The sequence below is a fragment of the Limanda limanda genome, chromosome 10, assembly GCF_963576545.1.
Source record: "Limanda limanda chromosome 10, fLimLim1.1, whole genome shotgun sequence".
Classification (NCBI taxonomy): Eukaryota; Metazoa; Chordata; class Actinopteri; order Pleuronectiformes; family Pleuronectidae; genus Limanda; species Limanda limanda.
The window spans coordinates 19,208,064-19,733,469 of NC_083645.1; the positions used below are offsets into that span (position 1 = coordinate 19,208,064).

The following is a 525,406-nucleotide window of genomic DNA, read 5'->3' on the forward strand; positions in this document are numbered from 1 at the left end:
AACAGTTACACAAATCCATAAGATGACTGCAGTGTTTCCAAACAATGGAGTTGGACCACATACTCAAAAAAAGATCAATAAATGTAATCTTCTGTTCAACAATTATTTCAATTTAGAAATACAGTATGTATTAAATTCCCTGGCCACTTGGATAGCATCACAAACTATTATCAAACCTCCACATTTCTCGTGTTTATTTGTGTAATATTGTCCTGTTGTGCTGTATAAATATCACCCACTTGATGGTTTACCTCAGATGCGAGAGGTATGTGTCTTATTTTCCCATGTTAATATTCATCATATGACAAACTGTAGATTATGTTTGGGTCACACATAAAAACTTGTTTTAATCAATACAGAAGTAACTCTGTAATATCAGGATTTCTGCTGGGATTATGAAAAAAGATGCTGTTTGCTTTTATATGTATATTTACTTTCCAAAACATGTATATTACACAAAACATATTTGTATGTATTACAAAAATATGTAAACTAAAAAATATAAACAGAAAAATATGTGAAGTTGAAAACTTAAACAGAAAAATATTTAAACTTTAAAATACCAACAGAAAAATATGTAACCTTATCAATATAAACAGAAAAATACATAAAGTAAACACATTTTTACATGATAAATATATAAAAGAAAATTGTACAGTTGTGCAAAAATGAAGTAGAAAAGTATACATTTTAATAATATCATTTTTAATAACATTTCTCCAGTGATGTTCCTCTGCAGTGTTCACCTCTGGGGCCTGAAGATGACACATGTGGGAACAGCAGAGGGATTCAAACCGTGAATCCTCTTCCTCACAGCCTCTTCCTCTTCCTCACACAGCGGCTCCAGTATCTCCAGCATCTCTAAGATAAGAACATGACGTGAGCGGAGCTGTGGTGTGGCTCCTTTGTTCCTTTCTCTTCACCTGTCCTGCCCCTTTAAGGTTGGACGTTTCAATCTAGGCGTGTTTCCTGCTGCCATTGACGGAGGAGCTGGATCCTGCGGGAGAGAGAGAGCGAGAGAGAGAGAGAGAGAGAGAGAGGAGGAGAAAAACCTGCTCATCTGACACATTCACGTTCCTCCTACGCTCGAACCGAGGTTATTCCTGATTATTACTATTTATTTCACAGCGTCCGGGTCATAGTCTGATTCCTGAGGAACGAGAAGCATCGTTTATGATTCAGCCAGATATGATATGAATGTCAACCGGTCAAGGTCCGATCCGCCGGATTCTCAGGCTCCTTCTTCTCCTTCTTCTTCTGCTTCACGCGTTTGGGTGAATTCCTCCTGATCCATATTCAGTAATAATCCTTGATATTAATCCAGTGTGGACGGTGCTGGAGGATTGTTTGAGCAGCGTGGGAGCTCCACACCGGGGATGACATGCTGCGGTAAAAACTGGAAACTGGGAATAACATGGATTAGGAAACACTGATGATGTGACTGCGACACTTGAGGAAGGAACATGCTTGTCGGTCCTCCTGTGCAGAAATCTGTCTCACCACTCAGTAAGTGCGCTGCTTTCTAATGATACACCCGATCCCTGTGTCCCCTCCTTGTCTGATTTGTGTTGTTGTTGTTGTTGTTGTTGTTGTTTCTCTACAGTTTAACAGCTGACGTTCACCTAGAGATCGGATCCGACGAGAGGACACCATGTCGGCGGTGATGATCACTCGAAAGGTGCGAAAATGGGAGAAGCTCCCGGGGAAGAACACGTTCTGCTGCGACGGCCGGGTGATGATGGCCCGGCAGAAAGGAGTCTTCTACCTTACCCTGTTCCTCATCGTCGGGACCTGCTCCCTCTTCTTCGCCTTCGAGTAAGTCCTGGTCTCTCTCTCTTTCTCTCTGAGTCTTGATGGGCCTCATATCCACTGTAACTGAATCCATAAGTCACCTCAGGACGCATGTGCCTCCACCCAGCACCCTCGCATCTCTGTAGAGCAGCTGGCAGTGGGCCTGTGTCTCAGTGAGGAGGGTCTCTGTCCTGCAAAACCAAGTTCATCAACAGATTAGTTCATGTACAGGATTATTTTAAAGCTATTTTGATAGTAAAAGGGATAGTTTACCCCAAAATATGAATTCCCTCATGATCTACTCATACAGCGATGGAGGGGTGGGTGAAGGGTTTGAGTCCACAAATCACTTCTGGAGTTTAAGGGGTAAATAGTGCTGCAGACAAATCAGTACACCAGTACAGTGGAAGTAAATGATGACCACTTCTCTACACGTAAGAAAAAACTACAGAAAGAAAACTCAAAATGTCTCCATACTGCTCCTGTGGTGTCATCCAAGAGTCTGTAAACCCGATATTGAAATTTGACTCGAAACTGTGTCATTTACACCATGTTTTTATCCTAAATGTCTGCTTGATCCACGCTCCGACACGGATCCAGAGGAGGATATCAGAGGATATTTAGGCTAAAAACATGACGTAAATGATGCCGTTTAAGAGATGATGTAAAAGTCTCGTCATTCCATCTTCTCAAATGTTATTATTTAAGTTCTCTTAGACTAATAATAATTTTCCTCAACTAAATCCCTTTGGATATTTGGATATACAAATCAAAACATTTGAAGATGTCCCCTCAGGTTCTGACGTCTTTCAGGCAAATTATAAACCCAACAATCATTGGACTCTTTATGAAAACACAGATTTGTTGAAGGATCGTCTCGTCAATGAAGTGAATCCAAGCTGCTGCATGGAAATATCCTGTTTTATGTAACCAACAGTCCAAATATATATATAGTGTACAGTGTTATATATGACAGGAAAAATGATAACAGAAAATCTGAAAAATTATTATTAAATAAATTTATTCATTTATTTATTTTGACTCATCCCACCTGTTTCTGTTGTATTTGACTTGTTATATTGTCTTCTTCTTTATAATGAAGCTATTTCTGTTCTTCCCGAACACACTTTGCATTCATGTTCCGCTGCTCTGACAGAGAAGAGGTTTATGATTGACCACACACAGAGGTGTTTAATATTTGATAACCCTCGCTGTCCAGCTTCAGGGTTTGAGAAAGGAAAGCTGCCATTTTTGTTGTCTCAGCAGTTCGGTCTCAACCCACCACTCAAACAACCCCGTGGACTCATTAGCCTTCAGAACGTTGCCGTCTGGCTCGGTTGCTGCTTGTGAACCAAAATCCTGCCAGCTGAGGCTCTGCAGAGGATTGTTTTTCAAAAAATGAAGACCATGACTGTGAATAATCATCATGGAGCGGTGCTGCTCTTCATTCAGAGTACGCCCACTTTCTGTCTTTGTCCTTTTTTAAATTCCTCCTGTCTCTGCTTTCTCTCCAGTTTTTTGAAGTGACAGATTATAGACATGATGATGAGGCACAAATCGTGCAGCACAGTAGCCTCTCTCTCTCTTTCTCTCTCGCTCTCTCTCTCTCTCTCTCTCTCTCTCTCTCTCTCTCTCTCTCTCTTTCTCTCTCTCTGTGGGCGTGTATGTAGTCGACCAGGCCAAATGGATTTGGAACGTATAGAGGAGAGGTAGCTGCTTTCACTCATGCCAGGCCCTTCCCATCTCGATCTGCTCTGCACTTTAATGGCCTCCTGCTTCTTCCCTCTGAGTCCGGACAGAAGGAGCTGTTGTCTGGCTCGGAGCGCAGTGAGAAAGAGAGAGAGAGAGAGAGAGAGAGAGAGATTGAGAGAGAGAGAGAGAGCGAGAGAGACGATGCTGCTAACGCTGAACATCCAGAGCCCTGAGGAGGCATTGCAGTGACTAATGGCTAGAGGGTTGTTAGCATGCTATGTTCATATTACAGTGAAACATAATTATCTCTCGTGGGGAGGGGGTGGATATTAACTTGGAGAGGCCCAAACGACATGAGGGAAATTTTCAAACGCAGCATTACACGGCCTGTTGATGCATATGTGATTTAAATCTGTGGCAGAAGCAATATCCTTCTGAAACACAGGCTCTGAGGTTCATTGCATTCACAAATTGCACAATTACATTACATTTAATTGAGCATTAAAAAGTCCAGACTTTGGTGTTAAAGCCTCAGCTGGTGTCAGAGGTGCAATACAATTTCCGAAATGAATTTGTCAGAAAATGGTGAAACAAAATCCCATTATTATTTCTAAAAGACCAAAGTGATTTATTTAAGTTGCTTGTTTTGATCCAGCAACATACTTGAATACCAAATAAATAAGTTTACCATCATGTGTGACAAAGACACGCAATGTGTCTCTGTTGACGACAATATCATTCTGTTGGTCCGTCCACCATTTGGATCCAGAAATAAGTTTCCTGAAAAAAATATTGGATGGATTGCTATGAAATTTAGTACCAAAATACCTCCCCTATCCTGCTTTTCTTCTGACAACACCAGCAGGTTTATATTTCAGTTTCTTTTGTGAAATGTCTCCAGGTCTATTGGATGGATTGCCATGAAATTTGGTACCCACACACACACACACACACACACACACACACACACACACACACACACACACACACACACACACACACACACACACACACACACACACACACACACACACACACACACACACACACACACACACACACACACACACACACACACACACACACACACACACACACACACACACACACACACACACACACACACACATACACACACAAACACACACAGAGGCCCCAGTCAGTATTGATTATAATGACCTTGGTGATCTCTTGACCTTTTGTCTATCGCTCAAAATGATCTCTGTTTAATTATTAATCCATGTCAAACTTGGTTTGCTGCTTATTTACGAATGTTGGCTCTAAACTAAGATAACATAGTTTCACACATCTTCTTCTAGAGATGCATGAAATAATCATTGTTATCTAAAGAGTCACAGATTAATCTTCGGGTAGTTGAGGCTTGACACTGAATCATTAAGATCTAATTATTTGAAACAAAGCTTTTCGTGGCGGCTGATTCTTGTGCATTTTGCTGTAGTTCATCATTCAGTCTTAGCAGGGTTTAGTTTCCTTGTATCTTTGTTTGTTCTTTTTTGTTCTTCATTGTGTTTGGGAGCTGCACTGTGGCGTTGATGGGAGGACAGACAGGGACTCGTCCTTGTGCAGACTGTCTCATATCCTCTGAGCAGACGTCTCATTTTTATCACCAGCCATCAGCCCCGTGTGCAGGGAAACCACTCTGTGCTTTAATTTGTACTTAATTGCGGAAACGACCGGTTGAATACACAAATGAAAAGACTCATTAGGAACAACTAAACAAATTATTCACGGGGGATGTGGGCCTGGCTAAGTTTTTCCTTTACGGGCAGAATACATTTTAGTACTACTTGTCCCTTACCCTGTTGGAATTGATAGTCTCTGTTATTAGAGGTGATTTCTGAAAGGCTGTGGAAGTTAACTGCCTGACATGTTTGTATCCACGTCACAAAGCTTCCTCTAAGTCGGTTGTTTGCTGGTTTGGTTCCCTTTTGCACATTTGTGTCAGTGTGTGTGTTTGTGCATGCATGCATATGTGAATGTGGATAGCCACCTATAGAGCTTGGATGAGGGAATAAGAAACTGGAACACGGGGACATTGTGTCATCTGTGTGTCCACCCAGGACGCTGGCCTGAAGCTAGAGAGGCATATGTGCATACAAAGAGACTCATCCTTTTTCCATGTGTTTGTACATACACTGTCGACCATTTCCCCTTTACAAGTGAATGGGCAAGTGGTCTCAGAGCAATTGTATTCAGAGGAAACCTCGTAACCGACCGCTGAGGCTCCCGCAGCATCTCTAACCCCACCCTGTCTCCATGCTAGCCAATCAGGAAGCGGCTCCCTGCCCAGGCTAAATGAGCAATAACATGATTTATGCTCTACTCAGAGTACATGCTCCATTTACAGTAACGGTGATCCGCAGGCTTTGTTCTCCGGCCGCTTCCATGGCAGGAGGAGAGTGCAGATTTCTCTCCTCCCTCAGTCACACAGGGAGGAGATTTTATCTGTGTTTGTTATCTGTTCGGTTTGATGAAGATTCTCTACTTGGTATATACATAGATTCCCCTTCAATCAGGCTGTAGAAGTTCAAGTATTGGTTTTCTTGCTGCTGAAATTAAATCATCACATACACCGTTAGCGTTCATTTCACTTAGTGAATATTCTATGATGCAACATCTGTAATCCGAGCTTTAATCTGAGGGAAATGGTCACGACCCCGGCTCTAATGTTTCATCTCACTCATATGGTATTTAAATGTTGCATAACAAGCACGACTGATTTAACCCAGACAACAGATCGTACCCACTGAATTTCAGAGTAACCTTTTTTTAAACTCGCCCACACAAAGAGGTTTGAATGACATGTTTCCTCACAGTTATCTCGGTTGTCCATTGTTAAGGTCTAAGCTTCCTGTTTTACCATTGTGTTCACGTCCTAGATTTAAACATTTGTTTCCTGAAAAGAAAATAAATCCTGACTATCTTTGAAAAGCCTAGAAAGTCATGTGATGCAATTTAGGGGTTTGTGGAGGCACCTTTGAAAATCCCCCTCTAATCTCAATATTTACAAATTTCAGTGATGGAGTATCGTTCTATCAGTGTGTGGAAGAGGAGAGAGAGCAGACAGAGTTGGAGCTTTGGTTTTCTTCAGCACTGCCCCAGAAACAGGCCCATCTCAGTCTCCAGATGTTTGTATGACACAGGGCTGTTACTGAGGCCCACCGTGGATCTGCCTGCACATTACGTACATTATTCATTTGTAGTATGATTCATGCAGCTCGGCAACAGCTTACACACATTAAGTATTAATAAAGGAAGGTATTTAAACGTTTACAAAAGTAAAATTTCATGAGTCACCTAAGGAATGACACGCTGACATATTAATCCTGGTTTTATTACTGAAGAGTTAAAATGATTTGACTCTACTTTATTACTTCTATTTTAGAAGCTTCTCGTCTCGTTCTCAGTTAAGAGGGGAAATCCTTTGGATCAAAGTGGGGTAGACACACCCTAATGCATCTAATACACACACACACACACGCAAACACACACACAAACACACAGTTATTGACTGGTATATCCAGGTTTAAAATCTTATATATAAAAAACCTTTGCGTATTAAAGGCAAAGTTGCCATTTTTAAGAAACTGTTTGTTGCTCCCTATGAGTTCGATGTGAGGATTGATAGCAGTCTCATATTTTTACTGTAAATCTGAAGCTAAGGCAGATTGTTGCGTTTATATTACTGTTCTTCATTAGCTGTTTCCAGTCTTAACGCTGAGCTAGGCCAACCCACTCCAGGCTCTTATTTACTGTACGAACATGAGAGTGGTATTGATCCCCTCTCTCATAGAGATTTAAATGTTGCGAAGTATAAGTACAAGTACCTCGGGGTTGTATTTGAATGTACTTGTTACTTCCCACACCACTTGAAGTCGTTTATAGTGTTACCTACAGACAGGGAGATTACAGGGAGTGTGTCGGGGGGGCTGTGTGTCGTTTGGAGGTCTGAATCGATCACCTTGTTGATGATGAAAACATTTTCTCCTCATGGACCCGCGGGCAGATTAAGTCCCGTTTTTCTGCTGCCTCCGTGCTGACTGATGAAAAACCCAGCGTCACTGAGCCAGCACCACCCGGCTCCTCACCAGCACAGGAAATGGTCACATCCAGGAAGGACGTGCAGGCTTGATGGGAAGCGATGATAGAGTGTGCCTTGAATACCGACCAGTCATCATTACGGGAATTACACTTCATCGACAGAATGCCTTCGCTCAGTCCGAATCCACTGCCTCCCGCCGTCTGTGCTCTACAAATGGGACAAACCGACTTCACAGGCTTGCTCCGGTGGAAAGCTCTATTGATTTGATCTCTGCTCTGTGTTTCCATTAGTGTGAAAAAAAGGCTATGCAGGGAAACTGCTCAGACCCGTCCTGCAGGTGTGTGTGTGTGTGTGTGTGTGTCAGTGCTCAGGTATGTGGATGTACCTGGCTTACATCATGAGCCAGGTACATCAGATTTATCAGGACTCTGTTCGCTGCCATGTTTTGCAGACTGACAGTTGTTCACTCAGATACTGTCCTCTCTTTTTAAACTTCCTTACAGCTGTGTGTGGAGACAGTGGAAGAAACCCAAACAAAACTCTCTCACGGTCAAATGACTTTTTTTTTAAACTTAAGACAGTCAATGTAAAAACATGTAAGAGTGGTTGTAAAAAACGATTGTATTTAAAGGGTTGTCAAATTCTATAGTGTTGACTGATCATTTGATTAAACACCAACTTGTATTGGTTCTAATGAACAAATCCCAACTAAACCAGCTACAACCACATAGTTACAAAAAATACTATGTGTTTTTGCTGTTAAGCAGATTTGATAACCAAAAATAGCATACTTTTATATAAGTAGTATACTGTTACATATACATGTGTTACAGTACAAGCATGTGGCTGGTATTTGACAAATATGAATGTCTGCCTACATGTGATATCATATTCATTTGTAATTTTCTTAGTAAAAAAGGATCTTTATTTAAACTTCGGGCTGCACTGAAAGATTATTTCTTTCATATGTTTATCTGAGGATTTTCTTTTTGATATTTTGTAATGTCAAGATGACGTTTTGTTGTAAACCCAAGGATGATAAATGTAATTGTATAAAACTTATTACTTACATGGTTAATTGTTTATAGATTGACATTTAAATTTTGTTCAAGTGAATTTCCTGAATACTCTAACTTTATACTTTGACTTTAACAAAAAGATGATGTACATCAGTGGAGTGTCAGAGCTCTAAAGTTCTTCTTCCTCATAATAAAGCAGAGTGTGTCAGCTGTGTGTGCAGCTTTTTAATAACATGGAAGGGAAGTTAGCCATGTACAGGATATGGCATAACAACCTGCAACCCTGTAGTGCAACAGTAGTTTTGCATTTTGAATAGATGATCCTGGCCACATGGGAGGGAGATGAGGGCGTGCAGTTAAAGTATTAATATCTGCATGCGGGAGCGTTTTCTGCCGCTGCGCTCGGCCCTGTCGCTGCTCACATCTGTTATCGCGTTGAGCAGCAGGCCTGTTCGGTGGAGCCCCGCTGGCTCTAATCTCAAAGGCCTGGCAAACGCAGTTATGCTAATATTGCTCCACTCTTCCAGAAGGTGAGGGGAGTGTGGCGTGGTGTTGTTTATTCATGGCCGGGACTCTTGAATGATCCAAAGAAAGGGCAGGTCACGACCTTGTGCTCAGAACAACAGTTCAGAGTATGTAGTGTTGTTGTGTCATGTCCTCCGTGCTCTCTTTCAGAGGGCTCTCATACTTACGCTTGTCACATTTATTTTTATATTTCTTCAACTCTTTAAATCAAACAGTGAAGGGCTGCAACTAAGGATCATGAATGCTTTACTGGTTGTTGGAACTGGGTGTTACAATCCCTGTGGATCAGAACTCTGACTGGATATTCTGATGAAGGGCAACAAGAGGATGTTACTTATGACACATCAGTTGCAGTTGTTTTCCTAAGTGTCCTTGGGGTGTGTCCCATAATTACTGGCCTTTTTACGGTTACTTGTTCCCACAGGAGCTCCACTCCAGCCCTTTTTTCCTACGGCGATAAGTTAATTGACCAGGTGATGTCGTCCCTTTTCATCCATAGCTTATGACTGCCTTACCCGGCAGATTCCTCAGGTGGTTTTACAGACCTGCCCTCTGACTGATCTTATAACATCACATATTAATTACTTTGTTCAGAAATATTTGAAAAAATATATTTACATATTTAAATATTTACATTGTCCCCAAACATAATTTTTTTTTTTTCAGAATCCAGAACCAGAGATACAGTTAGTAAAGTCACTATCTCTCTTTATTCATATCGCTTTTGTCTCCCCTCCTGCAGATGTCCATACCTGGCTCTGCATCTGTCTCCCACCATCCCAGTCTTCGCTATCGTGCTCTTCCTCTTCGTCATGGCCATGCTGTTGAGGACCAGCTTCAGTGACCCTGGGGTTCTGCCACGGGCCCTCCAAGAGGAAGCCACATTCATCGAGATGGAAATAGGTAGGTTACAAAACTTTAGAAACATTTGTTTTCATTTCTGTGAAATGTTCGTAACTCAAACTCTCGTCTCCCCATTAATCCACTTGGCTTCAAATGTATATTCTTTGATGAATAAGCCCAGAGACAATCACGTTTGGTAGAAATGTCAATAGACAAAGTTGAGGGTAATTAATAAATCAGGTTTTCATGACCTTTACATGTCCATCAAGTCTTCAATTAGAGCAGAAATACAATGATTGATCTCATTTTCCAACTCATAGTTAATTATAAATCAAAATAGAATATTTAGGTTGATGGATATGAACAAAATGAATAAACACATCCATGTGATTTTGCATGAAATATGTTGTCTCTTCTGAAAAACTGAAGGAATTGTTGTCAGGAACATTTGTAGAGCTCTGATCCACCAAAAAGGAAATTAACTTTGATAATAGTAGAAAAGAGAAAGTAAAGTCCACGTTGACCGATGATGCTCGGACTTCTGAAGGTTTGAGGAAGCGAGTCGTCCAATGTGACAGTCTGGCTTCTGTCCTTGAAGTGTGTGTATAGACATAATTCACAGTCAGTGCTCATAAGGCCGACAGACACGTCTCTTATCTACATCCATTCAAATGTTAAGTCAACAGCAGAACAAACGGTTGTTACAGCTCATGATCTGATACGTCGTCGTCCTCTCGGCGTTGCACATCTATTTGTCTTGTATAAAACCACATTGGGGATTTGTTCAGTGGATTCTGTGGAAGTTGTGGAAGGGACAGTATTTGGAAGCATGAATAGTTTAGTGTCGGCAGGTGAAGCAGTGAGCAGACGGCCTCAGTCCTGCTGGTTTATTCATGTTCGTTATACTTTATGATGCTAAAGGTTGGACTCGCTCGTCGGTGGATGTAGTGCTCGCTCTAACACTCGTTCATTACGAGGAGTCTGTGTCTCATTATACAGAACAAATACTTCGCTGTGTACTAATGACAACAAAACCTCATTGTCTTCATCAGAAATGATTTTTTTTCCCCGTCTGCTCCGTTTGCTCTTCAGACTCTTTATGTCTGGATGATAAGTCATTTTGTGATATTACTGCAACAGCTCACTCTGCTTCCTCACCCTCCCTCCCTCCCTCTCGTGGCTGGTCCGTGTTCACTCTTTGTCTCTGTGTAAGATTCATGGCGTCCTTCAGCCATCGCTCTCCCACTACACACAGGAGGCCTGGGTGGAGACTGGTCTCTGCTCATGACAGAGGTGGACTGTGAGAGCGATGCTGAGGCGCTCGCTCCTCTGAGAGTGTGTGAGCCAGCACTGCTCTCATCATGACTGTGACTCATTCTGCTCTCTGGATGACTACAGCTCGCCGGTTTAACCATCTTTGGCTGTGATGACACAGGCACCTGCCTGTAGTTTATATGAGGAAATGATTCATGTGAATACAGCTGCAACTAATGATTCTTTTTGGTTTTGACACAGGTTTGAATTTCAGTGACGATTTTTGTTTTGATTGATTAAAAGTTCCCAGAACTCACATGGTATAAAACAGTATAAAACGCAATTATACAGAATATGTTTGCAAAGACAGGCACACAAAAATCAAATCAAACCTTTGAAACTAGAGACTATGAGAGAATATCTGCAACAAATGGTTTAAACAACTGCTTAATTTCGGTTGATCAACTTAACGATACATTTCCAGTTGGTAAAGTAAGTTAGCTATTAAAACCTGCTCTTATTCACATTTACACAAAAATACATACCATGTTCATTGAGGACACAGAGTTAAGTCTTTTAATTATTTACTTGGAGGGGATTAGTTGAAATGTAACTGCGCAATCAATATGTCTACAGTTAGTACAGCATTTATAGACCCAAATGCTTCCTCAGTTAAAGGCAGAAGCTGCAGTATAGTCAAACTGCAGGACACAATATATAGTACACATTAAAAAACTATTAACGCTGAGGTATTCATCATGGTGTCCTGAATTTTCATTTAATTCTTCCTTTAAATCCAACTTCTCCAAGCCTCTTAACCTCAGGAGTTTTTAGGATTTCCCTGCAAACACAAACAAAGAATAAATCTCTAGTTGCATGCAGTTTCCAGAACCTTTCACCGATTAATCACTTTCACTCTGTTTTTTTACATTTTTTTATCCACTTTACACAACCTCCAAAAAAGTAAAATGTCCGTTACATAAATGCTAAAAAGGCGGAAAATTCACTGCAGCAGCTCAAACAAAGCTCTCGATTTAACGACTCCCATCCCGCACTTAAAGCTAAGAGCCAGTATTTGTGTTTGGTTGGCTGTTTTTTTTTTGTTATAAGTGTGGGTGCGATGGCAAAGGCAGGCCTGGGCGTTTGCTTTCATTCTGAAGCCGAGGCCGGCATGTTGATGAAGCCGCCACAGCCTCTACGCTCCGTCCCCTCCGCCTGTTAGCGACTGGTCCCGGGGGGGAATGCTAATACGAGGAGAGGCTTCCTCTTGGAATATTTAATGCCCCTCGCAGACAGAGCTCTGCTACCCGAGGGAGTGGCATCATTCCCCGTGAGTGATGACTCATTCCTTCCTTTACCCTGCTTTATCCTGAAAGCCGCTTATCCCACATTCTTTAGATGTATATTATGTTGAATATTTTGTGCCGTCAGATAAAATACATTTCAAAATCTTCATGTCTGTAGATTTGTTACGGATTGTTTGTTTTGTGGATGTGTTTCCATGATTTATTAATATGCTTTTACATAACAGAGAACAGTCATTTAGAGCAATATAATAAGGATAAGTATGCAATTTAGCTAATGCAGAATTTTTCCTCCACTCCCTAAACACTTAAGCCAGCTCAGATAATCTAATTTCCACGTTTGGCACATTTTCCTTATCTTAATGTGTCCAAGTGAGAGTCCAAGATTCACATTGGGCCACGTGCAGCATGTAGATTTCTCCCTTACCGCTTTTCCCATGACAGATTCCTGCCAGCAGCCCTCTGGTCATAAACCAGCCTCTCTAATGGCTCCTGCAGTGCAACATAATAAGAAAAATCGGAGCTGCTCAGAAAAAGAGAATTTCATTTGGTTGCTGGCTGCTGTGCAGAAGAGAGGCTGCGTCACGTCGAAGATACGACTGTGAAATACAGTCACTCCAGTGTGTGGAAGGTTAGCTGATGCTCACACAGAACTGGACACTGTGCACCATAGTGTTGCTAATATATAAGATTAACAGCTCAGTGGTCATTACACATAAATCCACTAGCATCAATACCAAGCCGATGTTGTCATCCACTGATTTTCTCAAGGTTCAACTATCAAGATTTATATCTGGGTTTTTCCTCGTCCTTGTCACTGGATGTCACATTTTTACCTGTCTGTTTGAGAAATACCGCAGATGAACAGCTGTAACATCTAATGCAATTCTGTGCGAGAGCGCTCTTAAGAATTGCACCTTTTGTGAAGCTTATTCTTTCTGCCAGCACTAAAGATGTTTTAGGGTTAATAATACTTAGAAAAAGCCTTCTCATGAATGTTGTTCTGTTTTGTTTCCGCAGAGGCCGCCAACGGGAACGTCCCCGCGGGTCAGCGGCCTCCACCGCGAATCCGCAACGTCCAGATCAACAACCAGATCGTCAAGCTCAAGTATTGTTACACCTGCAAGATCTTCCGGCCTCCTCGAGCGTCTCACTGCAGCATCTGCGACAACTGTGTCGGTGAGACATCACTTCCTACCTGTTGTTCTCATTGGATTATGGTTTATGGGACTTTTTTCAGAAGTAAAAGGTTAGAAATGTTAGAATAGCTCCCTGACTTGATTGTTACTAGAGTATTGACCTTCATATTCTGCCTGGATTCATTTGTCACTGTCATGAAATTATTTGAAAAAGATTTATAAATAAATGTCAGACCAAGCAAACATGGTACAGAAGGTTTTTGGAAAACTGAGACAAACTCACTAAAAACATCACAGGGTGGACTTTTTTAGAACGTGCTTTGAATTTTGAAGGCAGAGTGTTTGTTTGTGTGTTGCTGTGTGTGTGCGTGTGTGTGTGTCTGTCTGTGTGTGTGTGTGTTCGGCTGATGTGTCTCTCAGTCCTGCAGAGTCTTGCAGTCATTTGGCTGCTGATGATTGAGGAATGTGTTTGAACGCAGCATAGACTCAGAGGCGATATGAGAGGAGACAGTGGAGGCTAAGAGAGGGAATAAGTGCTCCGTCATTGTGAACACTGGTTCATCTGTGTGCACCTGCTACACACACACACACACACACACACGCCTCACTCCCTGTTTTACTGCAGTCATATCTTTACCTCCTCAGCTTTACATCATTCACAGTGGTGAAAGTCCAAATACACAGCACAAAAAAGCTTATATAATAGTAATATTTGCTTATACCCACAGTCTTTTGTGGTACACCTATAATGACTTATTAGAAATTCAAAGTAGTCTGTAGTTGTTTGAACAGTGAATTTGGTTTTGTTGGATTATTCATACAAAACAAAAGGTACTGGGGGTTACATGTTTGAAGCGCTGCACCTGTCTCTGATATGGGATTCAATTTGCGAAAGTGGCAAATCAGGTTTAGCTTCTAGTAGCTAAAGTGTTGATATTTTTAGCTCTAATTCAATGGTTTTTATATCCACACTTAGCAAACAGCACAGAGCAGCTACAATATTGTTAGTGTGGTGCACCAACTGGTCACCATCACCATCTCACTGCCGTTAACAAGACTAAACATACTTCCTATACAGTTAACTCATTCCAGATCGAGTGTACAGTGAACTAATTGAATTTTAAAACAATAGAAAACGTGCAGTATCTTTGTTCTGCAAATCCAAAAATGATCCATCTATTTTACCTTTTCTACAAACCGCTTCTTGCCTCATGTTTGTGTGTCTGTTAGCTCTCGTTGTGAAACTCCAACCAGGAAGTTGAGAGAAAAGTACAAAAAACCAAGACTTTCACCTCTGTTTACCTCTGTCTCGGCCTAACTTCCATCTGGCTCTGCTCTGTTTGATAGAACAGGAAGGGATCACTATATATAGACATCAGGTTTACAGAAGCTGAAGCACAAAGCGACTAAAAGACTGGAGCTGATACCGGTGTATTTTTAACACTTCGTTTGATTGCAAAAATAGTCTGTTTTCTAATAAAGTCCACATTTCACATATTTATACAAGACACTTTTTTCCCCTCTCTTTTCCACAGACCGTTTCGATCACCACTGTCCATGGGTGGGCAACTGTGTGGGCAAGAGGAACTACCGATACTTCTACCTGTTCACCCTGTCGCTCTCCCTGCTCACCATTTACATCTTCACCTTCGACATCGTCCACGTGGTAATGCGTAAGTATCGACCTGTTCCATCAGAAGCAACGTGCAGAGACCTATGGCAGAGACTGACGCGTGAAAAGCTGCAAGAATGTGGCAAAACAGGGAGAGCGAGCTGTGAAACCCGCTCGTCAGCAGCGACTCCCAGGGTTTATGCAAATGCCGGCACATGTTCTGTAACCATGACCTAATTCAGACCAGCCTACTCCTGATACGTGACGCAACGCACAACAGCAACTGACAGCTCGACACGAGTCCTCCTCCATTCTCATCCTCCTGCTTCCTTGTTCTGCCCAACAGGACACAGACACACGTTTCTCATGGGGATAATTAGCTCTGTTCTCTTTATACTGTGTAATATGTGAGATCTGTTCCTTTTCAGGAGAAGAAACTGAAACAGCAACTGTCCTCTCTGTCTGTTCACAGGCTCGGTGGATAATGGCTTCCTGAACACTTTGAAAGAAACACCTGGAACATATCCTTTCAAAACTGCTTTGGACGCAGCTCGTGAGCTCTTAGTTATGAAGAAGAAAGTCGTGTATGATTGGTGTTTAAGTCGTGAGAACACCGCTACTTCAGAGCTTCCAGAGAATATATACAATATGTACAATATATACAATCTAAAGGATTATGTTTGCCAAACAGCCAGGCAAAATATAGAACTACTGAGATGTTTATTTGGCTTAGGCTACTTCTTATACTCAGAGTAATATCCTCCACACTCCAATGGAAGCATTATGCAGTTTCTTTGTTGTGCTCCACTTAAATATCAACCACTTAGGAAGTGGGCTGTTTGTCTTTTGGCCTTGGGTGTGTATCTTCAGCCTCAGTTCTCCACTACGAAACCATGTCTGCAGCCAGACTGCAATAAAATCTGTTTTACAAGATTGTTAATCAAAAATATTAGCTTGAGACATTAAAACACAGGAGGAGACATTTTTAATCGAGTCACGAAGCTTAATTAGTACAGTAGAACATTTTACAGGTGTAGTAACAGTAAATAAGGAAAGTTTGACTTAATGATGAATTAATTTACTCAAGTAAATTCCAGCTCATCGTTGTCTCAGACTTGTCTCGGACTTGTCGCTGGCTTTATTCTCTTCATTAGTCTTTGCTAATTAGTCTCTTCCACTTTGCCGCCTCCTGCTGTTGGATCAGTGACCGAGTGTCCGGCACCAAACATCTGTTACTCTTCTCTTAACTCGTGTCCACTGTGCTGGAGGTGCTGGTGTGCTTCTTCACCCTGTGGTCAGTGGTGGGACTGACCGGCTTCCACACCTACCTGATCTCCCTCAACCAGACCACCAACGAGGACGTAAGTGCACCGAACTGCCTGCTGCCTCACACACTACTCCACATGAATGATGGCGTCAACATCTGCACTTTGTTTACTCGGGTCTGAATCAGCAGGTGGAGCACAGAGCGGCACATTTACATGTAGTTTGTTTTATTTTTCATATGACATCTATGCAGGTGAACCATGATGTTAACTATCAGGATTAACTGTGACATCATTATCATTCAAGTGCTCGATCCATGTGGTGGAAACTTCGACTTGATGCTGTTTAACTGGACTTTTATTGGCTGCATTTGTCTTAGTGGTTCACAAAAAAACTGTGAATATTATTTATTATACTTTATACTTTATATGCTGAGGTTGGCCCATGTTGAGCTCTCACCACAAGTGAATTGTGAACCTCGGCCACACCTGAATCACAACATTCAGATGTAATTTAACCCGCTCTTAATTTAAAATTGAGTCACATTAAGACATGTGCATGCATCTGTTGTCATGTAGCCTACAATAGACTGTGTTTAAAGATGCAGGAATGAAGCAGAAACTACAGATGTGTCTCTTTATAGCATCAAAAGACTATTTAAAAAACAAACATACTCGCAATATTAACAACAATTACCTAAAATAATACACACAAAACATTTTTGATAAAATTGAATTTGACGTGTACTTTGATTTTTTACTTTGGTCCACGTTCCATTCACTAACATGGATGAATAACATAACATATACTGCACCTTGCACCACATGTGCATGAACCACCACCTTTGGCCTTGTCCATCTTTACATACAGTCTGTGTGGCCCACGTGCACGTTTGGGTGGATCCCACTCGAGCTCAAAGGTTGGTGATTGTGCACCAGAAGCTGAAAACGTCACCAAAAGATAAACAGTTCATCAGTGTATTCATGGAAGTACTATCGTTACCAGGTAGTTAAAAGTTATTTATAAAAAGAGAATAATGCGTTTACAGCTTTTTAATCATCCGGCCACTGAAACACTACTTGGTTGCATTTCCACTTTGTTGGATTCTCTCCTGTATCCGATTGCTCTGCTGTTTGCTCAAGACAAATAAAAGGGAAAAGTATAAATAGGAGATAACTGAAATGCAAGTTCCCCCTTCTGCTTTGGCGCTGTTGACTGGTTTTCACCATTTTGTCACATGCCCACATTTTCTCAACTCTAGTGGTAAATATTTCAGTCTTAGCGGTTAACACTAGATGTACATATATTAACAAAAAAATCCCGTAGTAGTAAAACCCAACCCAAGAGTCAATTATTGTTCACAGATGTAAAAATGTAATAGATCCTCCTGAGTGCAGATTCGTTTCCAGCCCTCACACATGTAAGAATTACAATGAAATGCAAGACACGGGCTTAAGTTGTTTTAAAATCTGTTTCGGATCCACGCGTTTGACAAAGTTCAGCACAAGGTGAAGATAAAGTGTCGCTTTAAACGTCTGTAAATATTGCGATCAGTCAGCCTGGGTTCACAAGGCTGGAAAGTTAAACATACATGGCTGCGGTGTAAACACTACAGTTCCTTGGAGCGCCGAGCTGTTGCCTTGACAACGGCAGCGCCGCGCCCTGCACCGGAGGACCGGAGGGCTGTTAAAGCTGCAGCTTGTTAAACAAGGTTATTATGTTGGGAAGAGAAAAAGAACTAAACAAAGTAAAGCTCTCAAATATAAGCAAGGGAATAGTATAAAACAAGATTTCAACTGAAACTACTAAAGATGATTTATTACAGCTGAAACAAAGACATGTCACATGTTTTAAACAGGTTTTTATTTTTTAAATCAGATTTTACATGACGCAGAATGAAGCACATGCTGGGTTTGTCCAATACTTCCTGCTGTGTTTTAAACATTGATTCAGCCTGTTTTTTTTATCCAGTTCAGCCCCAGAGTCTCTAATGTGGCGAATAGAGAGTGAGCCTCATAACCATCGAGCTGGTAAATGATTTGAACGCAGCATCTCGGCTCTTCTCACCAGCAGCACGCCGCAGATTAATCCTCTGAAAATATGCACAAACTGCTGCTATTAATAAAAATCAGTGTTGGAACTGAGCTGAGATAAAAGGAAACGTGAGCAGCTGAATTTTCTGAATCTTCGCTTTTTGATGCCAAATGAAGTATTGATTGCTTGGGCGCGTTCCCGTTGAGTCATTATTTAGTCATCACACACACACTGGGCCAATGTGAAGCAGATGATGAGTGGTGGTGATGCAGGTGAATCCAGTTCGCAGTGTGTGTGTGTGTGTGTGTCAGTGTGTGTGAGGAGCAGCATTAACAGTGTGTGTACTCTATCGGGGGCTTTGTTTGGCCCAGATCTGACAGCAGAGGCTCTGACGAGAAGCGCTGCTGGAGACGGTGGGAGATTGTAGATGGCGGAAAGCAAGCGAGTGCACTCGTACTTTGTTGTAATGATTAATTTATTATTCCCCTTCTTCTTTCCTGTGGGATGTTTGGCCTCATTTTTTCCCCCCCCGCCCGTACAGAAATGCAGCTCTGCAGTGTAACGTTTGCTCCGGGAGTCGAAAACAATGGCTGTCAACGCGGCCGTTTCAATATCTGTGATTGGCCTAATAATAGATGCATCGATACCTGCAGGGCCCGGGCCCGCTGCCAGAGATGCTGCTGTTGCAGAGCCGAGAGGGGGGTGAGGGGGGGTGAGGTGGGGTGAGGAGGAGGGAGAGAGTGTGAAGAGGATAGAAACGGTGGAATAAGAGCGAACAAGAGAAGGCACCTTGAGTGTTGTAGCTCTTCTGGTCTCCCACAGGACGACACATGGTCTGTCAGCTGTGTCTCCAAACACACACACACACACACATACACATGCACACACACACACACACACACACACACACACACACACACACACACACACACACACACACACACACACACACACACACACACACACACACACACACACACACACACACACAGTATGCACTGTAGCGCTGACCTACATCTACATATACTGCTTTTTTTCTCTGACTTGCAGGAAGGTCAGTCAGTCCAAACAGATGCTGTGAAAATGAAAATGTGTCTGCGTTGTTATATCTGTTACATTTGCATCAATATCAATTTAATTTATCTTCTTCTCTCTTGTTTTTGCGATAATTAAAAACATAAGCTAGATTAAAAAAAATACCTTAAATTGTCAATGGGGCCATTTGCATTGTTACAGCATCATTTTTTTTGAAAATGAGTTATATAACTAATATAGATATAAAAAGTGTAAATGAAATACAAATATATACAGGATTAACAGTATATGTACAGTGTAACAGGAATTAATCTCTGAGAAATCAGTGAAATTGTCGATTAAACACAATATTAACAACCACAACATTAAATGGGTTGTTTATTGGTTCATGTCCCATCCTGCTGCCGCGTTTAGTAGAAATCCATTTAGCAGTTTTTGAATAAAACTCAAAAAACAAACAAATAAACAAACCAAGGGGCAAAAACATAGGAAGTCAAAAAAAGATGATTTTTAAAGGGAATAATGCAGAAGGATTTTTTCCACCATGAAAATGAAGCGAAGGAGAAGAACCATCTAATGTTTCGTCTGCTGCCGGCGTGTGACTGAGAGGAAACACACATCACACACTCTCATCAGCACATAGACTCCCCATTAAACCAGGAATCATTAAAATCCCTGACTAGATCCTTTTACTGGGTCAAAGCCAAGCCGGTGGGAATAACATCTAAAAATGGAGCTCTGCTTTTGAATAAGGTATAAGCCCAGGGAAAAATCTTTTTGAAGGAGAGCTGAGCGAGGGGGTAAAGTAGTCGGGGGTGCTCGGGAATTCGGCTGATGAGAAGAGTCCATGTGTTTAATGCACTGTATTTGTTGTTTTTTTCAGATTAAAGGGTCGTGGTCTGGGAAGAACAGAGTCCAGAACCCGTACAGCCACAAGAACATCTTCAAAAACTGCTGTGAGGTTCTGTGTGGGCCGGCCTACCCCAGGTAAAGCTCCAGCAGGCCTGAGTGATTTAGTCTGAAATGTCTGTTTTCAATCCGAATCTCCCTTGTTTTATTCATCGTGGTGCTTTCTTCTCTTGCTTATCGGTGAGCTCTGTATCTGTGTCTGAGATGCTGTGATAGATTAGTCTCCTTTGCTCCGACTCGTTCGGGTGAATAACGAGCAGGATGCACTTAGTGACTGATCGCCTTGTCTCGCCTCCAGCGTCTTGGACAGAAGAGGACTGCAGGAGGATTCGCCGGTTCCTGCATCGTCTGCTGCACCGAACAACAGCAGCAGCAGCAGCAGCAGCAGCCCGGAGCCACAAGCCATGGTACACACACACACACACAAACACACACACACACACACACACACATCCACACACACTGTATCCTCCCTGTTCACCCAGTTTGCTCTAAAGTGGCTACAAAGCAGATCAGTGAATGCAGAGCAGAAATATAATTTAACTTTAAGTCTAAATCTATTACATTGTGTGTGTGTGTGTGTGTGTGTGTGTGTGTGTGTGTGTGTGTGTGTGTGTGTGTGTGTGTGTGTGTGTGTGTGTGTGTGTGTGTGTGTGTGTGTGTGTGTGTGTGTGTGTGTGTGTGTGTGTGTGTGTGTGTGTGTGTGTGTGTGTGTGTGTGTATTAATGTGCTTTAATTCTGTTTGTTGAAGCCAAAAAACATTTGAACTTGAACTGATTGGTTTTGCAAGAATCCAGGATTTATTCAGGAGTCGTAACAAAGTAGTTTTTATTCCTTTAGCCTTTAACAGGCTTTTTGAACCCTCTGTATTTTCCAGTCCTCTGGGGCCTCACACATTTTGATCTGGTTTATTTCACTGCATCTCAAATCTCTGTCCGATCATCTGTTTGATTTCAGTCTCATGATATTATTGGTGGATGTAAAATTTGAATCAGTTATATTATAGAGTCATAAAAATGAAATACTTGTTATATTCATGTTTATTGGGTTTGTGGTCGCTGACTCACTCTGCGTCTGCGTCTCTTCAGCATGCTGTCCTCTGCCTACAGAAAACCACGGCGCCGCTCATCCTCAACGAGCACACCCCTGAGGACGCCAAGCCGAGCATCGCCGCCCCGGCCCAGAAGAGCCCCTCGCCCAAAGAGGAGCACCCCCCGCTGTCCAAGGTCCCGCCCCTGGCTTCTCCCGAGCCCGACGTGGAGGCGTCCAGCATCAAGGACAAGTCCCATTAGCTGCGTGAGGGGGGGCGGGCCCTAATTGCGGCCACTCCCCCTCCCCCAGAAACCTGCCTGGACAGGAAGTGGAACATTAATAATCAATGTCTGATTACTGTGCGGGTGACTCCGTTACTCTCCGGCTCCGGCCCCACATCCAACCAGAAGGGTCTCTGCTGCGGCCCCTCCTTGCCCCCCCCTCCCTCAGCAGGAGCTGCAGAGCTGTTTGACTGACTCCTGCAGGAGGGGGGTGGGAGTGATTTAATGTTGAGTCAGCAGCTTCCTCTGACTCCAGAACACTGCATGCAAAAGACACGCAGGTGGAGACGCCGCTGGGAAATCTGCAAAAAAACAAGAACTCTCCTAAAGCGAATGACTTTCCCTGTGGTTCACCGGTGGGCTCCTCTGTCCGACTCTTCTCTTCTTTATTTAAAGTTGCATATTGACATTTATTGTGAGAGGCCAGTTCATATATATACTCCTTGCAAGTGTCTGGCAGGACAATAATACTTCTGGACGTGTAAACACCAAACATACTGTCAGCTTTCGTTGTGTGTACATTACATGTCCTATGCAAACCATGAGGAGGCAGGACAGGCTACAGCTGGAAGTGTGTGAGTGGACAAGATGTCCGTGCAGGGGGGGGGCAGGCCAGTCCTCAGCTGAGATGTTCCTAAAGGCTCCTTCCAGGCAAATGTAAATCGACCTTTCCAGTCCGATTCTGCTGCATCAGTACTGTTATTACTTATCTTTTTCTTTTTTTTTACGTGATCTGATCCAGGCCAACTCCTGTCCTTCCACTTTTTCTATAACTGAGGCTTCAGTGTGACGCCGGTGCTCTGAGTGACCCGGGAGCCGCTGAGTGAAAGGTCGGACCTCTGGTGATCGTAGACACTTGTAGTAACAGTGCCTTATCGCAACAGTTGCACTACGAAATGCAACTTGGGTCGAGCAGCAGAGATGCCCTTCACAGGTCAGAGCCGTTCACACGCAGATCAGTCGAGAGCTTCTCAACCAGGGGGTCCGGAGATACATCCAACATCATGAGGAGATTAAAGGGAAAGTTTCATCTTTATTTGGTAAAACATCAACAACAAACCACAATTTGTTGTTTCACCAACTGGAGCTCTATCTTGAATTCCTGCCATTTTAACATTTCAGTATTTGCACAACTTAAACAATCAGTGAAAGGTGCTGGCACTTAAATGCAGAATCATCCAACTCTCAGCAAAACTGTTAATACGATTATATCCCCCCCGATAATGAAAAACGAATTAGGTTTCTTCCAGAAAGTATTAGAAAGATAAAATCTTAACGAGGAGAAATTCACAACTGGAAGATAAATTCCGCCTGTGACCAGAAGATAAAGTTGTGTGTGTGTGTGTGTGTGTGTGTGTGTGTGTGTGTAATCCTGCAAGTCTTCACGGTTGAGAATCACTGATTTTAGAGGAAAAGAACTGAAACGCTTGAATTATAGATTGACGTGTTCTGAAAACGTCTCAGCCGACGAGAGAAGACGACCGACATCAGCAGGTCGTTGTTGTTTTTTTTTGTACCTATTTGAAGCTGAACTGTGGCCAAGTGTTAATTATCGTGCCTGCGAGCTCGAGCGCCTCCTCCTGCAAATCACATCAGAGCCGATCTTCCTCAGAGTCCTCTCTCTCTCTTTCTCTCTCTCTATCTCTCTCCCTGCCGTGTTCTGCCTTTTCATACTCGTCTTCTCACATCTGCGCTGTGACAGTAAACTCCTTCCACGGCAGCTGTCTCTGGCAGACGTGCACACATCCTCTCCTTTCACACATCTGTGTCTTTCAGACGGAGCGCAGCCTTTGGTGCGAGTATCGAGAAATCGTTTTTGTTTCGCTTGGGGGAGGAGGGAGAGGGAGAGAAGAAAATCCACTCAAGGCAAACCGAGAGAAAGTGAAATTCTTAGTATTTAAATGATTTTAGCAGATAGCGAGAGTTTGTCTTATAGTGATTGTGTTTATATGCAAGACAGAGTTGGTGTTTGTGAAATATACCTGTGTAGAAATGCTAGTGTGTTCATCGGCGTCGTGTGGGACTGTGAAACCTGCCCGGGAGGATTTATGATCAGAGCCCCGGTCACAAGTCCTCCTCAATCTCCTGAAGAATTAACTCCAGACATACGAGCGAGGAAGAAGCATTTAGAGAAGAAGGGATCGTCGGCAGCTGTAGGATTTTTCATGGAGCCGTTTGAAGCTCATGACTGATAGTAGATACTTATATAAAAAAAATGATTATAGGTCTGAAAGTAACATGTCTTTCATTACTGATTCCTCTGTGGATGGTTTTCTTGATGAAATGAATGTTTGCTCTGTATAATGGTGAAATAATAGTGAATGTCCAACCCCCAAAATAAATTTTATTATGAGAAAATAAGTAAATACTCACAGTTAGAAAAAAACAAGCTGGAAGTACATTTTGTAAAAAGAATTTTGTTGGAAAATCGCTAAACAAACAATTGATCATTAGAATTCTTGTCGATACATTTTCTGTTGATAATCAACTCACTCTTCCAGCTCTAGATTCTTCCTTTTATTTATTTGTGTTGTCTTTTAGGAGGGATGGGTGACGTGACCACTGGGAGATGCTGTAACGTCTGTGGCAGTATTGTTTCTGTGAAGTAAAGAAATGTAATTACTGAATTTTTTTTTTTCCCTCCAGAAATCAAAAAGAAAAAAACCAAGAGCACTTTGGTAGATTTATCATCGAAGGTGTTTGAGGACTGTTTGTATCGATGGCTTTGTGTCGCTGTCACCGAGAACAAGAATGTATGTGACCGATAAAAGAAGGGACGTTTGTGTTGAAGCAGATTTTAAAGGGAAAGTTGAACTTGTTTTATTTTTAGCAGTGACTCCTGTGTTGAAACGACCTGACCTGGGATCAGACCTGAACCAAGCTCTGGTCCGTGTGTCACATCGTGTAAACAGATCCAGAACGAGCTCTTATTTATGTTCACTTTTAGTATCAACACTGTGATTCGACGTGTTTCATTTGATTTACTTCACTTCTTTTTACATGATCAATGTGTCTGGTAAATAAACAATATTGTCTTATTATTATTTGTCAAATTATATTTTATTGTTTGATTCCCTGTGTTGCTCTGTTCTCTCAGTTTATCCACTACTATCAGATGCAGTGTATGTGAGTATGATTGTGCGACTGGATGAGACACAAACAATTTTACAAGGACGATTGAACTGATTTTATTGGAACTCTGGTAGGACGGGGTTTCGGCCACAGAACAACCATAAACCTTTTATGGTTGTGGATTTGATTAAGGCAGCAGATGCAGGCATTTTCATTTTTGTGAATCTCTCCATAAATGATGCATGGATCTTAATCTGGCACATTTAGGGGACTGGTGTTTATGAGTGTGTACGATCTGCTGGAGCCTGATTAAATTCAATGGGACTGTTGGGCCTCGGTGGAAGTTCTTTACTGTAATAGATCTGTAATACTGGGAGGAGGCGTCTTGTGAAAGAAGAAGAAACATCTAGATGAAAACAATATTCCTGACACGTCTTCATCGGTTATTTGGTGAATCGCTTGCTTTTTAGCCATCATATCTGTGTGACCACCACTTCCTGGATAATATTAATATTTAATATGAAATAGATATGTATAAGTTAGTGTTTATAACTGGAAACCTACCCTCTATCTTTTTTAAACATTGCAGAACAATTGAGTGTTATCTGTTTGAAACCACAGTGTTTGTATGATATGAAGATTTTACTCAACGAGGTACAAAGACTGACTTTCTGCAGCCAGCATCTCATAATCTGTCATTAGATAAACGTTTTAAGATGTTAATAAGAATGCATCCCATCGTCCTGAGGTGGAGCCCTGAGGGAGTTCAGTGTGTAGGATTTAGTGACATCTAGCGGTGAACAGGGATATTACAGCCAATCGATTTTTGCCTTGCCTTGACCTCCTCTTCCCATCATGGAGGAGAAACCTTAGAGGCATTCAGATAATGACCAGGCACTAAAAGGCCCAATGGAACATAGAGGCCTCTGTGGAGGAGGTCCTGCTCCTGTTGTAGATAAAAAGACTTGTTCTAAGGTCATGGAAACACAATGATATCTGACAGTAGTTCTCTAACTCCTGAGTGCTGAGGCTTTAGAGCAGCGAACATAACTGAACAGATCAAATCCATGGACACTCCTGATTGTTACAACACATACTGTAAAGTCTAGTATAATAAGTATAATACAAAGTAAACTTTATTCTAAAACTTTGTAAATAGTAGCTTGACAAAATTATCTTGACTAAGGATTTGTTTCCTGGATTTTTCCAGAGCTTTCGAGCCCATCTTGAACTTCATAGGTGCTGATGAAGATGAGGAAAGGACCTTGAATAAAGATTTAGATAAAATACCTACTGTTATTTAATGAGTTATCATGTAGATAAGTAATTCAATTGGTTTAATTGTGTTTTTATGCCTGAGATGGAAAAACATCAAAAAGTAGCAACAAGAACGACACGGACATCACGTCACTTAATTATGTTTTATTCAAATTCTATTTACAGCATCTTCAGAAACGTCAGAGAAAATCACTGTAACGTCTCTGACAAAACTTAAACTGAACTCTCACGTTAATCAGAAAATATTTTACATTCATTACATTTACAGTCACTATGCAAACATGAGATAAGGACATAGGGAAGAGAAGAGAAATGGGGGATTTGTACCATTATAAACAGAAACTTCACACAATATAACAGAATGATAACAAAAAGACAAATTACAGTTTACTCAACATCAAACTGAGGAGAACAGAGTATTTCAATCTTCATCATCATGTTGCTCTCGTCAGTCCAACTCTGGTACAGTCACGTTGTTAAATCTCCATCAGAGTCTCAGAGAAGCAGGAATAAAACCAGTCGGAGTATTTTTCCATTTCGTCTCAACATCCTTCATCCAGGGTCAGCTCCTCCAGCTGCTCCTGAACCTCCTCAAGCTGCTCCTGAATCTCCTCCGCATGCTCCTGAACCTCCTCCAGCTGCTCCTGAACCTCCTCCAGCTGCTCCTGAACCTCCTCAAGCTGAACCTCCTCAAGCTGCTCCTGAACCTCCTCCGGATGCTCCTGAACCTCCTTCAGCTGCTCCTGAACCTCCTCCAGCTGCTCTGTCTGTTTCTCGTCTTCCTCCTGCTCGTGTTTCTCTCCTCCTTCATCGGTCTGCTCCTCTGATGCTTCACTCTGCAGCTCCTCCGCTCTCTTCACCTCCTCACGTCCACTCTCCAGGTTCTCCAAGATCTCGAAACAGCCCGAGTCCCTTGGTTCCTTGGCCTCCTCCTCTGCCTCCGACTCGTCCTCAGCTACATGGGACAAAGGCAATTATGTTTTAATACAGAGTGTCTCAATATAATCCCTTTGTAATTATGCTGGACTCCAACAGGCCTTTTAATCCTGGTCAGAGAAACTTTAAAGCAGATCTGTTTGGCCACTTGGGGGCAGCGGTTGTGAAATTGTCATATCCTCATATTTAAATGTGCCTTCAAGAGTAATAAATCCACGTCAGCTGCCCCCTGGGGGTCAGTCACTGTACTGATGGAATATGTAGGTGCAGAGATAGTCCTGACACGATAGAGGAAGGTAAACCACGAGCTGTTTTTAAAACACTGTATCTGTTGCTGCAAGAGAAAGTGTTAAAATCATGTTTAATGATTTGGACGAGAAACGAGCCGAGATACTAAGGCCGAGTCGAATTTCTCACAAGTGACCGAACTGCGAACTTTGAGTTTAAGGCTGCACAACTGAGCCATGAAATGATGTAGCTCATCTAATAATGGAGCTGAGGCAGAAAAATATGATGGTAGCATCATAAACTCCCCAGAAACACATTTCTACACAGACTGAAATCTGTATTGAGACCATTAGTGTCTCACTGACTTTCATAGGGATGTTTCCTCAAGATTTGATTGAAATGATATTGGATATTTTGATATTGTTTCCCAGCAGAGAAGCGTCATTGTGACAGATCCTGAGCTTTGCAGCTTCACAGTGTGTGAACCATAGACTGTAGATGGTGTGAACCTACAGTCTCTGAGCAGCTCGCTGGCACTCAGGATCTTGGAGCGCTGCTCTGGATCAGTGATGTTCAGCTCATTCAGGTGAGACTCCTTCAGTCCTGCAAAGTCCTCCAGACTCTGGAACCCGTGCATGGACAGTAAAGAACTCAGCTCCTGTGAGAGAAACACAAGTGTTAGACTGAGACACACAAACTGTCAGTTCTTCACTCTGTTATCAGACGGTGTCTCTCACCGTCAGGCCCATGCTGTCCAGCACCTCCTCCAGGGTTTTGGGTTTGGATCTGACTCGTTGGCTTTTGCTGCCGCAGCGTCTCCTCCTGACGGGGGGGCTCTCGTCAGGCAGGAGGTTGACGTAGATGAACTTGAAGGAGCCCATCTTGTTGTTGAGCTTCCCGGTCCAAGTCCCTACAGGGGGCTTCTCGATGATGTGGATGATGTCTCCTTTCTGTAAGAGATGAAATGATGCATGAACATCTCAGCTCAGATCAGGAGATATAAGGACACAGATGAAAGGACGGACTAAAAGAACACAAGAGCAACAATCCTTTAGCGAATCATGCTTTTTTTTTTGTTTAAAATCTGAACCATCATCTGTCCAGTTACTGTTCACAAAACTCAAAATACTGTGATGATGACATGCATGGAAACAAGTCACAAATAAACTTAGAGAAGCAGAAGACAGGATGACTAACTCCAAATATTTGAATACCAGTTAACTATGAATCACAGTGTCCCTTCTTGTCTCACTTGGTTTACAAGATCAAAGGGAAACATCACAGGGCAGAGGGACGAATCAGAGCTGATAAAGACGAGGAGCTTCCTCTTAGCCTCACCTGGAGTTTCAGCGACTCCATGTCGTACGGGCTGGGGGTGAAGTCAGTGTGAACCACAGCTCGACCACAGAAGGGTCCGGTGTAAGAGACGCCGCTCTCCTCCAGCCTCATGCTGTCCCTCTGACAGTATCCACTGTCCAGGCTCTGTCTGTCACTACCTGACCAGGACAGACAAAAGCATGGTTTACAACAGGGCTTCTCACACCCACAGGTTTCTGGATCAGTGTAGATGGGATGTCTGGTTCAAAGGGACACAGATGTTCACTCACTGCCTGAGAGCTGGCGGGAGATGGGACTGGGAAGGGTGTCCTCTGACCCCGAGGAGCAAACAGACGTCCTCTGTCCTGCGCTCAGAACCGGAAGCCAGTCAGAGATGGGAGACGTCTCCTCTCCAAACTCTCCCTGGTGAACAGAGAGGGTCAGAAGTTTTATTGATTCACCCTCATTTCACTCAGTGGAAGTTTATCACAGCGGGAAAAGCAACAGCAAACTCAGATATAAAGTAATAACAAAAAAAAAATTAATGAAGAAAATAAGCTTATTATTCTATTATTTATAAATTGTTGATAAAAGAAAAATACTAAATCCTTCATAACAAAGCTTCCTTTCTTTTTGTATATAATCACAGTTTTTTGTCTGAATTTAAATTCTCTCTATCCGGTCAGTGGTGAATGGGGGCAACAAGGTCACACCAGGAGAGCAACAATCTAAAACTAGCTTATAATAATTAACTAGCAATAATTCAGGTTCAATATCTAAATGTAGTAATAAGTAAAAGTAGCAACATTCTGTGAGAATATTCCAATGTAAATAAAAGTACTGCACTGAAAATGATACTTGAGTAAAATCAGAGTACTGAAAAATGATCAATACAGAAAATACCCCTGTGTGTGCTATATTATTAAATTATTTATTATTAGAGTTGCTAATGCTCTAATGTGTAAGTTGGTCAAGGTGGAGATAAGTTATTCGATATGTTGTTGGTTAGTTGCATCTGTCATTTCTCATTGACTCTATTCTAAAATCCTGGTAAAGTAACTGGTAAATGAAGCCGTCAAATAGTTGTAGTGGAGTAAAAGTATAAAGTGGCATAAAACTGGAAATACTCATGTAAGCGGCTACATTTTGTACTAGTACTAGAGTTTTAGAGTAAATGTACATTTCCTGCTGCAGAGAATCACACAAAGGGAGTTTCCTGCCTTTGACTTGTCTCCACTTGTCTCCACTAGATGGAGACAAGTTTGATCTTCCTGCAAGAACAACATCACTATTCAAGTGTGTTTTAGTATCAGTAATAATCGTCCAGATATCTACTATAAAATGTGAAGGTTGCAAACGTATAAGTTTATATATATATATAAACGTTTACATGTCAATCAGGTAAATATTAAATATCCTCACCCCCTCCTCAGCCAGAGCCTTCTGCACCATCTTGGACGTCTTGCGGGTCATCGTGCGCGAGATGACGTTTCGCCATTTCTTCCCCAGTTTGCTGCCGCTCTTCACGGCTTCCTCTGGTGGAAAATCCTCTGTGACCTGGGAGCAGAATACAGAAGAAAAAAACTATTCGAATAGCTTGTTGACAAATACAGACAAAGTACAGTTTTTTTTCTCAGTAAAGTTTGTGAGAATTTAAAAAGAAAATACCAGAACTGTGTCACTGACATACACTCAGTGTCGGTGGCTCACAGTGGCCTCGCTGTCTCTTCTCACACGAGAAAAACCTTTGTGGTCGTGAGGTTTGCATAAACAAACTGCTGAATCCCACACAGCCACATTTACAAATGCACAACACACACATATACACACACAACTACACACACCTGCACTTCTTTGTGGCTGCACAGTTTCTGAGAACGCTACCTTACATAACTCTGTCTGCAGGGTGCACGGCCCCGAGCTCCTTAATGGAAGCTAATGACGTTTTGAATTTTGCTATGAGGTAGTTGAAGTCTAGAAAATGTTTTGGTCAAAGGTCAAAAAGGAAATACAATAGAAAGGCTGTTACAACATAAACTCAGGAAGTGATTAAGTGTCGGCTGAACTCGACTTTAACTTCTACTAAAGAAACATTAGAGACACAAAACAGCTAGAGGTGAATTTACCAAAGCTGTTTTCTTCTGTGATTCTAATTCAGAATTCTGATCTGAAATCGTCTTGTCAAACCCGACGTTTTCAAGCTTTTTGTGAACTTGACGAATCTCACGTTTTCTTGATGAAGTAAAAATGATCCCTGAAACAGTTTGTATTTCAATTACAGTTTCAATGTCCATGTTTATTTATTAAATATAAACATACGTGTGATTGATGTTTATATTTATGTAAACGTTTTACTTTATTTAATCAAATCACTTTTAAGTGATTTGATTTATTCTCAGTAACTTAACATAGAAAACACTCTGTTAAATATGACCAGTGTAAAACTGTTACATGAACATTTAGTATGTAATGGAAATACACAGAAGGAGCTTTTTTTTGGAGTGGAGGGAGATGTCGTTTATTTTCAACATGCAGAAACTACAGTGACACACACACACACACACACACACACACACACACACACACACACACACACACACACACACTCACAGCTTCTGTCTGTCTGACTAAGAGGCTCTATGCTCGACTAACTAGCGCTGCAGGACATCCTGTCTGCCCGCTGCTGTCATCTGGCTCCTGTGCAACACTTCTCCTTCTTACTTCCTCTCCTCTTCTACATTTCTTGTCTCATTTGTCTGTCAACTTCCAGTCACGAAACGCACAGAACGTTACCGGGAAGTTATCAAAGTTCTGCAGATCAAAAAACAGTTTGAACACACATGTGCAGCGGGCTGTTAAATCAGGAAGCTGCTCCTGCTCGGCCTCTGTGCAACTCCAATTCATCTGGATGCAAAGTCGATTCAGGGCGGATGAGGGACAATGACATCAAATCAACTTCTACTGTAAAGACCGAGTTCCGTGCTGTGACTCATTGTGATTTTGTGTGTTTTAATGAGTCTGTTGAAGAGGATAAAGAAGTGCAGCTTACATTATCCTCCAGTACGAACTCCTTCTCCGACACAACAGGAGAGGTGGGCTTGTGCTTCATGAAGTCCTTGAAGCTGCTGGACCTCTGCAGGGTGAGCTGCAAACACACAGGGAACTGCGTTAGCTGGAAATCATAATTAAGCTCAGAGAAGTATAACAGGGCGAATGTGTTACAAGGAGGTACAAGATAGAACATCTTGGATCTCAAACAGTCGACAGTGAAAGGGCCTTGGGGCCCTCACCAGGAAAGTGTCACATCAGTTGGTTGTTGGCTGCAACAAGCAACTCGTCCTTATCTCCTCGGACGTGTGAACAGACTGAATGTGTTTATTTCTCAGAACAAGCAACTGCCCGTTTCTTCTAAACCGGTTATCACAGAAACACTCGTGAATCCTTCGTGTAGCTGCATCTGAAACATGTTTATCAATGTAGCTGAGCAGTTCAGTGGAAAACACAAAAGAAATGATGTTTGGTGACATGTGAGTTTGTTTTCACAAGACAGGAACATGTTTCTTGTCTGAATTTAAAAAAGGGACAAATGAGAATATGAAATATACTTTTCTGAGTTCGTGAGTTTGATTCAAGGCTCTAAGTAGTTATTATTTAATAATTGATATATCTACAGATTGTTTACTTGATTCATCAACACAAAAAAATGGAGATTTGCTTGGAAAATGACAAATTAACAACTTATCATGAAAATAGCTACATGTTCATAAGAATACAAACAATGAACTATTTCTATTTCAAGTTAAATCCTGGATCCTGCATCTGTACTACGTATATACATTGAAGTTAAATGCATCATTTTCACAAGTTTCAATAGTTTCTTGCAGCTCAGGTTTAAATTGTTAAAAAAATGTCTGCACGTCTCGAAGCTTGTTATGATCGTGGTTGATTCTTGATTCTGAAACCACAGGAAACGGGCAAAGCTTCAGCAGCTGCCAACAGCCAATCATTGCACACATGCAGGCAGATCTCGTGGCTGATGGTCTGTCTGTGACTCACCTGAAGAATCAAACCACCGGTGCAAACAACATCTAATAGGAAGCAGAAGCTTTGGTTAAATGTCAGGGTTTTTTTCTGCCTCCTTTAATAAACTCTAAGATAAATGATGTAACGCTGACTTCCTCCAGCCTTCATTATTATTTCTGAAAACCACACTTGGAGACGACCGCGGAGAACAAAGCTGGTGAGAAGCGTAATGAGGAGGTGTGAATCCAACCAGAGGAGACGTGGATGGAAACTAGAGGTGCCGGTGTCGGGCGTAGGAGGATAGGCTTCATGCTGGCAGCAGAAGCCACAAAGCCTTTTCTGACTCAAACTACATCTGCAGCAATGATTCATCCTCCAGATAGAGGAACCAAAAGAGCACAAAGGATAAGTGGAGGCTGGTTAAACTGCACATGAAACTCCTCAGTTTTAGACAAAAGATCCTCCAGGACTTTTTTGGAGCGTGTTTGTCTTGAGGTGACATTCTGATCTGTGACAGGTCCCTCTTCATAATCACAGATATTTACATTTATAAAAACCTGTCAAACTTCTCTTCCTCAAGTTTAAAAGAAAAAGAAAGTGATGAAACACTCAGCTCACCTTCTTCTTCGGCTGCACCTGCTCCTTCTCGGAGACGTTTGAAGGCTTTCGCCTCAACATCTTGCTCCGTGCTCGTCAGGTCTGTCAGGACTAACTGTTGGGAGGGAAATCTGCACCGGTGTTAATCGCTCCGAGTTTGTGTCGCTGTGCCAAGAGATTGAAAACACTCAGAGGAAGCTGCAGCCGAGCTGCACAAGCTGAGAGGAAGTCACATGTTCACACAGAGAACTGAAGAGGCAAACCCTTGTGTCGCTCAGGTTTACACACCCAGGGCATCGAGTTTGTGTTTTTCAGGCTCATGTGCAAGAAACTGAAGTTCACGGTGGGTCAAACCTGAAGTGACAGTAAACCTGTCACGTCTGATGGTCAAAAAGAAAGTGAACCACACTAGTTATTCATATTGTGAATAATCAGACTCTGATTGGTCATATTTAACACGTCCAGTCAGATAGAAGCTCCAAACGATCATGGATGACAAACCTCATGCTGCAGTGTCCCTCGGCTGGAACTAAAACAGCAACTAGAGCTCCAACCTCTGCTAATTCCACACCCCCCACTCATACACATCAGTTCTCTAGATTTCCCCCGAATTTTGGCATCAAGATTCACAAATGGTGAAAGGTGACAATGGAAACATTTTCCTGGGTCTGAACCTTTTTTCCGGTCAATGACAATAATTAAATGGTTTCTGTCTCGGCCTGATCTAGTTTCATGGAAATCTGTTTCCTCGCCTTTTTTTGCATAATCCCGCTGAGAAAGAAAGAAAGGAATAAACAAACAAACACACCAGCGTGGAGGTGATGTTTTCAGCTGCATGAACCTGAGAGAAGTTAATGAGTGGGATCCTCAGTCTGCTGACATGGAGCCATGAAGTGAGATGGGGGTGCATAGCTTAAGAGTGGAAGTGAAAGACCTCCAGAGACGACACATTTAGAAACTGAACTATGACAGGGCTGCAGGTGCAGCTTCAAGAAGCCATAACATCACAGAGGATGTGTAGACACGGACCGGTTTCAGACACACTTGAGTTGTGAGGTCTAACACACGCAGACTCTACAGACACTAATAGTTGAGGACATCATAGAAATGTCTGTGCTTATGTATCTACACTAAAGGAGAGAGGGAAGTCCAATGCTTGTTATTTTGGTGGGGTAGTAAACCACGTGAGAAGAAGATGCCCTACTTCAATTTCCTGTTATTTGAGAGGCAACAGTCTGGTGTGTCTGCAGCTCACGAAGCCGTGAAAACCATAAACAAAACGTAAGAAGACCTGAAACCAATAGGCAGCGGTGGAGACGTATTTAGATCCTCCACTCATGTAAAAGTATCAATACTTCACAGTAAAAAATACTCCATTACTCTACATTACATTATATTAATAATGTAAAAGTACTCATCGTGACATTTTAGCTTTAGTTTTTTAAATCAAAGCTGAGATGTAGACTTCCCTCAGTTAAAGTTCAGGTTATATCAATGGTGTTAAATAATTATTAGCCCAACACACTTCTCTGTTTAAAATAGTCTCACTTTAATAAAAGAGAAATGAAATGAGCTGGTCAGACAAATGTCCAGTTTAAAAACCAAAAAACTAAAACATAAAAAATCACACAAAAGCTCACTTTTAAATCTTGAACGTGACAATATCAGAAATTTATTCATAGAGTTAAATTATTAAACAAACATCTTTTTAATTAAAAAAATCTACATGGCAGTGCATCTCTCAACCTGGCATAGCTGCTTAATAGAGACTGCATAGCAGGGTAACGTCAGTGTGCAAGTCTGCAGAGGATGGAGTGAGCGTTAGAAGATGCTCAGGTGAAGCTGTGGAGGAGAGCGACGGCCAGAGAGATGAGCGTCAGCGAGGAGGAGCAGACGGACGCAGACGAGCCGGATGCGGTGAAGGGCTCGGTGCTTCTCAGCATCCAGTCCTTCTCTTCATGGAGCTTCTGTCGGTCCAGCTCAGGACCCAGCAGCCTCCGGATCGTCTCGTAGTAGTTGTTCAGCCACTGAAGCTGGAGACACAAAGAAGAACTCTGGATGAAAGATTTACTCTGCTGACGTGTAGAGACACAGAGCAGCTTTGTTTAATAACATCGATGAATTGAGTGAAAACACTGGATAACAAGCAAAAACAGCACAAAATAATCCAGATTTATCTGAAGTTATATAAACGTGAATACATGAAATATGGTGTTGGACAGGGATCAACCCTCGGATCACTTGTGTTCTACATTCTGAAGTCCTGATTGTTTACTTGAACAACAAAAATCATTGTGTTGTATGGCTCTGCTAAACACAGCAGTTCAGTCTACATGCATGTTCTGTCAGATTCATACAAGGTCACCATGACCAAAAAAATCAAATCCGTTTATCCTTTAATCCAAGTTAACGTTTGTAATCAATTTGGAGATATTCCCTCCATGTGCTCCTCAGATTTGGTGTTCATAAGAATGGGAAAGACAGACAGACTGATGGATGGACAACCTGAAAACATAGTGCCAACATGAGTGCCAAAAACAAGAAGCAAGAATACTCAAAAGTACAGGTTCTGCATTCAAACTCCCACTATAACTTACAGTTATTCAGTTTTCTTCAATAATGATGAAATGTACATGTACTCATTAAACAGGAAGGGGAAATACTTCAAAACCAAAACCCTCAAACCAGTTGGTTGATGTTCACTAAATTAACTGAAGTTAAAAAAAACAACATTTTTTTAGCCCAAAGATGACACAGTTCCTCCTTGTTTCAGAAAAAGACCTTTTTTCTTTACTGTTCCATGATCTTACCAAAAATATCTTTCTCTTCCGATTAACAGGAACAAAAGTGCAGATGTAAAACCTCACACGTGGTTTTGTTTTCATCTCTGAGCTGCAGAGAAGCTACAGTGTCATGTTAAAGGGGAAGTTTTAGAAGAGGAAACCTGCTCTTAAGGCAGGAAGTAACATTTTATAAAAAGAGTCATTTATACAAATTAGAAGAGTTTTATAACTGCAGAAGAAAACTTATGCTTATATAATTAGTCCGATTTTTAAGTAACTCTTTTAAAAATAATTGAATTGCAGGTTTAGTAAGTTCTTAACAAACAGTTTTCTTCACATGAAGTGGACAATGGTCTTACCTGTTCTGAGCTGAGGAGAGACGTGTCGATGAGCTTCCTGTCGTATGGAACCAGTGACACAGTGTCAAAGGTCAGAAAGTTGTGACCATACTGAGGGGGAACAGAACACGTGGAGGCAGAGGTTATTCACAAAGAACTGATCTCAATCTGATGACGTTACATATTGTCATTAAATTCATCTGCCTTGGTTTGGGCGGGTACGACCACAGCAACGTCTTCGATTCGGATCCCGAAGTCGTTGTCCTTGTAATATCCAGGTTCTGAAAGAAAGCCGTAGACACTTTGGTGTTTAGCATTTGAGCCATGAAATGTGCATGTGAAGTTAATTCTCTTTACCATCATGGTATTGGTTTTTAAAGTCTCACCTATCGATGTGAACATTCCTGCTCTGAAGGGAATGTTGTTGCTCTGAAAACCCACCGGCCCTGCAGCAGAAAGATCACAATATCACATTTTTAAACTACGACTGAAGCATGTTGCATTCAACTAAGGAAAAACCAATTATTTTCTGAAGGAACAAGAATATTTTCTGATTTCATGGGGTCAAATACTTGAATGAGACTACTTTCTTACATCTTATAGGCTAAACAGTTGATTGGTCAATAAAGAAGTTACTGCTAAATACAGTAATCTGAGTAAAACTGGAGGTTGTACAATCTGAAGATCCTATAAAAGGTAAAAGGAGCCGTACACTCATGAACTCCAAAGTAGTTTCCAACACCGTGACCTGTTCCGTGGCCGTAGTTCAGGCCCACTTCCCACAATGCCCGGCGGCCCAGCATCTCTATGTTCACGCCTGTTGAGGAACAAAACACAGAGATGCTCAAATCAAACATCCTGCTGCAGGCGCAGAGACAATGATGACAAGCGGAGAAACAGCGCCCTCTCGTGGTGAAACAGAGAAAAGTGTCAGAGTATAATTGTTAATTTCAATTTTAAGTGTTTTCCATCCCCACCTCTTGTCCCTGAGGGAAATATGGTTCGAGAAATCTCGATGTTTCCCATGAGCACTCGCGTGTAGGCCTCCTGCGAAGTGAGACAGGAGTGAGACTGTTTGAGAAACCTGAGTTTACACAATGCTGAGCTATAACTCAATACACTTTCTCACTGTATTTTTTATTAATTTCAATGCACAATTTGATGTCTGCTTGTTCTGTACAGTTTTATGTTAATGTTGATTTACTGCTCTAACACATAATGACGTCAGAGGATCATTAAAGTGCCAATTTATCATAAAAATTACGGCAGGAATGATGTGGATGATATTTCACAAAGAAAATGTAAATATCTTTTCACAGATTCACACTTTCATATTTTAATTGAAGCTGTTACCTTCTGCATGGGTGTAGGGGTTCCCCAGTGAACCGTCCGAGTGATGTCAGTGGTCCCATCTCTAGTGGACATAGTGTTTGTATAAGTATCAGTAGTGAGAGACAGGATGACTAATTTCACATGTGGGTGATAAGAAGTGAAACTGGAGAGAGAGTAGAAGCAGAGTGTGTTTCACTCACAGATACTGTCCTCCAGAGTCGACCAGATACATCTCATCTACTGTCAACCTCCTGCTGGTGTCTGCTGATGGGCTGCAACAAACAGGAAATGGTACCAGGACTATGAAAACCATGTCAGTCTTTGGGCTTAGCACTACAATACAGAACTGTGTCATCCCCATAAAGATGAACCCGAGAAAGTGGAGTGAGTGTGGAGGCAATTTCATTGATATATATTATAAAAAGTAAAGGTCCAAGGACAGAGCCTTGGGGTACCCCCTTGTCCATATCTAAAAAAAGTGATGTTATTTTGCCCACCTTTACACATTGGGAGCAACCAGAGAGATAACTCTTAAACCACTGTAGGCTCAAATGATCAAAGCCGATAAGTGATAATTTGTTTAAAAGCAGATGGTGGTCAAGCGTGTCAAAGACCTTTGAGAGGTCCACAAATAGTGCGGCACAATGTTGCTTATTGTCCAGCGCAGTAATGACATCATTGACCACAAGGGAGGCTGCAGAAATAGTGCTATGTCGGGCTCTAAAACCTGATTGAGATGGACTCAAGAAAGACGATAGTGATAAAAATGATTTTAGCTGGGTATTAATAAAGGATTCAAGAATTTTTGAGAGACATGATAATTTTGAAATTGGCCTGTAGTTGTTCATATTATTCGTGCTACCACCCTTGTGCAGTGGGAGAACCTGGGCTGTTTTCCAGGTTGAAGGGATAACACCAGTCGTTATGGAGAGATTGAAGATGTAAGTAATATATTCAAAAATTACAGTAGCTGAGGTTTTCAGAAAGAAAGGGTCAAGCTTGTCGTCACCGGTCGTTTTCTTTGGATCAATTTTGATCAGGGCATTGCAGACCTGAACTGAGTCTAATGTTGTCAGACTAAAGCTGCTTTCTGAAAGTGGAACTGGCAAAGCGGGGGGTGTGCAGGGATCTGCTTGAAGATCAGTAGTATGCACAGTATTATCTAAAAGGTGCCCAGCTGCAGCAAAATGTCTGTTAAAAGCAGAGCAGATGTCAGAGGGTTCAGTTAAAACAGTGGAGTCTGCTAAAATGCTAGCAGGCAGGCATGAACTGCGCTCTCCTTTTAGACTTTTAACTACTTTCCAGAAATCACCTGGTCTATTGGACGATTCAGTGAATTTAAAAATCGGCTTTCCCTCTCCTGACTGCTGATGTGCATTTATTTAGCAAGTGTCTAAATTTAAGCCGAGTTGGTATGGTCATTTGTCTGCCTTGCTAAATTCCATGCCTTGTTCCTATGAAAGAATGATAGAAGATAAGTCACCATAATTAAAAGACCACAAGTTCATCTTACCTGTAATGGGCCAGAGCAGCGTTGGGTCCACTTGCTGAGATGGTGTCAAAGCTTGGGCCTCTGCTGTCCTTCTGTTTGCTGTAATGATTTTTACATTAGCTGTGAAAACTTGTTGAACTGTTCTATCCTATGTCTGGATTTCATGTTGTTCATTTCAATTACTGGACATCTGTCTGAGTTTGAACCTCAGGGTCTTTACAGCTGTGTGCTCTCTCTGGGCTCTTGATCAATCAGTCAGTGTTTGCCCTCGGCGCTCACCTGCGACACTTGTTGACGTAATCTGCAGCCGTCACCTCGGTCTCCTTCCCCTCGGGCACAGCCTTCTCCAGCCATATCAGCAGCTGGATGACTGCGACTGCATCCCTCACCTGCACAGCGCCGCAGTGACACACGGGATCAAACCTCACGTGTTACTAAGCTGTTCCGACGTCATTGGACAAGGTAATAAAAATAAATCAAGGCGAGTGCTCAGCTATCAGTGTTATCGGGGTCAGGGAGACCATTAACCTGTAATGATAATGGTCTCACTATAAAATTAAAAGCTTCATAAGTAACAACCACAATTGTGTCTTTATCAGTGATTATAAAGTGACTGTATGTGTATCATGGACTGTTTATAAAGATGGATGACGCGTCTCCACTTAGTCCAACTATCTACAAATTAAGCATACAAACATATTCCCGATGCGAACACTGCTTTTTTTCGCCAATGACATAATCTGGAGCCAGAATCTGAGCAGTAGTGTTTGAGAGATTGATCACAAGTCTGTCTCAGCTGTCAATCATGACGTTTCATCCCAGGTTTAGAGCAGCAATAACTTCAAGAACTACTTAAATGACAGAAACCATCTTCGAGTAAAATGTATTTGATGTGTACTTTGACATTGAGTTTGGTCCCATCTGCTAACATGGATGAGGCATGGTTTAATACCTTTACTGCAGCCAGCCACCAGGGGGCAATCAAGATGCTTTCGCTTCACTGTGTGTCATCCATCTTTAAATACAGTTTGATGTACATTGTGGTTTACTCATGTATAACCTGATTATGTCTGTGCACAGTTTACGTACGTGAGCGTCCCTCAGGATTTGCTGCTCAGTGTCATCTTTAACGGCTTTAGTCGTTAATACAGGAGAGTAGGAGGTTGTCATCAGTTTTTCCTAATTAATGCAGGGAAACAACATTAATTCAAACAATGATAATGATAATAATCATTAGATTGAAATATGGAGTGCGATTATACGATTTCATTTCTAAGATGCCTGCATACCTCTGGTGTGATGAGCTCATAAAGTGCATAGTTTGTGTACTCTGTGCCGATCCACACTTTAACTCCCGGCTGGGCCACAAACTTCTGTAAATGGTCTCGAACAGTGTCGTAGCTTTTCAGCTGCACACACATGGAGCCGTTACACGAGGCGTTCAGGTACAACTTCAACTCCTCCGTTACTCTCTCTGTGTGGAGGAAGAGCCTGGGAAGGGAGAGTACAAAAAGTCCTGATACTTAATATATAAAAATGTGATTATTGGTTTGTTTGTAGTGTTTGTGGTGGAAATTACAGCAAAAGAGACATAAGGGGAAATAAATATCTGATGTGTTTGCATATAAGCCCTGAGAAAGCACTTGCCAGATTTGATCCATTGTGAGCAGAGTGTAGGAGTAGAAAAAGGGATTGTATGGGATGTCGTTGCCACGCAGATTAAACAGCCCTAAAAAAAAAAAAGACACAAATACACAACAACACTGACTGTCAGTGGCAGCAGCAGCTCACAAATCCATTTACATCATCTGACAGATCCACCTGAGCACAGACACACAGCCTGTATCTTCTGTTAGTGTCGGATGTACGTGACTGTCTCTGAGCCCCCGACATTGGGAACAGATTTGTTAATTCTGAACTCAGGAGTCTGGAGCGGTCTGAGGCAGAGCAGTCTTCCTGTGTGGGTTATGAGGAGAATGCTTTTTGAATAATACACAGTTCATTTACCAGATGCTGAGCTGATTAGTCACACCGTGTCAATCCTGCATTTTTATCAGTTTATTACTAGTTATTTAAAAGTTTCAAGTTCGAATATTTTCATTATACCGTCTTGCTATGAGTACTGCCCGATTTTTTTATTTAGACACCCTTGTTTGTCTGAGAGTCTGTCAGACTCCTATACAGTATACTGGATATTCAGGCAGAGGCTTAAAGAGGCTATTCATTTCACATTTATTTAAAAACAGTATCCTATTCTGATAGCATCTTTTATTGTTATTTAGTTTTGAAAAAATTATTAGCTTCATTGATCTTACATCCATAATCGTCCAGATTCTTGTCAATACTGGTTTGCTGTTTGCATTATTGTTGTAATTGCATTGTTTAAAATTCTTCTTCATGTAGTTATCTAACTGGTCAAATGTAGGTCAGCAAATTTAGTTTAAGTTAATAAAAACCTTTATTCAATTGTCTTGAGGGCAATATTTAATTCTAATTCTGTTTTGGTGAAGAGCAACAGTAAAACAAATTCTAGAGTAGATGAAATATATTTGTATATCTCTCTTATAGATTAAAATAATTGCCTCTCCTATATCACTGACATTATTGACTGAAACCTACAGCGTTACTTACAGGCGGTTTCATCCAGCGCTGAGAGCAGAAGAGCTGTGGGCTGGTATGGATTGTCCCTCATCTGATTCCGTATGTGATCCACTTTCATCTGCCAAGACCTTTCTGCAAAAACACATATTTGATTTTCTTTGCATCCACAACCCAATAAACACTTCACATTCATTTGCATTCGAAACAGGCACAGGCCTCCTGACCTCTTGTGACACCTGGACCTGTGCCCTGTCAGCTGCTTGGTAATCAAGAGCTTCTGTATGAAGCAACTGTTCATATATCTTGTTTGAAAGTCATTGAGCTCAGTTAAAAAGACACAGAACCAAATCAAGTTAGATAAAAGATGCTAAAATGAGTCAGGTGATAATTCTCTGTGGATTTGTCACTTTGAACAACATCTTTACCAATTTTCCATAAAAAAATATTGATTAGTGCAGCTCATAGGATGTGATCAGCAGTGTTGTTGATGCTTCTGACTAAGTGAAGGCACATCAGTGCTTTTCCAGTAACTTCGCCTTTTTCTTTGACACTTCTATCATCTGAAAAACTGCTCACCTCTCCTCAGACTGACAGAGAAAGCTTTCCACGCCATGACACAGCATTTATAAAAGACTTTCTGAAACCCCTGTATGCTTTTTAAAAGATTGCTGTCAAATGTACACACACAAACACACACATTAAAACACACACACACGCACACTAACACACATAAACCATTAGGTTTATGATGCTCTTCGTTTGTTCCATTTGTCATAAAGAAAAATAAGGCTCATGGGCGTCCAGACAACTTCCTTATCTGGAGGCTCTTCCATTCTCTCAGTTTGTATTTGATCTGTCAACCAGACATGCAACATGAACCCGTGTTTATGGCTGTTTGTGGAGCCAATTATTGCCCTTTGTTCAGTTTGCAGGTATTTGTCAGCAAGATAAACGGCACCACAGACTGCAGTGTGTCTCTAAGTGTGCAGACACACTTAGAGACACACGCACATATAAGGAAGGAAACTCACGTATGACTCTGTCTGGCAGGCGCGTGAGTTTGTGAGGTGGAACGGGCGGTCTGGCTTCCCACACTTGGTCGACCAGGTTACCGGGGATTGACTTGAGGCTGCGATTGCTCGACTGCAGATTGATGTTGTAGTCCTCCTGTGTTTCTAATGGAGGAAATTGCAGATGATTACATTCAACAAAGCAAATCAATCACAAGTAAACAGTTTGTGTGGCGTCTGGCGGCTCCGCCAATAATTTTCCATCTACTTATGCAGTTTATTGATGTTAACCTGGACTGACAGCAGGGATTGGGGGAGAGAGACTCACTGAGGGAGAAGAGGAAGGGATCGAAGCCAATGTTGCCACCCGATGGAACCTCGGAGATGAGCCACTCGGCCATGTTCATGATGGACACTGGAGGAAATCACACATGACAGACTGGAATCATTACTGACTTTGGAGACAGCGACAGAATAAATCTAGTTGCCTACCTGCGGAGAATATATATATACAAATCACAGTGATATTCAAAATGTTTTTGTCAGTTAGAAATGTATTAAACACAAAATGGAGACAACAAAAATAACCAAAAGGTTAGACAGTATGACGATTTCCCAAAGATCACATAATATAGTTTCTATTGACGTGGTTGTTGTGTTTCAGAAAACAAATGATGAGTTATAGAAACATCTTACACAATAAATCACAACATAAATTACACAATCATTAATCACTTTCTGGTCACTATAAATACAAAAACAACCAACTAAGCAAGTCATAAAAGCTGAATTGCCTTTTGGAATACTAGAAAATCTGCTCTCTGTTAAGTTTTTCAAACAAATGTGTGAGCATCAGCATCACATATTCTGTTTCTGCAGGACAAAGCGTGCACTTATTTCAGTTTGTTCCTGAGCTATTTTTATCAATAATAGCTGCAGCATTTGTCAGGCTATTTTTAGCCCAGATCATCAAAACCATAAATCTTAGATTTGAATCTGTTTGCCCTGCGTTGTCATAACAAGAAGTCACAGTATCATTGCTCCTTACCATCTTTTTCCAGCACCCAGTTGCAGTCCATCTCTCTCTCCGCTTGAATCCAGTAGCGGCTGTCCGTCCACAGAGCGGCCTTGGTCTGAGTAACTACAGCAGTGCCTGGGGAGAGAGGCAGGACGGCAGCTGGGTTATGGAGAGCAGCAGTCAGAGGGAATTACAAACGACTATAAATGTCAGTGTTGACTTACAACAATGCGTGATGGGCCAGCTAATATTGAAAAATGTGTGCGTGAGGGTAGAGACTAAAAGGTTAAGAGGAGACAGCCAGGAGATAGCAAAGTGCCAATGTGTGGTGGATACATAATGAGTGTTTACATTATCATTCCACTGTTGTGCCCTCATATGAGATACATACACGTCAGTAACAGAATATGAGTAGATCTTCAAATCTAAATGAGACCTCCTTTATAGAGGCCCACGAAATGTGACTTATTTTCGTGGAGTTGGTTGCAAACAGCACATTACTGAGTTTTCATCTGTCGCCTCATCCCTTCATCCGTGCAACAGCTAAGCGAAGAAATATGCACGATCGTTAATTTAGCTAACCATCATTGCGTGAAAACAGATCTCATGATTTAATGGTCAAGATACCGTGCAAAAGGCGAGTGCAGAAGAATGAGAGGACGCAGCGATGCAGTGAGTCAAGGCAATGAAACCAATTGAACAAAGAGGTAGGTATGGGCTTCGTGGTGAGGATGTGTGATGAAAGTAGAGAAGCTGCATGGCCGTGGCACTCAGATGGGGGGGTTGAGTCACCGGGATAAGAAGGACGACAGACAGGGGGAGGCAGAAAAGGATTGTACCTGCGGAGCCTGTAAAACCGGTCATGAACGCCCTTCTAGCATCCCGTGGTGCGATATATTCACTCTGGCAGAGAAACAGAGTAGATTACAAACATGCACACGCACACACCCATGGTTTAGACACAGATGAATTAAATATGATGGACAGCAGCTGTACCAGGTGAGCATCAGTGCCAGGGATAATATACGCATTGATATTCAGGGGAAGCATTAGCGCTCGTAACTTCTGCAGTTGGAGGGTGGTATTCGAGCCTCGGTGGTACTGTAACACACATGCGCGCACACACACATACACACAGACACACACACATACACACACACACACACACACACACACACACACACACACACACACACACACACACACACACACACACACACACACACACACACACACACACACACACACACAAAGGGAGAGAGAGAGACACAGAGTGTGAAAAAGTCTTTCGTTTTAATTAAAACCGAAGCAACTGCTGAATCATCCCTTTCTGTATCTCTCACTGTAATCATTAACAGTGGAGCATGTGCACTAATCATTAACTCTAACTGTATAAAAACCATGCTAAATGTTAAATTAGAGGACAATACAGAGTGACTTCTCTGATGTCAACATTTTATAACTTGCTTTTTATTATTTTATGGATAAAGGCAATAACGACTGTCAATTATTGTCAAAGTCATAATGTTGTCATTGACAAGCTGGTCTCACCGGCGGGGACAGAGAGCAGTTCCTCTCAGTTCGCTCGTAACCAGCAGCACCAGCAGAGTCTCCTGAAATGACAAACACACAGCGGTAAAAGACATTGGGAAGTAACACAAAGTGGTGAGAGAGCCGGAGCTACACAAGCACAGCTTTACAACAGTGTAAACTTAAGCTCCACGTTTAGCCACAGTTACAGTCGGAGCAATCTGTGGACAAAAACATCCAGCCGGTCAAAGTTAAAAAAGGACCAATTAACTTGTGTAGCCCAATAAGAGTCACCTGATGATCTGTTAAACATAGAATAAAGGGAAGAGGACAAACAGATCACATGTCGTCCTGCAAGACACATTTTCTGCAGAGAAATCCTGATTAGTTAAACTAAAGGCACGCAGAGAACAGATGGCAATTTCTTATGCCCACTTTGCAAGTGTTTTCATGAGACAGCATGACACAGTTTTTTAAGTACACACTATAAAACTGGTTGTTATTGCAAAGCAGATTCACAGAACAGGATACAGGATACAAAAATCCTAATAAAAAATAATTTCACACAAAATCCTAATTAGACATATCAAAGATCAGAGCAGCTGAATCAAATTCTTCAGGATAAAGAGGAACTTCTTACCTGCCAGCGCTGCCACACACAGAGCCAGCAGCCAGCCGCAGGACGGCATCTTGGCGTCAGGAACAGATTCACACTCTCAGAGCGGCTACAGAGCAGGTGCCCCGATGTGTATGCAGCGTATGTGAGAAAGTGTTTGTGGGTGTCTGGTGAGAAATTGCGTGTGGGAGTCTGCTCGTAAGTACCACTGTCCTCTCTCTCTCTCTCTCTTTATCTCTTTCCCTCTACCTCTCCCCCTCTCTCTCTCCCTCTCCTCCTCCTCCACCACCACTCACTATCTCCTCTCCCTGCGGCCCTCTGATAGGAATCATGTGCAGCAGCTTTGAGGGATCTTGGGACTTGGAAAACATTTCTTTCCTTAAAAATGAACTGAAATACATTGTGTCGCGCCACATTGGCCGCCCACTTTTCTCATTATCTGAGCAAATTGCTCAACATGTTTTTGTTTCATGGAGTAACTCAGAGGCAGCGAATTAGGAATTCCCACTACGATACACAAACATCCAGCACATGTGTTTTTTCTTTAGTAAAAAAACATCTCCGAAAATAGTTTTATTTATAGTTATTTGTATTTAGGATGAGGATGAGCGGATCCAGTTCTTATTTCAAACACGCAGGAATATACAGAACAACACGGCCAAGGCTGTTCAAATACAAAACATGAATGATAATGTATGAGCAGAGAGTGTTTGTCTGTGGACAGATGTGGAATTTTGAGAGAATTTTTTATCTCTGGAGATCCACAGATTATAGGCACGTCCCTGTAATCCTGCAGAGACTTCCATGGAGGACGTTTGTGCTTTGGGTATTTTTAAATCCTTGTCCTCAAGCCAAATGTATAACGGCACTTAGCAAAAAGAAGTAGAGGGAGGAGGAGGAGGCAGTGTCATTTAAAGACAGGGATTCTGGGACATATGTTCAGTCCCGCCTACAAGACGTTCATGGTGTTGTACTTGGCTGTTCTCATTAAAAGTGACAGATGTAAGGGAATAAAAAAAAAAGGTAGAGAGAGAAGTATAATGCCCGGCTCCTCTTTCATCTCATCAGGGTGCAGATGTCAGATAGTCAGTTTCAAAAAGTTATAAAACCTAAACTACGAGACAGTATATATCGAATACCTTTTGCAAAAGCCAAAGATCCCTCCATCTATTATCTGTAGCATGTCTGAAGCTAATCCCAGCTGACATTAAGAGATACACACTGGATAATGTGGATCATGTGCAGTGATCACAATGATGAATCTCTCTATTAAGCCCTTTTCTCATCATTGCAGTGCAGCTGATTGTAGTAAATATGTGTCAGTGAATATGACAGTAAAGGAAAGTTTAAAGCTGGTATCAAAACATCTTTAATTTCAAGTTATTCTTTCACACAAAACTCTCAGTTTACTATCAAATATTTGTCCCTAAAAAAGCAAAACCTACTCTTCAAATATCAAAAAGGCTGTTAGTAACAGATTTAATGGAAAAAAACTCAAACCATAAATGACAACCTGCATGTGGCGCTAGGTGAAACATCAGAAGAATGTCAATGGGATTAATCCACTGGGGATTATGAACATTTTATTATATTGCAGTGGGAGATTTGTGTCTTTTAAAAAGGTAACAAAAACCATTACATTTTAGTTACAGAATGAAGTTAATGTTGCGGGAAGATAACGAAAAAGAATAAATCTGTCAAAGATCAGTAGTGTTAAGCTTTCAAAATAAAACCTGCTTTGTTGCTGCTCACAGTATTTTTAGATGTGAAAACCCCCAAAAGTTTCTATAAAATCAGTAGGGCTCAGTGTAGCACATGTTTAAGAAATCAAAAGAAAGAAATTACATTTTTACACAAGCCTGATTCACTGTTACTGTGAACTGGGTGAGATTTTTTCCAATGGGCTTAACCAGATGCTTTTAAAAGGAAAAGGAAAGAGTCCTTCTTTCATGTCACATTAAAAAGCACCGGTTCGAAAAATTTACATTTGTAGATACTTTCTAAAAAACGCTGCATGTGTAGTTGACAGACTCAGGATACACTGAGCCATCTAAACTTTAAAAAATATAACTGCAAAGTACATGAATACAGTTTTTCATCTAAATTAAACTGAGTGTACAGTCCAGTGTCAGGTTTATGTCTCAGTGACAGGCACAGGTGTGATACAAGCAGCAGGTGGTAAACCCGACACATTCCATGAACAAGGCCTTTGATCCAACAGCATCTTAAGTAGAGAGCATATCCGAACATAAACCTGTGATTTGTGTCTCTGCTCAGACAGACGGACACATTCATCCTGGTCCTACTGTACACAAACGGTTCTTTAAGGCATGAGGGAGTAAAGGTCAAGGGGTGTAAGTAATATATGGGATTATTTTAAGAGGTGTCTCTGCATGTTTGATGATTGTTTTGTGTGACTTACTTGTCTCGATATTGTTTTGTGTATGTGTCGGTGTTCTCAGGTCTCACTTTACCAGCTATTCTTTGACTGAATTGTATATGTTTAGGTGAAAAAAGTCAACTGTTGACCTCAAACCTAAACAGTGAAGCTCTCTATAAAGCTGCAGATTCGGATGAAAGTTCATCACTGCATGCATCCTTTTTGAAAGGGTTTAATTTGATTATGTGTTACTAAAATACCAATTACAGTGGTTTAACGATCAACCCCAAGGAAAATGGGTAAAATGCGTATTTGAATGACAATAATTGCAACTGTAGTCTGTAGTTTTTCATAGTCTGGGTTCAATTGCATGGTGAATAATTTGTATCTGGTTCTTATTCACAGCATTTGTGTTGTATAGACAGACTGTGCTGCGAGCGAAGAGAGGAATGATGACAGATTTACGTAGATTCACCTTGTTGCAACGTCTCCAGTAAATCACCTGTTGGAATCTTTACACCTTCTCTTGAAATACACAGTGACTTTTTCCCACATAGGGAAAACAAGGAACATCTATCATTGTTCTGACTACAATATCCCAACATATATGGGAGGATTGGCCATGGAATTTGGTCCAGTTGCTCATGGTCCCCAGAGGATGAATCGCTGCAGGCTTTCTTGCTGGAAGGAGCTTCAAAAACAGAGTGGAAGCAGTGCGATGGGTTTGAAATACGTAATGTGCTGATGAAATGAATGCAATGGAGAAGTACATCCAAACTTCAAAAAGGAGCAAATTAGACTGATGATGTATGAATTAGGTTTTGAAGGGACGCCTGCTTCATGTAACAGCCTGTTTTCTCTGCAGTATGAAGTAAATTCAGGTTTTGGCCAGAGTTTGAAAATCAATAGAATTTGTTGGCACTTGAACTTGGCTTCTCTTTCTCCTTCATAACCCACTTTGAGCCAATTTTTCATACAGCTTTCACCCAGCACTGTGATAAAATACACCTCCATTGCTGTATTACAAATCCTGAGTTACAAGCAGTCAATAGTCAGTAAACAGAGATAGTAACGGGGCTATAAAGCAATACAATAGATAAATATATTCAGTACATAAAAATAGGAGAAATGCTCTTTTGTTTTGCAACCACACTAAACAATGAGCTCAGTAAATCTGCTCTGCTGCTTCGACCTTGAACCAAAATAACCTTCATTACAGACGAGAGAGCGAGGACTATGATATACAGCTGTTAATGTTTGGCCACCATCTGTTATTGAACACTGAAACTGCACATGGGTCAGTATTGTCATAAAGTTTCCTGTTTGATAACACAGAACAAAGAGACGTAGATTGACAGTAAAAGTGATTATGCAACTCTAACTCTCAGGTTATAAACTGTTGATAGGAAATGGTTGGTGTCTGGGGACCTGAGGGACTTGTAGGAAACAGGGTTTTATTTTATTTTATTTCATAAAGTGTGTGAGCACCTTCAGGGCTTCGTTGTCAAATTCTTTGCAACATTTATCCACCGCACCCTGTTGACAATGTGAGTGCTCCATCAAGAAGCAACGTGTGGTGAATCTTGACAGGTGACGAAAGGAAACTGTGGTCACCTTGGATTTCATGGTGTTCACATGAATTTCAAAGATGACTCGGTTTGACAGCAGAAATATAAAACAGAATCCACTGAAAAATCTCAGACCATTCCTGCAGCATATTCACTGACTCCTTTTTCCACCATGGTAAGCATGTTCTGAACATTCACAAATTTGGGCCATATGTTAGATACATATATGGATTTATATTCTCTTCTATTTTGGTAAAATGATGCCACTGGCCCTGGAAGCTCATAACACCTGAAAAAGACACACAACACATTCACACAGATAGTTTTAGATTTAGTTTATCATTCAAATGATGGAACATCATTTCTGAGTCATGGAATCAGAATGTTTTACTTAAATGGAAAATGTACAAACTTTATTTCTACTAAGTAAATCAATTGTCAATCAAACTAATTTCTATTGTGTTCTGTGTGTCTGTATTTACTTGTGTTTTCTCTATTTGCAGTGGGGTTTTTTTTCAAAGGCAATTAATATTGTCCAATTCATGCTGTTTTCTTCACTAGCTTGTTTTGCCTCTTTACACATGTTTCCTCAAAGGACCATTGTATACGATTTAGCAGCATCTAGTGGCGAGGTTACAGACTGCAACCAACTAAAAACCTCTCCTCTCCCCCTTCCCATGCTGAATCATTTGTGAGCATAAAACATAGACATACATGAACAGCAGGTCCTGGTTCTATTTACTGTATATTATTCCCCAATTTTTTTCCTGTCAATGTACTTAATGTAAATTACTCTATACTCACTACGTTGCATGACACACTGGTTCTATAGCACAACCACATCTATAAACTTCGTACACATTTTAAAAACACCACCTCCAACCCAACATCCACCTGTATGCCTTGGATCTAAATTTACCTTCAGTGTAGTGTTGTCCTTCTACAGTGAGAATGAGAATACTGAATATAAGTGTTGACACAGTGTCTGAAAGAGCATTCAGTAACACCAAGTGACCAGTTGGAGGTGTAAGTGCTCCATTGATACGTCTTGTGAAGATAAACTATTTGTGTTTATGTACAAATCTACACAACTGCACAATTCTGAAGCAGTTACGTTGAGCAGAAACCTTACCACTACTTAATCATGTCCAATACTATAGTTAGACAATGATAAAAGTCATAGCACCATTAAACTAAACAGAAATTATTCATATTATTTCTAAATGTTACATTTTAACTATGTACTATGGCCTTATTTGCGATGAACACACAGCTTAAGAAGATCACTGTCAGCTAAACTTCACAGAATGTATTTAAAGATTTACTTAAAAAAGATAAACTAATAACTCATTAAATAAACTACTTTGTTTAAATAATAAGTAGTTATTTACAAATTGATTCAGAGTAATTCATTATATGACTATACGAGTCATCCCATAATGATTCATTAATATGCTGTCACTAACTCTGTTCACGAATACATTTAATTGATAGAATGAATAAATATTTTGTATTTATTTTTGTAAGTGTTCCTGTTTGCACACTTGGTTTTAAGCCTGACTAGAAATACGTGGTGTGGATGTGGGATATTCAGAACAACGTGCTGACCACAGTGCCAAGAGGTAAATGACAGACAAAGTGCCCACCTCACCAAACGTGACCACCAGGGGTGGCTAGTGTTCAATGTATTCCACCTCCTCTTCTCTCTCCAATTTCTGTGAACACCCTGCACCCTGTTCCACAGTAAATCTTGTTTTATCAAAGGTGCACTGATTTACAATCTTCAACAATTGGACACAAACCATTCATGTGTATGTGCGAGTGTCTGTGTGTGTCAGGTGATTTAGTGCCGGTGACAACCTTCGGCCATGTCGTAGCCCAGTGATGAGGCTCAAAGTTGTGGACCAATATTAATAAATGGTAGCCCTGGCAACAGTGCTCAGTGTGTGAGTCAGAGGAGCTCAGGCAGAGGGGAAGGCAGGGCACCATGGCCGAACATGGATGCTTTTCAGAAAGACACCACCTCAGAGCCTGGCTGTTCACCAATGTCACATCTGTGCCCAACAAGAGTTAGAGGACAAGCTGAATTATAATAATTCAACATGAAATCCTCAACTCAGTGAGCTCTTACAACAGAGGCATAATTTTAGTTGTTTGTCATTCAGGGATGAGCTTTGTTTGGTTTCAGTCATTTTCAAACACACAGCGCTGTAAACCAAAGAGATTACAGTTAATGACTTGTGCTGCAGTGTTTGAATGCTCTGAACAATGTGAGGGATTACAGAACAGTAAACATCTGTGGAAATAGCTGCTCTGGGGTTGGTGGGGTGTACTTGTGGTTGAACTGTACATACTCATGTATCTCGGGGGAGAGGATAATATTTTTAAAGTGATCATAATAGTTGCTGTGGATATCCAGAGTTATCAACTGGATATAAATCAGTAGAGCTGCTCCAGGCAGTGGACACCAGCCTCCAGAGCCCCCAGTCTTTCTAATGTGGTCTACAGAGGGACAATGGGTCATATACAGTGAAAGATAATGAGGACTGAGACGCAGGCCTGAAAACTAAGAAGAGGAAAGTAAGTTAATTAGTCGCAGCCCTGTCCTATTACACAGTCGAAGCAAGGCTTCTGTGACCTGAGTCACGTAAGCACTCTGCAGTCCTGTACGCTGCTGTCAGTCTCTGTATAAAGTAAACATCACACGGCCATGTTGGGGTCAATCACTTACAGTGTGCGAGCTGCCTTTGTTTACCGTGCAACTGCAGAGGCCCCGTGGAGCTGATTACAAATCTGTACACTTCCCCTGGATAACAGATATGTAACCACGTAACTTTAGATTTGCTCAGAAACACTGAGCCAGACAAGTGCAGAGTGACTCTATTTTATATGTTTATACTTTCAATTTATGTCACAATGTTTCCAAGTTACACATGTAACACATATACTAAAAAGTGAACAGCTACAGTTGTTGCCCAGCAACAATCAAATTCATATAAATAAAGGAGATGAAAGGAAAATCAAGCAAATTCTGGCCGAAGACAAAAAGCCCCTTATTATGCCAAATCTTGACGCTTCAGATCTCGGAGTCTAATGTTTTAATCTAAACCATTCTGGATTGTTATCTCAACAATTGCACCATAAGTATCATAACCTAAATTTGTCAAGAATATTTGTGACGGATATATACTACCGTCAGTGTACAGTGTCTGTAGTGAGTTAAACACTCGCGGTGTCTTTTCTTCTGGAGATAAATCAGTGATCACAAACACATGCTGCATTTGGAAAAATGTAAATTATTTTTATCTGCACCATAAAGAAACGACAACATCTTGAAGAAATTAGGAGATTTCAACGAGAGGCAAATAAAATAGGTCTCCCCTCCTTTTTTTCCCATTATGACACAATACATAATTTTGGGTGCTTTGGCTGGGAGGAAAACCTCCTCCTCTCGTTGTGTTGACAAAGTGCTCTTCAACAGAGCTGGGAGCCCAAGTGAAACCAGATTGTTGAGAGAGATAGAGGAAGCAGAAAATAACAAGCAGTAAATCAGATGATGTAGGGAGACAAAGGTTTGCAGATTCTCATACAGAACAGTAGTTACACCTTTCTGCAGTGGCAACAACCAGAAGAGTTATGGCCTCCGTGAAAAGCTGTTCTGCACAATGTTGAGGAGACGTCTTCTTTGCTTCTTTGACATATGAGCTACTCCACTGATCGGGTTCTGTGATTCACTGGAGAAAAACACGACTAAGAATCTGAAGCCATAAAAAAGAAATGAATGCTTGCTAGTATTATTATTATGTTCATTTTTTTCTCAGCATGTCAGCATGCCAAATTTAGCTCTTTGCTATCTAGGACTAAACACAAGGTAAAGCAGAGGTTCATGGGAGGTCTGGTAACACTTCTTTATTAAAGCTATTTAGTATTTGTAATGATTATAGAAGTAAATAAGTTATGGTTTCTAACACAATACAACATGTTGTAAGTAAGTGTAAGAACATTTTCAGCTATTTGCATTCATAAATTAGTCCTCTTCTGATTGCAACTGTGTCTTACACTGGGGTGAGGAAGACACAACTGGTGAATCTGGTCTGTGTTCATGTGGTTATGGATTTTAAATCGTATGTACATGGACAGCTAGTATGTCACGTTATCATGAAAACCTGCTATGTAGTGTGCGAGCATGAAACTGTGATTGTGGTCGTTATGATGATTCCACCAGCACCAAGCGTCTGGTAGCCCACAGTCAAGCATTAACACAACACATACGAGTGAGTCTTTCAATAAATATCATTCTCTTATGTTTATAGGCCACCATCTATTCTGACAAAAAGATAAATCTTCTTACAACTACATTCAAGTGTGTTAGGAATAAGTTATTAAATGTTTATATGCTACTTAAAGCATTAAATCCATAGGATCAATAGCATGGATAACATGAATGCCTGCACAGAGTATATTTCAGGACTAACTAACAGACAGACCAGTGATGCTTTTCCTATAGCTTCACCACTAGCATGGCTACGAGGAAAAATACTGTTATACCCAACGAAATGTGGTGAGGTGTGAGAAGATTGCAGAGTCTCTGGTTTCTCCAGTGATTGAAGAAAAATGAAATTCTACACCAGCCATACAAATCTGAGTGGCAGAGATGACATAACATGGACTGGAGGACTGTGAACTTTTAAGGAAGGAATGCAGATAGAGTGACAGCAGATTTTGGGCAGTAGCTGATGATGGAGTCCTGAGTGCGATTGCCTGTCAATTCAGCAGCAGATGAATGAGCTGGCTGGCTTTGATGCTGCAGCAGGTCACATGCATGCCGTCCCCGTGTGTGTGTGTGTACGTGTGAGGTAATGAGGACTGAGATAGAGAGAAAAACTGGGATTACTGGAAGGTCGGGAGCTGTCAGATGAGATGGATGCAAGACTCCGTTGGCGCTTAAATCACACACACACACATACACACTCGGAGACGCAGGGGTTTGAGTCCTGAGGCGCCAATGCTTCACTTACCACACACTGACTCACACCCGTTTCGTTGTAAATGCACATGCACACACAACAGGACAGATGTGTGCTTACAAGTGTGCATGCTCACACGCACAAACCTCAGCCACGCAGTCAGCTCTCAAACTGCTTACATCCTACTGGGCTGCGCTCCAATCAGCAGGATTAATGAAGAGGTATCGCATTTTACAGTAAAGCAGCGTGTGGGGCTCTGGGGAACAAATGGCTGGAGGCTGCAACTCTTCAAGTCTGTCTTCAATAATGTAATCGACTTTTAGGTTATGAGATAGCATGGTTAAGGCAATTTGTAGAACTTTGTGGCATGGTTGAGTTATGTTCCCTAACAAGACCATCACATGCAATCTACTACTTTCCATAGACCCCAGACCCTCATGAATACCTACAGTGTAAATACTCCACTGATGAGAAGAACCATGTTGGTGTAACATGTCAGAAGGTATTTGGGGAAAGGATCCATGATCATACAAGAGGTTTTTGTGAAAAAAATTATTACCTAAAAAATGATTTCCTGCAGTCACATAAACTAAAACCTGCAAAGCCTGAGACTTTTAAGAACTAAAACTGATTTGGAATAACTCCATAACTGTTGCCCACAAACAGCTCAGCCCTAGTGATGAAATGTAAAACAATTACTGACCAGATTTCAGCTCAGCTTGTTTTGTGGTGAATTTCATGGGTCATGTTATTTTAGAGACAATATTTTTAGGTTTGTTTTACATTAATTGTGACCACGTTTCATTTGAATATGAGAGCTCGGGTTGATGTTTGACGTTCAATTATCAAAGCCACAGAAACTTGAACTGTTTCTATTTTGAAGAATCACTTCTCTTTTTTTCAACAACCCAGTGGCTCATTCAGTGGTTCTGTCAAGGGCACAGGCTGCTGTCATCCTAGAGAACTCTGCTGCAGCTGGTGAGGTGGTTACATGTTTGGCAGAGTGCAGGATGATAACAGTATGTGCTTGGTGTGAGGTGACAGAGACTTTTTCCAATGCTCTGCACACTCTTCCACGGAGACTGGCTTCGCCTCCATTTGTCTCTCAGAGTGTCAAATTCCAAACCGCTGAGGGAATAACCAAACCTGGTGTAGACGGGTGGGAACACATATCAGTTGAGCGTACAGTAGATGAGTGTTGGCGAAGCCGGTTACAATTGATAAAGGCCTGATAAAGGCTGGAGTGAGTGTGTTGTATGTTAAAGTCAGCAGAGCAATTCTGCACAAGTCAGACTAATCCCCCGCTATCAGAGTGTTTGTCTTGGGTCAGGATGAAAGCAGCAGAGCTTTGGGGTGTGTAAGAAAACACTGTGTATTTTAGTGCGTGTGTGTGTGTGCACACGCGATGTACGTCTGAGGTCTATAGTGTGTGTGATAACATGTTCAAGTAAAGGTCATGCTATTGAGGCCTGATCAATGACCCAGAGTGAGAGAGCGATATCACAAACAGAGGTCAAGAAAGTAATCAGGAAGCGGCCTCGGAAATGTCTGAGGAGGATTCAGTGTAATCCCAAGTCTGAGAGCAGAGTGTGGTGCTGAAGACAAAGAGGGGACATACCAGAAGAAGAATAAGTAAACAATCAGACGGAAAACTGCCCAGCGTTAAATGAAAGCAAGGAGCTGCATAGTTAGGGGCAGTGAGGCATGAAATTCCATATACGATTTTTAAGTCATGATTTATATCGTCAAGTGTTTCCATAATACAGATGTTGCTTTAAATCAATACATAAACCTTTCTACCTCAGACAAATAGTATTTTACTTTTGCAATATTTTGAGATGTGGATGCAAAATGGTTGATGGAAACACAGGTGAGCTGAAAGCTATTGTCAGCATTCTAACATGCCTATTTTAAAAGGTGGGATATTATCATGATCGTTATCTTAGTAAAAAATGTGCATTTAATACAGAGTACAGTCAAGCCTTATGGTCATAATATTGGAGGGATGAAATGTTAGATTCTTGAGGATGGAGTTGGATAAAAAGTAATGAATTCACCCTGGATGTGAATTAAAGACAATATTTTCTTAAATACAATAAATATTATCCCCAGAGTGTTGCTAGAGGAAACAACATAGGATCGTCAAAGTGAGGGAACTTCATCTTCTGTAGACCATGAAAATATGTTCACAATCAATCCAATAATTATTGAGACATTTCAGTCTGCACCAAATTGACCTACAGACTGATTTAGTCATCCCTATAGTGTACCAACATGTCAAACATTAAGAAATGTCTGTACTTACACTGCTAAAATCGGCATAAAACAATGATTCTCTTACCAATCCTGTGAAAACTTTATTTATTTGTTAAGTTTGAATATTTGAGTTGTTGATAGACTTGTCACTCCACAGAGAGGAAATGAATTCATACTTGAAGGAAGTCCTTGGAAATAGTATTGTTTCATTTGGCATTGAAGGCTTTGTTGGAAAATAACGACTTCTTACAGTTGAATACAGATGATGTGCAGGAGGCAGCTCTGTACCTCCACAAATAGCTGAAGTCTATAACCAGCATGGTTTCCAAACAATGCACCGCACACTGGACTCCATCAGACATCCCTTTGTTGATATTCTGAACTTATTTAATGACATCCGGTGGCCAGAAAAGAGCGGTAGAGTCCGGCGAGAGCCGCACGATCCACAGGAAGTTATCGACTCAAGGGACCAAAAGAAAACACCCAAACAAGCAGGCAGGCAAGTCAGTAAACAGGAAAATACCCAGAGGAAGGCACCTGGCTCACGTGCACGGTGCCTCCAGGGACATGGGACACACTCCGGCTCACGCTGTGTTGCTTCCTATTGACACACAGTGTTTCCTTACTTTCGGATATCCTGTGTATGTGTGTCTGTGTGTTTGTTACTCAGTAAATCTATCATTGTGTCAGTTTGTTTGTTTATCAGTATCTATAACTGGTATCACTAACTGCACTTTGGAATTTGCTCCATGTTAATTACCACGGATGTTACCGTGTGCGGAGGAATGCCATTGTACTCACTAATTTCCATAGATGACCGAGTGATGATAGATAAGCACGTGCGCCTGCACAGACATTACGTGTTTCTATTCCTGCAGCCGGATTAGAAGCCAATATTCTTATTTTCCACAAATCCCCAATCATGGATTGTTTTTTGAAATTTGGATTAAAGTACAATTTTAAGGAAATTAAAGGACAGCATATTGGAATCAAATAAAAAAGAAATGAATGAGAAAATACAGGAAGCATCAGCTTGAAGCAGTAATAACCAATGTTTTTTAATATAACTATGGATCAAAATACTAATGTTTATTGGAAAGGCATCACCTGTAGTGATGAACCCACAGAGATTTATCCCTGAATTTTGACAATCTCTTTTAGCTCATTTTTTTGGTAGTCTGTCTCTCACAGTAGCATCTTAAGCTGCTGCACGTGGGAAATGAAAAAACGTAACCTAAAATTCTATTGTAATATGTGTTCAGTGAAAAATACCAGGCAGGCAAAAACAACTATAGCTGTGTTAGTTCATTTAGCAGCTAAACATATTCATAAAAAGACTAAAACCTAACAATGTTTCCATTTTGGACATTGAAAATGTGATATCTAATGAATGAATGATAATGTGGCTAGAATGAGTGAAGATGAACTTATCAGAAGATGATAATAAGTGTCTCTTGTTTTTGTGTTAGACAGCGTGTCAATAGCTGCATCAATAGCCCAACAAGTGGCCAAGATCAAGTCAGTGGATCAGTGACGCCGTCTAAAGCAGAGCTACATGCTAACGTGCAAAAGGTAAGTTTTCCGTGAGGAGTGTATTAGCATGCAAACATTGGTATTGCATATATGGTACAGCTGAGGCTGATTAGAATCACATTTGTGTTCCAAAGTCTTGCACATGGCATGATGATGGCGCTAGAGAACCAATATAAATCTGAAGGGGATATAAACATTTTCAGTACATCAAGGCAATGCAGTGGTTTATATTCCAAAAAAGCTGTCAAGCTCATTGTGGAGCAGGAGGAAAAGTCAGTGGAGAACATCAAAGTCAGAGTCATGCTGTTAGCAAGGGTAATAAAAATAAAGAATTGCAGGTTTAAATATATGTAAAGGTTAATGTGGAGCATTAAACACAGTGACTGGGGATTAATTAGAAGGAAAACCAGGGTCCTTCAGGGTCCAAATTTATGGACGCTGAAACAACGAGAGTAAATGAAGAGCTTTGGTTTTTCTTACGGCTTACAGTATTGCGTAGCTCAAGTCTGCACATTCGGAGCTCATAATAGGCTTGTGAAGGGATTAGTGCAGCGCCTAACTTAACCTCCTGACCTGTCAGTATAGGCCTCTGCTCGCCTGCCAACACACAGCCGCTGAAAAACAAGGCTGCCACCTCTCAGTTGTGGGGGCTTCTACCTCGTCCCCACAAATTTATTTCCCCCCTCTGACACTTGTAAAGTACTCCTCCATGGCAGGTCTGACCCCATTACACAGGGAGGACTGCATGTCAAAACTTTGCCAGTCAGGTTGGCTCATTATGTACATGCGTGGGGGGGTTAAGCTGTGCTCTGACAAAGAGTGAAACAGGGGAGCTTTAAGCCCATAAGCGGCTTTTTTGGAAGCAGAAGCGATGTATATGAAAAGCAAAGGATGACACGAGGAGTAAATACACAGCCGTTCCTCAGTTTTGTCTCGTTATATCGTCCATGAAAACTGCCATTAAACAAGCAATAAATATAATGATCGAACTTGGAGAAAAACTTAGGAAGCAGCCACAATAAGTAAGAATCATCAGTGATGAGTCAGTTTTTTATGGTGGAAATATATGGATGTGAATGCCAAAAATCCTTCCACCAATATGATACTGAATGACATTAACAGTTCACTATTAAAATGGACACTTAAAGTTGCCATTTATTATCAAGAGAACAAAACCATTGATGTGAAATTCAGCCCGAGTTCTGGCTGAAAGGATTTCAAAACCTCTCTTGGAAGGAGAACAGAAACAAACCCCTGGGTGATGATGGCACTCTGCTGCTGCAACCCCCATCATGTGCAGGTCTTTTATGGGTGTCAGCAGTGACCAGTGGAAAAATGGAACCGCTGCAGTCGGCACGCACACAGTGACCTCAGTCGACATATCATCCAGTCTGCCTGTTCCCTCAAACACCTTCTTCTCCCAGCTCTGATGACAAAAGCTATTTATAGCACATTCAAGCTACGTTAATACTGAGCTATACCTTTCACTGCACCCTTATCTAACATTTTAAATTGATTAAAGCAGCCCACATTGGCAGGCTCTTTCACCGGATAAAAATGTTATTTTAGCCTTTTAAAACTGTTACCACGCAGAGTGGCAATCCAAGCATAACACTGACCATGTAACTGCAAAACACAGGAACAAGGACTGCTTTGTCTCATGATACATTTTATTGATGCTGCAGCTACAGGATTTCAGATGATGTGAAAATCAGGCAGATATAATGAAGCATCGAGCCTCTGCTGTAATTGTGTTGCAACTTCACAGATGCAGTTTATTCATGATTAATTTATAATGACTGCGTTATGGTCAACTTCAACAAAGGCAAATTTCATTTTGTGTATAAGCAAAAATGTATGAATTATTCTGTGTACTATTTTCTAAAATTGAAGATAGTTTTATCTATAAAATAACTGAAAATAGCAGAAAATGTCAGCTGAAATTTCCCGCAGATCAATGTCTATTTATTACAGTCTAAAGCCCCCAAACATTCAGTTTAGCTCCATATACACTATAACAAAGAAATGCAGCAAATCCCAGCAAGTGGAGGCTGTCATCTGTAAAAACAACTATACTCTGTAACTGTAAACATCATCTGTGCGGCTTTTTTTTACGACCTTGATACATTTTATTGTTTGGCGACCTTTACTGGCTATAATAATTATGACAAATGCAAAGGTGGAAGTCAAAAGACGTAGTATAAAGAGTCTGTGTTCAGGCACACTAATGCTCAACGTTAGCTACGTATATGGAAACTGACGGTGCCTACTGTTTGTACTCTGTGTTCTGTGAGGCAGTATAGCCAAGCAAGATGACCATGGTACACGAAGAAGGAATATCAACAATGGCAGAAACTTTCAACTCGGAGTTGCCCTCTGGTGGATTTAACGAACATCCTATAAAGTTAAAGATGTATATATTTGAATCTCACTTCAAGTCATTTTTGAAGGAAATACATTAAAAAAAAGGAATCTTATGTGACATTCTCTGTTTACCAAAACATAACCAGCATGAAGTCTGTTTGTGGTCGGTCTCAGAGGCTTTTTCAGTATATTTATAGTATAATAACAGTACTTTAGCCTAAAACACCTACACGGCCATTCTGCCTTTCTAAACTAAAACAACATGACAGCAACAACTGCAACAGAACAAAATGGTCAAACCAGGTGACCAGTCTGCAGCAGCTCTCTGTGGATCCATAACCTCGGTCTGAGTCATTTCCTCAACCTGTAGTCCCTAACATGGAAGCAAAAATAAGCAAGGCGCCTTGGCTAAACAAAAGCATGGTGCTCATAAATCAACCAACGGCCCCTTCAAGATCCTCCGGGCCCTGGCTGCAGCGCAGCGGTGCGGTACCTTCTGGGTTTGGGGGTCATGGAGGAAAGGGAAAGACATGACACATTGCAACAGCGGGGAATCTGAACTCCTGCTGAGCTGCTGCAACCCATCATGGAGAATTTCCTGATTGTATGTCTAACCTTTCAGCAATTTTGTGACAACCTGCGGTGCCCATGAGTGCATAACATGGTTTTTGCCCGAGGAGAGCATGTTTGCCATGTTATAGACAGTGAAGTTCAAAGGGATGGAAAGACACGTTCTCATAGAAAGGGATAACAATTTATTTTGAATAAACCATGACCTTTAAAAGTCAAGCGTCGGTCTTATGTTCAGTATGTGGTAAAGAGATATATTTCTGTCTGTCTATCAAAGGGAACTGTTTTGAGATATGAGCCTTGTCCTGGGCTTTGTGGGGCTGTCAAAGTAATCATGAGGGAAGCTCACGAGTGTATTTAGACTCAACACAAACCAGCTCCAGATCCACAGAACCAGGTGTCTGTGGAGCTGTTGCCGCCATTATACACTGTTAACATTTCATACGTTGGTGTGGCCTGCAGTTAAAATGTAAAGTTGGAAACCAACTATGTTAGATTATCATGCAAATCAAAATGACCCTTCATGATTCAATTTAATCAGATAAATATCAATTTAGCATAAATAGTACTCTACATTAATTGAGTGAGCTATGAATACACAATGAATATATATAACACTTTTGAAAATTAAATTAAATACTATTTTTGAAGCCTTTATGTGAAAGAATAATTCAAACCTGCATCACTTACAATGACATCTTTACTACACATGATTAAAAAAAAAAATCATTGTCCACTAACAGCTATGCTTGGACTGTCAGTGGCAGATGCTTCAGCTAAGTAGAGAGATCCGCTTTAATAATCACTTTCAGTGCAGGCAGGGCAGAAACTGAAAGTCTGTGTTTGTGTTGACACGACATGAGCCTGAAATCTGCAGACAGCTGTTGGCTACCTCCCTGGCATGCAGGGACATTACTGGAGAAAGTAGAATCCACTCACACACTGTTTAGTCGACTTCCACGGCCTCACATTTGGTTGCCAGCGATAATAACTCTTCAACAAACACAAACAGACCTCAGATCAGTTTACAGTAACTTCTAGCTTTGTAATGAGAGTCAAGGTCGGCTGACTGTCACAACATTCCCACAAATTGTGGCGAGTTCATTGGGAGAGTTTATGAGACTTGTGGCTCAAAGGAAGCTTATATAGCTCTTGTCATGTGATTTGTCTTTTAATTACCTTAATATGCAAATGTGAGACTTTGATTTCCACAAAAGAGACAACCCTAACTGAACTGCATACAAGAGACCACTGCATACAAATAACAAGTACCACAGATGTTGTACATTAAAAGATGCAATTGCAAGTTGCAAAGCAAATTTCATGATGGTACGAGCTGATATTGGATCATTCAAATAAGCATCAACTTTTATATCTGATTGTTTCAAACAGGTAGAGTTTTTTGGTGTTTCATTAGTGCTGATATCTTTAGATTTGACTCTTACTTCAGTAGTCTCTTTAATATTTGACTTTTTATTATTTCACAAAGACAAAGTCAAAGGATATAAGTAACAGTGATGATCAGATGTGCAGTTGCAGCTTTTGTAGCTCAGATAAAGTGCTAGCTGTGAAGTGGTGCTCGGAAAAGTGCCATCAAATATCAAAGTCAAATGAAGTCGGTCTCATCTGCCTTTTATCGTCACAGATGCTCAAACACGTGTTGACAGGGCCAAAGCAAAAACCTGCACATCTCAGTGAAAGCAACAAATGAGAGTGAGAGGACCAGATGCCAGTTTAACAGGTTTTCAATCAGAGTTTTGTTCGTTCCTCTGGACTGCCCATGCACTTGTTGGATTTTATATCAGGGCTCAGTCGAATAAGCCACCACAGTGAAACTTTGATAGAATGATATAAAGTGCTGTAGTTGTGGAAATGACCTTGAGACACCATCCTGTGTTAATTGGGCATGGGCATTTTGGATGTACTATTGAGTTGCATTATGGAAATGGTAGGATCCAGCCTTTTTTTTATCTTAACATTCTACGAACTAAAAAGCACACGCTGTATATAAAGATGGACAATGTGTCTTCACTTCAACCAGTTGTACAAAAATGAAAATAAAAGAAAGTCTGTCTCGTCTAAACAACCACAATCAATCTTTTATTGCACAAGAACCTCTTGACCTTTGACATGACATTCCAGACAGAACAAGCACCACAACAACAACACAATGGAGCTTAACAGTATATGAAGTCTACAGGTGCTCAATATCAATGATAAAGAGCCTGTTTTCATTTAACAATGGTTGCATTCCTGGCTGTCCTGTTGGATGCGGAGCTGATGTCCAGGTTGACATTCTTTCCCATTTCCTCAACGCATGCTGCGCTACCTTGAGGGCCTTGAGCAGCCCGCATATTTTTGAGGTAGCACATCCTCATCGGTGATGGAGCAGAGATTCCAGCGGCTTACAGGCAGCAGGTGTGAGGCCACGGCGGACTTTCCAAGGATGTTAAGTCAATGGATAGACACATTAATATCCTTCCCCTACCTCTGCAAACAAAAGGACTGGAATGCAGGAGGATGCCTGTCGACAAGCCGCAGATGGCAGAGATACGGTCCTCTGAATAGGATCCTGATCACTGGTCAAAGATAGTTTACACACTAGGGGCTTACTGGGACTTTTTCAGCTGGGCCCTAATGAAAATATAAACTGAAAACTGCAGGAATAACATCCCTCTACAGGGCTTTAGGGATTCAATGTTTTTTCTCAAACAGACAATACAATCATTTAAAGTCACCCAGTCGTAACTGTTCTTCCATCCGTCTATGCGTTGAAGCAAAAATTCATTTAAATCAGTGAAAAGGATTTGAGGAGAGATGTCTTTGTTTTTTGAAATTGGTTAAACTTCAAGAGAACAAAGAGCATTCAAAAGAAAAGAGACTATATCACCACTTTCCGTGTGTGCCGTCTGACTCAAACCACTTTTTAAATATTGCCATGGTGATTGCTGGTGATGGGCTTGAGAGCTGAAATTGCACATAATTACTCTATCTCAGCTTGAGTGAATTCTCAGAGGGCTTAGGAGCAGGGAACAAAGCTTTTAAACAGAAAAAAGCAAAGAAAAATACATTTTGGACAGAAAATAAAAAACAAAGGATTGTTGACCTGCTGGACTGCACCTTCCTTCTGTTTTCTGTCCATTATTCCTTTATCATTGTATGGACCTTATAGGATTTTTGTGAACTACGTGGATATATGTTAATTGCACTATGGAGGAGAGACAAAGTAAATAAGTAGATGGTGTAGAACGCTGAACCTTTAGCAAACAATAACATCAAGATATTTTTGGGTCTTTTGTTGGTCAACCAAGAACAAAGCTAATAGTTGAATTTGATACATAGTTTTTTATTCCCCCTTCAACACAAAGTTGTTATCCACGTATCCTAACCAGTGCATACAGGTACCTGTAAGTGTTTTGTTGAATATTTGAATATACTGAATAATTTAACTTTTATTTATGATCTGTTATTTTAAATGTTACAAACTGTACGCTGTATATGTAACTGTAAAAATCAGTGAGATATCCACTAGAGTGATAACTGACTCTACACTTGCTTCATATTATACAACTGTGGTTTTCATAATAAACACAGCAAACTAATTAGCAGTTCCATTTCAGCAGGGTTGTCTTAGCTGCAGCCACAGTGTGAAAACAAATATCAACCTTTAGACCGGTCACCATGGCCACTGCAGTGGCCTCAGCTGGCTTGTCAAGGTGTTTTAATGGTGCCTGTTGATGGATGACTCCATTACTGTACCACAGCATGCTGTGTCACCTCCAGCTGCACACAACACTGGCACGCTCCCTCCCATCTAAGGATGTTGTCTCACTGTTTGCACTTGAGGAAATAAATAGGTTTAAAAACAACATACAAACAAAAAGAACATGTCCGGCAGAAACACTTCCTGATGATAAGAGAGGCAGCTTGATTACAGCGAGCAGCCGGGAGATGAGGCGAGCGTTGTTGACCGCAGTGACGACGAGGTTTACTTCCTGTGCCATAGACATGAAGCTCCGTCCAGAGGATCCAGACCTCAGCAACCAGACGGAAAAGAGGTCAGAAAGCTTTTCTTGCATTTGGCTGAACCGCTGAAGCAGAACAGCGAGGATAAAAAGGGGAGTGGAAATGGCTGAGGTAAAGCCACCACAACAAACAAGGTATGGCCCAGATCAAGGTGCTCCCCCATCGACATCCCGCACGCTATCTGAACCACATTAGTCAGGCTCGAAAAAACTCCCCAGAAGAGCACTGAGGATGGACGAGCAGCAGGAAGGCAGATGAAACACGGGTAAAGAAGAAAAAAGGAACCAGACTGAAAGTTCCAACCTTTCTCTTCAGTTCTGTTTGAGACAAAGACCAAGTCGTTGTTTTTATCAGCATTCAGCCACATGAGCTCGATCCCTAATAAATCCCAGGTGTTCATGTCTGTGAGGTGTTAAATCTGAAGGGTCCTGCCCTGTGTGGCCTCGGGGCAGTGCTGAGCTGTGCAGACTGGAGGACCCATGAGACCTGACCGTACTGTCACACAAAATCAGATGTTGCATTTATTTTGTTGCTTGAAAGTGTAGGGCTCATTTGTTTTACTGGAAGACATGTCTCCCTGCACAAGATGCCCGTCTTTGTAGTTCTTCGAGTTGAGTGTGTTGCCCATGAAAATGCTAAAGGGCATTCACTCTCACATTGATACAGCACCACAGATAACATCAGGGGTCCTCTGAAATGGGGTGATAAAAAATGTACTGCTTTACAATAAATTTTTCACTCACAAAAACAAGCAAAACTTTGCCTGTGCCAGTTTCTGAGGTCTAAGAAGGGAGAAGATGTTTGGGTCAGGAGGATTTTTAAAACCTTAGAAAAAAAGAAAACTCTTGACATTTGTAAACGAATATTTCCTGCTACCAAATTCTTTCCATTCGTGCATAAAATTGTATCTTACCTTGACTGATTGTTTGTATATGTTGCCATTTTTTAGAGTGAGAGCATAACAGCAAATGACTGGAGGGAGCAAATATCATTCAACTTGCTGATTAGATCTGCAGTGAACCAGGATATGAAGCTTGAATGAACGTGGTCAGGAGACTCCTAAATTACCCTCACCTCCCAGCTCAACTCTCAGGCTTATAATAACACACTTGAGATGCATTCCTTTAGGCGAATTCAACAATGCAACCATGTAAATTAAGACATGGAGCCAATTTCCTTTCCCAATTATGCCTTTCACTTAGTTTTATTCCAGTTTGTTATACTGCCAGAAAACTGCCGCTGCAATCTAAACAGAAATTAAACCGAAATAAATCAAAAGCAAATTGTTTAAATTGTATGTTGAAGGAATGTGCCACTTACACTCACAGTTTGTTAGCGTCTGATGTGAATCAAGGAAGTGGCAGTGTTACAGTTCCGTGTATAAGGTATTTGTTGCAGACAGAAACGTGAGAAACTGAGCCCTACTAAACCCAGCTGAACCCCACTGAGCCGCCGGGCACCTGTTTTCTGCAAACGCCAGCAAGCTTCTGCACCTCACAATAACACCCTCCACTCGCAGCACATCCCGCCCCTCCCCCTCGATACTAAAATCTTTTCCTCAAGGGATTTTAACTCCTCTTATCATGATTCCACGGATCCTCTCCCCTGGATTACTCCCATCCTGCACAGTGACTAGTGGGCACCAGCAGGCCACGACTGCCGACACAGATGGGAGTCCAGGCCGGTGATGACTTCCATATGTTGCATTGCTCTTTCGACTTAGTGCTTTTTTTAATGTTTTTCTTTCCATCTCTCATCTCCTTCTCTGTTTTGGTCTTTAAAACGGCCTGAGCATGGCGGGAGAGGTGAGCGTGGTCGAGGTTGAAGAGGGTCAAATGTGATGTCCATTAATTCATTTCGGCGCAAAGCAGGGAGTCAGTCTCAACTTGAAGTCCACCTTTCACTGAAAGATTATTGTGAGGTTAAAGACTGCGAGGTTAAAACGACCACATTCTACTGACAAAAAGCCAACAGGAGATAATTTGTGCGTTTCGGAGAGTGCCCTCAGCGTCCACTGGGGCCTTGGAATTGGACCTATGGTGAGATTTCCCACTATAACTCCTTCCTCCATTAACTGTCATGGGCCTGAGACTTGTTAAAGCCACCCTGGGGGACGCTGTGACACGGCTCTGTGTTGTTGTATGGTAAATATGAACCAATCGGAAGCTGAAAAGCTCATTTTAACATTGCAACGCTGGGAGGTTTCCCCATCTTGAGTGACACATGAGAACACTAATATTCCCTGCCTGATTATAATCCCTGTAGTCGACCTCATTAGCCAGGCATCCGCATTGAACCCTGGCTGAGTAGGGTCCAGGAGCTCAGCTGTCAGTCAACACCTTTTTCTTCAAACAAAGGGCATCAGGGAGAAATAATCCCGCTCTCTCTCTCTGGAGCTTATGAACAGCCTGTTTTGGGATTTGTGCAGATTTATGCATGCAAGCATGCACGCACTCATGACACGTTGCTTCCGTGTCTGAATGTTTTGGGACAAAATCAAACAAAAAAGCTAAACCTGCACATGTGAAAGATATAGAGAAAGCAGATAGGTCTCTGGCATTGAAAGTCCTGTTTGACTCCAATTTTCAGTTTCTTTATCATTGCACTTTGACACCAAGGCCATGGCCCAGATCTCTGCAGGAATGGTCCAAACCAAAACCTGCAATAGTTTCCCCTCTAAACCTCTCCCATGAGCCCTCACACAAAGTGATTCATTGTATATAAAGCGCATGTTAATGCAAATTAACACTTATACGTTCAGGTTCACGTCCTCGAAGAATGCAATAAAGCCTCCACTTTCCATACTAAAAGAATAAGCTGAATTCCTCGAGGTTCAGATACTGGACAAAGGTTGGGTTGAGGTTCCCCTGTGAACTTCTAGTAGTCTTTCTGTCGATGTCTCTCCATTCAGCTCTACCTCTGATTCACCACTTCAAGCGAACACATCAGCCCTTAAAGCAACATGATTTCAGAGCCCCTCTTTCTACATAATGGTGTGAAATAACAACCTATAAAATGACACTGGCTATGGGCAGTCTGCTGCTTCAAAACACAGAGCTGCCAAGGTGATTTACGGCGCGCTCACTTTTCCTGAGGGTGACAGCAGAGACAGGGAGGAAGAGCGATTCGGGCTTTGTGAGGTCTGCTCATAAAAGCTTGAGTGATGAGACCCCACTGCTCTCATAACATTCCTTTGTTGTTTGGGTAACATACCTAAACAGAAAATGATACGCCGTTCACGGCATCTGTAGTGTTACCAAACACTGACGCCTCTGTCTTTGTACAAAATTGAGCTGAAGTGACTTTTCATGGGAAATTCACACGGACCATTAGTCTTAAGCTGAAAAGCAAACAAATAGTTGTAGTTACACTAATTCAATCATCTCAATTTTCTTGAATTCCCTGTCTGCATTGTGTAACTTTATAGCGCAGCGACGTGTGGCAAATTGTAAATGTGCCAGTGCTTTTGCTTGGAGTCAAGAGCGAGAGCCACAGACATGAAAAACACACAGACGATAGACAGATGGGAAGTCTGAGTGAGTGTACGAGTGTCTTTTTATATATCCGCGTGTAGACTGAACCGAACCCATTTCACCCCCACAAACAGGCATGGAAGGCCGGCTAATAGTGGCATGTTATTATGAGATGCTGCAGTGCCGATAGCGTGGCCTGGTGGGCTGCTCCACGCTCCCTCATGCCTGTGCATTCAATCTAACACTGCTGGACCGCCGCCTGAGAAACAGATGGCAGGGAATAACACTGTCACCCACCCTGAACACTGACATCCTGGACCAGGCCTCTGCCACGCACTTTGCTATCGGTCTGTTTTACACCCCCCCCCCCCCCTTCATCCTCACAGAGCCATCAGCAGATTATGAGATATACATGAGTGAATCTGACTGGTCAGCTGAGCCTCATTAGCCAAACATATGATTCCATTCTACGATGAATCTGTTTGCTCTTGATTGTTTAATCAGCCCCGCGGTTCTGATGGAAGGATCTTGTTTTGGTTTAGGACGTCATGACACACGACCAGTGAGCGAGTCACTACCCTCCGTGTGAGCTCTTCAGCTGGGAGACAAGGACAAAGACGGTCTCTTCATTCATTGTCTGTATTTAAACAATTAGACAATTAACTAGTTAAGCGGGATCAATTGGTTGTGGGATTAAGACCAACTGGACATGCTGAAATACTTTAGATTAGGGAAAAGATTACAAAAGGAGAACATAACATTTTAATACTGATTTAAAAGGAAATAATCCTCCTTAAAACTAAAGCAGAGCTGACATTTGGTAATGAAGCTGCACGTCAGGGGCAAGTTGTCCAAACCAGCATCAAGGGCTGGGTGGCTAACATCTATTTTGGAATGAATGCTGGATTTTGAGTAAAGTTGGATGTTAAACAACTTTACAAGAAGGTGTAGAAGAAAATAATCAAGGGGAAATTGTATTTTCCATTTTAGGAAGTTTGGATGTGTGAATCCAGTGAATCCAAGCATCTGTGCAGTGCTGCAGCATCAGCCGGTTCAACTAACCCAGTGTCAATTTCATCAAATGAATAATTAGCTATGTAAATATGTACAGAAATAGCCAACTATAATCAAATTGCAAGCTCAATTTCAAGTTTGCTGGTATTCAGGGTTCAATTTAGGAAGATATAAGCTGCAGCTTTGCATCCCCAACATTAATCCAACACTAATGACAATAAGTGTCAGATCATAATGTGTTCAATTTAACTCACACCCAACAAAGGCACAAGCAAAAGAAACACAGACTGTCTGAAGTCCCGAGGACAATTTCTTTGATTTTCTTCCGTCAGGGAAACAATCTCTCCTGAATGTGTAGCTCACTCTTGTTCAAAGTCTTGTCGGCAGCATGAGTCCTTCTTAATATCAGCCCGCTGGCTTTTCTCTCGCCACCTATACCTCCCACAACTGGCACTTTTAATCTGGATGGCAGGAAACTGATTTGATCTTTGTGAAAAGCGGAGCATCTAAAAATCTAATAGATGGATGGACCAGAAGTACCACCCCGGCTATTTGACCTTGTGTGTTCATGCTGTTATTGAGAGTGGGAGATGGTGACAGCAGGTGTTTCGCCTCCTGGCAACGCTTGAAGTCTTATGGCAGCACTCTCATCTGCCTCCTATCTGTGATTTCTGTTTGAGGCCACTGAGAACACAGACAAACACAGGCCAGCTCAGAGAAGAAAGTGCTTAGATGTATTGGAAGTAAAGATTCCAGCTATATTGACTTAGTTGATTTAATTATACTTTTCAGATTAATTCACCTTTAGGCAATCTGCTTTTTGGATTATAATAACATGCTTAGGAAATATATCTACGACAAAGTGTGATTGGAAGCACTTGTAAAAAGTAAACACACCTTCACAGGAAAATCACTTGTGAGGGATGTTTTCTAATTTTCTTCTCTAAATAAGTTTGTCTAACCTCAGGATTTGTTTGACACCTGTATGATACTTTGACTGCTCATACTCCTCATGTTTCCTGCTCCAGCTAAACTTATTTCACCCCAGACGTGCTGAAACTTCTCAATGTTATTTTTTCTTTTTACAGAATGATTGAAATAAAACTATAAATAAGAGACCCAAGATCTAACGACCCTGAATTATTCTTGAGAGAAACGAAGAAAAGAAAAGAAAGTATTTTACTTGCTCACTTCACATAAATTTAATAAAAAGGAAAAAAATACACAGTTCATAGTAAGGTCTGTGGATTAATCAGGATAATGATTTCTGGATCCAACTGAAGGTCTAGGTTTTTGAAAAACTTCAGATGGTATCACATGGACTTCAGCGACGGTTAGAATTTGCTCCGTTGCCATGGAGATATACTGACATGCAAGTCAGTACTTGTTATGGAGCAGAGTTGTTTAAGGAGAAATCCATGCAAAAAGTTGGTAAGAGGATTTAAAGTTTGGAATATGCAGACTAACTACTGTTCATAAGGTGAAGAATATTGCTCTCACCTGTCTTTGGGTTAAAATCAGACAATACCATCCCTCAAAATCTCACATTACCTGCCTTGTAAATCGTATTCCGAAATAAACAAAAATATTTCTGACTACAGACGAGTCTCTTCTTTATTTTCTTCTGGTTTATATATAGGAGTATGTATGTATAATACATCTGAGGGTTAGAGGTAGCGTAGCGTGTCTCCTCATGCAGGTGACTCATGCTTAGAGCTGCCGCTTCCACTTCTCAGTTGTTGTTTGAACCTTTTCAGAGCCGCTCATAGGTTCAAATGTCAGAATACCCCAGCGGCAGTCTCGATGTTTGATTTTCCTCTGGACCTTGACTTGAGTCCCTGCAGTGTCTTGTAACGCTCGCCCCCCCAGTTTGATGTGTAAACTGTCACACCACCAAATGAGGCCATACTCACCTGAAAACCATCGCCGCTCGGACCACCAATGGTGCCCCTGACTCAAACCTGTTCACTTTAAATAACCATCATGGGAGTGGTATTTTGGAGGAATCTTCTTCTCCTGTGGAAGGATTTTCATGTCCCCTTTTTTCCACAGGTGGCTCCACATCTGGAATCTCCAGCTGCAGGAGAGCGTAGATCCGGAAGGGCAGATGGATGGGTGCACTGTGGCTGGTGGAAGTCCTCATTACCCGTCCACATCCTTCTAGAGGAGCTTGTCTATTGAGGCCATTAATCCTTGGCTGCTTCAGGGGCCGCATGTCACTTCTAGTCCATCACTCCCTTGTCTGCCACGCCATCTCACACACACACAATCACACGCGCACACACAGACACACAATGTCTGGCAGGCCCAGAGAGACAGACTTGTTGTGATGGGTCTGAGTTAGCCATGCGTGAGGAGCCAATAGGATGTTTTCATCGCTGGGAGAGAAGCAGTGACAACAGACAGAGTGGTAACCTCAACAGGTCAGTCAAAGTCATCTGTTAGACCTGCAGAGTCTCCTCAGATCAGGCGCTGAATATCTGACAAACCCTGGAGTTTTTTTTTAAATGCCTAAAGTATGCTATCACACATACCTGACATTTTCAAGTTGAAGACATCCAGAAAAATATCTCACTTTGAACCGAATAATCCTTTGCTCGAAAAAACTTGGGCCTATAAGACCTCTCTGCAACAAGAAAGGTAAACACAACTTTGACCCTTTCAAGGAGAACTAAACACATGCCGCTGGATGACAAAAGATTTATCAAAGTGTCAACAAATCGAGTGGGAGTGAAAAACCTCTGCTCCTGTAATGTACAAAGTGTGGATGTAGAATGAAGATAAGTGAACAAAAAAAGTGTTTAATCGTTGCCACAAAAATCTCTGCTGCTTTTCTGGATATTCTTTTGCTTACATGAAACTTTACCCGATAATTAATCAGATGAGTGAGTGGTCTGGTCAGCTGAGACAACACTATACACTTTAAAACAGCAATAAGGGTTTTCCCATTATTCTTCCAAATCAGTGAAAGGTTTAGCTTGGTGTATATTTATGCCTATTTGGTTAGTGGCAAATAACAAAAATGTAAAGGATCCAATCATTAATAAACAACTGTAACTAGACAAGCAGCCCTACATATGTTAAATGTGTGTTGAGAGGTATAACAATACTTATAATACTCATATGCAATTAGTTTAAAAGATAAAAAGTGTGTGTGTGTATTAATTCGACAAATATATCAAAAAAGAGTATTTTCTTTTGTAATGCAAAAAAATAGATATAGTTACAAACAATATAATTACTTAATTTCAATGTCTGCCTGGAACATCTGCTGAAGATGTAAATTTTAGCATGATTTTGTGTATTTAGTATCGAGTACATATTTAAGACCTTTTTTTCCAAGATTCTCATTGGAAACAACATGGGCAACATTTTCAAACAATTCATTAGCTTAATTAGCAAGCTTGTGACATCTGATTAAATATGCTACCTGTACAGCAGCACTGTGTGAAATCAAGAACCTATTGTTGTGCCAGGTGAGAAATGAAAGCTTCCCAGCAGCAGGAGCATTAAAGTTGAGTTTTTGACCCTATTCATTAGAAAAGTAAAAATATCCCAAAGGCTACAACAAGATACCCACCCCCAGCTGAGGTCCACAGAGTAATGAGTAATATCTCCAGGCTAGTTTTTAATTACACCATTATGGTACAAAAATAGAAAAACACATTGAGCTACATTATATATTCCCGTTGTCCATTATTAACCAGTTATTGTCTCTGTAGTGCACATGAGTTATCCAGCAGAAACAATATGTCTCTTGAGAGTTTGAAAACCCAGGACACAGCAAAGTAATGATGAGTGAACCAGCTGTCCTTTCTGCCTCTTAAGCCCCATGTGGAAAGTGTGCCTGCCTCTCTGCTTCCCTGATCTCCCACTTGTTTAATGTGTGTCCGCTTGGAGGGAACAGAGTAATCTTATTTCAATGTCAAACCCGGCACATCCACTCTTATCCATCTCCCCTCCCGAGTGTACAAGCTCCCGTCTTGGGAAACACGATATCACGTCAAAACAGTAGAAGAACAGAAATAAGTTATGGGCTGAAAGTGCCTGGGATCCCTTGAAAGTTCTCAGTGACATAAAAAAAGATGATAGTCCTCTGCTTTCTTTTACGACTGGCAGCTGCTCTTGGCCTGTGAACCTCGAGATAATTGGTTTTGTTTGTGGGGGCTGAATCATTTTTTTCATGCTATTTTTCATCCCAACTGTGGTTTAAGGCCTCACTACAGCACTTCTTCATGTCACAAACGTATGAATTATTTCAAACACAGGAAGTATTATCTCACAGACTCCTCACTTCTGGACAAGTATCACACGATGCACTTATCTCCCTGCACTTATGAGTGAAATCATACTCTAACCACCTGCTGTTATTATGGTGCTACAGCACTATGTTCTTTATGTGTCTTCTCACTTAGTGTGTAAGGACATAAAAGCTATAAAAGCTGCCGCAACAAATATGCACATATTTTACATTAATGAGAAATGCTCCAAAGCTTGAATTGCATACAGAAACTGAATGGACTGAATTGATCAAATTTGGTTCATACATGGAGGTTTCTGTCACTCTGTATTCAGACTTATAGCTGCTCCCTTTCTATTGATTTAGTGCAATTGTAGTGTCTTTGTTACATGATACTGCAATTCAACGTGTGACCACTTGGTATTGTGCATTTTTACTGTAGGTTGAAAACTGATGCAGACAAACACTAATGCAAGAGGGTTTTCTTTCTTCCTCCTTTTTAGTAAAATACATATACAGTAGCATTAGCTGTACCATCTGACCTTTTCAACTTTTGAGAGGACCCATAATGCTTTTCACTTTATATGTAACTCAAAACTGAGGAGGCCCCAGTCGAGAAGCTTGTTTATATTTTAACAATAAACCATTTGGCAGGTGCAACAATTTTGAGGGATAGTTAGTTTACCTTGCAGACACTGACTTTTACGAGACATTACGAGAATTTTCATTTTTTTAGTTTTAACACCGAATGAGTCATGTTTACTACAAAAAGGAGGAGGTCCATCTTGCATTGGTTGCGTCTCTTCCATGGTCCAGATGTGGCAAATGACCAGACCTTAATGTTAAAAGAGTCATGAGACAGAGTAACTAATCCTGCAAGTTTAACTGGTTAACAACTGGTGAAACTAATGATTCATCTAATAATCAGCTACTTATTCAAAACTAAAAAAACATAATATCTTAGTTGCAAGATTATGTCATAAAATTAAAGTCTTGTCCAACTAAAAGTCAAAAACCCAAAGGTATTCAATGTACTATAATGTATAACCAAGAAAAGAAAAGGAGCAAATCCTCCCATTTGAGAACATGGAACAATCAGGTCTTTGAACGAAGAGGACGTTAATTTTGTTGGTACCACTGACAAAATTAATTATATAAATCTGTTCACACATTTCTCCATTGTTATGGCAAGACAAAAGATTTAGCGAATACAACAGCACAAATGACACCAAGCCAATGTCAGATGCACACATGTCTACAAACCGATCAATGTCAAGTATAAGTGGACGGTAATTGATTGGTAATTAAAAACACGAAGGGAATATAAAGTTATTTCTTATCAAACACATAATATAACTTCAGTTTGACCTTTATGCTACAAGAATAACTCAACATACTGACAAAGCCCCACTTTTGTTGAATGTTATTTTTTCTCTCCCTCCGTGTGGTTTGGTCGTAGTAAAAGATTCTGTTCAGGAAGTTCAGTCGGAACATTAATGCAGGTCGTAAATCAGCTGCTCACTGCTGGATTATCGAAGAACATCCTATGAAGCAGGCGTTTGGAGCGTGTCCAAGTCATGAACAAAGAGCTGCCTATCTCTCCCTCTGCTCAGGCAATGCACTTGTTAAACTCTGCTGGACGTTCGTCTTTTGGGGCATCTTGTAGGCCAGTAACACACTGCAACCAAAACTTATCTCTCTCCCTCCTTCTCTCTTTCTTTCAAATCTTCTGCTCACAGTTAGAAGCCAGCCAAGTGGGACTTGGTCAGTAATTGGAGTCTCTGCAGTGGCTGCCTTCAGCACCGCTCCAAACGATGCACTGGAGAGGCTTCCGAGGGAAAACTCAATAAGCTCTTCACACTTAAGTGTAGTCATCATTAGGAATTTTCCACTGTTGTGACTAGTACACAAATAGTTGGCAACGCCTTCAGATGGCCTCAAGTAAGAAAGAAAAAAACTAGCATTGTTCGCTTTTGGTTGTTTTTCTTTCATCTCACCCCTATTTTAAATGATCCCTCATTCATTTCCCACAGCACTGCTTTGTTGTTTAAAGTGGGTCAAGGTCCTTTCTATTCACAACATTGTTTTTTCCCGGTCTATCAGGGATTTACAGACATGTAAACTACATCAAATAATAGAGCACAATCATTTGCAACATGAAACATCAGATTTTTATGTTTAACTCCACTTCAACAAAGGGGTAATGATTGAGATGAACTTGCCTCAAAGGAAGAAATTTGTAACGCAGGATATGCATTGTAGGCTTCAAAGGTTATGCTACTTATTCACTCTGTGGCTCTGTTGCATTGTGTTTCTTGTGCTGTGTATAGCAGAGGATGAGCAAAGCTTTTCATGCAATAGTGAAGGCACTAGCCAATGAAATGAGGTTAATGCAAAAGACAGGAGGCAGATGCTGTGTGTATAGGAGTTTATCTCCTGTATAGCATTGTATTGATAACTAACAGGGCATGGTAGATATATTATGTGTCCTGAGCATGAGTCTGTGATTGTGGTCACTATAATGAACACGCCAGCAGTAAACACCAGGCACTAACACTATGTATACATGAATCCACTGTATAGATGATGTCTGTACGATGGAGTTCCAAACTATAGACTGTAGGAGCCTATGGGTAGAGGGTGGGCTGGATATCTAATGAATACAGAATGAATGAGCTGCCCTCAGGGTTTTAAAGCGGAGATAAGCCACTTTGCCTGAAATAAAAAAACAACTCCACTGATATCAATTATCCCATTATAATGAAATTAATGAGAAAAAAATAAGTTTTCTAAAGCCTCAGGGAAAAATAGCATTGGCACCACACCACTCAGAAAATATAGCATATTTTTACTGACAGCTTTCAGAGTTTTTGAAATGATGTAATCAAATATGCCAATGGCAAGGTGCAGTGAGAATTGAAAGTTATCAGGAGAAGCAGTGAAAACAACCAGGTTAGGGAAGATGGGTTTATATGCTGATGTAAATACTAACACATAAAAACCCATAATATGAACCAAAGCTTTAGATACAACAGGCAAACTGACCTAAATAAACTGATAGCTTCAGTGGTAACAGTCTATGGTTGACAGTAAGTTAAGTCTGCAAAGTATTTCAAGTCTAATATCGACTACACTCTTGTCCCAAGTCCTTTGCTGTGACAGAGATATTGACTGAGCAGCACTTGAGTAATAAAGGGCATTAAACAGTGATGCCCCCACCCACTTTAAAGATTATGTACTTATTTCAGAGCCCATTGGGCACTAAAGTGAGAGCTTGAACAAAGTGTTGATTGCAAAAAATTGATTCACTGCCAATACAGCGGAATGGCAGCACTGAGCTACTCCACACAGGACTAACCTCCTCTGGCTGAGAGAGAAAACAGTCTGCAGGTTTAGTGTGAAGGTAAAAAAAAAGATGAAAGAGAACTGAGTCCAAACTGCTTTTCAAACATTTATCTTGTTCTGCCTCTAGAGATCTGTCAAAACTCAGAAAAGGGAGCACAGGCCTTCACTCTGCAGAGGAAACAGATCCCATCTGAGCCGATATAGCTCTCAAGAGTGGGAGTATAAATTTCAACCATAAGATGCGGCTTCAGAAGCTAAACATATTTAGTATGACAACCAGACCACATGATGAATCATGGCTGGTTGCGATCATTTCCTGATTAAGGGCCCCAAAAATGCAGACCTCTCTCACACCTGGTGAAGCTAAGGGGCATGACACGCAGGCACTTGGGTGACATTGTGATGAATCGGGAAGTGATGAAACGCAGAGACTTGGTGACCCCCCCAACAAACACAGTCAGACAGAATGTATTACATTCACAACCTCCAACCTTGGAGAGATGATGATGACGTAGCAACGCTGTGGAAACCACTGGTTCGATTAAGCCTTGATTGCTTCACCAGTAAGTCCCATGTTTATTTACAATCGAGGGGAGATGAATATGGTTGGAGGTTTCTCCTGCAAGACATTATATTTAAAATACCTTCACTGTCTAACAAGCAAAATACACAGTCACTGACACTTTAAGGGCCCATGTTGCCAAATTAAAACAGGCAGAGAGATGAGTTGGCTCATCCTCTGGGTCTTATCGTTTTCTGGACGTTTCACTATGATGTGACTTAGTTCTCCATATACTCCTCTAGATAGCGAGCTCTGACTTACTGACAGGACAGTTCAACTCAGTTAAAAAAAACTTAAGTCAACTTTATTTCTAGCACTAAATCCTAGATCATTTCCAGGCACTTTACAGTGTAAGGTCGAGACCTTACAGAGAGAAACCCAACAGTTCCCACATTAGGCAAGCGTCCGCAGTGAGAAAAAAACTCCTAACTACATGAAACCTGGGGTTGAGCAGTGAGACAGACCTGACAGACTATTATTATTATTATTATTATTATTATTACTTACCCCACACTGCCCATCCTACAGCATTAGGACAGTGCAGCACAACCTGTTATGAAACAGCCATGGTGATGCAACACTGGGAGCATTGCTGCCTTGCAGAGTATCAACAACACAGTTGGCCGTTGGATTGGCAGTTGCTGTAACTCCCCTCAGCTGTAGATTTACTGCTCTGTGGTCGAATCTTACCCTGCACAGGAAGTGGTGGGCGATATTTCAGATTTTTGAGGTGTGAAAAAGAATCCTGCTTGGACAGAAATGTCCATAATTCACGGGCTATTTGCGGGCTGCTCTCGGTCTACATAATGCTTAATGAGTTGGGGTGTATTAAAACAAGAGGGTCAACCAAGTCACATTAATGCAGCCCACCGCTGCAGTGCTGAACCGCAAAACCCTGACATTAATCCTGAGGGTAATGTGGCCCTTCCTGTGGCTAATGAAATCTGAAGCTTTTAAATGGCTGCACCTAATGACACTCCCTGACAGTTTTTGAATTAAGCAGCCATGACTGCTGGGACCGGACTAAATAGCACACAGATGGCCAGCACCAAAGTTTTGTCGACCCACCCCCATCGTTGTTTGCCCTTGGGCTGCTCGATGTGATCCCGTACCTGCTTGAGCATTAAAGCAGTAAAGGATTTTTGAATTAGACAACAGGGAAACCTCAGATTAGCTTTGATCAACAGTAATTATGTTGTTCATGGATAATTTTAGGTAGCATTTTCTACCAGAGCTGTTATGCATTAGGTTCAAACATGCTCATTCACAAATATCCTGTGCAGTTTTCTTGTCAACAGTGTTAATGTTTCTCTCTAATAGTATATCCTGCAGGCCTTACAAACATCTTCATTATTTAAATCCTTTTCACTCCCAGTCTTTTCCTCCCTGGGCATGCATGTGTTTCTTCATTGAAAATTTCAAATAAAAGGATACACTTAGGTGGCACATAAATTAGAAATAATAAATACGATAAAAAATAAATATGATACCTACAATAATAAATGGGTTTATAAGTTTAAATTCCCTGTTTCCATACCTATCAAAGCAAATAAGTACCTTAATTCATGGAGTTAATACAGACTTATGAAGAATTAAAACAATTAATTTTATTTAGTTTAATTTAATTTAATGAATCCTGTGTGGTTCACTTCTGTGCAGGAGTTGCGCATCCACTTCTGCGCAGACGCTCACCTCCTCCTTGGTGCCGGAGTGGTGCGAGGGGGGGTGACAGGGCGTCCCACGTTCACCCCTTGGTACCGGTACTTTGCCTTTTTTTCTGCTGGCTTCAGAATCTGAAAGACGGTGAGATGGTCGCGATTAATACATTGACAGCAAATACAGTCTGGTCCAAATCAGGATTAACGTTCCAGGACAACATCAAACTGAGCTCAGTACCTGAAAGGAGCACCCCAGAGACTCGTCCACACTCATTATGGCGCCGGCGTTATCATCCTCCCCGCAGTAGTTGGGGGCAGAGAAGATCGTCACCAGCTGCTTGTTGGCAAAGAACAGGTAGCCATCTTCAACGACCTGTGGTTAGGAGAATTAGAGCAGAAAGTATCTGTCGATCAACCCTTACCCTAACCCTAACCCTAACCCTTAATCTATCTAGTGGAAACACATCGTGTATTTTGAAATTGAATGCGGTAATTGAAAACCTGCATTGAATGTACAAATCATGACATAAATGAGTCACATTGTCAAATACATTGAACTGAACTCAATTATTAAGAACAATATTTCTCTGTCCTTGTTTCTGAATGAACTAACAATGTATTCTAGAATTTTCATTTGAATTGCCTTGACAAAATGAAAGTTGAATTTCCCACCGTATCTTTTTGAATACAGCAGGAGTGTGTGTGTAGGAGTGTGTGTATCTGTAGGACTATGTGTATCTGTAGGAGTGTGTGTATCTGCAGGAATGTGTGTATCTGCAGGAGTGTGTGTATCTGCAGGAGTGTGTGTATCTGTAGGACTATGTGTATCTGTAGGAGTGTGTGTATCTGCAGGAGTGTGTGTATCTGCAGGAGTGTGTGTATCTGTAGGAGTGTGTATCTGTAGGACTATGTGTATCTGTAGGAGTGTGTGTATCTGCTGGAGTGTGTGTATCTGCAGGAGTGTGTGTATCTGTAGCAGTGTGTGTATCTGTAGCAGTGTTACCTGATGTGCCCGGCAGATGAGATCCAGGTTGTGGCGGAGGAGGAACTCGGTGACCACGTCGGCCCCGAAGGTGTAGGAAACTCTCCTCTCCTCGTTCTCCCCCCATCCCTGCATGACTTTGTCCGGGTCCGACCACAGCAGGTCGCACATTAAGCCTGGAACCAGTCAGAAGCACCAGTCAGACCAATAACACTCAACCTCACAAGTCAGAAACTGATACAAAACAAGTGTTTGTTTTTTCTTTAACTTAAAGGTTTAATTTTCCTTTCGACTTTTATACAGTGGTGTTAAACCCTGGGAATACATTATGGACAACTACAAACGTGTCTGTGCTACCAGCTGTCACCTCAGTTCCAGAAATAGCAATTTATCTCTTGGAAAATGAAGAGCATAGTTTAATTAAGTCCTTGCTCAATTCTAACATGAACTGCTCAGTCTCTTACAATCAATGAATACAAATGTGCTTCTACACTTATAATCAGTTGATTAAGAAGATCCTCACAAGAGCGCTAAACCACACACCTGTGTCAGGGATGTCAGTCGGTCTCATAATGCGTCGAATCTGTTCCATGGAATGCAGATCAGGAGAGAGACCTGTGGAGAACAAGAGATTCTGTTAATGTGACTCACACTGCAGCAAATCAAATGTTCAATTTACATAAAGAAAGGAACATGACAAAGTAGAGACCTGGAGGTATGATGTAGCAGAAAACGTGACAAATTAATGTCAATGCCTTTAGATACTTATATATCTTTATACATGAATACTTGAAAAACCTCCATGGCAGCAGAAGATCTTGTCATCGATAATGGCAGCAATGGGCAGGCAATCAAAACAGTCTGTGAACGTCTTCCAGAGCCTTGTGTTGAACCTGCGTTTGCCTGAGGAGAAAAACACAAAGACACGTGGAAGATAACAAAACATATCAGACAAAGAACAATTAGAAATGTTGTTTTAGCTAAATAATACCTTATAATAATTATTTTTTTAATGTTTTCAAATGCTAGCAGGACTCTCCTTGGCCAAATGCAAAACACAGGACTGGATGTAGCCAGTGCACGACAAACAAACAAGTGACAACTCACACTCATCGTAAAAGCCGTAGATGCGATTGATGGAAGCACACTCGTGGTTCCCCCTGAGCAGGTAGAAGTTTACTGGGTATTTGATCTTGTAGGCCAGCAGCAGGCAGATGGTCTCCAGGGACTGTTTCCCTCGGTCCACGTAGTCCCCCAGGAACAGATACTTGGCCTCGGGAGGGAAACCGCCCTTCTCGAATAGCCTCAGCAAGTCCGTGTACTGTCCATGGATATCACCTGGAATCATGTGTTCAGATGTTACAGGTTTAATCGACATCCTGATCTCAGTGATGAGCGTTTTTTAATTAATGGGATTCAAGGAAAATTATAATGAAACAAATCTAGATGTATTAAAGTTCTCACCACAGATTTTGAGCGGAGCCAAAAGTTCTAGCAGGATGGGCTGACTGAGGAAGATTTCTCTGGACTTGATGCAGAGCCCCCGCACCTCAGCCTCCGTCATCTGGACGATCTTCCCACGAAGACATCCTCGCACTGCGAGAAAAACGCACAAAGACGCGATCATTAAATAGGGACGAGTTAGTATTTGACACCAGATCGCTGCATCAAATGCCACGTAGAGTAATGACAGGTGTCCAGGTACATTTATCAGATCGTAGGGTAAAATGCAAACCAATTATAATGAGACCATGTTCTTGTCGTGTTCTAGGGGGGGGGGGGGGGTTACAGGAAGGACACAAGTCTAGAGGACAGATTCATGCAGCCGCAACTGCGTCAATTAATTTTCTTGCGACGGGTATGTTAGCAAAAACAAAATGACAAATATCAGAGAATTAAATTGAGAATTTTATAAAATCAATAACGACTACTATAAAAACTGAAAATGCTAATTATAAGATCTATAAAATAACGTATATATAGACGCAAACATTGATGAACATAGATTTAGCTTCTTAAGGAAAACCTTGAATAGGTTAATGAATCCAGCTTCAAATCCATTTCTGTCTTTAAAATCGACATTTGACGCGTTCAAAAATTATACAACATAACAATCCCTTATGTACGTTTATAATTAGGCCATTTTACTTTTAGATTTCTCTAATTAAATCAAATGAAACTTTTAAACATCACAGGAGGTTTTAAAGGGGGCATGTTGCTCAGGTCGTCTGGCCATGCCAACACTTGACTTTACTAAGCAACCGCAGCATTCCTTTGACGTATCATCTTCTTAACAAATGAAAAACACGCGAACACGAATCGTTGCGTTGTAATAAAACCATGTGGTGTCACTGTTTACCGTAAACTCTCTGTTACGCGCAGGCACGATGGCCATTTTTGTTATTTGTGACACAATTTCCTGCGCAGAGTCCCGACTGATGACGAACAATGGGAACGTTTGTGAATAGCTCCAACAACTTGTGACATCACAGTGACGTTAATCAACGCAGCGGCTCGATTCTCGCGTCGCTGCTTCTCAGCAGCTACGAAAGATCGAAAGTAGAATTGTTTTGTTTAACGTGACGTTAAGTTACACGCCTCACGCCTGCAGGGTTTTCTTATTGAAGCTGAAATGCGTAACTTTGCTCTCTTACCTTCTAGTAGCCGGGAGATGAGGCTGTCTACGTTCAAATCGCCTTCCACCATGTTTCTCCTACGTAGGCAGTCGACAGGGCAAAATCAGCACTGAGAATTGACTTGCAGGCTCAAGAAGCAGGATTCAAGGAGCAGGTACAATTTAAGGGTATTTGTGTTTTTTACTGAAATTACCGAGGCAGAGAGCTCAGCGCAATGCAGATTAAGAAAATACGTGCAAATAGAAAAAACATGTGGTAATTAAGAATAAAGGCAAATAGAAAAAACTTGGAGATCAAAGGTTCAGTGTGTAAGGTTTAGGTGCAGAGGATCAATGGCAGAAATTCAATATAAAGTAAAAATGTTGAATATGGCCAAAATGGCCACTAAATGCAAATTGCAGGCTTCCTGTTGTGTTTTTCCAATTGCAACTATGAATACTTTTTGTTTGTCTGGTCATGATACACCTGTATATCGATTTTTGTGAAGATCGGTCAATCTGAACACGTTCCAGGGGTATCGGGGGGCACTGTTAAGCCATTTTGCGATGCCCATTGAAAATTCCTCCAGAATACGTAAATTTTCACCACTTTCTAACTTTCTGCAAATTTTGGTAAGAATTTGAGCATGTTAAAGCCCTCAAAAAGCCAATTAATTTGCCTGAATAATAATAATGATAATAATAGTCCTTACAATTTCAATAGGGCCTCACCTGACCTTTGATGTCACTGCTCGGGCCCTAATTAATCCTTACAATTTCAATAGGGCCTCATGTCTGTCAATGCTTGTCAGTGCTCGGGCCCTTATAAAGACATTATAAATATTTATTTTCCATTTCATTTGTCATGTGTCTTTCTATCAATAAAGACTTCTTCTGTGCCATTTTCTGTAAACATGATCTAAACCAGCTGTCAGTGCATTAAAAAAAGATTGAAAGTAATGGATTTCATGTAATCCCCCCCAGTTTTTGAGGTAAATGGCATTTAAATCTACCAATACCATGGCAATTGTTCATTCTGCATGACGATATGTTTCTAAGTTTTAAAAAGATCAGCGAACTCTCCACTGCGTCGTATCACAGATGTATCATGAGAGCTGGAAACAGGTCTGCTCACTCAGCACATGCTGAATTCTCGAAAAGTCCCACTTACACTGAGATGATGTCACGCACATAAAAACAGCTGTGCTAGGCAATGGGGAATTTATACAAGCGTTAAATCTTCAAGGTTTAAGATTCATAAAGCAAAGAATAAGATTTTACTTTGTTTGTAGGTTGATGTGCCTGTCAACACTTTTATGGGCATCTGTTTTTATAATCTTCACTGGTTATTAAAGTTGAAGTCTCACTCCTTTTTCTATATGCAATATTACATTACACACAGCTGGAGCTCTGCATGAAACTCTCCTACCAAACATTACACAACTGTACATGCTGTTCACTGTTTTAGGGGGGAATTAAACTTCATCTAAAGGTGAATTAAGGGTCATTTGATCAAGAAACATCCAATCAACGGGAAAGAAACATTCTGGATAATGTACATAAGTCAACAAAATATATTACATAGGTGTAGTCCTTCTTAGATGTTCTAATGAAGAATTTTTACATGTTTCATCTTAAACCAATTTGAAGGATACTGCTGAAATAAAATGTTTAAAAGGTAATACAGGATAGAGAACAACGCTCCAGGAACAACAGCCCCTTCTTCTAGGAAGGAAATTCATTTTGGGTCACAGGGATTTTTTATTTATGACGATACATACGAGACAAAATCTTGACACCTGCCCATTTCTATCGCATCCATCATATTTGGCTATGTGAGAATGGTCTATTCTCATATTGTCTAATATATCCCAGACCTTAGCAGTTACAGTCTTCCCACCAGTAGAAATAGATACCAAAAAAGATGGAGAATGTTCCATAATTTCTTTTCTCAGCAAGCTTTCCCTTTTCTGAATGTATTTAAAGAAACATTGTCCATGTTGTACAGTTAAGAAAATACACAGTAACACTCTTACATGTAATTTAATACAAAATATATAACAAGCTCCTCACTGGTGATTCAATGTTTTCCCCTAAGTGTATACTCTTTCCTCCAGTTGGAGAGCTTAGAGAAATTTAACACTTAATTGCCAAAGATGTTTAATAATGACATTATCATGCCTTAACTTGGGAAAGATGTGAACTAAATCATGAAATACAAGACAGAAAATAGAAAACTTTACACATAAAACAGACACAAATTATGCTCAGGATACTTGAAGTTCCAAATCTACCGTAAAACATAACGTCTCATTAATGAAGTCGCCTTTTCTTGCCCATTTTTCCTCTTTTAGTTCATAACAACAAATACGAGACAAAAAATACTAAATATTAATAATAACCGTGTGTGTTTTTGCCGTGTAAACAAAATCATTGTTGTGTATAATCTTCAGTCATGATGCCAGGCAATCAGCCTTGTACAACAGACATCAACAGCCAGATTCCTCTGAGGACAGCCGAGCACAACTGCAGAGTTGATTGCTCCAAATATGTGATGCATGCAATCTTCCGCAACCAAACGCATCAATTAATTTACAAACTGCCAACCACAGATAGAACCGTCTCTTTATTTCTTTCTGAAGCAACTGTAAATAAACATCTGCAGAAAACGGCTCGTCTCCTTCTCTGTCAACAATAAAATCACTCAAGCAATCGAACCACACTTGGATAATGACTTCAGAGCTGAAAACACCATCAATCATTAAATAGAGTTTATTTCACACTCTTGAATCCTGTTGGATACAGGGATTTTTCACAAATCTTGAGATAATTCCTTCTATATTTGCTCACAAGCTTTTTCTCTTTGATATTAATCTTTACTGATTTGAAATAACTCAAAGTCACTAGCGCCTACAAAAATGTTGACTTTAGGTTTTCAAACATCAGCAACCTCACTTCCACTGCACTGCATGCTTTAAAGTGACACCAAACATAAAGCACACCAGCCTTATCTGAGCTGAAGAGCCTCCCACGGTGCAGGGCAGGCTCAGTTTCCAGATAATGAGCGAGCACCGAGGTGTCTGACCGCTCATTTGATCACAAACACATTGGAACGGACAGGGCAGAACGCTTCAGCCCATGCAAACCAGTCGGAGGGGTGATCAAAGCAGGGGAATGTACATGTTGGTCACCTTGCTGCGCATCGTCTGTGGTTTTCTCAGGGCAGCGCAGGATCCCTCCATGCTACCCCCTCTGGTTGTTCAGCTGTCAGAGAGCTTTAGTGGTTGTGGTAAAATCCAGACATTCAGATACTGAGCCACTCATCCACAATCAGTGCTCCTAAAGAAATAAGTTACAGAATGAGGGCAAACATATGTCAGGATTTTATACGGGTTTGTTTTTCTTAGAAGAGAAAAGTGTTGACGGGAAAATGTCCTGAAATAATCAAATCTGAGTGTTTATGTTCGCACACCAGGACTACATACTCATATGAGCACAAACAGATTTGTGCACAGGTGGTAGAAATAATGTGGTGTTCTGTAAGTGGCTGTGTAGTGAGTTGGCGATTTGTTTTCCACTATACGATCTGGGTTTAATTCCCGGCAGTGGTGAGAAGTTGTACTGTGAGAGAACACAGAACATCTCCTGTTAATCTAACCCCAAACCTGAGCAATTACACAACTTGTAAACAAAATGTCGTGTACAAGATTGTTAATCCTCCAAATGTGGCAAAATCCTGTTCTTTTTCATCAACATGGACACCCTGGATTTTGTGCCGTGACAGTATTTGTTTCTTGTCTATGTTCATTGTCTTGTAATGTTTTTAGAAATATTCCTCTCAACAGCATCCACACGAGCTACTACAGTATGGCTATTGTTAAAAGAACAAGGTTACAATATTTCAGTGATCATTTGGATCATGTGGGTAGTAACCTTCAAAATTACAGTCTTTTGAGCTCAAGATTCCCTCTTTGTGTTTCCTCATACAGACTTTCTTTGTTGAGCTGCAGTAAACAACAGATTATAACAGAATGAAAAATAATTCTTGAAAGATATCCACTTGATTTGACTAACTCAGACTGCTGAAGCGTCATATATAGCTTCAGATTCAGAACGATGGATTTTGTTCTCTTACAATGTAATTATACTAGGAAAGGATTCTTTTTTATTTTCATAATGAACAGAAGGAATAATTACAGTATGCAAAACCTGTGTCAGACTGAGCAGCAATCAAGGGGAGAGAGCCGTGCAGTGCAAAAGCTTTGTTAGACGTCTGCTGTTGCTTAAAAGGAGACGACAATTGAAAGTCTTTGTTAATGTTGACTTTACTTTGAAAGAAACTCCAGAAACCTCTCGGGAAAATACAATCAACTAGTCATTATTGATGTCCTCACATATTTCAACACATTTCATATATGTCAATACTCTATAGCCTAAGCATGTTGTTGTGTTTTTGAGGGCGCACTAATCAGCTTCAGAGTAATCTTAATACATTTTAGTAATCTTAATGCATATGTGTAAATCCAGCTTTACTGTTCACCTCTATAAGTATGGATTATACTACATCCTGCACGGGCACAGGATGTTGTATCGGATGTAAAATGTCGGGTGCACTAAGACTCAATGTGAGTGTAATTTCTGCATATGCTGGGTTGCCCAACCAGACTACAGACTGTGCGGGGGCCGGGGTGGTACAGGAGGTGTCCATGGGTTCATCTGCCAAGTTCATTGAGAGCTGTAAGGTTTTGATGGGAGAGTTAAATGTCTCCAACATCTGAAACCTCATGCAGAAGAGACAGGCGCCAAAGCCTGACTCGTAACTGCCTGCGGAGAACCCCGAGCCTGGTCATCAGTGTCATGAAAGAACTGGATGACTATGGAGACATGTGAAGTGTGCTTTTAATGTGAGTGCTGATTTTATTGCATCTTAGCTCTCTATTCACCAAATATAATAAAACATCTTTAATGTACTTTTTACAAAGCACATTCCAAAATCTTTTTATCTCAACTTCTTCTTATCAAACTTTATATTATAAAATTACAGCAAATTAACTGAACACAGGGAAATTAAAGCTGATCGGATATGTGGTAAGCAATAGCCACAAAATGTTTTCTCATACTTTTATGTTCCCTTATGGAGCTGAATCAAAGTCAGTGTTTATGTGTTTATTGAGGCATTTTCGGCCTTTATCCTTGTTCTTTAAAAATAGAGCATCAACAAATGTTTAAGTGATTTGTTCCAGTGAAAATGTGTTAATTGTATGAGGCTACATGTTGACATTGCAGTGCTAAAAGGCTTGGCTCTGGTTTGAAAGATTTTTGATATGCTAGAGTGATTGTGTGCGTATGTGTGTGTGTGTGTGTGTGTGTGTGTGTGTGTGTGTGTGTGTGTGTGTGTGTGTGTGTGTGTGTGTGTGTGTGTGTGTGTGTGTGTGTGTGTGTACATGTGTTTTGTGGGCTGGTGGGGAGAGTTTATACTGAGGCATTAGCCATTTGTTGGGCCGTGTCAGATCTAGTGCCAGAAAAACAATGTCTGGCAGAGAGTGAAACCAAATAGCAGGAACTGTTCAATTGACCCCAGACATAAGACGAGGAGTTAAGAGAGAGAGTTAAGAAAACGTTATCCTTCTTCCGTAATGGAACACACGTCTGCTTTAGATTTATGACTGTGTGCATTCGCAGATAAAGATGATGTGAAATACAATTCCTATCACCAAACGCCTAGTTGCTACGTAACTAAAAGAAGTCAGGCGTTCCCTGTGAAGAAACGCGGTTCCTTCAGAGACGTCCATTCATCAAGTGCTGCCAACATGCCATAAGTACAAAGGACAGCATATCCTTCACTGGCTCCATTTCTCCTTTTGTTTGTCTTTCTTGTCTCTTTTCTTCTTTTAAACTCTTTTCACAGTCGTATTTAACTTCATTATAATAGTCGCAGCACAAAGAAATGACTGTATTTCTTCTCCTTTTTTTGAATGACAAGTAGACTTTGTTGGCAGCGAAGCATCACTATAACTTTTACGTTTACTTTTATCTGATTTTTGATGCCCCCCATAAATATCAAGTCTTTCTATTTGTCAAGTGAGCAAACCAAAAGAATTCAAGGAATATGAGCTTTCATTCAACTGTCAGATGCTCTCCATCTGCACTTCATTGAGGTACATATAAAAGCCTGTTTAATGGGTCTCTAAGCACATGTCGAGAGATGCCCTTCATCTACCCCAACCGGGGCAGGTGGAGACCGGGGTGGCTCACATAAAACAGAAACAAATTATGCTCAGGATACTTGAAGTTCCAAGTCCACCATAAAACATAACGTGTCATTAATGAAGTCGCCTTTTCTTGCCCTTTTTCCTCTTTTAGTTCATAACAATAGCAGCTGGGGAAAGTCACCAGATCTGCTTCAACTTTATAGTCTGCGCGACCATGAATAATTTACTTTGATTGCACATATCGGAAATATAAAAAGGAGATTTTTCAAATGACGGGTTATGGAGATTTTCTTCCCGGAAAGAGCAAAGAGAATTCATAATGGGGAAAGGTGACAAGACATCAAAGAGAAATGTCATAGACTGATAAGAGACAAAAGAACAGCGAGTTCAAAACACTGCCAGCGTTTCCCCACTTTGTTCTTTAAGTAACCTTACTTTTCTTGACTTGCTCACACTCAACAGAAAGAGTCGTGACTGGCTGAAAGTTCTTTTTCCTCCATTTACTGTATTTATATCTCAAAGTCTTCCATGCACTCTTGGGAGGCAGCATACGCTACACTGTGCAAATATGAAAAATAAAGAATCATTGTGGGAACAAGAAAAATACATCCACAAGTACAATACTATATCAAACTATTATACTGATGATATCTAGAATAATTTCATACATCAATTAAGGCTTTGGCAATTCTGTGTCTTGAAGTATTTAAAACAAAGACCTGGACAAACCAGAAAGAGTCACAATTAAGTTGTTTTAGTACAGGATGTGATTTTCAAAGCTCTGTGGTGCAGTAACTAGTCACAGGGCTTGTTGGTTGGTTTCTGCAGCTGGAGAGTGAACAGCCAACACACAACAACAAAACACTGAATCACTCCTGAGCTTCTTTCTGTTTTCTCTATAGTCTGTTTATTCCCCTTTGACATTTTGTTGTCATTATGTTTCCATTATTGATCTACGAATGAATGTTGCTTTTTCTTTTTCTTGTTACTTCCATTTTCCCTCACAGAAAAAAAATCAAAATTTTGATGTCACCATAGTTGACCGATGATCATTCTGTCCATCAGTCCCTGGTTACTGTTATTTGAATATCATTGTGATTCTTCCATCAACCACCTGCTGGCTTTTCACCAACAGAACCAGGACCTCACTTAATATTGTCAAACATGTTCCAACTCATCTCTTCTGCTAAAAATGCTTTTCAGGCTCAGTGGCCAAAAGCCATATAAGTTCACACAGTTTATTCAAAAGACATATCCTGTACTCCTGTCTCATAAACATCTGCATGTTATTATAGTCGTATGGAACCATTTATACTCTGACAGAGGAGGGTTTGATAAAGCTCATGGTGAATCACAGCTAAAAAGTGACAACAGCTTTCTCCATTCTGGATTCTCTCTCTGTTACTTCCAAGATGAACTATTGATCAGTGGCTAAAATTGTAAGAGTCACCCAGGTTGAACTCATCATTTAAGGGTCATGGGGGTGCTAGAGCCAACTGTGTGAATTCATCATTCACACTCAAATGAATTGGCTTGTTTAGATGTAGTCTGATTGATATTCTATCTTTTCTTATTGTCAATGAATACCGTGAAAAGATTAAAAATACTTGCACACCAAATCCAAGCCTAAAAGCAGCACCCATCATTCAAAAAAGGTTTACTAAAAACACTGATTCATATAAAAGATGTGTTGACTATTGTTGAATATTTAGGGCCACAGACCGGCTAAGAAAACATTGAAAAGGGGACTAAACCTGCTGGCTTCGGTCTTTCCATACATTTTGTTGGCAATATTAAAGCTATAAATATTTTATTGCTAAAGGGTATTTCAGATCAGTTTCTTTTCATTAATATGTAATGCTATGCCTCAATGCTTCAAAATGTTATCAGATTCTGATCTCTATAGGTGGAAGCAGTTATTGTGTCCTTAAGAAAGCGTTTACGCTCACACTACACACATAGACGAACTAAAACGAAAAATCACAGAAAGTTGCACTTGTGACAACATTGACAGAAAAAAGGCTGCATTTTTTGAGGCTGCACTTCTCTTGCTCTTTTAAACATCCCGCAACTTGTATCAAGGCGGAAGAAATTAGTGAATTCAGTGAAAGGTTCAGGGAGTTTGGTTCCAGCGAACGTTGATCTTCAGCTCCTTCACTTCGCACTCCAGTCTCCGGCTTTGTGAGCGTTCAAAGACACCTCATGTCTGTTTTCAGTGTCTGTCTTCTCCCCCAGAAAACATTTCCTTATCTTTCATCTGTCAAGTCACATTTCTCTGTCTCGATATAAGTCAGCAAGACCAAGCTGCAGCATGCTCGCTTCCCAGCATTAAAAGAAGAAAACAGCGTCCATAGGAAACAAATCAGCCATTTCCAAACTGCGTGCCACTGCTCAGACAGATTCAACTTCTGATAACTGCAACAATATTAAAGGGGTAGAGAGCAGTTACCCACTTTAGATACAACACCTCCTCCATGCAGCTTGTTTTGACTCTGTGTGATCTTCTGCTACAATAAAAGAAGGGTGGATGATCATCATATCTTCTGCACATTGAAATAAATCACACTCCTGAAGAATAGTGCACTCAAGGAGCCCAAGACTGGTATTTTATGTGCACAGGAGCGTGCGAAAAGCTGGCTCGCTGCCACCGATTCCCCTCATTGCAGCACATACCAGTATACATTGACGAGTGCGGCAAAGCCAAAGGTGCGAGTCACTCTCAGGAACGTTTCAGAGTATTGAAAAGGCATTCATCACTCGCAATGCAAACATAAGAGCTCTGAGGGTGATGTCAGAAGCTGGGCTGGTATCACCTGCCACCTGGAGAAAAACCCTGTAGATTTTCATGACAGATTAAACAGCGCAGAGTGGAGATGGATTCAACAGACATCCCTCATGTGTTGTTGTAGAATATCTATGGAGAATCTGAGTTAGACAGGCTTATGAGGGTGTGAAGCGTGTTTTGTACATGCTCCCTGAGTTTGATCCTGCCCTTGGTGCAAACCAGAGTGAGAAATGAACGTTAGAATACAAGAATATTCTGTGATCTGGAGACCTAAAGGCACATCCCGCAGGTGCAACATAATAAGATAGCAATCTACCCTCTGGAAGTTACCTGACAATGATTAATAAAACTCTCCGTGAAAAGATCTCCCCTGATATAAAGTTGTCTTTTCATGTGTGGGCGGTAACACTGAATAGTCATCTCACAACGCATCTTTCTCCAATTCTACAGGAAACTTTGTTTCCAAAGACTGATGAGCCATATTGGACTGATTATAGAGACAACTGTCCGAGAGTCACGCAACACCACAGCACTAGATCCAAGGGGACAATTTGTCTGTTCAATTCAAAAAGGGAGAAGTAGTTAAAACTATTTTGAGCTTCATAAAGAGACATATGATCATTTCTATTAGGTTATTTTGGATTTAAAACTAGCCAACCGAGGATGAATCTGTCACAGAAGGGTAGACAGATGAGAAGTCAATTCATATTTATATGATTACTGATGTGTAAATTGCTTTTCTCTCAGGACCGGCAGCACTCAGATGTCAAGGGTTCGTGATTATTCTCAGTTCATGTCCGAGTTCAGAGTCAGTCCAAAATTAAAGGAGATAAAGTCCAGCTGGTGCCCAAATTCTGAGATAAACAGACCTTTATTTGTTGCCATTTTCCCCTAAAAGACAGAAACGTAATAATTCATTGTGTTTGGACGAAAAATATGTGTTTTGCAGAACCAGTTCAGAAAATTGTTAACTGATGCACTTCAGGGCAACAGCAGTTCTCTGCAGTTAAAATGACTACTAGGAACTGTATTCATGCATGAAATAACAGAAAATGTGTGTATGTCCGTTGTTGCTTCGAGCCAATAAAACAGAATAAGAACCAAAGACTGACAGAGAATTCCAGGGGGCTTTGGCAAACCCAGAACATTTCTCAGTTGAATCTTGCAGCGCTGCTGATAATGCCATGATTAAAGGAAGATAAGTTAATCCACCAAGACTGTGATTCTTGACATTTCATGATATGAAGCACAGGCCGCCTGAGGGGAGGATCACATTTGTTTAAAGCTTCAGATGACCAAAAACACTGCTTGTTTTCTCATCTCTTCAACAAACTGTAGCCTTCAAATGTCCTTATGTAGATGTCACACTTCCCCCATTGCTGATCTTGATTAACAACCACGAACTCAAGTGTTGACTGTGTTGACTCTTATCGCGATGGAGGTTTGATTTGTTTTCCATTTTAATAAAGGTGCGTTGCTATTGATGAATGCTCTGGAAATGGAAGCGGATGCAAAAATGCTAAGTTAAACCCTTCCGCAACAATCCCAACAACATGAGTGAGTTGCTGCCGCTCGTCCAATCAGCAAAACAAACAATACATGCAAACATCCGCACACTTCATTAGCATCTCAGAAATCAGGAGCTTTAAATAGGAGCGGAAGATAAACAGGAAACACATTAATCGTCAATACTGTAAATAATAAAGCAAATAGCTTCTGAGATCAGGGGACTCATTTAACCACAGCTGAGATGCCACCTGTTGACGACTCCTGGCGCGGAAAACGTGGCTCAAAGGAAATGCAAAGACACCGTTTCTTTCTCCATCATCTGCGTTACGCTTATCTTAGGAATGTCTGCCTATTATTAAAAACTCAGGAATGAGGAAAAGTCGTCACAGGCAACCAAAGTCAGACATCCAGAGCATTCCATCATCAAACGCTTCCTGTAAACAGCCAAGTGTTTCCTGTGTTCAGGCACATGTGGCTGTATGGCTGGTCCCCTGACTGCCCGTGCATCGTTGCCTGGTCTCCCTCCACATCCCTGGATGTACAAAGGTAATCCTCCACTGGCTTACAGTCACGTCATGGCACCCAGTCCGCTGATACACTCAGAGGAAACACCATCTGTTACATTTTCATTACAGGCTTTGCTTCAAGCTAAGACAATTAAAACTAACAGAGTGCAAATGTTTGAGCCTGCTCTGCCAACTTTACAATGTCTCACACATTCTTATCCACGGGACATTTTAATGACCAGAAAATGCACAATCATAAATTATCATGGGTAGCACCTGGTTTCAGTACATTAGGGTTATAGCCAGCTCATACACATTAACTGTTAATTTAGAGTAACTCTGCAGGCAGTCCTCCCACATTGGTTTGAAATTATTCCTGAATGTTGGATTAGATTGAATTTTAAATTACTCCTAACTTCTAAGTGGGCTGGTAATGGCACTATAATCCCCACTATATCTCATTATGTACAATTGCTTGTGCTTTGTGTCAGTGCTCAGTGAGCACCTCTGAGAAAATGCCGTGAACGGATTCTTTTCAAGGCACTTGGGCGAATTATCTTTCAGCTAAAAAAAGGACAGGCTTGGATAAGCATCTTTAGTCCCCAGGGCTTGGCCACCCCTGAGGTGAGAGGATTGCTTCTCATGAAGTGGAGCCTTCAAGTGCTGCATGTAAAAATGGAAGCTGCTCTTGTTGCTGGATCTCAAGTGGGTGGCACAGACATGTTGCCCTCAGGGACCCGGAGCCTTAAGGAGACAATGGCCGGGCTGTGTGAAGCGGGAGCTGCGGAGTCGAGGGTCACGGGGCCCCTCTGCTCAGGTCCACACCACTAAAGTGACTGTTTAGTGACAACACATAAAAAAAGGGGTTGTGTGGAAGACTTTAGTGGGGGTGTGTTTTCGGAGGTTGGGACCAAAGGCAGCCAATCCATCATGTGTCACTACAGCCCTTTGGGGACTTGGATATATGGACCCAAAAGTGAACTGACGCCTTGTAAACACTATTTCACAAAAACGCCTACATTTGTGCTTATCAAATGGATATGTTAGCATTTCTCAATTTACCCATTGATGGGTCAGATCTGCAGACTGCTTGCACTAGGGCAGAGTATAGAAGGTCATACGAGGGTGGGAACGAAATTGTTTGTAATTTTGTATGGATAGAGTAAAACAAAATGTATTCTCAAGTGGTTTTCTTCCAGGAGAGGATGTAGAAACTGGATTTCTCTTTATGGCCAAACGCGATAAGAAAACTTGTTGTATGTCTAGTGCTTGCTTATGGTTCTCACAATTCAAAGCAAGAAATGCAACCTTTCCTGTTTACTGATGAAAAATACACAAGTGGATTTATTTTATATCCATGTTAGGGTGTTGGTTTTCCGTCAGCTTTTGTTCATTGAGAGGATATAATCTATGGAGCAAAATAAAACAAATGAATTCAGGGGCCATGGAACAAATGGTCGCGATGGGATCGGGCAGAGTCTGATAAGTTTTTTCCTGCGGTTACTCCCCGAGTCACAGACACTAACTTCAAACGGTGCAAATTATTTAAGCCATACCTTCAGAGAGACAGGGCTGCCAGCGCTACGGTGGGTAAAGAATAGTGTGAGGAAGAAAGGTCTATACAGCTGGCGTAGATACAAAAGCAGGAAAGCATGAACCTCATCTCACACCTTCCCTTCTTTCATCTACTTCCCCTTATAAGCTGGTATTTTGATTCCTGGATTCCTGGCAAGCGCGCTGTTCGCAATTCAAAGAGTTTTCAACAAGAGCATCTGTTTGGGTATTATCATAAACCTGCATGCTCCCCCTACCCTTTACCTCCCTACTCCCCCTCTCCTCCCTCTCCTCCTTCTCCTTCCTCTGCCTTGTGCATTTGCATGTTTCAGGAAAAGGGGTGGAGAGGGTGGGTGATGGTGGGGCTTTTCCGTGACCCAACAGAGTCAATGATACATAAGCCACATGACCAACTAGTCTCCTTATCCAGGGCAAACGGGACTCACACACACAGACACACACGCCGACAGACAGACCTGCGAGCTGACTTCCAGGACATTCACAGCTCCACTGAACTTGGCTCATGCTGTCGTTTCTCTGACAGAAGAAAAGAGGATACGCTTGCGCACACACACATTCACACACACACACATACATACATACACCTCCGTGGGAGAGCTCAGATAAAGACGTGCCTTCAGTCTTGGAGTGGCACTGTCACACACTGATATACAAATACACATTTAGACAAATACACAGTCACAGTCAGGGAGCCACCACATGCCACACACACGCACACACACACACATACCCACAAATTGACACACTCACTTCTCACATACACACACACACAGGGGAGCAAACAGTCTCTCTCTCCCTTTCTTGCTCGCTCAGCTGCTCTTCCTCTCTCTCCCCCTCTCCCTCTCTCCCTCCCATCCACACACACTCTCTCACACACACACACACAGAGACACCAACACACACACACTCACTTACACACACATACACACACATACACACACACACACACACACACATACACACACACCACTACAGTATATCAGCGAGTGACTAGCGGAGAGCCAGAGGGGAGTGCAGAAATGAATGTGAAGATCCTGACGCTGGTGATTGTGCTCTTGGTGTCTCTGCTGTGTTCTGCTACTGCTGGTGAGTACAGGAGCGGCCAGGCTCGTCGCCGGTCGTCTCCCTTTGCTTTCTATTTCTCTCTGTGTTTGCCTTGGGCTCGTGCAGGCAGCTGTAGTTGATCAGTTACCCAGCATGGTTAGCCTTGTGTGGGCTCTAAAAGGCAGGAATATCAGCACCTGGCTGTATACAGTACTGCACTGCAGTGGTTATACTGTCTGCTTTTGTACTGCCATGGCTTTTATGGTTAACTTAAATGCTTAGATTGATCATTTTCCTCCATACCTCACCTTGATGTAAGCTTGTGACATGTAGGGATGAAATATAAAGATAGCTTTTTATTGATGGACCTTCATGTGTGGAGCTGTGCCTGAGTGATACATTAGCTCGATGTATGGGTGTTGTGGCTGTTATGAAATGTGAGATATGCATGGCACATGTTCTGTAAGGTGGAGTGAATCTGTTTAATTTATGGCTTGATGTAGTCCATCTGACCCAAGTGCTTTATGATTATGAGATGACTGTAAATGTGCAGCAGGGCAACACAACACTTATATATGCATGCGTGCCTCCTGTGGTGATGATAATGAGGACTGTAATTGTTGTACGCATTGATGAGGGGAGCACAGATCCCAGATGCTTGGACCGTCTCTGGAAGGGCTCAGTCTTGATGCCTTGTCACAGTAAATTTCCATAAAGTGCTGCTGCATCTCTGGAGCCATTGTTGAACTAGATATCAATTCCAGCGTGGATCTAAAAATGTCTAATATATGGAAACAATAACATTGACTTGGGACAGTTGAACAGGCGGGCAGGGAATATTCTCTCTGGTGGATCGGGTGAATGAATGACTTCCGAGAAATGGGCTGGGGGGTTAGTTGGGAGACCGATCGGCTGTCTGCAGATGTGCTGCAGGTAACATTGTGGTGTGAAAAAACAACAGTTAGGCCTGTGTAAATGTCTGGACCATTCTTGGGATTATCACCTACCCACCAACTACAGCGGCTTGGAAGACACACAGACAGAAGCTGTGTTTATATCAAATACTGTGCATGTAGAAGATGCTGTGCAGACTTAACCTTTACACAATAGAGAGAATGCATGTAGCATATAAACGCTTACATCTTAGAAGATGTAGGCCCAGGAAGATGTATAGTGTAAGATGCTGTCTAGGCTTTATGTTGCTAGGTGCTGTATGGAGTGTGGTCTTAAGCTGCTGTGTAGACTTTATGCTTGTATCGATCCATGGCCACAGCACTCACAGTTCCCATGCTTCCCAGCACATTTGTTACAGCGACAAGCTATTTTTGTCTGAGGCTCTCAGCACATGAGTAAATGGGAAGCAATTATCTAGCATCATGGTCAGTGTCGTTTTTCACGCCCTGCGTGGGGCTAAGCATGTTCCACGCCTGAGAGCCCACTCTGCTACACCAGCGACGGGGAAAACAAGGCTGCTGTGCCTCAGGCTTTCATGGGAGCTTATCCTCCTCAACGATGTTCAAGTCACGGCGCTTATGTGCCTCTCCGTTCCCTGGCTGCTACTGTAGTATCAGAGCTCCATTGACAGAGAGGAAGAGAGAGAAAGGAAGGGATGCAAGTGTGTTGCGGCGTTGATGGGTGTGGGGAGGGATGCTAGCTGGAGTGTCTGCGTAGCACAAGCCTCTGCTACAGTATGCGCTGTCGCGGGAAGGTGTCGGAAGAGGCTCTGCATGTAGGCAGTGGGTGTGAAGCCTTTCATCTTGAGACAAACGCTTTTCCAGTTCAGTGGGCTTTCTCCTTCTCTCAGGCATCTGTGTGTGTACATGTGTGGCTGAGAAAGAAGAGAGACGTACACAGAGAGTGAGACAGGGACCATGTGTGTCTGTTTGTGCACTTGCGGGAAGCAACGGATATAGACCTGAATCTCAGTGATATAGGGTGGAGAATTATGCATAAGGGTGTGTCTTGTATTTAGTGCAACAGGCAAAGCATTTCAAAAACCTAATGTTACCTACAATATTTATTCAGTGAACTAAAAGAGCTGCTGTGGCCTTCTCTATGTAATATTAGCATCCTTAAGCAGTGCACTTCAATTACCTATCCTTGAGAAGCACTCTGGCTCAGGAGTGGGCTCCAGCTTTAGACATGTGGTATTCATAATTCATCCCAGGGCCGATCACTCTTCCTCCCTGTGTGACTCTTAAGACTGGTATAACAGTCCTTATTCTCAAAACATCCTCGTGTCTGTAATGGCCTCTTAGACGATATCAAAGCTTCCTTTTCCTCAGCCATGGAAACACCCTGCCAGTCTTCACCCAGGGATGCTCTGGATAAAAACAATAGCAGCTGGCTCAGAGACGCACTTGCCCACGCTCACACATGCACGGAGGGTGTAATTGTTAGGGCCTTGGTTGAACAGGTGAGGCCGTTCTGACTGCGGGGCACGAGGCCCGGATCAGAGCCATTATCTGGCAGAGAAATCGTCTGCTTGGGAAGGGGGCGATTTTATGAGAGCTGTCAGCACTGCTATTATGCCATATTAAACTTTGATGTATTGTTGGGGCTGGCTGCTCTGTGGCACCAGCATGCATACATACTGTTCTGCAGCCTGCCTAACTCAGATGCTCAACCTAGTGGTATAGGGCAAAGTACAGCCAGAAAGAGGTGGGCTACAGTACATGCAGTCACTCATTAAGGCACCTACAGGCATTAAATGCATGCTTTGCTAGGTCTAATTATTTAGTTAGCAATTATTTAAGCTATAAACCAGCCATAACCAGGAAACTTTAAATCATAAGCGCAGGTATTTCAAATGTAAAAAAGGTGTTTGTGCCTGTGGACATGATTACGGTGGCCATGGAGAGAACAAAAAGCAGCTAAACTCTTCCAGATGTCCAGGCATAACATAAAAACAGTGGGCAAACAGTTGTGTCAAAGGGGAAGCAGTGGAAAGGTTATTAGAGGATTATGGAGAATCACAGAGCCTTTTTTGAGGCACAGGAGCTTGTGAAAACCAGCTGCTTTTATCTCTCACACACATACACACACACAAACACACACGCACGCACACAGGGTCAGATGAAATCCATTTCATGAAGAACCTGGATTTCCTCTTGATGCAGCATTACAAGAAAATAGAGCCAGCAGCCTGCAGCGTCAGTGCAGTTTGTCTGCTGCAACACACACACACACACACACACACACACACACACACACATAAACGCACACACACACACACTGGTCTTACTATAGTTGCAAGGACTAACATAAGGAGGATAAATGAGTCAATGAGTTTAGGGAGTGTGTAAAAAGAGATTTATCCTCTTGTTGATTTGTCTCTTGTTTATCTTCTGTGGGCTTAAATAGTAGCACTGTTATTATAATCCACACATCACAGATCCATGTCAGTTTGGTTAAGGGGCGGGTGTTTGACAGTAAATAACATGAATGATATATATTTGTCAGCTGTCAGAGATTTGCCTTACTATTTATACTGTACCCTACTCGGTGAAAGGAACTGGAAACCTTATAGCATCAACAAACCACTGCAAATTTGCTTTACTTAGCATTAATCATTATAAACAATAACACAATCAATTTGGCTAATTTAAAAGAAGCTATTCAGTGGTTGTTTTTATCTGGTTTCCTTGTTAATGAACAGCTATAAATCCAAAACACTTACACACATTTTAATCAAACTATTGCAATTTAAATGTTGTGAGTTTACTGTTTGCAGCGGGTACAACTATGTTTGAGGTTTTCCAGTTGTTTCTGACCATGACGTGCAATTGCACCAGTAAATAAGCATTGTGGTTAATTATATATCAATAAGCAGAACCTTGGAGGACAAATAGCATTATGTGCTGATTTTATATCAATTAACAATAGCTAGATAAAGATATATCATTATCATTATAAGAAAATTATTCATCAACAGAAGATCTTATTGATATTGTCATCCCCTGCAGTGAGCATAAAATGCATTTCAGTGTAGCTATACGGTTTCATTGAGAAGATTTTCCTGTGATAAACCACCTCACATCTGTATAATATCACCTAAAGTGAGCTTTGTGAATGGCACTCACAATTGCTCTGGAGGGGGCAGGAGTTGAGGAAGAGATTTAGTGAAAAATCATAACTCATTTGGTGCGGATATAAGGCTAACCTTTGGGCTGACGCTCCCTGGAGAGTTCAGATGTTGAAGACTTTGGCATATGTGACTGCTGGGTTGCTGTAATATAATTCATAACCCTTTGAATGAATAAATCTACTCACTTAGATCTTCCCTTGAGAGTGAATGCAGTGAAGGGAAGAAAAAGCAGAGGGGGAGTTAATGGCAGGCCATGGGAGAGAAAAATAAAAGGGTGCAAAGGAAGCGAGGCATTCTTGAAGCTGTGGGGTTGTGTAAGCTTTCCATATAGTGGAGGAAGTCACAGCTACATCTAAAAACTCACAGCTGGTGATCTGGTTGGGCTTTACAGATTTCATATGTGGAATAATGACACTTCTTTGCCTCAAGGAGGGAAATCCGTTCTGCTAAGTATGTTAAATTACTTGTAAATTAAATTCTGGCTGCATTCTGATTCCTTATGTACATGTCTGTTGCAGTCCTGATCCCCTTTAAGTTTTGAGGGCACAACCTGGGGGTAGTGGGGGTTTGTAGGGGGGGTCCTGTATAAGCCAGAGCTCCTGATCACCAGACCCTATCCTCAAACCTGGGGCGTTCCTTACAACTTAATTGAAGCCAGATATTTCAAAAAAATAACCGCTCAATTTTCCAACGGTATTCAATATTTAAGTGATTTATGACTCTCTTTTTAACATTAAGTGTTACATTTACAGCAGTTGTCCTGGAAGATCAGATTCCTGATCAAGATCTAATTGGACATTTTTATAAATGCGCTGCCAGACCGCAGAATATATATTTCGGTCTTTAGGAATGCAGGTGCTTTAATTACTTTTGTGCTATATTCATAGGAAAGCAGATTGGAAAAATATGGCTTCTATATATTGCTTTAGAGATGTAGGTTGTGGTAAAAATTCATACTTCAGCAGCTAAAACCGCATGTAGAAGGAGAAGTGAATTACTTTGGAGAATCAAATAAATATGCTTTAAGGTATTGTCGCCATTAACGTCAAAGCTCTGTAAGTGGAATAATGGATCAGCGAGATTCCAGACATAGCTAAAAAAAAAACGTGCTGCACAGCTGGCTGTTGTTAGGCAGATCAAACTCAGCCAGGGGATTTCAGTGCTGTGAAGATGACAGTATGGATTGGGGCTTTGGATGGTGTAAAGGGACTTAGTCGATTTTGGGTTCATTTAGTGACACCCCCATTGGGATCAGCCTAAACTCCAAGCCTCAGGCAACAGGATGTGCGTGTCTCTTCTTTTCTCAGTGCATTATAGGATGTGGTGAAGCTACTCACGAGGTTTCAAACTGCCATGTACTTTATGTTTGTGCCTTAAATGACATGCTTGAAAATGGAAAACGTAAGATCTCCTCAGTCCTCCGCACAACTGGGTCCCTTCTGTGGCAACACAAGAAATCACTCATTTTTTAAATCATGCATTATTCATCACAGTTGCTGTGTCTTTGATCACAAATGTTGTTTTCCCTGGGAGACTATTTCACACATACAGGTCTACACTTAAACATCGGTCAATCTAATGATCTGCCACTGACTAATAGCATCGATATCCTCTACATCAGCATAGGGCCCCTCGCTGTGTCCCCCCTCTGTCTCATTCACGAGGCTAGCCCTGCACTCAGCGGCCCCTGAGTACGAACACATGTTTGTTAAAGTAGAAGGGAAACACAATATATGGAATTCATAAACATGCATCCACATCAGGTAAACAGTTTATCCAAGCAGCCAATGAAAATAAAGGAGGGTGTAGAGGGCCAATAAACACTGAACTTTAGCTCACCTGCAGCAATGTGCAGCTGAACCCGTGAGTAAAAGTATTTACGATTTGTACTTCTTCACTAAATACGTGTGACGACATAGCTTATTAGGTTTCACTGCATAGCCTTTAACCAAAAGGGCCTCTTTGTGTATACCATATGCTTATCAGTATCAGTATATCCTGTATCAGCAATATATTTTTTTATAGTTCATATTAAGTGTTTTAATGACTACATCTCATCTAGATCTCATCCATTGTTTCGTATCCCTTGGTCTGGTTGAGTAACACAGTCTGATGCAATGTTGCTGCTATTTTCCTTTAACAATGCTGTATGTACTGTGGGGAGAGGCGATGGTCCCCTCGGGCATTAAAAGCTGCAGTGACGCTGTGATGTTTCTCTGCCGCTTTCTGTTTCTCTGTGTCTCCCACAAATGGGAGAAAGAACGCAGGTTCACAGCATGGGGGGGGGGGTGATGAGACAGGAGAGGGAGGGGCTGTGTTTCACATCTGATTAGCGTGCCCATGGAAACGGATGGTTGGAGGATCCCTTTGCCCTTGACATGCAATCTCTGGAGATTAGGGCAACGGTTGGTAGCCTTACCTACCTACTGTACCTGCCATGCGCAAAGCTGCTGCTGCTGACGGAAACAGCAGCAGCAGCATCATCTCGCCTTCTCCTGCCCTCAAATGACAGGAAAGTTGAGAGAAGAAATATCCCCTTGACTACTCGTTTTCAGTTGGCTCCAACCTGCAGTAACCTTATAGCCACAAATTCACCCCTTCAGCTGGAGTGGGATTGTGAATAAACCAACAGGCAGTCAAGTGGCGAGGAGAGTCAGTGGCTTCATTAGCTGGCTCAATGCTGCTGGCGGCCCTTTGAACTCACAGCGCTCTGATCATAGCAGAGTACGCAGTCTCACACCTCATCATTTCATACACTCAGTAATTCAGGGGCATATATAGCACCATACTTCACAGGCGGCTGACTAACTCAAAGGGACATCTGCAGAAAGCCAGAAACTACACGGGCTGCACAGTTTGTTTTTAATTTGTCCCCAACCTTCAGTGAGAGTGGGGGGTTACTTTCGGAGCAGGGGGACAAAGGGGTTAAGTTTAAGAGCTACAGTAATAGGAGGAACTTTTCATGCACTTTGGTTTCCTCAGTGGACTTTACACAAAGCCAGCCTTTAACCCAGCCACAAGCGTAGCATTATCACAGCACAACAATGCTGCATATCAAACAGTTCCTGGCAAATATAAGAGAAAGTGCTCACGACCAAAACAAACCCTCCCTAAGAGGAACACTTAGAGTCAGAGTGCGGTGGCACACGATGGATGTTAAAAACATCAGGGACACAGAGGGCTGATCATGGACTCAGCAGTTTTTTTTTAATTGAGAACCTGGCTGCTTTCAGCTGACAATGTCATTCTTTTTGCTCCAAACTGAGCGCCTTTCATTGTGGCTGCCATGGTAACGGGGTCTGAAAGTCGGCAAGCAAATCGGTACCAGTTTCTGCCAAGGCCCAGACTTACTGGAAGGCATGCGATAAGCAGCATTTCCGACACTAAATGTTGAATTGTGAGAGCTAAACAACAGGGGACAGCCTTCTCGGTTAGGCATCATTCCATATGTGCAGGATGAATGTGTGGCGAAGCTATCAGGAAGCAGGCAAATCCCCAGTGAGATGCTGTAACGGTGCTGGGACTCATTCTAAGTTAAAAGAATGTTTGGCTTGTAAATGGCACAATTAACACATCTCATCCTTGGCTAAATAATCCTGATCCCCTAATGTGCTTATGCAGTGGGAAGCATCTCTGCTTATGACATGTCTCTGTCTGGCTGCGTGGGTTAGCATGTCTGTGGTAATGGCATGCTATATAGGGATTCATTAGCTAAAGCTACTCCTCTCCTTTTAGTGAATGAAGGGAGGGAGGCACCCAATGGAGACAGCGGGCCTGCTCTTCTCCTCCAATGTCATGGTAATAACCATGGCTACACACACCAGGGTATTAATTCTTCCTCTCTCCCACTTACACAAATATTGTTCTGTTGCCCTAAAGGATTACACACACACTCAATAAGCTGCAAATGTACTTCCCATAAAATGCAGACAGAAAATAAAGCTATATATTACTGTGATGGTAAAATACAATAACAGTGGTCACTGGTTTAATTATGCAATATAAATTAAACCTGTCCTTACATTAGAATATGTTGTTAAGTGATGGTATCTTATTAATTATGGTAATGGCATGATAATACGATGTGTGATTGTGAAAGGAGGGCAAGAGCTTTAAATGGGTCTACGATTTAGTCCAATCATAGTGCTAACAGGGAGGGAACCTAAATTTAGATAGAAACAATAGTAAGAGCCATAGTGTCTCTATGAAGCTGTAGTTTGGCACAGTGGTGCTTTGATAATATACTAACATGCTGATGCTCAGCAGGAATGAGGTTTACCATGAACACTATCTTAGTTTAATGCCAACATTTGCTAATTGACACAAATGAAAAATGTTAAGATGAAGCTGATGGGAAGACCATTTGTCGGGCAGGTTTTCTTTTTGCAATGTATTATGTGAACTAATATTTTGCCATGGTGCTAAATGTAAACTTGGGGAATTGTGGACATTGTAGAATCACACTGGTCATTTCTTTGTCCTCATGGGGTTAACCATTCTCCTCCCAGTCCAGTACCCACCCATTCCCATTCTCCCAGCTGTTTGTTTAACATCAAGATACATCTGTACAAACTGAATCAAGCACGATTTATGGCACAGATGTGTCAGACAAGTGATGCAGGGACGGCAAAAAAAACACCAAGTAGAGATGAAATGTTCTTGAGAAGCTCAGGCAACTGTGAAAATAGATCAATGAGATTGCACACAATTGATTCATAATCAGTGTGACTGTGAGTGATGAGCCCAACGGGTAAACAAACAGATACGACTCAAGAGGACAGTAAATCAATTTGCAGTGACACAGAGAAAATTAAACACAGCGAGGATTACATTTTGGTGGCCACGCTTGATTGTGCATGTTTACTTTTGATGCAACAGTTTCTAAATTATGAACGCAGCTCTTTGTGCACTTGTTGCCGGAGTTAGTCTCACAGGCCGATACAGTTTAATCTCTTATGTCGTAGTGACACAAAAACCATTATGCTGTGGCTGCATTTACAAGTGCAGACATTTGTTATGTGGTCTTTTTGGCAGTCGGCGCACACAAATCAGCTTTACAACTATTAATAATCGGCTCTGGCCCATTGGCCATGCTGCCTGTTTTCCTGCATTGACACACAGCGCTGTGATGTACAGTTTGCTCTTGCCAGCCGTGAGGGCAGCTGATGAACTTGGCATTAAACCAGAGGACAGCCATTCCTCTTCGCTGACTGGATGGACAAGTGCTGGAAGACGTAAATCTCTCCAGGCGCCACTGATGGACTGCTGCAGAATCGACAGGGATAAGCTGTCAGGCTTCCACTTTCTGCTAGGCCATTATAAGACTGAGAGCCAGCCATTTGAAAAAAGACAACATAACAAATATCACCTTAGGAGGCAGTGGTGAAACTAGGGCGAGGAATTAGCGAGGAGCCGACCAGCTATTCATCATTGGTTTGGAGACTGTCCAGTTTGTGACACTCTCAACTATTCTCTCTTCCCTGCCTTACCATCTCTATGTCTCCTCTATTCTCCCTATTCCCTTCTCCTTAAGGAGGCGGCAGTGACGCAAGCAGCAGCAACAGCAATAACCTGGCATTCCTGAAATTCCCCCTTTATTACAATTTAATTAGGGAATTACCAAGTGGGGGCAGAAGTGTTGAGATTTGGTGGAGAGAGGGCAAAACCAAGGTCATCAAAAGTATAGATAAGATGCTTGTTGCTGTGAGACATATGTTATCCTGCCATTTTACTGTTTTACCAGCTGAACGTCAACACACGGTAAATCCCTCATGGGAAAAGATCAAATGGGATACTACAAAGACTGAATCCAATTTCAGAGCATTAAGATGGCTGCGATATCTTTGTTTATGGAAAAGAAACATGCATTATCCAATAATAAACCGGCCATGGAAACAATCAAAAGGTCTTATCCAGATGCAACAGATGCTGCAATGTTCAATCTATGTGTATTACACTATAGACAGGTAAAGATTCAAAGATATCTGTTGCTGTGTGTCATATCTGTCACACTGAGATACGTTCCCTACAGACTGCAAGAGTTAATCTATACAGCCGGTGTTATCACTTGGGCCTGGTTTATTTTTAGCAGCTTTCATTACACTTTTCTATCCTGTAGCCAGATTGGATGGGTTGAGATTTGTGAGGAAAATCAGGCGATGTAGTCCCTTCAAACCCCAGTGCAGAGCAGTGGCTGACAGCTTGCCATGGCAGGAGACATCTAAATTGTCTCATTATGGACCAGGGCTATGACAGCCTGAGCCTCCCTTAGAGGGACGGCAGATGAGCTGTGTGAGCCGAAGTACAATTACTTTACCATCTTGCTTTGGAATGTGTGTATGAGTGTGTGTGTCGCAACTGAGTGAGACTCCAGTTAATGCATGTGTTTGCAACACCTGTTACTAGTCTACTGCTCAAACCTGAGCTGCAGTTGGACTTAGTGTAGTATTGTAGTTACTTCAGGTATCACTGAGACATTTTAGGTGACAGTACACTTAACCCCAACAGACCGTAGAGAACAAGAACAAGTTCTCTTTTGACATTTTTCACCCAGTCACTTCTGGCACTTCTTCATTTGTACAACTGACTGTTTCACTCCTTTTTGGAGCCATTTTTAATGGTAACAGGCGACAAGCAAATGTGCTTGGATGAAATGTTGTTCAAAATATGTTTTGACAACATTTGTTTTGACCATAGACTCTATATAAAGATGGAAAAAACATCTTTCGCCCACTATTCAGAAAAGAAGCCAAAATCGTGTGGATACTAACGCTGCTATCTTGCGCCAATGATGCCATTTGGAGCCTGGGTCTGCATAGTAGCAATAAGGGGGAAGGAGCCATATTATCCAGATCATCTCAATACACATGCTTGCCTCACCTTCAGAGAGCTGTCAAGTTGTACATCTTTAAATACAGTTTATGCTACTGACACGTTAAATAGCAAGGACTGCATCCTTCCTCTAGTTTTTGTATTTTCTGCAATTTAAATGCTGATGTTTTTTCAGGGGCAAAAGGAAGGAGAGCCTCCCACCCCCTTATCTTAATACTTTTGTTGGCCTTAAAATCTACTCAAACATAGAGGGTATTAACATTAAACCACCTGAATTTGAAAGAAATTAGTTGAATGCCTTCAGTATGTCCGAACGTCCTCTCATTTGCTGTGTATCTGGAACAATAACAAACGGATAATGTGCAGATTAGTGCGACTAGGGCCAAAGATGGGCTTTAGATGCGGAAATATGCAACAGAGACTTTCCCTGCTGCAACTGAATTACCCCACTGTTCAGCCACCAATGTAATGTGTTATGTGATCGCGGAAGAAGATTAGTGTGAAAATGGAATTTGAGATGTCAGGTATATCCACTGAAAACATTAAACAGGCTGTTTTGCTCAGTCATGCAGTTAACCATTGTTTAAACCTGACAGCCTGAAAAACACCCCTCTTTCCTCCTTTTCTATGGAAGTTGTTCTTTTCAAAATGTTCAATATACTACGGCTGGTTGGTAATTAAGAAAGGCTGCCTACCCTCTTATGGTGTTTTGAATTCTGCCATTGAAGAAAGCAGCCCTTTATTGAGACAAACTGATCCAGGCTAATAGAGAAGCTTGAGTGTTTTGAACGACATAGAAAGATTCAGGGTCATGGTTGTGCCTACTCCGTATAAAAGCCTGTAATCACCACTCTCCACACCTAAATACACTCAATGATGAGGAGAATCTTAGGGAACCAGGAAACTTAACATCACCCTGGCCTTTATAAGCTGCTCAACTGCTGTCCTCAATATACTTGCTGCTTTTCCAAACCTCTGCAGTCGACTGGCTGAATTATCTTAAGCTGTGTCCTCACCCAAGCCCTCCTAAACCCAGGAAGGTCTTGCTCCTGGGAATTCTAAAAATGGTGCCAGTGTCTCTGAGGAGAGGAGACAGGAATGTCATGACCCCTTGTGAGTGATGTCAATCAGCTTTTTGATGGGAAATACCCACTGGGGATTTGCAGTTTCTTTTGAAAAAGGGTAGTAGTTTCACTTTGAGATGAAGAATCTTTTAGAAATTCAAAAAGATTTGAAGAGCGATAAAGGTGCAGTGTGGGTCTCCATGGATTTCATCAATAAGGTTAAGTCATTCAACCTGTATAATAAATTCTGTTTGTAGAGGCAGGGGTGGTTCACTGAAAGACAGTAATGAGGAATGTAGGGTCCAGTGTTTTAGTGTTTGACCGATACTGGAGACTAAAAGTCACAATATATTTACTACATCTACAGCTCCAATTCAGTGTTTTTTATGAGTTATGGGTTATTCAAATTAAAAATGTATGACTTATGTAGTGTGTAGTCACTGGGATTCAACCACTTTGATGAGCCCTAATAAAAGGTCCTGCTCTGCTTACACTCACATTTGATCGGACTTAAGGTCAGGGTGTAGAGTGAAAGATCACCTGCATGAAATATCCCATTACTAGTAAAGATCTGCTGCAAAATGTAATATTCTAAGTCAAGAGGAGGTCTTTCAGTTTGTGATGTTGAAAGGTCACAGCAGAGACACTTGAGGTGGACCTGAGCATTTAGAAAAGAGGGGCTTAGGGGGATCAGGCCACACTTATTGAGAGAAGACTGAGAACATCTGGGATCACTCTGAAACACACACACACACCTAAGACATTCACACATTCTCTGAGAGACACATTGCTATCAAACGCATCTCTAATCTTGGATCAAACACTGAGACAGGATGCACCTCCACAAGGTCTGTTGCTTTGTGGTGTTTGTAATCTTGACGGAGAGTGAGAGAGACATGATACACCAGGGGTTTTCGGTTTCCCACCATAGCAGTGTCTATCTGCTTTGCTCTTGTTCCACCATGCCAACTTGATGAACTACAACTCTGGGTGGCCTTGAAGAGGCCCACACAGACACAACCCCACACTGACACACATGCTTATGTATACATGTCTCTTGTTTCCTCATCTATAACCACTGTGATAACTCTTTGGATCTTGCTAGATGTTTTTCTTAGGAATGAATGGGCTTGGATTATAATCAAGTCAAAGGAGATACTTTGTGCGAGAGGAAGCTGAAATATTAGGACATTTCTGGGGATCCAACTGGTCTTTGTTTGTCCTCCAGGTCCCATGGCCTCCATTGAGCATGGCAGAGAGCTGGAAGAGGCCTCTCCAGTGAGAAAAATGGTCCAGCAGAGCCCTGTAAGAGGTGGTCAGACCCACAGACCAGCCGGCTGGAAGAGGAGACGCCCACGGCCCCGTCTTTCCCACAAGGGGCCCATGCCATTCTAGAGCAAGGTGAGTTTATTGCAGTCAGAGGTGTCAAGACACTCATTAGGTTGTGTTTGTCAAAAGCCATGACAAAACGGTCAGTGTCACACACTAAAAGGCTCTATACCCACCTGCGATTCTCATGTGCCTCCAGCCAACTTTCTGTCAAACGTTCTGTCAAGTCAGAGCAAAAGCACTTCCCGATATATTAAATCATAACTGCTGACTAGTGAGGAAATTACTTCCGAGAGGAATTTCTAAAAGGACCGTGATCTTGAGTCCTAAAATACTTTGTTGGCAGAATCCATTTGGATGTTTCTGATGACGAATGGGAAACCTAAACTGTTACAGGAACGCTGGAAACTCTGTTAATGACTATCCCATCCAGATTCAGTTCCAACACAAGCATGTTGTTGTTGGCATTGAAAAAGATACGTGTTTTAATAGATTATTGGACTTTGCTTCACCAGCTTTCATGCCTTCATAGTACGATAGAGACTGTATTTGAGGCTACGTCATTTATTTCCTCATATGGGAAAAAGTTATACTTAGAAACATAACCGTTGAATCAACTATACAAGCATTAATCTGTTCTATCCCTCTGATCAAGTCTATTAAATCTGTTTTTCCTAAGATAATACTTTAGAGAGTTGGGTTTCCTAGGTGTAATATGCTTTCCCTCTCAGGAATGTTTAACTTGCTGTCAAGTGAAACAAGGTTTTATGTTGAAACTCTATAATCCAAAATCTGAGATAATATTTTACTTATCACCATTTCAAGGTTTGATTTTCTTGTCTCAACTAAAACAAACTCTCTGTATTTCTAGAAAAACAAATCAAGCTTTACTACGAAACTTAAACATGCTACAACTTATTAGACGACAGGATAAAGATTAAACCTTTCTTTGTACTAGCTTATATCTCTGTGTGTAGAGGGCAACAGTAGTTCAAATATGTCACTGCATTAGGAAGCACAGGACTCATTCACTTCTCTCCCAGACACAGTGAGAGACAGGGAAACTTAGAAAAACACAATATCCCTGCAGGAGGTGCCAACCATACAAAGCTGACCTGCAAAGGTCCACCATAAATGAACGCCATAGTGAGAGGAGGCTGCAGCCAGAAAGTTTCCCGGCATGGTTAATCAGTTTTCAAGGAATAGGATCAAAACCATAGACGTTTGGAAGTTCTATTCTCTAAAACAGCCAGGGAAGTTTTACAATCTAAGGCAAATTATGGATCTTTATTGTGTGTTTTTTGACAAGGTCAGACTTCTTTTGAATACACTCCTGTTTCAATAACATACCCTAGAGACTCACAACCAGGCTGAAAACAAAAAGTAAGGTCAATGTGTGCTTGAAGGACAACAGTGGTGCTAGTCCTTTATCTTCATGCCTATAAAAATGTGAAAAAACGCTTTCTGCTAGTTGAGTGGTCAGATCTTCTGTTTGGTGACAGAGTGCTGGCCACACAATACAGGGAGCTTCAGGAAGTTGTGAAGCTCTGTAAAAGTGAACAGCTCACTGAGTCACAATGCTCTCTCTGCAAACACCCCTTAAACCACAACACACTGAAGATTTCCTTTTGTTGTTCGCTTCTGAATGCACCTCCTTGGATTGTTGCAAGGTTCATAGTTCACCTCGTTCAAGGATTCCTCTGCATGCCCTGCTGGTTTACTCCAACCAGAAGGGAGTCAGAATCAGGCTGTCCATCAGCAGCATTAGAGTGACATTTATTAACGATAACAACTTCACTGAGTAAATTATCCAAGTTCAGATAACGTTTTACTGGATGATTTAAGACTCCACGAGAACCAGTTTCTCCACTCAACAAGCCACTCCTCTAACACTTAAGTTTGAAAGGCTCTGTTCATCCTCACGTGTCCTGCTTTCTTCTTCTATTTGAGTTGATAATGAGAAACAAACCTGGAAGCAGCAGGACATGCTTTTTGTTTGATCAAAGCTAGAGTTCAATGCAGAAGTCCAGCAGTCCATGCAGTCAGATGACATAATATGTTACGATTGGCCCAAACGTAACTGTTTTTAAATAAAGTTGAGCAATAATTGACTGGACATGGTTCATCCTCTAGCCATCCCCTATTTAGCAATATCTCCCGATTTTAGTGTCAAAAACAGCTCATCTTTTAGTCTCAAAGACACCTGAGGCAAAATTGGACTTTTCTGCATTACACATTCCAGATGTGATCGAAGCTGAGAAGAAAGATCGCGACCCGGGTCATCCTGCTTGAGCATATGAGTAGACTCAGATCTGAATGTGCTGTTACAGCTCTTGGAACTAATCTTTACCAGTGACAGTAAAAGACGACAGGATATTACAGATTTAAAGCTGCAGGCAATTTATGGAAACCCGTTGAGATACTGAGTGTGAGAAAATCCCAGTGAATGAGTCCTCTAAAGAGTTTCCCACAAAACAATGCAGGGCAGGTCTGCAACTCCTCCCGTACATTTAATCTGCCATGTAGTATGACTTCAAGGCGCTGAGATCATACTGTTGGCCCACACAGACAACAAACAACAATTCAACTCAGTAGAGATTAGATAAACTGTAGATCCCAGTGCTTGAGGCATTACATGACCACAGAAATATGCCACCATGAAACAAAAGCAGGTTCTTATTCTCGAATTAACCTGGTTGTCGTGCAAGCATCTTACGTCTTACAGCATCTGAAATCTTGGGACTAGAGAAGATATAGGGCAAGGGAAGATAAAAGATTTCCTCATTGTTAGGGAGTGATGCAGTGCCCCTAGTGTAGTATAATGTTGGGCTTGTGTTCGACAGCGAGTTATACAGTTGTTTTTCTTACTCCCTGCTGCACCTTTCTGTCACAGACCGTGTAATCTGGTTGAAACATGTTATAGATAACCTTTTCTTCTAGTTTTTTATTGCCCAGCAGCCAGAAGTAGATCCCTGTGGGGTGCTATTATTGGGGAGGAAATTGAAATGTCGGCATTGTACCTGAATTGATATTTAGGAAAGAAAAAAGACACATTGATCTGACCTTTTCTGTTATTTTCCTGTCTTGCAGGCACTGCTTTGAGCGCCCTCCCCCAGGTTCTGATTTCTATGCTCTTCCTTTGCCTTGGGGGGCCTTGCAACAAAGGGCCGATGCTTGCCCAGCCTGAAGAGTGATGTCCATAGCACCTGCTGGTTCTTCAAGCAACTCTGTCCACAAAAAATCAGGACAAGCCGCTCACCCTCAGCTCGAGGAAGAATTGGGAGCAGGGAAGGGGGGTGGGGGGGTATTGAACCCGAGCTATCAGACTCTATTTCTCTGTCTCTCTTTCTTTTACTCCCTCGCTACTTATCTATCTCTGTCTTCTCCCAAGTGTTTTTTTTCCTATCATTTGCTTAATAGAGCCCAATCAATAGCGATCTCCCTGAGTGTCTCACACACTTTGCATGATATGTGGTGGAGGGGAGCCCAGTCATAACAATCTGAGTCTTAAAGCATCTGTCACTTCTCCATGGTGTGGTATTCCCATCTCTCAGTTTCAAGGTTACAGCAGCCACTGATTTATTTGCTGTGTAGCTACTTATCAGCTTTACTTGTGAGAGAGGGTGCTGATCATGCAGAAGGGCAGGTATAATAGTTGACAAAAGCAAATATTAAGTTCACTTAGGATACTCTGGATGTATGCAGTGTAAAGGAAGTTTTTGTGTTTAAAATGGAAGAGCAAGTGAGTCACATCTGAACGACATTGAAATCATCGCTTAACTATCATTATTTACGGTGCTTCGTACCTCCTAATGACACTGCGTCCACATGCAAAGTAAAGTTGGACTGAAAAGAGAGTCCCATTGTCAAAACAATCTATTCAAGTGACACAACAATTCCTTCATTTAGAAAAGATATGAAATTCTTCAATTCCAAAGCTATTTTGGTGTTTGTGAACTCATTAACACCTTGGGGAGGAGGGTGGGGGGTTTACTGACACGCTCAAGGTTACTGTAACATGTTGCACCTTGGATGAGTCCTTTGACCCCAAATCCCAATCCCAATCCTGTCCCCAATCCCCAGCCTTCGCACCACATTGCTGCCCTGTGCAGCTGCTCTACACGACTGTTAACTGGCAGGAGCGGTCTGCTCCACCGACAGGTCGCCTTGCCTTTTAATGAAGTGCCAAATAATAACCTTGTCCACAATGCTGCCAGGAACAAAGGAATGGAAGGTTAGGCAGAAACACATTACCTCTTGTTTGAAGTCTTGATACACTGACACATTATGCATTTTAAATTTCTTCTAACAGAAATCCAATGTGAGATAATGATAATAGGAGGACAAGTTAAATTAGACCAAAAAAAACAGGAAACAGTTTCAAAGCAAAGCTCAGCTCAGTTAATATACCACAGTGACCAGCCTCCCACTAGTGCTCTAGCTGCTGTAATATTCAGCATAAGGCTGGTTTGACCCCTTGACCGAAATCTTTCACTGACAAAATGCTATGCCTTTCCATCATACTGGAATATATTACTGTTTGTGTTTATTTCTGTGTTGAAGTAGTAATTTCTTTTTTTCTCAGGGTGCTGTGACAGAGGCTTGTACTAGCGCAGTCTATTTTGTGCATTTATTTAATAAAGAACACAAACATACAGTACATTAAAGCTTATACGAGCATATTTTCATATACGGTATCTTTACTCTCCCTGTATGTATTCACCAATATAGCCATGTAGCCAGATTCAGTCCTTTCTCATCCTGATCTGTTCCCTACATTTCGTTGGGTACAGTTGCCTTTTCCTAGTGCGCCCTACCACAGCACAGGTGGTCGTGGCTTTGATCATTCCACTCATTAAATCCTAGAGTTAATCTTTCTCAGATGGATCTCCCCAAGGCTGGCCGGGGCCACTTAGTCTGAGCTCATTGTTAAATTGGCTTAGACTGAAACCACGCCCTTCCCCCTTTCCAATCCCCAAACCCCGGATGATTCAGAGTGTAACCATGTAACATATTAGGGGAGTAACGTGAGGAGCACCACCTTGCTATCGTTCGTTGTGTATTAGGTGTGAGAAGCAACTTCCTCATTTTTTTGAGGGGAACTCTCATTTCAATCCGCTGCGATTCAATCGGCAAACACTCTACTACGACCAAATAAGCAACTGGCAGGTAAATCTAGATTTCCAGTACCTCTTCCCTCTCACCATGTCTCATGCAAATAATATAATAAAATGCAGAGTCTTCTCAGGCCCAGCATGAGAAGCTTTTATTAAGAGAGCATCTAAAATCACATCCACCCAACCAAGCACTGCTTGATTAAAACTGTATTAAATCCTAGGGCACTGTGAAGCGAAATTATTTCAGTTCCACCATTTTTTTTTCATACCCGCTTAGACAGAGATGTAGATTTCATTAATGCTCCTTGGGAGTGAGACAGCTTTGCTCATGACGTCTCATGTATTATTGGGGAAGATAGTGGGAAGATATGAGCTGGGGATGCAAATTCAAAGCCGCAGGAGTTGGGATGCTGGAAGTAGATGAGGTTATGACAAGGGGTTTTAAACAATATTCCCCCATCTCTGAAGTTTTTGTTACAGAGCCGAGCAACGTCTGTATCCGCACTGTTCTTCATGAATGTATCCTCACCATCTGCACCAGCCATGCTGCCCTTTCAGAGACAAGAGCAAACCAATGTTTATGTAAAGTACCCTTTTGAATCTTGGTCAGTTGAATCCAAAAATCAAAAGCCAAATATCCCACTGATCCAAAGCCTCTAGTGTCAATAAGTCCCAACAAATAGACGTGGCTTTGCTCCAAGATTTTCTGTATGGGTTCGCAAGGCTGCACTTTTGCAATTCCATTATGCTGCTGGACAAATACACCCTGAAAACAAGAGTCTCTTGGTATGGAATAGTTTTCCAGTGTATTGTGACAATTTTTTGTCTGATTTTTGTCTAGCTGGTTGTCCAAAGCTTACTTTTTGAATACAGTGTGAAAACCTGTATTTTTTGTGGATGTAACAAAATAGAAAAGTAGTCTGCAGCACAATATGTCGTTGACACGTGAAAGCTTTCAGGCATTCTTTTCTTGTAGATCATAGCCCACAACCCTCCTCTGCACATCAGGTTAATGGGCCTTGTGGTGTGGAAGGACAAGCATGTCCAGGCTCAAACTGAAATGGTAAACCAATACATTATGCTCGGGGAGCAAAACCATTTTCCTTAATGGTCTTTTCCAGCAAGGCTTACACAAGAGAAACGATTCCTATCCTCTCAATGTTTCCCCTCCAGTTCCTCTTCTCTGTGACCATCTCCAGGCCTGAGTAATGTTCCTATGCACTTGTTAGCATGTTTTCCTGGTAGAAAAATGTTTGTGCTGAGAACTTGCCCCATTGTGTTTTGTTATTTTTGTCCAAATGCATTTGGCTGGTAGTGTGTAAGGAGTGGGGATGAGCAGAGAGATAGATATGTGTTAATGGTGGAGATGAGAGTAAGCTAGCAGAAACATTAAAAATATTAGCTTAGCCAATAAGCTCTGTTTCCCAATAGCTATAGACACAACCGCCACAAAATATGTCATAGAAAAACACAAGGTTTTTATGTTTTCTATGCTTTTGTCATTATATTCTTAGTTCTCTACCAGACACAATTCCTTTAAAATGAAACCGAACCAAACTTTTCATTCAGTGTGGGAATGGTATGAGAGTCAGCACACAACACATTCCATAATTTTACCTTGTGTATCTCTAAACCCATCAAACTGTATCATGTTGGCCTTCAGAGTGGGTGTCTGCAGGATCTAGTGGCTGATATTCAATCCAATGCATTCACACATTTCCACCGGCTGGGCAATCCAAAGGATAACTAGATTATATCTCCCGTGGGAAATGACTATCTGTCATTATCCCAGAGCCTCAAAATGAGACTTCCTACACCCAGAATAGCACAGGCCCCTCCCGCCTTGATTGCAACATATTCTCCATCTATGTAACCACTGTGTTAAAGATCAGCTACATTCAGAACAATCTGAGGAGAGATGCAGTCTGTAGGCTTGCACGCCATTGCAACAGTGTTACTAGGTCTCAAGCAGAAACAATTTTTAAGACAATGTATTACTCCTGAAACTTATATTCTGTTTATGGTGTGTGCTCATATTACTCACCAGGCCAAATGTACAGTCCCTGTCTCTGTTTTGATGTTGAACTGGGCAAAAATAAATGACATAAATAAATAAATAAAACAAGTGTATCAGAAATGGTTGAAATACTGTGTACATATTTGAACTTTGGTTTCTAATTTATAAAAGATAAGCTTTAGCTCTTGGAGTACTTATTTTATTTTTTCCTTTCATGCGTAGCTTTGTGTTTTTATTTTCTATTTCTGTAAAGTGTGTAAATATATCTTTATGATAATAAGTAATATTAAAAATCTTATTTTAAGAAAACACTGTGTCATGTCATTTCTGTAGAAAAATAAAAAAGCATTTAATGTTTATCATTGTCAAAGGTATAGTGTTTCAGTATACTGTCATCTGCTAACTAGCAGTAAATGCAAAGTGCATTTAAATGATGTGGGTGCAAAATAGATGAGCACCAAAATCATTAGGATTCATCCTGAGGAGGACATGGAGTTTCAAGTTATTTATTTCTCAAAACCACAAATGTTAAGCTCAAAGCAGCACGACAGGAAGGGTCTCACAACAGAGTTAGGATTGGTCCTCTGGAAACCATCATTACCTGCATACTGGTCTGTGTGAACTAATCATATTGAGGTGGAGATATTTAAATGCTTACTGAAATCATTGAAATACTATGGTTTCTAGATAGATGCCAGATGATCACCAAATATAAAATTATTTATCCTCTGGTAACAATGAATACCTGTACCAAATGTAATGGAAATTACATCACTCACAACTGTTCAATTACAATGTGAAGCTCTAATCACAAACAAAACCAGTCCTCATTAACTCACAGAAGTGTTCGGATGCTAAAGATTTACTCTGCCTACTCTAGTTGAACCTGAGCTTAAATTAAACAAAAGAAAAACAGCAACATGTTTACCGAACTGCCACGGCTATTAACCTTTATCTTCGGTTCAGTCTTGTATAGAAATTCATTCGTTGCAGTATGCACATGCCTTTGGAAATGTAAATCAACTCCTCATCCATTAAGGAACACTTCACCAGTGACAGCTAGCCTTTCCTGAGCTTATAGTGCATACTAAGCAAGCTGCACATTAATGCATCACAGCTGCTGAGCATGCATGGAGACCTTGGATGTGTCTTGATGCACTGAGATGCAGCGTGCATACATGTCATATCTAGATACAAAGGAAGCTCTTCTAGTTATAACTGCTGGATAATCAGAAAATAATTCAGCAGAGGTAAACGAGTATGTCTGATAGTCTAAACCTCTGATTTTTAGAATGTTTTTGTTAGAATAAACGTGTCCAAAACTCTCAATATTTAGATTTATCCTTTTCAATTATGTGTGGCTTCCTGTTCATCAATTTAAGATAGGGTCACATTATACTATACTTATATAATTGACAACATTGCATATGCTACTCTATGATAACATTGTTTAAAAAGAGAGCCTCAGTGGGGCAATGTACTGAAATGTCCTGGGGCTTGCATGGGAGCCACTCTTCCTCTGAAACCCCCACTGGAACCACTCAGGGAAGTGCCTGGTTAACACGCAGAGCTGACAGGTCATGATAGACATGAGGTGCACCCCTGAGCCCCAGCAGCCCCCAAAAGACGCCCAAGGTTATATCATCAAGCCTGGGTCAGCTGTATAATTGAGCTTAGGGTCACGGGGAGGATATGGAGCGTGACAATGAGGCTATAGAGTTACAGTTTGTAGATGGCCAGAGAGGGCCACCGGTGGGGCATTACCGCGGGGGCAGACGTCCCTTTAAAGAGTTCAAGGTCCATCTGTGAGAGTGGCTCCGGTCCTGTTCACTGTCACTGCTGGAATGTGTGTCACCGCCTGCCAGCCACCAGTGCCGAGAGAGAGTGGGGATGGGTGAGGAGAGATGTTGAGTATACTGGTTTTGTTGTGAGGAACAAAATTAAACTTTAAGGATGATGAGTGAGGTACCGTCGATAACAAGTGTCAGACCCAGTTCTTTAATCTGTCGGTAACATCTTTTCAGCTACAGACAGAAGAAAACCAGTGGGATTCACAGAGCGGACGTCTGTGGTGCTCCGTGCCCTCTGTGCATGTATATCACAGAAACAGGCTTTGGGACAAACATCTGGTTTGCTCTTGGCAAAGAGTCTCATAATCAACTTCTGCCACATCATAAAAACTTTACTGCAGTTGGCTCTCCAGCTATACCACCAACAAAGCCCACAGAAGTTCTGACAAATCCACAGTGATGGATGTTACCCAGCGCGCTGCCGTCGCCCAACCACCTGGAATCTATGGACTCAAATTATACAGAATGTGCAGGCCATGATTGAAAATTAAGCACACATTTAACAGGCGGGTGTTGCACAACTTTCTATAACATTTGTATTGGTTTTATCCATGTTATAATTATACAGCAGTAAATGAATGAATCAAAGGGTGTCTGCGCAGTGTTTGAGCCAAGACTGACTGGGAGAAGTCTTTCCAAGGAGAAGAATAAACAACACCAGCTGACTGCTCCAAAACTAAATTAAGAGTAATTATGGGAGTTATTTGGGGAATTAAAAAGTAGTGTTTTTGAAAAACAGCATGATTAAACAACCCCTTTGTTTCACCAAAGCTGTGGTGTGGAAAATTAAATTAATCAGTGTTTTCTGGGCATTCAGGGCTGAAATTAACAATGACTTTCATCATCAGTTTATCAACTTCCTAGATGAGGTAAAAAATAATTGTTTGTGCAAACAACAGGAAAAGAGAACTAAAATATAAAATAAACATTCTATTACAGTTAATCAACTATACCGTTTTTCTGCCAGTCAACTAATTAATTGGTCAAATAACTTCAGCTTTGTTTTAACAAAAGTCGACGTTAAAGATCTTTGAGATCAGACCAATTTACAGTAGTTCACATTCAGCAATAATGTTATTGTTAAATTTTAAAGTAAAACAAAAAAAAGACTTTTTCACGCATAATTTTTTATGTCCTATGGTTATTTGGGGTATTTTATGTCTTCATTGAATAGCAAACAGAATGGAAATGAGCGAAGAGAGAGATGGGACAATACCATAAAACAAGTTCCCAATTGGACACAAACAATGCATTCATTGTCCCCTAGATGACCTGGACAGCCCACATTTTCATTATTCTCATGACATTCAAAAGTGGAATTGAACTTAGTGTCAACTGTAAGAAAGTTGTTATTCCTCTCTTAAGGTGATGAAAATACTAATGTGATGCAACATGGTCTAAAATATAACCAAGGGATTCAGACTATTATTATAATAACTGGACAATTCAAGTTTTAAGGTCAGCGTTGTCGTAACAGTGCGCTGTGGCTCAAATGCAGTGTATGTGAGAGAAAGTCCACGTCCAAGTCTGCCTCTGCGTCTGAAGTGGACATATTAATAAGAGAAAACTTCCTGACTGCAAACAGAGCCCGGAGCCAGGTAAGAGGCAGGAACAACAGTTTGTGTAATGCACCTCAGCTGTGTTAACACCAGCAGCTCTGCAGTGGCGATGGATCACTGGAGTGGTCATAAAAACAGAGCCAGCACAAACACAGGACGGGGGGGGGGCAGCTGGTAGAGAAATGCAAAGCTGCAATGAGGGTGACATATGTAAAAAAAAACAAAAAAACAAGGAGGTAGTGGCTGCTCAAGTAACCAAGAGTTTACCCTCAACTGTACAGATGGGTTCTGGGTTTTACTGTAATTTTGAGCTTCTGCTGTGCTTTAAAAATAAAACAATATGAAATCACAATAATGGCATCTAGCTAATTTGCACCTTTCCCTGAACTTGAGTCTCTTGTCAATGAGCCAAGACTTCCCTCAGGATTATTCTATACACTGTGCAGCTCAGCCACATTGGCTTTAGCTCACAGGCCAGGAACAAAGTGAGTGCACCGGCCCGTAGGCTAATACAATCAGGGTCATAACTTTCCCATCATTGAAACCTTACCCATTGATGATCAACGGACTTAATATATAAACTGTTACCTTTCTTAAGCCTTTCCTGAAGTGTCCTCTTTTGGGGGGCCAAGAGGACACTTCTTTCCCTTTCAGACAGAGAGACATTGGGATTCGTCTCCCTGCCATTCTTGGTTAATCGTGGTGACAGCAGCATGAAGATGTGTTGTCCATGTTGAGGTCTGCGGACACTTGTGAAAACTTAACGGTCAAATGAGGTTGTAAACAATAAATCCTTTAAGAATTTATGTGACATTGTAAATCTGAGCAAAGCCATTGGTTTGTTGTGTTAAAAAGAACCTAAAACTTTTCAATGAGGAGTGATTTTTACAGGAATATTTTCTGTTTGGATGCTTGTAACATTAAACCTTGAGATATATTTTTAACAACATAGGATGTAAATAGGTTCAAGCTAAAATCTTAACTGTCCAGCTGTCCTTGAGGTTTTTCTTGATAGCCCTATCTTTAACCGCACTACAGACACGTGGACATGTAGTGCGCTCAGAGCCAGGAAGTTAGCCATCATTCGGGTGTCACCCACAACGACATGTTTATCAGCTGCATGCAGGTCACTGATCATCTGATAAGATATCCTGGACTTCACAGAAATCGTTGAGCACTTCCATTAAGGGTCGTGTCAGTAAAGCCTACTCCTGTTCTCCCCTTTCCAAAAGCATTTGAAGAAACAATTTGCTGCTGATCACAGTAACCGCTCCGTGTTATTGTCTTGTTAAGGCCAGTTAAGAGGCCATGTCTCTGAGGGCTGAGGCGACCCTGTCAGGAAGGCGTCACTTTGCTTGGTGGGCTGCCATGCAACCACAGAGGCGTTAACGGTCCAAACTTCTTTGCCACATGGACAAACACAAACACAAAGACAGACGACGACAAGAATCCCTTCACTACCCTCGAGGTATTTCTCAGATCTGTTAAGAGACTCTAAGGAGTCAAGTTTGCTGAGACATGTTGAATGTTTTTGTCTGAGTCGGCAGACAATGTTTAGAATGTTGTTATTTAGTGACCAAATGTGTTTAAATATCAACATTACCAAATCAATGTTTATATTAATGTTGAAAGAAGTTAGACAATGCATTTGTAAACACTTGACATGGCAGTGAATCAATGTCATGATGTTAAGTTTGTGTCAAGTTAGCCTTCATTGTGGAATGGGAGTTATACTATAACTTAGCATCAACAATCTGAAACTTTTATTTCAAGGTCACTGATACACACGCTCGACCAGTTCCAGCTTTTTTATAGCATCAAATAACAACAATTAGCTTTTGGACATAAAACATCTTTATCTACTAACATGTACTATGACTTTTTAGTTTAGTCAATGTCCCAACAGCTAACATGGAGAGGGTTTGATTTAGGACCTATACTGCAGCCAGCCACAAGGTGTCGATAGAGATACTTTCGAGGGACAGTCATGTCGTTCATATTAATATACAATTTGTTGTAAATAACTTTTTTTGAAACTACGGTGTAAGCATCTTGTTAGTGCACAAATTATACTCTCATAACCATCAATTATTAATAATAGATCTCACTCTTAATGATCAAACTTATGTATCCGTTTTTTACAACAGGCTGTAGTTTAGCAGTTCTCTGTTCTTTCCTATAAAAACTCTCAAGTTAATCAACTTTCATTACTGTATTCACTCTGCCTGGACCTTGGCAAGGGTTCATAATCTAAAACCACTCAAACAACAATGATTCAGAAAAGTGTTCATGTTGTTTCTGGATTTCTGCTCCACTTTAAATAGCAAAGAGAAAAACATATCTGATTGCAGTGGGAGCTGGAACGGAGCCACTCCAAGAAGACAATGATGTCGTGACACACACTGACCTATAATTGCCCACAGCAGAGAGCCGAGGGGCAGTGATTGGCTGGCTTAAAGAGCCCTGTGGCCTTAGAGGATGAGAGCCATCATGCAATTGCAAAGGATCAGCAAATCACTGTCAGATGCCCACTGGCTAGACCACTCCAAACCAAAGCCATTTTCCCATCAGCATCAGAGGGTTCACAGAAAACAATAAAAGCAAAACGGTGACAGTAAAACAGAAAGAGTCTTTTGGGTGGGTTTCAATAAAAAAAGAGCAAAAGTCTTAGAGGAACAAAGTGTTTGAAGTGAGAGGATTTACTTTCATCTTTACACAAAGCTGTATTCTACAATAATGACAAATTCAAATGCATTGAAAAGTAAGATGGCAATAAAAGTAATGGGGATAAAGAAACGTTGGCGTGTTGAGTTTCGCTCAATGAGAAAGAAGACGGTGTTTGTAGATGTCCAATAAACACATTAGCGTGGAGACAGACACGTGAGTCGGAGAGGAAGTATTTGGGCGATGTCCAGGCATTTATAATCTGCCAACACAGATTAGGTGAATGGTATTTAAGCCATAATAGCAGTTTTCCTTAAATCACTGCCAAAACTCCACAGTTTAACAAGCTTTTGAAGATGTTCTCGAAAAACTGTTCCTATTAGCCCGTCAGGCAGTTTCTGATGTCTTAATGCAGGTCAGCTCCCAGACCCACAGCTGGATACAGGAAGACAGACCAGGAGAAGGAGGGGAGTGTGGAATAAATCCAGATTCAGCAGCTCTCCCTCTCTCTCCTCTCTTATCTGCTCGCACAGCCATCTGAGAGGCACACACACACACAGCACTCTCAGACACAGCCAAGCTTTCCTGGCATCTCTCCCCCGACTATGGAGAGATGAGTTTGTCCTCCCATCTACACCTCTGTGTGAAGCGCAGTGCACATCAAGCAGCAGCAGCAGCAGCCAGGAGCACATTTAATTGGCCAGCTGTCTGTGTGGTCAGGGCTACAGATTACTTCAGAAGCGACAGACAGCAGTTTCTCTGTGGACGCTTCAGATTTATAGAAGAACACATTAGAAGTGTACACACAAGCATGCAACCATGAGCCATATGCAAATATCAGAGAATCGTCCTTGTCCGTACACTCCCACTGGAGAGGATCTGCAATTTCCCCATTTCTTCTTCAGGATGTTAATTGATGAAGCATTCAGCATATGGTAATACAAAGTGAGGTTTGGCTCACAGGCAATAGATGTTATCCAAGTGATCTCTTATCAATTAATTATCTCCACTCAATTGTTCATCAAACACCAAAACAAAAGGCTATTCTTGTTTGTATCTCCCTGTCTGAACCCATAGCTGTGTGAATTGTATGTGTGCGCTCACATGCTCAGGAGTTTTGTGTGTGTGTGTCAGTAGGTGACATCTCTGGACTAACACTGCATGTAAGTCTGCTAAACACTGACATCAGCAGTATACAAAGCACACTGACCGTGGATGAGATGAGTCAGATGGGCCGGAGGGTGGAGAAGATGATCAAGGGGCCGGCACGTTGATGCTGAAAAGAGCAAACGTTGCTTTAATAAGAGCTGCACTCACAATTTTTAATAGTGGTTGAATGCTCTTCTTCTTAATTATGTCCGATAAATAAAAGCACAATAATACCTTCATATAATTTGTATGATTTAGTTTTCATGTAACTTTTCCACCACAAATCAGGGTGGGAAGTTTTATTTAGTTTAAGGTTTGAGTCTATTAATGCCCAGGCAGAATCTTGGCCATTTTTGTATAATCAATATGTTTGAGTCACAAAGTTAGACATCCCCTCTTCTTAAGGATAAATCACTGAAAACGTTTCAAAACATAAAAAAAATAGTTTTGAGCTGAAAGAGATCCCAAGAAAATCATAGAAATGTAACAACATTTATGCACATATTACAAAAAACTAACTCTTCCAACCACGTGGACATAATTAAGAAAAAAAATCCACTGCATGGTTGAAAACCATGTGTTAATCTGTTTCTGAAGATTGTTTCCATGCAGCAAATAGAAGAATCTAATCTTATAAAGTACTTCATTAATTTTCCTTAAAAACAGCCTCAATATGTATTAATAAAACTGAGAAAAAAAATGTATGTCTTATTATTGTGTATTGCTCTTTTTTCTGTCTAAAAAAAGTCTAAAATAGCCTGAAAAGTAGTTTTTGGCAGTGAAGCCTGAAAACAACAAAGCCCTTCCCACTATGGCCCCCGGCTAAAACCAGCAACATCAAACCACAACTCTGAACCTCATGGCTCATATTTTAGTGAGTTAATTTAACACTTGTTGGAAGACAAATAATTAAAAAGAATTTCATGATACTAGCAACCAAACATTGGAAAATCAATCATCGGTTTGACTTTTAGCTAACTAGCTCTTAGCGCCTAGCTTCCAATATAGCTATTAGCACCTAGCTGCGTGGCTAATATTTCTGACAGCTAACATTCACTGACTGTGTCTATTAACAACTGACAGTGGCATTAACATTACAAAAATGAGAGTGAACAGAAACACTTACCTCGGTTATTCCTTTTTGTCTGTTTGCTCTGTGCTCCTGAGCCATGCTAAGGCTAGCTTCTACAGTTAGCATGCTAACTAGCTGAGTGTCATGTCTGGACCTTGGAGGGAGACTCCAGTTACTGAACCTCAGGAAGTTAAAGGCTTTAAACTGGATCCATCCTGTAGAAGAAGTGACTTATTTTAAACAGCGTATTATTATTATTATTTTACTGAAGGTCATACAGAAGACAGCAGTTGTTCACCAAATATTCAATTTGAATTCATAACAATTTTATTTGTATAGCGCCAAATCATAACAAACATGATCTCAAGGCACTTTACATAGAACGTCATGACAAATATTGAGGACAACAAACATATCGAACAATTAATGATCATGAAATCAATCACTACATGTACATGTCACTGGTTGTGACTCGCAGGGTTGATATTTAAAAATCCATTATTGACATGTACTATAGCAGTTAACATATCATAAACATTAAATCAACATCTAAACTGTGTGTATTTTTATACTACAGTTTAATATATTATGTGACTGCAACTGTCACGTAAACTGGAGGGGCGGATGTGGCTCAGGAGGTAGAGCAGGTCATCCACAAACCAGAGGGTAAGTCGGTTCAATCCCCGGCGGTTCTATTCCCGGCGCCTCCAGTCTGCATTCTGAAGCAAGATATTGAAGATTGGTCCTGACATCTGTGCTGATAGTGTGTTAATGGTGTGTGATAGAAAAAGTGCTGCGTATATAAGTGCTATATGCGTGAGTGGGTGAAAGTGACTTGTACTGTAAAGTGCTTTGAGTGATTAATAAGACTGGGAAAGCATCTACATGACACACAGCCCATTTTACCATAAAATACTTCATCCTTCTTTCTTGCCTTAAAAAATACGTTAAGTAATGCACAGTTTGCACTCAATGACACAGGTTTAGGTCGTTTAGTTTGAGTTTAGGACCACGATTGTGTATACAAGCTGGGTACACTCTGACACCAGGATGTGTTCCTGCTTTTCCTGGAGAACATCTGCCTGCAACAGGTAAACACCAGAAGCAAACCCCATGGGTCAAACCGAAGCCAGCCAATCACCTGCCAGAGAAGCACAGCGGGGGGAAGGCACCGAGGTTTCCTGTGTACACACGTCCTGATAAGGATGACACAGGATTAGAGATGATTTGACAGTTCAGCTGGGTGAGAGTTCACAAACGCACAAACACATAGGGAAACCACAAACAAGTGTACACACGTATAATTCTCTGCTTCCATTTATAATGTTATTGCCTAATATATGAATGAGGTAATTTAACAATATTGGTGGAACAGTGTGTTGAAATACAAATGTCCATCCACTTGGCTATTAAAGGGCCAGACCTGCGTTGTAGCCAAGTGAAGTTGAGCCACACGGGACCCTCCCTTCAACAGCTTCTCCACTCATGTAAACATGACCTCTGTTAGTTAACAACTGACTGAAATTGTGTTTTTAATCTCAGCCCAGTGGGACTCTTTATAAAACCAGACCAGGCACTTTGAAAATCCCCAAGTATGCGTGCGCCAAACACATGGCTTAGGAGAGATAGGGAGAGAAATTCAGTGGCTTTGGTTTAAAGATAAATCATGTGTGTTTGTGACTCTGTGTTACGGGCTGGAGGTGGACACCATGTGTTCCTGTCATCACAGGTTCAGAACCAGCTCATGACCTCTGCGAGACATCATCTGTTTCCTTCCAGAATTTCCTGTCATGTTCCACTGAGTAATATTTAGCGAAGCAGCGGTTTTCATAACGGATGATTGTGCTCTCGTTAGATTATTCCTACTGATGTCGGCTCACTTAAAAAAGAAGATATGTACCCTTACTCCTTTTTGTGCAGCATAAAAACAGCGCTGACAAAATATCTCAAGCACAGCAATCCATCGCAGAGAAAAGATTATGTTTAATTTATTTTGCAGCAGTTTTCATATCAGTGTGTGAATAATTCAGCACTTAAAAAATTCAAGTCTTATAAACATCCCTCAAAGACGAGTTCCCTCATACGCTTGCAATTACTATTTATGCAGAGAGTTATTGTATTATTGTTAAACAAATGCCTCCCACATGAGGGGAGGGTTAAGTGAAGAACTCTTTTGGTTAGAGACAGATTTGATTTTTGGTTAAACATTGAAAACGTTAACATGTTTGTATATCAAGGTTTGAGTGAGTTTTTACTTCTTTACTATTTAGCAAATGCCACAGTCTGTGTTACTAATTTAATTTAATTTCTTTCCTTTCTTGACCATGGTGACATATGGCGTTAGCTGTGCCAGAGGCTCTCGGGAGCCCTTCTCATCTCAAAATGTGTGAATGTTGCAAATTAGTGGTGCATAAAGGTCATTGCTAGAGGGCAGGGTTCAACTCAAAAGTTCTCAGCAGGATGCAGGGATTTGATCCACATCCTTGGGCCTGCGTTCAAAAGAAAAATCTCTCTGAGCTGCTGCTAACAAAGTTTTGAAAAATATATTAAGAAATACTTTTCAAACTGTAGTAACAACTAAATCCAAACCAATCCTGGCTGTGTGTTTGTCTGCTTTCAGTGAAAGTAACTTCATGGTCACAGTTTATTAGGAACTCACACTCTGATGACCTCAGCCGCTGGCAGCTCTCCACAGACCTTTCACCATGTGCCAGCAGCACAACTCAAAAGGGACACCCGAACAATCCACTGGCTCTTTCACATACTCACCAAATCCTACAATAACAGTGCGGCTCTGTGCTCAACGTGGATATTTGACAGGTTATTATCCAATTAGATACGCTTCATTTACAGCCCAGACAATATATGAAAGCATAAGGCAAACCATAACCGAGGCTTAGAGATAGAAATCAGCTGCTCCTGGCTGCTTGTTTAACCGAGCACTGTTTGTTTTTCAGGCTCTTAATGGTCACGTATAACTTTTCTGGGAGTTCTTCTCCCAGCAGATGATTTGAATTATTTTCTGTTAAAGGTTAGAAAAATAATTAAGGTATTCATCAGACTGTCTTGTCTTTAATCTTGGGACTCGTTAGTATGAAATGTTTGCAAATGGTTGGAAACAGCCTCAATTCTACTCAGCAAAAATAAGTTATGTTCGTCATTAATTCTCTGAACTGCTCTTGTAAACCAGGAACATGTAAGACAAGAAATATTCTACATAATAAAGTCCTGTAGCTCCATTGCTCTACTTACACGGGTAATGGTGATTGGCTGTAAATCATAACGTCATAAATCATTTAAAACATTTTAAGTCAGGCCACTACATGCATACCAGCCACGCTGAGGTCATTTCATTTTCAGCCTGAGTAAAATGTTCCTTTTTCTCTGGATGTTTAGCGACTCTGTCAGCATCAAGCCAATTGCTCCGTGGTGGATTGCAAAGCATGAGGTGGGAATGTAAAACATGGGAGAGAGCGTGGACGGCTCTTGGATGCCTCGTATCATCGGGTCCTCCAAAAGTGTTTTGACTCAGCTAGAAGATGAGGGAAAGAAAGAATCCTGAATGTAAAGATAGAAATAAAAAGTGTCCATATTGACTGATTATAAAGATGATCTAGACATTTCTCGACTTCCTCCCACTATGCAGAAATCAAGTTAAAGTAGATACACGTATCCTCGATATGAATTCCGACATTTTGCACATCTGGAGTCACAGACTGAATTTTTTTTCTTGTTTTTAGTCAGCTGAGAAATGAGCACTTAAACAAAAATCATTGAGTAAGATATTCCTTTAATGACAGACACAATCTTTGATAGAAGTATTTTTTAACATGCACATTTTTACTAGTTTGGACCATGTCCCATCCATTAATATGGAGGAGGCAGGACTATGACCTATAGCCCAACCAGCCAGCAGATGGCTATCGACACGCTTCTGCTTCACTCTTGGGGAGCTGTCATGTCGTCCATCTTTTATACAATCTGCAAAGTTGACAGTGAATTTGATAGAAAACAACATATCTATTTTGGGAACCAATTTCTATTAGGTCCCTTTCTGAGTGACTGATGGCGTCTATATAACGTAGCTCTCTCAGGCCACTGGACAACCCTTCATACACACAGGCTGCGTCTCGCCTTGTTTACAAAACCTGCAGTCTTGTTTATTCCCCAGAAAACCCTGCCTTGAATAGCGTGACAGATGTTTATGCAGTTGCCATGGCGAGGACCTTCCTTTAGCGAGGGAGCATCAGAGGTGTCGCACGACGCACTTCACCCTTTCAGAGAGTCATCATGACGGCTCCGCTTGTGTCAACCGCTGAAAAACCCTCCTCTCAACAGGGTGGATGCAATCGTTTGGGAACGAGGTCACATGCTGCAAGATATGGACGGAAATTTATGTTTACATAAATCGCCATTTCACCCCGAAACATCGAGGGAGTCATTGATAGCTTGTGCACATGATGAAAAGTAAATATTCCCACAAAAGAGAACCACGTCCCACTGAAAGAAATCCAGATGAACTTTGTGTTTTAGATTCTGTGTGTTATTGCTTGCATATTCGGTTTTCAGTCTGTGCAAGGTATTGTGTGCATAATAAAACGTAATACACCCTAAATCTATATTTTCTCACAGAAATAAATACAAACAGATAAACCTGGACTGAAACGAGGAAGCTGGTTTAAGTTTCCCTTGTTTCTAATGTTAGCAGTGCCTGGGATGTATCCATAAGAATTCACAAGGACACTGTGTGGTCATTTCTAAGTAGAATATGGCTCTAATATTGCTCTAATTACTTGTTTTCCCTCTCCCTTATCTGAGAGAGGCAGCACATATGTGCAGGATACTTTGATTACTGCTAATAAAAGGCTGTTTTCTTAGCTCAACCTCTCACATGTAATTTCCTATAAAAGCTGCAGGACATGTATTGATCATTTCATGCAACAACATGTTTTCAGGTACTCTTGTGGGAATAATTAAAAACATATCGTGTTAATATGACGCTCAAGGCTACTGGCTATGTAAAAGAAAATATTGCCATGCTTTGTGCTTAGTGTTGGGCCAAATAAATCAGGGATTTCAGTGCTATGAAATCATAGAGGTGCAGCTCTGTCTGGGCCCTTTCTCCAAACATTTGTCTTCATCTTCAGGATGGCTGCTGCCCCTGGCCTCGCTGCCAGCTCCTCGCCACTTGTTTGATGATTAAATACTTTCTGATTTGCCAGGCCATGTTGTAAACTTCCTGTGTGGTTGCACCATGAGGTCTGTGTTCCACACCGCCGCTCCCCAAAGGCCTGGCGTGAACACCATTATTATCCCTGCAAATTAGCCCAGTTAACCCTGCTCCAGTTCACTCTTTGTTAACCTCTCATTTTTCACCGTGTCTGGACCGCGGACCAAAGGATTGTAGTAACTGGTCCTCCCCCCCGCCTCACCACCATCCTGATCTTCCCCTGTCCCGGCAGATCCTAACCCCAGTGAATATTAAACAGCACAGACTGCAGGAATGCCTCGGCTAAATTGGCAGCAGATGCTGTTGAGGGGATTTGGTTGTGAAGTGTTTTGTCTGCAAACCGAGCTGTAAACCATCGCGGGCCTGACAGGTTCTCTGGTGAGCCTCTGAGGTGAAACGGCACAAGGGCAACGCAGCCCCGTCGTCGCTCTGCTGCGGCTCGCTGCTGGCTGAACACTCACTCATCCAGTTAATGGTGACAGAAAGCTCCGGGAGAAAAGATGAACAAAGAGGCTACTTCAAGTTGGAATACAACAAACATTAAGAGTATATGATGTGAAGCATCCTGCATCGTAAATAAACCAGTAGAAGACTCCAGGATAAAAATTGTTGGAAAACCTCAATCGTCTCCACATTGTTGTCCTTCACATGACACTGAAAGGCTTTTGTCAAGTACGAACCAGATTTCAAGTAAAATGTGGAAAAGATGTTAACACGCAAGCAGATTAAACTTTAATGTATGATCAAATATATGTTTTAAAAAGTGCTACATGTGATCTGAGAGTGGAAAACGTTGCATACCTGCCGGTCACGTCACTTTGAGAGGAAGCAGGCCTGAGATTTCTGGGTGTCTGGGAGAAAGATGAATGACTGGTGCAAAAAAGAAAATGATTTCGTAGTTTGCTCCAAATTCGAAACCAGTCACCGCTCCAGGCTACGACTGCCGACATAAACTGTGGCACATGTGATTTCTTACTCCCTGCACAAATTATGATAGTTTGGACGACTGCTGCTCTGGCTCCAGGTCCTCGGAGGCACAGGAACTGGTCGTGGGCTCAAATGATTCAAGGGTCGGTAACAGGAATATGTGTTTTCATTGACAAGGAAAACAAAGCATTTTAATGAACTATAGCTACATTTATCATTTTCTCTTTTTAACCATGAGAAAATTGTGTGATTGTGGTGCTGAACAGATAATTATCACACGACTCTGACCCTGCTCACCCATTGTTCTGAGTGACTTGACACATTTGGGCTTCCTCTCAGTAAAAAGAAAACCCTGTTTAGAAAAAATTAGTTTCCATGTATAGGAAGCCTCCCAAGGATCTTTTGCAGTGATGTTGTATGGGTCGATGGCCTGGATCCAGGGGATGGGGAGGGTGGGAATTTAATCATTTGTTTTTTTGTGTGCAGTGTTTTGTGTATTAGTTTCGTATTTTCATGTTTCTTTGAATAAAATATAAAATAATTTAATAGCATTCTGCAGTTGCATTCAGCTTTAAGGAGATTTTCAGCATCTTTCCGCCTGTTTTGGTTTCTACAGCCCACAACCTTATTGCTTTTGTTCGGTCCCACCATTCTGAGAAGTGGATTACACTACCTGCCCAGCATCAAACTGCTGACAGGCAGAGCAGCAAACCTCAATCCAGATATTGCCCCCAGGAGATGGTGTAGACCAAAACAGAGCTATAAAAAGAGTTAGGGTTGGACAAACTCGACATATGACAGATCTAGAACTAAAGAAACAAGTTCACCAAATCAGGTTGATAAACAATAATAATATTACCTGTGAAGCTAACTCAACAGCTGGCTCAACAGTTGTGCTGTGCATGGCCCTTGTTAAATAAACAAATAAACTGGAATCAAACTGAGTAGAGACCATAACTCCGCCAAGACCCTTCAGTCTCCTTAAATTCAAACAAGCTGCACCATATTTCACACACTCATAGATATCAGTCCTCTAAATTTCCATCCAGATCTGTGAATTATTCCCTTGGAAAACAATGATGTAAATGTAAAATAAAGAACACCTTATCAGTGTTATAGAAAGTGAAAAAAAAGTATCAGGTTAAACAAAGCAACCAAAAAACAGACAGGGATGAAAACATAAGAGTTAATGCAGATGAGTAAAAAACTTGTAAGTTTATGTCAAATTGAAGACAAGTCTGCAGATGCACTTTGGATGTTGTGTGTTCCTCCTTAACCTAAGAAGCGAGATCACTGTATATAATATAATTCAATACTATTCATTCTACTAGTGTGTTCGTATGATCTCACTGCATAGAAGAGTATGTCATCCATCATCAGAGACATTCCAGAGAAATCATCAGTTTAAGTGCTGCAGTACGGGCGGGTGGGGGGGCACGAGCGGAAACTGTGTGAATAATTTTTTTCTCACTGATAAGAAACCATTACAACCGAGACATACGTTCCAATACGTAGAGTGTAAGAGCAGGGAGCAGCCCATTCACTGACAAGGTGAAGATTAACATGCGAAGTAAATTCAAGGGTGGCCAGGATCCATGCAGGCCATCTGCCAAGAATCCAATACAGCAAATGGTTGGATCTGTGTAAGCCCTAAGCTGACAATAAAGTCACTACGCTTAAAAAGATGCTAACACCCGTTAATGGGTATGAAAGCCACTGCAGCAGAATACAAATCCTGGCTTCTCTTCCCCCTTGTGTTCCCTGCAGCACAGACTTTTATCCGCTTCCATCCAGCACGTCCTGTGAAGTTGATTAACTGAATACTTTGGAGACTGAAGGAAAAACTTTTATCAACTTTGGCCGCGACGAACCCACAGTGAGGAGTTTGGGGAAATAAAAAAAAAAAATGCCTTGCTTTATCTTCCGATCACAAGACAAGGCAGTGGAGTGTTTGCCAAGAAGTAAAAGAATCAAGAATTCACCGCGGTGGCAGATGGAGCTGAGGCGTCTCGTGCTGCTGGTGTTTGCCACCTGCTTTGGGACGGACTGGAGGTGGGGGGGGAGTGCAGGGTAACTGTTGGGTCACAGCTGTCAGCAGTCGCTCAGTTACACAGGCCGAGTGGGACTGCAGATATGAGGGGAGGAGGGGGGGCAGAAACTACAGCGATGACATGATGGGGGACCCGGGGGTTACACAGTCACACTACCACCATCTTCATTCAGCATTGTGTGTGTGTAAACATTCCTTCAAGCAGTTTTCTCTCAGGCTCTGTCTCCTGTGATGCTCCCACAGTGGAAATCTGTCCACGACCCCTTTAGAAAAGAGAGGGATGCCCACTTCCTGTTACCCTCAGGCGTGCCAGTCCTGCCTCCAGGGAGAGGGGCCTCATTATTTATTATTTGTTCCCCTCTTGTTAAGGAAATACTTTCTCAATAACTCTTTCCCCTTTGTATATTTTCAGTCGTCCTATTTTCTTCCTTGATTCCAACCCTATCCTCTCTTATTTATTTGCTTTCTAAACACCAGCTTGGTCCGTCACATCCAGGCCGTCACGAAGAGACTTTGAACGATGACGTTTGTCCTCCATGAAGACAGTGTTTATTTGTCCGAGCCAACCTGCGGGGATAAGGGTATTTTAGGGGTACCTATGTGAGCCGAGCCGTGCGGCCTGACCCGGGTTAGCATTACCTCAGGGCCTTAATCAGATTCCACTGCCTCAGATTGAAGATATGTCGACTGATTCAATGAGCTCACGTGTCATAATTTATCAGCCCGGCCCTGCCACTCTTAATGTAAAGACATTCCTGCCCCATGTGAAGTTAACTGGATGTTATGTCCACAAGCACATGTTGTGTGAAACGGTTTCTTTCAGCAAAGTGAAAACGCTCTAACACTCAATCTCACACCAGAGCTAATTCATCCGTGGCAGTGACTTCTTTGTTTGTTGGTGCTGGTCACAAGTTTTTATTTCTTCGCCCCAACCCCCTCGTCCACAGAACTCATCAAGGCAAAGAGAGAAAAAAAAAAAGTGGGATGAAAAGGCCACAGCACAGGATGACCACTGATCCGTGACTCAGCTTTGAAAATCGCCGCCTCCAAATCAAATTGTCCGGCTTCAAGGAGCGGAGGTGCCACAGCCGCTGCCCCGGGCCGCTCGGTGTCACCGGCCAGCTTTGAGGGGTTAACGCATTTTTCTCAGTTGTCAAGGACGTGTGACGGGGCCAAAGCAATACAGAGGAGGGCAGGGGTCACCACACTTGCAAATATCAGGAGTATTTGAAGGAGGTAATTGTCTTATGAATGAAGCGGGAACTTCATTTAACATTTTAGTTTTTTGCTTTCATGGGAGCACATCTGGATCTGAACCGTGTACCCTGAGGCAGTGTGTGATAGTAGTTATGTTATCATGATCTTATTGACATATCTTGGATTGTACTCTGGAGTTTAATGATCATTGTTTAAATGCATTATTTCACTTCTTTGTATTTTTAGAGAACAATATTTTATATTTAGGCCGTTTTAATTATTTATTATGAAAGTTTGTATGTAGAGGTGAAAGGTGCTAGACAAACATAATGACCATAAACCCATGACCTATTATTCAATATTGATCATTTCTACCACCGCCAAGGTAATTCACCCCTGTCCATTTGTTTGATGGGTGGTTGGTTTGTTTTAAGTAACATTACTGAAAACCTACACGACTGATTACCACAAAACTTAGTGGAAGGATGTAGTATGGGTCAGATAAGAACAAATTAAATTTAAGAGCAGATCCAGAATCTCTTTATTTAAGCTCTAGTTTTTTTGACTTTTTCACCTTTTTCCCAGGAAATAATTCTTGGATCTTGATGAAAGGAATTCAGGGAACTGAAATCTACGAGTGTGTGGAATTTGGTGCAGCCTGATTGAACTAAACCATAACTGTTGGGCCTTATCAAAGGTATGAGTGTCCTTCTAGCTTAAATTTTTTATAGGACACCTTATTAACTTTTCACCTGAATGTACATTGACAATATTTCTTCTCTTAATTTCCATACAATCGAGCAGACAAGGATATCTTAGGATATATTCGTCTTCAGCACAAGGCAGAGACAGTGCAGCTGCATGCGATCAGGAACACTGTGTGGTCCACTGGCTTTTGATTTGAGAGATACAGAGAGAGAGAGGCACTGAGAGAAAACAACGTCCTGCAGCTCCTCTCCTCCCAGGTCCTGATAAAGCTCCTCAGTCCTGAGAAAACACGGCAGCTTCCTCCGTCAGCACGGCCATGTTTCACGTCCGGACAAGTGAAGGAGTCACATGCAGCCACCGAGCTCCTTGTCCACACACTGAACTCAATTATCACACAGGCCAACTCCTCATCGCCACAAGTTCCCAGACTGTGGCTAATCTTATCTGATCCATTATTAGCAGCATTTTTCATCTTTTACGGCCGAGCTAACAAGCCTTTGAGATCATTAAATAGCTGGGAATGTTCAAATCTCAAGCTCAGCACGGAGATGAGTGAAAGAGGGATCACGGAACATAAATCACTCCGCTCCACTCTGCATAGCTTCAACGTGCAGGGAGAGTCTTAAGCTGCAGGATCCACGAGCAGCTCTCATGAGACGGAGGAAAGAAATTGCACGGTACGAGGAGATCTCTCAAGCAACCACTTTTATTTAATTTAAATCTGAAGCACATTCTGACTCTTGGGCGGAAGCAGGAGCCAAAGATGATTTATCACACACGACTTGGAGCAAATACGGAAAAAAAAGATTTCTAAAGTCGCGTTCTAAGAAGGAATAAGGACTCTTTTCTCGTAGAAGGATCCAGGTGCTGGACTCGTATGTGAGCTGCAGGGAAACAGCTTCATGAACCATTTGAAAAGCAAACAGTTACATGTAAAAACCAACATGAATGCGCGACTGTAAAAGCTAAAGGACGGTGAGACGCTTTTGGTCACGGAAGGGGGGGGGGGAGAGAGGTCAATGTGTTTGTTAACAGTGAAGGGGTCAAAGGTTAAGAGCTGGTAATCAGACAGAGTGTGAGTGATGGACGAGGTGGAATCAGAGGAGGGAAGAACTCCAAGGAGCCGCACTGTTCAGCCTCTGGTGTGTATGTGTGTGTGTGTTTCTGTTTGTGTGTGAGAATTGTTCGACACTGAGGGGACAAAACATTTATGAATCACATCACTGAACTGGTAAAAATAAAACCCACTTGAGGAAATACCCCTGCCAGACACTGAATGGATACACACTCCGGGCTGAGCCCCCCTCCTCCCACCTCCCTCCCACTTTTAGACACTTCCATCTTTCTTGGAGTCTCGGGGTCATCTGCCAGCGACCTGTTATCAATGGCCCGGCTTAGGCCTCCAGACAGCATTAATCTGTCATGATAAGTTTACATCTGCTCAAATTGCTCCGTCTGTACCTTACGCTTCGTCCTAGTGCCGATATGGGCCTGCGTTTCACTATTGTCTGTTTTCTAATCCGTGTGTATGTGTGTGTGTGTGTCTGTGTAAGTGTGTGTGTGTGTGGGGAAGCATCCATCCAAACTCTAGCTGCCCGGTCTCACTCTTCCTCCTCGTCTCACAGGTCGCACAGCCTCTCCTCTTCATCCTCCAACAGACTCCTGGAATACACAAACAGATGTAGTTTATATGAGACACTGAAAACTGATATTTCTGGAGCTACTGACGAAATGATCTCACATCGAAAAAAGAAAATTGTTTATCAACTTAAAAATAAGTGATTGCACACAAACAAATAATCTTCAAAGTAAAGTAAAGAAGTTCTTTCAGTAACAATGTATCTGCAGATTATTCTTACATTTGATTAACTAATTAATAATGTTTAGATAAGTTGGGTCTTAACTGTACACAATCCCCAATAAAATAAAAGATAACTGAATACATGAATGTTTATATATTAGTAAACAGAAGTTTGATTTGTATATTCAAAGCCACACTGATATTTTAAACACATGGAACTGCAGAAACAATCTGTAAACACAACACGGACATTTCATAACATTTTATGTTGATGTGGTGAAGGAGCATTGACACGTTTGAGCAACATGACCATTTCTAAGAATCCTCCGTGTGTCCACGTGAGGAATTTCAGTCTGACATCCTCTCTTCTTTCATCTCCACCGACTCCTGAAGGAAAGATCTTCCACTAACTGTGTCTCTGCTTGGTGCTGGGCAGGTAGAGCACAGTGACTTTTTAAAACAGCACAGTTGGTTTTTAAAGTAATTTTCCCGCAACATGAGAAACATCTGCCTGCGGCATCTGGAAACACTAGTGATGAGCGGTGGGAGTGAACCAGCAGCGAGAGGTCACAACAAACCAAAACAACCAGCTGAAAGATGAAATAAACTTCATGGAGCTTCATTATTAATCTTTTGATTATAGCTCCTTTATAAAAAAAAGGCCCAACATTCATCTACTGCTAAAAGAACACTTAACCAAAGTGCATGTAATGAGTTGAGCTACCTGTTTGCTGTGTCATGCAGCAGCGGGGGGGAAAATCCAGTGATTGAGTTGCAGTGCAACATGGTTCCCATTAGCAGTGAGCAAAGCAGTGAGCATCTGCACAGAACTGCTCCGAGATGCTTTCACAGGCCATCAGACACCCGCTAATTGCAGCCCGGGGTCATTAAGGTCTGTTTTGCAGACAGTTTGCAACGGCACAGAGAGATTAAACAACCGCCACCATTTTCATTTCTTACTCATGGTTTTAATCACGGATGACAAAACAACCAGTGAATAAAGAAAGGGAGGAGAGGAAAAAAAAAAAAGAAGTTGGCATCGACTGCGTGTCTTTCGTTCGCCTCAAATGTCTTTGGTACAGTCTGTCGTGTAGCGAGAGGGAATTGAAACTGTGGTGAATTTGGAAATGTGTGTAAGTGAGGGGTGGGGGGAGTGGGGGGTGCTGACATTAACAGGCTGGCGTGGAGACGAGCTGGCAGGAGCCCAGCACGCAGCGCTGACAGTGTGAGGTCCTCTTTGCCCATTCTAATGAGGCATTGTGAGGGTCTGAACTCGGGCCTGCAGCGGGGCCCCCTGGGGGCCGCATGCAGTCGGGTGGGCAGTGGAGGGCCGCCAGAGGAAGTCCACGGCAGCGGGAGGAGAGGGCTGAAGTGCGTCAGTCCTCACACCAGATGGTTGAACAACCTCAGTGAACGGAGCGAATGGTATGAACTGCCTCAAGGTCACATATACAGGAAACTGCATCCGACGCAAAGGCCGTTTCCTGTGGCCCCGGCCGGCCCCTGATGTCAGGCCTTTGTCTGATGACACAATATGAGATGCTTGGACTTCTACAAAGAATCTTGCGGAAATACTCCCTGTATTATTCACAGTGACACGTTTGCAGAGATTGTTGTTGAAGGACGTGGACAATGGCTTTCCTCCATGTGTGTTATCTTGTGTTTCTTATAATGAGCTCACGTTTAAAGAATTAAAAAAGTAAACACAGCATGGAGTTGATGTAAATCTAACAAAATCATCCCGGGATCATTATATGTGCTTTGCCTCTGACAGCTCATTCTCCTCGACAGGTTTACATAACGTGCAGCTCTCCGTCGAGCACCATGGGCGACGTCTGTTTTCATTTCACCTCCTACCGCAGAAGATGGGAATCTACAGTTTTACAGTGCGTCAGTGAACGCCCAGGGTCCCGAGGTTTTAATTGCAATCAGAAACTGCGGCAGCCTTAACAGGAGAAGACAAACTAATCAGTGAAGTCATAGGGATCAGTGTTTTTGTTGGAATGAGAAAACGGCATCTTGTCCATCAGACACAGTTAAACCATCCCCGCTCCACGGTGTTGTTTTATATAATCCTGCAGACCCCCAGCCTCAGTACAACTCGGACCCCTCTGTCCCTAGGTCATCGCATGTCTCTGGAGTTATTGTATCACGCTGCACAAGATATAAAGTGTGTGGTAAAACTTTAGGTGTGTTTAAGAATAACAACTGCAGCTAAATCACATTAAAAATTATGAAGACACTTAAGATCAATGTAATCGCTGTATTTACAACAGCTCTTCATTATTAAATTATGGTCTATTTCCCCAGATTGTCTTTAAATTAAAATGTACTTAAAGCTACAAAATAAGTCCCAGGACATTACATTCAAGATTATGGTTTTAACTTTCTGACCTGTAGGCAACAATCTCCATGTCTCTGGCCATCTTCTCACTGAGCAGCTCCTTGTAGTCTTCACACTGCTCCTTCATCTGTACCTGGAAGTCGGCCTCCTGCTGCCGCATCTCATCCATGGTGAACTGGATAACAAACACACACCAGAAGAGGTTAAGTGTTAGTCCAGAAACCCTGGCCCATTACAGCCCTAGACGACAGTAATGAGTCCGCTCTCATACCTTCAAATCAGCAATCTCGTCCATGTGTGCAGATGTCTTCATCTCCACCTCATCCTCCAGCTCCTCATTATACTTCTCAAGCTCCACAATCTCCTTTTGTAGCTCGGAAATCTACAGGAACACAAACAGCAGCGAGTTTTCATTCAGATGAGCAAACACAAGCAGATTAATACATTTATTATAAAAGAAAGTTATAAAACACAACATTTCAATAGAGCTCTCTCCAGTTGTATCAACACACAGAGCTTTTCTATCATTTCATTCATAAGCTGTCTGCAAAGCCATGCAGAAGGAAGAACCACCGATCTTCTGCCCTGGGCCACGGCTCAGAGTCAACAAAGACAATTTGTCCTGAAACTAGATTCCTGCATCAATTTGAAACAGAAAACTCGACACCTCATTTCTTCCGATCAACTTGTTATGGTGTTTGCTAACGTGCTAGCAACTGTTTACATGTCGAGCGGACAGAGAGAAACATTAGCAGTGATTTGAGTCATCAGAAAACCACAAAATCCACAAATAGTGAGAGAAGTATCCGGGTTTCCAGCTGCTACATGTGTGACGTGCATCACTCTTGTTTACTGCAGATTGGAACTCATCAGATGATGAGGGCAGAATTTGAGGAAAGACACCAAAACCCCAAACAGTGACTGAGAAGAGGATTCATGTGCAGGCTCTCCACACAAAACGTATTCATCCATATTACACACAAAAGCACAGAAATTGAGCTCTAACTAACTAAACTTAATTAACACAAATAAACCGGGTTTCTTTACTTCGATCCTAAACTGCATGAGGAGGATCCCTCCTCTGGTCTGAGGCGGAGTCGTGCTGCCGTGAGTAATTACAGCAATCACACAAGTTCAACAATGAGATGTTGCAGGCAGATGGGGGGGGGGGGATCCGGCCAGTTCCTACCCCTCGTCCAATGACGACTCCCCGACATGGTCAAGTCACTTAACTCGCTCACTCCTCCGCTCTCCCCGCCATGATGAGTGAGGCCTGGCTGTGTTTGTGTGTAGTGGGAGTAGTTGTAGTGTACAGCCCCATAAGTGCCTGCCCCATTATACTATGTATTACTGCGTCCAGGCTGATTTCACTGCAATCTGTTTGTTTGGCCATGTTGCGTCTCAGTGAGAAACCAGACCCGAGGCATCCATCACAGCCGAGAGAGGAAACAGAGCAGATCAGGCCGAGCTGTCCATCCGTCAGGCGGGATCGGGCAGAACTGGGGCTTGTGTGTGTGCGCTGCTGTATTAGAGAGAGAGGCGGATGATGTCGGGAGAGTTTTGCTGTGGTTACAGAGGCGCTCTGTTTATTTAAAGAAGGTGGAGGCACAGCCACAGCCGCTGTAATTAGAACCAAACCACCATGTTTGTTACAGATGTGGTTAGGTGTCGGCTGTGGTCCGAAAACTAAGAGGAGGTTGTTTCTGTGTTGTTGAGTCACAGTTTCCCGATGCTTGGCTTTGCTGCGTCTTTCCTGAAAAGCACGGTTTCTTCTGCGACATGTTTCTGAAAAATATCACAAGGTTTATTCTCTCTCTTCCGTTTGCAGAGGAAGTTTCCAGTCAGTGTTTGCGTGGGACGTTTAAAGGTCTTTATGATGCTGCAGCCGCTCTGAGAGACTGTGCTTAATAACTGAGGACACGGACAGCAATAAATCCTGTCTGAGCTGAAGTCGAGCCGTTCACATCTCCAGCTGAAAGTGTCCGCAGAGTAAACACTCTGGTCAGCACCATCTCCCACACTGTTGCTCAGCTGTCACTCAGCTGCCCTCCACTCCCGGGGTCTATGCTGTGGGAAACCATTCATTCACAGCATTACGTCTGATTTAGGAGCCGATGGCCGATGCAGAGCCGGTAGTGAGCTGTAAGACTCTCTGTGTCGGTAAAGAGCAGGGAAATGCATTATGGGAACATGTGAATCTGTGGGTATCTGCTGAATTTGAATGATATATAAGCAAGACCATTAAGGGTCTGTACACCTTTAAAAAAAATGAATGTATTATGTCATTTCGATCAACCACTCTCAAGTCTGTAGAGTAAAGCTACAACAAGCTAACTTAGCTTAGCATAAAGCCTGGAAACGGCTTGAATCGTGATTTAAAAATTACAGAAATTGGACAAATGCTGAGATAAGAACTACCAAAAATGACAATTTTAAAAAATGAACGTGCACCAAACTTTTTAGTTATGTCCTTGTCCCATCCACTAACATGGAGGAGGCAGGGTTTAAGACCTTTACTTCAGCCAGCCACTAGCTGGAAATCTAAATATTTTGAAGTCACTTTCGGAAGCCGTCATGTCGGGCATACAGTCTAACGTTTCCAGTCTTTGTGCTAAGCAAAGACACAAATAAGAGGATTCTCAAAATGTATTTACACAAATTTGCACAGGATTCATTTGGAGACAGTAATATCAGAGACAAAATTTGAGTGAACTTAGCCTTTAAAGAGTCAACTCACCAGCATCTTCAGCTCACCGACGTCCTGTATCTTTGGCGAGTCTGTGACCTTTGACCCTTCGGCAGCTCCCACTTCCAGTTGTTTTCGATCACCACCGCGTACTGCAGCAGAGGAGGCAGCTCCGAACTCGTACTGCAGAGACAGACGGAGAGGGGTCAGTGATTTAGTGAAAGTTTTTAGGATGAAAACCTTTTAGTTTCAGTCCAACAGACCACGGAGGACAGTTCACTTTGACGTGGGGAGCAAAGAGCAATCAGAGCCTCTCGTAGGAGCGGACGACTGAAGCTCTCCTTGTGTACAGCACATTCCTGATTAGATGGAACAAGTGCAGCCGAAATGAGCAACATGAGGGTGCACAGGTGTGTGGGAGTCCGCCAGCAATCACCATTACTGTTCAAACCCAATAGCAATCATTGCAGCATTGAGACAATTGCATCTCATAATGGAGGCCAGGCTCAGACAGGACGGTGTCCAGCTGGCAAGAGAAGAGAGGGAGGGAGACTGAGGCAGAGAGAGTAAATAGAAATGGAGTTTGAGGGGGGACAAAAAAACATGAATGCATCTAGACAGACACAATAATATATGAATATGCTGCTACCAATCAACCATGCCTCTATATGAAGGACACACACACAAACACACACACATAAACCAGCATGCACTCCACTGCTGCCGAGGAGCCTGGGAAGGCGGCCAGCAGTCTGATTACAGCTCTGACCTCTGAACCACACAGACATCCTCGCCCCAGAGGAGGTCAGACCCACCGGAGCTATTGTCTGACCCCAATGCAGCACCTCTGCGCATTGTAACACACACACACGCACACACACGCGCACACACGCGCACGCACACACGCACACGCATTCTGTGCGGGTCCAGAAACGCAGCTCTGATTCTCAAGTTCTTCCCTCGTGTTGTGTTAAGGGGGAAAGAAAACAAGTGGGAGTTTCGTGGTGTGATTTGTGAAAGCTGAGATTTACGCCTGAACCTGAACGGCCCGCTGCAGAGGGAGAGCGAGGCCAGTGTGATGGAAACAGGAGAGGTCAGGTGGTCAATAGGTGTCAGTGGTGTCCGTATACAAGAGGGGGGGAGAACTATTCAGATGTTCTTTGACTTTATAAAATAAAAGCAGCAGTTCATTGATTTGAAGAAATACTGCAGTAAAAGTCACATATTCAAAATGCTAAATGTATTAGGAACAAAATGCACTAATCATCTCTGCATGATACATTACATCATTGTTTTTTTCCTTACTGATGGATCCATATTTAAGAGGTAGTATAATTATTATTTCATGTACAGCTTAGTAGTTAAGTCCAATGTTTCCCAACACAGGGGTCGAGTCCCTTCTTGAGGGTCAGAAGATAAATATAATGGGTCATAAGATGATTAGTGAGAGTTTTTCTGACGATGATATGGTGGTTGACTGAATAATTTGGACAGTAATGGAACCACATAAAGACTCAGTAGGGAATCTGTGTTTTTTGTCCCTGACAATTCATAATGTGTATTTCCACCCATTGGATTTAATATTTTTTTATTGAAAAAACTAAGTGGAACAAAATGAAGAATATAGTTAGTAAATGGATCCTGATGTACAAGAAGCATCTGACTTAAATATGCCCCAGAGAAACTAAGACTAGCAGCAGATGAAAACGTCCGACATTGAGACTATAACAACAAACGTAAATGTCATATCTCCATCTCGTTTTCTGCATAGTTTTCTCCTATGTTTCGACTGGTGTTTTTACTTCCATCATTTCTTCGTGCCCTTTTCTTCCATGATGGTTTAATGGCACCCAGCTGGAAAGTCTGAACCACCAGCTGTTGATCTCGATGCACTCAACTCTTTATATTCACATTCACAACAGTAGTGGACAGAAATCCACATCAACTCCCATTTTCATTGGTCCATTTCTATAAATCTACCTAAAAATTTTGAAAAATGTAAGGTTATCACTGGGTTTATCTTTAACTTTGTATTTAACATGTATATGTTTTTAAATGAAAAATAAGAATAAGAAGGTAACGACTAGAGCTGATAACAGATAGAATTACAAAACGGAAATAGTCCTAGGTCAAGTTCGTAAAGTAAAAATATAATTTCATTCCCTGGTGTGTATGTGAGTGCATCTTAAATCAGAAATAGAACCATGGGTCTAAACATGTACACACAAATGCTACAGTAATGCATTCAGCCTCCAGTTCATGTCCTGTTGATGGGTTTTATGGGACAGTGTGTGGTACCTGGAGACTCTCAGCCAGCTGGCAGTAGAACTCCTTCACATCCAGGACCGGAGTCATGTCCGGGCTGCAGAATCCAAGAGCTGCAGCTGCTCCTGTGGTCCAGTCGGCTGGATCCTGCAGACTCTCCACCTCCTGCTCACACATCAGTGGCGGAGAAATAATCAGAAACAGTGGTGGAATTTAAATCAGTATATTTAGTCAAACAGAGGATTTAAGTGGTTTTTCCATTCCCTGCCATTTTAAACCTCTACTCCCCTTCATTTGCTTAAAGGTTCAGTGTGTAGAATTTAGTGACCTCTAGTGGTGCAGTTGTATGTTGCAGCTGAACACTCCTCACCTCATCCTCCCCTTCCAAACATTAAAGAGAACCTGCGATAACCTTCAGTTTTTATAAAAACTCAAAAGGTGTCTAGTTTGTCCAGTCTGGGCTACTGTAAAAAACATAGCGGCCTCTGTAGAGACACCCTGGTGAAAGTAAAGAAATACTTAAGCCATTTTGAATATCATAGAATTACACTGATTCATTGATGGGTTATTTTACTGTTATATGCTCTCTATGTACATTTTAATTTGTAATGCAACTAGTAGCTAAAGTTGTCACATAAATGTAATGGAGAAAAGATTTGTATATCTCCCTCTGAATTGTACGTCAGTTGAAGTATATAAATGGAAATATGTATAAGTACCTAAAATATGTCATATAAAACAGCATGTGACGAGGTTAATTACCTTTCACCACTGAAAAAACAAAACCTCTCCAGTACATTTTGATGTATTTGCTCGTTCACTAAAGACCTCATCATGTATGTCTGCGGTTCCCAATATGTACAATATGTACATAAAAAAAACCAGACATCCATTAGAAGGGAAATGAACTGTTACAGAGCTGCAGTGGCAGTCTGACGTTCTCCTCCTTCCCCTCCACCTTCATAACGACATGACTGTCGATTTGTCGGGGGGGGGGGACATGGGGAATCTGCAAGTGCTGATAATAGGAACAGTTAATAAAACAAAGGGAACTTCTGTTTTCATTTGGTATTCAGCCGCATTTCCCGGACCGTGAGTTATCGAGCGTGTCCCAGAGGGAGTGTGTTAAACGGTGGGCAGCCCGGCTTTGCAGTGAAAAACACAGAGTGATGGAGCTGATGGTGGTTCAGCTGCCTCTCCTCTCCTCCCTCTCTCCTCCCCTCTCCTCCCCTCTCCTCCTCTCTCCTCCTCTCTCCTCTCCACGCCTGCAGCCTCCTGATGCTGGGCCACGTCTGTCATCTCCTGGTGATGTGAAGAACACTGTGGACGCTGTGTGCAGGTACGCTATAGCCAGTGTTGTGTGTTGTATGTGGTCGGTTGCAAACATATCTTTTAAAGGAGGAGTTCGACATTTTACGGGAACATGCATATTTGCTTTCTTGCCTCGAGTTTGATGCCACGGCCATTTCTGTCTGTTAAATATATAAACTTGTTTTTTCTGACTTCTAACTTCTTTCCTTGAATCATTTGGTTGAATTGAACCACTGGTCTGTTTGTGGGGATTAGACCCATGGACCGTACATAAAGATGGACGACATGACAGCTTCCCAAAAGTGAGACCAAAATGTCTCAATCACCCCCTAGTGGCTGGCTCCAGCACAGATCGTAAAATCCCACCTCCTGGTTAGTGGATGGGACATGCATAAAACCAATTAAGTCAATTTTTTTTTTCTCAAAGAAGGTTAATGTCAATTTAGGTCGTTATCAGACTGATGTTTGTCCAAGGGGTAATTTTTCCTGTAAATTTGGTTTCAATTAGTTATTTGATGCTATAAAAACGAGGTTAAACATTATGATTGACAGCAGATATTGGCTAATGACTCTACACTGCTGCACATTCTGGCTCGAGTGCACCAGACTTCAATGTTCGTATGCAGGATATTTTGGCTTCATTTCAGGATGGTGTGAGAAAGAGGAGACGCGTTGTCCATCTTTACATACTGTGCAGTCTATGACTCAACCAATTGGTGAGACGTTAGTTGGAACTAGCTAGGGAAGGACACACAAAACACATGTGTGGTTGTGTGTTAGTTCATCATCTGGGTTACGTGCAAAACTGAAACATTTTAGACTTTGCATGGATGTTATCTTCTCATTGACTGCGTATGTGTTAGCACCACGTCTAACATGCACTATAAATATAGTTATGTTGGCATGGCTTCAAACTGGAATCAGAGAGAACCAACTTGTCTACCTCCAACTATAAACGTCACTTATGAAATCCCTATGTCCAGTTGGTGTTTATCTCTATAAAAACCAGTGTTTAAAAATGGCAATTTGTGGTTTTATGGTGTCAACTATTCACGATTTTAATGTTTTTTAATCCGTAGAAGCTCATTCCATTTACCTCCCATATAGGGACAGCCTGCTTAATAACTTCCTGCTTTTACATAAATCAAACAGATGTAGAGTGATTGTAGAGTAAATGTCTATCTGTTCAGTTAAGATGAACACAAAACCATAAAAATAGATTTATTCTCATGTAATATTATGCGTTTTATGTATTATGTGATTTATGTTTTAACCCCCTCTGCCCATGTTTCGGTTGACATGGCTGAGTTTGGCTACAACTCTTAATCAAGGTGAGTGAGGTCATCACATCTGTGTGTGTCTAGACAAGTCTCAACCTTTCTCCGACACACCTGTGTGTTTCTATCTGCTGCATATCGAGTCCTTCTAAAAGCCATTAACGGCTCCTTTTCGTCACACTGCAGAGATACAGCTTCTCTCCCTCTCACCGTCTTGTGCCGGGCCTCCATGTTGGCCAGCTGCTCCTCGTAGATAGCCACTTGCTCCCTCAGCGCCAGACACTCTGCTGTCACAGCATCCACGACCTGCGGAGACAATCAAGTTACCAGAGGAACAGGGCGGAGAGCACAGAAGTTGAACTTAATTTGTGGAGGTGTTTGCGATGAGTGCTCTGCAGCTTCTGAACGTAAATCACACCACAGGTTGAAATGAAAAAAAAAAGTCTTTGTTTCCAACCCTGAACACCCATTTAAAAAAAAAAAAATAATAATCATCAGCACCAGCAGATCCACCCTGTTTCAGTGAACAGCCAGAAGACACCGCAATGCAGAGGAAGGGGGAGGAGGAGGACGAGGAGGAGGAGGAAGATGAGACGGAGGCTAACTAGACACAAAAGCCCCGTCCACCGATGCATTCACCAGCAGGGGTTCTCAGCTCATCCACTCTTTTTAAAAGAACCAGATTAACTGGCATTGGATGCAATTATTGCTGAGCACATGCAGGGAGGGTTTGGGGGTGAAGGTGCGGTTCAGAGGGTGGCAGGGTCCCAGGGTCTCTGATGGACAGCAGTGGGGCAAGTGGTCCGTCCAGCTGCTGTGTTCAAGGATCATTCAACGGCGGAAGAGAAACTTGTTGTAAATCAAAGTCTGTACAACTTAAAAGCAGAATTCATTTATTTTTCTGCCACTTGGTGAGAACAGAACAAGCTGTAATCACAACGTGTTAACACCTCATAGTTACTTTGGCAGGAACATGGGTGTAGTGGCCTAGTTTTTGCATCCAGGAGAACAAATTAATGTTAATTGAGATTTGGGATTCGGTCCACCTGACCAATGTCCAATATTTACTTTCCTTTTAACTCTGAGGGACTAATCTGACTCTTTAACCTCTTAATGGGAAAAGTAAAAAGATGTTGTGAGACTCGATGCAGCTGCACGTCTGTGTGCTTAACTCTCTAGAGGAGATCACATTCAAAGTGCACCTCGTCATTTGAGGACATTGGTGCAACTTTAAGGTTCATCAATATATTCACCATCTGCTTTTCTGGTCAGATGAACAAAGTTATCGATTGCCTCAAAGAAGGCATTCGCTTATTAGTCATGTAGTCAATAGTCAATACTCTTGGGAATGACCCGAGGATGAACCCATTACGTTTTGGTGCAGATCCAGGTATTTCTGGACAAAGGGCTGCAATTTTCAAAACTTTCGTTGATTTCTCAGAAAACTATTTGTGGATCTTGATGATGATGTGTGTGCAATTTGGTACGGATCCATATAAAAGCTGGGAACAAGTGAACTTAAATGTGGTTTCATGAGAGATCTTTGGCAGAGGAAGCTACTCTACTGAGCCACATCCTAGTTCAACCAATACTTTTTTCTGTGACCATTGTTTCCACCTTCAAGAGCATTTGGAGCCCCTACATAAAAACCTGCTGGCCAATTCAAATGTTCACTCCTTTGTTCTCAAATCATGGAGAATAATGTTTAACTCAGTTGACTTCCTCGGCTGTTTTTCTGCCTCTGACATCTGGCGACGCAAGAAAATCGCAGTGAGACAAGTCAGGGTGGAAATCTGTGGGTCTTGAGAAAGGATCGGAATTGGCAGGAGGAATGCAACACAATAGTCAGCAGTATAATTCAAATTAAACCAAATGTGCACTGCTTCATCACTGTCAGTCTCCCATTATGTTGGGAGAATTACTGTGGGTTGAGCTGTGTAGTACTCGCTCCTCTCCTCCGCATCTCTGCTCTTCTTCCTCTACCTCCCTGCTGATTTCACACCGAGTCCTGTCACTCTACAGCTGCTTCCAATTCAGAGCCAGAGGACGGAGCCAGCAGGAACATTACGGAACCGAATTACAGCCCTGTGTTGCATCTGTGAGGCAGATATTAAACCCCCTCTCATCTGGACCGGCCTGGAGGGGGGATGGCCTCTGTCGTTTGTGAGGGATGGGGAGGGGGGGTTGAGAGGGGTTTGGGGAAGTTGCTGGCTCAGGTTACAGTGGGCCACCAGCCCGGACTGGGAGGCTGCTGCTGATCAAAACCTGTTGGGTGGAGATGCAGAGGAGCTGCTGTGGCTGGGATTCAGCTGCAGGAGGCCGAGGGGAGGAGGAGCAGAAGAGGAGCGAGACAACACTGCCATCTAGTGCTTCAAAGGCACAGTCACAATAAAGTTCTGATGATGGACAGTGCAAACGTTGGTTTTCAAACTGATCATAAAAAACTTTCATTATTGAACCTAAACTCCACCATTTAAAAACTAAACCTGTACCAATACATCCCTGCCTACCCCAAAGAGGTTTTGGTCTGTTAGTTAACAGGATTACGCAAAACCTTGGTGGGAGGATGCGGTTCGGTTCTTGAGATAAACCATTAGAGTTTGGTGCAGATCAAGGATTTATTTTCCAGTCTGATCTCTCCTCATCTGATTCTCCTTCCTATATGCCTTTATTCCATTTATGCAGATTATATGTATTTATGATTCCTTTATTTCTGTCAAGCTAATCAAACGACCTCTGTGTAATCATGGACATTGCAAATACATCAGCCTGGCCTGAGGAGCAGCAGTCAGGTTCTGGCTGAGAAAAGGTGAAACTAGACTACTTTCTTTTCTTAAGAGTTAATGCTCCTTTAAAAAGAAGCTACAATTAAACACCAGTCAAAAACCAGTCTTCCCTCCTCTCTCACTTCTCTCCTTCAGCCCAACCGGTCGACACACATTGAGTTTAGTTCTGCTGGATGTTTCTCTTCAATAAAAGTTAATTTGTCTCAACCTTACGACTTATCATTGACAGAAGGTTGTGATTTGGCACTAAGCAAATAAGATTGAATCGAATTGAAGTAGTAAATATCAATATTGATCAGCATTTATATCATATCTTCTATTAAAGGAAACTAATATTGATCAGTGGGGCTATGCTGCAGATCTTAATGCTGTTCAGTGTTCATGTTACAAGAATCAATACCTGCAGGTTTAAAGCTTTTTTTAAAGTGATGGCACTTTGCTTTTCACTTTACAGTAAACCATTAAATCTGCTTCCTATAACTTCAGTCGTCTCCTTCCATCACACGGTCAGATGCCACTGTCTCGACTGTGTTCTCTACCTCAGCCACATCCTGCTGCTCTTGCAGGTAGAAGACTCTCTGCTGTGCCAGCTCCTCGTAGCTGCTCTGCAGACGCTCCAGCTCCTTGTGCAGCTCCTCGGTGTCGCACAGAATCTCGTCCTGCAGGGAGGGCGAGGACAGTGATGAGTACTGACAGGGTCAGAGATCAGCCTGGCCTGTCACTGTACCAGCTGAGGTAACTGAGACAGATGCAGCAGACACATCCAGCAGCTGCAGCAGCGACCTACCCGCTCCCTGCGCAGTCTCTCCACCACTGCATCCAGGCTGAAGTCAGGTGGAGCCACGGCGGAGGTGATGGAGGAGGATGCGGCTGGGCGACTGCTCTGCTTCTCCTCCAGCTCCACAATCTGACATTCCAGCGAATCATTCTCCTCCTCGAAACAACGAGCCTGTAGGCCAAACAGAAACAGAACAAATGTATAAATATATATAGATTCACTGCATCATTTACCAAGAACAGAGGGAGGAAAAACAAAGTGCTGACGTGTCACTGCTCCTCCTCACCAGCTCTATAAGGCCGACCAGGCGGTCGTTGAGGGCAGCGATGACGCTGCGGTCCAGGGCGAACCGGGTCAGACCCTCCTTGTTCAGAGACTTGGCGGCGACAAAGTCCAGCTGCTCACAGTCACAGTCGCACTTGTCGGCGGCCGCACGCCTGAGAGGAGAACACAGAGCACAGATAAATACTGCACCGAATACAATGAAGAGTTTACATACATTCCTTAGGGACTACTGGTGCGAGTAAAAGAAGAAAAACAAAGTGAAACATTGTTTAAATGCTTCTCCACGTGTCTGCATGACCCGTCATGATCAGTTAACAATAGACCGTGATGTTCCAGGAGCACAAAAGGAATCTGTCATCAACATCACAGTTTCCCTCAAGGGCCACACTTTACTTTAACCACCCCCATTTAGCATTTATAACTATTTATATATGTATATATACATTTATATATACAGTATTACTAGTAGAATTTTTAATATATTATGATTGATGATCTTAATATACTCAAGCTGCTACTTATAGGTACCACAGTATATAATACACATCCACCTGCTCGCAACCACATTATATATTGTATTTTAAACCATGTATGTAGTAATAACTTAAATCTTTAAAGCACCTTTCCACAGACATTTTAAATATTTAAGGGGACAAAGATAAGTCGATATTAGACAGTTTGCATTTCGTCAGCTCATATGTAAAAAAAAAGTTTTGAGTAGTTTTTTAAAGTCCAAAGGGATGTGGCATTTGCAAATGTATTATCGTCTGCTATTAAAGTTTAAAATATCAGAATTTCTGCCTCAAGTCCATATAAACCCTAAGAATCACAACAGAAATATTTACTTCTGCTTAGAAACATCTCATAATTTACATATTTTAAGTGGAACAACACTGTGACATGTCACTAACATTTTGAAATGATGTTCAGACACTGACCTGACAGAGGCCTGATACTGCCCAGCACACGGTGAACTCAACCCTCCACTTCGACCCCACGTTTCCTCCTCAAACAGCCTCCGGTAGGAAGACACCCTGAGCATGGCCATGGCTTCAGACAGATTCAAATTGGACGACAACACAACAGACAAACAAGAGTCGGTCTGTCCCTGCTGGGGCTTTATATTCACAAGGAATGAGAATGTACCACTGAGGCGGTGGATCTCTCATCTGTCGCTGAGGAGACTAACTTTAGCGTGAACATCAGCCGGCAACGATCTCACATGCACCTGAGGAGTGAGCCGCAAAATCCATCCAACGCTCTTTGTTTTTCTTAAGGAAGCAGTGACGCAGACAAAAAGTGTTGCACAGGAAAACAAATCAGCTTTATACGTAGTTTTATTTCTGTTAAATAAATTAAAAGTACCAAAAACTCTGAAAAGTTGAAAACAGGTGCGACTGTTTCCTAGCGTACCTTTAAATTGACCTCAATAATTCTGAACAGAAACCAAAAAAGACAAGAAGCACAATGAATCCACACAAATACATCAGTTGATACAGTGGCATAAGACAACACTCACAACCTCAAGTTATTGATTATACCGATTTCTCCATTTGACATGTTGAGGGCAGAATTTCTGACAAAGTGAGTAACTTCAGGACCGCTGTATACATCGCTTCTCTCAATTTCTGAATCACCAGGATCGTTCCTTTCACACCTGAGACACCTTTTGGTTAAAAGCTTGTTTCAAAGTTTGCTTCAGTTAAGACCAATGGAGAAGGCTTTTCCTTTCTAAGTGCCACAATTGTCAGAATTGTTCGCATCGTCTTTGAAGATAAAACATCATGACGCAGAGTTTCTGGAGCGCCTGAGAAGAAAACCGCCGACAACACTACGTTGCAGAAGATACTGAGATAAGCACATTAATGTCACAAGTGTGGTTTTGTTTTTGTCAACTGGGAAATCTAATGCTGTCATCTCTTTGGAGAAAAAAACTGTTTAAGAGGAAATACTGGTCATTATACACAATTTAGAAGTTCCTTTTTTCAATAACCAGGATGTTTTTTGCAACAGCGACTGCAGGCAAAAAAATCCCTGTGGCACAAATGAGAAAGCTGCACAAAGACGGGCTGTATCCTGCAGAGTAATGAGCCATTAAATCTCGCACATAGAAAATGTTGCACCACTTAAAGCAAGTATTACTCATGTGGTTTGAGTGTTGGCATCACACAGGCATGAAACTATGAAGGATGAGCTTCAGGATGTGGAGGAAAAAGACGTAAACAAACACAGACATTAAGATTATACCTTCATGACAAACATGACGGACTGGGGACACCATCACAGACCTGCACCACCACACCAACGGTCATATGAAACAATCACAGCAGTATTTACACCATTTAAGACGCCGAACACCACAGAGCGTCACTCTTGATTCCGGTCAACCAGGAAGTTAGTTGGTGTGTTAACAGACGTGTTTTGTAACTCAGCAGGAACTGGCAAAACGAGATGAGGGGCTCACAGCTGAAGTTACAAAATAACACACACACATGAAAGAGTTTTCTATAACATGATTAAAAATATGAATATTTCCATTGAACCGAGTTAAAAACAAACTGTAGTATGATTCGAAATCTTTTCACATGGTGCAAACTTAGAAGAAAACAATATATAAATAACAGTTAAAACATGAGAAAAAAATGTTATCTTGGTTATCTCAATGTTATCCCCTCAAATAAAATGATGATTGTCATGATTTATCTTAAGCTTAAACATTCTTTGTTATAGATTTCCACAATTATGCTCTTTATTTTCTTATTTATATCTATTGAATCATTTGATCAGTGAACAGCGATCAGCGACAACATTAAAACATTTCACTGGTTTCAATTTCATAGCCGATTGTTGTCCTTAAATTCAGTCTACTTCTTTAAACGACAGGAATTTCCTTTTCTTTAGTGTGATTGAGTCTTTTCCTTAGCATTTATGGATACATAGTGTTTTTACATTCATACCACTAACTATTCAGGGGTTATTTTGGCATGAGCACCGACCTACAGGTCCTTTAGGTCATCTGAAAGTGCAAAGGCATCAGTCCAACACTCTGCGTAGTTCTCCAAAATCCAGTGATCGGTCAGACTGTGGGTGAAGACATGACACTTGATAATGTTGTCCCAGTCCTAAAGTCAGTCTGTGGTACCTCTTACATGAGAGCTGTGTCAGGTGTGGTCTCCAAAAAGACGACAAAATACCAAGTGGGTCGTGTGACACACAGTCCTATGGGTCCAGGTCCTGTGCCAAATGTTAAGTCAGGTAGAGTTTAACTCCAAACCCTACGGATGCTGTGAGGGAGTCTTGACCTGGTTTACTCCTCGTCTCCGGACATGAGGAAACCCAGAACAAAGTCGATGGCTTTCTGCCGCTCGTGTGACGTCTGCCTGCCGACCAGGTTGGGAGGTGGTCGGATAAGGAGGCTGGCAAAGAGGGAGGCTAGAAGACAAAAACAATCAACAAAGAATATTAGCGACAGACTTTTTAACCTTGTCCTCTATTACTTTTAGTAGATGGGTCAAATGTCATAATATAGATAGTAACAACATAGATAATCTAACACATGTCCCTGTCATACCTATGAGGCTGGCTGTCAGGTTGTTGTTTTGCGAGTGCTTGAGAAGTTCCTTCAGGAAGGCCATTAAGTAGCGGAACACGTTGCGGTGAGCCCGGGGCAACTGGGAGATCAACTGGGATTCATCAAAGTGACAGATTAGTCATACAGAAGAATTCAAAAAAAAAAACAGCTCTTTACAGCCACACAACACAACTAAAGTGTCTTCTTATTGACTATAAATCGTATTTTGCAGTGTAGAACAGAACAGTGATCGCTGCACCTGTTTGCAGAGGCGGCTGTCGTGAGCGCACTCGAGGCACCGCTGGTATAGCTCATAACAAACCACTGGTTCTGGCACCGCCTCCAGGAAGATCAACAGAGCCTCGGCCACAGAGTGGTTACAACCGGCTGGGTGACGGGTTAGGGAAGAATAAGAAAACCTGGGGCCCGGTAAGGCCCCTGGATAAAACAATTTAGACCTGGTCATCTCCAAACCTCTCTCATTATATCTCATGTAGCTTTTAACATTTGCACAGCCTGAGACATTGAGAAATCAATGTTATACCTCAAGCTGGACACAAAGTTATAGTATTATTGTTATTACCACAGTCATGCTCACTCACTCATAATGACCAACACACAACAGGCTACATGTGAGCGCTTATGTGTTTTATTTTACATTTGTTCTCTATGTGATTGCAGAACTGGGTCTTGGTGAAATCTGGGTCAGCGTGAAGCTGCTTGATAAATGAGGATACGGATGGAGTCGGGGATGCTGGTGTCCAGACAGTCGATGATGCTCTGCAGCTCCTCCTGCAGGCCTGGTGTCTGGAACAGGTCCTCCTGAGAGACGCACAAAGATGACACGTGGAACATTTAACACAGCTCTCACTATGACCTACATAATGCGTGTTCAGACACAAAGTGAGTTTAGAGGTGGCGGGATTACATGCAAAGTCAGAGGGAAGATGTGGTTAAGGCAGCGTGAAAAGACTTTGTGTGTGTGTGTGGTGTTGCCCTGAGATCAGATGGAGGCTGAGCTGCAGCACAAGCACTGTTCAAACATAGTTCCTGTAGAAATGGTACAAAACTGATCTAATGCTCACATTTGCACAAAGGAAACAACATAAGAGGCACAATGTGAGAATATGGAGGATAAAGACAATAATAGGATATTATGATATGAAATTATACGTTCTAGAATTTTAGGTCAGTTATTAGACCATTGTCCTTTGGTGAATTTAAGAATAAATGCACTAAACACAACTTAAAAAAGTTACTCAGAAAATGCAATATTATATTTGCAACAGCTAAATTCTTTCTCTTCTGAGGAAAATAAATTGAGGAGAAGACGAGCACGATTCCATCTTCTTAAAAACGTTAAAAGCACAGAGAGGAATGCACATTTTCCTGATATTTTCTGGAGGGGCTATACTTGAGAACGAGTCAGTTTTATTTCCTCTCAGTGAGTCTTAAACCTGTGCTGTTCGTCAGTGGCTTCTCACCTGATCACAGGACTTGGTGAAGAGGTGGTTGACCAGGATCCACACCTCCTTGGGGATCTTTAGAGGTTTGTCCTCAGTACTGGCACCATCCACCATCAGGAAGCTCACCTTTGACTTTTCCTGACAGGAGACAATTCAAACATGATTTACATTGACAAACTACAGCGAGGACATTCGATTATCTCCTGGAGTAGGACCCCAATATTTCCCCCATTTAATCATTACAGGAAAAATTATCTGAAATCACGAAATTACCGACATACTACGTGATTGGATCAACTGTAACAGAGACTACTAGAAAAAGACTGCACATGACTCAGCTGATCAATAAGTGATGGAGACGGAGCAGCAGTCAGATCAAGATTATCTCTGAGGTCTGGAGACTTGGAGTAGAGCCATTTTACTAAGAGCTGGATATCACATTCTTTTTCTCTCTGCAAATGGATCTCTGAGACTCATTAGAGAAGTCAAAAATAACCCCAGCTGAGGCAGCACAGACCGGAAAGAGGGCCTTTAATGCTGGATGACGTTAATATGCAGAACTAATGTGATAAGTCTTCAACATGTTTTACCCAAAGCTTTTCTTGTGATCCTTAAGGATAGTTAGTCTGGTGAATCGTCCAATATATTAAACTGTTACGTTGAAAAGAAATGGGGAAAATGTCTCTTCCCAATGGCTTCGTGTTTACTCATGCAGCGATTTAATTTCAGTAATAACCGTTGAAATGGAAGAAGAGACATGTTTTTAGGATTCATACGAGTCCCTGGGCTGAGCTGAACAGATTAATACTTCCTCTCATTAGCTTTAATCATGTGTATAAAGGAGCAATGTGCCATGAGGGTGACCTGCTGTGAAATTAGATTTTGTGTGTGTGTGTGTTTCTATCTTTAACTGGACTGGTCTACCCTGTCCTCAATGGGCAAGGGGAGATTTAATGGATGACTGATCCACACACCCCTTCAGAAACAGACACACACGCAGATTATAACTAAACCGTCATGGTCTGGTCTGCGATTGCCTGCGGGTTAACAATTCCTGCCCTTGTCAGCTTTCTGGAATGTGGAGTGAGTGGGCAGTGTTGCAGTTTTCAGATGAGTGTGTACACTCCAGTGTGCGTTGTAGCTGAATAGTTAAACACTTTATGAAGGATGCTTTCATTCTTAGTCACTCTGCAAGAATCACATGAGAGGTTTGAGATATCATTCTTGTGTCTGTGGAGGTGATTAGCATAGTTCAGGCTAAAGACTCGAAGCAGAGGGACAAAGTTAGCTCGACTCTCTCTATAGTTAAAAGAATACAGAGAGTTGAAGAATAAAATCTGATTCCCTGAGATAGCGCAAAAAAGATTGGATTTCTTGTTTCACTAGCCCCCTGAATCAACACCAGCTGTTTTGCCACAGGACCATTTTGAGTTGTGAGAATATTTGACTTTTAGATATTACTTGGCTCACAGTTTTCCTCTGATTTCAGTCTTATGTTAGCATTTAAGACTCCCAACACTCATTATATTGGAATCAAACTTCTTATCTAACTACCTGAGAGCTAAATTTACAGACTGAATTCACCGTAATGAAATTTTTTGCTTGTTGGGCACAGAGTTAGTGGCCCAACCATTTCTTAAATATTTCTACTGCAGTAGATAAAAGCGAAAGTTATACATTAACGTGTCAAAGCCTGCAATGAACATGGTTTGAACATGAGCCACACAAGTCTTTGAACTGAGTTGATATTGACTCGGTTTTGACTGATCATATAGATGAAAATCAGTATTAATGTTTTACCTTTTCCATGTAGCTGTCGTCTCCCTGAGCAAGAAGTCAGCCCACAACCACAGTGAAGAGTTGGAAAGGAATAATCAAGGTAAGGAGAGGTGATGAAGGGAAACAAAAGAAGTAAGAACAAAGTAGATAGCAATGCTACGTATAAACACAGAATCAGAAAGGTGGACAGATTATGAATTGCTTTTGCATAAATCAACTGATCAAATAGGAAAAGGGAACAGTTTAGAAGAAATAAGAGAAACGATTGATAGTAGAACTTTATCCCAATGCCAAATCAGATTAAGTCAAAAAGCATGGTGGAAGAAGACAGAAGTGTTTATGTTAAAGCCAGAAGAGTCTATTTATAAGAACCAGGCTAAAGTGGATATAACCTGAGTCAGTTTTCCCTGTTCTTTAGGAGCTCCCTTCCTATGTTCGAGACACTTCCTCATTCCCCTGGCCCCTCATGGCCAGAAATATACAGGCTGAGGCATTTTGTGCTCTCCACATATAGGTTCTCTCTATCTCTCTGTGACCGAGTTTACCCTGAGGGAGTGAGCAAGTCCTCGCATGTTCCTGCTCAGGTTTCAGGTCGTGAACAGCTCCGGAGGGAGGAACCGCCATCAGCATACAATCTGAACTAAGCTGCTGCGAGTACAGGATTTTTGTACAATCAGCGTTTCAACTAATCTGAGAAAAATAAGCCTTTGTTGTGCACTAATCCTATCACTTTTAAATTATGTTGTGGCTGCTGGGTTAGCGTTCCCTCACCAGGTCAATGAGTTTGGTGATGGGAATCTCTCTGATGGGCTTCTTCATGCGGCACAGAGTCTCCAGCGAGGTGCCAAAGCAGCTGGGCAGGTAGTTGCCGGAGATGGTAATGAAGTAGTCCTTGCCACGGTCCAGATGGAGCACCAGAATGTCGTCTATGGAGTCCTCTCCAGAGTTCAGCAGCGTGACTGAGTCTTTACTGACGTACACCTCCAGGAAGATCTCCAGGGTCTCAGCTGGTCAGGAAGATATATCAAAGGTTGAGAGAAACTTTCTAAGGAACATACTGAGAACATTTTCATAGGAGCTGCCTCTTCATTCTGAATTTATCACAAACTAACTGAACATTATCTTGCAAGAAAACATGCACATTTGAAACATGCCTTATTTATCATCCCCTGTGCTTACAAGTACAAATACCAAGAGAACATTAAATTGGCCCACTCAGGGAATAGGGCATAAACTTTCACAACATTCAAAATAACCCCTTCAGTGATAAGCTTAGGACATGTCATAGGACAAATCTGTCCTTAAGAATAAATCTATAAATTTATAATTTCCCTTATGCATTTCAATATATTACGCCCATTTCATACTTTAGTTTTCCATAATATTACATCACCATTGTTAAAAAATGTGAGGCAACGAGCCAAAGAACAATAAGAACAAAGAAATGAATGACAGGACTTACAGGGCTCTAAGAATCCTTCACTTGGCTCGGCACGCAGCCAGGATTTGCAATATTGTGAGTCATTGAGTTTTGGGATGAAAGCGAAGTGGCAGGGGACCTGCCCGTCGTTGGTTATGAGGAAACGCTCCTTTTGAAGCTGCCGGAACTTCACAGTCTCAAATGCAAACTAAGGGACAATAAGAAGAAACATTAATAACTAAGCCCAGCGACCTCACCCTACCTATTTCAAGAGAGAGTGACACAGTCTATTCTGGTTATTAGCCTGATATACACTGCTCAAAAAAATTAAGGGAAAACGAAATCATCGCAGTACATAACCAAGTCAGTTCAACTTTTCAATGAGTGGATGATTTTGGATTCCATTGACCGTTGTTAGGTCATTTTGTCATTTTTTTTAAGCTGTGTATATGACCTGAGGAGGAGATATAACACAGGCCATGAGTATGATGAGCACACATGTTTGAGGACGTTATTCTTACCTCTCTCCGGCTCAGAGATACAGATGGAAGGAATTCATTCTCCATTCTGTCCATCCCTCGAACAATCTCCTCAAACACCTTTTTGTGTCGCTGCTCATTTATAACCTTCACCTGGTACACAAACACACAAGTCCTATTTATTGATTTTTATCAATTAAAACACATTTTATTACATCAAAGTCCTGTGAAATTTGTTGATGTTGCATGTTTTAACTAGTTTTTGTATTTGCCAACATAGCCTCCTACCCCGACAGTGAAGAGGGAGCTGACAGGTTTGTGGTCACTTGTTTGCAGCTCCATGCAGCTTCGGTATTTGAGCTGGTTGACATTTGTGCCCCTCCAAAGGATCCTGTCGCACCAAGCCGGGACACGGCATTTCCCACTGCAGGAAACAGTTGTGATTTTAGAGGAAAAGTCAGAGGTGAGACACGGGACTGACGAGCAGTACTGCTGACTCTGTGTTACTGTAACGATAAGGCTGGAAAAACTTCACTTCCAAAGAAGACAGATATTAGTAAATGGAACACAAATCCTGCAGTGAGCTGTGTAGTAAATGATAAGCAAACAGATAGAACAGAGGGATGTGTTTTTACCTTGAGTCCCATCGATCTGTTTTGGGGTCGTACTTGTACGTGGGCAGGAAGTTAATATCTCCCTCCATGAAATCTGTGAAGGCTTTCTTCGTCTGCCTCTGAATGTTCAGCTAAACATTAAAAGAAGCAACATTGTAAAGCGTTAGTTACTGTTAACAAACTACTGTTTACTCAGACAGTTACTGTTTTCTTGCTTCAAGATTACATAACTGATTTGGCATGTTTTTTTTCAGCTGTTGCTTATCATTGCACATCAAACCAGAGAATACACACTGATCTGGAGAAGAAATTCACCTGATCAACGTCCTGAAGCTTCTTTAACTCATTCTGTGCAATGAGCTGTTTGACTTCAGCAGCATCATTGATGCACAGGCGATAATTCAAATCCCCGAGCCAGATCACTACACTGAAACACAAGAGGAGACAGAGGTGGCTTAAAAGAACAGAATTACAACAACAACACTGTAGTGAATACAATTTAACTTACAAAGTATAAAATGTTGTCAAAGAGAAGTTTACTCTATAAATCATAGTTGTAAAGCTACTGAAAACTCTGATTAGCTCCATGTTTATCTGAATTAAGAACAATTTATCCTAGAATTCAGTGTTATTGCAGAATATTGAACAAAACATTATAAACCACAACAATTCACTTACAGCTCATGTTGAAAAACCAAAAAAATAACTGATGATACAAACCAATGAGTGTAAGGTCAGACATTAATCCAGAGCCATGTTCCGACTCTGGACATCATTAACAGAGGAACTCACTCGTGCTTGACGATATTGAGAGGGGGGTGTTCCAGTAGGTGGAAGGACATGCGGGCACATATGTCTTTGTAGTCCTGGTTGCGGCGCTCAAAGTCTTCCACGTGTGCTGCTAGATGAGAGTTTACGATGCAGAAACTCGTGTTGTGGAAAACAAACCTCACAGCCACGCCTCCTTTGTTCCCCTGAGAGAGAAAATGCATAGTGTTTTTTGTCATGACTGTGCGATTGACATCAACCAGCCCCTTATTTGAATCTAGGGAAATTAATACAGGAAATAAGTTTAAAATATCAAGTCACTATTTCACTTCCTGATTAACACAATTAAGTTTTCAAAATAGTTTTAGAAATTTGCTCTGAAAACAAAATGACTGCAGACGGATGTTGGGGGAAAAAGAACATTAAGGAGAGGGTAATAATTCCAGGCTTGCTCATGTGTTAGTTAATAACCAGGATCTCCACAAACGTCCAGTGATATTTTCTGAAAAGTTTATTATTTGAGTTTAGTTCTGCTCAACATGAAGCTGCAGATCCAGCTAAACAAATGTATCATTAGCCCCTGCACACAAATGCCAAAAACAACAAAACACAGCTTTTCCCCCATGTGGCTATGATCATTTTGTATTTTGATGCAGTCAGTTCAAATGTAAGCTGAACGAACCATTTTCCCCATGATTCCAGTCCCCACATGCTCTGCAGCCACTTCTTTGATGTGATTTTTGTGAATCTTTTTGACGAAGACCACAAGCATCATCCCCACGAGTCGAATTATCCGGATCTGCAGACATAGAAAATAAAAAAATCATGTTAGGGCCTATTCAACGTATGTTCTGTCCTACTGATGAAAACCATATATTCATCAACACGAAAATAGAATGTACTCGATATGGAGGCATTTCTTTTACACACCCTCTTGTACTTGGCTTTCCGGTGCAAACTTCTCTCCACAGCTTCCACCCACAGCTGCTCCTTGGACGAGTCCATGTAGAAGAAAGCTTCAGTGCTCAGGTCCAACTCTTGAAAACTAAAGTCATAAACCAAGTCACCATATTGGTTGTTGTTTAATCAAGAAAAGAAGCCAGCTTTGTACGACTACTCATCAGGAAACTGATGTATGATTAATGGTTACTGACCCCAGAGCATATATATCAGGAGGTTCTGTGTCACAGGAGAGCCATGGCTCCAGGGTGCTGTCTGGAGACTGACCGTTCACGTTCCATGTGCCTGTGAAAAACCTACAGACAGGACACACAGTGAAGGGTTAGTGGTGGCAGGAGAAAATACAAAAATATAAAATCATTCACATAGATGTGATACTCACCTAAATGTTTGGATATCCACATATTCCTTCTCCTTCTTGCCCAGACGGTGTTTGATGAGGTATTCTCTTTGTCCTGCCTGGCTGGAGAACATGCTCTGCCTCATGCTGTTGGTGGTGGGGCTCTCACACCAAGAAGGTGGTCTGTCCACACGGTCATACCCAGACCTAAAACTACTGAAATGGAAAAAGTAGGCATTATTTAACACCAGCAAGACTTAGGACAGATTCTTGCTGAAGCCACTATATGAAATGTAAACAATTTTAACTAATTTAAAATACACTTGCAATGACCAGTTTCCGTTGTTTCTGCTGTTTTGACAAGTGAACTTACTCTGGCTTAGTGTTAAAGGAGTTCTCTTTGGCCTGTATGGAGACAGATCTCTCTTTAGGAACTGGTGCAGGAGGCAGAGGATTGGATGGAGTGTAAGAGGCTAAGCGAGGAGGCCGAGGGGGCAGAGGAGGATCCCTGGTGGCAACCATGCGATTCTGGTGGTTCTTCTTTTCCTCCACTTTGAGAGCGTGGTCGAAATCTTCGAAGCCAAAGTCTGAGGCAAGTGACTGAGCTGGATCTTTAGAAATAGCAAGTTCAAAAATACAGTATTGAACACAACAGAAACTAAGAAATGATAACAAAAAGGTTATATTTAGAGCTTTTTTTACACAGAAGCTATAAATAGTCTGACTCTGTATGTTACCTGTCTTAGTCTGATTTGTGGTAGTGCTGTTGTGGTGGTTGGGGGGCAGTGCAGCGGCAGGTTTGGATGGGTTCACTCCAGAGCCCACAGGGTTAGCAGTCTTGTTTATTCTTTGTGGTGGGATGGGGACTGGACCTCTCGGCATCGTTGGGGCTAGTGGCTCCATTGCTTTTAGTTTTGTGACTTTCGGTTCAACTGTGAAGATTAAACAGCATTGTCAGAGGAAATAATCCAGCTTCAAACCAACTGTACTCAAGCAGTAGGAACATCTTCCCAGGAATTATCTTAAAATGCATAGAAAACAAACAATATGGGTGTAACAGCTTGCTCAAGAAAAGAAACCGAGATATCCTGAATGTACATTTAAATATAAGATACATTCAAGTTTACTTAGGCAAATCCACATCCTGTTTCAGCCGTCCTGTCAATGTAAATATGATGTCAGAGGAAAATGAGCCAACACCCAGAAGCACCATGTTGTCATTACAGGAAGTAGGGAGTTCCAGCGAACAAGTGACCAGTTGAAAAAGGCAACAAAAAAGAGGGCACGGTTCCACTAGTGCATGACTGGGCTACAAACACAATCACAGTATCACAGTATGAGTTTTCCAAATGAAGGTTTGCGTCATTACTTTGCAAATTTATGAGGTATGTTTGTTCACAAGTCAGTTTCCTCAAAATTAAATAAATTAAGCCTTTAATTATCAAATATCATTCATACCAACGTGTTCAACACCTTGCACTCGACCAACAGTCAAAGCTGAATCACAAGAAACTTGACAAGCACAACTGACTGCATGCAAAATCTGTTACGCTGCTCTGAGATTTAAGAAGTACCCCTTCCACTTCCTTGTTGTTATAATTGAGGTCTATTTTTAGCTTGAACTGGTTATGCACTTGTCTTGTTTGTCCTGATGCCAGATCACTGCAGAGTACGTACAGAAGGAAACCCCAACATGTGACATTTCTTTTCATCAACTAAACGGAAAATCCAACTACTATGAATTTTGTGATCGTTCACTGGACTCACTGCCATATCAAAGGATTTAAGTGGGAAGGAAAAGATGATAAACATAACTTATTCTTTTGAAGAGAGTCAGTAACACAGATAAAACAAATGAAGGCCTGTCACATTTAAAAGCGGATCTCATTTCAAAATCACCAGCCAATGTGGCAGGAACACAGAGGAAATCCACGAGTGGTGTAATCCACCCTCTGTAAATGAATGTTACATGAGTGATTAAATAATTAAATATCCAACTGCTTTGGTCTGTTGACAGAGAGCGGAGTCTTACCTTGCTGCTGAGCACTCTTCAGCTGGGTCAAGAAGGTTTGAGTCCGATCATCATTCTGCAGTTCCATCATCAGCTCTGGGGCTTTTTCGCCTTTAATTCGTACCCTGACAAAAGCTTGAGATGGGAACAGAAAAAAGACAAACACACATGTTAGGCACCTTCAGACTTAGCAAATACTGACTGTCCAGAAAACAAAGCAAAGTGATTTAACAGTGAACTATGTCAGCATTCTTTCAGAGCGCCCTGGTGACTCCCTGGGACGGCCTCTGCTTCTAAATAAAGACATTTATCTGAAAGCATGCTCTAAAAATGTAGGATGGTTGAATGGGGGCTTTGTTGCTGTGAATGCCAATTTTAAGGACCAAAACATAACCTGACCACATGACAAAAAGAAAATAGGAAAAAAAAGAATTATTAAGCATAAAAAGAGGTTAAAAGTACTTACAATTCACCGAGAAGTCAATAAGAAGAGCTTCGTCTGCTTCTGAAATGAAAAAAGAACGAGAGCTCAAACGGAGCCGTTGTGGTTCAAAGGTCTGTGGTAGTAATCTAGAAGTGTCATTGGTCATGTGTTGCTTTTTGAATTTTTTTCTTCCCGGTACAAAGGAATAGCTTCCTGCGGCTTTGCTTTTACACCTGAGCCATGACCCCTAGTAAACCGTAACACTACTATGCATCGCGGACAAGAATGTGAGGCCACAGGCTGGACAGGAATTCACAAACATCTCACAGAAGAACAACTATTTGTAGCAGCTGGCAACTTTAAATATCTTTAACATTTGATTATACTGTACATACATGATATAGTTATTGTTGTCAGTGTTTCCCCTACTACTGCCTTGGGGGGACATTTGGGACTATAAAATTAGAAACAAGCTTTCCAACAACTCGTATGACGTTAACCAAATGTCTAAAAGTCAGGCCAAAATATCAGCTTTTTCTTTTTAAACACATACATTCTGGTGAGAGTGGTGAGGCTGCTGTTCTCTGCTGTTGATAGCAGCTAGTCCGGACCACAACACCAGCAGCTCTACTGGTGTTACAGCTACAGTTCACATATGAACAGGAGGACAGATCTTAAAATGTGTCCTGAATGCGTCTCCTGTAATCATTTTGGATCAGATTTCACCTCCAAGCTCTATATGCAAATTTGCACACATACGTCATTTCTGTTGACCATGAGCAAATTATGTTTGTCTGATTTTCCGGATGTGTCGGTTGACAATGTGTTTGTGACTGTGTCGAAATCTGTGGCAGTCAGAGGGCGTCAGCTTAGTGGGCGTCCTGAACCCCTTCTGAATATCGTCTGAGTGATCGGATCTCAAGACACATTCAGGACACATTCGGTAGCGTTCAGACCTGAACCTACTCAGTTGTATGTTAAAAACAGGTCTGAACAGGGTCTGAGGGTAAGTTCTTCTCCTGACTCAACAAGTCTGATATAGGAAAGGTTGGGAAAGGTTAATACTAAATTAAACTCAAAACAATCTTGCAAACTGTGAAAAAACTGCTCAATCTGTATCTACAGAACAAGAAAATAAAAATTTAAAAAACTCCCCCTAAAAAAAGCAGACAACCTGGGCGAAACACAGATTTTGATATTGAGGACAAGAAAAAAGACACATACCTCGAACTATTTCAAAGTTCCCATTGATGGGTATAGACAGCTGAGGGACTGGACGAGACACGACAGCATCAGGGGTGGCCAACACACCCAATCTGGATGAAAACAGCAGAGACTCTCACTTAATATCATCCCAAATCATTTAAAACAAACAAGAAATCATCTTAAACACAAAAACAAGACAAACAAGCTGCAGCTTAGCTTCTTCCTCATTATAATCTCTTTCAATTTAAGTTGTGTTTCATGCATAAAATAAGTGAATATGGGGATATGTAATACAGGGATAAGATTATACTATCAAGTGATTGCAATAGACTTTCAGAAATCGTACACATGCTCACATGCAAAAGTCTGATTTAGTTGAATTAGCAGTTCAGTTACTTTAGCAGTAAAAGCAAACGGTGGCACAAAATGAAGTAACATGCTGTGATGACACAAAAAAATCCACAGAAAGAAAGTGGAGCACGATGAGAGGAGCTCAGCTTCAGGTCGTTAAACCAGCTTCGACTCTGTGATAAGGGTTAACGTAGGCAGGATCACATTTCATTAACAATGACTGAGAAACAACCAAGGTCCATGTGGCACACTGGTTACTACCCACACCTCCCGCCCATTTCACTATTCATTACTTCGAGAGAAAAATGATTCAGCCTTGCTGCAATAAATGTGTCAGAGCAATTTGCAATTACCCAGAATGAACAAGGGCCCTTCAGATGATGTAAGCTACATGACAACCAACAACAGAGAAGCTCCTCTTCCTTCTCAGGGCGGTGGACAAAATAGAAGAAAAGACTTAGAATACAGCAGCCATGGATTCAATAAGAATATGGTGGCTTATGATGTCCGGTTTTAACTGAGAAATTCATGATGTTTCAGCTTTATATATATTTTTGAGGTGATCATTTATAACTTTTGTATCTGTCCTCTTTGAACTTTATTGTCAACACACAGTTGCAAACTGAATAGTCTCGGAAATCTTAACAATAAAAGCCAAACATAAGACAAACTGCCCTGGCCAAGAAGACAGGTGATCACAAGGACATCCTTTTGGCATGAAGACACTTAATGAGATCATTTATTAGCAATACAAATATAACAGCAGACAGTTTCAACAGATACTGTCATATTTACATTTGTTCTACAGTAGGGCTGTTATATTTTTATTTGTACCGCACCAGCTTTATATCTGATAGCACCTGGTCAGGACTGCTGCCAAGTTTAGTATGTGTGTTTTTAACACAGTTAGCTGAGCACAAAGCTTGTGTGCCCATGTGAGTCTCATTACAGCCCAGGACTAGCTGAGCTGGCTGCTGGTGGGACGACTTGCTTTCTCCCTCATGCTACTGCTACAAACAGTCACCAACAACACACTCTTTCAAATAACAGAATATGAATAAAGCTAAAGCTGACGAAAGAACAGTATCGGGGTTTGCGCATGTGACTAACGCTTAAATCCCAACTGAGAGCAAATCTGATTGTGTGTGTTTGTGTGTGAAGGTAGCTTCCCCCATCAGCTGGATGACTAGGGTGAAAATCCTTTCTATGCATAACTGAACCAAAATCACTCAAATCAGCTCCATGGTAAGCACTGCCTCGGAGGTGGCTTTCTGACCGCTGCTGGAAAGTGGGTCAGTGAAGCCTCACTGAAACCTTCAGTAAAATGGGGGGGTCCTTTTGAGAGTCACTGAGGGGCGCATGTGAGTCATTGCATGATTGGGTGTAGCGCTGTCTGGGGAGCGATGTTAATATTTAGTTGTGAGTGGATGATGAATGGAGTTGTTTAGTGATGACTGCCAGTTTGACGTAGATGAAGCTGATGCATTCCAGATGAAAAGTCTTTGTGAACTTCAGTACAAGTCTAGTGTCTGTACTGCACAGCACTTTAAAAACGCCAGGAACCCTATCAACACGGCCGTATCGTAAGAAAACACCTGACTGATATGCTAATGCAGTTTGAGATACCTCCAAACAAGTTCATTTGCATTTTAAATGCAACATTTCCATTTGACCTGAAAGCAGCAGAGCCATTTGGTGCATGATGACGGGAGACTTTATCAGATTTAAGACATTTCCAGGGGAGCAGGCCTGACACTTCAGATGTACGACCACCACCATTTCTTCACAATTAAGCTGTGATCATCTAAAACTCTAAGTCTGTGACATCTCACTATCTTAAACTACAGCTGGACAAAACAACACACACGTTCAGTCACCAGGTTCACTGATACTTACATAAACTCTCCATTGCGCTCAATTAGTGACAGTAGCCTGGACTCCTTCTGGCCAGACCTCAGCTCCTGACCTCTCACAGTGTGAGCAGCACAATCAAGGAATTATTGTGGATGAAGATGATAAAGACGCTTCGGACACATCACAACTTAGGTGTCCCTGTATTATTATTGTTTTTTGTCATTCTGAAGTTAGTATTGTGTGTAGTTAGTGTGGAGATATACATAACTGGAGATCTCTGTGAGAAGAAGCCATGCTAATTAGCAATCATGATGCAAATCAATGTGACAACAGATAAAAGGCAGCTGATGTAAATAAGGTTAAACTGAATGATGACGCTATTGTGGCTCATCAGGAGCAAGTGTGTATTTGATGGAGTTGAAATAAAGAGGGAACGTGTAGCTACGAACATTCAGGTGTGTTAATTCATTAGTTTCAGTGTTAGCTGCTAAAATACAAGAGCAATGATTTCAGGCTAGCCGAGTTGCTAACATTAACTGTCGGCTAACACTGGCTAGCTCCAGCTGAAACACACGAATAAAGAACCAGGTAACTTTAATTCCAAAAAAGGATATTGCCAAGCATTCCTCCTCGCTCATCCCCAGAGCCGAGTCCATTCTTACCGATGAGTTACGATTCGTTTATCGGTGTCTACAGAGACTTTCGGTCGGTTCAGTCCGGAAGAGGCGGCCGGAGAAAGTTAAATCCACACCGGGCGCGGCGGCGGCCTTTCCGGTGTAAGAGCCGCTGTGTGAGCGGGTGGATGCTAACGCTCGTTAGCTCGCTAGCTTGTTAGCCAGCTGCTGCTGTTGTTGTTGCTGGATGTGGTCACAATCTCCAACGGAGCCGAGACGTCTCAATGCCCCGGTGAGGGAGCGTCGTCCAGCCGGAGAGCTCCAGGCAGCTCCGCCGTCTTGTCGTGTGTTCCTCGCGGTGTCAGGGAGCGAGCTGCTCGGCTACATAGTCCGCAGAGAGCGGTGGGTGTAGCACCGCGGCGACTGGAACCAGCTCGATGCCGGAGAACTCTCTCTCTCCTGCCGAGTTCTCCAGCGTCAAAGCGCCACCTTGCACCTCGGAGTGGGAACGAAGCACTGGGATCAATTCCCGTGCCAGCTTCCTCCCAGTACAACCTGTGACTGTATATATAAAAAGATTACAACATATAACTGAATTTTAAAAAAAACAACTAAACAATACAGCATTAGAAATGAAAAGAAAAAGGTGAAAATGTAAATAAAACTAGAAAATTAACAGAAATAAATAAATAAATACAATTTTTAAAAAAAAATGTTTAATTAATCCTGCGCAGTTCACTTCTACGAATGAGGTAAATTAAATTTAAAAAACTTAATTAAATTAAAAACAAAATAAAATGTTGAGCCATTTTGCCACGCCCATTGAGAAACAGAAACAGAATGTATTTATTGCCAAGTAGGTTTACACCTACCTGGGATTTTCTCTGGTAGTTGATGCATACAATGAACATAAAAACACAATAAGTACAACACACATAAGAAAAAAAACAATATATAAAATCAAAATATATAAAAGATAAAAGATATAAAAAGTAAAATGCAAGACAGGAGAGCAAAATGCGAAACAGGAGAAAGCAATGTCAATTTACAATATGCAATGTAATGCAATATAATATAATAATATGTGTTAATGTAACACATCCTTGAGGCGTGGGATAAAAGTCCAAGTCAGGTGGGGGTCCCGGGCCTTGTTGATAAGGCCAACTGCAGCTGGGAATATGTACGTTTTCACCACTTTCTAATTTACTGCAAATTTTGGTAAGAATTTGAGCATGTTAAAGCCCTCAAAAATCCAATTCATTTGCCTGAATAATAATAATCCTTCCAATTTCAATAGTGCCTGTCAGTGCCCGGGCCCTAATTATAAAGTGTATCATAAATACAAATACTAATATAAAGTTAAAGCATCCTCCAAAGTTAAGTCCCAGGTACAACTCCTCCTCTGCAACCTTGTGCCACATTATTCACAGCTCCACATGGGGGGTTATTTACTCTGCAGAGCTGGTTTTCTAATGAGTTCATGTTTTAATTTCCTCTTAGAGATACAGTACATGAGGCATCTTACAAGAAGGTAATAACATTCACTGCTGGATAACCCCAGAATTTACTTAAAGCAAAATTTCTACATTTAATATTGTTGGCCCCTCAGAGAGGCTGTCAGAAAAGATTGAATATTTCCCATTCAGATAGTATCCCACACATTTATTTATTAAAGTTTACAAGCAATACAAGTTTCATCATCTCACTTATACAACTTTATAAGTTACATTGCAATAAACTGTGTCCACTTTTTTAAGGCATACCTCTACAATATAATGCAATACAACATCACTGCCATGCTATTTCTCTTTAAAAAACACAATATGTTCAGTTTTTGGTGACACTGTCACAATTGTGAAAATGTAATTATATGTTTATAACTGAGATCATATAGTTACAGATGACCTTGTACTGGATGACGTTATGGTGAGATTTTTTCTGAACTGTTTGTCATTCCTATTTACAGTACAGCATGAGCTCAATGATACAACAAACAGTTTAATTAACACCTGTATATATATAAACGTCAGTCATTAATGAGACAGAACAATTATATTGGTTTGCACAAGGTGTACCTAATAATGAGGATACAGTTTCTATACTGGCCAAACCATGATTAGATCCTCCAACCAAGAAAAACATTTAACTCAGAGTTCATCTTTGACATTTGACCCATGTTATCAAATAAAATAGCATTTTAAATAAACTTAAAGAACAACTCGATTAATGTGAATTCTAATAATGATTAACCATGTATGTTAGAACATCATATAAACCTTTTATGATGTTTTATGAACGACAGAGCACATTCATGAAATGTCTCCATTAGATAAGGAGGCACAGTCAGATTAATTTAAAAAATAATATCAACGTCTGTCTGAAAAGCTTCAAGACTTCTGTCAGTTGTCGTAAGTTTGAATCTTGTGAATGGCGTAAGGGCTGGAGTCTCCACGAGGCCAAATGTCTCCGTTGGGCAGATCCCTCATCCGTTCCACCCCACGATCGACCATCTCTACCGCCGGCGTGGGGGGGCTGAAGATGTCCGTCGTGCGGTGGGATTTTGTGAGGCGACAGAAGGACGACGTGTCTGAGACATCGTCCTCGAAGAGGTCCTCCATGAGGTCGTTGCGCTGTCTGCGAGACACTTTCAGATCCTCCTTAAGGTCAGAGAACAGATCCTTCACATCTCTGACTAGTGAGGAGCGTACACCAAACAGGCAGAGCAGGAAAACTAGGCCAGCACAGATTCCAGAGACAAAGTACAGAGCCACCTTCTCTGGTAGATCTGGAAGAGAGATAAAAACTGGTTTATTGTAAATGCCGTGCACATCGTACAGATAAAACCAGCTTGTCTAACTCTTTTCCAGGGCTTTCTGAAACACTAATCCACAATAATATTCAAACTTTACACAGATATTGTACAAAACCATCTACAACAACAGCCTGTGGCACGTTATGATAAGATAAGCGTTTATTTGGAAATTAGCCATTTTCTTTTAGTAAAATTATTTATCTGTTTAAGATATCAACAGTACTCAACTAATGCAGAATGTAAACTTACCTTAAATATGAAGAAAATACAACAAATATCAAATAAGGTTTTCAATTGCATTACCAGGCCATGATATCATAAGTTTGACAACATTTTGAAAAGGATTACATGTTCCCTACGAACACTTACATGTGTTGCATTGTATTGAAGGGGATTAAATTGGAAGAAAATGCTCTTGTTAATATAAACATCGGTGGTATGCAAATATATATGTACAAATCTTTAAATCTGATCTACAATGATAAGAACTGTACATGCAGGCCCAGTGCACATACCCCAGATTTTTTCAATGATCTCCAGACAGTTGGTAAAGAGCACGTTTTGAGGCCTGTAGGTGGGGCCGGTGTACCATCCACCTGCAGGTGAGAGCCTGGACTCAGACCATAGACTTGAATAAAAACCTCAGACACCAGTCAAACTCTGCTGCTTTACGACCTGTCAACGCTCAGTCTCACTCTCACCGTGTGTGTAGTCTGAAATCAAGAAAGGATCAGTCGACCCTCGACCCACGTCTTCCAGAAGATACTGGGGAACTAAAGAGAAAACAAGAAATGTTCCCATAAATACTTCAAACCATGTCAACTCGGCCACAAGCAGTAACTTCCCCTGTCACTCACCACAAGTGAAGGACACCCGCAGGTGCTTCCTGGTACCGGAGAAACAGGGGTCACCAAAGGTTTGAGTATCGGCCAGGAGAGAACAGCTTGCTCTCCCATGACACCTGCGGGACACCTTCCTCAGAGCCAGTGCTGACAGACACTCTGCAATCAATGAAGATGGATCAATGAATCATTATAACAGAGAAATAAGTGTTATATTGTTAAAGTATCTGATCAACAAACACTATGATCGAGATATATATACACAGGTTTACCAGAATTAATACTTCTTATAAATAATTGAGCAAATCTCTCATTGATGTAAACTAATATGGATGAATAGGCCACAAGACTTATTCGTTATTCTCCACCATGCAACTGAAGTTTGCTCCATTATTTGGCCATTAGATGGTTAATATGTTCCCTGTTTCAGACCCATGTCGTTGTGTGATCCAGGTTCCTGAGGACAGTAAGGACTTCCATGCAGCAGGTGTCCGAAAGAGGCCGAGTAAATGGCGAGGACGGTCTCATTTTTACACACCAGCTTCAGACGCTCATTTTCACACACAAGCCTTGTGCGATGGTGCTCTGAAAAACAAATGGTGAAAGTTTACCAGGAGGGACAGGAACAAAACAGTTACAGTAGCAAAGCAGGGACATTTGTGCATGTTGTGTACTCATATTGCTGTGATCCTTCCAGGCAGCATGGTTTCTATAAAAAGCGACCAATACAAGCCCATCAAAGATTAACTTGATCGGCCTTTGAAAACTTTTATTTAACAGAATGAACAATCCAATGTACTTATGTTTATATTTAGCCTTGTTGATTTTCTTAATTAAAGTTCTATGTAATCGGCTTTATTTTTGCTTTTTAGGGCCCGAGCACAGACATCAAAGGTGTCTGGTGAGACCCTATTGAAATTGTAAGGATTATTATTATTTGTATTAGTCCTTTATTAGGGCCCGAGCACTGATAAAAGGATTATTATTATTCAGGCAAATGAATTGGCTTTTTGAGGACTTTACCATGCTCAACTTCTTACCAAAATTTGCAGAAAGTTAGAAAGTGGTGAAAATTTACGTATTCTTACGGAATTTTCATTTAAGTTGAAGTGCACTGAGACAAAATCATAAGAATTTGGCTTATATGTATATATGTGGATTTTTGAATTCTTAAAAAAAATGTTAATAGTATTTAATTGGCAAAATAAATAATATGTAATAGTTCTTATTTTTGATCAATTGCTGTATTTTCATCTTTTCTGGTTCATTACCGTAGGCTGACACACAATAAATCCAGCTGCCATGGCACTATGCAGAAGAAAGTTGAAAACCCTTGGATTTCTTGGAACGATTTTTGTCATCATGTCCGTTTACAGATGGGACAGGTTCCATCGAATAATCAATTCAAGTTTTTTAAGATGTAAAATGTGTGTGTGTTAGTTTCTCACTGTTCCTGCTGCATCCTGCTCTTGGTTTAAAATTCATTGTTTGCATTTTGCTCTCCACTGCCTATGAAATGGGTATTAGTACATGGACTGGTAGATGGTGCACATGTTACCTCAGCTCTGATGACTTTTGGATTATCATGTATTACATTTCTTAACCTGACTTAGGCTAAGACCAAGGGAGATATTTGCCCTTTGGCTTGGTTTTGGCCGCATTTCTTTTCTCTTTGAGTAAGAATTCCATGCTTAAGCAGAATTATTTTAGCACTAAACACTTTGTATGACTGAATGTATATTCTGCTTCTTCTTATCACAGCTGAGAGGATGGATATCTTACAGGAAGGGAGAAAACAGCTGCTACAAGAAAACTGTGAAAATGACAAAGAGGCCATTTCTATGCGGAAACGCAGTCTTGAAGATATGAGTGACAGTGAGCTGAAGAACCTTGTTGTGGATGACAAGCATGGCATCATCTACTGTTACATTCCCAAGGTGACACGAACATGAACACACAGTACACAAGATTTTTTAGGAACATACTTTATAGCTAAATGCCCTGCTGGCTGTATACTTTGTCTCTCAGGTTGCATGTACCAACTGGAAGAGGGTGATGTTTGTACTGAAACAAGGGGAGCCATATCAGGACCCTAGTTCCATATCTCGTTATCTGGTTCATGGCCCTGGCAACTTACCTCTTTTAAGCAGCAACCCAAGAATAGAGAGGAAGGTGAGTCCATAAAGTGACCTCAGAAGTATCCTTAAACTTACAAACCAAAAGTTTGTCTCACTATGAGTGGATTCAGTTTCAACACAGTTAGTATGACAGACTGTATTGTATTTGTTAACTACAGGCAAAGCTGAAGCACTACACCAAGTTTCTGTTTGTACGGGACCCGTTCGTCCGTCTCATCTCCGCCTACCGAGACAAATTCGAACATTACAGCTACTCCTACTTTGACAACTTCGCCCAACACATCCAGCATCTCTACGGCAACCAGCCTAATCAAACACACAGGATGGATGAGGTGTCAGCATTAGGCGTGCGCATTTCATTTTATAACTTTATTCAATATCTTCTGGACCCACAGACTGAGGGGAATCTGCCCTTTGAACCTCACTGGAGGCAGATGCACCGTCTTTTCCACCCCTGCCTCATACAGTAAGGACATTTTGAATGCTCCAAAGATCCTTTCCTCTGCGTTGTTGATGGAAATTTACCTAAAGATTGATACTGGTTGGTTTTATTTCTCAGTGGAGACTCTAGAGGAGGATGCTGAACAGCTACTGAACACCTTAAAGCTGCAAAACGACATTAAGTTCCCTCCTTCCAATGTCAACATTACAACTTCTGAGTCTTTGTCAGGCTGGTTCAGAGAAGTGCCTCTTGTGGAAAGGATGAAGCTTTTCAAGCTCTATGAGACTGACTTTAAGCTGTTTGGCTACAGAAAGCCAGATGAATTGCTTGATGGTTGAGAGGAATTCATGAGAACTTCACTCCTCTCTATTTTATTTCATTGTTTTCCTACATTTTAGGAATAATTACCAAATTAAAAGAATTATATTTATAACCTTATGTCTGTCATAGTTGTAGTTGGATGGGATGTGAGTACATCACTATCTGGTGTGTGGTTAGACAAATAAAGTAAGTATATAATAAAGTATGTGTTTTTCAGACAGTACCCAGTGTTTGTGTGTCCCCAGAATAAAACAGAACATAACAGTCAGGACCATGATAAGGAGTTTTGTCACAGATCTTATAGAGAGAAAGAGAGAATAGAAACCGAACGAGATGGACAAGACGTCCTTAAAGTGGAAAGGAACAGCTGATATCTCCAATGATAACTGAGCACAATCAGTTCCTTGATGAGGACATGTGATGTGGTTAAAAGAAAAAGAAAAAGGAATCTCAAGTTTCTATTCTTTTGTCAAACTTAGTCAGGCCATATTCAAGGTCAGGAATAACCTTGCATGCAGACAAATAAGGGGGGGGGGGATCCTCATATTGAAATGCTGGCACCCTGCTCACCATGTGTGAATATGTGTGTTATTCTCCACATGTTTGATATCGGGAGCTCAGTGTCCTACCTGGTCTGCACTTGTAGGAGACGAGGAGATACTTGCTGGTGAGCGGACAGGGGTCTTGTCCAAACACTGCACTGAAGACAGGGATGTGACAGGAACGTCGATCCTGACACTCTGACAACACTTTCTGCGAAACCAAGGAAAAAATGTTGAGCACGCTCACTTGAAGAGTGTGTCACCGACACACCCACTTTACATTCATCTCCCAGTGACATACATCTATAGCAACCGGTGACATGCACGCTGTGTCCTCCTCCACACTCGTGTTTGTGTTTGCAGAGGGACATAAATGCTGGTAAGGCACTCGTCGTCCATAGAAAGCAGACAGGATGGCCACAGACGTCCTGGAGGGACACTCGATGACGAGCGTGCTCCCTTCACATGCATGAGCCGTGTGGTTCTTCAGGATTGTGTGAAGATATCCTGAAAGAGAACATGCAGGGACATACCTTTATAAATGTTCAATAGTTTATGAACACCACACTTATCAAGCTGGGATTTAATTTGACAATTTAATGAAAAAAAAGAAAAAAACAAATCTAAAATACAATGTTTTGACTCATTCAGCAGCCAGAAACACACAATTTCTACTGAATTGAATGTTTCTATTTCCCTTTCCACCCTATCAAATGTGTTGCACTTACAGGTTTCTTTGCTTCCAGCTCATCCATAGAAACCTACTCCAGGAGTTTTGAGCCTTATGTTTAATCATTGGATTACTTTATTGCTGTGGAATGAATCCCTGATAAACCCGTTCGTTAAGTCTGTCTTTATAACCATAGTGTTTACAAAATACATCTTCCGCCGCAGGCTGGAATATATTTCTACCACACCTTGATTAAAAAGCCAAACTACTAAGTGCTATAACTAAGTGCCATTGAAGTGCTACTAAATTGTTAGGTTAAACTTTTAATCAAAGGTATAGTCAGAAGAGGTGTGTTTTTAGTTTGCCGCGGGAGATGTGAAGACTTTCTGCTGTCCTCATGTCAATGGGGAGCTCGTTCCACCATTTAGGAGCCGGGACGGCAAACAGTCATGATATAGTTGAGTGTTTAGCAGTGAGGGAGCAACAAGCCGAATGGCCGATGCAGAGCAGAGTGGACCGGCTGGGGTGGGAGGATTGACCATGTCCTGGATGTAGACTGGACCCGATCCGTTCGCAGCCAGGACGCAAGTACTAGTGTTTTGAAACGGATGCGGGCAGCCACTGGTAACCAGTGAAGGGAGTGGAGAAGTGTGAGTGAATTTAGGTTGAAGACCAGTCGAGCCGCTGCATTGTTGATGTTGGCAGCGTGAGAGTACAGGAACGTGTTGTTGGCGTTAAGGGAGAGTTGACTGCCGGGTGTCACACCTAGGTTCCTAGCAGTCTGGGTTGGGCCAACACAGTGTTGTCAAAGGTAACTTTGGTAACTACTGGCACTTTGTAGTTTGGCCTTTTTTAAGCTAATAGTTCGTAAATTATTCTTGCTCTTCTGGGTTTGTACCCTCATGGTTGAATGCACTTATTGTGAGTCGCTTTAGATAAAAACATTGTTCACTGGACTTGAATATTTTAAATGTCAATAAAAAGGTGACAAATTTGAGAGTTCTCCAGGTATAACAATTGCAAAGCAGCCATACAAACCCAGTGAATAGTCACCAATGTGTTGCTATTAATAATACAAAGCCTGATATCCAATTTCTAACACAGCAATTAAATGTGTCACCTAATTTAATTTAAATTAGGTGACACATTTAATTTAAGTTTGATTTATGTCAGTGATGCAACAAGAGTTTCATATCTGATCTATAACCAAAAAGGCTGTTATTTACCCACGTAAGTGAAGTTTAACTGACAAGTGCTCTGCTATTATACACTTGACAGAAACATCAATTACGTAGCGTGACATAATAGTAGGTTATAAAGTGCTCCATTGTTCACATTGCATTTTGTATGCGTGGGTGTAGCTGAACTCACAAACATGCACGACAATGAAATACAGACACTGAAGTCAGTCTACCCTCCCATAGGTGTTCCTGTACGTGCCCATACATATATATGTGTGTATGTGTGTGTGTGTGTGTGTGTGTGTGTGTGTGTGTGTGTGTGTGTGTGTGTGTGTGTGTGTGTGTGTGTGTGTGGGTGTGTGTGTGTGTGTGTGTGTGTGTGTGTGTGCAGTTTAAAGCTTCGTGGAGCAGATGCGAGACAGTACCAGGCGCTAACTCACAATGAACTATTATTAGGCCCCTGTGAGGCTGCAGCCACATGAGGTTAGACTGAGAGATACACTGTTCACAGTATTAGTGTCTAAAATAAAAGCTACTTTGGCTTTTTGTCTGAATAGATCATTTGTGACTAGAAAGTTATGTGAGAAGTCCAACAATCAAAATAGCTCAACTCATAAACTCAACTCAACTGTAGGTTATCTATCAGTGAGGGAGTGAACACCACCCTGGTCCCTCAGACTGAGCTGCACCAGCGGTTTGCAAAGCAGGATGTGCACATAATGTTGAATGTCTTCCTCTGCAAAACTGTCGCAACCTTAAAAGTAACAGCTCAGCATTTGGGTTTTCTCCAGAACAGGAACAGATATTGATGGAAAAAATAACCGAGCACTTACGAGAGAAGTCGGGAGCTGCGTGTGCGGTGTTTGCTCTCAGAGTCAGGAGGAGAGGTAGGAGACAGAGAGACCAGCACAAGCTCCATGGTACTGTCATCGTGCGTACCCTGCATGACGGACCCCCGGCGTTTGTTGTAATGTGTTGTTGTGCAATTGACTGCCTGGGAGATGGCGATCAGTGGGTCAATGGTGCCATTGTGTTTAAAACCGCCCTCCTTTAGCAAGACAATTCCAGTGCTGCTTTGGCTGCGCTTGAGATGAGAAATCAGATGCTGATGAATTTACATCTTTCTTTGAGCGTATATATACAATGCTGAAATAAAGTTAGAGAAGTTGTGAAATTAAAGGCAGAAATCTCCTGCACAGTATCATCACTTTATTTATTTAAACAGCAGCTTTGTGATGGAACTTTAGCCATTAGACTCTCAACATGAAACAGAAACATCTTCGTTGAAAGTGTTCTGAGTTAAAAGGTTTGATAATGAGAGGCCGCCAGCGTATTGCAGGGCCAACGTATAGAGACAGTTTACACTTACATCCACATCTACGAGTCAATTTAACTCTATATCGACATGTCTATAGACTGTGGGAGGAAGATGAAGTATCCGGGGAAAAACCCACGTAGACACGGGAGAGCATGCAAACACCCCACCGAACTTTGGAATAAGGAACCTTCTTACTTCCTATTGAGAGAATTAAAAAATGTCTGTTGTAGAAAGGGGCCTGTTTCAGGAGATGTATTTGTTGGAGCCTTTTGTTGATTAATTAGAGTCACTTGATCTTGAACCACCGGGTAGTCAGGTTAGCTTTTTCCCCTAAAATCCCCCTCATCACCAAGCTCCTGCTTTGCACTTGACTCACGGGGGAGTGGCGGGGGAGTGGCGTGGACCTTCTCATCATCATAGAAAGAAAGTAAATAAGCCATCTGAAATTTCCCAACATGTTGAACTGTGTATTTAAGACCTGATGAGGATATCTGACCTTCGTGGGTGTGTGTTTGTGTGTGTGTGTGTGTGTGTGTGTGTGTGTGTGTGTGTTGGCAAAATCAAGACTCATTGTCATGGAGACGTCAACAGCGAGAATCCTGTTTGTGGAGATAAGGCTCTTTTTTTCCAGGAGGTCACTTCCAGCAGCTGTGTGTGGCCAGTGGAGATATGTGTATCTCTCGCCATGAGACTGGCCCCTCCTATCTTTTTGTCTGTGGAGGAGGAAGTTAAAGACCAATCGGGTCACGCGTTTCCAGAGCTGCCAGCTATTTCCAGGAATTAAATCTGAGCTCTTCACTCTGCCAGAATCTACTGGTTTCAGTTTACTAGAACGGTTGGGATTAACCTTAGTTTCCCTTTAACGCATCCTCTCAACGCATTGTGAGGGCTGTTGTCATACCAACCAAACACTGACACATAATACATGTGAAATCACTCCCTGCCGCTGAGCGCAGGACATTATCAGTAACTGCAGCCACTTGTGAAGGTGAATCAAAATGAATTTCTGAATAACAGCCCAGTCATTTATCACACACACTCAAACACTCCCTTCACAGCAGTGGACGTAATAATGTCGGCTGATAATCTAACAGGAGAAGCCATGGTTTTAATCATGTGCGTAGGAGTGACACTCCCACTGTACACGCCAGTAAAACTCCACCTACGGTCCATTGCAAGTGTCAATTTAATAAAAAGAGTAATTTTTCATTAAAACTATCTGCTCGCTGTTTTAGTTCTCGGGTCACCTCCTTGACATTAGTAGACATTTCTTATCACGGTTAAATGTTTTTCATAAAAATTTCCAAGATGTGTTTGGAATTTCTTAAATGATGATAAAAGATTTGTTCTCCATACTCCCTCTCAGTTATATAAATTCCCTAAATTCTCTAAAGATAAATGGGGTTGGTGTATTGCACTGGTCTTGTTTCAGTAAAGTATTGCTTTTGCCAAATTCCTTCTCGTGTGTTGCATTATCTCACTGGTGTTGTGGGTCATGTTTCTTTGAGGAAGTCTACACCGCAGCGTGGGGATTTCATAATAAAATGTCCCTTTTCCAATTTACTGTAAGTGATATATTTACTAAAAAGCATCAAAATGACCTAGTCGCCAAATCTCTGAGGACATGGGGTCATGAGATGATAGAAAACTATCAGATACAGACATGTGACTCAAAATATCCCTTGATCATTTGAAAGAATGAAGACAAAACCCACTTAGACCTGCTCTATAGGAACAGTAGAGTAGAGAATAGTGTACAATAAGCTAAATTTACACTACTACATTCTGTAAGACGAACTCTTCTAATATATATAGTAAGTTAAATCTGTGTTTCTTCAGCACTAAGGAATAGGCTACACAATGAAAAAAACTTATCATGAAATTAACAGGCGCAAATAACTAAAATATTGTGACATAAAAAGTAGTTCAATACTTGTAAACTTCCATTTTTTCATAATTAATAAAGTGGTGACTGATTGGAAAAGACATGTTCAATTAAATTGTGCAAAATACAGAGAACTAAACAGTGTATGTATATGTACTATGCTATGTATGTTATTCTGTTTATTGTACCTAATAACAATGCTTGTATAAGTTTCCAAAATCCTGCAGAGTATCTTGTAACTAAATTTCAAATAAAGGTAATGGAGCATAAATTAATATATATTTAGAGATATATTGTGAGGTAAAAGTATAAAGTAGTATGACATTTATGTGCAAACAATGGTGAAGAAAACACCACACTGTAAACAAAATTTCATTACAAGTGAACATACTGCATTGAAAACGTAACAAAATTACATAAGCGTATTATTATAAAAGTGTTGATCGATAAATCTAAGAAAAGTAAAGTCAAAATAAAAGTATTTGATGGAGAAATTTATCACTAGAGTTATAGTATTAAATACCACATTGCTTAGATTAGGTTATTTTAATGATTTTATGTATTATTTTGTAGTTTTTTTTCAATTATAAAGAGCCACGTTTTATAACATGATGCTTGTGTAATATGTAAAAGTTTTACAAATGTAGTGGAGTAGAAGAATGAAGTAGCATAAAATGGAAATACTCAAATAAAGTACAAGTACCACAGATTTGTTCTCAGGTGCAATACTTACTAGTACATAGTTAATTTCCATCACTATCAATATCAATACCTACTTACCTATCTGTCAACCACTTATTAATCAGCCATAAAAAACATTTAGCTTTTTTCTAAAAACTTTTGTTTTTCATATGGCAGCGAAATAGACTAATAAATCATTATATGTGTCCAGGTGTTTCTTAACATTCCTATAGCCAAAGCCAATCTATTTTTCGTTATTAAGTCACACAGATGTGAGACTGAAAGCTACTTTACAGGAACTAAATTAGATTAGGTGTTGCCAGCGTTTTCCTGAGTCCCTCAGGATACAGTGGCTGCTTTGTATTAAACCATGGCCCTCCTGTGAAAAGTGTCCCTCCATTACTCCTTTCTAAACCATCTCACAGTGTTGGAATGTGAGTGGCCGTAAATGAAATTTGTGTTTTGAGTCACACATCGTTATCAGGGGCTGTATATTGCAAAATGCAGACCGGGGCTGCTATTTTAAGCTCTTTCCTCATAGATTTTGGCTTGTTAGAGTGTGCACCCCGCCCATTCCTCTGGAGCCTCCCTCTCCTCATGCTGGTGAAGTGTGTTCACAGAGATAGCCTCCAAGGAGCCCTGAGACAAAACACAAGCAGCAGTGAGGTGTTGGACTCTTTCTCCTGACATCCACGACCAGAGAGGCACTTGAAACCAGAGCAGCGTTTGTGCAGAGGCACCAATCATCAGTTTGTTCTTCAGCTCTGTGGATATTTCAGGCTTTAACTGGAGTTAGAAAGAGTGAACAGACTTTTCTAAGAAGATGGCACTTCGGCAGAACTCTGACAAGGAGCCAAGCATCGAGTTGTTCATTAAGGTCAGTGGTTTCTTTTCAGTTTCTCTATCGATTTACAAGAAGAACTATGGCATTTCAGGCAAAGACCCAGCAACTCTTGAATTCTTGACTGTGCTGCTTAGATGTCACTGTTTCATGAGATGTTATCTAAGGAAAATACAAGAAAATCAAGTTGTCACAAAAGGGTTTGCTTCTCACTTAACAAGTATTAAAAAAAGGGCAGAGATCTACAGTGAGTAAAGCAACAACAATCAGAGGACAACTCTCAATTCGATGGGTCTCCAGATACCAGATGTTTGAAGTGTTTGTTTTCCTGCTGAAGGTCACAGCGTGCTATTTTTTTTATCAGTGACTTATGGCCTTCGACAGATGGTCTACCTTATCACCGTTATACACCCAGGAGGAGCGAGGATCAGGCAGGGTGACTGGCCCCAAGCCTGGGCCGGACACACCCACTTTTACTCATGCGCACAATCGCACACACTAAGAACACTCAGAGTCAGCGATCCTACTTATTTGTCACCTCACAATTACATTTACTTTTAAATTATCTCTCGTTGTTTGCTTTTTAACTGTTTCCTATTAAATTTTTCATTTTTAACTGGTAAAGCACCTTGTAGCTGTTTTGAAAGGTGCCATATAAATAAAGTTTATTATAATTTTTCTAGTATGCCATCACAAAAATGTACTTGAATCTATGTTTCTTTCTCTGAGCACAATTTTTTTTTAGTTGATGGTAGCCATGCAGAGATATGGTGCTTTAGATAAAATTGGATCAACTGAAATTAAAGGCAATATAGAAAGTATGTTATGTGATTTTAGATGTTGAACGTTTAAGTTACAGTCACTTTAAGGAATAGTTCTCCCAGTTTGGGAATTTCATCGCTTTCTTTCCGAGAGTTAGGTGATGAAATCAACTAAATATGAGTCCAGTACAGACTTTTCTTTTGTCTCTTTCCATATATTAAACACTAGAGAGACAACATAGTCAGCTGGCCAGATTTGAATCGTGATGGTGGCATCAATTCACTTTAACAACAGGAAGGTGGATTGTTCCCAAAATGTCACAATTTCTTTGACATCGACATATTGAAAAATTATAGTTCAAAGCTGGAGCCTTGAGAAAACCCATGAGTTTTGTTGTAGAGGTTTGAATGTTTGCTGAAGGAGGAGCGCACATGTTGCTGAGGGCATCACATCCATTGTTTTCCACCACAACACAATGGCCGCTATTCCCCTACGGGGAGGAAACTGGCTTTAAATATCCCAGACACTCCTCTCACTTCTTTATCAGCGTGGAGACATGCTGTATATTTGTGGTTCATTATTTATAAGATAGTTCTTGGGGCCTTTCTAACCTTTTATTGATAGAGTGGCGAAAGCATGAAATGAGGAGAGAGAGCTGGGGAGATGTGCACCAAAAGGCCCGGGCTGCTGCATGGAGGCCTCAAAAAACTCAGAAATACTGACTTCATTGTCATCATTCATTTTCCTGTTTTCCAGGCTGGACATGACGGCGAGAACGTGGGGAACTGCCCCTTCTGCCAGAGGCTCTTCATGGTTCTGTGGCTGAAAGGAGTGAAGTTCACAGTGACCACTGTTGACATGAGGAAGTAAGCACCTCTCCTCTGGCACTAACACTTCCTGAGCATCTGGTCGCGGGGACTTTCACACAGAACACTGTATAAGAGAAATTGAGACGTTATTTCTTCTGTAACCCAAACCGTGTCTCACTTGTCAGGTAGGCTCTCTCACTAACTGAGGGCAGAGGGAGGGGCCTGTAAACTCAATATGTACAAAGAGCTCAGTGTCGCCTTCAGACAAACACAGTCTTTAATTTAACCTTTTTATTGTTTGAATTTCTCAGCTTCATTGCCGGTGTGCAAATAAGACCAGCAAACTTTGAAAGATTACTAATAATTCCATGATTCAGAAAACACACAGCCCCTCCCAGCGCAGTGTTGTCATAACTAAACCTACAGCTTACATTGAAATGAATCCTACACACCACATCTGACAACCCCCATAACCACAGGCTCTGTTTTGACATGTTCATAGCAATCCGATTGTAGAAAACGTGAATAAATGTCTCTCTGTCCACCTCTCTCCCTCTGTCCGTCTTTCGATGTCTTTCCAGGAAACCAGCAGAGCTCAAGGACCTGGCCCCGGGGACCAACCCTCCGTTCCTCCTCTACAACGGCACCCTGAAAACAGACTTCATCAAGATCGAGGAGTTTCTTGAACAAACAGTGGCCCCACCCAGGTAATGCTTGTGTGCTTAATCCTTTTTGCAAATAATGAAGAGTGTAATTTAGTGAGCGCTGATTCTCATTGCAAATGTTTACTTTGTCTTTTCTCCTCTTCCCCCTCCCCCCCTTGCAGGTACCCTCACCTCAGCCCGCTGAACAGAGAGTCCTTTGACGTGGGCGCTGACATTTTTGCAAAGTTCTCTGCTTTCATCAAGAACAGTCCCAATAACGCCAGTAAGACCAGTTTCTGTTCATTCATTCAACTCGCCTCACGCCTCACGATTTTTTCATTTGTTATTTCTAGTGGTGGAGAATAACTCTATTTTGTGACTATTTGCATTTTTAGATTTTATAGAATGTATTATTAGACTCAATAGTTTAGTGTTTTGTTAATGACAAACAATTTTACATATAAATTATAGGCTTCACCTTATAATATTTAAATGCTGCTCATCTGTTAGCCCATGAGTAATTAGAATCCAATCATGTAAAATCAATAGAAGTTATAAGGCTCTCTTATAGGCTGTTTAACTTGTAACAGTAGAAGTATTCAATGCTAATGATACTTTTACTGAAATAAGTGATTAACATTCCACAACTAACCATAACTTCAGATACATTTCAAATAATTGTAGGAGAGTAGCAAGCACAATATTTCCTTCTGAGTAAGTGCCATACAATGGAAATACTCAAGTAAAGTGCAGGTGCTTCGAACCTTGCACCTACAGTGAGTATAGTTGAGTACTAAGTTAATTTCCTCCACTTTCTGTTCCTGATCGTCCAGTGCAGGAGAGAAATCTGCTGCGGGAGTTTAAACGTCTGGATGATTACCTGAACTCGCCCCTCCCAGAGGAAATCGACCACAACTCCAGTGAAACAGTCGGCGTCTCCAAGAGAAGGTTCCTGGATGGCGACCGCCTCACCTTAGCCGACTGCAACCTGCTGCCCAAACTCCATGTCATCAGGGTGAGACACTGTTGCTATTGCTACTGTTCATCCCTGCTGCGGTGCTGTGTTATTTGTTCTTCTAGTTAAAGTGTTGAACTAAGACTCGTAATGTTAAAAGACAGGGGAAGTTCATAAATATAAACAGCACATTTCAAACACAGAGGCAAGTTGTTTGTCAATACTAATCAGAACTTTGAGCAACTTCTGACATCATTTAAACATCTGATCAAGGCCCCAAAAGATACAATTCTCCAGTAATAACCAGAAAAGACTGTTCTGAATGAGACAAATATGTATTACGAACATTACAGCTTGAGGGACTATTCTAGTAGACCTCCATATAAAAACTATGGTTTCTACTATGTTTCTTTGAATGCTTAAATTTGATTTTCTTTTATTTCCATTGACTCCAGGTCGCTGCCAAGAAGTACTGCGACTTTGACATTCCCGCCCAGTTCACAGGTGTGTGGCGATACCTCCAGAACGCCTGCGAGAGGGAGGAGTTCAAACAGACTTGTCCGGCCAACATCGAAATCGAGAAGGCTTACCTAACCGTGGCCAACAAGAGGAAATAAACTTTTCTTCTACTCTATATAATTCATACCCTGTTTTCCCCCCAAGTATAACCGTGCATTATGAGCTGTAGAGGGCGCTACAACCTCCGAGAGTAAACTGTGGCAATCAATCAGACACTTTTGATCTGTTGTTGTGGTATGAGAAAAATGTTTTATTGGTTTTATGTATTGAATATTTATCCGTAGTCGCCCGAAGATAAATGGTATTTTTTATGCCAAGTTGAAAAGGCCAAATGTGCAATTGACTGTTGATGTAACTTAGCAGTATTTTTGTTTATAGTGTAAATATATATATTTTCAAAACTTGTAATGATCCAGACACCATCCAATAAATATGTGTATGTTTGTGTTAGACTGAGCAGCCCCTTCACAAACAGTTCATTTTTAGATAAAATTATTATTATTATTATATTCTGTAAGTTTGCAATGTCACAATGATTAAAAAACACCAATCATCATTTTTGTTGATTTGTGTGTGTGTGTGTGTGTGTGTGTTGACCCGTGCCATAAAGCTCTGTGAAATGAAGAATTTATCTTGCATGTAATTTTCCTTCCTTATCCTAAACAATATATAGTTAAAAAAACAAGCCACACAAATAACACATCCGATGTTCAAGTTTAATTTCAGCCACAAAAAAACACAGCGTTACTTCTTCAAAAATATATTTTCTCACGATCAAGTTCATGTGATGGATATAACGTTTGGAGGAAAAAAGAACTGTTGACAGAGAGTGACGGCGTTTGCGTCCTGGCTTTGGCAAAATCGTCCTGCGGCTGCTGAGCTCTAGCTGGTGACGCAGTATTTCCAGAAACACGCTGTCAGGATATCAGACGTTGAAAAGTTAGGAACAAAGCCAGGAGACGTATGAAATCCATTAACACAGTGCACATATTTTATATATTCATCTTTATCATTATACAAATACACGTCTATTCTATGTCTGCCTCTCCGCTGCTTTTTTACTTCATTTATTCTCATTTCTAGTTGAGTGATACATTTTGTCCAAATCCATTAAAGGAAATTCTATGATTTAGATGCATAGATTTATGTTATTTATTCATGTGAACTTATCAGATGTAATATTCCAGTGTACTGGTACCTCTGCTGTTCCATATTTTAACACTTTACTGCAAGTATTCCTCCTACATGTTATGGTTTTTAAGCAAATATAAAGGTTTTTAGTAAAGCTGCAGTATAATAGATATTGATTATATAGGAAAACATAGTGGTAATAATGAAAGAAAAAGTACATCTTCATAGAAATCAACAAATACTCTTACTTAAAATGTCCCTATTGCTGCAAACAACTACATTATAGTATGTGAGCTTCACTTTATTTGAGAGTTTTTTTCCTGCAATTTCACTTCTAATAAAAATAATTCTACTTGAGCAGAATATTCTCATCAACAAGTCTTAGTTTAACATCCTTGTTTTTAGATCATTGAATTATAATAAATGAAGCCCTGGTCGCATCGTAAGTGTTTTGATGTGAACTCACCTCAGGACTAAATGCCTGAGCCCCTCATCAGTGATGGTTTACAAGGAAACTCAAGTCACTCACCTCTTTTGTTTGTTTTTGGCAAATTCTGCTCCGATCTAAGAAAACCCTGAGAGCGAAGCTTGTCGGCCGCTGCCATCTTCAAGACCACTTCTTTCAGGCCGTCTACCTACCAACAAGAGAGGTGTTTGTACAGGTGCATTGAGAGATCACACAATATGATGATCAGCCTCACTGCATTGGCTCAATGCAAGATATAGTTTCTCATATGATCCATCGTGTTATCAGCCTTACCATGTTGGCAAACCTGTCTTGTTGTGCTAAATCTTTAGTCCCTGAGGGGAACATGAAATAAAACATTATTATTTGAAAATCATTTAAAACTTATTTGTACTCAAATATCTAATTTTAAAATTGCATATATTATTTATACCTTTATTCCAGGAGTCTCTGCCTTCATTGTGCTGCATAAGCAGAGGATACATGTCATTGACTTCTCTCTGCTCCCCATCAGCAGTGTTTGGCCCATCCTCGACCTCTGATACTAATTTCTGAATGAAATCTGTTTGAAATTACAAAAAACATTCTTATCATTCTTTCACTAGGACGTCAACATCCCTTGAGTTTAGCAGATATTTTCAGAAAATGTATTCTTAAAGGTAAATCAACATCAAGATAATACAACAATCAATAAGTCTCGAGGGAATAAAATGAACAGAATTTTGCTGAGTTCACAGTACGTTCCATCATCAAGTTACTCAGCACAAGAGGAAGAAAGCAGTTCAGAGTCTCACCTGCCTGTGGCTCCAGGTTGGTGTCAGGGTACAGTGGTAGAGCATGTGTCCGTCTGGCAGAACAAACCACAGCTAGGAGGTAAAACAAAGCCAGAGAAATCATGGTGCCTCTGTCTGTGAAGGGTCAGTTTTGGACGATACCTCAGGCCGACTGAGAACTTCACTTATATACCCCCAGAGGCCATCCATCACAATCTGATCAATACACTATCATCACACCCAGTCTCCGTCTTAATGGTTTGGACACGATGGATCAGGCGTCATAGATGCAATTTAGGAGACCCTGTCAATTCAGCCAGAGCCTATCTGTGCTTGTACAGAGAGGCCTAACAAATGTTTGCTCTGCAGCAGTAATCAGCGGCTGTCCAGAAAAGCTCTGATGCTTTATGTCTGACACCATTTTCTGTTCAAACGTCTCATCGCTCATGTCTGAGGTCACAGAGCCGGTGGAAGTATGTAACTGTGGGTTTCTGCGTCATTTGGAGTGAATCACTTTTCTGACGTAGTTGTTGCGACGGTCTATGGGTGACATTAGTCTGAAGTTAAAGGTAAAGGCAAACTAATATTTCTTGTTATAGAGCAAAATAGTTCTATATCCACAATAACGTGCTGTTTGAATATATATTTCTCTCTTCATTTTTGTATTTACTCATTTACTCTTATTTACTTTCATCCAAAGGGACCTACAACTGAGGGTTAACACCGAGGTGTATTTTCTTTTCAATTTTCATTTCTACATTTAGATCAAAGTATAGACGAATGTTTCACTCTGATGCACTAGGAGAACAAATTCAAACATTTAGGGCGAAAAAACGACAATTCGAACGCAAATTGTTGAAAGCGTCGTGCTTCTTACACTGTGCTAACTATTCATGTCCTTACTTCTTTCATTATGACTATTGTGTTTCATTTGTTCTCAATGTTAATTTTTTTTTTTTAAATGCCGTGCTAAATTGCTGGTGTGGAAGAAAATACAGATTATGTAAAACATGAAGGATGAACTAGTCTGCAGTCATGGTGGTGGCTCTTATGTGGATTCTGTAGCTAAATGCTAACACATCTTCGTTGGAATTGAGGGGAATGTCATTAAAAACATTAGGTCATAAACTAAATTGTGTCCAAAACTCTAAAAGTCCAAAAGTAGTCCGAGCTGTGGCTTTCAATCAAACTGAGAGTTGACTGATGCTCTTCAGAGGAGCAGCCGGTGTCGGGTGATTTATTCGTCTGTCTTCACATCTCTGCTAAGCAAACAACGGCATTTGATGCATGTGGCTGCCGAGCAGTCAGTGAGAGGAGGCAGAAAAACAGCAGTAGTTGGTTTTAAGGTCAAACAGTGACTTAAAAACGGACATATAAATAACACAAATAAGAAACAATAAAAACAAATAAATTATAAATGGGGGTAGGCCTACTGCCGAACCACGGGCTAACGCTCCGTGTCTTGCTCTGTCCTAGCCTGAAATGTTTCCTTTTGTCCAACCAATTTCCCAGAACACTATATTATTTGATTTGCTTGTTTCCCTGTTTTTATTGGCCACGTTTTTGTTTGTTTGTTTATTATGCAACAAACTAATGGAAAATTACTACAAAACTTAGTGGAATGATGCGATGGAGATCAGGGAAGACACCATTAAAATAGCAGACTCTGATCAGGGTGTGGATCCAGGACTCTTTTTTCTTTTTCCTTAGCATTGATTTCCCAGTGAATAAGTCCTGGATCTTGATGACAAAAATCAGGCACATTTAGGAAACTAAAATATATGAGTGTAGCTTGATTAACTGAAAAACTCTGTAGATATACTGTTGCTGCCATTATTACTATATACTGCTTTTATATTGGTATAATTACTATCATATGTATATATTATGTTATATTATATACTATATATACTGTACTATTCTTATATACTGTCTAACAATAACATTACCATCATATCATCAGTACTATTAACATCATCTTGCCACTGCACCTTACCTACCTATTTTATTTTATTTTATCTTGTGCTTCTGTTTTTTATTCTTTCTACCTCAATATTTTTTATTTTATTCTATTGTATTGTATTTTATTGTATTCAAATATACCGGCTACTATGACAACTTAATTTCCCTTCGGGGATGAATAAAATACTCTATCTATCTATCTATCTATCTATCTATCTATCTATCTATCTATCTATCTATCTATCTATCTATCTATCTATCTATCTATCTATCTATCTATCTATCTATCTATCTATCTATCTATCTATCTATCTATCTATCTATCTATCTATCTATCTATCTATCTATCTATCTATCTATCTATCTATCTATCTATCTATCTATCTATCTATCTATCTATCTATCTATCTATCTATCTATCTATCTATCTATCTATCTATCTATCTATCTATCTATCTATCTATCTATCTATCTATCTATCTATCTATCTATCTATCTATCTATCTATCTATCTATCTATCTATCTATCTATCTATCTATCTATCTATCTATCTATCTATCTATCTATCGTTTTCAGGGAGGATTTCTTCCCTCTGCCCCACACTCCAGCTCAGTAGGTGGCGGTAATGCGCCTCAGACGGTAGGTGCCATTAAACTAAACGAAGAACAATGAGTAGAACCAGAAGAAGAAGAGGAAGAACTAGAAGAACTAGTTATGGGAATGCTGCTCCGCTAAGTTGATCATTAACAGTGGCGCTTGGGGTCAGAGCAGCAGCAGGACAGATCTAACTCAACCAGGAAAGGTAATACTTCTCCTTTCTCCGACTCGGTGTGTCCCAGGTGGAAGTGATATGATAGTGGACAGTCAGTGCAGGAAGCCCTCGGTTAGCCTCACGTCCATAGACTTCATCCACAGCCCTGAGAGCTGGAGGATTCCTCAGCCTCCGGGACCGAAGCTCGGACTCTGGACTTAGTCGACGTGTCATCGAAACCGTCTACGTTAGATGTAGATGTGAGCTACTCCCTCGCACAGCTACACACAGTGAAGACATGTTGTGGGACGAGGTGGACATTATCTTCTCCGGCTTGATTACAGCAGCCAGATGTATAACCCTAGACCAGTCGTCACCAGCCTGTTCGAGCCTAAGATCACTTTAATTCCAGACCTAAGCCGGGATCTACCACCCTGGTATCTCCCAAACAACCCACTTAGCAGGGTCACATCATGTGATCGATATACCAAAGGAAAGGCAGTGCAACTTTGTTTATTCAATGCACAATCATTTTTACATATAGGGTATATTTGAGTATAAGATAATAAGTCCTTTTATTAGTCCCGCTATGGGGACATTTGCAATGTTACAGCAGCAGAAGACATTACATGGGTAGCGTACAGTACTTGGGTGAAGGAATATACAGAAATATAACCCATTTGTTTCTGTCATAAATTTGTCACTTAAACATTCAAACTCAGGTGAAAGATAATTTTCTCTCTTCCGCAATCGCTATACATAAACCACAATGGGTATCTGTTCATCCACACTTACCGGACCTGTTTAAGAACACTTCTGAGTCATTCATTTATTATACATTATGCACTGATTGTTATCAATAGACAAGAGGAAATGCTTCTTCATACCATTGAGGAACTAAACCGCATATTTATGAAGTGTTCACAGGAGATATACCAGCATTTCTAACATTGGATTGAAAAAACCTTACCTGCTTTTTAAAATAAGTCATCATTCATAACCGATGTGATTCATTTATTATGGACACTGATAAGCATTATTAACCTCTAAACCTGTACCTCTTGTCAAACTTGGTTTACCTGTGCAGCAAAAAGTTGAAAGACAGGGAGACCATGTGGATCATCAGGGCAGGGAAGAAGTTCAACATTGTGGTTGTTTTACATCTCACAGAGGGAGCATGCAACAGCCACAATAATGTGTTTTTCGTATTTCTCCAGTGTCTGCTGCCAAAATGGTGTCTGAAGGAAGCTCCTTTGTGAAAGGGATGGCCATGGGAGGCCTCTTCTGCTTGGTGGTATCGCTCCTGAGCAGTTTCAGCCCCAGTCAGAAGACCAGCACAGAGGAGGAGCACCACCACCATCATCACGTCAAGGCCCCGAGTAAAGACGAGTTGAAACAGCTCTCTGACGCTCAGATGCAGGAGTTGAGCAAACAAGTCCAGGTTTATTGCATTGTCATGGTCCAGCCAAAGTTGCTTGTTTATTGGGCGGCAGCGCTAGACACCTGGAGCAAGCACTGTGATAAGCCTGTGTTTTACACCTCAGAGGACTCTAAGGCACTGGAAGCAGTAGACCTGAATGAGAAAGATGACTGGATGAGGTTACGTAAAGCTCTGAAGCATGCTTATGAGAACGCTGGAGACCTGCGCTGGTTCTTTTTGGCGCAACCCACCACGTTTGCCATCATCGAGAACCTGAAATACCTGGTGCTCACTAAGGATCCCAGCGAACCCTTCTACCTGGGCAACGTTATGAAGTCAGGCGAGCTGGAGTATGTGGACTATGAGAGTGGCATCGTTCTCAGCTACGAGGCTCTGAAAAGGCTGGTGCATGTGTTTCAGGATGAAGACAAATGTCCCGAGAGAGGACGTGCCCTGTGGAAGATGAATGATGACAAGCAGCTGGCAGAGTGTCTTAAATACACTGGTGTGTTTGCAGAGAATGGAGAAGACACGCGTGGGAAGGGCCTGTTTAACAGCAAGAGCGTCCACACCCTGATATCAGACAGCATGAAGGCCAACCCCAATAACGTGTTGGAGGGCTGTTGCTCCGACATGGCAGTCACATTTACTGGGATGTCACCAGGTCAGATGCAGGTTATGATGTTCGGAGTTTACAGACTCCGTCCTTACGGCCACGATTTCCAAGACGTGTTAGCCTTTTACCCTCCTGAAGGCTCAAACAATGACTAGAGACTCATTCCTTGAAACTGGATATGGATTTTTTTGTTGCTTTTTATAATGGCAAAGCTAGGTTTGGGGAGATGGTTTTCTTATGCCTTTGGTAAAACTTGATTCTGAGTTGGAACAACTCTTTTATGTATATTTGTACATTTTGCACTTGGCACAATCAGCACCCCAATTCGTTATGGTGTAGGTAAACAGTCGATGGGTGTGTCGTCCTTTTGAATGAAGATAAAACTGGGAAATAGAACAAAACCTCCAGATAATACAAATTATCTGGAAGTTTTGGGTATTGTCATTTGTTATGTATATAAATGTCTTTTTGTCGTCTTAAAGCTGCATTAGTTGTTAAATACTGCTGTTTTGAAACTATTTAATTGTTTTCAGTGATTTGTTCTCTTTATTATGAATTACTATCTGTGAGAATACAAACTAAAACTTTTTAAAGATTTTACTGAAATACCAGTCAATATTATATCAATCATGCCGGAGCCTTGCCTAATAGAAAGTGAAGTTTCAGTTTCTCACCATGGTATGCTGGGGTTGTATCCGGATATGAAGAACTTCACAGCTAAATTGTACTTTTTTGTAAAATTAAATGAAATCAATATATGGAGTATATTTATTAATGTGAAAAATCATTGCTACCATTTTATATTCTGCATTATTTACCAGGGGTAGTAGTGGATTGTGATTAAGTACATTTACAATTATATAATAAGTATTTCTACTTGGTTTCCCATCAACGAAGTGATAGTATCAAATAATACAATACAATCTGAAAAAAACTTTTCCACACCATGAATACTTTTATATTTGAGACTTAAATTTGTATGCAGGACTAATAATTAATATAAGAGTACCTTTTAGATTCAGGTATCTCGAGTTCTTCTTCCATCACTGGTTATTTCCTCACAGTCTATGGAACTGTTTTAAGGGCAGGTTTTATTGATACCCTATTCAAATATGCATGTTTAATTATATCAACAGTGAATAACACTACTGACTGTGAGGGATCATTTGTATAACCCTTATTGATATAAACGGTGTGGAAAAGTAAATTAGAAAAAAATTAGAAACTCTTGTCTAGAATAAAACAGCAGCTTAACAAGCTACAACTTCTCTGAAACTAACAAAGACAAATCAACACAACTTTAACATGATTTAATTGTTTTGTATTTGGACAATTGTATTTTCCTCCAGTAGTGAATGTTTCTTATTAATTGGTGACTGAGTTAAAAGAGCAGATCAGCCACTTTAAGCTGTCAGTGATTGTGTAACTTGACGAAAGAGCAGATAACCAGTCTAACAAGTAAAGACTTCCATTGCCAGTTCCTTAACAAACACTCTCATGTTGGCAGTGCAAACAATTTAAATAAAATAGTTCACTCTTGTCCTGTGTATTGCTAGTCAGAATCTAAAATCACAGGCAACACAATAACATGAGCATCTTTAATTGGATCCAATGCAAAAAAAAGAAGAAGATCTTTCTCTTATTTGTGCATAGTGGCGATTTGATTCAGAGCCTCCAGCAGGTTACACGGCTAAGTCCAAAGGTGTAAACAGTTGACTGGCAGCTCATGCCCCACTGTCAAGAGCGTCATGGTGTCCGGGCGGGGGAGGGAGGGCTTGTGTGTGTTGATGTCATCATTTATACGTCTTCATGTGCCACAGTCCGTCATTCAGATAGTGAACGTTCTCAATTCCGATTCCCTTGTTGACTTTTTCTCTACGTATATGGATAAAAACACAGATTCAGATTGTGTATCACAAGAGCAGCAACGTAAATATTGAGTCTATAAAATACTTAAGTCTTACATGCTTTCTGCAGACATCTTCATAACGCCGACACAAAGTGCATGTTGCTTACCCTCAGCCATTATGGCCTGCGTCCACTCGTTAAAGAAAACCTTTAAATGTAGTTGGTTGTCACAGTATCGACTCAATGCATCGGGTGGTCACACCTTTTAATATTGTACCAATGTGAAATGAACCGATCAGAGTGAGTGCCAGTGTGTAGATGAAAGGGAAAGAGTGCACGTACCAACAGTTGTACGCAAGCTCCCTCTAGTGGTACAGCAGAAGAGTGTGTTTCTCTGTGTGCACGCTGTTACTTTTCCCTCAGGTTCTGGGATCATTAATAAGCTTCACAATTATTTAATACAATCAACCACTCATGACGTTGAATTTAACTCGGGACAAACGTGATTTCCACACTAGAGTTAAGTTGGAGTAGGCGGAGCCAGATTTGACGGAGCCAAGTCTACATGTGGCTGACAACAGTCAACAGTGAATAGTTTGTTTCTTATTAGGAATAAACATTCATCTTGAATAGGTTAGGCCTACGCTTCTGTATTTTAACATTGGTCATAACAGTAGTACATGGAGAGCCTGGTGCATGGTGTAAAAGGTTTGAGGGGTTACTGAGTAGTTGCCCTATTGGAGTTCAGGCCTTGCCCATGATGTGCAGCATCATGTACCAAAGGATACAACTACTGTGTTGGCTTCAGACGGGTAGAGCTGCGCGCCTGGTGACGTCAACCCAGGGCACATGATGTTGGCACCACTTAAGACAAATTTAATGGCTCCTTTGTCTACTTGCTGGTGAGGAAGAATGAAGGGATCTATGAAATGAAAAAGGAGTTAGTGATCAGTGGGAGAATGTTAGAATGTCAACAGTTAACAAGCTGGCATTCGAAAATAATTTACATTTATGCAACAGTCTGAGGGTCGGATAGAATGGTCCATCTCTCTGTCTGAAGAAAAGCAGCTCTCCATTCACTGTCAGGATTTCAATGTGCTCATGGCTGGAAGAGAAAAAAAGAAAGAAATCGACATAATTCACTGTCAAAAGAATTAAAAAGATATTCTGTATGAAACACAGATGAGAAAAGCGATAAGTCATACCATCTCACTATTTTCACTGGATCCTTTTTGGGCATTATGTGATTGAGCCATGACTCGATATCAGGAAACTGGTTCAACAGCTGCTTTTTGATATCTTTAATCACTGACGTTTTCAGCTGGATGCAGTTCGACACATTCTCCTTATCATCAAATCTGAAACAAAGGACAAGACATGTGAGGGAGAGGCCGTGACATGCATGAGATGCAGGCGAGAGCTGCGGAAAAAGTTAAATGGAACTTTACAAAAAGATTGTTGGATTGCGGTTTTTGAAGAAACGATTCCATATTATGGAATCCTGATTTTTTTTAAAGAGGAAAACTGATCAAGCTCTGTAAGGTGTAATATAGGTCAACATACATCGGCAAACCAAATATACAGATAACAAGCATAATCATTTCACAATGATTCAACAGTGTATTAAATACAATGTGGAAATAATTCAAATGAGGATGTTTAAAGCGAATATCAACACCTGAAGACACTGAAGAGGTTGTGCGTTTACTATTTTTTAAAGATTATTATTACACTAAATTCAAGGGACGACTACAGCCACTGGTCATTTGTGATTTGACATTAAATAGAAGTTGATAAGCTTGTAGTATTTTGTGCATTGTAGATTAACGCACCAGCACAGCTCTTCTGTGATTCCGGACAAATATTATAATACATATAATACTTTAAAATAGTACGAGATTATGTATACACTAAAACATCATCCTTGGGGACAATGGAGGCTCCGTGATTGAAGACATTTTACTGCAACAAAAAAAAGTGCATTTGCTGATAGAGCTATTACAGAGTTGAATATGAAACTTGAACATGACGTATTTTTCAAACTATGGTTGTGATACCTCCCTTTAAGTAAAAGCTCTAAATTCTTCACTACCTAATGTAATGTAACGAGTAGCTTCTTACAGGAGGGGACGAGGAGTGTCAGTCAGTGATCATGAATTTAAGGAGCTACGTGAATCTGTAAAGAGGTTTCTGTTTGTTTCCTGTTTCTTTGGATGATACGACATAATTCTGATTATATGATGCAAGTCGGGGCTGAATGGCACAGACACATTCAGCTTCTCATCTGCCTAACATCAAACACAATAACAGAGGATTTCACCAAACATAAACATCCATGTCCACCTGTCTGATCGACTTCAGTCAAAAATCTAAACCAGGCTCAGAAACACGACTTCTGATTAGTTAGCATTAGCCACCTAGCTGCGGCTAGCTAACGCTGTAAGGTGGAAATAATCAACAACGTACTTTTTAAACATCCTCGTTCTTCACCGTGGCCGTTTCCCTCAAAGGTGACGAAGCTGGTTGCGTGTGAACTGTGTCAGACTGAAAGCGATAAACCAGGTAAACAGAGAAAGTGATCGTCCTCCACTCAGACAGAAGCTACAGCAGCAGATCCACGCCTGTTCCACGGACAAGGGCCAGCAACTGTCTGACGAGTTGCGTCATTTTACGACAGTTTGTGGCTTGACACGGCAGATCCAAACATTCAGGTCCTGATGATAAAGTGAAATAGAAAATTAAAGACCATGATTCCCATTGCACAGCCTCTTAGGCACATTAAATCAAATGTGTAGATATAGATATAGAAACATTTAATATATTAAAACACACGTCACACAGCTCAAACATATTCAAAGGTATTTTAGTTGCTTAGTTGTGATTGTGAGGTGTATTGCTTTTATAACATTTTCGCTTATGACACAACATTTATAGTTCAGTGTGGGATTATGATGAGATTATGGAATTTGAATGTTTGGTTTTGATGAGATAACCGGGGAAATTCATTTGTTTTAACGGTACATAGTCAAATGACTTAGGCAAGATAAAATGTGAATGTTTAAAAAATAATAAGTAGGCAATACATTTTTTAAAATAGAAATACAGAGAGTATGTACATGATATACACCTTCCACGACAGATGTAAATGGTATTTGTCGAGACACATACTCTGGTAAAGTGCAGTAGATATTTATTTACATTAGTATAGTTTGACTAAATAGTTGTATACTATATCATTTGTATAAGTACATAGTTTTACTACATATACTATAAAGTTATACGTATATAATAAATGTATGATATATAGGTAAAAATTGACGATAAACTACAGTATAAAGCTTACAATATATAATTAATCCAAATATTTAAAAAACTTTGTAACCTTGACGTGTGTTTGTGTATTATTTATTTTATTACCTTTTACCTGTTTGTGTGAATTTTAAATGGTATGTTAAGTGTCTTTGATCATTGAAAAATGTGTTAAACAAATAGGGTGTATTGTTTTTATAAAATTTTCACTTATGACACAACATTTATAGTTTAGTGTGAGATTATGATGAGATTATTGAATTTGAATGTTTGGTTATGATGAGTTTGGTTTTAACGGTACATAGTCAAATGACTTAGGCAAGAGAAAATGTGAAAGTATAAAAAAGAGGTAGGCAATACATTTTTTAAAATAGAAATACAGAGAGTATGTACATAATATACACCTTCCACGACAGATGTAAATGGTATTTGTCGAGACACATACTCTGGTAAAGTGTAGTAGATATTTATTTACATTAGTATAGTTTCACTAACTAGTTGTATACTATATCATATAAGTACATAGTTATACTACATATACTATATAGAAATAAGTGGATGATAAATAGGTACAAATTGATGATAAACTATAGTATATAGTTTACAATATATAATTAATCCAAATATTAAAAAAACTGTGTAACCTTGACGTGTGTTTGTGTATTATATATTGTATTACCTTTTCAGAATCAGAATCAGAATCAGAAATTATTTATTGCCAAGTAGGTTTACACCTACCTGGTATTTGCTCTGGTTATTGGTGCATACAATAAACATAGAAACATAAAAACACAATAAATACACCACACATAAGAAAAACAATAATAATAATAAAAAAAACAATATATATATTTACTCACTCATTACTTCTTACTTACTCACTTTTTCTAATATTTATACAAGGTAGCATTTATTTAGACAAATATATCTATATAAAAATATATAAAAGATATTAAAAGTGAAATAAAAGGTAAAATGCACAATGCACAATGCAAAAATAAAAACAGTGAGCAGTGTCAAATTGCAATATGCAATGTAATACAGTATAATATATATAATATAATATGTGTTAATTTAACACATCTTAGGGGTGTGGGGGCGGAATACCTGTTAATTACCTGTTTGTGTGAATTTTAAATGTTATGTTAAGTGTCTTTGATAATTGTTAAATGTGTTAAACAAATACAATTTATTATTGTAATAATTATGTTTAGCTCGATGGTAAATTCACAGCCAGCAAAACATTGTTGTAGCGCCATCTAGTGTCCAGAGCAGGTACAGCACACAGTTCAAGAAAGAAAAAAAAAAACATGCTTGTGCAAAAAGTACTTTTGTACAAAGTACTTCCGGTGAGGTCACAGAGCAGCTTCTCCTGAGCCTCCTCTCCTCGTGTTTACTTGCGGGTGTTTCACAGGAATCTGCGGGTTTCTGTCTGCGGTGGATGCGTTTAATGAGTCAACGAGAAGAATCGGAGCGAAGCGGCCTCTAGAGCTGAAGAACTCCCGCTGAACGAGTCCACAACGCGGCGAGAGCACCGAGGCGACGAGAGGAAGCAGTAGCCGACCATCTTTCTTCTGCTGCCAGCAATAACAAGAGAGAGCCGGAGCTAGCTCCAAGTGGACCAGAGGACTTCCCTGTCTCGTCTCCTCCGGGCTCCGAGTCCACCGGCCCCGGGCTGCGGTGCTTCCCCCTCCCCGGACCCCGAGCTTCTCTTCCTCCCTCTCCGGCGAGCCTGGAAGTTTCCGATCCAAGAAGAAGACTGGCTGCTGAGAATCAGAATTCCCGTTTGTTCATGTTTCCAACAGGTTCCTCTTCCCCTGATCCCCCGGCACCGCCAACCCAGGAGGCGAGACCCGCGGCCGCCGGGGTCAGGGCGGACAGCGGCAGCATCGCGACCCCGAAGAAGAGGAAGATAAACGGCTCCGAGAGGGAGGAGGCGGCGGGCTCCATCTCCCCTTCTCCTCCCAAGACCCTGAATTCCTCCTCCTCCTCCTCCTCCTCCTCCTGCTGCTCTCCCACCGCCATCCACATCCAGAAGAAGTTGAGGTTTGAGGATTCGGTGGATTTCATTGGGCTGGATGTGAAAATGGCTGAGGAGGCTGCTGCTGCTGCCGCCGCTTCATGCTCCAATAACAGAAGCAAAGCCGGGGGGTTCGTGCCCGGGGGAGCGGGGCACCACGCCAACGGACAGACCAAGAGCCCCGGCTCCGGCACCTTCTCCAACAGTAAACCCGGGGCTGCCAAGAAACTAGTCATCAAGAACTTCAAAGGTAGCAGATCCACTGGGGATGATGGGATTCAGTCCCCAAAACAACTGTTTACAAGTGAAACTATCTCCCACCAAAAGTGTCAAATCTGGATAATGGACATGATAGTTGGTTGAATTCTAGATATGATTGATTTGGAAAACTTATATGAGTGGATCAATCACCAGTGTTACTTAGAATTAGGGCCGGGCAATATAACAATATCAATATTTCCTGCATTATGATTTTCATCCATAGCAATATAACAAAGGGTTCAATATACAGTGATATACTTCTTATGTCTAATTGTGCAAACTGAGGAGGTGTAATGTATATTTAAGGAACGATGAGCAGTTTCTCAAGGGGTTTGTCCTTCTCTGCTCTTAAAGAATAAGTTATAATCACAACCGTCAAAGATCAGGCTTAAAACAAAACAGTGACATTTACGGAGATAATTATGGATATATGCTCATGTGACATTTTTTATCTTTGTATTATTTTTGACCCTATCGTCCAGCCCTCCTGTGATATATGGTTGCAACTAAGTTATTCTCCTTGCCTGTTTTTTTCTCAATTAATCATTTAGTAGTCAGATGCATGTTATAATTTCTCACAGTCCGAGGGGATTTTTCCCACAAGCAGTCTGCGGTGGTAAACTATCATTTGATTATTAGAATAGCTTGCGATTGATCTCTGATCATTGCAGCTCGTAGGATGTCATGAATATGTCCAAAAATATAGATCTAACTAAGTTGCATATATTTGCATCTATATATAAAGTACAAAAAAAATGTGTGCTGAAAATTGTCATTGAAATAACTATTAAATTTCTATTTAAATCATGGTATATATAGTTAGTAAAAAGTCAGGCGATAATACTGTGCAACAAACAGATTTAAATTATTTATACTTTGGAAAAAAAGTATACAAAAAGCATGTTTTGGCTAATCCAGTAAAGTTGATACTTTAAAAACACAGTTGCATACTCATGGATTTTGCTAAATCGCCTGAGCGGTCTAATGCAAGAAATGTCTTCATGTTATTGACAAATTGATATAATCTCGTGTTATAAACTCAAAATAATCATTCCCTGTACAATCACCCTAAATGCAAAAGTCTGAGTTTTTGTCACAAACTCAGCTTCTACTTTAAATAGAAAGGCATCTTAGAATAGCTCCACTGACACCGGTGACACAGCGTGAGGTTTCATGGACGTCCGCTGTGAGATGTTTTTTTTTGGTTTCTCGCAGAAAAACCCAAGTTGCCAGAGAACTACACGCAGGAGACCTGGCAGAAGCTGAAGGAGGCAGTGGAGGCCATACAGAACAGCACTTCAATCAAGTACAACCTAGAGGAGCTCTACCAGGTATTTGTGTAGCACGCCTCGTCTGTGACTCGTGTTCGTATCTTTCACTGACGTATTTTCTTGTCCTCTCAGGCGGTGGAGAACCTGTGCTCCCATAAGATTTCTGCCAAGCTTTACAAACAGCTGAGGGCCGTGTGTGAAGACCACATCAAGGCACAGATCGAACAGTTCAGAGAATATCCTTTACCCACTCAGTTGCTCCCTAGTTTCAGTCTCATCAGGTGTTTACTTATTTTGTTCAACTGTTGATCATTCACGAGATCTTTTGCCTTAACCCCGCTCTCACGGATTCCCTGGACAGCGTGCTGTTCCTCAAGAAAATCGACAAGTGCTGGCAAGATCACTGCAGACAAATGGTGAGTTGTTTAAACTCAGTAAGTCGAGTGGTAGTCTGTAGCCGTGTCCCTCAAAAGTCAGTTAACATAACGTCACTTTCCATGAAGTTTTGTTGGTGGCTTCGTTTTAATGTTTAAAGGGGTATTCCAACGATTTAGCGTTACACTTATTAGAGACATGATGAGGGAACAGTCAAAGTAAAAGTAGCAGGAGCCGAGTTATTCCTCGTTTTTTTAACATGCTCAGTAGGGTCGGTCATTAGCTCCTCCCTGCCTGGTAAATAGACAACTTCACCAGGCTGGATGTTGACGAGACAATGACGTTCTGTTTGTGATGCATTAAGGGATATCCCAGTCACATCTGCCCGTCACATTAAACATAAACCTGACCTGACTGCTCCTGTTTGTAACTCAGCCTGGCTTTTGAAAAAGTTACGTTTTTTTCTCTAAAAGCAGCTAAACGAGAGTATTTCTCCCTGTGACATGTAAACTGAGCTTAAATGTTAAATCTGTGGAGTACCCCTTTAAATTAAACAAGAAGATGTTGAAAGATGAATGTCAGTGGTGTTTCCTGCTCATTTTTAACGTTTGTCTTTCTTTCACAGATCATGATTAGGAGTATATTTTTGTTTTTGGACCGTACCTATGTTTTACAAAACTCAATGCTGCCATCAATCTGGTGAGTGCTCCCTGGTGTTAATTCTTGTGTCATAGTAGGAGTCAGATTTCTGTCAAAGTGGGTGTTGAACAGGCTCATGTGCTCCACAGGGACATGGGTCTGGAGCTGTTCAGGTTCTACATCATCAGTGACCTGAAGGTCCAGAGTAAAACCATCGACGGGATTCTGCGGCTCATCGAGAGGGAGCGAAACGGAGAGGCGATAGACCGGAGTCTGCTGAGGAGCCTGCTGAGCATGCTGTCTGACCTGCAGGTAACTCACAGTGGACCATCACACTATTGTCCCAACTTTGATTCAGACGTTAGTTAATGAATCTGTCAGATCACCTGGATTTCCTCTTTGTCCATTAGAAAAGGAGGTTATGGCAGCTGTGTTATTGGTGATGATCCCCTGTGTACTGTGTCAGTTCTCTGTTGTAAAATGGACTTAATGAAAGTTCTTTCTGCTGTTCACAGATTTATCAAGACTCCTTTGAGCAGCGCTTTTTGGAAGAAACTAATCGCCTGTATTCTGCAGAGGGACAGAGGCTGATGCAGGAGCGAGAGGTGAGTTATGTGTTCCTGATGCTCTGCGACAGTTTGTTTTTAGCTGGTGGGGAAAAAAAGTTCTTATTTCAGTCCTAACTTTGCCAAACTGAGGCAACTATTCTAATAATTGATTAATCTAGTCAAGCAAGCACACAAACATTTCTCTAATTTCAGGCTGTCAAACATGATTTGAAGCCTTCGTTTGTTTTGACTATTTGTAAACTTAATTCATTTGGGATTTAGACTGGTAGACAAATTAAACAAGCCAAGTTGGTCTTAACTGTTCATATTGGGCTCTGGGTTATTGTAATGTAAATTTAACTTTTTTCTGACATTTTAAGGTCAATGGTTAGTTGCATACACATTAATTATAATTTTCAGTTTTCAATTCCAGTGCCCCTACACTGTAATTAAAAGGAATCAAAACAACAGAAACAACTGGGTATGTTGTCATGATGTTGAAAAATATCGATTTCAACCACAAAGACAAATGTTTCAAAGAAGAGGTAAAGACACAAACATATCCACTTCTCATAACTGCATTACAAGAAAGCGGCACGATAAATATTTTTTTGAATGAAGGTTTTATTTAAAACAACGTTTACTTTATTAAAAGAAGCATAGAAAAACATTCACATTGCAACTTTTAGATTTGTTTGCGTACTGATGCAATAAACTGAGACATATTTTACTCTTTATCTTCAAAATCATGGTTTTGATTTAAGCGTTGACGCCTCAGAGTTCGATGTTTTCCCCTCAGGCTGTAAAAAAGTGTTTGTGATGTTTGTGAAGCAAAATGCATAATTTATTTTTGAGATACAGTGTTTTAAGATTTAGCCTCATGTAGAAATTGTGCTGTTAACGCAATCTATATTTACGCATGCAAATAAACAGCTCATTCAATTTTAGTGCTAAATGCAAAATACATCACATGACATTTGTTAATCCAAGGAAATGAGACAGGCTAAGCAGATAACATCTCGTAAACTTCTACTATCCAAACAGTAATATCAGAATTTAATTTATAGATATTAAGGATGGGTAGCTTGAGTAATACTTAGTAGTAATTCTATGTCAGTCAATATACTTAGATTCCTGGATCCAAAGTGTGATACTCGCAGACCCTCTGATTCGAATCCAGTCCCTTCCATCCTTTTGGAAATGTATTAGTTCATAATGTTTCGGTTTATTTTTAAATTGTTTTAGGGAGAGGCTTCCATTATTGCTATTATTAATAATGTTATTAATATTTAAGCTTATATGGATTGGCTATATTTTGATTGATGCTATATAGGTGTAATGGCTACAAAGTGCTTGACAATAAACCACACAACAAATCAATACAAATTACTCAAGACCTGTAATATTACACTGAATATGATCACAATATGTTGACATTGTGATATTCCCCTGCTTTCCCCCATTTGTTTCATAGGTACCAGAATATCTCCATCACGTCAACAAACGCCTGGAGGAAGAGGCCGACAGAGTCATCACATATCTGGACCAGAGCACGCAGTGAGTGTTAGACCGTAGTTTTCAGTTTGAAACCTAACACTGTCTGACAGAGATTCATTTGTAACCTGAGTGAGTTTTTCTCCCTCCCCAGAAAACCACTCATTGCTACTGTGGAGAAGCAGCTGCTGGGGGAACATCTCAGTGCAACTCTGCAGAAAGGTGCACAACAATAAATGCATGAGTGGCATTACAGCAGTCATTGAAAGTCAGATTTGAAAGTGTCAAAGCTGCTCGAGGTCTGACCTATTTCTGTTGTTGCAAACTTCCAGGGCTGACTCATCTGCTGGATGAGAACAGAATTCAGGATCTGTCGCTTCTCTATCAGCTCTTCAGTCGGGTGCGAGGTGGAGTTCAGGTCCTGCTGCAACACTGGATAGAGTACATAAAGGTACGGCAGCATCAGCAGTGATAAAAGACTGTGGCTAATCGAGGATGAAGGTGCTGAGCTGATGTGTTATCTCACACTTTCTTTTCTCTAATGTCTTAAAATTCAACGTGTAGGCTTTCGGAAGCACAATCGTAATCAATCCCGAAAAAGACAAAACCATGGTGCAGGAGCTGCTGGACTTCAAGGACAAGGTGGATCACATCATCGACATCTGCTTCATGAAGAACGAGAAGTTTGTCAACGCCATGAAGGAGGCGTTTGAAACATTCATCAACAAACGGCCAAATAAACCCGCGGAGCTCATAGGTCAGTAACCAACTTATAACTGAAATTATCAATTAATCATGATCTTGATAGAATAATCATCATCATTGAGAAAAATAACACCTGCGATGATTGCACTTCTGTTTACAGCCAAACACGTGGATTCAAAGCTACGAGCAGGAAACAAAGAGGCAACAGACGAAGAGCTGGAGAAGATGCTGGATAAGATCATGATTATCTTTAGATTCATCTACGGTAATATTCACCGTCATATTTGTTTCACTCTTGTTATAATACTTACTCTGTGGATGTTTTTTGACATATTGATCTATTGTCATTGTAGGAAAAGATGTGTTCGAGGCCTTTTACAAAAAGGATCTGGCCAAGAGGTTACTGGTTGGAAAAAGTGCTTCTGTTGATGCTGAAAAATCGATGTTATCAAAGCTCAAACATGGTTAGTTTAATTTATCATGTTTTAATATAAACAAACACATGAAATGAGAAATAAAATGACGAAATGAACGAATCTCTGAATCTTCATTAACTGGTGAATTTGTGGTATTTCCTCAGAGTGTGGAGCAGCGTTCACCAGCAAACTGGAGGGGATGTTCAAGGATATGGAGCTTTCGAAAGACATAATGGTTCAGTTCAAACAGGTAAGCACAACAAACGTGAGCTATAACTAAAAGAATATTACATACTTGATGATTATGATGGTGAGATTATGTTTCAGTCCATCCTCCTGATTAAGATAGGCAGTGGAAATGCTTTGGTCAATCAAATAAATGCTATTAAGTCTGCAACTAAATATTTCTTGAATTATCTGATAATCTCTTAATAATTGTTCTTTATCAATCACTTAATTATTGTCTTGTTTCGTCAACTGAACTGTACGGGGAAAATTCTTAGAATGACGAAGCCGGAACTAGGAGAATGGTTAAGGTATTTTTGCTTCAATATTTACTTGAAATGATTATCAAAATAGGTTGTAACTGTTTTTCTGTCAATGGAAATAATAGATTAACGTAGCAGTCACTGCTTGATTCATATTCGCTGCATTGCATAAATCTATTGAGCTTTTGAGGTTGTTGCCTCTACATTGTGAAATTCTCTTCCTACACCTGTAAGGTTTGCAGGTTCACTTGAAAACATCACTTTTTAAACTTGAGTCTTTCGAGTTATTCATGTGAATGAGCTCTGTCTCTTATGCACTTAACTCTATAGCGTTTCCTTGTATGTGTGTTTTCTGTTTATGTTTGAACTTATGCAACCTGCTTTTGACTTTTCCCGCCCTGTAAAGCACTTTGACTCCTCTCTGTGAAAGTGCTCTACAAATAAACTTACTTACAGCTGTTTCAGTTGTTCTCCCCAGAGCTCATTCCTGACGGATCACTTTGTGACAGGAGCAGCATGATTGACATTCACCAGGATGAAAGATATAATGAATGATCCTTCATTAACTTTTCAGACCTGTATAATTCTTCCCTATGACATTATAAACCACTGTATTGGTTTCTAAACAGCCTTCACACACATGGACCTATCACTTAGAGCAGCCTTACACAGGAACCCTAGACGGTTCTCCCCAACCCAAACGCAGCCCATTGCATTAACACCCTGCTGTTTTTTGCATTATGCAAATCCATAGAACAATGTAGAACGAATTGTTAGCTTGATATCACATGCATTCATTTGTGTTTGTTGCAGAATATCCAGTGCCAAAACATTCCTGGCAACATTGAGTTGACTGTCAACATCCTAACGATGGGCTACTGGCCCACCTATGTCCCAATGGAAGTGCACCTGCCTGCTGAGGTAGATTTGCTGGGCAAATATTGAAATGTTTGTAACATGCCGTTTATATAACCTGACATGCAATTAATATAACGAGTGTTGCCTCGTTACGCCTCTGTTATCTTTGTCCAGATGGTGCGACTGCAAGAGATCTTCAAGACCTTCTACCTGAGCAAACACAGCGGCAGGAAGCTGCAGTGGCAATCAACACTAGGCCATTGTGTCTTAAAAGCTGAATTTAAGGAGGTGGGGAACTCATTTCTGCGATCAGGTTGTGTAGAGTTTTGTGTTTCCTCGCTCGGTGTGTAGATACAAATGTTAATTGTTCTCTTTGACTTTTCTCACAAAAGGGCAGGAAGGAGTTGCAGGTTTCACTTTTCCAAACTCTTGTGCTAGTGATGTTTAATGAGGGAGAGGAGTTCACCCTGGAGGAGATCAAACTAGCAACAGGAATAGGTTTGTGTCATTGCATCAAAGTTTGGTTGGCAGCACAGCGATGAGAAAAGATCTGTCGAGTTCTCTTTATTCAATACCATGTGTGTCTGCTGCTTTACAGAGGACAGCGAACTGCGGCGGACGCTGCAGTCACTTGCTTGTGGGAAAGCACGAGTCCTCACCAAAGTCCCCAAAAGTAAAGACATAGAAGACGGGGACAAGTTTTCCTGCAACGACGACTTCAGACACAAGCTCTTCAGGATCAAAATAAACCAGATCCAAATGAAAGAAACGGTACAGCTGCTTTCTTACAGTCGATTTTTTTTTCTGATTTCAATATCCTCCCAGTGTTGGGGAATATATTTTAACTTGAGTGTGTTTAATCTCAGGTGGAGGAGCAAGCCAGCACCACAGAGAGGGTCTTTCAGGATCGTCAGTATCAGATTGATGCTGCGATTGTGCGGATCATGAAGATGAGGAAGACCCTGAGCCATAATCTCTTGATGTCAGAGGTGTACAACCAGCTCAAGTTCCCCGTCAAGGTGAGACAAACAACCCTGAATCTTTGTCTGGCATTTTTGCCTTTTTATTAAGAAGCAATAGTAGAGAGATGATAGGAAAGAAAATAAAGTTCTCTGGCAGCACTCAACCCAAATGTGTTTTTTAAAATGATTGTTACTAGAGTTTGTAATAAGCAGGATTCAAACAAATGAGTTAAATAATAGTTTCATGGGGAAAAAAGTGCTCTGTGGTGGACAATCAATTAGAGAAAGTTTCAAAATGCGACAAATGTTTAAAGGTTCTATAAAAGCTATTTCATTTTCAGCAGACAGAACAATAACATTATATATGTAGTTTTGCAATGAATAATCAGTTGTTCAAAATGTCGATACATATAGTTTTGTCTTAAACTAAGGGAAATTAATCTGACTTTTTTCACTTTGTAGAGCATCTTCTCATTCCATCAGTGTTTAATATCAGACCTAGCTTGTACAAAATTGACTTAAATGTAGCAGATTTCCATGAGAATTGCAATGACTAACATAAAACCTGTTTTTATTTTCTATTTTCTCACATGTATAAAAATAACCAAAGATGTTGACATGTGCCTCATGTGTGAACTTCCGCCTCTTCCCTGTCGTCTTCCCTTCCAGCCTGCTGACTTGAAGAAGAGGATAGAGTCTCTTATCGACAGGGACTACATGGAGCGTGACAAGGAGAACTCCAACCAGTACAACTATGTGGCTTAACGACAGAAAAGGGACATGAGGAAAATAAGAGATGCAGATGGATGGTCCAGTCGGGCTGCTCCAGTGGACGTTAACCATTAACATCTTCAACCTAGCGACCGACAAGTGAATGGATGCTGCTCGCTCCACAGGATTGGTTTTTGTCAGGGGTCTTGTGATCCTGTGGACTGCATGCCCGTTGAAAAGAGAATATTGTCCGTATTTCTCAGTGCCTCTGAGAGAGGTGGGCGACCGTGGACTGACAAAAAAGACACACAGATGTTTTTCCATTAGCTCTTTTTTTTTCTTTTTTTAACGGAGAGGGAAACTATTTATTTTCAAACTTAGATCCTCCTTTGTCCATAGTTTGAATCATTATGCTCTTTGTTACCAAGTCACTTTTTGGTCTTCTTGTTCACTCCATATCCCAAACGAATGCTGACACACCTCTAAATGTACCACGAGTTGGAGGGAAAGGATCAAAAAATGTTACTCGCTGCTTGTTTCTTCAGCCAGTGTCAAATGTGGGACTATTGGACAAACATTAAGATTAGAGATTATACCATTGTGAAATATCCGTGTCAAATGTATGACCCTGCTGCAACGTTGTACAAGGCCCCAACATTCAAAGCAGAGTCTGTGCCAAAAAAAAGAAAGAAAAGGAGCACTTCTTTTGTTACAACACATTTTAGTTCCTCGTTTGTTGTTTCTTTGTACTTGTTTGTACATAGTTCACAGAAATGAACAGTCAGCTGCTTTTTTAGGCTTTTGTTAACCCTTTTAGAAATGTCTACTAAAAGCACAAACCATCACCCACCCCCCCACCCTCATATCACACACATATACAATTATTTTTCTTCTGTGGGGCGTATTTGCTTCAAAGTGGGACTGGATCACCTCGAGACAAGAGGACACATCTTATTGATGGGACTTGCCCATGTTTGTATGAGTCTGTTAGATTTATTGCTTCAGATTAAAACAACTGTTTCAATCTGGGGGGTTTTCTTTTATCCGTCATTGTTTTTAAATGCATCCTGTTTTTCTTGGATGAAAACTTCCCTGCTATAAGTGTCAGGTTTTATTTTAAAGTTACTTCTATGCAGCCTTTTTCAAATTAACACGAGGGGAGGGAGCGGAAGGGAGAGGAGACCGTGCTCCACTCGCTTCCGTGTTTTGACGCTGCTCTCAGTCATGTGACCAGTTTCCTGGTACAGTCTACAGCGGCTCTCCCACAGCTCACTAACCCGCGGACCGAGCGACCTGTCCGGGCATCTCTCTCTTCTCCTCTCCGGCGGACGACACTCCAAACCATCCACCCGGCCACCATGGCCCGATTCGCTGCTTTTGTTCCGCTCCTCCTCGCTGGGATCGGTACGTACCACGACACCAATTCAGCTTTAAACCGGCTTCACAAGAGATGTAAAAAAACATCTGATTCTGCGAAGTGACGCGATCCAACTTACGGGACTCCCCGACCCGGGCCTGGTGCAGCCGGGCTCCGGCTAACCTCTGGTGAAATGAGATATTAAAGAAGATTATCTTTGCTATCTCTGGTATTTCATGTTATAGACACATCCCTGGTCTTAGGAAATTGCTCCACAGGCCTGAAAACTTCGCACCAGTTTTTCGTAGAGGAGCAGGGCAGTTGAGATGTTATGCTAACCTAGCTTAGCTGCTAATTGTTTCCTACGCCAGTAACGCAGAGCTGCGAAAACCAGACGTGTCGTATGGAACCCAAACAGCCTCGTTTTAACCATATAATCGCCATTTATCTTGATCAAACCTCCTTTTTATAACACACCCCACACATTACAAATAAACTGACAAGCTAGCTCTAATGTCTAAAAGACTGCTGTGTCAAAATGTGTTGGCCGGGCAGCTAGCTTAGCCGTTAGCTTGCCGATTGGATAACATTTTGTTTTGAAAGCTGAAGTTCCAGATGAAGGTTACACATCAGGTTATCGGAATCGTGTCTGCTACTAAATAATGTTAATAAAACACACAGCAGCGTCTAAAGAGTCAAACTAAACTCCAAGGCCAGTTCGCACGTTTTAAAACGTTATATGGCTCCATTAGGTAGCATTAGCAACTTAGCGTTAGCATCCAATTGGTTGGATTGCTTTTAAGTAAGTTAGCACGGTACAGCACAGTTGGAACCGATCACAGTTGAGCTAACGCCATGTGGTGTGGTTAATTATCTACGGTGACTTGCATAAAAGTTCATAAAAAGAAGAATGTAGAATATTTAGCTCCCACTACGAACCAGATCCATTCTCAAATCAGCATTTAAAATGGGGATTTGACTCAAGTGTTGATGTTGGGGTCGTTTTTCTGGAAGGTCCATATTAAAGGCAGGAGAATAAATATCTATGTGCTACTGATCCGGGTTTTGTACATGTAAACAACATATCTTGTTTTGACAATCCTGAATGAAAGGGTTATGGTTAGAATTGTGTGGATGCAGAGATCTCCTGGTTTCTAATGTTCTATGTGTCCTGTCCTGAATGTGATGAATTCAGGTTAAGACTTAAAACCAGGATAGTAATGTGCAAGTAAACTTTTCCCAACCTTGTACATGATATCCAAAAAGTATCTATAAATCAGGATTCAGTCCACATATGATCAAATATAGCAAAAATAAAAAACTGCTACCACTTTAATTACCCTGTCATTTAATATACTCCTGAAAGAGATGTCAACAAAAGGGATAAATGCAAATGTTACACTTGTCATTGGCAGACCTTTTAACTCTGCAAGTATGTTGACCCCGCGTTATAACAATTAACCTCAGTTAGTTTCACTGACGCTCAACTGCAGGAAACAGACTTCAGGTTAGACACACAGATACTGACTGGTGAGGTGTAACTTGGTATCCTGGTAGGACACTTAGGTAAAAATAGAGTCTTTAATAGCCAGGTCACATTCTGTCAGCTGCTTTATAAGTTGATGACACCTGTGGGCTGTGCTGTTTTGCAGTTATGCCGTTGATGACTGTGCATATTGTAAACCATATAGATACTGTGACTCGACTTTGACCACTCTCCTTTATTGTTGCATGGTTTCTCAGACAAACAGAAAAGAAAAAACCTAAATTGTGTCATCTGAAGATTTTACAAAAGTGGTTTGTTGTGCAACTTTTGGTCTTGGGATGTTTAGGAAATGCTAAAATTTACACTTATGAGACAGGGAACCTCGTGAAATTGTTTTTTTAATTTAACATGTAATTAAGGTTTCGTGCCAACATTTGTACCATTTGGGAAATTCACTAATCCAAGTAATATTTAAGCGCATGGTGTTGGCTAAGCAGATTTACCAATATCAGGAGAAACATTTTATTATTGTCTTTCTGGTTATTTCGAGTAATTAATCTTCCATACTTGAACAGACAGTCTTCATATGTCCTTAATATAAGTGTTCTTAAGTTTCCACTTATTAAATTAAATCAATAGTGTAATTTCCATTTTTCTTTTCAGTCTTCCAGCTGTCACATGGCGTTGAAGTGAACGTCACAGACAAAGACGGCAAGCTCTGCCTCTATGCCAACCTCACGGTCCACTTCTCAGTCTCCTATGCAGTTGGAGAGAAGGTGAGCGTCTCGTCTTAATCACACTGATCGTGAGATGTCCCGCCATAATGTTGGGTGTATTTACATCAGCCTGCACATAATCCTTACAGTATGTAATCAAAGCCGAGCAATGCAATTCGATCTTCTCAGGCCACCTCAACAACGTGACTGTTGGACAACTCTCGTGAAAGCAAATGTCCTCATGGAGAGGAGAAATACAGGGAGTCACGAGCCAAAATCATTCTTGCTTGTCAGCATTTCAGCTGGCCTGTTTTCCTGATGCATATCCTGCTATTGTTATGTCGAGAATTCTGTTGAAAGAAGGTCACAGAAATGTTTGTAATTTTGAGAATTATTAAATTCGTCAAGTACATAAGATAAACAAAAGAATAACTGAAATAACAGTTTGTGGTTCGAAGGCAAAATATTTCTACATTAAGTAGGATTAAACTTAGCATCGGTAGGTCTGTCGCAGGCTCTCAAACTCGAGGAGGTCATTTGTTTTTTGAGATCCGTCAAGTCAGCTTTTTACCTGTTAAACATTAAACTCATATAATCCTGTTAATAAAGAATTCACTTTACTCTCATTTCAGAAAGACACAGCTGAATTCGAACTTCCAAGTGCAGTCACAACCATTGGAAGTGAATGTGGTGCCACAAGCTCAACGCTGAAGCTTAATTTCGGAGACGGGCACTCCTTGAGTGTGAACTTCACCTTGGGTGAAATTCTGTACCAGGCAGACGACATCACCTTTTCCTACAACCTCAGTGATGCCACTGTCTTCCCTGGCTCTGGATTAAAAGGTAACTTCTACACCTCTCAGTGCCAGCAGAACCAAAAGTGAATGATCGGTATTGAACTGATGCGTGTTTGAATTTCTTCTAGAAACTAAATCCGTGACCGTGAAGTCTCAGATTACAAACGTGGATGTGGGTACCTGCTACTCCTGCAACAGCAAAGACATGATACCTACTGATCTGGTCAATATGACACTGTCCAGCGTGCTCATTCAGGCGTTTGTGACTGAAGGCAGGAGTGCAAAAAGTAAGTGCGGAAGCAGCAACACATTTCATCACGGCTGTAATGTTTCTCTCCTGGTTGTGTTACTGATCTTTTCTGTCTGTTATTTTCTTCGCACAGTCACATCTTGTAGTGCGGATTCAACCCCATCCTCTCCTCCCACAGCCCCTCCTCCCACAACCTCTTCTCCCACAACCCCTCCTACCACAACCTCTCCTCCCACAACCCCTCCTACCACAACCTCTCCTCCCACAACCCCACCTACCACAACCTCTCCTACCACAACCTCTCCTACCACAACCTCTCCTACCACAACCTCTCCTACCACAACCTCTCCTACCACAACGTCTCCTACCACAACCCCTCCTACCACAACCTCTCCTCCCACAACCTCTCCTCCCACAACCCCCCCTACCACAACCTCTCCTCCCACAACCCATCCTACCACAACCTCTCCTCCCACAACCTCTCCTCCGCCGACCACTCACGACACCAATGCAACCACCCCATCTCCTGTCACAAACGCCACTACCGCTGCCCCTACTCCTACCCCCACGCCCACCCTCCCTACTCCCAACATTGGGAAGTACAGCGTCAACTCGACCAACACCACAGTCTGCCTGTTGGCCACCTTTGGCCTGCGGATCGGTATCAAGCAAGGAGAGGTATGTTCAGAAACACAGAATGATCACATAGTGGTTATGGCCCTTATGTTTCCCAGGCCATACACAGATGTTCTTCCACAGACTTTGCTGAATGGATGTCTTTCTCTTTTCCCTCTGACACAGACGTATCAGGAGATGAACCTCGATGCCAACGAGACCAAGGCAACTGGATCGTGTGGAGTCAACAGCAGCGAGCTGCAGTTGGTGTCAAGCACCATGACCATCATGTTGACCTTCATTAATGTAAGTCCCTGACCGTATCTTGTAAATATCCATTTGATAAAAACATGTGCTTCTCTCTTTTCCTACATCTGTCTGTTTTCAATGTCCCTGTTGAATACAAGTATTTCAGGTTTAGATTCACACTTCTTCAAAAATTAATTATTTCTGCTTCTAAACATGTATTTTTCTTTTAACAGGACACAGCAAAGTTCCGCCTGCATGCCGTCAATGTCACCGCAAAGACAGGGGCTGGTAATTAGAAGAATCATACTACCCACATACATCAGGCACCATTCTGAGAAACAAGTTTATTTTATTCTTTATATCTTTGTGTTTTGTTTAAAGGTGTGGACTTTACTGCGGTGAATCCCAACCTGACTCTATGGGAGGCGGCCATCGGCAGCTCCTACATGTGCAACAAGGAGCAGAACTACAGCATCACCAACATGCTCAACTTCTACACCTTCAACCTGCGAGTCCAGCCCTTCGGGATCACAACGGGGGATTTCAATACAGGTAGGGTAATCTTTAAAATCCTCTCCTCCAATGAAAACTTATGGTGTTTTTTATATAGTACAAATCTTATCCTGGTAATGTTTCATCTGTCATATTCACCATATCATACACTGAGACCGGTCAGTTCTCCATAGCATTAGGAGGGACTTCAGAGAAGAAGCCAGGTCTAGTTAACTGTCTTTTTTTTTTTTTTTTTACAAGCTCAGTTAGCTGAGGTAGCTAAGTCAGACCTGGATTTATCTAACATTAACAACCCATCATTAACTGTGTGATAATGAAGGCTCACGTTATCCATTTCTGTTGCATTTCTTTCATGTCAGAGAGAAACAAAAAAATACATTACCATTCTGATACGACTTGTACAATTCACTGTTCTTCTTCGTCATGTTCAGATTCGGTTTCTGGTTCGATCTTGTCTGCCAGAAATACACCTTTATTACTTTTTGCCAAGATGTAGCCTACAGTAGCCAGAAAAACAACATAAGTCTAACCCTTTCTTAGTATTTGTACCACTATACGGTCATTATTCTATCTGTTCTACTTCATTTCAACTTTATAAGATTGACATATTTTCCCTTGACACCTTTTTAGGGGGGTCAAGGTGGTGCCCGACCCCCAGTTTCGGGAATCTCTGCCTTAAATCCTCAGAACATAAAATACTATTATTAATTAGACTTTCACTCTTGTCTATTGTTGATCAGAAAATCACTGACTGAATCTCTCTCTATCTGCAGCCCATGAATGTTCATTGGATGACACCAGCATCTTAATCCCAATCATTGTTGGCGCGGCTCTGGCTGGCTTGATTCTCATTGTAGTGGTCGCTTACGTGATTGGTCGAAGAAAGACTTATGTCGGATATCAGACCCTTTAAATCACTCCTGAAATACCACGGGGCTCCCAAGCCTGGTCCTTGGGGGTTTTGAATTAAAATAAACAAAGTCTCTTCAGGAAAAAAATCAGCAAAATTTAATTTGACTGTCTCTTGATATTGAAGATATTGGACATGAGCTGCTCTCAGAGCATTATTGGAATTAGTCACCTCAAGGGTCTTGTAACGGTGGAGGGTTTGGTGTAATTCTCAAGGACCAAACTTGTTTACCCCCAATTTTTTGTTCCTTTCTGTTGATTTCCGGATATTTGTCTTCTTTCTTTTTTTTGTTGTGTTTTCATTTTTTGTTGATGAGCAAGTGCAAGAACCACCTCTCCAAATTTTAAATAATCAGTCACTTAAAGTGATTTTCAGTATGCAGTATATAGACGTTATTCCGGTACCTTGGCAGTTCTACATTTAAAAAAAGTCACTGAACATGAGTTTTTATTTTATTTTAGTAAAAGATTTGTGACAGCCTGCTGCAGTGGGATCCTGCACTTGCTCCGCAGACATTCCCCCTATTGTTTGCATTTGCCATCATTTAATCTGTGTGTACATTTTAGTTTTTACTCCTTTTTATGGTTTGACTTTTCATCCCTGTAATTATTCAAATTGAGACACATAGGAATCATAATTTCACCTCAGATTTCATTTCGTGTCAAAACATTTCCTTCACAAAAAACTAATGAATATGGTCAAGTAGCTTTTTTTCCCTTTTTGTTCTATGAAATTCATTTGAAAGGATGAAAGTCTTCTTTCTTTGTTGCTAAAGGAAATATGCTTTAGCCCATGTTTGCCCCTGCAGAGCAGGAGAAACATTGGAATAATTGTCCTGTTTTGTAAACATGTAAAATCAAAGTGTGAATGTTTTAACGTCTGTGAACCTTTTTCATAGACGTCATTAAACATCAATCAAGCAGTAAAAGTCCTGGTAGAACTAAGGACACAACAGTGGCTCATTCCCACACAAATGTCAAACTGATGGGATGAAGCTGTTGTTACTGTTATTAATCACACCTTTACTCTTCCTGCTAAACAACGACAACATGTCTTCTGTTCAAAAGGTCTGTTACATTTGCACATGTTGCAGCCAGAGAGAAAGTCTGAGGAGAAGGGTTAGCTTCTTTTTTTGTTTCTTTCCCTCGATATATTTTGGCATTAGGTTCAGAAAAGGGATCGATAGTACTATTGTGTCACTTTCAGCACAGACAATTCTGAAACGAGGATATTAACATATAAATGCACTAAGACGCTCTTTACCTTTTGCTTTGTGTTGAGACTGTTGTAGCATTATTTCACCTGTGTAGAGGCCTGAGCTCCGAGGACTGCCGCTGGACCACGGGACGTTAAAGACCCTGAAAACTCAGTGTCAAATCTAAGGCATAACACTATAACTTCTAGAAATATCTTTGATTTTACGAAGAAGTTCACCAAAGGAATAGTTTTACATTCAGGCAACTTATTTGTTCTCTTCTGAAGAGTTTGACAGAAGATTGAAGATGAGGCCAGGAGCTGTTAGCATAGCTTAGCACAAAGACTGGAAACGGAGGGAAACAGCTAGCGGGGCTCTGACAAGTAGCTTCGTAGTGAGACTTTTAAGAATTCTCTTTCAAAGGAATTAAAAATGTGGAATTATTCCTTTATAATCCCAGCTCGTCTGCCTATTCAAAACCGTGTGGGAGCAATATGTACAAAAATACGAACGTCCCTTCACAACTCAAGTATTACAAAATCCAGAACGGTGCAGTGAAATCAATGATCTGATCTCATGTAACACAGACGTAACGGAGAACGTTTCTATTTCGGAGCCGGGCGAACGCAGTGAGAAGGTGAAAATAGGTTTTCAGGACCTTAGGAGTAAACCAGGCAGCGTAGGTTTCATTGAAGCAGCGTCAGGGATGCAGGCACGCCCATGCACGCGTGGATCTGTAACGATAGAGAGCTTGAGTTACGCGTGGTGGTAGCTGCTTATTGTTGCTTGATTCTTGCAGTGTCGTGTACTGTTTGACTCGTTGCAGCTTTTCATTCAGAGCTGGAGCAGAGCAGACGGTAAACGACACTGAGGATGAAAACTAAGAGAAATGAGTCTGATCTTTAAGTTGCATTTGATAAAGTCTTTCCCAGGATATTGTGCGAGTGTACGAATAATTTTTCCTGTAGTTATCAAACATGAGCTTTGACTTTCTGCTTGTGATTGTCGTGTGTGTTTCAGCTTTGTGTGAACTCAATTGCCTTAATTATAAAGATGCTCTTGCAGCACCAGTATGAATGTTTAAAGGTGTGTGTGTCCCTTGTTCTCAGTGAATCTTCTAACCGGTTCTTCCATCAGGATCACTGTGCCTTTCTCAGTAATGACTTTGCATTTTTTTTTCATTCATTAACTCATTGATGCTGTTGAGATTCTCACCCACCATGATTTGGCTTTTTTCATTTTATTCCTCCTCTCCACTGGGAGCATTGCACACACATGTTCAGCAAAGGGAATTTGTGCTGCAAGAGCATCTTATTAAAGATCAATTATTGTGTTCTGTGGAAACAAAGTGACTGTTGATTTCATCTCCAATCCCTCTCGCTGTTAGCGCTAATAAATTTGATTTCAAATTGTGTGTTGGACTCAAGTGGAGCTTTTTAAGCATTTTAAGATTTCTTGAAATAAAAATGTGTCCTGGACACTCGAGTGAATGTTTATTCCTTTCTTCAAAATGGTTCAATGTTACTTTCCATGAATATCCTGGATAGCAAAGCTTTGTGTCTTTCCCTGCCATCCATACAGTCATCATTTAATATTTCAGATTTCTGTATCTCCTATGAGACTATTCACCCCTCTGCTTTCTTTACTCTCGTCTAGCTGAGGAATGCACCGACGCGGACAGCTTCCTTGTTCCCATAGCTGTCGGAGTTGCCCTGCTTGTTCTCATTGTTATCGTTCTTCTGGCCTATTTCATTGGGAGAAAGAGAAACATGTCCACCGGCTACGAGTCTTTCTAGTTAAATTTGCAAATAAACACAGAGGGTAATCGGTGGATAGCTGCTTGCTTGTTTCGCTGCCTTCGACTAATAGTGAAAAATTACCAGCATATGTTGTATTAATGTTTCCATGTAGTGTTCGGTGCTTTGACTGCCTAAATGTCTTTGTGGAGGAACAGTTTGGGAAATACGCTTATTTGTTTCATGCTTAGAGCTGCTGCTCCGATAAATGTGAAGCTGCAAGCTGTTTCACTTGTCTTTGCAAAGATTTGAAATAAGTCAACAGGTGGCCTCGGTCTGTCCCATAGACTGCATATAAAGATGGATGATGTTTTTTTTCTAAAACACACGGGATACCTGCACTGCCATCTTGAGCTTTTTGACGTCATTTGGAGCAAGAGTCTGCACAGCAGGGATCCTGGTGCAGAGCAGCAGTGCTGATGATGAAACCAGGAGTTCACTGCTCCAGGCCAAGAACAGAATCAGGCACATAATCCCTGTGAAAGTTCAACGTGTAACTTTTCCGCTTCAGTTGGTTAAACCTTTAACAAGCAAGTTATGTCACGTCAGTTGAAGAAAGACAGGGAGGAGCTAGCAGTTCACTAGTCTTATTTTAGATTAAGTGACTGATGGCTGTAGCTTCACTATTCACAAAAAATACCAACCTGATATCCATGAAACTTGTAGGAAGGCTGCAGTATGGATCAAAGCAAGGAATTACTACATTTCAGTGCCGATTCAGGAATATTCTTTCCCTTTAACTTAACAAGATTACATAACATTACAACACAATATTTTCATTGATTTCTCAAAGAACAATTCTTGGATCTTGATGAAAAAAGTCATTCATGTTTAGGTGGCTGATTTCTGAGCTCGTGTAGATCTAGTTTTACTTTAGGCATGAAAGCATTTAGCGTATTTCCCAAAAAATATCAACCTCTTCCATTGATGCTCACAGAGAATAATAATTCATGTCCACTTGCTTTTCCACTAATGGACTGTTGATTCCACGTTTCATAGGAACTGATCTGTGTTGCAGCGTCTCACCTCTCTCTCTCTCTCTAACCCTCTGTGTCGTTCTCTGAGTGTTTTCTGCCGACCACTAACCCGCTGTCTCTGTCTCCTCTCTCCGTCTGTCAGCTGACGAATGCTTCATGGACTCTGACTTGAGCTTTTTGGTGCCCATTGCAGTGGGCGTGGCGCTCAGCTTCCTAATCATCCTTGTGCTTATCTCTTACCTGATTGGCCGGAGGAAGAGTCGCACTGGCTACCAGTCTGTATAATCCTACCCGGCTGCTTCTGCCTCATGCACCTTTCTGACCCTCACAGCTCCTGACAAATAATCTCCCTCCTGAACCTCCTCCTTGCTCTTCAGCTCAACAAAGGCACCCCCCCGCCGTTTCTGCTTCTTTTTCTGTTTCCTGTGATGAGGCAGCGTCTCCCTGAAAAAATCCCTCCGCTTCTTTCTCGTTCCCAGATTATAATCCGTCCCAGCGACCTCCCCACTGGTTTCCTTTTGTTTTCGCTTTGATGCCAATGACTGAATCCAGTACCAAGACATTTAAGATCGATATATTTGCATCATTGATTATAGATTGCATGAGTTAAAGATTCAATTTATGGCTGTGAGTAGCCGTCCACCTCCTCCCCCACCCTCCTCCAGAGAGAGAGAGGCTTTTTCCTCTCAGTTTCTGTGCTGTATAATAGTATATGTGTAAATGACTCTTGTATAGAATGAATGATATTGATATTTGATGACGTGAATGTACGAGCAAGCCAATAGATCCATATCCAAGATTTCTTTAACCTTCACACATGAATTAACAGATTAATCAGTTGCACACAGTCATTTAGTTGTGGCTTGATTAAAGGGACACTAACTTTACCAGCTGTGGTACGATGTTTAAAAAAAGGTTTGAGGTCATGTTTTCATGGTTCTGTCACTCATGTTCGAAAGATTTAAGACTTATTTTTTAAGAAATGTGCACTTCTCTTAAAAGAAAAGATTTCTATGTTTTTATTTAATGAATTGATAATTGTGTTGTTCCTTTATAATTCAATTCAAAAGTTTGGTTAAGAGTCTGACCCAGTTTGAATTTAGATTTTCTCATGTCACCTCAAATTAATATGGTTGTTTGTTACTCAACTTTATTTCGAGGAAGATCACTACACTTTTTCTCCATGTGAGGCTCCAGGAACATTCACAGCATGAGCAGGTCACGGATGAAGACCAAGATTTATATGTCCTCAGTCGCTCTGTACGGTTCATCCTCTGTTCATCAGTTCATCACCTCCTCCAACAGTTTTGTGCCTTTCTGTTGTGCACCACTGACTCGCTTGCTTGAATCTTGTCTCCATCTGATGAAGAATGTGATGAGGAGTTTGTTTGCTTGTTTAACACAAGCGGGGAACAAATTAAATAAAGTTTCTTTCTTGTTTTTGTATCGCTGTCCTTCCTGTGTACGGGTTGCATCACATCCAACAATGTTTTTGTCACAAAAATTGGAGTACGACCTCATATTTAATTTTTGTAAAAATAAATATTTCATGCTAAGTTAAACGTTACCTTAAATCCATTCTTTTTTGGTATGCTATGTATTTATTTTGTTTTTCTTATACACAAAATAAAGTCAGACGGTGAGATATGAAGTATATTTGCATTTCACTGCGGAGCTATGACGCCCAACGAAATACAATTAATGACAAACAAGAGAAAGGAAAACAAATAAGATTAGATTTGTACACAACATCACAAAGTTGTTAGAACTGCAATGACACCATGATCAGAAAAACCCTCAAACAAGGCCCCACTAGCTCATCGCTCAAACTTTAAGTAGTTCGTCTTCTGTTTTTATTGTGAAGGTGAAGAGCAGGAGCATGACAGTCTTGTGACTAAACTGAATTCAAAGGTTAGTGGTTGTAAACGAGACGTGAACTGCAGCTGTGGGTCAAACTGTCCTTTTCACTTTGACAACGTGCTTTTTATAACCTGTAATGGTTCACAGGTCCTGACTCTCACTCAGCTGATACCGACATGAAGACAGATGATACGGACCCAGAAGTCAAGAGTGTGTTTGTCGTTGACTTACTGAACTAATCAACAAGACTAGTTTGAAGATTTAAAGTTAACTTGTGAGTTTGAAGATGTTGGTTTTACGTCTTCATTGTTTGGGGACACCCCGGTGTGTTCTTATAATCATATAGGAGGGTTTAAAAGACTTGAAATCCACGTTATACAAGTTTTGAATATTTAAATATTTTCTCTCGCCTGCCGGAAAACGAAAAAAAATCTTTAAAATTATAATTGCATCCGGTTAACCCTAAACTCTGAAAATTATTTTCCTTTAAATGAAAGACTACAGACATTTATGAGGTTTAGCAATGTATAACAAGAAACTGTCCATACCAGGGACTAATCTGTAGCAAATGAGAATCCACTGCATTTACATGTTTTAAAGCAAACTGAAGTTGAGTGTAATTTTCTGCAGATGACTCCTCAGTTAAAAAATGTCCATAAAACTGTTGAAAATACGTTTTATGACAGTGACAGTTCATTTTATTACCTCTAACTAAATTTAAGAGAATTACAAAATCAGATGCGTTGACAGTTTTTATGTAAAAAACAACTGATGAAGACTTTTATGAGGAAGGAAACCTACAGTATTTACCAGAGTATTGTATTTATTATAAGAACTAGGAATAAATACATCATTGATATAAGGTTTAGTAGGTTCAGGGAAGGTTAATACAACAACAGCTCTTTCAAATGGTACAGATGTTTCACAAACTTCCACAGTACAATATGTCTCTTTATTGATCAGTCTTGTGTAGTACTCCATTTTCTGCAAATGTTTTTACAAAAGAAGGCAACAAGTGGCTTGTGATACTTTATCATAAATGTATAATTCTGCTCTATTCAACGTCGTAGTATATTTGCAGTCATGTCTTTTATTTACTGTGTAAGTACAGTACAGGTCCTGCTTTCAGTGTTTGCATGATACTTCTTTGAATTCTTACAATATACAAGTTTGAAAAATATAATTCAAAACAAATTAGTACATGTCACACAAAAATGTGCACACAAAACCATCATCTAACCAGACTACACAATGTTTCTAATCGCCTAGTAAAGTTTTAAGTTATAATTGGATTTGCATAGCCAGATACGCTAACTACTGGGCAGAGAGTAATTTAGTTTGATTAATCTTTCTAATCATTAGGAAATATGAGGAGCTGAATAGTAACTCCTCCTGTGCTCAGCACTGTTTTTGTTGTGGGTGCAGGTGCCAGCAGCACAGAGATATCACAGAAAATCAAGAGTAAATATCTACTTCTTGAGGAATTTGTTTTTACAGCAGAAGAAATGAAGATGTAAGTGAAAGATGAGAAGAAGGAAATTACAGATATCATGAAAAATAATGGTACAACATCATTTTTTTCTTTTTTCCCCCCCTGTAAATTCTCCAGCCTGATTGTTATGGGAGCATCCTGCTGGCAGAGACGTCTTTGCCTCAGGCGCCGACCTCCAGGGAGAAGGTCACGCTCCCCAGGTAGCGGTCGGTGGACGAATCGTTGATGATGCCCTTTCCGTTCAGTTTGCATGTTACCTGGATGTGCGAGTCGTACTGCACCCTGGCAAAACGCACAGCTACCACCGGTGCAGTGTAGTTTACCTGAGAGACACAGGAGACACACACACACACATGATTACGAGTCATTTCAGGGTTGAATGAAAGGATTGTGTTTGTGTTAGAGATGAAACTCACATGTCTGAGCTTCCCATAGTAGGGGAAGTACTTCATGTCAAAAATGCCTTTAGGAAAAAACTGGAGTTCTCCCAAGGCCTCTGGTGGTCCTTTCTGATAGAGGAACAAGGGTAGATGACGCAATCAAGACCATTTTTAGACATGTCCCCGTTATTGCAAGTGAAAATAATGATGGTTTCTGTACCTTTACTCTACAAGTCACATTTATGGGTTTGCCCATGCCAGGTAAGTAACCAAGAATCTACGGAGAAGTAAGAACAGTTAAAAGATTAATATACGTTTGTTGTGTATTCAAACAGGACTACGATGCATGTCTACCTGACAAAAACAATTCAAACACAATTCAATTAAAACCCTAGGACAATCTCTTATAGATTTTTTTATTTTTCATCTTCGCTATGAGATTATTTCCACCTGCATTTGTTTGTTTGTTTAAATTCACTGAATCGGATATAGATCCGTTTTTTTAAATGTGGTTTCATAAGGGAACTGTTGGACCTTGGCGGATTTAAGTCTTATTTTTAATTCTGCAATGATATTAATATCATATCTTCATATATAAATTATTAAATTGACACATGAAAGTATATTTCTAACTCCTATGAAAAAATATATATATCTGAAGATACCCAAACGGCAGTATCATTGTCCCATTCTTGAAATGGCCACAAGATGTCACTCATGAGAAAACTGTGAGATTCAGCAGCATATTTACAGTGTGTATTTTTTGTGATGGTTAATAATGATATGTTTTTAGTGCACTGTTTTTAAATGTTTTGGTGACTAACGCTCGTCTTACCCGGTTCATTCGAAGGAGGATGCATGGCCTTCCCTGAGAGTAGCCGTAGTTGGGGTCCTGCAGCCCCGAACAGTCCCCCAACATGGACCTCTTAAACTGACACGCTTTCCGCTCGGCACTCTCCTCCAAGTCGTCTTGCATGAAGTATCTGTCCTGTGTGCACCGGATGTTCTTCTTCTCCTGAACGCCATCGTTGTACGCTGTAAATGAAGATCAGGGAGACAGAGGCCGAGAAGGAGGGAGGGAGGGAGGGAGAATGAGAGAGGAGGGCATAAATAAACCTTTGCAAGAGCAATGCCGTGCCAGACTCAGGCCTCTGATAAAGGAAGCTTGACAAAAGCAGAGTGTGAAAAAAAAGGGGGGAACTGAATTGCTGCACTCTGCCTACAAAGAGGCTTCCCTTCCCAGCATGCCCTGCAAAGTCCGAAAGGAACAAGGGGGACAAAAGTGGTGAAGATTAACTCATTCTGTGCCTGCTTCGTTTGCAGCAAACTCAACAACCCCATCAACCTGAACATCATCCCACTCACGTCGTAAATAATCGTCCATCGACCTGGCGTACTTCTTCCAGGATTTGCGATCAGTGGCGTTGAAGGCGATGTCGTGGCCGTCTAGATGTGGAGCCATCGTCATACCTGCCAGTGGAGACGCAGAGACAGTCAACTGTGCTGAGACTCAAGTAGAAGCGACGGACAGACGGAGAGGAAAGGGACGGACGGAGGAGAGGAAAGGGACGGAGGAGAGGAGTGAGGGTTGAGGTTATATTTACCTGGTGGCATCACTCTATCGTTGTGGGTGGGATGGTAGGGACTAATGGACCACATGAGGCAAAAAATACAGCCGCCAAACATGGCTGCAAGAAAGGTATAAAGTGCGGCGTAGAAGAGAAGGATGAGGCCTAGAAGAAAAGTGAAAAGGGGAATTATTAGAGGGAATGTTTCTGATGCAGTTTGGTGGTTTATGTAACAAACCACTCATCAATCAACAGGATACGACTGATCTGATTAAAACGAAGAAAAAAAAAAGGTTTAGCTAAGACTGTGATCTACCTGGACTCATGCCACTGGTTTGTTCAATCATACAAAAGCAGAACCCCCCCCCCCCCCACCCTACATTTGTGGACCTTCAAACTACTCCAATCATTTTCTCCATTTATTTCAGAGCCCTGTAATAAAGAAACCCTGAGAACTGGGTTTGTTCTGCAATTTTCAATTACCAGTCCATTAGCCACTAATCAAGTTAAACGTGTTCTAAATTAAGTGGCTTTTGCTGTGTAGACAATTTCACAGGGGACTTGCCGCAGCCAGCCTTGCGTCCCCGGAGCCACAAAGGACTTTCTGTTTCAGCTCAGGGAGAATTCTCCCGGCTGTCCTTTCACTCAGGAACACAGTGAACCTCCGGTTGCCATCGTAGTGAAGGTCTTTTGCAGCCTTAGAGGCCCGGCCAGCTCCAAGGAGCCCCAATCCCCCCACTCTGGTATTGTGTCCCCTCTTACACACTCGTCTCACAAGACACACTGCACAGACCTCAACCCAGGGCCTTTCTTCAGCGGATTGCCCCCCCCCCCCATTCCTCCACAAGTGTACACACTGGTTATGTAGCTGAAATGAGCTCTGATGAGGCCCTGCCTGGGATCCAGCATTGCAGCTCATGCAGGGAACACACACTTCCCCTGGATATTCTCTCTACACTCAGTCGGATCATGTTGGTCATTGTGTACAGTGGATCTGAGGGAGGGGGTCGAGGGGGGGGTGTCTCCGCAGCTGGAATACCAAGAGGCTGCTCCATCATCATTGACTCAACAATCTCGTCTAGTCTGTCGTCTCGGCCAAAGAAGCTCGCCTACGCCAAAGCTTGATTTGGCAACGAGCTCCATGGAAAAAGAGACATGAGCGTCTCTACGTGGTGAACTGGAAGTGAGAGGCAGTGAGCATGTTAGGTTCAGCGATGAGGTCGCCAGGGCTTTGGGAAAGAGGCTGTGGAGAGCATGGTAAGATGTAGAGGAATGTGATTCCTGGCCAATGCGAGGCCAGGGACAGTGCGTCCCGCTGGGGACACGTCCCCAGGCAGTCTGTTTTTGTCAGGACACTCTGAATTGTCCATGCACCTATGTAAACATTGAGCATGAGGACACACACACACATACACACACACACACACACACACAGACACACACACACTCGCAGCACAGTGAGCAGAGTCACTGGACTGGAGAGACATTTCTCAACCCCAAACGATCCCCAAATGCATCTTTTAAAGACATTCAAACCCCATTAAGCTTCTCTAAGAGGATTCAACACTAAACATTACATCTGTAATTATTGGACACATAAATAAAGTATTTTTGCATTATTCCAAATGTCCCCCCCCCATAACCCGACAACACAGAACCTCTCTGTTTCTCATCAACTCACCCCAGCTCTTTCCAGAGCGACCCATGAATTCCTTGGTCTCCGCATTCCACAGGTACGTCTTTATGTCGTCTATTTTCTGGTAGAGCGTCCTCTGGGGTACCGGCCTGCGCTTCCACCTCTCAAAGTTCAGGTCTTCCTGCTCCAGAGGCCGGTGCTCGGCCAACTCCTCTTGCTCTTCCTCCAGCTCTTGTCCGTGTTTGAGCATCACTTTTTGAGGCTGGTGGAAAGAAGAAGAGAAAAAGCCCTCAACACACATGTTCTCAATCAAGCCAAGCTCTGCTGTCAACCTATTGTCTTTTCAAATCACTGCAGGAAGAAAAATGGCATGCCTTCTGATCCGAGTATGACCGCTAACATAGACTGCCAGACTGTGCTCTGCATATTAATGAACATCGCACTGACGGTCCTGTCCCCCTGTTTCTGCACATTATAAACCCGCTGGTGACCTTTGTGGCACTCGTTGGGAGAGCTGACCTCCTGTGAGTGGACCCTCCTGCTTGGAGCAGCAGCTGCAGACAGGAGGGTGGAGGGTGACAGCCAGATGTTGCTCACTGACTCTCAGCATCCGCAGGCCAGGGACACGCAGACCCCCAGAGGAGCTGCAGGACACGCAGACCCCCAGAGGAGCTGCAGGACACTCGTGAGTGTCACCGGAAAGAAGTTTGTGAGAGCTCGAACCTTTAAGAGAATCTGCTGTTAAATGTTTCAAATGTTTATGTGAGGTTTGAGTTTTGTGCAAGGAAAAAAAACACTTGATCTCTGAGTTAATGATAACATTGCTGTTTTAAAAAAAAAAGATCTGTGCAAGTGAAGGTGTCTTTATTTCTGCATCTGCTTAAGTGAACAAAACTGTGATAAAGTTACATGTTATCTTTTGAATAACAGCACTTACAGGACTAGGTGGAAGGTTTTTAAGGAGCGTCTCCTCAGCTCCTCCCTCTGTGGAACTGGGCTCCATGTTCTTCACAGAAAGAAAAAAGGTTCTCATGAAACAAATAACATCCACAGAGCCCTTTGAACTAAAGCGTTGAACTAAAGCCACAGATCTTTACATCTGCACAACAATTTCAATACTTTTCCGAAAAATAAAAGATAAAAAAACAAACATCCAAGCAACTTCATCATTAGAATCAGACACAATTAAGTAATAGCTTGTAGTTATAATAAGCAGACTTGAAATGAGAATGAAATCTGACATACCTGAAGTTTTCTGTTCAATAAAAACGCAGATTAATATGTCAGAGAAAAACAAAATCTTGGCCCCTGGAGGAGGAGGAGGAGGAGAAAAACTGTGTTTGTCAAAAAGTGTTTGGGGATTTCATTAGAAAGTTTTAGGCACGCGGAGGGGAGCGGGAGAGGAGAAGCTCCTTCAACTAGGCGCTCATCATGGTGAATGAACGGCGGAAAGAGAAAAACTGAGGGTGGGATACGAACTGGAGGGTTTTTTTGTCCCTGCAGTGACGTTTGGCAACGGCCTGGACCACAGTGCCGGATTCATTCTGCACACGCACAACTTCAGCCATTGTCTGCCAAGCTGCACTAACAGTGAAATCCTGAATGCAATATTTATAGCTTCATCCCAACACAGCACTGTACTGTAAATCTTGGCCTGCAGGCTGCAACACCGTGCTGCAACCTGTTTTATTCTCTAACTTGTATTTCTTGTGTTAATGTTTGATCCTGCGATGAAACCAATGCATCATGAATTAAATATCAGTCCTGAGGTATTGTCCCTGCACATGCATACCAAACCAGGTATACCACCCCCCCTGCACCCCCCTTACATGCACTCCTGCAGCAACTATACTTACCATAAACTTCCCTTTGGCGAAGTTCAAGTCCTCCTCATCCTCTCTGCACTCCAGTCACGTAACACTCTCCTACCCCATGTAAAAGTGGGAGAAAGGGAGGGGGGTTCTTTTCTCCTTCTTCCTCTTCTTTTTTTTGCATGAAAAGAGAAATTGCGTCATGGAAAAAAATCTGTCCTTGGAGAATTGAGCGGCAAAAAACTTTGGCTTTGCAGAGAGGATAAATATCTAAGTGTTCTGCAGGGAAAGGCGATGGTTTCATGCACCTGTTCACTTCAAATGCTTTTGCAACTTTTCTCTAAAACCTGCATCATCTGTCCCTACATCATGAGCCATGCATGTGGATTTTGGCTTGATTGCTCCAGAGCAGCTTCTTCAGGTCCATGACCAGAAGGACCTGTTTACTCCATGTTTATCCTGTTCTAGTAATTCAAACAGATCAATTCAGAATATATGCAATTTATTCGCTGAGAACAGTTATAATGAGTCTTCAAATTATATTCGGACCGCACCCACCAAACTGATATTCGTACTTTGAGGATCTCCCAGGCATCCATAATAATAATAATTATAATAATTATAGTAACTATAACAACTTTTGTTTCTATTGCACTTTTCGAAACCAGAATTACAATGTGCCTAACATTTAAGTCATTCATAGAAAAGCCAGATCATACTCAGCAATGCAATAAAACAAAACACATAAAAGAACCACAATAAAGTAATAAAAGATCATCATCGAAAACAATAAAATAATACAAATGTAAATTTGGTGGAAATGTCAGATGAGTGGTTTTACACACATGATAACATTTTATATTGTAATAATATCCTAAAATTAAAGTTCTATCTATCTATCTATCTATCTATCTATCTATCTATCTATCTATCTATCTATCTATCTATCTATCTATCTATCTATCTATCTATCTATCTATCTATCTATCTATCTATCTATCTATCTATCTATCTATCTATCTATCTATCTATCTATCTATCTATCTATCTATCTATCTATCTATCTATCTATCTATCTATCTATCTATCTATCTATCTATCTATCTATCTATCTATCTATCTATCTATCTATCTATCTATCTATCTATCTATCTATCTATCTATCTATCTATCTATCTATCTATCTATCTATCTATCTATCTATCTATCTATCTATCTATCTATCTATCTATCTATCTATCTATCTATCTATCTATCTTTCTATCTATCTATCAACAGCAAGAATAAATAAGGTAAGTAAACAAAAACTTTTAGAATTCTATGGTTGTTGTGCATTAATCCCTCTGTCTTGGGTTTACTCTTAGTCTTATGAATAAATAATTGAGGTATGAGCACACAGACAAAATGTCGGGGATTACATGTAAATTTCCAACCAAAGAATATTGTGTGTTTAAAGATTTTAAACCTCACAGTGAGTGAAGGCAGCATGTGTCCTCTTGATCAATCTTCAGTGTGCTGCTCCATGAAAATCGAATGGCACTGTGTTATTCTCGGCACTTGGTGGCGCTCTATTCTCACAACGTTGACTTCATTCTCCCAAACCCATGACAAGTATCTACAAATCTGTGCAACTCTCAAACAGCACTGTAGACATATTAAAAACACATCGAAAACAGCAGTTTAGACATTAAAAATAAATTTAAACACATTTTAAAAACATTGTTAACACATTGAAAACAGCAGTTTAAACCCATTTGAAACCCATTGAAAGGGCTGCGAATTAAACCTCAGTGATTTGACTGGATGAGACATTAAACTTCTCTGCTCTCTGTGATGAGCTGATCCCTCATGGAAGCTGCTGGTTCCACATGCTTTCTCCTCTCAGGGAGATTTTGACATTGAATTTCTTTCCATTCCTCATATTTGCTGTGAAATTCAACAAAGCTGCAACTAAACAGGATTAATTTGAAATACCAAACTCCTTTAGAAGCTGACATTTGCTCACAGTGTGAAGCTAGTGAGGATGTTAACTTATACTGTAGCTTATTGTTCTGAATATAAACCATGAATTTTATCATAGAGTGGAAAGTAGGAGATCTATGGAAGCCCATTTCCGCCACTGTGATAAAAAAAAAAAAATTGGTATCTCATTATTATGAGATACTATCTCATAATTATGACTTAGCATCTCATTATTATGAGATACTATCTCATAATTATGACTTAGCATCTCATTATTATGAGATACTATCTCATAATTATGACTTAGCATCTCATTATTATGAGATAGTATCTCATTATTATGACTTAGTATCTCATAATTATGACTTAGTATCTCATTATTATGAGATAGTATCTCATAATTATGACTTAGCATCTCATTATTATGACTTAGTATCTCATTATTATGATAGTATCTCATAATTATGACTTAGCATCTCATTATTATGAGATACTATCTCATAATTATGACTTAGCATCTCATTATTATAAGATAGTAACTCATAATTATGACTTAGCATCTCATTATTATAAGATAGTAACTCATAATTATGACTAAGCATCTCATAATTATGACTTAACATCTCATTATTATGAGATAGTATCTCAAAATTATGACTTAGCTTCTCATTATTATGAGATAGTATCTCATTATTATGACATAATATCTCATAATTATGACTTAGCATCTCATTATTATGAGATACTGACTGCAGGGTCTGTCATGCAAGTCAAATGTTGTATTTCTGTTACAGTGGCGGGCGTAGTTATCTTTAACTCAAACCTTAACTTTACTTCACTGAGTTCCCAGCCTCTCTACCACTGCTCACCTGCTCTGCTGCAACCCGCCCACAGTCAGACACTAAGTCATAATTATGAGATAGTATCTCATTATTATGAGATAGTATCTCATAATTATGAGATGCTAAGTCATAATTATGAGATGCTAAGTCATTATTATGAGATGCTATCTCATAATAATGAGATACTAAGTCATTATTATGAGATACGGATTGTGGGCGGGCGCCACAGAGCAGGGAACCCGAGGCTGAGCGGATGCGGGGACAGCAGCCTTACTCGCGGAAGTGGGCGACTGTGCATCGATACAGAGACATAACAGGATCGATCCATGTTTTCTGCTCCGTTCATTGTCTTAGCGATGTGCTGCCGCTGAATAATTATAACAAGCGCTGCTCCAGGATCAGAACAGACGCTCTTTAAAAGTCCGGTTGTCTTGTGTGTGTCGGACTCTGCTTCCGCCTCACTTCCCTCTGACCCGCGCTCACTTCACACTTTAACAATAAACACCAGCACCGATCACAAGTTATTAGGACACGTACAGGACTGATGTTTACTTTGTGTTTGTTTGAGTTCATGAAACACGTGTTGTGTGGAGCTGGGGACTACGTGCACACGGTGTTTAAACATGTGTTTCGTAACGTGAGATGTAACGTGACGCGCACAGTACAGGACCGTCAGCGTTAAAGTGACGGAGCGATCCGAAGTCTTGATCGGTCATCATCGAATAATTACTAAAAAATACATGTGATTATCAGTTTTAGTGAAGAGGAATAGAGACAAGCATACACACACACACACACACACACACACACACACACACACACACACACACACACACACACACACACACGCAGACTCGCATGACAGACCCTGCAGTCAGTATCTCATAATAATGAGATGCTAAGTCATAATTATGAGATATTATGTCATAATAATGAGATACTATCTCATAATAATGAGAAGCTAAGTCATAATTTTGAGATACTATCTCATAATAATGAGATGTTAAGTCATAATTATGAGATACTATCTCATAATAATGAGATACTAAGTCATAATAATGAGATGCTAAATCATAATTATGAGATACTATCTCATAATAATGAGATGCTAAGTCATAATTATGAGATACTATCTCATAATAATGAGATACTAAGTCATAATAATGAGATGCTAAGTCATAATTATGAGATACTATCTCATAATAATGAGATGCTAAGTCATAATTATGAGATACTATCTCATAATAATGAGATACTAAGTCATAATAATGAGATGCTAAGTCATAATTATGAGATACTAAGTCATAATAATGAGATACTATCTCATAATAATGAGATGCTAAGTCATAATTATGAGATAGTATCTCATAATAATGAGATGCTAAGTCATAATTATGAGATAGTATCTCATAATAATGAGATACCAATTTTTTTTTTTTTCATCACAGTGGCGGAAATGGGCTTCCATAGAGATCAAATCTATATGAATTAAACTAACATGTAAAACTTGAGCATGCAAATGAACCAAAATGGCCGTTTAACAAAAGCCTGGTGGTGGTGACACGTTCAGGTACTTTAAGGTATGAGGGACGTTACGTAAAGTATCGTTACAATACATCGAATGGAGTAACAACGAGTAACGGTATTTTCTGAGTATGGTTGTGACATGCGCACATGCGACCCACGGCAGCAGCAGCAGCAGCAGCAGCAGCACCGACCCTCCGTCAGACACCGACACACCGTGAGCACTGACACCGGGAGGAGGACCCTCAGCCGCGGGGATGTGAGTGAGAAGGACCCGCGGGCTCGGCTGGACGCGGTGGAGCTGGTGCTGTGCGAGGATGACAGTGAACGCACCATCAGAGGATCAAAGGAAACCTGCTCAGGAATATCCCCGCGTTGAATCGTGATTACTGCTTTAATTATTTATTTTTTTTATTTTTTTTTATTTTATTGATTTGGTGGACGGTGTATTAAGCATCATGCCTCCGCCCCAGAGCCTCGGATCCAGCGGGCTGTCCCTGTCAGAAACAAGCATGGGTAGGTGTGTGTTTGTGTGTGTGTGTGTGTGCAAGGTCAACGAGCTGCAGCAGGTTCGAGCAACAACACGACTCGTGTTTACACTGCGGAGCTTCCACCTCCATTACAAAACAAGAAAAAGCTGCAGCACACCGAGGGGTCACATTCTGCGACATTCCCTCTCTGTGCTGGTTTTTAAATCAGCACCGTCTTCCCTCCTCCTCTGTCAAAACAAGGCTATAAACCCATCAGAGCCACCAGCAGAACCAGCAGCATCACTGGTGGTCTCTCCTGGCTCGGGCCGCAGCGCGTCACTGCAGGTGCGGCCCCCCGGAGAGACCCCAGCTCGGTGGTGAAATCAAACCAGTGAACGGATCCGTGCATGTGAGGGAGGGTCGGTGACTGTCTGTAGAAGGGTTCAGTGCAGCCGGACACAGGTCGTTCTCATGGGTCTGTAGGTGCACTCGGCTGTCAGTGGAAAATCACAGACTGGTCCACACGCTTTGTTGTTATGGAACAGATGGTCAGTGGGAGTTTGATAATGGTTTCATAAGGATACGTCTTCACGTTTCAGCTCTTGCAAAAGGGAGATACCAATACTCAGCACAATATCGTTTTAATTGATCGCAATATAACAAACGTTCAATTTATAATGGTGATATAATGCACAGGGGTGAAGTATTACATAATACATAATCAATTTAATATGTTTTAGCTCAGATTTGTAGAACATCTTGCTGTTTGACAATCTCTACACATAAAGAATAGTTCAATCATAATAATCTCTTATTTATTTTTTATAACATTTTGACCATGTCACCCAGCTGTACTGTAAAGGTATTTAAAAAGTTGCAGTGGTTTCACACCTTTTTCTACTTTGCAATAGGCAGTAACATTAGTTGTAAATTGGCTGGAAATCCCCACTTCTATTGTTCCAGACCTTTGAGTTTATATAAAAACTATGTGATGTACTGTAATAAGTTATTTTTTCAACCCTTTCCCGCTGCTTATCCAGGCCCAGGTCAGGTTTAAAGGTAGTTATGGCAATGTACAGCTGCAGGACAGAAATATGACAAGTCACTAAGTTCATGCACGTCGTAAAAGGCCTCATCTTCTTCACTGTTTTATTCAAAATGTCTTATAAAGTCTTACATTTATAGTGAAACCTTCAGACACAGTGTTTTTTAGAGCATCACTGAAAGTCGGCAGATTTCACTCCAGCAGAGAAGGAGTGGTTCGTGCTGAAGAAGCTGATTGCATGTGATCCTCTGTTACATGGAGTAATGTTAAACTACTCTGTACTTTTATATGAGTCGTATGTACTGTAAGTAAAGAAAAAAAAACGCTTGTAAATGTGTCTGTAACAGCTGACTCCTAAAATCGTAATGTTTTCAAAGGAAGACGCACAAAAACTGTGCAAGACTGAGTCACAGTTTTATTTTCCTGCAGAGATCCTGCACGTCAGAGCCAGGAGATAATGATGCATTCAAATTTATCAACACTGTTTTTACTGAGAACCTGACGATCCTATAATATATCACAGTGTGAAAACAATTTCAACATTCAACATACGATACAATCAACACAATCCCAGAGGAAATTTAGTCTCATCACAGTCTAATTGTTGTGGAGGAAATGATAAAAACCTCCAGCCTTAGAGTGGTTGTTTTCTCAGATTATAGTAATGAATACTAGACTGTTATTCCCTGCTGAATTACAAAATGAGAACAAAAGAAAAGCACGTTCTTTTATTGATCTTCATGTTGGAACATCAATATTCAATCGCAGCTAAATCTGTCTGTGGCTCCAACTCCACGTATCCACAGATTGATAAAAACAGATCAAAAGGGTGACTCGGCCGATTTGACTCCATAACAAATATGGTTGATTTTCTCTCACAGAATAAATTGAGGTGATTGTGTTTGTCACACGACCAGAGGCAGGTGAGACCTCCTCCATCACAGTGTGCTCCGGTGTCAGACTCCTGCTGAAACAAACATCAGGATGATAGTTGAGATTGCAGCTGGCCACTCCCTCCAGTCTCTCTCTTCAATTTTTAAAGTTTGACGTCACCAGAAGCCTCAGAATATCTGATCTGACTCTGATGCAGACGCTTGTCTCTCTGCAAGAAAACAACCTCTGGGAGGAGATTCAGACAAATCTGTTTTTGTTCATATCTTTGATATTATTCATGGTTTTATTTCTGACCTAAAAACCCTCATTGGTTTTGGCTGATACACACATTCTTCCGACCAGAGAAAACTGATTCATTAGATATCACTGTAACTCCTTAATGTTTCAGGCCATTGAGTTCGAATGGATACCAGATATGTGGCATGCAGAGAAAAAGACGCTGGAAGGAGAAGAAATCTTTGCCAACTAATAAATTAACTAGATCGGTTTCTATTGTGGACTAAATCTAGAATCCTTGTTCTTTTCAAAAACTAGTCTGAAGATGATATGAGTCAGTGAAGTGGATTTATTTCAAAGTGACGTCTTTTGAATGTGAAATCACCTGTTGCTACAGTCTTATTGATCTGTAGAGATTAGAACTTTGTAACTTTCTATGTAGACAGATGCACTTAAAAGCACAATGCTTTAGGAAACCCTGCTTTAAGACACTTTGAGGGATAAAGCTACTGGTGGTCAAAGGTCCAGAGACTCTCCAGACATGAGTCTCCTTCCCATTACAACAGCAGCCTCGTCTTTTCTAATTGCACTTTGTGATGTTCACTGATCTGCTCTCTTCCAGGCTCCTTCAAGAGGAGAAAGAGGAAATCCATAATAGTGACGGTGATGCTGTTCATCGTGTCTGTGCTCATCCTCGTCTTTGGCATAGCAGCGACAACCAGGACGCAGAACATCACAGTGGGCGGCTACTACCCAGGAGTCATTGTGAGTTCACACCTTCACTGCATCAGCAGCACGAGGCCTGTTCACATCAGAATTCATTATGAGTGAAGAGTGTGTTTGTCGTGAGCTCTTCCTGCTCCTGGACTCTGATAAAGTTAATTACTGAAGGTCTCTTAGGGGTGAACTTCCCCCACATTCATTATTCAGCATCACTGTCATTAGAGGCTGAGTGAGGTAAAGCATCTCAGGCCATAAGTGTGTTTTCTTCACAGTACTCGGCTTTTAACGCTGTGCTTCACATAAAGAGCTGCCAGGAAGGCGGCCAATGATGAAGAGGCCTCTTAAGACTTCGGCCTCAAACTCATCACATTAATAGTTCAAATAATTTGATTATAATGCCATTAGATAAGATATCATAGTCAATTACAAAGTGCACCGTTGGATTGAGAGAAACTTTCCTCGAATCACAATTCAAATAGTTGCAAACAACAGTTGAAATTGAAATTAAATTAAAGCATTAAAGTGAAATTGATAAATGCTCTTACATCTATTCTCTCTCTCCTCAGCTGGGCTTTGGCTCTTTCCTGGGGATTATCGGCGCTCATTTGATAGAGAACAAGCGGCAGATGGTAAGAGTATTTTTATTACCTCAGTGCTCTGTGTCTCCTTGTCTCACACAACTATTATTATTAAACTTTGCGTGAGTCCGAGTTATCCCTCCGCAGCCAAGAGCTTGATTATGTCGTAAAAATGACACTATGAACAGCTTACGTGACCCAGACTGCGAGTCCCAGTTGTCCTGATGAGGTTTCGTATTGTGTATCAGAGCAAGTGTCCCGGGCGGCAGGGGGAGACGCAGTCAGAAATAGAAGTGGGGTGTAAGTGGAGGAGGACTGATGTCCACAGTGGAATGTGGAGAAGGCGCTGAGCTGCAGCGAGGAGCCGGGCAGGGACTGTCAGGGCTGGAATGAAGAATGAGTTTGTATCATGACACCTTTTCCTATAACGCAGCCGAGTTTGGATGCCGGGAGCAGCAGAGAGTCGATGTGTGACAGTGACAGGAGTGACTGAGCTGTGGCACGTTACACAACCTCTCATAATGCTGCTCCTCATAAATGTTAATGACTTCTTGATATTTATGAATTAGGGGAATGATTATTATTTATCAGGAGAAGAATAAAAGGCAACTATTTAAATATTATTGCCTATAGTTGAGTTTGGGCCCAAACTCTTGCATACAACTGAATTTGGATTTTTGGACTCTTTGGTCGGAACCATAAAGTTTCTCCCGTTGTACAAAGTTAAAGCAAAAACCGCTCAGATTCGGGCGCCGCCATCTTGCAATCTTGACGTTATTTGGAGGCGGAGTCTGCGCAGAAATGATCGTGTTCCTCCGACATATGGGCTCGACCAAACGTGGTTCACTTCCGGCACGCAGATATTTTGAACCAAGTGCAGAAGAAAAAACTCCAAGAGCAGACGAGAAATCCGAGAGCAGCAGGAAATCTGAGTGTAAGCGAGCGCACAGTTGAGTTTAAGCACAAGAGCAGCAAAATCAAGCACGCACTGTTTGAGGGTGAGTGCAGCGTTTTTGGTGTGAAAGTGTTACAAAAGGCCGCGCTCTTGAATAAAAATAATCATAAATAAATAAATAAATAATCATATGAAATAATGACCTTTAAATTTGCAGACAGTTCCACAGAGAAATACAAGCTGATATGTCAAAGAGAGAATAAAGAAACAGGTTTATGAGCAGGTTGTGATTCAAAGACATGAAACAAAGCTGCTCATACGTGTGAGTCTACGTTAGTTTCTACAAAATCTAGAAATTAGTAATAAAGCATTAAGTACTCAAAATGCACTTCTGGCAAGAATGTTATAATATGGGAAATATATTTAAGTGTGTATTTACAGACGTCAGTATTCATGATTGAAAATCAACAATTACTATATATTATATCACCTCAATATTAACAGCAGAACAGTGGCTCTCTTACATTTACACTTATTCAACTGATTGGTTATTTTCTTGATTAATTGATCAATAGTTTAGATAGGTTAGATTAGGTAAAAAAAAACAAAAAACAAGACTGAGATCACTCCTAGTATGGACGCCAGATGTAACTGTAGCAAAACTGAGTTTTAATTTGATCGTTGGAAACTGAAATGAGAAACACAAACACAGAAATCTCTCAATTTAAATCATTGTAAACTGTTCTTAGTTTATGGAGGGCCGTTTCGTTCAGAGGACAAATCACACTGAGAAAATAAAAAAGTCGCTGCCTTTAGGAACGATGATCCGAGCTATAACGGCCCTGTAGCTTGCCTCGTTGAAAGCTCTCTGGTTCTGGATGTTTTCACGTTAGCAACCGCAGAGACGTTGGCCTAAGTGGCCGTTGTGCCGTAACTCGCAGTTGAATCTGTTTGCGTCAGGTGGCCCTGCCCCCCCACCCCCCCTCCGCTGCAGACAGGGTGGGGTGATGTGTAATTGAATACATGCTGTCTCTCATTGAGTAGTGAAAGTGCCCATAAAGGGGCCGGGCACCGAGCCAGCCCTGGACACCACTGGAGCCGGGTGACAACCACAGCGCTGCGACACTGTTCGTCCTTTACCAGGCCCGTGCCCCCCCGCTGCTCCCCCCTCCCATTCACCCGAGTCAGTCTCAGGATGATGCACATTAGTCATGCAAATGTAGCTCATTACAACAGTGGTGAGAGCGAGCAGTGAGCAGATCCAAATCGTATTCATAGTCTTATAAAATCGTTATTCTGACGATGAAGAGTGACGCTGATGCTCTGCTTTCTTTCACAGCTGGTGGCATCCATCGTCTTCATCAGTTTCGGAGTGGTGGCCGCCTTCTGCTGCGCTATCGTTGATGGAGTGTTTGCTGCGAGGCACATTGTGAGTATCACCGAAGCTTCCACTTATTTAACTAAACTCATAAATTATGGATATGCATAACACTCCGACTTATATGAAGCTTATCAATCAATGCCACCCAGATTAAATCTTAATACATTACTGGTTTACACATGTACTTAAACATATGCAGAGCACCTGACTGACCATCGCAAGGCCGCACCCTTCTCAGGGAGACAAATATATTTTGTGGTACAGGGAGATTCTTTTCCATGATGCAAAGTACATCAAATACTAAATAACCGCTAATGCACACTTAAAAGAATTATGCCAAAATGAATTAGGGTTGGGTGTACAGGGAGAGCAGCAGCATTTGGTGATTTTCACTTGCCAGCAAAATAGTAATGGGAGATTTTCCACTCAAACCTTTTTTCAAACCCTAAACTACGAGGTTGAAAGAAAGAGAAGATGACTGTTGGTTAACATTGTTATTTTAGAAATTATCTTCCAAACTAAATCACGTTATAAGTTTTAAAAGTTCCGTGTGTAAGATTTAGATGAAAGGGATCTATTGGCAGAATTACCTATAAAATAATCCTTGTGATGAGTTCTCTAGTGTGTTTCATCTAAAGTGTATGAATTGTTGTTTTCTTTTCCCTTGAATTGGTCCTTTATATTTAAATAATTAATATTTACATCACGACCAAGTCCTCTCTACAGAGGCCTCCATGTTTTTCACAGTACCCCAAACTGGACAAATTAATCCTTTTGAGTTTTTATGACAACTGAAGCTACCACAGGTTCTCTGTCATGTTTTGAAGGGGAGGGTCATAGATTTATATATAAAGACTAGATGTCTCGTTCGACGGAGCCGGACGTCCGTACATGGCGGCCATCTTGCTACGGGGCATCTCGCTCACCCATAACATTGTGTTGGTAAATAACCATAACTTGCTCAATTTTCAAACAATTTTTAAACGATCTGGTTTGTTATAAACGTCAGAGATGTAGTTATGACACTGCATAAACTATTCATTTTTTAGAAAATAACATAATTATTCATATGTATGCAATGTCATATCTACATCTCTTGACGTTTATAACAAACCAAACTGTTTAAAAATTGGTTGAAAATGTAGCAAGTTATGGTTATTTACCACTACCAACACAATGTTATGGGTGAGCGAGATCCCCTGTAGCAAGATGGCCGCCATGTGCGGACGTTTGTCACCGTTGGCCAGCAATGCAGACGAGACATCTAGTCTTTATATATAAATCTATGGGGAGGGTGGGGTGAGGGGTATTCAGCTGCAACATGCAACTTCACCACTAGATGTCACTAAATTCTACACACTGAACCTTTATTGAGCCAAAGTTAAATGAGCCTTTCTTGGCTTGAATAACTGTGTGTACCTGAATCACAGGGATGCGAATTTAGTGTAAATTAATCACCATTGTGACAAGATATATTAAACTTAATTAAAATTTCTCATCCCCATGATACTGTGTTGCGAGGTGCTAGAACCAATCTTAGCTGACACTGGTTGAGAAACAGGGTAGCCTTAACCCACAACAGGATGCCAGCGAATCACAGGGTTGAGTTTGCTAACGTTTCAACTGATTGGCAGGGTTTTAAATCCCTCTGGAGAAACCACAGGTACTTTGACGTACCACCACTACAGGAGCAATATGAACTCACTGCACTTCGCTTGGATGCCTCCACCGAGCAATGCAGTTTCCAGACTCTGGTATGAGGTCACCGGGACCTTCCACCTCTGACCACTGAAATCGAATCTACACATCTTTGAGTCCAAGTGACAGCTGGTCAAAATTTACAGAAATCCCCTGAAAGCAGATGCTCAAGAGGCTGAAAACATGTTTTGTGTGACCACCCTGACACTTGAACACACAAATTGAATCAATTGATCAGTGAGTCTACATCAACAATTTGAAGAAAAAGACGATAGATGAACAACTTGAAAACAATATTCCTCCGTCCACTGGCTGTCGCCTGAACAGAGACATCAAAAATTTAAATAATAATATCAATATTAGGATTTCATGTCAGCCATCTGTGTTGGGATCCATAATTTAACACTGGTCCAAAGTGTCTGCGTCCAGTCAAAGGCTCCTCATTCACAAGTTCAGGTGGAAGCACATTCCATTACTAATGTCCATTAATCATTCAGCATTGATCCTGTAAACATAAGTGGACTATTAATGAACTCTTCAGAGAGACATAAAACTGATTCATTGTGGTTCCTTGTGCTGCAGGACCTCCGGCCTCTGTACGCCGGGCGCTGTGATTATCACTCCAGTGAGACGGCGTCTGATCGGGACGTAAGAGACACACATTTTTATCTCACTTGCATCGGTTCCTCCTCAGTGAGTTTTGCCAGCAGTGCATTCTGGGTGAAGGGACTGTAAATTCCTCTCTGACCTCCAGGTGCCCTGCCAGACGTCGGCACGCACGTCCTGCAACCTGCGCGTGAGGAGCAACACCTGCTACTGCTGCGACCTCTACCACTGCGGAAAGTGAGTGTGCCGAGAAATGCAAATCCTCCGACTCAGTGTCTCCTTGCTTTGGCTGTGTTGCTGTGACTGTTTGGATTTGTTCTGCTGTCCCTGTTTTTTTGCATTGCAACGTTGATTGTACAACAGCACAAGAATGTTTGTTTTTTCTTTTAACCTTTGTTTCAGACAACATCCTCTTATGGGACTTCAGAATAAAGATGTTTTGAAAAAGTTTAGGAAATCATCCATGATTTGGAAGTAGGTCCCTTTTTTCTAGACCCATAACAGCCAATTCTTTTTGACAAGTGACATCACAGTGTTTGAATGTACGCCATGATGCCATTTTCTCTGCTTATCCTCATTGTGACTGATCAGACATTAATCCATGTCCTCGTCTGTGTCTTCCAACTCTATCATTGTTACTTAACGGCTTCTCCTCTCACATTGACAAAAAAACACCTGAATTTTAACAACCATAAATCATAACCTGTCTTATGTCTTCCATTGTGTGCTGAATACAAACGCTCAGAGCCTGCTTCACGTAGCTGCACTTTTAGATAACCGCTGCCAGTGACTTCTGTGGCTTGACTATAGGCTGTCTCCCTCTCTGTCCCTCCCACTGGGCTAGCCGTGTGGAGGTGATGGGAGGCTACCACGAGTACACCGACGTGAAGAGCTGCCAGGACGTCGTGCACCTCTATCACCTGCTGTGGTCGGCCACCATCCTCAACATCGTGGCCCTGTTCCTGGGCATCATCACTGCCGCAGTACTGGGAGGCTTCAAGGACATGGTATGTGAAGTGATGGATATCCTCACAGACAGACAAGGCAAAACGTCCTGGGTTCAATGTTACCAAATGTGTCTAATCTTGTTTGATGTTTAAGACATTTGTTGATCCATTTATCAGGATTGACTGATATGGATTAACACAGTTCTGCATGTTAACTTTTGTGGATTAAATAATGATCTTTACCTCTTTGGTCAGATTCCATCTACAGCCTCAGAAAGCTCATCTGAACCAGAGGCCATCGCAGCTCCGGTCCGGTCAGATCCTCCTCGACCCACTCACACCAGTCTCAACTCCCACTACAACACTGCCCCCTGCCTGCCGCCTTACACGGCCTACGACCTGCAGGTAAAGCGGCCAAAAGTCATTGTCATCCTATTTAAACCCAATAGATCCAGGGTTTTATCTTGAATACGCCCTAAATTGCACAAGTCTGATGTTTTTCATCAAAAAATGTGAAGTGGGTGAAAATGTGAAAAGAAAAACCACCCTATCTCGCAGTGTCTCAGTTAATTAAGATTAAGATTAAGATAAAGATACATTTATTTGTCCCAAACACATGCACAGACATGCACAAGCACACTCATGCAATTGTAGGGAAATGTAACCTCTGCTTTTAACCCATCTGGTGCAGGACACAATAACACAATATCAATATTAGGAGACACACAATCAATCTTATTCTGTAACCAATCTTTTGAACGTGTCCTTCTAATCTGTGTTGTTTGTTTCCTCCAGGGCTCATACACGTTCCCGGACGGCCTGTCGGACGACTCCCAGTCCGGAGCCAGTCACCTGTGGCCCACCATGGTCCCACCACGCTACTCCCCCCCTCACAACCATCCTGATGAGAAGCCGCCGCCATACAGCCCCTAAGATGGCTCAGGGGCAAAGAGAAACCACCTGAAGTGTTATCAGTGTGTGGTTGGAGGCTGAGAGAGTGGTTTGGATGCACAACATGTCGGGACTTTCCCTCACAATCGCTCAGAGCTGCGGTGGAGGAAAAGGTGGTGAGGAGGACGATGGCCACACAGCACACAAACTTTGGGTTCAGCCAAACACGAGGGGGCACGTGTGTGACTCCCAGGGCACCACTCACACTCTGGCCTGCACTGTTCGTGTGTATGTGTGCATGTGTTTGTGTGTGTGTGTGTGAGTGCACATACACATCGAGAGCGAGACGACCAGTTCAAAGCCGGGACCGTTTACACATCTATCTGCCTTAATGCAAACAGACTTCCAGATCTGCAGCACCTAGATGTTTTCTGTACAAAGTCAGAAAAACAAAACTCGTGTTTTACGTTCACCTCTGTTTAGTACATTGTGTAAATGCTTCCTGCCTCAAGTGGTGCTGAAGGTCATCGCTGCCCGCACTGTGAGGATCTGGACAGATTAGCACAACTACGACTTTCATGTGATCTGAATGAGCTGGAATTTAAATTAAAACTGTCGTGTTGTAGGTCCAAGCAGTCGTTGATTTAGCGGTTGTTAGCGTCAATGTGCATTATCGAAGGTAACGTCAGCAGTAACGGAGGTATTACATTGTCATAGTGAAGAAATAAAGATGCTCCTGTAGCAGTTAGGTGCGTCCACAGATCAAGATATCTATTTATCAACTCTTCGGTTATTGTCAAGAAGATCCTGATCAATGTGCAATGAAAAAACAAGCTATTCTACCTTCAGTAGGCTAGTTGTCTATAAGAAAGTTAAAAATTACACTCTGAACCCTATTTCTTGTATGGTCCACTGAGCAGGTGAAAGTCTATCTCTTTGTAAGTAGCACTAATGTCACATGGTCAGGCTGAGGTGTGTGTTTCTCTGTCAGGAATGATCACTGGTGAGGCCGAGGGTGAGCAGTCAGTGCTGGACTCACTGACAGGAGGCGGGAGCTCATCCAGTGAGAAGTGTAAACTCGCTCCGTGTCCATCAAGCTTTAATCACTGCTTCTTATCATTTAAATTTGAAGGAAAACATTCTCTCTGGGGCTGATAGAGGTTCACTCAGTTCCTTTGTTTTTTTGTCTTGCCATTAAAAAACGTTTTGTGTAACTCACATGGTGCCTTTATTTTCTCACTCACAACTCTTTGGTCCACACTGAAATCTCTTTTTCTTTGGAGTTGCCATCAACTTGCTCGAGATGTATCCTACTGGCTCTGGTGACCCTCTCGAATTTTGGAAACTGATGAACTACCGTAAAACTTTGAACGTCAGGCTATGTCTGGAGTTCAGTGTCGAGCACATGTTCCTGTCAGTATGTTAGCATTTAAACATTACCTAGCATTTAGCTCAAAGCTCCTTGCATGGGCAAAGGTATTAAAACATGTTCAACTAAATGAAAGAACCATTGTTGAATCAACATTTACGTTGCTTCAGGACAGAAAATTGTAGTTTGACCGTTTCCTTCAATGCAATATTCACATTTATCTAATTATATTAATCAGGGAGCCTTTCTAGACACATCACAAGACAATCATGGGATTCAAGTAAACAAATTTTCCCGCAGCAACTTTAAAATCAGCGAATATCAACAATCAGGTTTTTAGCTGATTTTCTAGAGCTGTACAAACAAGATTTTGTAGCATTTCTTTATTTTCTTCATTCTAATGGACACCAAGCTAAAACTAATGCATTCCAATCCAATACTCCTGCCTCCTCAGCCCACAGCCTCTAAATCGATCAGTTTAATTTTTAAAAACTGATTACAACCTTCTCAAAGGCAGGATTCATCACAGGAACAGTCTGTGGGGAGTAGACTGGATTCAATTCAAACAACTGAAGGCGTACCTAATAAACTGGCATTGTGACAGACACTTATTGTTAATGAGAATGTCAGTCAGTAGAGCGGATACCTCTGGCAAGGCCCTATAGTCCCCTTCAATTCAATCAGGCTGCCACATATTGCCCACTCATAGATATTAGTCTCTTAAATGTGCCAGATTTTCCAAATTAAGATGCATAATAACTGGGGAAAAATCCTCGACTCGCACCCTGATCCGATATTTGCTAAAAATGCGATGGGCTCTTCCCAGACACACATCTTATCCTTGCAACAAGTTTCGTGAAAAACAGTTGAGTTGTTTTTGTGTTATCTTGTTCAAAAACAAATCAACAAACAGAGAGGAAAACCTAACCTCAGGTAACACGTGACACAACCCGCTGAATGCAGTTGATAGTTACATGCCGGTGGAGCAACACAGTCATGTGAAAATAGTTATTAAAAATAATTTATTTACTGCCACAGAATTCTCATTGCCAATTGACAGAAAAGGGACATTCTAGAAAAATGCCAACAGACCCAAGAACAATTTTCATTTTATCTACGCTATAAACCTAATAAATAAATCTGAAGCTGTAAAAAAAAAAGGTTAGCACAATTATATTTTGTACATCACACACACAAATGTTAATGTGTAAAAAGAAACAATCTGCATGGTTTTATTGAACAACAGGAATTTGAAGAGTTTCGCATGTTAGCACTACTTTCTCACTCATACTGACCGATCACTGTGAAAAAATCAAAACATCACACAAACAAATGCAGCGTGTTACAACACTAAGTGCTATTTCCAAGGACCGAAATAATCCAATCATCACATTTGAATGCAAAAATCTCCGGACAACTTTTCATGGCCGGCAGAACTTGGCTTCAAAATATAAAATCTAACATAGGAAAAAAACATTGAAATAAGAGAAAATTAAAATGTACAGGGTGCTTCAAAATAAGAGTTTGACAAACAAAAGAATAAAACCTCATTATTCACCAACCACTGAGAACGAACACTAAAAAAGCATATTCCCTGCTACATGACCCAGATGTATGATCGCCGACAATCACATAATGAAAGAATACATTTCAAATCATTTTCTCTCGTGCAGAATTGGGTCTCACATCTGTTAAAACTTACATCTGATCCTCGAAATTGAGTCAAGATTCTCAATCTGTTTACTGTTTACTGTTTGTTAACTGAATTGGCCAATCTGGGGGGGGGGCTCAAATAAACATAATTGAAATGTTTAATTTCTGTGCTGATATAGATTTTGAGGCTATTAATACTTTAGTTTTTATTACAACTATTGAGTTATGCGCTGATCCACTCCTATGTTTGTTTGCTAATTTCATTATCATTTACTCCAATGATACGGACGATCAAGGCTTTTACAAAAGCAGAATATGAAAAAAAAGTACGGTCCCATTGAACTTCCGTCAACTGCAACCATTTCCTTTAACTGAAGCCGACACCACAAACTCAAGCATCCATTTCCTGTCCCTGTGAAATCATTGAGGGACTCAAAGTTTAGCTTTGATTCACTTTAACAGTGCGGCTCTGCATCATCATTGTGTTTAGTTCAATAAAACTACACATTTTTGTTAAACGGAAATGTGGCCGAACCTTGCGTTCAATCTATTGAGAATTAACGAAGAAAATTAACGAAGAAAATTGTCGACATGGAACCAAAGAGGACAACGTGTGTGGGGCACCTAAAAGGCACAGGTAACGGAGCAGCACGTCCCGCTCAGTAGTTCTCGGGTATAACAAAGTCAAACTCGGTAGCTGCCTGTGTGGGCCGGCTGTTCATGGTCGACGCTGGTCGGGCGTGGGCGTCAGGCGGCATGTGTGCATTGGGCTCAACGAAGATGTCGTCCCAGTTCAACATCCTGCTCTGGGTTGAAGAGTGGACGTCTTCGCGGCCGGTGGTTATGGAATGCACGCTGCCGTCCTCGGAGATGCAGGGGACCCCCGGTCCCTCGGTCGCCCACGAGTACGGCTTCATCTGCACCGATTTGCACGGCAGCAGGCGGTACAAGTTGTTGTCCGTGTCGTCTTTCTCCTTCCTCCCGCTGGGGTCCTGGTTGTGGGCCTGCTTGCAGTGGGTGGACAGTAACTGGTAGTTCAGGAATGTTTCTTGACACATCAAGCACTGGTACCTCCTCTCTCCTGTGTGGTGGATTTCGTGTTTAGTTCTGTACTCGGCCAAGGCAAAGACTTTGTCGCAGAAGCGACACGGGTACTTCTTTTCCCACGAGTGGGTGTTGAAGTGCCGGCGGAGGCTGGTCAGACACACGTAGGGCCGCTTGCAGATGACGCACACGAAGAAAGTCTTCCCGTCCATGATCAGCTCGTAGTGATCCTCCAGCTCGGTTTTGCTCTTCTTGTTTGGGACGCCCTTCGGGGACAACGGTATTTTATCGAAGGTTTTCAAAGGCGTTGCCATCAATGACCTCTTCCCTTTAAATGCTTTAGAGCCTCCCTCCCCTGGATCCTCCTTCACTGGGACAATGTCATAAGTATTTTCTCCAATATTGGCATAAACTTTACAGCCCGAAGAAATGGAATCCATCTCTGTGGCTGTATTGAGTGTCACCGTCTTTTTTGCTGCGATTGCTGATTTGGGGATGTCAGCCTGATTCGGCTGGTTAGGACTCTCGAAAACATCCAACAGCCTTATTTTGGAATTCCCCGCCTGAGTTGAAGTAGAGACTTGTTTTTTGTGGACTCCCGGGATGTCGCTGTTTTCGGAAGACTGGGCGGCACTGGAGGGCTCGGGGGTGACACTGCTGGACCTGGCTGGTGTTGTGGGAGCACTTCCTGTGGAAACTCTAGCCGGGGAAGACAGGTTATTGGAGCTGGAGTCTGGGCTGTGCAGAGGGCTGCTGTCCGGTAAACTGGGCTTACTGGAGCTGACACTGGGACTCTTAGCAGCTTGTGGTTTCGGGGAAGCTGTGGGTATATCTTTATGTTTTGCATCTGCGTGATTTGATTCTATATTTTCCACTTCTGTTACATTTTCTGCTCCTGCTTTTTCCACGTCAATTATCTCACAGGAGTCGGCTTTCTGACCGGCTGCCTTAGCCTTCGTCTGCGAGACAAACATAACGTCGCCGTCCGAGTCCGAGTCATTTTCCGCAGCTCTGCTCGTCTGATTGAATTCCTCTGCAGATATCGAGAAGGACTCCGTGATGATCGGCATCACCTCGGCGGGCGTCTCATTTTTGTTCTCTGGCTCTTTTGACAGACCAGGCAGCCCCTTCACGTGCGACAATGGAGACCCCAAGTTTGCGATAAACTTCACTCCCAGTATCTTTCCAGCATTGATGAGCTCCTCCAGCATGTCGGAGCGCACACGGACGATCTTGGAGCTGTACACGTAGTTGAGAATCTCCTCAAAGATTTCCGCCCTGATGAAGTTTAACTCGATCACTTGTCCGGCTACAGTGAAGAGCTGGTGGAAGTACGTGCTGGAGGCAGACAGGATGGTTTTGTGAGCCCTGAATTTCTTGTCCTGGATGATGATGGTGATGTCACAGAACAATCCATGATTTCTCTGCTCATTCATGGACTTGAGCACAGTCGTTGAGTACTGCGTGTCCGTCGCAGAGATCAGCTTTAGACTTGGCATGTCTGTAGAGAGAAGAAATACAAAAGACGACAGATTTAACTCAGATTTAACAGACAATGTTACACGCACTACTCAGACATACAGAATAATGAAACTAAGAGCTTAAACAAAATATGCAGTTAAAGAGTTGGCTCAAATTTTCAAGTCCCATATCTGGCTTTTCCAGTTCAACAATCTATTGTTTGTTTAAAAAACTGTAAACTCAAAACACCTCTGCCTTAGGTTCATTCATTTCTTTTATTTGCTGAAATTCCTCAGAACTTAGGAGTCAACATACTATCACATTCACAGTTGTTACTAGGGTTGCAAAGGGGCGGAAACTTTCCGGTAAATTTCAATTCAAATCAATTGTAAAATATGTTTACAGACGATTCCAATTGTTTGGGGCTAACTATTTATATCTCTGGCATTGCATTAGTGTTTTTTTACAAACTTTTTTCTCATCTTATTCTACAGAACAATGCCACGTGCACTATCTCATGTGTGGAGAAATTTCACCCCAGCCACTGTAGAAGGAAAGGCTGTGTACATTAGCAAATACTGTGCAAAGACCTATGTTAAGAATGACACAACAATGCAGAAGCGTATAGTCAAGTGCCCAAACTGTCCTTAAGGCTCAAATCAGCCTATTACAAAACAAAATGTTTATATTTATGTCTGTATATGACAAGGTAAATACAGTAAGTATAAATTGCCCACAACATTTCCAGTTTATTCCCGTATATTCCCGTTTATTCCTGTTAATTCCCATATATTCCCGTTAATTCCGATGGAAAGTTTCCAACTTTGAATATTCCCAGAATTTTGCAACCCTAGTTGTTACGTTTAATTATTGAGACCAAACGAAAACCAGTGCAGCCCAAACCAGTTGTCAAACAATAAAACTGCCATTGAGAATGTTATGATATTCAGCTTTGTGTTGAAACTGCTTGACAGAGGTGTTGGTGAACTGTCCTGCATTACAACTACATGCATTTGATCCTCAGCACATCGACATTGATGAAGATGGATATAAAATATAATGATAAGTGAATAATGATGGTTGAATCTGACACTTTAAGGAAGATATTAACCAATGCAGAGCTGTTCGATTTGACCACAGCAGCATCTTCTCACTGTGCCACATGAACCGGCTTCTGTTCAGCTGCAGCTACAAACTCAATGTTACTACAGAAATGGTTTGAAATTATCGAACAGGAGAAGATCTCAAGAACCAGACGCGAGCACGAATAAACCAATGTCATCAATGAGCGTGGTGGCAATAAGGAAACCAAAACAATAACGTTACTGACGTTAGCCACATGCTAGTTAGCCACGATCTTACAGTAAATGGCCGGATTATTAGACTCAAGTGACATCGCACAGACAGAGAACAACACGTTTGAGCCTTTAATGAGGAGTTTATCTACTTTGAGGAACCATAACAACAACAACAACAACCCGGCTGCTAGCAGGCTAACAAAAGGAGATGCTAGCTGCTCCACTCCTCCTCTCCGGTACAGCTAACACAGCGCGGCCTAGCTTCCTGTTAGCTGCTAACCCCAACCCCTAACCCATCCGAACCCTAACACAGCCAAGCACAGAATCCATCACGTTTTCCACAAGCTTCTTCCCTGGATCACAATCTCATTTACCTGCAACCTGGATGTTCTGAGCCCAGCCTGAGAGGAGCAGCCGCCACCAGCTGCAGATGGAAACTTCTGTGGCTACAAACAAGAGCTAACAACAGCCAGCCTCCTGCTGCTCCCCGGCTACCCGCTCCGCCTCCAGGGATCGCTGTGGTGCAGCACTGACGAGCACATTCGGAACTAAACAGCGTTATAATAACACGATGTTGTGATACATATCATGTCAACATCCGGTAAGAGAAAACCACAATAACATTATTGTCGTAGACATGATTTTTCTGTATAAATCTGTTTATCTGTCAGCATCGGTATCACTACCGGTTCAAATTCACAACAATGATCTGCCTCGCAATTGAAAATACCTTCAAAATAAAAGCAAGATTCAGAATAAGAATCAGAATTTATTTATTGCCAAGAAGGTTTACACCTACCTGGAATTTGCTTTGGTATATAGGTGCATACAATGAACGTAAAAAATAAAAACGCAATAAGTATTACACATAAGAAAAAAACAATATATAAAATAATATATAAAATAAAAGTTAAAAGTAAAATTTAAAATGCAAAACAGGAGAGCAATGTGAATGTGCAATATGCAATGTGCAATTTAATGTAATGTGTGTTAATGTAACACAGACTTGAGGCGTGGGGGCAGGATAAGAGTCCAAGTCAGGTGGGTAACAGAAGAACAAGTAGAGAGGTTTTCAAAGGCTGCTGAATCTAATGAGTTGGATCAAGAGTGCCCAGATATTTAACACAATGTATTCAAATAAAAGAGAATAGTAAATGTAAAAAATATGTTCTTTTTGATCTAATTTTTTGCAACAAACCGGAAAAATATGTTGCAAATGGGGTTTTAGACTTGGGGATCAGTGATCATTGTCCCATAATATGCATCCGTGACATGAGGTTGCAGAAATGTGGCTCTCGGGTAGTAATGAAAAGGAATTTTAAGCTCTTTGATGAGCAGGCCTTCTTACACGACCTTTTTTACAGCGACATAGCAGATACTGTCAAAATACCTGATGTTGATCTGGCCCTAAAACACTTCACCACAGCTTTCAACTTTATAGTTGACAAACATGTTCCCTATAAAAAATGCAGGACTAAGAACAGAGTCAACCCTTGGTACTGCAATGAACTTGCAAAACTGCATTGTTCCAGGAACAAGGCATGGAATTTAGCAAGGCAGACAAATGACCATGCCCACTGGCTTAAATTTAGACAATTGCGAAATAAATGCACATCAGCAGTCAGGAGAGGGAAAGCCGATTTTTATTTGAAAAAATTCACTGAATCGTCCAATAGACCAGGTGATTTCTGGAAAGCAGTTAAAAGTCTAAAAGGAGAGCGCAGTTCATGCCTGCCTGCTAGCATTTTAGCAGACTCCACTGTTTTAACTGAACCCTCTGACATCTGCTCTGCTTTTAACAGACATTTTGCTGCAGCTGGGCACCTTTTTGATAATACCGTGCATACTACTGATCTTCAAGCAGATCCCTGCACACCCCCCGCTTTGCCAGTTCCACTTTCAGAAAGCAGCTTTAGTCTGACAACATTAGACTCAGTTCAGGTCTGCAATGCCCTGATCAAAATTGATCCAAAGAAAACGACCGGTGACGACAAGCTTGACCCTTTCTTTCTGAAAACCTCAGCTACTGTAATTTTTGAATATATTACTTACATCTTCAATCTCTCCATAACAACTGGTGCTATCCCTTCAACCTGGAAAACAGCCCATGTTCTCCCACTGCACAAGGGTGGTAGCACAAATAATATGAACAACTACAGGCCAATTTCAAAATTATCATGTCTCTCAAAAATTCTTGAATCCTTTATTAATACCCAGCTAAAATCATTTTTATCATTATCGTCTTTCTTGAGTCCATCTCAATCAGGTTTTAGAGCCCGACATAGCACTACTTCTGCAGCCTCCCTTGTGGTCAATGATGTCATTACTGCGCTAGACAATAAGCAACATTGTGCCGCACTATTTGTGGACCTCTCAAAGGCCTTTGACACGCTTGACCACCATCTGCTTTTACAAAAATTCGGCTTTGATCATTTCAGCCTACAGTGGTTTAAGAGTTATCTCTCTGGTCGCTCCCAATGTGTAAAGGTGGGCACAATAACATCACTTTTTTTAGATATTGACAAGGGGGTACCCCAAGGCTCTGTCCTTGGACCTTTACTTTTTATAATATATATCAATGACATTGCCTCCACACTCACTCCACTTTCTCGGGTTCATCTTTATGCGGATGACACAGTTCTATATTGTAGTGCCTCCAACATTGACTCCGCTATAAATAGACTGCAGCTCTCCTTCCACATGCTAGAGAAGCAATTAAGTGACTTGAAGCTAGTCCTGAATTGTGCCAAAACCAAATGGATTATTTTTACTAAAGCTAGAAGCACTGATTTTAACAGTTTAAAACTCTGCTCTAGAAATGGTACCACTCTGGAAAGGGTCACCAGCTATAAGTACCTAGGCATTTGGGTTGATGAGAAGCTCGATTTTAAACCACATGTGAGTCAACTTGTAAAAAAGCTAAGAACAAAATTGGGCTTTCTCTATAGAAATAGGTTCTGTTTCACTTTCCAAGCCAGAAAATGCATTATTGAGTCTGTTTTTATACCAGTTTTAGATTACGGTGATGTAATTTATGGAAATACATCCCACAGCACACTGAAATCTCTGGATGCTGTTTACCATTCTGCTCTGCGTTTTATCACAGGAGACCGCTATGGCACACACCGCTGTACTCTCTATAACAAGGTTGGCTGGCCAGCCCTGTCTGAAAAAAGGGATGGTCATTGGAAGATTTATATTTACAAAACAATCATTGGGCTAATGCCACTATATCTCTCCTCTCTCATCAGCTGGAATTATAATACCCACAATACTCGCTCCCAGAGCTGGCTTTCAATGTATGTACCTCGTGTTAAGACCAACTTAGGGAAGACAGCTTTCTATTATAAAGCCCCCTACATCTGGAATGAGGTCCAAAAATCTTTAAAGTTACACTCATTTGTTTCATTGACAGAGTTTTCGAGTCTGGTCTCATGTACAGCTGACTTCTCCTGCAATGACTGTAACTGCTAGTTGACTTTGCCATAGTATTTTATTGACGAATTGTTTTATACCTTGTATTACTGTGTATATATATGCATATTTATTTCATTCCTATTTATTCAATGTATTAACTTTTAATGTATCAACTTTTTTATTGTACCCTCGGCACCATTGAAAATGAGGGTCTTATCCCTCAATGTGTCTTCCGAGGCTTAAATAAATATTCAATTCAATTCAATTCAATGTACAACTGTTTTGTAAATCATGTTTTCATTTTAAGGGATATAGAGCAAACGTTAAACTACCTCAGTGAAACCTCTTTTGCCTGTATTTACTTATTTATTCGTCATTATGATCATTCGCTCATTATTTATTGAATCATCTATCAAAAATAATCTAATCTTAACGTCTATTTGAGTAATTTTATAACGTTTTATTCGTCTTGTTTTTTTCCTCTTTTCTCATCACTAAATTCTATTTTTCTGGTGTCTGTGCTCAGTTTCTGTGTGATCTTCAAATTGGTTTTAAAATGTTTTTTAATTCTAGGGCCCGAGCACCGAATAGACAGTGAGACAGTGAGGCCCTATTGAAAATTAAACGATTCTTATTATTGTTATTCAGGCACAAGAAAGGGCTTTTTGAGGGCGTCAAAATGTTCAAACATACTATAAAGTTTGCAGTAAATTAGAAATTGGTGAAAATTTACGCATTCTGGAGTATTTGGTAATGGGTGTGGCAAAATGGCTCAACAGCGCCACCTGGAACGCAGCCCCTAAACATGAGGTTCTGTATCTCGGACATATTTTGTCCAATCGAGTCCAAACTAGACATGTTAGACAAGAATCACGGCCTGATGACATCTACACAGAAAGCATGGCTTAAAATCAAAGCGCCACCTGCTGGTTACATGGAGTGACTTTAATGTCACAATGTCACTGGTGTTAGATTCCTTTGATGTCTAAGATGCAAAGGTGAAAGATTTATATGATCTGATTGACCTGAACAGATCTATACGTCTAGTATAGTGATAGGGATAGCACTACCTATTGCAAAAATGAAGTAAGCCTCGTTTTAAAACTAAATTCGATTTAGATAAAGTTTTCCCTATGGGGTCTAACTTGATGGGGTGGACCGTAATGCGTGATTAGTGAGTGTGGTCCAGCAGTGCATGACAGACGCAGGAAGTGAAGCGTTTATCCTTGCCGCAGTACACAAAACGCATGCAGTGCGGAGACGTGCACTTGGTCATTGATCGCTCTCTCCACTAATCGCAACAAGCTTCAAAATGCGTTTGCTTGGGCCCGTCAGTGCTACAGTGTAGCCCTAGTTATTATTTTTTTCTTCAGGCAAATTAATTGGCTTTTTGAGCACTTTAATGTGTGTTGTTCATGCTCAAATTCTTACCAAAATTTGCATAAAATTAGAAAGTGGTGAAAATGTACGTATTCTGGAGTAATTTTAAATGGGTGTGGCAAAATGGCTGAAGGGCGCCCCTAGAGCCCCCCGGAAAACACGGTCACATTGATCGATCTTCACAAACATCGATACACAGGTGTATATTGACCAGACACACAAAATAGTGTAGAGATGAAAAACGCAACCGGAAGCCCGCCATTTTACATTTAGTGGCCATTTTGCCCATATTCCACATTTATACTTTGAGATACTTGTACCAGGGCTTACATCAGATCAACTTCAAATTGAGATGAGTCTCATCACAACAAGATGGAGATACAAACTAACTCAAAGATTGATTTTTTGTCACACGGTGTGACAGTGGCGTGGCGTCAAGTTTGATCACACGCCATCAAAACACGATGTTCTGTATCTCGGACATACATGGACCATGTATCATCATTATCAATCCTTTGATAATGAGCCGTCAACAGACAACTCCACTCATGCAGTGACAGTATCAGTGCTCATAGATCCAAGAACGTCTCTCTCTCTTCCTCTCTCTCAGAATAGGGACATTTCCTCAAACCGTGTAAACGTTGAGTTGCGGCGAAGGTTCATGTTTAGGGCCCGAGCACCGAACAGACAGTGAGACAGTGAGGCCCTATTGAAAAAAATGTTTTTCAGGCAAATTAATTGGCTTTTTGAGGGCATTAACATGCTCAAATTCTTACCAAAATTTGCAGAAATTTGCAGACAGTGAGGCCCTATTGAAAATGAAAGGATTCTTAATATTGTTATTCAGGCACAAGAAGGGGCTTTTTGAGGGCGTCAAAATGCTAAAAAATATTCTAAAGTTTGCAGAAAATTAGAAAGTGGTGAAAATGTACGTATTCTGGAGTAATTTACATCTTCTTTGAAACTGTTGCCTATTTTTTGTGAGCGTATACATTTAATTATTATTAGTAGTATTCACTATTATTATTGTTGTTATTTTTGCTATCATTATAACTGTTATTATTATCGACAAACTAGCATCTCTCACAAACAAGCGGAACCAATGTTTATTACAAGCTTGCATGACCCGGAATGTGTTCAGGGACGGACGTACGCTCTGGTTGCGTACCTTGGCTGAGACCGGAAACATGAGCTCGGTTTGTTGTCTGTACTGAACTCGCTTGTTTGGTTTAAAACAAAAACTAATCCTCTTCGTTCCAGTCTCGATCAGTCGGTCTCCATGCCTCACTCGGACCGGTCGGGCTCGGACGGCGGCGCGGGGCCTCGCAGTCCCCGGGCCCGGAGACCTCGGACTCGCTCCCGGAGCCGGAACCGCGGCGGCAGCCACGAGCGGAGCCTGTCCCCGTACAGCTTCGGCCCCAAGCTCCCCAAGCCCCGGAACCGGGAGAGGGAACGCGAGGAGGGCGAGCGGCGGTTCCGAGAGGCGAGGAACATCCGACGGATCCGCATAGGAAGCCGGTCCCGGTCCAGATCCAGGGAGCGACACAGCAGCACCATCCCCACCAGCATCAACAGCAGCACCAGCAACACCACCAGTTACAACCACTGGTCCGAGGGGAGAGACGCTCCAAGGCAATATGGCAGCTTCAATGAGGATTACCACTACGAGCAGCACCGGGACGAGGCTCAGAGACAGGGACAAGAGGTCTTCATAGCCAGGTAACACACACACGTCCTCTCTGGCATCGATCCATAATCAATCACAACATCAGTCCCACCATCAGTCCGGTTAGTCAGTGTGAAACTTCCACTGAACTTATGGTATTCACCAAAGAAAAGTCGTACATTCTGAAGGAACAGAGGTGTCATCTGATGAAATCTACCGTGGAACAGTGGAAAGAAGGGTTTATAATGATAGAAAACAGGGAAAATCCACCGACCTTTCCTCAAAATCATATTTAACTTGTCGATAATGTTTTATTGCTCAGACCTAGGGTTGCAAAATTCCGGGAATATTCAAAGTTGGAAACTTTCCAAGGGAATTAACGGGAATATACGGTAATTGACGGGAATAAACTGGAAATGTTGTGGGTAATTTATACTAACTGTATTTACCTTGTCATATACAGACATAAATATAAACATTTTGTTTTGTCATAGGCTGATTTGAGCCCTGAGGAAACTTTGGGCACTTGACTATGTGCTTCTGCATCTTTGTGTCATTCGTAACATAGGTCTTTGCACAGTATTTGCAAATGTACACAGCCTTTCCTTCTACATTGGATGGGGTGAAATGTCTCCACACATGAGATAGTGCACGTGGCATTGTTCTGTAGAATAAGATGAGAAAAAAGTTTGAAAAAAAACACTAATGCAATGCCAGAGATATAAATAGTTAGCTTAACAATTGGAATAGTCTGTAAAAATATTTTACAATTGATAGATAAATGAATGGAAATAGGCTAGATGAACAGATGAACAATCCTCAATCAGCATGCTAATATATTTTCCACAGTAATATCATTGAAGCTTACCTGACTAGTCCTGCACACTACAGCAGGCCTCAATAGCCCTGCTGTAATGAGCAGGATGCTGGGAATTATCTGTGCATGTGATGGAAGAATGCAGAGTGGAGGGTTGACATTCAACATGCAGCTTGTGCTGCATTCCATACATCTTTAAAATAGTGTTTTGAATGATGTTTTTATTGCTCGGCGTTTAATTTGCATAGTTGTTTTTTTTTTCAAAATTCCCGATCTCAATATTCCCGTGGAAAGTTTCCGGAAAGTTTCCGCCCCTTTGCAACCCTACTCAGACCTGTATCCAACAAATGTCTTTTACTCAGTATTAACAACATGTCACAGTGTATTCTATCTACTATGCATTGCTATTATTTTCTGATTTCAGCTCAGGTATTTTTCTCCCATAGTATATTTAATAAATGTATATTATAACATAGCCATAACATGACTCCATCTGTTTGTCTGTGTGTTCCAGGCGTCTGCAAGAGAGAGAGAGGATCGGGGAGTCAGGTCTTCCTGAAGTTTGGGGATATTCACCAAGAGTAAAAGAACCAGAGTAGGTCAATAATATCTACCTACTGTGTTCAGTATGAAACATGAGACTTGTTGGTTAAAAACTGTTGTTTTCACTGCAGTGATCGTCTGTGTGTGTGTACAGAAGCAGAAGGTTTGATTTATTGTTCTTATTTTGTTTCTTCCAGCTCTGACGAATTCACACCAGTTGAAGAGGACGAGAAAAACAGCAGCTCTGAGTCGAGCTCAGCAGGTAGAAACCGAGCTGTTTGAACATGAACAAGTTGCTGTGACATGCTGTAACGTTTGAAATTTACAAGGAATTCCCTCTGTCATTAACAGAGACGAAGAAAAAGAAGAAGAAGAAGAAGAAATCCAAGAAAAAGAAGACCAAAAAGCACTCAGAGGACAGTGAGCTGGATTCAGAATCAGATGGTAAGACATAAATATAATTACATGCATTTTAAGATAGCTCAATATAGTCGGTTCAATCCGGTTTAAAAGCAGAGCTGATCTATTTTTATTCCAGAAGGAGAAATAAAGAAGAAGAAAAAGAAAAAGAAGAGCAAAAAGTAAGTGCCCACTAAGCAGCAACATGCCTACTTCAGTTTCACAGAAACGGATATGACGATAAAATTACATTCATTTCGTGACAGATCCAAGAAGTCCAAGAAGTCCAAGAAGGAGAAGAAGATTCGTAAGGAGTTGAGCAACTCCAGCAAGGAGGAGGAGGAGGAGGAGGAGGCGGTGGCAGGAGAGGTGGAGGAGGGGGAGGAAGATGATCCCAATGGAGTGTTGTGGGTGGAGAAAACCTGCATCGATGAGCATCTGGTCGGCCCCGAAGCGCCGCTCACCCACTTGTCCCAGGACGACAAACCTTTGGAGTGAGTCGGCCTGACGGACACTTTTGTTCTTGCATTTCTCACGTCATTACGGGCGCAGTTAGATTGTGTTAGGGAAATTCCGAAAAATAGATGCACTATGTTAGGAAAACTCCCAAAATCCAGCTTGAAAGTCAACTTGGTTGGTGATGCTAAAAAGCAAAGTTTCTGCTGTGATGTGTGTCAGGGCCGCATAGAGCAAAACATAAGTTTTCAACATAATTCCTGTTTCAGTTGCTTCAAAGCTTAAGACAGAACACCTTTAGTTTCTGTTGTAGTTGTGTAGTTGTCAGTGATCATATATATATATATATATATATGAAGCCGATCACAGTTTCCCAGAGTGATGTCTTCAAATATCTTGTGTAACAAAACTACACAAAGGTGTAAATAATTTTTGATGATTCATTTATCTTTGATCAAGCAAACATTTAACAAGTAATTGCTTCAGGTTTATTTGTCATAGTGAAAACATAACACAACAAAACATTTCATGTGATAAGATGATGGTTTAGGAAAATGGGCAGAAAATGTAATTACCAACAATTTTCTAGTTCATTAAATCATTACCATAAATGGTTCGAGCCTCTGAAATATATGAATTTATTCCAGTTATCATTTCCACGATGGTAACTGTTTGGTTACAAAATGCTTTTTCTCTACATTTATGACTTCAGTGAAATGTATTCTACTCTTTTAACAAGTGCCTGTTTCTCTTTCCTCCAGTTTCGGTCACGCGCTGTTGCCAGGTGAAGGTGCTGCCATGGCAGAGTATGTGAAAGCAGGCAAACGTATCCCGAGAAGAGGAGAGATCGGTCTCACCAGCGATGAGATTGCAAACTTTGAGATATCTGGTTACGTGATGAGCGGCAGCAGGTACACAAAGCGCAGAAGTCTGACTAAAAACTTCCACTTAAATCGTTATACAATTTATACAGCAGCAATACAGTGTTTCAGGGGTCAGTACAATGCAGTGATTTCTAATCAAATATATATTACAATCAAATAAATGTTCTCTTTTAATTCACAGATGACTCCACTAAAATGAGGTTGATTTATATTATTATATAGGGACATATTGAATGGAAAAGGACCCTAAATAATTAATAAAATAAGATATATATTGCCAATATAAATCAGACCAAAGAAGCATCTATCTGTTCTGTATGTAACGCTGACGTGTGACCCCTCAGACATCGCCGTATGGAGGCTGTGCGTCTGAGAAAGGAAAACCAGATCTACAGTGCGGACGAGAAGAGAGCTCTGGCGTCTTTCAACCAGGAGGAGAGGAGGAAGAGGGAGAGCAAGATCCTGTCGAGCTTCAGGGAAATGGTTTACAGGAAGACCAAGGGCAAGGAGGACAAGTGAACGTCGACCATGTTCGCTCAGATTCCTCTTTTTTTTTTATCAAACACCTTCACCTTTTTATCCTGTTACTTCGGATTTCTATTTTTTAGAGGAAAATACAATTTGGTTTGGGGGGGGGAATGTACAGTGTGAGGGAGGGTTATAACTGTTGAGAATCATGTAGTCGGAAAAATGTTCAGTTTTATTTGTTTCCGTCTTATTGACCTGCTGGATCTCGTCTTCAATGTCAGACGTTCAGCCATACATTTCTTGTGTAAATTGTTTTCAAATATTAATAAATTTTGACAAAGTTATCTTGTTTTCAAATTTCTTTTACTTGTACTCGGGGGCAATTTCATAATTGTTTTTATTGTAGTCTTCACCGAAGCAGTGGCTCTTAACTTTGAGTGGCTTGTGACTCAAGTCCCATTTTAGTTTATTTTATGATGTCCTCAGTCAAGAAGAGTTAGTCATGATTTTTGAAAAGCAAAAAATTTGGGAAATCAAAAAAATATAAAGATTTCTGCTGGTTAACCGTCAGTATAGTTCACTCACCATGGAGTAACTTGAGTTCTCCATCACTTTCACAGGTAAACAAAGTAGGTTTCATGTTCAACACTTCTTCATATTGTGATATATTTAGGACATGGCAGTATTTTAGCAGGTTTGGCCTTTCAACTAAAGCTGAATGTGAGAATTATGAAAAATCTCTCAACTTCTCAAAACCCAAGGTGATGCCTTCAAATGTCTTGTTTTGTCTGACCAACAGTGAAAAGCTAGAAGATTTTAAACTCATTATAGAAACCAAAAGTATTATTGGTTACAGCTAGTGTTTCATATTTGAAGAAGTTCTAGATATACTGATGCAGCTTGTGACATTTATCATGTATGACAACCACGGTCCCAGACGGTATCCCCTCTACCCCCAGATTGATAAATACTCCTCCAGTTCAACGCTGTGACATCTACAATAAACCCCACTTTCTTGTTTTTTTAAAATTCAACATATGACCTGAGAAGTCTGAAAAGATTTCCAGTATGGAACAGTTCAATTGATAACAGAAGACCAAAATAATAAAACAGATGAATTTTAAATAAAATCTTTTAATGTTATTCATCACACACATGGTCTTCATAGTCCTGGTCATCAGTGGATGTTCTCAAGTCCCTGTCGAGGAGAAAAGAAGAAAAAGGTTTTCATAACCAGGCTAAAGTTTTTTTTGACTCAAAGATAGCTTTTGGTGATAGTCATAAATTATCTCTGAGTTAAAGTCATGCACAGACTGAGAATCCATCAGAGGGAACATGTCAACAGCTTTAAAGACCCCACACAGGTATATTCACTGTGTAGTTGACAGTCTTTGTGTCTGTATTGTATGTTCTGTTATAACTTTTACTGATGTGTTTTACTACAACCCCCCCTCCCCTCTTTGCTGCTGTAACAGGGCAAATTTCTCCATAATAGGATTAATAAGAAACTATTTTTTTATTTGTATAGGCGTGCTTACTGTTATCATGCCCACACTCTAATCATTTCATGTTTTGTTCAATTTTCTTTGTACTCATATTTATCTTAAACACTTATAAACGAGTATATAATTTATAATTAAATGTTTAATCTTGTGCTCTAATGCTGCTTGATCTTCAAACAGCTTTTAAACCCTTTAACATGTCCTATCCTAACTATGTAAACAACTTCAAAGTAAACATTATAAACACATTCTTAGTAAATTAACATAACCACCAAATGAACTTGACTTTCAACCACAGAGACAACACCTTCAAACACAAGTATCTGTGTGTGTTCTGTGGGAAACACGACGTGTATTCCCTGTGTTGTTGTGACACATGGACTCTCACCTTGGAGTCGTGGTAGTTTCCGGTTCCAGACACACGTTTGTCTCTCTCCATCAGAGTCCACTGCCACGGAACCCGGGCGATCCTCTTCTCCTGCAGGACAACACACGAAGAGGGTTTAATAACAAAGTGGGTTCAAGGAGAAGAAGGAACAACAGCAGCCCGACACACTAGCCACATTAGCATTAGCATCCTCCTCCTCTGTCCTCACCTTCCCCCCGTTGGTGAACTTGTGGATCTGCGCCGTGGCCACTCCGGGGATGATGAGACACACGGTCATGACGGCGAAGCTCGGCAGGATCTCATACCACATGATGTCAGACACTCACTGGTTCACTGACAGCGACACAAACACACACCTCCACCCTTTATTTTGCTAAGAGGCTAACAAAATGTCCACCGCTCACTTTGGATGACCTGTGTTCCTCTTCCGGTGAGCAAGGGAATCATTTCCGGTCTGATGACCCCAAAATAAAAGCACCTGTTTGCGGATGCTTTTTCAATTTAGTTTAACACCGAGAGATTGAGTCGATTTTTCAAATAAATCCATAAAAGTTTAGAGTCATGTTATTGCCCCTGAGAGAAGGTTGTGGTTTTATACTGTTCTATGTGGACAAACTGCAAAACATTTTATTTATCTGAGCTGGATGAATTATGTGTCAACACTGGGATTGCACAAGTATTAAAGAAATAAAGATGAAAGGGGCAGAAAGTCTAAAAATGCTGAATAAATAAATACAATTTATAAAATATAAGATTCATTATATACAATTTTTATGAAAAATATCCCTTACGAAGTTACAACAAACAATAAAGAGAAAGAAAGAAATACATGTACCATCATGAGCTGTCATCAGTCAACCTAACAATTGGTTATTATTATAAATATAATAATGTAATCCTTAATTCAATGTTATCCTAAATTACATATTGGTAGATTAACTGCATCTGTCAGATAAAAGATATGGCTAGGGTCAAAGTACAGAGTTCAACTAAATGGAAACACTTAAAAAGATGATCAACACAAGCACGCAACACTCTCATGGAAACATTTTTGAATAGAACAGATAAATCAAATTTTAATAAAAACTGATGAGCTAAAAAAACCTACAATGTGAACATAACGGTATACTATCATTTATGTAAAGTAACAGCGCCCCCTGCTGTGCTAACACTGAGCTGCAGGCCTTGAGAGGAAGTGGGTTCGCTGTTAGCTCTCCTGCTAAGCTGCTACGAACTCGAAGTAAACAATCTGCGATGTGAGCAGCAGATTCCAGAACGAGTCAAAGCCGCTTGTTTTCCGCCATGAAGGAAGACAAAGAAAACACTCGACCGAAGGACAGAAGGCTGGAGATCAGGTGCGAGGATGGAGAGAAGACAGAGAGGCCAAAGGAAAAGAAAGAGACCATGACAAAGGTGAAGCTTTGCTAGCCACGTTAGCTTTAGCCAGTGCTGCTAGCACTTCCGATAGAAATAGCAGCAGGTTTGAAGTAGTTGCGTTTAATCAGAGCCAAGATGAAGTGCAATCTTTAAACGATACATGTTTCTGCACTGTATATATAAGTTTCTATTCCATTTCGGTTTTTCCCCATTTTTTTTTATATTCCCACACTTATTTGTTGTTATCGTCCCACATGAGTATTCCTCTTTTCTGCTGATGCCTGTTTGGACTCTTGCTACTGTAATATTGCAAATTTCGCCAGTGTGGGACTAATAAAGACTGATCTCATCTTATTTTGAAACCACACAAACTGTTAGCGGCTCTAACATCACCATTAGCCAGTGGTTTACTATTATTATTATATATACTGTTGCTGCTGCCATTATTACTATATACTGCTATTATATTGGTATAATACTATCATATATAAATATATATTATGTAATATTATATACTATATATACTGTACTTTTTTTATATACTGTGTAACAATAACTTTACCATCATATTGTCAGTACTATTACCATCATCTTGCCACTGCACCTTATCTACCTATTTATCTTGTGTTTCTGTTTTTATTCTTTCTACCTCAATATTTTTTATTTTATTCTTTTGTATTGTATTTTATTGTATTCAAATATACCGGCTGCTATGACGACTTAATTTCCCTTCGGGGATGAATAAAGTTATCTATCTATCTATATATCTATCTATCTATCTATCTATTTATGGTTGCTCTTCTCCTCCTCCTCTTCCTCCTCTTCCTCTCTGTCACTGATCTCACATCTGTGCTGCTATCTAAAACCTGTCAATACTCAATTCCCAGATTGTGATCAGGCGATTACCACCCAGTCTGACGAAGGAGGATCTGGAGGAGCAGCTGCAGCCGCTGCCAGAGCTGGACTACATGGAGTTTTTCTCCAGTGACACCAGGTTAAAACAAACCCAAACACGTGTCAGTATAAAATAACGAACAGTGTCAGGAACAGTAATTAACTTGACTCATTGTTCTGCTCTTTCAGCCTCTTCCCGCACCTCTTCGCCAGGGCTTACCTCAACTTTAGAAATCAAGAGGATATCGTCCTGTTCAGGGATCGATTTGATGGATATGTATTCATTGACCACAGAGGTATGAAGGGAATTGAGTTAATGTGAAATAAACAAAACTAATTGATTGACGCTTCATTCTGCTTGTGTGCCACAGGGCAGGAGTATCCTGCCATCGTCGAGTTTGCCCCCTTCCAAAAAACTGCCAAGAAAAGAATCAAGAAGAGGGATGCAAAATGTGGAACGATTGAAGAAGGTAAAGATAAATACAGATAATTAGTCCCATTGTAGGAAAGAAATGAGACTCGGTTTTCAATGAGAAAAGTAAGAAACAACAGCCTTGATTTGATGCTGGTGCTTGCATCATGTATCTAAGATCAATTAATATAGAAATGTAGTTTGAATAAAACATCATGGAGGCTTCACTGTCCATCTTTTCCTTCAGATCCAGATTACAAAAAGTTCCTGGAAGCTTACAACGGAGACGAAGAGAAGTTGACGTCAACACCTGAGACTCTGCTGGAAGAGATCGAGGCAAAGTCGAAGGAACTTGTTGGTATGTGAACAATTAGTTAACCTGAAAGTTGGACCTGAAACATCATTGTATATATGTTAGAACAGATTCATTAAAACGTACTATTTTTCTTCCTTGAAGCAAAGAGAACAACTCCTCTGCTGGACTTCCTGAAAAATAAGCAGGTAAATGTACAGAAGCACAACATTGTGATGTTCTATTGTTTTAAACTATTTAAAATATAACATGGTAGTGTGTTTTATATCTGTTTGCTCTCATTTGAAAAAAAAATTTAAATCTCTTGCTGCTTGATGCTTGAAATGGGTTCGAGAAAGTCTTAGATTCACAACAGTAGTGGGATGTATGTTGTAAATAGGCGATAAACACAAAATAACTGTCAAAATTAAACTTTGGCTGTTTAGAGAATCAGGGAGGAAAAGAAGGAAGAGAGAAGGAGGCGGGAGCTTGAACGGAAGCGGGTGCGGGATGAGGAGCGACGCAAGTGGCGGGAGGAGGAGAGACGGAAGCGCAAGGACACTGACAAGATGAAGAGACTCGACAAACCGCTGGAGAAAGACAAGGACCAAGTTAAAGAAGAGCCAAAAATTAAGGTGCGTGTGCTGCAGTGAATTGAGGCAGTTTTAATCCATGATTTACTTTCCAATATGTCCTTAGGAATTTATTTTATTTTCATCCGTGCAGCTCCTGAAGAAACCAGACAGAGGCGAGGACGCTGATGCTGAGAAGCAAAAGGAAAAGGCAAAGAAACCAGAGAAGCCAAACAAAGAGGAACGACCAATGGGGAACCATGAATATAAGAGGCGTCAGAACATTGAGAACAAGGAAGACCGAGCAAGGAAGTAAGTTCCTTCAGTCTTTTACTTTTATCAAACATATCACTCACTTTGAACAGAATATTGAAACAGGTTTTGTGCTTCTTTCACAGAGGAGACGATGACGGGCGGAAGGAGTTCAGAGAGCGTGACCCAGATCGTGACCGAGAGCGAGACCGAGAGCGGGAGAAGGAGCGGCGGCAGAGGGAGAAGGAGCGCATCAGGCGTCAAGACGAAGATCGACGGAGGAGGAGGGAACGACAGGATGGAGAGAACTCGTTCAGGAAGCGGGACGACGAGGGGAAAAAAGAGAGGGAGCGTGCCTTTGAGAAGAAAAAGTCCGAAAACCATGTAGACTCCGCTCACAACGAGAGGCCGGACAAGCTCTCCAGGGACAAGCGGGAGGAAATCAACAAAAGAGAGCGAACAAGAAATAAGGTAACGACTCCGGTCTTAGTCGTCATTTCTCGCAATTCTTTGCTTCTTACGTGTTTCTAAATGTGCTGTTTGTTTGTGCGTCAGGACCGCCCAGCTATCCAGCTGTACCAGCCGGGGTCCAGGACCCGCGTTCGACCTGCAGGAGGAGGAGAATCCAACTCCGCCGACAGGAAGCCGGACACCGAGAACAAGAAAGTGGCAGACAAGGGAGACGACTGAGCAGATTTGCACCTGTGGCATTTTAAGTTTGGTGCCGAGAGGAGAGATCGATCTGTGAGGCTCGGAGCAGGGATGTGAAGCCTCAGGGCATCGCCCGCGCTGCACAAGATGCAGGGCTACATCTGGCTCTCCCAGTCTCAGAGGCAGGAGTGATGCTGGAGTCTCTTAGGGCCTGAATGTGGCCCTCAGTTAGTTTAATTTGTTAGGAACAATACAGTAAGCCTTGAGGAGTTTGGCTGCAGGGCACGTTAGGTGAAGCCAAAGTTTTCTCTGAAATCGTGAACTCAAAGTGACCTTATTTCAGTATTGTTTCTCTGATGGACTCTGCAATCATTGGCTTTTAATTTGCTTATTCATATCCCACCCAATCACTCTGTCATCTCTGCCAAACTCATTAATATTGTTTCTGCAGTTTCTTGTGAGAGATTTCTGTTGTAGCATTTGCATTTTCTGTTTGAAGTGCACACATGGACATTATCTTACTCTCCCTGCAGAGTTTGACAACCCACATGTGTGTGCAGATCTATTACTAAAACGTTCCTTGGTCTTTAACTATAGTCTCACAGGCACAATAAAGAAACCTAAGTTCACACATTCATACAGTTACTGAGGAGAAATAGCCATTTCTGACCTGACTGCTGTGTACCCCCCATATGCCTGCATGCAGACTTCAGTCTGAGTGATCAACCTATGGCCTTCCCCCCTTTTTCTTATCTGAATCTGCCTCGAATCATTGATCTGTGATGCCCTCAACTGAAGACAGCATGGAAACATATCAGTGCTGGTAATGCTAATATCATGTTAACATACAGGAGCTACTTCTCACTGGAAATAAAAGGCCTTTGTTAAATCTGTCTCTTTTTTCTCTTTGGTGGAAAGGTGCTCAGTCCAGATTTCTGTTATTTAATAGCGTTGCAGCAGTTCAGTCTTGTTCACAACTTTCACTGGGTAAATGATTAAGGTCTGACAAACCACGGATGCTTAAATCTTCAGTCCAAGAATATTTTGTTTCCATAAACTAACTTTTTTTTTATTGTTGGAAATGTATGTATTTATTATTGGGAAATGGTTATTAAAGAGACCTTTTTTAATTTGTTACTCCTAAAATTAACAAACGCTTACGACAAAACATAAACTCTTATATTGAGAGCTTGGTCTTTTGTTTTTTCCATTAAGTTTCAAATGACATTAAATCATCCAGTATCTAAAATGCAAAAATATAAAAGTAACTTTTAAGTAAGGCTGTCAAATATATGTAAAGCTGAAAATACAATGGTTTTCTCTGAAATGTGAATCAAAAAAAGAATAGAATGACACAGACACACACAATATAATGTGTCTTTTTCCTGTGCTTAGTTTCTTAGTTTTGTCATGTCATGTATGTCCGCGAACATCATGTTTTAATGGCGTGTAGTCAAACTTTGACGCCACGCCACGTTCGCACCGTGTGACGGAAAATCGATCTTTGAGTTAGTTTGTATCTCCATCTTGTTATGGTGACACTCATCTCAATTTGAAGTTGATCTGATATAAGCCCTGGAACAAGTACCCACTAAATGCAAAAAAGTAGGCTTCCTGTTGGGTTTTTCAAATTGCACCATAGACTTTTTTGTTTGTCTGGTTGTCTGATTTTTGTGAAGATCGGTCAATGTTAACATGTTCCCTTACATGTTGGTAAGAATCATTTATAATATATGAAAATAATAATAATCCTTACAATTTCAATATGGCCTCACTGTCTGTCAGTGCTACCGCGCAGGAGTTGTGCAGATCGCTTCTGCGCAGGATTAATTTAATTTAATTTAATTTAAGGGTCCGACCGGCACTGACCCATTCAAATTGTAAGGATTATTATTATATATTATAAATTGTTTTTAACGATCTTCACAAAAATTGATACACAGGTGTATCATGACCATAGACTGAATATGACCAGAAAAACAAAAAAGTATATTGGTGGAATTTGAAAAACGCAAAAGGAAGCCTGCTATTTGGCATTTAGTGGCCATTTGGTCATATTCCACATTTTTACTTTGAGGTACTTGTACCAGGGTCAGTGGACCCGAGTCCGTGTTCCTGACAGGAAAACACACGAACGATCCCGGCTGAGCCTGTATGTGATTCAGTGAAACATCCAGCAAGTGTCGCTGTCAGCAGACTGCTCAGCTCGTTCTCCGGACGCCTATTGGATAAAAGCGTGAACGTCACTTCCTTCTTTCTCTTCGTCCTCCGCCATAGTGGGGAAAGGATTGTGGACAAAATGGTAAACACGGAATCTTTAAACATCTTCGTCTGTAACTGTTTTAAACCTGCATCGATACCGTTAATGTTACACACTTGTCTCAGTGGTTGATTTTACACCTTTATGTTTACTGTAAACATTCTTAACGAGCAGATTAAAGCTGTTAGCGATGCTAGCTGGCAGCCATGCTAGCTAGTAGCATCCTGCAGGGCTACGCGTGCTAGGCACAGTTTCGCTGTGTGTGATCTAAGCGTGTCAGTTCTCAGACAGATTGAGCTTTTGGTCGAAGTTTAGTTTGTTTGCGTTGTTAACGAAGCTTTTCTCTTTGCCCTCAGTCGTCCCACAAGACGTTCAGGATCAAGCGCTTCCTCGCTAAGAAGCAGAAGCAGAACAGGCCGATTCCTCAGTGGATCAGAATGAAGACTGGCAACAAGATCAGGTGAGTTTCAGTGTGTGTGTTCGGAGCTCCAGATAAACATGAAGAACCATGAACCAGATGATTAACTGAACCAGGAGACATGACCACATCAGTCCAGTTCGACCATCATCACTCTAATCTCTAACTTCAAACTCCCTCCACATGATCCAGTTGTGACGTATGGCTGGAAATGATATAGTATTTGAAACTGAGATTTTCCTCTTAATGAAACATTTGTAATTATCTACTGTTTGTACTCATTAGTTTTTGCAAATTTATTATTAAATTTGTCTGATCGACAGTAGGTTATTACTCATTGACTTGAGGCAGGAAACACAAGTTACTGAAAAATGCAATTTATTCAAAACATGACAGGTAACCACTGTATTGATTTGTGATTGATACACAGGCTCTTAAAGGCTCTAAACCAATGACATTACATAATATGTAGCTTTATCAACCAACTACTTCCAATGAGCTGTACATTTAGTTGTGTATTGATTTAAACTTGCTAGTTGCTATACACCACTTTATTTGTTCTATCATCAGATTTCTAGGTAAACTTGAGTGAAACAAACTGGTATTTTAAACTGAAGCAGTCTGATAAAACAACTATGCAACACCTCCTTCCTGTAAATTGCTTAAAGGGATAGTTCACTCAAATGAAATGCACTCATTATCTACTCACCACTTAGTTCATGAATAGTTGCAGCAGTAAAGTTTGAACATGCATTTCCAGAAGGGGAAAATGCAAACGTTTTAAAATTCACCTCAGTGCTGCATTACATCGCTAAGCTATCTACATTATCTCTAAGTGCTGATAGGAATGTCTAATGCAGGGAAGAATAACTTGTATCGTGTAAAGCAGGTCTGCAATTACAGCACTTGATTTCTTTAGAGTGCTGTCATTAATCCTGCTGATAACAACTTCCTGCTGCAGAGCGCTCACTCCTCATCACTGTGTGTGCTGAGGAAGCTCTGGAGCTGAACATTAGGCTCTTTACTCTTTTCATTCACTAAATAATCATCACAAGTCTGACTTCAGTCATTGAATATTTATTATACTGTGTTGTGGTCCTATCATCTGAAACCAGGGCAGCGTCAATAGCATTTGCATATTTTCAACTGAACCCTTGAAGCTGCCATTTGATTTGCCTGTTTCCTGATTCAAAATATGTGTTGGTGCTGTTTGTGTAGTTCTTACTACACAATCTTTACATGTAGGGGAGTGATTCATGTGGGGTTTGTCAGAATTAACTGTTACCACCCTTGATGAATATAAAAGTACCTTATGTTTTTTGAAAACCAGAGTTGGTGTTGGTCTTTCTCTCCATTAAGAAAGCCTAGTCAGTAATTGATTTGCTGAGATGAACAAATGGATAGTATTGAACCGCTATAATATTGGTGTATGAATTTGAAGCCCTTTGTTCCTTTGGTGGTTTTTCCTGTTGAATGCTCTCCTGACACTTTGTTTACGTTGTTCAATTTCAGGTACAATTCCAAGAGGAGACACTGGAGGAGGACCAAGCTTGGCCTGTAAGCACAAGGGTCCCTGGATCCCAGCGCCCCCCCTCTACCCCAACGTCTGCCAGGAACTCCAGCTGCTGTGCCTGACCGCAGGGAGGGAGCCATGTTATCTCGTCATGTTTGATAATAAAAGATCTGTGATCAAACTTGAAATGTCGCTGTTTTCTGCCTTTTTCCCCTCAAAGTGCAGCTCAACTGTCCTTTACTGAGGAGGCGTGAGCGTTTTTCTGAGGCAAACCACATGGGAAGGGGAACTGCTGACACAGCTCTGCAGAAAGTACCGCTCCTCAAGAGGCTTAGTGTAGTAACAAGACAAACTATGAAGTGTTTACTTAAAGTGCTCGAACTGGAGGAAAATGTGGCCACGTTGGCAACGAGAACTGCTGAGAAGGAACAAGATCAGCTGCAATAAGTAGTTTAAAAAACATTACACATTTTTATTAAAATGAGGTTCAGTGACGTAAATGCACAATTAGGATATCAATGAAAAGCAGTATTCATACTGGGAGTAAACCAGTTAGTCCCATATTTAAAATACATGTATACTGGGTGATCCCTTATTATAGGCTATTTAAGTTCAGAAGGTATTTGAAACAAAATATCCCTTTTTAATAAACCATCTGAGTTGATTGGTGTAACACAACTTATAAGTGGAGGGAATTTCCGTCAACTGCAATGTTTTTGATTCAGACCTAAAACCATAAGTGTATAAGATGTGAAATGACGCAGATCTTTGGAGGGTTGTCCTATCTTCAGCTTTTGTTTCCAAAAAACGAAAACGAGGGCAGCATTTTCTTAAAGGAGCCAAATCTCCAGCTGCCGCTTCTCTTAGTCCGGTCGAAGGAGTCTCCTTCAGTGTGTCCCTCGTCCCCCTCCTCGCCCCCCGGGGTCAGGGGCACGGAGCTCGCACTGTTGTTGATGTTCCCAGCCCCGAAGCTGTGCTCCTCGTCCCAGGTCCCCAGCAGCTCCTTCATCTCCAGCGGGGCGTCTCCCCTCAGGTACTGCCAGGCTCGCCTCCCGTTATAATCCATGATATCCACGTTGGCACTGAACGCCCCCACCAGCAGCTTGACCACCATGTAGTGGGAGTGCATGCTGGCGACGTGCAGCGGGGTGAGTCCTCCGCTGCCCCGCACGTCCACGTCCACCCGGATCCCCTGGTTCTCCGCGTAGTGCAGCAGTCTGAGCAGAGTCTCGTCCTGTCCCCGCTTGGACAGCCAGTGCAGCACCGAGTACCCGCTGACCACGTCCCTCCGGGTCAGCAGGCTCGGATCCTCGGAGACGAACTCCAGGATGGTGTCGTAGTTCCCCTCCACCGCGGACAGCATCCACGCGTGCTCCATGGGACACAGAGCCCAGTCCGCGTCCTCCGGGGGCCCGGGGGACAGGCTGTCGGTCTCGGTCTGGGAGGACAGGGCGCTGCTGAACCCGCTGGTACTGAACAACTCCTTCAGGTACTTTTTACGCATGGCGGGTGTGAGCGAGCCCCTCTCCGGAGCCTCTCCCGGCTGCGGACCCCCCGGGGCGCCGCCGACAGCTGCGGCTTGTTGCTGCCTCTGCAGCCGCGACCTCCGCTGGACGGACCCGGGCAGGACCTGCAGGCCATACCGGGACAGGCGAGCCACAACGGTGCCCTGTGTCCCCCCGAGGGCGTCGGGACTGCTGCCGACAGCTGCTTCTGATCCAGATCCAGCATCATCCGATCTGCTGCCGTTCATGCTGCTCGTCTGTCACTGCGCGACGATCAAGGCTACTTCCCTTTATTCAGACAACACCCCAGAGATATGAGTGTCAAATAATAAACTGGAGACTGATTCACTGCTCCCCTCTGGAGCCATTATCTGCGCCATGGGAGGAAGGAAGCTTTATTTACAAAAGTCTGAAACATTTCATTATCGAGTCTTAACCTACAGTCTATGGTCTAAACGCAATCGTCTTACGAACAAGTTCCTCATTTTGTAGGTATGTTAATATATGTCCAGTATATCAACTAATCCCGTTTAAATAACACTGGAGGCTTTGTTTCACCCAGTCTCACGTTTCAAAACTGCAGCCACGCCACTGTGACTCACCTGCTCTGTGTCCAGGGCGCAAACAGTCTCGTTAAAGAATCACCAACACTATAACCGTCATCCCCTGATAACTTCATGAGCAAATCAATAAAGAAAAGAAAATGTTTGTTCTAATAAACGCGGATCCACAGACTCGTACAGTTTCTCTCCCTTCACAAGAGGAACTGAGCCAAAGTTCATTCTAATCTCAAGCAAAAAACCAATGGCAGGAATCCTTCACATGTGACCAGTGATGGACTCAAACAAGCAGGAAGTAAAGCACTGAACATTTCCCTGCTACTTTCACTGCCAGTCACAAATTTAACTACAGCACTAAATGAACAAGATGAAGCCAGCGACAGATAAAAACACTTTATTTCAGATAAAAGAACATTACAATCATAACATAACAAAGCACATTCATGAACAGTTAGTCAGTAACAGCCTCTGGAGGAAGTTCAACGGACAGCTCTTCCAGTGTTTGAAGAAAGGCTTTCAGAGCCTGGCAGTCACCTAGAGAAGTAGAGATAGAGTGAAGTTAATGATACCTGTAGTTAATGATAATTGTAGTTTACAACCTGTGCCCCAGACCAAACAGCTGCAATTACAGTTACCAAACAGTAGGAACATATAGTGCGAAGTGTTGGTGTTTTGTAAAAAGAGTGATCACATTTACATGGAATAGTATATATACACACACCATTAAATGTTTACAACATAATGCCAACAATGTGAAACATTATGCTTTTCTTAGTGTTTGGCCATGTTAAACATCGAGATCCTACAATTAAAATCACAAATGACTGAATAAAGATGTCAACTTATGTTTAAATAATCCTGAGACAAACTAAGGTAATGTTTTTAAAACTGAGTCACTTTAGTTTTAGTTGTTTGCTTGCTTTCAGAGCCTCTATAAAAGGGTTTGCTGCCACTTGTCAGGCTTCCAGATGTTCAGCCAAACAGGACAAAATGGGTATTAAAAAAAAGGAGGCTGAAGCAAATGTGGCCAGTTTCAGCCAGAGGCTCAAGTGATGAGCTGCTTAACAGGTGGTTTGAGATAAATAAGAACTGTTTCTGAACTGCATAACATTCAAGAGGAACTCTAATCGAGTCACAGAGAAAGAAAAAATAAGCCTAATTGCCTCTTTCAAAATCAAGTATTGGAAACTTCATGTTCAGAGATTTGATCAACTCTTGTTTTCAATGTGCTTTATAAATAAACTTCTAATATAGAAAGAAAGTACTTCTTAGATCCCAAAGTACTCATATTACAAGGTAATGACTACATTTTATTCAAGTATTTAATTTGGTGGATAAATCAAATAGACAATTATTTTATCAAACTATTTAACAGTTCCAAAAAACATTAAAATAGGTATTCCAATCTAAAAAAAATTGTCAATGCAAATTAAGCTCCAATTGAACTCTGATACCTGAGCGTTTTGACTTCTTCTCGGGTGACATGTCTGGGAGAGGGTCCACATGTTTCAGGGAGTCCCTCCTCCCATGCAGACATCGTGGGAAAAATGCTAGGCCAGGCAGAGCGAGGCCACTGAGGGGAACCATATCTTCAGGTATGATGTTATTCTCAAAGTCTTGGAAGAAAAAAAAGAATAGAATGAGGCTTTTACATTGAATCATTATCATTTTTGGTATGTGCAAGCTCTTAGGTAGCAAACACAGATGAGTGTCAATGTGCCCAGGCCCAGAGAGAATAACCCTGAAAGCAAAGACAATGTGATGCAGCAATTGAATTTACACCTGAACCCCACACAAGAAACACAACGTTCAGCTGAAAGTGTCATTTGTACCAGTAAAACTTATATTGCTGTAAAATGTGACGTTTAAACAATATATCAGAAGGTGTCAGGTACCTAGTGGGTCATAAGAGAAGAAGTTCTCAATATCTGGATATTCCTCCAATTCGGTACCAGGAGCTTGCTTGACTTGAGTTTCCTATGGGGGAACAAATTTTACATTGGTTAATGTATAGCTTGAGGTTAAATGCAATTAAGAGTCTTACATTAGTTTGACTAATTAGTCGACTGTGAGCTAATCCAACCTGAGGCTTCAGTAGTTGCTTCTCTTGGGTGTTGACGGCAGGGGTAGACATCTTCTTGTTGACAGCACCGAAGGCTTTTCGACCAGATGGCAGAGGCGTGTTGAAGGTTTTGGCAATAGAAGGTTTCAGGAGTTTTTCTGCAGGAACAGCAGGTTATAGTAATTTCTACACAGAAGAAAACTACAACAAAAGGCAGAAAATGTCTCCTTCAAAATAATTTTAATTCAATATTTTGACAAATAAGACATGTATTAATATTATTATTATAATTATAAAATGATGTGATTTAAAATAAAAGGCTATATAGAACTGATAGAATCTGTCACTGATATGTAAAGGCAGGTGCCTTTGTTGACAACCTGTGTAGAGCATTTGCCTTTATTGCCAGTTGCCACCCTGTTTAGAGGCAGCTGATTGTCACTGCCACGGCCTTTTTATTTTCCCTCACTAACGCAAGCGCCTTGTATTCTCGCCATACACTCCATAGGCACTGGTAGCACAGGGGGCTTCAAGGTGAATTATGAGATTGATATTAAAAATTTGCTAATGTTTTTCCCCCTCTGAACCATTTCACATTTGTTTCAAATTGCAATCCCGAGGCAGTGTACAGTTCCGACGTGAACACATCACGCTGGTATGGACAACCACGAATTTATAATTTTTTTGATAAATAAATACAAGATTCCCATTATCCAGCCATTCATATATGGGCCAATATACATCATGCATCTCTACTTAAAAGCAAACCAACATGGCATTTTCATACCTGGAGCAGACTGAAGTCGCTGTCGCATCTTAAGTGAGGGCACATGGACACCTGCATTCTCCCGCTCTGCAAAGATTATGTTGTCCATTGTATCTGAAAACACAAGCGGATATTAATAGCTGCAAAACAATGTAAAACAGTCACAATTGAAGAGACAGTTTGACATGCAGCAGGAAAAGCTCAGCTGTGACACTGAGGTTAGTGTAGCTTGGTCAACTGGAGGACAGGCTCATGGGACATCCCAGTGCTACTGGACCAAGTCAACTACATCAATTAAACTGGGAAATGAATTGGCAAAACAATCTTCGGTTGCTGAGCTGAGTTTATTCTTGACTTTCTGAAAAAACATCACAACTAAACTCCATCCATTGATCAAAACAGTTAGACAGAGGTTGAGCTCCAATTTCAACCGGAGTTACTAGTATCAATTAACCAAAAATCACTTTTATTACATATAATTGTGCCTGACAGAATAAACTTCCCGCTAACTCAAGAGCTATTCAAAGTGGTTGGATTATTCAAGAAACGGTCCTAGGATTGGGTTAGAAAAACAGCTGATCACCCATCAGGTAGTCCACTCCAACTGAAGGTGGCTAACTGTGGTTAGCTTCTCACCTGCTGAAATACAGGCTTGTCTCCCTGTGTTCACCTCGTTGATACAGTTTTATTTCACTTTGCTGTCATGTTGCCTCCAGTGTAAGGGTTAAAGTAAGGAGACGTGTGATGTTATGTTCTGTTTGTCTTTTTAAACTTCTCGGAAGTAACCACATTCAAGCTACAGTCGGTTACCTTACAGTCAGTTCAGTTACTGCAGAGCATCAGTTAGCCTGTTCACTGTAGCTAACCGCAGACACGTCGCGTCTCCGCAGTCAAACTAAGTGAAAGTGCAGATGAACTTAGCAGTGACTTGGATTCACACGAGTAAACTTTACCTTCTCTGTGAGTCGCTGTTTGTTGTTCGTTGATGGACCAGAGGTTTGTTTTCATGTGACGCACTGAACCAGGAAACCGCGCTTCGCTTTTAAATCCACTGCCTCCGTCCTATTGGTCGCTGTAACACACGTGACTCCAGTGGGCGTTTCCAAAACTATTTCCCCTCTGTATTAACTTACAATGGTAGATATAAATGTATAATCCCGCAGTTTATGAACTATTAAATACATATCTACTTCACTAACAACATAAACAATTTACAACCATAATGGAATTGTACAATGTAGGTTTCTTAGCAATATCAAGTCAAATATTAATAAACAATTTGATTATGCAATGTATTGTGTTTAAAAGGCTTCAGACAGTCCACAGCCTTTTTTTTTACTTTAAGGATGAATGAAATTTCTTTATAAAAGATTTTTAAAAAGGTGGATTAGTTTAATAAAATATTTAGGACCTTTTAATGTCTTTTGTATTCCCCAGATGATACAAAAATAACACTCTTCCTTGAAAATACATGAAACAAATAATTTGTTTCTGAAAAACTAGTTTAAGGGATTTCCCGTAAGCTTTGGTGGAATGTGGCGGTTTAATATAATTAGGTCATTATTTTTATTTATTTAATCCTTTGAGAACCACTGACAATTTCAATTTGAGTAAAAGGGATTATAAAATGGAGGAAGAAGCTGTCGCAGAGGCCTTGATGTTTCCTGCTTTTGATTATTTCATTGCAATTTTGATTTTATAAGGATATATTGGTTCAAGTTCTAAATTGTTATTTATGCTTGGGACATCACTAAATGTATTATTACCACACGGTTGTAATATCTGTCAATGCTGCCGTGTCCCTCTATCTGTTTTGCTTCAGTACTTTGGAAATCATTTAATCACGTTGATGTGTATATAAACTATCCCTGTCAGATCACCACTGTCAGATAGGTTGTTCTATTTTCCACGATAAACACAAAACATATAGAAAAACATTAATTTAATTAAACAGGAAGAATATGTGCATTGTGTGAATTTGAGCAGTGAATGGTTTGCACATGAACCTATTGCACAGACAGATGAATAAAGAGGCAGTGGACTAGTGGCAGAAACTTGGACTATGGGCAGAAAAGGTCTCTGGTTCGACTCCACGGAGAAACAACAAAAAGACGAACCTGGATTGATCTGTCCAAAAATCCAAGAGGTTTCTCCCTACCCTGTCCAGTGCCCCTGAGCAAGGCACCTTACTCCCCCAACATCTGCTCCCCGGGCGCCATACATGGCTGCTCACTGCTCTGTGATACATGGCTGCTCACTGCTCTGTGAGCAGCTGCTCACATACATGGCCATCTCTGTGTGTCCTGCACCAGATGGGTTAAAAGCAGAGGTTAAATTTCCCTACAATTGCATGAGTGTGCTTGTGCATGTCTGTACATGTGTTTGGGACAAATAAATGTATCTTAATCTTAATCTTAATAAAGCACATGGTCCAAAATAGTGTAAAAACAGATCATAACCAACTTGTATAGTTATCATTTGATTCATCTAAAGTCTGTGATTGAAAACAAAATAAAAAATCCATCTGACCCTAAACAACAACAACAACTTTCAGTTTGGCTTCTAGCTGCTGAATAATCATTAGTTCATTGACTGTGGTTCACAGGACGAGACCACCACGGCCTCCTGTGAGAGGGGGGGGAGTTCAGTGGCCAGTGCTCGTGTAATCACGATCATTTAAAAACAGCACGGACTGGAGAGAGTCTGATGTTGTTTTTAATTCAAACTCTTCTGTTTGACAAAAAATTCCCGTGTGCATGATGTCGTATGAGTATCTTAGTAAATAGCGCGTAAAAGTAGCTGGGTGTGAGAATGGTACAGACCAGTGGGCTCCTTCACTACGGAGCAGCTCAGGGCTTCAAGCTAACAGCTAACGGCTAACGGCTATCTGCCATGGCGTCCACCGAGATAGCGAGACAAGCGGTGAGTAGCCTCCTTCACCAGTATGCCTTTTATCACTGTCCCAACACATGAACTGGGATGTTTAACCCCAGCTCAGCGTTGGTTCAAAGATACAATTAAAATGTCGCGTTTCGGGCGGTTTTTAAGCCCGTCGCCACCGGTTCGTTCCTTCCGAAATCCGGTGTAACGCAGCGAAGCTAAACCCGCTGCAGTCACTGAATTCCATCCAGAATATGATCGTTAATATATATAGTATTGTATAATATTAGTTTGGGGAATGAATAACGACGCTAGCCACTCGTAGCTCTTTACGTTAACATCTCGTTTTCATGTCATCGCAAGCTACCGCCCGCAGATTTCCTGTGTGGGCACCGTGAGCTGAAATCAACCTTTTTTTAAATGAAACGCTGTTTTCCGGGTCGTGAATCTTCAACACATTGTTCAGTAGATGAGATATGGATGCTTATGTTTAATAACGATGAGCTCCAGCCCGTCGTTAGGCCCATTCATTCCGAAAGCCCCCGTTTCTGCACAGCTTATCATTTCCGTTATGTTGCCTCGCGTTAGTCCCGTTAACTTAAAGTCGGGCGTTGTCTGATGTGTGTCTGTCCACAATATGAAGACAAACACCAGATCCTTGTGTTGTGTAGTGTTGAGGTGACTGCTTTGTGTTGGGTTTGAGTTAAAGAAATGAGGCCATCACACCCAGAGATAGAGAGAGAGGAAGAGAGAGAGAGAGAGAGAGAGCTCAGAATAGCCAGGGTTTCTGCAATGTGATGTCCCCTTTGCGGTTCAATGAATCCCAAACCCACAGTGTGTAACTTGGCTGTTAGTGTCTCGGAAAAGGCAGGAATGATTTCAGGAATGTTTCGCTTGTAGCTGAAAACTAAAACCCTTGTTTGTCAAGTCGCATCCCCCTCCCTTCCCCACCCCCCTCACACCCCCCCAGTTTACCAAACACAACCCTCAGCTGTTTAAACCCCAATTTCAACTATCCAAATAATCCACAACTGTTTACTACCATCCGCTTGTCTGACTCCAAACAGATTTTCTCCTTCCTCTTCTTCCTCCTCCTTCGATGCCTCACCGCAGACCAAAGCAACACAGTGTTATGTTGAGCCACATAATGGCCGGTTGGCCGTTTTGAGGTTTCTTGCTTTTGTCATATAATCTAAATTCTTTGCTTTCCTGCACCTCACAATGGAGACGTAGGCTGCAGAAATCGGATCCACAGATATGGAGAGGCTCACTGCCAGCCTGCTGCCCACACACACATGTAACAACAGTGCTTTTACGCTCACTGGTGTTAAATGTCACTCCAGTACAGAGATAGGCTGCGTACAAACAGTGCAGTAGTAGAGTGAATTGTAGAGCAATGGGCCAAAAATAGGTTATCGTGGGTTCAAGTCAAAGTGAAAACACAGAAACAGGGGCACAGGGCAGACAAGTTTATCTAATTTAGTCTTTTAAATTTGTTGTACTTATTGTCAAAACTCTCAGCTATTGAACTATATATTTATTCCCACGGCTCTTTGTTGGTTTTACAATTATCCAGACGTGAACAGCAACACCTTTCCATATATGTACATGGTTTCTAACTGTCTCGACTGCAACTCAGGAAACAGGAAGTGAGTTAGAGTGCACCTGAAGTCACTTCCACCACATCTAACAATGCCTGATGTGGTGGAAATAGTTTCTAGTCGTTTGGTAACATGAAGAACAAGATTCATCAAGGATTCCAGGACATCCTGTGCACGGTTGAAGCTGTGAGAGGATGCTTTCTCAACATATAGTTTAATAGCTGAGAGTTTTGACAATAAGTACTTCTGTAAGGCAGAAGGTGTTTCAGAAATGGCTACCAGATGTTAGATGTTGTTTCTCTTTGTTTCTCAGGGTGAAGGTGCTCGTGCCGTCCCTCTGGCCGGCCATGTCGGCTTTGACAGCATGCCCGACCAGCTGGTCAACAAGTCTGTCAACCACGGATTCTGCTTCAACATCCTCTGTGTTGGTGAGTGTATCATGCGTGAAATGCTCTCACTCTCTCCCCCCCGGGGCTGAATGACGACTTATTTGCTTCAATGAAAGTTGGGCACTCCCACAAAATACATGGCAGTTTCCTTTGTATTAGAGCTGCTCAGTCTCCTCAGGGCAGGTTACCATGATGAGTAAGATGCTCTGGGTTCAGATGGGAAATGACAAACAGAAATGTCTGCAGGCTTTTATTTAATTTTAGTAGGATATGAGTCATCAGCACACTACGGGTAGCAGCATTATCTATTCATTTATTTATCATTTCATGCAGAGTACAAACGTTTTTCAGGATGTTATGGACAGTGATAAATGTTTGCTTGCACATTGGCTTATATATATTGATAAAACAAATCACTTGCCAGTTTACAGTTCACAAATAAACTGGAAGTGCAGTCCAATAAAACAGTCCTATAGGTCCAATAAAGTAGAGCTTTGTGGAGGATGTATTATTCAGTTTGGTTAAAAGCTGTTGATGTAGTATTGATTACACTTTTGGAGGCCATAGCTTCTGGTTCAGTTTGAATACATTGTGTTGAATCAGACCCATTTCCAATCTTTTGTCCAATGTGGTCATGCGGTTAACCAGGGATTTTCTCGATTGGCTGCTGAACAATTTGGGCCGGTGGCTCGATTTGGAAAAAAAGAGAGAACATCAGAGAGAGTTGTAATGATCCACTCAGTGTAGCAGCACTGTGCAGCCCACTCAGTTCACCCCCCCATCACGCTTGTCTCTTTCTGGCTTCATCCTCTTCAGTCCTGCAGCTCTGCCCACACACTTATGTTTACGTGTTGTTGTCTTTATCATTGTCTTAATACCAAGGCAGTTAACTATTATTGACTTGTTATGCGTGAATGACAGGAAACTCAGTTAGATTTTTTTCTTACAGGAAGTTGTTGTATAGGTTTTATGCTCTGGTGTCATCAGAAATATACAGATGCTCATTTCAATTTTGTTATGTCTGTCTGATTAAGCTACACTTCAGTGTTTAGTTCTGTATTTACTGCTGCAGAGGACAGATTGAAATGTTTGATTTTTGAAGCACATTAAGTTCCACCTTCTTCTTTTCTATTTGCATTCTATCACTTTCTACTTTCTATCTGACTACCCGGATAACAGTATAGATTTCTAGCTTTCTCTCTATCGTTAAGACCTTTTGTTATTTATAATTTGTGACGCATTAGAGGTCTAGTAACATTAACACAATTAGTGTCTCCATTCTGAGATTTTGGTCGGAAATGCCTGGTGGCCATTTTTAGTGGCATGGTTTTGATTCTCCTCCAAGTAGAAAACCTCTCTGCTGTTTTGTGGAAAGACTGAGTCCATTTATATTTGTGTAGGAGTGAAAAGTGGAAAGAAAAAAACAGTTCTTTTATTACATAGTCACCACATTATTGTGCCTTTTCAATCCGAGTTCCTCTAAATTCAGGACAAACATTGGTACTTTGCAAAGGGGAAAATGGAAGCTGAGATGATGTAGGAGACTTGCAGCAGCTTATGCTGTTGTGCTTGTGTGACTCATAAATATATTTCATACTGTCATACGCACATTACTTGGTTTTTATAATTTGTTTGTGGTCTTAAATTAGAGAGGGAATTAAATCTCACTATGTGTTGTTCCACTGGGTCAAAAACTTGACATTTCCAGACTTTTTGCTCATTGTTATTTCAGAAGATTTGTATGGAAATGTTACCTAAGAGAATAACTTGTGTTGTCATTTACAATGTGAGCCTGAAGCTACTCCAAATAAGACACAGAGTCCCCTTTTAAGCACGAGCGACTTCTCCACAGTGACTTAAACTGAGCGTAGAAACAGCAAATGAGACTGTCGCTGCATCATTTACTTTTAATTCTGAAGGAACGATTGGAAATTTGGAACACGGCAAGATAGCCTGCAAAAACAGGCTAACATGCTGTGAGTGTAGGTCAGGCTGTGATGAATAAAAATAGCTTTTCATACAGAGGGAGCTCTGTATCTGAGTCATCTGACAGAGAAATTGATGTCAGAGTACATCAGCAGATACCTTTTGCGGATTTACACACTTTAAAATGATGTATTTGAAGCATCTTAAAAATGTTGCACTGAATCTAAACTCTTTCTTGAGTGTCATTGGTGATGAAATAAATCATGGCTGACCAAAAAAAAGAGGTCAATTGACTCAAACGACAGCTAAGTGTGAAGGAAACATTAGATTTCATGTCTTGTAATTTAAAAAAAGCAATCGATGACCCGAGCACGAGATCAGGATTTGTTGGATTCTGTTAACATGATGTGTTTCCTGTCCTTAAAGGTGAGACAGGTCTGGGGAAGTCCACACTGATGGACACGTTGTTCAACACCAAGTTTGAGGGCGAGCCCACTCAGCACAACCAGCCGGGAGTCACACTCAAGTCCAACACCTACGAACTCCAGGAGAGCAACGTGCGCCTCAAGCTCACTGTTGTCAACACTGTAGGCTTTGGAGACCAGATCAATAAAGAACAAAGGTAAGACCCGAACACCTTTTCCAAAGTTTAATGGATTTAGAGGTCTAATCTCAGCAAACTGGTTTCTTTAATATTAATCTTTGTGAGCAGTATCACAGCTTGTAGGGATAAATCCACAGATAAATTTGGACACCTGACATACAATGAGAGCAGAAAGTCTTATCAGGGTTCAAGTTTCATTTAGTCGTGAATCGTGATCCTGCAAACATTCCCCTTAGGGCGTGAAATCTAGTCCTCATCTTATAGTATTAACTTTAAAAACATAAATCAGATATTGATGTTTTTTCCTGGCTGTAATTTCATATCACAGCTCTGGGGTTTGTCCTTGTGTGAAAGACATTGCTGCTGCTGCTGTAGACTTCCGTCAGATTTTGTTACCAAGTTTGTTCTCCACAATGTAATTTCCACCTCTGCTCCTCGGGTAAGTTTAGCGAGAGAATGATATCATGTGAACTTCCTTAGTATGTTCTCTATAAGAGGAAAGCTGCGGTTGTTTCCAGGTTTCTCACTCCATTTGGTAGGAAATTCCCTCTTACATAGGAAATAACTTGAACTTGAATAACTGTCCCCATTTGGGATTGAAGGATGGACACATTTTCCAACTTGTCCTTAATTCGTGGGGTCATATTTCATGAGGATTGTCTTAATGCGTCATTAAACCATTTAAAAGATGCACAATGCATTTACAGATATAGCTGCCTCAAAGAATGAGCTGACACAGCACTGCCTTTTTTTCAACATTTAGATTTGATCAAAAGAAATCTGCAGAGATGAACTGTTAACAATGCACAATGTTTCCCTTTATGTTGATTGTGACAAACTAGCTGGGATGCTTTGCTTAGATGCAAATGACTTCATAAAACTAGAAGCAGAACCAGACTTGATAATGTGCTTAAATAATGCTTGGAATCCTTCCATGTCTCTGTCTTCCCCTTTCTGACAGCTACAAGTCCATTGTGGAGTTTATTGATGCCCAGTTTGAGGCATATCTGCAGGAAGAACTGAAAATCAAGCGCACGCTACACAGCTACCACGACACCCGCATCCACGCATGCCTGTACTTCATCGCTCCCACGGGACACTCGCTCAAATCTCTCGACTTGGTGACCATGAAGAAACTCGATAGCAAGGTGAGATTCACTTCACTTCATCGAATTATTCTTATCGGCAGAAATTGTATGTTATTGACGTGGAAGCTGCCTAGAGGATGATTTATTTAGAGATGATGCACTTTCAATTGTGCAGGATTTATAAATCCATGTTTTGAATGAGTTACTACTTAACAAAATTATGTTTTAAAATTGTTACAATTCCCAAAACATGGACAGATTTGTTGTAGCATGTCATAGATGTACTGTAGGTAAATCCTTTGGCACTGCATTCCTGTTTGAAGCGTTTTCTCTCTCCGCTCTGTTCATGGGTCATAAACCTTTCCAGGGCATCTGCCTGCATGTGAATTGGCAGATGTGTTACTGCGTCGGTGTAGGTCAGCTGTGAAATGTAGTCGGCTCAGTGGCTGCTTCCTGTTTTTTTTTTTTTTTGTGGAAGCCTTTCCACAGTAGCTGATTTGCATGGACCTCTTGGCTTTTATACAAAGACCCAGCTCAGTGTTTGCCAGAGCAGCTGAACCCTCCAGCAAGCACTCGCAAACCGTGTGATCCAGAGAAGAAGCCTCCTCTGTGTTTACACACTCACCTCGGGGGGGGGCGTTCAAACAATACTCCCTGAGCAAGCTCCTCACTAGACTTAGGGATACAGTCCCATATTTTGGTTCACATGACCCCCAGCAATGCTTCCGGTCAATTAAAGGGGTCCACACTTAGGATAAATAATTGGGGATTGTGTCAGTGCCAGGATGCTGCCAAAATAATTGTGTGGGATTGTCTTGTTTTTCAGCCAGATGTTAATTGTATATATGATAATGACCCTGCCTGACCCATTTCCCCTCCTTTCTATCTGTTTGGATTATACAGATAACGTGGATGCTTTCGAAATAGTTCGGGTCTGACTCTTGACACTGTATTTCAAGAATGTTAAGTAATGTAGAGCAGAAGATGGAAACCGGCTGTTCCCTTTGTTGTCTGCACAGTTTTTACTGTGCTTAAGATTGTGTAATTGTATTTAGAGGAAATAATGGTTTATGTTTTTGTGTGACTGAACCTGAGTGTGGTTCATATTAGTGCTACTTCTTCTAACAGAAAAGATTTGTTTTAAAAATACATCAGCTCTTTTCTATATTTAGACGACTGAAATAGGAGTGAGGAAAAGTTGCCACAGACAAGAGTTGATCTATTTTAAGCTGTTTATTTAAAAGTGCCGTCTACACCTTGTCATTTTGTCATCCCACATTAAATCACTCATCTTTTTCAACTGCAGGTCAACATAATCCCAATCATCGCCAAGTCAGACGCCATCTCCAAGAGCGAGCTGGCCAAGTTCAAAATCAAAATCACCAGCGAGCTGGTCAGCAACGGAGTGCAGATCTACCAGTTCCCCACTGACGATGAGTCTGTGGCAGAGATCAACTCCACCATGAACGTAAGGCTTCTATCTACATTACACACGTGGATACAGAATATAGAAGGGCTGTCCCCTGATAACTGATACATTTTTTGGTCTGTCAGTGTAGTGTGTTCTTCAGGGGACATTTTGGTACTCAGAAGTAGCTGAAGAGTGAGCCCTCTGTACTTTCATGCTGCTTTCTGAGTCAAATCATTCCACTACCTCCACCCACCTTGTCCGCATGGTGGAGATGTCTGTTCCACATACATGAAGCGGGGGAGTCTGAGAGAGATAGAGACAGCTTCCATGTTTAGCGCCGCCTTCTGCTTAGAAGTGGTGAATTCACAACTCACTGAAACTTGATATATGGTAACAGTAGCACAAATAATCTCAGACGAATAAATGGGCTAGCTTAATAAATTACGTGAATGTCACTGTGTGAACATTCCACTGAACCTGGTTCTAAAATATTTGTATCGAGCAGTGAAATTTAAATGAAACATAATTTTTTAAGACTTAATCCTAATTTTTCCATATTTAGTAAATACAAGAGTCATGCTAAATTCTTTGTCATTATGTTTGATGTGAATTCTGTAATGCGTTACAGGCATAAATAACATGGTGTGTAGAGACAGGGCCGGCATCGTCTTTGTCTGCTCACATTGTCAGGAAGCACAATCACAATCAGTCAGCTCAGTCGGCAGGAAGTCCGCGGTGTGGGAAAGGTCCTGTGTCCCCTGACAGACGAGCCAGGACTCACTTGGCTCTTCATGACCTGTCCTTTGTGAAAATGCCTTCACTCTCCTCAAGTGTTTGTGTTCAACTGTTGACCCTCGGCTCTTGTTCTGCAGTCTGACCTCGTCCTCCTTTTTCTTGTCAGAGCTGTTTCTCAAGACACATCTTGTTGGGTATACACAGTGGTTTATGGAGTGAATTTGAGGTGAACCCACAGAGCTCTCAGGTGTTTCAGGTTGGACGCTAAACCATTTTCTTTCTGCTCTACAGAGCCATCTTCCGTTTGCAGTGGTGGGGAGCACAGAGGAAGTGAAGATCGGGAACAAGATGGTGAAGGCCCGGCAGTACCCCTGGGGGACAGTGCAGGGTAAGTCTGGGTCACGTTACAGGAAATGAGAGTGTGCTCTCTCTCATCAGAGCTGCTCCCTCCCCTAATATTTCTCCTTGGCTCCGACAGCTGCTGCAAACTAGTTGATAACCAGTTACATAAGCTCATTTAACTGGAGCACTCTCTCTGCCATTTCAATACATGTGAGAGATCCGGCAGGTCTTAGCTCTGAGCTCCTGCAGATTTACAATCTTTTGTCACTCATGACCTTATAGTTGGTCTCTTATTGATTTACTTGATCTGTCCGTAATGGAGTATGTGTAATATATTGCAAATAGACAAGAGCACTGATATATGAGATGTGAGAATAATGACATTGATCTTCCCTTAATCATTTAGATGCTTGTTGATGTGTGTGTTGGTGTTTGCAATGCTATGCAGCACATGGAACATAAATACACATTAAATTGATTTTGCAGATTATTTTCTTGAGTCACTTAGTCGATTGGTCTATAAATGCCCACAAAGTAGTTCAATGTTCATATAAAATCCCCCAAAGTTCCTTGTGACATCTTGAAATGTTTTTTTTTTCAATCAACAGTCCTGAACTCAAAGATATTTAATTTATAAAGATGTAAAACACAAAAAGCAGCTGAAATGGGAACCACAGTGTAAATACACCGTATTTATTTTCTGTACTTTGGCTGCTGCAATACCTGAAATTCCACATCCAATGATCAGTGTAGCAATCATAGCCCTTTTATACTGAACTCGAGAGGGGAAACAGGACTATGCTCTCTACTGTGGTTACCCAGTGTTAACATGAACACCCCCCGGCACCCCTAAAGGTCCAAGTCAGCACTTAAACCTCAGTCATTGTTTCATTTGAAATCCATTGTGCTAGATTACAATCAAAACACTGAAAAACACATCACTGTCCTAATGTTGCCTAATGCCTTATGAACTAGACTGTGTAGTGTTTGTGCCTGGAGGCTTTATCTGACATCGGGTCCATTTAACACACTCTGACTCTGCATGCATGTGTACTTGCATTATGTCATAAAGTGTGTGTGTGTGGGAACATGTTGTTGAGCTCAGTCTGATATCAAAACAAATAGAGAAGCCACAGGAGATGGACACTGCTGTTTTACTGGTGCTGCTGGTATGAATGGACTTATGGTACATTCAATTCTCAGTTGTGGCATTATGTAAACGTTCATAGAAGCTAGTGTTGCTAGTTCTAATTCTGTTGCTGTATATTGAACCCATAATGATTAGGATACCATCTAATGTGCTGGCTCAAACTGAACATGTGTCACCATGATGTCTCCACTACAGTGGAAAATGAGAATCACTGTGACTTCGTCAAACTGCGAGAAATGCTGATCAGAGTGAACATGGAAGACCTGCGAGAGCAGACTCACACACGCCACTATGAGCTGTACCGCCGCTGCAAACTGGAGGAGATGGGATTTAAGGACACAGACCCTGACTGCAAGCCCTTCAGGTGGATTCCATTTTTCCTTTATCGGCTTGCTTTCTACCTACATCTGCTTGTTACCCTGCATGGCATATTTTGTGTTTACAGAATAACAATGTATGGATGGTATTTCACCATACTTGGTGAGAATATTACTTGATGATGATGATCTTTGAAGCTGATGATCAAAAGCCATGGTCAACTTAAATTTGGTGTGGTTAACACATTCCCTAACAACCTAAAGCTTATATCGATCAGAAAGTTATTCCACATCATATGATAAATGACATCATGGTAATGTCATGAAAGAATTCAAGAAATGAAGTCATGCATTGTTCAAAAATAAATGTTTCAAGGTTTGTACATCGTTTAGAAATATAGAGACAAACTAAAGCTTATCTAAACCCTTATTTTCCCTTTCTTCTGCCAGTCTGCAGGAAACGTATGAAGCGAAGAGGAACGAGTTCATGGGTGAGCTGCAGAAGAAAGAAGAGGAAATGAGGCAAATGTTTGTGCAAAGAGTCAAAGAGAAGGAGGCGGAGCTTAAAGAGGCAGAGAAAGAGGTATCGTTGGTTCACATGGTTTCATCATATCCTGAAACACTGTTTACTCAATAATGGTTAGAAATCCTTTTTGGGGCTTTCTACTTCTGTCTTGATTATAACAGTTCTGTTTCCTCTGTCTCTGCCACGTAGCTGCACGAGAAGTTTGACCGTCTGAAGAAGCTCCACCAGGACGAGAAGAAGAAAGTGGAGGATAAGAGGAAGTCCCTGGATGACGAACTCAATACGTTCAAACAGAAAAAGACTGCAGCAGAGCTCTTGCTGAATCAAGCTCAGCAGGCAGGGGGCTCCACCACACTCAAGAGGGACAAAGAGAGGAAAAAGTAAGTATTGTTCTCTTCCCCCGTGTCTTTATCCTTACACCACAGGTGCAGAGGACAACTTTCTGCTTGAATGAGAGTTGGAAAAACATACTGTGAGCCTGGCTAGAACAAGGCTAAACATAATTCACAGACATTTCAGGATGTTGATATTATGCCAAATTGTTTTTGAGCCCTGTTCAGAGAGTGGCCGTAGGTTTAATCTTTGGCTTCACATCAGTACATGGATGTAGATTGTTTCTAGGCCATTGGGGTCAATGTGTTGTTTATCATACTTGGTTTCTTGCCAGCAACATATGCCATCTCCTGAAGCTTTTAATTTATGCACATTTGAAACCGATATTAGGTCATTCTTCTCTGGGCCACCTTTTTCGTTTCTGTCACCACTCCTCAATAAACCAGCTGAGATTGACGTAATTTCATGCATTAAGCTCCCACTTGAGATTGATTCCCTCCCTCCATTAGCAGAGAAAATAGTTCCACACAAAGAGAGCTGACCAGAACATAATCCATCAGCAATGAGGAAAATCTAGAGTAGCAGAGAGGGGGAGTGTGGATATTGTGACAAATAGTCCTCTTGCAAATAGCTGAACAGAAGCCAACTCTCCGCAGAGTTCGATGAGTGAATTCCAGCCTGATATCACCACTCTGCAATCACACGCTGCTGATGGCTTGAGCAAAGCAGATCATGACACTAATACCCCCAACAGATTTGTGTAAACAGCTTTATTACAACAAAATGAGCTGATAAATGATTTTCATATTCTCAGACCGCAGTTGGAAATTGTTTATTTCCTCCTGCCCATCACTTCCATTGTTGTCTAAACGACCAATACACTGGTGTTGATGTATCTATATATTCTCTCCATTTGTAGGTATTTCTGACACTGATCCTGTTCTCTCCAAAAGTTGATGTAAATTGGTTTTAAGAAATCATGACTGTACAGGAGGGTGTGTGTGTGTCCGTGTGCGTGTTGGTGTGTGAGAAGCCAAATGTGTTCAGGTATGCTCAGAATGTGCTGCTGATATTGTCGGCCCCTTCATGTTGGTAACAAACTCCTGGTTGTGTGTTCAAGCTGATGTGACTCCGTGCCTGTTAGAAAAAGGAAGACGACACTTGCACTGAGAAGGTTCTTGTTGCTTTTTTATTTTCTTTCCTGTCAGTTTATTTTCCTCACAGCCACTTCTCCTCTGCCTGGACACTTTCTCTTCCAAAGAGCCAGCTGTGCAACTTTTGCTTTGTCTGCGGGTCACTGATTTAAACAGACCATAGAGGTTTTGCACAAATATGAAATGAATAATGATAATGTGTTGTTAACCTTCAGGTTAAAGTCAGTGTTTTTTTCAGTTCCCATGAGACACAGTCATTGATCACTGCTTGTTGTTGTGACTCCTGTGAGTGCATGTGTCACCTATGTTGCCTCCATAATGTTTTCCAGTTAACTCCTCCCACACTCGCTGCATGCTGCATGAGGCACCTTTTCTGGTAAGACTCCCTTCTTCAGTTACACCTCCAAATGGTGTTCAAAATGATAATGAGGTATCATTAATTGGTGAGACAGAAGAGATCACAAAAGTAATCAATTTTTAGATCAAAACAATTATTACATAAATTAATCGAAACTAATCAGCCTGCAAACAATTACCTTTCTGGATTCCTGAATTCGATTTAAATTTTTACCAAAGTTAAATCAGTCTTTGTCAGCTGCTAAAAATAAATAAAATAAAATTTCAAATGCATTTAATTTGTTTTAATGTGGTACAGATTGAGACATGGGTGCGGTGTTGCAGCAGAGCTACAGTGATTCAGATGTTTAGCATCTGTGTGGATCCTATCCTTGAGCTAGCAGTGTTTACCATCCCCGTGCCAGCCTTTAAATCAACCACTTTATAAGATCCCCAAACAGCCATTCGATGCACTTCCCCATCTGCCTCCCTGAGTCCACAACAGGCTTCCTTTTGTATCTCTCCCAAGTCCTACCCCACTTGTTCCTGCTCGCGCACAAAGAGCCATTCAGGGCCGGACTGAGACTACCAGGTCACAACAGAGCAGCAAACAGCCCCCGGGCTCCATCTCTGTTTATAGAGATGACATGTTTTGTTGATCTCGCAGCCATATGACAACCCCCCCTCTGCCACCGCTCCCTCTTGAGTGGATACAAAAGCGAAATCCACAGAGGGAGATGTTGTTGAGACTCAACCACTGGGGAGGGTAGAAGTGACGGAAGACATCTGTCCCGCAATCTGTAAACTCCTCAAGACTGTTTGAACAGATGAAAACAAGCTGCTGTTCGACGGCACTGAGCCGTGGGCACGACAATCAGACTCACTGTTTAAAACTCAGAGGCAGGAAATAACCTCTCAGAAAGAATAAAAAAACAGTTTTAGTCAGATTGAGAGAAATAGCTCACTCTTCCTGTAGCCTCACCTCTGTCCACTCAAACCCGCTGAGCTGCCTTGAAAGCACGATTTCCTCTAAACTCCATCTGCTCACTAATGTCGATGTGATGTCACCGATGTGAAACAGTGTGTGTCGTGTTGATATTTTAACTCCGAGAAAGCAATAACAGCCCTTCTCTCTCATTTCCAGCGTAGGACCCCTGTAGAAAAAGTGCTCCCTTGTGGCCGTCCTGCTGTGAATGAGTTTCCACCCCATCCTCCTTTACCATACCCCCTCCCCAGCCTCACCCACCCCCCAGTAACTCATCCCTCCACGCGCCTCCCTCCACTGCTCTGTGGAGGACGCTCGCCATTGCTAACAGTCTGACATCACTTGTTTTTGCAGAATGATGCTTGTCTGTTATTTGGTTTGTAAGAGCTTTTTATACACGTTGATACATTTCATATTTGTTTTGTATTCAGTGATTCTTTGCATGACGAAGTGAGCTTGTTTTAATATTAACACACATGACTTCTGTTGTGATGGGCAGAAATGTACTGAGGCTGAAGGGAAACAGGCATCAGACACAGGGACAGTGTCAAATGGTTAAGACGATTAACAACTGAGTTGATAAGTTAATGTTATAGAAACCTGTTGCATCTGCAGCTTAGTGATCCTTGATTATATCTGAAACAGTAAAAAACATTTAGTTAGTTAGTAACTAATTAATAATGACTCATTGTCTGTGGTTGAGTAGTTTGTCACTAGTTTAAAGTTTGCAAAATTGGCCCTTTTTCCGTCATGTGCCTAAACAATCTGATCCATCAAATTAGATTTTCATTGCACTTGGTTGTATAGAAGCATTAACTTAAAAAAGTAAGGTTTGATAAACTTCTAAAAGGGAAAAAATTTCCAAACCTCAGAGAGCCACATGTGAGGGATCCCTCTCCAAGGACGGAGAGAAGTGCAGTATTTACAACATTGATGTTGTCAATGTTTAAAGTATTTATACATAAGAAAGTTTCTGATAGAGATAGAGAGAGCAGCAATATGCATTTGCAGATATATTTTCTATTTAGGTATTCATGTCCCTTTGCTGATGCTGTTTTACTTCAGCCTGATGAACGAGTAAACGTGAGCCTCATCTCTTTGCCACTTATCCCATACCTCATTCATTGTCATGTGCTATGTGCATATTTGTATTAGCTTTCACATTTGCACTTTTATTTTTAACACACATGTGATCATTTCTTTGAGTATATATAAATATATATATATATATATTAATGTTGTCAGTGCAACTGTAACTTTCTTTTTTATTTTAGTTATTATTAAGGCACGTTTAAAAAGTAATTAATCTTGTTGTTCATGTCCTGCAGGGACCAATGTTATTTGTATCAGTGTTGCGCATTAAAAACAAATTTCTTAAAAGAAAATAAAGGCCAATTTTTTACCAAATGTTAAAGCTGTAACCAGAGTCATTGTGTTTCACACATGTCGCTGTAAATTGAGAGATTAGCTGAACCTCGGTGGGTAGCGTGTGTACACAGTGAATGAATGTTGATGCCTCTAAGCCGTATTTATTTCTTTTCCGTTCAGGTCTTCTCCTTGATTTTTCTCTACCTCGGGGTTCATGGCTGCTTTTATTGTGTGGTGAAAATAAAAGGATTATCTTGAATTGAAGCCATCGCTGCATTACAAACACTTTGATTTCCATGTGATCTCATAGAAGACCCTTTCCCACCTGCTAACCCTCAGCTCACTGTGTGTGGTGTCACTTTCCTTTGCAGTAATCCCTGGCTCTGCACTGACTAGGTGCTCAACCTTCGAGCTTTGCTTGGGGAACCAGCCTTTGTCAGTTCTGAGCACCTCAAATGTGACCAGAGGCTTTTTGGACTCCGTCCTTCAGGGTTTTCTTAATCATTACCTGCTCTTGCTTTAATATGGGTTCATGTGTATTTGTGTGTCACTGCTACTCTAACTTCACCTCAGGCGATCTGAACCTTGCTTTATTGCTTCTGTGTGTGTGTCCTGTTTATGCTGAGACTAACACCCTTTTCCACTTGGGTTGTGATGGAGATTATGTGCACACTTGTTTTATTGTAATATTTGGAAAGCTCACACACGGATCACATTCATGTAGATACTCGTGTGGAATTTGCGCACATTCTACAAAATGTATTCACTGCTTTAAAAATAGTCTGTGGGCACAATACTCTCTTGTTATTCACACTTTTTGTTGTTTAAATGACAAATCACAGGCACTTTACTGCCTGATTTTGTATTTATGATCACCTTTTTTCCTTCCTGATATCTAATGCACTTTTAAATCTTTGACCCTCACGTTTTTGTCCTGCTTTGCCCACCTCTCCTAACTGCCGGCTTTCTTTCTCTTTGTCTCTTCAGCTTCTTTTAATCTGTCTTGGCCACCTGAAGAGGGGATTGCAGCTTCGGCCAGAACTAAGCACCCTTTACCTCTTCCAGTTTTCTCTCGCTGTATCAACCTTTTGTATTTTCTCCGCCATCCCATCTGTTTTTGTTAAATATGGCCTTGTGTGGACTCTCATGGTATTTCAAACCACCCAATGAAGATCTAGACTTAGGCATTTTGGGAACCGGGCACAATTTAGTTTAAATCTGCTATGTCTTAATGTAAATAAAGCAACTCTTGTAGTTCAAAGAAGTCACCAGTAGGGGATTTACACATTTACAGGACTGGAGGACTTGAAATAAAATCGCATTGACCGACACCGTGCACTCATCTTAGTAGGATTCTTAAATAAAAAGTTATTATTAGAATTTAACGCTACACTGAAACAAGAAAAAATTTTGCCAACTTAAAATGTGCTTCAGTTGGGTAGCACACATCAATTTAAATTATTTCAAATTTAAGTTATGGATTGTGTTATCAATGTGTTTTTTAACAGAAATCTCCTGCTTCCAGGATTCCTGAAAATTGATAATTAAACACCAGAGTTAAATTACAGTCATATTCATGCCAAAGCCAAAGCAATATTTGTACCTAGCACTTCATTTTAAGGTGCCCATGTTAACATGTCACTGTTGAATACCATGGAGGTCACATGTCATGTCCTTTAATTCCACACTGTGCTTTAATATTCACAGGCCTATCCTATAGTTTGCATGCATCTTTTGATTCGGTTACCGCTGTGATCTTTTACCTGCTTGTTTTTATCCCCTTATATCTCAAGTTTTGCAGTTTATTGCAACTTCATTGTTGTTGTTTTTTTAAAAGGTGCAAATGATTAATGTATATTTTATCAGCTCCCATTTTGCCAAATATTAGAATAAGATGAAGTTAAACTGAATCCCAGATAGAATCGAGTATTAAAAAATACTCCTGCATTTATATAATTTATAAGGATATATTTTGTGTATTGAAGTGGAGACTTGTTGTTTATTACCTATGACCTTTGGACGTGTCTCTGAGTGTAAAGTAACATGTTGGTGTCAGACATTGCCATACATTTTTCTAGTATCAGTCATCACCTCTTGTAGTCAGAAAATCTCCCATACTACAAATTATTCAATATCTTACCTTAGTTGATTCCAGTGATGTACATTTTCAATAAAAAAAATATGATCCAAACATGTGAAGCTCTTGTCTTTTGTTCAGTGTTGTAAGGTGGTCGACCCTGTTTAGAATGTTCATAAAGTTTTTGGCCAGCAGCACTGTTGCTTTCATGGGCTGTGAAACTCAACCTCAAGTAAATATTATGTCCGGTCAGAACTCTATACTGTAAAATATGATTATTACTTTATACCATCAATTCAATAGTTCCTGTGTTGTGAATAATGTATTTTACGTTATTACAAAAGTTCTCTTGAGATGCATTATTTCAAGAGTGACTTCTAAAAAGTAGCTTAATATATAAAACATTATTTACAGCATTCACATATGCATTGTAAATATATAAGAGCAACTTTTCATTAAGGCTATATAGTGTTGAAATATGCACTTTTTGGAAGCTTTTCTACTTTAGGTCCATTATCCTGAGGCTCCTGTATAATAATTTAAGTATTAAAGGGATAGTTCACTCATCATCTATCACCATTATGCAGATGGGGATGTGGGTGAAGTGTTCAAGTACACACAACATTTTGAGTTTCAGTAAACAACAATGTAGCCAAATCCAATACAATTGAGGTAAATGATAACCACTTCTTCAAACCTGAAAATACTGCTGCTCCTGTAGTTTCATCCAAGTGTCCGTAAGCCCCGACATTCAAATTAGACTCAAAACGGAGTCATTTACACCATGTTTTTAGTTAAATGTCCGCTGTGATCCACACACACACACGGCTGCAGAGAACATTTAGACTTAAAACTTGGTTTAAATTACGCAAGTTTGAGTACAATTAGTGAATTTTCATTTGTGGGTGATCTATCCCTTTAAAAGGGTGACATTAGACCAGGGCGGCCCGAACATACAGTTGGCGCCCCCCAACATACACACGCAAACTGTCATGCATCCACAATAACTTTTGGACTGTATACAGATGCACACACAGGCAAACAAAATTGTAAGCTATAAAAAACAATAAAAATATATAACAAAAAATATAAAGAGTCTAAACAACAAATACAAATCGACAAAAATAAACATTAATGATGTACACAATCAGGGTGATTCTTACCTCTATATTGTTCTTTCTTCTCCTCCTCTACTTTGTGGTGCTTTCTGAATTGTGCACCTGATAATTTAATCTTTTTTTGATTCATCTTTGACTCTAACAGCAGTCTGTCACCGCAGCGTGTCTGTTCACACAGGGAGCCCATCCAGGAGGATGTTCTAGATGCTAGCTTGCCTGTCCAGGGAGACACGGATGGTGACATCAGCAAATGTCGCCAAAATGATGCTGCCAAAATGAGTAGGTTTTTATACTTCTCTTTGTATGCATCATGCTGCTATGAGGAACTGTTGTGAGGTTGTTGTTGTCAAGTTTTGTTTTTCTCTCTTTCTATGCTTAGTTCCAACAGGAGTCAGCAGGCGGTTTGGCCTAGTGGGTAGAGTGGTCGTTCTTCAACACGAAGGTCGTTGGTTGGATCCCCAATCTTTCTTATCTTCATGCTGGCAATGTACTGAACTCACCTATTAATTGCAAAATATATTACGCTATGTAAATTTAAATTAATTAAATATAAAAAAAGAAAAAAGAAAAATTAAATTAAATGAATGAAATAAAAAAAAAGGCGCCAGCAATTCCTGCGCAATGGGCTTCTGCGCAGGGTTAGGGTTCTGGCGTCTGTCCATTTTATAACAGTAGATCTTCGTTCCTTCCTCCTCGGAAGTGCGCAGGCGCAGGCGCAGGCCATTCTCCTGGCTTTTGGAATACGGAAGTAGCAAGGAGCCACTCCCAATGACGCTCCTACTTTGATAGTTGCTAGGCTACTCTATCCTGAATGATGACTGATGATGAAGTCTGATGTTGTCTCATAACCTAGCCTTGAGTTGAACATGTCATGCTCCTGCCATCTCGGCTGCACCAAATGAACCATAACAAAATACCCCTAGACTCTCTAGCTAATATCTAGCTAAAACTGCTTCTATGTTTATTGTTAAGAGTTCAAATATAATTTAAAATGATTCTATCTTTATTTGTTTAGAACTCTGTCAGCACAGACTATAGTTAAAATATTGAAATCCTAACACCGCCCCCCACCCCCCACAGGAGATTATGTGCTTGTGTGTGTGTGTGGACACGGTGCTTCCCGGTTCTTCCCGGCATTACGCTGCCGGTGCGAACATGGGCGAGGAAATGAGGCAGACCGCTTTTCGCGGCGCTTCTACCTGCGGTGCGTCGCGGGGTTAGAGGATGATGGTGTGACGTTAATATATTGTTTTACATTGCATGTCCGTCTGTCCGTCCTGGGAGAGGGATCCCTCACATGTGGCTCTCTCTGAGGTTTCTTCATATTTTTACCTGTTAAAAAGGTTTTTAGTAGTTTTTCCTGACTCTTGTTGAGGGTTAAGGACAGAGGATGTCACACCATGTTAAAGCCCTATGAGACGAATTGTGATTTGTGAATGTGGGCTGTACAAATAAAACTTAATTGATTGATTGATTGATGTGTCACGTCATGATAATTCAGTCTCTTGTGCCGCCCTAATTTTTCACCCTAGGCAACCGCCTATGTCGCCTGTACCAGGAGCCGCCCCTGAATTAGACTTCTCTACATGTCAGAGTTGATGGACTTTCACCTTTGCACTGATATTAAATCATGATGAACTCCCTCAGTTTGAATCAAAGTAGTGGTGCTCTCAGTGGATGAAGTGTTTTGCTGCAGGAGGATGTGAGCTGCATGTCCAGATGTGTGTGTGTGAACACATGTGAGCATCACTGGAGTAAACCCATAGAAACCAGTCTGAATCAGGTCTGAATGGAACAGGCCGCTCGACGCTCCGAACCCTGCTGCTGCTGCTGCAATGCATTCTGGGAAAGTGCGCCGACAGACGCCATGACTTCTACCGTAGCCGGAGCAGAAAATGGATGATTCCTTCTGTAGCTGAGCGGGCGTGTGTGTTTCTCTGGCGGGAGGTTTCACCTGCATACCCCGGAAAGAAGGAGTCGAACCCGGGCATCGGTTCACTGCGAGCAGCCGAGGAGAAACCAGCATGAGCAGTTTGTCGCTGCTGGAGGTAGCCAAGTGCTAGCAGGCTAATGCTAGCAGTTGCTAGGCTAGGCTAGCGCTACAATAACAACCGGGGAAATAAAACAAAATACACCAGCTGTCTCCTGCGCAGCTGGATGAAAGCGAGAGAACTCGGGGCAACGGCTGCACCTTCAGGTGAGAACCAAACACCGCTTTGCACCGAGGTATTTAAATGTTGATACGTGTAATGTGGAGCTAAATGCTAAACGTGTTAGCCCGGGAGAAGGGCTTCCTGTCGGCCTACTGCGTCACTGTGTCCAGCCGCTGTGTTTTGAAACCGAATCCAGCTGTTTTCTCAACTTCTCCCATCATACCCATTAGATGTGTGGCCGTGTAAAACGTGTGATCCGGATGTGTAGTCTGTGGGTCGGGGGGGTGCATGCGGCTGCGAGGGTCTGTCTGCTTTCCAGGGAATGTGTTTAGCCTCCACAGGCAGAGAGGAGCATCGACCCATTCCGATCTGTGCTTGTTTACCTCATCCATTCATGCTGCTAACGTCTGACTTGTACCTTGACACCAGGTATGGCCTGGGTTTGATTCTGACGGTGCTGGTGATGGCAGAAGGGACAGACAGTGTCGAAATGCCCTCCTTTGACCCAAGTCCTAGTTCTGAAGCAAAAAAGAGACCTTCTTCTTCTTCTGATGGCAGTGAGTGTCGCTCTGGCTCCATGTTCTCACCGACAGTTTACATCTTCACAACTCAATGTGGCGCGGAAATGTTTATTTCACATTTCTAGAACTTGTCTTAAGGTGTGTGTGTGTGTGTGTGTGCAAAGGTCAGTGATTGAGCAAGATGACTTTGGGGAAATCGAAACCAGTTAAAGTTGAAGGTTTGTTTCAGGCTGAGGCGTGCGAGCAGCAACAGGAGTCAGAGGTTTATCTAGTGTCAGCTGTCGTACAGGTTAGTGCGTTTCAAAGCTCTTTAAAGACGACGGACAGGACAGCTCTAATGCAAGAGTAAAACAATCTAAATGAGATATATATATAAAGTAAATAAAACCATATAGAAAAGGACAAATATCAAACTCAATAGATTAAATTATACAAAAATACAAAATAACTAGAAACAAAGATTAAATCTGGCTAATCTTTTGTTAATTTCCACAAATGCCATGAAAACAAAAGCAACCGCTCCTCATCCCTCCCAACATATTCAGTCTGCTAGTAGCTCTCCTTCTTACTCAATATGTAAATGTGTAAAAATGTGCCAGAAATAAAAACTTTCTTAAAACAGTTCGGTGCTGTAGTTTTTTTAGCAAACATGAGTAAAGAAGGAATTTGTTAGGGATTATTTTAAGCTGCAGAAAGTTTTGTTCGTGTTCATCAAAATGAAGGAACATGTCACCAGGTGCAACCTTGTGGCTCTTGTGTTTTTAGCGGTTTTTGGGACAACAATGGAGTCCTATATAACAGAGGAATGAGATTTATCACGCTTTGACAACAGTTTCTGATAATAAGGTAAATGCAGTCTATGACGGGACTCATCCTTCATAAGCATGGACCTTCATGGCCTGACAGGTAGGATAAGATATAACATACCTCTGCCTCGCAGGAGGAAACTGTTGTTTAGTCATTAATATTGGTGCCAGTTTAACAGTCTTTAACATGCAGGCCTACTTCAGATACTTGACCATTAAGTTCCGCTGCAATATCCTTTTAGAAGAAAGTAGTGAAAGTACACTCTAAGACGAGTTTCCTAGGACTTCTATCATTATGACCTTGTTGATGAAGGTAAGATGAACTGTTTACGTGTGTCATTGCAGGAGACGAGCCCATGAGGAAAATGCCTGTGTCAAAATTTGGTTCCAGACCTCGATTCGAGCCGGTTCACTTTGTCAGTGGTGGGAGCAGCGGAGGACCTGGCACCGACGAGAAGGAGAACGACAAGGAGCGCAGGAGGAGTGAGTCATACGGAATGAGACAGTGGGAACCTGAGCACTCCTCCTACGGCAGCACCAGCAGACCACAGGGCTCCTCCTCCCAGAGGTCTGCTTTTGACAGAGTGCCATCGTACGCGTCTGACTCTTGGGGCTCCCATAGAGATAGAGACAGGGACATTTCTTTAGGTGGTACGAGTGGCATGGGTTATGGAGGACGTGGGTCTTCTACAAACTTCATTGCAAAAACACAGCAGGACTATACAGCCAAGTATGATACCCACTCCTCTCGAAATGCAGAGTATTCTCAGCCCCAAAGGTATAATGGATATGGTGGAGCGGGTGGAGCAGGCAGATCAGGAGGCTGGGATTCAGGACGTCAGGGTTTGGGATTCGGTTATCAAGACCGGCCGTCATCAAGCAGACCATTCAGCAGAGTCTACAACAGTCCAGGCAGGAGCAGTCCGAGCACGTCTCAGCTGGGCCCTGCATCACAGCCTCCTCCTATAGCTCAGTCAACATTGGATGACAAGCAAAGGCTAATTCAAAGTGTAGCCTCTGCGTTGGTCTTTGCTGCCAGGGACCCCGTGTATATGACCGGAAGTGAATCACCAAATTACAATTTCATGTTGAGCCGCAGCATTCAGGCCTGCAAGACCAACCCAGAGTATATTTATGTCAATCTGAAGGATATCCCTCAGGCGGACCTACCCAAGAACAGGAAAGTACCATCAGACGGTTATGCCTGTGAGCTGCGATGTCAGGGTGTGTTCCTCGCTACAGGATACTCTGGCAGTAAAAATGGGGCGAGAGACCGAGCGTCCGAGCAGGCTGTGAAACTCTTCCTGAAACAAGTTGAAGTTCGTGTTACACAGCGCAAATTCAGACACTCGACTGTCAATGACATAGTGGTGTGCCAGATGCACAGCCCGACTCCGCCCTTTTTACCTGCTCTCCGCAATCCAGAGGATAAACCAACGCCCAGCTCCAAAGGCCAATACGAGCCGGACAAACGCAAGCACTGGACGGAGTTTGTGGTGATGGACAATGCCCACGACGCCATCTGCATTCTCAACAACTCTGCAGCTTTTAACCGCATGAAGATAGACTACAAGTACGACCTCCTCCCCAACACCGCTTGGCTGTGCAGTGTCTTTCTGCAGGATGAGATGGTTGCACAGTCATTTGGCACAAAAAAGAGCTCCAAGCACTTAGCAGCCTCAGAGGCAGTGAGGAAACTTCGCATGAACCAGGCACAACGAGAGCAGCAGCAGCAGCTACAACCACAGCAGCCCCAACAGTACGCCAGAGGAAACAACCCGTCAGATTCCGCAGGACGCTTTGGGCACCAGGGCGTCAAAAAGAAGCATCTGAGCGAGTTGGTTATCCTGGAGAACTCGGACAATGCTATTTGTATCATCAATGACACAGCACAATTTAATAAGGTGACTGCTGATTACAAGTTCACTGTCCTTCCCGATCATCGCTGGAGGTGTGAGGTTTACTTAGAAGGACAGTATGTGGCGGCAGGAATAGGGTCCAAGAAATTAGTGAAGCACATTGCAGCGACCGAGGCTCTGCGGACTTTGAAACAGACGCAGGCCGTGGTCAAATCCAACCTAAGAAAAGAGGGTCACAACGACGCCATATCCAGATCCCAGATCCTGGCTCGCTCTGGTCAGGAGGCCACAAGACAGGAGATAAAAGAAGACAACATCGGAAACCAGCTGCTCCGCAAGATGGGCTGGAAAGGCGGCGGCCTGGGTCGAGATGGCGAGGGCATCGCGGAACCTATCAAAGTGAAGGAGCAGTTTTCCAGAGAGGGGCTGGGTATGGACATGGAGAAAGCAGGAAATCAACTGAGCAAGCGTGACATTGAGCACATCATTCGTACCTACGCTGGTTCAGACCGTCAGGATGATCTCCGCTTCTCCACCGACCTCACCAACGACGAACGCAAACAGATCCACCAGATATCTCAGAAATACGGCCTGCGGAGCAAGTCGTACGGACAGGGGTGGCAGCGCTTCCTCATTGTCAGTCGCAAAGTACACAAAGATCAGCTGATTGGTCAGCTCCTGCAGGAAGGACAGGTGGGACGATACGAACTCGTGAAACCTCAGGCCTCTCACTAATTTGCATGCAAAGCAAAATGAGGGGGGAAAAAGGCAAAAACTCATCATTGGCTTGGACTTCAGAGTAAATCACATTTAATACAAACTGATTCGTTCCAACTTGTGGGAAAGTTACAACACTCATCCAGTGAGAATCGTTCAGGTATCACCTGTGGTTTCTGCATTCCTTTGCCATGTAAAGTATCTTAGCTTTAGCAGGAGCTGTAGGATGAACTCTGTCTTTTTTTATCTCCTGCCATTCCACGTCCTGTATTTGTTTCACTTTTGCACAAGCTTGTGTTCAGTGCTTTGTGGTGTCATGTCCCAATGATGCATCATTTATATCAAAAAGTGACCACGAGGTTTTTGTCACAAATATTTTTTTTGTTCCGTGGCTACGAAGGAACTTGGCAGAATATGCAGCTTTTCACTGCTCGTTTGTGGACAGTTGGGTCATGACAAGGGTTCCAGGCATTATTGTCCAACAGTAGCTAGCTACTCATACCAGTCTCACTGTAGTGATATTTCTTAATCAGCAATACCTGCAATGTTGTTCGCTCTGTCAACAGCTGGAGACCATCCTACAAATAGAAACCGCATCCATAACAGGAGAAAACCTCCACATGGAAACTGTAAGCTGTGATCTATGTTCAGATGTGTTGGTTTGTGTGAGTACAGTTTACTTGTCTGCTTGTTTTCACAGCTGTAAAATCTGAATAAATTAAAAACTGATCAACAGGCTGAGCACAATCATAAATTTGTTTTCTACAGAGAGTAAAAAGCAGAGACATGTTGTATATTTATTTTATTTACAAGAAAATGTACAGTTATTACATGGGTTACCAGTGCAAAGGTTTATAATCTGAATACAGACACCATCCTGTTTAAAACAGTGTAATCAGCTTGTAAAATAGCATAAAAATGTCAGCATTATGAAACTGCATGAAACAGTCATGTGCCCAGAGTGGGAACTCAATGTCTTGATTCAGTCTTTAAGAGGGACGTCACCTGTTCACCAATATCTAGAATGTATTTAAAATCCAAGGCTTGGCTTTACAGGTCCAGCTGAGAGAGAGAACGGCATCATGCCAGGTTAAATTCTCTGTCCCACTGAAAGGCTTTCAAAAGGCAGAAAGAAATAAAACCAAAGAAAAGAGTGAAAGCACTGACACAGAATGAGAAACACCCATGAACAGTTTCGTTTTTGTAAATATGAACTGTATCTACACAGCAAACCACACAGCAAGCACATCTAATTCACTGTCACGTATCATCCAGCCAGTTTAAAAACAACAGGTAGAAAAGTGACAACTGAGACAACGGCCATTGCCTGTTTTTAAAAAAAGAAAAGACTTGGGGCAGGTAGCAAGTAACCCAGATATAACAAGGTACATTAACTTTTAACAAACATATGCTATTGCCTGACAATAGCATTCGGCAGGAGTGAATGCCACAACACAACAGTTTACAAACTGAGCAACAGTTATGGGACAAATATATCGAGAGGGATCCTTAAGATGTGTCATTTTATTTCTGTGGGATCAGTTGTCTTGATTGGTGGTTTCTTGATTCTGGGCTGGACACTGTTCATACTCGAACCCTAACAGGGGTCAACAATCACGCCAACTTTGTTCAACAATAGCGGAAACCCTCTTCTCATACTCCCGCTTGTTTTCCTGGTATAGCTGGGCTGCTTGGCTATTGGCCGGACTGTTTGGGTTTGGCTCGTCCAGTAAAGACTTTAAATACACAAAAGAGGAAAGTCAGTTGCTTTCTGAAAACGTTCTGTGTTATAACAGTCCCATGAGATCTGGACAATCATCACTTGTTAATGGTTATTTTATTATTTCACTATAAACAGGCTCTTAATTTGAATTTTCACATTATGTGTTGTTTGTTAAATTACCTGTATTGAAGTTAAGATTGAAGAGACATCATAGGTTGGACTCCAACGATTCTGAAGTATATCTAAGCATATGCTTCCATCTGCATACACTGTGAAACAAAAAGCAGAATATGAAGTTTTTTTAGACCGATGATACAGAAACAAGTTTTAATTTATGTTAGGGACATTGTAATTACCCCCCCGGGCAGAGGAGCACATACCATTTGGATGAAACATTTTGGAGACAAATCGCACTGTTGGAGGTTTATTTGGATATTCCTCTGTGAATTCAATGGTAAGTTTGAAGGTTCCTGAAAAAGAGAGGAGTGTTGGAACGGTATGAGTTGAAGTATGCAGACTGGAAACAGTGCGTTAAAGTAAAAAAGCCAAATAGAGAAGGCATGTATCTATGACAGTTTTGATGTTTAAATGACACACGAGAAAAGCTAAATCATTTGGGCTGCCAACTTGACCAGACTCTGTCTCTTGTAGTTAAATGGTGCCAGTGAAAGAAAAGGTCAATAAAAGAGAAATTTTTTAAGAATTGTTTTTTCTTTTTTTACATGAGCCAGTCATGAAGATAAAACATTTGCCTTCTTGGACAAGTAACACCAACATTGTCTGGACAGTTTGACAAATTCCACTCCAGTAAAATAAGAGGTTAAAAAATGATTTCAAAAACACAGAGTCCATCTGATCAATGTTCGAGACCTGATCAGTCGTTGTACTTTACAGGCAAAACAAACTTTCTATGATCTTCTGATTTAACCTTATCAATCCATATAATGTAACTTCTAATGCTTTTAGTCCTAATGAATATTTTATGACTGAATGTCATAGCATGGCTGGAGTAACTTACCATCTTCAAAAGGTGTTCCCTCTGGTCTAAAAGAGAGAGACGACAGACAGGTCGTAAATCAACTTGCAAAAAGCACTTATGAACTTCTCATACCTTTTAAAATACTCCTAACACACACTAAGCTTAACCACTTCAGGTCCAAACACAAGCAGTTAATACTTCTTAAAATCACATACTGTAAATACAAATTATTTATTGAAATATTTGAGTCACTGTGATTATCAAATTAACTTAACTTACCCAAAAATGACAGCGTTCCACACCATGATATTGTTTTCTGATGGAGCCCCACTAACCCCAGCTGGGGGATCCTCTTGCAGTCTAACATTTCCAGAAAAAGAAAATATGATATATATTAAAATATAAGACGAGAGAAATACAAAGAGAAATCATACCCATTATTAAGATATATCGTACTATACCCATGTTAAGTGGACAATGGGGCAGGTAATCAATACCATTTAAAGTAGTATTAAGGCTTTTTATGTATAAACCAGCAAATAGCAAAGGCCTATTGAATATTTTAGATATTTTATAACCATACAGAATGTAATTTGATACCCATTTCATGGTTATTTAAGGTTATGAAGGGTAACAGGAAGCTACAGCCGACCTTTATTTACCAAATGCAAGATTTTGTCAACCTTCCCTCACTTTTGTCAGATTCCCGGCTGCATGTACCAATAATTCCTGAGAATTAAATCCTAATAAGCAGACAAAAAGGGATGGATAAGTAATAAGTGAATTAATTTAAGGTATATGTATAGTTTGTTAAATTAGGGCAGAGGTCGAAGAAATTTGTTCTGTAATCATATTTCTTTTTGTATTTAATCACACTGATGCAATATTGTGGAGAGGTAAAACTTTTGTCAGAAATTTCCAGTTGTACGTACTCATTATTCATGATAATTACATTTTTACAAGTGGAAAAAATGGAGAGATAAGTCATTAGTAAATACAATATAAGGTCTCTATATAGTTTTTACATTAGGTTTGGTGTCTGAAGAATGTCTAGTTTTAGCTTAAACCACAGACAAAAACATTTTCTAGATTTAAAGTCTGGTGGGATTAAGTATTTAAGAAGAATGAAATGTGAGACCTTCCTTGATAGCTCCTGAAGCCCTCTTTCTTTTTAACAAACATTGACATGTGGGGGCATTGTGCACAAATGTAATATGATCCTAATCATCATCTGACCTTTTAGGCTCCGGGAATAATAAATCAACCATAGTGAAGCAGAATTGCAAAGCAGTAAAAATAATCACCATTGTTTCCACGAGTTAAAAATAAACCTGCTTGATCAAAGCCTTCCTGATGAGTGTCTATCAATTGAATCGATCGGTCACATTGTCAAGAGACACTGTTGATTGATTGAGTTTGGCAGTGAACAAGTCAGGATTGTGTCCTGGACTCTGAGACGATCCGGACTGTGGAGTTTGAGAACACTGAGTATCCGGGATAAGAAACCATGTGCCTCAGCAGACTGGGGTGTCTGCGAGGTTCTTTACTGACTGCCCGGCAGATGGTTGCTTATCCTCGGGCTTGGACGGTGATCTACGAGGAGCTCCTTTGGATCAGGCTGCACTAAGACACTGAACATTAACCCAAAACGTTTCGTCTGGCAAGTGCAGGGCCATCTGGACATTCAGCTGCCTCGTCACTTACACATGCACACACACAGAACTAGTATACGATCACAGCCATTACCTCTTTTGGGGAAACCCACAAGTTAAAGGCACCTTTGTTAGATTAAAAAACAAACAGATCTGAGGCCACTAACCGAGCAGTAAACACAAGTTACACAGAAGCAGCTACTCCAGGCTGCCTGGCTAACGCTGGTGTCATCGCCCTGACATTAAAGCTAACAACCACCGGTACATGTCAATATGTTAGCATCCGATCTGTTAGCACGACTCGGAATTAGCATCACCGAGAAGACAAACACACGATTACACCCGATCGTTGTTTACATGTGGACAATCACGTCCCTGAGTTCCTGTAGTTCACAGTGTAAAGTAGGCTAGCTCCTCAAGCTAGCCACAGGCAGCTCGCCGTTAGCCACAGCTACTTCTCTGTGGGGGTTTCCTCGTCGCTTACCGTTTAAAATCCCTCATTAAACGTCGTCTAGCTGGGGTTGACATCTTGTTTACACGCCAACTTCACTCCTCGGCACGAACGTGGACGGTTCAGGTGTGAGGAAATGTTTTTAATAACACGGTTATATGTTTAACTTGGAGCTGGTTAGCCGACGAACGCTAGTTTGACAAATAATTGGCTGCCTGTGCTAGTACAAGGACGATACCACTTACACTACAAGAAAGGGGGGGCACAGACGTCGAGTGGCTTGAGACCAACTGGCTATGTAACCACATGTACGCAAACTAAAACGTACCACTGAGTTTGGTATCCTCTTATATGCGTTTAATTAAGTTAAGTTTAATGATACAAACGAATTCAATATCATTGTCAACAAAGCCAGAAGTTGTTGTTGTCGTGTGGCCACCCCCGTTTCTACACTTGTACCATTCCAGAAGGTATACGTCATATGTTTGCCCCATAGACTGTATATGGTTTGCCCCCCCATGTTTAGTTTGATATCTATGTCTTTAAGGAGTCACCCTCCTCTTCATCCTGAAATTACATTTTGTATCAATCCACTTGTCGTTTAATTCGATTCTATTCAATATATTACTTTACGTTTCACCCGCCATGGTCTGTACCAATGTGTTTATGTAAGGGTGACATCCTGTGTAGAAGTAAACAACATGGCCACTAGATGGCAGCTAGCACCCAGGTATAGTAAATTCTACCCAGTTTTAACATGAGCACCTGAAATGTGTCCTGCAAACATAGATTACCTCTTTATTTCTTTCGTTCAGATAAAAGCAACAAAGACACAAACATATAAAAATAAGTTCACAAGTGTATAGTGTCTTGTATAGTACTGCCTTGTTTGACTGTACTGTTTATATTAAATATAAATAAATAGTGTCTAGTTATAAAAAGTAAATAATTGACATGTTTGGATGTGTGTGTGTATGTTTACCTATACTAAAATGTAATCAATATTTTGTAGTTCATAGTTTTTCATGAAAGACACCTTGACAAAATTCACGAGACTAGCGACAGATCCAAAATAAATGATCGATATCCTCTGGACTGTTTTCAAAAATATATAATTATGTAAATGACTCTAAAAGACACTTATTTCATTGGAAATTTATAAATACAGATATATATTCCAGATTTAAGATCATGTATACGATTAGCAGAGTAAGATATTATATATGAACAAGAAACAGAGTGTTTCTGGAATAATTCCCAAATATTACAGTTCAGAATCAGAATCAGAATCAGAATTCTTTTATTTGCCAAGTATATTTGCACATACAGGAAATTGGTGTCATTGGTGCACTTAACGTAAAACAACAATATAAAAACAACAGTATATAACAAAATAGAATAAAAATATATACAGTAACAGACTTATGGACAAGTGCGGTGCTAAGGTGCAGAGATTGGTGATAGTGCCAGTTTGAATCATGATCAGTTTTATCTGTGAAGGGGTCCCAAGAAAAATAAATAAACAACAACAAAAACAACAACATTATTAAAGCTCTTCAAGAGATGTTGATTCAACCGTAGTTAGTAATTAACTTACAACTGAGTGTGTGTAACAGATTGGTAGTAAGAATAATAAAAGGTCAAAATAGGTCAAGAATTAGTTCAATGCAGTGAGATGAAAGGCTCGCCACTAAAACTACTACAAAACCGTCACTTTGAAGAAGTATGTGCTAATGGAGATATTGACTATGCAAATATATTATGTATAAAAAGTTTGAGACACAGGTAACCAAGGCAGAGTATTGAAGCCAAATATAAATACTGATTTAAGTTAAATATCTGAAGCTACACAAAGTTGTGTATTAGACCAACATAGCCTGTGAAATGATGGCACAGCAGATGTAAGTGTATTTAAAATGAAGGGAAAACAGTGCAAGAGTTAAACTTATAATATAAAACTAGAGAAAATATAAAAAATTTGAAATCCAATAAAGATGAACAAAGGCAGTAATGGTGACAATAAGAGCAGAGAATTATATAATGATATTTGCACCAGCACCGTAATAAGCATATTTGAATATTTGCACTACTGCACAAATTGAAATATTGTTGCTCTATTTATCTCTTTATCTGTAAAGATATATATTTAGATATATATATTTTATTTTCTATTTTAAATTTTTGATATTCTATTTTATTGTTATTCTATTTTATTCTTTTTTATTCTATTTTATACTATTTCTATTTTTATTTTCTTTTTTTGGGTTGAAATTACTGAGCATTGCTTAAAGAGAGCCTGCGACCCTGTATTTCATTGACAGTGACTGCTTCATGTTATCTCTGTGCATATGACAATAAAAATCTTAAATCTTGAATCTTGACATTAGCACATTAAGACTTTCACTGCCCTCTAGCCATGTTGTTAACTCAGCTCTGGCAGTAAAGGAAGATTTTATGTATTCCCATGAAACATGAATACGCCAAGTGGTCAAAAATACGAATCTGGGATAATTATGGAACAAGCGAGCTATAGGAAATGAAAACCTCTGTCAGGTATAAAAAACAAAAAATAATACTAATGCCAACCAGTCCCATATGGTCTAGCGGTTAGGATTCCTGGTTTTCACCCAGGCGGCCCGGGTTCGACTCCCGGTATGGGAACTCGCTTTTTGCAGCCTGACACAAAAAGTGAAAGCTCATCGTGTTGTCTTGACATTTCACCACTTTTTCTACACAACCGTTCACCGCTTCCGGTAAGTGTTTGGACAATTCACCCGTATGTGCTCATCGTTTCCCGGGAAATCGGGCGCCGCAGTCCCCGCCCTCTCACCTCATCTGCTCCCATCGGTCAGGGGCTTGTTCCCGGAAGAATCCCTCTCATCTCCTCCTCACCCCTCCGGAGCCAAACACTCCAAACTAAACTTTACAGCTTTTAAAAAACGAAGCGACGTCAGTTTGAACTCACTTGTGTTTGAGCAACTTGCGAAATAACGGATACACGTTAACCGTTTTGTTTTTGGTTTCTGTTTAAGACACCACACTGGTTGTAGTGGTTGTTGATGGACGCTTTTTCCTCCTTGTGTACTTTCTACCGAGTTCTCTAAACAACTTGTTTCCTGCTCCACCAGCATCGTCCCTCCATGTCTGCTAGCAGCACCACCCGGCTCCAGCCAAACTCCGCTCGGGGCCAATCACTTCCCAGGAAAATGTGACTGCGAGGAATTCCCCACGCGTCAGCCCCCGTCGGAGAGAACCGTGTCAGGGAGGGAGGACCGGGGCAGTGGGGGGGCAGGGGGCTGTGTGTGTCCGTCCCGCGGTGATGTAGCTGCTGTGGTGCCGCTTCTTCTCCAGCTGGCACCGGGGATCAGCATGTTGTTCTAGCACCGAGGACCCGACCCTCGCGTCCTGTGTGCGGGTGACAACCTCCAGCTAACAGGGTGAGTGAGTCCAGATTACAATGTGCTGAAGCGTCTTTTTGGGCTTTTTCTTCTCACTGTAACGGAACCGAACATTTACATCTTGACTGCATTAGTGTCACAACTCTGCGGGATCACGTTCATCTTTATTAGAATCATATTGTTCTTCGTATTGTAGCTTCTCATGTGAGATAACCAGGACTTTAATTGATATACCATCAGATTAGGTTCTACACCAAAGGCCTTTCCTTGCACTTTGCCTGTTTGAAACACTTCGTACTGTTCAGTGAAGTGAGGACATGAAGCATGACCGGACTCATGGTGTGTTGTTGCCTCTGGGAGACATGAGCTGCAGGCGGTGCTCTGCCTACCACTCCATAGATTACTGTGACGGGCCTTTGTGTCAGTCAGCCGGCATGTGACTGCACTGGTTCTGTGTGTGAGTGTGTGTGTGAGTGTGTGTGTGTGTAACCCCAACACTGACATGAAAGAGAGCCTTCCTTTTGTCCTTTGTTCTCCATCATCAGGAACCTAGTCTTGACCCCAGGTCAGTGATGTCAGCTGAGGCTTGTGTTGAGAACATGTGCAAACTTGAGTTTTATCCTCAGCCGAGAACCCCTGACAAGACAGAAACATGTTATGCCCCCCCCTCATGTATGTCCCTTTACTTTCTCATAGCCCTTTTCAACAATAATAATTTGTAATGGTTGAACTGGAAACCCCCCTGGGCTCCCTGGACCCCCATTTGAGATCCCCTTTATAACTGACAACTTCAAGCCTAAACGGCAACACCTTTCGAGTTTCAGTTTCTAAAATGTGGATGTTTGCTGCTTTTAATATCTTCTACACTTAAAAATGGAAAGTGTTGGACCAACTGAAATGTTTCACACTTTGACTGATAGACAAATTAATACAATGTGTTAAACTGTGTAGTTGAGAAGTATATCCACACATATGGTAACTTTAATCCAATCTTTGACATCATTGTAGCGTCACCGATGTGTGTGGCACCTCTTTACATCCTGAGATATTTGTATTCGTCTGTTTTTTTGTTTTTTCAATTTAGCATCTGCCCGCATGTTATAGGAACGCCCACTCGCTCGAGTTGTCTGGACATTTCCCTGCTGTCTCTCACATGGGCTCACTCTGACATTTACATGAGATTTTACTCAGAGAAAAGTTGTGCGGAGCAACTGATGCGTTCTGATACAGTTCCTCCTGAAAAATATAAGGAGAATGTCTGGACCTCAGAACGTGTCTGAAAGCATCTTAGTTTACAACTGGAGAAATAAGAAATTAGCCTATTTTGTTTCTCAGGATATAAAAAACTACAGCAACCATAGCTAATCTGACTACAGTGTGTTCACTGCTCCAATGACAGAACCTCAGACTGAAAATATTCACTAAAAAGAAGAGCTGCGGTGAGAGAGAGTCTCAAATCCTCATTGGGATGCTTCACAGGACAAATATGAATGAATGTTTACTGCCTCTACAAATATGTCTGTAATGCTTGACAGAGTGTTTTCTTTTAAGTTGTTGATCAACCCCGTTTTGTGGCAAGTCTAAATGTTTCCCAGATGTTTACATTTCTGGCCTAAGATTCTTGTGTCATGGGACAGACGGACTCAATCTCATTGGAGGAGCATAGTTGCTCCCTCCCAGAGGAGGAGGCCGTGACGCAGAGGGAAGAGGAACGGGCTCAGAGCCTGTCAGGGCCACTGGAGACGAGACCAGCTGGACCCACCAACCCTTCACCCACCCCCTCTGCCCCTCCCCTCCAGTCTTCCCATGGTGGGAACACTGTCAAAAGCTTGTGGGTAATTGGAAAACTTCAGTCCAACTGAGAGCAATTATCCAGAATGAGACTTTCCAACTATATTCCACTGCGGAGTCGTCTTGTTTGCTTCGAGCATGTGTCGTTGTTTTAGAGACGTCCTGCCATGCCCCCCCGCCCACACATCCAGCCTCTCGTCTGCCCTCTCACTGACTGCTTTGATAGCTTTAATGCTGCACAGTCTTTGAGTGATTATGTCCAATTGTGTGTGCTTGTGTGTGTGCACTGCTGACAGTGTGGTTGAGGATAATGCAGTTCTCAGTAGCCTTCTTATCCTGTGACAGTGACGTCTCCATCATTGGTCTGAGCCACGACGGAGCGTGATGATGACCAGGGACAACAATGGAGAGCTGCTCTGTGCGGCTGTGATCTCTTTAGTAACTCCTCAGACATCAGTCTCTTCTCCCCCTTGTCCAAGATGTACCCGTCTGCCATAATGGGCCTCTGGATATTGATTTGGCAACACAAAAAGAAGAACAGAGCTTTTATCTTATTTAGAAAGGCAGCACTCCAGTTTCACAAAAGCTTTCAGAGTGGTCTTTGCAAGAGACAGGGAAATCCAGTGGTTCACATTCCTGTTCGGAGATATTTGAGTCTCCGGGAGCTAATGTGAGATTGTTTTACCCGGGGCTTTAATGTGAGTGGCCCACACATGCACCTTCAAAAACAATTATCTGCTTAGCGAGCTTAAAAACAGATTGATGACCATAAAGCCTCGATCTTCGTGACAAAAAACCCTCTCTAGGTATGAATTAGTGTATTGGTGCCATAGAAATAACCACAAGATGGCAATGTTCATATGCTCTGACTAAACAAACAATCACATGACATGGCCGCAACCTGAAATGACTTGCACAAATGCAGGAACCTAGTGAAAAGAGAAATAAAACTGTTGAACTTCCTGTTTTTTGTACATGTGTCGGTCAGTTTTCTGTTGAAGGCTCGCAGGGGAACTGCCGTTTGCAAAGTTCCTTAATTCTCCACTCCTGGTTAACCCGTACTGGCCTGTGACACCCGACTATCACCTTGTAAAACATGCTGGATTGTCAGGCAGCAGCAGCAGCAGCGAGGGCAGTGAACTGCTGCGGCTGGACATGACGTCAGAGGGAAACAGGAGACCAGGGAAATTCCACCTGTAACCTCATTCCTCGCTGCCTGGCTCACAAGCATGTGACTGGAACGAGTCATTATGCCTCAGTTTCTTCACGAATCTCTGCATCGTCATGATGCAATCATGACAAAGTGTTACAGGCAAAACTATTTTTAGCACGTAAAAGACGACACCTCAGGTATGTTTAGTCTAACAAGAAACTGTGACGTGAGCTCTGCAAACAATAGAAATCTCTATTCTAAGGCATCATTGTAAAACTGTCATCAGTGATGTCATTTAATAAAAATTCTGGGGTTATAAAATTACAAATTGAGGCAATAACAACATTTTTGTGTTTGTGGTTTTCAAATAAAAGCATCACAGATTTACTCAAAGGAATAGCTTGAAGTGTTTTCCCAAAAATGTTATAAACACCACACAAGTTTATATACAGCCAACAAAGATTAAATCCCTCAGATACTTTCTCATGATATAATATTTGGCCTTCATCACATAATCTCAGTGTCAGTGTATCTCTTTATCTGCGGGAGCGAGTACTCTGGGATGAATCAGAGTATTTAGTGTTCACCCTGGCAGCGTGTTGACATCATGAGATTACTTAACCACATTACTTAGATATTTTTATGGTGCCTGCTGAGGTCTGTGTAGGCACACAGTGTCGTAAGCTGCAGTAAGCACTGATGTATGTGTAATTACATTTAAGAAGGGCTTGGTCAGTAATGTTCCCCTCACTGTAGTTTCTCCACACAGAAGAGTTCCTCCCAAAAATAGAAACTGGCTCTGTCTGCAACTTTGCCTCATAACGACATTACACCCTGTCATTTTTTTTATGTCTGTTGGAGCTAATGAGGTAGTAGTGAGTGGCTCGCCGAGGCCTGAGTCAGCTCAGTATTACAGTGAGCTCTGCCCCAAAAAACCTAGTGATCATTTTACTTTTAGCAAATTAATGTGACTGATATGAGCACAGACACAGTTAACTGAATTTGCGCGGAGCTCTGGACACTCATCACGTCAGCTGACAGGCCGCTGTCTGTTTTAACCATAAGTACATTTTGTCATTTTTCTCCTCTGAGTTAATTTCAACGTGACAGGCAGCTTCAGGCTCGTTGAATTATTTAACCGCATGGAGCCAATGGGTATTATAATCCAGGCCCTGAGTGACAGAGCAATATGCTCCTGGGGCCTCATTTTATTAGTAATGAGCTTACGATAAACTGGGACTCTCGGGTTTAAAACTGCTAGTTGTTGTTGCCCCAGTGATTGTGGATGGTGTTTGGATGAGGAACACGCATGTGAACCTTTTCTGCTGGTATCTGAAGGCAGATAGTTGGAATAGCTGACAGAGGTGTGAGGAGAACGATCAGGATGGTTGGCCTGCTCTATGGGTTTAATATTTGATGAGTTGCTGTCTGTGTGGAGCTCGGGCAGCACTAGACCTATTGATACTACACCAGCTAGTCCCTGTTGATGCAAAGGATTTTGCATTAAAAAAATATTTTTGTTTATGCTCCAAGTTTATTTATTTTTTGTCCAACCCACCAGAGGGATAAATGATGATTCCGACTTATGTGCAACGGGTCTTTGTTTATTCAGGCACCCAATAAGGTCACGCTAATTGTTTCCCCTGTTTCCAGGCTTATTGCTAAGCTAAGTTAATAAGCTGCCGCCTGTAGCTTCATATTTAATAAACAGATACTAATAAAAGGGCAAGCTGAGTGTGCAAATCTCTACCACGGCTAAAGCCACATCGTGCCATGTATCTGCACGTTTATCAAGATCTGCTAGAAATTTAATGGGTTTTTCCTTGGGTTGTGGCCCATTCATATACAAAGTTTAATGGAAATCAGCTTGGTAGTTTTTGCACGAACATGAACATGAGAACATAACTTCTTAAAATGATACAATCGTCTCAACAAGAAAGCAAATAGGTGTAATTTCTTCCACAGCTATTGGGCAGTTGTTATTTCATATTTAATTTAATTAGTAAGATGGGAACAATTTGACTATCACCACTCGGATCACATGTGAGGCAACTGACACTAAAATGAGAAAAACTCACCTGGAGCTTTTTCTCTGGGGTTTACTTCACCTCCTGACTCCTCTGCAAACAGGAAGCTGATTTTCTAAATCTCACTGGCAATAGACACTGCTCTGCTCCTGAGTGTGCAGTTCAAAATGTTGCTGCAGAGTTTTTTTTCTCTTGAGTTCTGTAACAGCCGCCTCGAAGGAAGATGTACGAGTGTTTGAGACCTCTTGTTTACAGTATCTCTCCAAGGACTCATTTGCTTGTGTGCACATGTTTCACGTCACATATTAGTCCCTTGTAAACTCATGTAAACCGAACACCGTGAGCTCCTCAGGCCTGTGGTCTGTGCTTCCTTCTCTGCTCACAGGTGCTGAGCTGTTTCAGATCCCTGAGAGCATCTTCTGTGTAGCTGTGCACCTCCACAGCTCATTGTTGTGTTGTTGCTCATACTTGGTTAGCACGGTGAATCATGTCCTGGCTCAGGACAGTCACCATCAGAGAATGTTCATGTTTTCAAAGAGCTATGAGTTGTACATTTATTGAGCAAACTCCAACAGAAAGTCAGATCTCAGCCAGCCGGCCAAAATAACTGTAATATCTGCATATCACCTCTGTGGTCTCCAACCGTTCATAACCAGTCCACACCTGACAGGTGTTATAATTCATTGTCTATCTCAGTGGGGTTAATTAAAATGCCTTTCTGCCGTCTTGTTGACCTCATTCGGTTTCCCCACTGGCCTTAACTTCGGTCCTGTTAACTAGCGTCTGACAGCCTCGGCTGAAAGCGTCCCCTGCTCTGTTCTTGAGCGGCTGGAGCAGTCACCAGATGACCTCCAAACAATTCTATGCGTCATCCACAGGCTCCCATATCTCACGCTGTCAAGGATTGTTTCAAAATGTTTGTCTGGCTTAATGAGTCTGAAGTCCTCCAGTATAAATCTTTACAGAGCGACCTGCTTTTTCTGATTCCAGTTCTCAGCGGAGTATGTATTTGTTGGGTACAAATTTGTCGGGAATGCCTCAATATTTAAAGTTGTGAGTGCTTGTCATACTTCACGGCTGCGTTATACTAAAATACTCCTAGTAAAATTCAGGCTCAGATAACTTTTGGGTTTAGATGTTTGGCTTTAATGTTTAATGTCAGATGTTTATGGATTCTAACTGTGTGAATATGTGAATCAAGCATCTCAAGATGACACAGACTTTTGAAATCAAGAATATCAACATCCTGCAAGTGTACACCCTGTCATTTTATTACCATGTCAGTGATCTAGTGTCCTTCCTTTGAGTTGAAGCAAATTCACTGACACAGGCCGTAACCAAAGCAGCTTAATGGGGACATGCCACAGAAAACGGGGGCTTTGAGGTCTGCATCTGTTGTCGTTGGCCTCTGTTATGCAGAACTAGCTTTGAAACTAACCAGTGTCCCTGTTCTTTTGAAGAATCTTGTCTGCAGGGTCACATGGCTCCGCACTGATCACACACCAAGGCTTTTTTTTGTTGCTTTAGTTAACACACCACCAGTGTAGCAATATAGATAGAACATGGTGCACTGTGCTTGATACTTTATCTGAATTTGAGTTGCTCCACTGTCATGTTTGAAAGCAACAGCAACTTCATCATCTTCACTGTAATTGGTGTTTCCCCAGAGAGGGGATGTAAATTGTTGTGCTGGGTGGGTTTGAGTTTGAGCATTGCGAAAGATAATTTGAGGGATTGTAAAATCCGAGAGGAGAAGAAGTGCAAACACAATTTATTTTGCTCCGTTTAGGTGAAAATACATAATAACACATTATCTACATGTCCTGACGGGCCTGAATTTGCCGCATCAGAAACAGATGTTATTATCAAAATCTGTATCTTCTGTAACTTTAAATGAAATGCTGCTTTTCTATTGCTATCCAGTTTAGTTTAAACTATTGAACAGGGATTTTCTAACAATCACATCTTTTGTCATTACATTTCTATGTGACTGTATATATTCAGCGGGCACTTCAAATTAGAATTAGAAGTAAAATTACTCCAGAATATGTACATTTTCACCACTTTCTAGTTTTCTGCAAACTTTGGTAACAATTTGAGCATGTTGAAGCCCTCAAAAAGCCCCTTCTTTTGCCTGAAAAATAAAATTTAAAATGTAATAATAATATTTTGTATTATTATAAAAATAATTACACATGCTGTGGTGAGAATTTGAGCATGTCTAGGCCCTGAAAACTCCGAAAGGGAACTACAAGTCCTTTGAAATAAAAAAGGGCCAAGCATATGGCACCAGTAATGCCATCTTCATCATCACAACATCAAATATCCATACATCATACAGCTTATCAGCAGCTTCCACAGTTCTTCGATGGGTTTGAAGTCCAGTTTCCTTTGTTCTTGGTTGTATCCTTTGATGTTGAGCCGTCAACAAACACTCCTTGCATTATCAGCATCAAAGGATTCATGGTCCTATTGCCCGAGATACAGAACCACGTGTTAAGTTGGCATGTAATCAAACTTTGACGCCACACCACAGTCACACAGGGTGATGACCAGACCTTGATTTTTGAGGTAGGTTTTTATCTCCATCTTGTTTAGATGACACTCATCTCAAATTGACGTTGATCTGATGAAAGCCCTGGGACCAGTTTGTCAAACTAAAAAATGTGAAAACACTAAGTGCAATATGGCGGCGGGCTTACTGTTGCTTTTCTCAAAATGCTCCTTGAGACTTTTTGTTGGTCTGGTCATGATACACCTGTGTATCGATTGTTGTGACGATCAGTCAATGTGAACTAAGGGGCTGCGTTCCAGGGGGCGCTGTTGAGACATTTGCCACACCCCTTTAGAATTACTCCAGGATACGTACATTTTCACCAATTAAATTTTCTGCAAAGCTTGGTAACGATTTGAGAATGTTAAGCCCTCAAAAAGCCAATTCATTTGCTTGAAAAAAACTGGGCAGATAGAGATTCTCTTAGTGAGATGCTGACAGGACATTTATTCATACATGTAGTTCCTCTAGCTCTGAACTGGTTCCTCTCAACAAAAACTGACAACGCTCTGTCTCACTCTAAAGATACTGGCTGCCCAGCATTTATTATTTTATTACTGATATTAATTAACTTATTAATTTATCCATTTATTTACTTTAAAGATATCCATTTGTGAAAAATATGTTCTTCAGTCAGAGCCTCTCCTTTGTTTTTATGCTTTTTTCTTTGAGAGGAGATAATCTATCAGAATATATGAATCAAATTTCAATTTCATAAGAAAGGCGAACCAAATATGAAAAACTACCCTGATGAAGTGGCAACAACACGAGCCTGTTGCCTTCACTCTATGAAATCAAATCAATTCAACACATCATTAACATTGGTGGCAAAGTAAAAAAATGTATGCAGCTGTCATTCAGGCTTCAGAAACTTTCCAAGAACTCTGTGGTGCTTGAACAGAGATTTAAATAATCTGCAAAGCCCCTTTTCCAGTGGTCACAAAACCCACGACACCTGGCTCTTGTCTGTAGTGCGAATGGATACAGTCTGGATTCACTCCCAGGTCGAATGACTCAGCAGGGATGGAAACACAACACCCGGATCAAGGTGCTAATTTCTTCTTATTTATTTTGGACGTCCGGACGCGGACGCCGCACCTCTTCCAGCGCAAAGTGATGACGTGCATTGAACTTCTGGGCAAGGGCGCATAAATAGGCCCAATGCTGACAAGAATGCAAGGTTTTCATCATGTTGGTTTCCGTCGCTTGTATGATGTCAGTCGCCTTATCCCACATACCCGCTGATTTTGGTGTAAAAGAGACACAGGAACATATTGGCCCTAATCTTGCTCGTGTTTTTGTGTGTTTACATAGTTGTCCTGGATTTCAGCCGCTCTGCAGTGCATTACTCTGAAGAGTTTATATCTCAAGAAGTGCACAGTTTCCACAAAGGCTTTTGGGGCTGAGGACGATATTTCCACAGGCAGTGATGAATGGAGCTTGTTTGGTGTAACTCTCCCTCCCAGCAAGGCTATCAATTTGCTCCGAAGCAAACAGCTGCTTTCAACTGAGCTGAACTGTACTGAGCCAAGGCCGGGAAGAATTAATGTGATGATGAGAGCGCTCAGTGGAGATTGAGAGGGTGATTTCGGGGTTTGAGACAAACGGGCCCAGCTACAGTCGCAACTGAGTTTTAAGGCTTCATTTTTACAGAATCATCTTCTCCAGACATGTATTGGTTTATCTTCATGGTTCTACTTCAACATTCCTTCTTTTATTTAAACATTTGCCCTCTGTTTAATAATCTGCACTGGGCTATTCAGTGGAACTCATGTATAACTTGGTGCACAGACAAGTGTGAAGACACAGCCTGTTCCACCCAAACCACAGACCACCACTTCCTGTTTGTCTGATTTTCATTTCTGATAAAGAGTCTTATCTGGTCCCAGCTTAACCCTAACTACATATATGTCAGTAGAACTGATGTGCGTCACCTTCCTCAGCTGACACATTCTGCACATTGTAAAAACACCTGCATATAAAATCAGACACATGAATACTCAGTTGTTGGACTTAAACCCGGCTTGTGATGATTGTTTTAAACAGGAGCTTTCCCGTCCTCAGAATGAGCACTGACTCTGAAAGAGGAGGAGACAGAGGAGGAGAAGGAGGAGGGGTAGAAAGATTGTGTTTCTGTTTTTGTCTACCTGCGTTGAAGCACTTGCTCCCGCCTCAACACATTCGACTTCATTGTTTCGTTCCTTTCCACCTCACACTGGTAGAATTTGTTTTATGGGGCTTTCTCACTCGGGCAGAACAGCTCCCCCACAAGTCAGCAGCCTAACCGGCTCCACGACACGGCCGATAGACTCACAGCTCATTGTAAGTGTTGTAATGGGACAAGGAGATGGGAACTTTACTTCTGAGCTGCCACACAGATTTTATGCCGGGCCCATATTGTACGGTCAAAGTCTAAACGTAAGTGCATACCTGTCCAACTGTTTGCTTACACCTCCAGCACTCCTCCGCCCCTGCAGGAGAAACCCGTCTGTCGTCTTTCGTGTTGTTTAAGGTGTGGCCCCCTGGTTGGACCTCTCTGCTCTCCCCTCCCCCGCCAGAGTCCCGACCAATCGCCGCCGCCGAAGAGCTCACCTGAAAGGATTTGCATTCATGGCCCATACTTGATGCTGATTGGCCAGGTGAAAGCACTCTGCCCCAGGGCTCTCTTACCAATGGCGACAGTGCTGTGTGACTCATAGGGAGAGGACAAGTTACTTCACTACACTTCTCCTTTTCTGTTGCAAACAGCAGCCATTGCATTGTCTTTCCCCCCCCCCCGCATCTCCAGTTTTGTTTTGTCGCTGTGAGAAAGACGTGTGCCGCCGAGCAGCGGTCCACACCTTGAGAAACACTTGCTCCCGTTGGAAAGCACCTTGGATTATTCCCTGCTTTGCCTTTTTGTTGTCCATTTTTCTTCTTGATTTTCATTGGTTACTAAGACCGAGACCTGTTCGGTTGCTATTATGGACAGTGTCACCCGAATCCTGTGTCTTTGAGGTTAGTGATGAATACTTCTTCTCCTCTTCACGCTTTTCTCTATGTAGATGGTTATTTAGTGGGAACAAATGAAATGTTTAAATTGATATTATTACATTAACGGGTTAACATACATGTTTTCTGATGTGGTGTTTGTAAGTGAACAGGTAGCTGGGTAGATAGATTGCTATAGCGTTCACCTTTGCTTTAGTTTTAGCATTTTCATGAGCACTTTAAAATTCTCGCAGTGGAGCTGTAACCTGTCATCCAGGCTCAGTTGAGATACCTGCTTTCCCCCCCGCCATATCTAACTTCTTCAAAACCTACTTGTATCAAATGTAGCTCAACCAAACAGCAGCTAAATTCATAAAACATATAAATATGGTAGTTTATAAAGCTGTTACGCCGTTGCACGTATCAAACAATTCCCCTCAAACTCCACTGACACTTCATGGCTTGACACGGTGTGAGATCACGTAATAGCTTTGCGGTCTCATGTTTCTCATTTTAAAAAACTAATCACAATGTTCTTATTTTTGCTGATATGTCTGTTGCTTTCTATTATAAATTCTTGCCTTATATGGCGTGCTGAAGCAAGGGCGGGAACAGGATTCAGCAAGCCCCCTTGACCAAGCCCACATGTATTTTTGTTGGTGTGGTAATCGGTAGTAAGACATCATGTCAGTTCTGATCCCTGGTTGCTTTTCAGATTTGATATAGTTATTTAAATAGTTAAACGCTGCATTAGTTGAGGATGAAACACAGCAGTCGAGCTGTTGTTGCTCTTCACAGTCTTGTACATGAAGTCAGACGTGCAGCGCTTCATGCATCAACATCTTAAGTTCATCAGAACAGAATGTTGCTCATCTTGTAATGTGGGGGATCAGAGTGGCCTCATTTCAGCTCAAAGGGAAGTTTGAACACAGCACTTTGCTTCCTCTTTTTTTTGGCCATTATTCTTAGCTGCCGTTCCCTAACGTCAGTTTTTTCCCCCATCTACCTGTTAAATGATTCTGTTTAATGTTGTCGAGTATCTGTTTCTAAAAGTTGCTCAGTGCAGCAGAGATAAAAATAAAAAAAAACAAGCTTCCTGTTTCATCAGAAACCGACTCTGCACCATGTGAACCACAGGAGTCATGTGCACGTACATTTTCACAGAATAAACAGTTGGTTAAAGCAACATTTGGATTCCACTCCCACTTGCTGTTGAATCCGTTTTTAAATGCTGCTGCAGGTCGAACATTTCCCTCCAAGTTTGGTCCGAGTTTTTTTTTTGTAGTTATTTGCAAAATACCTAAGCTTGTGATTGTTTCATGTGTTTGGCATTCAGAAATGATTTTGTTGATGTAATGTCTGAGCTAACTTTCAGTTGGGGCCTTAGACAGGAGGCTGGGAAGAGATTGCTCCAGAAATACAAGAAGAATTTCTCTACTCGATCATTAACTGAACAATGACTGGGTGTGGATCAGTTTGCTTTGCAATGGGAAAGCACACAAGTTGTTTTTCTGTATTAGTATTTAACACGTGACTCTGTGAGTCAATGGCTCCGTTGTGTGGAGTTGGGATGAGTTTGCATTTGACCTACATTTCTCATTAAACTCCATGCCCACCTCGATTTGGATTGTAAATTAGGCTCTCGTGTCTCAGAGGTGGAACTCACATTGAAGCTGCTGTTTAGTGAAGCTTTGTTTGTCATGAAGCGAGGGAGGGAAGGGGGGGGGGGGGATTGACAGTAGTGTCAGGTTGGCTCTTCTTTCAATTCAAAGTCAACAAGTCCTAGACTGTAATTAGATCATTAGTCTTAGGCAAGATGAGGGAGGCGTTGGAAAGGAGCGGTGTGGCGAGGTGGAGTTTTTTACTCGCAGCCCCAGTATGCTGAGATATGTAAAAATGTAGGAGTCGTGTTTCAGGAACATGCTTGGGAGATAATAACTACTCAGACAACCGTGATGGTTCAGGTACAATCTGTTTTCTTATGCTTTGAATGGATCAAGAGCAGTTTCCTGTCGTTGGGTACAAGCTGTTCTTTATCACAAAAAGGGTCAACAGTATTTCACTGTACTATATATATCACATATGCTGGCAGCAGTAATGCAAATATGATGCATTTGTACAGACTGAGTATTTGACTGATTGGAAGTCAACAAGCTTTAACTCAAAATGTTTGGACTTAAGCTGCAAAGTAGAGAAATTGTCGTTTTTTATATTTGCAATCATGTTCTAAACCAAAAAGTGGCATAATTTCATCTTTAGTAAAATATTTTTCACAATCAATGTATAAGGGACAAGTTATTACCCTTTTTTAAGTAAATTCATGTTTACTAGATTACTTGAAATATCAGCTTTTTTATTTAAGTCTCCTCCCTCTGTATAATTGTCCCATTTATTAAAGAGGATGCAGAGACCCAGTTGACTCATAGTGAAACTACTAGATGCCCGTCTTGTTTACCCACAGGTCGTTATCTTTTCATAAACCCCCGCTGCAAAGTGAGAAAGCAGAGTCAGAGATCCTTTTCTCTTCTGATGGTTTCACTCGGCTGTTTAATATTAAATCAAGATTAGATTGGGCTCATGTTTCCATGTCAATTTCTCCATTTCTTCTTTACTACTTAAATTTCCACAGCACTCTCTTCTTCTGGAGAGGATGGATGGAGACCTAAGGGTTAGAGAAGTAGGTTTGTGACGGGAAGTTCGAGCCTCTGTGACCGTGCTGGGAAAATCTGGGCGGGGAAAGTTAATGTGTAACACTCTCCTCTGTCCCAACAGCTACCGTCATGGTGCCGCTGAGCAAGGCACATAACGTATTTCCAAGTGCTTTAAACTTAACCACGCCAACTAATGCACTGCTGCAACACTCCCTTGATAAATAAAGTCAAATAGATTAAGCAATCGTCTGCTAATGTTGAAACTGTCTCATATTTGGAGCGTGCTGGGACTGGCAGCCGGTTGTTCTGGAGTACGTGTGTCGAACCAAAACTGTGATCATCATATCTGAGCACTTTCCAAAAAAAGTCCCCCCCCCCCCCCCAAAAAAAAACAGTGATGTATTTTTCTTCTTTTTCTTCAGACTTATTTCCTGATAACTGGTGGGAAGGATGTGATGAAATACTGGACTTTTCAGTGATTGTAAAACTCCTCCTTGTACTAACTGAGGTTGGCTCAATTATTTGAATGTTTCTTTACTTTTTCCTTTTGTGGAGGATGAGTTGTAAAGTGACAAGACTTTGAATGGATTTTATACCATATAAATGCAACGTTTCACTAGCACCTCTTTTGATAAAGACTTATCCACACATCTTTTACTCTGACATTCAAACTGTCAAAGACACAAACTCCCAGCCCAAACTTGTTACCCTATTTTGTTTGTGCAAAGACGAAATCCAGAAGTTTGCAGATCGGAGACTCCCATGAGGCTAAAATGGGTCAAAGCTTAGAGCGGATCATTTCAGATGTAGAGAGAGTAAGAGAGTGTGTATGTGTGTGAGAGAGAGAGAGAGAGAGAGAGAGATGATATGTGAAATATCAGGTCACACCTTTTGATAACACTCCTGGTTATGCAACGCACACAGTGCCGGTCAGGGTGCAGATTCTGTCTGCTGTTAATATGGCTGCAAATAGGCTCACTTATCGCAGGTTCAACACAGTGCATCATGCTCGGTGGTGGAAAGCTGAGTTCATTAACTCAGCGTTTGAACTGAATTAAACCGCTTTTACAAAAGGTTTAATTCCACTAAATGAGATCTATCTGACATCTGTGCAGTTATTCCAGTTCAGATTCGATGTTTTAATAGGAAACCATTAAATCGATGTTGACCAGCTTTAGAATAAAATGCTACTTTCATGGCACTTGCGTTTATATTACGTGTTAACTATAAGTTGAACAAGCTGAAACACCTTTTTCAGTGTATACCAACAAGAAGAAGTCATTCCAATTGTTACACAACCACTACCAATATTGTTGAAATCCTAATTGCAGTTCAAGTAACTAAATTTAAACTTTATTAATAGAATTAGTGAATTAGTTTTTGATGGAAATGTTGCTCATTCAACTGGTATCATGATAAACGTCATAGTCCTAGTTACTCACCGAACTTGTGTGGGTGGAGGCAGTTTGAGGTGCAGTATTATTTTGTTCCAGATAAAAGCTCTGTGCAGAGGCTCATAAACATTTCCATGAGCTCGGCCTGTGTTTGAAGCTCGGTCATCTGTGACCGTATCATTGGTAAATACAGGAATATGATACACGTATGACTTTCCTAACAGCCATCTGACTGCTGTAAACTGTGAGCACCGTACACTGCAGCGGCCTGAGCGGTGTTTTTCTTTCCAATTATATGGGTTCCACCCTGCATGAGGTGACATCATGCACAAAATAGGCTCCTAACTGTGAGATGGATGCAAACGTAAAACCAACATGCTCTGTGAAGTACGTTTGAGCTGGTGTCTCATGCCAACTCCCTCACACTCCCTCTGGCTAATTTAAACATTGTGTTGGTTTTAACGCTGTATCACTTTTAACACATGGGCATTCTGACCCCGACACGGAGAGAAATTGATTTCCCACATGGTTTTTCAGAGGCTTTGGTCCCAGACACCCATCTGCAGTGGTGTCTGGAAGCTCCAGCAGCAGGCTGTCATATTGAGAACTGGCCGTGCCCACAATGACTCCGGCATTCAAATAATCTGCCGAACTGCTGTCTGAGTGGAAAGGTCTTAGCTCTGGAGGCCAGGTTTATTTATATCGTGAATTATTAATTTCTTTCTGTAACCTCGCCTCCTTGACTTTTATGATTTGCTTTTATATTATACATGACGGTGGCGTAGTTTTTTATGTGTGTGTGAGTGTCATGCGATGTGGCTGATGAGCTGACATACAAGGGCTGAACCACAGGTTTGACAGGTGCACACAAAACAATCCCCTAAACTAATCTTAACCTCAAACAAATTTTTATCTCGTACGACTACAGAAATGACTGAGTTCTGGGGGATGGTAACTCGACAGAGACATCTCAATTATTCATAATTCATCCATTAAGGAAATCTCAATTATTGTAGCTGATACATTGCAAATGCTAACATTTGAGCTTAATGGCTTTTGAGAATGCTGCTGCCCCTTCCTGCCCCATTCACATCAAAACAAACTGTTGACCTTATTCTGGACTCGCAGGTGTTAACGCTTGATGGTGGTCCTGCCTGACACAGTCGTCATAATGGCAGCAAGCACAATATGGCTTTCAAGCTAACATCCCATGCTAGTGTAAGCTATTTTATTTAGTGACTCTTATTTTGAGGAGGGGTTTTAACTATCAACACAATGCTAAAGTGAAGTTGAGAGGAAATACTCCACAAGCAGATGAACGTACACTAGAGCTTAGTCTATATTCAGTGGCTGCTTCCTGCGGAGGACCCGGTCTACGCAGCCGATGTTTATCAGTGAGAAGCGGCTTGTACGACAATGCTGAATCATTCCCTGTTCAATTCAGTTCTTTGATTCAGTCCAGTAACAGCCGTTTACGACACAGAGTCGTCTGTTTATTCCTGTCGTCCTTTTGCCACCAACACACCGGGCCTCTGCTGAGCTGCCTGAGGCCCAGCTGCTCTCTCTCTCTGTCTTCTACCACGGAGCCGACTTTACAAGCCCCGTCCCTCTGCCTGTTCCTAAGCAACAGCCACTCCTTGTTTACCTTTGCGTTTTTGCATTGTGATTTCTCGTCAGAACAACATAAAGCCAGCCACTTGGGAGACATATAGGAGGGCCTCTTTAGGCAAAGTAGTGTTAAAGCAATAGTTACCATGTTACTGAGGCCGCAGCTGGATGTAGCCTATGTATCTTCCTCAGAGAGAAATAGATTTAGAGCCATCTGTATTAAACTCACAGACTTATCTTCTCCTACTCCCCTCATATAATTAATACAAATCTCTAATATAGTTAAACAATAACACCATGCAAATATTTTGTTATATAACCCGAGTGAGCACATCTGTCTATAGCCAGGCCCTTTATTGTCCTCATCTCCTGCAACCATGCTACACCTTCCCCTCGGCCCGACTGTCGTAAATTAGTGTATTTCATAAAGCCTTCTCAAATATTGACCGAGCAGGACAGATTGTCCTTTTGCTTCCTGCACTGAGCTCAACCATGGCTTCAGAAAAGTGCAATGAACATTTGATTGATGTTTGCAGCAGTTGGAATATATGGAGTAAATTAAATACGTTGGTATTAGTACAGTCATTCTAATTTTTACATCCTTGATGCAGGCACACAGTAGTTGGCAGCCAACGATGACGAGATCTATAGTGACAAGTGACAAGTGATGTTGTAATACCCAAAGTATGCCATGACTTCATGGGAGTGTCAGTTTAGTCACAAAGCTTAACAGTTTTTCCTCTGACCCTACTTGAAGTATGCATAGTAAAAAGTAACGACCCAGCACCTCTGTCCTGAGATCAAGGAATGAGCACACGTTTGCCGGCTTTGAGATTAGATATAGAAACACTGGCCAGTGATACCAAATACCACACTGACCCAGGATCCAATTGTGTGAAATCAGATAAGCTGTCTTGAAGGGGCTAAGCTGTGAGTGGTCCTGTCTGTGAGGCTTTGCAGGGGATCAGATGAGAAGAGCTGATTTAGTCGCTATTAGCTGTTAAACCGAGCTTGATCTGTCAAAATCTTGAAAGCAGCTTTGCCAAAGCTGCAAATTAGCTCGTTTCACAGTGCTGTATCTTTTCCAACAGAAACAATGTCAGCATACACAATAGATACTGTATTGGTGAAGTCATTTGCATTTTCCGTATGTCCTTCAGAAAATAATGTTAAGTCGAGGATTTGAACGAAGTAGTTTTGTGGGAAATAGGCTTATTTTCTCTCTTGTGATGAAAATTTAGATGAGAAAATTTAATACCACTCTTGGGTCTGTATGGTGAATATGAAGCTGCAGGAGAGAGTTAGCTTAGATCAGCATAAAGACTGGGAACAGGAGGAGGTGGGGGGTGATTACCCTGTCTGCAGACAAAAAGCTCACTGCTTTTACTTTTCTATTTAACACTTAGTTAACAGCTGCAGGCTTCAGCTGCATATGTATACAGACGTGAGGGTGCTGTCAATCTTCTCATCTAACTGAGAAAACAATGAGCACGTGTTTTAAAAAGTTGACCTATTCTTTAAACCGCAGCTTCATCCCAAATATGAGGTGGTTCCAGTTCTCTTTGATGCTCCTACCTCTCGAGGCGTGTTGTCTCCTACATATTGCTGCATGCCTGACTATGGGTGGACACATCAGCCCTGCTTGTGTCCAGACCTGTTTGGTATGCAGCCTCCTTTGCAACAGCTGGGTCCCCTGTTCCCAGCCTAGACTCAGACCCGGAGCCCTGAGATTACCTAGTCGTTTGCTGCAAGGCTGGTGTGGAAAGTATCTTGGCAAAGTTCACAAAGTAGAATAGCAGCAAGTGGAATTTTTTCCCCCCTTTGAGAAAATTAGCTGTTGTGGGAAGTTACATAATCAGATGAATGCCATTAGCACAGGCATTGGCACGCTGGTTTATGGTTAAAGAAAGAATTCGGAATGCCATACTTCACCTTGTTTTTAGTCAAGTGTGAGTATGCCGCTGGTATTTGGGTATGATGTCCTCTCTTGCTGCTGGCAGCATGTCTGTGCTGTGACATGTTAATATTGGTATGAATGTGAACACATCAGAGATAGGTGTGTGAATCAGCACGTATAGTATCCAGCACTGGTTCTTCACTGGTTCTTATGAAAACACTCCAGGACTTGTTTAATCTTTTATTCTATAGACAGCCTACTGTATGTATCTGATCCCTATAGGGGAGGCTTGGTTACTGTATAAAAAGAGAACTTAGCATTTACAGTCTAGTCATGCATCAAATTGCTCTCACACAGCAGCCAAAACAACAGCAAGATGAAGCATTTGAAATATGTCAGAAAGAAAGAGGAATCAGCATGTGCAGTTCCAGGCAGCGGACACACGCACAGGCTTGCATGTTTTATGTCCTTTACCTTTTGTGTTATTTTACTTGGAGTGATTTTGAGATAAATGGAATGACAAATGAGCTGAGACCCAAGCGGATATAAGGAGTGAGACGACCTGTTCTTACCTCCCATAGTCATAGAATAGATCCCCTCAAATGAACTGTTGTCAGAAATGACTTAAAAGATAACTGTCAATGTTAATAACACAGAGAACAGGGTTGTATTTGGGAGGTTTTCCTATTGTTTTGAGGCTGATGGGTCTGACCCCACATTTTTCAGTTAAGGAGAAAAGTGGACGTGGTCCTACTGGTGGGACTGTATCAGGAAATGTGTCACTTAATTTCCTGACATGAATTTCTCCCTGCAGCATCTACATTCACAGTGCTGGGATATTGTTACTGATACACCTATAATGAGGAGTTTCCATTTAAAAGCAGGTTTGTAAAGATCAAATTTAATCTAATATAAATAATATTAAAACATATCGGCTCTGACTTTGTTCTGATTAGACCGAAATTCAAAAGAACCCATGATGATTATCATCAATAGATGTAGCATTGTGTCTTTCTTTGTTATAATATGTATTTACTCATTATATTTAAGGATTTATTTAGTGGTAAGGTCGGTGCTATGACCTTGGATAGGTTGGCCTGGCCAAAAATATATAGTTTCATTTTGGATTGTTAAAATACTTGGATTTGCCCAACACCAATCTGACGGTTCCTTATCCTTTTGTCATAGAAAACAATGATGTAGAAAACATTTAGTTGGATTCCCACGTTTAACCTGCTCCGGCTGTTTCACCACTTAAAACGTCAAGCATTACTAGAGGAAGATTAGGTTGCTTTCAGTTGTAACTCTGATCAAACATGACACTCACCCCGTCACTGATGCACCTCACCAGACCAGATGTGCCCTGCATGTAACTAACGATGTCCAGATGTCTTAATAGATTCACGCTGGCATCAGAACATCAGATCAGCAAATCAAACTGATTTTAAGAGGTTTCAAATGTCCTTTCTTGAAATTTACTGCAATTTCCTGTCCTGTTTTCACAACTTCATTGGTTCTTCCTATCTGTGACATGTGTCCTGTTGCCACACGATCGAAATAGGCTGTTGTTTTGATGCATCTGTTAAAGTTAAAACATGTCTCTCTGTGACAATACTTCATCACACATCTGTTAACATAGTAACAATACACCCGTCGTGACACATGTTTAGTTTTGAAGGATTTTATTGTGATTTGAATGTGCGCTAGGATATCTCCAGGCTCATCATTAGTTCACATTAACTAGAAGCAGAAGTTATTAACAGATGGGATTTCTTGTTAATGGATATCTTGTGTGTGCGTTCATGTAGATATTCGTGGTGGCTCATGAAGAGGTTTTATCAGTGGGCTCTAGTTGCACAGACAGCTCATCTGTGAACTTTTTCTCTGACCTATAAGTTAAAACTGCGTGACAGGAAGTTTGTAGCTGTTCTGAGAATCTGTGTGAAACCGACTCATGGGGCCAAGTCAGATGTGTGTGTGTGTGTGTGTGTGTGTGTGTGTGTGTGGTGTGTGTGTGTGTGGAGGGGTTAGTAATGCTTTTTCTGTTTGCACGCCTTGTGTCAGCATTGTGTTGAAGAGGTGTCTGCAAATGGCAGGTGTGGATTTGAGAGTCCTGTTGTGATCCTTGTAAAATCACCATCACTGTCATTCAAAAATTTGTGTGAGTGTTGCAGACTTTTAGACGTAAGAATGCAAGAGACTCTCTGCTGGTTTCTCTTATCTGATCTATTTAATGGTGCGTTCAAATGCCTATCCAAAGAATTCTATTCATTTTTGCATGCAAAACATGTTTTCTGGTGATTGTACCGAGTAAAACAGTTTGTACTTCTGTGTGAAGGCACAAGATTTATCGACCATCTCAGAACAGTCCAATTGAACACATTAATGTCCATAACATCACTTGGGACCATATTTACTCCATTATTCATGCATGGAAATGTTACCTGTATCACACAAGTCACATCTACGAGAGTCGCGGCTTGATGTTTGAGAAGGAAGGAGGGGGAGTCTCGTACTTTCCGCTCTTACACAGAGGAATACGTTTTCGTCTGAGTGTGGTTTAACAGACAGGAAGCAGCAGAACCGACTGTTCAGTGATGCTGTTCGCAAGATTCACAGGTCAGTTTGTGGGTGTGTTTTTTCTCTCTTCCCAGCTAAAAAACATGTCACTGCTATTTCTGGCTGTCATTATTTCTCTTGCATGCCCTGAACAAGAAAGTTTAGGGGGGGTCAGAGGAGTACAGGACAGACGGCAGCCAGTAACATTTAAGAATGTGTCACTTACATTTAAGTGACTTTTGAAATCTGATGTCTGGGGACATTTTCTGAACTTTTAACTCTCAGCAAATGTTTGCACTTTCATCCCTGTCCTCAAAGCCATAGTATCCTACTAATACTGCTGTCTAACCATTAAAAAGTCAAATGTCTAAAAGAGTTAGTTGGCACAAACAAGAGTTGTCACAGGGAAGGCATGGGTCCTTCTCCCAGAGCCTGAAGCCTGAGTGGAAAAGTACAAGGTTTGCAGGAGATGAGATTAAATTCCATTCTCCCTCTGAAAGCCGGTGCTTGAGGTGACTTTTCTTTTTTTCAGTCTTCCTTTGGCCCTTGCCACAGCACAGCCCGATGCCTCCTGTAAGACAGACACTGTCAGTTTGGGCCCGTGTTCTCGTCTCGTCTGTGTTTTCTGACGCCTTGTGTTCTGCAGCTGCATGCTGTTACGCAGTGTCTGTGCCTGCCTCTGTGCCCGCGCTTCTGCCATTTTATCACCGCATGCATGGTGTGGCCTCAGGATTGCGGTGGAAGCACTCCTTTTATTCAGCTCAATAAACTTGAGTTGGAGTTTGAAACAGGGTGAGACATGTTGTATTGCGCAACCCTGCATGACGAGTAAAGTGAATACTTCAAAAATACTGTATACATAACAGTCTTTATGGTGCTGACTGTGCTGCAGTGAAAACCATCTGTGTGGGTTTTTTTCTCTGTTGTTTGTCTGATGCTTAGTTCAATGACATCTGGGTAAAGCATGCTGAAACTGCTGCTCTCCAGAAATGATGACCAGGATGCTGCAGTGCCTCATATGGGCTATCACAGGGCTCCAGGAATGAGCTCCAGCCCCATATCACTGAGTCATTTCCTCTACAGGAACCCAGAGGATCCTGCAAAAACACCATGTCTGCGCTGACAACCATTCAAAAACATGGCAGTGGTGAGCCCACGCATTTTCTGCCATCTTGCACATCTGTGTTTCTCTGCACGGCTGAGCTCAGAAAACCAAACCCTACTTGTGATGTGAAGATTCCACTCTGCTGGTATCGAAATGTCTCTCTGATCGCACAATCAAAAGCAAAATCACTGCTTCTGTCAGTTTTTAAACCTTTTCACGTGAAGGACGACCTTCTATTTACCAGCCAAGCCAGTCCAAGAACCAGTCTCTCACTTTGAGACCATCTCGTATCACAACCCTCCCAGCACACACATGCTGAACAATCATGCCACCTGTGGAAATCTGCATATTTGTAACCCGAGCTGAAACCGGCTGATAAGTAAAGTTTGCCCTGGTCCTTTTCTCTAGTATCTCTCAATGTTTGCACTCACCACATTCAGGGTGAGTCACTGCATAGTCATTCAATTGGCTTAAATTACCTCCTTTCATGGTCAACAATGAGCTCAGCTCAGGAGACTAAAGCGGGGGAAGTAAGGCCTTCTGGGAATTCTCCATTTGTTCATGAATCCTGACTCTAATTGGTTGTTATTGTGACTGGCAGTCACCATACTGTAGGGGCGAGGTAGGCCAGTGTTTGCTTTATACTCGCCCCCCCCCTCAGTCTGCCGCTCATCAGGCTGCCATTCGTAACAGACAGCCCTAATTGCCGGAGATTCACCACGGTCACATGATAAGGGCCACATGGAGCCATACCATCAGCTGACCACATAATGGTTATCTTTAAATCTGGTATTGTGATAATCAAATAGTTGTCACAAATCACATTTAAGAAGCATTTCCTGGACAAAAGAAGCTGTTTTGAATAAGCTGATTTAGGCAATCATGATGGATTCAGTTTATTATAAGAAGGGTTAGGGGTTATCACCAGGGATTACACTTGGATTACTCATCGATAATTTTTATATATCAAATTATATTGTGTATTAAGAAATTGATGGAAGGCACAGAAATTAATCAAATCTGCAGTTCCCCTCATGTCTTCTGAACCTTTTAGCATCTTTCAGCTCATTGTTTTGATTTCATAACCAGCAGCGTTACCTTTTTTTGTTCGGTGAAAGCAGCTGTTTTCAGCAATATTCCTAAAAACGGACTCTGCATGCTCAGCAACAAATAGATGACAAGTTAGCAACTACATCATCAGCTAGATATTTCCCAGATGAGGGGTGGAGACCAAAAACAGAGGCAAAAGAAATTGAATATAGGACTTATACACAACGAATCATGATTTATGATAATGTGCAGCATCCTTCGGGTGAATGTTCCCAATACGTCAGTGCTGCCCTCAACTGCCCAAAAAGCAATGATTAGTTGGTCTTTAGAATAGTTATATGTTAATAGTTATGCTCCAGTGCATGATGGCATTTTGCCTTCATAAAGTTTTTAACAGCAGGCACTAGTAGGAATAAGAAGGAGAGGGGGGGGCTGCTCGGTTGTGTGGTTGGTTTAAAATGCAGTTGCACATTTCTTGCTAAAGACCGCACCAAGATGCCTCCCCTGGTGACCGCACGAAAATACTCTCTGTCAGAGGAAAGGCCCCACCCAGTCCGAGTCACAGGCGCTCTATCCCTCCCCTCGCTGTTCTCCTCCTCCTCTTCTTCTTCTTCATGACGTATAGTTAGTGCAGCTACAGCCCAGCCCCTGTGCTGGGACAAGGCAGCTGTTGTGATGTGCTGGGGGATAATGTGCAGGCTGTGTCTGACTAATGGCTGGCTCTCTTGTATCCCTGTCTGCTGCTAGCACCATGCCAACTGGGCCATCCAGATCAATGCAGCACTGACAGGAGGGATGTAGGCAAAGAAACGTGCACACAAACGCTGACACAGTTTGATACACTGCAGCATGAAACACAACGAGAAAGGAGAATAAAAGAAACACTGTTGCGTCTTGATTCAGTATGATTACGTAATGTGATAACAGTCCGTTTCCTGTCATCTGATAACCCGTAAATGGCTGGATGCTTATGATTTGCTCATCCTTTATCCACAGTGAGCTCGTAAGCGGAAATATTTACACCAATAGCTTCATAACTGTCCATAAATCTAACAGAATCTGTGACGGTTCAAAAGGGGAACTGAGAGGCTCTTGTGCAGAGAACGCCTGATGGTTTAGTGCGAGTAGCTCCTCAGATCGGGGGTAGGAAGGCCGATCGCAGAGTGGTCCCATGTGATGCGGACCGCTGCACATTTGTCTGATCCCACGTCGGGTGTCCCGGTTCAGCTTCACAGAGGCCACTCGAGGGCATCTGCTGTAAATGTGTGAGTGTGTGGTCCACGTGTGAGAAGGCAAACACACGTCCACCCGCGTTTTAGTTTTTCTTTTGTCCTTTGTTACATGATTTATCGTATAGCCCTGCTTTTCCTTCTTGAGTCCGCTAATGTCACCCTCTCCTGGAGCAAACACGCCACGGAGATCACGAAGATCTCCAGACGGACGGCAGCAGCATCCAGCCCAGCAGTAGCTGTAGTGAAACACCCGTCTGTTGTCTGTCTCCCAAGTGATGAGTTCCAGACCGTGGTCACATGTTAATAATCTCTCTGGACGCTCAGCAGAAAGATGAACTTAATCACAGCATTAAATGGACATTTGTTTGTCCCCTGCTCCCCCTTCTCTTTGGCCTCCTCCCCTTCCCGCTGCATAATACAACTGGCCCTAGTAGGCAGCTTCATTAGTCACACAGGCATTTCAAAGCGAATAAACATTGCCATCTCTAACTTCTCAAGTGCTGCCAGCTCTTTGGTGTGTGGGAAGGAAGAGGGCGGGGGGGTTGCGGCTCTTGGGTCTCCTAATCCATGAATTCTTCAGCCCTTCCCCGTCCTTTAGCCCCTCAAACCTGCCTGTGGGTATCTGGTTGTTGGGAAACACCTCGACACACACACACACTCACAAACTAACAAGCAAACGACCTCAGGTTTCTCTCCCCCGCCACCTGCGATCCCAGCAACTCCCTGAGGGTCCGCACAGAGGGGATTCCAGAGCACCATCACATGACTGATCTCTCACCTGTGTGTGTGTGTGTGTAACTTTGTATAAAGGAATAGTTTGTGCCGACCCTCTCTTCCACAGATCCCCCTCATATGACCCTAATACCAGCCCCCTGATGATGTGCTGAGGAGTCTCTCACATTCAAGGACAGAGACAGCCATGAAATTAGAGCCGTTTGAGATTACATCAGAATAAACTGTGATCTCCCCATGATCCTTCTGACTCTACGCTGACATGTTGTGCTTAGTTCAGTCCCACAATAATTTTTTGACGAGTTTATAGACAGAAGATTAATGTGAAATTATTGTGATGATTGATTTAAGCTACTTTTAGAGCAAAACAAACGAAACATCTGATGATTCCAGATTCTTAGATGTGAGAATGTACAGCTTTTAAATGATAGTTAATATGAAACTGAATAAATATGGGTTTGTTTGGTATTTGAAGATGCCACCGTGTGCTTTAGTATACTGTGTGAGCACGATCTTTTATCACTCATGTTTTATAGACCAAACGGTTAATTGAGAGAATTACTGACAGATTGGAAAAAACAGTTTGTTGGAAGATGGGATTTTAGAGTAAAAGCTAAAATAGCCCTTTGCACCCCTTTTTTCTTTGCTTGATCTTGACGCTGTTTGAATTTATTAGGGGTTGTCAGGGAGGGAGGCAGGAATTATCCAGTGATCCCATTCCCCTCCTGAAACTTGTGGTTTCCATGGCTTTGGACATCAGAAGTAGACGTGTCCCAGATACAGCGAGTGTGCTGCCTGCTTTTAAACCTTGTAGGTCTGTTATTACTCCAATGTTGAGTTTAGGCCTCAGAAAGCACCAGGACTTTTCCCCATGCTACCCTCTACCTCTCGTTTCTCTCAGCGACAGTAAAACGATCTAATACAGTATGTGTCCTAACCACTATCTCTCTCTCTGTCTCTGCCAGGTGTTGATGCACCAGGGACCCAGCCTCTGTATCACAGAGGTAAGAGGCTGCTCCCACCTGGGCCACAGCACTCCTCTGAAACTTGGCTCGTGGTCTCTCTCACTCGCTCTCGGAGCACCCAGGTCGGAGAACAGGAGGAGGACGGCGACAGGGTAACCATTTTGTGAGGCATCTCACTGTGCTGAGAAGGAGGCGGAGTAGTCATAGCCAGGATATTTTAGGCTGCTCCCTGCCCTCTGAACTCCACCACCATGACGACTGCAGTGCAGCCCAGTGAGCTGGTGTTTGAATTCGCCAGCAATGGGATGGATGAAATCAATCAGGTAAATGTCACATTGAAGAAGCCACTATTTAAACTTTTTAAACTGAGCTTGTCATTCACTTTTTTTTATTCTGTGTGTTGTTTGTCGTCCCTTTGATAAATGTAAGACTTTTTAAAGCAGGACAAAGAAAACTTTGTCAGAAAACCGCATGGTTAGTAGGGCTGGATTATCCAGAGTCTGTGATCTTAAACTCTGAGAACATGTTGGGGAAGGAGGCAGGCGGAGGTGGAGGATGGAGCAGACAGGGGTGTGAGCTCTTTTGGAGAACAGAAATGGAAAGACTGAAAAACCTGCCGCCAGTTTAGGGTGCGTGGGAGGGAAAGGGTGGGGCCTGGCGCTGAATGTGTTTACGACACACAGGTTACTGTGTGTGCATACCATGTGAACCTTTGCCTATGTGTCTTTTCATTGCTCGGTCAGGTGTGCAGTTATCTCATCCCCATGTCCGTCACTGAATCCTGTGGAGCAGGATTGATTGTAAGTGTGGAAGTGTGTGTGTGTTCTTGTGTACCAGTATCTGTATCTGTGTATCTAGAGTGACACATTGTCACTGGATCCCTGAATAGCCCCGGTTCAGGCCTAACCTGACAGACCAGTTATAAGGCTTCTAGTCAGGGATGGGATGATTACACTGAAAGGTCTCGCATTGTTCCAGCGCTACAGTTTTGTTCCTTGCTGCACCCACTTAACCTGTTATGCAAGCAGTACGCCCCTATTTACAGTCCTCGAAATACCCCTGTAAGAAACAAGGCTTTAACGTTTTGCCACAGTGGCCATTTTGTTTCTGCCGGCTGGTGTAAAGATTTATTTTGGCCACAATAAAGCTGTTGGCGCTGAGTGGAATCATTAATGATTATCCCCACATTATTGGTCGAGTATCATGTAATGCCTGCAGGTATTAAGCTGCACTATCTATCGCTGATCCAACTATAGATAGCCATGAATGTTGTCCTCCCGATATAAAATAGAAGTAAAAGATAGCGTTTCCACATTTCAAGTATTTGTGTTTTAAGAAAACAATTATCTTTTAAACATGATCGTATCTCACGCTGGAGCCCGTTATACTTCATTAACTGTTTGCAGACAGTCCATTGTGTTTGGGCAGGTAAAGCAGAAGAGAGTGTTGGGAGGGAACAGCCTGCACAGATGCTGTCGCTGTCAAAGGCAGAATGGGGAACTCAAAAATGCAAATGGACCTGATTCTTATCGCTCCAGTTTCCCCACTAGAAACACTGTTCGAGTCACCGAAGAGGAACACGCTCTTAATACCTTTATGATGTTCATTATTATTCATCGGACGGTGTGGAGCCGCTTCTCCAGAGGGCCCCACCTTTTCACATTTCTATACACCTCTCTCATTGTGATTGTCCTGCACATTGCAACATGTGTTTCACTCGGTTTACATGATAACACAAGAAGGTGTTGCCAGCAATAACAGGATCCAGTAAACATCAAAACAAGTGTGGAGACGGCGTCCTCAGTCGTCTCTTGCTCTGTCAGCAAACTGCGTGGGACTTTGTGTGTTTGAAGGGGGGGTGCTCAATAGCTCAATAGTTAAAATACCTTCTGCTCACACACTTGACTCTCACTCAAGGACAGCAAGCATCATTTAAGTCCAGATGAGGAGAGGTGGTAGCCTCCCTGTCTCGCTATCTGATAATATGTCTACCGAAGAATCCGATTAATGGGAAACATCCAGCGTATGTCTGCGAGACACTGATAGTGCCTGTAGTCAAAGCAATATCCACGGCTCTTATTAGACCCAGGAGGCCTTGTGGTGTCGCTGCTGAGATGACTCAAGATGTTTGCTGCTCATCCTCAAAGCTGTGATCAACGTCCCTTGTGTACGTCTTCCTCTACACTCACAAACAGAATGCACAGTGCATAGGATCAATTGTAACAGTAACTTGGGCTAATAACTGCTGTTGTTGCTAAGAAGGCCTAACCATTCCCCACCATGTCCAAATGATGAGCCGCTCTGTTAGTTTTCTGGTTAAAGTGTAGCCAGAATGGAGGTGTAACTAACTAACACTGACCCCTCCCCCCCCCCCCCCCACGACTAAGGGTCCAGACACCTGGTATGCCTCGAGGTCCAAGCCAACAATGGACACTTGTTCTAAGAGACAGATACGCCTTTATTCATGTTCCTCTAACTGCACTCATTTGTCCATCTGTTCCCCCCTTTAACCAGGTTGTCACTGTAAAGAATGTGGTTTCATTGATCTACACTGTTAGAAATTAAAATCAATAACTGAATAATGCAAACAATTGCAGAGAAAACGTCTCTGCTAGTGACTGCGTTTCAATGGAAGATGAAAATCCTGCTGCTGCTGGTGAACCCAATCAGTGCTGTTTAATGAGCAAACTCATCAACATGTTTTTATTGTTCTGTTTGATTGTGGGTTGGAGACATTTTACATGCAGAAGCTGATCCTCAATATCAGCTGCTTGGCACTGTCATGTAGGAGAAATGCTTTCAGAGGTTTTTTTGAAGTGTAGTCTGCTGCCATCTCCTGGTGGTGAGTTGACGCTGAGTGTTTCTGCATCCAACTGCAACCCGAGGTGACCTTTTTAACTTGAAAAGCTGAGTACAAATTTTAAATTTCAAAATCAGATCTTCCTGTGGCCCTCGTGCTGTTTGTTATTATACAAATAACACTACTCTACCAGACACGGATCAGAATAGGAGTGCTAGAGGACCATATGACACTGTTATTCAAAGGACTGGGTAAATCCTCGTGTCCCTCTTGTTGACAAGAACCGAGCTCTCCGTGAGCACCCTTGACACGGCCTGTGTGTGATGAGCTCTCATGCATGTTGTGTCTCTCAGCTGTTCTTCAAACTGCCCCTGCTCCTTCCCCGCATCAAGCTGTGCCATGCCTGAAATGAGAGGCCAGGGTTAGAATTCCCCAAGCACATTTAGTACATGATGAAGGGGGTGCTCACCTGCAGTTCATGATTGATCCATTAACATTCATTCGGGTTTATATAATCTCTGAGCATTAGATTAACATCTCAGGAGAAGTAGGCCAAATCAAACATCTGGTTCCTGTCTTCTTCAGCGAGTCCCTGTGGACCGCGGCAACACCACAGCAAGGAGCACTTCTTCATGCTGTGTGCCTCCATATTAGCTGGAATTGAGTATGAATCCACGATATTTTACAAGGTAATAAAAATAAGAGACCAGATCGGGTTATAACATTAATCTGATGTCATCTGGGGTTTTATATTGCCTTTATGATGTGTAGTGGAGGAATTAATGGTGTTTTTATTGCATATACACATATGTATTCGCAAAGACCGTCTGTCCCTCTACTCCCAGTGGAAGTTACCAAGCCTCATACCTTTCTCCCTGTGTGTGTGTTCTGTTTCTGTTCAGCTGGACGACCCGTCAGTGTTCCCAGCGGTGATTGTTGAGCAGGTGCCCACGGCCGATCTGCTGCAGGTCTACTCGGGCCTGGACTCGGACGAGGTGTCCAATGGAATCATGGTGGACACCACCCTCCATGTGGTGGAGGCACCGTCCATCTTGGTGGGAGGTGTGGACCTCTCAGGTAGACATATTTTACTTAAATGTGACTGATAATTTTTAGGCCTAAATCCGTGTGTCTCTGAAGCATTTTTAGAATAAAATCATGTCAGGCTTCTCATATGGATGATTTTGTGTTTGTCTCAGAAACAACAGGGTCGGGTGGAGAGGACAGCATGGAGACGAGCGAAGCTGCAGCAGCTCTTCTGAACATGGAGTCTCCAAACAACATTTTGGATGAGAAGCGTATGAGTAAGTTAATTTGCACTGTTCATACTATGCTGCCAAATAAACGGTGCAGGTTTTAATCCTCCATCATTCTTACCTGGAGCATGAGACTGATACTGAGTGGTTTATTCACGGTGTGTGTATGTGTGTTATTTATATTTAGTTCACACCTATGGCGCTCTGCTGGAGTCGGACCTGACGTACACCCCACTGAGGCCGGACCAGATGGACAGCAGTGCCCTTGACATGTCCCTCGACGAGGACACTTCATCCATGGATGAGATTCCTCAGAAGTGTCCCTTGAAACCTCAGAAAAAGAATAAAGGTAAGTGTTATTTCTCCCGTTTGTTAGAACACAGGGATGAGCTCTTTTACCAAAGCTTCAGTGTTGTAGTAATTGGATGATTTCACTGTGACCTTTCACCTCATAATGCACCACCTCTCCATTTGAATCATAGTGCGGAAGCCGAGGGCGGTGCGTCCCTGCTCCCCAATCACCACCCCTACCCTGCCACTCAGGAAGAAGAGCAAAGAGGGCAAAGGTAAGTCTCACTAACTGGAGCGCTTTCCTTTAACGAGCCAATAAAAATCAAGGTCTGTCCTCCTCCTGTGTGCGCCCTGTTTCCTCTGGTGGAGTCTGCAAACAGCAGTCCTCCACCCCTGCAGTCCAGCTGGGTTGAATTCGGCCGAGTTAATGGATGAGGGGCTCTCACGGTGCCGTGTTTCACCGGGAAACAGAAGTGATTGCAGGCCGGAGGGCACACTGATGCTCTGCCGATAGAAGCAGACTTGTGCTGCTCGGTGTGTGAGAGCCCTCGTTGCACGATACAGTGTGTGACACAAACAGGAGGGGGGGGGGGGGCTGGAGACGGAAGGTCCAGGTGCACAGATATACATCACCCTGTCATGGTGTCTGGGATTCAAGTGACTGCTGGGAGTGTTGCTGTTTTTAACCACTTCTGGCTGCACTATCTCACAAATTGGAGTAATCTACTCCCGGGCTCAGTATAATTAATTTCCCTCCAGCCGCACATGCACACACACACACACACACACACAAGTGACATCAATGTTTATAAGAAAAGAACAGTTTCCCCTGTAACCCCGCAGCTGCCATACAACATTTTAAAGTAAAATATTACAAAATAAATTATTGATGTGTGTATCAAGGCTCTAAGGCCCGACCATGAATGTATGATGTGCCACGAATGTGAAAAACATGACTTAATTTACCGCGCTTCTGTTTGCAGGCAACACCATCTACCTGTGGGAATTCCTATTGGCTCTACTGCAGGATAAGAACACCTGTCCCAAATACATCAAGTGGACCCAGCGGGAGAAAGGCATCTTTAAGCTTGTGGACTCCAAAGCTGTTTCAAAGCTGTGGGGCAAACACAAGAACAAGCCCGACATGAACTATGAGACCATGGGAAGAGCTCTCAGGTAAGAGGAACATGCAGATGCAGCAGTGTTGTCCTGCACGTGATCTCTCAACCCCGGAGACATGATTCCACTGACATGTTAAAGCAACACACTGGAATGACGGTTTAAATGTTTACGATTAGGGATGGGGGGAAAAATCGATTCAGTTACAAATCGATTTTTTTTTTTTTTTAAAACATATTTATTAGTTTATACCTGGGGGGATATATTGGGGGAGCAACATCACCCCAGAGCATGTTGACCAGCTCTTGTTTTTGCACAAGAACCTAAACATACCCAAGCACTAGCTTTGCATCGGCTACATGCAAACAACAATAGCCTACTTTTTGTTTTTTTCAAAGTTTATATTTTAAGTAAACTTTTATTCATTATATTTAATTTATATTTAATTTATTGTTTAAAAGTAGCCTAAGTGGCATACATTTCTTAATCTGTCAGTTTGTGTGCAGTTGACTGGGGCTATACAATAATAGGGCACATTTTTATTTATTATCTCTATCGGCTGCCCGGCAGTCATTAAGTTAATGTTCATATTTGAAATAAAAATTGTAAAGCTCAAAGTGAATTTGACTGTGTTGTATTTGAAGGAATGATTCAACATTTTTCCATGGTCCAGTATTTAAAAAAAAAAATAACCAAAAGAAATCCCAGGAAATCGTAATATCGAATTTGAATGTTGATCGTGGCCGTGACCGCTCCTCATCTACGTTCTCCTCTAGGTATTATTACCAAAGAGGCATCCTGGCTAAAGTGGAGGGGCAGCGGCTGGTGTACCAGTTCAAGGAGATGCCGACAGATCTGGTGGTGATCGAGGACGAAGACATGGGCCCCGACGCCAACTCTGGTTACGGTAACCAGAGATCTAGCAACGGGAGGTCTGCGGCCCGCGGAGGGACCAAAGGTCACGGGAGGGCTCACGGCCAACACCAAGTCTCAGTGAAGCAAATGAAGAAGGAGCCTAACGATGAATATCTTTACCAGGAAGCTAATGGTGGACAGGTCGGGCAGTTCCTTCAGTCTGTCCACGTGTTTCAAGCAAATCACGCCTCGCGCGACCAAGATCTCACACAAGCTATGAGGTGAGAAGAAAACAAATACCCGAAGTTATTCACACTTTTACCAGAGTTGCTTTCATTTCAGTTAGCTTAGCTTATCGTAGCATAAAGACTGGGGGAAGGAGGACATTGCTTGTGTTTGCACGTAGTGGGAGCTGTTGGGTTTATCTAAAGTTACCTTTAGATAATGTATGTTACGATTTGTTCTAGCCTGACTCTGCACACAGTGACGAAAACGCTTCTTGGGATTTATTAAGGTGTTTAGCTAACAACCTCTTTTTGTATTACTGCCACCTTCTGGGGTGGAGTGTGTTCAGGATGATAGTTGGGGCCCGGTCACACATATGCAGATGCTAAGTGGATATCGTGAGTCAAAGTTCACCAGACTTAAACTGTTTTATTCGCATCCTTGCTCTCACAGATTGGAAGTGATCGGGAGGCGAATGTTTTTCTCTGATACATTTACGTGTGACCAGGCCCTTATCTAAAATAAAAATCATAACCTGGTCGTTAGCCATGCTATGCTAAGCTAATCTAAGCAAAGATAACCAGTTGCTGGCTATAGCTTGATGTATCTGGCAAAATGAGAGTGGAATCCACGTTTTAGTCAAGCTCTCAGCAAGAAAGCAAATAAGCCTAAATTTATATTTTGTATATCAGATTTCTTAAACGGTCAAATATCAATATCAGCATCAACCTGTATTCCAAAACCACAGGTTTGATTTGATAGCAAATTTCTTTTCAGTTTCTGAGATGCAAACACACACAACATGAGTTATATATGCTGCACACAGACATGCACAAACACAGTAAAACAATATGTTACAATCCGATTTTATCTTATCCAGTTGCCTTGCAGTAAATTGGCCTTGTTAATTTTGTTCAAGTCAGAAAGGTGCGGGCTTCACCAGCGTTGCTCTTGTGTGGCTGTTATGATTTGTTTTCCAGTATTGTTGTTTGCTTTTGTATTGTTTGTATTATTAATGTGTTATCAGTCATCTGGTGTTGTTCCTGAGCAGTTAAACATAGTGTGCAGTTAGGAATCAAGGAGAATAATGATTTCTGCGGCACAGCTGACAACGCCGTTTGTTATATTAATAAGGGCATTAGTTCTGCTGTTTAGGATCATAGCTGTGCACTGGGTAACTTTCTCTGCAGGGTTCCATTAAAAAATAATCCTTGTCTATATTTGCGTAGATACAAACTGAATATTCAATTACAGCGGCTCTGCCTGAGAAGATGAAGAAACCCCAGTACACACTCAGTTTGTTTTGTCTTTTCAGGACCATCACTTCTCCTGGATCAGTTCCTATGGTCCTGACGTCTTCTGGCTCTCTCCAGTCTGTTCTGTCCAACGGGGACACCAGTCACTCCTCCCCCCCTCGGGTTATTCTCCACACCATGCCCTCCACCACAGCAGGTGGTAAAGATATGCTCACCATTCAAACAGCCTCTCTAGCAGGTGGAGCCAACTGCCTGGAGGACGGCCTCCCACAGCAGCTCCTGGTCAGCAATCTGTGCTCCTCCGCTGTCTCCAACTCCTCCTCCTGCACTTCCCCTCCAGGAGTCATTAGTTCCACCGCTTCCAACCTCAACGGCCTCCCGCGCCTGGTCGCCATCAACACCTGCGGGCAGACCATGGTGGCACAGCAGCCTGGCACAGTAATTGCCACGGTGCTCAAATCCAGTGATCTCTCTGGGCTGCAGGTCAAAGAAGAGATGCTGGACCCCAGCTACTTTCAGTCGATGGTGAACGGTGATCCATCACTGGCGGCACATACGTTTGACAAAGAAGAGATGGAAATAGGGGAGGCAGAGCTGCAGTACAGGACTGTGATCATCGATACCAGTGGAAACCAGTGCCAGGAATATGCATGTGAAACTATAATTAATGGACATTACTCCCAGAGCAGCAGCCCTAGTGAAGGCCTGACCCCTGTGGAGGAGCTGGAGGTGCGTGGGGAGATGTCCCTGCAGCCTGAGCAGGGAGACAAAGGCCTGCAGGAGCTGCCAATGTCTCTCTCACTGCCTGTAAACTTTATCCAGATAAAGGCAGAGCCTGCAGAGGTTTAGGGCTGCAGAACTCGAGCACACAAGCTGAACCAAAAACAACAATTCAATCCATTTTGACCACGGACTTTGTTTTCTTTTCCCGCCACAATGATCAGAGATCAGAAGTGAGGGATCTTGCAGCGCTTTGCTCTTAAAGGTTGGTCAGTTCAGCCTCAGGATTTATTGTTTACTCACATATTTTGTGACCATGTGCCTAATTTTAAAAAAATCGAATTTTAGTGTTTCGTTTTTTCTAAGAAGTCAGTTTCGAGATTTCGAATTATTATCTGTAGACATGAACCCCAACACACACAGATACAGACACATGCACACCAAACACCAAACACCTCCCCCTCTAGGAGAACAGCCATTGGATAAACCAGGGATTCTGTCTACCAAATGTGCCAGTTAGTGATTGCCTTCATTTCCATCTCACTGGACTTGTATTTTCAAAGAGGAGAACGCAACAAACCAAATCCGGGGACTGAATGCCAAATGGTGCAATGAAATCAGACTTCTAAAATCACACAGAGTGAATATGTGTGTTTTTAAACCCACTCTCATCTTTATTTTCCCACGGCTAAGGGGGGTGGATGATGTGTCCAGTACGGTGAAATAAACACACATCTCAGAGTTAAAGCGAAGAGTACCCTACGGGAAGTTCAAAAAATAAAGAAAACAGACGAAAAATGGACTAAATGGCTTTTCAGACATTTAAGAGCTTATTACTCATTTATTTTCATATAGACACAACGTTATGCATATGCTCTCTATTACTGGCCTTAAATCACTGTGTTACTATGGAAATGGGCATTTTTCTTGAGCAACACGGACAGTTCAACATCAAACCGTTTGTATCGAGCTGCAGAGTGAAGGCACAGCAAGCATTGAGAGGCACAAATGGAGAGGAAGAAAACACAGATTTTTATCAGCCGAGGCTCAGAGGTTTAACCCCTGTTTATATGAAATTGAATATATATGATATATATATATACACATAATTCAGATTCAGTTTATGGCCACAGCAAATTTATTTATTTTCTGAATGTCTAAATTCTGTATAAAAAAAAGACACATTTGTCTTCTATTTACATGCGTAAACATGAGGGAAAATACAAAGAATATTAGCTTTAATATGCTAGGAATTTTAAAGCCTAGCATAATATGCTAGGAAGCTTATTTGGTTGTTTATTTTGTAAGACTGATGTTTTTCATTTGTACAGCCTCCCATATTATCGGCTTAGCTATTTTTCAGTGCAGCATCATTACTGCACTGTTATCTTCTGTTATTGTAGATAACCTCTGTTGTGTGTCTGATTGAAACATGTACTGAATGTGCTTTGGGTTTCCTCTCTTCAGCGGACATACCTCTCTACCCTTTTTCAACAGTCAATCAATCGGGGCTTCTCAAATTTTAATTCATTGTGTCAGATGTATCAGTCAATATCTCTTTGAAATCATATCAGAAGTTTCTTCAGTTACTTTGTGCAAAGACAAACCAGTGCTCTTAGTTTTTCCTCATTTCATCTCATGTCCTCTTCTCCTTCACCTCGTCTCCTCTCTCGTCTCCTTCTCTACCTTTGTCTCCTCTTCGGGTCGGTCGAGTCTGTGCCTACTTTATTTTTTGTCCCACTTAGTTAAGGACCTCCCGTCCGATTGGCCCGTCAGCTCGGCCCGGGGATGAAGCCATATTGATCCTGAGTGGTATCACGGCTAAATTGGTTGTATTTTCCACCTGGACCGACGCTGCAGAGTGAGGACATTCAGACACACTGACCTCCAGCTGCTCTGGCACCTGAGGACAGGAGTTAAAGTGCTGCTTCACGGCCCCACATCAGCCAAAGTGCTCTGCAAAGACACTCTGAATGTATAATACTTTTTGGACAATCAATAATTACACTGGGTTTCTTTTGCAGTGAAATCTGTCAGTCTTTGAATGGAAACTTGCTGCTTTTTTATTTGCATTGTATATATATATTCTCTTGTATCTCCCGGCCTTTTTTCGTAAAGCACTGTTGTCTGTGAGATGTTGAGGTATGTCCACTGCTTATGTTTTGTTGCTTCTTTTGTCTTGGGTTGTCTATGGCCTCCCTTATGCTGAATATAGAATAGATTTTTAAGAAAAAAGTCAATGTATTAATTAAAAACAAATCCCTGTCACTGAATATTTTGTTTATTTGTTGTTTTGCTGCAGATATGGTGGTGTTGGAAATTCTGCGCGGCACAGATAAAATGTCACAGAAGATATGTTTTTTGAAAGAAATGTAATTAATTTTCTACTGTTTCTATAATGAAACTTGAAGTGTGGAGTCGTATTGTTGGTTCAGCCACATGGTGTTTGAAGAGAAGGAAAACGTGGGAAGCTGGATAATGAAGCCATTATCAGGCCAAAGACTGATTGGACTGTACTTAAGAGCAACGCGCTTCCTGCTGCTGTGAATGCAGCAGCATGATGTGACTGACATCGCCAGAGCCGAAGACAGCTGAGTCCATCGCAGCTCACTGGGAGACAAGAGTGTGTGCGTGTGTTTAGGCTGTGGTTGGCAAGTTGAGAGGTTTCGGCTGACTTGGATTGATTCCTTTTTAGAGGATATGTTCTGTGTGTGTGTGTGTGTGTGTGTGTGTGTGTGTTCAGGGTAGAGGAGGGGGGTTAGTGGTGGTTGAGGAAGCTGTCTGGCAGCAGGGCTCGCCTACTGTGCCTAGCTCTGTCTACACCCACTTGTACAGCTGTGTACCACACAATCCATTCTTGCCATAGGGTTATACACACACACACACACACACACACACACACACAAAGAAAAAACCAGGCCAGCCTCTTCGCTCCTCCACAAACATCCTTTCGAGTTTTATGCAAATGGAAAATAGTTTCAGATGAGTCTGAAATCATTGCTCCGGCTCCACATTCAGCAACAAACAACCCTCCATTACATCTGAACAGACCCTCAGCTCTTTCACTTCAGTCGCTCATCGATCGCCTGCCATATGGTAAGCGCAGGTTGTTATGGATTACTAAAATAATGAAAGGCTACTAACAGCTGCTACGTCTCCTTTGGTTAGTGAGTCAGAGACCCTGAAGATGGAGCCAGAGCCAGGTCCGGGGAGAGGAGGACTATTTCTGTGTCGCCCGCAGCCACTGACACAGCGCGAGTGTTTACTGCTGTGCCACGCTGCCTCTCACAGTGGGAGCAGTTGAAGTATGACGGCTGACATTATTGTGCCTGCAGCCTGTGGCAGGAACAGTACAGGGAAAGCTTATTTAACCATCAGGTCACCAGGCTGACTGCAGCATTACAGAGGAAAGGGGAGTCGATGACTGCAGTCTCTCGGCCACTGCAGCGTTTCTGCAGCATGTTCCTCTGACCACCTGCAGCCGAGCTCACATTCAAACAGACCCCTTCAAAACGTGGGTGCTGTCTCCATGAGTGAATGTATTTAAGAACAAGAGATGCAGCCTGGTTTTAAAATGTGCATTAAGAAAAAGAGACAGAAAATGTGAAATTGCAACAATATCTGGTTCTGATATTGCAGCAGTGCTCCTCTCTGCACACTAGATGGCACTGGTAGTACATGCGTCCTTCAGCAGGGGCCTGAGCTTCCGTCTGCAGTGGAGAGAACTATCTCTTCAGGTCACTCATCTAAATACAGACACTCCTCATGCATTGCTTTTCACTCGCCTCCCACCCAGAATAGCAACTCATGGATCTAAAAAAGAAAGCGTGATTGTTTGAAATGAAAATAAGCAGCCGGGTGTGAAGTCCCCCCCTGTGTATTTTTTGGTTTAGCAACAAATGAAATTAATTCACATCGATGATATGGTCACTATTCCTCAGGCCTGGTAGGCGAAACCCTCTGGACGGGGCTGAACCCGGTATCTGCTCCGATCCGGGGTGTTTATCCTGCAGAGCAATCGTTCCTCTTCTCATCAAAACCACGATAAACAAGTGCTGGAGGGGGGGGTGTTTCCCCGACAGCGGGTAAAATGCATGTGGACGATCGTGCAGGGCTTCATCTGAAATGATATATTCTTTCACTCAGCCTAGAAGAGAGTAGATCACTGTGGCAGATTTGCTTCATATCTAATGTAGACAGTATTGAACCACTTCATCCATGGGAGGAATGCAAATTAACTTCCTTTTTATGTGGATGGATGGGTTTTTAAAAAGCCAGACATTAATAATCAAAGATGATTTGATTTTGAGCAGTTCAGGGTTTTGAAATTCTCAGAAGGAAAAAAAAAATCACTGACTTGGATTTTCTCATTGGCTCCTCACACTCTTTAAATGAATCCACCAAAGATCCCTTTGAATAAACTAATTTGCTAAATATCACTTTTTTTTGTTGCATCATATGAGACTGTGAATGTGGAAAACAAACCATGAACCCCGGATGCAAACCACGTGGAGAACGGCAGTTTCTTTTTCGTGCTGTAGATTCCATTCCACGTCTGTCCTCAAGGTGCTTTCAATGACCTCTGGAGATTTGTGTACTGGGTACCAAGACATCGATGTTCTTTTTAACATGCGTGTGATACAATTTGTTCTGTCACACATATGCAGCTGCAGGGATCTGTGGAGGATGATAGAGAGGCTCAATTTTAAAAAGGCATTAAGATTAATGAAGATATCCTTGGAATGAGTATGTTGCAATACAAGCTACATTATTAACTGCATAATGTATTAATATAAATCATTGTTTTTATTAGCATACACTGTTGAGGTTCACCATCCTATGTAGGCAAAGCTTTCCATTGCTCTATGTACCTGTATAGAGTCCAAACCTCAACCAAGGTCCAACAGTCCCATAATGAAACCACACTTACATTCACTAGATCTGGATTTTTATTTGGATTTGCACCAAATCAGCTACTCTCTGAGAAATCAACGAAAACGTGGGTAAAATGTCCTTTCTCACAATTTTACTATGGGATCTGTCACCTGATCTGGATCTCGACCAATATTAAATGGATTCTTCCTTGACTCCATAATGCATCCTTCCAATAGGTATCGTGACAACCTGTCCGCTAGTTTTTGGGCAATTTTTCAGACACAAACCGGGGTGAAAACATAACCTCCTTTGCAGACGTAATAAAACAACCACTACTTCTTCTACTACTACTATTACAGCCGACAGAGTTTATAAGGGATACGGCCGACTTGAAGAGATATATAATTGGTGTTGGGTCTGGGGGTTGTTAGACTGAGAGTGGTTTGAAAACCAAGAAGGCATCAACATAAGTGCATAATTGGGTGGATAAGGGCAGGAAATAGTTATTATAAGAGCAGATATTTCGTATTTGGAATTCTATGTCTAAAAATATTATGAAGTCTGAAAAAGTAGAGGATCGCAGGCTGCAGCTGGTCTTCAGGGTGAAACGAGGACAAATACTTCATATAAATGAAACGACCTTACGAAACGCCACAATATGATTTGGATAATTACACCTGATGGCGGCGGCGCTCCGTGTCCACAAGGCCGGTTTCAAAGTCTACAACGACAAACTGCAAGTTGGATGAAATGAACCGGCCTCGCTACAACCGTCTGCTAAGGCCATGCACCTATTTATGTCACGCACAGGCTCTAGTGGTGCTTATTGTCCCAGCAGGTACCTGGTGTAGTGGTAGTAATATTAGTCTGGAGTGAACAATCATGCCGTGAACAGCATGATCGTCTTTTTCTACACGAACTCAAACAGAATCGTTTGAAAACCGCTTGACGCTAAGTTCATCTTTGTAAAGACTAAAAGTGGCGACAGAGACATTAGAAGAGAAAGTCCGCCCCCTCCCATACTGAGTAATGGGGGGGGGGGGGGGATGCATTTGCTCCGTTGCTGAGGCGACTGTGACAACTAAGACTACAACACCCCCCCCCCCCTCCTCCTCCCCTCTCCCAAGGACTTAGATACACTGTTCATTTTTCACAACCATGAATCTGCTCAGCCTTCCTGTCACAGCAGAGGGAGGCGGCCTGTCGCAGGGCTGTCACTGATGGTGATCTACGACCTCCATCCCCCCCCCGCGACCAGTAGAATGAGGGGTTATTAAGATCAGTTATCAGGAACCTACAATCAACATTATGCAGTTATTGGTGAAGTCCATTAGTTCTGTACGCACCCATAGACACCAGAGGAGCCCAGTCAACATGCTTGATCTTAATGGGACAAATATATCTGCAGCACATTACATTGATTTTCAAATTACTGGTAAAGGGCTTCATGTAACATTTACTCTGAGGATTAGTTCCAGCAAATAAACTGGACTTTGTTGCCAATCACTGTTCAATTCCTCATAAATATCGATGTAAAAGTGAAATGATTTGATTTTTGGCAACACGATGTCCACTCATCAAGCTGCGGCTGCTTTCAGGCTCAAGCACTGAGGTCAAGACCCAAAATGTTTCTGGTCAGGATGTATGTGAGAAGGCGAATGTCCGAGTCAGTTTCTTCTGAAAGTTTCCTGAACTTTTCCTGGCAGCCCCATTATAAAATATCTGAAAACATCCAATGAGACCATGTGAGAATGCGGCTGGAAAATGTTGATAACACACGACGGACTAAGAACTGAAAAGAAAACCCCCAAAAGAATTTAATGTAGAAGATGCCAACGGAGACGTCGAATTGGCAAAAATGAGATAAGATTCAAGAGTTTTCGGTTACTGTGTGCTCTGAACAAAAAGAACAGATTTCCTCAGTAGCATTTTCCAGACATTTTCCCGGACGTATCTGACCCGCACAATCTCCTGCTGCGTTCTTCAAATGTGAAAGTCAAACTCCCGGACTCAATATCATGCACATCTTCTGGAATTGATGTCTGTCCTTGAAAAGGAAGCAGGATGGAGGCAGGATGGAGGGAGGGCATCTCCAAGGACCACTGATCTCCTGACCTGAAATCGTAAACTTAGATTTTGACTTAAAAAAAAGTTTATTGGCAGGCAGGGCTGGCTCTGTGCAAAAACAAATTTATTTATTTATTTATGGAACCCAGAAAAAGGGCACCTTCTCTCCAGGAGGCACACCGGAGGAGGTGCCCTCTTTGAGGCCCCTCTACGCTCGTGCCAGTGGCAGCATCATCACCATCCAGCGTCTTTCTGGGTCGACTCCACGATGATTTTTAATTGTGACACGACTGTGATTTCAAAGTTTGACTTTCACGCTTAATATTGGACTTTTTATCCCAACAGGCATGAGGAGCTCTCAGGGAGCCGGCGGTAATTTCTGTATCAGCCTCTCCAGTCAGGGTGAGCCGACCACTCTCAGGTTCTTCCACAGCAATTTACTCTCACAACTACACAAATGAGTCCTCGGAGTCCGCAGAGACCTCGGCAGATAGACAACTAACACTTCACACTATTTCCAAATGTTTTGGTGTGTGGGAGCTCGGCATCAACAGAACGACAAGCATCCTTTTTAATAAACACAGGACTTTCTTGATGTGAGAAATAATAAGAAATGAATTCTATAAACACTGATTATCATGAACTTTTTAGAACTGCCTCCGGGGCTTTGCAGCGCACTTGTCAGTTTATTTGAGGCATGTTTGCAATTATTGCATTTGTTAACTCATGCCACTATTTTTTTTGCTTGACATGTTGCTCGGGGCCATTGGCATTATTGATTTAAAAAATAACAATATGGGCGAAGGCTGAACTCCATTTATGAGCACATCCATAAAACATTTACATACACTAATATGTTTCACCCAAAATCCAATTCTCTGCCAAATATTATTGATATTACCGACATTATTATCACACTGAACCAACAGCAGTCGTCCTCCAGGTTTACTCAGCAGGCGAGATGCTTCCTTATCACTGTACACAAAGCATTGTTATGCATTAGATACAAGAGAGTCTCAGGTTATTAAATGTAAACAATAAAATCAATGTTTTTTTTCTCGTCACAACTTTTTGAATATGCCACTAGATGTTTACTAATGAGCTGTGGGGAAACATTTGTCTTTTTCTATCGATCGCATGAGTCAGATTCGAATACACACAAACACTCGGGGGCAACAAGTTTGTGTCATTGTTTCACACGACAACTGAGATGATTCATTAGTGTTTTAGCCGGAATGAAAATCAAGAGAGAGATAGGAGCAAAAGCAGCATTTGACAACAGCGCTACATTTTTTTGTTGTTGTCTTTACTTCTGAATATCTGGCTGGAATACTCTCGGGCATTTACGCAGCTTCCTATGATGACACAGCATCAGTTACACACGTCGTCCTCACCTGCTTATCTGTTAGTTACAGATGTGAGTGGTTTTCTCCCGGCGCGACAGATTGAGATGTGGTGGTAGAGACGATATGGTCTCGGCAGAGGAGAAACAGACTCACTGGGGTAAAGCATCGAAACACAACGGAGGACAAACAACAGAGTGAGTGAATCAAAGAAGACAACTGAGGTCTGTGCACCTTACATCATACTGTACCTCCGTGTGCAGTGTAACATGAGACCAAGAACAGAGGAGACGGAACAGAATTATAATGATGCAGGCTTGGTCAAGTATTATTCCTTTTTTATTACCTTTTTTCTTGATTTTGTCTCATGTTTGACACGTTTAATATATTTTTCGCATATTTTATGAGTATAATATTATGTTCTTGTACCCGGTGTCACATTGTATCTAAGTTTTACATAATTTATAACACGATTCGAGCGTGCGGCGAGGAAGTGCTGCGCGAACTCAGCAAGTTACTGTGACAACTTAATTATTTGTGTGTATCTAGTGGTTGGTAAACAGAGGAATAGCAAGAGTAAAGAATATCACAAAAGAACACAAGAGTTAATGTCTACTATGAAAGCACCACACACACTATGTTTAATATATATAGTTGTACTGTATGTACATGGTGATACACTGCAGAATATGTAGAAAACATCCTATGGAATAAAACATGAAGCACAACAGCGGGAAGACAGAGAGTCTTAGAGCAGATTGGTTCAAGGTGACGTCTTCCAAAGCAAATTACACCAATTGACCGGGATCAAACAGCGAGGGGAACAAACAGGTAGATAAGCAGAGAAGATGAGACAGCTGCAGACGGCCACAGACCTTTCCTCTAAACACTTCAAAAGCCATTTAGACGCTTTAGACTGACTAATGCTCAATGGGCCCCACTTTCAGATTGGATAATAATCGTGTGCGATGGGCTGCTTTGGTCCCACAAGTGGTCTGGTATATATTTGTCAAAGAGGAGAATTTGCTCCTTCCACGACACAAACACTTTAAATCCCAGACGGCCCCCCCCCCCCACCACCACCTCAGACCCTGCCCAGCATACGGGCGATCCACCAGTTGCACGGCATGACGATCTGACAGACGACCCGACCCCCTTGGTAGTAGTACGGCCACGGGTTGAAGCCGCCCAGGGGCTCGAAGTAGCGGCGGCAGAAGCGGTAACCACGGCGACAGTGCTGGCAGCAGTAGCCGTTGTCGTCCAGGTGGTTCTCCAGCTCGAATCCCACTTCTCTCTGCAGAGGACACAGGAGCAAGGGGCAGGGGGTTACCGTTTCACACATGACAAATGTCAGTCCTCCACAGGCAAGGGCAGGAGAAGACAAGGAGGAGGAGGAGGAGGAGGAGGAAGAGGAGGAGGAGGAGGAGGGAATTGATGAGGCTGCTCTGGCTGTATGTCAGCACAATATACATAAAACCCCAAACAAGAGTGAAAAGATCAGGAGGAGACGTCTGTGAAAATGCAAAGCCGCGTCCTGCTCGACGACTGTGACACAGAGATAGAGATAGCGGTGAGAATGGGCGAGCTGGATTGGAGCTGGAGGAGCATAAAACATGATATAACACCCTTGACCTTTCTATTATAGCGGAGGTAGCACGACTGGCAGCCGCACAATGCCTCCTCCCTGAATCCAAGCATTCACTGCCTCTCCTCGGGAACTCTGTTCAGTCAAAGCAGGTCTAACGTCGTAGTTACGAGCATAATTACTCTTTCTCTTTCATCTCTGACCTCCTTCCTGGACCAGAGCCCTCGCTCGCCACCAAAATCGGCCGCACTGCCTCCCCACGTCTTGGCGTCCTCCCACTGAGCTTGACTTTAAGTGCACGGCACATTCCTGAAGCAATTAGCAGAGTAATGATCGCCTAACAAGGATTCTTTCATTTGCTCTCGCCGGCTGCCTCTGAATTTATCGAGAGGCCGGATGAAACCTAAACGAAAGGTAAATTGGGTGGAATTAATGGCCCCTCGGATTTTTTCCATTGTGCCGGTTGGTTCGTGCCCTCGTAGACTCACAGGGCCACGTCTTTGATCGAGAGCAACCCCCCCCGAAATAGGGGTTCGGAGGAGTGCCACTTAATTCAGCGGGCGCGAGTGGAGGCGGCCGCTGCCCTCAGCGAGCGTTTGACCACATTTCAATCTCTTTTTTAGTAAATGGATCCTCGGGGACGATCCGGCGCTGTCTCGTTAAACCGCTCGGATCCGGGAGACGCCGGCCCGGTGCTGACTTCACATCCCAGAACAAGCTGGCATCGTTCTCTGCCAGCGCTCTCTCACAATGACTCAGCTCCACGCAGCGGTGCAGAACAAAACACATCCACTGTGGGGAAAAAGGAAATGTGTGGGAATCGTTTAAGAGGACAGGACCCGCAGGAGCACATGGCTGAGTCCCCCCCCGCGTCCCCTGCTACACCGAGGGTGGGAATTGGGGTTTTTCTTGCATTCAATCCATAAGTCAGAGACGTCTTTTCCACTGCTTTGTATTTGTTTTCTGTTGCAGCAAGTGGACTGTATCCATAAAACAACACATCTACCACATGCATGACAACAACTAACCACATGCATTTGATGTTATGATGTAGTGAGTAAAAATTACGCGCTCGGGTAACATACTTAAAACACATGGGGAGGGAGGGACAGATGCTATCTGGGAGAGCCGGGGTGTGATTTATTACTATGACAAGCCCAGGTAGGCTTTTAATGATTTATTGTTTCAGTCAAGTTTCAGGTCATCAGCTCCCAGGCAACAATCTGTTATGGAAACAACACGAAAGCTGTCAATGGACCGACGATAATCTTATCTGCTCCTCGCAGCCCGAAACCGGGACGTCGCCGAATCCGGAGCTCCGGAAAATGAGGAAAAAATTCTTTATTCAAATGACGCAGTGTTTATCGGGAACAAACAGCCAATGGGCAGCATTGTAACTTAAAGACAATTAATCAGAGCTATCCTTTTTAAAACGGAGGCTACATATTCATCACTCCGGCGTCGAGTTGCCGTCTCCAGTGGGATGCCGCGGTGATAAGAATGGTTCACCTTGGGAAATCTGAGGCAGTCACTCACAAACAAGCAGCATTAATGAAGAGCAAAAAGCCATTACCTCCTCGCTGCATCTGATTTCATCACACAGGCTCGGGCTCACGTGTGCACATGCAAACACAGACGCACACGCACAGTCGCACACACACGCCCCCGTGCATAATGTGAAGCACTGGATATGAGTGAGTCTGCGAAGTAGAAACCCCGCGTCAGCCGTTCAATAAGATATAACGAATCAAAGCACGACTCCTCTGATCTCCACACTTGTTGGTGTTACTTCACACCCGCTGATCACCGCTTTTCATGAGCTTGAAGCACATGTGTTATTAAATCTGGTGGCAGAGCTCATCACATTCATTCTGGTGATCCAAACTGTAGCGATAACATTTCCTACGCTGCTTTGTATTCAAACAGGGCAGTTTCTTTCTTTTCTTTCTCTCAGTGTAGACACACAGGACAGTGGCTCACATGAAATGCTCTGCTTCATGTCCTGATCTCAGATTTCCATCTGGCTTTTGCTGCTCTATACACTGAGCAGGAATGACAATGAAATGGGATATAATTGAATCAGGAGATAGTCGTGTACTTCAGTAAACTCTGCTGCTTTACCACAGTGATAAGGGGCTTTAGCTTGAGTGTAAAGAAGCCTCCGGAGGCACATACAGCTCCTGCATTCACGCATTTGAATCCTTCCGCTTTTAGCACCTCGGCTATGAACGAAGCGTGACCCTGAACATTTCTCCCACAGGTTTGTGAGAATGCTTCACACGACACCAACACCTACAGGCAGGCAGGAACTCGCACTCTGCAAGTTAACATGTGTATGTGTGCTGGGTTAACTCCTATTGGAAGCCCGGCCCTGCTATATGGGTCAAGGACGGTGGCGCCGTCGTGTCAGCCGTGTCACATGGTAGTTATTCAGTTTGAAATTTCCAGGGCCAACTTTGATAGACCCTGCACCCTGACATGGCAGCTGTGGCAAAGGTCAGCTCCATATATCTGTCAGCCGCTGTCACAAGGACTCGAATGATTGTGCTGCTTCATGAGCGAGCGCCATATGGAGGCGTGACATTGAAATTCAGAATTAAGAAATGCAGATGAAGGGAGGGCGGGTTTTTAATGGGTCTACGTGTGTGTGTGTGTGTGTGTGATTGTGCTATCAGGGAGGATGTGTGATGACAGGGAAAGGTGTGAGCAGCAGCCTGTGTGTGCCGTCACATTTACATGAGCCGAGGTTTGGCGTCCTACTGGCACGGACGAGAGTTCAGACTCCCAATTACAGACCGCTGCCTGCCCTCCGCTCGGCCACAAAGGCCTTTGTTATCGCCGGACCCACAAACAGCGCCTGGATGTGTGGCTGGGATGGATTGCAGCGGTATGCATTACTCAGCTGATATAGAGGCAGAGCGTTTCAAAAGGGGGGAGCCAGGTTTTTCATCCCCCTGGTATGTTTTAATTGCACGGCGTCGCATCTCCCGCCGCACACGATGAAGGGAGAAGACGGAGCAGCGGAGGGGGAAACCGAGGAGTTGAGTGGCGGGTGGTTTCTGATAAATGTCAACATTAAAGGACGTCTCATTCCTCTGCATGTCTCTCGCAGACCGGAGCCTACTCATTATCCTTGAATTTAGCTTTAGTGGCTATTCACCTGTAAGTGCTGCGTGTGTGTACGTGTGTGTGTGTACGTGCTTGTGCATGGGATGTCGGTGCAGAGCCGTTCGGTCGCGGTATCTTTACCGTGCAACCGCTCGTGTCACCGAGGAGAACAACTCCTGCGTAAAGTGCTGCTTTATGTGATTGTCCCTCCGTCAGGGATAATTAATCACACAATACTGAGGGGTTCACACGCACGACACCAAAACACAACACCAGGACTTTCGGCTCATTTTGCAGGTTTTGATAATTAAAACCTTCTAAATAACTTGTCTGTGCTGCAGTGAGCGACCTTGAGAGAGTCTTTGTGCAGTGCGTTCTACCGCCTCAAAAAAAAAAAAAAAGGGGGGGAAGTGAAAAAGGCTCAAACGGCTGCTGTAAGGCTCAAGTTGCTGCCTTTGAAAGACTGGATATTCCTCTCAATTAATGGAGACACATAAAGGGAGTCTTCAATGAACTGGCCTTACTTAAATAGATATATAGAGCAATTGCTCTGCCCTCTGGTGCACAAAGTCAGTTTTAACATCAATTAGTGAGCAATTTATATGCAGCGAGAGTTGTGGCAGAGCCGGGACTGATTGAAGTCGCTCTACTGTATCTGGTGCCGCGGCGCTGAGGGATGACGTGGCGCTGAGGGTCCTGAACTCACGTAGTCGTTGACGGCCGGGTGGTCCAGGACGTCCCGGGCGAAGCGGCCTGTGACCTCGGCGTCGGGCGCGTCCACATTTTCCATCTCAACGTCTGAACACACAAGAAAGAGAAATGTTTATGGGCTTGCAACCGTTTTTTTTATTCCTCTTGTGTGATGTAAAAATGAGAAAGCTTGTAGATTCTCATTAAAGAGAAATAGGCTGAATTTCGATCCAAGATTCTGTCTAGGAATGAACCTGCTGCACACACATCATACAACCCAAAGCTAATTAGTGAATGTTAAAAAATACATTTTCTCAACTACTGTAGTTCAGTTGAATTAGGTAGTTCTAATTTACTGAAGACATAGATATACCTTTACTCTTCTACATTTCAAAGATAAATATTTTCCTTTCATTCCACTCGGTCGGTGGAGATTAACATTTCACTTTTTGAAAATGGTGCAAAAATCCCCCACATCCTCTCATCAAGGTTGTTTTGGTCTATTTTTCAGTTCTAAGAAAACTTTTCTTAAAACTTAGAAAAAGTCAACTGGTACCTCGGAATTAATTTTACATTTTAGTTTGATCTGAAAGCACGAATTCCTTATTCTCTGGATTAATGTGATGATTCTCTGTAGGTTCATCACTGAGAATGATCACTTCATCACATTGTTTTTATATTGTCAAAATAAATTTATGATTATAAAAACATTAATTACAGCTTTAAAAATTATCTAACTGGAGTGTGAGTTGAGAAAAACAGACATCAAGGATTCAGAAGCTAAGTAATTTATACGATAGGAAGGTGGGTATTGTTTTGAAGTGAGAAAGATAAGATAATCACAATATAATCATAATAACTTAAAGTTAGCTCCATGTAATAGTTTAAACAAATTGATGATAATTATCAAAACATTTTTAAAGCCGCACTCTGCATCATGAGATGTTTCAGTACATTTTGCTGACCTGAACTTTTACTTTAACTTCACACTGTTTTAGTGAAGCTTTTAACTGAGTGAAGGAGCTAAATGCTGTTTTCATCACCGACCATCAGTCTCTCAACTTTCTCAACACACAGACACAGAAACACAGGCTGGATGCTCATATGGTCGGGAGCTCATGCAGCCTCGGTGGACCTGCGTACGGCCGGTGTGGGGGGGGTGCCCTCCAGCGAGGGTGTTAATAGTCTGCATTTAGAGGCACAGGTGCCCCCTGCTCTCACCGCTCAGAGGGGAGGGGTGGATCCAGTGGATGGGCAGATTCTGGCAAATCTCCCAGATCTTGGAGTCGAGGAGGAAGTCCGGGTTAACGATGGGCTCCTCTTCAAGAACCCACACATGGGAGTCCTCCACCTTCATGTCCACAACCTCGGCCTCATTCACCTGCTGGGAAACACACAAACACACACACACACACCACACACTGTGTTATATAGCATGTCAGAGCTTGCTAAAACGCTCGGGCCCCACACAGGCCGAGTCCTGCGTTTGCACTCCGCTCCCTCGGGCCGTGCAGCATCTCCAGCCTCATCGTTTTATCTCTCACCTCACTGTCCTTTGAGAGGGCGGCAACTTCCTGACTCCTGACTCCCACTGCCCTGACTCCCTCCCCTCTCTCTCTCTCTCTCTCTCTCTCTCTCACACCCTCTCCTCAAGCCCCCGGCGTGCTCTCTCCATTATACATCATTGAAATTCACAGACAGTGATGATTTGACTTTTAAATGACTTTAGAAGTGGTCTTCATTACTCTGAGTGTGGCTGCAATATCGTTTAATGTGACAGACACAATAAAGCCTTGCATTCTCCTCCCGCTCTCCCTTCCCCCCTCCGTCCGTCTCCCACCCCTCCCGCCCTGCCCCCCCCCCCTCCGCCACAATGCTTCACTTGGCAGCCAGCACTATCAGTGGGCTTAATTTGTTGATACTGTAGTTCATGAGCTGTAAAGTAAACTATTATTGCTTAATGATAGGGACTACATGTCAGTGTTGTCTAATAGAGACGTATGAAGGGGATTTTTGTAATGCCCTCCCCTAACAGTGCACATATTTATTTTCTTCATGTATATGTAAATACATACACAAACCAACCGCTCTTCCCATTCCCTTGTTAATTAGCAAACCCAGAACAGAAAAACAGCTCACTTGACAAATGTTTTTACAAGGTGATTTTCTCCCAGTCTGAAGCTTAATTGCACATTAGTTAAGCTTGACGTAGAATCCTGGGGCTACAGTCGGAGCGAGAGTCATTAATATTGGGTCGTGCCCCCCCCCGCCCCCCCCCCCCCCACACTATTCACCACTGTCACTCTTTCCCGAATTAGAATTTCGCTGGGTGTTTGTCATCGAGCGGCACAGTTGTGACCTGAAAAAGAAAATAAGACAGACACATCCTGTCACATCCAAGATTGTGCCCGGGCGCGGGAGGTGCTTAACCGAGCTTCTGACACACTTCTCAATTTTTAAGAGACGGCCGGCGGACTAATGATGACTCGGAGGAGTCGTCTCGGCCGGCGGCGGTGGAGCGGCGGTGCGGCCGCTCTGGCGTCGAGCCGGCGCACTCGCGGATCCCGTGGTTGCAGAAATTAAAATCAAACTTGAGGAACACAAACAGCAACTCTCTAATTGGACCTCTTAACCACTGAAGCCGAGTGAGTCTTCTCTGCGAAGTGAACGGAGGTCACGACACGGGGTTCACAGCATGACTTTGACTTCGCAGTTTTAGAAACGACTCCGGCAACTTGTAGCCAAGCGAGCGCCTGGGGGGAAATAGTAAAGGTCAGAAATTTAGCATGGGGGCAGGGATTTCTAAATGCCAGTTGACAAGCACAAAGACAACATGATTATGGTCTTCCAGTTCATACACACTCTCGAAAGGCTTTTCCAAATCCGCATTTGACAAATGATGTATTATTGGGACACAAGCAACTTTTTTTCATCATGTATTGGACCTTGGGAGCGATGGTAATTTGTTTTGTGTGGCCTGCTCCTGGTTTATGTCTGCTTTACGCCTACAGTGCACAAGTTAATTACACAGCAGTTGTGCTGCGGTTAATGAATTTAGCCTCTCCCGCCACCGTGTCCCAAGGGGGCGGGGGGGGGAACACTGTCTATGTGACACATTGTTTAAAGTGCTGCTATGTTTGCCACAGATCGACTAAGATTTTCTTACGATACCCTCGAGCTTTCTTACACAGCCCGGCACCAACAGGAGTGTGTGTGTGTGGGGGGGGGGTTATGCATAGTAACAGGTGGTGAATTCAAGCTAACGCCCATATTCAACGTGCAGTGACAGAGCTGGTACAGGACTTGCTTCAAGGCTCTAAAACCCTGGTGTTAAGAGCAGTGAAACCTCAGTCACGGCAAAAATCTATAAACCCAACAGTTTCTTGAGTGGTTTTTCTATTGCAATTGAAATTTATGGCATCAACACATTTACATTTACTGACACTTTAGCATGTGCACAGTAGGAGACCTTGCGATCACTGTTCAATAAGATTAAATGCACAGAAGCATAAATTAAACCATGTCCACTTCTGCACTGATGAAGCCGAGGTTGAGCTTGACGGGCCGGTCATCACACGCCCGATCTGTGACCGCAACACGTTTATACTCGTGCTTGAGGCGCGAGACCTGGTGCAGTAGAGAAATATACACAAAGACTGTCAAACAAAGGCAAAGGAAAAAAAGACACAAACAACAATCTTGGAGCTTAGCTTTTTCCACAGTTCAGAGACGGACCTGTTCGCAGCCTCTTGCCTCCAGCTGATCCAACGGCGAGTATAAACCAGTCTTTAGGGTTAGCTTTGCTACCTCTGTCAAAACACATGTGTGAACTCTGCATTGGCTGCTGGGTTGTCTGTCAATATTGCTGCCAAATCTTCCCTGTAAAGACTAGTCTACATTTTGTAGCTTTTTCCACCATTCAGATCCACAACGAGAAAAGGAGGCGAATAAAACATTAGCTTCTTGAAGCATCGAGTTCAATTTTGGTGAACTTTGACATTTTCCTGCATTCCAATGTGTGACCAGGCCCTAAAGGCCGAGAAACTATGGTAGCTTATTTGCTTAAAATGTATTCTGTCAGAGTTAAAAAACAGCTACGTAAAAAATAATCAATTAATCAATGTGCAAATACACAAAATGAGCTCCCCATCGACATCCGGACATCAGAAAGTTTACACATCTTGCGCCGCAAACTAAAAACACACCTCTTCAGACTACACCTTGAGTAAAAAATAATAAAAAAAAAAAAAAAAAAAAAAAAAAACACTAACAATTTTTGAAACTAACAATTTAGTAGCACTTAAATGGCACTAACTTATAGCATTTTGTAGTTTTGCTTTATTTTTAAAGAACTTGTACTTTCTTGATTCTTGTATTTCTTGGTTTGTACCCTCGGGGTTGAATGCACTTATGTAAGTCGCTTTGGACAAAAGTGTCAGCTAAATGAAATGTAATGTAATGTAATATAACAAAATGAAGCTAACTAATATTAGCATGGGTAGCATGTTAGCAGTTACGTCATCAGTCAGTTTATAGTAGCAGTAGTCACTACAATCTTTGCAAAGTTGTGTGACTGACATAAACGAGTTTGTCAGACGCTATAGCAACAGAAACGTTCAGTTTGTTTACTTTCAGAATTGTCTCCCTGCCACTAACTCAGCTCACATCGTCATGCAGACAAACACGAGTTAAACCCAGCTGTGTTCTTACAGGACTTTGGTGTTTTCACTTCCTCTGCTGCAATGTTGCGGCTCAGTGTCTTGTTTTTCTGTTGGCAGTCTGAGTGGGAGGTTTCTGGGTTGCTGGGTGAGCTTTGGTCATCCATATTAAGTGGCTGTTTAATGGTGCAAGCAGCTTCCATCGACAATGCCAAAGGGTGTGAGGGAGGACGATGGCGATTTCCATGTCAGACTGGGGGACCTGGAATGAAGCTCAGGGATTACTCCCTCAGATGTTTCATAGAGGAGGGCAAATTGAAAAGGGAGGACAAAATCCTGGCAAACAATTCATGTTCGTCACCTGGTTCTCCCTCGCTGGGGCTGCATTTCCTTATCAGCTGCTTGCAGTTTTTCCACGATTTTTCCCCATTGTTTTTTTCACCTCGGCTCTAGAGCCTGCGCCGCTGCTCTGAGCACTCCCTCCTAAAAGCCTGTGGCTGGGTTAAGCTAGGAACCATTAACACTTGGCTTTAACCCCTGTGAGCTTCTTGTGTTTCACCACCTGAGGAGGAACCTGGGCTGATCTTGTCCAGGGTCACACGTGGGTGGATTTTCAGAGAGGACGGATCAGGGGCTGCGAGGACAGACCTTTGTGAGGTCAAGCCAAGGTCACGGTTTATTACCTCGATGCGCCCCCTCTTCCCTGATAGTGACTGTATTTCTCTTGTGCTTTCCATTGTTTTTGTAGTGAAAATATCCTTGCAGCAGCACACAGGGGTGTACTGCCTAAACAGGAGTGGTGCTAAAAATAATCTCCTTTTAAGAGGAGATGGAGAGGAGATGTATGGTATTTGTTTTGTATTTTGAAAACCTGAACTGAATAATTGGTTCAACATTCATGGGAGGTGCGTTTATTTGGTTTCTTGCAGAGAACTAGATGAGAAGATCATTCCCACTGTGTCATGTTTATGAACAGATGAGGTCCCTGTGCACAGATATGAGCTTGTTCATCTTCCAGGTGGCTGCGCTCAAGCAGGAACAGTATAAGTAGACATTTATCTAGGAATATCTAAATCTTTTGTGTAGTACCCTCATAATTGAGTTCACATATTGGATTTTTTTGATATGCATTTCAGCTCAGTCTTATTTACATCATATATATATTGCAATATGATCTGGGTGAAATATTTTCTTTTTTGTAGAAAAATAATATGGGGAAATCCATAAGATAACGAAATTTCCAATTATGAGTAAACCTTGAATGTTTCAGGTCTGTTTCTTTTTATGTGTTGGCAACGCAGGTGTCAATCACAATAACTTCAGCAAACCCTATTTATGTATTGTGTTCAGAACCAGGAGTTTTATTAGATTTAGAACCTTTCTACATGTGTTGGCTATTATTCCTTGTTTGTCAGGAGGAGAAGGGACAAAGTTAAAACTGAGTTGCATGTTTTGGTGCCTGATTTTCACAACTTTACCTGGGCAGGGGTTTCCCAATTAAAACAATAACAAAATACCCAGTTTGTTGACATTGTTAAGCAGCGAGGAATAATGGGAGTTGTGTGCTTCTTCTTAGCCATGTGACACAAGTCATTTTAAGATTTTTATGAAGAATTTTTATATAGTATATCTTTAAAGAAACCTTTGAACATATCTCTTTGAACGAGGTGCAGAATTATCATTTTACCAGTGGAAGTCGTAGTAAAGGGTCCCGGAACTTTTAGTATGAGCCCTAAAGTCGAAGTCACTTTACCGGCCTTCGATGATTCACTTTGGAGCTGTGAATAAAGGCAATTAGTCTTCAATGTGTAAAATAATTGAGAAACGGCATGGACATATGGTGCTGTCTGGGCAATTAGTATCTGTAAACATGGATCAGACATTATGAAGATGAGAGGAAATAAAAAAAACACATTGTTTGTTTTTTTTGGGTGTGAGAGTGGGTTTCGCTTGGACTGACAATTGGCTTATTCTGTTTAAAATGAAGCGGCGAGCCAGCCACTTCTTCCCGGCTGCAATGTGAAATGTAAATGAGTGTGCTCGCAGTAGAGACATTCGAGAGAAGGATTTTCTCTTTGAACATACGACTCACTCAGTGAATTGCACTGTGACACTGAAAAATTGGCAATTTTGATTGATTGAATTTCTCCCATTCCTTTCGCTGAAGTTCACATGCAACGAGAAGAACCCGGAGAAGGAAAATGAATCGCTCTATAGTTGGAGCCTCGTGAATTCTTACAAAGAAAACATCTTTTTTTTTAATAAAAAAAAAACATTTTAATGGCCTACCTCTCACTCAGACCTCTCTCGCACCCTTCCCCCTTTAGGCTATTTGGGTTGAGCCTTTGGAGGAGATGATTAAAAATTAATATTGGCTCAAGATTGACAGCAAACACTATTTGATGTGAGCCACAAAGCGGCTGTGGGTTTGTGGGTAGCTCTGACAGTTTCACAGGCACCACAAACCCAGTTTATTCTTCAGTGAGACGGGTGGGGGGTGAAAGGATAAGACGGACAGGCTGAGGATTTGTGTGGCGCTCACAGTGCTCTACTCCGGTTATCTCCCTATGCATGACAGCCCCTGTCGGACTAGAGAGGCTGAGGTAGAGACGGCGGAGGGAGGAGGCGTACCAGCAACTCGGTGTCCTCAGCTTCCACCTCTGCCACCGTGGGTAGTTTCCTAGTTTGGGTCCTGATGTAGCACCTCTGATGTTCGGCAAAGCGGATCCCAGTGATTCCCTTTGAAAAAAGAAAAAGAAATGAAGGGTTGCTCAGAAATTCAGATGTATGTATCATTCATCAGCTCTCTGTGATGTGAATATCCCATAAGCTCTGAGGCGATCGTTTTAAAACGCTCCGCTTTTTGCTCATAATCAAAGCTCTTAAAAAGTCAGAAATTAAAACCTAATGAGTGAGGTGTGGTTTGATCTTTCCTTTTGCATGGTATATAAAATTGATGACTCCTTGGCCCTCACAACGCAGGACTTGCTTTTAGCCTGAATGGAGGGAAAAAGGCCCGTGTGTTTCATGGCGGCTGAATAATACTGAACAGTAGGATATATCGCACAGCAGGGCCAAGTGACATTGTTGAGAATGAAGTGTTTTCTACAGAGAGTGCCCCCATTGAATTAGCCAGTCATAGGTCCCTGTCACTCTCTTAATCTGCGCAGTCAAGTGTGGAGTCACTCTCTTCAGCTCCACTGATGATCCTCCACCATGTGGACTGTGGCTCTATTCACTCTGACACACAAAGCCTCGAAAGGCAAGAAAGATCTTTTCATTTTCCCTCGCTGCCACTCGATGTTAATCTAAAATACTCCGGTTAAATATCTTGGATTAAGTCTGAAAGACTTTCATCAGATCAGATTGTTTCAAATGTATTTTTCTGCAGTCGAGCTGCTCATTCAGCATACTGTATTAGAAGAGACGGCAGGATCTACATCTGCCACGGCTGCTTTCAAATTGTATCAACTGAAAATTGTGCGAGTGGGTCCATGGAAATGGACTTGATTCAATCTAAATTTAATTACGGTAACACGGTCTGCTATGACATCTCCTTTGAATCGGTTAACTTGATCATGTGCGCGCTTTTTCTACGTTTTCCGTGGTGCTGTCACTCTGAAAACCAGATACCAGCCACACGAGACATGATATAAAGTGATGGCCGCCATAATTTACTGCATGTAATTTCATCTGTGCAGAAAGGGGATGGGGCAATAATAGTCTCCAGCACAAAAGCATAATGTTGATGCTGGGCTTGATTGTGATGAGTCTCTGTTTAATTTGGCTCTACTGTATCGGTGACTTGTAGCAGAGGAGGAGAGGGCAGTGTTGTGATGAGATACAATGATTACTGGGGTTGGTCAACCAGAAAATTAAGAAAGACGCATTAACACAGGGATGAGAAATTGAAAAGCAATGTCATTTTAACAGGGCTGTGTTGAAATATCCACTTGTGTATCCATGTGCGAGATGCTCATCTTCATCTATTAAAGACAATAAAGAATAACAAAGTGCATGCGTCATTCAAGCCCCTGGGAATAAAGAGATCAACTCATGAGAGTGTGTATTAGTTTGGTCCCTTTTAACATCATTATCTGTATTTTAGGGAAATTTGTATATGATGCATATATAAAGTAGACTTACACTCTATATAACAATCAAAAGACTGTAAATATTAAGATGGACGGCACCTCTCCACCTCCGATCTCTGCTTCAAAGACTCTGGCTGCAAACGTGCAAGATCCTGAATATATTTGGCTTCATTTCCTGATGTGACAAAAGGTGGAGGTGCGTCGCCCTTCTTTATTTACAGTTGAAGGTCTTGACTCACATGGACGCCTCTTGTGATCTCACAGTTCTCTCAGTTCACCGTGTGCAGTGTTTTGAGATGTGAGGTTTGGACCACCACCCTAAAGGTGACGGAGGACTCACACACTCACAGTGCAAGGTTTGTAGAGACAGTATGAAAGAGACATTTAGCAAAAGATTTAATCAGGAGTGAAACCGTATCCGATAGGTCTTAGTTAACTTCGTTTTTTGCTGTATCAACAATAACTGTAATTAGATTTTATCATTGAACAGCTTGGAACAGTTTATCATTTTATCAAGTTAAATATATAAAGCGAGTTTAGGACCAATGTTTCTTTGTTCCTTTGTTTTAATGTAAAATTGACTTTTGTGGTTGTCTCCCAGGAAGTTTCTCTTTCTTCATTTTCTTTTCCCTCCTGTGTGAATGAGTCCAGTACTGTTCTGAAACAATAGTGAGCTGGATTCTCCCGTGGTCCACAGTCCTTGTGGCATAATCCCCTCATTTTCCATTCTTCACACAGCCCTCAGGCTTGAAGGAGATTGTTTTAGACCTGGATTTTGGATTCTGTAAAAAACATAGCGTTCCATTGAAAAAAAAAACAAATCAATTCTAACATCAGTGCACAAGCCACCACTTAGTATAACCTCATTGTAGGTTTTGCGTGGGTTTCCTTCCTGTTTTTTAAAATCACAATATGGTTTGATTTACGCTGTTCACAGAATTGTTTCTTACTCATCCATGGTGGAGCTCTGAATCAAACGAGTCTCCTCGGGGGATTCGCTTTTCTTACCGGAAGAGGAGCGAGCAACAGGCGCATCTCTGTGTGTGTGTGTGTGTGTGAGTGTGTGTGCTCTTGTACAGCTATCTTTGTGAGGACAAGTTTAAGCCTACAACCCACAGAGTGAGGACATTTTGGGAAAGTGAGGACGTCCACATTCTGTGAACCCCCTTTAATGGACAGGTGGGGGCTTAGACTTGGTTTTAGGGTTAGGGTTAGAATTAAGTTAAGGGTTATGCATTTAGTTTGCATGGCTAGGGAATGCATTACGCCAATGAGTGTCCTCACTAAGAAGCTGCACAAACATGCGTGTGTCCCACATGTCCCACACAGACACACACTGGGCATCTTGAAGAGGAGAGAAAGAAATAGATGGTGATTGCAGCGGTTCAGGTTTTTCCCAGTGCTGTGCCTGGTTTCCATCATGCAGCCATTTTAGATTCACAAGATCCATTGTCACAAAAACAATTAACTCGGTGCATTTTCTTTTGTTTTTTGGGACGAGGTGTATCCTGTAACATTCCGCCTCGCAACCACACATTATACAGTAAATAATGGTGTGAGAGTAAAAGCATTCATTACCCAGTCAAGCAGAACTCACCCGTCTCTGAGGTGCAGCGTGTGCAACCTCCTGCTCACTCAAACAGGATTTAGGAATGAAAGATAAGTTAATGAGTTCTGCTGCTGACAAAATTACTGCTGAAAAAAAAAAAGAAACAAACAGAGATGTGCTTCTTAATGGGCTTTGTCTCTGCTCTGCAAAGACGCTACTGTATAGAATTAGTGTTTTACAGATCCCTCCCTCTCTCTCACTCCGAGGGTCTGTGTGTGCACTGACAAACACACAAAACCATCAGTTGCTGCTTTAGCGTCAATTAATTCGCTTTCAGACATTGCACTAGAGTCCAGATATTTTCCTGATATTTTTCAGAAGGGCTGCATGCGAGAACGAAAATATCAGGGTTAATTGCTCCGGACGTTTTCCACAACTTTTCCTGTTAGCCCCCTAATAACATGTCTGTAAAATGTCAGAGTGAGCCCATGTGAGACTTCAGCAGGAAAATGTCACAGCGAATGACTGGTGGTGTTGATGACACGCTATGAATTTACCCCAATTTTCATTTTGTGTGTTCTCACCTAAATGTAATGGTTTATGTCATTTAATGCCACATCATCTCTCTATCTACTGACGAACCCCTAACTCTAATAAAGGCAACATTACATGACAGACGTGACACTAATGTCCGTGACAGCGTGCTATTTCCATCAGGCAGGTCAAAGGGTCAAATATGTGAACATTATCCTTCCTGAGAGAGGAAAAAAGAGGAATTACCTAAATTGCCTCGCTTCATGTCACTTACATTTTTGAAGTCGTGCACCTCAATGACTTCTTCGCTCCCGTTTCCCATTCTGAAGATCTCGACTCGCTGACCTGGGTCGATCTCCAACACGCTATCTGTCTCGATGCCATCCAGCACGGCTTTGTACTGATGGTCATACACCTGCAACGACACAAAGCACAACACCACACTGTGACTGGTGCATCTGATAAAAGTATTGTGGGTTAATTTTCTTATTTTTAAGGTCACTCAAAGGTCAACGTCTCAGAGCTCTGCACTGATCATTAGATTAGCCTCCTGATTCTCTATCCATATTTCAGTTTGTTCCAACTAGTCAAACAGGTCTGGCGTTGTTCTCATTGGCAGCTGTTTCCATGGGAGAAAAGAAGGACACAGTTCTTTGTTTATGCAGGATTAAGGCTCCAGACATCATCCTCTTGTGACAGAGCCAAAACAAAATTTGCTACTTCAATGACAAACAGCGACAGAAAATGCCACAAAAATGCCAAAGTGTAACAAATGACAGCGGGAATGACACAGATCCACAGGTTGCTATAAGTCAACTTACAGAAATAACAACCCTTAAATCAAAAGTGTGTGTTATTCTCCTGACATGGTTAATTGCTCTTGGCACCCAGAACCACAGATTGACTCAAAATGACGACGGAAATAAACAGAAAACAGCTGATGACGTGTCAGAGTGAATAATGAGTAGAAACAAAATGGAAGCTCAGTGTGATCAACAGACTAACACAAGATGGGAAAAGTTGTACTTTGGAATTTAAAATTGTTGATGTGCAGAAATGTGTAATATGTTAAACCTGCATTAATTATTTTATTTTGAACACTTGCAGGCAGCTGAGTTTGTTTATGGAGAACAGTTGCTTATTAATACTCCCATCAGACACGCAGCTACATTAGTATTTGGAGTCATGCTTGTGGGCAACAGAACGCATGTAAGTCCAATATTCACTGTCCTTCCAGCTCTGCCTGAAGGGAATATCTGGCTCTTTTATTGCTCCACTATGTTCACCAACTAGTGGCTACCTTTGTCTGTCTGCTGTTTATTGCTGGGCAGGTGGCGCTCAGTGGATTTTTATTATAAAAAGCTGAAAATAGCTCCGTGCTGCATCTTTGAATGCGGTTGATGAGGGCGGATCAAAACAGTAAGAAAAGTTTGAAGACATTAAAAAACCCAAAAGAATTAATGGAAAGATGTTAAAATCCCATAGATAAGCTGAGGGGAGAGGTGATAATTATCAAAGTGACCCCTACACAGTCATTTGATGCATCATTAATATCATTCATTGACTATGCAACATAGACTGAATAGAAAATGGAAGTAGACTAAGAGTCCAAAAATTGAAGCCATTGCGGAGAAATATACAACTTGTATATACTCGTCGGACTGTGAACAGCATATAGCAAATAGAAGAAGTCTTGACCAGGATATCAGCTATTGGCTGCTGCCCAAGGAGTCTAATGCATCATCAAAGGATAGCTAATTGGCTCAAACAGCACTTCAGAAACCAATAGCTTTCATGCTGGTTTGCTACTTGCTACAGAAGCTTCTAATTATCTACAGCTGGATATTTGCTTTCAGTTTCTCATTGCCTGCTAATATGTATCATCTGCTTAAAGTGCTGCGTTCAGTAATAACAATCACTAATGCAATTAACGTGTGTTGACAAGGTTAAGTAAGACAATATACAGATGGAAGTTGATCTGATGAAGTATATCAAATAAAGACCTTTTGAGTCGGCAGCACTGCTGAAGCCTTTTCTTCACCGGCGCCTTAAAGCAGTGTTGTTTATCACAGCCGCTTGCTGGTGCGCTGTTCTCGGACATGCATGGATAGCTCTTAAAATTCCCTGTCTGAAAAACGATTCTTGCCCACAGCTGAAAATATGCTATTAATATTTATGCGAGGGTTGTGTTATGATGAGAAATATATTGCTGAGTTCATCTTCATCTGTCTCTCTGCCAAATCAGAGCCTCGCCAATGAGACGCATGATTAATGAAAACACGCGGATGGGAGTCCATCAGGATTTATTCCCCTCATCAGAAGCATCTGCATGTCCTCTAATGCTCCAACACAAAATTAGCTTTCACTTCCAACTCGTCTACACGTTCAGATTTTAGCACGTTTCCTATCTTCTTTCTTACATGAAGATGCAGAACATTTAGTACACTGCATCACATGTAGCCATGAGTTGGAAGAACAGAGTAATAATGATGAAATTGGATATAACGTTTAATAGAAGATCACAGTTCAAATGGCACCAGCCTATAAATCCCCATTAACATGGGCGACAGGAGCCTTGCTCCAAAGAGAAGTAGAACTTGGAATCGTCAGGAGAAGGCAAATTAAGATGGGTTTGAAATTTAAGTGTCAATTGAGCAGTTATGGATAAAATTGGGGCTATTAAACAGTCTGAGAGCCTGTGTGGTGAATTAAAGTTCTATTTGAGCATATCTTTAATATTAACATAAAGGTGCAATGAGGGTATAGGCTCTGGAGGCTTATTGATTTATACTAAAACAGTGAATTACATTTTCAGCAGGCTATCACTTTTGATGAAAATCCAGCCGTGAGAATCTCCCCACTGCACCGGGTTGAAATAGATAATAATGTATTACAACAGTTTGACTTCAACTGGTTCAATATCCAAAGCCGCTGCTGTGCACCATAATTGGCATTCTGAAAATAGAAATGAATGGCCCCGGTACGGCCTCTTTTCATTCTAGATGCTTGAGTACATTGGTGCGTCTTGATTCACTGCATTGGGGTGGATTTTAGAACACAGCACAATATTTAGCCCCATTTTATTGTAAGTGATTGTTACAATTTCTTGACTTGTGCTGATTCTCATCCTAAAAGTATTCACCTGGAAATTGAAGAGAACTTGTTTTTCATGATTTACTCAATTCGTACTATTTTTAATGTATTAATTTACTGAACCCGTCAATTGGCTGCGAAAAAGTTAGAGCTGTGAAAGTTAATTGGTTTCCCATATGGTATAAAAAGACCAGCACATCAGAACAGCTCCAATTTAAGTTACACTTACTTACAAGAACTCAGAAAGACTATACTAAGACTTTTAATACATTTGAAACTGTGACCAGAGTCGGGATGTGAGGCTTAATACCGGTGTTTCAAAGCTGTGTCGATTAAGTGTGCAGGAGCAGTTCTTTTCAAGGTACAGGGCTCTTATTTTGAAACATAAAAAGGAAAGACTTGTCAGTCTAAGTCACGTAAGAAGGGTTGCGTAAACACAGACGTGATACATACTTTACTATCCAGATAACAACTGATACTACTAAGTGTAACAGAATGATTTTTAATGACTTACAAACAATTATCGTAATCTGGCAGCAGTATAGGTCTCTATAAGCTAATTTATTATTTCCTGCCAGCCATTATTTTGATAATGCCTGTTTTGGGTCTTTTATTTTTAAACCCTTTTTTTGCAGAACAGGAAGTTTTATTTTTTCTGATGTACCTACTGACGGCAGAACATAGATACCATCAGTAAGCTTCACACTTCGAGGTTGAGGTTCATTACACTGGCTGCCATTGGCCACTGAAGAGGAAGTGCACAGAGGGTGTAATGGAGCATCGCACTATGAGATCAGTGAAAATGAACTAAAACTGTGAAGTTGTGGCTTGTAACACCTCAACAGACTTCACAGAGGGGAACTGCAGTCAGGTGATAATTCTCTGCATCGTCGTTACAATCATTTTCTTTTTCTAAACAGCTTATATGAAACTACTGAATACTTTATCAGAGTCTAGACAGCACTTTAAACTATACATATAACAGGAGTTTCTTTGTTTTTATATAACTTTATTAAAAAATAACTATCCTTTGTAACATCTACTCTCTGCCTGTCTTCTGAATACCAGTGTATCAGAGGAGTCGGTCTCTGTTAATACAAGTGGAAACTCTTTGAACCACTGCCCAGCTCTCTGAAATCACATTTCCTGATATCTGGGAATTGATATTTTTCTTTAAATTCAAAAGAGTTTCCTGACTGCAGCTAAAGCTAACAGTCTCCAATCTGAAGTTTATCACAGCTCCCTGTTGTCTCGCCGGCTTTACAGCTTGTAAGAACACGTCGAAGTGCATAAAAACAACTTGCAGGAGTGAGAGCAGTTAGTTTATGAGAAAGCAAACCAGCAACAACAGTAGAGTGATGACTGCGTATGTCTTTGTTATTTTTAACAGCGCATTCGATCACTTAAAGGTTACATTGCAAACAACAGCACCGTGAAATGGACATTGATTGTCAAAGCAACATTCCTACGAATACAAACTTGTTATTTATTTGAAAAAACTGCCTCACACAAAGTCCCACATCCCTCTGGAACAGCTGGTCTTTTTCTCTCACAGCATGAGATGCCTCAGACGATTGTACGGCATGAAATAAAGAAGTCAGATCTCCACAGCTCGGGAAAAACATTCGAGCTCAGGAGTGTGAGGTGATCTGTGCCGGGGCCTTCACAGACAATGCCTTGTTTATTTCCTCTGCTCAAGGTTCCTGTCTGAAGTGGTTCTTAACAACCTCCACCTAGATGACTTCAAACATGGACTCGCAATGTGACTGAGAGGCGGAAGGCTCAACCGGATCCGCGGGGTTGTTTGTGTGAATAGGTTCTGGTGTGGCACCCGAGGACATTAAACAAAGGTCATGTAGACGGCGTTACAGGTGAGTGGGTTGCTGCTCATGCTGCTCGTACTCTGAGTGTGTGCGGAGAGACGGACAGCGTGTGTGCATGTGTGCATCGATGGAGGAGGCGGCCGTGGGAATGAGGGAGATGAGTAGATGAGTTGATGACAATATGTCCTCTTAGTTGTCCTTGAGGGTTAAAAGATGGAGGATCCAGTCGGGCGGAACTAGATGCCTGTCACTCACAGGGAGGCAGGCAGGTTACTTTTCAAGTGTATTTCTCCACAGATTCCAACACACACGCCTCTATATTTAATTTGTAAGGTATTTTTTAAATGAATTCGACATTATTACTGCGTGTAACTCTGAATAAATCTGTCTCTCACACAGTACTGGTCCTAGACTATAGTCGGGCAAAGAGGAAGAGGACCCTACCTTTTTCTTTGAGAAAGTATAGATAGGCAAGCACATCCAAATTTGATAACCACTAGGTGCTGGCCTGAAGTGAAATAAACCAGTAGACACCAGTTGATGCTCCACGAACATTATTTATTTGACCTCCCAGGTAGATAACGTTTCTGGCACAGGCCCTTCTTCAGGTGCCTGATAGGTTACCTACCTGGGGGGTGAAATAAAAAAGGTTTGCAGAGCATCAACTGGTGTGTGGATAAGAAAAATAGTGTAATATCGACCGGTGTGAGGACATTCTTCGTCTTTTTATTTTCTACATTATTATGTCAGAGTTAAAACCAGTGAAAAATGAGCAGAGTTAAATTATTTGTAAACGTTGTTTTTACGCTTTTGTCTTTTAATAATCTGACACATCTTGGCATGAATGCAGATCTCCAGTGGTGCACAGAGTGACGCAGCCATCAAAAGGTTGTATTTATCAGTTGTCTTAAATTTCACTCACAATCAAGGAAATATGTATTATTGAAGAGAATTAACTTGCCTTGTATATATGAATAAATAAAAGTTTGCTTGACTTAACTCTGATTTGTTTGTCTGGCAACTTCGCTCAGTGGGTAATTCACAAATTTGAAATTTGACCAGCAAGGAAACTAAACAATCAACTAAACCACAACTAGTCTACTTTTAAAAATGTTAACATGGCAAAAATAATCCCTTTATATATTATCTATTGATTTAAACAAAGTAACCATACTGATTACCCACTGGGCTCTATAAATTGTAGCCCTAACTAAATGCAGTCACTGGTATATGTTTCTTAGAGTCCATTAGGGCGAAGTGTTAGTCCCCAGCTCTGGTGACTGGGGCAGGAAGGATGGGCGGCGTGAAGGGGAAAGGTGGCGTGAGCGCTGCAGTGCATCAGGCCTCCAGGGAGCCATATTCAGCCCTGTGATGAATGGAGGAGCCCAGCAGCCTCGACAGTCACACTATGAACACCGAGTCCTTTTAGTTTTATTACTTTAAGGTCTTTGCTGGTTTTAAAACACAGAGTATATATATATATATATGTATGTGTAATTGAGCAACTGACAGTCACAGGTATAATGGTGAGAGCTGCACGAGTTTAATATCATTGCTGTATATATATATTTATATATATACATATATTGTGCCTTAGAATACTCAAACAAAATGTGAACACCTTCAAGTATCCACACTTTATTTAAGGCCTTCTTCTATGAAGACGTAAATCACAGGTCTGAATAATAACATGAACGATGGCGGAGTTTCACTTATCTGCTTCCCCATGATATCGTTCACACTGATTCACTGAAACGACTTTCTGACACATTTAAATAAAACCAAAGCTTTGTTATTGTTTATTCTTCACAACTGAACTTTTTCTTCTAAAGCAAGTGAAAATGTTCCAGTCATCCAGGTTGCCTTTTTAAATTTAATTTAGTTTTTTGTGTGTGTTTCCACTGGCTTTAATTTAAATTATAGGGCTTTGTTTACTACTTTGTTTAAAATCTCGGTAGTGGGCTCACATTTCAATCATATTTTGCGGTTTGCACCAGCTCGAGAGCTTCTGTAAATAGACGCTGAATAACACATTTAGATATAATTGATGGTCAGAAGCTAAAATGTCTTCATTTCAAGAGATTCCTGAGTTGGACTGACAGGGAAGCTGCAGAGAGTCTGGGAGTCACTCAGAGTTTGATGTGTCTAGAGCTATTTTCCCACATGTGCCGAATTCCTGACATTTTCCTGAAGTTTCTCTGGAGAGGCTGTGTGTGAGAATATCTAAGTAACTCGCTCCTCACGTTTTCTTTTGACATCTCCTGATGGAAATGGCTTAGAGGCAGAAGTCAGATAATTGTTTGTTTAATGGCAAACTAGTAAAGATATTAATTCAATAAACATTTTTTGTACAGCGCCAAATCATAATATATATATTATCTCGAGGCACTTTTCATCGAAGGTATCAGACTGTAAGGTTTTGTTGTTTTTGTCTAAAGAGTTTTTATATGTGGTTTATGGTCCAGGAATTACATCTGTGAGGTATGGTGATTATTACTATTATTATTATTAGTATTAATAGTATTTGGAATTTTATTTTTCTTGGGTAAAATCTAGCACAAGTGTCAAGTGTCTCCTAAGTGAGTTAGAGAACCAAAAATGCCTTTGTAATAATGTTTGTCTCCCAGGTATAAAAGGCAAACACTTTCAGAGTTTCCGCTCGGAACAGCTGGCCACGATCAACTCAGCTTTGTTGCCAGTGATGCAGAGGAAGCTCTATTTCTCTCCGTGTCCCTCGTCTCTCGTGTTGGCTCCTTGTCCTGCAGCAGACTTATTTTCAGAGCTCAAGTCTCTTCACATGGGCAGTCAAACGAGAACAACTAATGTCTCCCAAGTACTCTGGTTGCACTCGTGGTTGGCGATGTCAGGATTTTTTTGTCATTAGAGTTTCTCATTTTAAATGGAACATCTCTGTTAGACAGTTAGGAAATTGCCACTGCAGAGGTGTAACCTTTCACAAATGGCAACAAACACTGTTCCTGCCGGATTAATTAATCTTTCCCTTGAATAATGACAATTAAAGACACACACACGCACTCTGTGAGTTTCACAAGAAACATTTCAGGTAATGAAAACAAACCTGGCAGCCGCGTTAAGCTCAGAGACGAGCAGGTGCAGGTTCCTATGGAGATAGTGCTTGAAAACTAGGATCCACAAGGGAAATAATTATAGCAGGTATAGATTCTCTACCCAGTGGTGCAGATGGTTTTCATACATGCAGACACATGTTGTCATTCACGCAGACACTGTACAGTTTGCATATTTGTACAGGTATTTTCACTTGCAAGGTGATATTATTTATAAGACGTGAGAGAAAGGGAGGGAGAGGGGAGAGGGAGAGGGAGAGGGAGAGGGGGATCTGATTGTGTGGTGTCTTGAGGCCGTGGGGATTATGCTTGTGGACACTGATTACCGAGCCTGTCAACTCCCAAGGCCTGGAGAATTTGGATAAATGAAGTAAGAATGGTCTCCGGTTGCCAGACACATGCAGGTTTGCTGTTCTGTGATGCCAGCTGAATGCAGACAGTTGTTTCTGGACAGGCCCCAGCTTGGAAAATTCAATTTAGGAAATACCGGTCAGTCACTAATGCATCATCAACTTAGTCGGTACAGGGTAAATTGAGCTCACTGGCAGCGCATGACATTAATCTCAGTGAAGACGACCTGACAGGAAGCAGAACACAGAAGGTGCAACATGTTGCAAATGTGGGAAATACAGCATGTGGCTGTAAATGAGTCATTTTAGGACCAGACTGCATTATCCTTTGTTTCAGTTTCTTCAACAGTGAGGACATTTAAATGCGTGGACTAGAAAAAACAACACAACATTGCACAGATATTTTTATGTGGTGAATCCAAAGCTTTTCACATCTCTACTCTAATTTTCTTGAGCTTGCAAAGTCTACTAATAATAAGAAACTGAAAAACACTAAACAGCCAAACATTGAACTACCAGTTACCGAGAAAGTTGTATTATCAAAATAGTAGCCTCAGACAGCGATGACTAACTTGGTTAGCGATGAACTGACAACACACATTATGTATATATGATGGATGGCCTGACAATATCAAAATTCAGCTGCACAATCTACCCTCTCCCAGGATGTTTAAAAAAAGACAAGAGAGGAGTGATGGAGCAGTGACTGTTGGAGCTTTGGCCTCATGACTACGATGTGTGTGACCTGGAGGGTCAGGTGGACACAGGGGGGGTGGGGCTGTTGCTCGGTGTAGCGTTGAACAAAGCGCTAACCAGCCATGAGAAGATACTGTTGGATTTTCCGTTCTTTCTGCCAGACAGAGTCTGTTGTGGGTTTGACAGTAACTAGAAGCACATTTATGGTCCTTTGAGAGAGTCACTGTGCAGCTCTGCTATGAGACGATCTCTGGTGTGTGTATTTGTGTGTGTGTGTGTATGTGTGTAGCTGTGTCCCTTCTGTTTATTAACGTTAATGTTCATCAGCCCTGAACATCCTGTTATGCTCTGAATACAGCTCCTTTGTCGTGGCCCAGCGTTTTGTGTTTACATCCGCTAAAGAAGAATAAATCTCGTTCATGTCTGACTGTGTTTTTTGGGCTCTTATCTGGCTTAATGATGCTAACACCACCAGTGCGAGAGACACAAGCCGGGGCTGCGATTATCCAGTCTTCTGCTTTTTATGCTTAGCGTAGCAGCTGCTATCAGACGGCAGACGTCAACGGTTGAAATAGACCTCGGAGTCTTGTCATTTACATCAATGTTAGTGAGGAGCCGGGGGATTTGCAGCTTTTTCTCTTGAGCAAGCGTTCCTTCAATGTGGACCAGGATGTTCCTCTAAACTTCAAGTCTGAGTGAACAGAAACAAAAGAGAAAACTTCTACACAATATGCCAACAAATCTCTTATGTGATCATGTTTACAGTACATAGGGGAAGAGGGATGAAACAACACCTCTGTGTCGAAGCAGCAATATCTAGGATGACACCTTGTGCAGATGACACTCGGTTGATCGGGGGACGGTTTCAAGGTATCAAGGGTCAGTTGACACAATTTATTTGACGTCATTTGGAGCCCGAGTTTGTGCAGTAGAGATCGTGTTGTGGAGCTGTGGTTTTCAGTTGATATATATATATACTCCACCAACTGTTTCAGTCTCTGTCAATCATTACGTTTAACTCCGTTTTAACAGCTAAATTGACAGAAACTATCTTTTTGTGTTTTCTTTTTTGACTCTGCAGCTTGGCTCACGTCCCATCTGTTAACATGGAGGACGCATTGTTAATGACCTCTACTGCAGCCAGCAACCAGTGATCAAGATGCTTTGGCTGTCATGTCGTCCATCTGTATTTACAGTCTATGTGATAGTAAAGGAGATGTTCAACTTTGAACTGCTGGTGATAAAACCGTTTCTCTTTCCTACTTACATTTTGTGTAAACATACATAACAGCTCTGAGTTGTTTACTTCCTACTTAAGATAAGAACAAGGGTTTCTTTAATGTTAAACTCTGCCAATTTACTGTATATATTTAGTCCATAGAATATGCGGAACACTCAGATCAACGACCACAGAACTTTCTTGGAAGCAAATTCCAGGATTTTTTTTCCTTCCAAATATAAAGCCAAAGAATTTAGTATCAACTTTAGTCTGGAAGCTGTACCCAGTCAGTGTGTAATGAGAGGACGCAAATGCCTGCCCTAAATATAAACATTTGTGAGGCACTGAGACATTTCTGCATTGTAATTAGCACTAGGCCTTTTGGTGGTTCTGTTATATGAGGAGGTAAATAGCTGGATACGAGCAATTAAGTAACAGCGCAAAAGTTACACCTCTTTTTTTATCCCCAGGAAATTCTATGAATACCAGCAACACACATACACACAAAGATGGATGTTTGAACTCAAATCTACTGATATAAAAGTTAAGTTCTTTAGATCTCACTGAAATTGATGGTGTTGCTGCACACTTGAGCTTTAACGAATGCATCTTTGCCGTATCTTAATGTTTTTTGGAAACCATACAAAATTCACAGTCTGAGTATGTGGTGTATGTTGCATTAAATGGAAAGATAAAATTAGGTTGGCGTGAGGTTAGAGTGCTTTTGGGAATTCACCCAAGCAATTACTTTCAGCATCAATTTGATGTTAAAATGTTTTGCAGCTGCCAATGCCAAAGGCCAGTTAAAGAAAATGCTAAGGTCATTAGCCTTTCAAAGACTAAGCTCGTACATGTCAAGTAGCAAAATCCTAATGGAGCCATCTTCCCAAACCACATTAACGCTGTTAAAACAAAAAGCCACTGGCGATGTACGCCCCTCCTGAGCCAATGCTGTTGTTTGATGTGTATTTTTTCTTATTCTAGCAGATAACTGGAGAAGTGTGATGTCACTCAGACATTTCCAGAGAAACACACGTAAAGACCTTAAAACGTCAGCGTTTAAGGTCAGATTTTGTACAAAGTCTCACGGGAGCAAAGAGCAAAAAGCTTCTTTCTTTTCTCACCATTGAGCACCGGTCTTCAATAATCACAAAAATCCCCTGTAGACAAACGAACGGAATAAAAAAATCCCCCGCTGACAGAAAGACAATAATGTGATGGTGCCACAGGTTAAAGGAAAGTACATTTACCAAAAAGTGGATTTTGACATTTCATCACAGCAGCAATCCTGAAGTAAGAACACTTTTATCAGTTCATAGCTGCTTTCAGAAATGCACGGAACTCCAGATAATCCCTGATATTCTCGTAGTTAGGAATCTAGAAAATGTCCGGATGAGCACACACTCACGAACATATGAACCAGAACAAACAAAAAGAAAACAAATATCTCAGGATTAAAAAGCGATACACGCAGAAGACAACGACGAAGATGTCAAGTCCATGTAAACAGAAACACCAGAACCTCCCAAGAGGAATGAATGCTTTAAATCCTGCTTCTACCTGCTGCTCCACCCCCAACCTGAATACCCCGGAGACTTCTGGGTTGTTATGAATGCGCCTGAGCAGAGAATCTCCTGCTGGGATGTTCATGTGTAAAAGGAAAACTCCGGAGAAGGTCCGGACAGAATTGTGCCGTTAACCCGAAAAACACAGGGCCTCTCATATAACTGTCGAAAATCTGGAATAAGCGAAAATGTCAAACAATTTTTTTTACCCTTCTTCACCCACACTACATTTCCATTGAAAATAGTTACTTGGTTGCACTCTGTTGAAGGCAGCCAAAGCTCAACTTTATATATATATATATACATTTTCTGGTGAGCTTTGTATAGCCCCAGAAAAAGTGCCGGAATGGGGGAAGTTATGCTTTTTAAACAACAAAAACCAGTTACCAAATACAAAGGTTTGTCCAGGTGCAGCTTTTTGTCTGGAATAATGGAGTGTGGCGATATTTGGGGGCTTGTGGGATATATGGAGCAAATCTGGGCAGTAACTCAAGTGGAATTTTGGCAGAACTCGCAGACTATCATACTTCTCCTGTTTTATTTTTATTGCCTGAATCAGTTCACCGCGGAGCCTCTGAATCTTGGACGTCGCCTGCCTCTCCCTACTCTCGGCCTACTCGTACCTGAAAGGGGGGTAATGACCCACTTTCTCTCCTCGTCCCCTGGCGACTTTGCCGCTTACCACGTTTGACCACCTTGCCGTGGTCGACCACAGACTGCAGCTGCCGTTAATTCACGGGAGCACCGTGCACCCCCGTTTTCCAGCTCTGAAGCATATATGACTAATCACACCAGTCATTTTAAACAACTTGAGCTCTTTCTGGCAATAAATCACCTTGGTACGTGCTACTGTGCCCGTAATAGAGCTGCGTTCTGGAGGGAGGAGGGCGAGGGGAACTGGGGGAGCTGCTCAGTGCTGCTGGTCAACACACTATTGTGAAACAGACTCACGGCCCGGGACATATTGTTGGTCGATGTGTTGTTTATTTCTATGATCTCAGGAAATATCAAAGTGAAGACAACAAAGAGTTGAATTTCTTTGTACCACAGCTCAGGGAATACAATATTTCCCTGGATGTTTTGCTTAAAAAGTACATATTTTCTTTCTTTTTGCTACAAAATCCTCAAAACATACACGCACACACACACACACACACACGTACACTGCGTGCTCTATAAATATGCCACAGAGGTTTGTCAAGATACAAAGTTCTTCAAAGGAATGTGACACAGACCTTATCCTGGCAGAAAATGAAATGTCGCTAACTTACATTTAACCAGCGTTTGATCTGCTTTCAACATATGTTTTTGTACATTTTAGCGAAAGCCTAGATAAACCTGAAAGAGGAAATACTGGCTTATTTTTCCTCACCTCAATAACATGGAGAAAAAAACGAGCTTCCAAAATGTCCAAGAGGTACTTTTTCATCTTCACCTGCCAACTGGAGGAGAGAACAGAGGGACTTCACACGGCCTTTAAAGATGCTGTTAAACCTCTTTTTTCGAGACACGGCAAACGAGTTTGCACCAAATTCCACAAGCCGATGTGGGATCAAAATGGCCTCAGCAGCAGCAACAACCAGTAAAAAGTAGTAAAAAAAATGAAATGAAGTTAAACAACACAGAGGCCTTGGCTGAGACTGTGTTGTGTTGTTTTTCTTCCCTGCCTGTCATTGTTCCGTGCTGCATCTTCCCTTTATGCCTTCTGCTGCCAAGTAACCACTGTGCCGAGCGGAGGAACAATCTGCTCCTTGTCAGCAGCGCTGAATGAATCCTGTTGCTTATTGTTGAGGTGAACACATTATTTGAATACGACCAGTCTCCTGTAATAAAGGGGCCGTTGTGGTTTATGAAATATTCATCAAAGGTATCCCCTGGAGATTCAGACGCATTCAGATGCATATCTCAGAATCTGAAGCAGACTCCGGCAGACAAAAGACTGCAAGCAGTGTCTGCCAGCGTCTGAACTACAAGGCACAAAGGAAGTGACCTCTACCGTGCATACGTCTCCTTGTCGCTCTGCTGCTTTTCAGCCATTCCACCTCCTAATAAATCAACAAGAGCACACTCAGGGATCCAGCAGCTAAGTGGCATTTAAGAAACAGCTTGTGAGAGCTGTGAGGCTGCAATTTGGATCATTTAGATGCAAGGCAATAATTTGGCCAGATGAACAACATTAACAACAACTGCAAAGTTTTTAAGCCACTAAAAGGAAAAAAGTCTCAGTAACATTTTGTTTTAAGTAAGTGAGGGCTGGATTTCTTTATGCTTCAGAAAGGTAGAAAAGGTTTTCCATTTGCTCACATTCACTCATAATTGGGGATGTGACACATTGAGATTCACGGGAAACACACCATGTAATGACAACAGATAGTTGCCTTGCTATTAATCAGTTGTACGTGTGTTGCATTTACCTCCGTGCCAACGTATGCATATAAAATAGTGCGTGGAAAGCAGTAAAAGCCAGTGTACCTGACGCCTGCTGCGTAAATGCCAAGACACCGTTTCTGCTACAAATGCCAATAACAGAAGCTTCGGCAGACATACGTGTCTCAGGCTCTGTGATCAAAGTTGGAATTGCTGTAACGGGAGTGCGACCACCTCTCTTCTTTTATGATCAGAGCACGGCTGATATTCACGGAGCAGCGGCGAATACCCCCCCCTCCTCCACCCCCCCCCCCTCATCACGACTTCATCTGTGCCTTTCGAACACATAGAACACATAGCCATGCCTGTAACAAGGTGGACTGTTAGAACAATTCCTTACAAAGCTGCTGGGAGACATACAGCCTCATAATTGTTCAAACATTGTTTACTCCATGCTCCTGCCTTGAAGACACAATAAAAGAGGGGTTGACAGTCCTATGCAGAGACACTGGGCTATCACACTGGGACTATGGGTACTGATGAGAAGCTCTCGGTCTGTTGCCATGGCCCCTGTGTGGGTTGCATGTCAGCGCCAGTCTGCCCTTCTTTTTAATAACACTGAAAAATACTTTGAAGACCCATTGGAGGAACACAGTGCATTTTGCTCCCGGCGGTGCAGGTCTGCGATTTGAACAGCTTAACATTGTCTCATGCCATTAAAAAATAACAGGGACGTCATAATTTGACTCGGCTTTCCGGCGCAGTTCATTATCAAACCTACGTGTCCCATCGTGGTCGGACATCGATGAACGACATGCAAATTGAGCAGCCAATGAATGAACAAATGATGGTCGTCAGTATTATTACAACTGGGTCGAGACCAGATAATTAAGAGAGGGGGCACCTGATGTTTTCATCCTGTAAATGAGGAAAAGGAGCAGGATTTCTCTCATGTGGTTTCTCTCAAGACATTTGCTTCTGTTTAATCATTTCACTACAGTATACAATACGATATGGATATACATAAAATGTTTATATTCTTACATTTCTTAAGATTGTGAATTAATACCTACTCATATATTTACTCATCTTTTTAAACTATACTACTATTTAGTATACTGCTGTAAAATTATCTGATTTATACAGATACAACACATCCATTTGTATGCTCTTTTTCATATTGTGTACCTGCTTAAGTACTTAGAACAGTCTATATATACTATATAAATATGCATATTTATGTGTACATTTATTTCAATATCTCCTATACATAATGCACAAAAATAGTGGCCATCCTGGTGCAATCCTTGTGTGCCACTGTACTTTATTTATTTATTCATTTAAAGACAATTGTATATGAGCCTAATTAAGTATTTATCTGCAATGATAAGTGTTAGTAACTTATTAATTACAGAGAGATTGTATTTTTTGGAGGGAGTGGATGTAATGTAGCATCCACCCTTTGATGAAATATGATCTACACCTTCTTATTCATTTATATATTCCAAATCTATGAACATGATAAACCCAGACCCCTCCCGTACAACCCTGTTTATCGGCAGGTTATATGCTGCTCCTCCGAAATGCATGTCCATGATGGCACAGATGTCTGGAGGGAAACTATCAGCGATGAAGAGGAGCAGAATAGAAAAACTCTGCCTTTGGAAATGGTGGTTTTAAGTGTTGGCTTCGAGCCGTGCAAACATTTGAACATTCTGGTTTGAAAGCAGACGTTTCAAAGATCCTTAGAATACCTATGAAGATGTAAACCCTGCACTGACTGAATCACTGACTGTATGATGGGAACAAAAGGTAACTTTTTTCTTCGTCTATCACTGGGAATCACTGAGTACACTTTTGCATAACCTATAGAGATCTGAAGCCTCAAATAGACAAACCTGAAAACTGTCCCTCAGACATATACAGGCAGGTTACAAATCATCCATAACTAACAGTTCCTTTATGAAACCACATTTAAATTCACTAGATCCAGATTTAGATTAGCACCAAATTGTACACACTCATGAATATCAGATCAATGAATTATTCTCTGAGAATCGTTTGAGAATCATATTTTTGTGTGTAATCTTGCCAACAAACAAACAGGGGTGAAAGTAGTTGTTGCAGGTTTGAAAGCACCTGAAATCCCAATTAGCACAATCCCCCTGCATCATTGTGCTATATATAGACTTTCCTAATTTGTAACCTTGCTACAATTACATATACCATCGAGTATGTGCTTATGTGTTGAGGTGACTACAAATCTGTCTCTCAGCAGGAGCGACTTTTGAAATTAATATGTGGCGTATGTCAGCATTGTTGGTAATTAAACCCTGCCACATTTCACCTAAGCTGTTATTGGTTGCTGCCAGCCATCTAATGAGCCCCACATTACCTCGGTGAGAGACAAAGACCCAGAGGACACTGCGTATTTTAAAGAGTCCAAATCCATTTCAACTCTCCAGACTTTGATGCCTCGTGAAGGTCGGTGGGTCAGTCCTGCTGCCACCGTGGAATCCAGGGAGAAGATCTCGACGAGCTCTATCACCATCGTTTGACAGAGTGAGGCACATTTTCAGGGCAAATGAGACACAGTAGACAAGCAGCAGCTGGCATCCATCATACTTTTGGTGATGAGTGCAGGATAACGACACATCCAGTATGAAAGAAAGAAAACCAAAGACACTTCAGAGCTTCCAGCGTTCGAAATGTAACATGTTTTCCATTTCAAGTGTCTCTTTGGGCGACTGGACCATCAGCATAGATTGAATATAAAGATGGACGACAGGATGGAGCCGCAAAAGCGTAGCCAAATCATTTTGATTGTGGCTGGCTGCAGTATACATCTTAAGCCCTAACCTCATCCTTGTTAGTGGATGGGATGTGGATCAGACTCCAAAATCATGTTAGATAAATTTTCCTCAAAGATGGTTTCTATAATTTTAAGCAGTTCAAATCACACTTATATTTGTGTTCACTTTAAGGTAAATTTTGTTGGTGAAACATCATGATTGAAAGCTGACACTGACTTGCGATTGGTCGAGAGCGTGTATTGGCAGAACCTTGATACCACGGCTCTGCAACATTATCACTACTGCGAAGATTCTGGCTCCGGTGCAAGATGGTGGCACCTTTACATACAGTCTATCGTATAAATGGTTGACCAATAGGCCTATGCTTATTTACATGTATTAGCACTATTGTTGTTAAGTAATTTTAACACAGTTTCTTTCTTCGCCCCCTTTTTCACAACCCGTATACAGTTTTTAGACACAAAACACTGAAGCTATACAGACCACGATCTTAATAGATAAATTAGATATATGATTATTTATTCTGTAGGTTTGATCTGTGTTTATTTGCCTGACAAAAGTTTTCTTTTCTCCACTTTACAAAAATCGCTATAAAAATCTCGTTTTTTCCTTGTGATTTCTATCTTTAAATTCCCACTGATATCGAGCCTCGATATTATTACTGACATCAGACTTCCTGCCTCTTTGTCGTTGTCAAATGCGTCATAATCATAGGCCTTTTTTTACCATAGACATTTTGAATAGGTATCAACGGTATGACTCACTTCCAGCATTCCTAACAATGCAGCACTTATATGCAGCTCATAATAGGGTGAGGTTGTTTTCTGTGGAAAAGGTCATTTGAACTTTGGATTTATTTGACATTTTACCTCCTGACAGTGGCACTATTTAATTATAGTTGTATTATTTGTAGGTTTCTGACCACTAGTGGTGCTATTGAGAAACGATTTGACGAGAGGGCCACTGGTTTGTTTGCATCTCGTCTTCTACTAGAACAGGCAGAATAAGGCATGAAAAATCCGTATATCAGTGTTTTATGAACTGCAGCTTTTGATGTAAAAGCCCCTTGTTAATGCCGTGTTTATCCTTTTTTGTGTCCCCTCCTTTAGTGACATGTCCTTGCCTTTTCCTTGTGTGCCGGTCACATATGAGAGTGAAATGACAGCAGCATTAAATCACAGTGGGACGACCCGCAAGCTGTAATATCCATCATGTCAGCGTGTCGTTTTTGATTCAGTCACTTATGGATTCATAAAATCTGCAGCAAGTATCTCATCATTGATGAGGTTCATTACGGCTCTAAAAACGAAGGCTTTCCCTGCTCGTTTCCTGTGGAGGCACTTTATGATTCACAAGATGAAAGATGCGTTTAAAAAAATAAAATGTGTTATGTTTGCTGTTTTTTTCAACAAACTGAGAAAAAACATAAACAAGTCTGGTAGATATGGATTCATATCAATTAATTAAATACATTCCGACTTTTAGCCCTGCTACAAGTTCTCATTTTCTCACATTTGAAGAAGGCAAATCAACTGAGGTTATTATACATGAAGTGTTAGACTGAGCAACAGACAGAGACCTGCAGGGATGATTTAAATGCCGCCTCTCTCCTCACATATTGAGCAAGGTGACTAATGGGGCAAACTAACAAAAAGTCAATGCAACCTTTCAGCTGCTGACAGATATATAGCAGAACACACTGACACAGGCATTTTTAGAATAGGGATTTATTCATCATCATTCATCAGAGAATATAGCAACATCATGGCAAACATTTCTGATGTGCAGGCTCAAATGTGTTGAGACAGATGAACTGAGCATTTCCAGTTTGCTGTTCACTTCCCTGCTCCAGCGTTGTGTCTGTGAATGTGCTACGAGCCTATAAGCGGCGCAGACTTACTGGGAGAGTGAGAGTGGATGTGAAAGCTCAATCACATTCTAAATTGTACAACAGAGCAGAGGAGTCTACTTGGCAGTCACACTGGTGAGACAGAGAGGAGAGAGAAACGGCGCCTGCAAAGCAAAAACACCAAAAAAAAGAAGGGAAAAAGCTAAGCATTTGTGTCTGTTTACCCACCGAACTGTACATATATATAACGTGAGCTGCCGGTGCATTGGCACAATGAAGCGCTGGCAATTAAGGTGCAGATCTTTGCTGCATCCATGTAATCTAGCTTCTAAAAAGAAAATCACAGACACACTCAAATGCTTTATGGAACAATAAATAACTTCCGGTGGGCTTTGCAGTGCTGTCACGCTCTCTGTAGCAGCCGCCCTCTCAGAAGAGGGCAGCGTGCCACAGCCGCCACCAAGCCTTCCCACCTCAGGCGCTCCTCTCCAAACAGCTCTCTTTTGTTGTTCCCGGTCTGCGTCCCCTCCCTCATCATGACTGCTCCCCGAGTGGAAGGAATAATGCATCTTTTAGGAGGCAGCCCATGGCGGCCTACTTTAACAGCCAGGGAGGAACAATGGCGGACACTGGGCGGCTAATGAGTGAATGAATGAGCCTGACGTGTAAAATCAGATAAGAGCACAGACTGAGGGGCAGACCTCCTATCTCGTTTAGATAAGCCCCATTGTTTCCCCCAGAATAATAATTCCCCGGCGCAAGATGAAAAGTGAGCTCCGTCTTGTTTTTAAAAAAAAAGCATCTGCGCGACAGGAAGATCAGATCATTTGACGAAATCTTGTTTCTCCCTCCCTAATTGCATGTTGACACCTGGACACTGAGGGAACTGTTGGGTACACACCGTCTACGAGCAATAAATAAACAAAGGGCCCGCGGCCTTGAAAAGCCATACACCTGTGACCAGTGGGAAAGCAGCAGGCGCAGCAGTGTTCATTAAAGAAGCCAGTCCTGACAGTGGGGCCCTTTAAGAGGCCATCAGGAGCGACAACTCAGCAGCTACCTTGGGACCGGAGACGGAAAGGCATCAAGGTGAGCAATGCAATTTCGGCTTGAATAATGGAGCACTTTCCTGAGGTCTGACATTCATGTATTTCTCCGGCAGTTTTGCCATACAGCCACAACAGCACCTGTGAGCGTCTCAAGGTTCCCCAGAAAAAGTGTTTACATGTCCACAATTATCCTGTGCCTGGCTGCTAGTCGGCAGATAATCTCGCTCAAAGTGGTTTGTGAATTCCAAATAGCACCAAATACATAAAATCTAACGATGTGAAAATTTGGATTTTGAATTGCTTTGCACGACAGACATCCCACACGGAGGACTGCAGACTTCTTCTTTTTTTAAATAAACCTGCTTGGCGAATCCAACCGGAAAAGTGAAAATAATTTGCCTTGAAGAAATTATTCTCACTTTTCCGTTGGATTCGCCAAGCAGATTCCACTTTCACGGAGTTGCTGATGTAAACTGGTAATAACAGAGGATTAATTTACAAGGAGGCAGAAACCCCCAGTGAGACTTGTGGCCCAGAACAATAATGATCCCATAGTAAACAGAAATTTGCCCTAAGCCAAAAGAGAATGCGGAGGCACCTAATCTACACACCGAAACACACAACGCACACTGATGCATACATAATCACATGCATAAAAGCACTACCATGCCCTCACACTAACACACACACACACACACACACACACACACACACACACACGCACGCACACACACACACACACACACACACACACACACACACACACACACACACACACACACACACACACACACACACACACACACACACACACACACACACACACACAGAGACGCACACACACAAGCGAGAGAAAATGATGGCAAAGTATTTTCCCCAGGCTTCTGTAACAACATATGTTTGCAGGTAATTAAAAGAAGATCCCGGGCGACTATCATGTCACGCTGAACTACAATGCACGGAGCAAATTTCCTTTCTGTGGTTATTTATACAGAGCCGGGTGCACAGGGTCGCGTTGCTTTGGTGATCTGTGTGAGATCAGAGGAGAGGTGTCGGTGGCTGACGTAGTGGCATCTCATTACAGAGCCACAGACAAAGCACTGGTAATCACAATAGAGATTTTTTGGTAATTCCATGGCAAAGGTTAATTCACTGAGCATAAAACTTGATTTTTGGAGCGAATTTTTAAACTAATGTTGTAATCACTGTTTTTGGTTAAATAAATTGAAGGCTGCATCAGGTCTTCCTTTGCCTTGTCATCGTCAAAGTTGTGGATTTTCAGATTTGTCGGTTTTTGCTTTATATATCGTTTTCTTGAAAAATCCCCCCGGAGAATATTAATTTGCATAAACCTGGAAGTAAAGCTCCACTCTGTTCATCAACACCTTCTCAGGAGCGTTCGACTACTTCCCTAACGTGCCCCACCAGCTTTTTCATTTGACTCAGACTTAATAACTGTGAAACTGCGAGAGAGATTTAAGTCTAACAGCCAGTTTGCACCTCTCACATTCTCCGGTGCTCAGAATCGGTCGAAGCAGCGGCAGGAAACAGGGAAAACTGATTTCAAACTGACAGGAGACCACGTCAGGAACTTTATCTACAATCTTGTTTTTCACTTTTAAATCTGTTCCCACATGCACTCAGTGATTACCACTTAAATATATACCATGGACCCCTTTGCAATCAAATGTTGTTTGGTGCATTTCCCCCCCCACGCTCTGAGTGAAGAAAAGCAGGGACATTTTTTCAACCACCCCCGACTTCCTCTCCCTTCCCACATCCACTCCGTCTGTGCATTCACACGGAGGGTCGCCACATTAAGTGCCATCCTAGACCGATATGCTGGGAGTGGAAGTGGGTTATCAGATCCTCCAACTGTGAGTCTATATTAATGCTGATTCATTGAATTCTGTATGTGCAATGCCTGTTATTTGGCACAGAAATGCTATTTCCATCCATTACCTGTACAATAATTTGCTAAAATAACTGCTCAAAAAGTGGTCGGCATTTGTTATTCTCATACAGACATTTACAGCTTAAAGTTGCATCGTATTAAGGGTGACGGGATCATTTAGTTTGATCCAGAAAACGGTAAATGTTGAGTTTAATGAACGTCGGAGTTTAAAACGGAGTGTTTCCAAAAAAGAAAGATAAATTCCACAAAGAAGCTGTAAATAACACTGTTACTCATGTAGCCTATTATTAGTCATGACGAGTTTTACTTTACTACCGTGGTAGTACTTCCACCCACCCTACACCTAAATGAATGGTGCTACATTGAGCTGTGAGTGTGACCACAAGAGGCTTTATGAATATTGACCACATGACGGCTCCTTAAAACATGAGACAATTAAAATGGATTGCCCCCTGGTGGCTGGCTGAAGAATAGGTCACCAACCACACATCCTCCATGTTAGTGACCGGGACATTGAAGGAAAAAGTCAAAGTACACGTTACATACAACTTCTGTCAAGGGCTGGGCAAGTTAACTCGTTTCAATGGAGTTAACTCAAGTTAACTCGAGTTAACTCAAGTGATGAGTTAACTCGATTAATTATTTTATCTCGCATTCACTCAGGTTTGATTATTTATTGTTTTATTGTGAAAGTCAGGCTTTTATTTTGTGAAAGTCTGTTGCTGACTGCTGCAGAACAGGAAAACAGAAAATAATTAGCGGATAAACAATCGAGTTAACTCATCACTTGAGTTAACTCGATTAAAACGAGTTAACTTGCCCAGCCCTACTTCTGTCATATCGTTTTTTTGTTGCTCCTCAGAGTGAGTCGTGATTGGTCAAGCACATCTATCACTGGAGCCGGATCCACACCACAATCACTACTGCACCAACTCTGGCTCCAAATGGCGTCTGAACCTGTTTCCTGGTTATTTTAGCCTCAGTTCTGTACAATAGGAGGAGGTGGAGTTGCCTCATCCATCTTTATTTACAGTCTATGGCGACTACAAACAGATTTGTGGCCTGTGATGGAGTTGGAGTGGCACAACATGATGTAAACAGTGACATATGATCATCTTGTACATTTTACACAGCGAGTTATTAAACTGTTTCCTGTATCCACGTCCATCAGATATGAATAATCTGGGGAGTTGACTGGAATTTTCTAGTGATGGAAGATTTTCTATCAATAAGTTGAATTTTGAGCAGCTTGTACTTGCTTCATTTCAGAAAGAAATATTGCGCTTTGATTCGATTAACAAAACTTCATCTCACCACCATATTTGTCAACTATACTGAGATTTAATTTCTGAAACCATCTGGAACAACTCTACACTGCCTGCGTTGGGAGATAATTAAAACCTGCTTAACAGAACTCAAATGATTTTACAAGTATTCTGTGTTTTGAAACAGTAATCATTTATTCTTCTTCTTTTTCGGCTGCTGCTATTTCATTCTTCCACACCAGACTCTACAATTCACAATTCAAAGCAACTTATGATTTAAGCAACTACACTTTCTTCAGAGTCAGATTAATAATACAAAATACGATCCTGGTGTATTATTGTGGGCTGAGATCAGACTTTATTGATCCTCAGAAGGAAATGCAGAAGCAACCAAGCAGTATGTCTTGTAAGTCATTTGAAATGAATTCTTCTTTTACTGAGCTGCAATGTTGTAAATTTGAATGCATTAATAATTCTACTTGATTCATATAATACCTGGTTACACAGTGTATAAGTGTCTCAGTTGTAGAAAGACTCTTTCCTTATGTTCGAGGACTCTGATGGAAGCACCATGCTTTAGTTAAATTTGAGAAGTTACCGGAATGTTCATATCTTTGAGCACAAATAAAAAAGAAAAAACCCACACAACTGTTTCCTAAAATAAATTATGCACACTCCCCTTGGCTTCAGTCGATGTGCTCAGCTGCCCAGAGTCAATACATGTAGATGCCAGACGCTGCTCAGGATTAGCTGGTGAGTCAAGACGTGTCCCTCTGCATTGTGCTTTACACACATTCACCGAAAAAAGCCAAACGAGACGACGGCTGCCACATTCACGCAGGATGTGAAATCCACATCTATCTGTCCACCGTGTCAGTCCTTCTGTTCACATCCAGTGAAATCCCTCCATAGTTCTGCTGAGGATACATACCTGAGTTTTACTGTCCTGCTGTGTCTGTGGGAGCCTTCTCCCCATCTGACTGACAGGTGATGCTTCTTTGAAGTGGCTCCGTCTCTCATTCACTGATGTGGAGGCCAGAGAATGAGCCTCCCCCTCAAGACCCCATTAAAGCAAAAGCCAGGGTCTGCAGGTTTGATATTCATCGCCCGGGCAACCTCTGCCATCAACACATTTTGTGCCACGTGAGAATGATCACAGCTTATTAAAGTGGAAATAATGACTGCTCTACCTCCGGCATGAAATATTTAACAAGGACAAAGGAGATGGCTCAAAGGTGATTCATATCTATGTTGAAAGGAGAGAACGTGGACGCTACCATCGACACAGGAAGTGCAGATGAACCTTGGTTAACCTGAGCTTAGAAGGGACTGCTGGCAGGAGTGGAAGAAGATTCTTTCCAAATTCATGTTTATCCCAATAACAAATAGACAAACAAAATTATGAACGCTACATATCCGTCCTCTTGGCATGTACAATTCAGACAAAGCAGAATTATGAATTCAGAGTTCAGAATGTATTTGCACAAATGTAACCATCACTTCATTCGAGTCCTTCCCTCTCCTTCGCAGCTGTGCACAGAACATATACACCATCCAGTTCTCTGAATGTGAAATTATTGATGTATTTTTCCTTCCAGCCTGGGTAAATTAGCTTTTTTGGCCTCTTGGGAAAATCATAGGGAAAGGAGCTGAGTGAAAATGCTCTCCATCAAATGTGATTGAATTGGATTTTACAAGATGAATTGCCAGGACAAGAGTTTATCCCAATTACACTGCCAAGAGGTTTCAGTCCTGCTGCAGCCACTCTGGTCAACAGCAATTAGGGTCAGCGTTTGAGTTATCAGGAGCCGTCATTGTGAGAAAATGTTTACCATGCGAGTAGAAAGAAGATGTAGTGCAAAAGCCGACATTTGCAACCGTAGAAAAAGCGGTTTGTGGTTTTGTCCAAGAATTCGTGAAATTACACATCTGACAGACAAAACATGAGCGGAGCGTAACACAGCTGTCTTTTCCTTGGCCCACATCTTTTAATCTTGCAGAATACAATGCAGGCTGCACAGACTGCCTCTGGCTCTTTGTGTGGCCATCCGTTTTCCTTACCTGTGTATTTTCTTTCTTTGATGTAACAGGTATTTTATCATTATGTGGATGCTCAGAGCGTCCTTCGTCTTTCTCTCGTCAACACTACATCTCCACGCACAGTGGCAATAAGTCTGTTGACTGGCAAACAAAGAACAAGGTGAAGTTTAGTCTTACCTTCCCCAGACTGGGACTCCACAGATACCGCAGGCTGAACACAGAGAGAGCCAGAACAAGGAAGACCAGAACCAGAGAGAGAGCCACTCGCTGGTAGATATGGTGCTTGGCCTTCTTCTCTTTCACTGCCTCAATCTGTAAAGAACAAAGGTTCAATATAAAAAACGATTCTCATACAAAACAAGATTATATTACCAAGACTAGCGCTGGAGGCTTCAACCAAGTGCTTTTTCACTTTGAATTGTAGAGATGCCAAGCGTTGGAGAAGTCGGATCGACTTCACGACTTGGACCTTTCGAGGAGCAAATGAAAGCAAATAGTTCAACTTTTCATCTGGCAACGGAGGCACCAGTCAATCAAATCGTGTTTCCTCAAAAACTCAAAGTCAGGCGCTAGCTAATCCAACCACATTCATGTGAAAGAGGCAGCAGAGACAACTGGCTGATTGTAGATATTATCTAGTGTCGATTTTATTTCCATTATTGGGTGAATTTGTGTAATGTGCGACATCTTAAGCTTTAGTCGGTTTATTTCCTGTCTTAACAAAATCTAGTGAACGGTGCTTTTACTGTGGGTTAGCAAGGACATTATGTGAATGAAATCACATGACTTAAAGGGGTGATGTCACAGAAAGAGGCGGGGAAAGTGTCAATCAGAAGCTCCCCCTTGGAATTGCATGACAAGGTCAATGAGATGGATTTTAAAGGATATAAATCTGTCACATATAAGACAATGTTCCTAGTTGTTATTAAATTATGTTTGTGATGTAATCAAGCAACAAGAAAATATATGGAAATATGTTTTTTGTTTTATTTTTCTACATTTTTTAGTCACTTTATCAAACATGATTGATAATCTGGGAATCTAAGTTCTCTACACAGGGAAATATACATTCAGGCACTTCCTGAAGTAAAAAAAGAGATAAACTAAAGAGATGTAGCATATGTTCTGCAGCTGTCAGACAGGAGTTACTGGTGAATACAGTCTGTCCCTGTCTGTTCGAACTGATAACTATCATATATCAGTTTGCTCTCTGTAGGACAAAGATGATCCAAAAAGCACAGAGGAGTCTGTCCTGTGGTCTGTCCTGTGGTCTGTCCTGCGGTCTGTCCTGCGGTCTGTCCTGTGGTCTGCAGCCACTGGGTTCACCAGACATGTGGAGAAGACATCAGGGAAACCGATGTTGAAGAGTCTCTCACCTCTGAGGACTGTTTGTTTCCAGAGTCGCTCCAATGAATGAATTGAATGAATAATCTGTTATTGTTACTTGTGCTTGACTGAATATTAATTTATTTAGTGAACCTTTAATATAATGTTTTAAATAAATGTTATAGTTTATTTATTTAGGCTCTTTATGAAATATAGGGCTTTTATATTTAATTATGAATCAATGACATTTCAAAATGAAATAAATTTCATGAATAATATACATATTCTTATTCAAATTCCTGTACTTTTTTCATAATGTTTTATAAAAATTGGTTTTGGGCTTGGCATTCATGAATCAAGGTGAATTTGGCTTTAAACAAAAAAGCATAATACAAGTGTCCCAGATGATCAAAGAACACTAAAAGCTGTGTCATGTTTCCTATGAGTATAATATCTATATTATTTCAGATGGTGTGGCTAGAAGGATTAGATTAGATTAGAAAAACATATAATGTGTTGATCAAGTCGCAGAGGTCCCAGAAGTCCCATATTACCCCAATTCACCCTATTTCTCTTTATTCATATTGATCACCAACGAGGCATATTTGGTTTGTCCAAACCCAGATACTGTGAATGTTTTCGTTATGTGATTGTTGTCATTAGCTTAGCACAAACACCAGGAGCCAAGGTCACAAACCCATCTACACAAAACCTATCTACCAGCACATATTAAACAGTGAACTATCGAGGTGCTGGTGGGAGGATTTTCAACCTTCACACATTTATTTTCAGGCCAAGTGAAGCTAAATTTCACCGTAGCTTCTCTTTAAGCGTACATATGTGAGTCGTATCAATCTTCTCATGTAACTTCGGTCAAGAAAGTGAAAAAGTATATTTCCCCACATATAAAAATGTTCCTTTAGGTATAAAGTTACAACCAGAAGGTAATAAAGTCACAGTTTGTGGTTTTAAAGGGGGGGTTATATGAGGTAAGTTGTAATTTTCTTACAGAATTAGACGACTAGGAAGTGGGAATACGTGAACTCTGATGGTGGTTGGCCGATTTTCTGTCTCTTCAATCTTCTAAGCTTCACCAGCTGTTTCTTGGCCGCAGCTTTATATTCATCCTCCAGATGTAACTGTGGTATTGATCTTGTCATGTAACTATAAGCTCAGACCTATGATAACCGTCTTTTAGTTTTTGGTCAATTGGAATAAAGAAGTTGTGAGCACAACCTTCACATATCAAATGGGTCACACATCCAGCTGTTATGGAGCAACAATATTATTCATTTGCAGTTTATATTCACTAAATGTACAATATTCACTCTCTTCTGGCTGTATAGTGTTTGGAGTATTCGGTATCTACAGACTCCTGAGGGAAATATCAGACTCTTTAGCTGCTAAATGCTTCTTTTATGTTCGCCAGCTCTCTCACTGTGTCTGTGCTGAAAAGGCAGTGTGGGTAGGTACTTGTGTTTTTTATGTATGTGCCTGCTGCTGCTCAAACCTGTGTGATGAAGTGATGAGAGTGAAAGTAAATTATAAAGTTTAGGACTGGGCAGCAAAACAGTGTGTTGAAACTAAAAAGCTCTGCAAACCTGAGGGGAGCTGCATATTTAGATGATGATTCTCCGTAGGCTCGTATCTATGAGAGCACATTGTCAGTTGATAAATTAGATAAATATGTGTAATAGCCACCTGGAGCACAGTTTGCAGAATGTAAAGGTATTCCTTTGATTTATCATTTCAAAATTTAATTTGTATTTCCCTCCTTTCTGTGTTCCTCTTTATCTGTATTAGATGCCATTTGATTCTGTCGCTGCAAAATGTATCGACCGGAGAGGCTGAATTATAACCCTCCTCACAGAGAGCTCAGGGAGGAACACGCTGCTGCAAGTGCTCCAGAAAGGTTACATTTATTAAACTTTTCCTCAAATTAAAACTCTGCCTGCTGTAGTCGGTCACAAATTAATAAAGACAGGCTTTTGTTCCACCGGGGCTTTGGCAGTGAAAAAAAAAAAATTAAGAAGGAAAGCTTCTCATTCAGACTGGAGCACTTTTCAAGGTCTCAGAGGACAACAGCAGAGCAGATATGAACCAACTTCACTTAGCAAGAAAACGGTCTTGCTTATCTTTGTGTCTCTAAAAACGATTAAGCTGCTGCTCCTCTCTATTGTGCCTGAGGTTGTTACAGTGGTTAAGCTGCGGCAGATTGAACAGCACTTTAATATGCAGACTCCTTTGTAGAATATGTAGGAATTATTTTTGAATAATAGTTGCATGATTTTTTCGTGACCTTTAGACTTAGTGTGCTGTTAAAATAATTACCCAAACTATAGTCCTGAAAATATATGTGATATCTTTCTTTCTCTTTTAGAAATGTAGTATGTAGGAGGCAGAAATATCATTTAGGAATAACGGCATATAAATAGACATTCTTTTTTTGAATATGGATTCAATTTCGGGTTGGTAAGTGCATTAGCAGCATGGTCTTGGGGATGAGGAGAGGAATCATTATTCAAGATACCCCCCTAAAAGTTTTAACGACACCTTGGGCATTAATGAAATCTAAATTCTCACCATCCCTCAGTTGATATATGAGAGACAGTATCCAGAGAAACCTGAGGCACATGAAAGTGTTTTACATTCCTGAGACATGATGAAAAACAGTTGGCCACAATCAAAGAGCCAGAAATTCCACACACTGTAAATTTTTCAGAGCGAAGGGAGAGAGAAGAAGAAGAGGGAAAAAAACCAAAACGGTGGCTGAAATCCTCTGCTTTCCGATAGCAGGTTGCATAAGCAGTGGAAACTTAACTAGAGGACAAACCTCCCCCTGCCTGCACTTTGAATATCTAATACTCCGAAGGGAGGAGGTGGGATTGAGAGACAGAAATCAGGCAGAGGATGGAGGCAGAGTGAGCAGAGTGTGCAAGCGCCCGCCAACTAGTGTTTAAAGGTTTAGGAGTTCAGAGTCAGCCTGGCATTTCCTCTTGAGCTTTGGGAGGAAGAGCGCCTGGAGCCCCCTGCTGTTATCATGCATGGAACCAACGCTTTCTCAAGAAAACGGCAGGAAAAAACAGAAGCAAAGCCAAAATAACCAACACGCAGAGGCTGCAGTTTATCACACTGGGTTGCACACTTGCAAGAATTTGTATAACTGCAAAAAAAGTCAAATAATAATAATTCTGAAAAAGGCACAAATAGATGATTTCTTGATTATATTCGTTCTACATGCATGACCCTCAACTCTATTTATCACAAATGTCTACTAGAAAACTTTCTTTACTTTGACTTTTCAATATATGTATAAAAACAAAGTATATTATATAATGTTTGAAATATACTATAGTGTTTTAAATGGACCCATTTTCTATTGTTCACAAGTTCTGAAATATGAGAGAAAGAAAAAGAAGAAGGATTTCAGAGCCAAAATCCGTCCTCCCCCTCTCCTCAACAATAAAAGCTCCAATAAAGACACTTCTTGGTGTATATTTGAAGGCTGCTTGTGTGCGGGGAGCAAGGATATAAAGATAAAAAGCAAATATAATGGTTCAGGTGAGACCGAATATAAGAGTGGAAATAAAGGAAGAAAAGCTGAGGTGAAAAGCCAACAGGAATTAGATGGGAAAATTACTATACTGAGAAAAACTGAGATCACTCAGCGAGGTATCAAAAAGCACTTCTGTTCTGATTTCACAAAAGTCACACTTCTGGCACATTTGATAGAAGTCTCAGATATCACACAATTTTTCCCACCTTTAACCCACTACTGCTGCCACCTACACTAAATGTATTAAGCTGTAGAATATGGATTTTTTTCCAATTCTATGTAGCATTCATTAAGACAGTAGTCTATTGAATTTATTTTAAATTGATATGCAATAAAGGCAAGTGCAATAAATCCAACAAAATAATAAAGTGGACTCACATCTTTCCACAGAATCTGTTGACTGCTGGATTGACTGCAGGTCTCCATGATGCAAGCCCACAGGAGGAATCTTTCCGATACTCTAAAGCTGGGGGAAAACGCTAGTGCTCTGCAAAGCAAGGTTTCATTCCTTTGCTGTAATTTGGGAGTGTGCTGAAGGGGAGGGAAGTTTCCGATGGAGTGGAATTACTGAAACATTTGTTATACCCATTAGAAGCAAGGCAGATGTCTCTCCTGCCGGTCTTCTCTCCTTTTCAAAGGTGGAAAAACCACAAACGGATTTGGACTGAAAGACAAAGACTCTGTTGAATAAATTACATACTTTGCTTGAATCTAAAACACAGTAGTGGCTCACAACTTTCAAAAAAGTCAAGTTTGGAGGATTCAAAGTTTGCATGTGAAATACAAAATATTCTGCAGGTACTCATCTTTTCAGTCCTGTTTTCTTGTTATTCAGGCATCAAAAATAGTTTAAAGTGGCACCTTCAACTTTTGTTCCTCCTTCAGTCAGTCGTCACACTTGGCAATGAATCAGAATAGTAACCAGGAGATGAGATGGTTGAATAGCAGCATAATGAAAGAAGCAGCCTCCTAAAATCAAGAGAACTTGAACTTGTGCACATAGACAGAAATAAATGAGACATGCGGGTGAAATAATAAAAGAGAAATTCACATTTGGACTTTAAGAGTCTCCCGGACCACTTCAGTCAGTCACGTGGGCGAGGATCAGGCAGGAGGCATTTCTAACACAAGGTTAACTTTATAAAAGGTCTATATAACTAAATATGAAAACTTAAGTATTGTTTTTCATCTAAAGAAAATAAAAGTTTGATTAAATACAGACAATAAAACACCTGGAGATGATAAATTAATTAATTCCCTGATTCCCCAAAGTCTGTAAAACAGAGGTGATCATTGAACATTCTATCTTTGAGAAAAATGTATTAAACATGTACGTTTTTTGTCTGATCCACTTCCCATATGCTTACATGGATGAGGCAGGAATTTTGACCTGTACCGAAGCCAGCCACCTGGGGCTTTAGACAATTTGGCTTTACTTTTGGGCAGCTGTGATGTCTTTATATACAGTCCCTAATCGGGACAAGCCACTGATATGGCTGTTTAGTTTGGAGGACTTTTAGGAAATAGGAATTCTGTTTTAAAACGATCATTCTGCACATTGACGCTCACACATCCACGTGACGTAAAAGAAGAAGTTATATGTAAAACAGATTTTGGAGTGAGGGGGACATTGATATTCCTAGAGAGGTCATATCCAGAAGCCAATCACAAACTGCTGTGTCTGCATCGAAAGCTGCCTCCATGGGGAACCGGGCCAACACAACATCAAGAGGATCATTAAAATCTTGAATGTCCAAACACTGCGATACATGTTTGTCTTTGTTTATGTTCGCGTGGCTCCAGCTGAGACTTCATCGTGGAAAGCCTCTCAGTTGTTTTTGTGAATGCAATTAGGATTGAACCAGTTTTAGGGGCCCACGAGGGAGGAGTTAAATAACACAGGCAGTAACTAAAGCTCCTCAAATATTGGCACCCAAAGAACTTTACACAGCTCTTGGCAACCGTAATAATGCCATCCAATGGTACCCAGTTATTTCTCTCATCTATGGTACACAGCGGCATTAATGTTTTTGGTGTGGTGAGAAACAGGCAGACCCCATGCAGTTCCTTCTCTTCCTTCACAGCTGGGGGAGTTAAACATGTTTTCATTTTGTTTTGTTTATTCAGGTTGAGCGTCTTTTATATTAACTAGAACTATGACTCTTTAAAAACAGTGGCTCCCAGAAGCTTGTCTGTCTGAGTCAAGGTTTCCAGAGTCTGCAGCTGATAACAGAAAAATATAGAGACCACTCTGCACTTTGTTCTATGTTTAGTTTGAACTGAAAGTAAGCAAAGTCAGACAGTTCAAATACTGGATGTCAAAGATTACATGTAAAAATAGCCGCCCACTTTTAGAAGGGCTCTGGTTCCAGAAGTAAATTTCCATTTTATTTTGTCCTTCAATGTTTCAGAAAATCTTTATAAAAAGAGTTTGGAGCCGGGCCGACCAGATAGGACAAGAATAGTGACCATAAAACATTTGATTCAGAATCTACATAATGATTTTAAGAGTGAATGAACTACGCTTCCCATAAACCATTGCAAAGTATTCCTTCCTAATTACTTCCAGTGCGCGTCTTTTTGAATTTACCCTCAATTTGCTACATCGTCATCCTGCTGTTTAATCTTCTCCTCCGGTGTTAAAGACAGAGACATAATGAAAGAACAACAGAGTAAGGGGTTATTTTTCCAACTCGTCTCCATTAAACGATATTGCAAAACCTATGATAACATTAGAATCTCAACTGTTAAATTATGACTTGCAGTCCAGGTTCTTGAAGTGAATTAAAAGAACAACACTTAAGGTTAAGGTTACAGAAATAGTAGAGTTACAGTTAATAAAAAGGAAAACGTTAATTTCAGGTGATGGGATGAAAACTTTGGTCTCTTCCATGAAAGGAGAACCCATCCACTTATCTGACTTCCCCACCTTTACATCAGCCTTAAAGTAGATTGTGTGTTTAACCATTTCTAGAACCTCCTGAATCAATGCAGCACCCGTTACCTGTTAATCATTGGGTCGCTTTTCAAGAACTGAGTGCAACAATATGAACGTCTTCCTGGAGAAACCGTCTGTCAACACCGAGCGTTATCTCCATATTTCAACAGTGTCACATCCCCCCTATGAAAACTTTTCTCCACCTTCCAGTTTGGCCAATCAGATTGCGGCCTTCCATAAACTCTTTTGATTTTGTGGTCGGACGACATGTCTTCAGAAGTGGTTCTGTCCACAAACAGATAAATTAGACCCCAAGCTGACCTTTATATTCTGCCTGACTCCACACAGGGCACACTCGCTCCTCCATCGACACTGCACATAAATCGTGAGCTGCGGACTCACCCAATATGGAAGTAATTCACAGCATGCTGGGGTAATATCTCGCAAAAAGTTACTGCTGGTTATCTCATGTCAAGCCTTGTAAAAGCTTTGTGATATTCTCTCATTACAGTCTTATTCCTGCGACTGTCATGCAATGTTAGATAGTTCTTTATGTGTAATTCTCAAATGGACCAAACTGAAGGAATAAACATTTACAAGTTGAAAGAAAACAAGTCCGTTGTAGAGAAGTCTCAATAAAACATTTTAAAAAGTAACCTAATAGACCATTAAAAATAAATTTTAGATTTAAAATGAAGTACGGAAGCTAGTTCAGGCCAAGGTTTTCATCCAAGCTCAAGAGAAAACGAACGGAGCCTGAAAGACAACCTGTTCTTTTGTCCGAACCTGACATGCATGCTTTTTGTTAATTCTTCCCTGGTTTCAAACATGTGCAGAGTAAAAAAAATCCGTCCACCCAACATATATTATATTAATAAAACATTCTGTAACATTTAAGAACAGACATTATTTTTAATAGACATATTGATGACTTATTTTCACTGACCTACATGGGAGTGTTTTAAGGGAATTAGTGACGAGTTCCTCACTGACGAACCAAAAAAGGCAGGACTCAAAGTTTTCATCGTCGTATCATACAAGATAAGGTTGGTAAGGTCATCTTGAAGTAAACAGGTCGAAGACATAAATTAACCTCTGCTCTGTTCAGGTGAAATAACCTGTATCATTAAAGTTAACTATAGGAGGCAATATCCCATATTACTGTGTGGAAATGTAATTTAATGCTGGTTTGATGCCCTCTTACACCCCTCCAGCACTTTACCCTTATCTTTCATTCGCAGCCTTTAAAGTATTTAGGTCTGTTTTCATGTTGTATTTTTGCTTTTGCTTTAATTGTCCTGTGAGCCCAAGGAAAAAGAGGGTAAACTGTTCTCGCTGGACCTTCCTGGAGTGTTTAAATAAATATTAAATGAACAGGTGAATGAAGGACCAATTTGCCCCTCACAAAAATAGTACCTGATATCTAAGTAATAAAAAATTCATGAGAATTCATTAATTCTGTGCCGCTTATCAGCTGATTGAGATTGAACTCATTAAGAAAGTGGTCAGACACATATCAAGGGACCGATCATTATATAATGTTTCATTAACACCGTATCACAGTCTGTTCTCAACTAACTTATTGTGCAGAATATATCCACCGTGTAAGATTTAAGATTCACATTATTGTCATTAAGACCAGAAACAAGACAATCGTCAGGAGAACAAAATGATGTAGCATCCAGCTCACAGATGCTTTGTGTTTCCTAAGCAGGTATAAAACGATCTAAAGTTAAAGAATACTAATGAGCCACATATGTGATAAAGCAAATTCTGTTTCATTTGATAAAATCTCATGAAGATAAACCAGGTACGATAAATGCAAAGTTTTCTAACTTCCGTCTGCACCACAGACTTTTTCTATAAAGCTCTGTACAACTACCAGCACACACCAAATGAAAGGTATTAGTATATTATAGAACTGTTTGAGGTCGACTCAGTAATGAAAGGGAATTAGTAGCTATGGAGCATAAAGCACATGTTGAATGAGTAGATGAATGAGATGTAGAGAGACGTGAGAATCATCGCACATCTTGGAGGAAATTGCACATTCGAATACATTGATAAATGTAACAGACATGGTGGGTTGTAATGAAATGTAAACAGAGAATATATACACATTGATCCTGGATCACTGTAAGTGATGATGAGAAGTCCCTCTGCTCAGTATTCAGTATACCTTATGAGGAAGTGTAACTCATTGTGTCATTATATCAGCGTTATTAGAACATCACTTTGTTCCCACGCTGCAGAGCTGATGCTGCCTTTACAGCACGCTGCCTATTCATCAAACATAACACACATTTAATATTTTATCTTGACACCGGCTGATCTTTGTGACACAGAGTGAAGGACACACCGTTTCAAAGCCACCACCTATGTTCAGCCCATTGCTTCCGACCGCCACTTCTTTCACATCATCTCCGGTGGCACAAAAGGCAAAACCTTAAGAGCTCAATAGGATGTTTTGAAATGATTTCCTTTTTTTATTAAACCCACGATTTCACAACTTGAAAATTTCCACTTCACCCTCGGTTAACGGGTTTGGTCAATACCATGCGAGGTGGAATGTTCCGGGGCAAAATTGGTCAACCTTCCCGCCTTTAGTGTGGCAGACAACATTTGAGCACATATTAAAGTCTGTCAGATCTGATAGCTGCGGGACCTCGTCAGCTCTTTCCCATTGATATAAATCTTTACAATTACCGTGACATTTTGCTTGGGTAAATCAAGCGACAGGTCTTTCAGAAATAGTGTTGTGTCAGCAGCAGTGTTGAGCATCCTGGGACCCTCATTCCCCTGATAGCATTCAGCGCCAGGCTGGTGCTTTGACACCCACAGAATAGAATAAACAGCAATTTAGTCTGGAGTGCATACAAGATACTGGCAGATTAGAGCAGAGGTTGATGGGAGCAGCTGTAGCAAACCAGGAAGAGTCGCAGAATAAACATTTACTCTATCATCTTCGTGCTTCAGGTGCCAATATCTGTGACAGGAATTTTTCCCTCTTTTGTATTTGTCATTTTTGCAAACACAGACTGAGGCCGACAGCGAGGCCCATTACAAATCCAATAGACTAAAGTTGGATGACAACGATAGTTCTGCTCAAACGACTTGATTGCTTCCCCAAACTTGCCGAGTATATATTGCTCTATTTTGCAGTGGCCATCTGGAAAAAAGCTGTTCCTTGTTTGCTCTTTTATTTTTTTTTACTCTTAAGCCAGCCTCTAAAGCTTCGTCGAGCTTCTGTCACTCACAGAGAGAGCTGTGGTGGAAACCCACTCGTTTCCCACATACACATACACACTCATTAGCAGCCCCTTCCCACATGAAGGGAGACTGTCACAGCTAAAAGCAGAAGAAAATATGCACAAAGAATATGTGGAAGAGAGATAGAAATGCAGAAAAAATGGAAAAATTGAGCAGGACTGAGAATTTATTTGTCTCTCTTCCTCCCACTGTCACACAGGCAGACAAAAAAACACCTCAGCAGATTGAATCCCACTTTCGAGAGCCGTAGCCGGGTCCATGCAGGTCAAACGCGACACCATCCTGTGTGATTTGATTATCCGCCTGCTGCCTCGATGCAGCTCCACCACCTCAGTCTTTCATTACCGGGGGGAAGCAGAGAGTCGGAGGCGGCGACGTGCTCATCATGAGGCAGTCACGGATCTCGACTCGGTCTAGACGAGAGATCTGAGAGTCTCCATCCGTCATCTTTTCAGGATCCTCCTCATGCTCCGGTGACGGTGGGAAGTGTACCTCTGCACAGGAAGTGCACGCAGCTCCGTTTCCCAGGAGTCGCTCGGCTCATCAGCAGACTGTGGCGAAGCCCTGACACATACTGTTGATATACTGCTGCAAAATTCCTGAGCGCAAAATACTGAGTGAGGCCCAGCTAAGAAGCAGCACTCACAGCTGCTGCTCTTAACGCTTGTCAGAATAAACTGTCTGTGGCTTCAGATCAGCGTCACACAGTATTTATCGTTAATAATGATGCTTAGGTATTTTTAAATAATATAAAAAGTCACACATTCATGCTTTATGCTTCACAAATTTTTTGTCATTTGTCTCAATTGGGAGATTGTCGCTTCGGTCGCCTGCAGGTAAGAAAAATATCACATTGATCAAAATGCATTGGAATTAAACACACAATGTTTAGATAAATTAATCCAGATGCTACTCTCTCAGAAACGGGATTATTTCATTGTACATGTAAATTTAGCTGCACTCTCGCACTGGTTCCAGCTGTCTGTGCCTGCTGGTGAAGGAGGGGACTGTAAACAGTAGTTTTAGGGATAAGTATGCACCATCTCCAAGGAGTACTGGGGAGCAGATGAATAGGAATTTGGATTATGGCGCTGCAAATCTTCCCCAAGTTTATACATTAATTTCCCAAATCTCACCTTGAGAGTATAGCTACTTGCCGGGGGGATTTTCTCAATTTCTTGCTTGATGGAACAGGTGTATTTACTTACATAATTGTATTCCTCATCCAATTTATAATGCGATTAAATATTAATACAATTTCCGAGTTTGAAGAGAAGCAGATCTGTGAAAATTATCTAGACAGCAATATTGTGAAATTGTTCTTCTTGCTTTGCAACTTTTTCAATCAGCCATAAATGGAACAGGAGCAGCGAAAGAGAAAATATCTTGCCGCCGCATTGATAATGGTATTTCGCCAAATAAAGCAAGTCTGAATGGAAGACAAAAATAGGCGCAGGTATTTTTTTTCACCACGACGATCAGGACTCATCTCGGCTGAGCTTTGTTTAGTTAGCGGCGGAGCTCTCTGGAGAAACATCGAGTGGTGTAGTCAGAGTGGAACTTTCCCGAATGAGCTTGGAGCCTCAAGTCCCCGGTATCCCAGTGCGTGTGCCAGAGAGTCAGACAATAGAGCCAAACACCAGTCGTAGCCAAATCGTAATTACCTCTGCACCCTGCAGAAGCAGACCAATTGACTCCTGTAGATGAATGACAACAGGTAAAGGGCAGTGATTAGCCACCAGCCCCAGAAGCTTTGTTTGGTGAAGGGGGAGAAGAAATTCTCTATGTAGGGCAGAAGATATGCTTCACTCATTATGCTCTTATTATTCTTTGCAGTTATTATGGGCACAGTCAGTACAAACTTTGCTCACAGTCGTGCTGCATCCTTATCCCAATAGTTTCTGTTGTTTGTGGACAGCTGTAGCACTGTGATCTATTACTTAATGATTTATTACTGACTGAGAATACCTGTAATATATTTATACTGAATTAGTCACCGCGATATTTCATCTTCTGAGCTCATAGTTAGTCATTAAAAATGTAAGCAGTCACTCACGATGAATGATAATTACACCCAAATGCATATTTGTTAGTATAAAGGAGAAGATTGAGGATATTCTGTGTGCAGGAAGTGACATGACAAACAACGTCTGACTGATTGTTATTCTGCGCAGTGTCTTGTTCAGCAAACACAAACAAATGCCTCTTGTAAAGACTCCGAAATTACACAAAAAAGTTGCATTAGTCTGTGAGACAATATCAAAGATAATCTTTCACTTCGACACGTTTATTTTGTCAAATCTGACATTACAGATTTAACGCTGTAAAAACAAACACTCATTTACTGCAGTTTGATAAATTAAAGTGAGACAGCGTCCTAATTACAGGTGATGAAAAAAGCAGAAACTAATGACCTACGCTCATATACGACCTGGACTCATTACATTAGAAAACATTGATACTAATACATAACAAAAGAGTCATCAATCTAACTCATTATTAATAATTAACATGAAGTGCAAGTTGAACCCTCTAAACTAAAACTTGCTTTCAGACCTTCCCCCTGCTTGTTGCTGTGTGAGAACTTTTTCTTGTCGCTCATTAAATATTAATATATTAATTACTATCAATAGCGATGATTCATTCATTGCATGGAGCCATTAATTATGAATTACGCTGCTTCATCTGCATCCGTCTAGAAAAATACAGAATGAATCCCTTCAGCAGCGATCAATACGAGATCATTCGAAGTGAACTGCTCGTGAGTCATTCTCAAATTTGCTTTTTCTAATGCTGAAGCTGACTTTCCATAGGAATTTAACTCCAGTAGTTTTGCACTTGAACTTGGGGGGATCACTATAGCAATTACAATCTATTGCAAGATTCGTTGTAATGGATTTCCATCAGATTAACAGCGGTGCACATCCTCAAAGCGCTTATAATTAATATTTTATAATAACAGTGGATGAAATGACTTCTGTATGTGAGATATAAAAAGGTCTTTGATAGTGACATCACCACGGATAATTCTAACCTGACTCTGCAGCAGCATATCAATGAGGGGCTGCAGAAGTGGGTCATTTTCTCAGGAGCAGGAGGAGACCAAACCCAGAGGTAAAGGTGGAGTAAATATTGGACCTATGTTTGACAAATAAATGATAATATTGAAGTGTAAGTGCAGGATGTGTAAATAAAGAGATAACAAGTCAGTGCTGAGTTTACAGCAGCACAGTTTGTTTGTCTATTCCGTGACCAAAACTCTGTGACAGCAGCCTTTAACAACCAAGTGATAAACTCCCTCACTGTTAATGAAACGTTTATAGGTTTTACCGCAACAGCGACTGTATCATGTTTACATTGCAGGTTAACATCACACTTTTCTTACTGTAGAAAGTTGATTTAAAATGAACGGCTTGTCTTGAATTTATTTTATGTAGACTAAGAGCAATAAATTATAAGAAACAATCCAGACACCTGAGTTACTAACTTTAAAAGCTTCATGCAGTCGTTGGAAGTGCAGCAGCTTTTATCCGCTTAAGCTCTCACACGTGTGAGATGTGGTCAGAGCCATAAACCAATGTGACACAAAGTGGGAAAGTGAGCACTGAGCTACTGAAGAGAACAAAGATTAAATGGTCTGAAGAGAAAGCCTATGCTGTGATAAAAACTGTACTTAAAAGTGCTTTGAATGGTCATCAAGACTAGACCAGCGGCAAATAAAAAGAGACCATTTACCATTAATATATAACCGTTAAGCCCAATTCATGCTTCTGTGTAGAAGCTAGCACATGTAAAGCAGTGATCTAACACGTTCCATTAAAGCAATATGCAGTACTGGGTAATGGGATTTATCTGAGATCTAACTTGATATTACACAGCATGTTGCCAGTCCGTTGTCATTCATTTTGAACAAAAGGCTCCACTGTGAGATAACACGTGCACCGAGTGTGCACACATGATCTTACAACATGCATTAATTGGATTACGCATTAATTGTATTGTATTGCAACCTGTATTCTTAATCCCCTGCAGAGCATCCATCTGGATCTCAAGTGCAAGTAAACAACTGCTAGCTAAATGATGCTAATAATCTCCCAGAAACAAAAGTGAAAATAGTACAAGGTGAACAGAACATTAAAGCCTGCAGGGTTTAGGGAAAGCAGAATAAATAGCGGCTGTTCACAGAACTCCTGCAAAGGGGCACCATGGGAAGAGGGGAGTGGTTCCTAAGCAACTATTGCTCAGTCGCTGCAGGGATCTGCAGAGGTTGTATTGAAAATTGGCCTTTTACAAAAAATTAACCCCCCTCATCTCCAAATGGCTTTCTGTCCTGTGCAGTAAATACATATTAACAAGCACATTGGCTGAATTGCAGCATATTATAATCAAGCGATGTTATTCATTTAGTCCTTCAGCATTTTGAATTTCCTGTAAAACTGGATGCAGCCAGTGCACATCAGGATAATTCAGCCTTTAGCAGCCGGAGAAATGGAGCAAATGCCGAAGTAATACTGCAGCTTTCCACAAGACAGTGTCATTGGGATATTGTGGAAGTGACAAACCCTTTAAATGGGTCTGTTTTTAATAGGTGAAGTTAAAGTTGGATGTTGAGTCAGATCCCTGGAGGTAAAGTGATGTAAGCGAGACGTGGAGGAGCAGCAAACAGCAGTGGCAGAGATGGATTGACGACGCTGGCTCTGTTGATGAAGCTGTGATGTCTGCTGCTGCAGAATTCAAGGGTAAACACACGAGGGGGAACAAACAACTAAGTTTAAAGTCGACCTTATTTGACCTGTCATCTGATCAATCCACCACCTCAGCTGATGGTTGAGTAAATAAGCACAAGGGTGGAAAACAATGGTCAGTGTGTGTCATAGTGTTTTATAGACCAGTTCAAAGACACAAAAGACAGTAGGAGACGTCTTATGTCGCATGAGGGTCATGTTCAGGTTTATAATATTAATTTGGGTTATTGCTTAAAAAGGTTTACATCTCTCAATGTCCAGAAAACGTCACTTTCCTCATACTGTCCATTGCTGCAGCTCCTCCTCTTCGCCTCTGTCTGAAACTCATGGTTTTAACTTCCGTCTCTCTAAGGCCCCCCTTCCCGATAAAGCCCAGTCTGCTCTGATTGGTCGGCTGGCCCGCTCTGTTGTGACTGTTCAACCACTCCCAGCACATGTAGGAAATGTCATTCTCTGTTGCTGCTTTACCTGGGGCACCTTCAGGCTTCAAAAGTTTCCAGGTTGAAGGTTGCACACGATGAATTCTTGAGTTCCTTATTGATGTGGCAGCTGCTTCTCTGTGTTCGCGCCAACTGAAGATGAAATGACAACATTAGAATCTCAATTTATTTGAAGGAGTTTTGTACATTTTGATTTCCATGTTTTTAAAGCATTTAAATAAAATGAAGCAGGACGGGTAGTCGATTTATTTTGCTTCATTGATAAGAAAGTATGCTGAACCTTCCCTTTAGATAAACGATGCCATACGAACGCTAAGAACGTCCTTCTGAGCTTTGATGGATGTTTTGCTACATTTGTTCTGGCCTTGTTGGGGGGTGTGCCTGACTAGCTCCTATGTATTAAGCAATCAGCCAGACTACTGAGGAGCAATTTCAGGAACTTCAGTGTTGAAAGGGAGGAGGGAGGAGCTCTCTTTACTTCAAACCTTGGGCTTTTAAACTTTGCAGACCTTTTAAATGCACAACAACTCATACAACCCACTAGAGGAAATGGAAAATGTGAAAAAGCAAACCATTTTCCCTTCAAAGAGAAATTTTGAGTTCGTAAATTACCTGTCGGTTCATTTTTATGTGAAATCTGTTGATCATGGTCCCAATGTATGGTGCCTATCGATCAATACATTATAGACCGTATTCACAAATCAAAATGTGTCGCATAGGGCTTAACAAGGTACAACTTCCTCTGAACTTAACCATCAACTAGAGCAAAGAAAAACTACAAAAAATCAGAGCGAGAAACATGTGAGGTGTTATAACAAAACAAGTTATTTTCCTTATGGATTCCTGGATATTTTAGTTAAAAATGAACGTTTTGCTCGTGAAGCATTTTGGAGAATTTTGGGCGAGAGCCAAAATGTCCAGCTCAGCAAGTCATCACATGCTAACTCACACACTGGAACAAACTCCAAAATCTTGCATCTTGTGTTAACATTACTTTGCCTTTTTTAATGGTTTGGCCTCAGTATCGAGAGAACTGCACTTTTGTCCTGTGGACGCTGCGCTTTAGGCTCCAACTGTGGCACAGCCCTTGGCAGCACACTATGATTTTTTTTTCTCCCTGCGACGGTTTATGAGAGCATCTGGTGAAAGATTCCCAGCGACTGTGAATGGGAGCATCAGCAGAAACTCTGATTTGTCCGGCAAAGAGCTTACACCTCAAGTTGCTTATACACACACTTCCGCCCTGATCTCCAGCTCCATCAGTACCACAGGTGGTGTTTCATTGGCACACCCTCTCTGACAACGCCAGAGCATGCAGTGTGGTCTGGGAGTGTAAATCAGTATTTTAACCAATGGTCATATTTCCTCTGAAATATCATATATCATACTATAACAGCCTCTGTGCTGCAGCCACCATGGAGTCACATTTGTAAAGACAAACGTTTTAAAGATTTTTCTTTGTGAATTAGGTCAATGCAAGCGGCGCCTCTTTTAAAACCTCAGGAAATAAAGTGAAAGAAACACTAAACAAACATTCATTATCTGCAGTGGGGGAAAAAAACTATTCTATTCATCACTTACTGTGTTAATTATCGTGGTTTGCTTCTACAGACAAGGTAATCTGGAGGCCATGTACTATTAGAAAGGACCTTTACTTTCTGGAAACCCTAATTCAAAGAATTATGTGAATGCAGTCACTTTTCTCCCTCTTTCATCACATGAATACGGGGACATTACGCAACTACTTTTTAAATTGAACATAATTCACTTCATCACTTTCGACTGGGCATGCAGTTTAAAAGGGAATAATGGCTCTTCTCGTATTTATGTTCACTTATACTGGAGGTAGGATATCGCACTTAAGGTTGAAGCAGGTGAAAACATCTCATCTAATGCTCTCGGCAGACATTCAAGGTGTTTTTATTCGTTTACTTGCACTCACTTGAAATCCCAACAAATATAAATAATTTGCCGCCTGCAGGTTCGGAGATACACACAGATCTGAGCTCAACAGAAACAAAAAGTCTGATACTTAATCGTGAATTTTTGTCCCCTCAAATATCAGCTAAATCCAAGAGTATCTGGCTGTTACCTGAACTTTTAATGCACGCTGGCTATGAATATTTTATCAAAACGACCTTCCTCCAGCCATTACAAGAGGCTAATACAGTTCAGACGTATCTGTGATGGCACAAGTGCAGTAATAGTAGACGCTGGTGATGAAACAGCAACCAAAAATTCAGTGTTTCTCCAATATCAGAACTGATGCAACACTCTGAGGAAAGAAGAAGCAAGAAAAGACGGTTATTCACACTGATAAAAATAAAGAAGAACATCATTATCTTAGAAACATGAAGTTCGAAGTGAAGATAAGGAGTGAAAAGTTTGGGCACCTACTAAATCAGTGCTGAATAACAATGACCAACCGAGCCCCTATAGCCTGTTTGGCAGATATCACAGATTACAAATACTTTCTGTGGCCAGCTAATATTATTTCTTTTTATGATTGAATTCTGAATTTTTACCCTCTTTTCCTTAATACACCAAGTTTGGATGTTTCACAGAAAGAGTTATTATATTTATATATATAGACACATTTTCCAGGATAATCAACCCTAGCTGTAAGGGTTCATAAAATAATTAACAATTAAAATAACAATTCTCTTTAATGTTTGGAAGGGGAGGGTGAGGTGAGTGGCATTCAGCTGCTACATGCAACTTCACCACTAGATGTCACTGAATTCTACACACTGAACCTTTAATTTGAGGATTTAAGCTTTGTCTCTGTTTGCTTTGTACGATTGTTTCGTGAATATATTTAACTTTTGAACTGTCTGACGCAATTTAACATTTTAGAGACACCCTGCCGCTCCCGGCAGACTTTTAATAGATAAAATGAGAAACTGAGAAAATGCTCAGCAGCTTCAATCGTGAGCCTTGAAGAAATGCTGTATTTGTATAACTGCTAAATAAATGGTTTAAAATAGTATTTAAGAAAAACTGAAAATAGGTCATGGTAATAGGGAAATCAAAAATTTGCTTGTAAATACTCTTGAATATACTTAAGCTGCAGTTCACAGCTTCTTGCCTCGAGGCAGGAAGTTTATTGTTAGTCTTGCCCTCCTCCTCCTCAATTGGTCAAGTTCCAAACTGACACTCGTCACTCTTTTTAATAAAGGATCCGACCCGAGGCTACAGCCTCCTGCATCCATAGACCTGGGGGAAAAGAAGCAACAGCTAACACCACAATGCTGATGCTGGCTATGCTTTTAAACAAGGTCGCTCGTAATGCATGTGGAGCTCGGTAAATTTGTTTCTTTTTGCTCTCTGTCATTGTAGTCGTTGCTATGACTTCCCTGGCAGCCAGCTGACTGCTCACCGTGCCTGCAGCAGATTGTATGGACCAATAATCATAGCAGGACTCACTGAAAAGTCACAAGGTGCTTACGCTTTTATGCACGGAATGATAATGTACAGCACATAAGACACCTGAAAGAAAAGAAAACCTTGAAGTGCTGCTTGTGCCGTAAAAGCAGGTGTAACAGCTGCTCTGTAAGTGGTTAATTTCTTACAGCGGTGCAGCAGGAGCACAAAGACGGAGCGGGAACATGGGAGATGTAAGATGCTGCTAATTTATCAGGGAATTAAATCAATTGGAACTAAACTGATTAAACTATATTTTATGCAAAGGGACAAAGGATTTATTCTACAACATTTCCTCACTGAATCGCCTAATCTATAATTTTAATCAACTCATATGTATTTGCTCTTTTAAATGTGCTCATTCAGAAATAGTAATTGCTGTGTAATCACTCTATGATATAATTAGACCATGATTAGCAAGACACTGGCTTTATTTATTGGGGTTCTTCTTATTTCCTTTCCTCCATTTTCTCAGATATTTTTTCAGTCTAGCAAACGCAGCCGCGTGTCCCAAGAGTCCAAGCATCACAACTCTGGTAATTAAAGCTCAACCGCTTTGGTCTTTTCTTGTTGTGTTATCTTGTCAATACTTGAACAGCCTGTAGGTTATTCGTTTGCGTAAAGCCGACCAGAGGTTTTGCTTTGGAGGTCGACATGACACTGAGGCTGTTTAAGTTGCCAGTGACGTCTTCATGGGAACTGTCAGCAACTTCAGCACCATCCATCACATTGTCAAAAACTTAGTATTGAAATCGACTCACCTCGCGCCTCCCAATCCTTCCACAGTACATCTGAAATACTCTCCTGAGACCCAATTTTCCAACCGCATCCCTGCACCTTCTCGTTTGAGCTATTTCCTGTGTGAGCAACCCATCACACTGGACAATACCAAAGAAAGACATTCTTTAAATGATGAAACTCCAACACACAGGAAGGCGAGGGTGTTTGAAAGATTCAATCAAATTAATATGATCCCTGTGCCTTTATGATCAATATCACCATGGCATGATTTATTCACTGTAAGATTTGGCAGGAAATCTGAGCCACTTTAAAAGAAATGGAATAAATATAATAAGAAAGGAAAAATAACATACAGTGATTGAAGTTTTTGAGTTTTGAAGAGGCCGGAGATTTAGTTTGCAAACACTTAATTTATGTTGCACACTCAAAACAACCCTACTTATTTTTCCACTCTAAAGAAAACATTTTGCTGGGGTCATGTGTTAATGCCCTGACCAACAAAATAATGATGACAATTTAGACAAGTATTGAGCAGCAGAACATTTTCATTTTCCTGCAGATACCATCATTAGCTGCTGGAGTCGCTGCTCGCTATTTACCCTCTGAGGTGCGGCGGGAATGAGTTACAGTAATTGATTGGACATGTGGAGGTGGACATAGTGTGGAGTTGCTCACATTTCTGAATGATGTCCTTGTTAGAATACGTCTCCCTCCTCCCTCTTGTCCAGAGCGACTCTGTCTCGCAGCTTCGCGGAGGCAGCTCCTTAACGTATGACCATTGTCTAGAGGTCACTGGTGATGTCCGAGTCATGCGGCGGGAGCTCGTCATGCAGAGCGCTGCAAGCTTCAGGGAGTAATCACAAGCCTCCAGCTTCCCCCATCAACATTCTTTGCTGCCCTCAGGCCAACAAACCAGATTTTTCATGTCAGCTGGCACACACCTTCAGCCCATAAGTAGCTGTTTGACTTTCACAAGTCTCGCATCTTCCAAGCATGCACACTCCCAGGCAAGGTTGCCATATCCTTGGTCGATAATTATATGCCAGTTATAAGTGTCCACTTGCGCATGCAGATGGGCCGGGCTCTTTAAGAATCCAGGTAGCAGGTTGAACCTATCTACAAAGACTATTTATCATTCCCTAAGGGCGCAGCCCCCACATAGTAATAATAATTTCAAATATTTCTCATTAGTTTTGTTCTCCCCCCGCTCCCCCAAAACACACACCCACACACACATACAAGTCCTGCCAACAACTCCAGAGGAAAATGTAAATACTGACAACTTTTTAAAATTAAATTTCCATTGCTTTATTCTGAGTTGAATAATATTATTATTTGTTTTCAAGACGACGACCCTGCACAAAGAGAGGAAGTCAAATCGCTGCAAAAAGGGCAGAAACAAATTTTTCTGCTTCTGTGAAGTGGTTTTTAAATGACATACAGACAGATTTGCTTCCTGAATTGCTGAAGACTTTTAGTTCTTGTAAACGTTTTATGATGACAAACACAAAACACACATTACATACAATCAGGACTAACGCTGGATTCTAAATATAATTATCTATACATTAACATTTGTTTTTTCTTCCTGTGAAAAGGGCTAAATGGCCATTTGGAGACAAAAATCAAAGTAAATGATCCTTTAATGCTGCCTGATTGCACCAAATCCTGATTGTAGCTCATTACTGCTTAAGTACTTCATCTGAAGTGACAGTGATTGTCATTTGTTATACATGACACGTGATTGACTTAGTAGTGGCAGGCATTTAAGGTCAGTAGCTACTGGCTGTGATGATGCTGGAAGACTAAAATGGAGGTACTATGGTTATGTGATGGCTTACGGTTACAAACACATATATACATATACTGAGTATGTGTCTTTTGAAATACTGAAAATGTCAGTACGTCTTGCATATTGCAGCTTGCAGTGTGTTTGGTTTGAAACATGATCATTTAAGACAATAGGTGTGAAAGGTGCCAAACTGCAGACTCAATGGAAGGAGAAAAAGAAGCAGCTTGTAGTCTTCACCTCTGATGATATAATATTTAACAAGGATTCTCATTTTGTTGGCAGTAATATCAAAGTGATATTACCGTGACAACGAAATTAACAAAGTTAACCAGTTCATTCATTTCCTCTATTCAATTGGAAAGACAATGTCAACGCCAATGTCAGACGCACTTCCATCTCCACACCAATCAATGTCAAGTGGAGATAGATCAGCCCACATAGATAATGACAACATGACGTACGTATGTCATATAAAAAAATCTTTAATCTGCTCCATAAATTACAAAGTTTAAATGTAAACAGAATAAAGTGACATCACGTCGTGCCACTTTGTTGCTAATCTCTGTTCTCCTGTTTCTGCTAAAGACATGATGGTTCCTGAACCTTCTTCCGGCAGTTTATTTTTCCACCACACGGACCTCTTCATTCTCAGGTGATGATCAGCAGTTTCAGATGCTGTACATGCATTAACAAAGTCTTAATAGCTGTGATGTTTTTGTTGATTGACTTTCTGTCTGATGAGAATGTGAGAAGATGCAGAGGGAGTGTTGTCTCCCTTCATTGCAACCACCAGGGCCCAGCTGCAGAGGCAGCTGCAGCGCGTGTCAACACCTGGTGGAGGAGGGACGAGACATATACATCGCCAGGCTCCATCTCAGCTCGGAAACTTTATTTTGATAAGTGTTACAGGAGTGAAAAACATGTAAACACCTGCAAATGTCACCAGTTCACACCAATTATGTGTCTGTTAATTAAAAGATGCTGATTGTTGATTTTCACTCATTCTGGAGAATCTGATGACTAAACAGACGCATGGTTCAACACCACCTGGAAACAACCACGCTTTCATGAAAATCCTAATTGAAACAAGGCTCTGACGGGGAGATTGGCAGCTCAGTGTATGAGTGGTGACACCAGTATTACTGCGGAGAAGACTGTGGGGCGATGAGGCAAAATGTGCAGCGTGGAGAACCAGTCAGAGACTTCATCCAACGGCCAGAATACAACTATCACACTTGGAAGCCCCACGAAATAGTCATTACAAAGTTCAGCACAGTCAGCAGATCTCGGCAGAACTTTGTAGCTCAGTGCTGGCAGCCGACCTGATACCAATATTCAGAGGAGGTTAACCATTGGCTTCCCTCGCTAACATACAAATATAAAGAATTGTGACCTCTGCTGTTATGGATAGGAAATAAATGATATTGTATGTGGCAATTATTAGCAATATAGTTTGGTTCTGACACAGCTGAGTTAGAAGCTGATTATGTTTTAGAGTCAGTTGTTTCTTATCCCAGGAGGAAAAGTCGGTTCGCTGTGATTAATGATAATAATACATACATACTACAACAACTACTACTGCCTGCTTGCACTTCCACTATTCTCACCAAATTACTGTTTCAACACTATATTTTTATGGGCCTTATTTCATACTATTATGGGTTTGTTTTTTGCCACAGAGAGAGACAGTAGATATATAGATAATGTTGATAGGAGGAGAGGAAAGGGGAAGGACATGCGTACGGTTCCCAGCTATAATCAAACACAGGGCATTAAGGTGGTGTTTATCTTAAACAGCTACGTTAGCTTTCTTGGTTTTATTTATGTGGCACTCAGCTGTGGTTCCTACTGGAGATGTAGATCTTTAAAACCCGGTCACAAATATTAACTGTCACTTCAAAGACATGCGAAACAAAATCTTGAATAAACCGTTTTTTGGACGATTGATCACGTCACAGAAGAATAAACTATATTAGGCTTTATGACTATAATTGTACACATTAGCAGGATACGTCGTTTGTAACATTCCATGGAGTTTCAGACTGTGTGGAAAATACAGAAGATCCCTCAGAAAGTTCCCTGGAAGTGAAAGTTATTATTACCATGAGAAATGCAAAAAACATGAACTCGTTCTCCCATAGCTCAATTTTATCTCTATTAAGTGTCACAGTAATGCGGTGTGTATGAATGTGGGCAATTACACGTGGGTGCGAAAAAGCTCGGTGAATATGGAACAGGTGCAGGTGAACTCAATCATGGCCATCCATCTGGTTTTCTGGGTCATCGTGGGTGTGACGAGGATAAGGAAAATATTTCCCCCCTACCTGCAGCTGAGTTTTACTAGAAGGAGAAGCTGTATAAACCGGAGTGGTGCAGACTTCAGCCCCCCCTTCACGAGCCTGTCACACAGGACACATCATCTGTGCTGCATCATTGCTGTGATCCTTCATGTAACATTGACCATCTGAAGGGGAGTTTAAAGCCCAGCGCTTGTTAACCTGAGAAGTTTCTTTCTGGTTGCATCACTCCTGATCTCACCTCTGAGCGCTGCCACAGGACGCACTGTGTTTTGTGATACTTACAGCCCACCTTTGATGCTCTGCACCTTTTTTTCATCTCCCATTATGATTAGAAATAAAGCTTGGTATATTTGAAATGTGGATTTGTACTCTGAAGGTAATTAGGAGGAGGTGACGTCCGCAGAACTAATAAAAGGTATTGGAACAATGGTGGTAGCCATAGAAACCTTATGGCCGGAGTGGTCCTCTGGGAGATGTGCCTTAATAATAAATTGGCCAAGCAGAGAAGGCAAATATAATCTCACTCTATAGAAATGCCAGTCAATGATTGGATATGACTGGATTCCTTTTGAGACGGAGGACGTATAACCGCACATATGCTGGTAAAAATGAATTAACCACTGGAGATGGATGAAAAATACCCACAGGTGAAAGTAATATCACCTCTTGAACATCAACTTTAAGATGGTATAAATAAGTTCTACAGCCAATCTGTTCCAGAAATTAGGATTGAAATTTCAAATTAGAACAGGAAATAGCATGAAAGTGGTATATATACGTTTTTTTTTTGGCTGAGAACACTTTCTCTCTGTGGGCAGCAATAACTGCAGCACATGAAATTGCCTGGCAACCAGGAGTATGTATTGTGTTCCATGCTTTTCTAACCATCACAAAATGGGCTTTAAAATCTAAATGACAAATTTAACAGATTTTCAGCATTTTTTTAAAGTGCGATTCAGATTCTCAGGCTGATACACTGCAGGGGAATTTACACATGAGTGGGGAAGGTCAGGGTCAGATTTGAGTGAATCACATCGACAGGCCTCTATACATTTATAAATATTATAAAGCAAATTATTGTCCATCTTTAAAGCGACCGCCATCATTGTTATTGGCTGGATTTGAAGCTGTCTCTATTGAATTTTTTCAGTATTTAATATGATAGGACAAATTACTGTAAGGACACAGTTTTTACACACACTGCTGCCGTAGAACAGAGGATATAAATGCTTCTTCTTGTAATGTGGTCAACACAGTAGAAATATGCAATCAGACCTGATTTGATATTGTGGCATGGATTGTAAATGAAGATGCATCTCCATCCTTCACTGTTTTATTAAGCTAAAATATCCCTGATACGCTTGCAAATACATTGATATGAATGGAGCTGCTTTAATGACAGAAATCATTATTCAACATAAAATTTTAGTTAAGTCCATGTCCGTCCACTATCATGGAGGAGATAGGGTATATGATTTAAGTTTAAACAACTTCTACATCTTCCATTTATTAGTAAGCCAATGTTGTCTTTCTACAGGTAATTGCTATTTTTCAAACTATTCCTGGTCACTGTATTTGAATCAGTGGATAATGGGCCAGCAACACTCCTCTGAGGCTGTGTTTACTTTTCCACTCCTGTTTGCTTTGTGGCCTCGTGCCAGATAATTCATTTTCTTAACTTTCTTCCTCAAGTGACTTTTTACTTTAAAGTAAAGTTCTGTCTTTGCAAACGGATGTAAGAAGATCTGAGGCACGGCTGAAATGTACACAGCATTAAGGGTAATAACTGTTTCTGCTCTGTTCCTTTGTCTTTCTCAAGAATAAAGTGACAATGGAGAATTAATTTGAAAGTGTGAAGTCACACTGAACAAACAATTGATCCTGATGAGAGATTCTTATTTGCTAATGCAGTTTTGTAATAGAGGAGAGTCAGAGGGGCTCGTGAGGATGTCATCTTCCACAGCTCACTTTGATTTGAATGTGTTGCTTTTTTCGCTGTGGAATTGATTGTCATTATGTGTCTTTGTCCATTTTAACATTCAATTCTGTGCCTAGCTCTCGGGAGCCGGCGTTCCGAGTTGTTACATAATTAGCCTTGGAGTAGTTCAATTTTAGCTTGACACCATAAGAAGCACTGAGCCGGGTGAAAGGACTCTCCAATTTGTCCAATTCCACACTCGTGTGGATTGGAATAATCATCCAGCTACACTTGCTGATTAGCTCTGAACAGCAGCTGGTATTGAACAGCAACACCAAGCAGAAGAGATGTGTTTTCTTTATCCTTATTTAAGTCGGACGAGGAAATTGCATTGAAATCCAAGAACAAAGACCAGTGTTTGGAGAAGAGGAACCCAGACTCACTCCGAGGCAGCGGATCACTGGCATTAAAAGTTTAGGCTGAGACCGAACTGGCCGTCATTAGAGAGCATTAGTCTGAGAGAGCCGGGGAGATTTCCCCCACTGATCTGCTCAAACGAATCAAAACTGAAATGTTTTCTTAATTCTTAGATGTATAAGTAAACTGTCAGTTAGTTAGACCGTTTAATTACCTCTCTAAATAGAAATGAGATGTTCCTGCTTTTTCCCAAGAGCAGTTTATGATTATAGTAGCATAAACTCAAAGAAAAGCTAAAAACCTTCTTTGATTTCTATCATCGTGAAACTGAGTAAATATTATATATTTTTTAAGTTTTCTTTGCAAGACACGACACTGTAATATGAGACATCTCATCAGCGTAGAATAATACAAATAGCATAGACACATTTAAGGTAGGAGGGATACAACAGAGCCATTTAATTGATGTGTATTATTTATGAGTATTTTTAGCTTAATTAAATTGTTAAAAATTCATGCACTTTGTCCCACTGGCTGATCACTTTTCCAAAGTTCTTAAAAAAGACATCAACAGTTTTTTGGAGGTAGACATCTCTTCATTGTGAATCCGGCTGGTTCTCTTTCAGTGAATCAGTGTCACTGCTTTGGCTGAGAGGCTGCCCAGGGTTAAAGACAATCGTTGGTAGATGAACACATCACTTGAGACTTTTTGACCGAGTCAGTGCACAATAGGAAGAGTCATGACCAATGTCGCCTATTATTGAAATGACTCCAGATCGAAAAGCTCCCTGGGTATTTACCCTAACAGATGAAGTGAGAAGTCACTGCTGCCACAGACATGTCAGGACAGTTTGACAGCACCAACACATATGAGCTACATCAAATCTCATATTGTATCATCCCTTATCAAACACTTAGAGCTGGTGAGGGGGACTTTTAAATCCCATTTTCAAGTAAATAGGTAATGAAGGTCATCAAGGGCCAAACAAGCAAAAGCCATTTTCCAACATGATCTGTGGAAAATGTTCCATATGGTTCATGTCTGATTTTACGAATTGTAGAATAAAGCAGGAGCTTGTCTGGATCAGATGTGTTCACAACAACAGGGAAATATCTGGAACAGGTAGGTAAGGGGTGGTGCCTATACGAGCATGTGGGAGTGAGGATGTGATCAATACATTCCGCTCCATAAATCATGTGTTTGTGTTTATGGCACATCACACCCGTTCCGGTTGACATCTTCATCTTCTTCTCTTTTTCATCATGAGATATGTGCCCTCTTTGTGGGGGGAGGGGGTTGGTAGGAAAAGTTCTGTAAAATTTCTGGAACAACTGACTCTGACATTTGCATTCTCACATGCAGCCCATCCAGAAATGTACTAGACTGGAGTTCAGTGCATGTCAGAAAGCAGCTATATGTACATATGTGTCCCTGAAATGATCTGTTATAGAACATCTGTCGTTGAGTAAGAAGCAGCAGTGGCATCATTTCTACGGTTCCTGATAGTCATTTCGTAACTTTCGGAAAATAAAAAATCAGCAGCAGGATGGAAGACAAACCCCTAGAGTCATATACTAAATGCCAATCTGAAATACCTGTGGCTCAGCCGGTCCTTCAGTTATATGGTCAGCTTGTTATATTGAATTCTCAGATTGTGGTGGTTTTGATATTTCAAAAACAAGGTAGGCATGGAGTGAGATTCACTTTACAAATATGTGTTTTACAAAAAATAAACGAGAAAGAAGATTTCTTTGTTGCTGCAATTTATCCAAAACCAAGTAACTAGCTGTAATATCACTGGCAGTGAACCAGCTAAGTCCCTGAGGGTACACAGTGAGGATACATTTGGGGATAGGGATGGGATTTGAATGCTTAACCAAATTTAAATTAATAACTATATACAATTACATTGTTTTATATCTTTCTCGGAACAAATTACACAGGATAACATTTCAAGAACCACAATAAAAAGGACTGGGGAATTGTACTCTAGCCCACAGCGAGAGAGGCACGGAGACAAAGATATTTGTTTTCAGTGATGAGGAGGAGATGCTGCACTGAGCTGTTACCCCGCGTCTGAGCAGAAACCAAATCCTGATGCACTTAATGCACCAGAGAGACAGAGCTATTAGATGCTGTCATTCTTTTTTGGCATTTAACATGAGTGAATGAGCGAGACTTTGATCCTTCAGTCGTCTCCAGCCTCATATAGAAATATCTAAATTAATACTCCTCGTTGGATTCATCCCACTGGAGTGACCCCTTTGAAATTTAAAATCTTCCATCTCAGCCGTTTTTGCACTAAAGACAGTACCGCCTTGTCTCCAGGCAAATCTCCCAAAACAGAACAGAGAGAGAAATGAGACTTGAAATAGTAAAAGAAGTGAGACTATTTTCTCTTTCACACCAGACAGCGTGCAGCCCCAAGTTACACCCTCGGCCACCTGTACACAGCTTTGCTTTCAATGCCAACACTAAACACCTTCTGTCAGAAAAGCGGCTTCTAATTAGTGAAGTCAGGTGGGTTGGCATTGAGCTGGAATGAAAACCTGCAGCCTCCGGGGCCTTAACAGGACTCAAACTTAAATCCACCGAGTTGTAGGATCTTGAAACGTGTTAAAGAATTAATTTGATCACGTGTAGAAAACCTGACAGAAACATACACTTTTGGTGACAGACGGAAACTGCGTGATAACACCAATGCGATGTCAAGGGATGGCTCTGTGCCGCAGTGCTGATCTGATTGCATCAACTCTACCTCCTACATGATCAAACTGGTATTATTGGGTTTTAATCTTCTCAACGTCTGCAGGGATCACTTTGCATTGGCCTCGACAACTTTGCTTCCTTCCTCTTCAGAGTTGAAACTGACCATGACTCACGCCTCCCAATGGGCATCTGAATCGCTCTCCTACGATTCTTTATGTCTGCATCATTCATCAGTCTGAGAGTCAAGCTGTCAATTGTGGGAAGTTCTTGGAAATACGTTTTTTGAATTAAAATTCAGACATGAAAAATGCCCCCAAATACTGAGAGGAGTGAACCTTTTGAATTATATTTTATATATCTGAACAAAAGGTGATTTAAAATCAATAATACAGGATTAGGTGATATTTTTTCTTTTTCTTTTTGCCAGATGAAATTCCATGAAAAGACCAATGTGTTAGTCAGTCTGTCGATACCTTTTGTTTGTGTTTCTGAGCCGTGAGCCCGCTGGTTCCTTCTGGACACATAAATCTAAAACTGATCCACTGACATATTGTTTCTTTCAAAAACATATTTTAGTAAATATTTCCCAAACTGAATTTAATAATTCGATTTTTTGGGGTCTATTTTGAGTAGTGGATTAATGCACATGATGTACTGGTGAGTGTTTTACAGCAGCAGGTTGGTGACTTTGCTTAAATTAAACTACGGTGCCAATACTCACATCAAGTGTAAGCACTGAGGCTCACTGATGTGATCTCGAGCTCAGACTCTGTACCAGGTATTGGCTGCAGTATCATTATCAAGGCAACACATTTTTGTCATGGACTTGTTGACCCTGACAAAAATAAAGAATATAGATGGTGATCGACCTTTGTGTTTGATTCTTGATGTAAAAAACAACTACATATTTTGCTGCCTTGAATTTATGCTCGCTGTGGATTCCTTTGACTGAAAGATTCCACTTTTTACTGGCCTGTGAATTCAAGGCGCTTTTACACCTACTTTGTTTGTTCAGCATCTTCACACTTTGAGTTTTTTCCGAAACAAAATAGCAGGTGCGAAAGGTGTCAAATTTACAACATACCGACATCCTACGCACATCTTTCTGCAAACCAATGAATGTCAGGAATAGTTAGACACAACCTTTGTTTGTGATATTTCAGGTTTTTGTTCCACACAGAAAATTCAGGAGCGCTCTCTTAACCCGATCAAATGTATAGAATGAGCAGTGGTTCGGATTAGCTCAGATTTTCAGGTGTGAAAACGCCCTCAGGCAGACATCTCCTTCCTGGACTCTGAGCTCAGGTACATCAGTGAGGACGCCACTCTCACAAACACGATTCACCACAGAAAAGGTAAAGAAATCATCGAATGATATGTAACGAAGCTGGAAGACAACTGTCTAAGTGAAGGAGTTTCCATACAGAACAGGATGTGCTCATCAGGAGACAGCTTGTGCTCGGGTTCGTCAAAAAGCACTCGTTACTTTCACTGAGAGCATTTGCAGTCTTTGCTGCTGTGGAGGACAATCTATGTATCTGTGACTAATTCCATCAATACAAGCGGTGACCTTTAAATGGCCAAAATGAATGTATACATGTGTTTATAAATGGCATACTGATGAAGTGGTGATGACATAACCATGCATTTAGCAGGAAAATATCCTTGAATTAATAGTTAATTAAAACTGTGTATTTGTCATGGCCGTGATATGAAACATACAGAATGGGAGTATATACGAAATAATAAAACCCTGTTGCAGTCTCCAGGGTGATAGACGAGGTTGCAGTAATGGAATATAATCAGGAGGTTAAATTCAATAGCGACATTTACTAGAACTGTGACAATGAAAAGGCGACAGCAAGGGTGAAACGTGGACTGAAAAAATATACGTGAATGTATTTTTTTAAGATTCAGGGTGAGAATATATCATTTGTAGCAATTATTTATTAAAATGTCGAAATAGACATAGACCCATGATTTGTTTACTTAAATTATCCAAACTGTCTCCACCAATATTCAAACCCACAGAGAAGATCAGGAGAAAATCCTCAGTTTTATTGGAAGATTCAATCTGGTTCGTCCTTATTTGTGTCATATCTGCTTTGCCCGTCTTTGCTATTTCTGGGGCAAACAACGTATGACGAAGAAAAAACATGCGCCTGAGTCGGGTCGCTTGGATTTTCATCGGCAATGACAGTGGAGACAACAACTCCCATGATCCCACGCCGCTTCAGGACGTCATCAACCTACCCATCAACCTGTGATCTGTCTGTTTCGATTGAAAGACCCCTAGTGGCTGAGGTCACACATTGCACGTTTAAACTTACATCTTTACCAAAGTCAACAAACCCAGTGGCGGCGGATAAATGTGTCGTTTCGGTTTAAAACCAAGATATTCACTTAAAAACACTATTTATTTTTCATAGACACGTCTCATTAGACCCACTTAACCTGACACGGATGAGTCATCAACAGATTCAGCCCAAAAATGTTCCTGCGTATTCGGCCTGCATCTATTGTCGTGCATTATTGTTCAGTGTTATATTTAAAGCCCCAATTAGCAAATGCTTCCACTGTTAAGATGTCGACCTCTGTACATCTCTTACCCTATATCTGTTGATTATGGGCTATTATTTCTATAACTGGCTGGACTTTTGAGGAGATGTGTTTATTAAGCTGGGTTTTGAGAGAGAGCGAGAGAAAGAGAGAGAAAGGGTGAGAGACCAGACCATCCATCTGAGTGGTCGTTAAAGGTTACCCCATAACATTTAGCGGCTCTGTGTAGAGAGCAGAGCGTCTGTGCTTTTAAAAAAAAAATGTGGACGATTGTGGTATCACAAATGGGTTTTCAAGAAACACACACAACAACAACTCTGTTAATGACACCGAGCACCGAGGTGGTTGTGTTGGTGCAAACATCTTAAACTGGGGGTTTTAGCAATCTCTGAAATGCAGTCGTCTGTCGTGTGATTCATTTTTAGCCTTTCACTGGAGCGTGTGTGCGGTATTTCTCCCCCAGCAGGCATGTGCTCACACACACACACACACACACAAACACACACACACACATACACACATTCACACCAAGACTTTAGCTTCAAAAACCCCTAATGATATAGATGTTTTTTGCATACTTGAAACGTGCTAAATTCGCTTGGAATCAACGGTGTGAACCAGACTTGTTTCTTCAAATACACAAGTCCATGGTAATGAATCATGCCCTCACCCACCCGTGCCCACTCTTGCCAAGGTGACAGGGTGGTTGTTGGAGAGGCCTGTGTGCCACTGACATATTCAGCTTAACTGCTTAGGGGCTGTAAATATGGAGCCTGTTCCAAAACTGATAAACTCTGTCCACTGCTAGTGTTTACACCGGACTTAAGCCTTGACATATGTTTTGGAAATGAACATCTGCTGAGGCTAGCGATAATCCTATATGCAGCCCATTAAACACCCGAGGTTCACAGATAAGATATACAGTATCCCTATATTCCCGCTCAGCCCTATCATCTTGAAACTGATTTCCAATAACATGCATGGGTCTGAACTCTTAAGCTGTCCCTGGCTAATGCTACTTATCTGGTCTAAAACATTAAGCAAGGTCTTTGCAGAGGTTAAATGCTCACTCACTGCCCCAATGAAAGCTTAAATCATTTCACTTAGCGTCGGGGGCGGTTTCCCCCATTTATCTGCAAAATCCACTAGATTGAAATTGGGTGGGAACACCAGCATCACATAGTGGGAAGAGTTTTTTAGTAAATCACTTATCTCATCTCTGGGTTTCACAGAATGATTATACCAGCCAGCGATTTTCATCCTGTCATATTTTATGTGCTCTTATACTGTAAAGCTGCCACCGGCTCAAAGATTATCATTTACTATGCATGCCATAACAGTAAAGTGTTCTTGTGAATGACCTCCCATCATTTATACGTTGACATAAAGATACCTGCTGCTGAGAAAAATTGGACACAATTTAGATTTTTTATAATTTCTAATCAAGTGCCTGAACTGCATTTCAAGATGAAGTATGACTCCTCCATTAACAGTTTGCTTCTTAGGGTTTCTCTTGTGCTAAAGTTTGAACATAAAATCACAATCCAAACCCAATCCAAGTCATTAAAGGTTCAGTGTGTAGAATTGACTGACCTCTAGTGGAGGAGTTTTATATTGCAGCTGAATACCCCCTCACCCTGCCCTTTCAAACGTGAAAGAGAAGTTGTGGAAACCTTCAGTTGTCGTGAAAACGCAAAAGGTTTTTAGTTTGTCCAGTCCTGGCTACTGTAAAAAACATGGTGGGCTCCGAAGAGAAGACCCGCTCCCGATGTAAATATAAAGAAGTTATATATAAAGGGCCCATTCTAGGGTAAAGAAAACAACAATTCGTACAATTTACATGAAACACACTTACGGAATCATCACTACGATTATTTTATATTCACTTTCTGCCAAAAGATCCCTTTCACCTAAATGTTACACACTGAACCTTTAATATAACAAATCCAAAATTGTGTTTTTAAAACTTTTAATGTCTCTCAAGGCACCAGCAGTGCCGTTTAAAACACAAAACTCTTAGAAATGCAACAGAGTGTTTCTGAACTAAAGAAAAACCTGAGGAAAACCTTCACTATTAATGTCGCATTCAAGCTGAGAGATATTCTGAGTAACGATATTGTGCCTGCAGCACCCTCCTCCAGTGACAAGTGCACTGTAGGAGTGCTTCATGACTCTGACATTTCCATGTGGACTTGAGAGATGTTAAAACACAAACGCATACATGAACAAGATTATTAACTGTGGGTGGTAAAAAAGACCGATCACAGCAGCGAGGTTGCACTCGGTGACTTGGAGGCTCTTTATTTGCTGAGGACAAAAATGTTGGGGGCTGTGCAGCATTTATCAGCGTCTCAACGGCACCACGCTGCCGCCACTGAAATAACACAGACACACAAGTGCATCCATTTAAAATAATAGGCCCGGCACCTCAGAAATAAGACACCGATTTGCATACAGCAACCAATCATCATCTGGAACTCAGGACAAACACATGAGTGGGGTTTGACGAATGAATTAATCTCAGGCAGATATATCAAACTGTGGCAGATCTGGATCGTGGGGGGGCCTAGGTATCCAGCGGTGGAAGGTAACTAAGTACATTTACTCAAGTGCTGCAGTTAAGTGGGCTACAATTTCCAGATTGCCTGTTAATACTTTACTAAAGAGTAGACAACTTCTCTTTTATGTCACTGTCTCATACTGTACTTTATTTAATTGGCAAATAACTCTCACTGTATGTGACAGCTTTACTTGCAGATTCCAATTATTAATACAAAATAGAATCCACAAATAAACTGTGATGCATTATCCAGCATTATATAAAGCAATTAAAGTAGTCTCTGCTTTGCAACAGCTGAAACATTAAAGTGATGCTTAGAGAAAATGCATCAATAATTAACATTTAAAAAATACAATCGTGCATACAACTTTCAATAGACTACTTAAAGTCAGCTATTCTTATGTGAATAGACTAATTATTTACTGTTCAGTGAAAATAATGAAGTTACATATTTTCTTTGTCACATCTCAAACGCTTCTTTTGTCGTGAATCTCAGCGTTGTGTGCGTTCTGACACGGCGTCGTGCTCTTATGTTAGGGTCTGTCATGTTGAGTTTAAAAAAGGATAGGCAGATAAAGTTGGTTAAAATGATATTTAATTGTTAAGCCAGTCTTGTTATTGACTCTGACCAAAGATAACAACAATTCTTTACACGAAAAACATAAAAACATGCGTTGGTTTTGTCAGCTGTTGCAACGACGAACAATCCTGTGAACAAACAACAGCAACAAATGCAGGGGGATGTATTATGGGAACAATTGAGGGGATTCAAATGTATCAAAAATGTGTGATTTCCCCAATTTGGTCTCATTGGTCTGTGATTTGTGAAGGAGTCTGTCTGTGAGTTGCTTGTGAGTGTTTCTTCATCCCTGTTTGTTTTTGAGGCTGTGTTGTATAACGAGGCCTTGAAGTCTGTTGTGTTGGTGCAGAGCATGTTCGGATAAAGCCGTGTAAGTCCTGTGTTTGATACAGGAATTGATTTTCTATGAGGTGAACATAAACTTCTAAATCTGTGATCTGGCTTTTAGTATTCAGTGGCTGTAAATCTGTGTTACAAGAGAGGCTCTGTTGTGCCGTGTTTGTTTTTATTTGTACCATAAAATGATCATTAGGTGATAATAACTGATGTGTGAATGGTTCTTCATCCTTCATCCTGAACATACTAAGTGAAAAGTTGTGTACAGCACTTCTTCACTTATCATCAGCATTTAGGTTAATATGGCAAAAACCTGACTCACAAAACATGTGTTTATCAGCACATTCTGTTACAGAGCAACATTATCATTCTTTTACAGTAGTGCTTTTGAGCCCACCTTTCGGATATAAGACCAATATTGATTCTTTTTTCAATATCTTTACGGTCTCTACAGACTCCTGAGGGAAATATCTGCCTCTTAACCTGCAAAATGCTTCGAAATCTTCACTAGCTCGTTGCTAACTTTGTCTTTTTCAGCAGGTGTAGTCGGCAAAGCTTTTTCATGGTAAACAGCTGCCTGCATATACGGCAACTGATAACAGCCCAATGTGAGTGGTGGGAGTGAAACCGGCCCGCAGGGATACACCCATATGCATGTATATAGTGTTAATATACACATTTAAATAAACTCAATATGGAATAGTAACATTTGGAAGAACTGACTGAAAGGGAAGAGATACATGAAGACCTGACAGAAAGACCACCGAGCTATATTCTTTATTCAAGGGTAAATATCCAGAAGACATCTTTTTTAGACATCTAATCTCAACTGTCACTGCCTTTACCGCTGATGTCTTTCCTCAATAGCAATGTATTTAAATTTGCTCTGTGAAATGTTTTGTCATCGGCTGTTTTTCTTCCTCTGACACAAAGAAGCAGAGAATGAGTCTTGAGGTTCATGAGTGGGATACTTGTGCGAAACATGAGAAACCAGTTCATCCAGTTAATGGTATTGCATATTAACATATTAGCGTCTAATGTTGATCACATGCAGCACAAACATGCACACTGCATTATACATGAACCATGGGAAGATATGTAAAAATGTAAAACATCGTCATTGATTTAATCATTTCTATTACATAAAAGAATTGTAACTATTGCTTGTATAATAGCCCGTGTTTCTGGGACTCCATTATTCACAGCCCACTTCTCTGTAATTTACCATCTTGGAAATATATTCATACCTCGCTCATTTCGGTACTTTTTTATGACTTGAACAGAGTCATGTTGAAATTTTCTATATTCATGAGACTAAAATAACCGTCTATTGCACATTGAGCCTGTGGGGGGGAAATGGGAAAGAATAACATAACAAATCCAGACAGAGAGAGCCGCATACTGTAGCAGTGCCACCACCACTTCCAATCTGCAGCCGGAGATGAATATCAGTCCGGTCAAAGAGCCTTCCTGTGTGCCAGAGCCGTCCTTGGAACTATTTAATCACAACATGGAACACTGTGGCAAATTGTCGCTTCCTGATTGGCTCACGCTTGACAGCCATGACCATATGGTGGGAAGTGATATACCTACCTGCTATCTCCCGTGAGTGATGTCTCCAGTAAAAATGATTACTTCATTTAACCGCGTATTATTCGGTTGGCTCGGGGGTTGGAGCCGAATAAAAATGTATAAGGCCATCAGGTGGTGCAGCGCCGCGTGTCAGCTGAGCCTTCGGAGTGTCCGTGTGGGGTTGAATCAAATGGGACTTTTTCTCTTAAAATAAATATGTAATAAATCTGAATTTGCTCAAGTTGTTTATTTAAGATAACCAGTCCTTTGAACAGTAGCACACATACATGTATCTGCAACGTCTCTCAGTAAAAATTGCTCTAGTGTCTTTTCTTTATACATTTTTGTTTATTTTGTTGGTGTAATGGGGATCTGGTCCAACGTGAGGCCTCATGAAATAGGAAATTAATCCAAGGTGTCATTCAGTGATAAACGGGGACAGCAGATTGAAAAACAAAAGCTATATTAATATTTTATAAATAGTAACGTAGCTCTAAACAGAATGACCTGAAACCTGACTGGAAATAAAAGACGTGGACAAACTGATGATAAGTCAAAGGTGGATGTAGATTTGTGTTATGCAGAAGAAACACCAAGGGACCACTAATGCAGTTTTACATTCAGTAATAAATGTTGTTTCAATGACGGCCATTAACACAATGCTTACTAATGGTAAATTTCACAATGACAATTGAAGAACCTGAGGAAAGTGTCCTGTTTAGTGATATTTGCCAGAAATCACATTAACATAGGACATATCTCACGGACGAAGCCGTGCAGATATGTGGCATTTAGGTAAATGTCACCCAAAGAAATCAACATGGTCCGAGGTTCATTTCCCATCACGGACTGTTGTTCATTAGTGCTGACGGGCACACACTGCAATTAGAACATTAATATGTTTTAGCCCAACAAAGCCACGTATAAATGCCAGTAAATGATCTCTGGTGTTGGGAATCTTGTGTTAAATGATGACAATACCGGATATAATTTAGCAATAACCATTACGCCTGCCACATGCGAATTTGAAAATACTACATGTCATTGCCTGGTTCAGCCATTAAACCAACAAATTTAATAACTTGCACATTACGTGTGTGTGTGTGTGTGTGTGTCTGTATGTGTGTGTGTGTGTGCATTTAATGTTTAAACGTCGGGATTTTTATGAGACCCTGTTGAGCGTGAGCACAGACACAATATTAAGTTACGAAATTGAGTTATCGCCTCAGCTAAGTGATTTCCAAGGACTCTTATTACATTACCCAATGACATGCAGATATATACAGCAGTACACTGAATATTAAGAAGAGCATGTGATTGTATCAATCTGCTATGGTAATGACGGAGAGAAATAATTAAGGGCTTGCCAGGGCTCAACAGGGAGATCACGTGTGTATCCCATGTTTGCACGGGTCTTATTGTATGATTGTTAAGATGATTAAAATTGAATATTCAACACAGAGCACAGTGGATTCAGCTGCAACACTGAGCCACTGTGCTCGGATTCATCATTGTGTTGCGAATAAACATCGAGCGTTTTCACAGTCGTTGACCTTGTTGGTGGAAATGACAGTTTGCTGTAGAAATTATAACAATGCCACGGATCGCTCCTCATCCTCTCTGTTCACAGGTAGCTTCTGCAATCAGGTGTCTGTCACTGTCACTGTCAAGGCAGCCGGATAAGTGCCGAGGAGACCCGACATGTCAGAGAGGAACAACACAAAGCGCCGTACGCCCGGATTCTGCCCCGCCGCTCTCGATACCCTCTTATCACTCAGCTTTGGATCCGTCATAACCGACTGCTGAGCCATGACAGACAATGTTGCCGTGGACACCTTCATATATTTACCTTCCTTTGTTTACACTTGACACGTACACTTACTGTTTCATTTCCACTTTACCTCCGACATCACTCAGAGGCACAGAGCTTTACTGAGACGGCATGCTTCCCTTTTCAAAGTGATTGAAGTCATCGTTTTTATTTTGTCGTTTAACATTCCTTTTTCCACAAGATTGAAAAATGTACCTTTAACTGCGCGTCCTGCTGCGCGACAGAGGTGCCACTCACAGGGTAAAAATAAAATATAAAAATATTACGAGGATAACGTCGTAATTTACAGCTACTTGACATTTTTAAAGGGAAATATCAGAAGATCAACCTGTCGCCTGTGTTACGATGACGATTATGAATCATCTTGTTACCTTATTCTTTATGATAAGTTTCATCAGAATCAGAAGGTATTTATTTATTGCCGAGTAGGTTAACACGTACCTGGAATTTTCTCTGGTTATTGGTGCATACAATGAACATAGAAACATAAAAACACAATAAATACACCACACATAAGAAAAAACAATAAAAAAACAATATATATTTACTCACTATTTACATCTTATTTACTCACTTTTTCTAATATTTATACAAAGTAACATTTATTTAGAAATAAACATATCTATATAAAAATGTATAAAAGATAAAGATATAAAAAGTGAAGTAAAAAGTGAAATGCAAAATGCAAAACAGTAGAACAGTGTCAAATTGCAATATGCAATGTAATGCAGGACCACATTGTCTTAGAACCCGTAACAGATTGTGTAAGAACCAACATTTAAATGATTATAATTATAGAGTTCAGTTCACTGGCACCTAAACATCCCTCAAGGCTGATTTACTTGTTTCTAAAAGGTTGAACATTCTCAACCTGTTGCCAAATCAAACCGCCCCCTCACCCCCCCCTTGTTTGTTACGATCCATTACGAGGGATGATGACCCGTTCCGTCAGCTACAGATAAGACATTGCTCCCTGTCAAAACCCATCAGCTAAACTGTGACAAGCAGATTAAATGACATGAAATTCGCCTGATTCCATATTTGAATGATGTGACAAAATAGAGAAATCAAGCACATTTACTCCAGTTCTAAATCCTGTGAGACACATCTTCATGACCCGATGATTGCAATTGAGATTTCTGGTGCCGGCTGGAGCCCAAAGCAAAGACGTGATTGGAAGGTTATTGGTTTAAACCCCTGCAACACCTCGAAGGGGGGGAGAAATGAACAAGTCACATGCTCACTTTCTCACCAGCAAATATTGAGTTGCCCTTGAGCAAGGCAATTAACCACCGTTTGCTGTGCTCGAGAAGAAACGAGAAGATGACATCAGTCTTTCTGTGCGGCAAATATAATAGAAAAGACTTTAACCCTGGAGAAGACCAGGACTAAACTGTGTTCATCAAGCTGCACATAACAGGCTGAGATGAGCCAACCTATTCCTGGGGATTTCAGTGCTGATCCCGGCTCTGACTGTCCTCAGCCGGCTTGTGTTGCAGTGGAGCTGCTCTCCTGTGGGACGACCTCCTGCGGGACGACCTCCTGTGCACACATGTCCCTGCAAACATGCTGCAAGTCCCTGTGAGTTCTCACACCAGTGGTGGCGAAACACGCACCAAGCTCCGACGCGAACCAATCGGGAATCAAAATGCTCCACCCCCCCCCTCGCTCTGCAGTATTAGCAGCGAGCAGAGCAGCATTAGACAGTTTGACTGTTGCTTTTAAAATGACAAATGTTGCCGCAGGCGGGTCACATCCACTGATGCTAATTAACGTTTACACCATGAGTAGCTTGGCTGCAAACTGCTGTCTGTGCTTGTTTGTTCGCGACATCTGTGAGCGGACACTTGTAGTTCCAATTTATTGCATTGAACAGCTCCTCTATTGTGTTTATGTTTTAATGGATGTTTGTCAGTGCATGTCTGTATCTTATTTTTAGGGGGATGGTTCTTTTAATTGCCCTGAACCAAAATAGCCCAGGAGATTAATATTGCAGTAACATTCAGGCAAATGTAAGTGTAGGGTTGCCAGGTTGGGTTCAGTAGATATATACGATTGGGATGTGACTCTAAATTCAATCTGATTGGAACATCCTATTTATCTATAATTGACTAAGATTTTCCTGTTTAGGATTTGTCGTAAGTAATTCAACTCGTATAATTGTAGTACAGTTATTTGTACGTTTCTTCATGTGTATTTCTGCTTCACACTTTCACTTCATTGCGTTTCCAAAGAGAACCTTGTATTTTCTTTGGCCCATTATATATTAAGTTCTATATACCGTAGGATTAAAAAAGCTAATGAAGCCTTTCACATTACAAGACACATTCACCTAGTCACAAACACATTCAGCACTTTTATATACATACTGTATCTTTTCTTATCACACACAACTCGTACACTCTTGCCCAAGGACGGGATGGAAAGCGGACCGGAGGAGCTGGGGATCGAACCACCAAGCTTGTGTTTTACACAAGGGCATTGACATTAGTAAGATATTCATTATAATAAATGTAACTGTTTGTGCTTCTTTACTTTAACTTGTATAAGATTTAAAAGCAGCACTTTTATTTGGGACGCCTAATCTAAACTGTGGTTTTGCGACTTCTAACACTGAATAATCTGATTACTTCTTCCACCGCTGCTGCCGTCGGGCATTCACGTTTTCATCAATTCACATCAGCAGGTCTGAAGGATTTTTTTTCCGTCTGGCAGATGTTAATAGATGTTTGACTGCTTGGTCAGTTAATGCTCTTTGTGAGTGTATATGCAGGTTTGTTTTCATTTCCCTTTGAGAAATGCCTGAGGAAGGCCACTTAAACAAGAGCCAGTGCATTAAAAGAATTACCCGGCGATCTGAAATAAATAAAGTACGTACACGGCAACATCGCTCACACGCTGTAATACCAAAAAAAATCTTTAAACACGGCTGAAAACTGAAATGAGCCGGAGCTGCAAAGTGAGGCGCTGATAGAATTAAATTGCAAACAGCTGCTACCCCCCCCCTAAAAAAAAATACAAATAATTTGCAATATGTCACACAGAGTTTAAATGCACTTTGGTCTGCGAAATAATTTGTATACTGAACTGAGCAAAGTTATTTATCTGTTTTTAGTCCTTTGGCTTAATACGGCTGCTTTTATCAATTACAGTAAAGATCACAGTGTGTGTGTGTATGTGTGTGTGTGTGTGTGTGTGTGTGTGTGTGTGTGTGTGTGTGTGTGTGTGTGTGTGTGTGTGTGTGTGTGCTGCTCGTGCACTCAGGAGAGAACAGAGGCAGGAAGAGCTCTAACCTCTAAACACAGCGTTTCTAATTGCTCCGACACCGCTCACGCCACCGGGCCTCATTTGTATGTTCAGGTGAAGGGCCAATTTGGTCTAATGCATTGACACAGATCATTTCCCTCCACCACTTCTCCCGCCGCTCACCTCACTTCATCAGGTGAAGGTGGACGGGCAGAGAGAGTAATATACTGAACCCATCTGTTCATCTGTCAGACCTTTTCTCTGCACAATTGATGGCACGTCTATTTGTTGGAGTGCCTTCCCTCCCACGGAGGCCCCGGGAGAAGCTCACACTGGTTTCACAACCTCTGAGGCTGATTTGACGACTTGAGCCGGATCATTTGTGATGGAGGCTTCAGATGCATTCTGGACTAATGGCAGTCAAGGCTACAAATTGCACCCACTTACACCCATATCTCGGGGAGCCTACTGTCTGTGAGGAGTCCGACCGCCTCGGCTGAGACAGGTGCACTTTTGGCAGCTCCCTCTGAAGTATTGTCAGGAGCTCTTTTAGCAGTTCCACCCCTTTAAAAAGCAGCCAGAGGCAGCGGGGGTGAGGGCTCCTCCAGCCCCTGAACCAGATGCTTCTTTTGATCCTCTCACTGGGTTCACTTGGTTTTGATTATGACGCCATCTTCATGCACACTCACATTAATCCAGCAGGAAGCCAGAATCTATGCCATCTGACATCTCTAAAACAACTGCTGATTAACAACAGAAGGCCAATCAATTCCCTCTGTGAGCACGCTCAGGATTCACCACTGCTCTTATGGCAGACATATGGTAATGTTTTTTTTACTTTGCATAAATTACAGTCTTGTACACTTCTGTGCCTGTGCTGGATCTCTTACTTGTGTTGTCATTAATACACAACATCAAGTTTCAGACATTTATTTACTGAGCAACTCAGTCGGCAAAGGTGTCTTCTCCATTTTTAGGCTCAGACCAACATCAGTAAGTATACTTGACCTGATAGATTATTTTTTTAACGTGTTTTCTACCTGCAGCATGATTCATGTCTCACCAGAGTATTTGGATGAGGTGGACTTTTCAGGTTGGGAATCTTTATTTTCACAAGACAAGGATATTTCTGTGGAAAGTAAGACTCAAGGTGTCCTGACGACTCTAGTGGAGCATCACACTGTAAATAAACCTCTCATACACACTCATCACCAGGTATTCACTGATTTTTAAAAGCAGATCAACCTTCTATGGGAAGGTGATTGACTTTGTTCACATTTCCAGTGAGAGGACTTTGCCTGATATCAACCTCTGAACTACCTCTCCATCTTGAATAAGGAGAACTCTCTCACCTCGATGCCAGCGCTGCATCGTGCACCATATGAAGGGAAGATTGCTGCTGCACATTGTTCCCAAGAGGTAGGAAAAAAGAAGCTCTGAAGCTCAATTTAAGTCGTAATGTCAATCTCAGCTTCAGTCCAAATGAATCAAGAAGAAGAGGAAAGCGGAGGATTGACCCAGATGTCATGTTTCCATCACTGCTGGTTGGAGGCAGAGCCGATAAAAACCAGTGTGGACGGAGGAGTCATTTGCCGCGGGAATGAATGTGATCCATTCCCATCGCAGACAAAAGCCAGATGTTAGTGGGTTTTTTTTGACCAAAGCACATCAGCAGCACATGAACACTTCTGTATCTCCAGAATCAAACCTGTGATTGTCTGAAAAGTTACTGTAAGTGAAATTTTCCAACTCCCTGTCTCTTCTCTGTTGCTGTTTCCATCTCTGGCCTTTTTCCAAATGAGACCCCCCCCCACACACACACTCGAACTTCACCACAGAGCGTCACTCTGCGTGAAGTCACACTCACAGGGCGAGCGTATGAATAAACAGACACGGGTTCGGGCAGCACGCCGGATCACGGGAGTTTTGAGGCGTGTGTGTTGTTTTGTCTGCTCCATTCAAACTGTGTGCTTCCACCTCACGAGACATGTTGGGTATTGGGAAATATTCCTGCGCTTGGTTCTCTGGCTGTTTGAGCTGCGGCTCCGAAATAATAATTATTATTCTGGACGCAGTTAAGCAGGAATGTGAAACCAGTGTAACAACCAATTTTCTCAAAAATCATCGGTTTATTATACTGCAGAATATTTGATTTTTAAATACTTTGAAAAATCACAAAGATGGTTAACAATACAGGTATTTAAATTTTTCATTTTCTCTTGGGGGTTTAGTTTTTAAGACTTTGAATATTAATCAAATTTAGCTCAGTTCACATGATGCTCCAAATGAACAAATGAATCAACAACAGGGTTTTATGCAACAGATACCTTTGCTCTTACGTTTAAAAGACAAAATTGTAAAGCCAAACAACTTTTTACACATTTTGACTTCATGATAAAAAGCAGATTTGATTTGACTTTTTATTTATGAGCAATCTGTTCAGCATTTATCATTCCACGCTCAACTGATCTTTAACGTATTGCAGGTCAACTTTCCTGAAAGACTCCATCATTTGCTGCACAGATGTTTGAAAGCTGAAGTTTTTGAAGTGTAGGCGATGAAGCAACAAGCAGCTGAAACTGAACATATGAAATAATTACAACACATTTTCTTTTCATAACATGTGATGCACGGTAAGTTTATTGAAATATGTATTTGCTTAAACGTCTCATCTCGATTTGAAAAATGTGCGGTTTATAGAGGATTTGTCGAATCTTTATCATTCAATTATTCATCACATATTAAAGATGGAGATTTATTTATATGGCAAATATAGACCTTGTGTACAACCCAGCATCAGAAGTGTTTCCCACATTATTGGATCATTTATCTCTACTGTGAGTCACACGTTCTCAGATGTATTAAAGCTGGTTTGTGATATGAACTCATATTCTAAACAGTATTCTGGGGTCACTCTGGGTCAAACCATCACACTTTGGAGCTGCGCCATCATAGATTTTAATAAAATTCAACATGCTGATTGGGTCAAATATGAGTAAGCCATGGAATCTGAGTGTCATGTTTTTCTCCGATCACATGAAGGGAAATTTATTGAATAAATGATGAGATGCTGCTTCACCAACAAGTCAAAGACCAAACATCCTGGAGGTGGTTATTAGATTATCAAATATTCACCAATTAAATAAAAAGATGGTTATTTTTTGTAATAAATTATAATCACTCACAGTGCTGTTATTTTTATATTTGGGATATAATACTGTTAAATAAAGTAAATGTGGGATGAATGGACTTGTAATGACCTGATAAGTGAAGGAGCAACAAAGAATATGTTATTACGGTTTAATGTTGCTTTAATGTGATTATTGAGGCTGAATATGTCGCCAGTCAATTTAACCAGTTTACCTCAGGTGTGAAATTGTTAAAGCCGAATCAGTGTCACTATGTTTGTCTTGTTATTGACGCGTTTGCCGTCAAGAGTCATAAATGATGATGTGACGGATGGTGACAAGGTTTAAAAATTCACGTTTTTTTTTTAAACATGTTCTTAATCATTTAAATTTAGGAGCGAATGTATCAGTTAAACTCTTACTTTGATTTAATGGTTTAAATTTTGTAGGCTCCATCTCAAGTATAAATGTGTTTGACCATTCTCTCTCCCGCACACACACTCTCTCGCTCTCTCTCTCTCTGCTGAACTGCCTGCCCCCCCACAGTGAGTGAACATGTTTTTTACAGATGTGGCGCCAAGCTGCAGCCTTCCATGGCACATCCGTTCGGAGTGACAGGCTGCCATTCTGATTTAAGCTAATAAAAAGTAACCTCCACTTTGCCTGCAGAGCTGACATATTGCATATGCGGATGCAGGAGGAGCAGCAATTTATTTCTTCACAAGGGGTCACTTGTATTTTTAATAATTCATTCGGCATATGTTGAGATGTCAGTTGCTGCGCTTTGATCAAAGAGCCAGCCTGTCTCTCGCTGAGCCATCAATTTCCAATAAAGGTATTTGGACTTGGGCACACACACACACACACACACACACACACACACACACACACACACACACACACACACACCTGCCATGAATGTGGCACATTCCTTCCTCGTATTTCCTCAGTAAACCCTCAGAGATGGTACGCTCTAAGAAAAATATTCTTCTGTGGTGTGTGGGAACAAAATGTTATTGCCTCCACATCGCTGTGGTAAGTAGATGGTGGAACAGTTGTTGAGCAGAGCAGAGAGCAGTGGAGCCTCAGAGAGGAGATGGCGTGGAGCTGCCTTCTGCTGCCCTCTTGGGACGTCCGTGTACCTCTGGCTTCCTGCCCCGAGTTTCTTCGTGCTGCCTGCCAATGAGCATCAAAAGAAGAACCTTTTTTTTTGCTGCTGCTGCTGCTAGGTCACATTAGGTCCATCACTTCCCTCCTCCATGTTTCTGAACATTTCGGATTTTTTAGCTATGCAGTGAATTCGTGCTAACGTCTTTGCTTTAACTTTTGTTTAGTCCTCAGGGGCCACCATACACTGTGGATATCAGTCTGTGTGTGTATGCCTGATTTGGGAAGTTGTATTTTGAGGTAGAAGCAAACGCGAATGTTTGTGCCGTATTGTGTTATTTTTTTCCACACTTGGCTGCCGTGTTACGAAAACAAGCAGATGTGGCACTTCACCAAAACTCAGCTTCTTCTGCGTGGTGAGAAAAACGCAGCTCAATCAAATTACAGTTATAAGACAAGTCCGATGGAGTAAAACCTAAATGATAGAGAGAGAATAGGAGATGAATAGACAAGCGTCTTTCTACACACACACACAAACGCACGCACATAATTTACTCGTGATGTTTTTTGAAGTTTTCATATATGCTGTCTGACACCTTGCAGTCATTCAAGAGACAACTTAGTATTCATACAAACATAATTAGCGTGTAAGTAGACAAAGATATTTCCCACAAGGTAGTAAAGGGTAGTTGGATAATAAAGTTATGTTTCTATGGCAACTGCCAGCATGGATACAATATCAAGGAGAGAGCTGAGGAGGGGGATGGACGAATTCATAAGATACTGAGCCAACTATCTATCTATCTATCTAATCTAATTGTAAGGAAAACAATTCTTATCGGACATTTACTGTCATGAAGCTAGACTGTATTTTATATGTCATTTGATAACTCACCAAAAGTGAATCCAAAAGCCTTTTCCCACTAAGTTTTGTTTTAATAAGTTATTTGATGATATTAAAACAGGGTGAAACATCATGATTGACAGCTAAGACTGATTGGTGATTGGTTGAGCAGGTGGCTCCACCCCCCCCCTCTTCCTTGGGAGGAAGTGGAAATATGTTGTCCATCTTCATATATAGTCGATGGTTCCACGGTATCAACCACTCAAGCAGGAATATTGTGCTATACATAGTGAGTGGGGGCAGAATACAAAGCAGAGCAATAATCAAAATCGTAAACACTGCATAATTAAAATCGGCGATTAGAAAAACAATTAAGACAATCTACCAAAAAAGCACTTAAGTTTCTGTGGACATGGAGGAGGCTGAAAAGATGCTATTTGTTTGTTGTGATTGTTGACTTTGTCTGTTTGACCAGCGTGCCACATGGATGATTTTCCTCTTCTGTCTTTATCTTCCTCAGGTCTGACTTCAATTACATAATTGAGAGGGAACCATACGTTTCATAGTATGACTGCACATAGAAATTCTTCTGCTGCTGCGCTCACTGAAATAGACAAATCGATGAGTACAGAGCTGAGTCTGAAAGAAGCTGTTTCTGTCTCAACCTGGGATCTGGCATTTTGTTATTTCTGGGTGATTTGTGCAGTAAAGGTTTACAAAATTAAGTTAGGTATGTGGTGATGCTTTACTGTTAATTCTTCTTTCTTGGTCCCATAGGCTGTATCTAAAGATGGACGACATGGAGGCTCCCCAGAAGTGAAGCCAAAGCGTCTTGATTGTCACCTGGTGACTGGCTGTGGTATTGGTCATAAATACCACCTCCTTCCTATTAGTGGACGGGACAAAAAGTCAAAGTACAAGTCAAATAATTTGTTCTCAAAGATGGTTTCTGTCATTTCAGGTGCTCAAAACGGGGTGACACGCTTGATTGACAGCTGAGACTGACTCAGGATAAGTGCTATTCAAATAAAGTCATTATTAATATTATTAAAATTTTACATAAGTGACATTTAATTTAATAACTTACTGTGATAATTGCCAAAGTTGTTCTGCAGTTATATGATCCACAAAATGTCAGTTTTGCTAAATTACAGTTTAAAGGAATCTTTTATCAAAACTTTAGTGTTCACAACTTGCAAAATATTTACTATGTCAATCTGATCCCAGTTTACCAGGAAACAAAATATGTTAGAAGATAATCCATGAATTCATGTACCAGCCATTATTTTCATGGCTCATATGAGAGCCTCTGTCAGATCTGATTAATTATCAGGTTGTCCCACTTTTCACTGTAGAGCTTAATTAAACTTCCCATTCCCTCCCCATCAGTGGACATTTGATTAATACAAGCTTTTGGGGATCATTTGGATGATACATCTGACGAAAACGGGAAATTACGAACTGTACATGATTCTGAATTATCTTTGCGCTGAGTCTGCAGGATTTCCAGCACGGTCTGATCGTCAGAACTCTAATGGGTCAATTAAGTTCCCGCGATCGGTGACGACTTGATCTAAATCAACGGGTGCGGAGGACGAAAATGCAGAGTTGAAGTTAATAAAACATGAACTGTAGAAAAGGGGAAAATACTCACAACACTGACGTCTGAGCCATTCTCACAGTGAAGTTTGACACTGTGTACAAAGAACTAAATTACCTGCCAAACACCCTGACACCCCACCTTCTCTTTCCCACAGTACATGAGGTGCCCCGGCAAAGTGAGTTTATTTTCCCACTGTGTCTCTGAGTTATGAGCCCATTTGGACGCAGGAAAGTGGAGAAATGCGGCGGCGAGACAACAAGAGCCCTGAGCTGTTGGAGGAAATTTTGTTGTCACTGAATTCTGCATTTTATTCCATCATGATTTTCTGGATGCCACAACCATTTATTTACTCGCAGTTTAATAAGCCACGACCTCCTTAAGAGCAAACTAAGAACATTTGATGTCAGTGTGAAACTCAATTTTCTACATGAGGCAAAGTCGCCATCTTGTCACTAAGCCCGTTCAGTCCGGTGGTGGCTGTAAGTCGCCAAAAATGTCTCACTTATGCTAATTCTTAGCTCCTGTAATGTCACTATTTGCTGCTTTTATTATTTTATTTCTTACATAATAGTAAAATAATATTTGTTGTTTCTTTCCCACTAAAAAAACATAATGAGGACATTACCTTGGACCTGGACAATTTAAATTTCGCTTTTAATTAAACTGATTTAACAAATAATCAGCTGCATTTCTGTATGTGTTAACAAATAATGCTCATAACTGATTTCACCTGAAGTAAATCAGGACATTAATACATCACTGTTTATCATCATCTTATTCATCTTATAATGTTTATAATAATTCATTGTAAGTTTGGTGTTTACAATGCACATAAAAGTACAACTTATATTTATTTTTAGATTTCAAAAGTGACGTAACTGTGTTAAAACCCAGTAATGACACCACCTCTTTCAGCCATGAGCTCTGGGGAGACAGATGAACTAATTGTCGTAATACGAGCTGATAATGGAACAAATAAATATGCTTATCTCACAAAGGTTGCTCCATTATATCTAATTAGTGGACGGACAGGAAGTAATCAAGACGATGACGGTGCAGCTCGAGAAAAGAGTGCTCTCTGTAAAGTGTCCTTGTGCAACCATCACCCCTCTGCCGAGGATTAAAGCAATGTTAATATATGCATTTACCAAAGGAGGTGATGCTAAGCCAGAGCCTGGTGAAAAGCAGAGAATTACGAGAACAGGAGAAGGACTCGGGGTCCTTTTGATCGGATTACAGTATTTACCCAGCGAGTGTTTGTAACTCAGGTGCCTCAGCAGCTGAAAGCACAGGCTATTATGTTCCCTGATTAGAACATTTGTTAATTCGCCATTTCAGCCAATCAAGACGCACTCTGTGTGATAAAGTCAAGCGAAAACTTTTAAACTCTCAACTTCATAATATAGCCAGATTAACGTTTCAAATTCTGCAAGACACAATCATTGTTCCAGGCAGCGCTCTCTGCAAACCAAGCCTCACTTCAGAACCCCCCCGCCCCCCCCCCGTTTCAGAAATTTATTAGGGGATTTGTATTTCTAATGACACCTGCGCCCTGCCACCAGAGCAATGTAAATAATCCCATCACAGAGCCCCGACTCATCAGCGACAGGCTAATCCCTTGTTTAAGGCAGTTACAGCGACCCCACCCATTAATACTGCCTTCATAAAGACACAGCTTAGCATACATTATAGACTTTTAATGTGGCGAACGCTTACAGGCAACTTGAGAAATCTCCCTCTCTGCTCCAGGAAGAACATGTCACCTCCGCTGGTTTCAGAAAGGGCTCTGCCACGCCGCATCACAGCAGCGCCTTTTCAAACGCTGGGGGGAAAAAAATAAATAAAATAAAGCTCTCATTCCAGTGATGTATTGGGACGGCGTTGGAGCGGTAATAAATTAGACCAAGCCAAAAGGATTTAGTCCTTGTAGGGAATTGGTGGGCGAAGTGGAGGAGTCAGGCACAAGAACTAAGATCTTGTGACGACCCCTCTCTCCCCCCAAAGTAGTTTCAGTAGTTTTAAAACTTATGCAGCTTCACGGTAAGTGACTCAGTGAAGCAGCAGAGGAAAAGTCTTCCAGCACGTTCTCTCTTGTTAGCTGTACGTATTTGCCAAATGAACTGTGATTTACATAGTCAAACATGGAATTATTTTTCTTCCTGTCATCTAATATTTCCCAAAAGAACGAGGCAGGACAGTTTTCTGCTGAACCTTCTCACCAGAAAATACATGCAGACAGGATGGTAACGATGCAGCTGTATGGATAGAAGGATGCATTATGGATCAACCGTGTTGTGACAAGCCCAAGGACTAATTCTTCAGATGCCACCTCGCTCTGAAGCCTTGTTATTGCAAACACGGCGTAAGGGAGGCTGCAGACGCGTTAGTGTGCCGGCCTTATTGCTACAAAATAGATCCGTTGTTGATTATTATTGATCAGACAATAGACACTAAAAATTAATTATGCATTCAATTCAATACACAAAAGTGTTAGCCTAACCCTAACCCTAACCCTAACCCTGTTAAATGCAGCAAAACAATTTTACAGCGTTTAGGCTATGAATTTATTTTTTGCAGTGCATTCAAATTGATTTGTAAAATGTTTGCTGTTGGCTAACTGTTTAAGAAATAAGGCATTAAAAAGAGGTTTAGAGCATAGCACTATTAATAATTTACAACCAAAAAGTGCCCAGATCGTAGCCCGAGCCCATTTACGCCATTCGGCCAATATTACGCCGCCCAGCGCTGCAGGCAAGTGATTAAAGTGTATGACAGTTTCATTATCATTGTCATTATCCGAGTTGTGATTACTGTTCAATTTTGTTTTGTAACAGCCTGATAGCGAAAGAGATATCTCTTGAGTGTTTGTCGGCTGGGAGGGAATTAAAGTGGTCTCACTTTACAGTGATGATAATAGTGAGAATAAGCACGGACCTCTGCAGGCTGCTTGATGTGAACACAAATACAGAGAATACCACGTTCCCCTGCTGTAGCTTCAGACTTTGTGACAATCGATCTCTCATCATGCAGTCGTCTTGGAAGGTAAACAGACAAACACAGCATGTAAATGACAACACCTACACTTAATCTTAGTCACACTGACAGAGAGATGACATTTCTAACATCAACAGCAACATATTAGAGCAGATTTTTGCAGCTGAGACAAGGCAGGTCGACGTAAATAGAAAAAAAAAGAATCTTAACAATATGAAGCCGCAGTGAACAAAAGACTATTGGGTTAAAAACAAATATACAGGTGTGGGATGTACAATTATGTTTTCAATCTGTGTAGCGACGTGTTGGAGACGCTCTGGCAGTTTCACTCACTGCCAGGCCGCCGCACTTTCTCTGCAGTTAAATCAGCCTTGAATCTTATGGTGTTGAAAGGGTTTGTTTTAATAGCTTTTGGGGTTTATCTGTCTGGAGTTTGCGTTGACCCTGCAAGTTGTGTATTGGAGCGCAGCTCTCTCTGCCGCTGAGTGCTGCTGTACAGTTAAATAAAAACAACCGCGGCAGCAAAAACTATGAAAATAAGCCAGACGAGAACGAGACTTATCCTTTAAAACAGGGAAGAAAGTGAGAAAGAAAGAGCTCTGCTGCTTCGTGTTTTCTGCTTGATTTATTATTTGTTAGGATTTTTACACATTCCTACACTTCTTCTGTGTTTGCCCTCCAACTTTTATACTGTGGCACTTTAGTCTGTGAGAATTTCCATTACAGTGCTCAGCATTATTATTTAATGGGAGATCATTCCACTGCATTACAGCGCTTCAATCCCTGACAACAATCTGTGAGCCACATATTCCTGAATACATATTTTAATGCTCTTTATACATGTCAATTGATAGTATATGTAAAGTTTAATGTGTCTAGCGTGCACCGCTCTGACCCCTGGAATCCTGACGCTGCGAACAAAGCTCTTAACTAGCTAATTAGGAGTATTTGCTCGCCTTTTATACTTTTACACTTAGACTTGCGGCATTATAAAACCTACACACTTTCTAGCAGTGAATCATAATGGTGTTCGAAGGCACAGATGAAAGACGCTGTGCAGCTGATAAAGGCATCTGATCAGAAATGCCTTTTTATGTCATACTTAGAGAACACGGACAAATGCGCAGTAAAAGCTTTTGTTGATGGTCCCTTGCCCCAGTGATTCCATCTTCCTCACAATGGAAAGTCGCACAATGACGGATGGATCTGTTGTCAATGTGTTTGTGTGTTTGATGGAGCAAGGATGAAGCGACGGTGCAAAATACCACTGTTATCACGAATGACCACAGCAGGCGGAGAAGCTAGAAGGCCAGACTCAACAAAAACAACACGACACACAATATGTAGATCCGGAAGCATCGAGCTGCTGAGCAATGTAGCCTCACCATTCAATAATTGAATTTACTAATGCATTGACCAAATGTATTAAATAACTAAATAACCATGAAATTGATGGCTTTTCATTTCCATCTTTTAGTGTCACAATTATATTATATATATGAAAGGAGGCTGCAGTGCTGGCTCCCTTCACCTTAATGCAGCATTTTTAATGATGGTAAGTTAAAATGCCTTACTTCAAAATGTATCCTGAATAAAGTTGTTAACCAATTAAATTATCCTTATGGATTTTTTATTTTTATAAAGCAAATGACACACACACATACACACTCATCCATGCTAGCGTCCACATGCCTAGGATGAATGTGGTCAACCATTGCTCTGGTGACGTGGTTAAATGCCAGTTTATTTTGACACATCCTCTATAACCTAATTTTCATTTTGCAGATCAAGAAACTGCCAACATACTCTGTTTTGACAAGATATCATCAGTCCCACATTCTACATTGCTGATTCACAACTGCTTCATCTTAGATGTAACAATTAACACTGCATTGTAGATTCATAAAGACATAGGTTTAGTTTGGTTGGGGTAGCCAACATTAAAAATGGAACCTTACTAATATAATATTTGTAACATACAGTCCCTTCAAGAAGTATTGAAAAGATGAATCCTTTAAGTTTGATGGACTCTGAAGTCGTGAGTTTGGACCAAAAGATAAATATTTGACAGGAGCTTTTATTTTTCTGATAATTACAGCGAGACGTGTTAAGCAACATGGGACAGAGCAGCATTTTTGAATCCGACAATTTTTCAAGTAAGAAAAAATCATGGAGCATATGATTGACAGGTGTTTATTATTGCCCAGGTGTTGCATTAGAGATCTATTGTTTAAACATTGAACAGCTCTAAACATCCACTCATGGTTTCAGCCTTGAGATTCGTCTATGAAGACTGCATTTGTTGTTAAAAAGGATAAACCAACACGAAGACAACAGAGCTGTCTTCGGGGGAGGAGCAAGCCATTTTGAAGCGGAGAAAAGAGGAAAAATCGATGGGGACCGTTGCACCTACATTGGCCATAGACAATACAACAATTTAGGATGTCCTGAAAAAGAAACTACTCGTGTACTGAGCACTTGACATGGAACGGGTCGGCCAAGGACAACAACAGCAGCAGGTGACAGAAACATTTGGGAGCTGTGAAGAAAAAAGACCAAAACTACAGACAGAGACTTCATCACCATCCTCCGCAGGGCAGGGGTGGAGGCATCACTATCCAGCGTTTGAAGAAGACCACAGGATCATCAGCAGCAAGTATCTGAAGGCCACATCGGATTTCACAAAGCTCTGGAACAAGGTTTTTGTGATGAGAGAAATAAACCACAAAGTGATAGAAAAGGCCAAAGTGGATAAAAAAGAGGAAACGTGGTGGAGGAGGTGGAGGCGGTGTCACGGCTACTGGAACAGGCTGGCTAATCTTTATTGATGGTAACTCATGATGAAAGAAGCAGAATGAATTCAGGAGTCCACAGAAACATTCGGTATGCCAGTTTGAAAAAAGGTTCATCCTAATCAGGAGGAATTTCTTCCTGCAGCAAGACAATGGCACAAAACACGCTGCCAACACATCCGTCACCAGGGAGAGAAAGTGCAAGGACTGGTCGAGCCAATCACAGGACCTTCACCCAACAGCTACAGCATCTCAACCAAGGGAAGCATCGCAAATGAAGACTGCTACAGTTTGAAATGAGTGGAGTGAGTGAACTGCTGACTTCACCCAACTCGTAGAATAAAAGTTTTTTAAAGAAACAAAATTTGCATTTTAGCAGCCTCCATTGTTGGAGAGTTAAAACTCCAGAGACTCTTCCCTCGATGTTAGTCTGAAGAACCCATTCATGACAGAAACTCGCTGTTTGTCTCCAACATGCTTAATGGAGTCACAGGGTTTTCTCTTCATCATATAAAAACAAAAACCTTACTGAAGGTTTGCATTGACTTCAGTCCCAACCCCTCCACTTAAGATTTAACAAAGAAACCACAATGGCCTTATCTTTCAACTGACTTTGGAAGAAAATGGCTTCAACAGCTGCAGCTGCAAGCCAAAAAAAGAACTGACGCAAATCTGCCGACAGCGACGTGGAACTAATCAGCTGACAAAAACAACTTGTTCTCCCAAGTTAAGTTAATTTGAATCAATTCGTTTGAGTTTCACATTTTCAAAATTCAATACAACAGAGTGTGCATTTGTAAGATGAACAAATTAAGGATCTCATCCACATTATCAGACAAAATGCATTGAATTTCAACACACAATAAAACCATAAACAACACACAAAAGAGACATGCACAGATTAACAATTAGTTAAAGCCTTATCAACCAAAACACATTTTTTAAAAATATTGTACTAAGACTCGTCACCAATTGCTTGCAGATCTGCAGAACAAGCTTTAAGTGTTAAATAATAATAATAAAGTCGATTTTCACTAATTTAATTGGTAATTACAAAGACAGCCAAACCATAGAATTCAAGTTAATTATAAGCAGGACATTCAACAAGCTACAACTCATTAATTGTTGCACCAGGACTATTTAGTCTTCACCGCTGTGGTCAATTTTTTTGCACTGCGTACTATTCATCGTCTGCCCTCCTGCAGGTCGAGAGTTTATTAAGGATCATCGGTGACCATGGATGACATCGTGCTCTAGAACTCCCTCCATGCTGAAGTTAGTTTTCTTTGTGAAGCTGTTCCTTCAGGCCCTTTAAACATGATCTGATGACGTTAGGTCTCATAGAGTGGGTCGAATTTAGTGTGTGCAGACCGAGGGACACGATGGCCTTTGTTTGCTGCTGCAGCTGTAAAAGGGTCTCAAGGACACAACTGATTCTCTTGACTGTGGACATCTTTGTGCATCTCATGAATGTGTGAGTTACCTGAACTGTCTCACTCACCGGTCGGGCTGATTTTGAAAGCAATCAAAACAGAGATACATGATACGTCCTTGCGTGCTGTTTGTGGTTGTTTGATGCATAATGTACTGTTGTGCAGCAGCTGCAGCACTTTGGTCCAAGAAAAATGTCCCCATGGGGACGATAGTATATTTGATTTGATTTGATTTGACAATAACAATCATTCAGGGACTCGGTACAAGTTTTACATTTCTAATCAAAATTGCAGAATTGTATACCTAGTATACCTCTGCTAACAGCCAAATGAGATCCTGCTAGTAATATGCTGCAAGAGGCCTCAGTGCTCTCTAACAGAGACTGACAACATTACAGATTGTTGCTGGCCAGAGATGATTTCATATATTACATGTCCCTTTCCCCTCAGAACTGCTCCTGCACAGAGACAGCAACCTTTCATCCAGACCCAGACTCTCTGCGGATGTGCCTTTGGCCTGTAAAGAGCTGGACCTGCTCCCGAGAGTTTGATAATCATATTGCAGTTTCTGCACTCTCTGCTGGATGGTAATAGATCAGCTTCCCCCTCAAAGGTTCATGTGACCACCATCATGGGCCACATGGTGGGGTGTGAAACCAAAGTGTAGGGTCTCCCAGACTTCTTATCTGTTTTCTAAAGGGGACTCAATGGTTGAAGCCTTATGAGTCCCACTGTGGGATTTGTACTGAAGCCAGGTTTTGAGTGCTATAAATGCTTTGTCTGCTCCCTTTTGAACCCAGGGGGAAGCCTTAGTCAAAGGGGCCGTCTGCCAAAATGTCCTTTCTTCTCCCTGAAAGCCTCAGCAAAGAATGTGGGTAAGCTCCACACCTTGTTCACCAGCCAAGTGTGCATGTGCAGGAGCTCCTCATTCCTCCCCAAAACACGCTCTGTCCTCCATGCCAATCAGGCCAATGAGTTGGCAGAATATGACCTTGCTCATCAACAATGTGAGGAAGAAGAGTACAGATCAGAAATGGCAAACGTGCTTTGCTGAGAGTCGTCCATATATTAATGTCCCGGGCTCTGTATATGAATGAGCTGCTCACATCAGAGGAGCCGGAGGTTACCTGGAGGCAGGGCTTCGGGCGTTGACCAAAAGAGAGTTTGGAGGCATTTGAAAACATTTAAATTGACATGAGCTTTAAATATCAATGATCAGCTCCACTAGCACCGGATGCATTTGCTCCATCTGTAATGCAACTTACAGTTCTACAGTTTGGTAGACTCCACAGCCATTAGAGCATAGATCACAAATCAAAAGGGTAAGTTATGATCAGATATAGCAGGCAGGCTGTTGTGTGTGTGTGTGTGTGTGTGTGTATGTGGTGATGCTACTCGGGCTTCACTCTGGACTGTTGACAGGCTCTTCACTATCAGTGCTGGTGCTCTGCATAGCATGTCAGAGTGATGGGCCAACAACGTCAGCCTGAACATGATTTCCTCTAACCCTGCTGATAGTAATCACTGCTTCTAGTGGTCAGGAAGGGATGAAATAGAATTCCATTCACCGATGTAGCAAAGGAGTTTTAAACTGCTCTGTGACTTTGGATGATTCTCACCAAAAAATGAAATGTGTTGCAGGTGGGAGAAGAATCTCTCATAACAAAACACACAGATTTTAATGATGATTGGTTCACATAACCTTTGTGGAGGCAAATGGTGAAAACCAGTGATATTTGGAAATAAATTAGTAGGTTGTTTTGTTTGTTATGTAATTTTACAAAAAAAAAGGTGCATAACTGCAGCAATATTTTTTTAACAAATATTTCCATTACTTAACATAATTGCTTTGGAATAAATGAGAGACTTAATGATTCAAAAATTAAAAGCATGTCATTTTGTTGGCCTTAAAACTTGATGTGATTATTGAGATTTTTCCTTTTTGCACTGTGTCAGTACAGTAATGCTTGTTTCTTTAATTTCTGTTCAAGTTTGAGTTTCTATAAATACTTGTGGTTGTCTCTGAAGCAATTATTGTGGTTCAGGCTAATTCACATCTTAAGACACTGTTGGGCAAGGCCCAGTGACCTGACTTAGAACAAAGAGTCGTAAAACCTTAGGCCAGGCTCGGGTAACCCCTTACATTAGAAATCCAGCATGGAGCTGTTATCTCCATGTGGCAGCAGATCACTTCCTGGGTCCTGTGAAGGACCCCACTGCAAGCCGCTCCCTGAGACTTGATTTCTGACCTTTCCATTGGCCGCAGGCCACACTGACCCCTGACCCCTCCTCCAAGGAGGCTGGCCTCCTCCCAGGGATACAAAACCCCTGGAATCAGAGAAATCGCTCTCTTTCCTCCGATGCTGACGTCGCCACTAGACCCCCCCCCGGGGGTCTTCATAGTCGACCCAGTAAGCTAATGGAGGCGATAAGACGTTTGTTTTATTCATTTCAATTCATTTCTTCTTTTACCTTAGTTGACGTTTTATTTTGGAAAGGACTTTTCCTGTTTTAACTTGGAAAGACCAAACAGGAAATTGCTCGCTGGACGATCTCAGACTGTTTCCTTTTCCACACGGACTTTACTTTTATGCTTTCTCCACACGATCTACAACGGCTACAAACCCGCACGCAGTGTTGGGGAGTAACGGAATACATGTAACGGCGTTACGTATTTAGAATACAAATTATGAGTAACTGTATTCCGTTACAGTTACAAATTAAATAGATGGTATTCAGAATACAGTTACATTGTTGAAATCAGTGGATTACATGACGGTACTTCTCGAGTTTATTCACTCTCTCGTAAATCCACCGGAGGCAAAGCCCCCAGGAAGCAGCTGGAGACCAGGGCTGCCGTAAGAGCGCCCGGGCCCCCGGCGGCGTGAAGGAGCCTCACCGCTACCCGCTCGGGACCGTTACAGGCCCGGGACCGAGGCTCTGAGAGAGTTCCGTCGCTACCAGAAATCTACGGAGTTGCTGATTCGCAAGCTGCCCTTCCAGCGCCTGGTGAGAGAAGACCGACCTGCGCTTCCAGAGCTCCGCTGTCATGGCTCTGCAGGAGGCCAGCAGGGCACGCCGGGTTCACACCGGACGCTGAAGCGCCGGGCAGCTCTAATAATATCACCCGTTGACCCAGTTGTATAAAAGCATATGTTCACTTGTTGCTCCAACATTAACTGCAACAGCGTCCCAATTTAATGTCATCCATCTTCAAGAACTTCTCCGCTGTTTGCTCCGTTCAATGTCGGGTGTCGAGGGTAAATTACGTATTCTCCACTCAAGCCAATGGGGAGGCCCCCCCCCTCTCTTTTTATCTTTATGACTGCTTGTGTGTATGGAGGGGCAGAGGGGGGCATGTAATAATGTGATTGGTAATATTGGTATAATTAAAACTCCAGGACAACAGAAGGGGAATTTAAACTATGGGATGCATACTTTATCATTTATATCATATAAAATATGTCATCAATATCGTTTAAAATCATTTTTCAGTGTGTTTCCTGGAGCGATACGGTCGCGTCAAGCGCAAACAAAAATAGACTCGACGCCGAAACGATCGCTGCACGACACGAGGCAGCCTTGCTGTGGCGCTGCACTTCAGCCTCCGTTGGGACCGGCACAGAGGTGGGAGTGGATGGGAGCCGGACATCCAGCTCGCCCGCCGCATCGGCGGAGAGAGAGTTTAAACTGCTGCTGCTCCACTGACTATAACAACGCCGCAATCATACACTTAAAAAAATGCAATACAAACCGGAAGTATTCCAAGTATTCAGAATACGTTACTCAGATTAGTTAATGTAATGGAATACGTTACAGATTACATTTTTGGGCATGTATTCTGTATTCTGTAACGGAATACGTTTTGAAAGTATCCTTCCCAACACTGCCCGCACGTCCCTGTGAGGCAGCACGATCTCCGCTGCTGCAGAAGAAGACGAAACCTCATCTCGCCACGGAGCACGACGGATCGGCTCCGGCCCAGCTGCGGTGCTCACGAGAGCCCGCCTGAGAAACTTCAAGCGATTCACTGAACCTCCGGGGAGTCGCGCCAAGGCGCATGCAACCCACAAAAATCACGGTCACAGTAAGAGGCTTATGTTGTCTGGGCAGATGTTAGTTTTAATATGTAGCGTGTTGATTTAATACTTGAGTGTTTTTGTTGATGGAACTTCCGTGTTCCATTGTTTTAGCCGGCCACTACTCCGAGCCGCTACTTCCGGTTTCCGGTTTGATCGCAATGTTTTGTGTTGCAGTAAATAGGGCCGCGAGAAGCTCCTCCGCCCGCACTGTTAACGTCTGTGTGAGTCTGCAGTGATTTCACCGATCAGAACCTCGGCCCACAACGCTCGCTTGAGGGCTGAGGGGTGAATCACTGTTAACTCATCTCAGGCGTATTTTTAAGAGCTTCTTTGAACTCTCCTTACATGTCTCTCTCTCTCTCTCTCTCTCTCTCTCTCTCTCTCTCTCTCTCTCTCTCTCTCTCCTTCTAAACCGACCTATACACACTTCTGACCTGTATTTATAATACAGGTCATGTCACACAGTTAAATCTATGCTTAGAGAGGCTGAACACATCTGGAAACCATTCGGCCCCCAAAGCCAAGCAGAGATAAGAATTCTCTTTGTCTAAAATTTCCTTTGTGTAATTCATGTGACGACCACCAGTGTGCGCTCCGGCCACATGGTGTCATTAACATAGACTCCATCTTGAATAACGCAAGTTAACCCACCATTTTGAGTCTATTATTGCCACGCCTCCGCTCTCTCTCTCCTCCCATCCTGGCTCTAAATTCATAACGGCTCCGCCATCTTGTTTTGTAGTCATCCGCCTTTTGAGAGTTTTTAGGCCTTGATTCCACGAATCATGATCGGCCTCCATCTTAGATGTGATGTCACTACGCGTCATCGCCACGCCCCTTCTTTTTCTCTCTCTCTCACACACACACACACACACACACACACACACACACACACACACATTGATAGACACAGACAGATACACACACACATAGATGGACCAGAGGTTACATGCGTGTTCTAAATTGTGATAAGCTGCTGTTGTTATCTTTGAAATATGGGAGTTTGTTAAAATGATAAATCATTAAATAACACTAACTTTATTTCACATACACACACATAGACACACCCACACAGAGAGACACTTTGACACAGACACACACACACAGAGACAGACATACATAGGTAGACCGCAGGTTTTACATGTATTTTCTGAATTGTGATAAGTGCTGCTGTGTTTATCTTTGAAATATCGGAGCTTGTTAAAATGATAAATCATTGAATAACATTATAACTTTATTTCCCCTTTTTAATAAATACTTTTGTAATTAAAGTATCTGTAGTCTGTGATTATTTGTGCATAAGTGTGTGATTGCAGCTGGATTATGATTGCCTGTGCTCGAACTTAGAAGCCTTCACTGTTTATTAAGTAATCGTTAATATTAAAATATTGACATTATTAATTTGACATTTATCATTATGAGACTGATAATTATAGCTTGACATCGTTGGTCCCTGGGAAACCAGGGTGGTGCCCCCCTTTCTCAATTATTAATATAGATAGTATTATTCTTAAATTGATAATTTTATTGTTTTTGACTAATTATTTTCATTATTCTTGGTTGATAACCTTATCATTGTTAATTGATAGCTTGTACTTTCTAATTGATAATTCCTATTTTCTCATTAGTGGTTTTATTATTTGATTACTGATCATCTTCAATTAATAATTTAATTATTTTTGATAGATAATTTTTATTTTAATAATCATATTTCATGATTATTAATAATTAGCCAACGTCAAGTCTACTCCTATTGCACAACAACACTGCTGTTGTCAGTTCATAAATAATTAGTTATCCCCTGCATACAGGACCTTTTTGTTGTGACATAATGGACAGGAAACACATTCCCAACTCAAAAACTTTGTTATATTAATCAGTAACATAGAGTTCCACACAGAAAAATAAAGTGTTTTAATTGTTCTTCAGTAAAGATTCAGCTGGTAAGTTTGGACGACAATTAAGAAACCAGGGAGCATACATTACAGGCTGGATCTGTGCGAAAACCTGACATTTCCTCCTTAACCAGCATTAAGAGATGCAAACAAACATGATTGGCTATGATTTGAAATAATTTCACCAACATTTCTGCATTTCACAATCATTTCTAAGACCTCAACTGGTAAGTATGTGTTATCAGGCATGCACATCAATAGGACTGTAATTTGTTAATTAGAAAAGACTGTTTTGTTACTTTACCTCACATAAATAACTCCAGATAAATACGTGTGAGCATAATAACGAGAGTCTTTAAAAAACATGCAATTTTTGTTGTTGTTTTAAGGCTTAATAGGAAACAACAATTCAATTGCGTTTCTAGTCTCCACTATGAGAGATGGTACAGATGTTTTCTATCTTAGAGCCTTGTCTCTAATTCCCTGTGATAATTACACAATTACTCAGTTATTTCCAGGAGAAAGCACTCGAACAGTATTAAGATACAATCACACCTGTGACATGAAATATTTACTTACGTTCTCACCAGGTTGCCTCACTGAGCCACTATCATCTCTACAAATCTCAGCATGGTGGCGCTGGCATCCGACAACCAGATCAAACAATCGGAGACAGAGAAGTGAAAGGAAATCCCTTTGATCTGCTGGAAAAGTTAACATCGTCTCACCCATAAAATAAATAGTTTATTTAAGAGCTGCTCTGAGCATGTGTATAAACTCTTAAATGAGGAAAAACATCAGGTGGCGTGTGTCACGGCTGACTTAAAAACACTTCTTACAGATGACTCTTTTGATCAAAATATTTTTAAATTGTCGCGGATAGCATGGCAACACGTCAGTTCAAAAGAAGCAACGATTTGAAGATCGGTTTATTTGAATGTTTGACAAGAAAATTACACGTTTCTTTTGTGGGAGGGAAAAAGTATTCAAATGCAGCTTTGATTATAAAGCGGTTAACATCTGAAAAAACTAAACTCTAAGAACATTTGTGAAGTTGGAGAAAATGATATTATCATAGGTGTGTGTTTAAATGTGGACAGAAGCAGGGTTTGATCATTCAGACACTAGTGTCGACCGAGCTTGTGCCGCATGTGAATGATTGAGTTTCAGTTATATTGCCTCATGTAATTGCTTTAGGCTAAGCAGTTATGGATAAGGTCACTTTACAGTTATCACATTATTTCATAAAACATGTTGGAAGTGTAATTCCGTTATTCCGATATTGTTGTCCCTATGGTCTCTTTTTTGCTCTCTGCTTAAATTCCGCCATTTTATTATTGTTGGTTGCTTCATAATCTCAGGCAAGGAGCCGATGCTGATTTGTTTGGGAGTGGTGAGTCTGATCAAAGTACTGGCAATACTGTGGTGAGGCGACTTCTTTGAAGTGCAATACAAAACACAACATCAGTGACGGCTCATCGTGGAAGATGACTGATGAAATAAACTGATGAATTGACAGATAGAATTGAATTGTCCATTTGTATTCAGTTTATATTTGATCATGAATGATTCATCTGGATCCCACAGCATGTGGGAATATCAAAGAAAGATTTAAAGGCAGTTTAGAGCATTCAGCCACTTTTTGGTTAAAGCGATTTTTTTTCAAGTCATTAAATATGACAAAAATTCTACCGCTAGAGGCAAGTATTGACCCAGAATCATCTGTTGCCTGAATCCTAAAAGAAAAAAAGTACTTCAGGAACATTTACCGACTGAAGGACAGTCTCACATTTTAACATTTATGAGTTCCTTATTCAAATTGCATTTTCACTTCATGTGGTTCCAGTGGTAGTGGCAATCATCGATTTATACCTCTCTCCCTCTGTATTAATGTACACATTTCATTCAAAACATCACAATTTAATTGTCTATTATCTCTGGAGATACATGCCCTGCACCAATTGCTGTGGTTTCTTCAAAGTATTGCAAAAGATTGAATAAAAACCCAGAAGGAAAAAAAATTCTGAAAACAGTGCGCCAGAGCAAAAAGAGAGAAATCACAGAGTTACAGAATAAATACTTTTATTGCTCCTCTGTGGGTTTTTTCTTTCAAACCACAGTAACGCTGTGGTTCTGTGGATGGAGCTGTCAGTCAGTCAGAATACCACTAAAGTCAAGACTAACATGTCAACAGCAACTGAATCGATAACCATTGAATCTAGTGCAGACATTCATGAATCGGACTTCCTTGATTCCTCATTATGCTCAAATCCCCAAAAATATTGACATTCCTTCAAGTCTACTGTTAAGTACTGATTAGTACATGTTAGCATGCTATGTGAACAGGCTCCAATAAAATGGTTAACTTTGAAAACTAATTAAGCAACTTAATATCAGCATGTTAGCATCATCAGTGTTAGCATGTTGACATGCTAGCATTATCATTCAGCCCAAAGTTTGCTCATAGCTGTATCTCAATGGTGATTGTACAGCAGGTAATAATAGTATAGTAGTTAAATTTTGCCAGGCTTACTATAACCTGGATGGTGTAGTTAACTTTCATGAAAGCTATAAAATACATATATTCACATGGCTGCAAACTGAATAGCTTGCTTTGAACAAGGAGAGCAGCAGCATGATCGAGGGTCGCTGGTCTGGAAAGATGAACAAAGCTTAGAAGGCAAAGAATCAATGAATCAACAAAGAGTAAAGACCTTCAACATGTCACTGGGTTGGCTGTTAAGCCACATCTTTAAGTTGAAACTACTGAAAAAAAACACTTTATCATATATATATATATATTCTTTACTTGCTGCTTTCAGACAGACCGAGTATAAAGTACGCAGAAAGTCCAGAGGAGCCGATAAGAGAACACAGCATGAGTCTCTGTGTGAAAGGCAAACTGCGGAGAAAGTCCAGACCCAATTCTCCAGTGTTCCTCTGCAGGTCCTGTCTGAAAACTGCGATAGTGTATATACAGCCATTAAGTACTGCATAATGTATTTACAAGTATTAACATCCTGTATATCCGATAACAAACCTGTTACATGTATGATCACTTGGAGTTCTGAATTGAGAGATTGCTGTTATCAGCAGAGGCGCAAATAGGTTCTACTTCATTTTGTGTTATTTCTGACTGACTATGTGTGAGACAACTGACACATCCTCTCTGCTGGCTACTCCTTTGAGTACAGGACAAATATGAAGCTGCGAAATAAAGTACCCTCTGTGATGACGCTCTGCAGTGGAGCCATGAATCACATGACGTTAACGACCATTGATTAGGCTTAGAGTGAAGAGTGGTGGAGCATCAAGAGCTCCATTTATAAAAATCAAAGCAAATAGACATATAAAGGCCGTGTTGATTGTGTGAGTTTTGAATGACTGGTGCATGCATAATGAAATCACCGGAGACAGAAAATCTCTGCTGAATAAGAAAAATCTTGTCAAATAGTGAGTAATTATGTGGGCTGAAGAGCAATCCTTACAATTCCCTAAATTAATTTGTGAAATGTTGGCAACGTAGAGGAATACAGAAAGAGGTCACGGTGAGCACATCCTTTTAAATTTATGGATAACCAAGTCCAGTTGAATATTTCCGTGGCAATGTTTAGAAAATATTCACATATTTTTTAGGATGAGCGGCTACATCTTCCTGATTCACATCAGACAAGTGTAGAAGGAGACGTTTGAGGCAGTTGATAATCAATAGGCACATCTTCCTGGCACCTAAAGCTAATAAAAATCTGTCAGGGGGAGCCAGACAGTTTGGCGCAGAGAATATTTACAGAGGAGATTCTCCACTAATTGTTAGAGTATGGTAGAGCCATTAGACAGACTGTTTGTGGTCGGTCTCAGAGCCATGTCAATGCTATTCACTGATGCTTTTACAATGTAATTGGATTGATTGCTCATCCTCTCTGAAGAAGGATGTAGAGATGACAGAAGTATAACAAATCAGGAAAAGATTGTTTACGTTACAGTGAATTAAAAGACCAGTATATTCGAGTTGTATATTCAAAAACAGCTGCCTCAGACTCCTTCCCTTTTTTGTGTTGCAGCTCTTTCTGTGACAGCTACAGCAATTGAGAGTAAAAAACACAGAATGAGAAAAAAATCTGAACCGTGATGGGAAACCACTGCAGCTGTGTGGTGAAGCATGTTCTGCATGTTTTTAAAAATCTCTCAACAGAACGCTCACAGCACTTGACCACGTTTAAACATGTTTAACAGTTTCAAGCAGCATAACATGCTGGCTCAAGCACCCCAATTACAACTGGACCTCGCAAGTCTGCCCTCACCGTCAGTCAGATCACGCTAAAACTGCAAAGGCAGACATTTCACTTTCGAAAGGATTATTAATGAAATCTTGCTCTTTACTCAGTGTTTCACTCTGACACTGGAAGAAGTTCTCTCTGCTCGGAGAGACTGTGAAAGTGGCCGAGTGGACTTGGAGAGGGAGTTGGCTGTAAGTGTCACAAGAGTTTGGGATTTAGATAGCATCGCCTCGGAAAGCTTTGGTCACACTTGCAAATCCCTCAACAGTAATTTATGTGTTGACATGCTCATCATGAGATCAGAGATGCTGGATATCACTTGAGAAATTTTAGTTTAGCCACTTTTTTTTTGTTGTTGCAGGCCCCGGTATTTAAATTGTCAAATCCATGTCCTCAAACATTCTCATGATGTGAAAACTGCCAACGTCCTTTGAAGACATAGATTCAAGGATGAAAGAAAACTGCATTGCACCAAAACACATCATTAAGATGATCACATATTCACATTTCAGTTTGTTCGCACATGCATGTGTAAACAATCATTTAAATCTGCTTTCATAGGCATTTTTCATCCATGTGCCCCCCTCCCCTCTTTTTGCATGCTCACTGGCAGATTGCATTTTACTCCTTATTATATCACCAGCACATCTGTTTTTTTTCTCAGATGCCCTGCAGTACAAACGCTCACAGAACAGAACATAGGACGTGGCTACAAAGGCGAATTTCTTAAGCCTTCGCCGGAGAGAAAGCATCAAAGATAAATAATCCCAACATTTCCATAGCATGTGCATATAAATGCTTCACCATCTTTGAGCAAAGACGAACGCACACACACACAACCACATGTTCTTTCCTCCTAATGTGGTGACACTGCAGAATAGGGGCAAGAGGCATAGCCCATAATTCATCAGCCTGAACCCTGGACATCTGGTGCTGAGTACAACCTGAGAAAGGGGACGTCTTGGTATAACCATCACAGCACACGGATGTCTGTCTCTCCAGGCTCTCGAAGCAATTGACTCATTAGCTCACTGCCGACCGTCTGATTATGCATTATTCATGTTGTGGAAGGGTGGGGCAGGAAGATTGTGTGTGTGTGTGTATGTGTGTGTGTGTGTGTGTGTGTGTGTCTGTGTGTGTGTGTGTGTGTGTGTGTGTGTGTGTGTGTGTGTGTGTGTGTGTGTGTCACAGGTTGCCAGGGGTCTCCTGAGAGGTCTCTGGAGGATGGACAAGGCAGAAGAAGGTCTGCTCACCAAGACATCAGGCAGATGTTAGGTGGCTTAAGTGCAGGCACAGCTAGACACGCTTCTGTGTAAAAGCTTGTGGGTGGTTCAGCGCACTAAAGCCATGGCTACTCCTTCAAGTCGTAGGTACAAATATGCTCGGCCACAGCCAGAATAAGCAAATGTTATAAAGTAATATGTGATTTGCTCTGTTTGTATTTCAACACACAAAGTTAAAATGATTAGTCCACATTTAGCTTTCTTGACCGGGGGGAAAAACCTCTTCTTTTAGAGGAATCGTTTATTTGGAATCAATACTGATCAATACTTGGTCGTACTGGAAAAATGTGTGTGAAAATTGAACACATCCATGTCCCATCAACTAACAAAGATTAGATGGATATTATGACATATGCTTCAGCCAGCCAGGGGATATTTGCGACTCTCTGGTCTTCGAGATGTAGCAGTCACTTTTTGGGAGTTGCCCCCCCCCAATAGCACCTTTAATATTTGCTAATTAACATGTTTTATCTCTTTTGTTTATTCGGACATCAACATACAAATTTGGTGAAGTGTACTTGATAAATCTTTCGTCCAAAGAAGCTGTTTTTTGTTTTAAAGGGCCAAACAGGAGCACTGGGCTCTGTGGGTCCTTGGAAAAAGTCAGGTTCTTGGATAAGTTTCAGTTTTGTGAGAAATGTGTGGCAGCATGACGGGGTAATCAGCCAGCCTGAAGTACAGGGGAAACAATGACAGATGATAATGCACCACTCTAGTGATTGAAGCAGGTATCAGAAACTGAACATAGCACTAAAATCTGAACAATATACACTTAAAAAGCATTTGTTCTGGGACAACATGTGCTTGGTGACTTGCCAGTGGGCTTTGGTAAGAGTGGAATTTATCACCTAGAGCCCCTCCAGTACAGGAAGAGATGGATGGCAGCTCGCCGGTTGTTTCTCTCCACAGGGCTGAGAGTCTGGGGTAGATAGAAGACAATAGATGCTGTTTCCTGGTGGTTGGTAATCCTGAGGCAAGGTTTCTGAAAATATATGGTTTACATGTAGACACATACATGAGCATATGGTTTATAGTATTTGTAATAAGTAGGGAGTAGGTTAGTAACGGAGTAACGGAGTAAGAAAGTTTGAACTTAACAAGTGAGCAGAGCAAGGCCCATCCTTTTTTTTTTTTTTTTTGAATATTTAATTTTTCCAAATATTTTCACAATGTAAAAAACAAAATAAAAAAAAAACACACATAGATGAAATAAATCAAATTAAATAAATAAAGTAAATAATTCCCTCCACCCAAAGAGAAAACAAAAAACAAAAAAAGTTGGTGCATAGGATGACACATCACAGAGAAATACCGCAATGACACAATAAATAATGTAATTCAGAGCTCCAAATAGTTACAGTCCTATGGTACCGTTGGTGGTGTATCCATGTACTACAAATAAGGCTGCCAGATTTTCAAAATGAACTTATATTTCTTTCTGAGACTATATGTAATCTGTAATCTTTTCAAGAGGAATACAACTGTTCATTTCAGCAAGGCCCATCCTTTAGGAAGCACCACTCTGAAGAAGAACGTGTAAAATGTTTAATTATTTGTAAAATTAAGATAAATATTGGTCAAGAAAACTCACAAAATCACCGACCTCATTGTGAATTCCAACCATAAACTGAGACCCCCGATCGGGGATGATGGAGCTGCTATTGCTACCGCAGCCCCTCCCCTGGTTGCTATGGCAGAGACACTGGCTCCAAATACGCATGATGACAATGTTCTTATCCTGGTTATCTTTAAAGTCTCTGATTCCAACAGACACAAGTGGTTGGGTCTGTGTGTCTGTAGGTTCTAAGGATTTATTATACTTGGTGCCTGCAGGACAGGTGCTGTGCCCACCTGGTGGAACCCACCGCTGGCAGAGGAACAGTTTTCACATCCATATCTGGAGCCATCTCAGGCCAGCTGACAAAGAGTGCATCGTGAAAGGAAGTAGGCACATTAAATTGGCACGACTTGTGGAAATATTCAAAATAAATTTGAAATGCAAGACAGAATCATAGATACATGTAAAAAATATAGATACAATGTATCACTATCATGCAGGGTAATAAGCTGTAAAGGCAGTTGATAAGTGGAGGATTATCCACTGTTTTCATGTCCTTGTACTTTAGCACTTTGGACATTTAATGCTCAGGTCTGCCGCCGTTGTATAATTGCTAATCAATGTATTGATTGATTCAATTTACAACGTCCCATTATAATTTCTAGACTGCCGACATTTTATTTGCTTTGGGACAGAGAGTGTACTGTGACCAATCTACTTTTATCGCAGTGATAAAATCTGCCATGATATAGGAACTACGTCACAACAGTGAAGGCTTGGGAGTTCAATTTTGGTCTTCAATACCCAATGCATTTTAAAAATACAACTCTCTTGTGAGAGAAAGGCCAATTAAGGTACCCTGGCTGTGTACTGTGTGTGTACGTGTGTGTGTGTGTGTGTGTGTGTGTGTGTGTGTGTGTGTGTGTGTGTGTGTGTGTGGGTGAGTATTTTACTGTGCATCTGTACAATAATGGTACCCTTGGGGGTCTGTCTTAATGACACGACAATGCAATCTCCATTGTAGATGCTCCCTGAATTACAATGGCTTTGTGTACGCATGTGTGTGTGTGTGTGTGTGTGTGTGTGTGTATGTGTCTGTGCATTCTAGCACATGTAAACAAATCAATAAGATGAAGGTTTCAAAGAGCAAACATAATTACCAGTGTAATGAAGGCACTTGTGTCTGAGCAGTAATTACAAGCTCTAAAACTGTAAATCTGATACTTGTCAGATGATGCACTAACAACAACGTACCTGCCAGTTGTTGAACCCCCCCCCCCCCCCGTCTCTTATCACATGTGTGTGTGTGTCTCATGTAGAAAAGCAGCTGGATGAGAGATTTCCCTGATTAACCGCACCTCTCCGATTAGGCTGGGCCGTGGACTTTGAGTGGATGAGGATTCTATCTGTGTTCGACTATTCTGCAGATGCTCGCTCAGACCCCAGGACTTCATATCAGCTGTCCAAGTATTTGTCCAGCATATAACAACACCACACTGAGAGCCATGTTTTGGCCTCATGCAACCATAGCCAGTCTTTGACATTTGCAGCATCGATTAGACTCTCAGGGAGCTGCATTGTCTAACTTGACAGGGGCTGAACAGGCAAACAAAAGCTGATCGCAAAAGCAAAGAAATGTTCTTCTCTCTTTCACCTCAGCGCCTCATCCTTCTGCTTGTGAATCGTATCCTTGACTTGTGCCGGCTGGCTCAACTTAGCTCTGGGGTTTTATTAGCTTCTAATGGGTATGTCATTTGAAAGTGACAAATCTGACAGCTATTTTACCCTGGGTGTACGGGACTGCAGCTTTAATAGAGCCATCGGTCTGTTTCCTGCGGAAAAGACTGAAGGCACTGGAGGAGCCATGTCTTTTTGTTGTTTTTTTCCTGCTGACTAAATGTGAGCTGCAGCGCAACATCTTTGTTCCACCATGAAGGGGGAGATTGAGACGGATTCTGCAAGAGGGTATTATTGTAAGAAAACAAGGCTCGATACTTCAGTTGCAAATACCAAAGACACCCCCCCCCTCCTGCATTCTCCCTGAAGTCACGTGTGATAGCTTGCGTTGTGCTGGAGCTGGAGATATGCTGGAAATATCCGTCACACAAGATGTTCTTTAGGAAAAAAGGTGTTATGACTGAAAGCATTCCGCACAAATTTATATTTAGAAAATGTATATCTCTGTCTTGCTTTGCAAGTCTTTTCAAGTGAGGATTTTTTTTTTACATTAAATATACTGCACTTCTCTCTATTTGTTCTCCTGCAATGGGAATATGTAGCATTGTGTACTTGATCATCCACACCAGCCTGTAAACCTGTCAATGCAGACAATTGTTATTCATTTACCACATTACACTCTGCAGTTTCAGCTGTGGGCGACTTGTTGAATTATACCCGATACTTCCTGTTGTATTCTTATTAGCTATATCTTATTCCCCTCAGCTGCAACAACCCAGTTTTCCCACAGGGATCATTAAAGATTAATCTAAACTGAACTAAATAAATCTACAACATGAAAATTATTCTGCCCCAATATGAGACTGCATGAGGATGATGGTGAATCGCTGTTGCAGCAGCCTGCGTTTCGAAACATATAAAATAATCATCATTTTGGTGTCATAAAGTCTGCCAGAGAATTTACATCCTGGATGAGATATGCTTATAGCTGCAGCTGTCACTGCAGCAGCATTTCAAATTCCTACTTCTCTCTTGTGTTATTGTACAAATGTTCCATGCATGAGATTAACTGTTGCTGCTGCACGTGAAGCCTGCAGATTTAAGACAAGTTTGTATGAAAAGGTCAGAAAAAAAATCCTCCTTTACCAAATCCTCTCAAACAGTGTGTCTTCCCAGTGCCTCTTTCAGTGTTGTCTGTCCACTGTGGTGCAGTGGAGTACATCTGCAATGCAGGGGGCTCGACAGACTGCCCTCTATTTCACATGTCATTGCCTAACACCTTTCCTTTTACTCTTACTCTAAGCATCTGTCAGTGAGGTTTACCACATGGAGTCAACCACGTGTCTGGATGGTGGAAAAGGTTATTCTGCGACTGCTCTCCCTGCTCTCCTCTTCAGCCATGATCCTCACACACAAGTGGAGATTCGGTCGTGAGTGAAAAAAAACAGCAAACAGTTTAAAATGAAAGAAGATTGACCCCCCCCCCCCCACACACACACACTGCACTGCCTCCTCTGAATCCAAAGCTACAGACAGAGACCTGATTCTCTGAGGCTGGTCTGCATAAACATAGTTCTATTTTACAGGAGTGCATACACCTTCATCCATTTGTGGTTATGTGCGCGTGTGTGTTTCTATGTTTGCATGTGTGCGCTGATGACACTTTATTCCCATCTCCCCCCACGAGTCCTCAATCTCTCATTCCCGCCACCTCCCTCCCATCCCTATCTGTGATGGATCCACATTAGAATTCATCCCTCATCATCCTGCCGAGTTATGACCCAGTAATAGTCAGCCCCTGTGGCCTCAGCAAATGAACAATAAAACCAGAGCCTTGCAACAGATCTCTGGAAAAAAAAGGAGGAGAGTCAGGTGCCAAATCCCGACTCTCACCCACTCTCACGCATTCGTGCAGAGTGAGAAGAAGACATAACAAACACATCTTCACAGACGACACTTAACCTCGGCGATATCTTAAGAAAAACCTTTAATCTAAACAATATGGAGATGCAGGGATTTACTCGAGCACCCTAACGTGTTCAGCTTGTATCACTTATAGGCATGCTGTCTGTAGAACCACAAACTCACGCATGAAAGCGCCAGTGTAGAACCACACACACACATATGAATTTCATGGAAATGCTGCATCTGTCTCACATACAAGGGAGAGTTGGCGCGTGAGTAACGCACACAGTAAATGAAGGCGTGATGACCCGTTGGATCTAGTTTACTGTTGTTGCTGTTTTTTCCTGGCAGAGCTGGATTATGATTAACTTGGCCGAGCTGCCGCCACTAGGGGAGCTGTTTGTAAGGTGAGAGGAAAGTTGTTGTGGCGTCGGAACAGTCCGATCGCAGGCTGCCCGGGGACATCGCAGGGATCAATGCGGCCGGCGTGACAGCCGTGCACTTGATTAAAAGTGACTGCTACATCTGGAAGGCATGGCCATTACTTTCCCACTCAGAGTCCCGGGGGGGGTGAGGGAGCATGAAGTGACAGGCCTCAGTCCACTGTCCATTACCACCTCTCTGCTGCCCCTCAGGTAGCACCAGGCGAGGGCAAAAATAGGCTAACGGGCGACAGGGGGGAGATGAAAGAGAGAGAAAGTAAAGGTTGTGTCTGTTTTCCTGTGACTGTGGATGTAAGTGTGTCAGTTTGGGTCGGACTCTGTCATGTGCAGTGTTTTCGTTTTAAAGTGGATGCAGGAAGGCAAGTGAAATGTTTGAGTGTAACACAGAGGGCAGTGGCAGGTGGAAGAGAGAAAAACCTCAAAGTAAATGTTTAAAAAGATTCTGAGGAAAGTAAAAGGCATCCAGAGTGAGAGACTGCTACTCTCTAACTTGAACTCTGCAATCTTTGAAAATCGTGACACCACTTTCAATTGAAGAAGAAATACACTTAAAATCAGTCATTTAGAAGTAAAGCCTGCATACAAGGATGTCTGTCTCTGTTGAGATGGAATTCACCATAGCCTGACTATACCCATTCGTCCATTTGTTATCGTCCACTATCTGGGCAGGGGTCTCGGAGGTAGCTGTCCCCCTGGTCACGTGTTCCTGCTCTTCCTGGGGGATCCTGAGGTGTTTGCAGCCCAGCTGAGAGATGTCAGCCTTCCAGCATGTTCTGGATCTATACCCAGGGGTCCAGATCTCCTCTCGAGATCTTGTTCTTTCGGTCACTACGCACAGCTTGTGACTACAGTTGAGGGTTTGGTACGTAGATCAACTGCTAAATCGAAAGCTTTGCCTTTCAGCTATAACAGGCTTGTACAACATTACCGCTGAAGCCGCACTGACTGCCACACTCCATCTCCTCTTAGCTCCGGAACAAGACCCCAACTCCTTCACTTGGACAGAGCAATCCTAAGGGTGCAGGATGGTATTTCTACTTATCTAGGATTTAAAATATTTCAGAGGACTATTCTACGTTAACGCTTTGAGACATCGGAAGTAAAGTTTCCCTACTTCTACAGCATTGTGTCAAAGCTATCAGTTGGACCTGAAGGGGTTATTTAGGGGCTGACCTCACTCGACACTCTCCCACCGAGGTGAAGCTCCCCGGGACACAGAGGTTTCCTCGGAATGGGGGTCAGACAGGGGGGATTCTTCGATGAACTGGCAACCTCGCTCCATGGGGGACGAAGCAGTTTTTGATGATTATTGGGTGTTGATCAAACTATAAATACATTTATATCTGGGGTTGGGGAAGGGTGGTTTCTTGTTTGGCTGATGTTGAATCTGACACTTGTATTATAAGAGGTGAAAAGGCCATTTGGCTCATCCCGAGAGTTCCTGCAGAGTTCTGTTAAAACCCATCATTATTTCTTTAAAGAATTTAAACATAAGCTTACTTCACAGTATGTGGGCATTGGCAGGAATAATAAATGAATTCATGCTGTTAAGTACAAACGTAACAAACCAATAAATAATTATTACGCTGTCACAGTCAAAAAGACACGGTTACAAACATCAGGGGCAGCACCCTCTTTTAAACAGTGTCATCCTACCCTTACTTTGTGTAAGATCTAATCTCGATCGTGCCCAAGTGCAAGCGCAGAGAATCAAAGGGAGACGGACATTAAAAGAAGTCACTGTGCTTGATGTTGTTAATCTCCCCACCAGAATACAAGATGCATATTTGCTCTGGAGCAGCATGACACCCATTGACACACACACGCAGCTTTTAATAGAGCAATAATGGACAGGCCACATGCCACCAACGGAGGCTTTGAGTACAGATTGAGCTCATGTGGAGTTAAACAGCTGAAATCAGGGGTGGTGCTGGTGTGTGTGTGTGTGTGTGTGTGTGTGTGTATGTGTGTGGTGAACTGATAAGGTTTTCTTCCTGCGTTTAACACCATGACTGTTGTTAATGTTGATGAATTTCAAACATATAAATGCAGGAATTTGTCGATTGATGTCTGCGGTTTAGAAAAACTATAATTTCACAGACGCCATATGGCTGCAGGAGCATCAAATCAATGATTCTGATGACTCACTTTTGGCCCTAAACATGTAGAGATAGGGAGGAAAGATTTTACTGCAGACTATTTGTTCTCTGTGGGAAGTCTGTGAATATAACAGATCAGAGCAGACCTAGTAATTGACTCTCAGCTATCTTTTAATGTTCTCTAAATAACAATGTCCTTCTTGTTTCCCAGTAACCTCCTTCCTCTAGAGGGCTGCCTGATACTGCCACCAACCACCCAGCCAGTATCTGAGATGCACTGTGAGTGTGTGTGTGTGTGTGCACGCGTGTGTGTGTGTGTGTACCTGCGTGATAAGCCCTGAGTTCTGCTCAATCTCAGGCACATAATACGCTTTAAACCAGGCAGGACAACCTGCAGACTCAGCTGCGGTGGGTCATCAAAACGAGTCAAAGGGAGCAATCCCATTTAACCCTCACCTCAAAGCCGGTGTTCCAGAGACCCAGTTTCAAATCGGTCCCTTTCTTTCCAGTCCGTTACAATCAAAGAGCCCAGAGTCGGGGACGACACGCGTTCATGTTTGTCTATCTCCAGTCCTCTGGGGGGGGGGGGGGGGGCTGCGTCCTGGAGCCGTCGACATGACACAAATGTGATGCCTCTCTCACACAGGCTTCTAATTACTCTCCGAATGACTCTTCTTTTGTTTCGCCATGCATTTGACACAAAAATACAGCGTGTCTGATTTTAATTTCTATGGCGGAAGACAAGAATGAATTAATCATCGTATCTTTGAGGAGAGCCGGTGCTGTAGCTGTAGGTGTGCATTATCTCTCCTGCGTGTCCCTTCTCGCATTCAATCATGCAGGCATTAATTAACGCCGGGCTGATGAATATAGCTCTCAGCCCGGCGCTGATAGTCAGACAGCGTTGAATGAACCCTCCGTGTTACCTGTGACATAGTGTCTGCTCATTTGTGAACACGCCATGCAATATTGAGTTGATCAGGGCGCCCAAGATGAGGCTGACAACACCACGGCCTATTCTCTCTGTTCTCATTAGTGGTAAAATAGCGTATTTACTCATATCACAATAATGACACATGTCTCAATGGCGTGTGCGTGTGGCGTGGGTGTGCTTTTTGTTCCTACTCTCTATCGTATTAACCCATACAGCACCCTGCCATTAAAGAGGGTGATGTATTCTCCTCATGATGCGCTAATTATAATTCCTTTTATTCGTCACATTTAAGTACATATACACATCAGATTCATCCGCTGTTGCTCAGGGGTTACAGAGCAGAATGTTAACTAATCACAACACCGGCGGTTCAATCCCCAGCTCGTCCGGTCTGCAAGAAACTGAACCCTAAATCCTGATGGTTGATTGAGGGAGTGTGTGTATGGATGTGTGTGTGTGAAAGGTACGACGTGTATAGGGCTCTAAGTGATTGGATTAGAAATATATAGGTGCAGTACATTTACCACACAGTTTATTAAAAGAGGAAACTGGTTTTAATGTAGTGGCTGATATATGTATATAATATCAGGGTGAAATACCTATCTGTCTATCTATCTTTCTATCTATCTATCTATCTATCTATCTATCTATCTATCTATCTATCTATCTATCTATCTATCTATCTATCTATCTATCTATCTATCTATCTATCTATCTATCTATCTATCTATCTATCTATCTATCTATCTATCTATCTATCTATCTATCTATCTATCTATCTATCTATCTATCTATCTATCTATCTATCTATCTATCTTCTCAAACTAATACAATGCCATTTAAAACCATACATAACAACCATCATGATTTCAAAGTAGTCGGAAAGAAGACAATCAAAGAACACAGGTCTAGTAAAAGCCACAAATGTATGTATTTATGTTTGTTGATATATAAATAAAATTTGTGTGTATATATATACCATATGCATCAGTACTTTCCACCATTGGGCTCTATTGGAACTGTCTGCTAGCAGCTGAAATCTTACTAGTTTATAAAAATTAAAGTATGTATTCCTCCACCACAATAATTCAGAAGTCAGAGCGAAATAATGAATGAATGTTATTTGGTTGGCACCTGGTTTAGCCAGTTTTCTTGCCCTGCAGTGATCTGCTTCTGAGCCTACGGGGACAACTTCATGTCAGGTACCTTGTCACCCAGCCCTTAAATTCAGGTGATATGACTTTGCTTGTGGCAGTGCCTCGTACTCATCAACATAATATTCAAATCTGGATCCAAATCTGGTGCAAAGTCATTAGAATGGCAGTAAACACAAGTCTTTTTTATTAACGTGAAAAACGAGAAGGAAGAGTTTTTAATATCTGAATCACAATTCAACAAACATATTTTTATGTTTGGTTGAGGAAAATGTAAATTTGTGATGGCAAAATATACGAAAAGCAGCATCGAAACGACCTTCATCCGGTATAATTAGGGATTTCAGCAGATGTTTAATGTTTTGGAATACTTTTCACGAGAAGGAACAGAGAGTAAAGCTTAAAACACCTTTATAGTCAAAGATCTTTCAAATCTCTAATGCTCAGTTAATAATGTATTCATCATTTTCCCTCAGCCTGACATACAGCACAAGTACTCCACTTATGAATAAGATGTTCATGTAATTTACAGAAGATTACAGTGAACAAACACAGTCCCATTGAATATAAAAATAACCATCACATGTTACTGAAAGGTAATTTTATAACTTGTCCAAGCCAGACTGGGAACTTTGAAGGTATAAAATCTTCCTCTAAGATCCCACTTTAAGATTAATAAGCATTTAGAAAAATAACTTAAAATCTAGAAGTAGATTTGTGGTTGAAAACTGAAGAATTCTTTACGATATTAAAATAAATATTCCTGTTGGATGAACCACCTTTCTTATCAAACGGTGACTTTTATGTTTCTCTCCAGAAAGTTTTTGGAAGAAACCCAAAGATGTGCTTTGACTCGGCATTCCCCTTGACACGGCTAAATCAGTGTTGCACCATGTGTTCGTCTGGCTGAGACATCATTAGCACTCAGCATGAATTAAACAATAGAATTTTGAAATTACTTAAACATTATATACTGCAATTCAGAGGGAAAAAAAACTACAGGGACTGTGTGTTTGTGGGCAGCGTGTGTGTGTCGACTCGTGTCAAAGTGCATAATTCAATTTGACTTTCCCTTTAATTTGGGATGCACAATCAATATTTCCCAGCTCTGGAGATATTAAAACATCTAAAGTGAACCCTCTGTGGCCTCAGGGACCCCAGTGAAGTATGTTGCCCACTAAGACCTCCTGCCGTGTGGGCGTCGGAACCCGGCACACACTTCCAGTCCATCCCACCAGCGGAAACATGCCGGGTACTGCCAGATCCCTGTCACCGGGGCCAAGTCTCAATGTGTGTGTTGTGCTGATGGCATTAACATTTTTTTAATAAACACCTTGAGGAGCTTGTGACAGCAGAAGGCATCCTACTTGACACGCTCTCTCCCCGGGCTCACATAAACAGCTGTTGGAATCACCCAGACGTGGGCTTTGAAGCCCTGCTGGCATGTCTACCCTCCGCAAATGCACCCAGCCGAGAATACACACTTTATTACATGCAAAGTCTCCTGTGGGTGCATAATACCTTTTAAATGTGTGATCGCTAAACAGGGGAATTGTAGATTCATTTTTTAATCTGCAGCTTTGGGCTAGAAGCACAAGTGAGAGTGTCTCAGTTGGATGAGACGAAGAGTAATTTATCGAAACCTCTGCAGAATACCACACACTGTATGTGAATGGCATGTTGGGTATGTAAGAACGACTGGAGCGTGCAGTAATAACATCAGAAGAATAAAAAAAACATATTTATTGTTTGTTTTGTCGAGGGTTTCTGTTGGTTGCACCACAGAGAAAGTGTAATCATACCAGTCCCGTGTGTTCCGACAGTCGTAGCTCTTTAATTGTTTTAGTGGCGACAAACCTTAAGGGGCCACTCTGCCTGTCAAGTAAATTAAGGATTCTATATGCTGGGGGTTGTCTGACTGCGGTGATCGGATGAATGGGTTGACACAGAGTGCAAGGAAGACGCTCAGCGCATGAATATGAATCGAGCCTCTCCGTTTGTGTTCACCAGGCTGGAATTAGTGCTTTTCATTACTGATGGCTTATAGGCCGACTGTTTGGCTGCCGGCTGGGGTCACAATAAAATGATCTGTTTGCCAAAGGCAGCGAGGCCGGGTCACCAGGGACTAAATGGCCCAGTTATGAAGAGCAGAGCTTATCTCGCTCTCTGAATCAAGCCCTACCTCCAGCTAAACTAAACATACACCATGTCCTGTGGGGAGCAAAATATCTCTAAGAAAACTGGGGACAATAAAAGATCACTATCTCTCTCTCCCCTTTTATCATATTTTATCAAATGCATTTTTATACCATATATCCCGTACAAGGCAGTATTGAGTCCAACTGATCCCAGCACATACGGGCTCATAAATAAGAAAATGATCAAAAGCTACAGTATGACAGTTGCTTCATTTGCTCAGTTCCCAGGATGTCAACTCGTGGAATGGCAGCGCCGACCCCGCTGCTAGCGAAAAGGCTCGGGTTTTGGATTTCGTACAAAGACACAGACTTGTACATCTGAAGAGCTGGTACTTTATTGATTAGGACCCCCACTGGGATCACTAAGTATGATATAAAGCTATCACCATATGCCTGTGTTTAAAGTCCCCTCTCAGAGCATAAGCTTGAAATAAGCTTGGATTACGCTTACTGCCGGGAATCGTTACCACTGCTCTTGGCTGCTTTTAATCATACAATGAACAACACAGTGAATTATAATAGTGTTTTGGGTTGGAGAGTTGAAATAAATTGCGCTGGTATTAAGAGATTTTCTTGATTTGATTGATTTTAAGCTGGATGTTCCCACATTATCCGCGATTCCTCTTGATTCTACCAACATGTTTTGTTCTGAAAATATTTGGTTCCCAGACGCGTTAATTTTGGTTTCTTTGTTTAAAACATGTGTCCACTGAACAATAGTGTTATTGTCTGTCTTTAGGGATTTTATGTTTTCAAGACTAATTTCCATGGTCTTGTTGTTTTAACTTGATTTTCATGTCTATTAATATAAAACTATAAAAGACCCATAAAGGGACAAACAAATTATCACAACAACCTTTAAATAAAGCGAATTGCAATAATCCACAGTGCAGAATGGGACTGAACAGAGCGATTAGCACCACGAGGACTGAAACTAAAAGTTATTTAAGTTTAAGTTTGAGTGGGATAATAAACGTGTTCGTCAGTGTCTCAGGCAGCAGATGGATTATGTTCTTTATGTTTGTGGTTTTTCTTGTTTCTTTGCTCAGGAAACTGGAAACTGGTTGTTGTTGTTTGACTGTTGCAGCCGACTGTTCATTTGTTGGAGGAATTACAGTGATTTGATTCTTTGCTTTTTCTTGATGTTTCTCTGTGTTTTTGTTGCAAATAAAACAAGTTAATTTTACATTTGCTGTTCTAAAACAGAGACAGACTTACTCGAAAACATTTTTAGACATTGTTTCTTTATACTGTACAACTTGATTGGCTAATTTAGACTTGCGACTAAATGTGTGTTCCGTGCAGGGTTAGTTGCAAGTTTTTTTCATGTTTTCTCATAAATTTCTTTCAACTGCTTTCAAGTTCTTCAAATAAAAATGATAAAATGTATTGTTTTTATGGTTCGGTGTTGTAATTTGTCAGCGTCTTTCTGAATTTGTTCCTAAATATTGTCACAAAATAAAAGTATTTTCAGGTAACACTGGAATAGATAGAACATCTAACAGTTTTATCCATTGGAGACAAATTGATGTGTTTGTCTCCAATACTTGTCTTCAATACTTCCTTAATATTTACTCTATATTCTGTACTGATCATGATGCCACATAATCATATTCATAAAACAGCATGACGCTAAAATATCTATTAAATCACAAGTGGTTGATATAATGAGATACAACAGAATATCAAATACAAAGTGAGGAAGAAATGCCCTCAGCTTTTTAGGATCTTCCAACATTTTCTGTCTTCTCCCCACAGATTTATTAGACATGGTTTAACTAACAGGAGGCTCAGGGAGCTCCTCCTTGCTGAGTTATAGAAATCATTTCCCATTAACCATTTTAATGGAGAGAAGAAATTCAAGGACACCCTCAATGATAAGATTATCACTTCAAAGACAAGCTGTTGACACTCTGGAAACTGTTAACGATGTAATGAATGAATCATGAGCAGCGATTTTGGTCAGAGGGCCGATCCTCGTCCCAGCGGTGAGGTCTGGCCCTCGTCTGTGTTGTGTTTGTGACGCCCTGCGGAAAGAGCCCCTGACTGACTTTCACTCTGACAGGTGGGAACGGCAGCGATGGGAAGGCGGTTGTGTTTCTGAGACGGTGAGCTACCAAAGGGACTTTTGTCGGTCACCTCTGGGTCTTGATCATGTGCTGTCGTGCCGGAATAACAAGACAATTAAGGGAGGACAAACGACGCGTTAATCTGTGTCTTCGGTGCCGCAGATCAGCGAGATCAGCCTCCCTCATTATCTTTAAGTAATTCTGCAGAGCATGTCTCGGTCAGGCTGCTCATATCTTGGGGCAGGATCATGCTACTGATTTCTTACCATAACATCAAAACAGTGTGATCAATTTAACCATTTCATCAATAACGCCACGGAGCTCATAGGGAATTTCTGTCTGTAGCATGATAAAGAGCAAAGTACATTGATTCCTTTGAAAACTAAAACATTGATTCTGTAGTTTTTGATTGTTTGAAGCTCTAATATTTATTGATAAAACTTTTTGTGTGCGTTCACTACCTTATCTTCGACGGACGTCAGCAGAAGAAAAGCTGCGGCACAAACATATTGAGCTGCATACAGTTTGTCAGATTTGTTTTCCTTCTCCCTTGTTTATCCTGCCTCGTGTCGACGGTGGAGGATTCACCTTTTGTTATCAGGTTCTGTCTGCAGAGCAGTAGGTGGTTCTTTATGGATTTACTGTTGCTCTCCTATTGAAAACAATGAATGTCAGGTTTTCTGTCCACCACATGCCAGTGCAACAAGGACGCAACATTTCTTAGGTATTCGGTTCTATTTGTTGACTAGATGTGCGTTACGTTGGTGATCAGTGCACAGGGCTGCGGTCACGGCCATAGACAAGTCAGAGAAAGTTCCAAAACCAAACAGAACTTTTTTCTGTGCAGCGTGAACCTGGTTTATATGTGATTTTATTGCTTTAATAGTCTTTCATATATGGTTTTCTCACATAAAACATGGGCTGAGATTAAAGAGTTAATTCCAATTAAAGAGGTCACACAAAAAACTGGTGGGGTTGTGAAAGGATTAATAGGAAATACAAAAATATTATGCCAAACAAAGATATATTCATAGTCTGACTTTATTTAAAGCAGCTATTACGATTTTTATAGCAAAAACAGATCATATGACTAAGTATGAGAATTGTCAGTCATAGCAGATGTACAGAGCATCATTACAGCATCTCTCAGCTTGCTGATTTGGTTTAAAAAAATAAACTTGTATTGGTTTTCTGCTGCTCTCAGTGTTTTTTCAGTAGCAGGCAGCTGTTTATAGCCAAAAATCTCTCAAAACCCTCTGTAGGCTACAGTCAGGTGAGAGATGAGAGGAAACATTAACATACAGAGTCTGACTAAGATGATTTCCTATCAAAAGCTGAACGTAGTGATTCAGTGCGCCTTCATTCATTACCTTCGCCAACTGGAGATTAGCTTTTTGCCCCTGACCATTGGTTTGTTTGTTAGTCAGCAGAAGGATGGAGAATCTACTGATCGGATTTCCATGATATGAGCCAAGACAGAACACATTCAAGTTTGGTTTGGAACCTGACAAGAGAGCAGATAAGGAAGAAACTGTAGAGTTTTACATTTATTAATTTTTTGCACAGTTTGCAGTTATTTTATAACCACTCTCTTATGCCAGTGATTTCTATTCCTTATGAACATGTATGAAACAGCAAACGTCGAAGGAAGGAACAAATGCTAATTTGCCAGAGGAAAAGAAAATCTTTGTTATGTGTGTCTTGTGAAAAGCTCAAAGCCCTGATGAGATGGAATCACTGTGAAGGAGGCACTCTGTTTGACTCGACCTGATGGGCAGCATTTAATGAGAACAGAACTCTCTGGTGATCAATATGTTCTATCAATTCAAACTTTAAATGGAGTCTGCTCACCAGGCTCCCATTCCATAAGTGCACACATGGATTCAAAGGACTGGTTTCGATGAAGAAGCAATGTTGCGCCAGATACCAGTGAAGTGGGGGGATTTTCTCTGTTAGCCTCTCCAACATGGGCTCCTCTAAATGACAAAACATTTTAATGCAAAGTGTGTAAAAAGTATTATTTACATGAAAAAAACAAAGGAGTTTCAAATTAACTGGGATTGACCCTCGCTCTCATTCAGTATGTTGGCGAAGTTAATTCAACAGAAGGAGTTGGGGAGCGAGAGAGCAGCAGCTCCGAGAGCATGTCCGTCAGGGCTGTCAGAGATGGTGAGGACTCGGATGGAAGAGGCGCACTGCTGTGTGGTGAGTGCAGCTCAGAGTCTAAGGTCAACACTGAACTCCCAGCCCCCCCCCCCCTCCCATTTTTTCCATGAGAGCTCCCCACGCAAGCCGGCGGGCCAACGATGTCCCCACTGACCGCTGTGATCTGTGGCCAAGTGGCGTCTCCCTCTGCCCGATCAGACCCAGCACCTCTTGTTCCCGGGCCAACTGGCCTCCTTCCCTGCGAGCCGGAGCCAGGGCTCCTCCTGGTTCCGTATGTTCTGAGCTTTTTTTAGGCCTGTGATGGATGCCAGTCGTCCCTGGGCGCCCTCCGAAGCTGCACCAGAGAGGGGGATTAAACAGATTTCTCTTTTTTTTTTCCGGAAAAGGGGATGGATGAGTGTAATCACCTATAATCTCAAATTCTAGGCCTCTTGATAATGAACTCTGGGCGGTTTTCGGCCATTTGGATCAGCTCCCTGTGGTCACCTACTTAAACCGGGAAAAGGACCTGTCCTATCCCACTGTAACTTGTAGAGAGTGAACAGAGTTCAGGTAGACGGGCGCAGTTCAACCATTTAACTCTATTTTCTGCTCATGTGGGCTGCACTGGCAAACTATGGCTCACTCACAAGACTGAACACAGGGGACCAGAGTCACTTTGACCAATGAGCACTTTGCTATTGATCGTGGCTAAAATGGAAAACCTAAGGAAGTTATGCTTTCATCCTACATGTAAAGGGGAAGATACAACGACAGACTAGAATCTATCTATCTATCTATCTATCTATCTATCTATCTATCTATCTATCTATCTATCTATCTATCTATCTATCTATCTATCTATCTATCTATCTATCTATCTATCTATCTATCTATCTATCTATCTATCTATCTATCTATCTATCTATCTATCTATCTATCTATCTATCTATCTATCTATCTATCTATCTATCTATCTATCTATCTATCTATCTATCTATCTATCTATCTATCTATCTATCTATCTATCTATCTATCTATCTATCTATCTATCTATCTATCTATCTAGCTATCTATCTATCTATCTATCTATCTATCTATCTATCTATCTATCTATCTATCTATCTATCTATCTATCTATCTATCTATCTATCTATCTATCTATCTATCTATCTATCTATCTATCTATCTATCTATCTATCTATCTATCTATCTATCTATCACATACAGTAAAAGTTTATAATAAAATAAATGTAATATTTTCAAACCAATAGAAGATGAAGGATATGTCCCACTAGAACAACGATTAATAGGTGATTGTCTCGTTCTATTATTAATATAATGCACACTGAGACAGAGGGTGATGTAAGATGTCCTCTAAGATGATGTACTGTAGCTGTATGCAGGTGACATTGTATTTTAAAGATGACTTATGTTTCATCATAATACATTGCAAGTTGAAGAGAGACAAAGATAGTGGGAGTGTTCATTTGAGTTAAAGACTCCCATACTGTCAGAGATATCGATACTGCCAGTCAGTAAATGCACCGGGGGGTGTCCTCGGAAATACAATTCATGGAAGACAGAATAGCAGAGTGAGGAGGTGGGAAAATTAAATGTCATTTCTTGACAGGGATGTCTAAGAATTAAGCTGGCAGTGAGGTGTGACAAAGTTGTTGGGTGACAAGGCAGGGGAAGACAATTGTCAACCCTCCTCTCCTTCCAACAAGTGCTGGCACCCAAGAAGTGGGTGCACGGATTAGAGATGTAACAGACAGAAAGAGAGAGAGAGAGAGAGAGAGAGAGAGAGAGAGAGAGAGAGAGAGAGAGAGAGAGAGAGAGAGAGAGAGAGAGAGAGATGGATGTTAATGTGTGTGTCAGCGGCAGCGGCATGATGTATGTCATTGTAAAGAAAGTATACGACTGATGTTTGGCATTTACATTTTGTGTTATATTTTTTCACGATTCCTCCCAAAGTTGAGATGTGATTCAAATCAAATGTTGACGCAAATTGTTACTGTAGCACATGATGTAGCCATCTCTACGGAACCAATAACGTTTTAGCCTGTTTTCATCTCCGATTTTGATGCCAATTTGAAATAGTTTAATCAAAATTACATTCTCATTTGAAATCCGTGTGACAGCTCAAGCAGCAGAACGATGTGTGGCACCACTGCAGAGCGTGAAGTGAACAAAGCAGAGTCTGTTCGGATGAGTGATGAATTCTTATGATTGTTCCTGTAAGAAAACAAAAATTTGCTTTGTTCATTGTTGAAATACTTCCAGAGATTCGACTTGTTGGCCACCAGCACATTAGCTTAGCTTAGCTTAGCATAGCCCAGACCTAAGCCAAATCATCTTGTCACCCCCTGGTGGCTGGTTGCAGTATAGGTCACAAACCCTGCCTCCGCCATGAATTACCTCAAAGGTTTCTATCATTTAGATTGTTCTTATCCAACAGATTTCATTCTCAAGTGGTTATTATTCCTTTAAATTTGGTTTTAAGTAATTGTTTGAAATTTTAAAAATGGGATAAAACGCCATGAGTGGAAGCTGTGATTGATTTGCAATTGGTCGAGCATCTGTATCAACACCAGGATCACTACTGTGTATATAATACTGGCTCAGGAACTTGTTTCCATATACTATATATAAAATAGATATTTTTGGCTTCAATTTTGTACAACAGGAGGAGGCAAAGACACATTGTCCATCTTTATCTGCAGTCTATGGTACAGACAGAGGGAGAGAGTGGATTGGTGTTCGATTTTTAGAAGTTATTTTTTATGTTTAGCAATTTATATAAATATATATTTCATATTGCAATGCAAATACAGAGGAACAGTCAGGGTTGACTTCTTCTTATAATCATTTAAACCCTCTCTTCTTAACCAAGCAGTTTTAATCGTGTAAATGTTAACCAACCTTCACCCCAGAAGTAGAAGTTCAAATAGAGCTCATAGCTAGGTCTCATATGGGCCGTGCGTTCCAAGACGATCATTTGCAAGAATGCATTTTGCAAAAAAAGAAAAAATGAAAACCTGACAGTGACGAAGAGGATTACCAGAGCATTATGAAACTGAGCAACTGAGTTCCTTGTCTCTTTTTGCCCCCTCGTTTCTGGCTCTTCTTTAATTACATTCCCTAATGCGATCAGGACCTTTTTACAAATTCCAAGTTGAAGTGTCTGCTTTTGGAAGAACTTCACCAGTTTTATGACCTTGTGTACCAGCATGCTCTCTCCCTCTTTCAAAGACATGCTAATGCAGACCTCCGTCCAAAGGCTTGATGTCAGTCAGTCGGTGCCATCTCTCCACATCTGATGCATCTCATGATCATACCCCGAGTCCCTCTTTGATCAAAGTCCCCTGTAAGCACCTAGTTTCCCCATAATGGCCTCATTTGATTACAACGTGTAACGTACTCCATTAGTTTCTCTGTTCATGAATCATTAAATGCTGGTTATGATCAGCCGGCTTCATGATGAACGGCAGATTGAGGAAATGGAAACTTCAGGAGCTGCCTCAGGTTACAGGTAGATAGAAAATTCTCAAAGGCTAAATGATCATTCGCATATTAAGGTTGCCTTTGAGGTTAGGCTGTGTGGGGAGTCTGCAGAAGTGCACAGAGATATTTCATATCAAAACAAAGCAATTGGAGGCAGTTTATTTCCTTGTAGATGAAGGAAAGCTGTTGAGGAAAGAGATGAACACAGGAAAACAAATTAACTTTGTCAAAACGATCTCTATCGGCCTATTGTCTTGTTTTCACTCCTTTTCAAATGCTTATGGGGAGAGAGAAACTCAGGGTTACATTTCAAACCTTTAATTATTCAACAAAAAACGATTCAACAACAAAAACTATTTTATTAGACACACATGTTTCTCTGACTGCTGATTTTTTTGTGTAAAAACATTTTCTACATGAATAGGTTTTGATGTGACCTTCATGCTGCCATGACGCCAGGGTCACTGGATGCATGCACCATGGAACGTCTTGCTTTTCATTTTGACGCCTCTGTTGTCAGGTTGGAGGAGCCACACTGACCATGTGAGCTGTGCTTCTCTTATAGAGGGTCTGGGTCTCAGCTACATTCTTCCTGTACCTCACAGCAAAAATGACAATGAAAATGATCTTTCACCACAGCTTCAACATCTGTACCTGTCTCATATGTCACTATGTAAATAACAGCAACACTTCCTGTACTTGTTTCAAAGTAAAATCAGTCTAGCGTGTCTATTTACTAAATCTATTTATTTGTTTAATAAGAATCTTATTGTTATTGCAGGACCAGAAGATGCACAGCTTCATACTATAGAGTCCTGGCGTTTCATTGAGTACTTTTATGCAACCTTTATACGGTAGTCGCACTGAATTGTGATTACAACTGATTGCTTGATATACAATATGCTGACTCACATATTTTACCATTACTAGAAATAACTCCTCCATTTCAATTGTCATTGCTGCTCTCTTCATTTCTATCAGACATTTTCTTATGTGTAAATACTTAAAACCTTGAGACACCTTTGCATTAATCAATGTTGTAAATAGTGTACTTTTACTGATCTATTGCACTTCTGTCCGTCCTGGGAGAGGAACCCCTCACCTGTGACTCTGTCTGAGGGTAAAGGACAGATTGTGATTTGTATATACACATTGATTGATTGAGAGAAGAAGAAAAGAAAAGGAGAAGCAGAGTAACAAAGTGGCGTGGGTGACAAAGTTGGACTCAGATGTTCAAAGTGGGTTAAAGGGGGACAAAAAAGTCTGGAGGAGAGGTGAAGATGGTGAAAGATGGTGGCAAGCGAAGTGCGTCGGGAGGATTAGACAGTGACTGTTCTCTAAGAGCCACGCACGGGGCTTGGGAGAGTGAAATTGATGAGTTCATCTTCCTCTCATTAATTGTCATGATTGATCAGATTGCTGACTTCCCTCAAAGGCGGCTTAATGACTCGTTGACGCAAATGTGAATGACTGACTTCACCGGTGGCGGCCATTAGTGCGCCACACAAAGCTCTCAGATGTGCTTAAACAAAATTGATAATTACCAAGCGCTTTCATCATTGTAATGAATGGCATCAACAAAGGGACAATTCATATTGCATTTAATGCATTCGGTCCGTCCATTGAGGATGGCCGCGCCGTTACGAGGTCCAGGGATGGTTTTTAAAACTCATTTATCATCCCTTTGTTTTGATGCAGCAATGAATTATAATATTGAAAAAAATATTACAGAAGAAGCTGCAGAAACACAAGTAGAAAGAAGAGAGGCTTTATTGAACCGACTGTATCTCTGGCTCCGTCTTCCAGCTACACTCAGAGTTCATGCAATTCACGCTGTTCTAACAAGATGGCAATATTCCCATAATTACAGCTCCTTCTCTCTTGTCCAGCTCTCTTCCAAAACCACCCCCCCACTCCCCCCCCCACCCTCCACCCACCCCCCCACTCGCCCTCATCTGGTCTGTGTTGTTTCTTACCGTTGTTAATGCTCAGCCTCTAATGGCCGTGGCGTCTTATCTGACAAGGCTTAAAAACATTTGTCTGCCTCCTCCATCCCATTACTTATTTAATAATGAGACCACAAAGACATTGTCTCTATTCATAATGGGGCAGCCGTGGAGCCATCTTGGTCGGCATACAAATCATGACGGACTGAAGTGATACAGCAGGAGAGATCTAATTGAGAGATGAATAAGACCTCTGCTACTGATTGATTCAAGAATCAGTTCGAACGTCGTCACTGTCAATACAGAAACCCAGACTCTGTGAGTGTGTTGACAGTCGGCCGCCTCCCGCGCTCACACACCACGCATGTATCTAAATATGGACATCTGAAGGCGCTGGCGTGTTTGTGCCGATGTTGTTTCAAAATCCTGATGGTGGTCGGTGGCTGTGACAAGCACGCTTCACTGTTTATTCCTTCTCTATTTGCACCGGAGAGTTCAGGATCCCATGCCACCCTGTCTCATCTAAAAGAAAACAACAAATCATTTCTCCCAGTTTGAAACAACAAACCAACAGAGGGGTGGGTGAGGTGGGGGGGATATTGGCTCAAATATGGTTCTAGCATGGTTGACTGAGAGTCACTCTGTTTCCCCCGTGTTTGCAAACTGCACACACTAAGATAAACATACTCTTATCAAACCGCTTTCTAATTCAAATGACTTGTCTTGACTTTCTTCAGCAATTCCAGTCGGAAAGACAATACGCCCCTTTATTCCCATTTTTCATTTCCAGCAAATCCTTTTTATGTCGTGGTCTCAATTACAGGGACCGAATTGCGAAGGTTTACCCACTTTACATTACAGTCAAATAGGAGCCCTTCATTTTTCACCCTCGGGTTGGCAGAGTGTCACACATTCATAATGACGATGCAGGCGCAGGCGAAGCTGGGAAACAGGGACGACACTTAGTACGCAGGTGCATGTATGAGCTTAGCAAAAAGCCAAGGAAGGCCAGCGACTGTCTGTGGGGATTTAACCATGTTGCAGGTTTGATGCATTTGAAATTGACCTCGAGAATACTTTGGAGACGCGGAGTGAGGGCAGAAACACACAAAGCAGATGATCAATTACTATTCTATAATTGGACAGGGCTTTAATGAGGCTGGCGGATGCAGCCTTGTGCACCTTTGTCAGCCAGAGTCACTGACGTGGGTGGACCAATCAAAGCATGTCCTCATTAGCATATCTCCACAACATGCAACACTAGCCCACAGTCGACAGCACTTCATATAGAAGAGTTTCTTACAGGCTTTCCCACTGATGACTGACTCCTTCCCATTTCTGTCTGGTACAAGTCACAACCGACACAGAGGGACATCCTAGTAGAACTGCCTGTAATAATTCAATCTCTGAATCATCGCTTTTAAAGAGCAGACCGAGACGGATATGTAATGATTTGCTGCAATAATAAAAAAAAAACGTATGTGTTCCATTTTTGTCTTTAAAACATTCGCCTAACGCAGGCAATGTGAAGGTGGAGGAAGCAGCAAGTGTTTCTGGTCTCATCCATCTGCTCTGGTGACCCACTAATGCTCGACGCTAGGAATTAGAGCTGAGTCAGAGACGCAGAGGACACTGCAATGCTGAACCAAAACAACAAGGTTTAAGCAATTCTTTGTTCCCATTCATGTGTTAAACAGCTGGCACCTGAGCCGCACTGTCTGATGTCGGCATTTGGTATTACTGTCTCATACGTTCCACTGGCACACATTAATTTATTCATATAATTATGGTTTTGGTTTGCACTACTGCTTTATCTGTGTGTGTGTGTGTGTGTTGTAAGTAGGGGGGAGTAAACTGGTGCAGTTGTGTTTCTTTCCTCTGTGTGTGTCTGTGTGTTTAGAGACGTGTAGGAGCTCTGTCATCTCTGGATGATGTATTGTTTTTTTTGCTGTTTTGTGTACTATTAGCTGTCTTTGTGTATTTACTGTTTGCAACACTGACCAAATGAATTTCCTACAGGCGTGACAAAGTTAATTTAGTTTAGACTTGAGTGGGCTATATACAATCAAATAATAATAGCTCTCACCCACACAAACACACACACACACACACACACACACAGTTACTTGTGATGAATTATACTATATGACGTTGACCGAACCTTTGGGCACCGAATCTAAATGGAGGACATCAAGAATAAATACCTTCCTGTCGGACGCACACAAATGGTTTTGATTGAACACTGTAATTACATGGAAATGATGTAGATTGGTGCAAAGGAAATATTCTTTCACAGTTTGATCATTGTACAAACATGAATTCTACTACCTGCACTCGTGGTCTCAGCACCTTCTCACTTGATGTATTGTTACTCTTAAAGCATATACGATCTCACAATATGAACACCAGTCCAGCTGCCGGTGAATCCATGAGTCGGTTTAGCCAAAGAAACAATAATCAACCAACTTAAAGACAAAAACATAAATTAAGTTCATGATGAGTTGTATTCAGTGTGAATACATACACTGTTATTAGAGTCCTTCTTCCAAATGTACACATTGATCACATGTATAGGGTTCTGTATAATTATGGGAGGTTTGGGGTTCAGACAGGATGAGACAAGGATCAAGAAACCAACCCAGTGATTAATGGTTTCAATGTCACACAGTTATAAAAAGTGCAATAGAATTATACTGGTATAATAAATACATCTGGTGGTTTTGAATGAGCAACAATGCAAACAGGACCTCAGGAAAATTTCTCCAGATTTAAAAGATTTAAGATTTCGATTAATAAGAATGATATTGTCCCTGTAGCTGCTGTTGCATTTGCTGCGAGTCCACCTCATTTACTAAATCTACTCTGTTGTGTCCTAAAAATGCTCCACTTACATGCAATCCTTACAGGAACCTGTCATAAATGAAAAATACCACAAACTGCAGGTAGCAGGACAGACTCTGGATTCACTGTATGATCATCATCGTGCTGTCGCTGTCTGGAGACACAGCTGCTTCCACTGCTCTCCATCAATATAAAGCAACTTGGAGTGACTGCTCCATGTTTTTACAATCAAAGTCAACATCCTGTGTTTTGTCTGTACAGCTGACGCCTCATTATGGTTAGATCACTTAAACCATAATGTTGTTTCCAGGAAGCAGCCAAGTGTTTGTGTTTATGCAGCCTGAAACATAAAAATTGACATTTCAAACTTTCCTGTCTCAAAAGTATGGGGGGGGGGAGTATTAGTATTAACTGTAGGATGGATATTTGTGTCTCTTCGGTGCCTGTCATTGAGTTTTATATGTGAAACAAGCCAAACTCATAGAAAGAGTTCAAATCAAATAAATCATTATGATAGTCTTGAATAATATGTTCGGATATGTACATTTTTTTTTAGGACATGACCGAGGAGAAATGTAAGATGGGAAAAGTGCTTCGTACCTTTTTTCTTTATGTTGTCACAAGTTTTGAGTAAACCCTGATCAGGACAAAGAAGCCATTCTATAATTTGTCAAAGTCTTATTTCACTTGTCTACCCTTTTCAAGACTATAAATGCAGCTCAGTCAGTATTAAGCAGAACAGGACATACATCATAAAATGATATTGAGCATGCCCAAGCTTTCGGAATCAGCCGCTGTCACTTACAACGAACTATATGTGCTGCACTCACATAAAATTCACCCCTCCTTGCTTCTGTCAGGCACTAATGGGGATGGACAAATGTATTCACAAATTAAACCGTACAACATGTAGAATGGAGAAGAGAAACAGAGTGAAGAAGAGCAAATCTCCCTCTCGGTTAGCCCAACTAGACAAATCCAAGCCCTTACAAACCTTAACCCAATGTTCCGTAGAAAAAAAAGAGGTAATCCTTTATTTATTAATAAAATCAAATTGAGCAAATGAGACTTTCGGTTGCTGTCTTGTCTATTATGCTGAAACTTGAACCCTTGCAATTCCTTTCAGACAAATTGAAACCATGTCTCCATGCAAGCCAGGCATTTTATGGTAGGTTTAGCAAGGAAATCTCAAAGGCTCATTAGACATCTTCTTGCTGTGCATGGCAGCTAAAGGGTATCTGCAATTCCTATCTGAAGTGGCAGGCTCCACTCAAATAAGACGAGTGCTATTATGAAAACTAGGCCTTGCAAAACTTTAACAGACGCAGCACCCAAGGAAGAGTAATGTTTCATGTTTCTGCCATTTTGGGGGGGGACAGAGGTTCCCCGAGATGGGGTTCCTCCAGCCCTGGAGTGTTGTAGCCCAGTCTCCGGTTAAACTGATCCGCTACATCATTACCAGGCTTCCACTCCGCTGTGGCTAGAGGGACAGGAAGAAACCGTCGGGGAGAAAAAGGAAAGAGCGGTGCCTGGGATCAGCTCAGAGTAGGTGCCGGCGCTCGGCTGCCCACATATGCAATTCAAATGCAGAGGCTGGTGCGCTGCGACAGGGCTGTGCCGGACCGGGGACATCTGTATCTCTTCCAGCTCCGTGTGGAGGAGGTGGTGAGTGACAGCAGGTGGGGATGCAGCCCAATTAGAGCAGGGCTGTTGGAGGATGATGAATGGGGCTGGCTTAGAGAGCCGAGGAGAAACACAGGCATAGGCAGGCTCAAGATGCCCACAGCTGTCTCATTGAATGAGTATAAACATGCTGAGGGGCTCCTCCATGCAGGGTTCTGCAGCCAGTATTCGCAGGCTTGTGGGTGCTGCCCTGTCCCTTTCCATCTCTCTTTCACGGGCGCTGACAGTTATGAGCTCACCTCCTTGACTGGCACGGCCTTGAACTAAATTTAGAGAATCATGCTGCTTGACACTCAACCCCCTGTAGATTCATAAAGAGGCGAAAGTATACACTGTGCACGGTAACAAAATGCAGCTTTGTGAGTGTGATGGTTATCATTTTGTGGAAGGGACATTATCGGATGGAGGGAGCATAGCCCCATCACTTGTTGCTAGGGGTAATAATCAGGCTGCACTGCCAGGGCAAGCTATCAAAATATAAAATGGAGGTTAAGGTAGGGCAGACAAAACTGCTTTATAATGTGCAATAACATGAGCAAATTGGCTTTTTTAATGTTAATTGAACCTTTTCCTCCTTAAAACAAGTTGTGTGTCAAAACTAGGAGGATTTAGACAAGTAGACAAAGAAAACTGTCGAAACAAAGAAATCACAGATGAATCACTGCACTGTTGTCGGTAGCTAGTCAGACGTTATGAGTTGTGCTGATTGGACGGCTCCGGCAGGCAGACCTGCAGGTGGGGAAATATCTTCCAAACCTTTGTGATAGGGATTAGTCGAGGTTTATAATTCAATTTCATTACTGTATGAAATAGGTGGAGACTTCTTGCAGGCCACCTGTCTGCTCCTGTCTGTCTATGTCATTACCTTAATCCCCTGCAGTAAGGGGGAAAGGCGCTTAGCTCCCCCTTTTTCTCTATAATGTAGGGTTGGTTCAACAATGTCTTTGAAAGTTAATTATATAAACTTCTTGTTTGCCCACTGTGAGAACGACACCGGACGGGTTTGTGCAGGGAGCGGCGCTCTGCGGCACAGTGGTGCTTGAGATGAAGAGCATACATCTCACATGTTAATTCCCTCATGAGTTACCTCACCTTGCATCAGTCAGAGGGTGAGGGGGGAATGTGAAAGGAGATCGAGGATCAGGTACAGTAGATCAAAAACGATAGTGGAAGACTGTAAGACAGGGGAGAAGCCAGGAAGGAAAGGATGGGACAGGGTGAGAGCAAATAACTGAAAGAAGAACACAGAGGGATGATATGATGGTGTGCTGCATAAGTGAATACATTTGTATTATTGCACCATCTGCCACAGGAACCCTTTTAGTAATTGGTGGAAATCCATGAGTTGAATGGAACAGAGACTACAGTCATTACCATTCTGTATATGGATGGCTTCCACTGTATAGCTTGTGCTATTAAAGTAATGCGAAGAAACGAGTGAAGGTGTTAAATCTACACTGCCCACATTCAGCAAATGGCAAAAAATTACACCATGTAGAGAAAGTGCAAACTCTATAGTTCCTCAGCTTCTCAAGAAGAAGAAGAAAGAAAAAAAACCTCACCAGTTTAACACTGATATGTTCCATGAAAGAAAAGCAGACAGAAAGCAGAATAGACAGAAGCGGCACAGTGTAGATAAACACACAAGGATTTGAAAACAGATGTGACAAATAACATTAATAACAATAAAAAGCACAATAACATCATGTGAGACATCCAGCAAACAACAAATCTGTGCAATAAGAGAACAGTTGGGACTTTTGCTTGATTATTGTTGCTAATTAATTTTAACTGACTAATGGTTTAAATGTAATCACTACTAACGTCTCAACAGGCATAATGGGGCCTGGGAAACATTATTTTCAGTGATGGTAATGTGTTGGTTTAAACAAATGGAAAGAAAGGCTTTTGTTTTCAGGGCTCATTTTGTAACATGATGGTAATGTTGGGTGATTTCCTTATACAGCTGGAAAGTGAATATACAAGAGCTCTGCTTTTAATGTATCCATCTGAAGACATGAGCAGAATTTCTATTTCCTCCTTTTGCTTAAGTCAGGATTTTAACCTTGTGGGGGTGAAGGTTGTGGTCTTCTCTGGGCTGACAGGGATAATCCCCCCCTCCAAAACGTTTGTGTTCAAACACTAATCACCGCCCCCGGCATAATTGACTGATCCAAGTTTGGCTCAGGTTAATTTATGTGTGCAACACCAGGAAAGCTTAAAGACAATCCTGGGGTGTCATCTATGTGATACATCGCTCCCCCCCGCGCCCTTGTCACTGTGTGAAGTCTCATATGTTTACATTTCAGGATTTGACAGGTTTGGTGTTAAAATGCAGGCTTCCAGGCAGTTTCCATCAGATGCTCCCACCCACGCTGCAAAGAGCTGAACATACATGTTTTCGAATATCAAGAGGAAAATTATGCTGTCGTCGGCCAACATCTGGGATGTATTATATAAATATATTGTTTACATGTTTATAGTGTAGATAAGGCTGTTCATTAAATGGCGACATTTACTTATATGAACAGGGGATAAATGAATAAAACGCACAGTTTCTGCTGTCGGTCTCGTGTCTTGCTTCTTCTAAAACACGTAAATGATGAATATGCATTAGAGCTGAGAGTGTGCTTGTGGAATATGTAAATTATATATTAAAGTCACTCATGCTGCAACTGCTTCATTCAACCACATAGAGGTTTTATATCATGTTGCTTTCATTATAAATTTAACAACTTTATAAGAGGTAAACAAAGGTCTATGATCAGGAATTAAAGTTATGGTGCTGATGATGATGACGACAATAAATTGAAGTAGTTTTATGTCCTCCGTTATGGACTCAGTCATTGTCTGTCCCCTCTATAAACCTTGTTCAAAAGGATGGTGAATAAAACCAGTGTCCAACTATGGGCCATTATACAGTATAATGATCATTACATGTCTATAATACCAAACTTCTGCCAAAAGCACTCCAACAGGACCTGGTCCTGAAAGTCAATACTGCTCGACAGCTTGTGTAGAATATAGGCAGTATTATGTTTTTATGTCTTAACATTATCTGTTTTTTTTATTTCTTGGCCGCCACATCAGCATATTATTTAAAGAGTAAGGCTGGTGTATCATCTGCATTGTTTTTATTTGCAATAGTCATTTTGGTCCATATTTCCCATTTGTTCCTACTGAAATAAATCTAAAGTTAATACTCCATTATATCTGAAATCAACATTGCAGTTATAAGCAAGCATAGACACAGGCATACACAGACAGGGATACACAGGGTTTGTGTTGGATATACTTTTACTTATAAGTACGTACTGCAGCAGGAAGGTATATTTGGGATGAATTCAAAATAAAGTACACCACATGATCAAAGTAATAAGGAAAATGTCACTCAACACAACAGTGTGACTCACTTATATATTCTTTAATACTTTATGGACAACATTGGAAGTCTATGGTAGAGTGGTCTGTGAGGCTTTGGCTACATAGACACAACAAGTTCATGCAATCAATTCAATGTTGGGTTTGGCCTTCGAATGGGTTTCATGGACCAGCGAGACAACTACAGAATACCTTCACAGCTATCCTTCAAATGTGAGTCATATCTGATTCAAAACAACATGCATATGAATATATTTCTGATATACGCCTACCATATGTGCACAGCCGAATTGCCATCTGTAGTGGCTGCAAACAAGATGGAGAGAATAATCCAAGCTGGAGGGTCAGCTGGCTTTGTGTAGGGACTTGGAGATGGGGTCTTAGTTTGAAGGGTCATCTGGAGAAGACACTAAGCCCAATAAACATTGAGCCCTAAGCACTCGTCTACCTCCTTGAAATTTGAAATCACAAATGAGAGAAAATCTAAATCCCCTCCTTACACAACCCGTTCAGGTACAACTCATTCTGTGTACACTCCTAACTTGCATATTGCAAATACAAGATGACTGAAATGTAATGCTTTTATAATCCACATTATGTGGACATTTTTTTTAAAGATTATAATTAGACTTTATTGCCCGTTTTTATTGCCTTTTATTGGATAATTATAGGAAACAAGGGAGAAGAGGGTGCAACAAATCCTCAGCTGGACTCAGTGGGGACATTACAGTTCACAGCCGGCATCTTCACACCGACAAAGACTGTCCTTTAAAAAACGAGCCCTCAGGTCATCTGCGAATACAGGCTACTGCAATCCATATCCACGTTTTATGGTTGGGGGACCTCTAGGCGTAGTAGTAATTATGATAGGAGCAAAGGTAAGTCAGGTGACATATTATACTTAGTAACAAAGTCAGTGTGAGGACGAGGCTGGGGGTGCATGGGTCGACAGAACGCAGGACTTTAACACTAAAGACCGATGTTTATTTCCCACATGAACCAAGAGTCATAATATCTGCCCTGGAAATACAACACTGTATCATACTAAAGATTTTGTTGATCTACCAAAAACACTTGTCTGAAACCTAAACCAGCTATTTCCACTTTTCTCACAAATGAACAGAATTTAGACACCAATTGTGTTTCCCATATTTTCTAGGACACCCTGTTGCTCTGCAGTTTCAATGTGGTAAAAAATGTTGATTTTCTTTTCTTATGTTTTCTTTAAAAGAGACAAACCCTGCATTGAGACGTAATACTATTGATCTTCATACATTATTTATACAACTAGAGCCAACATGAGCACTCACTCATATGAATGTATCGGATCTGCGTGTGACCAAGGACAAAAAATGGTTATTGCCCCATTGGTGCAGACGTGTGGCTGTGGGGTACGGTGTCTGCACGCTGTCGGTTCAGTAGTAGTTGCTTTTGATACAAAGAGGACTGTGTGAAATTGTCTGCATTAACTATCAGCTGTAACCAGTGGCCCCAGGCTCAGTTCCTTGGTCAGAGTGCAAAAAATAAAACAATTACATCAACAACTACTTTGAAAAATTCAAACCCTGAGCACAGCACTGACCTGCTAGAAAATTGTTGTTTGGAGAATTAAATGAATTATGAAAGTGCAGAAAAACAATTTACTCTTGCATATCCAGCTGCCGTTCCAATAAATCACTGCCACCCAAAAAGAACTAATTTGTGTTGTTGTACCGTGAGCATGATTGATGAGCATGCTCTGGGTTGCAGTAAAGGAGACACAGTTCAACAATGCTGCAGTATATCTTTAAAAGACTAAGAAAAAAGTGGTCCTTAATCTCTTCAACTGCATTCATTATTGATATTAATGTACCTGTTTTTACATGTGTACAGAAGGTCTTCCAAGGAAAAGCCTGAAGAAATAGCTCATTTGTTTTTTTTCTTGGCCGATGCCATTGTAAGAAATCATTTGATAAATGCTGCCTTTCGAAATCACGTGTAGTTGCTGTCGCTTGTGACTTTACAGGCTGAATTTATTCCAGTCAAGCAGCGTCTCTATTGCCACCCTGCTGATTCCTCATTGTTGTTGACTACAATGAAAGCTTAACTATTTCTCATTCACATGAGTGAAGGGCAGCTGTTGTTTTTATATTATACCTGCCAGGAGCTCGCCACCTTCTGAGGTCAAGTACTAATGATGCTGAGCACAAAGTGTATAAGCCTATGGTGTCGCACTATGATATTATCTAACCCCCCCCCCACCACCACCACCCAAATAAATAAATAATAAACAATTGAAAGATGCAACGTCGATACACAAAAACATTTCCGCCAAAGTGTGCAGAAAGTTTTCTTCCATAGAAAAGAGAATATTCCAGAAAGACCAGATTCTCAAAGGTGCAAGCAGCAAACATGGAGGCGCAGGAGAAACATTTGAATTCTCTTTGCCACAGTGGACATGGCCTGCCCTCGGTCAAGGAAGGCTGGTCCGAGAAGGCCAAATGTCAAATGTTTTGCAGGAGTACGGCTGATTTTTGGCAACAACAGCAAACTTGAGAAAGAAGTTGATAGTTAAAGAGAGAGAGAGATGTTCTGAAACAAGAGCAGGATAAAGTTCGGCAGAGGAGGCTTTTCGAGTTGTCACTGGCTGCATATCAGATGGGATGAGTACAGGAGAAGAAGTAGAGGAAGACAGAGACAGATAGAGAAGGAGAGAGATCAACTCAGTCAGTTTAATGAAGTGAATGCACAGGAGCGAAGGAATCAGGCAGTACAAAGAGCTGAGTCACAGAGAGCCAGGAGCGCCTCTTTTAAGCATCTATACTGGACGACATCGGCAGTGAGAAAGTCGACAGAGAAAGGGAAGCACAGAAACTGAATATGTCGGAGGATGAAAGAAAACCGCTCAGTCCGAACAAAAAAGGGATGCTGCAGCAAAGAGAATATGACCGGGCATAAAAGTCCAAAAAACGGCAGGTCCCCATCCAAATTGTGACAGACAAATTGGCAGCCACAGCCACTGCACTTCTAAGAGATGAAGCAAGACTTTCTCAGAGAGTGGCTGAGAAAGCAGATAAAATCGCAAAGTGGCAGAAAGCGGAGAAAGTCGCTTAGCTCAAGTCTTCTGATGTTGCCATGAAATCTACCACCACTATCCACGCCAGCAAACTCAATGGCAAAGGAGGTAGATGGGCAAATAGAAACCATGCAAAGGTAACGAACATGTCATTACCCACTGAGCACTTCCCAAGCCTGGTTCTCCAAGAAGCACTGGGTAAGTTAATGAAAAGGTAGCAGGTTAGCTTCTTCTCAAGCCCACCCGGCTGCTGCTCAACTCTATGTAATATTTATTAACATAAACACAGATATAAAGGCCAATATACTCTAACCCTGCAAACATATGGCCACATTTTCATATGCTTCTCTTAAATTCCTCTTTTCCCTTTAATAAGGTATATCTAGTAAATGATCTGAAGGCAGTTTGCACGTTGACATTTCAAGCCAGACATCTAAACGCAGGCCTCCTGCCTTATTTCTGTCGGCTCCCCTGGCCATTGCACGACAACATTTAGGTAGATGTATAATTTTTGAATTATTCTACAGCTCGAATCGTAGAATTATAATACAATTCATAGTGACATTACTATCCATGAGTGACCAACTGGAATAACACCAGACAAATTTAATGGGCCGGGGTTTGGATCACTCATAAATTGTGTTCGTAGCTGAAAAATAAATTCAAAATACGATATGGATGGATGTGGCATGCTCTCCTAAATCACATTTACCGAAAACAAAATTGTTCATATGAGTTGTTTCCTACATTAGGCCCAATGCCAGAGACAGTCACTGGTCGCCATATTGTTGAGTATGGGGCAGATCTTACACCGCAGTCATACAATTGATATTAATGTCTATGTGAAGCCTTTACCTTTTGAGTTATCGCTCTGGCGGTCAAATGCCTTCCAGGGGCGAGGCACAGCTGAGAACATGAATGTTTAACAAGACTGCTGCATAGTTCACCTCAATGCAAGCCTGCAGCTTCGAGCTGAATTATTAACCACTGCAAGCCTGGTCTAAATTCCTACTGAGATTGCATTTATATGTCTACACTCGGCAAAGTGCTGAGAAAACAACAGAAATTGAAATTCAAGAAATCCCTGATGTAATTAGACAACCCACAAGTGATAGTGATGACAGGTTCATTTGCCAGACACATGTGGAACACAGAGCAATGGTGGTGATCCACACACTGGCTCAATGATTCAGGTTGGTTGATTGACGTGGAAAAAACACAAATAGGAAAATATTTAACAACATTTCATATGTGTTTTTCAATTAGTGCTTACACTCTGTGCTCAGTGTCAGTGACTTGTCAGCAGACGAAAGTTGAGTTGCAACGAGCAGTGATGGAATCAAACGATGGCCGGTTGAAGCCGATGTGCTCACCTTGTGTTATTTCACTGGTCAAACCTCTTTTGACTTTTCTCCCTATACCTCACTGTTCCTGTCAATTTCATAATGTAAGAAAAGCTCATGTAGTCATAGCTGCTCTCTGTGAAGAATATGTCTCCTGGGTCATAGTGATGCTGAGCGTTCTTAGAAAGTATTCAATTTCTTAATGAATATATTAGCAAAGAAATCGGCGTATGTAAATATAGCCAACAGAAGATAATTGAGTTTATGATAATGTTGGCAGCCTGAATTTCTTGATAATCCTTCAAACAGTGAATCCCGCTCTTCATCGAGATGTAGGAGGAACAAAGCTTCTCATTTCTAGCTAATGACTGTGGATTTGAATTAGCTAATCGCCTAATATATTTGCTCATATTCACAGACAATACAACCTTGAAATCTAAATAATCAGCCATGCTAAAATGTGTCGAAAGGAACAGGGAAACTTTAAAGTAACATTGTAGCTGAAGTTAGTGTGTTTGTAATTTAACGTTCCGGTACCGGATATCGTTGATTGACGTTACTTAGCTGTTGGCTTTCATTACGTAATAATAAAGTAAAAACAGACAACGGCCTTGATTCGAGTCAGTAGATCAGCAGGGGAAATTTATCTCAACTGTCATATTCTTCAAATGGATGAGCGTTAGTAAAACTGTTTGAAAGTCCTGTTCATTTTGTTGTTGATGACTTGAACACTGGCCTCAGTAAACCATGTTGACTGGTTGATTGTAAATTGCAGGCAACAAGCGTTAAACACCTCAATTTATTACATTTTTGATCTGTTGTTGGATAGAAACACGTAGAATCTTTATAATGCAGCCAATTTATCAATGTTTTTATCAAGCAAATCTGGAATGAATTGTAACAGCAGCAACATGCACAGTATTTTATCATACGAGAATACAATGATGGAGGTTTTGCCAGAACTTGTTATTCTTGCGAAGGCTGTATTTTAGCTTTAATCAACAACATAAATAGTAGAAATGTTGATTAAACGTTAATGTCTTTGAACATCGACAATGAAGGATCAGAAGATTGTTTTGTCTCGTGTGTGAATCAGTTCTAACGAGACTGAAGACGGTATATCATCAAAGTGTCCTGTTTGATACTTTTATGTTGTAATTATGATAGGATGGCTTATTTATTTCTGTATTTTTTGTTACCCTCTGTCCTCTTTTTCTCTGACTGACACACACACACACTAACATGCACACACACACACCTGTTATCATGTGCATAGAAAAGACAAAAGCAGTCTTGTCACATTCACACTTTACGTGCAGATCACAAGAATTGCATTACGAGTGGGAGAGTGAAGCCGACCCCACATATAATGAACAAAACTTGCACTGTAGGTAGCAGATATGAAGTCCACAGCCTGATTGTCAGCTGCATTGATAAACAGCTCTCTAATGGGCTGTGGACAGTAACATCCCATCCATGACTGGCTCTGACAGCTACCCTGCTTTGCTTCAAAGCAACACGTCCACTCTCCCCAGCACCAGGCCTCATTTTCTCCAACTGCCTCAGAGGGAAGACATGGATGGCAGCCATCACAGCCTCAAAACCAACCATGACACCCACCCACTCTCTACAGTACACACACTGTAGCAACACTGTACTCTGTTAACACAATGAGCTACCCTCACAACATAATTGCTCCATCTGCCTCAGAAGCAATAATAATGAATGCAGCACGTAACCTCTGTTGACTCGGAGAAGCTTGGGTGTAGTAGCTTCTTTTGTGAATGTGAGAGAGGGCAGCGAGGTGATGTGGAGTGAGAGGCCAGTGCGGTGCGGTATGAAATCAAATTCAGAGTCATGTTGTTCATAAACCACACAGGCTCTGCTCGGTGCACTGCTGGAAGCCCTTGTAGTGCAGCCTGAAATACCGTCAGATTCCCCAGGCGCTGGTACAAGTGAGATATGTTAGTGGCTGGACTTCTCCATCAAACAGCAGCGTATACAGTACTGCACAGTACACCCATGTGCTGTGTTATATGTTGCCAAAAGGGATTGTACTGTTTACGAAATATTCACTGTATAGGGAGATACATAAATTTCAGAATGTGTTATTTTCTTCACGGTCGCTGATGCATTAGGCCTCAAGGTTTGAATCACAGCACTGTACGATGGCTTGTATAAAGGTCAATATGATTGAATGTATATTTATTATACAAAGTAAAGCTATAACTTCCCTTCACTTCATCATGTTCAAATCCTTGGGATAATTATCTTTGCATCTGAGGATTAACTGCTGCTGCATATGCTGCAAATGACCCTAATGGTAGCAATGTATTATTAAGAGGTAAAATACTGTATTTTCTACCATGTTCTCTGCTGCTCATTATTAGAGGAACTGGAGAAGTCGGCAGTGTTTCTGGAGTTGACTCCATATGTTGGTGTGCAGTGGAAAACAGCACAGGCATTTAGGATGGATAGAAATAACAAATATTTTTGGAAGTCATGACAACACTCGTCTCTGAAAACCTGATTCCTATTTCTTAGTAACAGAGAAAATAGTGTTTCAATTTTATTGTTCAGTAGAAATGTTTTCCACCAATACCAAACTATGTCAATTATAGGAATACGATTTCTCTTTTATACGTGTCTGAGTTCTTTGATTTGATCCAGGGACAGATAAAGTTAATACTCCTTCTACACGCTTTCACGGCATTCGGACACAGTCAATGTGAGCAAATAGCTAAGAAGCTGAAAGCTCATTCTCAAAGAGAATTTCAGCCTGTGCCTTTGTTAGTTAGACGTTGCAAGAACCAGACAAGGTCAAGTTATTTTCTCTAGTGTTTGAGCCGGTGAGCAAAACACTTCCAATGAAACAACAGGTAAACCAAACACAGACCTACTTGTCTGGTCTTTTTGTGATGACTGTCAAGTTTAACACAAGCAATGATTTGTTGTCCTTGCAAGTCATGCATGGTTATACCAAAGGAAAGAATCGTTTATTATTATTATTGTTATTACTAAAACCAGTTGTGACCAGAATCATTATCATCCCCATCTGTCTTCAGAAAGACAAGTGTTGGTTACTTTCTGTGATTGTTTTGGGGTCAGGACATGCAACAATTTGGCTTTTCATGGGATTTTGGCAGTTGAATACTGGCAAGAGCCGCAGTTGTTCCATGTATTTACTTAGTCACAAGGCTTATGATCATTCCTGAGTTTGCATTGTCCAATTTCATATGTGTATATGTGTCATTAGGTCTGTCCCAAGCTAAGTATAGCACAATGTCTGCCTAAATATATCCTTGAAAAACTGTAATAATGAGTTTAACTATAATCGGCCCTTATTTTGGGGGAAAGTGTTATTGAGCATCATACTGTTTGTTAAGTATCATCATATTTGCAACATGCCAAATATGAAAATCACCAATTACTAATTATGTTAGCAGTAAGTGTAATACGGCCACAATCGAGTTGCCATCAAAATGCATTTGCTTTTGCATTTAATTTGCACACCGATGTAGCATCAATGAGACGATGCATTGGAAGAGACGAGGGACACAACCTGCAGTCTTTGTATGGTGAAAAAAATGATCCCAGATTCCGGCTACAGGCTTTAGCTGTCAAGTTTAACAGATCAAATGAGTGTTTACTGTATGTTCGACTTAGTTTATATCCTTCTACTGTAGCTCAACAAAAAACACTATCCTGGGAAGCACAGAGAGGGAGTTAAATGAGTGCAACCTTTGAAAGAACTGTTGGTTCCTGAACCCACTAAAATCGCTGTGGTCACAGAGAAAAAGGCGATAAAGGTGTTTCTTTACTAAGATAACTCAACCCGGAACCTGCTGCTGATATTGCCTGTCAGTCTGACAAGGTCATTTCACAAAGATTTAAAGAAGGGCTCGAGCATCTCTCTCGTTTGAGTTGAGTGCGCTGCTTGTCGGTAAGTGGAAGCACTTCTTAAATTTCCATTTTTTTGCGTCACATTGCCATTGTTAAATCAAATTTAGAGGAAGGGTGAACGGAACGAGACATTTTCCACAGCCTCCACTCGTTTAAGACGAGCCCTCGCAATTATTCAGGTTTCATACTGTGATTTTAATTGGATTTCAGTTGAATTCTGACCCACATGCATTTTGCAACAAAATTAGTCAAAGACAAAATCAGTCCTTGGCTAAGAATGGAGAGAGAAAACAAATACAATTTCATATTTGACCCCACTTGTCTTCCTCCAAGAAAAGGATGGATAAGGACGTAATGTTGGCATATGCCCTTTGATAAATGTCATCTTCCATGTTTGTGTGCATTTGATCAAAATGTTTGTCATGTGCCAGTTTATTCCCTTTATATAAACGTCCATCTCAGGTATGAACCTCGATTCAATATTATTCTGCTCATCTCTATGCTCAGATTTAGTCCATCAGCCATTCCTCAAATGTCTGAAATTCATATCCATATCCATTTGACAGCTTTGAAGGAAGGAAACAAATATTTTTGTGATGATAATCAAGGTATAAGGCGGCCAAGTTTTGGATTCTGTACATTCCTGAATTATTCCACGTGTGCATATTCAAGGCTAAACAGCTAAATGGGGGATGATATGAAAAGCAGAGCTAGAAGAAAGCACGAGCTGTGATTCTGATACCTACCTCTGCAGACCCCGAGGCCGCTGCTCCTGTGCCTTCCAGTGGGAGGCAGATAGAGTCATCATTAGAAAAGGCTTGAGAGAGAGAAAAGCTTGAGAGTCAGAATCAAACAGACGGAGAGAGAGAGAGAGAGAGAGACAGATAGAGCGAGAACGCAAAATAACAGGTTTCAATTCAACTCCCCGCTCTCACTGATTCTCTTTGAACTCGCAGCCAATTTTGCATGCTTGCGCAGACCTATGCCTCTAAGCCAGAAGAGCCCCGCGCTTCCGACTTCTAACCCCGGTGCTCAACCTGTGGAGCCGACTCCCTTGCGCTGCTTCGACTGCCTGCTTCAGAGCAAGGGCCAACGTTGAAGGAAAAGCGTTGACACACCCCTTAGCTTCAGTAATCACCTGTGGCACAGGCCTGTTCCTCTCTGCCGCCTGTGTGAAACAGTTTTACCGTGCAGATCAGAGGATTTGCAGCAGCGAGCGCAGACAGAATCTGTTGTCTGGCAACTGGGAACCGCAACGTTTCTTAATACTGAACCCAGACCAACTAATATTAGCATTTAGTTTCACAAACGACCCTGATGAAGCAAAGTCATGCGCGGCTGACAAAGTTTGTGTTTGCTCCTTTAAGAACGTGGAGGAGTTCAGAGGAAACAGCGAAAGATAACATTTAGCAGAAAATACACTCACATTAATTAACATTTCCTTTCCGCCGTTAATCTTCACTGCTTACCATCTGCCTTCGTTTCCATTGTTATTGAGTTGATAGTCATTAATTCTTTGTATTGTTTTAATGTGTTTTTCAGTACATAACTACATCTGTTATGTGTCATATGACTGTTAATTAGTTCAGTCATAGCACAATCTATTTAAAACATTCAGATAATGAAGATGCATCTGTAGTCTGTGTTCCCTGTTCCTATATACTCGTCTTTTAGTAAATATATTCTTTCTTGTTGTGATTGTTGTATGAACATTTTCACATTGCAATATATAATGTATTGTGTGATTCATTTAAATCCATTCGCTCCTTCTGGTGAGAGGTGGGGTACAACCTGGACAGGTACCAGAATATCAGGGGACAAACCATTTACTCTTACATTCACACCTACATTGATTAAGAGTCTCAGATTAATCTCATCTGCATGTTTTTGGACTGTAGGAGGAAAAACCCATGCATTCACACCGGGATCCTTCTCGCTGTGAGACGATACTTCTCACCACTGCACCTTCCCGTCATTTTAATATTCAGCCCTTATTCCACACCCACTAACATCTGGCTTACGTCTGCAGTGGGAATGGATATGATCGGCACTCACTGCTCGGTCAAATGACTCTGCAGGCGACACAGGTTTTAATCAGATCTGGCTCCGATCTGCAGTGATGGAAATGTGACACCTGGATGAACGCGCTTACCTGGCAAGACAGCAAGGTGAAAGAGAGAGCATCAGATGTCGAACATGACGCACTAGGGGAAAAAGAAAGTCCAACTCCTCTGCTGGCAGTGGGAAAGAAGTCAATCAACTTTTTAGCAGGTTTACTGTGTATTTAAGGGAAACTAAAACTCTTGAATTGAGTTTAGGAAAGGGTTTAAATAAACAGGAAAACTTTATTTTGCTGGTCTGCGATGGGACATAAAATCATTTCCGCTGCACCGCCCTGACCTCCACTCTCCTACTTTCCACATCGCTGTGAAAAAAAGCTCAGTACTTTCTGCATTGGTTTAACTCGTAAATCATGAGGTGCAGGTCAACCAATACTGATGTAATTATTAGGGATGCAGGGCTGGTCCAGCAATATCTCAGTTCAAAGACCATAACAGACATTCATTATGTCTGTATTGTACGGCCGGAGTTAAACGACAACATATAACCTGACACTTGTACCTCAGCCAGGCTGTTAGTGCTCTTCAACCCAGGGTTTTTGAAAAACTTTAACTACTCATTCAATAAACTTTCACAGTGAGCAGGAGATTGTGGACTTCCACCACCAAACTATACACTACTCCACCATCGTCCTGTCTACTTCTTGTTTTCCTTAGAGATGAGAGGAAGGAGAGGGGGCACAGCCCAGATCTGGATCTCAAATTAGACGAGCTGAGATTGAACAAGAGAGGTGACGGCACAGAACCTTGAGTAATCGCTCGGTAAGTCCAGCAAAACGCCATCTCTTTGAGAGGAAATCATCTTTATCACGGTTGAGGCCCTTCTTCTGCTCCCAGGGCCTAGTTCACGATGAATCAGATGCTCACTGTGTGATGATTTACTGCTCACATCCTGTCACGGTTGGAGCTGTGAGACTGATTGCAGTATTTTTGTTCAGGCCAATATCTGATATCAGAGGTCATACTTCTGTATCAGCTACACATCACCAGACACCTGGATTAATCATGCAGATTTCCACTACTATATGACATGAGAGATGCATTGAATTAACCCGGTGTCGTGCTCATTTTGCCACAAGTTTGATTTTGTCTGTGTCATCATTATGTTTCTTCTTAGGGAAAAATGAATATTAGTTTTTGTCACATATCAGTCATATCCGCCATGCAGTTATTTAATCTCAATCCACTTTTCGTCAAAACATGAAATGTATTTTAGTCCAGTTCGCATTATTGAAACTCTTGCCCTTTAAGCTTTCTGAGGTCACAACTCTATCTTATGTTTGGTCACTATGGTTACAGGTGTTCTTGTTTATTGCTGTGTTGGCAGAACTGTTTATCTGTTTGCAGCAGACTGAGATACAGTAAACACTGTCTACACACTGTCTGATAATCTATAAACACAAGATAGCTCAGTGAAAGTACTGTCTATGTTACATCCACAGTTCTTAGGAATGTTATGTTTACTACAGCTTATTGATGCATTCATCCATATATCTGTTACTTTAAAGATACTGGTGGTGCAAGTTCAAGTTGCTGCTGCTTAGTGGAGCCAACTGTTCAAGTTGCTAAATCACCCTCTGAGGAAGAGATATATATTTGCTAATGAAAGTTGATGGGCTTGTTTTTAAAGATCAGTGTTTATAGTTGAAGTCTTGAATGGGTTGGGGAAAAAATCCATAAAATAATCATGAAATGAATCATTAGAATCTCATAGTGGGGCACAAATTAAAGTGTAGCCCACTGAGTTTTTTATTTGAATTTTTAGGGCTTTACTTTGTTTGTTTTGGAACTGTAGCCTCTCCTCTTTCCAGCCATCTTAAACAGTTATGTTTATTAAAATGACATCCAGTAGTATATGTAATATATTATATACTGTGTCCCAATTCAGGGGCAGCATCCTTCCAAGACTAGGCGGGTTTCAAATGCTCATTCAAATGTGGCCAACAAATGAGTCAATCCATTCCTGAGATATGATTGATACAACACCTTCTCTTTCCATCCTTTCCCAGAATTCATTGCACCTCAGTGAAGAAGCTAACAAGCTAGCTCAGTGGGAGGCTGAGCTGCATAAGTGCTGGCGCTCAAATATGCTTATGCCACAGTGGTAACAGAGACGCAGGACAAGCTGTTGACGTAAAGAGGAGGCACCTGAATTGGAACACAGATTATTTACCTGCATTGTTTACCTGGATAAGATCAACTAATTTAAACTAAAACAGTGATTTAACCATCCATCGCGGATTTTATTTCTTTCATTGTTCGCTCACTTTAAAACCAGACGTAAGAAAAACAGAGGCAATGGACCAGTTTCACCTGAGGAGCTTGCGCTTGTTAAATTACTCTTTTGATCCTGACCCATTTCCATGCTTTATTCAGGAAAGAACCCTGTGCTTATAATTACAATATAATGGCTCTTAACTCACTGAGTATGCAGTGGAAATGTGCACTTAGTTACTTTTGCTAAAAGTGAACAGATGTCACTGTGTTTGTGTTTCCTTGGTAATGTTCCTGAATAATCTGCAGCTGCAGCATCTAAGAGAAGTCAATAAACGTGTCATGCTCCTGAGTGAAAGATGATCATACCAATCCTTCACTGTGTTTAAAGGAAGACTGGAGATAAAACAGGACCTGTCTCAGCACCACTGTACTTTGTCTTCAGATATTTCCTTGGCCCAAGCCCTGTTTGTGTATAGGTGCTCCATTTTTCATTTAATATGCTCTCTAAGAGAAGAGCGCAGCAGATACTTGAGTTGCTTTGGCAGAGTTACTGAAGGTTGTTGCCAAATCTCCACTTGTGAATCTGTTTAAGCGTGAATCCATGTACTGTCAAATTAAGTTACATGCTGAAAGTTTGAAAAAGCCTTCTCTCAAAACAGTGCTGTTGATTTTCGAGGCCAGTGTTTGAGGACACGGTGAGTTCATTCAAATAAATGTTACATTTTACATAAAAAAATATTGTATAATATAGTGATACAGACATTGTGATATAATAGAATTCCAATAAAGGCTTTGATTAATGATTATTTGTATTATTAACTTGTTCTCTATTTATTTTCTTGATTACTTAATTCATTTTTTGTAACTATATTCTCAGGAAATAAGTCATAATAATCAGTATGATAAGAACCAAAAATAAATGATAGAAACTGTTCAATGTACACAACGTCCCATCCACTAACATGGGGGAGACAGGGTTTATGACCAGTACTGCAGCCAGCCACCAGGTTGTGATTAACTTTTTAGAAGCAGCCCTGTTGTCAATGGTGATATTCAGTCGATGGTTAATATGCAATGAGAGAAGAATTGTGCAGGACTTTAATTAATGAATGACTCAGTAGCTATAATATAATAAAATGTAGAATCACCTTTACAGGAGTGACACAGCAGTAATGTCTATTGTTAGCTGCCTCACTCACAGTCTCACATGAACTCAATGGCGAAGTGTCCTTGTAAGTCTTGTGTGCTGCTAAATTCATGGAAAGCAGAGTGGTTCAGATTGTGGGTGAGAAAGGTAGTTCTCACTACATTGTTAAACAAAACAATGTAGAACCCATTTGACTTTCTATTCTACCCAAGAATGCAAATATCTGGAGCGGCAGAACATTCACTGTCCACTCTAAGGCCACAGAGAGCCTCTCCTTACTTTTCAAACGTGGTGCGTAGTGAAAGGGAGCCTCTATTACAAACGGTGCCATTAAGTGCCCTCAAGTAGCCTTGTGGCAATGATAGCTCCCACCTTCTCTCTCCCCTCTGTTTCGCACTTCCGCTGGCTTTTCATCTCCTCTCTCTCTTTCTGAGCTCCATCTGACCCTGAGAGCACTAAAACACACTCGTCTCCTCATCTCTTTAGAGCGACAGAGAAAAGAAGATGACTTCGCTCTCTCATTCTACCACCTTACATATCTTAGGCACTTTTAAAAGGTGGCTTTCAGAATTTAGCAGGGCCGTTTTGTATTCAGCCAGGACAGCTTATGGTCGGGGTGAATGCAGATCAGTGCTTTTACTTGAGAATGTTTTATACTTCCAAAAATCCCTAGTAGGAACGATTATGAATTCTGAGGGAATCTTGGGGCGCTGTTTGACTAGGGCGAGCTGTAGGCTGATTCCGCTGCTAAGAAGAACAGAGGAGATCAGCCTTCATTGTCAGGCCTGACAAGATTAAGCCAACTCGAAAAGCTGATCAAACCAAGCCAGATTCTGAGTGGCGAAGCGAGAAGTGGTGGCATAGGTGGCTGCTCTGAGGAGTTCTGACATTGACAGGGACACTTCATCTCCCCCTGCAGCGCCAGACAGAGGCCCTGCCCCCCCGCCCCCCCCGTCCCTCTTGCAGCACCACAAACACCTTGCGAGGAGATGCAATGGCCATGAAATCCTTATCTGCCTCACTTCTGCACTCACAGATATTGCTACACTGTGGCATGGCTACAGTGAAATAAGTGGCAGTCAGGTTTTTATCTGTCTGCAAAGGAATGAATCAACTGGTTCTGTTTCATTTTCTGCAAAAAGCGATCGTTATCTTTAACCTCATTATTCTTCCGCTGTGTGTTTCCTGAGAAATCTCACTCACCTCAGTTGCAGAGCATGATTTTCTCACGCCGTTAATAACCGTCGCCTGGTAATGAATGTGGTTATTATAAGAACAGCTGTAAAGACTAGTACAAACATAAATCTACATTTCTGCTGGAGCAGACAACCGATTTAGTAGCATAACAGATAAATACATCTCATTCGAAATGTCACCCCATGCACCCCCTCACCCATCTTCACTTATTCTATTTCATGTGTGGTCTCTTATGGCTAGCCATGCTAGTTGATTATAACATTATAAGACTTGCCTGCTCAGCAGTCAAAAGTATTACAGCTTCCACTACTGTACCAGCCATGTGTCTTCCTCTCGACATTTTCATCTCCTATGCAAATACAGACCCAATGGAGCCAGTAATCATTCATCAGGAAACTGTCTCCAAATGGTAACTGCTTCTGTCCTGCTCATTCATAATTCATCAGCATGGTCCAGTCAGGCAGCGAGCGGCTCCACTAGTACCACATACACAGGCAGCCTCATTCCACTGTTTATCTCCCTCACTTGGAGTATTGAAATAAGGGGAAAAGTCCAATGTTCACTTAGCTCGCTGCTGAGTGTCAGAAGGGAGGCTGTGTAGCTTGCTTCACTTCTCCGCCCCTGGTATTGATAAAACACCTTGCCTGCTGCTGATACTCCTGTTCATTACTGTGTTTAATGAGAAACTTCTGCATAGACTGCACCGAGCACGCGGCGGATACACGTTTCACAAATAAGAGGGAAATTTATTTAGGAGGAACTGGGGGCAGAGCTTCATCACAAATGTGACAGGCAATACGACATGTAAGAAACAGCCTCATAAACACGGCAATATACAAACACCTCGGTGGGAAACTCATATTCATATCTGTGCTCTCTCCCGCTATCGTGTGCAGTGTTTAACTCAAATTACACAGAAGCGCTGCACACATCAAACCAACACGTTAACCTAGCGAGGGAAGAAAAATGAGCTTCCTCGGCTGCAGCGTGCACAGTGCGTCTGTGTCTTTCTGGTGTCTCGTGTTGATCCCTGCAGGAATTGTCTGTCTGTGTATTAATAACCACTTCAAAGTGAATGCGCTCCCCTGAATGTGTTGTGCATGCATTTAGAGGTCTATCTTCCTCTGTTATGATCCCCCGCAGCAGAGCGCGTGTAAACATACCGGAGGCAAACGCACGCCGACCTGCTGGCGGTAGTCAGTCACCGCGGAAGTCAACTCTCCGAGTTTTTAGTTTGATTTGTTTTCGAGCAGGAGCCCATAGTTGTGATGGATGAGTTCCGTGTGGTGCATTCATCAGGGCTATTGAGTTGTCGCCATTGGAATGGATGGAAAAGACTATTTGTATAGTGCTTTGAAACTACAGGTTGGCAAAATTTAAGTTTACTAATGGAACACATCCAGAAATATAATATGCTTCCTGTCTTCAAGTTGGCTGATAAGCTAAATTTATAGTTGTTGACTTTTGCCCTATGGTGTCAACTTCAGCAGGGGGGTGCCAGCAGTTGGAGTTTTCAGCTGTGAGGGTTTTGTGAAGTTTATAGAAAGGGGCCTGGGTACATCCCCTCTAGTCTGTCATCATACTTAAGCAAAGCATTGTCTAGGCCCTGAAGCCCCCCTGATAAAACTGCCGGTGATGCAATTTCCCCGAGACCCCCCAGGGCCCATAATTCTCTTTGTAGGTTGTCTGACAATTTGCTAAGCAGTTGAGTCGGGAACACAGCAAGACTGAGAAGTGCTGCGGCTCACACAGTGTTAACTGAACACCAGGTTCTTGGGGTAATTTTTCAATGTTATGTGAACCATTTAGCTTTCAAATTTTATAGATAGCAGTGAAAACTGAAATATCGTACTCTCATTCACTCAGCGAGAGCCCAGACGAGTAGACACATGGAGAAGTTTTCAAGGGGGCAAATATTTGTTTGGTGGCGATCATCAAAAAAAAAGAATCGAAAATCCAACGGGTAGGATTCGAGTCTGAGGAGCCAGGAGGCAAAAAAAGAGAGAGGGAAAGAATTTCGATTCCCGCTCTGTCTAGCACTTTCTGGGCAACCCAGATTTAATGCATCACATGCGTTAATCACCCTGCCAAGTGTCAAAATTGCACCAAAGGAGGGCGTTGGCTCCGAGCTGGAGTGACATGCATTCAGCTCATGAGACGCTTCCACGGTACTGCTACTGTACGCGGAAGGAGCCAAGTCCTGTAACCACGCTCAGTGCTCCCCTTCACTTGTCATGGTTCAGACGTGATGTTTTTTTCTCCCTTCTCCTACTTTTTTTAACAAGCCATCTGCATCACTGCAAAACTATCACCACGTTCACAAGGACACCAGTTACACTGAAAAGTTAAATTTATGCAAAAATCTGTTGTGCTGCCTGTATAGAACTTCATATTTGTGGCGACTTGTGTATGAGTGTGTGTATATGTCAGGAGAAGACAAGGACAAAAAAGAGACGGCCATAAAATATCTATTTTCACATCGGTACAGTTATCCATGGAAGAAAAATCATATTTCCGATCTTTTTCCCCTTTCCCTCCTCACAGAAAACCCATTCACAATCAACCTGTAATTGATTGTAAGAATGAAATTGCCCGTTGCAATCTGGGATAGAATTGCCGGAGGGATGGCGCGAGGAACTAAATAACAAATGAGAGGACAGGATGAAAGACGCTGCTTTAATTCACCACAACTGATTTGATAATAAAACTTGAACCCATTTCACAGTTTATCCAATTATGTCTTCGGTGAGTTCTGCCATCACGGCTGTGGGAGTTTTATACCTCGCAATCTAATCTGAGACATATTCACAACTAGTGTCATCCAGAACGTATTAATGTATTTTTTAAATGGCTTGAGGTACACAGTTTTATTTCCACATTATTAATAAGTAAACTATAATTATGTCAGTGGTAAGTTGTCAAAATGTCTTAAAGCTCTCTCTTCTTTGGAAACTTTTATTTTACACCGAGCTCTCGTTGCTAATTCATCAATGCAAAACACACAAGAGGGCTCCAAGGTGACATGAAGTATGAGTCAATTCTTCACGTGAAGGAAGTAATTAATTAGGATGTCAAATTCCAGGAGCATCCTTGGCTTCATTTTTCTTCTTAATTGGGAAATAATTTGGAATTTGGAGAGGCGGCAGATTCCGTGTAATGAAGATTGACACCTGTTATTTCTCCCTGTCCCCGCCACAGACCACGATTTATTAATGGCCGTGCCCTTCTGTAAGGTTACACACACGAGCCTCCTCGGTGCTCGCCATGCAGTCACATGGGTCCAGATCGACGGCGACGATTGGTGGGCTGCCGGGCGACACCCATCAGGGCAGACCTGGATGACAGAACATGACTGCTCTCTCGGGCTTGGCTGCTCATATCCCCATGTAACAGCTGTCTCTCCCAGAGTGATGGCTTCATCTTGACTGCAGCGATCCCTCCTGGAAGGCTCCTCCACGGTATGGCCCCACTGAAACTAATATCAGTGTTAACACATGTCAAAAGGTCAAGAGCTGGTGTTTTCACCTTTCACACAGCTCACTCAGCCTGTGATCAGCCCACCCCGAAATTAAAGCTCCCGCCTGGATGTGGAAGAAAGATTAATTGCCCTCCACACTCTGGTTGTACTTAATCTCACATCCACAAAGTGTGGCTATGTGAGATTAGTTTGGACTAAGCCAGTAAGCGCTTGGTGTACACACTGACAGGGACACGTCGGAGTGCAAACACACATATGTGAAACATAAGTCGCACACAACTATGTGGGTGGCTGCCCGTATATACACGGATTCAACCTGAACAAATGCATATGTAAACGAGTCCTACACACACATTGCCCACAAGCACACACCCACACACGCTGCTGCTGTCATTCACTGGAGACACAGATCCGTGCTGTGTTGTCACAGGACAGAGAATCTTAATCAAACCTGAGCTCTGTCAGTCCGCTGCTCACCTTTTTCTCCACACAAAACCAAATTAAATGTGAGAGAGCGGGAGGTGTTACCCGCTTCATGGGGACCAAAATCTGTTGGCAAGACCACACTGGGGACTTGTCTTCCTTATGGGGACCAAAATCAAGTCCTCATAACTTCATTATTAAAATTAAAGATGAAGATGTGCTTTAAGTTTGGAGTTATGTTTGGTTTAAGGATATACGGGATAAGGGCAGGTAGTAGTTATGGTTAAAGCTTGAGTAAGTCTACAGGAAATTCATGTAAACCACTTGTCCTCTGAAGTTATGCAGATCCTTGTGTGTGTGTATGTTTTTGTGTGTGTGTGTGTGTGTGTGTGTGTGTGTGTGTGTGTGTGTGTGTGTGTGTGTGTGTGTGTGTGACAACAGCAACAGCCCTGTCGACAGCAAGACTAAATAATCATTGTTTGCGTGTGGCAGATTGGGCAGCTTGAAAGGGTTAAGCATGAGTGGATTAAAACGCCGGCACACATCCGTTTCCACACTCTAATCCTCTTAGTGCCCTCTCCTAATACGTTTTTATATCTTTCCTATCTCTCACTGAGGTGAAATATCAGATTAGTTGCCAGGCTTTGACTATATCTTATTACAACCTTATCTAACACTGAGGGGTTGTGAGCTTCCAGTGAGGAGGGGTCGGCCACGGTGCCAGGCACTGGGCTTTTGACCTTTTGTTTGAAAAATGAAGAATTAAGGTTTTAATGTTCTTCTGGACATTGAGATTAGTCCCTAAACAGTTGATTTGTCCATCATCCTGTGATTTGCTGACAACTTTATTTATAACGTGGTGGCAGAAACCACTTCTTCATCAAGCCTTGTGACAATTTAATATAAAACTAGAATACTAGGCAAAACAGTCCCCTCATGAAACCAAATTCATACTCACTAAGTCCGGGTATTAATTTGGATCTGCACACACTCATTCAAAATCAATGAATTATTATCCGCACCAAATTCTATAGTTTTCTTCTTTGGTGTCATTGACATATAGGCTGAGAAGTGTCTGTGATATTCAGCTATCTAACAAACAAAAGTTTAAAGTCAATCCCATTTCAGCTGGACAGCCCTCGAAGCCGAGATTTTTCAGACACACACAAACCGACGGCTACAAGAATTTCCCAGAATGCCTTGCAAATCACCGGCAAGCTGGGAGAGGGACTCACAAATGTAGTATTTTCTCCATTAATAAGGATTAAAAAATGACCATAATGATTGTAATATCTTAGTTTAATATTGTTTCAATGTATCAAGGTCATTTTTTTTCACAACAACTTAAAAGCATCCTCGCGATCTCTTTATTTTCCATGATAATCCCGTATTTTCACATGATTTCATGTTGCACCCCCCCCCCTCTTTGAAGACACACAATGCACTTGATTGAACCAGCGTATAGCAGCCAGGTTACAGAAATAAACTGCTCCTCTAATAAAAAGCACCCTGGCAGAGTTGTCTGCAGACCACTGCTAGAAGCCTGAAGCTTTGTGCTTTTGATCTATACGTGTATTAGCAGAGACGTTAGCTGGATATTATAGGTTTGTCACCTTAGTAACTGCAAGCAATAGCGTTGGTTTATTTAAGATCTCAACAATGTTATGACAACGACATCGTCGACATCCCACATCGACGACTACTGATGCTGTAACGGTTCCTTGAAGTGCAGTCTCAATTCGTAGGGGAAGATTTCAACAAACAACACTTGTCCAATCCAAGGCTTGGTTTATGCATCACGATCCCACTGTGAGGGGGGGGGGAGTGCTCCTACTGGGCCCATTATGTGCAGACTTGATGTCTATCGACTCTGACATGTATAAACCTGTTTGTGCACACATCTACACACTCTGAGCACATGTCATGATCCACACCTAGTGTAAATATCACAAACAAGTAGTCTATCAACCTGAGACTGTGATTCAATTTTTTCACTGCCCCGAGCTGAACCAGATCTCATACGGCTAAAATCAATCACTTTCTTGCAAAAGTTAATGAAACATATGAGAACGCTGGGTTTACTGTAAATCAATGAATGTGTTCTCAAGGAAGGTGTCTCTGATGCCATATTTCACAAATATCTCATCTTGACAGGAACAGCCACAGCATTGCAATTGACAGTACGTGCAACACACTGTGAGAGCTGCCAATGTACCGGGGTCTTAGCTTGTGCAACGAAACAGAAGTTGTCATTCACACCAAAGGTTGTTAAGGAGGTGGAACAATGTCTAATCAGGTCACATTTACATACAAATTATTTACAAAAGAAACACAAAGACGAGACACTTCTCCAGCTTTCTCTTTGTACTTTGGATGGTGATAGTAGTCAGCGGGGCTCTCTGCCTCCCAGTGGCCACTATCTCCATCAGGACACTCAGCAGGAAAGGTAAAATATCTCACAGTAGCAGGTTCAGAGGCTTAGTGGGTCGGTTGCTACTTTCATGCCATGTTGAGAGAGTGGGAAGCTAAAGAAAACATCTTATTTTTCCTATATTCCTCAGAGAGGTTGGCTCTCTTTGCTATAGCCTCAGTCAAACCAAATAAATGAAGAAGTAGCATAAATAAGCAACCGTTCTTGATTTAATTACATAAATTGAGTTGTTGATTAACACGTGTAACTAGATACAAACAAACTCTTTGCAAAGATCTAAATCAATCGTAAATGTGTTGGTACTGGATTGTGTTTGACAGTGAACTGCCAACATTTCAAGAAGGTTGCCACTGGTTTGTTGACACCTAAACAGTTCTCTCCAGCAAGTGATAGGTATCACAGCTGTCAGAAACTTCACATTTCTCATCATAACAACTGTTCTGCCGATATGACTGATATTCTCTTTCAAATGTTCAGTTTTACAGTCAGTACAATATGACAAATATGTGAACTGAATTTGTGAACGCAGGTAACAGTGTGTGGTAGAAGCATACTAGTCACCTATGAAACACCATGGAGTCCATATTCACAATCTAAGCACATGATCTAAAGCTAATTTAGCGAGTTCATTTCGGGTGTGACCAAAGCAAATTTTACTTGTTTAATGGAGAGAAACATGGTTTAAAAAGGTCATACTAAAACCTACAATATGTAACTTCACCCACTAGGGGTCTCTCAATCAAAACAATCACAAAAGACCTAGTTTGATGACGTTGTGAAGCAGCGTGGGATCATGGGAGTTGTCTTCACCACCATTGCTCATGAAAATCTACCTAGCGCAAATCATGTTCAGGGATGAGGTATGTGTTTTAGATTTAGACCCATTATGCAACAAATGGCAAGGAAATAATCGTGATCCATTACGAGTGACTGATACAAAAAGTGGATGGAGAAAACCTAACAGGCTAACTAAAAGTATGTGTTTTCCTTCGTCATAGATCGACGATCAAAATGATCCTCTTACCTTAAATAAAACGAGGCCCCAAGGCAACAAATAATTAACAAATACGTTTTTATTATGAATTGTTACATTATATCTTTAATCTCTTCATTAATTATGGGTTTTGGGTGTAACATACAATAAACAGAGCAGAGTGGCGTCTACCTTGCAGGTCCACTTGTAACTTGGCAAACTACGGTTATAATTGCAGTAAGAAAGATAACGTCTCTGCAGAAGAACCGCATCATCTGCTGCAACAGCAGGATTCCACCACAGCTCCTCGAGGTGAAGGAGGCAGAGTGTACGTGTTGAGCTACAGCCTGTGTAGGTACATATTACTATCTTGATAATGCCTTCTTTAAATGATATACTGTGCCATTGACTTTGGACCAGGTTCTTGTTGGTCAATCGCACAATCACTTGCCGCTGCCTCAAGGTTAGAAGACTCCAACCTGATATGAAGACAAACACGCCCATGGGCACTGAGATGGGTGCAAGTGCATTTTATTTAGACAACGTGGGCGCAGGACGGGAAAAATACACTTGCATTGCGGTCGGCACTGTTTTGCACCGGGTGTAAGATAGGACCCTGTGGGCCGTTTATTCACACTGATACAACGCCAAACAATGCAACTTTGGCAAGCAATCTCTGCCTGCAGTACTCTTATATGCACATTCACATAAACTTAGAGAAGGAACCAGTCAGTCCACAGGGTTACGATCCACCTTGGGAGGATCCTGTTTTGCAGTTCTGCGCGGAAGAGATATCAGTCATGTGTCAAGAGCCGAGGAGAGAAAAAGTGCACAAGTATACGTTGAATATATATTCCGAGGTTTACAAGACCTATGATGGCCCACACACAAACAGTGTGGTGTCGTTCCACTTTTGTGATGATTGAGAGACGCAGCAGAAAAGAAGGAGCCAGGTTGCAGCGCTGACAGCAGCATCTATTGGGAAGTTTTACAGTGTAGCTGCAGGAGACAGGCCAGAAGATGTGGTTTCGTGTCCCTCTTGTTGTTTCACAAGGTGGGCAGTGGAAAGATGTTCCATGCGTGTGTTGCAAAGTGCATAATTTAAAGGTATCCTGTGGCGTTTCTGACCATGAGTGGCACAGAGGACTGAATCAACTCCTGAGTCTCAATTTTGTTTGATTGTAAACTTTAAAATACACATAGTTGCCAAAGTAATACACAGTCTTGCGGTAGTCTGCCGATTACTGATTCCATGTGGTAATGAACAAGGCCACAGAGCAATGCATCAAAGGTAAAGAAAGTGTGAGTGCCTTCTGGTAAACAAGGGTGTATAAAATGCACTGTTTAAAATATTACAAAATAAATAAGAGAAAACATCATGAGGGGAGAATGCATTGTTTACTCAGCAGCAAAGATTAGGGATGCACCAACACTGATCGGGTCGATACTGATTCAAACAGCTGGACCAGGGATTAAAAGAGCCTATCTTTGGGCCTGATATTCTATGTCTGTGTCTATGTATATACATCCTGTGCAGGCAGGCTGGTAGTTGATCCAATTACTTATATATTGATATATTTACTGAGTTAAACTAGTTTCGGGTTTGGGGTAAAGAAAGAACACAGGGATGATTTTAGCTTCAATATTTGAATGACATTTCTAACTGAAGCTTCCTGCTGCCTTAGACATAACAGAATGATCCCATTCTCTTCCACACAATGAGGTATACAACTAATTAACGAAACACTGGTATCAGATCAGTTCTCTGTATTGGCCGATACCCAATCCCAGGAATCAGTATCGGGTCTGAAATTGGATCAGTGCAAGAAGCACACTTTATTTTTTAGAGAGTACCACCGAATGTTTACAGGGCAAATTTTATGGATATAAAACTGGCCCTTTGCAGGGTTTGCTTTTCTCATATCCCGTAAAACCCATCAGTCGGGTCAGAAAATGACAGCAGAAGAGGAGGAACTGCTGCTCTTTACCATATGAATTATCACCTTTTCTGAAATTCAGATTCATACAGTCAGCGCCCGGGTCTTTGTGAGTTTTACCTCCTGTGCTGCCATTCAGAGTTCACTCCCACAGTGCATTGATCCTGAATTACACCTTGGAAAACCGCCAGTGCTCAGGGAGCAAAAAGGAAAACTGTTGAGTAGTGATTCCAGAGATGCCCCCCCCCCCTTCCTTAAAGAACTGCTGACATCATCTGCATCTCTCGACTTATATGGCTCTCATAAATCCAAATACATGGTTGGGCAAAATACATGAATGAGGAGGAACAACTCAGGTGGAATACAAATAGCTCGGCTTTACAAGCAAATCATGAAGCGGTTTCCAGGGAAGCAGAACACTTGAGTGTGAATATCTCTCTTGCTATCTCTTCCTTTTCTCTCTCTTTGTCTCTATCTATGGCTGCAGCGTGAGGCTAGCTATGGGGAAATTACCCATGAACAACTGTTGACACAAAGGGAATTATTTTTTTGCCCTTGCTCCACTCTACGGGCAGTGGATTATGAAATCCTGTGATCCATCCTCAGTCCTCAGGCCTCTGTAAACATTAGCTGACACATGGGGGAAAGGAATCCCCATAGCCTCAGGGCCAGATTGCCTCCTGCCAAAAGAAGCTGTACCACCCCACTACATTGCAAGAGAGATAATAAAGCCAGTAGGTGCCAGACGGAACAATTATCTTAAATATTCAGGTAAGAAGGACCTTGGCATGCCATGAGGTTGTATGGAATAAATTAATTTAAGGAATATCTGGCTACAATTGAAAAAGACGGAGATATGTGTAACCTATAGATATGTCTGTAACCCTGGAGGCATATAGAACCGTAGGACGACACTGACAGCCTTCACTCATGCTAATACTACAGTTTGCTTACGACCATGAATATTGGAGAGGCTGTGTTGTAAGCGAGTTGTTCTATGCTAATGAGGCTGCCCACACTAAAAAGGACGTCATCGATTGTTTGTTCAGATGACAAATACTGACAGGGACCTATTGTTTACATTTATATTCAGACTTTTGTCTGATTGAAATAGCATGGCATTGTTGTGGCAGAGCAAAATGTCTTTTGCTAGAATATTGGCGTGAATACAGAGTTTTTTACTTAAACATCAGTTTTGGTTTCTTTTAATCATTACTGGGATTTTTTCGATCTAACTGTTACTGCCCACATACTTTCACGCATCCTATCCATTTGCATGGCTGTTGAGCAATACATCCACTAGAGGACAGAGTTTCTGATAGTGGAAGAAGTTGTGATAATTCCAAAGTTTCTCCTCCGTTGTTGCAATTTCCTCCTTGTGTCCCATTGTTGTCTCACTTGAACTATAGGCTACACTCCCCCCTGTGATTTACAGTGGTACTGCCCAATTTCGTCTGTTTCGTCCATATCTGTAAAGCACACCTGAGTGCCATGTCTGTTCACACCTGCCCAGAACAAACTGCACTAAGGGGAAAAACCAGCAATCCAATTCAACTGCACCAAAAATGTGCAGGTGTGAAAACAGGTTTACTTTAACTGTGACCTAGATTCTTAACCCAAATTATATTTTTTTCCTCTAAATAAACCAGGTGGTGTTTATGTCTAAATGTAGCATAATCAATAAAACCTAAAAAACATAGCACCTAGCATCCTGTTAAAATATACAGGAATATCTCTGTACCATACAGCAGCTGAGGGGCCAAGACCTTGTCAGTACCATCATCTTAATATCTCACAATGTTAATACATTACTTCAACTATCCACATTGTCAATATTATTGAAATAATTTGATAATTTCCTGTAATCGTAATGCTTCACTCACAGCTAAAGATGGTGACATTTGTTGTCACTTCTCCCTGTACACCCCTGATCTTAGCTGTAGGAGAGAAGTGGCAGAGTTTACTTTTAAAAATAGCTTAATGTTGTTGCTTAATGCAGCTTTGATAATTTATCCTAAGCTGAGACACTTTTTCCCGGGTGCGTGCAGCAACTGACACCATCTGCCCTGCACACTGTCATGGAGGCTGAAGTCATGAAGCTGTGACTCATCTGACGTACTACAGTAAAACTACAAGCAACCTGTCAGCTGTTTTCAAGAAATATATAAATATATTCCTGGTTAAAATGCACAAGATTAAAATGAACCATCTGCACCTTTAAAGATCCCATCGTTACTGCGGTGGAGCGTCAGCATGTGGCAGTTTGTCAAAACACCCGGAGGGGGGGAAAGAAGGATCAGAAGGAGAACCAGACTCATCTCTCAGGTCCAGGTTCGGTTGCACTGAGTCAAGATTACAAACTCTCATCTGTTTATTTTTGAAATATTAAGGACCTCCCACTCTCCGAGGATCAGCGTGTGATGTTAAAGTACAATCTGCTTACGCCAGACCACTCAGCACCGGATTCACAATTAGTGTATACTAAACTGCATGATATGCCTTATGCCTTTCATGTGTTATTTCCTTAATCCCACGTTGCACAGAGGGATACGAGTCTCCCGGGAAAATCAATCCTCCTGTATCCTTGCGTTTTCTCTAACTCAGATATCTGCAAAGGGAATTGCCACCTTCTCGGAGCACCTTGCTGCACCTTTAACACCAAAGGCTTTGAAGACAGCTAATTTCCATACTAATTTCTTTCTTTTCTGCCTCCCCTCACCATAATTCCAGACCAGGCGCGAGGCGAGAAGACATGTGTCGCTTGATCTAATGGCGGAGGACTAATTGCATTCTGGGATACACGCCTGGAATTCAAAATGTTCAACAAAAAAGCATGTTGTGCAGGCAGACCACATACAACATCGGGACAATTAATAACCCTCCTTCAGGGGAGAGAATTTGGACTGTCCAGCCTCCCAGAAGACGGCACTGCTGCCTTTATTGATATCTGTGGCCAGATAGAGACAGGCCTGCCATCCCCAGGCAGTGTGACTCCACTGGGGCTCCACTGTGACTGGACTGTTATGAGGCCGGCTTAGCAGCCTGCTCCAATCATAGGAGCACAAACAAGCCCCTAACCACACTGAATGCTAAGCCAGATCAGTCTCGGGGGTGGTTTGTCAGGTTTTGCAGGGATAACATAGCATGAGATTATTTTTTTCTCCCACTGTCTCTCTCCTGCGCTCTCCAGCCGTCTCTTTTCCTCTATTTCTATCTCTGTGTATGTTATTCTGAATTCACTTCTCTCTGAGGAGTAGAATGCCTTTTCGACACATGCTGACACGCACACGCACTCACAGCCATACATAGTGGCGTAGACACAAATACGCCTGTGTGCTTCCGCCCACACACACTCTCACCTCCTATCTCTGCTCGACACAAGCGTTGAACGTCTCCGCTTACACGGTTCAGATGTGGTTCAGCGGTGAAATTAAGACGAGGTGTTGACAAGCTAATGTTGAAATAACAAGAGCCACTAATTTGTGGCCTTATAGCCCACACCATCAAATGTTGCTGAGGCCCGGTATTAAGGTGATGAAGTGTAACATTTTAAACAGGCACAATCATAGGGCAACGTCCTCATTACCACGAAGCCACTGGTGGCACAATATGAGGAGACATGAACGAGACACCCCCCCGTGCTACTGCATCTATCACACAGACAACATATGGGTGCCCGCAGGGGTGGCTGTGCTGCGCCGCCTGGGGTTTGCTAACAACACTGTCACGGTCAATGGAAAAGGAAAAAAGAAAATGTCACTTTCTTAACAAAGCCAAATGTTTCACCAGCAAAAAGTCATCACTGGAGTCCCACACTAAGTCTTAAATGAAAATGAGCACAGCTGTTTTGCTAGGTATGGTGACAGTGTGTGCTTGTGTGTGTGTCTTTATTTGTTTTTTAAGAACAGTTTCCAGCATAAACACTTAACTTGTCAGGACCAGGGGATCTCATGTGGACCGAAGCCTGGTCCGGAAGAGGCAAAACATAATTTCTGACTCACTGGGTAAAGGTAGGGGTCAATTGTGTCTGTGGTAAGGTCAAGGTTAGGGTTAGGCATGAATCCGTCATGGTTACAGTTAGGGATAAGGTTTTGGTTTGGCTGTCCACGATAAAAAGTCAATGCAGAGTCCAAAAGAGGAAAAGAGGAGGAAAGTGTGTGTGTCTGTCTTTTAGGTCAGGGGATGAAAAATACGTTTAGGTCAGGGTTAGGCCTTTAGTTGTGATGGTTGAGGTTAGGACAAGGACCAATAGGTGTCCTCACTCAGATAGAAGTACAAGATTGTGTGTGTGGCTGTGTGTATGGGAGTGTGTATTAATGTGTGTATCCTCTGTGAACATAACCTCATTCCCTCATTTTACAGTACACAGCCTAGTCAGGCCGGTCAGGATTTGGAGTATTACCACGGCTAAATCAGTCGCAGCAGATCAAAAAATAAATAAATAACTTGCACATTAGGTTAGATTACAGAGGGACTGAAAACACCCACAATATGTTTTCCTCCACTTGACTTTACCAGGTTATAAATGCAAAGATCAACTCACACATTTAGTCAAAGCTTACACGTGTCACCGACTTTAAAATACCGCAACACACAAGCAAGCATTAATCCAGGTGCAACGTGAGAGGAGGTGGCCGCATTGTTTTTTGTTCGCTGCTCCATTCTCGGGGGGGTGAGAGAGGTACACAGTCGCACTAATTTGTCTTGACAAGAGCAACCGCCGTAAATACCCCCGGGGTGGGCGACCAGATAAGCGTCATGTTGTGGAGATGGTATCAGAGGGCAGCAATGTCCCACCCAGGCCCCATACAACACTTTCAGGTGTTTCATCCACCTTGTTGTGCCTATTAATCAGAGCTGACATTGAATAAACACAGCACACACAAAGCTAATTGACCGTGCGCCTGGTCTAACAGAAACTTGTGTGTCCACGGATCTTGTCTATTGTCTATTCACAGCCGTGGGTTTGTGGGGCTCTCTTACAGCCGGGCCTCCTAACAAAGACATCTGATTTTGTACACTGGAGTAATCAAATCAAAATGAAATCACTGGCTTGATTATACCCATTGTGCTTCATGCTATGGGAAGGAATGTTAAATATCTTGATTTAAAGGTCTTTCAAAAAACACGCAGATCCAAAATCTGTAATCAATACAGTCGACTTGGTCCAAGCCGCCCTGGCTCCAGTTGACTAGAGACTTCATAGCTTCAGGAAAACAACTGATTTCCCCATTCAGGGATGTTTTAGAGGAGGCTGCTCGGAGGTCGATCTTTTTCACGGGATGAAATGTGTTTGAAGGAGCACTTTGTTGATTTGGGAGAAATGGCAACTGTCCAGAATGATATGAGGCTCCAAACGATCCATAAAGCATGTCCCCTCTCTTTAATATGTTGCCCCAGCAGACAGGGGAGAGCGAATCAGTGAGGGAACGTTCTCAGTGCCCTGTAGGTTTTTAAAATATATGTTCATTCCATTAACTGTGATAATGGCTTTCTGTAGTTTATTCTTTCGCCTCTACAAATGGATGTTTTGCTCGGAAGAATTACATTATCGGCCATTTTGCTCCGCTACTAAATATTTAATTTACAGGAAAAAATAAATAGAAAAGTTGATTGGGAATTCTGTTTTGCCAATGGATCACTTAGGTTGGACTTTTTGGGCCTGATTTTATTCTACAGTAATATAAAAATGAGAAAATTACAGTATCATTTTAAATAATGTACAATAAAGTAAACTGGTTATTCTTTTTAAACTGTTATTCCACTTTGAAAAGAGTACTTGAACAAATAGCCATTTAGAGTTGAAATCGCTGTTTATCAAACAGACATTGGAAGAGAAACGGTGAGAGCACAGTTGGCTCTCAACATGAGAGGACTGTACACAAAGACTGTTAATTGCCATCTAACAGCATAAATACCTAAACCAATTATGCACAAAAACAACAAGCTTCTCTTAAACGTGTTTCATTTCAGAAGCAAATGGGTCATTGGGTTACTAATTATTAATTGTTTAAACGTCAACAAACTGCATATTAAATCAATGCAGCTTTTGATGATCAGGGGCCCCACCAACCATGCAGCTTCAAAGAGCCACAACAATTCTTTCATTCATTTGCATCTGTATGCAACAAGGACCCCATCCACTCTGATACAGCGCCATCTGCATCCATTTCCTGCTCCTGTCAGGCAAAGCAAGGCCGAGGAAGGAGTTTCAATAAACCTGAGGGCAGCAGTCCAGGAAAACCTTTAACATTCACAAAAATACATCAAATAAAATAAGGGAAAATCACAAGTAGTGCTTGTGCGTCATCAGCAGCCATGAGAACATCTAAAGTGTTGTTCCATGGTAACACTTCCGTGCATAATAGAGGAAAGCTCAGTGCCCGAATTACAAATACGGATTCACAGAGAAGTGACAGAGAGGGAAAGGACAGGTAATGAGTGGTATTAACACTGACTGAGTAAAACCAACTGAACTCACTGTTCCTCGATTCAACCACAATGGGGGTCCCAGGCCAGTGCTTTGGGGAAATTAGGATTCAAAACCGGATTGAATTAGAAGCCTCAGAGCAGCAACCACTAGAACAGCAGCTATAGTTGTCTAAGAGCAGGAACAGAGCATGATGTGTGGTTGAGTTGTACTTGTAGCGATGCTGGTACGAGCCCAAGGGCCTGTGTGAATCCTCAGATGGATGCTGAATTGATACTAATTGATGTATCATGGACAGACATGGTGTGGAATGGAGTGGAGGGCGTATCGTCATTGACGAGAGGCCCATTGATTAAGCCTGTCAGTTCCCCTTCCTTTTTATGCCTCTGGCAAGGGCTACTCTAGACTAATCAATTTTTTGAGAAGCTGTATGGATGGGCACCATAATAATAACGTCATCATCAGCTCCAGCCAAAATAAGCGTGGCCATCTTGGCCATTCAGAATCAATGTGCCAGAGTCTGTCTCTACTGTAACGTGCTCACCCCTGTAAGTCTGTCTGTGCACGGGCCAAGTTCCACTGCCGGGCAAGACATGGGGGTGATAAAGCCAGCATCTGTCAGAGGAGCTTAGAAATTCCTTTCCAGACAAGAAGCAAGGACCAACTACAAACATGGGCCATTCCTTGGCAGCAGAGAAAAAAAACTGACATGAAATGAAATCAGCCATTCTCTGTGTACTTTCAACTGCACCGGTTCAAGATTTCCACCACAAATGCTTTGGATATTTTCAAAACCAGGGTGAGGTTTTGAAATTCCCATGGACTTAAACACCCGAGCTCTGGCTTCTGGTTTCCGAGTTTGAGAATGAACCTCTTCACAGTCTTCAAGCACACACAGCACAGAGCTACATGTATGTCCAGAAATACAATTAGACGTCAATATTTTGAAAGTGAAAGAAAGATATCATATTGGATTTATCTTTAAAATATAAACGTATGTTCATGTCTTAAAAAATAATTACGTCTTGACTTTAATCATTAGCGATTCACAGTTTTCATCTACAACGAATGGAGGCTACTTAAATAATAATACAACTTGAATTACAGCCCCTGGGTTGTATGTCTCCACCGACCAGTCAGGTTGCCGGAAATACGGCTGCAATCTCCCCGTCTCTTCCTGAGTTATGAGATTAATTAAGGGCTTTAAAAAGTGATTTTGCAGAACAGTATTATGTCCGGTGAATTTGACCTCTGACCTTTCTGATATAAAGCTGTCCACACATCATCAATTATTCAACTAGACATTTGTTTTTCAAAAAATCGGTACATTCATTCTAGAGTTATGGCTAAGAATATGTTTAAATACGTTACAATGACCTTTCACCTTTCTCCAACGAGGTCATCCTTGTTTGAATGTTTGTGCCAAATTTGAAGAAAAACTGCTTCAAGCCTTCCTCTGATATGGTGGTCATAAGGAGGATGAAGTGAGGGCGTACTGTCGGCTGGACAACCCCAAAAAATGTTGGCTCCGGTACAGAGGCGTAAAGAACTGATCCAAACTCAGGAGGCCCTGTGTAAATCGTAGAATCACTCATCATCTGTGATTCTGACAGCCCGGTTTGAAGACAAATTGCACTTGATGAATAATGTGTTGATTTTCTTGAAGTAATTACCTAGTTTCTGTGCCACTATCTCCATTGAGGGCAGCTATGCTAGTGAATAAACTGTACAACTGTGAAAACAGGAAACAGCCCACAACATAAAGGGTCGTCACTCAGTTGAGGAATGACGAGTATAAACGTTACATTCTCATGATGAGTTTCCTTCTTTCTCCCGGCAAACGGAATGATGGCGTCGGAAACAAACCCTGATGCCAAACAGTCAACTCGCCGCCGCTCATGACATAAAATGTAAAGATTTTAACATAGTTGTAAAATCAATACAGGACACAGAGGAACGTCAACAGCAGGAAGTCTATCGAGTACACCGAGGTAGATTGTGGCTCATAAATGAAATATGCCACCACTCTCTGAGAGAAAGAAATACATTGTGGCTAAATTACTGCGCTATGGTTTATGATCAACTCTGCAGCTCCAGGCAATGCTGTTGCTGTTGCTGTTTTTTTCTCCACACTGCACTCAACTGCAGCGGGAAGAGCGTCTGACGCGTTTCAACCCTCTTAGCCCTCATCATGCGCTGGAGCGCTGCAAATTGGACCAAAACTTTTAGGCCAAAGGATGTTTAACCCAAACGCTGTCGGGTTAATGTTAGAAACCTAACACTTCCCTCTAGTCAGGAAACAAACCACAATTTAAAACCGTACAATATATAGCTTAAGATAATAATGGAATACAAATAATCTATATGTGAATTCATTGGAGCTAGTGCCTGTTTGGACTGTTTGTTTGGCCCGGGGTGACTTTACTCTCTGAACCTGTTAAAGTGACCTGCAGCAATTGAACCACAGCAAGTGAAGACCAGTCCACAGAACCCTGAAGCTGCGCCACCGCTGCTGCACAAAGAGCTTTTCTCACCCGATCATTCAAAGTTCGGTGAAACGGAACCCTGAGCTGGAGATAGTTCACGCTACCCATGTTGCGAATGCGCTGAAGTTGTGATCAACAGTGTAATTTAAGTATTATCTATAGAGCGCTGATCGCATGTTTATTCAAAGTTTATTCAAATTCAATGTATCATATGTCCAAACTGCACCAAATTCGAACTAACACTTT

At 41.4% G+C, this 525,406-nt stretch overlaps 29 protein-coding genes and 2 non-coding genes across 47 annotated transcripts; 16 read left to right on the forward strand and 15 right to left on the reverse strand.

Moving 5' to 3' along the window:
* The first annotated feature begins 1,022 nt into the window (after positions 1–1,022).
* zdhhc9 (zinc finger DHHC-type palmitoyltransferase 9) lies at positions 1,023–23,151 on the forward strand. 2 transcript variants are annotated; one of them, XM_061079492.1, is made up of 10 exons: positions 1,023–1,506; positions 1,604–1,815; positions 9,833–9,993; positions 13,512–13,670; positions 15,166–15,303; positions 15,715–15,761; positions 16,499–16,603; positions 20,461–20,564; positions 20,785–20,893; positions 21,575–23,151. In XM_061079492.1, the coding sequence occupies exons 2-10, from the start codon at positions 1,652–1,654 to the stop codon at positions 21,776–21,778; spliced, it is 1,191 nt and encodes a 396-aa protein (XP_060935475.1). In that variant the 5' UTR covers positions 1,023–1,506; positions 1,604–1,651; the 3' UTR covers positions 21,779–23,151. The 2 variants fall into 2 exon arrangements, with proteins under 2 accessions (XP_060935475.1, XP_060935476.1); XM_061079493.1 differs by having other exon boundaries at positions 21,596–23,151.
* A 3,127-nt stretch (positions 23,152–26,278) lies between these two features.
* Positions 26,279–33,414, reverse strand: sash3 (SAM and SH3 domain containing 3). The gene is made up of 8 exons (XM_061079799.1): positions 33,272–33,414; positions 31,680–31,775; positions 30,053–30,187; positions 28,921–29,053; positions 28,652–28,809; positions 28,051–28,263; positions 27,827–27,971; positions 26,279–27,104 (listed from the first exon to the last, which is right to left on the reverse strand). The coding sequence occupies exons 1-8, from the start codon at positions 33,329–33,331 to the stop codon at positions 26,692–26,694; spliced, it is 1,353 nt and encodes a 450-aa protein (XP_060935782.1). The 5' UTR covers positions 33,332–33,414; the 3' UTR covers positions 26,279–26,691.
* A 1,629-nt stretch (positions 33,415–35,043) lies between these two features.
* On the reverse strand, positions 35,044–46,043 carry xpnpep2 (X-prolyl aminopeptidase (aminopeptidase P) 2, membrane-bound). The gene is made up of 21 exons (XM_061080120.1): positions 45,995–46,043; positions 45,363–45,437; positions 44,821–44,915; positions 44,664–44,727; positions 43,855–43,959; positions 43,135–43,221; positions 42,828–42,971; positions 41,827–41,928; positions 40,843–40,924; positions 40,485–40,686; positions 40,285–40,374; positions 39,475–39,584; positions 39,217–39,294; positions 37,904–37,975; positions 37,725–37,785; positions 37,349–37,418; positions 37,084–37,188; positions 36,758–36,817; positions 36,576–36,652; positions 36,393–36,482; positions 35,044–35,283 (listed from the first exon to the last, which is right to left on the reverse strand). The coding sequence occupies exons 1-21, from the start codon at positions 46,041–46,043 to the stop codon at positions 35,083–35,085; spliced, it is 2,019 nt and encodes a 672-aa protein (XP_060936103.1). The 3' UTR covers positions 35,044–35,082.
* A 33,913-nt stretch (positions 46,044–79,956) lies between these two features.
* Positions 79,957–83,614, reverse strand: LOC133011866 (serine/threonine-protein phosphatase PP1-beta catalytic subunit-like). The gene is made up of 8 exons (XM_061079782.1): positions 83,563–83,614; positions 82,373–82,504; positions 82,016–82,246; positions 81,707–81,811; positions 81,452–81,523; positions 80,930–81,084; positions 80,165–80,299; positions 79,957–80,061 (listed from the first exon to the last, which is right to left on the reverse strand). Exons 1-8 carry the CDS (start codon positions 83,612–83,614, stop codon positions 79,957–79,959), a joined length of 987 nt encoding a protein of 328 aa, XP_060935765.1.
* A 12,925-nt stretch (positions 83,615–96,539) lies between these two features.
* On the forward strand, positions 96,540–117,907 carry apln (apelin). The gene is made up of 3 exons (XM_061079065.1): positions 96,540–97,195; positions 110,364–110,536; positions 113,555–117,907. Exons 1-2 carry the CDS (start codon positions 97,129–97,131, stop codon positions 110,528–110,530), a joined length of 234 nt encoding a protein of 77 aa, XP_060935048.1. The 5' UTR covers positions 96,540–97,128; the 3' UTR covers positions 110,531–110,536; positions 113,555–117,907.
* A 19,716-nt stretch (positions 117,908–137,623) lies between these two features.
* Positions 137,624–152,585, reverse strand: vimr2 (vimentin-related 2). The gene is made up of 10 exons (XM_061078957.1): positions 152,476–152,585; positions 151,539–151,689; positions 151,262–151,423; positions 151,014–151,133; positions 147,899–147,994; positions 145,134–145,265; positions 142,887–143,012; positions 140,421–140,531; positions 140,200–140,324; positions 137,624–137,666 (listed from the first exon to the last, which is right to left on the reverse strand). The coding sequence occupies exons 1-10, from the start codon at positions 152,583–152,585 to the stop codon at positions 137,624–137,626; spliced, it is 1,176 nt and encodes a 391-aa protein (XP_060934940.1).
* A 271-nt stretch (positions 152,586–152,856) lies between these two features.
* Positions 152,857–169,501, reverse strand: ocrl (OCRL inositol polyphosphate-5-phosphatase). The gene is made up of 23 exons (XM_061079511.1): positions 169,443–169,501; positions 166,594–166,685; positions 165,412–165,450; positions 164,967–165,080; positions 163,672–163,866; positions 163,308–163,545; positions 162,977–163,150; positions 162,789–162,890; positions 162,565–162,679; positions 162,317–162,433; positions 161,659–161,840; positions 161,182–161,293; positions 160,888–160,997; positions 160,541–160,676; positions 160,295–160,405; positions 159,816–159,981; positions 159,125–159,360; positions 158,375–158,398; positions 156,593–156,712; positions 155,846–155,930; positions 155,368–155,495; positions 155,109–155,220; positions 152,857–154,969 (listed from the first exon to the last, which is right to left on the reverse strand). Exons 4-23 carry the CDS (start codon positions 165,034–165,036, stop codon positions 154,845–154,847), a joined length of 2,658 nt encoding a protein of 885 aa, XP_060935494.1. The 5' UTR covers positions 165,037–165,080; positions 165,412–165,450; positions 166,594–166,685; positions 169,443–169,501; the 3' UTR covers positions 152,857–154,844.
* Positions 169,502–171,793: 2,292 nt separating this feature from the next.
* On the reverse strand, positions 171,794–179,272 carry si:ch73-335m24.2 (protein eva-1 homolog C). Its single transcript, XM_061079514.1, has 8 exons — positions 179,176–179,272; positions 176,793–176,998; positions 176,579–176,702; positions 173,481–173,633; positions 173,064–173,207; positions 172,908–172,979; positions 172,722–172,802; positions 171,794–172,179 (listed from the first exon to the last, which is right to left on the reverse strand). Exons 1-8 carry the CDS (start codon positions 179,270–179,272, stop codon positions 171,794–171,796), a joined length of 1,263 nt encoding a protein of 420 aa, XP_060935497.1.
* LOC133012198 (carbohydrate sulfotransferase 12-like) lies at positions 173,850–175,966 on the forward strand. Its single transcript, XM_061080178.1, has 6 exons — positions 173,850–173,880; positions 174,331–174,468; positions 174,810–174,985; positions 175,077–175,220; positions 175,345–175,655; positions 175,729–175,966. The coding sequence occupies exons 1-6, from the start codon at positions 173,850–173,852 to the stop codon at positions 175,964–175,966; spliced, it is 1,038 nt and encodes a 345-aa protein (XP_060936161.1).
* Positions 179,273–182,844: 3,572 nt separating the features above from the next.
* On the forward strand, positions 182,845–187,312 carry clic2 (chloride intracellular channel 2). Its single transcript, XM_061079515.1, has 6 exons — positions 182,845–183,103; positions 184,586–184,695; positions 185,220–185,345; positions 185,465–185,565; positions 186,116–186,297; positions 186,693–187,312. The coding sequence occupies exons 1-6, from the start codon at positions 183,050–183,052 to the stop codon at positions 186,852–186,854; spliced, it is 735 nt and encodes a 244-aa protein (XP_060935498.1). The 5' UTR covers positions 182,845–183,049; the 3' UTR covers positions 186,855–187,312.
* A 163-nt stretch (positions 187,313–187,475) lies between these two features.
* Positions 187,476–189,250, reverse strand: urp1 (urotensin-related peptide 1). The gene is made up of 5 exons (XM_061078944.1): positions 189,148–189,250; positions 188,787–188,915; positions 188,648–188,688; positions 188,417–188,522; positions 187,476–187,670 (listed from the first exon to the last, which is right to left on the reverse strand). Exons 1-5 carry the CDS (start codon positions 189,248–189,250, stop codon positions 187,639–187,641), a joined length of 411 nt encoding a protein of 136 aa, XP_060934927.1. The 3' UTR covers positions 187,476–187,638.
* Positions 189,251–191,776: 2,526 nt separating this feature from the next.
* On the forward strand, positions 191,777–194,634 carry c1galt1c1 (C1GALT1-specific chaperone 1). Its single transcript, XM_061079017.1, has 2 exons — positions 191,777–191,891; positions 193,058–194,634. The coding sequence occupies exon 2, from the start codon at positions 193,072–193,074 to the stop codon at positions 194,029–194,031; it is 960 nt and encodes a 319-aa protein (XP_060935000.1). The 5' UTR covers positions 191,777–191,891; positions 193,058–193,071; the 3' UTR covers positions 194,032–194,634.
* Positions 194,635–195,171: 537 nt separating this feature from the next.
* mcts1 (MCTS1 re-initiation and release factor) lies at positions 195,172–198,359 on the reverse strand. Its single transcript, XM_061079018.1, has 6 exons — positions 198,191–198,359; positions 196,930–197,082; positions 196,732–196,829; positions 196,513–196,646; positions 195,841–195,908; positions 195,172–195,751 (listed from the first exon to the last, which is right to left on the reverse strand). Exons 1-6 carry the CDS (start codon positions 198,199–198,201, stop codon positions 195,670–195,672), a joined length of 546 nt encoding a protein of 181 aa, XP_060935001.1. The 5' UTR covers positions 198,202–198,359; the 3' UTR covers positions 195,172–195,669.
* A 2,033-nt stretch (positions 198,360–200,392) lies between these two features.
* Positions 200,393–210,805, forward strand: cul4b (cullin 4B). Its single transcript, XM_061079016.1, has 20 exons — positions 200,393–201,303; positions 202,530–202,645; positions 202,718–202,821; positions 202,932–203,001; positions 203,586–203,659; positions 203,749–203,911; positions 204,115–204,204; positions 205,622–205,704; positions 205,796–205,863; positions 205,974–206,092; positions 206,206–206,398; positions 206,507–206,611; positions 206,700–206,810; positions 206,927–207,012; positions 208,064–208,171; positions 208,283–208,396; positions 208,501–208,606; positions 208,707–208,879; positions 208,975–209,127; positions 209,740–210,805. Exons 1-20 carry the CDS (start codon positions 200,826–200,828, stop codon positions 209,833–209,835), a joined length of 2,610 nt encoding a protein of 869 aa, XP_060934999.1. The 5' UTR covers positions 200,393–200,825; the 3' UTR covers positions 209,836–210,805.
* A 210-nt stretch (positions 210,806–211,015) lies between these two features.
* Positions 211,016–220,800, forward strand: lamp2 (lysosomal-associated membrane protein 2). 2 transcript variants are annotated; one of them, XM_061080102.1, is made up of 9 exons: positions 211,016–211,185; positions 213,288–213,400; positions 213,973–214,183; positions 214,266–214,424; positions 214,521–215,065; positions 215,189–215,308; positions 215,485–215,539; positions 215,633–215,803; positions 219,526–220,800. In XM_061080102.1, the coding sequence occupies exons 1-9, from the start codon at positions 211,140–211,142 to the stop codon at positions 219,663–219,665; spliced, it is 1,560 nt and encodes a 519-aa protein (XP_060936085.1). In that variant the 5' UTR covers positions 211,016–211,139; the 3' UTR covers positions 219,666–220,800. The 2 variants fall into 2 exon arrangements, with proteins under 2 accessions (XP_060936085.1, XP_060936084.1); XM_061080101.1 differs by lacking the exon at positions 219,526–220,800 and adding an exon at positions 216,538–219,347.
* Positions 220,801–224,155: 3,355 nt separating this feature from the next.
* On the reverse strand, positions 224,156–228,581 carry atp1b4 (ATPase Na+/K+ transporting subunit beta 4). Its single transcript, XM_061080281.1, has 8 exons — positions 228,516–228,581; positions 227,624–227,840; positions 225,979–226,107; positions 225,740–225,844; positions 225,210–225,409; positions 224,595–224,651; positions 224,411–224,503; positions 224,156–224,317 (listed from the first exon to the last, which is right to left on the reverse strand). Exons 1-8 carry the CDS (start codon positions 228,579–228,581, stop codon positions 224,156–224,158), a joined length of 1,029 nt encoding a protein of 342 aa, XP_060936264.1.
* A 5,307-nt stretch (positions 228,582–233,888) lies between these two features.
* Positions 233,889–245,279, forward strand: tmem255a (transmembrane protein 255A). Of its 2 annotated transcripts, XM_061079743.1 has the most exons (10): positions 233,889–234,233; positions 236,965–237,107; positions 237,632–237,694; positions 239,878–239,967; positions 242,200–242,265; positions 242,372–242,460; positions 242,626–242,697; positions 243,068–243,230; positions 243,426–243,575; positions 243,966–245,279. In XM_061079743.1, exons 1-10 carry the CDS (start codon positions 234,176–234,178, stop codon positions 244,101–244,103), a joined length of 1,032 nt encoding a protein of 343 aa, XP_060935726.1. In that variant the 5' UTR covers positions 233,889–234,175; the 3' UTR covers positions 244,104–245,279. The 2 variants fall into 2 exon arrangements, with proteins under 2 accessions (XP_060935726.1, XP_060935727.1); XM_061079744.1 differs by lacking the exon at positions 242,626–242,697.
* Positions 245,280–246,437: 1,158 nt separating this feature from the next.
* On the reverse strand, positions 246,438–251,424 carry zbtb33 (zinc finger and BTB domain containing 33). The gene is made up of 2 exons (XM_061079567.1): positions 251,261–251,424; positions 246,438–249,628 (listed from the first exon to the last, which is right to left on the reverse strand). Exon 2 carries the CDS (start codon positions 249,624–249,626, stop codon positions 247,743–247,745), a length of 1,884 nt encoding a protein of 627 aa, XP_060935550.1. The 5' UTR covers positions 249,627–249,628; positions 251,261–251,424; the 3' UTR covers positions 246,438–247,742.
* A 5,413-nt stretch (positions 251,425–256,837) lies between these two features.
* On the forward strand, positions 256,838–261,255 carry nkap (NFKB activating protein). Its single transcript, XM_061079535.1, has 8 exons — positions 256,838–257,402; positions 258,681–258,761; positions 258,907–258,971; positions 259,061–259,153; positions 259,248–259,290; positions 259,375–259,602; positions 260,326–260,475; positions 260,793–261,255. Exons 1-8 carry the CDS (start codon positions 256,963–256,965, stop codon positions 260,965–260,967), a joined length of 1,275 nt encoding a protein of 424 aa, XP_060935518.1. The 5' UTR covers positions 256,838–256,962; the 3' UTR covers positions 260,968–261,255.
* Positions 261,256–262,030: 775 nt separating this feature from the next.
* ndufa1 (NADH:ubiquinone oxidoreductase subunit A1) lies at positions 262,031–263,240 on the reverse strand. The gene is made up of 3 exons (XM_061079798.1): positions 263,015–263,240; positions 262,807–262,896; positions 262,031–262,114 (listed from the first exon to the last, which is right to left on the reverse strand). Exons 1-3 carry the CDS (start codon positions 263,114–263,116, stop codon positions 262,094–262,096), a joined length of 213 nt encoding a protein of 70 aa, XP_060935781.1. The 5' UTR covers positions 263,117–263,240; the 3' UTR covers positions 262,031–262,093.
* Positions 263,241–263,996: 756 nt separating this feature from the next.
* Positions 263,997–268,145, forward strand: upf3b (UPF3B regulator of nonsense mediated mRNA decay). The gene is made up of 10 exons (XM_061079103.1): positions 263,997–264,219; positions 265,071–265,177; positions 265,267–265,373; positions 265,449–265,547; positions 265,737–265,847; positions 265,947–265,990; positions 266,228–266,416; positions 266,508–266,665; positions 266,752–267,076; positions 267,161–268,145. Exons 1-10 carry the CDS (start codon positions 264,109–264,111, stop codon positions 267,293–267,295), a joined length of 1,386 nt encoding a protein of 461 aa, XP_060935086.1. The 5' UTR covers positions 263,997–264,108; the 3' UTR covers positions 267,296–268,145.
* Positions 268,146–269,457: 1,312 nt separating this feature from the next.
* rpl39 (ribosomal protein L39) lies at positions 269,458–271,635 on the forward strand. Its single transcript, XM_061079861.1, has 3 exons — positions 269,458–269,558; positions 269,873–269,976; positions 271,447–271,635. The coding sequence occupies exons 1-3, from the start codon at positions 269,556–269,558 to the stop codon at positions 271,493–271,495; spliced, it is 156 nt and encodes a 51-aa protein (XP_060935844.1). The 5' UTR covers positions 269,458–269,555; the 3' UTR covers positions 271,496–271,635.
* Positions 270,296–273,713, reverse strand: sowahd (sosondowah ankyrin repeat domain family d). 2 transcript variants are annotated; one of them, XM_061079860.1, is made up of 2 exons: positions 273,555–273,713; positions 270,296–273,240 (listed from the first exon to the last, which is right to left on the reverse strand). In XM_061079860.1, exon 2 carries the CDS (start codon positions 273,198–273,200, stop codon positions 272,235–272,237), a length of 966 nt encoding a protein of 321 aa, XP_060935843.1. In that variant the 5' UTR covers positions 273,201–273,240; positions 273,555–273,713; the 3' UTR covers positions 270,296–272,234. The 2 variants fall into 2 exon arrangements, with proteins under 2 accessions (XP_060935843.1, XP_060935842.1); XM_061079859.1 differs by having other exon boundaries at positions 270,296–273,323.
* On the forward strand, positions 270,817–270,948 carry LOC133012470 (small nucleolar RNA SNORA69). The gene has a single exon (XR_009680927.1). It is a non-coding gene; the product is annotated as a small nucleolar RNA SNORA69 (small nucleolar RNA).
* A 243-nt stretch (positions 273,714–273,956) lies between the features above and the next one.
* Positions 273,957–277,342, reverse strand: pttg1 (PTTG1 regulator of sister chromatid separation, securin). Its single transcript, XM_061080277.1, has 6 exons — positions 277,294–277,342; positions 276,362–276,454; positions 275,596–275,732; positions 275,408–275,489; positions 274,967–275,128; positions 273,957–274,046 (listed from the first exon to the last, which is right to left on the reverse strand). Exons 2-6 carry the CDS (start codon positions 276,447–276,449, stop codon positions 273,964–273,966), a joined length of 552 nt encoding a protein of 183 aa, XP_060936260.1. The 5' UTR covers positions 276,450–276,454; positions 277,294–277,342; the 3' UTR covers positions 273,957–273,963.
* A 1,871-nt stretch (positions 277,343–279,213) lies between these two features.
* Positions 279,214–294,816, forward strand: septin6 (septin 6). 10 transcript variants are annotated; one of them, XR_009680752.1, is made up of 11 exons: positions 279,214–279,262; positions 281,135–281,249; positions 283,563–283,758; positions 284,702–284,888; positions 286,135–286,296; positions 287,266–287,362; positions 288,662–288,830; positions 289,234–289,366; positions 289,499–289,689; positions 290,763–290,816; positions 292,277–294,816. XR_009680752.1 is itself a non-coding variant. In XM_061079348.1 (11 exons), the coding sequence occupies exons 1-10, from the start codon at positions 279,233–279,235 to the stop codon at positions 291,127–291,129; spliced, it is 1,284 nt and encodes a 427-aa protein (XP_060935331.1). In that variant the 5' UTR covers positions 279,214–279,232; the 3' UTR covers positions 291,130–291,172; positions 292,277–294,816. The 10 variants fall into 10 exon arrangements, 5 of the variants coding, with proteins under 5 accessions (XP_060935331.1, XP_060935332.1, XP_060935333.1 ...); XR_009680753.1 differs by having other exon boundaries at positions 292,282–294,816; XR_009680754.1 differs by having other exon boundaries at positions 293,666–294,816.
* A 3,722-nt stretch (positions 294,817–298,538) lies between these two features.
* On the forward strand, positions 298,539–303,471 carry nkrf (NFKB repressing factor). 2 transcript variants are annotated; one of them, XM_061079266.1, is made up of 3 exons: positions 298,539–298,877; positions 299,263–299,390; positions 300,506–303,471. In XM_061079266.1, the coding sequence occupies exons 2-3, from the start codon at positions 299,297–299,299 to the stop codon at positions 302,752–302,754; spliced, it is 2,343 nt and encodes a 780-aa protein (XP_060935249.1). In that variant the 5' UTR covers positions 298,539–298,877; positions 299,263–299,296; the 3' UTR covers positions 302,755–303,471. The 2 variants fall into 2 exon arrangements, with proteins under 2 accessions (XP_060935249.1, XP_060935250.1); XM_061079267.1 differs by lacking the exon at positions 299,263–299,390.
* Positions 303,472–303,521: 50 nt separating this feature from the next.
* ube2a (ubiquitin-conjugating enzyme E2A (RAD6 homolog)) lies at positions 303,522–307,759 on the reverse strand. The gene is made up of 6 exons (XM_061079268.1): positions 307,575–307,759; positions 305,718–305,798; positions 305,478–305,503; positions 304,840–304,929; positions 304,640–304,728; positions 303,522–304,472 (listed from the first exon to the last, which is right to left on the reverse strand). Exons 1-6 carry the CDS (start codon positions 307,616–307,618, stop codon positions 304,344–304,346), a joined length of 459 nt encoding a protein of 152 aa, XP_060935251.1. The 5' UTR covers positions 307,619–307,759; the 3' UTR covers positions 303,522–304,343.
* Positions 307,760–310,130: 2,371 nt separating this feature from the next.
* trnae-uuc (transfer RNA glutamic acid (anticodon UUC)) lies at positions 310,131–310,202 on the forward strand. Its single transcript has one exon. It is a non-coding gene; the product is annotated as a tRNA-Glu (tRNA).
* A 658-nt stretch (positions 310,203–310,860) lies between these two features.
* elf1 (E74-like ETS transcription factor 1) lies at positions 310,861–347,422 on the forward strand. 3 transcript variants are annotated; one of them, XM_061079800.1, is made up of 10 exons: positions 310,861–310,978; positions 336,628–336,950; positions 337,371–337,427; positions 340,330–340,504; positions 340,627–340,731; positions 340,871–341,032; positions 341,166–341,249; positions 341,958–342,150; positions 342,870–343,229; positions 344,489–347,422. In XM_061079800.1, the coding sequence occupies exons 2-10, from the start codon at positions 336,879–336,881 to the stop codon at positions 345,276–345,278; spliced, it is 1,998 nt and encodes a 665-aa protein (XP_060935783.1). In that variant the 5' UTR covers positions 310,861–310,978; positions 336,628–336,878; the 3' UTR covers positions 345,279–347,422. The 3 variants fall into 3 exon arrangements, with proteins under 3 accessions (XP_060935783.1, XP_060935785.1, XP_060935784.1); XM_061079801.1 differs by lacking the exon at positions 310,861–310,978 and adding an exon at positions 321,278–321,461; XM_061079802.1 differs by lacking the exon at positions 337,371–337,427.
* A 7,096-nt stretch (positions 347,423–354,518) lies between these two features.
* tnmd (tenomodulin) lies at positions 354,519–400,090 on the reverse strand. The gene is made up of 7 exons (XM_061080289.1): positions 400,043–400,090; positions 394,960–395,094; positions 369,927–370,067; positions 366,107–366,214; positions 360,039–360,198; positions 358,834–358,925; positions 354,519–354,728 (listed from the first exon to the last, which is right to left on the reverse strand). Exons 1-7 carry the CDS (start codon positions 400,088–400,090, stop codon positions 354,519–354,521), a joined length of 894 nt encoding a protein of 297 aa, XP_060936272.1.
* Positions 400,091–525,406: the final 125,316 nt, after the last annotated feature.

Coding starts and splice junctions, on each gene's coding strand:
- ocrl (XM_061079511.1), bottom strand. CDS start 165,036: ATGATGGAACTGCAGAATGATGATCGGACTCAAACCTTCTTGACCCAG. Junction 160,406..160,540: donor GCTCCCTCTTCACTGTCGGG/GTAGGAGGCTAT, acceptor TTTGTGTACCAG/GTGAAGGTTATAAATGAGCA. Junction 155,496..155,845: donor CAGCATCCCCGACTCCATCC/GTATCCTCATTT, acceptor CCCGTCACCCAG/CCGGTTGTAACCACTCTGTG.
- zdhhc9 (XM_061079492.1), top strand. CDS start 1,652: ATGTCGGCGGTGATGATCACTCGAAAGGTGCGAAAATGGGAGAAGCTC. Junction 15,304..15,714: donor CATCGTCCACGTGGTAATGC/GTAAGTATCGAC, acceptor GTCTGTTCACAG/GCTCGGTGGATAATGGCTTC. Junction 16,604..20,460: donor ACCAGACCACCAACGAGGAC/GTAAGTGCACCG, acceptor TGTTTTTTTCAG/ATTAAAGGGTCGTGGTCTGG.
- elf1 (XM_061079800.1), top strand. CDS start 336,879: ATGACGACTGCAGTGCAGCCCAGTGAGCTGGTGTTTGAATTCGCCAGC. Junction 337,428..340,329: donor CCTGTGGAGCAGGATTGATT/GTAAGTGTGGAA, acceptor GTTTCTGTTCAG/CTGGACGACCCGTCAGTGTT. Junction 340,505..340,626: donor GGGAGGTGTGGACCTCTCAG/GTAGACATATTT, acceptor TGTTTGTCTCAG/AAACAACAGGGTCGGGTGGA.
- vimr2 (XM_061078957.1), bottom strand. CDS start 152,585: ATGGCCATGCTCAGGGTGTCTTCCTACCGGAGGCTGTTTGAGGAGGAA. Junction 151,690..152,475: donor CAGTATCAGGCCTCTGTCAG/GTCAGTGTCTGA, acceptor TTCTCCTCTCAG/GCGTGCGGCCGCCGACAAGT. Junction 143,013..145,133: donor AGCTGGCTGAGAGTCTCCAG/GTACCACACACT, acceptor CTGCAGTACGAG/TTCGGAGCTGCCTCCTCTGC.
- lamp2 (XM_061080102.1), top strand. CDS start 211,140: ATGGCCCGATTCGCTGCTTTTGTTCCGCTCCTCCTCGCTGGGATCG. Junction 215,066..215,188: donor TCGGTATCAAGCAAGGAGAG/GTATGTTCAGAA, acceptor CCTCTGACACAG/ACGTATCAGGAGATGAACCT. Junction 215,309..215,484: donor TCATGTTGACCTTCATTAAT/GTAAGTCCCTGA, acceptor TTCTTTTAACAG/GACACAGCAAAGTTCCGCCT.
- c1galt1c1 (XM_061079017.1), top strand. CDS start 193,072: ATGGTGTCTGAAGGAAGCTCCTTTGTGAAAGGGATGGCCATGGGAGGC.
- zbtb33 (XM_061079567.1), bottom strand. CDS start 249,626: ATGCCAAGTCTAAAGCTGATCTCTGCGACGGACACGCAGTACTCAACG.
- atp1b4 (XM_061080281.1), bottom strand. CDS start 228,581: ATGGAGCCCAGTTCCACAGAGGGAGGAGCTGAGGAGACGCTCCTTAAA. Junction 226,108..227,623: donor TCGCTCTGGAAAGAGCTGGG/GTGAGTTGATGA, acceptor CTTTTCTTCTAG/GCCTCATCCTTCTCTTCTAC. Junction 224,318..224,410: donor ACTATGGGAAGCTCAGACAT/GTGAGTTTCATC, acceptor TGTGTCTCTCAG/GTAAACTACACTGCACCGGT.
- sash3 (XM_061079799.1), bottom strand. CDS start 33,331: ATGTTGAGGCGAAAGCCTTCAAACGTCTCCGAGAAGGAGCAGGTGCAG. Junction 29,054..30,052: donor AGGCTCTGGCTGAGGAGGGG/GTGAGGATATTT, acceptor TCTGTTCACCAG/GGAGAGTTTGGAGAGGAGAC. Junction 27,972..28,050: donor TGGACAGCATGGGCCTGACG/GTGAGAGACACC, acceptor TTTCTCTCACAG/GAGCTGAGTTCTTTACTGTC.
- tnmd (XM_061080289.1), bottom strand. CDS start 400,090: ATGGAGACCTGCAGTCAATCCAGCAGTCAACAGATTCTGTGGAAAGAT. Junction 370,068..394,959: donor GGAGTCCCAGTCTGGGGAAG/GTAAGACTAAAC, acceptor GTGTCGTTGCAG/GTGTATGACCATCAGTACAA. Junction 358,926..360,038: donor CCACCCCTCCCCTCTGAGCG/GTGAGAGCAGGG, acceptor TTGTGTGTTCAG/ACGTTGAGATGGAAAATGTG.
- nkrf (XM_061079266.1), top strand. CDS start 299,297: ATGGCAGAAGGGACAGACAGTGTCGAAATGCCCTCCTTTGACCCAAGT. Junction 299,391..300,505: donor TTCTTCTTCTTCTGATGGCA/GTGAGTGTCGCT, acceptor GTGTCATTGCAG/GAGACGAGCCCATGAGGAAA.
- rpl39 (XM_061079861.1), top strand. Junction 269,977..271,446: donor AAGACTGGCAACAAGATCAG/GTGAGTTTCAGT, acceptor GTTCAATTTCAG/GTACAATTCCAAGAGGAGAC.
- urp1 (XM_061078944.1), bottom strand. CDS start 189,250: ATGATTTCTCTGGCTTTGTTTTACCTCCTAGCTGTGGTTTGTTCTGCC. Junction 188,523..188,647: donor AAGACAGGTTTGCCAACATG/GTAAGGCTGATA, acceptor TCTTGTTGGTAG/GTAGACGGCCTGAAAGAAGT. Junction 187,671..188,416: donor GCCAAAAACAAACAAAAGAG/GTGAGTGACTTG, acceptor ATATCCTGACAG/CGTGTTTCTGGAAATACTGC.
- nkap (XM_061079535.1), top strand. CDS start 256,963: ATGCCTCACTCGGACCGGTCGGGCTCGGACGGCGGCGCGGGGCCTCGC. Junction 257,403..258,680: donor CAAGAGGTCTTCATAGCCAG/GTAACACACACA, acceptor TGTGTGTTCCAG/GCGTCTGCAAGAGAGAGAGA. Junction 258,762..258,906: donor CCAAGAGTAAAAGAACCAGA/GTAGGTCAATAA, acceptor TGTTTCTTCCAG/CTCTGACGAATTCACACCAG.
- si:ch73-335m24.2 (XM_061079514.1), bottom strand. CDS start 179,272: ATGACAGTACCATGGAGCTTGTGCTGGTCTCTCTGTCTCCTACCTCTC. Junction 173,634..176,578: donor CTCCTACAAGTGCAGACCAG/GTAGGACACTGA, acceptor TTTGTTTTTCAG/AGCACCATCGCACAAGGCTT. Junction 172,803..172,907: donor GATTTCAGACTACACACACG/GTGAGAGTGAGA, acceptor TCTCACCTGCAG/GTGGATGGTACACCGGCCCC.
- cul4b (XM_061079016.1), top strand. CDS start 200,826: ATGTTTCCAACAGGTTCCTCTTCCCCTGATCCCCCGGCACCGCCAACC. Junction 205,705..205,795: donor TATCTGGACCAGAGCACGCA/GTGAGTGTTAGA, acceptor CTCCCTCCCCAG/AAAACCACTCATTGCTACTG. Junction 208,397..208,500: donor TAAAAGCTGAATTTAAGGAG/GTGGGGAACTCA, acceptor TTCTCACAAAAG/GGCAGGAAGGAGTTGCAGGT.
- mcts1 (XM_061079018.1), bottom strand. Junction 196,830..196,929: donor CCAGTGAAAATAGTGAGATG/GTATGACTTATC, acceptor TTTCTCTTCCAG/CCATGAGCACATTGAAATCC. Junction 195,752..195,840: donor AAGATGTCTGCAGAAAGCAT/GTAAGACTTAAG, acceptor CCATATACGTAG/AGAAAAAGTCAACAAGGGAA.
- LOC133012198 (XM_061080178.1), top strand. CDS start 173,850: ATGTTTATATTTAGCCTTGTTGATTTTCTTA. Junction 173,881..174,330: donor TAGCCTTGTTGATTTTCTTA/ATTAAAGTTCTA, acceptor CCGTAGGCTGAC/ACACAATAAATCCAGCTGCC. Junction 174,469..174,809: donor CAATTCAAGTTTTTTAAGAT/GTAAAATGTGTG, acceptor TTCTTATCACAG/CTGAGAGGATGGATATCTTA.
- ube2a (XM_061079268.1), bottom strand. CDS start 307,618: ATGTCAACCCCAGCTAGACGACGTTTAATGAGGGATTTTAAACG. Junction 305,504..305,717: donor TGGAACGCTGTCATTTTTGG/GTAAGTTAAGTT, acceptor TCTCTCTTTTAG/ACCAGAGGGAACACCTTTTG. Junction 304,729..304,839: donor CAAAATGTTTCATCCAAATG/GTATGTGCTCCT, acceptor TTTGTTTCACAG/TGTATGCAGATGGAAGCATA.
- clic2 (XM_061079515.1), top strand. CDS start 183,050: ATGGCACTTCGGCAGAACTCTGACAAGGAGCCAAGCATCGAGTTGTTC. Junction 185,346..185,464: donor CAAACAGTGGCCCCACCCAG/GTAATGCTTGTG, acceptor CCCCCCTTGCAG/GTACCCTCACCTCAGCCCGC. Junction 185,566..186,115: donor GAACAGTCCCAATAACGCCA/GTAAGACCAGTT, acceptor CTGATCGTCCAG/TGCAGGAGAGAAATCTGCTG.
- ndufa1 (XM_061079798.1), bottom strand. CDS start 263,116: ATGTGGTATGAGATCCTGCCGAGCTTCGCCGTCATGACCGTGTGTCTC. Junction 262,897..263,014: donor AGTTCACCAACGGGGGGAAG/GTGAGGACAGAG, acceptor GTTGTCCTGCAG/GAGAAGAGGATCGCCCGGGT. Junction 262,115..262,806: donor GAAACTACCACGACTCCAAG/GTGAGAGTCCAT, acceptor TCTCCTCGACAG/GGACTTGAGAACATCCACTG.
- apln (XM_061079065.1), top strand. CDS start 97,129: ATGAATGTGAAGATCCTGACGCTGGTGATTGTGCTCTTGGTGTCTCTG. Junction 97,196..110,363: donor GCTGTGTTCTGCTACTGCTG/GTGAGTACAGGA, acceptor TTTGTCCTCCAG/GTCCCATGGCCTCCATTGAG.
- sowahd (XM_061079860.1), bottom strand. CDS start 273,200: ATGAACGGCAGCAGATCGGATGATGCTGGATCTGGATCAGAAGCAGCT.
- LOC133011866 (XM_061079782.1), bottom strand. CDS start 83,614: ATGGTGGAAGGCGATTTGAACGTAGACAGCCTCATCTCCCGGCTACTA. Junction 82,247..82,372: donor GGCTCCGCTCAAAATCTGTG/GTGAGAACTTTA, acceptor ACATGATTCCAG/GTGATATCCATGGACAGTAC. Junction 80,300..80,929: donor TCATCTGCCGGGCACATCAG/GTAACACTGCTA, acceptor TCCTAACCACAG/GTCGTTGAAGATGGCTACCT.
- pttg1 (XM_061080277.1), bottom strand. CDS start 276,449: ATGGACAACATAATCTTTGCAGAGCGGGAGAATGCAGGTGTCCATGTG. Junction 275,129..275,407: donor CTTCTCTTATGACCCACTAG/GTACCTGACACC, acceptor TTTTCTTCCAAG/ACTTTGAGAATAACATCATA. Junction 274,047..274,966: donor GAAGAAGTCAAAACGCTCAG/GTATCAGAGTTC, acceptor CTACTTCTCTAG/GTGACTGCCAGGCTCTGAAA.
- tmem255a (XM_061079743.1), top strand. CDS start 234,176: ATGCCTCCGCCCCAGAGCCTCGGATCCAGCGGGCTGTCCCTGTCAGAA. Junction 237,108..237,631: donor GCTACTACCCAGGAGTCATT/GTGAGTTCACAC, acceptor CTCTCTCCTCAG/CTGGGCTTTGGCTCTTTCCT. Junction 239,968..242,199: donor TGTTTGCTGCGAGGCACATT/GTGAGTATCACC, acceptor CTTGTGCTGCAG/GACCTCCGGCCTCTGTACGC.
- xpnpep2 (XM_061080120.1), bottom strand. CDS start 46,043: ATGCCGTCCTGCGGCTGGCTGCTGGCTCTGTGTGTGGCAGCGCTGGCA. Junction 43,960..44,663: donor CGGTTTTACAGGCTCCGCAG/GTACAATCCTTT, acceptor CTCTCTCCCCAG/GCACTGCTGTAGTTACTCAG. Junction 37,189..37,348: donor ATTTCCCTCAGGGACAAGAG/GTGGGGATGGAA, acceptor GTTCCTCAACAG/GCGTGAACATAGAGATGCTG.
- septin6 (XM_061079346.1), top strand. CDS start 279,233: ATGGCGTCCACCGAGATAGCGAGACAAGCG. Junction 279,263..281,134: donor CCGAGATAGCGAGACAAGCG/GTGAGTAGCCTC, acceptor TTTGTTTCTCAG/GGTGAAGGTGCTCGTGCCGT. Junction 284,889..286,134: donor TGAAGAAACTCGATAGCAAG/GTGAGATTCACT, acceptor TTTCAACTGCAG/GTCAACATAATCCCAATCAT.
- upf3b (XM_061079103.1), top strand. CDS start 264,109: ATGAAGGAAGACAAAGAAAACACTCGACCGAAGGACAGAAGGCTGGAG. Junction 265,374..265,448: donor TGTATTCATTGACCACAGAG/GTATGAAGGGAA, acceptor TGTGTGCCACAG/GGCAGGAGTATCCTGCCATC. Junction 267,077..267,160: donor GAGAGCGAACAAGAAATAAG/GTAACGACTCCG, acceptor TTTGTGCGTCAG/GACCGCCCAGCTATCCAGCT.